Below are 576,716 nucleotides of genomic sequence, written 5' to 3' on the forward strand. Positions count from 1 at the left end.
AAACGCCTCGGTTACGACTGTAACCTCGGTTCCCTGAAGAGGGAACGAGCGTTGCGTCGAAAAGCTGACGCTATGGGAACGCTTTGCGTGATGACGTCTTGAAGCACATGTAAAATCAGTCCAATGGTGTGGCGGAACGTCAGAGGCGGGTGACGTCACGTACCAGGAAGCTATAAAAGCCGGCCCGAAACAGAAAACGAAAGCTTCGTAAAGTCTGAAGTCGCGCTGACAGGCATGAAGGAGATATGGCAAGGCGACGCAACGCTCGTTCCCTCTTCAGGGAACCGAGGTTACAGTCGTAACCGAGGCGTTCCCTTTCAAGGGAACTCCCGTTGCGTCGAAAAGCTGACGCTATGGGAACGTCTATACCAACGCCTCCATAGCTACAAATGTCTGTCCTGTGTGTAATCATGTGAGCAGCACTAAGAAGACAAAACATGAGACCCTAGAGTAGAGTCTAAATCCAGAGAGTAGAACCTGACGAAGGTGTGCGGTGAGGACCAGCCTGCCGCATCACAGACGTCCTGTAACGATACTCCTGAAATAAGGGCCTTAGAGGCCGCCATACTCCTAGTAGAGAGCGACCGGACAGCCAAAGGAGAAGGCTGTCCAGCCGCCTCATAAGCCAGTGAGATAGTCTCAACCACCCACTTGCTCATCCTTTGCTTAGACACTGGACCTCCCTTGTTAGGGGAGCAAAAGTCACTTTTACGCCACAGGGCAGCTCTGTGGACATACGCGTCTAACGCCCGAACAGGGCAAAGCAAATTATTCGCCTCCTGGTCCGATTTCGAAAGGGAGGAGGACCTCCAAGTGCCACGAAGGAAACGAGATACCAAGGGGTCTTTCCCCACAGACATTCCACCCAAAGGACTGTGGTAAGCACCTATGGCCGCCACATAGACCTTTAAAGTGGACGGGGTCAGACCTGCAGTGAACCGTTCCTGCAGGAACTCCAGCACTGTACCAATTGGGCAGTGGACTGGGTCCAACCGACGGTCACTACACCAAGAAGTGAATACTCTCCACTTCAGGGCATAAAGTTTCCTCGTGGAGGGAGCTTGGACTGTAGAATGGTCTCAACAACCTCAGTTGAGAGACCTGACTCTATGAGCTGGGCCCCCTCAGAGGCCAAGCCCACAGGTTCCACAGTTCTGGGCGGGGGTGAAATATTGAGCCCCCTGCTTGGGACAGAAGGTCCCTCCTGACGGGTAGCTCCAGAGGATGCCCGTCGAGGAGGGACACAAGATCGGGAAACCATACTCTGCCCGGCCAGCGCGGGGCTATAAAAAGCAGGCAAACCCGGTCCCTGCGAACTCTTTCCAGAACTCCCGGGAGCAGAGCAACTGGGGGAAAGGCGTACAGACGTAGCCTCGGCCACGTCTGTACCATAGCATCCAGTCCCAGAGGAGCTGGATGCGTGAAGGAGAACCAAAGTGGAAAGTGAGACGTCTCTCGAGACGCAAACAGATCCACTTATAATTTCCATATCAGCTCCACCACCTCGGGGGTGGAGCCACCATTCCCCGGGCCTCGGCCCCTGTCTCGACAGAGTGTCTGCTCCTATATTCTGGACCCCGGGGATGTAGGCTGCCTTGAGTGACAGCAACTTCCCCTGGGACCACAAGAGGATATGGCATGCCAGCGCAAACCCCCTTGATATAGGCGACTACCGACGTGTTGTCCGTATGTACTACACATGGTGTCCCCTGAGACCTGTGATAAAGCTCCTCAGAGCCCGGAAGACAGCTAACATCTCTAGGCTATAGAATGCCAGGGACGATGATGGTCTTCCCACAGACCTTGAGATGAGCGACCCTCAGGATCGCTCCCCAACCCGTGAGGGAAGCATCCGTCGTTAGCAGTTTGCGACGACAAGGAGCTCCCAGCACTGGGCCCTGGGACAGGAACCAAGGTTTCTTCCACATAACCAAGGCACGTAGGCATCACCGCGTGACCTTGATTGTGCGAAATGGGTTGCCCCTCGGGGAAAAACCCTCTGGTCCTGAGCCACCACTGCAGGGGCCTCATGTGCAGCAGTCCAAAAGGTATCCCGTTGGAAGCTGCTGCCATGAGACCCAACAGTCTCTGGAACTGTTTGACAGTGAGTAGCTGGCCTAGCTTTACACTTCTCACAGCTGCCAGGATGGAATCGAAGCGTGGCGATGACAGGCGCGCCTGCATCGACACTGAATCCCAAACCACGCCTAAAAAAGTGGTCCTCTAAAATGGAGAAAGCACACTCTTCTTGGCGTTCAGCCGTAACCCCAACTCTTTCATATGGGCGAGAACAACATCTCGATGTTGAACCGCCATCTAATGCGACTGAGCTAAAATCAACCAATCGTCGATGTAGTTCGTGATGCGAATACCCCGGAGGCGCAGAGGCGCCAGAGCTGCATCCACGCATTTGGTGAAAGTGCGGGGTGATAAAGCTAGGCCGAATGGAAGAACTCGATATTGGTATGCTTTGCCCCCGAAAGCAAACCTCAGGAACTTCCAATGACACGGACGGATGGAAATATGCGTCCTTGAGGTCTATCGTGACAAACCAGTCCTCGGACCTGATCTGTGGCACGATTGTCTCAAGGTTAACATTTTGAACTTGAGCTGCATGTACTCGTACAGAACTCGAAGATCTAAAATGGGACGCAATCCCCCGTCCTTTTTTGGAACTATGAAGTACCGGTTGTAAAACCCGGTTTCCCTGTTGGAGGGGGGTACATATTCTATGGCCCCTTTCTCTAACAGAGTGTTTACTTCCTGTTCCATAACCAGAACCTGCTCGGGGCCCACCACTGTGGGCAGGACCCCCATAAACCGCGGTGGGCGTTAATAGAATTGTATCTAATACCCTTTTTCCACGGTCTGCAGGACCCAACGAGAAACATTTGACAGTAGCTTCCACGCTGTCAAAGATTCTACTAGAGGTACCAGTCTCTCGAGACTGGTTTCTGGATTTTGTTGCTGTTGAGTAGTCGGTTCGTCGCCCTGTAACGGCGCACCGGCAGGGAACGACCAAACAGACTGCTCCAGCACCCTCCTCAGAGGGGGCGGGCATCCCGAGGCCACTACGTTTCCGGGTGGACCTTGAGAAATGTGCTCGCCGGAGACCGCTGCGCCCTGTAACACCGGAGGCGGCAGGGTTGGCAGAACGGTCCCCTGAGGGCACCGAAGAGAGACGGCACCGTATTTTTCTCCTGCTGTTGAGTAGTCGGTTCGTCGCCCTGTAACGGCGCACCGGCAGGGAACGACCAAACAGACTGCTCTAGCACCCTCCTCAGAGGGGGCGGGCATCCCGAGGCCACTACGTTTCCGGGTGGACCTTGAGATATGTGCTCGCCGGAGACCGCTGCGCCCTGTAACACCAGAGGTGGCAGGGTTGGCAGAACGGTCCCCTGAGGGCACCGAAGAGAGACGGGCACCGTGAAAAGAGGTGTTAACCGCTCTGCTTCGGGGGGACTACCCTCATTTGTCCTGAGCCCTCAGACATCAGGACTTTTTCCCAGCAGCCTTCTTGGCGGTAATAACGGTCCGCAGATCCGTTTTACCCCTCGAAGACTGCTGGGTTTGAGAGCGCCCTCCGTGTCCCCGAGATTTTTGTGGGGGAGCACGAGAGGACACACTCTGTTTTTGAGTGGCACGATGTTCAGCGCTCTTTTTAGAGGAGTGAGGCTGCTCCCGCTCAGCAGCCTCAATGAAAGAACGGCGGGGGAGAAGTTTTTGTAATGCAGCTGCCTGTTTAGCAGCTTCCTGAGATTTAGCTACCGCACTGTTTACTGCATCACCAAATAAACCAACAGTGGAAACCGGAGCATCTAAGAGAACGTGCTTTTCTTTCTCTTTTATATCGCTCAAATTGAGCCACAGATGCCTCTCAGTGGCCACCAGGGCTGCCATAGACCGCCCGATTGATTTAGCGGTCTCCTTGTTGGCCCTGAGAGACAGATCTGTGGCTCTGCGTAGTTCAGCCACTGTGTCAGGACCAATTCCCCCGCCCTCCTCTAAATCCCCCAATAATTCTGCCTGATAGGCCTGCATAATAGACATCGTATGCAGACACGCTGCAGCTTGACCAGCGGCTGCATACGATTTATGAACCAGAGATGATGTGAATTTTACTGGCTTAGAGGGAAGTGAAGGAGCTTTCAGGGAAGATGCCGTTGCTGGAGAGAGATAGCTCGCAAGCGTCTCCTCCACCTTCGGCATCTCCCCATAACCATATTCTTTATATTTGTGAATGGAAGAATAGTGGGATGTTTGTGGTGCATACACTCTGTATGAAACCGGTTTTCCCCACGATTTCGACACCTCGGTGTGGAGATCGGGGAAAAACGGAAGGCTTCTTCGCTGAGGCTGTGTACGAGATGGCAGGAAGCGTTCGTCGAGCTTACTTTTCGAACGAACGTCCTGCCTATCCTCTGGCCACTCAATAGATAGTCTGTCAACTGCTCTAGTAATAACATCGAGCAGTTCCTCAAACGCATGAGACTGAGGTGGCGAATCCTCAGACTCAGCTTCAATACTCACAACATCCAACTCCTCAGAGCTGGACAGTTGCAGTATTGGTGCCTCTATCGGGGGGGAAGAAACCGCAATGCGTGCTTCCACACCCTGATGAGAGGCACTGGATCTGTCAGATTGATGCTGAGATAAGGCAGAGCCCGTCTCAACATCCACTGACAGATCCATTTGCGAACCCCAGGTCTGAGATCGCCGCCGAGCCTCAGCCGCGGCGGGACCCGAGCCCTGGGGAACGCGATCGGGATTGAACCGAGCCAAGCGGGATCGGAGCGTGCGCAATGGAAGCGCGTCGCAATGCACACAGTCACCACCCTCGAGTGCTGACTGGGCATGCTCCTCACCCAAACAAACAACACAAAGAGTGTGAGTATCACCTCCCGTTAAATAACGCGGGCAGGGATGGACACACACTCTAAACTGCTGCTTGCTCGCCATACTGAATATATATATATAATATAGACAGACAACACCAAATAACAAGGACAGATTCAACACAGAGCGCAACTGAAGACTCAGAAAGCTTTCGTTTTCTGTTTCGGGCCGGCTTTTATAGCTTCCTGGTACGTGACGTCACCCGCCTCTGACGTTCCGCCACACCATTGGACTGATTTTACATGTGCTTCAAGACGTCATCACGCAAAGCGTTCCCATAGCGTCAGCTTTTCGACGCAACGGGAGTTCCCTTGAAAGGGAACAGATTTTACCTGTTGTGAATAGTTCTTTTTATAAACCTTTACAATGTGACCAGATTTTACCTGTTATGAATAGTTATTTTTATAAACCTTTACAATGTGACCAGATTTTACCTGTTGTGAATAGTTATTTTTATAAACCTTTACAATGTGACCAGATTTTACCTGTTGTGAATAGTTATTTTTATAAACCTTTACAATGTGACCAGATTTTACCTGTTGTGAATAGTTATTTTTATAAACCTTTACAATGTGACCAGATGTTACCTGTTATGAAGTTACAGTATTTTTATAAACCTTTACAATGTGACCAGATGTTACCTGTTATGAAGTTATTTTTATAAACCTTTACAATGTGAGCAGATTTGACCTGTCAGTCATTTATTATAAAACAATATAATGTGAGCTCTGTAGATTCCCCTTAAAACTTAAATTAATTAAGTCTTCTCGTAAGAAGGAATAAGTCACGTCAAGTTTGCAAATGAATACCATCTTGGTTTATTACTTATGAAATTTAAATGGTGAAATGCATCTACATGAAGGTCAACAGAAGGTGTATAGCTTCCTGAAAACATCAAACACTTCTTACAACTGATTTTATACAACTTATTTAATCATTCATATTTAACCAATTACCTAATCTCCTATCCTTAACCCTAAATATTCTCATTCCTTCTTATTTACAAATCATTTTTCATTGCTGCTCCATCAACTCCTGACATCAAATACAACTTATTTAATCATTCATATTTAACCAATTACCTAACCTCCTATCCTTAACCCTAAATATTCTCATTCCTTCTTATTTACAAATAATTTTTCATTGCTGCTCCATCAACTCCTGACAGGACGTAGTTAAATATTCCCATAGGTTAACGTTACCTCTGGCCACGTTAACAATGACGATGGATGAGACAATGTGAGACCAACTGATCGTCGTACGAAGTTTTCTCCGTGCTCCCAATTTAAAACATTTACGGTATTAACGTTATTTGTCATTTTGATAAAGTTTTGGCTAACTATAAACAATCTTCTAACTACTGAAATAGCTACCGGATGTGCCATGTCAGTTTAGAGGAAGTCGGATGACAAAATGCGGAAGCGCGAAGTATTAAAAGTGGGCGGGGCAGAATAAGGTGAATAGGCTATATGTTTTTAAATTTCTGAAAAGAAATGGCTTCTTTAGAATTCCCCACTTATAACTTATGGCTCACCAAATAAATATATATACATGGACATGAAATACTGATTTGATTATTTTATAATTTAATTATAAAGCTTATCATAAGGCTGTTGTTAAGCACTAATTGTCTATTACAACGTAGGGGGGTCGCAATATACCGGTGTTGACGATAATCGTGATATTCAAAGCATGAAATATCGACATCGTGTTAATTTAGAGTGTGACAATATACCAGTATTGGCGATAACCACAATGTTTAAAATGAATAGGACTCTTAACATGACACGTAAATACTCCAGCGCCAGTACCTGGCTGACCTCTCAGGTGGCTGTATTGCACCCGCTGACACCTATCAAAGAAGAAGACGACGCAGCGCACGCCCGCGCAGCTACTCTGGAAGAATGTCGTCTGAGCGAGAGAGTGAAACACTCTGTCTACACCCGAAAAAATCAAGCTCGCCAGTATGGGAGTTCTTCGGCTTCAAAGAAAACATCTCCTTAAAGGGGGTCGCACACCGGACGAGAAGCGCACGTCTTTAAAATTCGAACACATTCTCTATGAGTGTACACACACCGGCGGTGCCATTCGGCGTCTGTCCGCGGCGCCCAGCAACTGCGCCCAGCAACGGCTCAAAATCCGGCCACGACACAGAGCGCCATTTAGTCTATATAGTTTTATATTCAATTTACATTAGATTTGTCTCAAATCATCGTTAATGACTTCACCCTGTGCTGCAATATACATTTAGTTTTACATTCATTTACAAAAATCAGCTGCTTGAATGAAAATTGCTGATGTTATCGGATTTCAGGTGAGCTAGATTCTCAATTCATCTCTGAGGTAAAGTGTTCAGATCGCAGACTCAGCAACTATTTAATTTCAATCTGCAGAATGTGTAGCCACCAACCTTTTTACCCATCTCCCTGTCCATCACCCTGCGGATTACGCCATTTTACAGAAATTGCGATTATTTTACTAGTCATGGAATGAGGAACATGACATTAACCTGTTAACAGGGGGTTTCTGTGATCATATCCCATTTCTTTACTCATCTTATTTGATGAGTAATAAGATTACTTACCCCCAAAATTTTAGCTCAAAATACCCAACAGATATTTTTTTACAGCATGTTTAAATTGTCATTTTTTGGGGCTCAGAAAAACGCGCTGTTTTAGTGTGTATCCCTTTAAATGCAAATTAACTGCTGCTGCCGGCCCAGGGGGCGGAGCCTCACGAGCTCGCGCTTCATTCAGGACAATCTCATCTGATAATATCAAAACAGAAACTCTCAGTAGCGTGTTCATTTTGACTCGGAGTCGGACAATAATGCCCACAGCGCCAGAGAATATATACTGTATGGAGATTAAACAGGTATAATTTAGCTTAATTATGGTTATAACTTATTTGTCATCTGCTTTTATCCACTATTAATACAAGCCTGCTGTATCAGACCTCGTCCGAATGATGACCAAAATATACTGATGAGTTCAATGAAGTTTATTGTACATCACACAAAAGATGAAGCGTTAGTTTTACTCCAGAGAATCACTGTAAGAACAGCTAAATAAACACAGTATAAGATGTGAGCATTAAAGTCTTATCCATAAACTCTCTCTCTCTCCCTTTCATTATCATGGAACATACACAGCGAAGTACACAAAACACTCGTAACAACTAACAGCAAACAAATATATACACACCTTTTCAGTCTGTGCTTAATAAACTGGTACACTGTAAATCCGTAAAACTATTCGATGAGCTGTCATAAAGTGCGCGCTCTCACTTTCATTTCTGCCGTGGTCAGTAACGTTAGTCCTGTCGCTCCGGAGAGAGTAATCTGGATCACGAACAGTTGGTACAGATCCATCCTCGAGTAAGAACGAGAGTAAATGAAGACTGATATGTTCATTCTGACATCCAACAACAAAACACCTCAATCGCTTAGGAGACATTCTTGTCTACAGCTGCTCAAGCGTCGAACAATGGCGGACTGTGTCCAGCTCACTCAGGGCGGGTCTATGCTCAAACTGAAGTGTCACTCAACAGTCGTGGGAGGGGCCTGCGCAATTCTACGTCACATTGCGCTGAATTTGAGAACTGCTCATTCTGAGACAGTGCTTATGAATTATTGAGATTGTAAAAAAACCACTGGGTGGATTTTTATCATTCTAGGGTGGTTTTGCTCACATACTGCCAACACACATTTATGTTCAAACACCATGTAAAAGTGAATTTTGCATAATAGGTGCCCTTTAAGAAATCATGTTCATTTCAAATATTTATATCACTGACAACAGTAGTCCGGCCAGGATATTGTCATTTAAAAGTGAAGTTGCAGCCCTCAACTGATGTTGATGTTGTCATGTTGTGTCTTGGCCTGATGCGCCACCCTCCACCTATCTACTAATCACGAAGTCAGTAGTGTTTCGGCATCCGGGTTGCCAGCTCTGCTCTAGTTACCACAGCTGCAGCTACAAACGTGTCGGATAAAAAATGTCTAACGTTACGAAACCTATACATAATTACTTCGCAAAACGTACTGTGTAAAAAAAAACGTACTGTGTAGGACTCGTCACTTGCCATTGGAAGCTCCTTGTAGCAGCCTACGTTCCTGCAGGATCCTGCAGCCTAACTAGCAACCTCGAGTCAGGGGGGAGGGGGAGGGGATACACTGCTCTACAGTAATTTGAAAGTGATTGCAGTACCAGTTTTGGCCACAATCTTACATACGGTTCTTTTAAGCGAAGAATACAGAAAAATGAAAAGAAAAGAGCAAAGAATGACAAGATTTACAATCAGTTAACTACAACCTTTGAGACCCATCAGAAAATCAAATTCACCTTCTTAAAAGAAGAAAAGCTTCAGAACGCATCTAAAGATCCATAAAAAACTGTTACTTGCATTGGTTTTGGTGCTGAACGAGAGTAGAATATCGAGATTCTCTGTGAGTTCGAGAGCTGAAGCATTCGTTGGATTCTTCCGGAGATTGGTTTTCCACAGGAAGTTTGAACAAAATAACTTGAAAGTTGCTGGAAAGACAGGAAAGTGCCCATCTCACCAGAGAAAAAAAAGAGTGAAGATGTTCTTGATCAGAAATCTCTTAAGGCCAAATCAACACACACACATCTTTTTTAAGATGACCAATCATAGGTAGGAACTTTTAGCAGGAGAAAGTTTTCTTTGTTCACCTTCACAGCCTATTTGCATTTCTTATGTTGGTCTAGATATTTGTACAGTTTTACGCAATGGAGGGGTTCAAGGAAGCAACTTCAATTCAAGCTTAGATATACCCCCCAGTGGGACTACTAATGCTTGGATGATGAGTATGGTAGCAAGATGCCTAAATTATGTTGGTGGAGTTGGGGAGGTGGAGGGATGCCAAAATAGCTGATGCCAGAGAAAGGTAAGCGGCTGCTTAACATAACTAAATAATCATAACTAGGTTAATATAACAAAGGGACATACATTCAACAAAAGGAATACATCATATACATTTTGGAATAGTTTGATTATGAGTTAAAGCAGGGCTCAGTAGTTTGGGCATTTCTTCGCTGTATTCTCGCTTTTTGCTCGCAGGTTTCTCTCTAGAGCTCCCCCCACAGCTTCGGAATAGATATTTGACAACACTGTTGTAAAAACTCGTTGGCGATTCTTAGACACCAGAGGCTAGTAGATCAACGACATCAAAGCAGATGGGACATTCTTTAAAACGTCTTCTTCATTCGGGTTCAAACAGCGTGAGGGAGCGCAATAATGAAATGCATTTTAGCAGATTTCTTTTGTCCGTAAAGCAATTGTTTACATCAGACCTGATATCACGCGATACTTCCTGACGCGGTGGCCGGCGGCCCGCCGGCTCAAAGTTGCAAGTGCGTATTTTCTGCTCACGGGCACCAGGGGGGTGCCCCGTGCGAGACGACCACCTTTCAACCCGAAATAAGGGCCCGTCCACACGGAGACGCGTTTCGCTGTATACGTATAAATTTTTTAGCGTATTGGCGTTTCGTCCACACGGATCCGGCGTTTTCGGAGACTGAAACCGCTATTTTTTTTAACCGGGTCCCAAGGTGGATAAATCTGAAAACGCTGCCCTTGCGTTTTCGTGTGTGCGGCCAATCCGTACATTTTGTGAAACGATGATGTCATCACACCAAGTGTCAACTAGTCAGACACCGTTAAGTCACAGCAACTACATTTATGGTTTTTCATATTGTTCAACAAAGTTCTTGATTAAAAAAGAAAAAAGAAAAGAAAAAAAGAAGCTACTGTGCCTAATATTATTGTTGTATACAGCGCGCAAGGTTTATGCGTGCCTTAAGTCTTCTTCTCCGTTTTTAGTGTATGTCTGTGGCAGAATTACAGCGCCACATACTGGTCTGGCATGTATACTACATAGTTTTGAGTCGGTTTCAGTGGTTTCGTGTGTACGCAGATATTTCTTGAGACGACGCCGTGTTTACGGAATTTTTTTTTTGAACGGGGAAAAAAATAAAGCTCTGGCTTCGTGTGGATGTGGCCTTAGTAATATAACCATTCAAATGACTCCGAAACTGTTCAGTCAAGGTAAAAAAGTTACTTAGATCACCTTTAATGCGACAAATCTGTGCCTATGTGTATTGGGTGCTTTCCATTGTCCTTTGCCACCTGGCCTTTTCGTGCTTGTCATGCCTCATGATGTAATGTTTTTGTTGTCACAGGAGAGATTTAGAGATGTCTCTGTTGAAAATTTGTAAAGGCAACTAATGTCACACCGGGTCTTTTAGTGGCCATCATCTTGTAGAATGTTGGAGCCGGACTAGTGATTTAGTGTGAAAAAGGGGAGAGATTTTATGACCAGATGCGCAGATCGAGCGGCCCGATTGCCTCCAAACATTACAATGAACATTGCAATGATGGTACAAGATGCAATTGTATAAAATGACAGAAAGCTGTTTGTATTGTCCGCTATAGTTAAACTACCATTTATTTTTTAATTGCAGGAGACCAATCAATTTACACAAATTATTGACATCAGAATATATTTTTGTTGTGTTCAGAGTATTTTAGAAAAAACAAAGACAGCTTTCATAAGTTCTAAGACAATGATCAAAAATGAGTTGCCCTATTGGCCACTGCAAATAGATTCTCAAAGCAATTATGTATTTTATTCTTGACTGACCTGTCCAGGCCTCAAGTCAGGAAAAAGACCAGAGAAGCAATTAGTGTGTATAGTAGTATGTGTCACATTATAAAAGGAGGTCGTTTAAAAAAAAAAAAATTATGAATATAGGGCTATATTGAGTTAAGTTAATTTTAATTGTCAATTGTTCAATGATGAAAATACTTGCTTAATTGACTGATATGAATGATGCCATCCCTCCCAGTATTTCAGTTCTGTGAGTTTTTTTGTTTTTTTTTACTATTCAAAGTAATTCAAGTTGTTTCCGGAAGAAGGGATTTGACACTCGCCTTTATGTTTTGGATAGCATTGATCTGTGTGGCGACGTAGGTAGAGGCTTTTGATGAGATGTGTCCTTTGAAGAATGGAACACTTAAGACTGTGTTATCTGCTGTAATCTCTTTGTGCAATAATGACTCTGCCTTCCAGCTAAAGAAAACACTGGCACATTATCACCTTCCCATTGCACAGTTAGTACAGGTGGATACTACCATATGTTTAGAAGTACAGTTGGCTGAGACCTCACTGAAAATCTTGGATTTTTTTATTTATTAAACCTTGAAATTGAAAACAGAGCAGAGAGTTTTCAGACTTTGGAACATTCAAAACAAAGAAATGTTATGAATGACAAATGAAATATTTACGATTCTGCTCGATTTCTAGATTGCTAATCAAATAATCAAATTTGTGACTATGATCATATGATTCTTTGCAGAGACGGTCAGATGTTCTTGCTTCCATAAAAGCACAAGAGGCTCTTTGGATGATTCTCAAATCATGCAGGAAAACATGATCATCAGGTTCCACACAAACTTGTTGAGTTCATGCAGCTCGAGTGCTGCCGTCATCAAAGCAAAAGATGGACAAACCAAATACTAAGGCATTTTATCATTTCAGTTGTTCAAATGTTCCCTCAATTTGTAATGACAAAACAAAAAACATTTTCACTAGTTGTCTTAGACTTTTGGAGATTAATGTTTATCTCTCAATCTCTCTCTCAATGTACACTCTTGGAAGAAAAGGTTCTATATAGAACCTTAAAGTGTTCTACCAGGTGTTTCATAGGGGTTCCCATCTTATTTTATGGATTTAGTTGTCATTTTTTTTATTTTGAATTTTGAATTAAAAAAAAAAAATGAATTAAACAGCTCATATTATTATTTTTAATATAAATGTAATGATTTTTTATGAATTAAGCAGCAAAATTCTTTATTACAAGGACAATTAAAATAACCTATTCAAATGAAAGTATTGTGCTATAATTCAAGACACTTTTTTGGCATAAAGGGTTCTTTAAAACTGAGTCAAGAACCTAGAGATCTAATAACACAGATGGAATATAAACCTCTTTGAAATCTCTCATCTCTTAAATATGAATGCACATTTTCATCTATAACTCGTCAAACTGCATCATCAATTTCAAATGTCTGTTATTTTTCTTGCCAATTTTAATTATGGATTGATACCTTACAACATTAAATACAGACATTTCACCCAGAATACTCCATTTGTTTTCTGCCAAGACGCAAGAATACCAGCAGACACAATATGGACTTGAAATAATGTCATGGTGCAAAGCCGCACAATTGCAATCACAATCTCTTCGAGCTGCTGGTAAATTTACATAATTGTTTCTACTCATCTAAATTACAGGAGAAACATGCATTTTATTCGTTTGTGCCATACTCTTTCCATCAAATAATTTTTTCCTTGATGATAGATTTAGTCTTGATGAATTGCAGTAGCGGTTTGGGACTTGGCAGGATCAACTGACTTTCCCATCAGTCTGACGATTTAAGGTGTCCTCTCACCGGCACTGCTCAGGACAGACGAGGGATGAGGAGGAGCAACACTGCCTCTCTGTGGAGGAGCCCTGCTCCTTATCACCCATCAGCCCCAAATGAGCCGACAGAGCAGGTTTAAAGAGCATGATACAGATATACAGGTGAAGCTTGTAGAAACTGAACTGAGAGTTGTGAAGTAATTCTTAATGAAAGATATTCAGTTCTGGAAATTTGAGATATTTATTCATGCAAATTCATATAATTAGCAAAATCTCCCTGGGAATGAATAGAAAGATTTGGTTGTTGTTAATATCAAAGACATGGTATGTTGTACGTCATGTTAGCATTTCTGAGCTTAATTGATCTTTGATGAAAATCACTCTGAGCTTCTTTTTAAAGTGTTTTGTTTACTGGGACAAAATACACACTGAGACTTAAATTTCTCATTTAATTAAAGAAAACATTTCCACAAAATGAAAGCCTCTAGACATTCCACCATGATGAATGTCAGTTTGATTAAGCATCACTTATATTCAATCTGTGTATTTGAATAAGGTGCTGATGGTATCCGGTGTGTCTGGATGTGCAGACACTGTTTAGTCTGAAAATACTTTTGCCAAAGACTTGTTTTCATCCAGTGATTCGAGACGATTAATAATGGACAGCCCTGGGGGCTTTAGATCTGCAACAGATCTCTCAATTTGCGATTCGCCAAATGTTTGTTCATGCTTTTGAAACAAATCTCTTACTCTCAGCTTTTAAATAATTGCTTTCTATTTTAAAATGTAATTTATTTCTGTGATGGAAAAGCTGAATATTCAGCATCATTACTCCAATCTTCAATGTCACATGATCCTTCAGAAATCATTCTAATATGCTGATTTGGTGATCAAGGAACATTTATTATTATTTTAAATCTTGAAAACAGTTTAATATATTAGCTTAATATTTTTTGGAAACCGTAATACATTTTTTCCCCAGGATTCTTGGATGAACAGAAAGTTCAAAAGAACTACATTTATTTTAAATAGAATATTTCGCAACTTTATAAAAGTCTTTACTGTCACTTGTGATCAATGTAATACATACTTACTGAATAAAAGTATACATTTATTCTTCTCCAAAAATAAAGAAATAAATCTTACTGACCTGAAAACGTTTAAACAGCAGTGTATGCTTGAAATCAAATGATCAGTTTTGTACATCCTTTTTTTCTGTAATTACCCCCGCAAGTGAGAATGAAAGACTATTCAACATTATAAAGGGAAAACTAGAGTGCAAATGTGAAAAAATAGTTGCCTCAATTTAGTTTATTTACTTTATTCTGATTCAATTCAATTATGACATTATGTGGTTAAATATATTTATTGAATGACCACTAAACTCTATAATTCATCATTGTCGCACTTGCTGTGCTAGTTTAATGTACAACTCTCTGCGGTCTTTTTTTTCTCATATAATAAAATAATTTCAACTTAAATCAATATTTCATGTACATTATGGTAAGTAGCAGTGTTGAGGTTGTCAATTAACCGATCACCCTATCTTGGCTTATTTTGTGCTGTTAAGTGGCTGGCTGTACACGATTTCTAACAAAGGTCCACATGGAATCAGAAATCTGGATCGCTTTGGGTGTTTGTTTATAAGATATTTTGCTCATTTTATTACTTTTTCAGCTTCTGATAAGAGTCTGGTACTTTCAGCTCTCCTTTTACCATCCATTCCACAGAATTACCCATAAAATCAATCACAGAAAATACAAAAATGACAGCACATTGCGTTTGAGTCTGCTCAAAGCTAGAAGCACAACAACGCTAGCAGCACAACAACTGTCTGTGATGTGAGGACTGAAGCAACCGTAAGTTTTAATGGTGTTGAGAGTTATTTGGTTCTTCTTTGTAGTTTGATCCAAATGCCCTTCTCGGGACGCAAAATGAGTTCCCCCAGAGGCCGCAGTTCCTCACGGCTCTGACATGCCTCTACGTCAAAGTGACGCAAGATCGTAGCAAGAACTACCTTCTCCTCCATCATGGCGAAGCGCTGGCCTGGAGCCACAGATACACAGAAAAAGAGAAAATGGGAAAGAAAGAACAAGGTCTTGGAATGGCAACAAGACTATGAGAGGGGAGACGCTCATGAAGTAACGCTCATGAAGTATTTCTACAAATGTTCAAATTTGGAGCTTTCATTCCTGGAAGGCAGTGGAGATGAGTCGAGTGCTGAAATAATAAATTTCCAAAGCTATGTGGCACTCTTTCAGTTTTGTTAGAAGATTATTCTTGTGTGTGGCCAGTGACCTGAACCTGCGAGCACCACTCGCTGTGAAACAATCTGTCTCATTCAGAGGTGGGATACAGGCCCAAACACTGAGTGTGGAGATGAGTGTGGGAGATAAGTGCGCTGAGTCTCTCGTTCAGATAGTGATGCTCAATAAGCAGATTGACTCTTGGGTGAAGTATAATAGAAAAAGAAACTTCACTTTAAAAAGTTCTAATAATAATAATGTCATAGGTTGGGAACCAAGAATTGGTTCAAGTTCAGAACCTGAATGACGCTACTGAATCTACAGTGGGAAACAGAAAACGTAACCTGTGTAGTCTGATTATAGAGAAAACGACTCTTATGAGTCAATTCTTTTCAGTGAATGAAAAACATACAACACAACCAGTGTAGTCTGATTATAGAGCAAATGACTCTTAATCAGATGGTTCTGTTTAGTGAATCAAAAACATACAACACAACCAGTGTAGTCTGATTATAGAGCAAATGACTCTTAATCAGATGGTTCTGTTTAGTGAATACAACACAATCAGTGTAGTCACTTTACAAGTGCAAATGACTCTTATGAGCCAGTTCATTTTAGAGAATCAAAACATACTACACAACCAGTGTAATCTGATTAGGGAGCAAATGAGTTGATTCATTTTGTGAATCAAACGCATCCTGTAGTGTGCAACTGTTGTAGTCTGATTACAAAGCAAATTACTCTAAGCCGTTTGCTTTTAGTGAATCAAACACATGCAGCGCAACCAGAGAAGTGAGTCGGTTCTTTTTAGTGAACCAAACACTTACTGTGCAACCACTGTACTTTGTAGTCTGATTCTTGGACAAATGTCTCTTATGAGCCATTTTTTTTCCCATTAATCAAAAACATACAGCTTTCAGCTAACCGTGAGACTTAAGCAAAATCGATAAATTCTTTATCATTCCCATCTCTATGCATATGGCCCGTGTAATAAAATGCACTCCTTTGTATGGTGCAGTTATATCATTATGCTGTGCTTCCCAGCCTTTTTGTCTTATGCACCCCCACAGCCCCATTTAGAAGGCCCCAAAATTAAAATGTGCTCCTTTTCACATTAATTCATATTATACTGGATAGCATTTAGTCTTATCATTTCTATTATGTCACTTTTAGACCAATTTTTTGTGTTATCATTCTGTTCTTTTTCTTACCGATGCAGTTTCTTGGCCCTGCAGAAAAAGGGATGTATGCATATGGATGCCTCCCTTTGCTGTTCTCTGGTAGAAACCTTTCAGGTCGAAATTCCTCAGGTTCTGGGAAGTAGCGCGTGTCCCGGTGAAGAGCATATGGTATGATAACAGCATCCACTCCTTTTGGAACTTTGAACCCATCTGCAAACGAGCAACAAAACAACCTCAGTCAGTTATTTTATACATGTCACAGAAATGTAACAACTAAATAGGATTTAGCGCACTGCACACATGCCAGTGAGACTATACCGTTATACCGTTGTGTGGGAGACAGAATAAAGCTTTAATTAATAATTGATAAACGGATGTATTTATTGCGCATTGCAACACTTTCTGTCCTGAAAAGTTGCTATTTCCCATCCAGCTGCTCTTTCATTTAACCTTGACATGAAAGACTCTTAGCTCTTAGCTAGAAATAAACACTCAGGATGCTTCATATTTGACAATGTGAGATGGAAATAGAAGCCGTGACATCTGCTGTTATGCTGAGATGCAAATAAAGAGAGTGGCATAAAAAAATGCAGATCTTTGATCTTGCGCCGTTTGCTGCACTGTTTGGCAAGGTGACAAACTGCTGCCACCTACTGATTTGACAGGCCTCGCAGATGCTGCGTGCAAACAGAGGCACGGAGGGGAAGATCCGCAGACTCTCCTTGATAACACACTCCAGGTAGCGCAGCTTTTTCAGGTCCTCCACCCCCACGTGGCGCTCTGACGAACCTGCCAATCAGAACACAGGAGATGCAGCTGAACTTTAAATGAGGTTGTTAGGAAACATTCCCAAGCTGCTTTCTTGACTACTGAGTAAACAGAACAACTGCTTTCATTGAGAACACATTGTGGAAAAGACTTGTGTACCAAACACTTCTTGTAGTTCTGCCTGCATTGCCTTCTGGACCTCAGGATGGGAGCCAATCAGATGTAAGGCCCAGTTCATTGAAGCTGCTGTGGTATCATGACCCTGTTAAAGAGAATGGTCCTTAAAATAATGTTCAACCTTTGTCTTGACAAACTTTCCTTTTATAGTTTTATTTGTACCTCAAACATGAAGGTATCCACTTCCTCCTGAATGTCCTCATGACTCAAATGCTGTCCGTTCTCATAAGTAGTTTTTAACAGCATATCTAGGAAGGCCTGTCTCTTCCTCTGCCCCTGGTCAGAATCACTATCAGGCTCAGAGCTCATGAACTTCGCTCTCTCCTTGATGACCTTCAGGTTAAGAAAACAGAAAATTCTGTTTGAATAATCTAAAGGTTTGTATTTAACAATTAGAATTAGATTTAAGAGGGGGATTTAAGATAGCATGTGCTATCCACCTTATTTTTAACGTAAATCGTAACTTGAATGTGCAAGGCACATTATTTTATCTGTAAAAAATGCCCGTTATTGCTGCTTGATATTGCAAGCTAGCATTTCTTATCATATTATTTTGATGTATTATTATAATTCCAAACACATTGTTTTTCAGTGCAAATAGTTTTACAATTTACTGGACTTTGTTATTGTTTTAGTTATTTACCTATTGAATCGTAAGTCTCACACATTCACAGAAAAAAAAAGTGTGATCACTCACACTTGCAGTGAAAGAGTGGAGAATCTTCAATCTTCTGGAATGTTCTTTGCCTTCCTGCAACATGTTGTAGATCCAGTCTGGCCACAGCCATGGTGCTCTCTGTCTCTTGGTGATGATGTCACTCATTCTGCAAGAGGAATATAAACACTGTCAGTTCTCAGAGAGTACAACATGGCTCCCCTATTTATTAGCAAGAACACATGCTCTAACATTGAAGTATTTACATACTTACATACATACACTACTTACTTATAGACACTTTGAACATACTCAGAGTCAGCATTGCTCTGAGCATAGATCTTCTCTCCCATTGCAGTTTCTGTTGCAGACAAAACATATCCCATATGTTTTATCAATGGTAATTATAACTAAGCGATAAGTGTTAGGGCTATTTTACATTAGCATGCATGAGCAGTGTGTAAACAAAGCAGCAGGAAAACCTCAACAGCACTCTCACGTTGTGCTAAGGAAAGATTGGATGTACTGTACCACATATGATGTCCAGAGCACACAAGGTTACGTAGCTGAAGCAGTTGAACGGCTCTCCATCTCCCTGCTTCTGCATCTTCTGAATCAAAATATCTGTTTGTTCATTCATCACTTCCAGGAAGTCAGAGAGGATAGAGAAGTGGAAGGTTGGAGTCAGCATTTTACGCCGGTTACGCCACTTCTCCCCTGTGCTGTGGGAAGAAAAGTTGAGAAGAGTCAAGTCTGTGACCTCAACCTATCTTACTATCGGACTAAAGTGAACACGGGGGTCATTTTATATTAAATTTCTGCGTTTGGACAGATGGCCAGAGACTTTGTGTCCAGTGTGGCTGATTATAAACTGTGCTTTTGATAGACTTTGTTTGCAGTGCTTGATGCAAGCTGCTCTTGAATATGAGATATGAGATCTGCCAGTTTGGCAGGTGGTCCTCTACCTTATGTGAAACAAAGTTTATATTGACTTTAAATGTTCTGAGCTTTGAAGGACATGAGTGCGGCTTTTTTTAGGTAACAGAGAGATCAAGACAGCACTGCTCTTTCTACTTAATACATAATACACATGTAGTTATTTCTAACATCACCAATTGCAAATATAATGATGTATTTAACCCTTGCATTATGTTAAAATTCTGGGTACAATTGTTATTTTCCAGGTGTGACCCAATGTAAAAGGTAAAACAGAACTTCTCACACATTACAGAAAAGAAAACACGAGGGCATATGCTTTTTAAAACTGTATTTAACAATTCAAATTTTTAAAAAAATCACAAAATGTATATATTTATTTACATTTTTGTGTGCTTTCCTAATGCTTAAACAGTAGGGCAAGGCACTAGCAATGGCAAAATCATGGGATAAATCCCAGCAAATTTCACATAAACACATAAACCTTTCTTCGAATAAAAAAAGCGGCTGCCAAATGCGTAAATGTAAATACCCTCAGATTGTCACACAATATCAAGAAAAAAAAGACTTAAGTTGTCCCAAAAATTATTCAGAATGTAATATAAGCAATTAACAAAGTCCCCAAACTGATCTCCCATTGGTCGAAGAAAGAGATAATCCCACCCAAAACTCACTCCATCGGTTGCACTCACTCCATTGGTTGCTTGTCATAGTCAATGTTGCTTTTCCTGACTGTCTAAAGTCACTGTGTTTACACATTTTGGGGGAAATTAGCATTCAAATGTAAATACTTAAATATGTCTATTATTCATCTATATTAAGATGAGAGAAGCTATTTTAACATCAAATTGAAAGTATAATTTTTTTCTGATGCTACCCTATTAATTTAATTTCACTTATTTACAGTGAGCATTACAACAAATTGTAATAGAATTGCAAAAGAAAGAAAGCACAGTGTAATTTTCACCAAAAAATTGGTGGTAAACCCACCGTACCTAGTGAGCAGGCCTGTGCCGAGCCACGGATGCAGGAACCTATATGGGTATGACTTGTCAAGGTGTCTGGAATTACTGAGGACCACCTGATGGAAAAACATAGGTATGAAGAAACTGTGAGGAAAACATAATTATACACATCAAAAAGTAAATGGAGAGGATAAAATTTGAGAAATAGGCACCTCAATATTCTCTGCATGATACAAGATCAGAAAGGGGACTGGACCCACCCACACCTTTGCTAGAGGAAGGTGTCTGTTTTCATTTGTGCCCTCAATAATCTGATTGAAAAAATCTTTAACAGAAACACACTTTTATAATTTTGCAGTGATAAATGATCATCAATCAATGGTAACAAGAGCTGATGTTAGTCAAAAAGATCACAATCCCTTACCGCCTGCATTGGCTTTAAACTGCAGTGCATTGCCAAAGAATGGATAAGCGCCTGGCATTCCTGGAATTGGTCTCATTTCGTTCCATTTTCCTATATAATTTTTAAGTGGATGATATGTGGTAGATACCAAAAGAAGTAGAAGAACGGCTGTAAATATAATCCCCAGGATGTATAATCCAAAAAGGACGCCCATTTTGTTTCGATGAAGCTGGTTGTAACTAATGCTCTGAAAGAGGAGCACAGACTGCTTCACCGTGAACTTCAGACTTAACAGTTTCACTCTCTTAGAACAAACAGAGAGAGAGAGAGAGTGAGAGAAAAACGCCCTGGGCTAATCAAACAGATTTAGTTATGATAACTGGGACACATGCAGGTTATCTGTGGGTAAAGTGCCTCCCGCTAAAACATTAACAGACAACAGAAGTAATGCAGCAATAATGCACAACAGTGTGTTGTGGTTTACTAGCACAAATTCAGCTGTCTTTCTCCAATGGAAGAGGTCTGTCAAGTCTATTGTTAAAGATAGAAAAGCACCTTGAATGGTCTGGATTTTATTCTAGTTATCTCTTGCTTCATCAAATTACAATCTAGAGCAAATATATTAACACATTTTTTTGTGAAAGTGAGCATAGATAAAATAATTTTAAGACCAGGAAACAAACGTCTAATATTTGATTGCTGTGATATATTACTGAACCTTTGCCAAATTTTATAACAATTTATTGCAAATTACTCCACCAAGGAAGAGAAGTCTCAATAAAATGTTGCTGAAATAAACAGTTTGGAGGGTTAAATCAGTATTATCAACCATCACTGTAAAATAAATAATTAGGCTATGCATTATGTTTTATCAACCTGTTGGCCTCAGACATCTGCAGTAAAACAAATTAATATTAAACTCGATATGCATTAACAAAACATGTTTGGCATTCATCCTTCAAAATGGTAAAAAAGGAAACAACAGGGATGCATGAGGTCATTTGTCCTGTTAGCTCCAGATTGTTCTTGTTCAAGTCCATAAACTGAAGGCACTACATGTGACAGTTTGTAACCGGACATATGGTGAAACAAAATACGTACAATAAAGTCATATTATGACAGTGATTGAATATCAGTGCGCATCACCCTGTTGCATTCATGTCTGCCCTGTTAAGCTCTTTCATTTAATTACAAAATTAACTCCCCTGCTATGGCATGATAGGCTGAAATTTCTTCCTCACATGCAGTGGAAACCGGCTCAACTGTTTCCGATGAGTCTGGCCACCTGAAAGCAGATTGTATTGGTGGTTTACTCAGTCTTAAAGAAATATTTTCATTATGTGAACCTCTTCTCTAGGACACTATGGAAGCATATGGGTAGTAATATTCAATTTGAAATGTAATATGTAAAATGGCAATGCATTTCTGTATTTACATTTTCCATTACATTTGTGAAACGTTTGGTGCAAATCTGCAAAATGAAAATGAAAATTCAACTATATAATTTACATTTGCCATTTCATACACTAGTTTTAATATGTAAATTGAATACATATTTTAACACTTTATAAGTTGCAAAATTAAAATTAAAATGTATTACAGAAATGATTAGATATGTTTAACATGTTCAAGCAAAATCTGTAGCAAAATTATCATTTAAATGTTATTTTTCTTGATTGCATTTACACTCAGAGTTAAGACAATTGCGATTGCATTTTCATTAAATGCCCCGCAATGAAAGTGGCAAACTTCAAAAAATGTAAATGTACATTTAAATACAGAAATGCATAGCCATTTTACATATTACATTTCAAATTGAATATTGCTACCCATATGCTTCCATAGGACTCTGTATTAAAAGTATTAATTAATCTCCAGTGTCCCAAAAGCTAAATAATGTCCATATCTTACTGACAACTCACACATATTCCTTTTAATTAAAGCCCTCTTTGTCAATGCTTATTTTTCTGGTTCATTTATTTGTTAAAGGGCAATGAATTTAAACTATGTGAAACCAATTCTCATAAAAAAAAGGTTCAGTGGGGTTCTAAATAGAACCCTAGGGATTTTGACTCAATTTTAAAATGCCTCTATTATGCTTTTTTGAATATTACCTTTCATGCAGTGTGTAATATAGCTGTATGTGAATGTAAAATGTCAGCAATGTTTTAAAGATCAAAGTGCTTGACGAATAAAGTTATTATCTCCTAAAGAAAGAATCGATTCTGAACTGCTGAAATGAGTCGTCAGCAATTCCAGTCTCACTTGCTGTTACTGTACATACTGTACCTACATGACAATGTAACAAATTTGCATAATGCCAGCCTATGGTCTTCATTAGCTGCCCATGAACAACGTCTACTTTGACCCACCCTCAAACTCTGTAGTTGTAGGTGAGGCCTGGAAGAGTTTGGCTTGTGTTGTCAGTATGTCAAGAAGACACTGTTTTCAGCACTGTGAATACAATTTGTATGCACTTCAAAAGGATGAGGACTCGGGCTGGAATTGATTCAGAATAACCAACGTCATTCATTGTTCGTATCACTATGTATCAAGTGCTGAGGAAACCTCCAGAGCTGAAATTCCGATATGGTAATAGGCGTTTTGTTTTCGACATGCGTTGTAACCAGTAGACCAATCACAACAGACTGGGCCATCTGACCAATCAGAGCAGAGTAGGCTCTCTGAGGGGTTTAAACAGACTGAATCTTTGAATTTACCGTTTTCAGACTCTTTAAGAAGTGAGGTGATGTGCAATGTATATTATGTAAGTGTTTTTTGACCTTGGATGCATGTAAACCAATTGTAGGAGACATCTAAAATTAGGAAACTTTAAAATAGCATAATAGGGGTTCTATATATGAGGCGATGACAAAACCCTTTGAGGTTCTATGTAGAACCTTTTCTTCTAAGAGTGTAATAAACTGTTACATTTATATTAGATGAAAGAAAATAAGCCAGTACCGCACTGACCAATAGAGCCGAGCAGGGGCATGTTCCCTCCTTCCCCATCAGCACAGGGCAGACGCCTCCTGCTAGGTGTGGCACACTCCAAGAACCCACTAGCTGTAGAGCTAGTGATACCCATACTGAAGCCTGTCACACCCATAGGTGTGCTCTCCCCTAAGAGGCATACAGAAAAAGCTTTTATTGTCATCTTATTTTTCTTAAATTACTTATTTTTAAGAGGTAAAATTGTAGAAAGCAAAGCCATAGTGTGTTTGTGTTGTCCTTCATGCCACTGGCCAAATCAGGCACCTACTTTGTGTAAAAGCGACTTGTCCTCGACTTGTCCTCATGTTACAGGCAAAATCCATAGGTGTGAATGACCTTTTCATCGGGGTGTCGGACTGCAGAACAAAAGCATGGCATGGGTTACATCTAAACAATAGTCTCTGTCGAATTTACCACCTATTTCAAGCAGTGTTACCATAGCAGTGTCTGAACCAGGAAAGTATCTATATCACTTCTTGTAGGATGTGGTGTCATGTTTCTACAAAGTTGTATAGAACTCTTTTGGTATTTGGTTTTGTTTTACATTAAACTGCTGGTTACCCATAGCTATAACTGCCTAACATCTGATACCACAATGACTACTACTGGACTTCTTTTTACAAGAAAATACTATTTCAGTCATTCTACTTCAAAAATATCAAGTTTAATCAATGTGTTACTTGCCATAATTATTAGTTTTTGAAATTTACTAGCAATTTTTACAAATAGTTTCAAAGTAAATCCCACACCATTTTTTCCCCCAGTGTAAATACTGTACTATGATCATAGTTGTAGGGAATTACTCTGAATGTATGAGTAGTATTGGGCCGAGACAGAGACTCCAGCATCAGGGTGGGCTCTCTCAACGGTGGGAGATTGTTTACTGTATGCGTGACACTGGTAGCTCCGCCTCTTATGACCCTCCCTCTGAGCTAGGAGATACAGAGAAAGATCACAGCTTTGACTCTGAAATCAAACCAAATCAGTGCAGACTGAATTGCCAAACATCCTTGAATACACATTTACTTACACATAACTTTTTGCCATATTCCTTCCAATTAAAAATTAGATATAAGTTTAGGATAGTTTGAACTTTCTATAAAAGAGCAAAGAGCAACCATGTTTACAGTTTCTAATGTCATCGCAACTAGACTATGTAGGCAATATGTCCCTTTCACCCATTAAAAAAAAAAAAAAAGAAAAAAAAGCAGCTATCTCTGTTTACAGAGATCAAAGTCTGCACACTATTTTTAGGATTCTTTAATGAATAGAAAGTTCAAAAGAACAACATTTATTTGAAATAGAAATATTTTTTAACTTTATTAATGTATTTACTGTCACTTGATCAATTTCATGAGTAAAATGAATAAAACTTTCTGAATAAAAGTATAAATGTTTCTGACTCCAAACATTTGAAAGGTAATGTATGTATGTGATAAGGCAGATCAATAGTCTGCAGGTCACAGTGATACCGGTGTGGCTTGTTACCTGCAAAAGCCTGGAAATAGGCGCGTAGTAATCCTGCTCTGGAGACTCAGAGTGTATCTGAGGAAGCCTGTGGTTTTGAACGGCACTCACTGGGGGAGAGGGCAGGCTTTCATTCACAGTGGATCTGTGAGAAACAAACCCAAGAACACATACTTACTCTAATTAGCAATCTGCATGTTTACTCATGCCTGATACCCCTGCAGGAGCTCAAGGCTACTTCTATGATTTTTCCAAGTGATGACAAGGTTAAAAGTGTTACAATTAATTAGGTACAATGCAGCTTGAGGGACTAATTTAACAAGCGCTTTTAAAAAGAGTCTGCATTTCAAAAGGTCTCAGCCGGTTATAACACGACCCCAGTAGACCTTGCATTGAATAATCTGCAATAACATATTATGAAAGAGTTGCATCATGCATTAAGTTGTTACTGCAGCAGAACCTCTCGTATCACATTCGTTATGTAAAACTTGTGAGGATATAAAACGATGCACACAGAGGTGTAGTTCACTCAAAAATGTTCTCAGAGAAACACAAAAGAAGATCCAGTATTTCTCTCCATGTAACTGCAAAAAATAGCGACTGGAGCTTCCAAGCTTTAAAAAGGATACTATAAAATCACATTAAAATGACCATAAAAGCAGCCCATATGTCTTGTGTACTATATTCCAAGTGTTCTAAAGCCATTTGATAGTTTTTTATGATTAACAAACCATCTTTATTTACAGACAGTCTTCCCATCCAGGGAGTTGTTAACTGCTGCAACTAGATCAGCGAGTCAGTGAGTTAAACTTTAGAACCAAATCAGTTTGATTTGTTAACAATTCATTCAGACAGTTTGGTGAACTGTATTGAACCGATTCAATGAAAGTATCTGACTCAAAAGAATATGAGTCGAACATCATTACTTTTTCATGAAGTTTCATGATGGTGCCAACTAGGGATGTCAATATTATCAGTGAAAACCGACTTTAAAATCACCATGAAATTGACAATTCTTTCTTTTAATGAAATATTGCAGTATTTATTACAAATGATTTATCCATGATGATGCACATCATTTTTATTCATGTGCCCAATCTTTAATCAAAATAACTTCCTCTCCTCTTTGTAACTTCTCTTCTCTTCTCTTTTATTTTATTTTCTTCTCTTCTCTGATGACATGTTTACTGGAGCGAGGGCGGGACAACCTGTCACTCAAATGAGATCACACCAATAGCAAATCACAACGATGCAACAATCCAATCGATTACCGATAAGCAAAATCAAGCCCAGCACCACATTTTTCTTGTTTGAGAACACGTTTCACTTAGATATACGTCACAACAGAAAATAAAAGACTATCGCAACATTCGTTTCATGCCAACTTTTCATTCAGTTTCTCACACAAAGTTGTCATATGGCTTTATAGTGCAAATTTCATTTGAACCACTTTAATGATACTAAAGCTCTCTGTTTATATTCCACAGAAGAAACAAAGTCATAAAGGTTTGGAATGACACGAGGGTGAGTAAATTATGGCAGAATTGTCATTTTTGGATGAACAACTCCTTTGATAATGTATGCTGATCTTACAGTCTAGTTCCTCGTAAGAGTTGGCTTCCGTTTCCTATAAGGCTGTGGTACATCCGAACCCTGCCACTGAGTCTGGGGAGTCTGCGATGGGCTGTGGGTTTCTGTAAGAGTGTGCTGGACCCTCTCAGAGCCTGGGTTTTCACACACATCAAGACGCTTGGTGCATCATCTGGGTCATATCTTAGGAGAAGCAAAGACAGATCAAGTTGTAGGCCTTCATTTGTTTTCATGTTGATTTATCTCTAGTTAATATACTTCTTAATTCTGTTTCTTATTAAATAGTCTTTAAAAATAGAAATAGCAATAGAAAAACTGTTTTGTTTAGTTTTTGTAGGGTTAGATAAGAACTTTCCAAACTCCAAAAGACTTACAGGGCTCTCTCGCTAAATCCCTGATGTCTCTGTTGCAGTGGCTTTGCTTGGATTGTCATAACACCATTTAAATTAATCTTGTAGGCACTTGAGTCCTGAAAGAAGAAATGGCAAATTCATAACATGAGAACAAAATAACAGACAGAACCTCAACTTTGCACCAAAGTACATGTTTCTCGTAGAATGTCACCTGTACATTACTGCTGCATGTTGACAGGAATGTGGTTCTGCTACTAGAACCTCTGGACAACAAAAGGTGATGTCCTTTAACTGGGATCTGAGGTGAAGGCACTTGACTGGAGCTCTCTAATGTTCTCCTCTGTGTTGCTCCATCTGATGCCAAAAGAACATTAGGAATAGAGGGAAATCTCCAACAATCCACTTAACTGCTGGCAAATTAGCAACAGAATTTCATTTTATTACTCCAAAATGCCACAGAGTAGCACAAAATCACATAGGGTCAAATACAGTTCATTCTGCTGATGCATCAAGGAGACTGTAATTGAGTTTTCTATCAACGATCATTATTCTTCGAATATGATTTTTTTTTTTTTTACCATATCAAAGGGCTCACTCATTATTATCATGGTTTCCACAAATATATTAAGAAGCACAACTGTTTTCAACATTGTAATAATAAGAAGAAATGTTTCTTGAGCAGCAAATCAGCATAGAATGATTTCTGAAAGATCATGTGACACTGAAGACTGGAGTAATGACAGGAATCCCATCACAGGAATAAATTACATTTTAAAACATATTAACATGGAAAGCGGTTATTTTAAATTGCAATAATATTTCACTATATTACCATTTTTACTGTATTTTTGATCAGATAAATGCAACCTTGGTGAGCATAAGAGACTTATGAAAATCTTACAGACCCTAAACATTTGCACACTAGTGTACATACATGGATTAAAAGCCACAAAACTCGATTTTCATTTCCAGGGGGTCTTTATGCATGCAAAAACGGTGTTCTTCACCCACCCAAGATTTATCGATCACACATGCACTGTTGGCTAATTCTGTTTAGTTGGTTTCAGTAATTCAGACACACCCGGGAGTTGTTTCTCCCAGTACTTATGTAAGAGCTCCTCCAGAAGACCCACCACCTCCCTCCACACGTCATCAAACAGCTCATCTGCAACAGCGTCACGGATGCATGCATGAGGGGATACTGGTGGGACTCCACCCCTGGGGGCCATGGATGAAGACTTCCTCTGATCCACCTCCTCATCCTCCCTACAGTCAAAACAATTACAGAGCTACAATAAATGATTCCCTTCTGACAGGATGCCTTAAAATGGGTGCACACTATTATGAGTCCTGGTGGTTTTATTCACCAGTAAAACTGCAGAAAACATGATGTAATAACAAGACTGTATAGTATTTGTAGAATTTAGATGACCAGTTACTGAATATCTATTGAAATGCTAAAAAAAAAAAAAAAAAAAACTATTTTTGATTCAATGGGAATAAGTAGACTGGGGCTTATTTTTGCAATGTCTATTGTAATTTTTTGCTCAAATTTTGTTTGTTGTTTTCAACACATAGTTCAAAACCCTCCTAAATACCAACATTCTAAATAGTAAAAGTACAATTTTTTCAAACTAAAATTTCAATATATTTGGGGGCAAATGTTCAATTCAGGATTTTTAGAGGCCAAAAAATGTAAGGAATTTGTACTTTAAAAATAAACCTACACTGAGGGATATTAGAGATTAAAAAGTGTGACAACTTGCCTTGTCTTCTCTATAATTATGGTTTGTTCATGAAGCAAAAAAGAGGCAAAAAAGATCTTCTGTTGCATTATAATAGAGGGGTATGATAGTATATGGACCCTTTTTACAGACTGTGATGACACGTTTTAACAGTCATCAGGATCGTAAATCCAGCAAATTTTTATATTTATATACTGTATATATATTTTTAAATGTATGTACATTTAACACTACACTTTGTATTATATTACCTATGCATTCGATTACAAAAAACGAGTTAACGCTACTGTGAGGGAGTTTCTAATACAGTGGAGTGACGGTAAAATTGACATCTTTCTCTCTACTGACTGCCGTTATCAATCTTTCTCTTTTTCTTTTTCTTTTCAGCAGGTTTTTCTTTTGCTATTTGATCAAATGGGAACACAAAAATATAATTAATGCAATCTATCATTCACCGATAAAGAAGTTCAACCAACTATGACAACTTCCACTTCTGAGAAACCCACAAATGTGAAAAGGGTAAATTAAGTACATGAATCTTGGAAAAAAGGTTGTAGGCAGATTAAGTAAAAGACAACTTGTGACGTACATTTCTTTTCCATCATAAGCTAAAAACTCCTCTATGCTGCCCTCTGCTTCATACACCTCCTCTTCCTCAGTGAGGCAGAGTGAATGCTCAGAGAGAGGAGAGCTGGGGCTTTGGAAAGACTGCTCACACCAAAGGCCCAGAGCCAGACTGCGGCCTGCTACATACAGCCTGCAGACAGAGAGAGAGAGAGAGAGAGAGAGAGAGAGAGAGATGAGGGAGGAAGCAAATTCTTGCCACAGCCAGCCCAGACTGATAAATGCTTTGCCGGTGGACATGTTCAGTGCAGTATCTTTAGAACATATTGCATATTTTTAATCAGGTGAGAGGCCTCATCCTTAAGGGTTGGTTTTATGTGTTATATCAAATGTATAATGTATGATAGGCTTCAGAGCATATTTCAAAACAATAGATAAGTGCAGTCAAGCAAAAAGAAAGAGCTAAACCCAGAAACAAATCAATAGAGTGAGCTCATTAATCAAGAGATAAAGGACCCCAATATTTTTTGGTAAGATAAGACTGACCTTAAAAAGTTCAGGGGTAACTCCAGCGATAAACAAAATACTGTGATAATTGTATAATGCCAAGAAATCGTTGAAAAAAAATTAGATATACATACATACATACATATATATATATATATATATATATAAATTATATATATATATATATATATAAATTATATTATATTATATTTCAAATTACATTAGATTAGATTATTCCAAAGTTTGGAGAATTTTTTATAATTTTTTATTTGTATTTTTAACAGAAGTATCTTATGCTCCCCAAGTCTGCATTTATTTGATCAAAAATATAGTAAAACAGTAATATTATGAATACTTTTTTTTTACATATTTTTAAAATTAATGTATTCCTATGATTGCAAAAATTAAATTTTTGCAATTATTCTTTTGATTTCTTTAAAATCAATCTTACTGTCTGCAAACTTTTGAACAGTAGTGTATCTAATTATTTTCTTTAAATTAAATAATTGAAGTTATGACACCTGGTTGATGTCAAAGCATGGCATACAAAAAAGCCATGAAACAGACAGAAAGTAATCAAATACAGTTGCTTGAAAACAAATAGCTGAGGTTTCTATTGTTCCCAGATAAGTTTTACAGGTTGTTTGAAACCATCTACACTGGCCCTCAGTCAGACAGACCTCCATCACTGCTGTGCTCAATACCCGGAGTGGAGACTCAAGTGGACAATCAGCATTGTCAACCACTCATTAACAATGTAGTACAACTATTAAATAGATCCTCATTTAAATCACAATTTCATTAATTCTGTTTTCAAAGAGAAAAATATTTGTATAGCTGAAACCATAAAAGTAACCCTCCTCAGAGCTGTTATTTTCTTAAACCGAAACAAGTGAACAATTAAACATTAAATCTAACCCATGTGTTTTAGTACTTTTAACTGTTATTTAATTTTATTGAGAGGCTTACTCGCTATGGTCTTCCCTCTTGTCCAGACAGGTGGGTGTGGAGAAGGAATAGGTTCTGGCACTGGACTCATGTCTGCAGATGTACTGAACACCCTCCTGTTTGGGAGGCTCCAACTGGTTTCCTAAAATTCTGTGCTCAAGGATGCAACACAACGAGACAGTATCAGTTAGTAGGGCTGTGCAATGCTGCGTAATGTATTATGAATGTTTATTTGGAAATTGTCTTTGAGTAGCACAATAATTTGGTAATAGCGACACCTACAGGTGAACAATGTGTATTGTTGGTTTGAACCATGTAGCTACAGTTGCTGTGTGAATATCAAATGTACATGGACTAAGACCTGTCTGATCAGAAAGAATATTTGCTTCAAATGTCTTCTGGATTTCTGATTATGTTGTTTGTTTTTTGGATTTCGTCTGTTAATTTATAAGTTAAATGTACAAGCTGTGTGGTTCAATAAGCTGTGGACTTGGCTAAACTGTGCCTTGGAAAATGCATTCACACATTATGCATCTAAATGTAATTTTATTTATCTCCAGTTTTTCACAGTGTCGTAATGGTGTCAAGATGGTATGATGATGGAGGTGCTGACCCTTTGTGAAAGAGGATATTAAACATTAAGACATCTGTTGAAGCGTGATTTTTCTAATCAGAAGAAAACGTTCAGGAGCCGTTATAGTGTGATAGTGCTTATATACAGCAAAAAAAACTAAAAAAAAACTAATATTGAGTAACTTACATTTTAGAAATAATATTGCAAGTTACTTTTTCTGTTTTTGCCCCATCAACAAACAATTCCGAACAAAGCTACAGCACCAGCAGTGGTATAAAACATTTAAATTACAATTTTTTTGGTGGAAACTGTAAACTGATCTTTTTTTCAGGATTATATGATGAATATAATTTTGAATAGAAAGCATTTTCTTTAATTCAATTTATTAACTTTAAAAAACTAAGTTTGCCTAACCCTTTTAGCCTCAGAGCAGTCAGAATTCTCTAACAAATCTCTCTTTGCTCAAAGGAGCTGTACCTGAGATGGGGGGTGTGTCCGTTCCACTCCTCACACTCCTCCTGCAGGGACTCCGAGCGGCTGCTTCCTCTCCTCTCATACAGGAGCTCATCCACAGAGTTAAAGAGCTGACGCACACGCTGAGTATTCGCCCGCTCAAACTCCTGCATGCAAGAAAAAACAAACACTAAAACATTCAATAAACACAGATGAGGAGATGGTGCTAGCAGCTAGTGATGCATTTGCAAAAATAACAGTTAGACACATGCACTAAAAACAGGAAACAGTGAGAGAGTTTAAATTGATAAACAGAAAAATGCCCTGTTGTAGATGTTTCTTATTTTTTTATTGTTTATTACCTAGAACATTTTAATGATAATAAATGTTGTATGCTATTCAGAAATTAACTGAGAATTCAATTTACATTCCAATTAGGTTAACGAATTTCAACTGAGGTAGCAAACAGGATACATAAATCTAATAGGAATTTGAATTTAAATTAAATTAAAATGGAATGAAATGTCCATAAACATGCTGTCATAAATCAGCATTTTTTTCTTTACATGGCCATATGAAATTCAGATTCAGCATGTTTTATATAAATAATATATTGAATAAGAAATAATTATAAATATATATTTCAACTCAAGTTAATATTTCAAAAAAATAAGTAAAAAAATAAGTAAAAAAATCTGTAAATTCCCTTCTCATTCCGATTCAAATTCCAATTGAGCTTCCTGTGGGTTAAGACCAATTCAATTTAAGTTCTCATGAACTAAAAAATCTGAAAAAATAAATAAACCTCATTAATTGAATGGGAGTTGATTCTAAAATTCTGAATGTTGCCCAACCCAGTTGAAAAAGCTAAAAAAAAAAAACATCTGGAAGAAGAACAGAGACATTACATCATATCTCCAGGAGCAGATGGAGCTGTGGTCTGTGGAGAGACCAGGGCCAGTGCCTGGGCTGCCGGAGCGGGAGGGGAGGTGACTCACGGGGGTAGTGCCACCGGCAGACGACTGACCACATGACGAGATACTACCAATGAAGAAATTAGGCATTACTCTAAGGACTCTGTTTTCTACTTTAAAATGTCATTAATATGTTGTAGAGCTAAAATCTTACAATAAGTTCTGAATATTCCGAAATGAAAATAATGATTGTATTACCTGAGGCCACGGTTTGAGACCCTGTTGACACTTCTGGTGAAGGGGGCAGGCACTGCATTGATGCTTTTGCTAGGTTCGTTGAGCAGCTTTTTCCTAATACATGATATGGGAATAAGAATGAAGATGGGTCCATACAGTTAATGAAAACAGGTCCATTTATGACTTGTACAGAACACATGCTACAGTGATACATTAAGAGGCATTTATGAACTGAAAAGCACAATAAGCGTCCTTTGGTTAACATGCTAAACTTAATTTAAAACTATTTTAAAATGGATTCTGCTAATTGTTTTATAATAACTGCATGCAAGCAGCTATTAAAACCTCATATTATTTTAGAGACTACAGTACATCATTTATTTTTTTATTTTTTTGTCTTTTTGCAGGACTATATAAAATGAACTAATCAAGGCAAAGAGCTAAAGGAGCTTTTGCTATAAAAAGCATATCCACCTGCAGGTATAAGAGGGTCACATGATGCTGTCGCCGTCAAGCTTTCACTCTTTGTCTCAAACTGCCTCTAATCTATCAGACAATTATATCATGAATAATTTAAACAGTACAAGACCAAAGTACAATATACAGGCATGTTGGAGTGTCACATTTATCACTATGACAACAAGCTTTATCTGAAAATGTTATACAGTAAAATAAAGAACAGAGAAACCATTCATTTATTTGAAACAAAGTTTTTCGTGCTTATTTACCATTGCTTTATATAATTTTAAATATCTCTTTTGGTCTCTTAAGATTCGTCACCATTCAGTATCAGTGTTTATCGAGACCTTTATGAACAAAATAAGTGTTGGTTATAACTGTAACCCACGAACATAAAAAAAAAAAAGATTATTCAAACCAAATGACAGCAATATGTAAATGACAATTGTAATGGGATTATTAACTTGCATACTTCGTACAAGTGACCTTGTTAATGTAACAAACGTTGTCAAAATTCCAATAATGCATTACGTTATGACACATTTGTGATTGTTCCTTCAAAAATGCTACAACGTCACAAACAACTTACCCAATTACAATGAGTCCAGCATGTCTGTCATGGCACACTGCCCTGTAGCTGTCTGGGTAGTAAGAGAGTACAGGAGGTACATGTAGGGTGGCCAAAGATGAGGCCCACCCAAAGCCCAGTGCACTGTGCATGGGTAAATTACTCCTATCAGTGGGACCCAGCCAAATAGCTTAAAGACAAAACAGCAACATTCACACTTTCAGATCAGCCATCAGAAATGTGTGACTTCTTGTTTCCCCTGCAGGTCAACATAAATGTCCTTGTCGTCCTCCCGCCCAGTGCAGAGGTGCCTCTGATCTGTTCATTCAGCTCCATCAAGGGAGTGTTTGGACACGCTACAGTGGCACAACACAGGTGCATGAATGTCCCCACCCTCCACTGGATGACTCACAGACACCTTACCATCCATCCCAGAGGACTTTTTCTTTTTCCATAAGATTTTTTTTTATTTTTTTATCCTGGAGTAGGCAATAACCATTCTCTAGAAACCCTTAGAAAATGTTTCAAGGAATAAGACAACCAAGATAAAAATTTTAAGAATAAATAATATATATATGATATACTGATGATGACTCTATATATATAGATGACTATATATATAGCCTATATATAGTTGGAAGTGGAATGATGATACAGATGCTGCATAAGCTCCTCCTACTGGAAGAAAGGCTTTTGGTCTGCAGTGATGGCTTATTTTTGTAGGCCAACCCTAAAGTATATCACACTGCATCACACTGGTTCCCTCAGCAAAAACCCTATTGGATTATAGGCTAGGCCTTTGAATTATAGCAAAAAAAAAAAAGCTCTGTGATCAACAAAAGTTTATGATACTAACACATTTTGTCCATCAAGATAATTTTCACAAATTAACACAACTTTTATTAATTTTGAAGGTCACGGTCGCTCGAATTCAACATCACTACCACCAAGCTTCCAACAACTTCTTCCTCCCTGACAGCGTCCCATTTAGCAACCGCCTTTTTCAAGACATTTTTCAATTGGTGTGTTTTATGATGTAGAATAAAATGTGAAGATATCTTCACCACAGAAGTGCTAAAATGCTAACTTGTTTCCAGGGTTTTGACCTACAAAAATATATCATCCCTGCAGCACTCCACACTCCATAGCTGATGTTTAACTCTTATATGCATGGCATGCCTTGCTAGTTTGGTTTTCTTTGTCTCCCTTTTGCCTCGTTCATCTGTTGTCATGTAATTAGTTCCACACCTGTTCTGTTTTCCCTTCATTACTCCCTGTGTTTATAAGCCCTTGGTTTTCTCAGTTTAGTGTTCTCCATTATGTTACACGTGTAGTTGCTTTATTCTAATTTCTCCTGCGGATTCTCCATGTCGATAAAAAAAGGACTTTTGAAAACCCTTTGATTTTGGCGTGTTGTCCTACACGTTACATTAACATGTATTTAGTTAATTCATTTTTTTTATTTAATTGAATTCATTTCAGGTTAAAGTTTTAAAGAAAAAGATCAGACAAAAATATTACAATACAGTAAAAATAGCACAGTTTAGGCTAACTTGTGTAAAATGAAGTAACGAAAGTTGCAAACCTATAGGATATTGCAATAATGCCGTATATAATGCCCTTTCCAAAAAGCATTTTATGTCATCTATACTTGATATTTCTCTTAAACGTTAACGTAGACAACAAGAGCACCCTGTGCATACAGGAGCACAAACTGACACCACAGCTACAGAAGAAGTAGCACAGAGAAAGGGGAAAACTAATTAGCAGCGGGTGAGGGCTACAACAGTTGGCAGGGGTCAACAAGCAAGCCCAGCATCAGTGGCGGCTCAGGTTTCTCTCACAGAGCAAACAGCAAATAATTTCAGCAGGTTGAACGCCAGGGCCTAATGAAACATGCATGACCAGCATGGCAGCAGAAAGCCTCAGCTGACTGACATGGATTCTTTCTCGTGTCTGCCTTTTAGCAGCAAGCACAACGGGACAGTGATTTTACTCAGTACAAGCCTGTCAAAATGTTACACCTTTCCAGAGTTCGGATAAAACATCAAACCTTGTCACTTTTTGCATATATGATATGATGGATGGTATACAAAAGTCAGCACAGGGGATATTGGCATCACAAGAACTGCACTGATCAAACTAATCAATCAATCAATACATATACAAATTGTCTATCATTAACCATAATATTTAAAACAAATAAATTGAAGGCCTAGGCCTATGTGCTGTGGGGAAGAGTGAAGAGTAGCCTAACTATAAAACCAATACTTTAGTTGCGTAGTGATATTCAACCATACATTGCTATATAAAAACACAGTAAATGTATTCCTAAACTCTTCTTAAGTACAATTTCACCCATTAAACAATTTCCAAGGCATTGTAGGCCTAATTCCATTCTCTTTAACTCAGAAGACAGTGTCTGAAAGGCAGTAGCCCTTTTTTATCTTTATTTTTTTTTTATAAAACTGCATTGAAGGAAAGAGACACATTTGCCTACTTCAGGTTTTTTTAAAGATCAGCTCTAGAGAGGGATTTCAGTCGTAACTAAATGCTGGTGTAGATTGAGCAATTAGATATGCTCGTGCCAGAGGAAAGACTATATACCCTGATTCGATGACATTAGTCTTATATTAATTAGTTATCAAGTAGTGAGCACAATTCAATTAAACATTGAAGGTCTTGCCATGAAAGAACACAATCTTGACTATTTTCTAAGTTTTAATACAGCAGCACTAAATAACTGTTTATTTACCCCTTAGTCCTCAAGTAGCCTAGCTTTGTGTTGCTGCTAGCTAGACTTAACTTTTTCCCTAGACAGACAGAAAACCCCAATAGCCTATACGCTACCTAAACTTAAATAACAAAGAAATTCTAAATATTATTATCAAAGACAGTAAAGGTTATTGTTCTAAAACTTGAATGAATGCTTGACACACATGTATGAATCGATGTAGGTTAGCAGTAACGTTAGGTGAAAGAGAAGGCGCTTACTTCAAGCTGTCATCACTCTCTCGGACCGGACTCATATTGTCCTGAGCTCTTCTTGTCCTCTTCCATTTAAGTGTTTGCTCCGAGTCTAGCGGGGACTTGTCGAAACCACAGTGATAAGTTCTGTCCGGAATGCCATGCTGGTACTTCGGTCCGGTAGGGCCGCCGCTTGGCTCAATGCGCTCTACGGTCACCTGCATAAATGACTCTGTGACTGGCAGCTTCACCGCGCTGATAACGAGAGATGCGCGCGCCCCGCGTAGACTATACAAAGCACTAAAGCTAAGCAGGTGACAAGCTGTCACTCACCGAACGAGACGCTGTTACTGTCTCCCATTAACATATCTTCGACATTAACCACAGTTCGAATTTTGGGGAAGCTGATTAAGACTCGACGGAAGAAAAACACTAGGTTGAGGGGTAGGCCCTCTGCAGAAGTGAGTCACTATACTCTTTTACAAACACGTCTTAAAACAAACTTTACGTAATCACAAAAGATTAGTAAGTTAGTCGGCTCGCGCAAAATCGAAGACGTCGAGAAGGTAACTTAACTGGCTACAGACAGTTTTCCGTTCTAGTGCTTTCGGTTAGATTTCGTACCGACAAACAAAACACAATGAATACTGTAATTATTTAACAGTATTTATTCGTCACGGACACGGTTTATATAGGCCTAGATGATAGATCAACATAAAATGTAAAACCAAAAAGCTCTAGCCTATAGGCTACTCTTGAGAAAATTAAATTATAAGTATAATTGTAAAAATAGTTATTTACTATTCTTTAAATATATTGTTATACTTACAAAATATAAATCATTAACAACAGATGCAAAATAAACTTTGAAATACATCAAGAATATCACATCAAGAATATCACCTTGGTGCAATTTACATGTAGGACACTAGATGGAGCCATAGAATAGCAGATTAGGTTTGCTCTTAGCACTGCTCACATCAAGTTATTTTCTTCTTCTTCTTCTTCTTCTTCTTCTTCTTCTTCTTCTTCTAAATAATTCAACGTGTTTTCAATATTTGGAAACATTCAACGACTTCAATAGCAAAAGGCCCATTAGTAAAGACTAAAGAGTTGGCTATTTAGGTAGGCTAATATGCCACATGGCCTCCTGGGATTTGCTTCATTAGGCTTCTGTATAGCTTTGAGAAAAGGGGACATGTCTTTACAAATAAAAACCTATTTATAGAGATATGTACTGTACTGTATAAATCCTGTATCTGCCAATATCTCTTCATAGAAGGGCCAATAGTCCATATTTTCTGCTATAGTATTGAAAGCTTAGGGAAAAGAAATTGAAGAAATATGAGGGACAATAAAAATAAACATAGACAAAACATCATCTGTTATGGAATATATCAGTGAATTTTAAACTATTATGACTTGTTTGTTTCTCTGTGGAGAAACAATAATCACTGCAGTTTTAATGCACTGATCCGTGGCGTCAATTCCTTTGAGGGTCAACACTGAGCCAATGTGCTTATGGTGCTTCAGTGGCAAGTTTATTTATGAAAAGTGCGTATAAATAGTGCAAGAGGATACTGTGTGGTCAGGGTCATCAGGTCGTGGGGCTGTGAATCCTAGGAGGTGGAGAGATGAATAGCTGGCGTCGTCTTGGGAGGGCCAGCGATGAGAGGTACTGAAAGGTCATGTTGAAAGTGATACACCCATAATTCAAGCCCCCCGGTCACCCTCCAATCACACTGTCCCCTCCCTTAAGGTGCCGCCAGTCCTAGCTTTACGTCTTTGTTAAGACTTTTCAGTAGCCAGAGGAGGAATGTCTCGAGAGTCCACTCAGACTCAACGGATTCACTTTCCATCCTTAAATGTGTTGGTACTGATGACAGAAATAGCTAGGTTTGCTTGTGAAAGACATGATTTCAAATGGATTTAATGTACAGCATGTTTCAAAGTAGTTTTACCACGTATTGTACGTTAATAAACATAATTGATGCTCTAAATCAATAGTTACAGTAAAGACTTTTACATTGTTACAAAAATGTCCTTTCAAATGAATGCTGTTCTTCTAATGAATCCTGAAAAAAAGTATGAAGGTTTCCACAAAAATATGAAGCAGCACAACTGTTAATAATGATAAATATAATATCACTACTAATAATAGTGCAGCAAATCAACATGAGCAGCAAATGATCATATTAGAATGATTTCCGATGGATCACGTGACACTGAAGACTGGAGTAATCATGCTGAAAATTCAGCTTTGTCATCACAGGAATACAATTACATTTTAAAATATATTCAAAGAAACATTTTAAAGTGTAATAATATTCACAATATTAATGTTATTACTGTATTTGTTTTAGGTTTATTAAAGTTTATTATATATGTATTACGTTTAGGGTTAGTTGCTTGTAGTTATGTATAATTTACTAGGAAGTACATGTAACGTGTAACAAAGACAGTGTAAAATAAAGAGTTACCAAATTTTGTGTATATATATATTAATATAGATAACATGTAAATGTAGAAATTTTCCATTTAATTCCACTTCCATTTTTTTTTTTTTTTTGGTCTGTTTAGGATTAGTAGGTTAAAATATTTGTTTACTATGCTAAAATAATTGGTCTTAAATTCTGATTAGATTCTAGGTCATTGGAACTACAGAATCCGTTTGAGAATTTATTCAGCTGTTATTTTTCCCTTTCCTTCTTCCCTTCTTTCCTTCCTGCCTTACTTCGAGAACATTCTTTTCTCGCTCCATATCTACTATGGTAAATCACTACTATACTTCACCAAAATAACATTTCCAGGTTATAACATGCTTTAACCTCAGTTAAACAAACAGTAAAAAAACACACAAACATTGTGTGAATCGCCTCATCCAGGTCTTTGAAACAAAAATAAACTACACCAGGAATAACCTTGCAGGATAAAAGAGCAGATATTTATGCAAAAGTGTCTGAAAGGCCGGGTTCAATGGATTACTGCCACCCGTAGCTACTGAACAGCTCACCGCCAGCACTTTTAACCTGTCGCTATATATTCAGTCATTCCCATCTGCTTTGATTTAATACCTACCCAGCCTCCTCCATTGCCTCTGAGCTCTGATTGGTCCACTTACGTGCTAAGCCCAGGCAGCTTATAGTATTTGTAAAACGTGAGACACAAAGAACGCTTGTTCCTTTTCTGGAAGCCGTGTGCGCGTGTGTGTTTACTTGGAGCGGCTCTGGCTGAGGATGTAACCCATACAGTACCTTTCAGTGCAGGTTCATCACCTCAGAAGGTGTCCTGTGGAACACGTCAGCAGTGGAAGGTAAAACACAAAGAGGGTCAGTCTGGAAGCTGAGAGGGAGAAAACAGCACAAGCAGGAGATTTGGACTGGATAGAAGACACTTAGGAAGAGGACCTGGAGTCTGGCGCGAAAGAAGAACTAACTGACATACATTACGTGTTTTGGATAACAGCTGGGGATGATATGATCTCTCATGTGGAGGACACAGAGGCCAATGAGCTTATCAATGAGCTTGTGATCCTGACTGGGAAAGAACCAAGAACCTCTGCCATGACAAGCCAGAATGCCTTCATTTAAAGGTAATTTTTTTTTTCTCTCTCTCTCTCTTTTCGACGTTTATTAAATTGGGGAAAACAGGAATGAATGTTTTTTTAATATTTGCCACTGAAACAGATTTTATAGCACTGCTACTGCTTAAAGTCTGACTTTAGAAGATTTAACTTTGAATCTGTGTACAAACATTTGTGTACAAGAGTTTGTTTAATGACACAAAGCTGTCACTGGTTAATATTGACAGATTCTTTATTATAGTAATACTTAGAGTTGCATTTATCACATTTCCCTCTCAGCTTTAAGCTCTTTAAACAGCTTATGAGACTTGTTGCCTTCTGGAAAGACAAGCAATGACACTGAACACTGATGTTTAATCCATGTTGTGGGTAAATGCCATCATACAGTACATGGGCATTATTACATAACATCATGTATCCTCTGGGTATTTTTTTCAGTCTTCATTTTATGCTTTTTGATACACTGTTATTTGTTTCTTTGGAACCCATGATTGCTATCTAAAACGGAACATACGTTTATGAAAAAATAAGCTCTTTGAGATGTATTAAACTGACAAATTTAAACTCATGCTTTTTTGTCCTTTCCCAAATGTAAGATTATATACAGTAGTCAATACTTGCTTTAACAAAATTGACAGTACTATAATAGGTGATCCATGCTGTAGGATACTCTGGCAATTAAGACACATCTTTGTGTTAAACGTCAAGGAGGCGACAGAGTCAACCAACCTTTGTTTAGGACTGTGACACTCAGCTGAGCCGGCTTTCAGCCCATAAGACCAGGCCAGACGTCTGGTACAAGGACCCTGCTGCTAACAAAGTCACCTCGAAGTTACTGTCATAAGACAGCATAACTTAGTGACTGTATCTTTAACACTTGATTCTATAGTTATGATCAGAGATACACTGTGTTATAATCAGCCACAGGGAATCACTGGGAAAAACAAAACAAACAAATAAATAAACAAACATCAGTGTTATTTTAGTATCACTGCACTATCATAGTTTTATTAATATTTAGAATTTTATATTTTCCATTTTCATTTTAATATGAGCAATTTTGAGTGTTTTTGTCTTTTTGTCTTTTTTTTTCTTTGACTTATTTTAGTACATGAAGTTAAACTAAATGAGAAAATAAGGTAAAGTTTATATTTATACTTATATATAAATACTTATATATACAGTACTTATATATATATCCAATAACCTTATTAATCAGCTCATTTACCCTTATATAACTCTCATCCTGAGACCAAAAATCTGAGTGAATTGTGAAAATCTGGTAAAAAACTGATTTTTTTTCTTAACCCTGGAAATGAACAGAAAGTTAAAAAATATTTAAATATTTACAACAAAGAAAGAGTATGACAAAACAAATAAGAAATATTTAACATTCTGGCACGATCATGTGGATCTATGCACAGACAGTCACTCATTCGTGTCTCTTTTGAAGCTCAAGATGCTCTTTTCACTGGTCTCAGACTTTGACCGCACTGTAGATAAAAAAAATAATAATAAAAAAAAAATTGTTATTTCACAGTTTGAATACAAAGTTATCTTTTTCTGTCTTCTGACATAATATGCTGGGACAGATCTTTTGAAAACATCCTAATTTCAGGATGAGTAAAAAAAAAAAAAATCTATTAGTTCAACCTGTCCCCTTCTCCGCCTTGAGTAAGACTGTTGTTAGCACTCACTTACAGCATTACCAGCTCTTCAAACTGATTCCATTATGTGTAACAGGCTCAAGTTTTTTGCAATTGTTAACAGGAATACACCTAAATTATTATTATTATTATTTTGTGAAAATGTACTCTAAAGAAAGCTACAATTCAGAGGTATGTGCAGCAACAACGTGTCAGTGAAACCCAAGAACCCCACGGTATTCGGTTACAGGAGATTTCACCGGTTTTATTTTCCTGTGAACTCCAGGCCTTGGTGGGGTTTGTAGGTATTGTGCATAGGTGTGTAGGCAGGTATGACCTGCTTTTCCCAGCCTGTGGCTCCAGACTAGTCCTTCACCTCATTCACAGTCATTGTGTAAGGCCAGATTCCAATTACAGCCTGAGTGGGTGTGTGAGCAGGGCAACAAAGAGAGAGCAACATGGAAGCCTCTGTAAAGTGGACAGAGGACACTCTGTCCGCAGGTAAAACTATCCTTTTGGGGCTCCCACAGCAATCACTGGGATAACAGGGCTCTGTTGCAGGGGGAAGGGGGTAATTTCTTACACCCTGATGAGGGAACCTTTATTCTCTATACTGTTTTAAGAACAATGGAAGGAGGTCTGTTAAATATGTCACCTGATAAGCCGGTGTCAGCTTTTAAAATAAGTTATTTAGCATTCGGGTCATGTTTGTGAGGGTTATCCTCATGAGGAAGATTCACAGAGAAATACAAGATGAAGTGAAAGTGTCATGACGTGAAGGCCTAGGACGGTAACCCATACTTGGAATTTGTCCTCGGCATTTAACCCATCCAAGTTAGTGCACACACACTGCAAACCCGTGGACACACACACCCAGAGCAGTGGGGAGTCATTCACTGCGGCGCCTGGGGAGCGATTGGGGGTTAGGTGCCTTGCTCAAGGGCACCTCAGTAATTTTCAGCCAGTATTGAGATTTAAACCCACAGCCTTCAGGTTACCACTCTGACTCTCTAACCATTAGGCAATGACTGCCCTGAAATTTGATTAGAAATTCCCAAATGCATCCTCTGGTTTCTGTCACTGGCACAAAGTCTTGTTATGCCACACCTTTAGGCTAATGTGAGGAATGTGAGGCTAATCTACTGAGGTCATTTATGTCATCTGGATGGCACTGCTGTTATTAAACTTAATTCACTGACAAGATTTAGCCTACAATCCAGACACATAATAGCGTCTTTATAGGAGTGCTTTTGCATTTTTTTAAGATTTAGTGTTTTTATAGGCGTGAGGTTATTAGATTCAGCTCAGGCACAAAAAAGAGGCAAAGTGATAAAAACAGAATTTCCCCAAGGTCAGTTTAGCCCTTTAGTGAGAGAAACCTCAACGTATTATATAAAAATGTACAGTCAGCAGGCCATTATCACAAAATAAACCACTAAAGGGTGATCAGGCACTGATACTGTACAAACCTGAAGGTTTTTATTTTGCAAAAAAACAAAACAAACTGCTGACTGCACTATCCAACTCAAATGTGGTTGGATAAAAAAAAGGTACAAGATAAAAAAAAAGTAAACGTTATCCAACTTTATTTGGCTATTCACAAAATGGATATGATATATTAATTTCAATAAAATAATTATTGTGTGCAAAGAGACTGCAGAGTGATATAAAAACTAAATTTGTGTTGCTCTTTTCAAGACAGATCAGTTTTGTAATGTCTATTACACATTACATACCAGTAGGGGGCAATGTGAGTTCCCTCAAAATCCCAGTTGAATGTTTCTGTCCTAAGGGGATAAAGGGAATAGATGTGATTTCCATTTATCTCTGCTCTCAGTTCCTCTCTGAAATAGCTATTAGAGGATCACATTTAGCAAGGCTAATTTTGTCATAAATTAGTTCTGTGCGCATCCTAAATTCAGTCCATGCAGCAACATATTTTTGTAATATTGCTGCTATTGTACCTCAAAGCACATTTGCTTTTAAGTAATATAATATAATATATTGTAATATGTGTGCTAGTAATTTTGAGGTGTCCTATATTTCTCCACCAGCTGCTTGTAAACCCTAAAAAGAAAGCAAACATTTCCATGTGAAAAAGATTAACACAAGTGGAATGTCAGCAATCCTTAAAGAGCTGAATAAAGCCATTGAGCCAGTTTCTATGCTTTGAAATAACTGTGAAATGCTACATAAGGTGTACTGAGAGAGGCAAATGACATTTTAAAAGAAATCAGTGAGATTAATGATATACAGTTCTGTTAATCAGCTGGCAGTTTAAGCACTTATCCACAGGTTTAATCAAAATTGTGCTATCTGAAATGCAGCATTACTGATTATCTTCCCATAGTTTTTCTATCCGGCCCTGTCTGGTCTCTTGAAGGTGACAAAGTGCAAAGCGTAGTGGTAGTTGACAGTTTGCTGGTTAAATTTAGATGTGTGAGCGAATGTCTGACAGGCTCAAGCAACCCTATCAGGGACAAGGAAACTCCCAAAATGGTACTCGATGAAATATGTGGCATGTCTGCAGGGTGACCTGCTTAATGTGATCAGAGTGGGTGGCAGAGTGGGTATCAGATTATTTCCCATTGATGTTTTAGTTCATTCACACCTGTTTGACCTATTTTACATAAAAAAGAACAGTACCAAAGAAGTGATTTTAGACCAATAATTAAGGCATGTTCACCCAAAGATGAAAAGGATGTCATCATTTACTCACCCTCGTGTCTTTCCAAACCTGTAGAGCATATTAAAAAAAAATAAAAAAAAATTCTTTCATTGAAAGCTATTGGGGTCCAGTGTTGTTTTGGACTCCATTTACTAAAACAGTTGAAATATTCTTCAAAATATAATCTTCATTTTCCACAGGACTTAGAAGTAAATGATGACAGAAATGATTTTTTGGGTGAACTATAACCCATAGTTTTGCAATATAGTTTTCAGCTTGATCTTCTTCATCAAGTCATTCAAAGTGGTCGAAAAAGAGAAACGAACTAGCATTTTAAAAATCTAAGTGAGCATTTAAAAAAAAAAAAAACGTTTTTAATGTTAATTTGCAATCATCACTTCAGTTACTTTGTAACACTTTACAGTAAGGTCTCATTACTTATAGATGGCTATGAATTATCAATTATTCTTTTTTAATGTTATTTAATCAAAATACTGCAGTTCATTGTTAGTTTATGTTAGCTCAGGTCCGATAAATAATATCAGCATATACAACTTTTGATTTGAATAATGTATTAATAAATGCATGAATGTTAGTTCATGTTAACTAATGTGGTTAACTAATGTTAAATGAAACCTTATTGTTAAGTATTACCACTTTTTTCATATGGCAGCGCATCTTCCCCACAGCCCACTGATTTGGCGATTCAACTGCAAAATGTCCCAGACATGAGTGGATGCACACTGGTGGAAGATGTAAGTGATGGTTTAGTTTGTTTTGCTTAGTAATTTTCTTTCACAGTAGTCAACACACCGACATTCACATATAATGCAATTAACTTACTAGAGGCATTGTCACTTTAATGAAAGGTCCATTGTCGTTTCCACAATGAGCTTCCTCTAAACATCATTACATAGAGTGTACCTCCAGGAAAACATTCCTCAGTAAATATCCACCACAAGGGAGGGGTACTGCGCTATTCATTACATCCCATGATAAAGCATGCACTCTGTTGGCTGTTACTATGACTACCAGGATCTTCTCCAAACCAATGAGAGCCCTTCATCTCTGTCGACCCAAAACAAGTGCATTGAGAAGGGGGTCGGCATGCTTCATCATTGATCCGCGTTTCCATCTCTTGAGTCAAGAAAGCGCGTCTAAAATCTGAATATTGTGTCCGGGGCAGCCATAGTGCTTGTTGAGAAGAACAAAAATAATCGACTGGCTCTCGCGCTGTTGTTGCCGAGAAGCTGCGCGAGAACGAATTCATGTTTTTGATGCAAACACACGTGTGTGATTTCGTTCAACGGGATAATAACATATGAGGGAATTTAAACCGCGTTTTCTCAGTCTGTTGGATTGCACAACACATGGGAGGTAGGTGCGCAAATCAAAAAGCACTGCAGGAATAATTAGCATTCATTCAATTTATTCATTTTTTATTGAATTAAACGTATGCATTAGTAAATTGCATGAAGCAATATGCACTATAAAATTAAGCAGTGTACATTTCAAAATGGCATTTTTGTATAAAAAAATAGGCTATGCACTAACTGAATTGAGTATTGCACAATATGCACTATAAAATATATTTTTATTTATTTATATGTGTACAATATGAACTTAAACTGCCTATTGCTGCACGTGAGGTGCTTTCGGTTTGATTGGATTCTCCCGCTGTCCCACACCTATGAAACTGTCAGGCTTGTGATGTATCATGAGAGCAGACACGTATAAGATCTAGTAGACTGTATTGTATCAGAGCGACAGAAAAACAAAACTACGTCAGCACAAAATGGTTTGCACACAGATGTACTGTCTGTTGGAAGGTATTGCATTTACATCAGGTATTTAATGATTAAAGCACCCAGGGCCTTTCGCTACCTCCACTGGAGCTTTAATGAGCCCTTGGTCAATGGTTGCTGTGCAACTGTTATTAATGTGTCACAGGCTCTGATGTGCTTGAGGAGGCACAAGGTCAAGAAGGTCATTAGAGATGTGCACTATGTCATTGACTAGATGAGCTACATGACAATAGTCTCGTTTTCCATAAGAAAAAAAAGCACGTTATTATTTTGCATTTTAATATTTTTATTTATTTATTTATTTTATTATCCATTCTCTTTTTTGAGAGACATCTATCTCAATATTACTAAATATATGGCTATAATAAAAAGCTGGGTTGGGATTGAGTAGGCCTGCTGCTACTGTGAGTGTCAAAGGTCATGACAATCTTAGCACTTAATTATTTAAACAATTTAACAAAGTTTGCCCTGAGTTACCCTTGTGAAAAAAACATTATTATATAAATAATAGGCTATACTTTAAAAGAATGTGCTTACAGTAAGTGCAAATTGAATGTAATGGTTTCAGACACTTAATAGCATGTTATTTGCAAATAATGAAAATGTATTGTAGTTTAAATTTAACTACATACCTATGCATGTGCATACCTATGAAGTACATATTTATTTGTAAAATATGGTTAAAGTTTACTGCCAAATATAAGCATTTATGGTAAACTAAAATTGTATGTAATTTCTATTGAAACTTGTTTGTATATTTGTAATTTTACATTTGTAAGTTGCAGTTTAGTACATTTAAATATTATATTTGATATGAATATATAATGAATATTTACATGAAATGTAATATTGAATATCTCACCAGAGTTCAGATCATAATCAAGTAGGCTACTTTTGCATGCGCTTTAGTGTGTTAGTCAGCACACATCACAGTAAGTGTCTTTTTTGAAAGCACAACAAAAGATTTTTTAATTGATTTAAAATTTACTTTAAAGTAAAACTTTTTAAAAGTGCAAAGTGCATAACCTACTTACTATGTACTACAATCAGTCATAAAAATACTCTCTTTAAATATTTATTTACCTTATAATATCTGCAAGAGAATCATGCATGTTAATTACAGAAGGCCCCGATATTTATAAATACTAATACAGTATATGAACATTTACATGCACAAAAATGGAGGTTTCTTATAACAACAGTAGTGAGAGTGTAGGTTTATGCAGCACCATCTGGCTTTCATGGTTCCTAAAGAGTGAACAGGATGCTAAAGATACTAAATGATACTAAGATATTGTAGCGATGGATTCTGAAGTGTCTATGTTTGGGTTGCAGATCAAATTTTGACCTTTGTGTTTTCAAAAAAAAAAAAAAAAAAATGCCTATACCCTATATTTTGTTTCTCACCTATAGGCTAAATTTCAAACATAGATCATAATTTGATATTATCCGGTTTTGAGAAACCGTTTGCTAAGTCCTGGATCATGACCTTATACCTTCCTTTCAGCTTCAGTTTAAAGGCTTTGGTTGATGTAACACCTAAGTCATCTAAGGCACGAGCATATGAGTGATGTTAGCTTTACTGGGTGGTTTTCTTTGGCTCAGGTTTGTGCTGACACCTTCGGTCTCTGCACATTCCTTGAGCTTCTGGGTGACGGCATCTCTCATGACGGGAGGGAGCAGATCACAAGGTGTCAGATCTTCTGTGTAGCTGTTGCTCTCTTGCTGTTAGATATAAAAGTGAATCTCAGTATGAAAAGTCTTTGCAGGGGCAATCAAGTGTGAAATTTGTCCTGATGTGGGTTATAATGTTTAAGGACAAAACAGTAAGAACAAAAACAACAACAACAACAACAACAAAAATCTCTTTAGAAGTGAAAGCGTTTCAGTCTTTGGCCCTGCTGTCGTCTTGAGGGATTTACATAGTTCATTTGTTGTGCATTATACTGAGTGGCAAGTTAATCTGTCTTCATAGGGTAGCATGACTCCAGGACAACTTTCTTCACTCTAAACTTTAGTTTAGACACGCTGATAAATTATAACTGTCATCAGCAAACTGTATCAGAGACAAAAATAGAGCCAGAATCTATGGAGCTTTGATCACTAAAATGCATCTTAAGGGAACTTTAACTAAAAATCTTAAAAGTTGCCCTTGTTAATTTATGTATAAACAGAGATGTTTTGAATTTTTTTCCTCAGATTTGTTTAGATTTTGATTGATTTTTTTTTAACGTTACCTGCAGTCATCTTAAATTGTACATATTAGCGCATGGTGGTGAATAGTATGCACTGGCATAGCCAAGATGTTTGACCACTCATATCTTCTTAAGCACAGATCTGTATATGTTTTCTCCAGAGGCGTGGAGTAACTTTCCAGCCCGCAGACGTGCATGTCTCCATCTGAAAATAGCTTGAGCACTTGTTTAGCGAGGGGGCTTGCCTCTCACTTTCTTACATCTTTTGCCTCCAGAAGCCAGCTGCAGTCTGGGACTTTAACCCTGAAACGCAGTGGATCTCAGGACTAAAGTGAGAAGTGTGGACGTGGATCCTGCTGCCTGTCAGCTCAAACCCGACGCCTGATTTAAGTCCTAATGCCTGGTAAGGATTTGCCTTTCTCTTGGTTTGGGATTGTGTATTATATTTGATCAAATATTTGTATTCTTTTTTAATCAGCTGTATGCGATATAAGAAAGAAGTTTGTCCTGTAAATATCAGAATAATTAACTTTCAATCATATATATATATATATATATATACATACATATATATATATATATATATATATATATATATATATATATATATATATATATATATAAAAGATGATGTAAATATAATAAAAGAGCATGTAAACAAGCAGTGGATAGACACAATATTTAGTGTGTGTTAAGCATATTAAATAAATGACTGATTCTTCTCATCATTGACAGTTTTAAATAGAGGAAAAGAAAGGACTTATTTGTAAGATTTTTTAATGCAGTACTACTGATCATATATTATTATTATTAGTGGGGACATGCCTAAAACCCTGAGATGTATGATTTGTTTTTAACAATCAAAATTCGCAATCAACAAATTAATGAATGGTAAAATGAAAACATAAGTGTAAAAAAACAACAACAAAAAAACCTATAACAGTGGGTAATAGGGTTGAATGTAATGTAGTTTGGGACCAAATGTTAAATGTTGTAATTAGTATGTTACAGAATTACAGAAATGTATTTGTTCTTAACAACTTGGGTAACATGGATGAATGCTTAGTCTGATGAATTCTGTCAACTCTACAGTTTGTGTAAAAATAGCTTAAAATTTGATTTATTTACTTGCACAAAGCTGTAGAAAGGGTCCTAAAAAAATTTCTGTACTTTATGTCGCAAATTGTAAGGAATGATAGAATTTTGTAATAGATTTTCTATTTATTTATAGAAAATCAAACGGTAACAGAGTTGAGCGCAAAATGTGTTCCAGCTAAATATTATATTTTTGGAATTTAAAATTAGTTAATATTTAAAAGATCTTTGGTAACTCTTTATTTCGATGGTCCACTTTAGACATTCTACAAACTATAAGTACCTTTTAAATTACATGTCAACTAACTCTCATCAGAGTATCAGTAAACTGTCTGCTTAATATCCTCTAAAGCCCCTTTCACACCGCCAGCGACTTTGTCGCTGTATGTCGCTAGTCTCTGTACTGTGAAGTCGCTTGTGGGCATTTGTAGTGCTTTCGCTCTAATGTTATTGGTAGACTGCAGGTCTGGCCATATCTATACAAAATACCATCACTAGTGATATATACAACTATATAATTTTAATTTGACTAGGAATTAGGCTCAAAAGAAACAGTATGCTGTTGGGAGAGTGTTTTTATATTACCACAGCAGTGTTCAGTGGATTAAATAATTTAGCCTACTAGATTAACGATCGATCAATCAAAAAATGTACTGTCATAAATTACAAAAACATCATTCGAATTTGACAAATAATCAATTTTCTTGTCCCTAATAGTCAACATAATGCAGGAGGAACTGTAAAATGAACTGCAGCAGTGCTAAACTTGCATCATAAAATTACAACACTCTGAGACTGTCGACAGTTTCTTTTCCATGCATCATTTTATTATATCCATGTATGTGGTTACAGTCAAATCATATAAAACAGTGAAATCGCCCTAGAACTCTTCTGTCTTGCCTGCACTCGAGACGGTGACGTGATCTGAGCTCCACTGAAAGTCTTCTTTCCTATTGGTTGTCGCTTGCGAAAATCGCTTCTCATTTGCATAAAGTTGACATTTCGGAACTTTTGTCACGTGTCTCGCGTCGCTTGACATGCCCACATTCTGTCGCCAACGGTCACTGTCGCTCGTGTCGCCGGAAGTCGCCAGCGCTCCATTGAAATGAATGGGATCATGTCGCTTTGATACAAAAAAACGTTAGTGTCGCTGGCAGTGTGAACGGGGCTTAACACTTTATTTTGATGATCCCAACAGACATTCAACTGACTATAAATAACTTTGCAACATGTCAACTTATCCTACTAACCTGAACACTAACACCTAACCATAATCTAACAGTCTACTACAGTTTTTTTTTTAAATTGCTTACACTAAAAAGTGGTATTTAAAGGTATAGCGGAGGATGTTTTACTTCCTGGTGGGTAACCTATACTATTGGTCCTCCTAATTGTCAATCATTCTGGTGAATCAATCAAACTGTTCAAAAAGTGGAGAGGGCGGGTCTTATCTAAAATTTGGAAAGATCCTCCACTATACCTTTAAGGGTCTAATCAGTGAAACCATTCACTCGTACCTAATCTTGAGACCAAGTCTGCAAAACTGCAAGCAAAAAACTAACTTTTTGCAAAATGCTAAACACAGTTAGTTGACATGTAGTTGCAAAGTTACTTATAGTTAGTAGAGTGTCTAAAGTCTACCATCGAAATAAAGTGTAACCAAATTTCTTTTTATAAAAAAAAAAGAATTAAGTTCAACATGTAATATCAAAATTATGTCGTTATATGATTTTAATTGTCGAGAAGGTCAAGACAGTACCTAATGGACACATTTTACATTTGATGTTTAAAACTAGCTACTTCTCATACTAGATACATTTTATGTTAGATAATAGTTTATATAACATATGTAATAAATGCTATTTGCATGTTGCATGCAGTTCAGGACAGAGACTTCAGAGCTTTTTATCCCAAGACAAGTTTGTAAAGGTTTCATCATAAAATATTATTTAAACTATCTAGGTGAAAAATAATTTTAAAATAAATGCATGCATCTGTCAGTTAGTTCTTACTTTCAATGCGTGTGATTTATGTGTGTACTGGCCTAAAACAGAGTAGACAGCTTATACTGATTCAACCCTGACAGACGTATCGTGTACACGGTTTGAAATAATACCTCCTTGTCATACTTAAAAAGAGCCTTTGTTGCAATCAGACGTCTCTCTGACAACATTTATTAATATCAGCTAAATTGCATTTCACTCTGTAATGTAAGGCATCCATTGATGAACTGTCCATCATAACACCAAAATCCTTTCAACGTGACCTTATGTTTTTTTCCCCCCATTTTGGTTTAATAAAAATGCACATGCATGATACTTCTGTGACTTTTGCTAGGAATTGCTTGAGATAGAGCTAAAGCAGCTTTGAGAGGTCAAATATGACATACAGTATAATACACATTTGCTGCAATATCACCACAGAAGCATGAAAGGCTGTCATGAAGATGTCTTACAGGAGGCCGCCTGGCAGACTCTTGGCCTGCTCCTGTTTTTGTTATGGGGGAGGGCTCTTTCGTGACTGTGGTATTTTTAACTTTGTATAATAAAGGAGTGCCCAATCCCTGTTTCCTGAAAATGAACCCTTGTTATAATTTTAACTCATTACCGCACTGTAGGCCTGGACGATATAGTAAAAAAGACAATATTTCACAATATTCAATGTATAGTTCGCAATAGCCCTGAAGCTATTTAAAGAAAAAAAAACTACATTTTAACATGATGTTAATGAATAAATGGATAAATTAAGTTTTGAATCAATTCACTTTAATCAGCAGTATGAACTGATTTATGATAAATTAATTGAAAGATTGAATCTATTGAAAAGGATAGTTCACCTAAAAAATGTAAATTCTGTCATCATTCCCTCACTCTCATGTCGTTCAGAACCTGCATTTATTTATTTGGAACACAAAATAAGATATTTTGAAGAATATTGAGAACCAACCCAGCAAGCCGCCATTTCACCGTCTAGGTTAACTATAGACCCGCTATAGTCCGGCTATGAGTAACCCACTTCTAGCCAAAATAACCTTGAATTTGGTTACATGTCGTTTTTGCCAAAATAACTGACGAGATGTATGATTTTCCATTATGTAAGTCAACAGTGATTACAAGGTATTTCGTTTCATTTCTTTGACATGTTATCTAATTGATGACTAGTCTATTCTTGGGCTATGGTTTAGACGTCTATTAAATTTCCACTGACAGACCCAATTTTGCCTTGTTTTAGCCTAGACGTCAGGGCTGTGTATTAGACGTTTTTTAAACGCAAAATTGCTTGCTGGGAAACTACATCGCAGCCTAATGGCTTCTATTATATGGACATATTCCACAAAATAACTTATTTTATGTTCCATTGAAGAAAAAGTCATTTGGGATTAAATGAAGGCGAGTAAATGATGACAGAATTAAACATTTTGGTTGAACTATTCCTTGAAGTTTTATCCAGCGATGCTATATCTGTCTTAACAGACTCTCAAACCAGCAAATCATGAGAAATCAAAGTTAATGAACTTTATGGACAAATAAAAAGTGCATTGAAATAATCCCAATATGCACAATAATGCTTCCTTTTGTCACCAAATCATTTTCAAATATTGCTCAACCCTGTATCGCATACAGGGTTGAGCAATACTGTAAAGTAACACAAAGATCTGTTGAATAGGGTTGCTGTTGAATAGCTGTTGAATCAATAATCCCTTTAGATCGGCTCAGAAATGTTTTGCGAGCCAATTCATTGTTTGCTAAAGCGTTTAGGTCCGTTTGAAGAGTTTTGAAATAATACTGAGGATTTTCTAGTAGAATGCAAAAAGTTGCAAAGCCCTATTGGACCTCTCTTTGATATCATGTGGCTGTTTATATCGGATTGTTTTGAATGATGTCTTCTGATGGAAGAAACTACGCAGGATGTCAAATGATTTGCTAGTGTACAAATGGCGATATCATGTCAGAGGACTAGAAGACTTAGCAGTCTGTCACTTTGGGTGCCCTCCAGAGGTTAAACACCTAATTAGCAGATGGATCTTCTAGCCCAGGGGAGTGCTTCTGTCAGAGGAATGGGTCCAACTGGTTTTGTAAATGTCAGCCCATTTAGATATTTGTCAGATTGCGTCTAGGAGAAGGTGCTGGAATGATGAGTGCTGGCTGCTTATCTTGGCTCTCAGGTTGGGTCCCTGTTTCAGCCGCTGGCTGTTGTGTGTGTATACATTGAGACCCTCTAAAAGCTTTCCTATCTTTACATAGCACAGAGCTTCTTTCTAAAAGATGAATAAAAAGACAAGTTTTTCAATTGTTTTGAAATGCTTTCATCACGATATTTTTATCTGTGGACCTCAACTCGTGCACTTTGTCAAAAACATTTAGAAATGGCAGAACATGCTGAAGGCACCATTTATGGCAACTCTACCAAAAAAGGAGAGATGCCAATGTGTACTGTTTAGGGAGGTCTAAAATGACAAAACAGATGTAAGAAGGAAACTATGCTATATCTCAGAATATCATTCTTGGGTCTTGATTTTTTCCATAGTAGTAATAATGTGCCTGTATAAAATCTTCAACACATTATTGGTGGTTTTTTAGGTCAAAATGCCCACTTTGACTACTGTCTATATGGAAATTGAATTTCTGTGTGGTATGTATCACACAGAGGGCTCAAATGTTATGATGCAGATACATCTAGTAAGACTATAAAAACTTTTGGCACAAACCACAGGGCAATATTCCTAAAAGCTATTTGACTCACTGTGATGAGACTGTTCCTTAATGTTGCACCTGTGCACAGCTTTTCGCCAAATAGTAAAAAAAAAAAAAAACTCTGTCATCAATTAGGCACCCTCATGTCATTCCAAACCCATAAGGCTTTCGTTCATCTTCGAAACATGAATACATTTTTAATGAAATCTGAGAGTTTTCTGTCCATCTATTAAAAGCCTATTCCTAGGCCTATTGTTAAATAAATCCATATGAATCAAGTCTTCTGATGTCTTCTAAAGGGTCATGGTCAGTTTTTATGATGAACACATTTAATTTAGGACCTTATTCACATATAAAAATTAAACCTGTGCTAAATCAAATGTGTGTGTGTGAAGTGGACCCTGCAAATGAGCGGGGTCCACTTCACAAAATGGATTCACGTATAAACATTGGTCGACGAACATGGAGCACTCAAATAGTAAATAAAAGCTCAACCATACTTGCATGATGCACGAGAACAAACCTCATTGGCATTTGGAAAAGCTCAAACAAGCAAGTAAGTTTCTGTTTACCAAATTTGACTGACCTATGTTCACTGAACTAACCCCTTAGGATAAATAAATTAAATGTGAAAATTCCCACTGTTTCAAAGTATAGCCTAGCCATAAGATGTAAACAAAATGCGTGTTAACATGCTATTAGTGTGAAAAAAAACGTTCTACCCAATTTTAAAACTTTGTTGTTATGAAAACACAACGCCATAAAAACTGTACAGCTCAAATAAATGTTTTAACAGAATAATTAAAAGAACTGATTTTATTAAAAAATTAGTTCAGATTTTTTTTATCTTAAAATTTTGATGGAAAATAAGGGACGAGTTGATTATTTTTATTTATTTTTTTAAACAAATGCTGTTGATTGAGCATAATTTGCATTGAACCAAGAATATACATTCAATGGTTTTTGAAATCCTTTGACTAACTATTTAAAGACTCCCTTAAGTCTTATCTGAGATTTTTACAATCAGCTTTTTACAGCAGTCCAAGCTTATCTTGAAGACGTGCTTTAAAATCCATAAAGGAGCAAAATCGGGAAAGTAATACTGTAGCCAAACAGGAATCTTCCTGGCTTACGATCTCTAGCTGTTCAAATGTCGAATTGGCGACGAATCTGCTGGCCACATGACCCCTCAAGGGCACCTGCTGTTTCCTCCAGCTGGATCACAGCAGAAACACTCAAGTTCTGGCAGATGTCCCAATATCCTCCTCTCATCGGCTCGGCTAGACAATATCTAACTACTCACACTCACATGGATGCCAGTGAATACTTTCTGGCACAAACGTGTAAATCACAAGGGTCTCTTTTAATTCAATCCCTTCACTTGTGGCAAGATCATGTGTTATGCACTTTGCACAGTCATTTAACCATAGTGGGAAACATGTAGACTCACAGTCCTTGACCTGTAATGCCCTGTGCCATATTTGGATTGTGACCCACTCGAAGTTGCATAAACCAAGTTCTATCAGTAAGGCTTGAAAATAGCAGTTGTTCAAGTATGTTGTGCACAACTCTGACCCATTACTCTAAACTAAATTTGGAGACGTTATCAACATGATTTGAGGTTTTGATGTACTGATCGCCATGTGTGTTCATTCTGCCAATATCAGTGCAATTGTCTTTATTATACAGAAGAGACCAGGGCAAGTTGTCACACTTTTTAGTCCAGTGAAAATCTATCAGGTTAAATTTCTATATTTTAATTTCTTGGATACAAAAAGCTATTGAACATTTAATCTGTTTCATCTTCTATCTCACGGGTAAAATGATACCTTTCACTGAACATTATCCATTGAACACATAGAATGAAATTCATTCAAAGTTAAGTTAAGGCTTTACTTTAGTTGTTGTTTCAAAAGCTTTATCACTCTTAGGTACTCAATTCGAGTACTGCACAGTAGCTATGTTGTATTAGGAGCTGGATTTAGAAATGAAATTATACTCCTAAAACACATGGGAACAATTTAAGCAATTATCTGAGGCTTTAGAAAATATGTGTGGGACTCATTGCATCAAACGGAAAGCACAGCAGCAAACATGCACAGTTCCCAACTTAATGCAATTGTGATTCCGAAGTTACCATTTAGGAGAACATAGAACTTCTTGTGTCCTGACTGAGATGCTTATATAAATAGCCTGTTTGGAAATCCCTGATGAAAAGGAAGAGATTCTTCCTATTTTGGAGAATACAAGCAGCATATCCAGCATATTACAGTCTTACTTTGGGGAATTTAGAGAGCCCATTACTCGGATGTTATGTTTTGACTGTCAGGAAAGGCAGGAACCATAATGCAACCATTAAATTGCTCTTCTGAGGACATCTATTTCAAGACATTCATAATAGAATCTCCAGCAGGTAGGATATGCATCAGCAGAATCCATAGCTTTCAAAGGGAATGCAATTACTGTTATCGTAAATACACACTATCCAGAACAAAAAGTATCTGCGTTCTGTGGTAGAACATTCCATTTAGAGCTGATATTTCAGCTTTTTTTATGTTTTCTAATTATGCTCTTAAATGTGAACTTAAACCAACACCACTAAAAGTATTACAAAACCTATATTTATTGGTTTTATCGTCTATAAAGCTGATCACTTTTTTGTTGTTGTTTTTTTTACTTTTGGAGAAGCAATGTCCCTCTAAACTATATGTTTGCTGCATAGGCCTGACTCTGTGGCTTTCATATCTGCATATATATGTAAATCTAAATAATATTTGTATAACTAGAGTGCATAAAGCTGCTTTGAAGACATCACATTATAGCCTTTAAACCATTCTGGCCTTTGAACATTGAATAGTTCATCACAAATAAACAGACTAATAAATGTTAAGACTGAATCCATTAATGCCTTCAGCTCTCTCTTAGCTCTAAATTGGCACCATAGCTGTTTTTAATCTTTTTCTGTCCTGGCACTTGAGCACTACTCATGGAGACTACTTATGACATGGTTTCATCCCTAACTTCTGGAAAAGGCTGTTAGGCTTGTGAAAATGGCCCGTGTCCAGTCCTTACGCAGAAGTCGGAGAAATCTGACTATAAATAAGCCATCAAAACAGAGCAACATGATCGCCATGGTACCATGCATGTACAAACAGTACGAGTGTGTATTTTATTAACATAAAAAATGGCTTAGGTTATGTTTACAAACATTGTAAAATTAAAACTGACCCAATTTGAAGGGGTCATGGCATAATTATTTTAATATGTTCCTTGAGGTTCACTTATAATATTAATAATGTTTTTGTTTTTTTGCACAAAAAACAAACAGACATACGCGAAAAAAAAAAATTTGTCAACCTTCATTCTGACCCCCTGTCTGAAATTATAAATTTGTAAGGGGCGGCTCCTTTAAAGCTTGTCAGTAAACGGGCACTATTATGATTTGCTCACGTCATTGCATAGGAAACAGTATCAACGCCTACTCGCTATTGCATGTGAATAAGTGTTTTGAAAACATTTTAAAACCGTCGTTTACAGACAAAGCATTATGAAATCATTTACTTAAGGTTTATGATGCAGCTGCTGTCAGATTCAATACAGCTGACTTCTTCATCTTTTAACAAAAGTTTCTTTGCGAACTCTCCATTACACTATGCCTCATTGACAAAACAAAATGCTCTGAACAAACATATAATATTCAGACGGGTTCCGGGACTCCATTCAAATAAACCATCCACTTGTTTCCGACACTGGGATCCTTCTGAAGTATGTACAGAGACGCAAACAAGCTGTTTAAATTGGACTCGTCAAAGCGAATATTTTTTCCACTCTTCCATTTGTTGTTGTCAGAAACTGTACATGCATCTGTATGCTGTATTCAGTGTAGACAGCTTCAGTGATTATAATAGGATCTATTTGCTTTTGACTAGGGATGGGCGATATATTATCGTTTGCGATATACCGCTAAAAATTCTCCTCACGATAAGAATTAGTCTTCCTGCGATAATAACGATAAAGCCCAGTTGATGACGTATTTCTGTTTGGGACCCATTCGCAGCTCAATCTAGAACTGGAACTGCCATTAATCTCTTTTGGGCAATTCAATGTTTCAAATTCAAGTCCTGTAAGTGGCAAAAATCTTCACCTGCTTCTTCAGAATTTTAATTCCTTAATTATTTTCTCCACCTCTGCAGGAATTACAACTTTTGTGCTGACATAACAAAAGTGGAGAGAAATAATATTAAACAGTAATATCAAAGTTTAGCAATCCTGATGAGGGGTAAAATCAATTCCTAATATTCCCTCTGGCTATGCTGTCTTCAGAAACATTCTATGTTATAGAAGTTTAAGGTGTTGGGAAAGTAAATGCTCCAAAATTTTGAATTCATGCTCTGCAAATTTTTGTTGTCACTTATTCTGATATGGATGCTCAGTCTTGTAGCATTTTAAATTCATTTTCAGCATAAACTGGAGCTTTCATGGTTACTGCATGTACTCTTGGAGCGTTTTCGTGGTGGAGCTATTTATTTGACGAGCGCATTGAAATATTGATGGCAATGGAAATTAGCTTGGCTTATTGGCTTGGCTGTCTATGACATTTCCCCGACAGAATGATTCTTAATGTTTGGATAGATAAGTAAATGACCAGTGTGAGCCCTGCTCATGAATATAAATGTGAAGCTATGTCCATTTCTTAGGCGAGTGTCCAGCTCCCTTCCCCTCCAGCTGTTCTGTCGCCACAAGTCTGCACCCTTGAAATCCAATATCATAATCTTTTACTGCTGACAGTTCATTACAACCTGTGATTTAGCAAAGTCCAGTGGTGTCCCAAGCAAAACTGTCCCTTGTGTTTTTATCCAGATTTATTGGCTGTGGTGTCTGAAGATTTATTTTGAGGATGACCTCTGGGTCTGTTTTTTAATGAGACTCAGCATGGGGCAATCCTGTTTGGCTCAATGATTTATTAAGGGCTGATGGTGATTATTTATTTACCTTTATACAGAACTGATGATACAATGTAGGACACTTATTTTTTTTATTTTTTTTTATTTAGAATTTACAAACTTAAATTAAAGAGATTGGTCACCCCAAAATGATGTTATTTTTGTTTTGTTTTTTTGTACTTTAGTTAGGAGGATGATGTTGACACTGCTCTTTTTCATAAAATGAAAGTGAATGGTGAACAGCGGCTGTTAAGTTAAAAAAATGACAATAAATCACCACAAAAGTGGTCCATATGACTCATAGGCTGTATTCTAAATCATCTGATGTTATACGATAGCTTTTGTGAGGAAAAGTCAGAAGTTGTTATCTGTCTTGTTAATGTTAAAGAACACTAAAACTATTAAAAATAGTTTTTGTTAATTGAAATAAAGCTACAATAAAACAGTATTATAAGTATTAATATATATAAAATATATATAAAATAAAGTGTTTAAGTTGAACTACCAAAATTACTAAAAACTAAAACTGAAATAAAAATAAAGCTAAACAGGGAAAATTTTTATAAAATATTAAAATGACAGAAACACATAATAAAATAAGTAAAGCTTAGACCAAATTTAAAATATAATATACAAATAATAATATAGAATACTGTTATGATGCTTTTATGGTACTATTTGTCATTTTTGGTCACCCTTCTCACATTCATTAAATGGAAAAGAACAGCACGAACACTGCCCGACATAATCTTAAATATTTGGAATGGCATGAAGGTGAGAAATGATGACAGAAATTTAATTTATCCCTTTAAAAGGTTTAGAATAGCAAATTTGAATGCCTCTCTTTTGTCATGACCTGTGAATGCGTAGCATACCGCTATCAAAGGATGGTCTCAGGTGCAGCACACTTTGGGTGTTGAACGACGGGTGGCCTACGTAAATGTGACAAGTGACACACGTGCCTGCCATGGCACTCTGAAAGCTAGACATGCGTCTTGCACATGAGCACACGCTCACGGTGTCTCCTATCTGGCATATTTGCAGCTCTTTGCCTCTGCTGATGAGTTAAGTAATGTAATAATGTGATTAAATGACAGTGTTCCTATCATAGACCATCCCTGAAATATTCAGCTAGTGCTAAATAAAAGTGAGATATTTCCGGAGTAGGGTCACATGGGCTGTTAATCTATCACTGAAAAATTAGTAATCTAGGTCAAACTAAACAGGGGTTTAATTAGTTACAATAGCCCCCCTACTAGTGTGTGACGGCTGTACATTTCTGGCAACGAACTCAAAGAGTTGTTAAGCTCTAACACACCAAAAGTGGTCATGTGTAAGATCAGAGAATGCGTGAGGATATATGTGTATGTATGGTGTGTATTTTGATACTGCGCTGCGTGTTTCTGAGCTGAAACGCCAGGCTTGTATCACCTTTCACTCCAGGGCCACATATCCCTAGAGGGATGTTAACCAGCCACATTAGACACTTGCTAGCATGCTGCTGTGCCGGGGAGAGATGGTACGCCAATACCACTCTACCTGCACTCATACATGCTGTACACACGGATAAATCAATGGTTTACTTACCCAGGAGTACGGGTTGCTGACTGATTCTTAATGATATGTCTTTCAGGACTGTGTGACATCAAGACACAAGAAGGAGAGATCTTCAACATGAACACAGGTTAGTTCAAATCAGCTTCAGTTTGCATGGTTGAAATCATTTAAGGCAAATTAAAATATCAAGAAAATTTTAATAAAAAGTACTTTAGCAATGTCGTGTTTTTTGACACGGTATGATAATACGATGGTTTTTGGGAATTTGCAATGGTAATTTTTGACAGGCACAATTTGATTTTAAGATTTTTTTTAGGTTGGAGAATCATGCAACAGTCATGATATATTAATATGGTAATCATTACCTACTATAATACTGTTCAAAGGTTTGGGGTCAGAATGACGTTTTTAAAAAGGGCTCTTATGCTCACCAAGGCTGCATTTATGAGATCAAAATTACAGTAAAACAGTAAAAAATATTATTGCAATTTAAAATAACCGTTTTCTATTTTACAATATTTTAAAATAACGTCAAAGCTGGATTTTCAGCAGCCATTTCTTGTTATTATCAATGAAAACAGTTGTGTTACTTAATATTTTTGTGAAAACCGTGATTTCTTTTTTTCCCCAAGGATTCTTTGATGAATAGAAAGTTCAAAAGAACAGCAATTATTTGAAATGGAAATATTTTGTAACGTTATGAATGTCTTTACTTTAAACCGTTTTGATCAATTGAATGCATGATTAAACACATTTGTTTACTAAAAATTACCTTAAGCTTAGTGTATATCAAAGAACCATGGTATTTCCATTTGTCATCAGATCTTAATGATACTGTAACACCACAGCAAAAATTGTAAGGGAATAGCTAGATCCTCTGGCTACCAGGTTCCCGAGTCGCAGCTGCGCACATCTGATGCTGCTCCCAGATAGACAGGAAAAACGTAGAAGCCACACAAAAAAATATATGGCTAACAGTTAGAGATTTCTTCAAACACAGCGAAATGAATGGGCGACATTTCAGCTGGAGTCCGTCCATATGTCTATTGATTTTCAATGTGGAACTGAAATCTTGTACCGTAAATACTCAGCATTGATTCATGCTTTTGTGCCCTCTACAAAACTTCTGCCATTTTTTTATGTTATTAATTATGTATTTACATAATAAATGTAGAATCGTAAAATTACTTAATTTAATTGATTCATTTACTGTGGGTGGCTGAAGGGTCTACCCAGTTGAATTAAGTTTGGCTCAGCAAGAACAAAAAAGAGAGGGAACACTGCCTACCAGCCACAACAACGTATACAAATAATTAATACAGTGAACAATTTACACATAATTGACACTAATCAAGTGTTATGAGGCAGAAAGGAATGAAAATGTGCCTTTCCCTTCACACAGACCCAACAGGACTTGTTTTTGTTGGGCAGAGCATGTGATTTTGTATTCATCTCAGGGATTCTGGGAAAAGCTGTGCAGGGGGGTGTTCTTATTTCTTGGCTGACTGTCTCTGAGAACTCTGTCTTCTTAGAGTCTGGCGAAGACTCTGGCATCCAAACTGCCTTTTTGACATCCAGAGGTAAAGCAGTCAGAAAAGAGGAAACCCATCAGGCTACATCTGGCAGTGCCAGCATTGAAAGCCTGTCAATCTGCAAGATTCATCTCGTAGTGCCCTCAGTTTTAGGTTCTGATTCGGTTGTGGCAACCTTGGATGCCAGGAGTTCTTAGAAAACACTTAAAGGGACAGTTCACCCAAAAATGAAAATTCTTTCATCATTTACTTACCCTTATGTTGTTCCAAACCTGTATGAATTTATGTCTTGTGCTGAACACAAAAGAAAATATTTCAAACGATGTTGGTAACCAAAGAGATGCTGGTCCCCATTGACTTCCGTAGTGTGAAAAAAATACTATGGAAGTCAATGGGGACCAGAAACTATTTGGTTACCATTCTTCAAAATATCTTCTTTGCAGAACAAAGGTAACTCATACATGTTTAGAACAACCTGAGGATGACTAAATGATGACAACATTTTCATTTTTAGGTGAACTATCACTTTAAGGCTAATGCACAATATAATTTTTTTTTTGCTATACAGTATATTAGATGTTATGGTGTTTAATACACTGCTATATACTCTACTTTTCTAATGTTTGTGGTTGGTAAGATTATTACAATTTAAAGCAACGGTTTTCTATTTTAATATAATTTTCAGCAGGTATTACTCCAGTCTTCAGTGACACATAACCCTTCAGAAATCATTCTAATATGCTGATTTGCTGCTCAAGAAATATTTCTCATTATCATCAATGTTGAAAACAGCTGTGCTGCTTAATATTTTTGTGGAAACCATGACACATTTTTTCAGGATTCTTTGATGAATAGAAAGGCATTTATAAAAAAAAAAAATGTTTTGTAACAATGTATAATTATGTTTCTTAAAAAAAAAAAAAAAAATTCTTACTGACCCCAAACTTTTGAGTGGTATGTATTTGCTTATACACAGTGTTTACACAGCAGTAAAAGGTCAAACCAGAGAAATTCGAGAAAAATATCAGTACATTTTAAAAGTGTGATTTCCAGGTGCTGCAAAATCAGGTATTAAAGACATTTTAAAAAGTTATACGAATTTCTATAGTCAATACACTGTACAGTTTTGTGCTTAGTTTTAAACCATGTGCTTGTAATGACTGGAAAATGGAAATGGAAAGGGAGTTGTGGAAAAATCATGGAAATTCTTAGGTCAAAAGGTGTGGGAACCCTGTACAAGACACTGAAAAGCAGCAGTTTAAAACATTTAGTCAGTCAGAGCACAGCACATCCAGCCATTCAACACGTGTATACTGTAAACCAAGCATATACGTCACACCTACATTAATCCACCCTGGCATTTAAATTGTTTTGGTAATGTATATTGTTTAGTTACTAAGGTCATGTTTCACATTACCCTGCTTGCTGTAAGTCACAGTCATCTTGCCATGCGGCAGTATTGATGCATGTGCATTTGTGTTTGCATGTGCTACTGCACTTTTCACAGACAGTGGAGGACAGATCCGCAAAAGCGCCACGCTTTTACTCACTCTAACCCCCATGAAGAGAATCCAGAGCTCACCAAACCTATACACGCTCACAGGTATCATTCCCGTACAGGAAACAGATCACACTAATAGAGCTTCATAGATCATATTGCCATAAAACTACAATAATGCATTGAAAACTAGTTCATTAAAATTAAAACATTTGCCAACGAGTGGTTCATGTTTGCTTGTTAGTCACATAAGCATTATATATTAGCAGTGGAGTATTTACTCTGCTGGTGTTAAATGTGACGGTATGTTTACTCAGACACTGTGAGCAGGAATTCCTCTTCACTGCACTCAACGTCACTCATTCAACATCTGTGTTTTATCCTGCTGCATCTTATGTCTTACCACAACCTCCATCCCTGGCTGTCTTTCTTTCTCTCTATTACCCTTGCTCGCCATCTCAAACTTGTGCTCGCAGCTCTTCAAGGACTGTTCGAGAGCTGGAGCTCTCCTTTTCTTTGCTTAAAGGGAAAAAGCAGCTCACAGTGACCAGATTGTTGCCATAGTTGTGCACTTCCATGGCAACAATTGTATACTTCAGGCTTTTTCCCCCGTCTCCTCTCGGCACAGTTTCCTCCGGGGGTGACCCTTTTTGTTTGAGCAGTCTCACTGACTATGACCTCACACACGCATATTCTCCATTGTTTAATTAGACAGCGAGGAACAAACACATCCCATTCAGGACAGAGTTAGACCGCTGTTCATTTAGCACTGTGCTTAATGAGCAAGGGTCTTTAATGTTACATTATACACAAAATAAATCAAATGAATAGTTTTGACTTTTATCAAGTGTTTATTTAAGACAAAAGTGTGTGTTTTAAAAGAGCCTTTTCTGAAATGAGTTTGCAGAAGTGGTAACTGACTGCCAGATGTTAAGGGAAAACCTCCTTCGTTTGTAAAAGTTTCCCATTCAAGCCTTTCATTCTTTCTTCATGCTGTCCATATATTTTCCTCTCTTCCATTCATCTGCTGTAAAAGTTAAAGCAGTGGTTTGGAATAAATTACAGATGATTTGCGCAACATAGTCCGCTAAAAACATGAATAAGTAATGAGTGAATATATTCTTTAAAATAAAGATTCCAAAAGCGGATTTTCACAGCGATGCCATAAAAGAACCATTTTGGGTTTCCCAAAGAACCTTTCAGTGAGCAGTTCTTAAAAGAACAATCATTTTCTAAGTGTTAATAACATTTTAATAATCTAAAGGACCTTTTTTCGGACCCTTTTTGCAGAGGAAAGGTTCTATGAATGAAACCATTGATGCCAATAAAGAACTTTGGTGTTTAAGGGCCAGATTTACTTAACAGGGCAAATTAGCGTGAGCTCAATTCCAAAAAGAAGCAGATGGTAGTGGAAAGTTCTGCGCGTGATTACTAACGACACAAAAATTAAAGAACACAGATGCATCCAGATCATTTCCATAATGACCAACGTAATTTATCAAGAGCAGCGCAAATTAGCGTCTGGTTTAAGACATGCTTTTTTTGGGGGCGCAAATACCAGTAAATTGACTAGCGCAAACTTTAATAAATCACCTTATTGTTATTCATTTATATACTTGCCTCCCATACATTTTGTGTCTGAAAGGGAAACTCCTACAAATGCATATGCAATAAGGTCAGCCGCAGGAATAACCCTGTCTGCGCATTTTCAGCACTAATCTTTCACTGCATGTCTTTGGTAAATCCTGACATACTGTAGTTTTTTAACGCCAAAAGAGTGTTTGCGCTGGCGCAAGCTGTTAGTTAATCTGGCCCTACGAGTGTACCTCATTTCACTGTGAAAAGTACATCTCTTGCTAGTATTTAACAAAGTTCTCTTATCTCAATTTTACCTGTGCATAGATTCTGAATCACAATCCAACGATTCAGGTAAGCAGCCTTTATTTTATTTATTTAATATATTTTTACAAACAAGTACATATGCTTTGGAAAACAATGTAACTGTTACTGCTCAGCTTTCTCATATTATAATTTCTTACTGGTCAATAGTGGCATTCTGTGGTGAAATATTTTGTATATATGAATATTAAACACGTTTTCAAGTGTTTTGTTTGTCTCCTGTTAGATTTGTGGAGGCCCAGCAGCAGCACCAGTGATGGTCTGAGAAATGGTGACCTGTGCTCTTCCTCTTTGGCAGCTAAAGGCTACAGAAGTGTCAGGCCCAACTTTCAGGATAAAAAGTCTCCCACACCAGTACGTTCTGCTGTGTTTACTTCACTCATTTGTTTTTCTTATCCTTTCTGTCGCTGGAGGTTTTCCTTCCACAGGAAACCCCTGTGGAAGTCCATTCGACAGGTTTTATTAATGACATTTTTAACTGTACCGGTCACACCCTTTTCTAGCGTACTGCTCAGTTTGAAAACTGAGAACAAAGAAAAGCTCTCAACTGACTTGAACCTCTGTACTATTATGGATTTATGATAACTGTGATATCTATCTATCTATCTATCTATCTATCTATCTATCTATCTATCTATCTATCTATCTATCTATCTATCTATCTATCTATCTATCTATCTATCTATCTATCTATCTATCTATCTATCTATCTATCTATCTATCTATCTATCTATCTATCTATCTATCTATCTATCTATATTTCCTTTCCAGCTACAGAGAATTTATGATTTTAATATTATTTAATCCAAACTCCTCTGTATGTGTAATTATGTTTGTTTTCTCATTGTCACACAAGTTATGCCCTGCTGATGGTAATACAGCAGAATTTTACCGCCTTATACATGTCCTCACAATAACAATCAACTGTTTATCTCAGAGAGGTTATTCTCCAAGGCAGGCACATCCACACCCTTATTCAATGAGAACCACCACAGAACAACAGTATCTGACCTGTGCTTTAATATCCTACAGCCCACTCTCCTTAATCAGGCACAAGAGCATAGTGTCCATTCCCACAGACTGCTGTCCACAGAGGACCAAATCTCATGCTCTTCACAAGCAGGGCAGTCCTATTTGCACCCTTCATCTAGGGAGTTGGAGAGACACGTAGCTTCCCTCTCCATTCGCATTAACCCTATGCCACTGATATCGGGACGGCGCACACAGGCACTGTCTTTAAGACCCCCGACCCCTCCTAAAAGGATGGACCTCCCGGATAGCCACTCACGCCCCTGCCCTCCACTGCCATCTGCAGCCCCTCCAGTGGTATATGTCACGGATTTCATAATCACATATGCATTAGCTTAATAACACCCTGCCCTACGCCATGCTGTGTTTTAGCAAACATGACTAATGCAGTTTCTCCATTTTGCTGAAGAACATTCAGGTTGCTGTCATTATATATTCAAATCATAATAAAGTTTATTTTAAATTGAATACGATTTCACAATATTACTGTATTTTTTATAAAAATGTATTATATATATATATAAAATAAATAACAAAACATTGAAATGCCATGGAAAATGTCATATTCACATTATTCTTATATATATATATATATATATATATATATATATATATATATATATATATATACAGTGGATGTCTGTATACATGTCTGTATCACAAGTAACGTATATCTAAAAGTTACTTTTAAAAGTAATGTGTTACAATATTGTGTTACTCCCTAAAAAAGTAACTAATTGCGTTAGTTACTTTTTATGTAAAGTAATGTGTTACGTTACGTTTTCATTACTTTTTCTCAGCCGGGCTGTGCTTTCTTTTTTTTTTTTTTTTTTTTTTTTTTTTTTTCTGGTAAATGTAAATGCCCTTTCACACCAAAATTGAAATGAAGGAAATGCAGATTCACGCCTGTACAATAGAGGGCACAGCTCAGACAAACCTTTCAGCGGTGATTCATTCTAAATCACAGATGAATATGACGCAGGAGAAGAAAGTTCAACACAAAAATGAAACACAAATGTGATGTTTATCTGAAGTCATTTTGCTTATTAGTATGGTTTAATTGAACCGGTTAATAAAGTGAGTTTAAATACATACAGTCTATTTTTAGTCAAAGTCAAACTTATTTAATTATTGCAGGGTTGCGTATTTTTCTCAGTTTGCATTTGGACTGTTTTTATTCATTTTGAGGAATACTGAATCTATTTTTGTGCAAGATGAGTAAATGCTCAGATTAAGTCTAGAACTACAATATCCATCATGTTTACACACAGCGCACACAACGCATCTGCACTTACTCTAGATTTCTCTTAACATAGGGACAAAATAGGTGTCAGTCAATAACTTGCGCTACTTATTTAAAAAGTAACTCATTAAAAGTAAGACATTATTTTGTAAAGTTAGAAGTAATGCGTTACTTTACTAGTTACTTGAAAAAAGTAATTTGATTATGCAATGCGTTACTTGTGATATATATATATATATATATATATATATATACATATACATACGTGTAATGTGAATATGACATTTTCCATGCCATTTCAATGTTTTGTTATTTATTTTATATATACATATACATATTTTCTGCAATACAATGTGACTGTAAAAGCTTAGAATTGGTTGTCACCTCATTGTGATCTTAATGAAGTTTTAAACTTCTTTTAGCCTTATGCTTTAATGCAACATTGGAATAACATTTTGATCTGTAATCCCTCCATCCTTTCTAACGCACAGCCATTCGCTGCATCACATCACTTCATCTCTCACACGCGCTGTGCCAACTGCTGAGTCTCATCTGTGCCACTCTCCTCTCTGTCATTCAGCCTGAGGTACCAGTCCTTCTTAAACAAACCTATCCTGGAACAGCACTGACCTCACACTCACCCCCTAATCGGCTCAGATTCTCCCTCGATTTCATCAGCTCCAGAGCACCTGACCTTCACCCAGAGACCCCTTCTCCAGGCCCTCCCTCTCCCGGCTCGGAGCCTCCTCTGGGGCAGAGCCGCTGCTCTTCCCGTACTCAGAGCGAAGCATCCACAGCAGTGCTGGAGGAGTTGAGGGCGTGTGGACTTGGCCCAGAGGGTGGCTCTCGTACCCCGTCTCCAACCCTCAGCCAGATGAGTGCGGTCACAGACAACATGTGGTTACACTTCCCTGCAGCTAGCACCACTAATGTAACTATTCACCGGCAGTTCAACACTCTGTCATGTCTGTCTTACTGTTTCTTTCTTTGTCAGTTTTTATAAGTTTTCCTACATCCATTTTAACTTTTTTTTTTGTAGCAAGGATGCAAGGAAGTTGATAAAAAGTGACAGTAAAGACATTTATAATGTTACAAAAGATTTATATTTCAAATAAATGCTTTAAACTTTCTACTCATCAAAGAATCCTGAAATAAATGTATGTCAGTTTTCATAAAAATTAAGAAGCACAACTTTTTTTCAGCATTGATAATAATAATAAATGTTTATTGAGCCTGAAATCAGCATATTAGAATGATTTCTGAAGGATCATGTGACACTGAAGGCTGGAGTAATGATGCTGAAAATTCAGCTTTGTCATCACTGGAATAATTTGCCTTTTAAAATATATTACAATAGAAAACAGTGATTTTAAATTGTATTTTTACTGTATTTTTAATCAAATGAATGCAGCCTTGGTGAACATTTTCTTGAGACTTTCGAAAAACATTAACAAATTTTTCCAACCCAAAACTTTTGAACGATATTTATTTTTACTGTCTCACTCTTTTTCATTAATTTTCTGTTCTTTCACTTTTCTCTTATCCCTTTCAAAAACTCCTTTAGCTCATTTCTACTTGCTTTGTACAAACTTATTGTCGATTGTTTCTAATTTCAGACCATTCCTCTGCGTTTTAGGGGCTAGTTCAACAAACACCAATATCACTTGTCCAGTGTTCACATTTAGTGGTTTCAGCATTTCTTCTCTGTGTGATTATAAAAATACTAACATCGCCTCTGCTGTAGATTCACATAAACTCTGCATCAGTGGTCTCAAGGGTCGTCACTAACACCTTTTGCCATACAGATTGTCTTGATGTTGTGTCAATGCTCAGTTTGTCATTGTCACACTATGTCTTTGTCAAAGATTTTAGGTGTGGGAGAACATGGTTTAGTTGAGACTTCTTCTTGTACTGCTCCTGTGGTATCTCTTTTTGTATACTAACACTTAATACTAACCACTTACAAAATCTAAAACACATTTTTTTCCCCCCTTGAATATCTTCCCTGTTTGTGGGCACTATATTTTGTTTGCTTATTTTACTAGTCAATCCACAAGTCTTTGGTGGTTTTGTTTTCCTTGTTCTGTTCTTTATCCTCTTTCAATTTGATTAAGGCTAACAGATGTCATCTGTGGCATAATAGTTCGATCTCAGTGTAATTTTTATGCCTAAAGGTTCTTTAGTTAACAGTGTCTCTTTGTTGTTTTATACAGGGGCAGATGACTGTGAACGGGGGTCTGACTGTGCCAGCAAGTCCTCGTAGTCATCTCCAAAGACCCTTCTCTCCCTCAACATACCCCCCTCCTCCTTCACTGAGTCCTAGTATTACAGCCATGCAGCACGCTAGAACCACTGGTGAGTACTAAAACACTTCCCCGTGCTCTTGTGCTCTTTTCATTATTGATTTCATCATTTGTAAGAACAGAGAAAATGGTATATTGCATCTCAGTTTGTAGCTAGTTTAACCACAGCCACAGGTTATATAACCATATTAAATGTATACAATCTGATACATTTTCTCCCAAATAGTGATAAATAAGTTATAGGTTAGTTTGTGGCCAACTGTGACCAGAGCAGCCTGATTCATGAACAAATTACTCTCATAAGCCAACTCTCATTTTATATGTATCAATATATAGCCATACATGGTTTATTATGCATATATTGCAGTACTTTGGGTTACACTTTATTTTGATGGTCCCCTTTAGACATTCTGTTGACCATAAGTAACGTTGCACCTACAAGTCAACTTATTCTCATGAGAGTATTAGTTGAGTATTAGAGGACATTTTGGGGTAGATTTAGATTTAGTAGAATAAGTTGGCATGTACTTGCAAAGTTACTTATAGTCAGTAGATTAACTTTTGGGGGCCATCAAAACAAAGTGTTTAGCAGATATTAAGCAGAGTCTACTAATACTCTTATGAGAGTTAGTTAACTTGTAGGTGCAACATTACATATAGTCAATAGAATATCTAAAGTGGACCATCAAAATGGGTTACCGTATATTGAAAAATACAAATTTCCCATTTATGAAAATGTATTATATCAAATTTTTATCTTAGAGTATATTCCTATATATTTTTGTTTTGTAATGGCTGATTCCTAAAGTAAACTTTATTTTTAAATTAAGTTCAATAAGATTCATTACTAGTTTTAATCAGTCTGAAACACTGACCTGTGTAATTTACAGAGAGAAAATGTATTTCTTATGTTAGCAAAATAAACATTATAACTGAAATAATGAAGTGAATCAAATTTGAATCAAGAGTTTGTGAATCAGAAACAAATTGAATCAGGAAATCTTTGTTGATACCCAGCCCTAATAAGCAGCATAATTTGTGAACATGGCTTTAATTAATAATTAATCAAAGACATGGTGTAGCAGAACCGTAAAAATACATATATTCCACAATGACTGTTGCTGATGTTTAAGTAACATCCACCTGTCCTGGAAACACCTGTACTGCCAAGTGTATCTCATAAGCATTACAGTACAGCTGTAAAATTGATCTCTGATAAATCACTGTTGATGTGCCAGGCCCTAATAAAGTGCTAATGAGTAAGATAGCATGACCTGACTGTAGAGGTGTTTACTGGCCGTGTGACACTAAGCGTATCTGGACTGGTCTGCTTCTGCGATCTCTCTAATCCCAAGTGGAAAATGCTGGGGATTAAGCTCAAATCTGAGCGACGGAGGGGTTGGGGTGAGGGAGGAGCTGAGACACTGGGATTAGAGCGTCTGTATGCGTGGGGCTGGCCTTTGTTTTACAGAGCACATTTTGTTGTTTTTCCCCCAAAAGGCTTCAGTCTGGATGCCTGTACATGTCGGACTGTGTGTAGAGCTGCTTTCTATTCTATGTTTAATATTCTATGCTGAAATACTGGATTCAACATATTTATGGATTCTTTCTCCTGATTTGGAATTACAGTGTGCACTGCATCCCTGACCTGGCTGTATTTCACAGTTACGAACATGGGAATGTTGGTTAGTTCCATGGGAATTACTAAAAACTCACTCACCCCAACTTGACCCTGTTTTCCACCCATCAGCCTCTGAGTCTAGCACCCCAATCTACGCCAACGTGGATCCTCCTGCACGAGCGCCACAGATTGACAGGAAAGAAACAACAGGGAAAGCTCCGCAATATACTGGCATCGGTCCTGTGGATGAGTCCGGGATTCCCGTTGCCATACGGACGGTGAGTTAATGCTTTTCTGGGATGTTAATCTTTTGTTTCCATATTTGATAACACTTTATTTTGACGGCCCACTTTAGACTTTCTACTAACTATAAGTACCTTTGCAACAACACGTCATCTAACTCTCATTAGAGTAGTAGTAGACTGTCTGCTTAATATCTGCTAACACTTTATTTTGATGATTCCTCAACAGACATTCTACTATAAGTAACTTTACAACTAAAATAAAATAAAATAAACTATTATTTTAACCTGAACCCTAACACCTAACCCTAACCTAACTGTCTACTAATAGTCTACTAATACACTAATGAGAAATAAAGTGTAACCCCATATCATGCTGTGCATCTTAGAATAGATATAATCCTTTTTGTGGAATAAAATATTATTAAAATTATTAAAGCTGTATATGAGTGTTTCTTCAACTGTGGGCATTAATGAGTATCTTGGCTCTATGGACTTCTGATATTTTTGTAATTTCTCTATTAAAGTTACATACATATACATACATATTGTATTTATTTCATTCTTTTGAAAAGAAATGAAAGGGAGCAGAAAGAAGATAAACTTATAATATCTGCCCCTTATCAACATAAGTTAAATTACAATTCCAAAGAGGTGCAAGTTATGTACATTTCCACCACAATGTCATTTCTATTGCATCAAATAATGTATTGTGTTTTACAGCATTGTGATGGAAATTATATTTTTTTTTACAAAATTACACTTTAATTGCAGATAATGCCCAGTAAAAATATTCTGTTCATGAATGATAATTCTAAATTGATAAAAAAAATCATCCAAAATGTATTATATATTTATTTCATACTAAGTATGAATCCGTTAACATATTTACTAACATATCCCTTGAGACTTACTGATATACATATTATAATTAAACTTTTTTGGAGTACTTCTTTATTGCATAATGCACATTTCTTAATATTAAGCCTAAAATGTGTTTTAATATCAATATTAGTAAGGATAGTATGATCTCTGTATAATATGTCTTTAAATACAAGATATTTAAAGTGTACCTAAAGTATACTTGCAATAGTTCCACTTTAGCACAATCAAATATACCTGTACTTACAGTAAGTTTATCTTTAGTTGGACCTCAGCACTATTTACGGATAACTAAAGGTAATTAAGTACAAAATTAGTTGTTCCAATTTAGCAGACTTTAGTATATCAATTTAGTATACCAAAAGTACAATTGCAGGGTATTTATATTAAGTACATAAATATGTAATTATACTTAACATAAAATAAATGCATTTCATATACATTTTGGTAAAATGTATTTCATCAGGGTAATTTGAACACAAAAAAATATAACTTTGTGTTAATATATGTTAATGTATTAATTCATAAATATTTTCATAGTTATAATTGAAATTTGGGTCTGGTACAAGGGCACAACAATAAAAATCTGTAATCTATAATAGCCTAAGGCATTTGAAAAGTAACACATATATGATAAATGCATGGTAAAGTTTATAAGAAAGTTTTAATGTGACATTTTTATAATTATATATATATATATATATAAACATGTTTGCATAAAAACCTAGTGTTAATTTTGATAAAACTTGTCTAACTCTTTATTGGCTCTGGGGAAATTTTAGGAAGTGCATTCCTGTAATTGTTAATTCCAGAATTAATCTTCAATCGGTCTCTGGTCACATGGGACTGGCTGTTTTGATTTGTGCGCTAAATTGCATTTTCCCACACTGAGTTTTATTTAGCCCCAGGGAAACAGGGGCAGCTGTGCTCAGCATCATTGATGGACCAGCAGACAGTGATGTGTCTCTCTCAGCTTAACATAGAGAGGCCAGTTGCATCAGCATTTTTATAGGAGGCTTTTGCATCCAGAGTTTTGGACTCAAGGTCATGGAGCACATTCGGGTTGCTATTTGTTTTCTAAACTATATTTTTTGGACCTTGAAATCTTAATCTGACAGGAATGCCTGTAATCTAAAAATGTTTGTTTTGTGTATTGTTCTAGACTGTTGACAGGCCAAAAGATTGGTACAAGACCATGTTCAAACAGATTCATGTGGTGCCTAAATCAGGTAAGACTGGATCTTGTGAATTTACCTTCATTTTACTTTAAAACTTTATACCTTGCATGTCTTATAAATGTAAAGAAAGAAGTCTTAAAAAGCCCTAATTAGAACAAGCCTATTATGTGGTTATTAGAAGGAATGTTCTAGTTATACACTGACAAACTAACATATAGATTGTGTTATCGTGTACATTTAAAATGTATTATTTTACACTGTACACTAAACAGATACTATTTTGCTTTATGAATGCAAGAGATATACAGAAAACACTCGTCTCATTGCTATTGTGATTTTAAAGGGGTCATGAATCGTGAAATCAAATTTTCCTTGATTTCCTTAACATTTTGACACTGGCTATGTCATTGTTCTATAAAAACATCATGTAAGTTTCAGTGCTTAAAACTTCCACCTTAGTCTAAAAACAGCTTTTATTAAAACCAACCGACTCGTTTCGGATTTTTTCATATTATGACATAATAGTGCAATGAAAGACCACCTCTGCAGAAGAAAATCAACGCCTATTTCTACATCATGGCGTCTTAGGCCCAGGCCGCTAGTGAATTAGTGAGAAGGAGAGAAGAGAAATACAGGATCACTGGCTAAAAATAACATTACCTTCCAAAGGATCCTAATGCTAGGAAAGTGGTTATTTATTTTCAACTATGTGAATGTCTCAGTAGAGCATTATTTGTTTGTTCAATACATTTCACTGTGGATTCTTTGGTAAATCAGTCACAATTTCGGCGCTGGGTTTGCAAACAGACTTTTCCTGTAAGATATGTGTAATGGAGAAATGCCACAACATATAAGTAAATGTGTTCATTCTAATGCCTAATCTGTGATCAATGACTTCTGATATGATTCATGTACAGTCAGACGTTCTTTGTTTCAAAATCGTTTATTGTTGTTTATGTATCAGTAAATCAAGCCAGTGACTAAACGATCAACTTCATATTGTTTCTCTCAGTAGCATGTTTTTTGTGTGATTAAATTATATAAAAACCGATCAAAGAACTCTCCCTTCATAATCACTGGAGCTGTCTATCGTACAGCGCAAGTTTATCAGTGACTGGACTCTGGACTCTCGCCAAAACTCCCATTATAATCAATGATGCTGCTGTCTACACTCTTATTTACATCATGTTTGAACTGTTAGATATAATAATAAAAAAATAAAGATCTGTATTTTCTGTGACTGCGGACCTGTCTGCTAAAGGGATAGGTTTTTTTTTGAGAGAGAGAGAGAGAGAGAGAGAGAGAGAGAGAGGTGCAACCTAGGGCCATCTAATGAGGAGTGACAACAAAAGAGCTTTGCTCAGCAGGTTGTGGATTACAAGTGTGTTCATTACTGGAAATGGACTGTCAGGAAGTTTGCCTAAAAGATTACAGGGGTCAAATGATCAACACTATCATTTTGCATCTTATTATGTTTTTTTTTTATTATCTTTCTCCCGCATCCTGGTAATGAGTTTGTTTACATTATTGAGTTTAAAGGACTCTGTATGCAGTTCTTGGTTGTGGTATGTGCAATCCATGTTAAAGGTACACTGTAACTTTTGGCCCTCTAACGGTTAAAAAACAAAACTGCATGCATTTTGCAGAAAAACATTGTTTTGGTTGTGCTTCGGCTCTGTTTGACTGTGCGGATGAATATGGTTAGATCAATATCTGAAGATGTTACTGTAGCTATACCCATTAATAGACATGGTACTTCTTTAAAAAGAAAAAAAATCCAGCACAGCGCAACAACCATAATGAAATGACCCTTCACAATTGATAATGCTTTACAATTAACTCTGAGAGCAATATGTGGCAATTTATCTGTTCAATAAAATACCTTACCCACCTATTGAGCAATAAAAACGCCATCCCCTCATCGCTTTTACAACATTTCAAATCCCTCAGTTCTTGCCATCTCCGAAAAGCCAAACCAATGTAGTTTTATTAAAAGCTCTGTTGCATTCTCTTTTTGCCGGCAGACTCTCCTCTGTTCTGCATTTTTTTTAAACGGCTGTTTCCCGGACGTTCGAGATTTAGCTGCTCCATGTCAATCTTTCTCGCTCGTTATGACAACTAACCTCTGCCACTCCCTCACCATACATGAATCAAAGTAGCTGGAGGAACTTTGCTCTATTTACGGATATGACGAGACACACACGGGCGAGTGAAGCATGTGCACAATTTCCTGCGAAAACCATCCCACTAGGTCGAAAATATAAACACTCATAATAGGCTTACCATATTGAATAAGGGTAAGACAAAAACATGTTTTGGTAGAAGGATTGATGATATATTGACTCTTTATTTAAATTGTGTTAATAAAAAAATAAGAAGAAAATAAGAAAAAAGCGTATTTGTTTTCACAGAGAACGAGTGGTCTGGATCCCGTACTGCCACAGACCCTGTTACAAGTACTGGTACAACTATTTCCAAACAAGGTTTCTCTTCTCTTTAACTACAGAAAAGCAAACATACTATTGCCAAAAAAATATTTTAAAAAATACTAGTATATAAGCAATAAATATAATTGAGTTTTTTATTTTTATTATTATTATTGTTTCAAAAACAGTAACAATAAGTTAATGTCGTAATAAATTATTTTGTAATTTCAATAAAAATATATTTCTGTATAGATTATATACAGATATATACAGATTACATATATATATATATATATATATATACTGTATGTATATATATATATATATATATATATACAGTATATATATATATATATATATATATATATATATATATATATATATATATATATATATATATATATATATATATATAAAATAATTATATTATTATACTGCTTTTTGAAACTAACCATATTGATATATATTGTTATTTCTTTCAGATAAGCATGCTGCCCCTAATGCTGTTCAGGCCCATCCTGCACCTAAAACCGGCACCTACCGGCCCATCACCAAGAGTGTCTCTGATAATGGCGTATACGGTTTCAGGGTACCTGCTGCCTCTTCTCTCCCTTCTCCTCTTCCCACATCAGCATCCACACAGCCGAGATCCAGTGAAAGGGAGGCACCACAGAGAGGCAGGAGCACACCCGACATGTAAGAACCATTTTTCAGGCAAACTTTTTTTTAAGGATTTTCAGATTTGAAAAAGATTTGATCATGCATCTTACAGCAATATTTACAGACACTATTTGTTATTCTTTGCATGTCTCCCAGGAATGAGTGGGGACCTCCTGATAGAAAGGTTGACACACGAAAATACAGAGCGGAGCCGAGGAGTATTTTTGACTATGAGCCAGGGAAATCATCTATTTTAGAGCAAGAAAGAACGGTAAATAATCAATGGTTTTTCAATGTTAATATGCTATAATTTTTGCATGAAGCTTTAAAAAGACCCAGATTGAATGAAGTGAGCTAATTACATTGAGAGCATAGTTTTAAAGGTAGATTAATTATTTATGGTTTGTTTGAAGTTAGCAGCACAAAGTCCATAAAGTTTATGAAGCAGTTTTGCAATTTGAGTTTAGTTTTTGAAGGCACAAACGTATTGATCTTAGAATTAATGCCCCATGACTTTATGGGTATAGAGATAGATCGTAAACCAGATGCAACTAATGAAATACTATCAATCGGTGAATCCAGTGTCAGCAGCGCTTCAGGCATGATACACCACACTTACATGATACACCACATATACTGATTGACTAAACTGAGTTGTTCTTATATATTAATGGAATTGTATTGACAATATACATGGCAACTGTTGTAGTTACATGATGAGCATTCTATATACGTAAAAAGAATCATCACAAACATTGCCCTAATCGAGCGGAAGTGCTTCAGCAAGCTTGTGTTGAGTCACTCAATAGAACACATAAATTGCAGGTCCATTAGAGCGTAATGTGGTCAAGGTCACTAATAAGGTTGGAGAAACCAATTTGCTCCTATTGGAGCAGTTTGTCCTTGTGCAGTGAGCATTTGTTATGTGCTCCTGCCCTCTGCTGGATAGGGAGGGAATAAAAAACAGCCTTTGCTCTGTTGCTATTTTCAACATATAATAAATGTTTTGAACTCTGCTGAGCTTTTCATCATTTCTTGTCAGCTGAAGACAGTTTTCATTTTACATCTGATTGTCACATTCCCATGATTACCTCAGTTCATCCCTTCCTTTCATCTTCTTCTCCCACTTGCTTTCATTCTCAACACCAGACAAGTAACTTAAGACCTGAGGACTTAGATTTAGAGAATGAGCCATGGTATAAGTTCTTTGCTGAACTGGAGTTTGGGCGGCCGGTAAGTGTGGCTTTGGTTCGGTGCTGCCAGCATGCCGCTTGTGATTGGTGTGGGGTTGGAAAGGTCAGATACGTGCTGCACATGCTGTCGTCCCGTGATGGTCATGTCTGAAATGACTGGTTGGAATGACCAGACAATTCCGGACGCTGTAACACATACGATGGAGTTTGATAATGAGCCTCGTTTCCTCTTACCAGCATTTAAGGCTTTGATTTTTTATGCACATTAAACTACTGTTCACTGATTATAAAATCTGTTGTGGAATTCATTTGACTATTATTTGCATGACTTTTACTGTTTGCTGGATTTACAAACTAGATGTTTGACTTTTGTCTTATTCTTTTTGCAAGGTGTGTGTAGTTCTGTAGTCTTAGGCTTGGCGTGTTATAGATTGTGAGAATGTAAAAGCAGATGTACTGCAGTATGTAGTGTTTTTGTTGCATATGTGCAACATATGTTGCAGTTTGTGGTCGTCACATTGTTCTTCAATCTCCTCAGTCATGTGACTTTACTTTCTCCCTTGTTATGTCACTGTTTCTCTGCTCCTCCCCTGCTCTATCCCACCTCTGGGTGAAGCCTCCCAAAAAACGTCTTGATTACAATCCAGAGAGCGCACCTCGATTCTGCGCAGAGGTAAAGAATGAATAAATGAATCCGATTCAATAAGTGAGTGAGTGATTAACTGCTTCACTGGCATACTATATTGACGACTGACTGACTGACTGATTCACGGAGAGAGAGAGAGAGAGAGAGAGAGAGATTAATCAAAATAGGCTAATGCCTACCTTCTCAACCCAACCTCATTTAACATCACTTAACTTCGGATATAACAATAAGCCCATTGTTTCAAGTGGAGCAATGCACTATTTGATTCTTGAGATATGGGACATATTAGACATCAGAACTGACTAAATAAAAGCTTATGTACAGAATAATTACTTTGGATCATTCTGTTAATCATGTTCAGAGTTATTAATTTAATTTGCAACCTCCTGCTTCTCACAAAATGCGTGTTTTCCTTTGACAACTCTCATCGCTCTGAGATACATAAATAATGTGCATTTGATTTAAAAATAATAATAATGGGCATATCAAATATGTATAAAGGCATACTTCAAATGAGGAAAAACTATTTCTTTACAAGAGTGATATAAAATGTATGCCTTTTGCCTGTATTACAGGGTCTTTTTTAGTGTCTTTTTGGACACTACTTACAAGTACTGTATTTATACTGTAAAATGGCATAGAATAGTCCACAAATTGGGATACAGCTCATGTCATTTTATAATTTTGATAAAATAAACATTTGGCTGCATATTAGGATGGCATGGCAAATTTGTGTTAAGAACATTCTAGTGATCATCTCTGATCATTATTTAAGTGAAAATGCTGCTATTTTCTAAAGTAATGGCAGGTTTTGTTCCATGTCTCAAGAATCGGTGTACTGCATCTTCAACCACATCAGCTTCTTTTTTTGTCATAATAACATTTTTGTCTATTATTCCATTGTTTATTTATAATGAGACAGGAGCACTTCCACCTGGCTCTCATCTGCCGATTCTGTCCATGTGTTTGTAGTAGGTGAAGGATCTATGGACATGCCCTGTACAGTATCATGTTACATTATCCTGTTTCACTCAGGGGCTTTTTTTTTTTCATTGTAAATATAGTTTGCTGGCTGTCAACTGGAGAAATTAATTATGAATAATGGTTAAACTGAACTGGGTAGTGAACAAGATGCAATGTTTTGCATATAACTATCACATGCATCTGTGAGTGAATTTGCCCTAAAATCTCTAATGACGTAAAAAAAAAAATGAATTGCTTCCTGTGAATTGCTACTGACCACTGTAAGGGAAGAATATAACTTAGAGGCCGATGTAGTAACAGTTATGGTTTGAGGAATGCTGTAAATCCAAACAAATAATTGCTAAAAATGGTCACAGAAGCTTTGCAGCCAAATTTTGAGCTGTGTAGTGTGGTATCTGTCACTCAGAGCTGTATTTATGTTGACTAGATGTAAATGTGTCACTCTGTGGAGACATTCCTGGTACTGCATGCTTGGGCTACTTTTAAAGAGGGTTAAAAAAACGCAAGGGGCGTCTGCTGTTGGTCTGAAGAGCTGTTCCAGATAACACTGCTCAGAGCTTCAGCAAACAGGAAGATGATTATCTACTCCAGCCATGCGTACAAGGAATTCCCTGCTTTGTTCGACATAGAAACCCTTGTAAGTGATCTAATGCGTCTAGCTGTCCTGGGAATGGCTGGGCTTTTCGAAGGAGAGCCCATGTCACCGTATCCAAACATAAGAAGTTTCACTGTTTTTAACCATTGGTATATTTGGAGAGCTCTAGGTCTCAAGGATCCTACTGTACCGTAAGTGTGGATATTAAATGAGGAATTCACCCTGCTCTTTCTTCTTCATCTGTTTCAGACCTCCCTTTATCAGCCATCCACAGGCCTTGAAAGGCCATCAAGGTAGGTTTACTGTGTATCATTGACCCCAAAAAACATTTGGACATATGCATCACAAAAATCTATACATTTAATTTCATAGATTTAAAAAAATATCGAAATTTTTGGATATAAAATATCAAACTATAGGACATCTAAAAACAGACATTTTCTCAAAACATTTTTACAATAACTTTTAACTAACTGGTCCCAAGGTCATTCTCAGTGGATGTATGGAGCAGGTCATAACATTACAGAACAGGTTAAGTGTAACGTTCAGAAAATCCTTTAGCAGTGTTTTTACACTTTTTGCTTCAATGACATTGATTCTGCAGCTCTGCAAGTGATAACAAGAGGAGAAGGAAATCTGAACCTGCAACAGCTCAGCCCAGGGTTCAGAGCAGCGTGGGCACAACACAAACGTCTATGAGACCACCAGAGTTGCCCAAGAGCAGCAGCACCCAGAGGAATCCCCTCACCAGCCCCGGTTCCCCTGCCACCACCAGGACTAAAGGTAGACCTCAGACGAACAGTCACATTCGTTCACCTTATTGAAAGAATAAGCAACAGAGGAAGGTTCACTAACAATATTCATTTTGCTCCTCGCAGCACAAGCAGAATTTTAAACAACTTTCCCTTTGCATGAATAAAGTTCAATGAATTATTTAGTGTGTACAATCTTGCCCCAGTGTAGTGTAGCATATCAATTGCTTCTTCTTTATTCAACGTGGGCTTGTTGATCAATATGTCTGATTTCTTTCCAGTTTTCTTCCAGGTTATTTTATAAACGTCCTTACTTGTCTCTCCCATGGATCAATTACCTTTTAATGTCTTCCCGTGTCTCTTTTTTTACCATGCTGCTTGTGGTGGATATCAAAGGTGGGGATGTGAGCTATATGCACACAGCACATTTAAATGATCAAAATCAAAACCATTCTACCTCAGAATCCACATATCAAAACAAAGAGCAAAATGGGGACAGTTTTATGTCTGTCTCAGCTCTCTCAGATGGGTTCTCCAGCCTCCCTGAAGGCTGGAAAAGAGCCCAAGAGAACCCAGAAGACTGGATGATCACAGAAGAGACCTCGTCTAAGCTCAAATCCTGGAGTTGTGACGATCTCCTGTCTGAGGGGAGGGGAAAAGAAGTGCAAACCCGTTCAGAAAGCATCGGTTCATTGTTGCACAACGGGGAAGTAGAGGCATCACAATGCAATGACGTCCGAGAGTCTGAGGATCTTAGGGAGAAGACCAGGCACCACTCAGCCCACAATGCACCAGGCTTCCTCAAACTCTACAAGAAGATGCATCACATCAACCGGCAAGAACTGATAAACTCTACTGTGATCTGCTCTGTGAAAGCCAGGATCCATAAGTATGAGAGCGAACAGCGGAAGGACAGATGCACTGGCAACAAGGGCTGTAACGAAGCGGTGCCTAGGAACATGGTGCACAACAGGATTTCTGAATATGAGAGTCTGATCCAGAAGTCCAAATCCATGCCAAATCTTGGAGATGAGTGCCTGATCAGGGGTTCTTTTAGGAGGATCAGCAGCCCCAAGCGTAGCCTCTCTATTGAGTCATTACTGGATGAAGAACCACCAGCCAGGAATCCCCCTGAAGGACGGCCTCAATACCCCAAGATAAACACCCATGTGCCAATCCACATCCAAGTCACCAGTGACCAATTACAAAACTCTGCCATGCACAACGACTACTCAGACAGTGAACATGATGCTGTAGTGTCTGATCTTAGTGACTTCATCCAGATTGAGGGCTCATCCTTCTGCAGCGAGAGGGAGTTCGACCTGTGTTCATTTGCCTCCTCAGAGAGCTTTTGCGGATCGGGGCACCAACATCATTATCACAGGCAGCTTGTGAGCTCCTGCAAGGGCCGCTGCCCAGCTTCCTACACACGATTCACCACTATGATCAAGCACGAGAGGGCCAAGCAGGACCGGAAACAACATTTGCGGGTAGAGGAATCTGAGTTTGGCCTCAGCAAGCTTGCCTTCCTGGTCAGCCCAGTGCCTTTCCGCCGGAAGAACCTGTCACCTTTGAGTTTTTCCCGAATACCAAACTCCAAGAGCTGCATGTATGATGCTCTAGATTCTGCCCTAAAAGACATCTACGACCACATCCGCACTGAGAAACGCAGGGGTAGCCTGCCGGACAACACCATCCTCCATAGGTTGTTGGTGGAGTTGCTTCCCGACATTCCTGAGAGGAATTCCTCTCTGCACGCGCTTGGGAGAGGCAGCCCTACAATTCAACTTCGCTCTTACCACCCACAGCCAGATGGCATGCCCAGCCAGGACACTCACCAACCCGAGTACTCACACCTGTCCCATAGTGCCTCTCACAACCATATAGACAGCAACAACAACCAGAGGAACCACAACTCTGAATTCTGCTATCAAGGTGGACCCTTGTCTAAATACCCTTTGTCTCCTGTGTTTGAGTTCTGCTCCTCCACCATTGCATTGTTCCATCTGTGTTTGTTAATGTGCTTGCTTAGAGCAGTGATGTCCCAACCTGCTCCAGCAGGGCCAAAATTCTGCAGAGTTTAGCTCCAACTTGCCTCAACACATCTGCATGGAAGATTCAGGTAAGCCTGAAGACCTTGATGCGCAGGTTCAGGTGTGTTTAATTGGAGTTGGAGCTAAACTCTGCAGGACAGTGGCCCTCCAGAAGTAGGATTGGACACCCCTGGTTTAGAGAAAGGAATCATTATGTTGCAAGGAGTATCAGAGAGCATGACTCATTCCCACATCCTCTGCTTCATCAGTCTTTTATTTTCTCATTTTATCAAATTGTCCTTTTTTTTCTTATTTTTCCCCCAAACAAGTTATTTTCCTACTCCATTTACATTTATGTATTTGGTAGATGCTTTAATGCATTTAAGGTATATATTTTATTAGGTTCATGCATTGTCTGGGTATCAAAACACTAGAGGAACACTACTTTGTGTGTGGGCTTGCCACAAAAGAAATGTAACTTTGTAAAGTTTCAGTCTATATAAATAGCTTTAGACAGATGACTTGAGCAGCTGAAGCATGCAATCTAAAAACAGATTTGAGATTTTATTGGCCTGGGAAGAAACATACTCTCTTATCAGTGTTAACACAGTTCACTCTGCCTAATATGATGGTGATGAGATCAGCCTCAGTACCTAAAGTTTTAGTTTATTTGTTTTGTGAGAAGGTCAATGTTTATGATTTTTTTAACCATAAAGTCATGCGACACTGTATACTTTTGCATAGTTAATAGTGTTTATAAATGAAGACCGTTCAGAGCAAGGGGGCTTGCCTGCGCTTGGCACAGTTGCCAGCTAACCATTTGCAGTTCTAGTATAAATACGCATGGTCTATACTGGGGATCTGAGTGGATGGGTATAACATAACTTCTGAGATGATTCTTGGAAGTTGACTTCATTATTATGGACAATAAAATATGTATATATTCTTTCTTATTTACAATATTTACTTTTAATTTGCCAATAAAATATGTATATATTCATATTTCCTTTTTTTTCTTTTATTTTGTGTGCATTTCTCTCATCAAGCCCCAAATCATTACTTCCTTTGCTTGTGCTTGTTCCCATGCATGTAATAGTTTTGAATCTCTGTGAGACTTGTCTTTGAATCGGTTTACTTCTCTGTTCTCTCTAGATCAGGACACATCCAGAGAATACTCTTACCCTGATGTGGGCAGCCACACACAGCAGAGCAGAAGACAAACCCCTGAAGTCAGAGAGGTAAGGGAATATGCATCACTCTGTAATGTTCCTGAAAAATTATAGTAGAAACTCTAATATTTTATCTAAGCTTTGGTCAAATTGTGAATAAACCCACATAATGAGAAGATGTATTAAAGTTTGATTGCTCTGCTTCGTTCACTTGACAGAAACTGCCAGCCAGAGCAATATATGACTTCAAAGCACAGACAGCGAAGTAAGAACAACTTGCAAACCATGTCACCGGTTTCTGTTCTTATTGCATTTGATGTGCTACAATCAACGAGTACATTTTCATGTATTATTTATGTCTTTCCTTTGCATGTCTTTCATTTTGTTATTTCCCCACGTGGAATATAGTTAACTTAATTATTTTTCCTTCCAGAGAGCTGACGTTTAAGAAAGGAGAGACGGTATACATCACTCGGCAGATAGATAATAACTGGTATGAGGGAGAATATCGTGGCCATGTGGGCATCTTCCCCATCTCATATGTTGAGGTGTGTACTTTATTGATAAATATGTTTAACTAATAGAAACACTATATATTTATACTGTTAATTATTGTTATTCTTATTAACTATCTTCTGAAGTTGCATCTTCTTATCTTCTTGTCTCTTCACAGAAAATCCCTCCTTCAGAGAGACATCAGCCAGCGAGACCTCCTCCTCCAGCCCAAAACAGAGAAATTGGAGAAGCCATTGCCCGCTACAACTTTAATGCCGATACTAATGTGGAACTTTCATTAAGAAAAGTAAGCATTTTCTTAGTACTGATGTCATAAATATGATTTAGTGTCAGCAACTGCTCATTAATCCACTCCTTAAAGGGATAGTGTACCCCAAAAAGAAAATGTTGTCATCACTTGCTCACCCTCGAGTTGTTCCATGAGTTCAATCAAACTGTCCGGTTACCAACATTCTTCAAAATATCTTCTTTTGTGTTCAACAGAAGAAAGAAACTCATACAGGTTTGGAACAACTTGAGGGTGAGCATTTTTGGGTGAACTATCCCTTTAATGTTTCTTACCACTTTAAGAACATGGAACATAACATATCTTGCACCCAGCGCAATTGACTTTGTACACCGATGCATATATCATTCCTATTTTGCACCCGACGCACAGAGGACTTTTCCCTCCACAGACGCAATTCGGTAAATTAGGGAATGAACTTGCGCTCCCGGGGGCGGTTCAGCGAAAAGAGGCATTTTCCGGCGCAAACGTTCCCTGGTGCTATTTTGCAGTTTCAGAAAACAATTCCGCCACAGACCAGGAAAAACCTAGTCTAAAGTCAGTGGCACATTATTCAGATGCAATTTTAAGGGCGCATGCTTGGCCATGATGTAGCGTGTGCACAACGCGCATACACTTTGCTTCTCTCATCTACACAGATGCAGGCAGCAGTTCCCATTTTTTCAAACCATACATAATTACAAGGAAAAATATTACCACACAAGGGAAATCATTGTGGTGTCCATGAAGATGTGAAAAAATAGGCATAAATCTAGCTTACACATTTACCCAAATTATTATACGCCTATTTAACCGAAGCTAATTTGGGTGGTTTTCTCCCATCCCCATACAATGTATTCTCTGTCTTTTTATGGCCCTGACGAGAATGTTGGTCTCCTCAGCTGTGAACCGCTCCTGGCATGTGCCTGGCAAATCCGCCGTTATAATAGCAATCCGCCATGGAACAAGCCTGCTTTTAAAGGGAATGTGAGATGACGCTCTGATTGGTTTATTTCACGATATGCTCAAACCACACCTATGAGTAATGTAGCTACTTCAGACCAACCCATTTTAGGTTTGCATCGGGCGCTAGAGTCATTTATCCTGCCGGTATAAAAGCAACAGCGCTCGAGATCCTCCCACTAAGTTACTTGCGTTTCGTGTTTGATACTTGCATTTCCGATCATTAAAATAGGGCCCCATGTCTTTTGCTAAATAATTCTCTATTTTACTGAATGCTAATGTTCTGAACTCTAACATTGTGCTTTAACCAAATAAGAAGAAAGTGCCAAGACATTAAACACCTTAAAAAAACGAAGCCTTTGCCCCAGCCAGCCACCACTTCATCACATAGTTGTATACTAAATATCAAATACGTTCTATTTGGTTATAATTTTGTCATTTTGCAGTGCATTTTTGCTTTCGATCCACCAGATATTCCACCTTATATCTTGTGTTGGTGTCTTCCAGGGCGAGCGTGTTATTCTGTTGCGGCAGGTGGATAAGAACTGGTTTGAGGGCAAGATCCCAGGTACAAACAAACAAGGGATTTTTCCAGTGTCTTATGTGGACGTCGTTAAGAAGACCACAGTACAAAGTACTGGTCAGCCTCCTGGGCCCAATATACCCACCAGCTACTGCAGTGACAGACTGAACAGTAGGGTATGTTTTCAGCTGCAATTTTACCCAAAAATGTACTTAGAGGGTTTAAAACACAACAGTTTAAGGGTCTAAAAATGATCACATATTACAGTCTCATGAGGTTTTAATCATTGTGACTAAAGATATCTGAATTTCAGGGAACGTATATCAACAAAATATATACTCTGATCCAGTTAAGTGACTTTATGATCTTATCTAGATAAATACTGACTTATACTTTAAATACATGTGATTCTTACCGACAAACGGTGGCGTCAGAGGCAGTAAAACCTCTCAATTATATCAAGTTACTCATATTGCCATAGGTCATGTACAGCACTATCAGTGTCAACAAGGTGGCAAGTACAAAATTAATCCTTTCTCAGATGGCAACTGTCCCAATGCCAAAATAGATCACCTCTGTCATCTTTAGATTACCTTTGGCTTGTTGTGTAAGATAAGCCTGAGTTTAGATTAAATGCCCTTGAGTTGTAATTCCATCTAAAGAACAAAGAAGTAAAGGCTTATTCCTTCGCTCACATGAGCCGAGTTCAGCAGGATTAGATCAGATTTATCACACATCCTGCCAGTATCCAGTATAGGCTAATTAAAACGTGGACATGACCTGCTGTGCTATACATGTGCTACTCGGCTCTTGCTGTTACTGAAAGGGATGTTTCTGTAAAGGTGAACTAATGTGACCTGTCTGCCCTACTATCTTGCTTTTTCTTATTATAGCAAACATTGTAGCAAATACATTTCAACTTTATACCACATACACAGACACCATAAAGTTTTTGGACACTTAAGTCATACACAAAAGATTAATATTATTGCATTAGATAACACAATATCAAACCAGTGTAATTTATCTATTACTGTTTCTTCTTATCTAATGGACGCTGAGTCTGGAAATAAAGTTTAATTGAATTGAATGGAAAATTATACATACACACACACACACACACACACACACACACACACACACACACACACACACACACATATATATATATATATATATATATATATATATATATATATATATATATATATATAAACAAAGATTAAATGATAAATCAACAGATATACACTGTTTGAAGTTGGTAAGACTTTTAAATATTTTTTAAAGAAGTATCCTATGATCGCTAAGGCTACATTTATTTGATAAAATGCAAATAAAATAAAATAAATACAGTAATACTTGTGAATCTTATTACAATATAAAATTACTGTTTTGTATTTTTATATATTTTAAAATGTAATTTATTCCTGTGATGGCTAAGCTGAATTCTTCAGTCTTCAGTGTCACATGATCCTTCAGGAATCATTGAAATAGGCTGATTTGGTGCTCAATAAAAATGTATTATTGTTATCCATGTTAAAGACAGCAGAGCTGGTTACTATTTTGTGGAAACTGTGATACTGAACAGAAAGTTCGAAGGAAATAGAAATGTTTTGCCACAATGTAAAAGTCTTAGAGAAATCATACTGATCCCAAACGTTTGAACAGTTGTGTACTGTTCAGAATTAAGCATGTTTAGACTCTAGTTGTCAAACGTTAGTGCATGGCTTATATTTGTAAAAACATTTTTGAGGAATTCACAAATACACACATAATTGTCCAGAAAATGTCCTTCTAGCCAATTTTTGTTCAGTGACTTTTTTTTATTTCAATTTTGACAAAGAGTTCTTGAAAAGCATTGTGCACTGGGGAGGACAGGATACTCTTATTGCTGGTTTATAGTTACATTTGCTATGACCTCTCAGTGACCTTGTTGTTGTTTCCACCTCACAAATCAATACAGACAGCGAATCTACTCTAAAAATGATTAATTATGGCATATCCTCCCTTGTAGTTCATGTCTTTTGTCTTAGGCCTGTTTCCCACATACTGTCTGCGGAGCCTTTACAGCACTTGAGTGCTTGACTGCAACAAGCTTTCACAATGACAGCATTTCTGCTATGTAGCAGAGCTATGGCTGTATACTGAAAATAAAGTGACTTCTAGGATATTATATTAAGAATTTCTTTTGACAATGGCCATAAATTATGTGAAATCTAATTTAAATGATGAGTGGGATTATATTTACATCCAAATAGTAAATAATCTACTCATAATGGAACTCAAACACAAACTGAATACTAAATAGAAAGTGCTGTTTTTGTACCATGCTTTTCTAGGTAGCATTTTCTCGTAATTCACTTTCACTATCAGTTCTCTTATTTTCCAGCGTGTATCATCACTATCACTTTCTGTTTCTCCTCTCTCCTTCTTTCTCTTAAGCTGTCATCTGCACGTACCCTCTACAACTCTCCATCCCCAACTGTCCGTCCATTCTCCTCATCCTCTCCTAGTCCACAAAGAGCCGCACACCTACAGGCCATCACCAGCGAGTGGTTGGCCCTCACTCTGGGTCTGTCTCCTTCAGGAACCCCTGCCCCTACACCTCCACCCTTCCCTTCCAATTTCCAGCCATACTATGAAGTGTTGGACTCTGCCATCTCCCCTTCTCCCGCATCCTCCATGCTGAGCCGCTCTCCCGCCCTCACTCCTCGCAACTTCACTCCTGCGCTCAAAGAGGGCCACTTCATTCCCATCTCCTCCCCAAAGTCTTACATGTCCCCCGAACCCAGCCTGTCACCTCAGCCTTATCTAACCTCCACCTCCTTCACTCCTTCGCCCACCTCGCCCTCATTTGACGCCAGCCCCAGGTCTGGCAGTGTCATAGAGATCCTCTCCAGTCAAAAATCAGATTTACCCGAGAAGGAACTGCAGTTGTTCTCAGATTATCATTATAAACCTGGCCAGACAGACCCCCCTAAATTGTGTAGCCCTATTGACTTGGTTGTTTTTGACGCCCACGAATCCCCATTGGATATTCTGTCATCAAAAGAACCCGAGGATGATATATGTGAGGAGTTAGTTTCAATCATTAAAGCCAGTCAATCAAAGGGCACGTTCGAAGAAGAGGAGGGATTTTATTGCCAGGAACCAGATATAATGGAAAAGCTACCCAGACTGTTTATAGAGGAAGAGCCGAAAGAAGACAACAGCTTATTAAATGAACCCCTGACATCAAATACGTTTGCTCCAGTCCAACCCGCCCAGAGTGAGGGTTCAGATATTGAGGTAGTGCTTGCAGTGTGGTTATACTGCCCAAATGAAAAGCCAAAATAAATTTCCTTAAAGGAGAAGAGTGTAATGTTTTAGATGACCAAATATTAAAGGAGTAGGTCACCCAAAAATTTAAATTCTGTCATCATCTGGTCACCCACATATTGTTCCAACCCCATAACTCTAAACCCATAAGATCATAAATGAATCTTCAGAAAACAAATTAAGAATTTCTTTAATGAAACCTGAGAGGTTTCTGTGCCTCCCATTGAAAGTCCAGGTAACCAAAACTCAGAATATCTAAAAAAGGTCATAAAGGTGTTGTGAAATGAATCCATAGGAATTGAACGTTTAATCCAAGTCTTGTGAAAAAATATTATCATTTTATACGCTGAATAGATTTAATTTAGGCTTTTGTTTACATCTAAACAATGATCGACACATACATAGAGCACAAAACATATGCGTGTTGCACGAGATTCAATGAGGTTTGTTGTTGCGCGACATGCATGTGACGCACACACAAGCGTCTGGTTTAACCATAGATGATGCACTCTAAGTGTTCTTCAGAATTTAAATTTTTGGGTGAACTATCCCTTTAAATTCAATGATTTCGGAACAAACAATGGAAGATGGGTGAAGTGCTCAGATTCTTATTAATTTCAATGATCATAATTTTTGCAGTTCTTTTTGGTGACGTTAATGGCCTTCACCTTTAAACCCTGAAGCATCTGTAGAGAATTACAAACATATCTTTAGCATGTATAGTTAGTCTCCACATTAGCAGGGTGAAGTTTGCCAGAATGCCTCTCCATATGTCTCTCCCTCCCCTGTCCTCACAGATATCATTGCAGTTCACACAGCCCTCATCGGCTAAGTACTCTCCCCCTTCCCCGCGTTACACCCCCCCATTGCCTGGGGTTTCACAGTCGCCCCCTCTCTCTGCCAAACTGTTCTCTCGACAGGACCTCCGCTCCCCAAAGGTCAAGGTAAAGACAAGCTGCTTGCTAGTGACTGTCGTAGTGCTAATCATCCTCTACCCTGCCCTTTAGTCTTGCCACTCCGTAATACAGACACTAACATTCCCTATTAAAGTGACCTATATAACTTAAAGCACATAATCCTTGCAGTATGCATTTCCATGAAAGATTTATTGCACCACAGTGTGCACGATTCATAAATAATTCTCAAAACAATGTAGTTCATATGTTTGGCATGCAGTAAATTATTTCAGTTACATGGGAAGCTAGAATCATAATTATTAGTAGGTCGTAGACATATTTAAATCACCCAACCCTTTTTAATTCAATACTCACACTGGCATGGGAGGGAACAAACAAACAAGCAGCGCTCATTATGGATGGTTGGGCAACTGAGTAAATAATGAGACATTTAGACCAAAAATAAAGTATATTCACTCATTAATGTTAATCCGTTTATTTAATATATAGACTACCATTCAAAAGTCGAGGTTGGTAAGATTAATGTTTTTGAAAAAAGTCTCTTATTCTCACCAAGTTCATATTTATTTCATTTCTTATGACTATCAATGTTGAAAACAGTTGTGCTGCTTAATAATTTTGTGAAAACCACAATATACTTTCAGGATTCTTTGATTAACATTAAGTTAAATTGAATCTTTTTGTAGCAATGTAAAAGTCTTTACTGTCACTTTCAATCAATTTACTGCGTCCTTGCTGAGTTTTATCTTACTGACCCCAAACTTTTGAACGGTAGTGTATATTTTTGTAACTTGTGTTTGTATATGACTGCACATAACCCTCATTTCAGCTTCTCCTGGTTCTGGTTCTTTCAGTCTGTGTTAAGGCGTGATGTTGTGGTTGTTGGTAAGCCCCCTCGTAGCCCTGTGATGTCTAGGAGGTCCTGCGGATCGCCTGTTAGAGGTCAAAACTTGTCACCATCTCATAGGGTAGGGAGTATGTGCACCTTGTGTGACTCAAGGGAAATTCAGTTTTCTCTCATTTCAAAGTATCCCTGCACAACGCATAATGTCATTCACTGTATTTGACCTGGGAATTCACTGATTTAAGTGCAATTCCTTCCATTTTTTCTGCTATAGCTGGATATAAAGATATTATGATAGAGTATAAACTGCCATATTATATATTTTTGTCAGTGTCTGGTCACATGATGCTTCAGTATGCAGTAATATTCAACATACAGTACAATATGGAGGAATGCTGAGTCATGAATGAGGGATACTCTTAACACCATGGCCTTGTCTGTTTATGCATTAGTGCATTTTGTGGTCAAGAAAATAACATTTAATTCCTAACAGTGCTGTAGAGTGATAACATTTTGTTTGTTCTGCATGTGGAAATGTGTCTGAAAGTGTTTTTCCTGCATGTCCATGACTTCTTGGATCACAAACAGTGGATTTTGACAGCCTTTCTTGTTTTTTTGTGTGGCTCAAAGCAGCTGAATAGATTGGCTTGCTCATGCAGCATTGGTTTAAGCCATGTACTGTATTGAGATTGTTTGGGGTGTCTGGATTACTCTTGGGAATGTCCCAATGATCTTTCCTGTGTACACAGCTTAAACAAGGTGTACTCCCCAGGGCCAGGCAAGCAGCCTATTCCCCACATTTCCTTCCAAAAAAGGGGAGTACAGTCCTCGTTTTCAGGATTTAAGGCATTTCTCAACCGTTTCTAAATCCATAAACACATTTTAGAAAATGTGTTGTTTGATGGCTTAGAAACCCTGAATTTGAGCCACGGTAGTCCTGGATCTCATACGTATTTGACAAAAATGCAATTATTCTTTTTTTTAAATCTGTATTTAATCACGTTTGTGGGTTTGATCATGAACATAGTTCAGATACACAGCTGATCCAGGTCTGGCCTCAGGCTTTGCATTAATGGTTCTCATTGAGCACAGTGGAACTCACAGTGTTCTCAGCATCAGATACAGCAGAATGAGAGACGGAAACATTTAAATGCCCTTTCATGGTTTCTCTTTTTCAGTCCCAAAGACAAGCATATGTTCATGATCCGCTTCAAGGTGTTGGAGAAGCGTGAGTATCTTATTAAAATATTGTATTGTTTTATGGTAACATTACTTCATTTTGGGATTTGGCCTGTATATTACTTAATGTAACCTAATGTAGAATACACACTTAAAGAGCCTTTCCTCTTTCAGATTTCAAGCCCTGTATAACTACATGCCACGAAATGAAGATGAGCTTGAACTGAAGGAGGGGGATGTTGTTGACGTCATGGAGAAGTGTGATGATGGATGGTTTGTGGGTAAGACTGTAAACTCTCATTTTTAAGAATGTTGCTTGTTACTACACAAGGAGCGTTTTAGTGATGTTCACTTATTTGCCACTAGCTGGCGCTATTCTCCAACAAAAAAATAATAATACTGCCAAAAATGGCCGATGGATTTATGGATAAATAAATAGAGGGATTCAGTCTAAAATATTATTTTACCTAATAATGTATACTTAGATATTAGATAGATACATTTTTATGTCTGCCTCATTCTATTTTGAATTTTTTTAGGAACGTGCAGGAGAACCAAATTTTTCGGAACCTTTCCTGGGAACTATGTGAAGCGGCTGTAAATGGACTCTTCTAATACTCATCTCTGATGGTCATACATATACTGAGGAGAGATGGACAATGTCACCTACAGCTTCCTGCTGGAAATAGCATGACATGTTCCAGTCATCAACCTGTTGGACTGATGGAAACAGAAGCCAATGGCCTTGAAGGGGGTTATTGCACCATTTATATAATTTGGCTTAAATATGTTGAAACCATTATGTTAATTAGGAATTTCAGTAAATGCTTTAAAACATTTGGTTGCCTACATTTTTCTCATAGTTGAAAAAATCAGTACGCTTACCGTCTAGTTAAGCTGATGAATTTCAACAATATGAGTACTCAAGTGCCCTGTTTATCTTCATTGGAAGGGTGAAATACAGGTGAGGAATGATCTACTGGTGCCCTTCTGTACACTGGACCTGATGTCTGATCTGATCTAGACCGTATAGATTGAACAGTATTGCAGTGTCATGTTTGCGTCAGGCTGTGGATATTAACCATTCCTGCCAACATGTATGTTTTTAGTATGAAAACTCTCTGGTTCAGAAGAACTCTCTGGTTTTCTAGGGCTCTATGTTCTTCCTCCAGACATTCCTTTAAGCATTTGAAGGATTTTACAGTTAAGAGAAAAATATTTTTGATGTTTTTCATTCTAAAGAGAGAAAGTTTTTAAGAATGCAGTATCCCTTACAAAAGGCGTTTTGGCAAAAGTGGGCATGTTAACCGTCGTAAACTGACTCTTATTAATGTCTCTACTGCCTATAATAAATATTTCTGTGTTGGGTGACCTTGCACATCACTTTTGGTTTACACTGTAATCTATTTATGGCCAATAAGAGGAGCACATGATGTCATAATTACTAAACTGCAATTGGCAGCCATGTATTTTGTATATGTCGTCTTCCGATTCTTCAAATTGATTCAATTTGAGTGAGGAAATGTACGTGAAAATCTATTTTTGTTTATTTGATCATTCAGCAAACATTTTTCATTATGATATACTTAATATATTGTTATTTGTTCACTTTCTATGTCTTTGATCTGTTCAGCACAGTGAGTACACTCTCACATTCAAATGTTCAATCTTCCTGTGAGACTGTATGACTAACAGTTTTATTCCAGTCGGTAAAGCAAGAAATGTAAATGTGTCAGTCAATAGAAACATGAACCAATAATATATGTAATTTAGGCAATATTATACCTCATGGAATTATGCAGTCTCTGTGTTGTCACTATGCTTAATGTACCAGTAACATCCTGCGCATGTTGTTTCATAAAGAACTGCTCGTCAGTGCAAACTCATTATTGTACCAGTATGAGAATTTATTAAGAGATGCGTATGGTTGTACAGAGCAATATTTCCACCTGGCTCTGAGCTGTCACCAAGTCTTCCATTCTTAAGCACTAGTTGATCAGAAGTGAAGTTAACTGGGCTGTTCCTGGTGCATAACTCTATACGTCATTTATGTGATAACATGGATACTTGTTACATTTTTAATAATGCATGTTTCAGAAACAAATGTTTATAAAGTACAGAACACTGTGATATGTTTATTCATTTAAACCTAGTATAATTCTGGCATTGAACATTTGGTGCTAGAGTGTGTGATGGATTCTGATTGGATAAAAACAGACTTAATTTCACCGGTCAAGAATAGACAGAATATCACATCACTGAATTATATAAAGACATGACATGCAAAGTCCTAAACTATTGCTGCTGGTAAATCAACATGTCCACCCATTTGTTAAACAAAAAAATATATATAATTAGACTCTCCAAAAAGTAAAAGCAATCAATGTTTTTAAAGTCTTTCTTTGCCTTTTCTTTCTCTGTGCAAAAGTACATAAATAAAGTCATATATTTTCTTAGTGGGATTCACAGTCTCCTAAGGATAATTGTGCCATCCTGGACATCATCATTCTGCTAGCAATCTAGTCCCTGCAGACCGTCCAGTCTATAAACAGCCACATCGTGTCCTGGAGTTGTCCCTCCTGCTGCCATGGGGACACAGTAAACAGAGGGTCAGTGGAGAGCCTGTCTGAGTTTCTGTCCCAGAGAAAGAACCAGAGCCATCCAGCTCACTCACAGGAGGCAGGGGTTTCTGTCTAGACTTTGTGCTTTTCCCGCATTTGTTTTTACTGGAGCAAAATCTCACACGCTCTCTGATATAAATACAGTATCTGGGAACAGAGCTCAAACCTCATTAACATCCAAGCCAATCTGTTGGCCCAAAATCATAATTTACTCACTCTCATGTCATTTCAAACCCCCTTGACTTTTGGAACAACGTGAGGGTGAGTAAATGACAGAATTTAAATTTTTGGATGGCCTGTCCTTTTAATTACTAGAAGGTACACAATGTGATGACTCGGGTTAGAGAAGGATTTTCTGGTGTTCTGGTTTCGTAGATTTGATGTAGCTCAGGCCATGACAAATAGCCCTTCCCTGGCACACCAAACAAGGAGCTGTTCAAGCCTACAATACAAGTGCTCTCAAGCTAGAATGTTTGGCCTTCAAATGAAGAGCACACAGGCCACTCCAGTGCCACATACAAGTACACAGTCCTCTCTGTGCAGTTAGGCTACATAAACTTTACTTTGGAAACAAGCATTGTGAGCATGTGCCTGTATTTCGCATAATAAACATGACGACAGCCAGGGGCTGGACCTATTTTAAATTTTGAAATGTTTGCAAAATCCATATTCATGAGTGTAAAAATATGGGGACACTTTTTTTCATTTTTTTTTATGGGGTGCCTGTGTCGCAGTAGGCCTACTGATGCATAGAAACACTCCTTATGGCAGCTCTGAAATAATGAATGGCATCCAAAGTTTTGGCTACTTGGCTGTTAATCAAAGTAGGCTATTTGGACACTTACTTCATGAATGATGTCTACCTGCAGTGTTGTTGTTGTTGTTGTTTTGTTGTTGTTTTTTTTAAATCAAGAAAATACTTCATAAATGTAACAAACAATTGCTCAGATGGGCTTGATGTAGATCTTTGCTTCATAAAAAATCGTATGAGTCAATATAATGTTCTATTTCTTTCTTGAGGGTTTTTATTTTTTTATTTTTTTACAGGAAAACCTACATTTGCGAATATTTTTATTAAAAGAATAAAATGTGTTAAATAAACCTGACTGATGAGCATGCTCTAGAATAGATGATGCCTTGTTACGCATTTACATAAAGTCGAAAAGCTATTGAAAAGCAGCACAGCCGAAAGATCGAGTTCTGAACCAGATAACTTACGTCTGTTTGTCTATGGCAAGCCGTTTTAACATTTAATCATTTAAACCGACTAGTCTCTATTTTCATGCTACTAGTACTTATTTTTTAGATACTAGTATCTATTCCATTAAGTACTAGTACTTATTCATTAGCTACTAGTGCTTATTCTTTAGGTACTAGTGCCTATTCTTTAGATACTAGTGCTTATTCTTTAGGTACTAGTACTTATTCAATAGATACTAGTACTTATTCATTAGATACTAGTACTTATTCATTAGATACTAGTACCTATTAAATAGATACTAGTACTTATTCATTAGATACTAGTTCTTATTTATTAGATACTAGTACTTATTCATTAGTTACTAGTACTTATTATTAGATACTAGTACTTATTCATTAGATACTAGTACCTATTAAATAGATACTAGTACTTATTCATTAGATACTAGTACTTATTCCAATAGTGACTAGTAACTATTCTTTTGTTACTAGTAACAAATAAAAAAAATTGCCATTGACTTCTATGGGGATCTGTCATTCAGATATCAACTATTCAGTTCTGACTAGTATGTATTCCAATTGTGACTAGTACATATATATTAGATACTAGTAGTTATTTATTAGGTACTAGTACTTATTTTTTAGATACTAGTAACTATTACTAGATACTAGTATGTATTCAATAAACACTAGTACTAAGTCATTAGATACTAGTACCTATTAAATAGATACTAGTTCCTATTAAATAGATACTAGTACTTATTCATTAGATACTAGTACTTATTCAATAGATACTAGTACTTATTCATTAGATACTAGTACTTATTCATTAGATACTAGTACCTATTAATTAGATACTAGTACTTATAAATTAGCTAGTACTTATTCAATAGATACTAGTAACTATTTATTAGATACTAGTATTTATTCCAAATGTTACTAGTAAGATTTTTTATTTTACTAGTAAGATTTTTAATTGAACTATCCAGTGGCCGTTGTGACTAGTCATAACATAAGACGAGTAAAAAAGCAGTTGTGACTAGTAAAATAAAAAATCTTACTAGTAACATACTAGTATCTAATAAATAGGTACTAGTATCTATTGAATAAGTACTAGTAGCTAATTTATAAGTACTAGTATCTAATTAATAGGTACTAGTATCTAATGAATAAGTACTAGTATCTAATGAATAAGTAATAGTATCTAATTAATAGGTACTAGTATCTAATGAATAAGTACTAGTATCTAATGAATAAGTACTAGTATCTTTTGAACAAGTACTAGTATCTAATGAATAAGTACTAGTATCTATTTAATAGGTACTAGTATCTATTTAATAGGTACTAGTATCTAATGACTTAGTACTAGTGTTTATTGAATACATACTAGTATCTAGTAATAGTTACTAGTATCTAAAAAATAAGTACTAGTACCTAATAAATAACTACTAGTATCTAATATATATGTACTAGTCACAATTGGAATACATACTAGTCAGAACTGAATAGTTGATATCTGAATGACAGATCCCCATAGAAGTCAATGGCCAATTTTCTTATTTGTTACTAGTAACAAAAGAATAGTTACTAGTCACTATTGGAATAAGTACTAGTATCTAATGAATAAGTACTAGTATCTATTTAATAGGTACTAGTATCTAATGAATAAGTACTAGTATCTAATAATAAGTACTAGTAACTAATGAATAAGTACTAGTATCTAATGAATAAGAACTAGTATCTAATGAATAAGTACTAGTATCTAATGAATAAGTACTAGTATCTAATGAATAAGTACTAGTATCTATTGAATAAGTACTAGTACCTAAAGAATAAGCACTAGTATCTAAAGAATAGGCACTAGTACCTAAAGAATAAGCACTAGTAGCTAATGAATAAGTACTAGTACTTAATGGAATAGATACTAGTATCTAAAAAATAAGTACTAGTAGCATGAAAATAGAGACTAGTCGGTTTAAATGATTAAATGTTAAAACGGCTTGCCATATTAGTCAGACGTTATTAGATATCAGTGTGGTGAACTTCACTTGTGGTGCTAGTGTGAAGTTGAGAAGAACTCTGTACATGCGATATAAAAAATCACCTACAAAACACCAGTTGGTAACAGTCATCATTGCAAAAAGTTAGTTCGAAGAAAAGGTCATTTATTTGCACATGCCACTTGGTCCTAATGTTTAATCATCCAAAGAAAATTGCAATGATATTCTTTGGCTGTAAGTTGTAACCACCCTAAACATAAAAGGTCCGTTCACACCAAGAACGACAACTATAGATAACTAGTGGCGGTTCTAGACCACAGTAACTGGGGGGGCCAGGCAGGGGCCGCTTGTGCTTTTAGGGGGCACACCTTTAACATTCATCTTAACCTATTTTCAGTATTATTTCAAGTCATTTTTCACCATGTCATGCATGACTGCAATCTCTAGAAAAAGCTAATAAATTCTATTAGCTAAGCTAATAAAACAATTTCAATTCAAATGAATGTTTCATTATGTTTAATTGTAGTGTGATATAATGATCAATAATAACACATTTTTAGCATCTAAGCACATCTAGGCACTTTTTTACACCTGGGGTGGGCGATATGGCAATAATATCATATCACAATTTTTTTTTTGAAAAATCACGATTTTATCACGATTCTTTTTTCATGTTGGTTTTACTATTTTTGCATGTGACTGAGCATTACAGCCAAACTAATGTCCCTATTTTAAAATCAAAGCCTTATAGGTAACAAAATATAGGTAACAAAATATAAAATAAAAAAGAATGGCAGACATTTAGGCCAAAGTGGCGAAGATAAAAATCGTTGTCACTATTTTCTTTGTTATTAAAAATTAAGAACAGAGATACATATTACACATACACAACTTAATATACAAATGAAATAAACAGTGCTTTATTTTTTCAGCTATAGGTGTATTTAACAGTAGAATTGAAGAAAGTAATTAAATGAACAAATATGAAAATAAAACACAACAGACTTAAAGTTCTCAGTCAAGAGCAATGAATGATTTCCTCTGTGTGTTTTGTTGTTTTATTAACATTAAAGGGATAGTTCTCCCCCCAAAAAGTCATAATTTACTCTCTTAAGTTGTTTTAAACCTGAATAAGTTTCTTTCTTCTGTTGAAAATAAACGTTATTTGAAAGAATGTGAGTAACCAAACAGTTGATGTACCCCTGTGACTTCCATAGTATATTTTTTTCCTACTATGTATGGAAGTCAATGGGGACCAGCAACTGTTTGGTTTTGGGTGAACTATCTCTTTAAAGGGATAGTTCACTTTGAAATAAAATTTTGGTATGTTTTAGCTTACCTCAAGGGCATCCAAGATGTAGGTGTCTTTTTTTCCACAGAAGTTTCAATTTTGATATTTTTAGGTCAAACCGTTCTTGTCTGTCAGTCATATAATGCAGGTCTGTGGTCACCACCTCAAAGAGCAAGCACAGAGTCCAAATTAAAACAATTCCCCATCGTCCAAATTAAACAATTCCCCATCGTAAGTACACATTGATGGCCTAAGACACGAAACGAGCGGTTTGTGTGAGAAAACGAACAGTATTTATATCGTTTTTACCTCTTGAACACAGCCGCGTCCAGTGATCTGAGGGCGCGGGCGGGTATAGATATATACACTAGATATCGCCTTGGCTACGGTTTCGTTCCAATGAACTGCAGTAGCCAAGGCGACATCTAGTGTATATACCTATACCCGCCCGCACCCTCAGATCATTTGGACGCGGCTGTGTTCAAGAGGTAACAACGATATAAATACTGTTCGTTTTCTCACACAAACCGCTCGTTTCGTGTCTTAGGCCATCAATGTGTACTTACGATGGTGAATTGTTTAATTTGGACGATGGGGAATTGTTTTAATTTGGACTCTGTGCTTGCTCTTTGAGGTGTTGACCACAGACCTGCATTATATGACTGACAGAAAAGAACGGTTTGACCTAAAAATATCAAAATTGAAACTACTGCGGAAAAAAAGACACCCACATCTTGGATGCCCTTGAGGTAAACTAAAACATACCAACATTTTATTTCAAAGTGAACTATCCCTTTAAGTACAAGCGGCAGCATGTTTATTATTAGGGCTACTGTCTCTTTAAGAACTGCACGCGACGCGTCTAATATACACGCATATGACAAGCAGATTTTAATTAATTTTCTCTGTTTGCTTTCACTTTAGACATAACCAACTTTGTTTATGTAAACATTGTCTGTATTTGACAGTATTAGCGCAATATAAGACTCAAAAGATAACTTAGTCCAGTAACAGGCTTTTAGTGCATGTGCGCGTCGAGTGCACGCGCTCAGTAAAGCGCATATTTGAACAGCGCATCAGCAGCGAATGACATGTTTAACCGGCAAGGCTTTAAAGCACATGCAAATAATGAACTTTTGTGAACTGCAGTGTCCCGTTCCTCTGCGTTAACATTTGATGTGAATATACGTCGTGCTGCAGTGTAGCCTATAGATAGATGAAGGCGCCGCAACTGATAAAATGCGCAGTTGTTTGGTGTGATTCCAAATTTAGGGGGGCCAAGCTTGGTGACACGGGGGCACTGGCCCCCCGATATCGTTTATATGAGCCGGTATCGTAGCTGTGGTGTGAACTCTGCTATTCTTTAATATTGAGAACGATTTTTAGAACTATATCATTATCTTTGTAGTTATCATCCTTGGTGTGAAGGGCATTTTTTTTCTTTTTTCTTGTATGAGAGAATTATCACATGGACTGAAATCCACACAGTTTTCAATGTTCCCTTATGTGGTTGTGCTATTAAAATTGTTTACATTCCTAAGAGGAGATGTTTAAAAAAGTGCTGTGTTGATATGACAGTATGACATGATATGGTTTTGTTATTGTGCTCTGTAAATAGCTCAATCTGCTCATCGACAGCAAAGGCTCTGACTCAACGCTCAGCCCTAATTTCATGACGAGTTCTCCTCTCATTCAGGCACAGGTGTCTGGCCAGTGGTAAGGAAAGAAAAGTCTAGACAGCACACAGGGTGATGACAGAGTGAAGGGATATTTTAGTTATTGAACAGCTAAGAGTTATGGGAAAAGAGGATTAATCATAAAGGGTGTAAGGTTTGGATCTGAAGGAGGTGGGGAGAGAGTTTAAACCCTCAGTTTCTCAGTCTACCCTATGACCTCACAAGAGGAGTGGCATCCTGGCATCATCTTTCTTTCATTCACTCTCCTAATCCTACACTCATGCTTAAAAGGGATTCAGAGACAGGCACTGGCTTTCAGTCGTGGTAGGGTGAGCAATTCGTCCAGGGTAGGAGGGATACAGCTGATCATTCTCTTCTTCCTGCAGATCTCTCACCTATAAGAAGAGACTGCACTGAAGAACCAAGTTCAACTTTGAGAAAGAGACTAAACAGAACAAGACAGAAATGCCACAGAACGTGGTACTGGACGGGCCAGCCCCTTGGGGATTTCGGCTTTCAGGAGGCAAAGATTTCAACCAGCCGCTGACCATTACTCGGGTAAGTGAAAGCCTTTGGCTAAAGTCTCTGCTGCTTCATACAATCAAGATATAATGATGCTTTTGATGTGCTGGGTAACACCGCTGTGGGCATGAGAAACCAGTGGGTGGATCATAAAAAACATTCCCAGGACCTTACTTTAGAAGTTACTGAGGAGGACAGTGAGAAACATTTCAGAGAAATATTTTTAGAGTCACAAGTTCAAACTGACATTCATTTTTAGAAACATCTTTGGTTGTCAGGGAATCATTTCCCAATAGAGACTTTCTATGTTTGTTATACTGATGCAATTTTTTTAAATGTTATTATGTGACTTTCCCTAGTAGTGCGTTTAAAAAAATGTATACTTACATTCAGCAAGGATGCATTGATCAAAAGTGATCATTTAAATTGTTACAAGATTTTTATAAAAAAAAAAAAAATGCTGTTCTTTTGAACTTTCATTAATATATCGTGAAGAAAAATGCATCACGGTTTCCACAAAAATATTGAGCAGCACAACTGTTTTCAACATTGAAATGTTTCTTGAGCAAATCAGCTCAGAGTGCTTTCTGAAGGATCATGTGACACAAGACAGAAGTAATGATGCTGAAAATACAGCTTTGCATCACAGGAATAAATTACATTTTAAAATATATAAAAAAACATTATTTTAAATTGTAAAATTGTATTTTTGATTTGCAAAAAATGACTGCGAGGCATTTTCTCTTTGCTACTAACACATTCACACACACACACACACACACACACACACACACACACACACACACACACACACACACACACACACACACACACACACACACACACACACACACACACACACACACACAACACACACACACACACACACACACACACACACACACACACACACAGGCTCCAGAGGGGATCTCTACACCTGTTGTCTGAATGAATCGCGAAGCTCTTAGTCCAAAAATATTTTAAACAGCCAATGAAGTCTGAACATTTGTGGTAAAAGAAGAGGTCAAAGGTTAACAGCACCCATGTGAGAGATGAATTGAACAATCTCTTTCATTTAAGTTACAATCAGCACCATAACATACCTCTTATCCACTAGGATTGTTCATAAATGCCTGACACTAGATCACCTGGATGGTGGTGAAAGCGTGTCATTTCATATATGTAATTATTTTGAACTGAATAAGAGACAGGTACAAAGGCATGCTAGATTTATGCTCTGCAACTGCACAGTTTTGGTGAAGGCTAAGAGGATCCTATAAGGCTACACCAGAATAAAACTACTAATTTCCCTGATTCAGAAACATGATGCAAGCAGTCTAGTCTAATTTGTGCTGTCTCTCTCCTTCTCAGAAATCTGTTGGGAGTCTGACTGGGGAAAATGCTATGTATTGTAGCTACACAGCATCTACATAATGACTTTTGTCTCTTATCCAGGCCTGTGTCTGAACAGTGCTGCATTCTGATGTGTGGAATGTAGCAGTTTGATTAGTGGCTCAGTCTCATCAACAGCAGCTCTTTGATCATGACATTCAAGTATATTCTTATACTTAAGAAAGCCAGTTCTGACATTCACCATAAATTGTGGGGAAAAATGCAGTGGAGAACAGAGAGGTCGTCGTAAAAATGACTGTCTTCATACTCCCTGATTAGAAGCAGAACTGCAGGTCTTACGAAATCTGAATTGAAAAAAAAAAAAATACTGAAGAAAAAGAATGTGGTTGGATGCATAGCACAGTGCTGGTATAAGATGGTATAATGGTTTTTCAATGATTAACTTATTAATATACCATGGTATTCCCAAGTTAATACAAAGTAATTACCATGAAACGTAAAAAAAAAAAAAAAAAAAACTGGTTCCAGGTGAACTAAATGTGAAGTCTCAGCTGAACAGAATGATGTCATTCTTAAAATAAACCAATCAGGTTTATTTAACATTCCTTGCTAATAACTTCCATCCTCGTGAAAATGGCATTGGATTTGATTTCAAACAAAAACAATAAAACCAGCTCAAACATAATTTAAATGGATTAGAATGAGCGTTTCTCATTTTTGTGTACGTCAATACCCAGAACCTGAAAGCTAAATATATCATGTTTTCAAGCAGAGAAATACTGATGACTAATGCAGAATATGTGTGGTTTCTTTGTATAACCGCTGTCTGTAATCATACACATATTGATGCCAGCAAGGTGGTTCTTTTCTCATTCTCTGAGCCCTGATGTTCTTATTCGAGTAACATTAGCCTCCATTGATGCGGGCATGCCAGCACAGATGGGGCTTTTATGAGAAGCCAAATCAGACTGTCTAAATTATACTGTTGAATTAAAAATGTAAATGACTAAATCCAGTCATTGAGCAGATACTTTACCGAAAGCGACACAGTACATTTATTACTGGGACATTCCCCCTGGAACAACCTGGGCTTTAGTGTTTTGCTAAAGGGCATGATGGGGATAGTTCAAGGTTGAGCATCAACCTTGAGCTTTTTCCATTTAATCATTTAATCACCCTTGTGTCGGTTTCCACGTAGGTTCAGTCAGCAGAAAAAAAAAGAAGATACTTTGAAAAAACAATTTTTTTGTCCATACAATGAAAGTCAGTGGGGTCTGATGTTGTTTTGGACCCCTTTTTAACTGAAGAAAATCATGGCTTTGGAATGACATGAGGGTGAATACATTTTCATTTTTAGGTGAACTATCCCTTTAATTTATTCTGCCTGATGTTGCTCTGAACATAATGTCTAATGCTCAGCTTGCCCTTACATGCTTCTCTTGTGGGTTTGTGTCACCTTGGGGATTTTTCTGCACAGGTGCTGCATAGCTAAAACTGTTATATTCATGTTTCTGTTTATACTGAAGCTCAGATATCAGTCACTCGATGGTTTCATCTCAGTTCATAGCTCCTTTTGTTTCCATCTATTAAACAGAGTGTCTTTGTTTTTGAGCCAAACACATCCTCCATTTGTTTGAGTAGTGTCAAGGGAACAATCTCATTTTCATTGTGTCCATTCTGAACAATTTGGGTGCTTATTTCTTCACAGTCAACCATTCTGCAGACGCCCCGATAATAGATGTCTACGGGGGAAATAAAGTCTAGTTTTTTTTTCGTTTGTTGCCTTAACTATGGCCAGAGATCAATGTCTCTTAAATGACATCATCAAAGATGTATTCTCTCTAGAAAATACAGGCGGACAAAGGTGATTTTGTTGTGTACACAAAGTGAGAAAGGCGTCAGGAAATGAAATATTACACAGTGACTGTTATTTGACAGGAAACAGGTTTAATCACTGCTAGCTTCATCAGTCAATAAATTATGCATTTGGAATAAAACATCACAAATCTTCATGACATTAAGCACTGATGATGGAAAACTAAAACCCTCTGGTCTTAAATAACTGGCATGACTTGACCTGGTATAAATCTTCCCCTCTTGAGAGGCAGACCTAAAAAGAAGAAGGTCAGCGGCACTGGGATATAATAGAGCAGCTGAGTCAGGAGGAGGCAGATAGAACGAGACCTGCACACAGGACGAGGTGATGAGATAAATTACTAGGGGGACGATGAGAATACCTAAGAAAATGAGCCGTCAGGGATGAGAGGAGTAAGGAATGATGTCAGAGTCCATTAATGAAAGAGAGCATGATGGAAGGAGAGGGCAGAGAAACACCGGGCTGCAGGGTGAATGCCAGAACAGTCAGATCATCAACCGCCAATAGGCCTGACTGTGTTCCCCCCCGAGGGCGATACATGGCCTTGACTGACACATCCACGCCGTGCTATTTTTAGTCCACTTCTAAACCAGAGGGTCAACAGATTGTTTCTACCCCTGTCACTTTCTGTTTAGGTCTAAACTGTTCCATGGTTTGCTGGAAACTTACTGTGACTTTAAAAGAAGGTTCACATCTGATCTTAAGAATCTGAATGCCCTCAAATCTTTGTTTCTATAGGAAAAAAAAGGGGGAAAAAGAACCATTTAGCATATTTATCCAAAGTGATGTAGAAGCCCATTGTCCTGAGCGGACACGATCCTAAACCGCACCCATTTACATTGAATCTAGGGGTCATTGAAATGTGATCATAATAAAAGGAATAATTTAAAGCAGTAAGATTTTTTATCTAAGTCTAAGAAATGTTCTATTCATTTTGGTTTCTTGGTTTTGAAAAACGTGTATTCCATCTTCAAGGTTCAAGGTTCAATACTCTGAAAACACAGTGAAACTCAGTGAAACATCCCCCACTCATATATATATATATAAATTCATGAATTATTAATTCACTAAAACAAAAAAGGTTCTTGCTTTCAGGTGACTCCAGGCAGTAAGGCATCTCGGGTCAACCTGTGTCCCGGAGACATCATCCTGGCCATCCAGGGAGAGTCCACAGACGGTGTGACTCACGCTGAAGCTCAGAACAAGATCAAAGACTCCACCAATCAGCTTTTCCTCAAGATAGAGAGGTACCATGAGCTTTTCTCATTAAAGGATAGTGTTACAAACAGCGTTAGGCGTCTTTCAACAACTTTATATCATGTTCTCTCACCTCCTTTTAAAGTTACAGAGAACTGTAAGCAGGAGTCCCAAAAGAATTTGTCTTTACCCCTTGCTATGAAAGTGTCCATCAGTACCCACAGAGCCTTATTTATGACAACGATGAATGTGTCTTTCCTCGGTGATTAATACCCTCCTATAAACCACCTGGCTTGTACATGCCAGACTGTTGACGTTACTTTACTATCTAGAAGAGGTCACGGTCCTGTTGCCCAGTAATGACCCCCACCCCCACCCCCACCCCCACCTCTTAGTGCTCTTTGATCTTTTTTTACAGTTTCACAGGAGGCGAGTACATCGTGTCTAACTGTATGCATTATGTGTTGCAGGCCAGAAACTAAAATGTGGTCACCTCAGGTTATAGAAGAGGGGAAAGTAAACCCATTCAAAATCAATTTGGAGGCAGAGAAGCAAGTAAGTGCACTTGGAAGATAATGCACAGCTCATTATTTGTATCTGCTTATAACATGCAGCAATAAAATGGATAATAATTTTTATTTTATTTTATTTTTTTTAAGAAATGCTGGAGTGCATGAGGCATGTTAAAGAGATACTCCACCCAGAAACGAAAATGGTCTCATTTGCATGCTGTCCCAGATGTATATGCCTTTCTCTCTCATGTATAATACAAACGAAGATAGGTGTGTGTGAAACATTCTAATATTGACGCAAATGCATTGTGAAGCACTCGCGCAAGAACTGACGGTCCTTTGTGCTTCCGAATCACTTCTCGCATGAGTTTCATAGTGTCCTGGTGTTTACATAAAGGGGGAACTCATGAACCCACATATGACAGTAGGCCGAAAGCTGGTTTATAGTTAAAAAAGTTTAAAATATTAGTATTTTTCTCACTCACACCTATCATTTCACTGCAGAACACATTGCATCATCAAGTAGGGTCATATGGATTACTGTCGTGTTTGTTTTTCGTGGTTTTTGAAGTGTCAGCTTTGAGGGTTCCAAGCATCCACTTGCATTATATGGACTGACAGAAATTGATTTATTTTTCAAAAAATCTCTGTGATCCAAAGAAGAAAGTAAGTCCTATACATCTGGAACAGCACGAGGGTGAGTAAATGATGAGAGGATTTTCATTTTTGGGTGAAGTATCCCTTTAAAAATTGTGCAAGTCTGCTATGTTTTGTTTGACCAAAAGTAGATTTGTCCTTGTCCAACACAATATAACTTAAAGTAAAGCCATATAAATACTTAGCCTACACAAATGCACAAGCACACATACACGCAAACGAATATAATTTGCCAGATTTAAATGAAAAAATATGCAACCATTAAAAATGTTTGGAGAAGTTAAGCATCTTTAACAAAAGGACATATCTGGAGAATGTGGTGTTTGTGTGGGGCTTTAAGTATGTAGTGTGTCCATCTGTCCTACACATGCAGGAGTATAAACCTATTGGCACAGGTCATAACAGAAGAGCACAGCCCTTTGTGGCTGCCGCCAGTCTGGATGACAAAACACAGGTGGTGAGCTCCGCCTACAACACTCCCATAGGCCTCTACTCTCAAGATAACATCCAGGACGCCCTGCAAGGACAGATCCGGGGTCTGGTGCATGAAAAGCCTGAGGGGTGAGTGCCAACTTGGATCACCCCAGCCATATGGACTAAGACACTTCCCTCTGCTTGCTGTAGACCGGCTGTCCACTTACCACTAACACACGCCAGAAGTCCTCACAAGACTTCCTGCAGCCTGAATATAAGCATTTGGATAGAAAATGATGATAGAAAGATGTTAAGAAAGGCCAACCCCTTATTTAATGCTGAATACTAGTACATTTTAGCAGACAAATATCCACATTTGGGCCTGCAGTGTTGAATCTTGGAGGACTTTTGCTCCTTTCACCTGTCTATTAACATCTTCACTCTTATGTCTTACAGGACGTTGATTACTTCGAACACAAGTTTAATGTCAGACCAAAGCCCTTCACAACTGCAAGCCAAAGGAGGTCATTAGACATAAGCACCCTGCATGTAGTCATTATGGTCACAGTAGAATTATTATATTTTACATTCATATAACTTAGAACAAACTTTCTGATGTATTATATAGCAGAAGCGCATTATATACTGAAGCTCTATGTACATCTCTAACTACTTCTTCCATTCTTTTCTGTCTTGTTTGTCATTTTATGTTTCCTCTATGTGGCCCCTTTGATTTGATTGCTTCCTGGTTTGGTTCATCTGGCTATTATACACTGACCTTACACAACTCCAGTGACAGTACATCCCAGACGCTGATGGGAAATGTAGCTCAGATGCCTGGCACCCCATCGGCTGGGTCCAAGGCATCTCCTTCTGCACAGTATAACTCCCCTATTGCATTATACTCAGCAGACAATGTTTCAAACACACTGCAGCAGGCTCAGATGTCCACTGTAGTCAGTCAGGCATCGCCCAGGTAACCAGAGCTTTGTTTCCATCACGCTTGCTTTACACCACCTTACAAATCTACCAGCTCATGCTGATACAGTAAGCATAAAAAATAAAAATAAAAAAAAAAGGGAAAACTTTCAGTTATGTTCTACAGGTCTGAAAAAGACACTGATATTAATAAAATATTAAATCATGGAAATTTCTTTGTAATTAATAGGTTTTGCTCAATATGAATTGTGTTTACAGTAATTAAAGTCATAAATTATCAAGTTTAATAACGCACGATGAAAAAAAAAAAGCGATTATTTAAAATAAATGCACATAATACAAACATTATGGGTTCATATGAGACTAGTGTGATAAAATTGCTTGCTAACTTTTCAGTTAGCCTCTTACAAAGCCAGAAAACACGGTGTCTTTTACTATATAACTAGAAGTCCATCGACATACAGTAGCCTCACTGCGGAAAGAACGATTTAGACAGCTCTACAATTTAAACAACATAATTATGTCTTTGTATGGAATAACAAAAATATGAGCTTTGCAGTTTTTGCTATTAAACCCTCTGGAACGCCTTGTCCCATAGACATCACAGGTCAAAATTTACTGTGGTAATCAGCAGCATGTTTATGCCAACTTGTTTTAAATCTGGGACATTCCTTTAACAAAAATTCTAGGAATGCACCAAAATAAAAAATTCTGGGCCGAAACCAAAAATTCTGGATGCGCTTTGTCAAAAACCGGAATTAAAATTTGTTGTTTACATTTGCTTATTTTTGTATAATTGTATTAATATTAGACTGAAATTCAGTCATTTTAATGATACTGAATTGGGAGAGGGGTGGGTGGGTTCAAATACATTAAACACAGCATAACAAAGTTACAAATAAAGTTTGAATTCCGGTACAGACATGTAATGATTAGGCCTAAATGTAAAAAAACAAAAAAACATTATTGTGTTCACTGTAAAAATTAAGTTAATCCTTGTTAAAGCTGTATTTTGTTGTTTGATTAACATTAATGGCTTAGCAGCAGGTATTTATTGATTGCTGTCACTTTAAGACCGAAAGCACGGATCTAATTTAGTGAGACACATCCGATTTCTTTCTCATCTCTTTTCGTTCATTTAAGACATAACCGACTGTGTTTACAAGAATACTTGCTGAGACTGGTATTTTGATATAAGTTTGTGTGTATGTGTCCATTCAAGAGCACAGAGATGCAAAAGAGGAATCAATTCACGTGCTGTCTCTCTATGTGTATGTGCAGCTGTGCATGCAGATAATAGTGAGCGAGTACCGAATTGATGGTGAAACTTAGCAATTAATCCAGAAAACACCAGTGCCGAACCATGGGGCCTGGTCCGTATGGACCACGGATCTACTATGATCCGTTTAACCCCTAGCATAGAGCTCTGAACGCTAAGGGTGTGGCGGCATTTATTTCCGGCTCATATTTTCGGTCGTTTTTCTCTTTCAGACAAAAAACGCCATTAAAAAATATGCCATTAATACTCATAATGTGCATTGACAAACTTTTATATAACACTGAATGGTAATTTTCACTGAATGGACAAACGTTATGTGCTTTTATCCATTTTCAGCCCTAAACCTCTGACATCCATTGAAGAATCCCATGTATACCGTATGCTCCAAGAGGACCATGCGCTGCCACATGAACCACGTCAGTCTGGATCGTTTAAGGCCTTGCAAGACTATGTCGAGAGTGATGGTGAGCTGCCTTTATTTATTACAGCACCACCCGTCTTCAGAAGGGTGCAATGTTGAATTGATAAGACAGAAATTACAGCTAGTAGCACTGATGAAGAAGTCAAAGTTATACTCAATTTGACTTCAATATCCCTTAGCAATTCTGCTAATGACATCAGTCAGAGCCTGCTGATCTTTTAATGGTCTGGATTCAGATGAGTTTTTATGAGGGAGCATTTCACATTCCCGAAGTGGATCTGAGCCTCTTTCCTTTATTATTCTGACAGGCACAAGGCCCATGGTGACTAGAAGTGTAAAAGCCCCAGTGTCAAAACCACAAGCGGCCACATCCTCACTGCAGAAGCTGCCTCTCTGTGATAAATGTGGCACCGGCATTGTGTGAGTATTCAGCATTCAGCATGAGACCCGCACAAATGGTGTCTTCTTTGATAATATATTACCAAACTCTTCTACACTGAATTGTGTTCATGCATTTTAACTACTTCATTAAATGAAACTGTTTCTACAACTGGCTTACAGAGGAACGGTGGTGAAAGCTCGGGACAAGTACCGCCATCCAGCCTGTTTCGTGTGCTCAGACTGTGGTGTGAACTTGAAGCAGAGGGGCTACTTTTTTGTGGAGGGACAGTTGTACTGTGAAGCCCATGCCCGAATGCGAATGACCCCACCTGAGGGACATGATCTAGTTACTGTATATCCCACTGCTTAGAGGGATGGAAAAACTCAGAACTCAATTTGTATTGTTTGCCCTATCTGGTTAGTGTAAGAATAGAGCTTGAACCTTCAAACTTCATATTATTTTATAAAAGAGAATGCAAGGCAACTTTTTGACCCTGCATACCACAGCATTTTAAGTGATCATATCATTACTGTTTACACCTGGTATTAACATGCGCTTCAAATTTATCTTCTGTGTCTACTTGTGTTCAGATTTTGACGAGACACTCCCATCTTATTTTGCCGCACTCTACAACAGAGTGCAGGGCATGAACACTATGAACAAATCCATGTTACGTGGCTTACGTGACATGCAAGCAGGAAAGGAAGAGAATAAAAACGGCTATTTTGAACATAATCTGCATGTTTTAGAACAATGCAGCAAAGATTGAATGTGCTTTCTCACAACTTGTCCCTGAACAATCACATTTGGTGCATGGGTGCATATTTGGTTGCTTCACTGCGGTTCGGGACACATTTAGGACAGATAGAGTTTACACTACACATGCAAGGTGGAAACATGCGTTTCTGACTACATTTGTATGTTTCAGTGTTATGATTATAAAGCGTTATAGACCTCAAAAAGGGAATTTATCACTGACCATTTGTGATCCAAATCACAAAAAAATTTATAAAATTAATGGCAGGTGTAATCGCTTTCTCAAGGCCTTAATCCAGTTCTTGTTGAAAAGCCAAGAGTAAACTCTCTCATTTCTGATCTTACATATTAGGCATCTGTGCAGATCAAATCCTAAGTTTCAACACATCAATCATACTAGGTTTCAGTTATTCTTAAAATACGCAAGAAAGGTAATTTTGCTTTTAATTACAGGTTCAAATACACCATCATCTATGTACAAGGTATTTGGTAATGCGCACTGTGTAAGAAATAGAAAAAAGCAATGCAATCTGTTTCACAGTACAAAACTCTTTTTTTTTACTTTTTGTTCAGCTGAATACCAACATTTCTATGAATATTCCTTATGCTGCATTTACTTTCTTCAATTCTGGTGATTTTAAATTAACTTAAAGGCACAGTTCACTCACAAATGATAATCCTGTCATTTCCTCAGTTATCCCTTTAAGGTCACCTTTGATAACAAATAAGACTGAAGGTTTATTTTATCACTACATTGTAAATTGTGCGACTAAATAACCATATTCAATAAAAAGAAAAATGCTGAATGTGAATGCAGAAATGTGTCAACTTTAAGAACTTGCTGAATTAAATGCTGGTTAAATACAAAATATATATATTTTATGTTTAATAACTCAAGTGATCTTAGACAAGTGGCTTAGTGTATCACTGACAAAATGATGCGCATGACTTAAACTTGACTTGTACTATTAAACATCGTTAGATGCTATGAACCAAGTATTTATCCTGGGGTAGTAATTAGAATGAGCTAAATGAGAATGAGTCCATTTTTATCAATGAATGATATAAATACAATTTAGCTTTTTTTCAATTCCAATTTCATCTAAAGGAACATGTTCATTTATTCACCTGAAGACATCACAAGTTCTCAATATGCCATAACTGAGAGGATTTGATTGTAGTTTGTGGCGTTCACAGCCCTGCAAAATAAAGTTACAGTACATTACTGTGAGCCTCAAGTGTCTTTCCCTGTGGAATTTGGTAAGCAACTAATATTAATGATCATTATTATGCAAAGCATTAAGCACAGTTTGGAGTGTGATATGGGTGTCTTGGTCCTGGACCCCAGCTTACTTATTGGCATTGAGGCTGATGATGCTCTTGACAGGTGTACTCTTTGGACCAGGAGAGGGGTGAAATATCTTTCCTTCCTTATTTGTCATTGATGATTTAGTCTTTTTGGTGCCATAGGGTTCTGCAGAGTAGCTGGGGTAGGAGTCAAATGTTCCAGCTTTCATGCCTCCATTCTGCAGAAAATAAGAATACAATACCTCAGCATACTACCAAAATAATACTCTACAATTTTCCAAGACAGCTAACCTCTTTATCTCCTTTTAGGCATATTATGTACCTTTTTACTGGGTGAACTTGGTTTGAAGGGCACCATAAAGTGTTTTTTCCCATCAGTCTTCTTTGGAGGTGGTAGAGGTTTGTCAAATTTGTAAGGATTGCTGTCAAAGCATTCATTTGGATGAAGGTTCAAACGAAACGCTCCCCCTTTCAGCATGGATTTGTGTGACATGATCTCACGCTGGTAAACAAATTATCTCTCTCATTAGAGGAAGAGAACACAGTCGTATGCTTGCATAGAATTATACTGTCAGGCACTCAGCGGACACCTTATCTTAATTAAAACAAGGACCTGGGAGCCTGATTAAAAAAAATCTCATTTAGGTAGAGCTAAAAATACCTTTAGCATTTCCTTGGCTCGATCATATGGGTCTGAGGAATAGGACACCATCTTGGAGAGAGTGATGTCAGGATAGCTATTAGAGAACAAGGACAAATCAATACATCTGACACGAAACCACAGACACTTGCATATTAAAGGATAATGTAATTTGCTTACCCATAACTTCCCTTCTTGGGTGGATTGGTGTAGAAGTTTTTCCCAGCTGATTTGTTTGGTTTCCTTGGAATCTGTAGGGTACTCATTGCTTGAATGGGACCCCCAATTGTCCCATAATAGCTGCCCATCCCACATCTACAAATTAGAGAAAACTATTGAGCAACTGTAAAGACCATATAAGGAATGATGGCTGTATGGCAGTTTTTTTGTTTGTTTTTTTTTTATTGGGAAAACAACACTATTACTCCTCAGGTTTTGTGTATATTTTTTGCATTCTCTCAGATGCACATGAAAAAGACTGTTTGCATTTGATGCTTTGAACTATTGCATTATGGTGAAATCCTTGTTTTTGAAAAAATGAGGATTTTATCTTGTTTTCGGGTCAAAAACATCATTAAAAAGCACAAAGCATGCCCAAAACAAAATCTAGGTTCAGGGGTCTTTTTCATGTCTTTAGATTTTAATAGACCATGCCAATTGTCACACTAATGAAATAGCCTCGAAACATAAACATCTTGGGTTCAACCTTGTTATCCTTACTGTACAGATTCAATATCTTTCTGGATATATCTTTCTACACTTTATTACTAGGTTCAATAAAGCTACCGAATATTAGAGGGATAGTGCACCCAAAAATTATGTCTTAATTTACTCACCCTCATGTCGCTCAAATCTGTATGACTTTCTTCTGTTGAACACAAAGAAAGCCATACAGGTTTGCAACAAAAGGAGAAAAATTATGAGAGTTTTTAATGGGAAATTATCCCTGTAATATCTTGTAGTCCATTGCCACAACAACAGTTAGGCCTACTACTATTACTACAAATACAAATATTTTTCATTCTTATATTTTCACAATTATTTATCATTGAATACTATATAAAAAATTATTTATTAAACAAGCTGTGTACCACAGAAAGAAAGGAGGACTTACGTTTTTTTTTCTCCGTTACTGGGAAGAAAGGCTTTGCCTATGTTCTTTTTGGCCTGTTGTATCTTGTATTGTCTGGCTATTTTGACAGGGTCTGTGAGCGCCTCTCTCTCAAAGATCCTCTTAAACTCTGTGTCGAAGTATCCCGTCTGAAGCGCGGACTTTGATTTAACTCCTCCTGGTAGCATCTGTTTGTTCTTGTATGCGGAGTCATTAAATGGGCCTTTCAGCGACAAACAAAGTGCATTAAATACACATTAACCATTTTATTTTTTCTCCTCAGGTGGTTTTCTAATCAAATCAAAAGAGATATTGCAGATAACACATTCATAAAATAAATTATACAGATATCAGTGCTTTTAGTGCCTAATTGTCTGAGAAAATGTGCAGCTTCCTAATGTGGGACAGTCATTTGCCTAATGTGGGACACTGTAAAGTCTATGTTAAAAGGTCTAAACTGGTGCACCTTCATTCATGAATAATAGTAAAACGTCCTCAATAAGTAATTCTGTCTATTTCTTTAATTCTTTATTTTTATGTTCAGTCATTTTACCATTTGCAATGTTGTTCCTGTCATAAAACCAAGATGAACGTTGGACAATTGAGCATCATCAAGCAAATAAAACAACATTATTTGCATGCATGAATTTATTATTAACTTATTATTATAAATGCATTTATTATGAACTCGTGAAGTAGCCTATATTTAAAGGTAAATATATAAAATGTTGCATAGGCTTATTACAATATATCAAACAACAACAGATGAAAAAAACAGCAGATAACAAATGGCCTGCAGAAGTCAACACTATATTCATGGAATAAAATGCCTTATTGAGTTGCTATTGCTGCTATTTTCTTTAGGACTCCCTACTCCCACACACACACACACACACACACACACACACACACACACACACACACACACACACACACACACACACACACACACACACACACACACACACAACCTTCAAACCGCAGTAAAAATGTCCCTCAAACCGCAGTAAAAATGTCCCTTGCCCTTAAATATCTGTAGTAATAAAGTATTTTAATACTGCAAAAGATCACTAAGAACATGTAAATAACCATTACTGCTGCATAAACCATGCTTCACAACACATTCTTGACTGGCATGTAGCTTTACAACTGTCCCAAATTAGGCTAATCATACTGTCCTACTTTAGGACACTACATGTCCTAAAGTGGGACAATAGAAAAATGTATTAAAAAACAAATATATAGCTTAAATATATACTATGCTATACTATTTTTTAATGAACAAACATTTTATGAACACGTTAAGATAAAAAGTTGCATGATTATTTTGATAATGATTAATTTATACCCTTAACACTAATTTGGTCAAAATTGTACGTCACTGACCTTCTTGTAGCTTTCACAGCAAGTACTTCCTGTTTGATGATTGCCCCGCCCTAATTTATGACTGGACAGGTCAAAGGTTATATGATTTTGTTCACATGACACTACAGCTTTGGCTTTCCCATAGTTTCAGTGACATTCATTAGTTTGGGGAAGAGCCACACCCACTGAAGCTTAGGTGTCCCACATTAGGCAGTGTCCCACATTAGGGCAATCCACCCTATATGCGGCTACAACTGTGGTGATTTGATATGTCACAAGTAAATAAAAAAAAATTACAGACTGTGAAAGCTACATCATTTTACATTAGGAACATTAGCTACATACATTTGGAAATGTCATGTTCATTTGCGATTTTACTCAGAAAACAAAATGCAAAAGCTGTCACTGGGGCGGTACTTTTCATATCCTAAAGAGTGCATATTGTTAGATCTACTTTAAAGGTACATATTAGTAGCCTACTTAAAGTGTACACACTAGTAACTAAAAGGAAAAATTTAGCTTTCGAAAAGGTACCACCCTAGTAACAGCTTTTGTACCTAGTGACCATAACATTTTTATTTTGAAGTAAGTTACCGTGGTTGATGCGCTCTTCGCAACAAACTCACACTGCGCCTGTGCGCCACCAACTGTTACTAATATAAAGTTTAATATGTTCGTTACACTTACGGTAAATAAAAGGTGTATATTTGTCCCCTATTGAGATGTATCCCAACTCTTTAAAGATGCCAATCCGCTCCATGTCAGATTTCCCTTCTGGAGGCATTTTCTGAAGTTTGATACACAGCATTTATGGAAGAAAAGGAATAGAAAAAGATCTGAATGTGGAAACATGAGCGCAGCCGTGCAAACTAACTGTTAGTTTATGCAGATCATCACGCTATGATTGCATTTAGCAGATAACCTACAGCAGTATGCATTATACTTTCACTATTATATACGGCTCAATACTTACCTCGAATTGTGTATGCCTTGTGTTAAACAGTCAGTAGGCTAATAGAACTAACTCGACTGCTTAAGTGTTCGTGTAGGTTGTGTATTCGTTGCCATGGTGTCCAGCAGGTCAATTACTCAGTGCTGGACGGTCAGAGTCGTTCACTTCTTACAACATCAAACACTAAACAAATAATACCACAACAAAACGTTTAAGATAAATACTATTTTATGCACTTTACATTTTTATGCACCTGCACATTACAGTCTGTTACGCATAGGTTTTGCAGTGAAACGCAAACTCACACTTAGCGGTAAAAAATGAGGCTATAGGCTATATAGTTATATTATTACATTAACAAATGTTTAGAAAAAAATATTACAAAAGCCTATTTATTTAAGGAAACCGAACTATTTACATAGGCCTATATAAAGTTAGCCTACTTTAAACATAGTAAATGATCAAAACTTACATTATTTTATGGACATAACACAGCCTACAATTCTGAACCATTAGATCTACTGCAACTGCAGTTTAACTGGCAAATCCATCCTAGAACAAGAGAACTCCATCATTTTAAAGTCTTCCATAGTGACGGCAACAACCTGCAACAAAGGTGAATCAGTTATCCATAGGCTATCTGAGTGCAAATCTATAAGAACGAGCATCAACTTAATCGGGCTCTCACATTTTCGTGACAGGGGTCGTCGTAGTCACAGATGTCCTTTGGAAAGGCAGATCGGACCATCTCTTTGAGCTCAGCTGGGTACACATATGTGGGTTTATCACATGTTCTGCAGCCGACCCTGTTGTTCAGCTGTCAACATAACGTTAAGATTAACCAAAATAAAGTAAAACTGAGATTAAAATGCAAGGTGACGCTTACTAACTGACGCTGGATTAAACGGTAAACTTTTCTTCGTTTCAGCCGGTCGGTGTTCTTCAGCCTGGAGGCCGCGTGCAGCAACGGCCCCACCCAGAGGGGCACACTAGATATGGAGAGCTTATGTGAGTCATCATCATCATAAATACAGCAGTTTTCACGTTACGGTCTCCAATGACTGCACTTATCTGAATCAGGCATTCACTAGTTAAAAGTTGATTGCACAAACAATCGACACCACGCACACTGTGATTCAAACATTGATATTACATCTTTACATTCAACCATTTAGAGAAAAAGGAGTAATCACAGAATATTACCCGAACGATTGACAGAGATCACTATAAGTGTCCATTAATTAGCAGCATATCATATCGACATTTCACTGAGTGATAATTGTTGCTGCTTCAGGGTGAAGGCTGGTGCGCGATCTGCGCATGCTCAATTAAAAGAGGAAAAGCATCGGAAACAATGTAACTGAATCATCGGCTATTGAATCTGAACCAGTATATGGACCTAATACCTTTTTCATTTTATTTCATGCACTTTAAAACAGCCAAAGATAAGGACAACAATTTTTATTTATTTTTAGTTATCAGACTTTATTAAAACACATGTACAAATATTTAGATTTTATCATTCATTTGAATTAGAGTAAAAAAGGTCCATGATCTCTGTTTTTTAAGATGGAATCTTAGAAGCGTTTTGAAGATTGTCATTTGCCCCCTTTTTCTGACCATTCCTTGTAGCCCCCAGCATAATTCCGGGCACTGAAGAGAGAGAAGGAAATAGTGTTACAGTTTCAGCAAAACCCTATGGGTGCATGTTTAAGCATTCACAAATCGCGATGGCAAGTTTCTTACCATTTGAACCCCAGGCTTCTGGCTTTCTCTGTGGCAACAGCTCCACGTCTTCCCATCTGACAGTGGAAAACCAGTTCAGAGCAGTCCAGAGATGGCTTACCTACGCCAAACTTAGACTGGAATTCAGCTGCGTCCAGGGACATGTCACTTTCTACATTTTCCACTAAAATAAATTGGACAAAAAAGAAAGAGAAAAAAAAAGCTCCTGTATCAATACACTTGGCCAATCCACTTACTGTACAACATTGTGTAAAAATATTCATAATAATAATAACTGTACCGTAAAAATGTGCTTCATGTAGTAACCTTTAAAAATAACTAAGTAGCCTACATTCAAATTAAAATATTGCCCTTTATATAAATTATGATTGTGGATCTTCCCTATTACCTGGAATGTGGATGGAGCCTGGAATACGCCCTCTGTCTACCTCATCTTTTGTGCGCACATCCACCACAAACCCAGAGCCCTTCTCCAAGAGAGATTTGAGATCGCTGTAGGAGATATCCTTATCTATAGCAGAGAGGAATGTGGAAATAAGGTCAATGAAAATGCAGTTAATGTCTACATACCTGTCATGTATTAAACACTGTTGATTGACCTGAGTATAGACATCAGACAATGAAAACAAAATGTACATGCATTTTATACTTATAGTTATAGGCCTACATGTTAATTTTATTTTTTTGTTGAGATTGATCCATTAATTGATGTTTTCAAACAGGTCATTTCAAGAAAAAAAAAGTATTTGTTCTAGAACTGAATATGCATACCCGACCGCACCCAAGATGTTACTATTGCACCTGTCCTGTGTGGTTAACCAATGGTTAAGTGACATTGAAAGTGATTTGATTATGATGATATAGCTCATAATAACAGCCTTTTCACTTTTACTTTAGAAAACGAATTTATTTATTAAATACATTTTGTATTATAAAAACCCTTTTTATGTATTCGTTTGTTTCTTTTGTAACTTGTTTGGTTACCTTATGATTATTTGCTGGTTTAAATTGTTTCGATGGCTGGATGTTCCAGAATATCGTTCATGTTTGTATATACAATGCAAAATCCAGAACGTGTACCACAATGTTTTACTTTCTGCAAGTCATCATTACGTCACAAGATGCAGAGATAGCAAACAATAACGAAAATAAAGAATAGGACAGCAGGCAAGCATTAGGAAAGGTAACATAATACATTTGAGAGAACGTGCACCACCGAATATTAGCAAAGATATTCAACTGTAAGTAATACTGAAATAATGGAAGTGTTTATTAAGGTGCACATAGGCACTGTCACCCTGACTACAACAGAGAAAGAAAACAGATGCTCATGTTGTTTACTGTAGGAAGAAAGGAGTGGAAGAAAACACCTGCAGTTTCACACGTCGCTTTCTTTAATTCTCTGAAAGTATGTTAATTACATTTTGATGAAAACAAACTTACCGCTGCTTGCCATGTTGAAAAGATTAAGACAATTCACCAGGTGGCTACGCTACACCTTTCCTTCCTTGTCATTCAAGTTTTTAAAAGGCATCTCCTATTGGCTAAGCATAAGCATATGCGTGGTCGTGTAAAAGCTCACCTCCTCCTGTAGCTTCAGCTAACTTCATAATAAAAGACCCGTAGCTTCAAAATAAAAGACTGCTTAGATTGTGGCACATGCAACACTTTCAATTCGAAAACCCAAGTTTCCAACAGGCTGCAAACATTAGAAACATACATATATTATCACTAATCTTGTGTCATGATTTCAATCGTAGTAAAACTGCATACAAATCAGATTTCAATGTCAAGAAATATACTGTTTGTTTGTGTGTTAGTGTGTGTAAGGGATTAGGTAACTTTTTTTCATTCCTCCAAATTCATACATTTCACTTTCATTATTAAAGTTTTGTAAGGAGCACAAATAATAATAGCAGTCATAATAATAATATTAATAACAAATCATTATTACATTATGATTATTATTACTAATGGAAAGTGTGTTGATGATTATGAATAGTACTAATAATCTCTAGCTTGCTTGGAGTGTTTGATTGTGTGAAGGCAGCACTTAATTTTACCATGGTAAACAGTTTCAACCAAAGCACCTTTGAAGAGTTTTTGGGTTATTGTTACTGTTGCAAACCATAAAAATGTCAGATGGAATCTCCTTCAAACAGTGTATCAGACGCTAAGTAATACTTTACATATAACAGATTACAGGTATAAAGAATACTGTGCTATTACAATAGGACATGTTCATTACCATATTGCATATCCAATAAGCCATACTATTACCCCAGTAAAAACTGTTATTTTAGCAGAAACTATGGTTAGCATGGTTACTTTTTGTAAGGGAAAGAATAGTCCCCATGAGCTGTGGAGAAATGACATGTTATAACAGCAAAACATATGTGAAGACATATTCACAAATACATGAGACTAGCCAGACTCACATGAATTAAACTATTTATTGGTAAGGTCTCAGAAGAGTCTCACTTGAGTAAGAATCATCCCTCAATACTGATTTGGTACATCATGACATCCATAATGAGTCTCTTCACAGTGGAACAAATCCATTTCTATGGTTTGGGTTCTAGTACAGCAACTTTTCTGCATAAAACAAAACTAAAACAGAACATCAAACGGGGCATCGATATTATTCATCTGTGATATCTGAGTGTCACGAAATTCTAGTGTTTTAATACCAGCTGTTGATTTGCACATAACAAGCCACCTTCTGTTAGAAATATAAAAGTTGATATTATGAACAATATTCTACTGTGCTGCATAAAGGTAAATCTATACACTGTACATACAGATATATTTTGAAAAACAAGTTTCACAGTTTTTAAACTTTATTTAAAGTATAAACCATTTTAAAACACTTTACATAAATTATTTCTGTGCATGACTAGAATTTGCTTTGAAGCAAAAAAAAAAAATACAAAAATGAAAAATTATTACATATCATACAAAGGAAAATAAACTCAACCATTAATGTTCATCTTTGTAGCTAAAAGCGGTGACTCCTTTATGATTGTCATATAGTACTATGAATGATAAAAATGAAAACAAACTAAGTAAAAATAAATAGTTTCTGACACTAGTAACCTTTCAATCTGGAGACTGTGAGTGTTTTTTTTTTTCTGATATCTCTATACAGAAGTGCCTTGGTGAAGGTCTCGTTACTCTAATGCGACTGGGACGTACAAAACTATCGCATCTAAAGCACACTCAGAACTTCACTGTTATCTGATACAATGCAAGTACTTCTCTATCAGTGATAAAACAAACTATGTCTGACTTGGATTTTCTCATCACTTTTACTCCACTGGAATTCTCTTGAAGAAACAGTCTGTAGACGATGGAATATGCTGCTGTGGCAATTGAAGAATATGAGGCCTGAGACTGACATTTGTCTTGATGGATGTTACTCCTCAGTTTTGACCTCTCCAGGGGCGCATGAAACTCGCAGCACCTCTCCGATCCGGATCCCACCATCACAAGGGTACCATCTGGCACCAGCATCCTTCTCCGTAACCCAAAAAATATGGGTAAAAATATCTATTCTTTTTTAAAAAGGGGATTTTTCATATTTCAGCAACAGTAGCTCTGTTTTGTTTTTCAGTTTATCAGTGCTTTTTGACGTCCATTGTTGAAAAACAAAGACGAGGTCTTTCAAATTGTTTTTTTTTGCCAGAGGCAGTATTAACAAAGTTTTTTGAGTGTTCTTCTTTTAAAAGTCCCTGCAGCGTTCAGTGAGTTCCCCCATTAGTTCAATTATTCTCCATGGGTTCAGGAGATAACAGAAAGAAAGTGAGGGAAAAAGAGAAAGACGAAGCAAGAGAGAGAAAAAGATAGAGAGAAAAAAGAACTGAAAACTGTAAAGGTATAAGCGGCGAGAGTATAAAGAAACAGGAAAAAAAAATAAAACGATTTGGACTGTTACCTCTTCCCCATCTCATTCTGTCTCAGGAACTGAATGTTGAAACTGCTGTCTGCTAGTTCAGGGTACTGTTCCACTGGTAAAATGTAGTACCCGTCGTACCCCTGCACTTTCCCTGTTGAAAGTAGCTGCTGTCTCTCTCCTTCAGTCCACAAGCGGCTTCCCTCTTTATTATCCCGCGCTCGCTGCTGCTCTCGTAACCAGGCTCCCGATAGCGCCCGCTGCCGCGCCAACTCCAACAGCCGGGCTCTCTCCTCATCCAGCACGTCTGACGCCAAACCGTAACGTACACTCAGAGACAGAGATGGAACCCGGAACTCAACGGTGACCCCACGCCGCGATCGACCGCTTACCGTCACGTTGATCCCGCTTTCCAGTGCCTTGCGTCCATTGGTGAGTCCCAAAGCTAGAAGGTCACTATCAGCTGAGCCTATCTTCACAAAGAAATGACAATCAAGGCCGTCCTGAGTGTAGTGCGTCCCATCTAAGTAGACAGCGCTATTTAGCACAAGAACCACCTTCCTGCTGTCATCGCTGGCCATGCTCGAGACCCCTGTGACCACATTGCCTTCCTTCACCGCCAACATCACTCCTCTTCCAATGATGGGGGTACTCGTGCCAAACCAGTGGCCCGGTTTCTCGTGTTTTGTCTTGCGCTCCTTGTCAAGAAGCCGTCCCTCCAGAGCCATGAAAGCTTGGCTGTGCCGCTCGGCTTCCTGTTGAACTCCGGTTATCAGCTGCAAGAAGACAATTTAAGGCCTTGGTAAATGCAAGCAAGATCGCATAGTACAATATTCACTGACCTGCTACTCCTGGAAATACAAAAGTAATTCCTCTGAAGATTTACTATGGTATTAAGGTAGTGACTCACCTGCCCGTTTTCACTTTCTTGACTGGCGAGGAGCTCATATGGCGGATCCACAAAGTAAAGTGTGTGTCTGGGAAAGCCTGGGATGATGTTGCTGAGCTGAAAGCCAAACATCACCAACCAACTCTTCACATCTGCAATGAAATATATTTAGAAAATGAGCGTTTAAGCTGTGATTTTGCAATAAAAAGGGTAATTCATTTACTGAATATAGGGCTGTCAATCAAGTAAAATCCTGAAACAAATTAATATCATTATTTGCCTTTACATTTATGAAAAACAATTAATACTTCTATTCAGCACACATTAAACTGATCAGAGTTACAGTAAAGACTTTTATAACGTTACAAAATATTTCTATTAGAAATAAATACTATTCACTATTCTTCAAAGAATTCTGAGAAAACTATCACTGTTTGCACAAAGATATTAAGCAGCAATTTAGATAACACTATTTCGAGGTGTCCGTGTTACATTGTAATTATACATTTAAGTACAGTGTAATGATAATAAACTACATGTACTTACTATAGGGTTAGGATTAGGATAAGGTTAGTTGAATGAATTTATGCATAATTTATAGTTATTAATACAGTAACTACATGTAACATGTGTAACAAGGACACTGTATAAAATAAAGTGTTACCGAAATTTAATAAGAAATAATCATAAGAAATATATATATATATATATATATATATATAAACCAGTAATAATAGATGTAATTATTATTATATAAATAAAAAATAAAAAAATAAAAAATAAAAAAAGACTTAAAGAACTACATTAACATGTAAAACTGACAGCCCTAAAAAATGAATAAGCTGGCAAAGCTGCAAAGGCACCCAATCATAAAATCATAAAGTCACCTGTGACATAATTCTTCACATCCAGCATGTCACTGAGCGGGTTGTTGTTCTTGAACATGTACAGGTTGAAGGGTGCCAGATCTTTGCCGATCTTCTGCCACATGGTGTAATCAGGCGATGTCCATCTGGCCGCTAAAACATCATAGTCTCTCTGCGTGAAATGCGCTAACTTGGTTAGTGAGTCATAAAGCCCTCCGTGGAAGCCGATGACGAGCTGGAACTCAGGGTTGGAGTCGTGGTACACCTCCCCATAAGCGGTGTACTGCACCTGTTTGATCATTTGCCCGTTGCTGCTGAAGACCGCCAGTGGCGTACCGGTGTTGTCAGAGGCGATGTAGTATTCCTCCCCACTACTCACCTCCATGGCAAACAGATGGCCCTGCAGGTCATAGTACAAAGAGCTGATTTCCGAGCTGGAGTGGTTGAACACATGCGTGACCCGAGTTGGGTTGTTCAGGTCAGCATAAAAGAACTGGAGGTGCTGACCCAGACTGTTCTTAGTAGACACCCTGCGTCCGAGCCCATCATAACGGTACTGCACGCTCCATCCTCCAGCTGCACGGCTGTAGGCGCGCACCAGCTGGCCTTTAGAGTTGTAGTCAAACACATCGCCGCCCCTCTGGCTGAGGTAACCGTCCTCGTCCAGACGGTACTGCACGTCCCCGAGCCGTGTGATGCGGTCTCGAAGGTCATAGCGGAGCGGCATGAGTCGGGCACTGTTACCCGGGTTGAGCAGATGTAGGTTGCCGTTTAAGTCGTAGCTGTAGCGCCAAGTGGACCAATCGTTCACTTTGACGCCGCTGAGTTGTCCGTCACCGTCGTACTCATATCTGTACTGCGTGGTGTTGGCGTAGGGGCCGATCTTTAGCTCTCGTTTGATTACTCTGCCCATGTTGTCGTACTGCACCGTCATCCAGTACATGAGAGAGCGAAAGATCTCATACTGAACCTCTTTGATTCGCCCGTGAGCATCGAAATGCTTGCTGAGGGTCATCACAGCAGTGGTGATTATCTGATTGATGTCGTAATAGATGACTCCAAACTTTCCAAAGTGCTCCACTTTACCGGAGATCTCGTCATAGCGGTACAGATCCACAGGAAGTGGCGTCTCGCTGATCACCGGCTTCATGCTGGCGATTCGGAAACTATTGTCATGGTAGGTGTAGTCAAAGCGTGCGTTCACCATACCTTCCTCTGAAAAGCGATAGATCTGTTTGTCGATAAGGGGACCCATTTTACGATAGCGAATCGTGCAAGAAAAGCCACCGCTCTGCAAGTTGACCATTTTTAGCACCCCAGCGGTCTCGTCGTAGCCAAAGGTGATGGCTGTGCTGTCATACAAGATCTCTGAAAGCTTGGCCAGCTTGCCGTATTTGTAGAGGACACGACGCCCAGTACCCAGGAAGTATGTGGCCTGGGGACGTCCATCCTCACTGAAGTCGTAGATGATGGACGCGTTGCTCTCTGGTGGGTTGTAGGTGTTGCGTATATAGCCGATGGAGACGTGAGTGAACATGGTGTGACGGGCGACACTGGGCATGGTGACAGCCGTGATGCGGTTAGACGTGTCAAACTCAAAGATGTATTGTCTCTGGCTCTGCAGGAGAAGCACCATGGACTGTAGAGAGAAATGTTTTCAGAACATCATTATCACATTCATATTAATTAGCAACAACATCTTTAACAAGCTGTCATAATTCGAAATTAAATCAGGCATCATAGTGCTCTGAATGTTGGAAAATTCAATTAAAAAACAATTACTGAATGAATTTTGTATTATATGGTGTGTTTTTAAAACAACACATAAAACAAAAAGATATATTTTTTTAGTTTAGTTAGTTTAATTATATCAATGCATGAACATGCTTCAAGATATTTCAATATTTTACTGGAAAGCAAGTAAAAAAAAGTGTTGAAGAATTAAAAATGTATTTATTTCAATGACTAAATAAAAGCCATTAAAATATGAAAACAATATTCGGTCACACTTTAGATTAGGGTCCAATACTCACTATTAACTAACTATTAACTATGACTTTTGCCTCAATAAACTCCTAATTACTGCTTATTCATAGTTAGTAAGGTAGTTGTTAAGTTTAGGTATTGAGTAGGATTAAGAGATGTAGAATATGGTCATGCAGAATAAAGCATTAATATGTGCTTTATAAGTACTAATAAACAGCCAATATCCTAGTAATTTGTATGCTAATAAGCATCTAGTTAATAGTGAGAATTGGACCCTAAACTAAAGTGTTACCCAATATTCCTATCTCACTTTAATCAATAATCTCACCTTGTCCAGGTAACTGTAGCTCCACACCTTTCCATCTACAAAAGAGCGTGAGAGTATTCGTCCCTGCGGGTCAAACTCTGTTCTCTCACTCATACTGCCTCGGTGCAGACCCACCAGCTGGCCTGTACTGGAGTACGACACATTCACCACTGCAAGGCTGCTGCTGGGTTGCCATATTGCTGGTCTGCCTTGGGCATCATACGTGATTCTCAGAGTAAACTTCCTGTGGTCGTCATAGATCTTCTCCGTCCGTGTGTTCCTGTCGAAGTCTATTGACAGTAGATTGCGCCCATGTGCCTGCAAATTGCACAAATATTTGGCATGAAAACCACTCCATTTGGTGAGATGATTTGTTACTGATTAGTTTATCTATCAGATCAAGCAGGAATCTTGCACAACTTTGCTTGCAATGTGCACAGAAATGCGAAAATAATGTACATAATTACAGTAATTAAAATCTTAGAGCAAGTGCCCACCCGAAGTTTCCTGCCAAACACAGTGACCTTGCCCTTGGCCAGCTCTTTGCGCAGTCTCCACTCGATGGAGTTCAGGCCGTTGTCAGTGGGGAGGCTGATGTTCCTGCGGCCGATGGTGGGACTCACTGATCCTGCCAGGATATGGGGCTCAGTGTGGTAGCTGATTCCCATCCCATTGGCGTACATTACTCTTAGTGTGCCATTGTTACACAGTTGGTAGCTGTTCCGTACTTGATCTGCAGGGGGCAATAGAGTGACATATAAAATTACCATAAAATTAAGAGCAAAAAAAAGGTTTCATAACAAATTATCAACATGACAAGAGGACAAAACGATGACAACAAAAAAGGCCTGATTTATTTTAAACTCATGAAAGGGATGTGGGGCATTTATCAGCTCAAGAACAGTCTGGTTGTCTATCTTAGGATCATAAAAGATAACAAGAGAAGTGCTTTGTTCATAACAAATGATGTGGATCCCTGAATCCCTTTGTTTCAGAGTGCCACAAACATTTATTATGCTTCAAAACACACACTATAAATAAATTACAATCCATGAAACTAATTTATGAGCAGAAGGTACGTTCATAATTGTAGATAATATCGCTTATAATTTATAAGGAAGCTTTTAAAAGGCATTTAGTCAATTTATTATTCGCCTCATGAGCGTGTCAAGGTTAGATTCAAAAGCATCCTCTGAGGGACGTTCTCCTTGGATTAAATCCTCTGTATTTCCTTCAAAAGGTTCCTACCCCATCCTGTGTTATGTCTGATTGTTTTGAAGTTTTACTTTTTTTGTTTAGTCTGCCATGGGAAGGAAGTAAAACATTTTTGCTTTCTCCCTCTGTCTTTTGTTCTTTCATCTTAACAGATGAAATAAGCTTTGGGAAAGCGGGGTTTGTGGTTGAGGACAGATGAAGATGGTGAATATTTACTTGGGATAAGGTAATGAATTTGTCTCAAATGATATGCATCACAGCAAAAAACAAATGTAGTGCTAGACTTGGGAGAGAAAACAAATGATGTTTTCTGCACTGAATCATACAGTACTTTCGCTTCTAGCCTCCCACAATGTCGGATCTTGCTGTGTAAGTTTGTAGGCACTGATATATAAAACAATTAAGTTAAAGAGTGAAACGAAATTTTAAACCAACTAAACTGAGCACATAATCATTTTCAAAATGATTTATGAAAACCCAAATATATATTAAAAAACGGCTACTGAGCCGACATACCTTGCACAACGGTATAGGAGGCTTCTACTGACGAAAGATTAGTGATAACAGTGACATCATCATCCCTGTTGGAGCTCTCAATGTCAATGTTGATGGATTTTTCGATCTCTCTATGCAGACTTGTAACCATTCCCGTGGGGTATGTCACATTGGTTAGCCTCCCTTCACTGTCATACCTGCAAATATACTAAATGTTAGGGAAACATTTCAAAGTTCATATTAAAGTAAAGCACTGGGGACTTATTATAACGGCCGTGCTTAAAACAAGTCTAATAAGGTTTGCTGGACTTAGAAGGTCAGGCAGTTCTGGTTTTAGAAGCCAGTTAACTCAACTGAAAACAAGCCATCTAAGATTTCTTTAATACTAATGTAAAGTAAAAAGTGTTTACTTTTAATGTAGCTTTTTTTTTTAATGTATTATAGTTTACCTATAATAGTAGAGGGAAAGGACTGAAAGGTCTAGTAATGTGTAGACAATGACTCCATATCTCTTGCTCTCTCTCTCTGTGTGTGTGTAACATTACATTAGGGAGTAGATCTGAATCCTGCCACAGATCTGTCACAGTCTGGCTGATGTCTATGCCAGTGCAGTGGAGTGTGGGGAATTGTGCATTATCAAGAGCTGGGTTGCTCTGTCCTCTTCCTGGAGATTTACTTTCCAGCAGAGTGTTCCAACTCTAATCAAACACACCTGAAAAAGTTAATCAAGATCTTCAGGTTCCCTTGGAAATTAAAGGCAGGTGTGTTGCCAGGTTGGAACAGAACTCGGCAGGAAAGAAATTGATCTAGTGTTCCTAAGTCAAATAAATGATAGTCCTACAGGATAGTCCTCTAGCTTTTAACCACACTGTGTTTGATGACTTGTGTGTAATTATTATCAATGTTGAAAACAGTTTTCAATATTTTTATAGGAATTTTTTAATTTTGTGGGAACTGTTTTACATTTTTCAGGATTGTTTGATGAATAGAAAGTTCAAAAGGACAGCATTTATTTGAAATATAATTTTGTGACTATAAATGTTATAGTTAAAACTTAATGCATCCTTGCTAAATAAAAGTATTACTTTCTTTCAAAAAAGTACTTCCCCAAACTTTTGAATGGTATACTGCAAAAAGACACAAAAGTGCAATTCAAGCATTTGTAAGCAAGTGTATGCTTAATCACCAGAGAGGATCATTTGCAGTGTTTTAAACACCTGTCTCTGCAAACATCTGTAGATGTTCTATCAGGTTTTATCCTTAAGTAATGTTAGTTTTGACTCATTTTATAGATTTTTCAGCATTTTATTTGCTTAAGAGTGAATGTTCATCATTAACTTTGTATCTACATAACTTAGACAGTTATGATAACAGATCACTCTAAATTGTAATGTGGGCTCATGCATTTTCTTTAAAGCTGCTTTGAAACGATGTGTATTGTGAAAAGCGCTATACAAATAAATGTGAATCGAATTGAATTGTATCTCCCTAGGTGCCGCCATGTTCATGTGACATCTTACACCCTCATCTTGTCGAAGCTTTCTATTTTCAATTCAAACTGTGGATTTGAATATAAATGTACTTCTGAGTGCTTTTCTGAGAATAATGTTGGGCATTTTGACTCTCCAAGCTGAATGGAACATAGAGAAAATACTTCATATAACTTCTGCTGAGAGTAGATGAAGAATTTAATGTACACACAACATGTCATAGACCACAAACACTTACTCGTAAAAGGTTGTCCAGCCCGTCTCGTCTGCCTTAGTGGCCAACAGGCCAGTGTTTCCATTGTATCCCAGCAGAACGATCTCCTGGTTGAGAGCAGAGATAGAGCGCAAGCTTCCTGCAGGATCCAGTCCCAACGTAACCACCTGATTATCAGGCTGTAGGATGAGCCTGAGCAGACCCGCTCCACCCTGCCCAGCCCCATCCCTACGCACTTTCACTGTATTATTGCAGTTATCCACCACTGTGGCCAGCTCTCCATCAGGGCCATAGCTGAAGTTGTAGAGGGGCAGGCCTGTCACAAGACTGATGGTCTGTAGGTGGAGACCCTCTTCGTTAAACACATACAACTCTTGTTCCTGAGGGGACGCAACCTCATATAGCCCCAGCGCTGAAGGTCCCGGTCGGTTAGTGCGCACAGCGCGGATCCGAATGTTATTGAGATCTGCAATGTAGAGCGTGCCATCGGGTGAGACAGCCAGAGACATCGGGGAGTTGAGGCTGGCATCTGTAGCATAACCGTCGTCTCCTGCAAAGCAGTTACAGTTGACATCGTTCTTGCAGTCGCACTCCGACACAGCGCCAGCCAGCAGCGACATTTCTCCATTGGTGCTGACTTGCCGCACGCGGTTGATCTTCTTCTCGTCTGTTTCGGCGATATAGAGCACGCCTGAATGGGAGATGCCAATAGCCGTGGCACTCTCCAGGGCCGAGTGGATGGCAAGTTTGCTGAGGGAATAGTCGATGCCAGGCACCTGGCAGTGCATAGGCCGCCCCGCGATGATACTCACTTGGTGGTTTTCAGTGATGCGTAGGATAACATTGTTCTCTAGCACATAAAGAGAGTTATCCATGGGGTTTACTGCCAAGTCGGTGGGCCACTCCAAGCGCACCTGGATAAAAAATGAATTAAAGTTGAAATTAATCTTTCAGATTCACCAAGGTCTTTTCTTGCATCATTTTCTGGGCTTCTGATAAAGGTTTTGCAAGCCTGCTAGACATGATTAATACTTGCATATCTGCATGTTTAGCTTTGAGGGTCTGTTTTGAAGATTTAAGATTTAAAGAAGTAGATTTTGTGATCAAATGAACCATCCAAGTTCCTGTCTCTGACTGCAAATAATTTATAACATGGCCTGTCGACATGCTGACCTGACTGACATCCATGCTGGAATCGCAGCTCAGTGGGCGCACAGCAGTGAGGTCGTTTGCACCCAGTAGAGTAGAGATGATGCCGTTTTGATCGACTTTCCTAATCATGGTGGCATCCACAAAGTACATAAGCCCGTTCTTATCTACAGCAATACCTGAAAAAAGAAACAAACAGGTAAAGAGTCAGCTAGGAAGTTCAGGGGTGACAAAGAAACAGTAACCCTTTGCCTGTTAGACTTGTTTATTTTTGTCTTCTGTGGTTCTTAATGATCAGACCAAGTGAATCTTTGATCTGGTTTCAACCTGTTCTAAGTTTATCTTCAGGCTCTTCTCAATTTGTCTTTCCCTCCCAAGTCCCTGTCCTATATAAGCTAGCAAATAATACACGTCCATCAAGCGTCACTCCTGTGTCAACTCATCAATTCCCCTTATCAGACACAGAAGGCAGAGCAGACGAGAATATCTCGAAGTGCTGACAAGAAGATGTTCATAAAATGGACCTGTGTAGGTGTATGGTGCAGAGGGACTTTGAACAAAAAGACAGGGAGACAAATAGCATGAGGGGAGAGACTGAGTGCACTTGACTGAGTCTTTTAACTGTGAAGTCGTCTGGGAATCGGTAATGAGGCCTGTGTAGTCTGTCACCTCTCTACTTTCTCTCTCTCACTCCAGCTGCTCAAATTCAACGTCACATACAGAAAATGTGACATCCTTGACAGTTTGGTGTCAGACTGGCTATTTTTTCCTTACACCAAACCTGGATTTCTCTTTGAAAACCTGCTCTAACTTATCATTGCACCTTTATCTTTCTTTTTTCATTGCTATATATTTGTTTTGGTTGAATATGTTGTGCTTTAATTCCAGTTTATGTTGAACTTCACCCATTGCATGTATGTAGAAATTATATTCATACAAATTTATAAATGGAGATTTAATAAATGTTTTATGTTTTTAAATAAAATTTTATTTTATTTATAATCATTGGTGTACATAATATTAAAATTCATAAACTAGTATAAACCCTTTAAAATTAATTTCAGTTTATATACAACAAGCTAATGAGAATCTCGAGAGGAAAATTTTATTGTTCAGATGTTGCTCTTTCATAGCTCAGGAGAATTAATCAAGTTCTCAGTTTACTTATCATCTGTGTCTCAGATGTTACTCCTCTTTAAGCAGAAAAACTAAACACAAATGAGACAACTGACCCGAGTAATAAAGAAACCTTCCTGCAAAGCTACAGTACTGTGAACATTTTAGGCACTTGTGTAAAAATGTAATTTAAGCAAATCAATATTTAGCGTGACCACCCTTTGCTGTTAAAACGGCTTTTGTCCAGGTACACTTGAACATAGTTTTTGAGGTAGCTTTGCAGGAAGGTTTCTTCAAGCGTCTTGGAGACGTTCCCGCAGTTCTTCTGGATTTAGTCTGTCTCAGTTTTTTCAGTTTCTTCATGTAATCCCAGACAGACTCGATGATGATCAGATACCGGCTGTTGTCAGACTCCTTGTGCATACAAAAATATCACTGGATTAACAAAATTAATGACAAAAGGAATGTTTGGAAATACAATTTTAAATACAGTTTTTTTGTGTGTTTTTTTGGGAATTAGGTCAAATTACAAAAAATTGGGTCATGGCTTAATGACCATGGAAAAATTAGGGTTCCATGCCCAAACCAGTTGAGAACCACTGATCTAGGAGAAAATGACATATTCAAGAAAACTTACTGTGATTTTTATTTCTATTTGATCTACCTAAACACAAACTCTGTATAATACAGAAATATGCTCACTCACAGCTCTGAACTGTAACATCTGAGAGTTAAAAGAGCCAGCACATTAAGTAAAATTATCTTTGAAAGACAGACAGAGAGAGAGAGAATACCAAGAGACTCCAATAATCGAAGCCAGAGACTCGCACTCCCCATAGCACATTCAGAAATTAATTAATAGCTTAAGGTTGAACGTTCTCTGTGATTGTGGAAGCAGCTGGAGGATAAGGCTCTTTTTATCCTTGTTAGGTGTCACTGCTACAAAGGAAACAGATGTAAAGACAGCCTGCAGAAACATTTCTTCACCTCAGACAAGTGTAAAGATGTTAGCGTGATTTCAACTGATGTGAAGGGGATAACCCATGCAATAAGCTTTAAAACTAAAACAACTGATTTAACTTTTGCTATGGTATTCTTCAATGTTTCCACCTCACCTTTGGGGCTCATGAGAGTGGCTTCTACAGCTTTTCCCCCGTCCCCGCATCTCTCATCGAAAGGAAGGCACTGCTCTCCTGTGCCCGCCACCACATCGGCATTGTCGGCCAAAAGTCTTCCCCCTGTGAGTGATCGCACTTTGTAGATTCGCCGTGAATTTGTGTCAGAGATGAACAGAGCCCCGGAGATTGGGTCCACAGCCAGGAAGTACTTATGAGTCGGGTTGTTACTATGAAAAATTAGGTAATTACGGAGTCAGTCCTGCAATTATGTAATTAGCTATAATGTGTTTCTCTATCATTATATTGAGTGAATAATCAACCGAATAGTCAAATGTGAGAGACAAACTTAAAGTTAGAGGCTCACCTATGTCGAAAATCCTTATTTCTGTAAATGAAGAAAAGAACAAGAATCACAATTATGGTGCTAATACGATGAGATGGCAAAAATATATTGTATATTTAATTTAAGAGTATACCTATATAAGAATAATTTATTTTTATTTTTATAAATTATGAGTAAAATAAAAGTCTCCTCTGGCCCTTTTTCAATACCTGAGCTCCAGTATGCGCGTGGTATTGAGGTTGGGATAAACTCTGCGTACGAAATTCAAGTCTCCGACATAAAGGCTGCCATCAATGCCTGCTGCCAGGGCTACAGGTGCCAGCAGCTTATTTCCATCAGCCAGGCCATTACAGCTCGGGCATGAGATGCTTCGCCGACGCCCATTACCCATGATGCTTGTGATGATGGGTGGCTGCTGGGACACAAAGATGTTCTCACCGCTGCCCTTATGAAGGATGCCTGGTGTCAGACAAATAAAGAAACAATAACTATTTAAATGGAAAAAAAGAAAGTGCCATTTTCAAAAGACCATTTTAGTAAAAGTGGTTTACCTGAGCCATTTATGAACATTACAACCACATTTTCAGGGGATTACATTAAATTATTGATCAAAAGAGGAGGCTATTCCACTAAAAGCAGCCAAGGATTACATTGCATCAGATTTTCAGTGTGTCACAGAGGTATGGCCCTCCCCTCACTCCAAATCTCAGACTCAGCTGGTCTGAGACTGGTCTGGAAAACGTTATTTTACAGTTTAACCAGTGACAATCAAGACTCTAATTTGAAATGAGTATAATTACTTATAAAACAACAGAGTTCACAAAATGATCAAATCTTTGAAATATTTTTGAAAAATCTCTTATGTTCACCAAGGCTGCATTTATTTGATAAAAAATATAGTAAAAATAGTCATAATGTATTATTACAATTGAAATCAAGGCTGTGAGGGATAGAATAGAGTGTGTTAAATAGATTGCACTGTTGTTTAACAATATACCGATTTTCAGCTGACAAAACATCTTTCCAAAAAAACAAAATCTTTTAGTAGGCAAAAATTACATAAAACCTTTATACAGACTTTACATCTGTCCTTCACAGACTCGTTTTCATCTGCGTTAAGTTCAATATGGTGTCAAACTTGTCTGAGGTCTATTACTCCAGTCTTCAGTGTCACATGATCCTTTAGAAATCATTCTAATATGTTGATTTGGTGCTCAAGAAACGGCTATAATACATATTATATATTATAATTATAATTATTCTATATTTAATATAAATATAAATATAAATATAAATATATATATATATATATATATATATATATATATATATATATATATATATATATGCATAATGCATCATTTGACGAACATGAAACAATTAACTAAAATGTGCAAAACATTTTTTTATAATGAATGATTGATTGATTGATTGAATGAATGAATGAATGAATGAATGACAGATGCATTTGCCCCCAAATTAGAACAGAAGGCTCATACCACTGCGCAGGTTGAGTATGTGGTGTTTGTCCAGAGACCAGCCGCCCAGATTGGAAGGTTCCAGCTCATAGCCCTGAAGCATAGCCGTTCTCTTCTCCCACAGCACCAGACTAAGACATGATTCATATTCATACCCCACAGAGACTGAGAGAGAGAGAGAGAGAGAGAGAGAGAGAGAGAGAGAGAGAGAGAGAGAGAGAGAGAGAGAGAGAGAGAGAGAGAGAGAGAGAATGTATCAAAACAGCATATAATTAACTACATGACAGGCCAATATTAAAGATGATTAATTTACATACAATGCAAGCAGATTGGATGGGGAATCTAGCAAGGAAATAGTGAGGAAGAATATAAATATTTATTCGAAAACCAAATGCTAAATTAACAATAAAAAAATAAAAAATTCAGCACTTAGAGACACATATGAGGCAACCAAAAGCAATAAGTGACCCTGCAACAATCATCACATTTCTCTATCCAGCTTTGCCGACTGCTGGGCAGAAGTAGGACATATCAGGTTCTGGGCAAGCCTTCACAAATCACTGCAGCTTGGGTGCTTTCACAACCACAAAGCACCTTGGTAAAGTGTGAACATGATTTGTTCAGACACCCTGTGGCTGGACATGACTTCAGATTTCACTTTTCAAACAGGACTGTGTGATCTGTGCTGCTGCCACAGGGTCATTACAAGATCTGTGTTTCCACAAAAACTTTCCTTCCAGTTCATGAAAAGTGGACCACAACTCCATGAAGCCATTAGCATAAATACATATGGATATATACCAACGAGGCAGGTGAGAATTTATAGCTGCATAGACGCGAGAGGGACTGTGGGTATAAGAACCCCAAAATATAATAAAAAAGACTAAGAGATCGAGAGCTGGAAGGTAGACAGGCTGGGAAAGCAAGGGAAAGACAAAGAGAGATTAGTGGGTGTTATAAGGAGGTCACCCTAGACAGAGTGCTGTTCTCAGCGTTTCCCTCGGCTCACTGCGGCTGCTCTCTGAACCTGTGTGTTTTTCTGACAGGGATGGTCAGGCTGAATGATCCTTGGGTCCTACGTTCACACGGATGAGCACAAATCCTGTCTGATGTGTTAACTCTTACTGTGTTCAGTCAATAGAGTGACAGATTAACCATTCCTGTTTAACTGATGTGTGTCCAGGATGCTGAACGGTCAACACAGCCGGCCAGGGTCCCAAATCAACAACCGTCAATTGGCAAAAGTGGGTCAATTTTATATTTGGGAGGTGAATTTCGCAGTGTCACAAGCCAATCTGGAGGGTGACAATTTTATAATGGATTATTTACACTAGATTTGTGTGTTGTGACACGGAGACCATCTATCAGTAACGTCATTTACAGTAGTGAAAAAAATTCCAAAGCATGAGAGCACTTACCATTTACTATAAGAGCAGAGTTTAATGTGGGCCGGGTACCACGTCAAGTGCTGACAGCATTTGTGCCGTTTAATGCACTTGAGTGATGTGTTTTATGCATTTACCAGCGCATAACTTACATTTTACGGTTACATTCATTTTTCTGTAATTGGTATGAACTGAAAGTCATCCGCCAAACAATTTGTATTAACAGTAGTGATGCACCAAAAATATTTTTTTACCAAAACCGAAATTACAGTTTTTTTATTTAGCCTAAAACCAAAACCAAAAATGTATTTATCAAATAATTAATAAAATGTATTTACTAATCAACACTCAAAAACGAAGCTGTATATAAGCAAATAAACTGCACCAAAAGCTACATATTCAGCTATGAACACTGAATGAATAAAAGTAGTTACGTGACAGATTGTTATACATACAAGCGGTTTTATTGATGCCATTCTGCAAATGAAACACTGATTAAGCGATTACATGAGACAAGACATATTTCAGTAAGTTGTACTGTTTCTTTCTACATACCTTCTGATGTTCATTCATGTATATTTCGTGCTATAACTAGGGGGAACTACACTGTTCTCACGGTTCGGTTCGATTGCGATTATCATGTCATCGATTCAGTTCAATTCGATATCACGATGCACTGCATCCTCAATTTTACTGCACATGTATACAATTCTGTCAATAAATACAAGCAGTCAGATATATGAACTGAACCTTCAATTTTACCTGCTCAAAGAAAACACGCTTCTTGAATGGTCAGAAAAGCATCAGTACATTATAATCGGTTATGGTCTATTACTGAACCGATACCGAATCGTCCTCGCCTGCATCGCGATGCATCGTAGAAACGATTAATTTCGACACCCCTAATAACTAGCAGTAAAGAGGAAGAGATGATCGGTTTATGTGCACAAAATAGACACTGAAACAGTCAAAAAGTGCCATCTGAGAAGTGCTAATTAAACATCACTGTTTTGGTCAATTATTTCAGCCTTTCAAAACTGTTTCAGATGAAAATGAATTTTCAGTTTGGGCCGAAATCATTAAAGGAAATGGAATATATATGCGGTTGGCGAAATTTAGGTGCATCACTGATTAACAGCAAGCGACTCTGCATCAAAAACATGAGCATGTGCTCATACAGGTAGAACAATGGATTAATGTTCACCGAAATAGATATTTGAATAAAATGTTTGTCTGGAGGTCAAATTTACACAAATTGTATTTTTTAAGAACAACGACTAATGGGATGATAACATTTATGGGGAAATTGTGTCGGAGCATGTGTGCTAATAACTAAGCCATGCATTCAGTCACAATCAATAGTGTGTGCTTACCCACTGCATCAGAGAGGCCGTAGACACGCTGACCGTATGCATCAGTCTTGTCCCATATAAAGGTGTAAGCAAGGTTAGGTGAGGCGTGGAACCACTTTTGGAAGAGGTGGCCCTCCACAGCAACCATCAGATGGACTTTGACTAGGCTGAGGGGCACCACGGCTTGAGTCATGGTGATCTTGAGCAAGGAGCGGTAACCTGAGGTCCGGGAACTGAGGTGACAGAGCTTCAGACTGGTGCCAGGAATCTCTAGCTGCTCATGCAGAACCTGGTGGACAGATGGAGGAATGACTTTCATGTCATAGGAAAAGGGTATTTTCAAACAAAAAAGGAAAATTATTAAGAAGGTCAGAGGGCAGAAGAAAGACTAAGAAAGATGAGAGGACAGGGAAATGCCAAAAAAACAGAAAGAGTATAATTAGAGTGAAAGTGGTTGATGAGGGATGACCTGTGAGTTTTGTCAGGTTAACAACCTGTCAGCTAATTTAAGAGAGAGTTCTCAGGGCGCATGAATAAAGTGAAAAAAGAACAATATTTGGGACACTAAAATGAGCAAAATTGAAGGGTAAAGTCTAACTGAAGAATCCCATCAGTGCAAAATGCATTAATCTGCTAATTACAGTAATGGAGGTCTCAAGGAACCAAGGATCTCATCACACCTGTGTCTCTGGAATGATGGACCTCTCTCCTGGCCTGGAACTGAAGAAAGAGGAAAGGGGGGAGGCCACTACAACAGGATCAGGTCTCACAAATCCACTGAGGTCACAGCTTGGGATGGTGTTCTCCTCTGTCTTCAACATCAGAGTGTCCATGGCATAGAAAATGTTCCAAGGGAGCCAGACCGTGCGTTCTTGACTCAGAAATGGAGCTCGCTCGAAGCGTAGGGTAAAAGAGGCTCCACCATTGGCAATGAGGTCAAATCTAATGACACAAAGAGAAAGCAAGGGGGAAAGGCAAACAGAGTGCAAAAAAAGTACTTGTGTTATTCTCGGTTATTGATAGCGCTATTACATTCTGAATGCTTTAACCATTAAAAGATGCCATTTCGCTGGGAGGGATAATTCATTGTTTTAATATATTGCAGTCATTTCAGTGGAAAGACTGAGTTTGCTCTGCACTAAATGAATCTAATAAAGATTTGTTCATTTAGCATGTAGCTCTCTAAATCACTAGAAGCTTATGTAAACAAGTAAGTCACAAAATAAGACTTGGCGGCAAAAATAATCAAAGTGTTTCAGAGGGGAAAGGGTAGTTTGTTGCTTGGATGTGGGTTCCATCCATCCATCCATCCGTCCATCCTTTTCTAGTTAAAAATCAGTTACATGAATTTCTTACATTAAAATTCAAATTGCGATTATGCATCCACTTTGCTACCTCAATTCGAATTCAGGAATTGAACTGGAATTATTTAAGTGGTATTATCAATTCCATTCTGAATGGCATACAACTCTGGTCCGTGCAAGTACTACATTGAACTTACGTTCCATCCTGGCGTGTGAGGGTGTAGCCGTACTGGGGGTACTTGACAAATGACACATTAACTCCCACCAGCGGGGTTCCATCTGTAGTCACTACCTGACCTCTGATCAGTGATGCCAGACTGGAGAACACAGAACAAACAAGATGACATCTGTAACCAATATATCCAAAGAGATATCCAAAGAGATAGCATACAATTTTTTTTTTTTTACAAAAATTCATACATTTCTCATTAGTCAACTACTCTGTCAGTCTTTCTATGAAATAAACAGTAGAAAGAGACAGGAAGATGCAGTAGCACCAATCAATACAGTTCCTCAAAAATAGCTCAGGGTTACGAAATAAACTGACAATAACTATCTTAGCATTCAATGTTCTCTCAACAAATTGTGTGTACTTCAGTGGATATTTCATTTTTCTCCAACCATACAATGCAGGAGACATGACAATTACCCACTTCCCAACTAAGCAGGTGGGAAGTTGTTGTGTGCAGTAGAGCAAGTTACCTTGCATTAAAGGGATTGTCTGCAGGGATTATATGCGTGCTGTCCCGGCCCACTAGCATCTTGACACGGTCATAGAAGGAGCGGACTTTTTGCTCAGGGTGCTGGCCCTGCTGGATGACCTGTAAGGGATCCCTAGACCCTCTACAAAGTGGACTGTTTTGGCAGGGACTTTGGATACAACAGTCTGGATCCATACAGTCAGTCAGACCATCTAAAAGAAACAAAACAGTGGTGTGATGAGTAATGTCATATTACAATGGTGCACAATCAATCAGAGCAGCCTAAGGCTGCAAAAGATTTCTCTCTTCATCTCCTTCTCTGTTAAAAAAAAAGAAAAAAAGAAACATTCTTCATCTGTTGAACAAGAGGCTGTTTCATCAAAGTGTTCTCGTTCGTTTTGAACACAAAGATGTGGGATTAGAATTTTACCTCAGTCCCAGTATTCGTTTACCAAAGAGTTTGAAAAGTGCTTTCTTCTTTCCCTCACCTTTAGGCTTTGATTTAAATTACTTACTGCAGAACATCTGACGTCCTTTTTGTAATTCCTTGTTTCAGATGAAAGCCAACAGTCCAATTCTATTTATTTTCTGAGCATAGTCATCATAATTCAAAGGCTAGCTTATTCCTATGAAATTTATAAGAATTGTGAACAGAGATATACATACAGACAGACAGAAAGTTGCCAAGTCTGGTTAGAATTGCACATTTACCTCCAAAACCTCAAACGACTGAGTGTACTAAACAGTCACTCTCATTCCATCAGAGAAATGAAATACACTAAAGCTGTGGGGTGTAATCTGTTTGATGTAAAAAAAAAAACTTTACCCTATGGCAGCTTAATTTGTTGAGACAACTATAAGCAAGCCATTCATAGGATGACTTCCTCGAAAAGTGTAAACACTGTGGTGCTAATAAACTCTGTCTGACGGCAACTTCTTGCTCAATTAATGGTGTAAGGTTGGGTTTAGACTACCTGTTTCCAGGAACAATGGCAAACAGGATAAATGTCTGTGAAATCTATAAATATCTTTGCTCAATTCCATTTGGAATTATGTAAAATACACCAAAAATACACACAGCAGCTGTTCCTGTGCACATGTGACTGTTCCAATAACATGCAGTCTTTGACACAAAGTTCCCAGAAAGTAAACAAAAGATCTCTCACCTCCTTCATTGTCTTTGTTGTCTGCACATGAAGTCTCCATGGCGACACTGCAGCCCGTGCCTCTCCATCCAGTTTTGCACTCGCAGTGCCAGCTGTTTTGACCCAGCAGACACTGTCCATTTCCATTACATCGGTTAGGACAGCCATCTGCAAGAGCCAGAGAGAGAAGGAAGATGGATTGAGAAAGGCAGAAATCCATCATGCCAGTCATAAGAGCATTGATGTGTCAATGATAGTGACCTAAAATTTGGAAAACAAGCTAGAAATGGTTTCTAGGCTTTAGGCTTGCTTTAAAGTTGAACTTTAATTTAATGGAATCAAATAGAACTAAAATAAATGGAATTACTATTGAATAATTATTGAATATATTTGTAAATAACTATTTTGAGATTTAAAAAAAAAAGATACTTTTGGCTTTTAAATTGTTTTCTAGTTATGCAGTTTGTTCCCATCTTTTTTATTTTTGTAAGTTTTCATAAATTGATCTTGACAATCAACTTTTTGTTCAGCTGTTTATTTGCTAAACTTTGAATCTCCACTGAACCAAAATTAGTAGATGATTAGAAAAAACCCCATCATTTTGGCATTGTTTGCACCAGCTCTGAGACAGCACACAAAGCATATTAACATGAAAACGGCAGACATAATCCAGACAATCAAAACTGACTGCCACAAATGAACATGAAATGCAAATCTGAATGATACTTTATGTTAAAATGTATCTAGGTTTTCAAACTTTTGGCCGCGACACTATAGGCAGACATGCATCAGTGCTCACACACACACACACACACACACACACACACACATATATCTGCCACCAATGCACTCAATGCCTGTCTGAGGGGGTGAAGTATATGAAAAGCATTACTATTCACACCTCAAATCAGTTCAAACTCTCAGAGAGCAATTAAATTATCTTCGGTAGTCTCCACTGATAGATGCTGTTGGTAGCAAATTAATTTATCTGAACTCATCCATTCAGGAGGGGATATTTGTAAAGAGCACATACACTCTCCGACTGTTCATTTACAGTAGCTGATTTGATTTGTCTGGATAGAGAGCAATGCTCTCATGTAAGAATGTGGTTAGGACAGACCGGAGTCTACAGATCAGATTAGGACGGCTCTTTAGGTAGAGGTATGAGACTGTGTGTGTGTGTGTGTGTGTGTGTGTGTGTGTGTGTGTGTGTGTGTGTGTGTGTGTGTGTGTGTGCATGTGTGTGCATGTGTTTGTTGTGTGTGTGTGTATGCGCGCGTGTGTGTGTGTGTGTGTGTGTGTGTGAGAGAGAGAGAGAGAGAGAGAGAGAGAGAACCAAAGACTTTAGAAAAAGAACATAGTGTGGGAGAAAACTACGGTGGCCGAGAGAGCTCAACGCGCTGCAACTGAAGAAAACACATGCAAATAGAAAAAACACCTGCAAATTAAGAAAACATCTTCATCAGTTTCACAACACATGTGTGCTCCAAATACTCACAACACAACCAAATACAGAAACACGCTGCAAATAGGACAGAACACAACGGAAATGTTTCCGGGGAACCCAATAAGTGACGGACGGACGGCTGGGACGTGCTTATTGCTCGTGAGCTTTACCTATGCCCTACTCTCTTAAAAGGGCAGACGGCAGAGCCCTTGAATTGGGCACTTTGGAGGGAGCGGGGCACTTGTGTGCCATTATGTTGATGAAGGGAGCAACGAAAGACAACGTCATTTCCTTATTTTCACCTGGGATGTTCCCATGACAGCGCGTGTCCATCAGCTGAATAGCTGTTCTTACCAGAAATATAGTATTATTGCTGTTAACATAACTGTTGCAAATAAATATACATTTTATACAACTAAGTTTTTAAAATATGCGTTATATCTGTGTGTGAGTGTCTCAACTTTAAAACTTGCCATCTCATATTTGGACCCTAGCTGCATTCTAACATTTCTTATGAAACTTATTTTAACATAACATGACAAAATGTGTACAATGTAACTGATGTATAGATTAATGTCTTTCCCTCTTTTTCTCTATCTTTTTTTAATTAATTTATTTATTTTAGTCTTCAGCTCATTGTTCTTTTTAGTATTCTTATGACATTGAACATATTGTAAATACATTTTGTATATTGTATACAAAGTTGTATGTCATAAACGTGTCATCTCTGTGTTTTGCAAACAATTTTTAATAATAATAAAAGTAGACAGCTGTAAGCACGTCCCAGCCGGGTCCGTCACTTATTGGGTTCCCCGGAAACATTTCCGTTGTGTTCTGTTCTATTTGCAGCGCGTTTCTGTATTTGGTTGTGTTGTGAACTTTTGCAGCGCGTTTCTGTATTTGGTTGTGTTGTGAGTATTTGGAGCAAACATGTGTTGTGAAACTGATGAAGATGTTTTCTTAATTTGCGGGGGTTTTTTCTATTTGCATGTGTTTTCTTCAGTTGCAGCGCGTTGAGCTCTCTCGGCCACCGTAGAAAACAGAGGTGTGGAAGTATACTTGTTTAAAAGATGTTTTATAGATAGAGACAGATAAATATACCAAATTTGATAAATATACCACAGGTTTTTTGGAGTGAAATGTGGCATGTATGTGGGTGTTTCATGTATGCAGTTAGGGGATAAACAGTCATCCTAAAAGACAAAAGCGGAAAACAATCTCGTCACAACAGTTTTAAAAAGAAGAGTGTGTATTGATGTGAATGTTTTAAGGAAGCTCTCTCTGGGATAGCCAGATACTGAGATATACAAACACAAAATAAAAATAAAAAGACTAAGCACTATTCTTCTTTAGCCGCACCAGTCCATAATTAAGCACCCTGGAGATGTGACCTGACATTTCCGAGTCATCAGGAGTTGTGTGTAAATAAAACATGCGGTCTAAAATTCTCAGCACTGCCGTGGGCATCGTCTCTTACCTCGCTGTAAAACAAAATCCATGCTGTGACCCCACACTGTGTCATCAGAAACCATTGCTGGTGTCTCGGAGTTTAATCTCCAACAGTTAACACTTCTGTTAGCGTGTCACAGCCTCCGCTTATGGTTACCCTGGAAATACAGCCTTTTGGAAGCCTTTTTCCTTCATCACAAGGCTATATAGCATTAATTGCAGCTGACCAAGCACAGGTGACACTTCAGATGATTTGTGATGAGGGAAAAAGAAATGGCCTTGATCAGAGGAGTGTGAAAACCCAGCATGCACTGGGATGCATCCACCATTGTAACTCAAATCAAATGTTGCTTTAATTAATGTAATTTTCAATGTCTGGGGTCCTTGAGATGCCACATTAACAGCCTGCTATGCATCGATTGTCACGCAATATTGAGCTGAGAGAAAAGTCACTTAGCAATGATTGCCTTTTAAATGGAGCTGCCATTTTAAACAGCCAAATACTTATGAAACACCAGAACAGTAAAATCTATGGTGACCATTGATCTTCCAGCACTGAGTAGGGTCCCTCTTTCATGCCAAAGGCCAGTCGATTCTCAGCACACTAACTAGAATAAAGTGGGGTTTCACAAACTATTAAGCTATCTGGCTAAAGTAATGTGGGTTGACTCTATTGTAATCTACTTAAAAAGGAGCTGAGATTGCCTTGAGTTATGGGTCAGCGCACACGGTATGAGAGAGATACGCAAAGGTGAGATTGGGAAAGAAGCACACTGCATAGCAACATTTAGCCACTGATGGATGGAGATATGGATAGAAAGAGACAGATGTATTGGTGGAAAGGAAAAAAAGGAAAAAAGGAAAGAAAGAAAGGAAGAAAGAGTAAAGTAATGAAGGAAAAAAGAAAGGAAGAAAGAAAGCGTAAAATAAGTAATGAAGAAAGAAAGAAAGAAAGAAAGAAAGAAAGAAAGAAAGAAAGAAAGAAAGAAAGAAAGAAAGAAAGAAAGAAGGATGGAATGAAAGGCAGGAAGGAATGAAGGAATGAAAAGCAGGAAGGAAGGAGGAATAAATGTCTTAAAGGATGGGATTTTGAGGAAGAGAAAGAATGTGTGGAAGATAAATCTAGTCCTCCTCCTAAACCGACACCCGTCCACTGGCCTGCAGCCCTCTCGCCTTTAAAGGTCATAAAATAAAGGTTAGATTCATAAATCCTCCAAATTCGCCTTAGGAAGAGACCGATAAAGTCCCACAGGGAGTGAGCACCTACTGTATTAAATGCCCTCTGTCTGGGTTTTCCTCACCTATACTGTTTCATGTACTACTACAAAGTCAAATAACATTCTGAATTTCAACATAGGCATAGCGAGGAGCTGAAAATTCTCACTCAAATGGCTTCTGAACTTTAGCACAAGGGGATAATGCCATTCCTTAAAAGGAAATCCACCAAACAGATGTGCAGTTGGGAAGCTGGGATGCATTTGTCTTGTATGCTTCTTTACCCAGGGTGGGTGTGGTTTCCACTCATGAGCCAATCATGCATTTGATCAAGTGTAACTCACATCCACTCAGGATACTCTAGCATACAAAGTCAATGCCTCCAGCGGCCATTAATCTGCAGTCATTTCAGCCAATTAGAGATGTGCATTTAAATCGAGTAACTATTATCACTAGCTCTTGTTCTAGGCTCGCTCCTATCTACTGATGCATGAGCATTCAGGTGATCACTGTGGGCCCTGCAGTTAAACTCCTCATTATCCTACACTCCCTGCAAACACACCGTACTCTCCCTTCTAAGGAAAGCACACACACTCCTGCCCCTCCATTAGTATTCATCCTATGAGTTGGAACTCATGCAGGCACAGAGACAAAGTCATTACCATGCCTCCTGTGGTCCTGCACCCTGTGTGCCGAAATATGTGCAGTAAAAACGTTGCTTGCTGTTCCTGACCCACTCTGCACCAACGGCTCATATTCACATTTACCTTAGGATCCACTCCCTCCCGATCCCTTTCCTCGCAATATCTGCATCCCTCAGGTACAGCAAAATCTATGTGATCTTTGTCTCCACTTTGCAGTTTCCTCTAATTTAGCTCTTTTGTCTGAGGTGGACTTGATGGAAGTAGAGAGTAGGATGACTGCCTCCCACATATCTGTTCTGTGCAAACATAAAGCCAGACTCAAACAGACTGCTAAGAGCTGGTGAGCACTACTCTACCTCCAGTAGAAACTGCAGTGTACTTAAAAGCAGGCATTCCCATTTTGCTTAGAGTCGTGTAGTTGGCCCAGCCTTTAACTCTGCTCCTTTAGCAGTTGAAGAGAATGGGGGTGGTGTACTGTAGTGGTTACAGCTCAAGTTTATTAACTGGAGTTTGTCGGTTCCATCCGCCACAAGAAGCCATCACTATTGTGCTCTTGACCAAGGCACTTAACCTCATGTTGCTCCAGGGAGACTGTTCTTCTAATACGTTTTGGCACCATTCTATGAATTTCTTCAAAGATGCACAAACTAATGCCTACAAAAAGAAAGACTTTAAGGTTAATGCAATTGCTTGGTCAACGCATTGCAAGAGTGTGGTCCTGTTGTGCATAGGATTCTCGTATTACTGTGGTGATAACAAAGATCAGTACTTAAGAGGGCAATAGAGTTAAATTGAAATGTCATTAAACTCTATTGGTTCTTTTCAATTAGATATTTAAAAATGTGTTACAAGATCTAATTTACTCTGCAAGATTGTCTTCAAACCTTTGCTCTGCTACAGACCTGACAGACTGGCTGGCTGTGATATCATGGCAATGTCTTGGCTCATGAATATAAGGTTGTGCTTAAATTAAAAGATAACCTTATAGGACCATCTAATCACCAAATTAACATTCATGAGTCAAACCTTTCCCGCGGTAGGATTCGTAAAGTCGATGATGATTTGGTGTAGCGGAGGTAAGCAAAGAGGAGCTGTACAGATAAACCTCTATTCCCTGCATTCAAGAGGTGCCTGCTCGAGTGGAACCAGTTGCACTGGCACTGAGATTTAATATTATGTCATATATTGTTCTTTGACTCAAGCAACAACTTGAACAAGGTTACTCCAGCTGGACTCTCTCTGTAATAAGTGTACTGTAAGTTGTGGTTAATATTTTTGATTAATAAATATCAATAATATGTGTAACAATTTTATTATCCTAAGTTTTGAAGGACAGACAAGTCATTGCTCTTTCCAAGTAGATCAGACAGATTGGACAGTTTCGTAGCTCAGTTAATGCTGTTGGAGAGGGTCATTTCAAAAGCAACAAAGTGCAAAACAGATGATTAGAGCTATACTATCATCAACTGACAACAAGAATATAAACACACACGCTGAAGAACACAGACTAGCACTATGAACCTACTCGACACAACATTCTACTCCACCACGGCTACTCTACAAACAGAAGCACACAGTCGCTATGCAGCCAAGCTATCAGAGGCGGAGGGGTTGCTCACAACCAGACTAAAGATCAGCTAGAACTAGTCACAGTACGACGAGGTACAATACCTTCAATACTCCCATCCCAAAAGTCTGCATCAGAGAGGACATTCAGAGAGAACAAAAATGCATCATAACAAGAAGACAAATGAATACATGTGTTTGCTGCATTTGAATCAGTTAAAAACAGAAGAATTCTAAGAAATAAAAATGGAAACTGAAGATGGAAGCACAAGGGTTTTTTAGAGGGTTACAGAAAGAGTTTGGAGACGATAAACAGACTTCCTGTCGTGGCGTACAATGGGGAGAAGGATTAAAGGTAGTGCACTTTCAGTCTTTGTCAGATCATCTTTGGAGTGACACATAAACATGCACACACACGCCCACAGATGATGATAGAAAGGAAAAGGAAAATTTGAGTCTATTTTTGAGAGAGAGAAGTCAAGGCAAAAAAGAGGTGTGACTTATCAAGGTGAAGACACCTCTCCCTTCGATCAGTCGCAGCTATTCCGCAAGGACTGTTCAATACCCAGCAGCCCACTCATCTGCCTCTGCTGTTTGAGGCATGATCAAACACAGCTAAATCTGTTCTAAGTCCAACACCAGACAGAGGAACAGTCTAATTATCCTCAATAACTACCACACACTCTTGCACCTGAGCACAGCCATCATTGATCTTTCCTACACCTATTGACCCTGCTGTTCCTGATTTCTCCTTGGTGTGTCTTATGCCCTATTTAAAACTCATATAAACGTATGTAATGTGATTACATAGAGATTTAAAGGGAAGATTTTTAGTTTGCTATTCACCACTATTCTCTAAAAGCTTAAAACTTCTCCTCCAGAGATTTTGGCCCTGACTCTAATGACGCACTTGATTTGTACTTGCGGTCTTGCAATGACTGTCACTTGTGTCTGTGGTTTTCATAAGACTGTAGGGCAGGGGTGTTTGATCCAGCTCCTGGAGGGCAATGTTCCTACAGAGTTTTAGACAACCCCTGGCATAGGGTGTCCTATTTAAAAAAAATAAAAATGTTTGATCTAGATGGGTGCTCACAAACGCCTGTTTTTGTGCCGCTACAGCATGTGCCCTCTATGCACGTCACCAATGTGTAGACTCTGAGGAGGACCACAAGCATTTTGAGCAGAATTTGGGAAAGGGAAAGGTTTTATAGTGATGTACTCTATACCCCATCCTGATGGATCAGTCAAGGATGATCACTAGAACCACCAGTATACATTTTTCCTGGAGTTCTCCTAACTCCCTGAGCTGCATGTGAATAGGTCATGTTACTTGATCAACATCCTTTGCTGGTCCTGGTGAAGGAATTTCCCAAACCATAATCTGTGCCTAAAACGAGAGAGCAATAATAACACTGTTCTAGACCCTAACTTTAGTTCTAACCCCTTTTTCTTGAAATCTAACTGGTTGATACGAATTTTGCCCCAGGACTAACAATGATGATCCAAAAACAGGAGCCTCTTGTGTTAAGCTTCAAGGACAGATAAAAGGAAGGTCTCTATATAATGTTTATAAGAACAGTATAAGCAGAGCATGTGGCATCTGTTGTAATGGTGAGTGTAGGGAGCAGGAAAAGGTCACAGTCTGGGTCAGGGGTGGGCATATGCCTACCGATGGTGCAGTGTTCTCCATTCCAGCCCTGCTCACACTCGCACTTCCCATCCTTACAGGTGCCATGCTTCACACAGAGTGGGTTGCACACACGCTGGTCACAAGCCGCACCCGTCCAGCCCTCCTCACAGCGGCACGAGCCACCCATGCATACGCCGTGTGTCCCGCAGTCAACTGAGCAAACCTCTGAGGAAAGAAGAATAGGGCAGTATTGCCACAATTTACATATCATACATTAGAAATCAGGAATAATGAAATGAAAGGTTATGCTAAAACATTTGTATTACAGAGGGTACAATCAAACATGCAGACTGACCAACAGAGCAATCAGGGCCCATCCAATTGGGGTCACAGCTGCAGACGCCTGTGTCTGGGATAAAAGCACCGTGACCGTGGCACTGATCTGGGCATTGTGCTCTGGGCAGCTCACAGCTGGGTCCGCCCCAGCCTGGTTTACAGTGGCACTCCCCATTCACACAGATGCCATTATTTGAGCAGGTTGGATCCAAGCAGTCAACTGCGTACAACATGTGAGAGACATGAATGAGGATTCATCTGTCATAAATATTAAAGACCCTATGATATTGGTTTATAAACTTAGTTTTCTCTTCTGTGTTGACATAATTTCTATTGAAAAATGAATATTGAAGGATATTGAAGGGCGTGACCCTGTTTGTTAAAGGCCAAGACTTTAGTTTGTGTCAACCACGATCATGAATTTGGCTCATGTCATGTCAAAACTGGTATTAGCTGAGGGACACTGTTTATTCTAGACATCATATAATTGTAGAAAATGATAAAGTGAAATATGAGTCATATAGGAAAGACTGTACATTTAAAATTAATTTATGCGTTAAAAGATACATTGTGACTTTTAGGGATACACTAGTTAGTAAACTAGCCTAAAAATTGGTAGATGTAAACTAAAACCCACACAACTACATCTTTAATAATCAAAGTTTATTTTTTTATACTTAATTATTTATTAGACCAAATTACTATATCCATAAGTCTTACTGTATATCTTTAGATGCTGAGAACATACACATACAAAGAAAAGAAAAAAAGCAATCACATGATGCAGGAGTTAAAGCAAAAAAAAAATAAAAATGTCCTCAGCCAAACCCCATTCCACAGCCTGTCACACACCCAGTTTAAGAGCAGCTGTTTCTTCTTCTTGTAATTAGGAGTATAGTGAGTACATGCTTTACCTTCACAAATGAAATACTCAAAGATTTGCATTTAAAGAAAGGCCATTTTGAACTGCGTTTCTATTTACACACTATGAAATTTCAATGTTTTCAATCTAATGCTTTTACAAGACTTATCTCTTTGTGTTGTAGTCATACAAATATTAACCATTTGCATAACTTTAACACAAGTTTTTATTTCTCAAATAATAAAAGCCAACAGAGCTTTTGCCGAAAAGTGAGCTAATATCACAAACTATACATAATATAATATCGGTTTTTAACCTAGCCATTATAAATAAATAATATAATGTTATTTATTTATTTTTATCTATGTTGATTATATGAAAATAATCAATGTTTCATCAACCAATTTCCTAGATTTAATAAATGAGAAGCAAATATAGCAGACAACAAATATAGATATAGATATATATACACATTTGCATATTTTATAAGCAAAACAATTCAAAACGACTACTCCCTGATGTAGGCTAATCCGTATAAAATGTGCATTTCTCTCTATAGGCGCGTTCACTACATTTGGACATTTTTGTGTAATTATATTTATTAAACGTGTGCAATACTTTCCAAACCGTTACATATAGTATTATAAATTCAGATGTTCATGATATAAAAAAATAAACATTAGAATAACTTAGAAAACACGGAGTGGAGTGATTACAGACTGCTTAGAGTGCAGAGAGGAACGTGCTTTTGCTCCACTCCAGGCTTTGATCACATCCCCCTCAGCAGGGTGAATACACCTCATCTTTCCTTAATTTAAGACTTATTCAAACTGAAATTAAGACATGTATTACACTATTTGAGAAATGCAAGCATATTTACGGCCTTAAAATGAAAAGTGAATTTAAGACATAAGGACAGGCGGGAACCCTGCAATTGACGGAAATCTGTAGTGGACTCGCTGCAATTAACGGAAATCCGTCGTAGCGACGGAGAACTTTAATCCCTGCACATATAAATAGGTTTGGAAGCATCCACAAGTACATACTACAACTTTCACCTAAGCATGAAAACTCAATATACTACACCCTAAGTGTGAGTAGCAGTTTCCTGTCTAGAGGCTTTCACACTCACCTCTCAAACCCTCTCTCTCCCTGTCTCAGCATCTCTGTCTGTCTTCCTTCCTCTCCCTTCCTCTTTTTTTTTTTGACTTTGACCCTGTCTCTCGCATGTTTCATCCAAGGTGCCTCAAAAAATTGATATCGACTGCTGAAAGAAAGAGATCTGGCCATGAAAAGTGCTAGAAAGCCATTTGAGAAATTACCCGGCCCTGTGGTGCCCTGCGTGACACCCCTGTCTCAGCCCCCCTCAGCTGACAGAAGTGCCGCTCTTTCCCCTCTCGCGCATAAAGCCATTCACGCCAAATGTTGATGCTGCAGAAACTGCACATCACGACTATCGATTTATATGTCACCAGCACTTCAGGTAAATTGTTTGAGTGACTCTGCTGTGATGAATATCTGATTTGAAAATCTTAGAATGGCTGACCTAAAGTGCTGACCTTGTGATCTGCAATACCTCAAGATCCAAGTGCCCCACTAATAAAACTATCTTTTTACACACACACACACACACACACACACACACACACACACACACACACACACACACACACACACACACACACACACACACACACACACACACACACACACACACACACACACACACACACACGCACACACACACACACACACACACACATTCATTTTTCTGTTATGGTGGGAACTTTCCATTGATATTCTATTGTTTATTTTTTCTTAGTAATGATATTTTCTATCCCCTAAACCTAACCCTGATTGACAATTTTCATTTAGATATTATTAATATGTGTGTTTTTAAGTGAATTTCTTCTTGGTAACAGTTAATGTCTCTGTGTACACAAACCTTGACTGACAAACATATTACTATCCCAAAAATGTACATTTAGTCATTATTTGTGTTGCTTTTTTTGGAGCTTGATAGCCCCTTGTTGACTATGCTTTTATTTTATTGAAAAGAGTGGGATGAACATTCTTCTAAATATTTCAGTTTGTGTTACAAAGGATTGGAATGACATGAGAGTGAGTAAACAATGACAGAATTTTCATTTTTAGGTGAACTATTCATTTAAATATCTTCAATCCCTCTCTAAACATTTTAATATGGGGACTTGATGCCAGACTTTCAAAAATTAATTAGAGATTTGGAGAATGAGAATCAGAAATAATTAATATGCAAGGCTTTTGTTGTTCTATTTATTTGTTTGTTTAGCTGCCATCGCTGTCTCTCTGTAATGAGCAGACTTTCTGCTTTCCATCAACCTATTTCTATGTTTGTTAGCTGTTTTCATCCGAGTCTTCTTATACATCATCTTTATTCTTCTGTCTCTGCCTTTTTCTTTCTCTTCCCCTTCCCTTTCCATTTTTAGACTCCTGGGAGGCTGGGAATCTTCTCGTTTTCTTCTCTATCTTATTGCCAGTCACTGTCTTACTCAAGAGCCACTGAGCTTCACAGATAACAAAAAAATGAATCAAGACCAAAGCTATTGTTCTCAACATCTAGATCAATATTTCCCAGCCTTTACTCATATCTGAGAAGTGTTTTTGCTGGAGCCTATTAGGCCCTACCAGAGAATCTAGGGAAACAGCCAAAGATGACTGTTTAAATATGCTAGAATGTGTGTTTCCCATTTTAAAATAGAGACCTGGATAGAAAAAAAAGCTCATACAGGTTTGGAACAACTTGAGCGTGAGTAAATGATGACAGAATTTTCATTTTTGTGTGAACTACAACTTTAAGCCATTGACAATGAAACAATGTCTACAGAAAGCTACTCACACACACACACACACACACATTCTTACCCTCAGCGCAATTATCTCCTTTGTAGCCCAGAGTACAAACACACGTGCCCTCTGTGCACGTGCCGTGACCACCACACTGGGGGTCGATGCACTGGCTGATGGGAACATCGCATTCCGGACCCTTCCATCCGCTATAGCAGATACATGATCCCTTGTCATACTGCCCATTTCCACTGCAGAGGACCGGGCATGCCGCTTGGAGAAATAAACAGAAAGAGAACAAGTAATGATTTGATATGAGTGACGTCTGATGTTTTCTTATTCATGTTTTGTCTCTAAATACATAATGAATAGCATGAGAGACAAATGAGACCGCATCGGGAGAGATATTTTTACAAAAGAATCTGTATAAGTTTACAAAGAGATTGAGAAACAGGCTGGCAGTTGTGGTCATAGATGTGTCTCAGAATGGTGTAATATAGGGAATTAGAACATGGGAGGACAGAATCCATATCTGATAATACCAATGGGCTCAAAAAAGTCTCACACTGAGGACATATGATGTAAAATATAGGCACCAAATTTCAAGAACAACCAGTTTGGTGGATTTCTTGGTGGTATTCTCTTATTGTGACTTTTGAAATTATGATTGAGATTTCTTTATTTAGCTTTTAACCAAAAATAACTTACAAATTAGATAAAAACAAGTAATTTATCAAAAAAAGAGCCAACAAGAAGATTACATATTCGTACATATTCATACAGTTTTATGGTATTCATGGTACTTCAAGGTTTACTCCAAAAAGAAAAACATGAAACTACCATAGTATATGTCATGAAAGTATAATTATACCACGGTGAATGTCCAAAAACATGGTAATACGTGGTACACGTTCTAAAACATAATACCATTGTGCATATAAACATAATGTAATGGTGCCTATCCAAAAACATGGTAATAACATTAAACGTGTCCTAAAAACACAATATCACCATGGTGCATGGTCCAACCAGTGTTGGGGAGTAACTAGTTACACGTAACAGCATTATATAATTTAATTACAAACTAAATGTAACTGTAACTGTAATTCTTGACTTTTAGACTACATTACCCACTAGCACCCTGTCAGTGAGAAGATGTCCATTAAGCAGCCAGCAGTCTAGAAATACTTCCTAAGGTGATTTCAGTAATGAGAGTCTCAAGGCTCTGTGCATTGTAAATATATTAATGTGTACACACACACGCACACAGCTGTGATCGGTTGGAGAAAACTGTAATGAAAAAAAAAAAAGTAATTTAACATTGTGGTAACAAAACTATTAATCATGAGCTTCCCAGGTGAACAATAGAAGATATTGGGCTGTATGAACTGCCATTCATCATCCTTATGCCTTGGAGAGAGAGGGAGAGAGAGAGAGAGAGAGAGAGAGAGAGAGAGAGAGAGAGAGAGAGAGAGAGGAGAGGGAGAGGGAGAGGGAGAGGGAGAGGGAGAGGGAGAGGAGAGAGAGAGAGAGAGAGAGAGAGAGAGAGAGAGAGAGAGGAGAGGGAGAGGGAGAGAGAGAGAGAGAGAGAGAGAGAGAGAGAGAGAGAGAGAGAGAGAGAGAGAGAGAGAGAGATCGATCCACTAACACACATATCTCAGTTTCTCAATGAGTCATACAACTAAAGTATGTTCTTAACAGGAAAGTATATAAATACAGTGAGTGTATTGTCAGTCAAATTGCGCAAATTGAATTAATTTGCACAGCGCACACAGGGGGGAAATGGGGACTTCCCATTGACATTTGTTGTTCTTAGCTAATTATAATTGCTACAGACTAACTCTTACCTCTTAAACTTTTGCCAGTTTTAGAATTTTTTGAAGATATTTGTCTATTTATTAACTTCTGATGATGGTCCATAAATTAAGTTGGGAATTATTTCATCAAATTGGTCCCAAAATGTATAGCTAAGTCAGAAACACACACACACACACACACACACACACACACACACACACACACACACACACACACACACACACACACGCTCATCTAGAAACTATCTGGACTCTTGGGCTATACCCAAAGCTGTTGAGTGTCTAGAGCCATTGGGACCGCTGAGATTAACACACATCTTTGATGTGTTCAGCTATTTGAATCCCACTGCTCCTGCCATACTGGGAACAATTCACTGCTGTTCCCCATCACATGTGCTCTTCTTTTCTTTATGTCTGTCTGGACCTTAATCTACATGTTTTTTTTTTTTTTTGCAACTTTTAATATTTTATTGATAAACTACACGGATGACAAGGAATGATGGTGGGAAGATTGATGAAGATGTGAATGGCACAGAGAACCTCAATCTCCCGTATGAGTGCAAAACCACTAATCCACAGTTTCAAAGCACAGTTCATCCAAAAATGAAAATGTTGTCATTATTTACTCATCCTCATGTCGTAAATCCGTATGACGTTCTTCTGTCAAACACTGGTGAGTTTTTGAAGAATTTACAAGTCACTCTTTTTCATTGTCTGGGGCTCAAACACCAAAATGACAAAAATGCACCATAAAAATAGTCTCATAAAAAATTGTTTGGAAAAAATTGTTTTCCAAAGAAGAAAGTCATATGGGTTTGGAACGACATGAGAGTTAGTAAAAGATGACAACATGACCTTTTTTGGGTGAACTATCCTTTTAAACATGAAATTAATGGATCACTCTCTCACTTTCTCACTCTCTCTCTCTCATTGTTCGACAGAGTTCGAGGTGTAATTGGAGTGTTTCTTACCTTTCGAGCAGTCCATGCCATGGAACCCTGGGAAACAGTGACATACTCCTGACACACACTCTCCATTACCATGACAGTTACGGGGACACTCTTGCACAGAGTCTGTGAAAAGAATGAAACCTTTCTAAAAAAAAAAAGGCCACTTTGATGGTAATGACAGCTGTAACCACCATATACAACTCTCATCTTGTATTTTCCTCCACTGCATCGTTCCTCGCTCTCTTTCACTCCAGTTCTGAGTTAAGGTCTCTGGTCATTATTGATACAACCCATTCAAACAGCGTCACACGCCATTTCATTAGCCATGAGTATATCACAGCAATGAAAGTAGGCCATATCACAGTAGATTAGCGCAAGGTTAATTGGTGAGACACCACTTATTCGCAGAATTCATGCATGTGAATATTCATAGAACAGAGCCACAAGGTGCTAATCTCATTTCAAGTGGATGATGATATATATTAAATTGTTTAAAATTAATAGATTGACATTATTTAATTATTTCACTTTTGCTGGACGGCAAGGACACATTCATCTATAATTCTATACAGACAAAAAAGAAAAAAAACCTATTCATATCTTAAAATTAACTGGTCTGTTATTAGACCTCATTTATGAAACAAGCTGAACAAATGTCTGTGTGAATTGTTCTGAATATCTATCTTTGGGCAATTTAGTTTTCTCATTCATTAATTAGTTTTAAACTACCATTTACTAAAAGATTTGGTGATCCAAGAAACAATGTAGAAAACAGTTGTGCTGCTTAATATTTTTGTGGAATCTGTGATAAAAAAATTAATTTAAAAAATCATGATTTTTTAATGAATAGGAAATTCAGAGAATGTCTTTTCTGTTACTTTTTTGAATGGTACACACAATTAACTTTATGACCATATATGCCTGTTATAAAACACTTTTATATTGAATATTTGATTGCATGCTTGCTTATCATCGAAATATACTGTATTTTCCCGTTCTCTATTAACGCATCTCAGTTGAGTGGTATAGTGCGTGTTTGAGGAAGCAAATGTATAATGTCGAGTATAACCCGTGAGTGAGTAACTGACCCAGAACAGCTGTGCTAAAGGAGACAGATTCCTTCTCCTTGCCGTCGTTGTAGAAAGCCAGGTGCCAGGTGCCGGGGTCCAGATACTGCACAAACACGGCCTCGTTCAGAACCACCGTCTGAATGCTGCGTCTCTCGCGGGGCGACTCCACAACGCTCCATTTCTCCTTTCCATCCAAACGCTCCATATAGTCGTACTGCACAGAGGGGAAACACAGAACGAGAGGGGACGTTTTTACTTTTGTGATCTCAAGTGATTTGACAGCATTCATACATATCAAACAGTGAAATACTTTGAAGTCGAGCTCAAGGAAAGATTTTATCTAACACCTGCTGACTTTTAAAATGTATGTGCAATGACTGATTGATCCGTTGTTGTGATGAAAGAGTGTTTTTTTTCTTCCTGAAAGGACTTCACAGAGTGGTCTCTCTGTAAATAGAATGGATATAAACACCTGTGCATGTGACGGCGGAAGTCCTTTGCGAATGTAAACCCCAAACAGTGCATCCTTGCCCAAGGAGATGTTGAACTTAAGGAACTGAGGCTGGCTGAGGTGCATCAGGGATCTCCAGAACACCCCGGGCGACACCTCCTGGGTCACGCGCCTGCCCACCTCCAGGCTGCCTGTATCTATGCTGCTGTTGCGTGCGGCCCAGGGACCTGAGACAGAAAGGAAGGAATAAAACAAAAATCAATCTCTCACCTCGGCTGTGTTGCAACTGCCCCTTGTTTATGGATTCAGAGGCAGTTGCTTTGAAAACAGAAAACAAAGGGAAACCGCACAAATGCGCTTTCTCTCTGGGAGACACTTATCTGATGGAAGCTGAAAAACACAAATGCTGCTTCCTGAAGTCTCTTTGACCATAACCTCACTGTATCCACCAAGCACAAATAAAGCCGAGAGCGTATCACGTTAAACAGCAGAGAGCCCGAGAGAGCGGGAATAGGGGCTTCTTTGTTGAATATCTGAGTGTTTTTTTTTTTCAAACCCAGCTCACAGAAAAACAGAAGAATAACTTATAAAGATGAAAAGTTAATGTCCCTTGTAAGAAGCTGAACTTTATTGGAATTGTGACATGATATCAGCATTTTTTTTTAAATGTGCGAGGGCTCTACGATTACGAATGACATCTGGTTTTCAGAAAGACCTACACTCTTAATGTCGACATCAAACGGAGTTCATAAAGTACTTTATTCTCATAATGTGATAGTGAAATAGTATAATCAGTGAAATAAATGTAGCATGGGAATTATGAAAAGATGTCACACTACCAAACATCAAAACAAAATTGTCAGTAAGATTTTTTTATTTTAAGTTTTTAAAATGAGTCTCTTATGGCTGTATTTATTTGATTAAAAAAAACAGTAGAACAGTAATATTATTAAATTAAATATGTGAAATATTATTACCATTTAATCTCTTCATCTGTTTAATGTATTTAAACTGTAATTTATTCCTGTGATGGCCATTATTCCTGTCTTCAGTGTCACATGATCATTCAGAAATGATTTCTGAAGGATCATGTGACACTGAAGACTGGAATAATGTATATATATTCTCCACAAGTGAGTTCATGGGTTGTTGTGGTTTTTTTCTTAGGGTGCTGCAAGGAAATTGAAATTGAAAGTTATAAGTTTATTTTTCACTTATCCCCTACTTCACTTTCTCTCCTCCTATCTTTCTGTCTCTGGTGTTTGTGGACTTTCAGGCCAACGGAGAGATCTCTTCTATAGTGAGAGTTTGTGTATTCTCCACCCTCAGGCTTTGGCTCATACCGCATGTCAACACCACCATCCTGTTTACCAACATAATCACACAAGCTGTTATCCACTTTTCATTTAATGGAAAATCCATGGTTGCTCTCTCCCTCTCTGTCTTTTATTCTCTCTATCTCTTGCTCGTAGCTAGCGGCAATGGCCGAGTGTAAATGGAGGTTGCATGCAACAGATTCCCTCTGTCCCTATGGTTGTGATGTTCACACACACACACACACACACACACACACACACACACACACACACACACACACACACACACACACACGAAAAAAAGCTCCCCTGTAATCAGGTCAGATCTACACTGGAGACCGCAGCCCTGACAGAGAAAACCTGTGAAAAATGGTGAGGAAATAAAGAACAATGAAAACACAATCAGGACGGAGCAGCCGCAACAGGAGATGAAATAGCCCCCCTCATTAATACAGTAAGAGCACGGACAGAGGAGAAATGGAACTAAAGAAAGGAAAAATAGAGAGCGAGGGAGGCCGGACGAGAATCTCCTTAGGGAAGGAGCGATCAGTCTGCGACTGTGGCTGAAGCAATAGTCCAGCTTTATTTCACAACAAAACACAATAGATTGGTTCCAAAACATAGTGAGCCATGTCACTGACTGCAGGTAGCATAACATCCTCACTGGAACAGAACGGCATAAGTGACTCATTTGGAACGCTGTACATAGACAGAGTTATACACATCTCTAATAAATAAAAAAATATACATGTAAATTTGCATTGAAAATAGTCTATTTTAATTATTACTAATCATTTATTTATTTAGCTATATTTTCCAGTATTTCATGAAATGTTTCTATAATCAAAAATAGCCATTTTGTATTTATTTTACAGTGCATTCTGGGACTGATTCCTTAAAATTGGCAAAAAAGAGCAATTAAGATTCCTACTTCTCGGAATTGCATAAAACAACATAATAATATAATCCATAATGTGCTTTTATAGACTAGCATTCAAAAGTTGGGGTGAATAAGATCGTATAGGTATGGGGAGTATGGGGATGACAACCATACTTTTATTCAGGAAGGAAATCATCAAAAGTGGTGGTAAAGACATTTATAATGTTTCAAAAGATTTTGGGTTTCAAATAAACGCTGTTCTTTTGAACTTACAATAAATCAATAAATTACACAGTAAAATATATTAAAGGGGACATATCATGAAAATCTGACTCCTGATCAGAAAACATGAAAAGTGACAATTAACTCTGTTTTGTTTTGGTAAGCCTTTCTCTCCAAGCATCGCTCCCCTTCTGATTTTTTATGAAGGGGAACTTATTATAATATTACCGCCCCTTAATCTGCACGTTTCCACCCACGCCGCCGCCATTTGTTTTTCGCAAGCGACAAAGTAACCAGTTCGGTTCAAACGCAATGGCAATAGTTCGAGCAAAGCATGCAAACTGTTCTGTCGTTGGCTGCACAGATATGGCAAGCCGTTTTAACATTTAATCATTTAAACCGACTAGTCTCTATTTTCATGCTACTAGTACTTATTTTTTAAATACTAGTATCTATTCCATTAAGTACTAGTACTTATTCATTAGCTACTAGTGTTTATTCTTTAGGTACTAGTGCCTATTCTTTAGATACTAGTGCTTATTCTTTAGGTACTAGTACTTTTTCAATAGATACTAGTACTTATTCATTAGATACTAGTACTTATTCATTAGATACTAGTACCTATTAAATAGATACTAGTACTTATTCATTAGATACTAGTACTTATTCATTAGATACTAGTTCTTATTTATTAGATACTAGTACTTATTCATTAGTTACTAGTACTTATTATTAGATACTAGTACTTATTCATTAGATACTAGTACCTATTCATTAGATACTAGTACTTATTCATTAGATACTAGTACTTATTCCAATAGTGACTAGTAACTATTCTTTTGTTACTAGTAACAAATAAAAAAATTTGCCATTGACTTCTATGGGGATCTGTCATTCAGATATCAACTATTCAGTTCTGACTAGTATGTATTCCAATTGTGACTAGTACATATATATTAGATACTAGTAGTTATTTATTAGGTACTAGTACTTATTTTTTAGATACTAGTACCTATTACTAGATACTAGTATGTATTCAATAAATACTAGTACTAAATCATTAGATACTAGTACCTCTTAAATAGATACTAGTACCTATTAAATAGATACTAGTACTTATTCATTAGATACTAGTATTATTCAATATATACTAGTACTTATTCATTAGATACTAGTACTTATTCATTAGATTCTAGTACCTATTAATTAGATACTAGTACTTATAAATTAGCTACTAGTACTTATTCAATAGATACTAGTAACTATTTATTAGATACTAGCATTTATTCCAAATGTTACTAGTAAGATTTTTTATTTTACTAGTACGATTTTTAATCAAACTATCCAGTGGCCGTTCTGACTAGTCATAACATAAGACGAGTAAAAAAGCAGTTGTGACTAGTAAAATAAAAAATCTTACTAGTAACATTCGGAATAAATACTAGTATCTAATAAATAGGTACTAGTATCTATTGAATAAGTACTAGTAGCTAATTTATAAGTACTAGTATCTAATTAATAGGTACTAGTATCTAATGAATAAGTACTAGTATCTAATGAATAAGTACTAGTATCTATTGAATAAGTACTAGTATCTAATGAATAAGTACTAGTATCTATTTAATAGGTACTAGTATCTAATGACTTAGTACTAGTGTTTATTGAATACATACTAGTATCTAGTAATAGTTACTAGTATCTAAAAAATAAGTACTAGTACCTAATAAATAACTACTAGTATCTAATATATATGTACTAGTCACAATTGGAATACATACTAGTCAGAACTGAATAGTTGATATCTGAATGACAGATCCCCATAGAGGTCAATGGCAAAAAAAAAAAAAAATTGTTACTAGTAACAAAAGAATAGTTACTAGTCACTATTGGAATAAGTACTAGTATCTAATGAATAAGTACTAGTATCTATTTAATAGGTACTAGTATCTAATGAATAAGTACTAGTATCTAATAATAAGTACTAGTAACTAATGAATAAGTACTAGTATCTAATAAATAAGAACTAGTATCTAATGAATAAGTACTAGTATCTAATGAATAAGTACTAGTATCTATTTAATAGGTACTAGTATCTAATGAATAAGTACTAGTGTCTAATGAATAAGTACTAGTATCTATTGAATAAGTACTAGTACCTAAAGAATAAGCACTAGTATCTAAAGAATAGGCACTAGTACCTAAAGAATAAGCACTAGTAGCTAATGAATAAGTACTAGTACTTAATGGAATAGATACTAGTATCTAAAAAATAAGTACTAGTAGCATGAAAATAGAGACTAGTCTAAATGATTAAATGTTAAAACGGCTTGCCATAGCACAGACGAGCACAGCAAACTATTTGACCAAAACAATGTCACAGGTGTCTTATAAAGACCTCAGGGAACTGTGTCAATTTGTGTAAAAGTTAAACTTGATGGTAAATGCAAGTCGATGAGATGAATCAATGTTAGGCCTACTCCACAACAACTACATAACGTTACATGTATCCACTAACCATTAAGAAAGGTCCAGGTGCAGTCTAAAAGTTGCAATCTCTTCCCGAGTCTCTCCGTACTGGTTATTTCTGAGATTTTGGATGAGTGAGATTCGCGTGTTTTGTTATTGCATACGAACTAAGCTCTTGTAAAGGATCGTCCGTCTTCTGAGGCGGGGAGCAGCAGCTAATTTGCATTTAAAGGGACACACACAAAAACGGCGCGTTCTACATTTTGTGAAAATGGCCATAATATCACCTTTAAAATACAAAACAGTTATTTTAAACAGTAATACTATTTTCTATCAGATACATGTAGCATTGGTGAGCAGAAGAGACTAAAACGTTGAAAACATCTTACTGACTCCAAACTAAGAGTTAGAGTAGAGCCTATTTTATTTATTTTTTAAATCTAGTCTTTTTTATATGTTGGACACAAAAAGCATACACAAATAGTTTCCCATAGAGGCAGCCTAGTAGGTTTTGAATCAGAGCTAACGTAGAGATAGCGCATTTGAATCTGAGTGTCTAAGCACAGCATCAAGTACCGTAACAGAATCCAGTCGAGTGCAGAGAGGCCAATCATAAGCTAATGTAGCCAGCAGGCAGGAGCACACACAAATCATTTCACAGATCAGACCAGAGCATCAAATCATCCCGCAGAAGCTCAGATTCGAGCATCTCAACACAATATGCCAGACAATAAGGTAGGATAACAGTTATAGGCCTACACAAAGATGCAGTAGAGGTTGAAAGAGAGAAAAAAGCAACAACAACAACCACCAGACACGGCAAAATAACAAAACTTATGTTATGCTACTGATACAGAGCAATCAGCAACATCTGCCTGATAGCCTCAATGCAGCTTTGTCTGTGTATGTATGATTAATGAAATCTCACTGTTATGTGGAATACATTATGTTTGTATGTGAGAAAAAGAAAGAGTGAGAGGGAGAGAGAAGTCATATCTGTATGGATGAAATTGAAAGCGACATGCTGAGGAGGTGAGATTGAAGCACTTGAGGTGAAGAGCTGTTTCAAAGCTCACAAACTAACTCTGTTACCTACACACTCAAACAAAAACACAGCAAACTTTCACGCCACATAATCCACAGTAATCACGGATATAGGTTTGTTTACATGGCACTGAGGAGAGAAGAAGGAAAAAATTAGACTGTGTAAACATGTATCGACTCCGTTTCAAATGCCGCAGAGCTACTTGCATTGGCAGCTGCCTTCTTAGACTGCATCTGCAATCTGGAGCACACTAGTAAGGAAGTTACTAAGCTAATGCAGCTATATTATCATGAACAAACGGCACCAAACATGCAAATATTGGGTAAAATAGTCAGTTTTATGTGATGCTGCCTTGATGAAAAGAAGGTAGCCTAATTATAGCTTCACTTTGTTGCGTTATGTTGATTTACAATGCTGTCTCTATTGCTGCTCACTAGGTTTTGTAACAGAACATCTCTCTCTCTCTCTCTCTCTCTCTCTCTGTGTGTGTGTGTATGTGTTTTCAAACATGACAAGCCACTGCCTGAAGTAAAAAAAAATAAAAGAAAAAAAGGCTGTGTTGTCCTTCATACAGAGGTGATGTGGTGTTTTCTAGGACACTTCCTGTGAATCTGTGAGCGTGTGAGATCAAGACAGAGACAGCCAGAGAGAGCTGGGGAAAAGATATAGGTGAAAGCCAATGGGTTGTTGTGTAAGTATGTGAGTTTCTGCTTGCAATGTTGATCAACTTTAATTGAAAGTTTGATTGCTGGAAAAATCAGAGTTATCAGTAGGTTATGAGGAGGTGCTAATTATGTGGGATTATGCTGTCTGCTATTAAATATCCTCCCATACTACTCTACATACTACAATATCTGCGGTATACTAAATGAATACTGTTATGCATGTACAGTAATACTTATGATCTACTACATCTGGGAAAAAGTTTGCAGCACAATTTGTACAGAATACAATAATCAACTTCTGTTGACCTTCTGTTTCCAAAATGTTTAAAAGTTCATTATTTTCTTTATTGGGTTAATAGAATAGGATAAACACATTCCAAAAAGCTCAGAGTCCTCTGATTGGCCAGCTGACCCAGACCCTCAAGCATGTGTCGGAAATGTAATGGGAGACAATGACGGAGACTTAATGAGAGACTATGAGCTTTGTTACTTTTTGCAGATATTATACATACACAAACAGATTACACACTAAAGGAAAAAGAAAACATAAAAAATAATCATATGACCCCTAACATCTTTTTCTGGAGCAATTCTTTGATCGGACTGCTACAGAATATTGTTTTTACACAAAATTGAATTAAAAATGCTAAATTTGATGTGTCTACGATGATAACTGAACACCATTCGCAAATTAAATGTGCATAATGAGGTCATGTAAAAAAGAAAAAAGAAAAGGTAAAGAGGAATCCTTGGTTATTTTGTTTTACGTTTCATATTTCTCATACTCCACCCAGGGTTAACAATTAATCCAGGGTATTTATAGCTGACATTCCTTAAGCCCTCTATGGGACTAATTATGGAATCACAGCTAGAAAAAAAAAAAAGACTTTATATTTTGCATACATTTAAGGCTAATATCATTTTCCAAAATTAGTTTTCAATATCTGACCTTTGACCTTTTTTAAAGTTTGGTCATTTATAACTGACTTAGTCCTATTAGGGTCAATTATTTTTGGCAAATTGTCTGAAACTTCACACACATTCAAATACATTTTCACTATCTGAAAAGTAGTGAAAATGTCTTAGTGTTTCAAAAACTTGTACCATTCTATTTCATCTTGTGCTACTATTTAATTTGGAACCTGCATGTGAAAATGTCAAAAACTTGCCACAAATTCAGATGCAACTTCGCTGCCTGGAAAATAGTGAAACCATGTCTTACTGTTAGAAAAGACTTTTAAAAAATCAACATTGTTTATTTCTTGGAATTTCTAATCAATGATTGTAGCACAGGTGAAAATCAGTAAGACTCTTCTTTTTCAGTGTAGCCCACACTTTCCACATGTAACACGATTTGGACCTGTTCCCAGCAAACACAGAACGTTGGCACAACGTACCCAACCTTCTAACAACGTTTTAACAACATGGCCAAAAGGTTGCTATAAATGCGTTGTGTGGTGAAGGTTGTTAGAGCGTTGTCACAATGTTGACATTAAACCACCGTTCAGGGCCATTGCTTAAGGTTGTGCCTAGGGTGTCTGGACAACCACTGGACTACATATGCACTCGTCACTGCCCTGAAGCGCGAAAATTACACAGCCTTTTAAATTTCAACCGCCAGTTGGGCTCATTGTGTTGTCTCATTCGTCATCGAGCAAGGATACGTGAGTATTGCGTTCAATTTACCTCAGCTAAATAAGATACGTAATTATCCAAACACAACCTACAACTTCATTTTCTAATGTGACTAATGTACTGCTTACTGCTTCTATCCTTCTTGATCTTCAACTTTATCCTTTCTTACTAAGACCTTATTTTCTGATGCACTGCCGTCACTATCATCAATACTCTCTGGAAAAGGTAGCTACAGCTTCTATAAAATTACTAACATCAACTTAAAACACAAGCAAAACAGGTATTATACTGCTTTTTATTGTTCTGAATATTATTATTGTATTTTAAATGCAATTTTCTCTGCATCATTTAATAATGAGGATACACCATAGAGGGTTAAGCCTGTGTTAACGTTCTTATTTGCATATTTGCTGTGTCAGTGTCATTGATTGGACGAACAGCGCACACAAACTGTTTACATAAAGGCTCTAGCTTTGCACATCCTCATTTATCACTCACTGTTGGCTACTATCAAATGCTTCCCTTTCATTCTATAAAGGTAAGAATAAAACAATTGGAGTCTCTTGTTCACTCCAGATCAAGGGTTTTCAGTCACCATTTGACAGCAGTCACAAAGCATGTGTTTCTGTCACTGCCCAAAGCATGCAAATCCAAAGAAAGCAATTTGGTGTGTGTTGTCAAGCATCTAACATCGCCAACATTGTTTCACACTGTACAAGTTTGGGGGAATTAACACCGCAAAAGCAGGGTTTTTATAACCCAGGATATTAAAGTGGTGCTAACTTCGCTTCCAAATTACAAGAGTAAGACGGTCCTTTACCTAGGGTTAAAAGCAGGGCTTAAAATGACGATATCACGTGGTTACACGCAGTGTGAAAGCCCTTTTGACATGTTTCTCGTTGCGTAACACATAGGCTACTGTTTCACCACTATTTTTGAAAAATAATCACCTTTACAGCATCACTGGCCCACAATGCCTTGCTGCTCTACCTAATCACATGGTTACTTGGTTTCTTGTCACACGCAGAAATGAAGCCCGGAGAATAATGTCCTTTGTTGATCATGGAAGCAGGCAGAGAAGTGTGTGTGGGCATAAATGTGCTGTCATGATGGGACCTCAGTGTGCGACAGAGAAGCAAATTACTAAACACAAATCAAAATAAATGGGTACAAGCTGGAAACAAATTGATATACAGGGCATGGAGGTTTCAGCACAACTGATTTCCCCCCCCTGAATCTAGTTTATAGACCTTTTTCCCGTTGTGTTTTTCTGTCAATCTCGACGTCCTCCTTATGGAAAAGAGCGTGCAGGACTACAGCATGCTGTGAGGCTGTGCTGCTCACCTCTGCCTCCAGAGGGCGCTGTTGCTACATCACTGTTGCTGGGCAGTCCGGCTCCCAAGCCGTTGTTCAGCATGGGACCAACCACAGGTTTCAGCTGCCAGTTCAGCCCCAACAGATTCATGGCTGAGAGAGAAAGAGAGCAACAGTGAAAGAGAGAGAGAGAGAAAGAAAGAAAGAGTGTAAACAGTGCAGGTATGCGAAAAGAAAGGTAGCAAGAAAATGAAAAGCTCAAGGACTGCAAAGGCTACTCTGTAGGCTACTGCTGCTTCACAAAGAGAGCACAAATGATTCAAAACAAAACTAAATACGAAATCTAAAATGTATAATATTGATCTGTTAAACCTAGTACAGACAGAGAGATGCTGTAAGATGAAGTGGTTTATTTTTTCCCTGAGAAGAGAGAAAAAAAGAAAGAAAAAAGACAGACAGCCTAGTCATTTTTATTGATTGCCTGCCTGATTGATGTTGACTGACTGAGGAGCCATCTGCCACTCACAGGACACTTGCATTTGATCCTCAGTCTGATATATGTCACAGCGCTGTGTGTTTGTAAAAAACCAGTCTGGGCTTTCTCTTATTTATCGGAAAATTTTAAAAAATTGCTCTGACTAAAGCAATAACTCAATATAATAAAACTCCTTTTACACCAAATTTGAACAGCTAAATTTAGCAAATGCCCCGCACCTTGCACATTTATTTATTGAATATATGAAATATTAAATAATGACATGCATATATTGCAATATTACCAGATTATGTTCAACAGATAACCAGATTATTTCCCACAAAATAAGTGCAAAAATGCCACAAAAAAGAGATTTCTTTTACTGCCTTTTGTAAAGCTTGTACAGTATACAATACTCCATGCAATATAAGGCATTATAATAAATTATAATACATTTAATAATTCATTGCATGTCTTTGTAAATTATTGCATTATTGTAATAATTGTCAGGTCTTTAAATAGTATTATGTATAACAGCACAAGATCAACACCAAATGTCTGCTGTACTGATGTTTTATAATGAATTGTAGTGTTTAAAGACAGCCATACATTTGTATTATAACTGTTTATAAATAATTATTATTTATAAAATAAAATAAAAATTGTAATGTAATATAGAGCCTTCATTGAAAGTGCCACAAAATGATTTTCTGCTAGTAGATTATAGGAACTGGGTGACAGATCTAATTGGTTCTTTAACAAAATCACTTTTAACTGTGTGCGTCTTTTCAGTCATTCAATCACTGAAGCCCTGAGGAAATGATGTAGACACGCTTCTAAAGACACAGACAGAAAGAGAAGCAGGCGGCGAGACCCACGTCTGTAGGAATCACTCGCACCTCAACAGGTTAAAAAAAAAGTGAACAAATGCGTAGACAGAAAAGCAGCAGAAACCTGACAGCATTCAGAGCTTTCATGTCGAGCTGGCATGATTCAGCGACAATCTGAGTGACAGCTGAAAGAAAGCAGATCTCTCTCTATCTTTCCTCTTTTTATTGCGGGGCTGTTGTTTCTTTTTCATGCCTGTGGAGCTTATTTTGGTCTGTTCGCTCCAAGGCCTGTGTGCAGTTCGTCAGCTGAATCTCTTCCCGACCCGCGTTTCTAGTTTTGCCAACAAACTTTTATCACAAGCAGAAGAGAGAGGAGCGCTTAGTCTGCTGAACTCCAGAGGTGGCGCAGGAATCGCAGGAGAGAGGAAGCTCTTGTGCTTTATCTCTCGCTCCTGTGTGTCTGCGTCATCTGTTCTTCACAGTGGCGGTAAAGACGGGCTGAGATTTGTGTGAGATAGTGAGTCATCAGAGACGGCAGCCATCACTGCCTCTGTAGTCTGAGTCACAGGAGGAGGTTCATATGGAGGTGCTGTGTTACTCTCATGTGTGACCTCATTTGTGAATTCCTTTACTGCACGATTCTTTTACTAACTTGCGAATCCATAGTGCAAATGTGCACACACTATTAGAATAGTGAATATGCTTTCTCTCTGTCAGTCTGGCACTCTCTGTGCCTTTCTCAGTCTAAATCTCTCACTCTTTCTGCCTGTCTAGTCTCATTATCTCTCTACTTGTATACCTTGCTCCCTGTCTCACTCTGTTCTTCTTTCCCAGCCTGTCTCACTCTCTATCTCAGTATCTCATTCTCTCTTCCTGTCTGACTCGTTCCCTTATTATCTCAAACTATCTCTCCATGACTAAATCCATCTCCCACCCTAATCCTATCATGGCAGGACTTCACAAACCTCTCTCTCGTCTCGCTTACTGTCTCTTTCACTCTTTCTATCTTTATCTGTTTCAATCGCTCTGCCTTTCAAGCGATCTCTCTGTCTCATTCTGTCTCTGTCAGTATACCTTGCTCTCTGCCTGTCTTAAGGTCGTATTTATATTTTAACATGCAAAAACTTCGGACTCGAATTTCGGACTCAGTGTGCAAGGACCTTTACTCTCTACCTTGGTATCTCAATTCAATTCAATTCAGTTCAGTTCTATTCAATTCCATTCCATCTCTGTCTGTTGGACTCTTAACTTTCTATTTCAATCTATCTCTCCCTTTCTCACAAACCTCTCTACCTGTCTCACTACCTCACTATCTCTCTGCCTGTCTAACTCTCTTCTGTCTCTGGCTGTCTCACGCTCTCCCTTACCTCCATTCTCAATTTCACTATTTTCAATTTACTTCACTATACCTCTCTACCTGCCTCTCTCTTTCCTCACTGTTTCACCCTCTCCTTAACTATCTCCATCTCTCACATTCATCCTATGGTAAGACTTTACAAACCCCTCAATCTGCCTGTCTCACTCTCTACCTCACTATTTCTATGCCTGTCTCGCTCAGTAAAGCCCTGTTCACACTAACAACGATTAAACTGCTGGAAGTTGCCAAGTTGCTGTGCTGTTGTTTTCTTGCAGGGGTTCCTACACGATTTCAGTATCCATCTGTATCAGGTAGTGGATCACTTTCTGCACTCTGATTGGTAGGCACTGTATCATGTCATTGCTCATTTACACATCACATCGCCAACTGTCTCTGTCACTGGAAATCGCTAAATCTATTTGCAAATGAACGATTTCTGGTTCATTTTCGTCATTGTAAACGTTCTCTCTGCCTGCCTTTCTCTCTCTTTGCATCTTGTGGTTTTGATCCAGCAGGTGGAGATTTACAGGATTTACAGGTATACTGTCTTAGTGACTCCGCCCCTCTTCTCACCTTCCCTCTGCTTGCCTATCACACCTAAATCTCATCCCAGAAAATCAATTTTCTCTTCTGTCAAATTCCATCTCCCCCTCTGCCTGCGCTCAGACATAGTCCCCCTCTCCTTTTCTCTCTCTCTAAACCTCTCCCTTTCTCTCTCTGCCTCTTTCTCAGTTAAAGGAAAGCGCTGACACTCTAAGTGTGTCTCTGCTGTCTCTGTCAGCTCTTTTATTTGTTTCAGACGGTCTGGAGCAAACACTGAGATAGCCTTTCTCTCCTCCAGTCCTCTCTCCGTGCTTTTCAATCTACTCCTTCACCTTTCCACTCCTTTGATCTTCCTCAACCTCCTGTCCTTCATTATCCCTCTCTTTATATCTTCATTTGTCTCTCTGTTCTGATGGTGCGTGTCGAGAGCGACTGAATGCTAATTTTTTGATCGATTAAATAATTAACAAACAAATCATTGAACTACAATAACTGAAAGCATCGAGAGACGGGACTCAGACAGATTAACTGCAGCTCAGACACTCTGGAAATCTGCCCTCCATGCTGTGTGTATGTGCGTGCAGCGTAAGCCTAATATATTCTGGACCAGTAGGTGGCAATATTGAGTTAAATCTTGACTGCATGAAGTGACGGGTGTTCAATACAACAGCGAGGGAATGAGACCAATCTAATGAGCGTGAGAGGAAAAGAGAACCAAAGCTGATGGCTTGCTTGATAGTCACTGACGTTAAAATGAACGGTTGTTTTAGCAGAGGATGTGATCTCCTTTTCTGTCTTCACGCAAATTTTGCACAACATTAAGCTGTCTGCTATTTTACGCATGTGTGCAGATCAGGCTATAGATAACAGCTTTATTCTCAGTCTCCTGATGAATATTCACTGAAAGGATCAGCTTTGTGAGGAAATGTGTATGATTAAAACTGTATAAATCAATGCATTATATAGATGTGTTGATGTTTAATTCACCTGTACAAACGATATAGATGGATGGATGGACTGATAGATAGATAGATAGATAGATAGATAGATAGATAGATAGATAGATAGATAGATAGATAGATAGATAGATAGATAGATTGATTTGTGTATATGTGTATGCATGTGTGCTGTCTAGTCTGCACCATAATTATACAGTGGCAGATGTTTACAGCTGGAATATTCCAGAATTCAAAATTTGGCCTGACATGACAACAGCCCTGCTACAAGGTAACCTTGCACAGAGAGAAAGAAGGGATGGATAGAGCAAGGAAAAATAGGAGAGATAATGCATCGAAGGAACAATGGAAAGACATAGGGTGAGAGAAATGCTATACAACAGAGAAGAAGAGAGACAGAAAAAATGTGAAGATGGGCCGCTGAAATGGGTTTAAGGTTGTCCTTAAGGCACAGTTACGTGACAGGGACCTGGAGGAAGCTCTTGGCAGTTCCTGTCTGTTTATTTGTGTGCATGAGCGGGAGACGCAGAAAAAGAGAAAGTCAGCGGACGTATGTGCATATTGAAGTAGGTCTGGCAAGATGTCCCTCTATGATTCAGCCGCACCTGTCATCACCGATTAGACCTCTGTGACCACACACACACACACACACACACATATATAGTCATAAGCAGGTGGCAGGTTTCTCTCTGCTAGAACGGATCCATATGCCTGTGTACTATGCTGGTGTTGGCTGAGCTGCTTCTGGCCCGAGTGGAAAGTAAGTCACATGCGAGTGGACGGCCAGGACCAACCTCACCCCGAGACATGGCTATAAATAACACAATGGACAGCAGAAACACAAACACACACACACACACACACACACACACACACACACACACACACACACACACACACACACACACACACACACACACACACACACACACACACACACACACACACACACACACACACACACACACACACACACACACACACACACACACACACACACACACACACACACACACACAAACCATTTTCACATTTCGGGGGGAAATATCTGTTAAATGGAGCTGATGTCTTATTAATGGCTGACAGTATAATAACATTAGCTCATTAGCTAAAAAACTGAACATACAAGGAAATCTGTGGAAGTTTCTGTTGAGTTCCGAGTCCATGCAGGCCTGCTAGAAACCAAAATAAATCTCACGGCCACACATTTTATAAGCACTATTGCTCCCTAAGATGTTAAATATGAAGTGAACAAGAGGAAAGAGATGTCTTCATATCTGCTCATCATAAAGAATACATGCGCTTATTTCCCTACAGATGTTATATATGAGGCTGGGCTCTTGCATGAATTTCTCTGTAGGCAAGCAAATACATTTTTCATAAAGAAGAAGCAACTCTGTCTACATACCTTCATCTGTTTGTATTTTTTCCCTCTCACTCTTTCTTTCATCACACATACTAACAGCTTCTAGCATCCACACCTATGAGTGGCATGCAGCTAAATTATATTATTTATCTTTCATGCCTTGAGTGTGTCCATGTGCAATTAATCTGCATAGTTCCTCTGACAGGCACTTTCTTGAGAATTCAGAGTTGTGCGTTTCGTGGAAGCTTTCCCTGCTAAAATTTGTCTGATCAGCAAACAACGAATGTGGGAAAATGCTCCTTGACTCGCTTGGCAATTCTTGATAGAGAATCTCGCAATCTCACAAAAACACTCCAGGCATTGTGTGTGTGTGTGTGTGTGTGTGTCATTGAGCTGAGGGACATACTCTCAGGTCACCTTTCTAACATACCACAACACACGGCAGAAACCAGGACATCCTATCCCTCCATCCACACACACCTCTACTCAACATATCACACAATTACACAGCCATAATTAGAGCGCAAAAGAGACCTCATATTACTTAAAAGGTAATTTTCCCTTACCTTATTTTTGCGGTCTCCTTTGGCCTCCATAATAAACGCACATTAACTCTTCTAATTTCCCGCTAAATTAACAAGACTGACCTCAATTAGGACACTAATTGTAAGCTGAGACTATCCTGGACGGCATTTGTAATTGGTTTACGAAACCTACTGTAAAAGAAGAGAGAGAAAAAAAAAAACCTCACCCTTTTCCAACATCTCATCTGAAACAGTAACACATTAACAGTAACAACTTAAGATTCTCACTGACGCTTACAATAAAAGAAGCAAACATGCTGTTTTTACTACTAAGAATGAATAGGTGCTGATACTAACATAGTCATATGCTAATGAAGCTAGTCAAATGAGGCAGATACCAACACTCTAATAAAAAAAACCTACACAAGGTTAAAGAAAACACGATCCAAGCTATGTCCAAAATCATATACTGTCTGAATAGACACTACATTAATGAGGAACAAACCTCATGAACGTTATAACCTATGTTCTTCAAAGTAGGAATGTAGTATGAATGCAATCAGGATGTAGGCTACTACATTTGCCATGTTGTCATTGTCATGTGACCTATGAGTCAGCAAATTATCTGTGGGGTATTTTGAGCTAAAACTTCACATACACACTCTGGGGTCAACAGAGACTTATTTTACATATTGTAAAAAGGGGCATTATACCACACCTTTAATTCTTACTTCAAAGTTTGCCATTTCATGTCTGCAAGTCTGCAAGCGGATTGTTAGAAAACGATATGCAAATGTGAATGAACAATTTCCATATTCAATTAAAATGTAATTCAATGCAATTTTTTTATAAAGAGTAACATGTTACTAATAAACCAACACCGCTTATAACTGTCCAGCTGACATCAGTCAGAAATGGACATACCTGAATACATCACTTTTTTACAGTAATAGCTAGACTACATCAGAAATGTGTTTAGTGTGTGTGTTTGTGTGTTTATGGAGTGGGAAATAGAATAGGGTAAGGCTAGATGCCAATAAGAAGCCTGGTCAAAAGGCTTTGAAATGGAACTACAAAGCACTGGGAGATTCCCATGGGCTCTGTGTATATATGCATGTGTGTTTCAATAGAGTCTTGGCCTCTGTCTCTTGAGAGAGGGGCAAGTTCAAATACACAGTTAATGAGTGAGGCAGCCATCAATAGCATCCTAATCCATCAGAGAAGCACTGTCGTCACACAAACACACAAATACACACACACTTCCTCCAGGGGCCCAGCCCAACTAAATGATGCAACTGAAAGCTCATTGCCTGCACTCCAAAGGTTGTTCGTCACTCGCCCCCTATGTTCAGAACACAAACATGCATTAAATCTATCATTTAGGCTATATGCACAGTAACATACCAAAATCAGAAGAAGAATTATTTGAGAACTGGAAGGAAAATTCGCCTATTTGTAATAAAAAATGGTACTAAAAGTAGGCTTCATTGCCAAACAAACACAAATTCTTATTTATTTATTTTGATATGGGGTCAAATGTAAACTGGACATCTCGACAGTTTTCATGAGATTCACCCCCAGTTCATTTTTAGAGAAAAATAGAGACAGTAACCATATGAGAAACAGAGCCACAAACACATCTGATAAGAGTTTTTCAGCGCAGAGCTCAATACAGTGCAGGAATGGCTGGTGCTCTGCAAACCTGCTTATCAAGACACAAAGAGAGGAGCTTGTGGTATGCTGTTTTTGTATGCAGTCTGTGTATGTGTGTGTTGTGCCTAGAGGCTCATCCATTCACATTAGCGACAGGAAATGAGAGGCAGCTGAAATCACGAGCTAGATCAATGGCACACAGAGATAGACACACTCGCCCTATCTCTCTGTCTTCATTATGGCCGCCTCCCTCGTTCCCTCCATCTCTGTCTCTTCTTCTGGTTTCATTACGAGACATTCTGACGTATTTCAGGTCTGTCTCTAGCACTCAGGGGTCTAACGCTATCGCACGTCCCAGGTGAGATCATATCGGCACTTTCTCTTGATGTATTTTCATACTGTTCATTTTTTATATCCAACTTTTTCACATCCTCCTTTCTTTCCTTTGAGATCAGAAAATCCTTGATGTCTGTAATGGAGATTGTTTATTTGTATGCCAGCACTGCACAATTGTCTTTGCAGCTATGAAATAGTAAGCTTTGTTTTTTCTTTCTTTCCAAAGTCTAAAGCAGCACACATCCTCATGTCCAGTTCAAAGACTCGCCACATGTGGCATCATTGATTACTGGTATCAGCGAATGCAACCCCTTCAAATGTCATGATTATAAACAGTTTTTGAGCTGAAATCAATCTAATACCTTCAAGAGCCTCTTTTATTACGGGTCATCAGCGGTCATCGTGTCTTTTTACTGACGGCGCTTGATGTGTTGGAAGCCAATCAGTCAATGATAGAGGTTACAGACTGAAAGTTTTACTTCAGAGAAGGCCCTTTGTTAGACAGGGACACACATGAACAGAGAGGAGGTCCAGCTGCAGATGGACAGTACGGGTTAGCCAGAGCAGCGGTGGACTAACATTAGCGCTGCTAACATTAGCACTGGATGAGGGGGTTCGTGTGCATGCGATCGGCTGACCACCGTGCCAGAAATGAAACACATCAATCAAAACCGACAAGGACAACGATGAACAGAGGAGAAGATAGGAGATGAAAGCCGTCCTTCACACGCTCTCTCTCCTCTTTAGAGAGATCTTGCACTCTAATGTGTGCCAGCGCGAATGCTCTCCCCTCCAGCCCGCCGTACTGAAGTGAACTTGTGTCCCTTTACCCTTGGTGCGACTTCTCTTGACCTAAACAGTCTGTTGAGAGTCACCAGCTTCCAGACTACAACTCCTGCTGCTCCTGAACCAGGATTACACCATACACGCCATATGCTTCCTGTTCCCTATGTACCATATGTTGGTGCAGTGTCAAAGTCCAGCTTCCTCTTTCTCTCACTGTCTCTATGTCCCTCAAGACTGCCGTGAGATGACATGTCGAGGTCACCTCAGAGACACAATGACAATGTGGAATAAAGCTGCTCATCTGACACACACATGCTCATGCACACACACATATAACTAAACACAGCAGCACTCTTCATCTTGTTTGCAACTTAGATGCAAATTTGGTCATCCTTTACTCACCCTCATGTCATTCCAAACCTGTGTAACTTCATTTCCTCAGTATCATCATAAAAGTGCACCATATGTGTTTGTGTATGAATAGTTACTTTCCTCATGCAAAGCTGTCATGCTTTCAGAAGACTTACATTACCATTCAAAAGTTTGGGGTCAGTATATATTTATGCATTACATCAAAAGTGACAAGGATATTTATAATTTTACACAAGATTTCTATGAATAAATACTATTTCTATTACAATTTCCTTAAAAAAAACAAAAAAAAAACATTAAGCAGCACAACTGTTTTCAACATTGATAATAACAAGAAATGTTTCTTGAGCACCAAATCAGCATGCTAAAATGATTTATGAAGGATCATGTGACCCTGAACACTGGAGTAATGATGCTGAAAACTCAGCTTTGCATCACAGGAATAAATAGAAAAGTATTTAGTATTTCACAATATTAGTGATTTTACTGTATTGCTTAAAATAAGAGACTTCTTCAAAAACAATAACCCCAAACTTTTAAACGGTAGATATGTATAATGTTTAGGAAAGTTTTATGATGCTTTCACATCTTTTTCCCAATCACTGTTACTGAATGAAAAAGAGCAACCAGCACAGTATTCAAAATGTCTCCATTTGTGATCTATGAAGACAAAAAGTCACACAGGTTTGAATAACATATGGGTAGTAAATGATGACAGAATTTTCATTTTTGGGTGAACTCTCCGTTTAAAAATAATGTGAAATTAAAATCGTTTGTATTAACTTGATGTCCATGATGTTATTGTGCATTATCCATGAGTTGACATTACTCATAAACATTTTTTTTTTTTTTTTTTTTTGCATGAAAATGTAATAAATTTGCCTCTGAAATTACTTTTCTTTTCTGCTGATTAAAAGCCTTGTGGGTTGTGGAAAACAATATTAACAATAATATAATAGCAAAACAATCACAATCCAATAAAACATCCTGATGGATACAACAAAGTCCTGCTCTACATAATGTGCAAGTGAACATTCTGTTTCACTCCAAAATACATCACATTATGGAAATTAATGCAGTTTTATGTTTTCTTTAAGATCCCTAAGCTACATCAGGAAGCATGCAGTTAAAACTGTCTTAGGCAATCGATGTGTTTTCGGTGGTAGTGGGGTGATGTTTATGGATGCTGCCTGACTCCTCAGACCGCCCCAACACTGCGGCATGCGGTTAGAGAAAGCGGCTCTGATTACTCAATAACGCTTCAGACAGCGGTGCGTTATGGATGGAGGTGCACGCATCGGCTGGCGTGAAGGTCAACGGCCCAGAGTGGCGATGAGCATTTGAGTCATTGGTGGGCAATGAAGGGAAGTGATGATGCTGCTAAAAATACAGAGAGAAGGGGGTACAGAGAGAGAGAGAGAGAGAGAGAGAGAGGGAGAGGGAGAGAGAGAGAGAGTGTGTGTGTGCAAATTTGTCTTGTGTCTACTTCCATGACACTCACCACACGGCCTGTCTCCACTGATGTATGAGCTGCCTCTGTATCCGCACAACACAGAGGTGACACAGAACTCACATGCACCACACACTATTGCCATACCCACGCACAACTTTCCCAGCTCAAGGACACTGATGCGCACGGAAAACGCACGGTGATCTAGCAGCATGCTAGTTACTAGAGCAACATATTCTTGTGGTTCTGGAACTAACTAAATAAATAAACAAATACAAATAAAAGTACCTTGTGATCAAAAATAAATAAAATTCAATACATTTAGCAATAAATACATTTGGAATTATAATAATTTAATAATTCATAATTAGTTTAATAATTTTATATTAATAGTTTAAATAAATTAATGATAATATAATCAAAAACACTAATAAAGCTAAATAAATATAAATAACTCTAATGCTAATGATACAAATAATACTTTATATAATTTTGTAATTTTAATAAATACATTTACTGTAGGTATGTTTGTATGTATGCATGTATGTATGTATGTATGTATGTATGTATGTATGTATGTATGCAGGGCTTGACATTAACCCAAATGCGGGTGGATTTCAGCAGTGTGTAACACAATCACTCCTACTATAGCCGCTTTTGCGGGTTGAAATTTATGTATAATATATGTAAAATTTTAAGGCATCTGAAATAATTAAGTGAAATAATAAAGTGCAATGGAGTGTTGTCTAAAATCTAGATTTTTCAATACATATCGATACTGAAATATCTGAAACGCTTCCAATACTCATTTTCTGCAGACACACGATTCCAGCTGTGCTTTCTAGATCACATCTCTCCGACAACGAGTTGACGAACCAGCCTCCCCTCATTCACTCGTTTAATTTGCTCCAATGAATATTGTTGGTGTTACAGGGCTTGAATTTCGGCTTAGGATTGCGTATCATTTTACTCAATCCCGCAGCTTTTGGGTGTGAACACATAACACCACTTCTCAGTACTAAATTCAGTTCGTTTTCACTGCTTATTGCGCTTAAACAGTCAAATACACACAACATAATGTCAAAAGGCCTGTCTTGGTGAGTATTCACGTAAAAAAAAAAATGTTTTAAGTAAACGTAAACAGTTGAGAAAGATGTATAACAGTATAATGGATCTGTGTGTCAGTTTTTAAATTGACAGCAGCCTAATATACGTATCTGCTGCCAAATTGAGATAATTTTTTTGAAATATCTATATGGCAGTTTTTCCCCATGGTATTGATGTCAAAATTGTGGCCAGTGAAAATGCTGAGTAGTAACTTTGGAAAACCACTAGTCACAGTGGCTGGTGAGCAAAAAAGTCAATGTCAAGCCCTGCATGTATGTACTGTATGTACAGTATATGTGCTAACCATAATCATTATCCCAACATAACCCTTAGTGAATCAGTGGACAAGGACTGGTTGCTGTTCAAGGAACCTAACCCAAACCCTATGCTTGACCCTCACCCTAAAATCTGACTGTTAATAACTTCCAGGACCAACAAGAATTTGATCAAAGAAAATGGTCTACTTGTGTATAACATGTTTATCAGCAAGAATGCTTGACTTGCAGTTTACGGTGTGTATTTTAGCTGTGTCAGTGTGCCATAAGTGAGTCGTCATCTTCCTGTTGCTGGTCTGATGTAGTGTATTTTCCTCACCGGGCTCTGAGCCATTCAGACTGCAGCCTGTGGAATCAACATGTAGCCCGATTGAGTCTAAACCTTGTTATCTCTGTTACACATTCCATCTGCCCCTGTCCGCTCTCCCTCTATCTCCCTCTTCCTCTCTTTGATCACTCTGGGCCAATGAATCAAGCAGTCTTTAGCGCAGACGAGACCGCGAGGGAGCTGCTGAGCGTTTGTCTTCTCCACAACATATGATGACAGACCTGTTTCTCTTTTGCATCAGGACCGCTCACCTGTATCCCAGCAACCCCTTCCCTGCTGTAGCAGCCTCACAAAACAGTGGTGAGAGTGATGTCATGAATGCATGTAACAAGTCTCTTCTCTTGTTTGTTTTGACACTTTTATTCTCTTCTCGTCATGTTTTTTGTCTCATCTCTATTTCTCATTTTGTCTTCTCTCTTCGCTGCTTGTCTTCTCATGTTGTTAATTTGTCTAATTTATTTCCTTTGTCTCAACGCCTTTCATTATCATTTCGATGAATCTCTGTTTCTTTTGTCTCATCTTGATGCTTCTCGTTTGTCTCATCCCATTATCTCTATTTAATAATTTTCTTCTCATCTTTGTTTCATTTCTTTCTGGTCTCAGTACTTCTCTTATCTTCTTGTCTTATCTCTGTTTCTCTCATCTTGATGTTTCCCCTCTCGTTTTAACCTCATCTTGTGTTATTTTGTACAATGTCTTTCCCTTGTCATGTCTATTCTCGTCAGGTCTCATCTCTTCTCAACACCCTCTTCTCGTATATTGTTTTGAGACTTTTATTCGATTCTCATCATGTTTCTTTTGCGTAATTTCTATTTCTTGTCTTATCTCATCTAATTTTGATGCTTCTCTTCTCATTATTTTGTGTCATTTCATTCTCATCTAAATCCTTCTTATTTTGTCTCAAGACTTCTCTTAACATTTCATCTCATCTCTGCCTCGTGGTTTTATCTTGACGCTTCTCCTCTCATTTGCTCTCATTTGTCTCATTCCTTTTTTTAATTTTGCCCTGTCTCTATTAGATTTTTTCCCCTCTTGTTTTGTTAATTTGTCTCATCTCTTTCTACTGTCTCATCTTATCATGTCTTAATTCATGATTTTTCCCCCACATCTTTCCACTTTAATTCGGTTCTCATCTTGTATTAATTTCTGTCATCTTTTTCTATTGTCTCAATGCTTCTCATCTCATCTCTTTTTCTTGTCTTATCTTGATATCTTGTTTCACTTCTCGTTTGGTCTCAGCTTGTGTCATTTATGTCTAATCCCTTTTTCCCTTTTACTGTATCTCATCTCAACTTATTTCACCAGGTCTTCATCTTATGAGGTTATATTGTCTCTTCTCTTTTGTCTCATCTCATCTTGATGCTACTCTTTGTGTCTCCTCCTCTCTTTTTCCTCTCTTTTGCTCTACTCAAAGATAACTACTCTGCACACCTGTGTGTGCGTGTGTGTGCGCGCGTGCGTGTGTGTGTGTGTGTGTGTGTGTGTGTGTGTGTGTGTGTGTTTGTGTAAGCCAGGGGGAGCTGATATGTGTTAGTACGAGCATCTGTGAGCTCTCCTCTCATGGTGCTGAATTTAGGCTTTCAGTGGCTACGGTGCCGTTCTGGGACAGTTATCCATCCCCAAAGAGAAAGCAGCAAAAAGGAGTCTTTCAGGCCTCCAGTAAAAGATGTGGAAATAAAAATAACTTCTTCTTTCTCTCCCCTGGAAGCTCCTTCCATTCCCAGGGAGATTGGGCATCTCTCAGTGGACTAGCAGCCACGTCTGTGTTGGAGAAAATGCCGCAGTGGCACATTTATCTGTTTGTGGGGATGCACTAATATACAAACACACACACAGAAATGTGCACAAGTCCATAAACACAGCTTAAGCAGGGGCAGTTTCTGACAGTTAAGACCTCCATCAACTGAATACTGCTGACAGTGCCGATAGAATTACCTTTAGAAAAGTAAATACACATTTATTGAATTAATCATCCCACTGGAATGAATCCTGTTCAGACCAAAATAAAAGTCTGACCTCTGATTTCAAACAAGTTACAGCTGTTATACGAGTCACTACTATTTGATGATGTGTTTGGACACTAAGTAACAATTACAAATACATACATTTAGTTGAATTTCTTAACAAAACATAGTGGCATCTGCACAGTGAGACAATCCGCATTAAGATTATTTGGTTCCCCTGGGCACTGACACCTAGAGTACTTGCCCAATTGCCCAAATGGTTAATCCGCCTATATCTGCAAACAAATGAAGCCAGATACTTTTGTCAGTACTAACTTCACTTTTCACTTTGAGATATTTTTGAAATGACTTTTAATTAATTTAATTAATCCACAGATGTAGTTCATCACATTAACTAACAATGTTCCATTAACATTTGACAACCAGAAAGAGACTTAAGACTTTTTTTTTATCTTCTATCTATTGTTTTAAGATTTAAAACTGAACAAATCTTAAAATACACTTCTTAAAATAAAAAACTTTAAATTCAATTCCACTTTGCCCTCACAGGAATAAATTAGATTTATTCAATGTTAAAGTATTATATTAAAATAGAAAACAGTTCATCTCAATTGCAATAAAATTACAATATTACTTTAAAATTTCACTTTAATGTCCAAACACTTTTTGAGGCCTCTATGCTGAAACATCGTTCCTCTGGCTTTCTGTGTAGTGTTATTTGGAGCGGGATAATTGAGCCGAGTTTCAGACAGCACAAAAGACTGTGGAGCACTGAAGGACATGGGAAAGGCAGACGGGTAGTTGAATACACGTACAGCGACGCAGGCAGGAAGAACAAGGGCGTTTGTGCTGACTCCTGCACTTGCTGACTGCCCCATCTGTTGAGCGGCGTCTCCAGAGAGAAGAGGGGCAATGCGGGTCCGTGTGACACATCTGCCCCTTGCTTGGGGCTTTTAAATAGAGACACAGAGGGGACTGAGGCATCCTGCCAGAGCAAAACTCCACAACCCAGGTGTGCTTCTAATAGAGGCCACAGAAAGCCAGCCTCTTCCTCTGTGTCCGCTTTTGTCTGTCTATGTGGCTTTGTGCCTTTATCCTTGTCTCACTTTCTCTCTGATGTTCATTGAGAGTGTACATTTTCTCATTTTCTCATTTTCTCTTGTGTTCTCATGCTGTTCACACCCTCAGTATTAAAGTCATCCAGTGTGAAGAGCGAGGACTCATTTCTGCTCTCAACTGGGGGTCCTTACGATGCTTTGTGAGGTGTGAGGGGAAGGCCAACGTTTCTCCATTATCCAATAACTTACACTCACAAAAGACAAAGCAGAGACGCCTTATTGAAAATAATAACAAGTGCAGTGCAGGTTAAAGACGCATGGCAATGCTTTGCATTTAAAGGTGAACTAAGTAACTTTTTTTTACCTTAACTGAACAGCTTCGGAGTCATTGGAATGGTTATATTACTTATTTCGGGTTGAATGGTGGTCGTTTCGCACCCCCCGGTGCCCGTGAGCGGAAAATACGCACTTGCAACTTTGAGCCGGCCGCTGCGTCAGGAAGTCTCGCGTGATATCAGGTCTCGCGATGTAAACAATTGCTTTACGGCCAAAAGAAATCTGCTAAAATGCTGTCATTATTGCACTCCCTCACGCAGTCCGAACCCGAATGAAGAAGACGTTTTAAAGAATGTCCCATCTGCTTTGATGTCGTTGATCTATAGCCTCTGGTGTCTGAGAATCACCAACGAGTTTTTACAACAGTGTTGTCAAATATCTATTCCGAAGCTGTGGGGGGAGCTCTAGAGAGAAACCTGCGAGCAAAAAGCGAGAAAACAGCGAAGAAATCCCGAAGCTACTGAGTGCTGCTTTAAAGTGTCCTCCACAATAAGAGGTTGACTTTGTCTTTAGGTTGACTTGGATATCCATCGAGTAAACAAATACGTTGTAAATAGACTGAAATAATTGTTCACAAGTATATTATGTAGTTTACTTAAATAAGCCAAATAATAAAACAACACAAAAATAAATCAGCCTATAGGATTTCCCCACTAAAGAGGCGAAAATATTAGGGAGGGACAATTTGGGGAGAGATCAAGTCAGAACTGATGTCCTGCGTGGTAGATGCACACATTTGAATTGTAACATGCTGATCTACCCGGCGGGACACAAGCTGGCATACATTTGCTCCACGTCTTATAAAATGTTCAAAAATGTAAACGTCTGGGTGAAAGTATAGAGCAGAAAGAGAGCTCAATTCAATCTGGTTTTCTGTGCAGTGTATTGGATCCGTGCATTCAGCCTTAAAGTGAAATCATTTATTTACTTGAATAGCTTTAATAAGGATTAATCTATATTTAATTTATACAAATATAGATGTGTGCTTGAAAGAATGAAGAATGTTGTATGCAAGTTGTTATAAAGAATGCATAGGACTATATCATTTATTGAAAATACCATGTTCCTGTTTCTTTATCATAAGTGGTTTGATTTTAAGATAAATTATAACTAAACCCATTATGATATTTGATTACAACTAAACTAATACAATTTAGATGACTAAAATATGGTTAAAACTAAATGGCATTAAGTCAAACGACTATGACTAAAACTAAATCAAAATTTGCAGTCAAAATTAACACTGCACAGCAGGTATGTTTATATGCACAAATTTTCATCAATCCTATTATCCTAATAAATCCAATCCGATTTTAGATTCTGAAAGTTCTGTTTATATGAACCCTAAACTTTACAATCCAAATTAACATTTTTATTTACATGTGCATTTAAGTATTCTGAACAAAACATCAGTGCATGTGCAGTGCCCCAGTCACTGCATTCAGAACTGGAGAAAGCTAATGTCACTGGAGCTACAGTGAGTATAATTGTCGTTTATGCCTTCATGACATACTTAAAAGGACCACCCCTTTCAATCTGATCGAAATTTCACTTGGATTGAGCCATCAATTATTTGGGTGCATGTAAACATTGCTAGTGTGACTCTATATCTTGAATATCTTTTAAATTTATCTCACAATTACTTTTTAATTTTTTCACTCTGTGGCAGAAATGGTCTTCTGTAGAAGACAGAGTCCTTCTAAGATATACACTGAATAAAGCCAGCTGGGTACCTGTGATGCATAAAGCACAAGGCGATCGTTGCTTTTAATAATTCAGATCTTAACAATGTAACAGGTTCTAGTCACAGTTCTAGTCACAGATCATCCGGTATGAGTTAGGTAACATTTCTACATTTCTCCTCAGGCACATTCAATAATGAGCAGCATCTGGATAAAATATGCACACACATATACAGTACACACACACACACACACACACACACACACACACACACACACACACACACACACACACACACACACACACACACACACACACACACACACACACACACACACACACACACACACACACACACACACACACACACATTAATCTAATGATGAATAGCCTACTTAATCTCTATGTGGAATTAAATGTTCTGCTTATTGCTATTGCCGAACAACTGTTTGTACAGATATAAGTGTTCATTACAATGCCTAAATGAGTCTCTCAGATGATTTAAAAAAGTGATGATGCAATAACGTAATAGTCTCCTACATTATAGTGTCTGATTTAAAAATGGTAAATCACAGTCAATACAAAAACAATTAAAAGCTACAGCCAAAAAAGAGAGAATGAGATAATTTACCGATGAAGTAAGACAGCAGAATGGCCAGCAGAGCGGCAGCAGTGATCGCCGACAGGGCCGCACATTTCCAGCTGCAGTACTTGGACGGTTTCTTCAGCTTGAAGGCGCTTCTGGAGAAGGTGTTTCTGGGTAGGAGCCGCGGTGGGGGCGAATATACTGTGCCGGAGTTCAAAGGGTAACCCGGAGATGAGCTGCTAAAGAGAGGTGTGGTCCCAGAAGAGGTCTTAAACAGGAAATGCCTGCAGAAAAGAGAAAGATAAATAGCGCTTTTAGTATTTCAAGCACACATGGAAGGTCACATCCATCCCTGGTATCAAACCTTCTCAGCTGTAGCTTCCATTTCTAAGCTTTAAGGTATATATGAGTGTGAAGTGTGTGTGTGTGTGTGTGTGTTGTGTTGACCGCTGAGTGTCGCAGGCACTTGTTGGGGGTGAAGGACAGTGTATGCAGCGCCTCAGTGTGGTGCAGTGGACATATGGCACACGAACACACGGCACCGCAGGCCTGTCCCGGCCCACCGAGGGACACTTATACAACAAAGTCACTCAATAATTCAAGAGCCTCCGCTCCTTTCAGGTACAACAACAAACACATACTGTACAGAGACACAATTCACTGAGACCGTACGCAGCGGCTCGGCTCTCTGGTGCAGGGTCATTTCCGTTGAGCTGATGAATAGAAACATATAGACAGGAGGATATTGCTGTATACTTCACAGATAGAGTAATCATTATAGCCTTATAAACTGACTCTTGGTGCAGACAAACAGGATGTAATTTGTTAATATCCAGTCTCGGCACCTAGACTATAGAGAGACAGAACATACTCACTGATAATCAGCATTAAGCTAAAATGTGGTTCATAGACCACAGAGTCATGTAACAACAGCCTGGCAGGATCCCACAGAATGCTTTTCAATACGGTGTGCAATTTGAAAGATCTAACAAATGCATCACAAATCACTTTTACCTCCGACTAGCTTTAAAGGGGTCATATAATGCGTTTTCATGTTTTCCTTTTTCTCTAGTGTATCATGTAGCTGTTTGTGCATGTATAAGATCTGCAAAGTTACAAAGCTCAAATTCTCCCACAAAAAGACTTCTATCTAAAAGAAAAGGCAGATCCAGACCTAGCTAAAACGCCTTGATCGAATTCTCCCTCACCGACCTACGCCACTAGGTGGAAATATACACATAATGCCGCCCAAATGCATACGCAAAGAAAGAAGGCGTGGCTTTAGTTATTGTAGTAGTGTTGTCGCCGCCATGTTGTGGAGATGCTGTGTGTTTCTGTGCGAAAGCAGAAGCAACACTTTATTTGGCCTTCCGAAAGTGGACGCAATTAGGAATCAGTGGTTTAGATTTATTTACAACACTGTTCCAGAACAGTACAACCCAAATGTTAGTGTGTACAGAGAATGTTATGGAAGACAGTTTCCTGATCCTGAAAGAGTATAAGGCCGGGATTTAAAAAAAAAGGGCAATTTAGGGCAATCTGACACTTCTGAATCAGAGCCTGTAAGTTTGTTTTATTGTTTGTAAAAGTATTTGCTATTGAGTTTTGTGCAGTGTAGAGTAATGCATATTGTTTGTTGTTCTTACAATCAAAAGTGCAAAGATAGATTTATTTGTACAAACACATAGTATCCTCTGTTCTCCGCTTATAACTGAAAAGCTGACAAACATAGATGCACTACGTGTTCTGTTTCACACTGGTCGCTCAAGCAGATTTGAAGCAGCACGCAACCATTGTGCTTTAACGTGCAGTTGAACCGCATCTTGTGTACTGCAAATACATACGAGTATCAGGTTCTGATCGATCGGCTTGGTCATCTGTATTTTCAGAATCCGATGGGGCTCGAACAGATAAAACTGACAACATTATTATTAACTGTCTTTATAATTGCTTTGGAAGCTGAAGCTTGCGATTATGGTAGGCCGGAATATTTCCGACACACGCTTGAGTTGTTTGGCCAATCACAACACACTGGGTCAGCTGGCCAATTAGAGCACACTGTGCTATTCAGAAGGAGGGACTTTGTAGAAATCGATGCATTTTAGAAAGACCGGGCATAGAGGACCCACAATAATGTACAGTATGTGCGTGGAAAAATAATGTATTTTTTAAACATTAAAGCTTGTTAACAAATTATATTACACCCATCTTTAAAAATAGCATCATACAACCCCTTTAAAAGTGTAATTTCTGTGATACACAGAATTGTTTCCAAAACACTCCTATTTCTTCCCAAAAAGTTGACATGAAAAAAAGATCATTTATTATCAGTGCATCAATACTGATAATACAACAGAAATCTGTGACAAAATGAATACTGAACAACATTGATGCGAAACACCTAAAATCATGTTAAACATGACTACTGAAGCCATGACACAGCTCTGTGTGGGAAAAAAGGTTTATTAGTAACACTGGGGGGAAAAAAAGACACTTCGTCTTTAAGAAATTACGTCACATGGAAAGTAGCTGTCAGAGTGGTCTCTCTGGTGTCACACTGGTGTTCTCCAGTCTCTATTCAGTGCTGTGACACTTACTAACATAGCCTTAATGCTTCAATAGATTATTGATGAAACTTGTACAATTTAGCATTGTACTTAAATAATTTAGCAGTTAATTACTGCTCTGAGCCCCATGCTGGTGTTTCCTGCCCTACAAATGAGAACTTTTAAGCCTGGTCATGCCAGCAGCACGGATGCGGTGTTAAAAAAAGATGTAGTGTAAAATGGATTAGCTGCAGTCACATTGCCGTCGTGATTAGCATGGGGTCATGGGGTTTGTCGTGTTTTATCAGGTCCCGTTCTCTATTAATACCGAATCGAGAGGCTGAGAGCTTTAGTTCGGTCAGTTATCAGCCTAAAAGGTTTGTCTTTGGACCAGCCCACACACACTACCCCCAGACACATCCATCCCTCATACCTCTAACCTACGAGGGTAACGGCCACAGGCTGCTCACTCCTGTGATCTTTAATAGCCTCTTTCCACAAGATGCCTTCCAATATCTCTGGACACGTTCCAGCGGTGGATTCCATTTCCAGAGCTGATTTTTGTTCCGTCGTGCTCCAGCCCTTCCATTACCTCCATCTCTTATCGGCCTATCCCCATACATCCCTCTATCATCCCACACTCACCCATGAATGGACAGACTGAACCCCCCTGCAATCAGGCCTGATGGGGCTACTGGGGTCAGCGGCTAACTAATCTATCACCAAGCGATTTTTAAGCTTTAACCTACAGTGCACCTACATCTGCTTTCTTACATACTGTACATATACACAAGAGAACATGACCAGATAATACTAAACGTCAGTTTAACAAACAGTACTGGTCATTTTATATTTTGAATTATATAAAAAAATATATATACTATAAAAATATATTAAAAAATATATATTAAAACGCAAAAAAATGTTTGATAAAAAAAGAAGTTAATATTGACTTATTTCTGTTTAAACTTACATTTGAGACACGATATGGACAGCTGTCAATTTATGGTCCAAGGAGAGAAAAAAAAAAAGAAAAAAAAAGTATTGTGTCTAAAACATAAGTTCTAAATAAAGAAATAGTAAGAGTAGTATCCTAGTATGGTATGTCCAATTCAGTAAGCCACTTGTTTTGTTCCTGAATAAACTAGTGTTTTAAACAAATTGATTGAATGTATAATACAATAATTTAATGACAGTCACTTTTTTTTTTGTTCCTGAACGAATCAGCGTTTTTGAATAAACCATTTTAGTGAGTAATTCAATGACTCACTCATAAAGACAGTCACTTGTTACTACTGGTGAAACAATGAAAAATCCCCACCACTATTACACAGAAGTACAATCTGTCTGAAATGCATAAACACAGAAACAATAGAGTGAAACAGTGAAAAGTTCCAGTGCTGGTTGACTGTATATGAGCACTCATAGTGAGGACACCCTTTTAGTTCTCACACTTAATTTGTCCCATATTAATATCTTATGTATGTTTCCTTAAGAAAATAAATAAATGAATAAACCTCTCCAAGTCATGACGCCATACCCACCACGTCTGTATTCGCTCATCTCTCCACAATAGAGAAAATAAACCTCAGAAGAAATACAAAAGAAAAAGATAGAGGTCTGTCCTTCACACAAGCCACTAAGGGAGAGACGGAGAGAGTGAGAGCAGGTTGATAAACGTAATGAATGGTAATAAATGATAATAATGCAGCCGTATAATGAAAATAGGCCACACGGAGGATTCCACACGGTGGCTTTACATAACAAAGCTGTTTTCCCCCAGCTGAGGGTGACATCTACACTGCCTTAGGCCTCACTGACTCACACACATGCATAACACATACACACAGAAGTGCACAAACTCATGCAAAACTTGTGTGCATGAACCGGCAGGCTCAGTCAACTGTGGAAAAAAGCAAATCTCGCATTTCTTTGTATTCACACTCTCTCTCCATAACGTTCTTTCCGCCCTTCTCGCTTCTCCAATTGATGGTGTGATGCCACAGGTGGCACCTCCACCTCCCGCTCCATGCCTTTATCTGAACCTGCGTCATCTCGCTTCCGTTCTTCCTGTCAGGTGCGACCGTGCACAAACTGTAAAGGGAACCTAGCAGGTTGCAGGTAGGCAGTAATCAGCCCTGCAATGAGCAGCAGAGTGACAAGAAGTCAGCAGAAGTGCACGTCTAAAAATATAGCTCTGCTAACTTCCTGCAGGCCGCCTCTGTGTCATTCCTCCGCCGTCTGAAGTTGGGCCACTCACAAGGTCAAGTCAGTCACTTAAATGCCAAATCATTTTTACCCACGCAGAAGGTTGCAGCCACTAATTTGCCAGCTGACAGGGGTGACGGAGTGAAATTAATTAAGGTCATTTTGGAAGCGTGTGCACTCAAGTTGAAGTGTAACTCATAGCTATTGGCTGAATCTCTATTGAAAGCTCATTTCATCTCGGGACAGTGAGGGGAAGCCGAATGCGGATGGAGTGGCTTAATTGCGGAATGAAATTAAAATGGTTGATTTACATAGTGTGCTTAATTGACAGTGATTTATGTCGAGCATTGTTTGGGAGGGAAGCTGGGGGAAGAGTTGAAGCCAACTGAGATGATGGAAGATGTGAGAGCAAGAGAGAGAGCAAGTGAGAGAGAGAGTGAGAGAGAGAGAGAGAGAGATGAAGCCAGACCAGGGGGTGGACAGAAATAAAGAGAGGCCAGATTGAACCCAAAAAAGGAGTGCTGACAGGGTGGGGTTATGCAGAGGACAGTCTGGAGACAATGGCAGTTTTGCACTTTTCAAAGTCCACAGGGACTGGGAAACTAGGGACATAATGATCTGAAGGAGGAACATGACTTGTTTACTGGGAGACAGGAAGTGAGAGGAGAAGAGAAGAGAACAACGAGAGAAGGAGAGAAGCCAGATGAAGAGATGAACTGAGACAAGAGGGAATAAAATGAAGAAAGGAGAAGAATCAAGAAAAGAAGAGGAGGTGAGATGACAAGAGGAGGAGAGCTGAAAGTAGGCAAGGTGAAACAAGATGAGAGTAAATGAGAAATTGATACTAATGATGAGATGACATAAGAGGAGATGAAATAAAGAAATGAGAGGATATGAGATGAGGATAATTAAAGATTGGACTATAGTCAACAAAATCAAAACAAATGAACTAGAGCAGATAATATAGGATAGGATAGGATAGGATAGGAGAGGAGAGGAGAGGAGAGGAGAGGAGAGGAGAGGAGAGGAGAGGAGAGGAGAGGAGAGGGGAGGGGAGGGGAGGAGGGGAGGAGGGGAGGGGAGAGGAGAGGAGAGGAGAGGAGAGGAGAGGAGAGGAGAGGAGAGGAGAGGAGAGGAGAGGAGAGGGGAGAGGAGAGGAGAGGAGAGGGGAGAGGAGAGAGGAGAGGGCACAAAATGAGACAAAGGAGACCTGATGATATGACATGATATGACATGACATGACATGAGAAGAGGAGAGCAGAGAGAAAAGGAGATGAAATAAAGATTAGGGGAGTCACGATGAGAAGAGGAGGTGAGATAAGAAGAGAAAAGCTGAGAAAAGACAAGCTAAGGCCAGCAGAGATAAGACAGAGAAGAAGAGATAAAATGAAGGAGAGGAGTCAAGACAAGGTGAGGAGATGAGACAAGAAGAGACGAACTGAAGAAAGAAGAGAGACAAGATAAGGTCACATAAGAGATAGGACAAGAGAAGGGGAAATTGACCAAAAGAACTAAAGGAGAATAGATGAGGAGAGAAGAGGAGATACAAATTAGTCCAGAGGAGAAGAGCTGAAAGGAGATGAGGTGAAACAAGATGAGGAGAGGAGACGAGATGAAGAAATGAGAGGGGAAAAAATGAAGTGAGGAGACAGATGATGAAATAAAATAAATGAGAGGAGACAAGAAAAGAAGAACCAAAAAAAAGAAAGTCAAGGAAGACAAGATGAGATGAGGATATTGGAAAAAGAACAAGAAAACAGAAGACAAAACCAAGGAACTAAAAGAGATGAGATGACATGAAGTGAGAAAAACAGGAGAGGAGAGAAAAGGAGATAAAATGAGACAAGAACAGATGAGGTGAGACAAGGAGAACTGATGAGAGATGAGATGAGGAGAGATAGGCAAAGGATAGAAGAGGAGATAAAAAGAGACAAGATAAGATGAGGACAGACCAACAGACTTGATGGGATGGAACGAGGTCAGACAAAACAAGACAAAGAGAAAACATGATAAAAGAGGAGATGAAACAAAAGAAGAAGTGAAGGGAAGGTAAGGTGAGGTAAGGTGAAGTAAGGTGGGGTAAGGTGAGGGAAGGGAAGGGAAGGGAAGGGAAGGGAAGGGAAGGGAGGGGAGGGGAAGGGAAGGGAAGGGAAGGGAAGGGAAGGGAAGGGAAGGGAAGGGAAGGGAAGGGAAGGGAAGGGAAGGGAAGGGAAGGGAAGGGAAGGGAAGGGAAGGGAAGGGAAGGGAAGGGAAGGGAAGGGAAGGGAAGGGAAGGGAAGTGAAGGGAAGGTAAGGTGAGGTAAGGTGAAGTAAGGTGGGGTAAGGTGAGGGAAGGGAAGGGAAGGGAAGGGAAGGGAAGGGAAGGGAAGGGAAGGGAAGGGAAGGGAAGGGAAGGGAAGGGAAGGGAAGGGAAGGGAAGGGAAGGGAAGGGAAGGGAAAGGAAGGTAAAGGAAGGGAAGGGAAGGGAAGGGAAGGGAATGGAATTGAAGAGAAGAGAAGAGAAGAGAAGAGAAGAGAAGAGAAGAGAAGAGAAGAGAAGAGAAGAGAAGAGAAGAGAAGAGAAGAGAAGAGAAGAGAAGAGAAGAGAAGAGAAGAGAAGAGAAGGTGTCAACGTGAGACAAAAAAAGGATATAAGCTGAGGTATTTTTTGTAAGTTCTCTGCAGATACTGATGAAGTCATTGTTGAGGTCATGGTGTGTATTGTGCATGAGGTGATTAATGACCATGTTTCAGTCAGACAGGTGTGTGTTCTCACTCTATATATATATATGTGTGTGTGTGTGTGTGTGTCATTGAGCCCTATTAAATATGCATTGCTGAAAATGGCCCCTGCCACTCATTAGTTGTGACAGCCCCAGAAGACCCCTCATCACCAAACATGTAGTTAGTGTCAAACACCAGTGTTTATTTATTCATTTTTAACTTTCCATTTTCAGATCTATCCCTCATTTAACTGTCTGATCTCACACTCGCTGCCCACACACCTCTGATTGACACCCTCATTATATACATCATTTCTCCACTTTAAATAACCAACATCAGCGCCTATCAAGACATGTAAGTGACTGGTCATGAAATACCTCTCTGTGCATACTGTAATAGGAGTAAAATACTTTTTTAACCACTTTTTCTTTTTTGGACCACCCACATACCAAAACACCCAGCATCAGAACAGGCAGTTCACTGAGACAAGTTTCTCCCTGACCTAAACAACAGTTTTTAAAAACTTTTCTTCACTCCCCATTCTCCTCTTCAACTCCAATCCAACTATGGGTGAGGGGTATTCTAAACACCAAAACAAAGGTCTCCAAAAACTTGTCTAATTATGTTTGCTGGGATTGCTGTGCCATATCCAGAATTTGATCTGCGCGCGGCACGAGTAGAGAGAGGGCCCATAAATCTTCAGCGAGCTGCGGGCACCTGTATTCTGATTGGCTCCTGTTAGGATAACAAATTGGCCTCGGAGCGCAGCTGAGAATTTAAATCTGCCCCACACAGATACCTTGGCAACCACTGATGAAGTCTGAGAGAGAAAGAGGGGGGTGAAAGAATAGAGGGAAATAAAGAAAAGAGGCAGAGAGAAGCAGAGTGTTGCATTGTTCACTTCTCAGCCTGAGCTCAGGAATTCAAACAATTTTCTTTTAGGACAATTTTCCTGCATTTATGACCTAAAATTGTGCAACAATTCTTTTTCTGAAAAAAGGCTGGAAAGTAAATGGTGCAAACTAAATTTGCATGAAGGAAATAGTAGAACTTACTATAATGTGCAATAAAGATCAATAGCAATTCAGTATGCAAATAATACTATGGCATCATTAATGTGTTTACGTTTTGTTTTAATCCTAGTTCCTGTTTCCTATGTTCTAATTTCCCGCCACTAGTTTTTTTCTATGGTTACTGATTTGAATTACACACCTGTTTCAGTTTCTGTTAATAAGTTTTCCATGTGTATTTAAAAACTCGGTTCATTCAGTTATTTGTTTGGTATCATCAACAAGTTAAACATGGTTATTTTGCTAAGCTTTTGTGTACTTTTGTTAGATTTTTTTTTTTAATACAGCTACTAGCTTTAGGAAATTTAGCCACTCACCATAGCATTCAAATGTATGTGAATAGGACACGTTTTAAGTCGATGTGGGATTTTCATGTTAAATATTGAATAAACTTCACAATCAAACTTCAAATCAAATACAGAGAACGCCTACCACAATGTCTTAACCAGGTACCTTTACAGCATCACATCTGGTATAAATGTGAAATTATCTGATATACAACAAACGTACGAATGTATTAAGCGGTTTGTGCTGAAAAGTGTATGTGAATAAAAAACATGAGTGAGACTGCAAGTGCTATAATTAAACATTCACAAGAATCCTCTTCTGAGGTCAAAAATTACATGGCCCAAAGCTAATGGAGGTGAAATGATGCAGAATGGATACTACCATCAAATGCAGAAATAACCGCAAAGACATCTGGTTCAAAGAGTTCATGGACCTGTGAATGTGTGCACAGCATATCACACAACTCAAATTGAATCTCTGATATCTGCACAAACAAACAAATCAAATTCTCTCATGGCTAACGGACCCAAGCTGCACTTTAAGAAGTTGACACAGGACCCTGCTACAAACACACTCGAAACCAAACACCAGCCAGGCCGTAACGACAATGCACACCTCCAAAAACATCCCCTATGCCGTGCATATGAAAGCGCTGCTCCTCTTTGGTTCAATTGTGATAGTGCGACCTGCTTGGAAAACTTATTTGAGTGTGCACGAGTCTGTATGGAAGGGGAAGAGAGCAGCTTGCGAGCCCTGAGATGAGAGTAAAATTGAAGCAGGCATCAGCTGGTGAAGAGGCCTTACTCTATGATTGGAAATAAGCCTTCACAGGACCGGGCCATCTACAGTCATTTATGCTGCCGAAAACCGATTCCACCCTCCTTCTTGTTTTCCGATCTCTCTCTCTCTCTCTCTCTCTCTCTCTCTCTCTCTCTCTCTCTCTTGCGTCGAAGCAATCTCTTGGATCCTCCCCCTTTCCCCTCAGCTTGTCTCTCTCCCTTCCTCTACCTGTCTGACAACTGCATACTTTGGCAATCAATCTTCCGGTGCTGGCAGCTGTGCAGGCACCTCTCAGAGAAAGGTTTGGTTTTCTTATTTAGCAGGAAAGGCCTGACCTATAAAATAACATAATTTACATAGAGAACACACACACAGAGCTGTGTGTTCCTCTCTAAATGGCTCAAGGTGTTAATCTGCACGTGGAATATTCAGGGTAATCAATCTAAACCCTTATAAAAGTCACCCACATAAACAGAAACAGGCATGACCTCCAATTCCAAGAAAGAAAGAACAAATATTCTTTGCTTTTAAATGTCATGTTACTCAATGAAGACCATCCGGATGGCCACACAGAGATAATCTTCATTAGCATCAAGTCATAAACTGATGTGAGAGATTAATGTTAAATGTAGTTGTTTATTGTTAGAAATGTATAGGTGTCTTCTCATCACAGTCTTCTCATCACAACGTCTTAGTTATGAGCAGTGGATTTGTCTATATTCATTTGAATGAAAATGCCCTTTGGAAAAATAGCCAATAATCAATTTAGAAAAAGTTAAAGCCAAGCAAAGCTAAAAGTTTATTTGTTTTCTATTGGATGGATAGATGATGCCTGCCCACCTTTAGCCACACAAAGAGACAGAAAAAAGGATGATAAAGCGGAAAAAATAGTGACTAGGAGACATGTACTGAAGGGAAAATGAACCATTCATCCTATGGGAGCTCATGTCATTCCCATCTTTGAGCTGACATACAGTACATTGCACCATGCACCGCAAGCAAATTAACTTATTTGTCAACAAAAAAGTGACTAGAATAGTGACGACCCAAAACTCTTCCGATCATGGCCTTACAGGAGGCTGCTGTTGCATCACAGGGCTGGAGATTTTCCTCCAAACTTTCTCTCTTTGTGTGGATTTTGTCAGTGTTTTTCTCCTGTAGAGGGAGAGGCAGGCAGTGTGTGAAAATGCTCTCTCTGTTAGTGTTGATACAGAAATAAAAATAGGCCTATTAACTTTAGTGTGTCGGCTTATGTAGTGTGACCCAGAGGCGAGAGGAGATGAGCCTCTGCAGACACAGACTCTCCAAGCCTCCATCTCTGCACACTGAAGAACTGTCCATGTGACATTCTGTGCTATTTACACAGCTGAACACATCTCTGATCTATTCAGCTACTTAATGTGCTGGATCCCATTTTAAGCACAATATGGCAGCTAGTTTTTTTTATTAAACATTTGTTTTCATTTTCAAATTACCTTTTACTTTATTTTCAAAGAAAGTTAGGAGACCTTCAGAGATAAAACAGCTGAGAGCCTGAATGGGGCATCAACATTAAACAGGCCATTTCCACTATCTACTGTACTACAAAATTAAACTGGGAGTTTTATGCAGTATTATTTTACAGAATAGATAAGTAATAATAATAATAATAATTAAAATCTCAGGATAAAATACATACATAACACAATTATAATTTGTAATATCTAAATTATAGTTTTAAGTTTAAACGGTAACACTTTACAATAAGGTTTCATAGTTAACATTATTTAACTGTTTTAATTAACATGAAACATATCAATGAACAACACTTTATGACTACAGCATTTATTAATCTCAGTTAATGTTAACTTAAGCATTTACTACTACATTATTAAAATAAAAATTAGTATTTGTTAACGTTAGTTAATGCACTGTTAATAAACATGAACAAACAATGAACACATTTATTTTTTATTAATATAATATTAACAAAGATTAACAAATACATAAACAAATGTATTGCTCATATATAGTTAGTTCATGTTAGTTAATACATTAACTAATGTTAATGAATGAAACCTTATTGTAAAGTGTTACCATTTAAACTCAAAATTGAATTACTTTAATTAGTAATATAGGGATGCTAAATTTGATATTTAATGTCTATTCTAGAAATATACACATCATTTTATATTTTTACTTCATTCTCAAGACAAAATACCTTTAAATGTTATTATCAAAAAATAGTTTATTCTTTTATTAAAATTTTGTTTAACCAAAAAAGTGTAAGTGTATTAAAAATATTAATATATATTGGGTACAGTGGGTAAATAATGACAGAATTTTCATTTTGGGGTGAACTATTTCTTTAACTCATTGATAAAACATATATACAGTAAAAGACTGTGTCCATGTGGATCACTGTCTCTGCGGTTAACACTTAAAATTGAAATGGACAGGCACTTGCATGATTCCACTCAGAAGGCCCACACACTCGCCTGTTGCCCATGAATGTGTGTGATGCTGGGCAATGCCAGCACAGATCCTGGGTGGTCTGCTGGTGCTCCAATCTGTACTCGTGAGTTCTCTCGCCACACTTCAAAGCCTCCACAAATGCAATGAGTAATGCAGTTAATAAATGTGAATATATTGGAAATGAGTTTGTGAATTGCACGTGCATGTGTGTGACAGGTGGCCCATCTGCATTGACAGAACCCCAATTAAAAAGCTGCAGTGATAGGGGTGGGGCCTGCTAGCAGGGGAACGGGGAGAGGGGCCAGAGTTTGGGCCGGCTTCCTGGCTTAGTGAGGTTTGGATTGGTGTGGGGAGTGTGGTTCTGTCTCAGCAGATGGCAGGCTTAGTGCTGCTGGGTAGTCCTGATGGCTTCAGTACAGGAGCCCATTCTAACACACCTGAACATTCATGATTCAATGCCGAATGCCGGCCCTTCATTTTAAGATCGCTTCATAATTTTGTGTGCAAATGAGGAAAGATTGTGTGACAATTATCCAGTGCCAGTTAGCTGTCTAAATATTACCCAGGCATAAAGCCGATAGATATTACACACATTGGCAACTTCCAGTGATTTATGACGACAGCGTGGAGAACCGAAGGACAGAATTAAATGCTGGGACCCACTGGAGTTTCCCGACAGGAGTACTTTAAGAAATATCATCATTTGTTACCTGTCAGGGTTAGTGCTGCTTAGCAGAGGTTTAATATGAAACAACAGGCTTTATGGACTGGTTATGGACAAATTAATTTACATTCATTCATTTATGTATTTACATTTATAGTAGTTTATAAAATATATTTTATATTTTAATGATAAATGTGATAAGATGATACTTTATATATATATATATATATATATATATATATATATATATATATATATATATATATATATATATATATAAAATATATTTTATAAAAATGGATAAAAAGATAAAATAAAATGAAATATAATGAAATAAAATAGCAATTTCAGGACTAACCGGTCACCCTAGTAGTGCGGTAAGATTACATTTATTTGATGGAATCATAACATTTATTTGAATGAATAAGTCTATCAAGAGAGAGATGAGCATGTGAATTACCTGCATCTGTGCAGCACTCTCTACTAGCAATGAAGCCATGAGTTTAATTACTTCAAATACAGCAACATATACCACCTCATTGCTGAGTAATATAATGTAGCAGTTCAGTAGCGAAGCTAATTTATTCATAAAAGTTGCGGGCCAGTGTTGACAAGTTTCTGTGCTCCTAAATGTTTCCATGTTTCTGAATATATAAAATACATGTATAATGAGATATATTATGAGATGTAGCATTAATAACATTTCTGGGAAATGTGAAAACTGATTAAATTACACTAATTGTATTTATTTCATGAACAAGCTAGAAACATGACATGAAATAAAGCACATGAGCATAAACTATATGAAATAAATAATCTCATCTTAATTATAAACTTTCTAAAGAATTTTTAATGTCAGGATCAAGAACTAAAAAATAACTAGATTTGCTAAACTGAAATTACATTCTAGTGCAGTCCGTAGCTCTTTATCTCTCTTTCCACTGGAAACTCTTCATGTAGACCCCGGGTTTTCAACCTTCAGGGGGTCCCCGAGGGTACTCCAGGGGTTCCATGCCGAAAATAAATAAAATATAAAGAGCTTAAATTTTCATGGCATTTCTATTAACACATTACTAAATAAAGACGTATTTGCATTTTATAATAAGTTTAATGTTCTTAATGAAGGTTATAAAGTGTTTCAGAGAATATTTACATTTTAATACTGGGAGTCTCTATTTTGGCTGGGAGTCTGGCTTTGGGGGCCTTTGGATCTGTAAAGATTGAAAACCCCTGACGTAGACCACAAAACGTCTGCTGGGTAAATTCTGATGAGGAAGGTGCCGGTGGGCGTGTCCACAATCACCAACACAAAGAAACCAATCAAACCCAGCAGACAATTAATGCTGGAGGTCACGGGCAAACTGTCAATATATGTGTGCGTATACAGACCTTGAACTGAACAAAACCTTGCCACTATCCAATCCTGTACACAACGGCCCCAGGAGTCCCAAAAGCATTCATGTCTGAGTGCTGGATGGCCCATGCTGACATACAGGACAGCCTATCAGCTCTGCTTTAATTACAGCCAGTCAGGAACCTGCACTTCCAACAGGCCTGAGACCTGTCCTTGTGAATTAAACATGCAGCCCAGCCTCATGAATAGAACATGCAGGTATGCTTCCTCTCTGATCTGGGAACAGAGGAGGTGACCCTCTGCCCAGCAGGAGAAAGATACAGAGAAGAAAATAAAAAATGATATATATATATATATATATATATATATATATATATAGAGAGAGAGAGAGAGAGAGAGAGAGAGAGAGAGAGAGAGAGAGAGAGAGAGAGAGAGAGAGTGTGTGTGTGTGTGTGTGTGTGTGTGTGTGTGTGTGTGTGTGTGTGTGTGTGTGTGTGTGTGTGTGTGTAAAAGCTGAGCCACAGGGGTGAGTGTGTGTGTACGCATGAGAGACAGAGCATTTGTATTTGAGGGAACTATGAATACTAATACCTCTAAAAGCTGTGCATGCATAACACAGTGTATGTTTGTGATCTGTAAGCACACAGTACTCTGTCTGTTTGAAAACTTACTGAGCACTAAAGTCACATAACTATAATGCTATATATTCTGTAAGAACATAATTAAGGACAGATTAAATGGATTAAAAAAAATGACAGTAAACACATTCATAATGTTACAAAAGATTTCGGTGTCAAATAAATGCTGTTCTTTAAACTTTCTGTTTCTCAACGAAAAATATTCTTCAAGCAGCAAAAAACTGTTTTGTGTGTCTGTGTGTGTGTGTGTGTGTGTGTGTGTGGTGTACTGGTTTGACCTACATTATGAGGTCCTTATATTGTGGTGCATATACAGGTTTAAGACCCCCTACATTATGAGGACACGCTGATGTATTGTTACTATATATATTATATATTATTTTATAATTTTATAATATAATTTTATAATTAAATAAATAAATGAAGAATAAGGCATTGTTTTCAAATTAGTTTCTGTATTTGAAAATAATAAAAGATTAACCTATTATTTCTGTAATTTTATAATATTACAGAATTATTAGCAGAAATAGGTAAAAACAAATATATATTTTATGCCTAAATTGCTTCCACCCAACTAATAACACTCCTAGATTTTAATAAAAAATACTTATTTGGATTGAGACAGTATTTCTGTCACATCGTACTCAATAATCTTGCGCCCCGGGGGGCAGAACGAGATTGTTTTGTCAGAATTAGGATATAACCTGCTATTTAAAGTCTCTTTTCTGCAAGACATGTCTCTAACCACAGTGTTTTTCACTGTGTGACGGTAAAGTTTCCTGAATGCAAAACTGTCAATTATTTCTATTTCTAAAACAGTTAGATCTGGTTCTCCAATCTGACAGGAAATTACATTTTAACAGTGCTGATAAAAAGGAATCAAATACTTATGTGGTGTCTAAAATGTAAGTTAATCATTGTTCATTTCTTTGTTTATACAGATTTGTTGTGTGCAAAAAGTGGCCACTGACCTGGTCTCCAATGGGACGTTGCTGTTGAGCACCCAGCTGTCCTGCAGCTGCACTGACTCTGGTGTGGTGGGCCCGTCACCCGGGGCGGACGAAGGGGCGTGGATGGGGTTGCGTCGGCCACTCAGCGTGTTGCGGTTGAGGGAGTTGGCAGAGGACTGGTGGTGCGATAGCGTCTGGTGGTTGTGCGGTGGAGGGATGGGCGGCCGCAGGGTCTGGCTGTGATGGTTTGGAGCTCCTGGGGAAAAAAATATTGAAAAACCCTTTTATCAGGCTGTCAATCAATTATCAATTGGCATTGTCAAAAACTGTGTTAAGCGATGCAGGAAATGCAAACGGAATAAATAACAGCAGTGTGAGGGTGAAGTGCAATCAGAATAAACATCAAATCAGGGACGAAAGGACGCTCTCTGTGATGACAGCCTGCCAAAGCTGTTTGTGTTGTTATTCTTTCTTTCCAAATTCGCATTCCGTGGCGGCAGGAAGCCCCTAAAACACTCAACCACCCAGCTTGTTAAGACACTTGTCAGACAGGAAACTCCTGTCTTCACTTTTTAAGCTGTGCCAGCGTTGCTGGATGCTGCGTTTTTGAACCTCATGAAGCAGCATTAATTGACATTGTTTGGCTCAGTGTAATCCTTAATGCAGCCTGAATTCAAAGCATGAATCTGCAGGAAGCACCGGCTCTGACTCTTTTACCGTGAAACACTTTGTACCTGGACACGACTGCGGTGCGGAGGCTGTTCACTTCAGGGCTGCTTTTGTAAGAGGTAACCTGCGGTGCTTGGGAATTGTCTAGCATATCATTTTAAAACAAAAAGAAAACAAATCTCTCTATCATTTTACATTTATAACTCTTGTCTATCAGAGGAAAGAGAGAGCGGGGAGGAGGTGGCGGCCAGACAAGAAGCATCAAACAAGCTCCTAATAATGTTTTCCCATGAAACACGGAGTAATGCAATAAAGATGAACCTCCCAATCTAAGTTTTCTTTTCACCAACACCCAAAACCATTTCCATTTTCTCAGGTTGCCCATCTCATGCTTGTTGATCCATGACAGTTGCCTGAAAGCGAGTCCCATAGCCTGATCTCCTGTCTATGGCTGTCAGGAGTCTGATCAGTATGAGCAGATAGGCTAAAATAATAATGAAGAGCCTCACATGCTTACTAAAAGTGCTGTGGCTGGTACTGGAAGGTAATACTATGGTATTTTAATATGGAAATCAAAGTATTATGGTACTTTCCATGAATACCATGGTCCATATAAAGAACTGTCACTGAAAAAAAAATAACCTTACATTAGTTATTTTATATATATATTTATATTTATATTGTAAAATAGAGACTACTGTCTTTATGTTGTTTCTACATTTATTTGGAGATTAAATGTTAACATTTAATCTCCAAATAAATGTAGAAACAACATAAAGACAGTAGTCTATATTTTATTTTTATTTTATTAAAGAAGGCATCACCGATACCAATACTTTTAATTTAAGTTAATCTTCACATAAACCCATTATAATAATTGTCACATTTACCTGTGCCCTTCAATATTTCAGGGCTCAATTTTTTTCTATTCTATCTAGCACAAAAAAATATTGTTGTAATATAATATTGTAATATAATAATATTGTAAAGTTATCGAACACTTCACAGTCTTCACTGCATAAATTATAAATTAAATATAGATTAATCCTTATTAAAGCTAAAAAAAGTTATTCAGTCAAGAGCAGTGAGTGATTTTCTCTTTTTCTTTTGTTCTTCGATTATCAAGCAGCGAGTTTATTAGGCTGCTGTCACTTTAAGACCTGCAGCACATGACGTGTATCCCATTTTCTCACAACTCTTTATGTTCATTTAAGACTTCATTTAACTCATTTAAGACTCATTTAAGACTGTGTTTGCGAGGATACTCAACAAAACGGGCATTTTGGCATAATTTTGGTGTGTTTGGCGCGCCAGTACTGCACTGTGTGTTATCGCGCTTGAATGGTTTAAAAGCATTTGCATGTATAAGAGCATGGTCATATAATGTAATGTTAGCCAAAGGATGATGGGGGAAAAAAGATGCTGCGTTAATTGCGTTATATATTTGAAAAAATGTATTGTGTGCGTTAACATGTTAATTTTGATAGCCCTAATAAAAAAACTTTTAAATCACTTTCCAAGCCTTGAGTTTAATTTTGAACAAAATAATTAATAAATATAATTGCTCACTCTCAAATCTAAATAAACTGCCCTTTAGCTATGCAATGAGATTAATTTCCTATTTTGTACACAGACAAGAGATTTGTAGCAAGCTCCTATTCATCAATGATGTAGCCAAAGACTTTTGCATTTTCTGTCGGCTTGACCCCTGTTTAAATCTGCGACGGTGAAAAAAAGCCTCTCGCGCTCTCTCTCTCTCCTCTTATCCTCTTCTTCTCTTTTTTAATACAAGAACATGAATGTGCCAAGGACTATGAGAGAAGGATGTGTATGTGTGGGGGATTCAATTCATGAACGAAGTAGAACAGATCAAGTAAGTGTGAGTGTGCGTGTGTGCGTGTGTGTGTGTGTGTGTGTGTGTGTGTGTGTGTGTGTGTGTGTGTGTGTGTGTGTGTGTGTGCATGAGTAGAGTGGATCAGTGCTGGCCTGGCCATGTAATCTGCTGTTTCTCGCTGTATTACAATGGCAACAGTGCTGGATCAAACATGGAATAAGCGTAAAGCTGATCCCTGAGTGCTGGGAATTGGGAGTGATCCTGGCGCACAGGCACAGTGGGGTGGGTGATGGGGTCTGACCCCCTGTCTAAAGATCATGCAGGACTGATCTGAGCTCAGTGGCCCTGTGGCTCTATCCGGGGGTGATGCTCTGATGACCCAAACTCAGATCTGTCATCAGTGAGCAAAATATATTGTGAAATATATGAAATATATTGTGAAAAATATCTCTTAAGAAGAGATTTACTTATACGTATGTTGATAGTCAGGTAATTTAACAGATTTTATACACTGGCAGCTCAGCAACAAGTATAATAATTATGTATTTTTAGAACTGAATAAATTTACTTTGATATAAAATTTACCTACCATTTAAAAAACATACTCTGACATGAGAAAAATTCATACAAAACACATGGTGGTCACTTTATCGTAACGTGTTAAAATTTTTACTTTCTAGATTAAGGGGGCGACACAACTTACCCACTGACACATCTTACCCCACTGTCTCCTACATTCTGTTTATTCCAGATCTGCAGAATATAACTATGAAAGTGATTCTGCAGTGCTAAGGTGAAGTAAAGTTTAGGCCCTGTCTCTCATTAGCTCTATATGGTGTTTGTTTGTAACACTATGCATGGCTGTCTGAGGCCACAAGATGAATGCCTCCTCTTCTCTAGAGGCATGATTCCTGTGGCTGTAGTAAAAGTCCTCGTCAGCATGCTGCTATAACAGTGAATGTGGGAGACGTGGCCTGATTTTGGTCCCAGGTGCAGGGTGAGGGAGGGCAGTGTACAGATGTTCAATGTGGAGGGAGGGGGGTGACCCCTTAACCTGAGAGAGACATTTAGCATCTGCCAATATACACTCAAACACTCTCCTGAGGATGTGTACACAAACCCACGGTCAAACACATGCATAAATATGCATGCGTAAAAACATTTAAGGACAGCAAAATAATTAAAACTCAGAATGTCTGTTGGGTAGTAGCTCGGAAATGTTAACCTAACTACATAACAGTAGCTCAGTTGCTTTTCATAGACACATACACTACCGTTCAGTTTGGGGTCAGTATGTTTTTTTTTTTATGTAAAAAAGCCTCTTATGCACACCAAGGCTGTATTTATTTAATAAAAAAATACAGTAAAAACTAGGGGTGTAACGATTCATCAACTATCGATGTATCGATTTATATTCCTACGATCCAACTACATCGATCTGTGCTCGGCAAGTTGGCCTTCCGGACGACATATATCGATCTAACATCGTTTTAAAAGGTAATGAATCGATTGTATCGATACTAGGAAATAACGCATTGGATTTAAGCACGTCATACTTTATATGGATGTTTTTTCTTAGCACTTTTAATGATAAAGGCGTTAAACGTTACTCGATTCAGTCTGCCTATCTGTGACGTGATCGCCATGCGTGACGCGGCAGCAGCAGCGCGACAACATGCAGCGCAAACTTAACTTAACAGAAAAACGGACTTTCCGGTCCTCTCAGCCGCTATACTGCAGTAGCGCGCACTCTTCAACTGCACGCGCAAATGCGCCAGCGCGCGCTGTATCACTTCACTAAAGCGCAAAAGACATACGAGAATGCAACGTCGTAAATTAGTAAGTTAAGAAATAAAAGTAAAATACCAATAAATATTGGTACGTCATGTGTGTTGCTATTTATCAGGAGCAGTTTCCATGTTTCTTTACCAGTTCTTCTAAGTATTGTGTATCACCATGGTAGCCAGTTAGAACTGTTGTTTGTTTCCATAACAAAATGCCACTTACTGGTTATTTTGTATATTTTTATATGACTGTGGTGGCTTATACCAAGATTGTATTAACAAAAACTAGTTTGGGATTGCTATATAATAGCTAAACCTCGCAGTGCCTATTGTTTATCAGTATTTGACATATTCTTAAAAGAAAAAATTTTTTAGGTTAAGTAAAGGGGGCCAGAACTTGTGTGTCAACAATTTTTGTGTAAACAAATGTATTATAATAGGCCTATATAATTCCTAAAAAGGTGGGTCGCAGCTTGATGACCATGGGGAAATGTGGGTCCCATGGCCAAACTATTCAAAACATCATTCAATGTTGTGATAATCGTAATTAATAATCACAATTACAAATTCAAGGGAATAATCGACAGTTATAATTTTTGTCATAATCGTGCAGTCCTACTTTATTCAAAATGTGAATGCATTTGACATTAATTGTTTACTTGTTTGTTCCATAATTAATTGATACCTGATTCCCTTACAAGAATCGTTTTGAATCGTATCGTTCTGAATGAACCAATATCGTCCTTGAATCGTATCGACAATCACGAATCGCGATACGAATCGAATCGTTGTTAAAACGAATCGTTACACCCCTAGTAAAAACAGCAACATTCTGAAATATTACAATTTAAACTGTTTTTAATATATTTTAAAATGTAATTTATTAGTGTGATATGAATATCCAGACACATTACTCCAGTCTTCAGTGTCACACGATCCATCAGAAATCATTCTAATATGCTGATTTGGTGCTCGAGAAACATTTATTTTAAAGGTATAGCGGAGGATGTTTTACTTCCTGGTGGGTAGTCTAAACTATTGGTCCTCCTAATTGTCAATCATTCTGGTGAATCAATCAAACTTTTCAAAAAGTGGAGAGGGCGGGTCTTATCTAAAATTTGGAAAGATCCTCCGCTATACCTTTAATTATCAATGTTGCAAACAGTTATGCTGCTTACATTTTTATGGATGTTTTATACATTTTTTTCAGGATTGTATAATGAATAGAAAGTTCAAAAGAGCAGTGTTTGTTTGAAATAGAAAACTTTTGAATGAAAGTGTAGTAAGTGTACACAACAGAACTTTTCACTGTCTTATCCAGCATCTCTAAAGATAATTAAAGTGAATGTTATCACAGGTAATATAATTATCCTTACTCGACAAATGAAAGTCAATGTATCGAGTTTGCTCATCTGATTGTTTACTTTGACAAACCATTAAAAAACAGCACTATACTAAACAAGACAAATTATGGCTCAAACCACTCCTATTGTCAAAAGGACATTTTTATGAATCACAGATGAGATATCACGCACAAGCTAAATAGAGCTCCTGCTTGTGTCAGTCCATTTTTTCCCTTCAAATATTCAAGGTTAAATAACAGCATCTATTTCCCTCATTCTTCACAAATGCCTTTGTGCTTATTGCTGCACAACCAGCTTAAAAAAAAAAGAGAGAAATATTTGTTTGCACATTGCTTGAGAAAACAACAAATGCAAGTCACTTGTGGTTGAGGTGAAATGCTGTAGGCTCCCCCGTCAGCCCTTCCTGGACTGATGAAAAGGTTGATTTCATATTCATGAAGAAGCATTCTTCATTCGTAAACCTCTGCACGCATCATCAACTTTTATCCCGCGTCGACTCTGAAATGGCTGTGTAGAGGCTCTGTGTGTGTGAGGGGAAAAACTCACACCCGCAGCGCACAGTAATCGCTGTCCTTTTCACTCTCGATGTCTCCTTTACTGTAGGACACTGACAGAGTTACACGCTTATTTTAGGAATGACTAATTGAAGCTTTACTTTAGAGGATAATCGAGGTTCTTTGTCCATGAATGTTTTATAAAACGAATTGATTCCTATTATAAACAGATTGACTTTTGCACATTAATTATTCTTAAATACGAGAGCGTACTTTTTCTCAGATGCTTAACAATACAACTGAAATGTCTGCACAAACGATCAGTCAGTCATGCACCAAGGATACATTCAAGGATAAAGCTAAAGCCCAATTCCTCTTTTTGGCTACAGTTAAACCAACAACAGCTGACACGCGCCAACACAAATTGAAATAAACCGCTGGACATAAGTGGCAGAAACCTCAGGAAATAACAGGAGTGAAAACATAAACGTCAATTTGGGATGATATAAGAGATCGGAGAGAGGCCCTGGACCACAGGCTTGTGTTTGCATGTGAATAAATAAAAGTGTGTAATTAGGAAAAAGCCACTTAGACCCCCTACTCTTATATCCCAATGCAACCACCCCCTCCCACCATTTTCACTGATAAGGTGTTTTTTTTCTCGCCATGGAGAGTGCCAAGATTCAAGGCAGATTACAGTGAGGCTATGTAATATACAGCACACCCCAGCTCAAGGCCCATCAAATAGAGCTGCCTGCTCCCATGCTGTACATGACAGCAATAAAATGGAATATGAAAGTCATTTAAAAAAATAATCACACAGAAAGAGTTTTGCATACATTTTATAATCAAAAGGTCAAGGTTTGGCTGGTTGGCAGGGTCCAGTTAGCCCCTGCTAATAGATGCGAGAAGTACATCATCTGACTACAAAAAGCATTTTTTGATGGAATATAATTGATTTTTATTTTCTTCAGATGTTTTTCAGTTTAATAGTGCCTGATTTGTTTTTACAGAGCTCTGTAAAATATGTGAAATGGACATTTAAATAATCAAATATAAAAAGATGCTTATATAACTATATGATATAAAAATACATAATATAAAACCAAATTTATACACTCAAAGAAATCTTGAATTAGTTTCTAAGTTAGATTATTATATATTTTTTCTACTCAATATAATGTTCTGTTAAATGTATTATTTATTTATTCATTTTGTTTTTAATAAATTTTTTATTTACTTATATCTACTTTAACCAATTAATAACTAATAATTTTCATTTTAATCATGTTGTATGCATTAATGTATCTAATTCGTTTATTTACTTATTTGAATGTTATTATTAATTATTATTTATTTTAAAATATTTTATTATTATAATTTAAAAATTTTTTTTTTTTACTTTTCCACGTATCCATGTCACTCCCTTACGGACACCTGGGGATCCCCGGACCCCAGTTTGAAACATCACTGCCATATGAATAGTTATTTTAAACAATACATTTTAGTTGCAAATAAATACTGTTGCACTATTTCCACACTCAACATTCCAGCGAACATCTGATATGACAACATCATTAATAGCAACTCCTAGTAAACAGAATAACAAAAAATTCAGGTAACGATGAGCCAATCAATAGACACATAATTTATAAAGGAAGAAATTGTTTCCTTCTAAATGCACCAAAAAAAAAAAACAAAAAAAAAAACACATTAAACTTTTACTCACACACAAAAATATGATCTGACAGTTTAAGTAGGCTACATCAAAGCACTGTGTGTGTGTGTGTGTGTGTGTGTGTGTGTGTGTGTGTGTGTGTGTGTGAAAACACTGAAAACATAGTGGAGTTTTGTTTCTGTCTCAATAGCGCAGCGTGGAGTTCATCTAGTTTGACACAGATCCAAACCTACATGGTTCAGCTCGCTCTTACTAAAAGCAGATCCCCACACACAGTCCAGCGTGCCTGAGGTTAGCACTTAAACCCACCCCCTGCTCTTTCTGGGACCGTGCCTGTGCTGGGCAGAGCGAAGCGGAGGCACTGGGCAGGATGGAATTGGCTTTCAGTACACTGCATTAGTTTCACAGTAGTGCTCCGGAGGCCCACTGGCAGCGGGAACAGAAAGCCACCATGTTTGTTTTCCAGGCCCAGCCTCAGTAAAAATGTTTATTGATATTTTCTGTGGTTCAACACAAGAGTCGGATGCTGAGGAAGGATGCCCGCTCAGCAGCCACAGCCAAGAGGAGCAGTAGGCGTCAGGACTTCTGCTTCCTCTCAGAAGCGTAGCCGCTGGCCTAAACAAGTCTAAAGGCCTGTTCACACCAAGGATGATGACAATAATGATAATTATAAAGATGTATTGTAGTTCTAAACATCGTTCTAAATAGCAGAGTCCACCCCTTAACTATATCGATAACGGCACTGAGAAACAATATTGTTGGAATCATTGTCAGACTGATTTTTCCCAGCTGATGAATGATACAAACATTGACAGACAATCAGAATCCATTCCGCTTTAAAGAGCTCATTTAAAGTGGCAGACGACAAACAAAACGTTTCTTTGAACCGGTTCAAACTGATTTGCAAAACATTTGTAAATCAGTTGACCAAAAGAGTGAAGCATATTGGAACCACAATTTGACACAATCTTTGTAACCTAATTGAAAATAAAACAAAAATCACCTAATTTATTTTCAATAAATTAAAAAAACAATTATGCAACAGCACACCCTTAATTACCTGTGCAAAACAGGAAGAAAATTAACTTTTAAATCTGAGTGTCAAGTCTAAACTAAATAGCTTCAACAGTTTCCTCAAAATGATCACTCAAATAATTAAGTGACTGTTTTTTGTGTTAGAAAAAACTGAATCGCTAAATGAATTGACTTCCCTATGCTATTTTTCTTTGCAACCTTTCAGTACATTTCATGCTAATGCATAATGAACAGCTAAAATTAATAAATAATAATACAACTTATGCAACAACACAATCCTTAATTACCACTGCAAAACAGAATAAAATTAGCTTTTTAAAGGCACTGTCAAGTCTACACTAAATTGTTTCCACTGTTTCATCCAACATGATCACTCAAATGAACAGGTTCATTGAATGTAGTGAATCCCTTAAATGAATCCCAGTGTTTTTCCAGTGCATTCTCTTATCCCTCAAAAAGACATTTACTGATACCTGCTCCCTCAGAATGAAGGGACAGCAGCTGGTCTGGAGGTCATGCTGTTGAACTCATGACGTTCTTTCTGAGAGGAGGTTTAATTAAAACACAGCTTGGTCGGTGGTAACAGAAGTAAATCCAAGCTGTGTGCTGGGCTCTGAACGAAACATTTCCCTCACATTCAGTCTCATTGGCCCAATCCCCTCCTGTAATGAGCAATAATAACAGTCTGAGAGAAGAGTCATCAAATCAGCCTGAATATAAACAGGCTTTTGAAACCCCACTCTAAAACCCTCCCACACACAAACATACACGGCCCTCTGTTCTGAATACAAAGGTTTAAATACACTAATACAAAAAAACAAAACAATTATGCAACATCACAACCTTAATTACTACTAAAAACAGCATAACATTAGCTTTAAAGCTGCAGTCCGCAGTTTTTCCTCTTTGTCAGCATCTCTGTTCAAAATCTGCAATTGCAGTTATTAGCGGAATTATCAACTTTATGTGCGTTGTGCCTCGGCATGGCACAGCGTGGATGAATCCAATGTTTTGAGGAGAATGTGTGGCTGTCTGTGACCGACATGACGTCTGAACAAGTAAGTAACATCCACTTTTGTTCTGACCAACTAAGGGGAAAAAAGCATTGCAGTAAATCGCGCCGATTAAATCTATCGATCGCTTATCATATCACGTCAAACCGTGCAAATTATACTTTGTTCGCAAACTGTTAATGTTAACAACATCAGCATTGCGTGAGTACATTTAAAGCCCTCCTGATATTTGTCCTTGTTTTCGCATGGGCCCGGTTGCAGTTTCTTTTTATCTCCGAAGTCTTTCGTGTTTTACAACGGATGAACCTCCAGTTGTCACTGGTGATTGTCGTTTGAACCTTTCTGGATCCGCCATCAAATTGATAAGTTTAATTATATCAAGTGCTGTGAGAAAAGGCTATAAATCTCCACCTCCAACATCCTCACACGCAATATAGCCTACTAGCCAAGACTCCTTCTTTATGTGTACAAATGTGACGTAATGATGAAAAGACATGCTCGAATTTCCCGCGGAAATCCACCAGTACCACTGGAATTAAAAACATTATTACAAGCTTACTATTTTGAATCAAGCTAAAGCAAGCAGATTGTTTTGAACACTGGCTGGTTAGGTACTTGCTCAATGTTTTTTATTTTGGATCATTTTTAACCCAAAAAAGCTACAGACTGCAGCTTTAAGGGGGCATTCAGTCCAATCTAAATTGTTTTAACAGAATTTCTTCAAAACACACATTGATTAAAAATTCATCGCATTAGGATCTACGGCTGATTTCACTGGCAGGAGTATGTGACTTTGGAAACTGCTAAAAATAGCCAGCTGACACTCTCCATTTATAATAAATGGACAGCGATGCAAACACTACTCTCTCTCTCTCTCTCTCTCTCTCTCTCTCTCTCTCTCTCTCACGCGCGCACACACACACACAAGCATGTCTGGTTTACTATCTTTGTGGGGATTCTCCATAGACGTAATAGTTTTTAAACTGTACAAACTGTATATTCTGTCCCCTTACACTGACCCTACCCCTAAACCTACCCATCACAGAAAACTTTCTGTCTTTTTACAAAAAAAAAAAAAAAAAAAACCTCTCATTCTGTATGATTAATAATCTTGTTTCCTCATGGGGTCCCCACAGTTACATGAACATGTATAGTTAAACTCAAAGAAGTGCTATATTGGAAGACATGTTGTCATAGCTTCTTGGTACATAACGGCTACCGTAGTTGCAACACGGATTTTTTAAAAAACGAGGCACTAGAGAGCACTATTCGTTTGAATGCAAAATACAATTTCCCCGCTAGATGGAAGAAATTCCTTCAAAGTGTACCTTTAAAAACTCTTGACTCTTTAAAAGTAGAATCATGAATAGTAATACGATAATGCATAAAAACATGAAACATGAAACTGATCAAAGGTGAAAGTAAAGACATTTATAATTTTGAAATATTTCATTAGCGTATATGTCTAAAAGAAAGTGTTTCCAAATCTTCTATGTCTTCCTTTTTTTTAACATAGAATTCATGTCAGAAAAGGAGGCATTTCGTCAGATTTCTAAGAGATCTCTCTCTAACACAGTCAGGCAGCCAGTCACAGGGTCTCGCTGACAGCTGCAATAGCTCAAGTAATGACTGTGGCACGGTGTGCATGCCACCAGTGTCAGCGCTACCCACTGGCAGAGACACAGTCCAGCTGTGCACGTCGCCCACTGGAGCACAGACCCGCAATAAACTAAGCAGAAATACAGAGATACACTCCATTATCTCAAATTCTGAAGCTTTTATGTATTTAAATACAAAACCAACCATTAATAAATGCACTCGCCAGACACACAACAAGCTCAAAAACATTTACTCAGAGCACTCTTCCTTTTTATAATGTCTCTCAGCCTCGGTACGTTGGGTTACTGGCCAGACATTTCAATTCCTGCACACCAATCACCCTCGACAAGATTGCAGGACATTTAATTGGACTTTGTCTCACGCAAACACACATTTCAATCTCAATCTAACACAGCAAGATGTAAAACACACATATACACTCACTTGTTGAAGCAACATTCTCAGACTTGTACACAAAAATCTAAGCTCAAGGCAACATGATAATAAGGCAATTATTTAGCGCTTTATTTTCAGGCTAATTGCGAGCTTTGAAACTCCTCTCAGCTGAATGTGTCATCAGATCAAGGAAATGCAAACTATATGACAAACTTGTAAAGAATATGAAATAAGAATGATGATTTGCAAGCCTTTAATATTCAAAGTAGTTATTTTTCGAAATGTGATAAAAATAAAAATAAAACACTGCATCACAATGAACGGCATTCGCCAAAGCAAAAAAGTTTTCTCTCACATATAGCTGATTAGAATCTAGAAATGTATAGATATTTGCATCTACATCAAAATTACAGCTTGATTAGAGCATTTATATTCAGGAATTGAATACAGTACTAAATTGTTGAAAGAATAAAATAACTAATAGTTATACTATTATTACCACCATTATCATTATCATCATCATCGCTATTGTTGCTGTTCTGTTGACATATTTACAATACTAATCACAGATTACATTCTTTGATTCTGATGGGAAAAAAAAATCTTTCTTATTTTGCTGTTTCTTTTCAGCAAATGCAAATTTGATGGCAGCTCAGAAGGAAAAGCAAGACTACTAACAGGCTCAATAAAATGATTAGTGGTCACCTTGTCTGCACCGAAAGACACTATGATTTCCCCTCTTGTATTTTTGATCTTCTCTCATCCATAATCCTTCTGGTGCGTCGGTCTAGAGCCGTTGTGCTGGCAGTGTTGGAGTGAATTTATTTACAGCGTGGTTAGTCTGCAAATGATTGATGTTGCTGCAGCAAACAGTAAACCAATTAGAGGCATGATGTAATGTCATTTTAAAAGGTTTATAATCGCGTTGCTCCTGAACTTGGGCCTCTGATCAGACGTAATAAAGATTTATAGCAGATCAAAGGAGAGGCTAATGCCATTAACAATAGATTATATTCCAGCAGAAATTACATTAACAACTTTTTTTTTCTCCTCTCCGCTAAATATATCCCCTGGATTGCAGATTTGGACGCGGGGCAAAGTTTGGAGGACTGTGCAGCGTACGGAGCATTAATTACTCTGCATGAGAGCAGCTGTACCAGGATGACTCAGACATACATTCTGTTCAGTCTGAGCTGTGATATAGTGATGCATAGTGAGGTTCTACACAACCTGAGAAAGTCTAATTAGTCACCATAACATAAATCAGTGCTTCATATTTAATGCCCTTGTAGGAAACTAATGCTGTTTGATATCATATCCATTTGTTTTCACCTTGAGCTTCACTAGTCATAAATAGCATATATTCCTATAATAAACGACCTTTTTAGGGACAACAACCAACACTATGTCCTAACCAGGCGCAACATGACAAAATGACAAACGATAAACCCCATCTCTCCTACGTTATGGGACATTCACACAGGCAGGCAAACAGCAAAAATATTTTTTCTTTATTTTTCCTGCTTTTCCGAGTTACGTCAGTTTAGTGTTTTTTGTTTTGTTTTTTGGATTGTGAACCAGGAAACAAACACATGAAATTGAATTTTTACAAGCCAGATGCATTTATTTTTTATTTATCTGCTTATTAATATATTTATTAATACTCTAAATTATCTTTCTTTACATTACGTTTTCACTTGACTAATTTTGTTCAGTGCTTTTGTCATTTTTTCATATATATATATATTTAGTTAAATTTTAGATTTAGTAATTTTAGTACTTCAAATACTTTAATTTTCTCGTAATATACATTGCACATCACCTCATTTCTTAAAGAGTCTGAAAACAGTTTGTTAGAAGATTCAGTTTCTCTAAACCTCTCCTCTCCAAGAGCTTACTCTGCTCTGATTGGTCAGATGGCCCAACCTGTTGTGATTGGTGGTGGTCTATTATTTACAGCATGTTGGAAATGAAACGTCCATTACAATATCTGAATTTCAGCTCCAGAACTTCCTCAGGACAAGGGAGGAAGTATCAATTTTTGTATCAATTCCAGCCCAAGTCCTCTGGTCCTTTTGAAGTGCATGCAAAGTGGATTCACAGCACTGAAAACAGCGTATTTTTTGACATTTTGACAATACGAACCAAACTCTACCAGGTCTCAGCTACAACTATAGCGTTTGAGGGTGGGTCTAAGTAGACATTGTTCACGGGCAGCCAATAAAGACCATAGGCTGGCATTATGCAAATGTATTACATTGTTACATAGGTATGTAACAGGAAGGGAGACTGCTGACGACTTGATTCGGCAGTTCAGAATCGCTTATTTCTTTAGGAGGCAAACACTTTATTTTTAGTGCACTTTGATCTTTAAAACTTTGCAGACATTTTACATTCACAATCAGCTATATTACACACTGCATGAAAGGTATTATATATATAAAAGCATAATCAGGCACTTTTAACAATAACAACCCTGTTACTATGACCATATATGCTATTTTATCCATTGTGGTAGCCAGCAAAAGTGATTGAATAGTCTAAAAGCAGATCTAAAAAACCATTTTCCCAGCAGTGTGACGGAAGCCAAAGAGAACTCCAATTAGTCATGTTCAGTGGGAGATTGAACATATCCAGCTGCCATTGACAGTGTAACAAAGGACCAAAATCATAGCCTGTAGCAAGTAGCACCACAAGTAGCAGGGAACCGTCGCAAACTCTGTTGTCAATATGTTAAGCCCACACACCGACTCTATGCATGATGTGATTGGCCTGACTAGAGTTTGGTTTTTCCAGCTTGAAAGTCAATGGAGAGTTGCTAGGCTACCCTGGCTGCAAAATAAAATTTGCTGCCGCTAGGGTGCGTCTAGACTTCTAGGCTACCAAAATCACATTTCTCATCAAAAATGCTGTAATTAATTTTATTGCTCATTTTGTTGCATCTAGTTAGGACACTACTATTTTCATAGCAGACAACCCACTGATAATACAGAACACAGTAAATGAGTAAGATGATGATGGGGGCGTCAGCCAATGAGATATGAGTGGGAGGGGCTTACCAGTGGGGGGCTGTGCCCGGAGCAGGTATGAGTTGGAGATTTGGTCCTCTGGGTGGGGCTCCAGCATGGTGTGGGAGGAGCTGCTGTCCAGCAGGGGCACTTGACACTCCCTTATGGTAGGCGGGGCTGAATGGAGGGGGGCGGGTGGGGGAGGAGCAGGGGGCAGGAGGCTGGAGGAGGAGGGAGGGAGAGGACGACCTGAGGAATGGACAGAGAAAAGGAGGAGACAAACTTGATCATGTGACATGACACGGCAGATATCAACATACTACAGACAACATATAAACAGTTTTACAACACTCAGATTACACTGAATCATGAAGCACATAGACAAATGATATACATGCTCTCATTTATGTGATAAGCACCCACTATTGTGATCAACATGATATGTTTTACAACCCATTTCACTTCCATGATATTATGTGTTTGCAAGTGAAACGCGATAATACAAAAATGCATTGACTGGATCATGAAAGTGTCTGTTTGTGATCTGTTTCTGATCATGAATAATATTTAGTATTATTTAGTACTACTCCCCACCTGAAACACCATGGACACACTTCTGAAGAAGCTTATGATACGTGGAGGCGGAAGATAAAGTTCACCCTTGAGAACATTATTATGTATTCCAATGGTAATTATTCTACAAATCTATCGTAATTTGCTGTTACTATTGTAAAAACTAACCAAAGGCTGCATTGCAAACAACAGTATAGCCTAAAATGATGCACCTGTATCTATTTGGCAATCGGTTAATATTAATTATTAAGTTGTTTCTAATGCATTTTAATTGGTCTCATTTTTCACTTTAGAACATGTACTGATAAAAATGTGCTCAATAATACCAGATATGTGCAGTAAGAAAGTAAATGGGGTCAATTTTGATGTCATGTTGACCTTAACCATAACAGTCCCCTGTGATGTGGACATCGACAAATGAATGTACTCATAAAATAATTCTCATAAAGTAAGCTCCAAGGTGTTTCTCATAAAAGCAAGCTATGAGGCCACAAACAAAATTTACGGTGCAAGTTATATGTGCTCATGAATGCATACATAAATGATCTGCTCACACCTGTGCATAGATAATGAGGGTAGAAAATGACATCACACTCACTGCGCATTGACAATGTACAAAGAAAATGTAGGTAGGAGTAAATAGTTAGTGTGCTCATGTACATGTGTGCGCGTTTGTAAGTTATGGAGTGCTTGGACTGCAGAACAGCAGACAGGAAAAGCTGATCACAGCATTTTTATCCAGTAAAACTCCACGCTGGGAGCATTGCATGAGTACATTTACACACAAACACATTCTACTTCATCACTGTAATACAGATGTTTCGGATGTGATTTCCCAACAGGATCCTGTAATAGAACCGTATACATACGCTATATGACAATAAAGAGCCGGCAGTTATGAAGTGCATGTAATTTTTTCACTCCAAGCAAATGCACGAGTGCCTTTCAATGCATCTGAGTTTCTGAGTAATTGCCATGACATTGGAGGTAAAATTGCAAAGGCTTTTTTTCTTCTTCTTTTAAAGAACTGTGTGCAGTCAGTCCTCATAAATGCGGAGAAATTATGAGGCTATTACCTGCCTTAATTACTCCTGAAATGACAGCACTGAGGGAAAAGACGGAGCTCGCTACAATCGTGCTCCGCTGTTATCGGGCCTGCAGACATCCGAGTGGAGCTCTTTTAAGATTCATATCAGTAAAACTAAAATGACAACATATTGACCATCGTTTTAATTGGGATCAAACGAAGACTGTGCACTTTCTCTCTGTCTTAACTTCAAAAAGCCGCATGGGTGCACAAACAGATTATCACGCGCAAACACACAGCTACACTTTCATCTTCCTTTCATCGCATCAAACCCTGACTGCCTGTTAGCAGAAATGGAGGAAAGAGAGAGGGTGAAGAGGTGCTTTTGTAGAAGACCTTGAATGCAGAAAGCATATTGAAAGTGTACTGACTCAACTTTCCTCTTCGAGCACAGCCGCACACGCTCGTCCTCCCTCTCCCCGTGACTCCTTTGTCAGTACAGTCTGCGGTCGTTCAGGGATATTGAGTCGAGGTTGCTGGCTGTGCCTTGTGTTATTGATTTGGTTTAGCGCTGCCCTGTGCCAGAATCACACACCAACACGCAAAACGCAGAGCTTATTAGAGGTTTTCACATTCGTTTTTCTTTTAATACCATTTACAAATGTATGTTATATTTCATTTTAGTTTGGTCTCAGCTATAGTTTTGTTACAGTTTAGTTTTCATTTGAAGTTTTACATTTGTAAGCCTAAAATGAATGAGAAGTAAACAAACACTATTTATGTAAACCATGTTTAAAAGTTTATGTTCACCAAGACTGCATTTATTTGATAAAAATAAAGAAAATATAGTGAAATATTATTTCAATTTAAATGAACTGTTTTCTATTTTAATATATTGTTTAAAATGTAATGTATACTTGTGATGGGATTTTTCTGCACTATTACTCCAGTCTTCAGTGTCTCATGATCCTTCAGAAATCATTCTAATATGCTGATTTGCTGCTCAAGAAACATTTATTATTATTATCAATGTTGAAAACAGTTCAAAAGAACAGCATTTATTTGAAATAGAAATATTTCTTAACAATGTAAAAGTAATAACTGTCTAAGTCTAAATATTCTTGACAACTGATATATTTCAGTTGTCAATAATATTTAGACTTAGACTTATATATACTTAGACTTAATATATATATATAGTATATACGTCTTTATTTTCATTTAATTAGCTATTTAAGTTTACAAAATTTTAAAACAAATACTTTTTATGTATTGATAATAATAACCCTGAATTGCCATGTGTCCTTTCTCCTTTTTCTTCTGTTTGGAAGACGGATGCATATTATGTAAAGAAGCGGGCCGATTGGACTGCTTGTTAATCAGACCCCAGGGACATGGGGCAGAGTCCTGTTAAATAATAAAAAAGTAAGACGAGGATGTAAGGTTATGTTTATGGTCAGCATTTCATAAAAGCATCTATGGCATATGTAACTGAGAATGAGTAAATGGGAGGAGAGAAATAGCGTGAGATACTAGGATCTTCACTAATGCACCGAGGAGATGAATAAACTCTGAAAAGCTCAGCGAATATGCAGATGAAAGAGCGAGAGGTTAAGTGTGCTGCTGGCTGATTAGCTTGACTTCTAAAAAGATGGATGGAGAATACGGCCGTAAAAATAAAGAACGCATATGGGCATCTGAGGACAGAAGTGTTGCAGGAATTCTGGGAAGTTGCAGGAGTGTTCTTGTCAAACAGTAGATGGACCAATGAATCATTTTCTCTGAACAGAAACAGAGAATAATATTTGGTAAGTTTCAATAAATATTTAAAACAGTTCAGAGGCAGAATGTTTATTGTTGTTGCACTCATTTTAACAAGCACATAATATTCATCACACAAAACCATGACACCATTTTCAATGGACCATTGCCTCAATAATGAGAGTATTTATGGCACTGGACAAGAGAAGCCTTTGTGTGTATACGCCTACAGTATGTGTGTGTGTGTGTGTTGGGGGTTATTACATTTTTAAATCACTTTAATTACAAAAAAAAGGAAAAAATGCATTAGGTGGCCAAAAGCAATTATAGGAAACTTAATCTCCTTTGCAATTAGGCTCAGGGGCATTTTTTAACTATTGTAATTTATTTTTGCTACATTTCTATAAAGGTCAGTATAAATTGCTTTGTGTTATTAGAACAAAGGCTCGTTAGAAGGGGGCTGAGGGGGGGCACCTGTTCCTCTAGATGATTCTTCTCCTTTGCCGTCCTTCCTAAATTCCCTTTATCTTATGGGAGAAGATGTGCTACTGTGGATCTGCTGGCCTGGAAAGCTGATTTGACCTTGAACGTCCCTGGTTTGGCCCTTAGGTAGATTGAATGCATTGAAGTTAAACTTTTTTGATATACTTTCTCCGATCCCAACTCAATGTGCAGAGGCAACTTTTGATTTCCTGAAGAGTGTTAACTTTGTGGCACTTTCAAAACATTGCACAATTAGTTTGAGCTGCTCAGTATAGCAAAATACAAATTAAATAGGCTGGGGGAAAATATATATTTAAATTTAAAATGAATACAAATGATGAATTAAAATATTTTGTATATTTCATATTTAAAAAAATAATTAATTAAATAAATGTAATAAATACTTTTATGATATTCAGCAAGGATGCATTAAACTGATTAAAAGTGATAATACATTTACAATTTTACAAATGATGCATATTCTAAATTAAATGTTTTTCTTTTAAACTTTCTATCCATCAAATAATCCTGAAAAAGCACTGCATATTAACAAATCAGCATATTAGAATGATTTCTGAAAGATCATGTGACACGGAAGACGGTATACCTCACAGTATTGGTTGCTCCCAATTCAGATTTGCCATCACAGGAATAAATTACATTTTAAAATATATTCAAATAGAAAACTGTTATTTTAAATTGTAATAATATTTCACAATATTACAGTTTTTTTGTTGTTGCTTTTTGTGATTAAATAAATGCAGCCTTGCTCAGCATAAGAGGCTTCTTCCAAACATATTAAAAAAGTCTTACTGACCCCAAACTTCTGAACAGTAGTGTGTATTTCCCTGAACTTTTTGTCTATACAAAAAAAAAAAAAAAAAAAAAAAAAATTTGCTGCCCTAAATTTTTAAGTAGGGGGAGAGCAGGGGCGAAAGTACCATTTTTCAGAAAAACATAATTTGAAAAGATGATGTTTTAGACAGAGATATATTTTTGCTGTGGTCAGTCACTCACAAGTGTGGTCTATCAATACCAGGTGGTATTTTGTAAAAATGTAGAAGGACTTCAGTATAATTTCACTTTGAACTTAAGACTGCTCATGTTACTTTCGACCCCGTCAGTTGGGACGAAAGTAACACACAGGTGGGTCAAAAGTAACACAACAATATACAAGCTAGATTTTTTGTGTTACTCTTGTTTTTTTGTTTTTTTTTATTAGCCTAAATATACCTGAGTATGACTTTGTTAACATGTAACTGCAATCATATTTTGGCCTAGTTATATTTGCAAAACAAATTGTTAATTTACATTTTCATTTTAAATTTCAGTTTCATCAATGTTTCAAAAATAACCTAACAGTACAAACTTGAATTGTTTAGGATATTTTTTTATTGGCAATGTCAATCTATTTGATAAAATGTGTTTTCAACATGAACAATATGAAAATTAAATTAAATTACCATAATATAAATTCTCAACATAATGTAACAATAGTCATGTTTCCATCAAGCTGTTTTTATGAAATCTGCATAAAAACATCAGGATGGAAACCCTGAAAATTCATAGGTGGAGGTGGAAAAGCTATAAGGTATGCCTAAAACCTAAATGTGACTAGGGTAAATGGAAACAGATTGAGTGAAAAAAATGGTGACACAGAAATCAGCTGATATAAATGTGAACGCCCTCTTATAAACATCTGGTTGAATCAGACCTCTCTATCTGTCTTACTGACCCTCACTCTTGCCATATTCTGTTGGTATAATATGACATAAACATGTTTTAATAAATGCTGCAACACAGAGAAAGTCACCACATTAGCAGCGCGACAAAAGAAACACTTGTTTTCACTATAGCGGGACAAAAGTAACAAGTGTTACTTTCGTCCCGACAGGAACTCCTGACATTTAAACCCGATTTACTTTTATACTGAAAAACTCTGACAAGGCAAACTTCAGGATGTGTTACAGCACTTAATAACCTGTAGATTGATCATTACTGTGTGACATGAAACGAAAAACACAACTTGTAATTAGAAAAAAAGTACCGCTTCAGTAATTTACTTATCGAACTCTAAAACTGCTTTCCGGACCTAACCGTGGGAAACGATGACGAATTCACGTGATATTTGGCAGCTCCGTCAAGGGTTGCGTACTAAACGTGCTGTCATAGCTTGAAATGCTAATATAGTCAGGGCTCTGAGAAAATCGCTTTGTTACTTTCGTCCCGCGTTACTTTCGCCCCGGTTCTCCCCTACGATCTACTTGGATGTTTGGCTAACACGCTTGGCGAAAGTTCTACCACTGGGCCATTAAGATACACGTTGGTCAAACAGGCGGATCTATGTATTTGTTCACACGAAAATTCTCGGCACTGACAACATATGACGTTATTAGGCTACATCTCATTAAACGACAAATTAAACCCCATGTAGACTACTATTTAAATCGATTGCTGGACATCGTAATGTTATTGTACATATATCTGATTTAGCATTGTATAAGCAACCCCCACCCCACCTGTCCCACCTACTTTTTAAAACAAAGTTACGCCACTGCTCACAGGCTTGATTTTGTTAAAGGACAAGTTCGGTATTTTACACTTAAAGCCCTGTTTTCAGATCTAACTGATGAAATACAATGGTTAAGAGTGAAATTTGGACAAATGCTGCTGGCCCGAGAATTTTCGGTTTCTGTGGTAGTACCCCCCCCCCCCCACCTCCACAATGGTTGCATAGGTGCACTGGAATAATCCTTCCTAAAACGCATTAAACTTTCGTTTACAAAGACGTGAAACTCACCGAGTGGTCAGGGGTGTTCACTGATATGCTCACACAAAAATCGCTGCAAAAGATGCTTTCCAACAGGTTTTATCGTAGTTTTTCTGCTACCACAGAAACCGAAAATTCTCGGGCCAGCAGCATTTGTCCAAATTTCAATCTTAACCGTTGTATTTCATCAGAAACGATCTGAAAACAGGGCTTTAAGTGTAAAATACCGAACTTGTCCTTTAAGGTAAAATTAAATATGATGTCTACTCTGACTAAGGTCTGAGCATCAGTTGTATGCCTTTTGTTGAAAAGAAGCTATGCATGGCTGGTCTGCTATAGCTAAAAAGAGCTGTCAGCTGTACTTTGGGTTCAGTCTCTCATTACCCAGCATTTCTTCACCGCCGTTGCTTTTGGCTTTAGTCCATTCTGACAAAACTCGATTTGAGAAAGTTTGTGGATAGACTACATGAAACTGTATTGTGACGCTTGGTTTCACACAGCTCATAATTCATAAAGTTTAAGCCTGTCCAGTGTCTTGTTTTATTTTGATTGCTGCTGAGTCTAACTTTTCCATCACTTGTTGGAGCCTCTGGGTAAGTGCGCTCACAAAATTAGATTATGTAATGTAATACCATTATGTGAAAATCATTTCGGTAGATTCACGGATTATGAGATGGAAGTCGACATGCCGCTGACTGAGGCATTCCTTTCGGCAAACTCTCATGAATGCGCTCACAGACGTATTCTAATACCGCGGTCTGGGTCTAACTAGCACATGGGGCACGGCACAATATCTCTCCACCCATCTGGCCGGTGAGGAGACGGTGAGCCAAAGAGGCCAAAAAGCTCAGGAAGAGACAGCTGGAGCCCAGTCAGATGGAAAGTGACAAATTACCGCCCTAATGAGAGCCATTCATCATTTCGACCAAACTCTCTCCTTCCCTCTATTTTCATCAACAGCGCACCTACACGTTTAGCTCAACCGTCACCCAACACCTGCATTCAACCACTCTGAAGACAAAGAGGAAAAGGAGGCGGATTGGACCTTAGAATATAAGAAATGCAACACATAGTTTACCTTACAGGTGTGAGAGAGGAAATGAGGAGAACAAAGAAGAGTAGGATGAAAAACTGATGTGAAATAGCCCAGAGTTAAACCGTGTGTGTGTGTGTGTGTGTGTGTGTGTGTGTGTGTGTGTGTGTGTGTGTGTGTGTGTGTGTGTGTGTGTGTGTTTAATCCATTTAAATAATAATAAATTTTGTATGGGCTATATATATTTGCACTTATTAAAACGCATGGAGAGTCGTTGGAGAACTCAAAGTGAAAGTTCCCCCAAAAATGAAAATTCTGTTATCATTTACTCACCCTCATGCCTATCTGTCAACTCTGTCACACATTCCAAACCTGTGCGACTTACTTTCTTCTGCAGCACACAATTAAAGATATTTTGAAGAATACACATTGGGTCGCATTGACTTTCATTGTAGGAGCAAAACAAAACAAAAGACATTTTTTATTTAATTTTTCACAGAAGTGGGAATGTCACACAGGTTTGGACCAACATGAGGGAGATTAAATGATGACAATTTTAATTTTTGGGTGAACTATCCCTTTAATGTTGGGATCAGTTGTTGTCTTTGTAGTGCATTCCAAATCAGTTACTCATGAGGGTCCATTTCAGATGCTTTCAGTTCTCAGAATGCTTCCACAGAGTGCATCCAACTATGTAGGCAGTACGCAGCTCCTTGGTTTGGAACAGAGTGAATATAGTGGATGTAAAAAGAAGCTAAGGGGCAGTGACATAGATCTCTCGTGATATCCAGGGCAGGATGCCATCTTATGCCCACTGTCGCTAAAATGGCCGCTCCTGGTCCAGCGTCTGTCTCTGCTCTGTCTAGATTGTCTGGATTCTCTGCGATTGGCTCCATTTTCTCATTCTGATGTTGTGTTGTGTCAAATAGGCTGACAGGATCCTAATCTTTACAACCACTAAACTCAGTGGGGCCTGTCAAAACACTAACGCCCATTTCACACCATCAGCCAATGGTAATGGTAGAGTACTGAGTTCGATAATCACACACACACACACACACACACACACACACACACACACACACACACACACACACACACACACACACACACACACACACACACACACACACACACACACACACACACACACACACACACACACACACACACACACACACACACACACACACACGTCCTGGCTCAATCCTATTCCCTTCATCCTGGTCTATTCAGCTGCAAAATATCAAAGCATGAAACTTACTTTAAGCCTTCCACAATTTAGAAAGTTATCATTTCTCACCTCAAAAGTGAATTCATATATGTTTCTCTCCTCAAAATACCTTTGATGTTGAACTTCAAGCCTGCATACTCCTTTATAATCCTGCTCATTTTTTCTGTCTGTCTGAGAATGACTTCAGGAAATGCAAGTTAAATCTTTCAGCATGAGGGAACAGAATACAGCACTGAGACACACCAGCACGGCTCCTCTACACTTTAATGGAGGATCAGCCAAAAAGACTGAACTTTAATAGAATCTGGCGAGTCCAGGTGTGTCGATGGCCACTGCAGCATCTCTTTTGTTATCATGCTTTGCAATGTATCATGCTGGGCTTTGTGTCCATCATGGTGATTTTGACCTTGCTGGTTATGGGTGGTCATTTAAATACCATTATCATGCACTTGCTGCAATCAGCCAAGTAGTAGATTAAGTTTAAGGATATGCCATTTATATATTTAAAGCTTAAAGGAGAATGCTTAATTTCTGAGTGAACTGTCTCTATAAAAATGCTTTTGTTTGTTTCCCTTTTTACATATCAGCATCCTAAATGCTCTGCTCTGTAATGATAGCAATTCATCATCTATTCAACGCTATGCTTATTTACTGTTTGGGCCGTGTCTTGCAGCGCTTTTGCAGGACACTGAACTTTGATTCAAGATCACTGACTAAAACCCGTCCTCCACCGATAACAGGTGTCAGTGTGTCCTGTTCCTCCAGACCATGATGGTATGACACTGAGAAAATAATTCCAGTGTAGCCACACAAACACACATTCATAAACTCATTGTCAATTATGCTCAGGCCTCTGTCCGCTCTCTGCACGTCATTTCCATATAAATTACGTCTGTGTTGTCTTTGTATGGAATCCATAACAGTGTCATCAATCCACAGTTTACCTTATGGAAGAGAGAATGAATAAATAACCTCCATCACTCAACAGCCCCAACTGTGAGCCCACAGTTACACTGATACATGTACCCGTTCAGCCTAAAAAAATCTGCTTAATATTTTAACTGGAATAATTATTTTTGGCCTTGCAAAACATTGCATCATGAAAAACATAAGCAAAATATAACATAAACAGGACAACCATCTGTGTCCTTGTTCAGCACAATCAAGGTCCTCTAACTCAGACATTCACCACTCACAGTGTTTTAGCAGCAATTCACAGGAAAAACAAATCACTGTACTTGCCAAAATACAAATGTTGAATTTGCTGACTTCTTTATTAAATAATTTCTAAATAATGATATAACTACACTGTAAAAATGACAAAAATATATTTTGATCAACTACCACTAATATTGTTAATGTAATACTTACCTTTATTATGTAAAAAATATTTTAAATGATATTTATAATATGTATTTATGTATATTATATTATATTTATATTTATAATATAATATTTATTTTTCCTTATGAAAAAAAAAAAAAGTTGAAGAAAAAAATATTGCAGACCAATATTGATGACTCATCCTGGGGTGCGTTTCCCGAAAGCATCGTTGGCCAACTATGGTCGCAAGTTCATCGCAATGTCCATTGAACTCTATTGGCAACGAGGGAACTTGCGACCATAGTTGGCTAACGATGCTTTCGGGAAACGCACCCCTGGACTAGACATATTTTTGTCCAATCAAATGCACAAATAATAATGCCCCGCCCCCAATACCATTTGCAACTGATTAGCTAAAACTAAATAAAGATTTTGGCTATATCTAGAAAGAATGAAAGTCCGTATGATATATCCATCTTAACACTTACAGTTTCAGAAGGAAAAAAACATAAAAAAAGGAAATAAAACTGCACTCATCAAGATATGTCACAGGTGTTTAATGCAGCAAAGAACCAGAGTATGCTGAGCGGCATTTTATATGAGAGTGATATTTCTATAAAGCAAGAACACACCAATGCTTGTCATTTCACTCCCAGAACAAGTCCTACAATATTCATAAACAGCTTTTTGCCAGCCACACACATCCTTGAGAAATGCTACACTTGTTTATTTACAAGGCTAGACAAAAAAGCTCTAAAACCCAGCATTAAAAAGTAATGTCTACTCTGACATCGTGAGGACATGGCGTCAACCTCATTTGCCCCATGAAAATAAACTCTTTTTTTTTTCTTTTTTTTTTTTTTGCTGATGTGCACTATAGCATTTTGCTCAAGGAAGAAGTTCACATGAGGAAGAGCTGACACACAGGCATACGCTTCAGGGCTGAACTGAAGAGTGGAGTAGCTGATATAAGGTGGTGACATCATAAAGTTGCAACCTCGGCTGGGGTGACTGCAGAAGTGATGTCACTGCCTCTTAGTGTCAAAAACTGTCAGTTCTCTTGCCTAGGATGAACTTTCCACCTGTTGCTGGAGACTGCAGAGCTCTGCTCCATATCACGGTCTGTGACCGTTCACTGTTCTCATAGCCTTAACACTTCATACAAAGGGTCAGTGCCAAAAACTTTATATGCATTTCCTAAAGATGCTTTCAAGCCACTGAGAGCATATTAACAAGAGAACTAAAGAAAAGTGTTAAAGTTTTTACTTAGGTTTGAAGGCTTTGGTTCTCACTTCATGAAATGGCACATTAAAACTGCAGTTGGCTGTGAATCAACACACGATGTGGCCTCTGTGCCACGTTTTAAAAAACCATTCACACATAATATTTTTTTTGCTGTTTTGCAGCGATTGTACAGTGACAAGTTAAAATAACCTCAACATTTACAAACAAGTCTAAATTAATCTACTGTATATTCTTTTCCATTCTGTTGTGCTGCATTTAGCTGAAAACGATAAAGCATCCCTGGTGCAAGGATGGCTTAAGAACGACAAGAAAAGGGTCTTGTAAATGTCTTTTCTAAAAGTAAAGAATGCTAATAGAGCAAAAATACAGTTTTAAAATGTCCCTGTAAAAATAGACTAGAGATGAAGTAAGGATGTAGATGGTTAGAGATGGTTAAATAAATGTAAGAAAGCAAAGGCTAAGCATTATACAGTATGCAAACAAATAAAAGAAAGGAGACCAATGGAATACACTACATAGCTGAACAGATTTGAAAACACTTGGCATCACACACTAAAGAACTGAGGATCACACACTACCAGACATTCAAGTCTTTACAAACACAACAAACTCACACAGAGACACACGCCTCGTTGCTGACAAATGAAATGACAAATTAAAACAATGTGTTCTAAAATCATGATAGTTCACCTTAAAATGAAAATGTTCTCACTCTGGTGTTGTTCTAATGCAGTATGCCCTTCTTTCTTTTTCAGACCACAAAAGGAGAAATTGAAAAAAATGTCCCATTCACGCTCGTCCATATAATGCTAGTGAATAGCGACCAGCATGAAGCTTTTAAAAAAGATGCAGAAGTATCACTGAACAGTCTCATTCAACACGTGTCATATATTTTCAAGTGTTCTGGGGTATACAATAGGGTTTGGTGGAAAACAAACCGAAATGTAATGTATTACTTAATATAAATCCTAACCTTGGCCATTGGTCTTCTGTGCACGGCTGTGCAATAACTTCTTGCTGTGACAAACACAACAGATATATTCACCTCAGTGAAGATCAAATTGAATTTGTGTTGCATTTTTATTAATCTTTATTTCTCACAACTTATGTGCCTTTTTCTGTGCGGGTCGAAGTGAACTGCGGCGCTAAGTGGCATGAACGCATGGTGAGCACACAATGGCCAAGGTCAGGATTTTGGTAAAATAATACATTACATTTTGGTTTGTTTTTCACCAAACCCTATCGTATACCTCTTGATACTGGTCACTGTTCACAGTCATTATTTGGACGAGCGCGAGTGGCACTTTTTATTTTTTTTTATTCTCCTTTTGTGCACCAAAAAAGAATGAAGGGCATAAGGCATTAGAATAAAACTAGGGTGAGTAAATGATGATTTAACTTTCATTTTAGGATAAACTATCACTTTAAGTTTTGAAATACTATTATGACATCATCACCGGCTGTCTATTTACCAAGTTAGCACACATCAAACTGAAATCATCCACAAAACAAAGAATAAATGGAGTCATGCACAGCAGGTTATCCTCATTCAAATCAGCTGTTGTGTGAAAGTATATGAATTGCTAATTACGTTCCAGCTGACTCTCTTTGATGTCTCTGACTCTGATAGAAGCAAGCCTATTTTTAGCACTGTTAAAAATAAATAAAGCACAGACAAACTTCTGTCTTCCCATTCTCCCCTCTCCCTACCACCAAACCCTCTGTCGTCTCACCTCTCCCTCCAGCTCCTCGATTGTGTGGTCTTGAGAAACCGTTTCAGTCATACTGAAGATCAAAGTGTTTCGAAAAAAAAAAAAAAAAACTCTCTTTACTCGAGATAACAGACTTCATCCAAAACCACTTTGCCACAACTATCACTGTTGCCTTGTTTGTTTGGCTTTTTGGATCACGTGTTTCTGAGCACACTCATCTTTTTCACATTTTTGCACTCCTTCACTCACTCATTTAAAGTTTCTTCACCCTCATGCCACCAGCATAACGTGATAAACTTATGTCACATTACCATGGCTTTGAATTGTAGCTGAAGGACACAGTCAATTTGTGTATTTAAGATTAACGGATGAACAGATGAACATATATTTAAGAGTTATATAATAACAACAACAACAACTCTAATACCAATAGTATTAATAATAACATGTTTAGGCCATTTTAAGGTGACATTGTTACAGTGTACAGTAATTACACAAATAAGTATTAAGAAATATTAATTAACTACATACGATAAGGTTAAGATTAGGGCTTTAGTTTGGGTTAGTTGTAATTATGCATAACTTACTGTTTTACAATAGTAAAGTACACATAACGTATAATTATATCACCTTAAAATAAAGTTACCAATAAAATCAATCAAAAATTTTTTTATTTATTATATTTTTATTATATTATTTATATAATTTATATTTGTTATTAGAATTTATTATTAAAAAATGTAAAAAAATACAATTGAATATTAAATAAAATAAAACTTCTTAAAATAAATTGTTACTACACTACTACTACTACTAATAATAATAATAAATAAAAACAATAAAACATATTTTAGATATAATTTTATATGCATAAACTTACTTTCATGATTGTATTTTCTATTTGAAATAAGTATGAAGAAGTCCAGTAGGCTACCATGGTAACCGCCAACATACTACAACAATCTATGATCATAATAAAAAAGAACACACAAACAAACAAAGACAATGCAAATAAAATTCTGAATGCATGTTCTGAATGTTTTTCACTGTTATTCCATATGAATTTATTAAGATGTTACTGTACTAAATAGATAGAACCTATGGTATTTTTATTTTATTTATTTTTTAATTGTAAGGGCCTTGTAGACATCTCATTTCTTTTATGTGTGAACAACAAATGCAAATCGGAAGTATTTATAGGCGTGACAAGGCAGTGTGAGAGTGGGGTGTTTTTCTACTTCTCTCTCTCTCACACACACACACACACACACACACACACACACACACACACACACACACACACACACACACACACACACACACACACACACACACACACACACACACACACACACACACACACACACACACACACACACACACACACACACACACACACACACACACACACACACACACACACAGGCAATGGTTTGGAGTGCTACTATGAGGTAAATTCATCAGCCCTTTGCATCAGCTGACCCTGAGGAGAAAGTGTGTCCCTGAGCTCAAGTGTTTGGATGAACCCTAAACACCTGATGCAACCGCTCCTGTGTGATACCTGAAATTACATCACACACACACTCACTCTTACTTACTGCCATAAACCATGACATCAAACATACGGGGAATTAAGAATGAATCATAATCGACACACCTCGCTCTTTCTCTCTCACTCTTTACAAAATCATTTAAGATGAAGGAGAGTCTGTGCTTTCTATGAGTTGAAAATGAGATTTTTAATTACTGCATGACCTGGGGTATATTAGCAACATATTAATGTGCGTCATTAACCCAGTGGTAACTAACCCCGTCAGCTCATTAACTACATGTGATTGGACCTGAGTGAGCACAGGCGAAGCTCCAGCTCTCATCACAACCACCTGTGATGATAGCACACATCCACTAATTACAGAACTTTCTATACGCGCATGCTGTTATCTTGTGGTCAGAAGAGCAAAAACACAAGATCTTAATGAAGCGAGAGGATGTCATTACTTAATCTACAGGAAAAAAATACTGCTTTTAGAAAAGAATTATGTTTAATCATACAGCATTGCAAAAGAGAAGTCGCAGAAGTGTGATATCTGCCGTAATGTTTTATTATGTTTCATGAAAATTTTTAATTCACCTATAAACAACACTACTGCAGAAAATGATATACATTTTAATATGGAAATATTAAATAACACTTTTTTTAATGAAACCAATATACCCTACTATTCAAAAGTTTTCAGTCTGTAAGATTTTTAAATGTTTTTTTTGTTTTTTATAAGTATTTTATGCTCAGCAAAGCTGCATTTGTTTGATCAAAATACAATAAAACAGAAATACTGTAAAATATTATTACAATGAAAAACTTCTATTTTAATATATTTTAAAATGTAATTTATTCCTGTGATGTCAAAGCTCAGTTTTCAGCATCATTACTCCAGTCTTCAGTGTCACATGATCCTTCAGAAATCATTCTAATATTCTGATTTGCTGCTCAAGAAACAGTTCTTATTATTATCAATGTTGAAAACAGTTGTGCCGCTTAATAGTTTTGTGGAACCCATGATACATTTATTTCAGTTTTCAGAATCAAAATTACAGCTTTTTTAAATAGAAATATTCTATAACATCATGAATGTATTTACTGCCACTTTTGATCAATTTAACGTGTTCTTGCTGAAAAAAACGAATTAACTTTTTTTGTTTTAATGCATTATACTTTTACAAATTATAAGGCAAGGCATTACAAATATGTTCATAATGATGAATCATATTTACAGGCTTAATAGAAAGTGCTTTCAAATATTGCATTTCCAGCTTCATGCATCCTTATAAATCCATTTAAGCATCTAATATTCATAATGTAGTCTAATTTAGATAATGTATTGTCTAATAATGCAAAGAAGTGTGTGCTACATACACAAACAGATAATTGTTCTAAACAAACACAGGTTCATGTAATTGTGAATGCCTGTGCACGCACACATTCATGCAGTCTCTCTCTCTCTCTCTCTCTCTCTCTCTCTCTCTCTCTCACACACACACACACACACAACACAAACACACTGAACAGATGGCTGTGTACATTAGTAGATAGGGTGCTTAATAAATGCACCTGCACACCTGATCTCTCTACAATATATCGAGTCATTCTGAACAGCTTTCAAGTCAGAATAAGAGAGACCATATTTGACCTTGTGAAAGCCAAACGGGGCAAAACTTAATAGTCTCCCACAATTCTACCTCACAAACTCACTCTCCAACCAAGCCCACAATCAATACATTCACAGAGTGGTTCACCAAAATCAATGTTGTGACCATATAGAAATGATCCTATAGTCTGACACCATATATAAGTAAAAACAAGTGTCTTACCTTCTCCGGTCTCCATACTGCAAAAGTCTGCTTTATTTCACCCTTCCATGACAGGAGGACAACATGTCTGTCAGAATGTCTGTCTCATTGATTCATTTACACTAGGAGACACACTTACAGTTTTCACTGTGCTGCTGTCAGTGCCTCACTTCCACAGAGAGTTCAGCTAAGAGTGAGGAGATAAAGGAAACTCTCTCTCTCTCTCTCTCTCTCTCTCTCTCTCTCTCTCTCTCTCTACCTCCTCCTCTCCTCCCTCCCCCTCTCTTGGGTCTAGTTTCTGCATGTTGCTGCCATTAGTACAGGGTCTCTGTAGAGCCGGGTGGACGCTTTTTATCTGCGTTTGGATGGGGCCAGTCACATCACGTCCAGGGGTTTTCAAAGGGACCTTCTCATCCTGCCTGCTCAACATCTTCTTATTTTCACTTTAGGCTAATTCTTCCCGTGCACCTCCATCCATCTCTCTGAGGAGGGAAGTTGTGAAGGCAAACATCACATTCACACTATGTCCTGATGTAGAAGGCACGGCTACGAAAGCACTTAAGAGAGCTGTTCTTTGAACGCTTACGAGGTACAAACACCATACATTAAACAGAGTGCTTTAAATGAGAGCAAGGCCTGAGAAGATGAGACGGACAATAATGTCGTCGATATTCACCACAAAAGCTCTTCAGGTTCATTCCGCCTAGTCTCAGCCTCAGACGGCACACCCACTGACCGCCTGATGCGTACTGAACACAAATTTGAATTCAATTTAATTGGCTGACTTGATCTGCCTGGAAACAGAGTCATATTTACCATGTACCAGTCTGATAAAATGAGTGAACTACTTTTGAACTACTGGATTTGACAAAGTTTGTCAAAGTTAGTGGCAACTAAGATACTGTACATCAAATCATACGCACTTGTAAGTGTTGAAAGAACAGAAATTCTGCTAACTATCCAACACATTTGCTATATTTTGTGGAGACTGCCATACCATTATTGCAATTCTGAAAGTAGTAGTATTTCAACAAGTCTTGTTTTTCCATGCTGCTCTATAATTGTGATTCTTTACTGTCTTTACCTTCGTGAAACCTGAAATTTGATCAGATCCAATGTGATTACTTTGGAGCAAATCATATACATTTCCAAAAATATAAAAACATAAGTGTAACTGGAAATGTAACTGAAACTGATCTATAGTCAAATAGATTGACACAATAATTTACCAGGCTCTACATTCACAGTCAAAAAAACTATATTTCGGATAATAAATTAATGTAGTATCATCTATATCAACTAAAACAAACAAACTTCAAATCTTTTAGACTGTTTATTATGGGATTTGCATATCATGTGACTTGTCACAATATTTGCTACAGACTGCCATACTATTACATAAATTACTGGGGTTTTTTTTGTTTGTTTTTTACACCACGATGGTCTTTTTTTATGGTATCACTTATTTCAGATAAACCCTCCTCTAAACAGCATATAAAAACAAGACAAGCTGTAATTGTTCGCTTATGTCAGTCAGAGACCCTCTTCCTAAGTGGGCGTTTCTTGGCCAGAATAAGCTGCAATGTGGACCAGACCTCTTGCTGTTCAGTCATGCTCTCTACACCACATTCAGCCTCACATTGACTCTGAAGCAAGTCATCCTTACAGAAAAGGAAGTTGTTTTTCAGATCAACTCACATAATGAAATCCAGGGTCTGAGGAGAAAGAGAGCTTTCTCAGCTTCTCGTGCACAAGGGTAGCGGAATGACAGGATCTTGACATCTTTCCAGGGCTTGCCAAACATCTCCCCCATCACTGCATCCTTCATTGTGCGTAAGTGTGTTTGGGCATGCATGTGTGTGTATTGAGGAGGGAGGGGGCACTTAATTGGCATTCCCTTGTGCGAGGCTGGCAGTATAAAACCAGTGGGATGCCTCTACCTTCATTAGGTTGCGCTGATGATCCAGCTGCAAGTTGCAGAACAGGCGTTTTACGCCCCATCTCTTTTGCTCTTTCCCCCTTTTGTTCTCGTTTTCCTTGCATTTAATTTTCCGATGTGCGCCTCAAAGCATACGTATAACTCTATATAAGAGAACAAGAACTCTGCCAGCGGGTGCAGTCAGCCAAAAGTTGCTTCCAGCTAAATCAACAAAGGGACTTATACTGTACACTTCACCGCCTCCTCTTCCCACCTCAGCCCCCTTTGCTCGCATCTTCCGCTCCCTGTGCCAGAATTCCAGCACCCAGCTGGAGGAAACATAGAAAAATGTGTCCAATTATGATACAGCATGCCCAAACTCTGCTAATTAGTGCTAATTCGGTGACAAATGGATTCTTCTTTGAATAGTCCTCCACTCGGGCTCAGCTGTATTCACCACAGCAATATGCAGATTACCTTAAAGTGGCTTATAATGAAACTATGAGCTACATCTCAATACGGAAAAGTCAGTTCAGACCAAACCAGTTTGCGAAAACAGACCCCACTTCCACAGTACAGCCAATGAAAACAAGAAAGACAAGACTAGGAAGAAATCTGAGAGTAACAAGTCAGGAAGACAGGTGGACAAAGAGGAAAAGAGAGTGAGATGAAAGCCATCTGAGGAGTTTTGGGACACTTAAAGCTATGAATAGAATGATCTCCAGATTCCCATCTGCAAAGAGCACAACTAGGTTTCTCTAGTTGGTATTGGATTTAATTGGGAGTGACATATAGCGTTCAGGGCATCACTGGGATGTGTTTCCAGCAAGGCTCTAGTAATAGACTTTCATCTGTCCTGGACCAGTTCATACAAACATGGCTTGTTTCCTCATGTGCTTGGTAACGCATCTGCTCAATGGAGGAAATGGACAGTTCAGCGTTGACAGACAATCCCGCTGTGTGAGTCAGTGGAAGAGTGGATTGGATGGCGGGATGCGCAGATGCTAATTACTGTGTGACACGACGGCAAACACAAATGAAGCTGAAATTGAGCTCACTTGTTTGCGAGCAACTTAATCACAACCCTTCACACACGACTGTGATGACAAAAGCTGTTCCAAGTTAATAAACTGGTTTTAAATGAAATGCTGAGGAAGACACAAACAGGATTTTGAGGTAAACAAGGCCTGTGCAGAACCAGCTGCCAGTGTTGAGGAAGCTACATTAAAAACTGTAGCTTGTTCAGTTAAGCATAATTTGAAGTAATTAAACTAGTCAAGTTTCTGTTTTGAAGTAGTTATCTATCCTTAAAGCTAAAAACAAAAAAAGTAATGACTACACTAATGTTACTTACGGGGTAAAATATGCTTTATAAATAATAATAAATCTATAACTATCCAATCATATGCATCATATCAATTTAGGCAGGTCTGTAATTTTGCTGGCACAAAAACAATGTGTGAGTGCTTTTGAATGAATGAACAATCTCAATTAGGTTGACAGTATCAAAACTGAAGAGAAAAATGTATACTAAATACAAAAAGTAAAATAATGCATTAATTTACTTGTCCAAAACACTGCAGGGACTTGAATCACTAAATCATTGTTCTGTACATTTGTACGAACCGTCTAAAAGAACCCATTCACTGGAATAAATCAGACTGTCTAATGCTACAAATGAGCTTGGTCCATTTAGGAAGAACCAATTCACTAGAATGAATCAGATTTTCTAATACTATATTTGAGAGAGAATAATATAGGACTATCCAAATCATTAGAATGAACCAGACTTTCCAATGCAATATATACAGTAAGATAAGACTATTTAAGATGAACTGATTCACTAGAATGAATCAAACTTTCCAATGCTACACGAGGACCATTTAGGCGAGTGTGTTAGACTATTCCCTCAGTGTGTGGTCGCGCTACACCACTACCTTCACAGAAAAAATTGCGAACAAAGTGTGAAAAAAAAACCTAGTGTTTTGCTCTGAACTAGTGTTTGGAAAAGTTGCAAAGTTATATCACTTTATTTTCACTTTGTTTTTGCTCCTTATATCTCTCTTTCAGTCGGACTGCATCTTTCCTTTCCTGTGCTGATGTAGATCATGTTCAGATTTCTCCATAATCTCTTTCAGTCTCTTTCTCTTTTCCATCAACATTAGTCATGGTAATACTCTAATACTCCTCCTAATGACAGTCAATACTGATAGCATTATGAGGGGAATGGACATAAGAATGGGAGAGGTGGATGTATTCCCATGCGTCTCTTGTTTTGCGTCTCCCTCTCTCTCTCTCTCTCTCTCTCTCTCTCTCTCTCTCTCTGTAGAGGACGCAATCACAATCGGCTAGGAACCAGCTCTGCGCAGAAAGGGAGCCAAGCAGAAAATTGTTTGGGACATTGTGATGAGAAAGAGACTTTTTTTTTTACATTTACATTTTTAATGTCTAAGTTTTGCATTTGATTATAGAATGTTCATAAAATGTGCATCTGGCTCTCTCATTACGCCGGCCGTATGGCCCTGTCCTACCGTCTGCGTCTTTAATCAGGGTGTTTGGAAGCAGAGTCACATCGACTCTGCCAGACACCTCAGCCTCATCTGTGGGGTTCTAATGCACGCCTGTAGGCCGGGATCCGGCAAACACAAACAACCCATGGCCTCTTTTTGAGTTCGGTCACTTTATGGGACTTTGGTGTGAGAGAATGGGTTGCGTGGGAGACAATCAGAGCAGAACAGAGACGTGTTATCTACATACAGACAGACAGACACACATGAACGGCCACCGTATATGTCAGCGCTGTCGTCAGACGCTCCTGTCTCTGGCTGACTGCAGGAAGCGGTTCTGCGCCGAGCTTCGGTCTCTCTGCGGACACGCTGAGAGGAACCATGCCGACACTGACGTTAATTAACCTCGCAGGGCCTCGCGAAAAATTAAAGCACTAATTAATAAAGTAAACAATGCAGGGACACAAAGGGAGACTTTGCAGAGTCCACTAGTGGATGTCTGTACTCAGTTAAGTAACCTAACCTAGACCGTGTTAAAGTTGCGATGAAACTGAAGTAGCAACGGATCTTTTCTTCTGTATTTTAATGTACATTTCAATGATCATTTCAATTTAATTTTCTCTACATTAATGAAAGTAGTGTCACCATAGAAGCACTCAGTGGGGTCTCCCTGCTGAAAAAAATAGAGATTTGCTGGTCTAAGCTGGATTAAACTGGTCTAGCTGGTTTCCCAGTGCGGTCAAGTCTGTGTTACCTGGTTTTGCCAGTCAGCGAGCTGGTCTCCCAGCCTGAACTGCTGACAAGTGCTTAAATACCCTCGAAAACCAGCAAACTAGACCAGTTTGGGAGACCAGCAGCTGCATAGGCTGGTTTAATAATTTTTTTGATCTCTCTCTCTGAATCAGCCTTAAACTTCTTCTTGACCAGATATTTGGTTTATTATTATAGATTTACATTTTTTTAAATACTTGTTATACAAACACGTCTATATACTGGGCCATGCGGAAGATGCCGGTCCGATTCCGGCTCGCACCATATCCCGACATCCCCCACCATCTTCACCTCCTCAGGTTCTCTCAGCCTTCATTTCCCTTTCTCTTTCATCCCATCTGTCCTCTCCTCCATCTGCTTTCCCTTCTCGTTTCCTCTCCGTCTGCTTTTGTCCTCTGTACCGTTTCCTATCCTTGTGAGGTGCAGGCGCCATCGTAGGAACCTGATCAGCACTATATCAGCTCCCTCTCACACCGAGGCACACACTGTGAAAAACGCACACACCGATTCAATGCCTTATTTCAGCACTTCCCCCCTCTCTTTTCCTCACCTTACAAAAAAATACATGCACTGTAGGAAAGGTCACATAATTAGCACACAAGCCAACGCTAAAACACCCTCTTAAAACACACACACACACACACATGCAAAATATAGACTTGACTCTTAGGGTTGCAATGTATCTCTGGATTCGTGATTTTATGTGATTTGAAGACACGGATCCTCATGTTTTGTCTCCCTCAGCACGGAGAGTGATTTTCCCGAACACAGTACAGCTGAGCTAATCTCTCTTGGTTTCCCTTTCTTCAACATTTTCTGCTCTCTCCCTCTCTTGGCTCTTCTTGCTGAGCTTCTTGTTTGTCCTTTACGCGGGTTGAGGGATATTTTGTGCTTACTGACTCACTGCCTTTCTGCTGAGATCTAAGGCAGCGTTTCTGTGCCGCGGTCTCCCGCCGCGAACCGCAGCCCCTCTCATTGTGAACAATTTCCCGACCGTGACTCGCCCAGACTCACATCCATCCATGCCCTGACTCCACAGCTCCACGCTTAATATCTCGCCAGCTGTTTTGATGGCGCGCACCGCCTCTAAAAGAGCTCCATTTTACATACAGTGGATGAATGGGAGTCATTAGCCATGCTAAGCTAATGGAGGAGAACTCATCCTGTCCTCTGCTGCGTTAATAGCCCAGGCGTCTTTTACAGAGAGAGGGCCAGAGTCTCTCTCAGGACCCATACGGCTTAATGAACTATAACCCCCTGTGCCTCAGAAAACACAAAGCTCTTTGGATTAGTGTGCATCTCAGCAGCAATGGAAATTAGCTGGTTTTACGTCAAACTCTTGGTTTCCATACGTCTCCCAGGAAGTGCACATGCGTTGCAGAGTATTTCACTGAAAGGGTACATCATCTGGAAAGTATTGTGTTCTACTTTATAAAACAAATAGTTTTGGCCCTGGATGCTGATCGGTCATTAAGCCATTCCAGCCGTGCTAAAACACACAATATAATAGCCGTTATGAGCGAAATGGCTAGTTATGTATATCACTGTGCAGCACCCATAGAAGCACACAGACTGCTAATCTTATTTTAAGGACTATATCTTAAAGTAGAAGGATGGCACTTAATAAATTATATTTAATACAATCATGATATAGAAACCTTGGACATTAATGCATGTAGATAGTGTAGATAAAGAGCTCTTTTTAAGTGGAAGTCTACAGAGCCCCTAAAGGGAGATGGTGAAGAAAAAAAAAAAACTTTGCGTTCACTCACAAAAGGTTTGCTTCTCCACAGGACACTTTTGCGTTCGCTCTCAAAACTTCTGAATTCTCAAACGGAACGTTTTTCGGGGGAACGCAAAGGTTTTGCGACCATCACCATGTCCCTTTAGAGGCTCCGCAGAAGTCAATGGAAAAGATGCTTACATTTTTTTTATGTTTTTGTGTGGAAACAGTTTAACATATTATGTAAACAAAAATAAAATGTATTGGGTGGTAATCTTTTATGCATCTCATTTGTATCTCAGATAATTTATTATGTAATTTACAACAAGCTTCCTTATAATATAAAGTTCAATAAATGACTGCAAATGATATCTGCTGTATACTATTATATAATTTTTCTATTATTTGTATACTATTATAGTATTTAATGACATTTTGAATTAGGTTTTTTTTAAGGTTTAGTCATTTTAATATGTGCTTTAGTCTTTTTTTCTTTTTTATATTTCTAATTAGCTTCAAATTATTTTTATATCAGCTTTAGTTTCAGTACATCAACTTAGTTTATTTCAGTTACTTTCCAAGACAACATTTCTAATTTTATTTAGAGTGTTTTAAGCTTACGTTTTTCATAATATATATAAAAATTCAGCTTTATTTCAATTAACGAAAAGTTGTTTAATGGTTTCAGCTAACAAAAACACTACTTTGTGGCAAGATGAATTTCTCCAATCCACTGTGAAAACTAGTTTCACCACTTTAATTATAATTAATTCGCTTTCAGGTGTTTACGAGCAGATTGTGACCTTTCCAATATGGTGGATATGCAGATTTTCATCAGCAACAGTTGCTGATGAAAATCACATCTTTAAGATTTAAGAACCATTTTTCATTCCCCAAAGTAACAGTTCTTAAAATAACTTTTTTTTCTTTTCTTTTTTCTTAGTTTGAAGAACATTTAAAATATCTAAATAATCTTTTCCACTCTAAAAAAAACCTTTCATGGAATGGAAAGGTTGAATGGATGTTATTTGTTCTTCATGGAACCATTGATGCCTATAAAAATAAATAAAAAATAAATAAATAAACTTTACTTTTAAGAGTGTAGATAAATAGTTGACAATAGAAAATATAGTTTGACTCTATTCCAAATGGCCTGTGGTCCAGCACTTGCAGAGATGGCTGCTGGGTAATGGAGGACAGAGAGAAGGGATGCTGCTCTAAACGTTCTCATCCTATTTGTGTCCGTGTTGCAAGTCTATAAAGAAGCTGTCACTCTTCATTAGCTTTCATTTGGCTGTGGAAGACCTTCTCTGTCCCTGTCTCTATCATGTCTTCTCTCTCTCTCTCTCTCTCTCTTTCTCTCACTCACTGCAGTACCCATCTGCAAGCTGCAACAGGAATAAGGGATTCCTTAGTAACATAGCTTCTATGTGTCTCTCTCTCTCTTCCTGAAACAGAGAAAATTAAACCAAAAAAGAGACTGAAGAACACAATCAAAGAACTCACAATAAATACTTTCATATCCGGTCCTAAAGTACAGATAAAAACTAAATAAATGTCAATGATGCATTATTACCTTCAGCGAAAAGTGTGTCAGCTTCACCCTAAATGAATTTTAAGAGTCTTCTCGTTCACATGGACTGGTTTCCATCAATGCAAAAGGAGATTTATAGCTTAAAGTCATTGTTAACGGAGAGAGAGTGAGAGAGACGGATATTCATAGAAAGAAAGGCCTGAAGAAAGAGTGGACAGACAGGCAGAGAGAGATTTTGCTCTTTGTCAGACACACTTAAAGGGATTTGGCATCTGGAATGATGAGGTACTCCCATCTCAACCAATGACTGCTCTAAGATACTTAACACACACAAATACGCTCAAGCAAATCTCTGATTCATGCCGTGTGCATTCAAGCTGTGCGTGTATTCAAATATATTTAATATACTTGCTGCATGATGGCCAAAAGGAGGCTGATATGAATTCAAATGAAAATTCATAAAGCAGCTTTATGCTCCTTAGAGGGGCTCTTATTGAAGAACAAACCGCTGAGTGCAGTTATTGTATTATGACTGATCATGTATGAAGTACAAATAATACAATAAACCTTTTGTTCAAAAATACATAAGTAACCTAACCCATACATGCACAAAGGAGACCACAAAAGTTTCTTGTAAAATCTACACTATAATAACCCAATTACTTATTACCAAATTATATTTTCACTTTTACCCAAAGCGACTTACAAGTGAGGAGCAATATGTCACAACAATATTCATAACATACAATGATGCTGCATGATGCAGTGTAGTTCTAGGGCGAATTCCAAATGGCATTTTTACACCCTTGAAGGGCACTTCAGGAAGTGGATGTCCATTGTAGGGGATTTCAAAATGAAAGTGAACAACTGAATCCCGAACGACCCTTCCACAAGTCCGTTAGCGAAGGGAACATGTGATGGTCACTTCAACGACATCATTTAATTGTTTATGGTCATGACAAGTCCTCGCACACGCACACACACACACACACACACACACACACACACACACACACACACACACACACACACACACACACACACACACACACACACACACACACACACACACACACACACACACACACACACACACACACACACACACACACACACACACACACACACACACACACACACACACACACACACACACACTTGGGATGCTCAGTTCTGAATGGAATTTGACCATAGAATGTACATAGTTTTCTTTCAGCTCACCCAAGGATGTTTTAGAAAACTTTAATAAACTGCTAGTGAACAAAAACAATTTCAAGAGCTTCACTGGAATCCAGTTGTACTTGTTATTGTTAAATAAATGTTTTTAGAGCTGCAGCTCAGATATTAGAAAACTCCTTTTGTGTCCTACAACAATCAAAATAAAAAATGAAACTTTTATGAATAAACGATGAGAGAATTCATTTATTTTACCATTTTAAAGTTTAGCCCTGGGTAAAGTGATGGAGTCCCGTGATAACAGCTAAAAACGGTACGCGTGACCTTTAAAAATTTAAAGTGACATTTTGGTGGTGCAGGATAGTCACCATAGTGACGTTTCCATTGAGAGTGTGTTGTACTATCGATATAAAATATATCTTCAAGTCAAGCATAGTGCATCGATATACCTGGAGGAGACAGTCAGCTGACTGAGAAAAAAATATATGTAATTATGCAAGTAACATATTGAGTTATTGCAATAATAACCAACACAGCTTTTATAATTATACTGTACTGTTACTATTGAAAGTATTGTAAGACATGCAAACATAACATAAACAAACACAAAAGGATGAGCACATGCACACAAACAGACAGAAACAAATGCATGCATGCATACAGAAAAGGCATCAACTCCAGCAAATAACACACTCTCCCAAGCGTAATGTATGTATGCGTATGCAATCCAGCGGGTGATTTTTAGTGACATACAGTAAGAGAATTGGATTACTGCCTCTCTCTCTCTCTCTTTCTATCTCTCCTTCTCTTTTGACGAGGATGGCTGGGGAATAATCCCATTAGGGCGATACTATGGGCTGCTGAGCATCCTTTTTCTCCTGCAATTACAAACCACCAGAGACACGCGAGAGCCCATTGCTTTCACAGCTTGTCCCATCCATCATCTGTTTAGTTCTTCAGCGAGGCCCACCGCTTCCAGCTTTGTTTGGGTTAGCACGGCCCTTCTCACTGCGCCATGAGCGAGAATGAGTCTACCTTTATACAATCTATTTGCCATACATGAGTGATTATGTATGCCGAGGAAATGAGGAGACGGGTCGGGATTTTAAACCACACTGAGCTGTTAACACACGAATTGAACTGCAAGCTGAAGTGAATAATCTGTAAAGACTTTCTTCTATCTTATTTTGATACGCAGACATGACTAAAAGTAAGCTTCTCATAAGCTGATTTCACTGAAACGCGTGAACACTAACTCTATGGCACTATCAAAACATTGCTATTTTAAATTCTATTTGACACAGCAACACTGTTCAATGGTGTGAACGGGGGGCGGGGCTATGTGTTTGTCCAATCCATGACAAATGGATACATTGTTTCATCTTTGCAACCTTAGTTATTATTTAGCAGTTATGATTGTGGATATGTGATTATGAATATTAAAGATGAAGTTTAACGTAAAGATTACTTTTAATCTTTAATAAAGATTAGATTAAAAAAATATATAAAAAAAAACTTTTCTTGAGTTTACTAAAATTTCTAAATCAAATGCAGAACATGTTTGGCTCCATTCTAGATATCTGGAACAGTGTTGTTATTGTTAAATGAAACTTCAACTAATTGTTTTTGTTAATTGAAAAAAAAAGAAGAGGTAAATATTACATGAAAAACGTAAACTTAAAAGACTGTCTTTGCAACTAACTGAAGTTGAAAATCTTAAATGACTAAAACTAAAATAAAGCTAAATATAAACATTTTAAATCTATTACAATTAAAATGACAAAAAAAAAAAATATATATATTTTTTTTAATCTAAATAAAAGTCAAAACAATACGGACTATAACTAGTATAAATAATACAAAAAATAAGATAAAAACTATAAATTATAACTGTTTGGTGAAGTGAAATAATATTATGAAAAAAATCTAGAAAACTATTGATAATGAACCTGTTTAATAGATCATCAAAAAATGTACATTTAAATAGTTATTTTCATTTAATTCATTTTCTTAACATTTTCATTAATTTGTTATGCATTTTTGAATGTACATCAACAAATGATCTGCTAAGCACTTTTTTTTTTTGGATTACTTATTAATTAAAGCACTTTTAAAATGTTCCCATGAGCATAATTTGCATTATTGCAAGATACTAAAATTAAACAAAAACAAAAGAAACCATGCAATTACCAGGTCCAACTTAGAGCACCAGCATGTGAAGTCGCGCACAATATAAGTCAAGATGAAATTGACATGACATAATTCGACAGAAACGTTGTCGTTAACGAACACTCTTAAGCACTCACGCACACATACAAACACATCGACGGTGTGTGTGAGAGCTGGGTGACATTGAGAGGTGCAAGACTGCAGTGCTGATGAGATGAGACGTGATATGCCCTCACCAGCGGTGGCACTTTAATTAAAACCCCCAGCCACATCTACACCACATCGTTATAGAGAGAAGAGATAGAGACAACAATAATGCTGGGAAGAAATGGCGAGAGGCACCGTATTCCCTCTCTCTAATCAGGCAGACTAGGACGAGGTCATTGTGTTCGCAGTCCACATGAGTTTGAGGATGGCATGCACTTCCTGTTCTCATAGAGACAGCAGGGCTGATCCAGGTAATCGACGGCTGGTTGCATGGCTTGTTAGGCTGGCGAAGATGCCGATGTTTGACGACACCTGCTTGAGGTAGTTTTTGTATCATTATTAAAAGACCAGGTTGAAAAGATGGCGCCGTGGACTTGTGTTTAGCTGTGGTGCTCACGTTTAAGGGGTCAAAAAGTTTGAACATCTTCTCTGCAACTGTGTCATTACATGCTGTTTGGCGATACCATTGCTATCGTCCTTGCATGGAAACCAGCACACGTGTCCCGCAGGAGACGTGGGGGGACTCAGCGGACTGCCGCACCCCATGTGTCTGTCGTGTATTTTGGGGAGAAATTCAAATTCAATCACGGCGACAATGTCCGTCAAATTCTCCCAGTCCCCTTGCTAAATCCCACCACATCCTAAAAACCCACATTCTGGAGGAAAAAATGAAGTTGACGAGAGTAGAGGGAGTGCTGAAGGGAACGAGAATAACTTCCACTCAGTTAAAGTCTGGATGGGTAAAAACTCCCTTCAGATTACAGAAATAAGGAAAAGCTCCCTATTTGTTTATGAACCTCAATAAAATGACACATAGCTAATGTTGTTTCTTCTTGAAAGCTCCCAAGTGACTTCATCTCAGTCTGAAATATTACAGTTTACACTTACTGAGAATCACAATATTTGATATGTGTAGACAATATTTAAATATTTAAATGTCTCTGTTGGTTTCACATTCATGTTCAACAGCACATAATGAGTGGGATGAAAAAAGCGACACGTTTATATATTATTACTTTACAATAAGGTAATGAGTTAACCCAATATTTTGTGTTGACTACTTTTAGAGCATTTATTAATCTTGGTTAATGTTGTAAATATGTACGTAAAATGACGTCATTACTTTATACGTTAACATTATTTTATGCATTATGAACAAACATGATCAACAATATTAATAATTGTGGGTGTTTGTTAACATCAGTTAATAGTGAACAACTATTTTATATATTACATTATGTATATTAATGAATATAAAATTTGTAATGTATTATCATACAATTGTTCATGGATTCATGTTAATTACAAAACTTGACATGTTAAAAGTGTATACATATTAATCCTAATGCATTAACTAATTTAACCTTATTGTCAAGTTTGCATGTGTTATTGCTATTTTACAATAACTAATGCAATAACTAATGTATACAGCAGAACCTCATCATAAATAATCCTGTAACCTATAATCCGGAGTATTTGGTTTGATCTTCCAGCACCTGTTAGATCATCTCTCTCTTTCTGAACCTTTGCATCAATTATTCAGTCTGACAGCACCAAAGACATAAACAACGACATCTAACCCATTTTTTTCCTATTATCTACTGAATTCTAATCCATTTTTGTTTATGGTTTAGGAAAAACATAAGAGCAAACACATTTCCATCTCCTCGATGACAGAAACTGGGAAAACATGGCAAACCAGAACAGACTAAAGTATTTCTGGCCTCTGTGTTCTCCTTCAAACACAGTATGATGCTTTTTTTTTTAGATTGCTTGTCAGAGGACACAGACACACACACACACACACACACACACACACACACACACACACACACACACACACACACACACACACACACACACACACACACACACACACACACACTTTACAATCAGTGTGACAACTAAACCCGCAGGCACACAGACAGCTAGGGAGAATGAATGAAAACAGAAAGAAAGAGAATGAAGAGATGATATGATAATGATGTGAACTTAGCAAAAGAAAGGAACAGGAGAAGAAAAATGGGATCAGTGTTTTATCCTGGTGGGGTGTTGGTGGGAGAGCGTATCATAAATGATAGAGTGATGGGCGGTCGAGGGAGGAGGAAAGGCCAGAGTTCATCTAAATTGTGGGGAGATTGAAGCAAGCAAAGAAAAACTGAGCGCAGAAGCTAAGCAAGGCCAATGAGTGACGGGGTCTAATAAGACGTGTGACCTATCGATCGCCAACAGAGACGGAAAACAGCAAAGCCTGATTGGCTTCCAGCCACCACAGACATAGAGCGGGATCACAATAACTTACAAAGCTCACACAGACACTGCACACCACACTGTCACAAACACATCCATTTCCTGACAGTGCCTCGCTAACAAAGACAACCGAACAGAGCGGCCAATTTCGGCTAATGCAAAGAGCCAGGGAAAAAAGTATTTTGTTAGAGGTTGCTTTACTTTGACAAGAAAAGCCTTAAGCCAACTGACAGATCTCACACAATCAGACTATAGTATATAGGATTGCAAGGTGAAGATGGAAATGCTTCATCTAAGCTTTATCTGTAAGCTAAGCTGTATATCTCATGTCTTCCCTTGTGCTATAAAGGCACTCAGCATGAGAAATATCAACACTATTCAAGCCCAAACAGTCTAGACCGTCCATCCGTCCATACAGTTATTTACGCATATTTATTTGCATTTGAATTTTTTATACATACAATATCTAAAACTAAAACAATGTAATACCATATATACTGGTAATACTCTATTGCACAGTCATTGAACTTCTTTACACATCATAATCTGAGCCTCGAACAAGAGATATAAAGTAGGAATATCCCACATCTGACTCAGTGTAACAGATATCTGGGGAAGCAGCAGAGCACATATTAAGAGACTACTGTATTTCCCTGTAGGCGAGACAGGTTAATGACTTTTTTAAGGAAGATGATTTCTAGAGCACATATGGTGTGCACACACACCCAACACACCTCCAAAATGCACAGATTTTCCACTTTCACCTCATTAAGCGCTTCTCATTTTGAGCCAAGAGCATTTTTCATCGCAAACACTGTTGCTCATGGCTATACTGTCTGAGAGGGAACAAATACTCCAAGATGACACTCGCACCACCAACAGCCTACGATCTCTAGAACAGACCTGGCGTGCCGTCCTACACCGCGAGGTCCCGGGCTCCAGGCTCCGGGCTGGACTGACCCTGTGGCCCCCTTGCTACGGCGGGAGCCACTCAACAGCCCTTTAGAGCCAACGTGCACCTGCGGCTACTTACTGTTTAATCTCTGTAAAATACCCAGGAGCTTTACAACACTGCTGAGCAAGGGAGAAACTGTGTGTGTGAGTGCGAGAGTGTGTGTGTGATTCCTGTAGACAGTCAGTCTATGTTGGCCAGCTCTCTGATTGATTAAGGCTGGGATGTCTAAACCTAGTTTCACGTCTAAAGAGATTGATGTTGGCTGCCCTTGATGGGCAATGATCGAGAGCACACCTCTAACAGATGTGGGGCAATTAGCCCATAAGAACTCGGTGCAAGAGGAGGGGGAACTGGAAAAATCGATGAATAAATGACAGTTGGATTGTGCGTGAACTAAATATTTGTTCGTTTAGCGCTAACGGCCGAGAGTAAACAAGCTCAAAAAACGCACACTGAAGGGAAAGTGTTGTCTAACAGTACTGTAACGTAATGCTGAATGATAGATAACATGCAGTCTATGAGAAAGGGACGGCACTTGTCCCAATGCCAGCGATAACTGCTTCGTTTATGGCTCCATGGCTGCCTAATGAATTATTGAGAGAGTGCTTGGTATTCAGCAAAAGGAGCTGGCAAGGGAATCAGTGTCAACTCTCTCTCTCTCTCTCTCTCTCTCTCTCTGTATTTGTCTTTCACTCTTGCGCTTTATAACACACAGCTCGCTGACTCCCCTCCACCATTTAATATTCAAATTAGAGTGATTTGCATTGATGCCGTAATCTGTTAGTGCCAAAAACGCCATTAATAAGTCTTGATGGCCGACGGGCTAGAAAACAGCCGCCACCCCCCATTTCACTCGTGCCTCAGCCTGAGTCTGGATGTGAAAATCGCATCACTCTCTCCTCCTCTTCTCCATGTGATGGATGGACGGACGAGCCGAGCCGATGTCAGCCCGCTTCCCTGACACCTGTCATACCACACCACATGTGCTGCAGCTAATGGTGTGCTTCCGTACGGAAAAGTCCACAGTGGGATAACAAGCAGGCCTGAGAGGAGAAGTCGCTGTCTCTCTCTATATCTCGCTGTAATCTCAGTCTCTCTCGCGGGTGAGACAAGGGCAGGGATGAGTTACAGCAGACGCGCAGATGAAGTCGTTTAAATGAGATCATGCATGTGAGAGAGGGGACGCAGGCTGCTGGGAGAGTCCGACTCAAAATGCAGGTCACCAGTTTGTGTCATGGCATTCTAAATGGCATTGTTGCGCCCTTAAGAAGCACAATGCACAAGCAGAATCATTCTGAATGGATGCTAGCGAAATGTACAGACAGGAAGTAGTTTTGCTGTTTATAATCATGTGATCCTGGTTTTGAAAACTGGTATTTTAAATTTGAGGGGGGACAACAAAAGCAAACACAAATTATGAAAAAAAAAAAATTACTATTCCTTTGCTCATTTTTTTGTAATAATTAAATAAATTAGGAAATATATATAAAAAAATCACCTTGCCTCAGGGCTTCTGTAGACAGGAGGTTGCTGAGAAATATTTACAACAGGGGTCTAGACATGGCGGAAAAACAAAACAGTCAAAGGATGCAAAGACAGGGATGAGTTAGTAGCTGTGTAGCAAAAAAGAAAAGAAAACAAAAAGGACATGCCAAATCAGATGATAAATTACACTGTTTTGGTGGCAGGATTTATGTACTTTCAACATTACCTAAGCAATCAGAGTGGACGCAATTATTCTGTGTTTTTAAGAGAGGGAGGAATACACAGAAATGCACTATAGCGAGAGAGAAACTGACACAGCAGGACCATTACTCCCTGTAGGTTTAAATGCATGCACCTTACTTTAAGTGCCAATATATTATACATGAGAACTGCAAACATAATAATTATCAACAATCCTAGCCCAGAGAAGAAAAAAAGTAAATGCAACAGAGAAAGGGGCATGAGACGCTCAGGTAATGGTGTTAAAATGCTCAGATAATGGTATAAAGATAATTAATAAACACTTAAAAACAAATGAACTGTAAAATAGTGTCATTAGAATTGATTGTGTTATTAGATGTTATAAATACATTGACAACCATTCATCAAATGTTCTTTTGAACTTCATACTCAAAGAATCATAAAAAAGATATATATATATATATATTACTTTTCCCACTAAAAGCAGCACAAAGTTTTCCAAGATTGATAATAATAATAAATGGAGAAAACCTGCATTTTAGAATGATTTCTGAAGGATCATGGGACACTGCAGACTGGAATGAAGCTAAAAGTTCTAAATTATAATAATATTTCACAATAATACTGTTTTAACTGTATTTTAAATATATGCAGCCTTGGTGAGCATAACTGTAATAAAGAGATAATTTCAAGTACAATATTGTTTTTAAATTCCAAAAACATGAAAAGCAATCATTAACTTGTGCCAATTATTTTTGTTTTGTAATGGGCAATATTTCAACTCATAAAAATAGCAACAAATAAGTTATAGTGTTTCTTTCTGATTTAGTCTCATATAGCACACTGTATAATAAATATTGCATACAAAAAAATGCCCACACTGACAGAAATCCCCAGTTCCAATCTGATTAGCATGTAGGTATTTTTCATCAGTCTGCCTTGAGTAAAATTTTGTTAACAAGGTACTGGGTTGATACAATAAGTACTTTTGAAGAAGAACTAATCAAGCACAAGAGAAACGCACCTCACCTGGCTAATTTTGATTAATAAAGATTACTGAGCCACACGTGGAACATTTGCATTCACTGCACATTTCAGAGAGGAAGAAATCTGAGAATGAGCACAGGAGATGCGTATGCATTAGTGACCTTCAATCTAAGCAAGGTCATGTAAATTAAGGCTTTAACTGACAGAGCGCTTCAGACTCTGGCCTGAGGGGAATGTTTGATGTGGCTTGTGTCATTCGATGGAGACGCAGCACTGTGAAGCTCACACGATCATTCCCATTGGATGGGCTCCGTCTCAAGGTCACCATGTTCAAATGCTGCTAAATAATGGAATGTGTTCAAAGTTCGATTCTAGTCAACACAGACGTGCTTTTTCCTCACAGCGCTCTGGGACTCAAACACAAACAGAAATACAAACACTTGAGAGGTAAAACTGTCTCAGTCGTTGAAATACTTTCAGTTCTTTATTTGCTTTGTTCTGCTGGTTTTCAATGAATGCTCTCACATCCTACAGATAAGCAGATAACAAAACAATGAAGACTTGCCCTATTTTGTTGTGTATGTGTGCTTCTTCCAGACAGAGAAAATCTCTCTTTCCAATGAGATGGACCAGATGAATCAATATGTGCCATGTCATTGCCTGCCATCAATCTTCATCAGTTTCTCTCAAGACAGAAAGGGAGAGAGATAAAAAAAAAGAAACTGAGAGAGAGACCAGCCCACCATGAAGGACCTACATGAGCCCTGTCATTTAAGTTTAATTGATTCAAATTATGACACTAATACAATTAGTTGCTTTAAAAAAATCCTTATTACTGGAACATTAATTCACCTCTATATTCTCTTTCAAAATACAAATGGGAAAAAAGCAAACCAAGTGACACTAGCTATAATGAAATGACATGAAATGAAATGGTAATGTGGTAAGATGTGTAGAGGTAGATTAAACCTGATCACAACACAAAAGTGATTTCAAAAACTGTGCAATAGAGTAAATGTGCTGCATGCTATCTGGTGTTAAAAACCCAGCATGCTATAGCAGGATACAAATCCACTGTGACTGATAAAAAGCCGGAAACCAAATACAAATTACTCAAAAAATAAGCCCAAAAGTAATGCCGGCCACAAGAAAAAAACATTTAGACAAATACAACTGAGATGAAACTGCATTGCCTGACTGACTGCATAAAATATGAAGACATTCATAAAAGCTAATCAATAACATTTCACCGATACACCTTCAATTTCACAGTATGCAAAACTGCCAATCTGTCTGATCCCCAAAGGGTGGAAAATTATTCAACTTTTATTCTGTTAGAGGAACACAAGTGCAAGAAAAATAGAAACTCAGCTGAAAAAAGACAAGGAAAAAAGAAAGAAAAGAAACAATAAAGGGAAAGGAAAAGAAAAAAGAAAAGTGGTGGGGGGAGAGCCTAAAACCTTTAGGCCTACCATAGCCTGGTTTAAACTTTTTATCCCCCAGCAGGGAAATCTTCACCTTTTCTTTGAGTCAAGCTGCGTTCACACTGCCAGTGAAATGCAGTGACAAAGCGGCATGATCCCATTCATTTCAATGGAGAGAGAGCTGGTGATTTCTGGCAACATGAGCAACAGTGACCGTTGCCGACAGGATGTAGGCGTCTCCAGCGACGTGACAAAGTTGAGATATGTTTAACTTTATGCAAATGAAGAGTGACTTTCAGGGAACCAATAGTAGTGAGCGCACATGATCCATCGATACATTCCCCGATGGGTTATTTTAGCGGTCAGCAAATTTCCTTTAATTTATGATATGTCTCTGTGTACATACGGGGGTACTCGCAGTGCGGACTCCAAGTGATATACTGATTCAATATATATTTAGCGTTTCCCTCCATAAATGAGTGTTTTTTTGCGACAAGAAAACTGATTCTGTGTCTACAACATGAAATAACATACAGTACGTGAATGTCATTCATAAACCGGTGATGAAAATGGCCACTAGCGACCCCACCGCCAGCCACTGCCGACAACGCATATATACTCTCTTTCTAATAATCATGTTTTGAATCATTTTATTTTGTTTTCATTCTCTAATAATTCATCTCAAACTGGTCTTTATTATAACAATAGTCTGCTACAGATACAGTATGTTCATGAAAACATCATTTTTTGCTGTGATAATAAAGACGAATGAATTTGGAACAGAGAGAAATACAGAAATAGAGATTCTAGTGACATTCAAGAGACTGATATATGTGGTTTAAACTTCAGACTTATATATTTAAGTAGAGGTTTGTAGAAGAGCTTGTTTTTCTCTGCTATCTGCACAGATAAGGAGCGATGTGAGCTTGCACATTGCATGTTTCAGATGTCTACTCTTGCCCATATCTACTTTTTACAGCCGCAGAGTTGCTGGGCTCAGCCTGTTACGAGGCCAGCCGTTATTCTTCCTGTCTGGCTGAAAAATAAAGGTCAATTTCTTGCTAAGCCACTGGTCCGGCCAAAAACCTTGAGTGATCGATTTGACTCATTGGCCCATGGAGCCTGCTCTTTAAAACGAGGGACGGTAACAGTCTTCTTTCTCCATCTCGTTCAACAGAGATGCCTAACATGAGATATTCACATGATGACTGACACTTGAGGACAAGATTCTTCTTCGATGGAAATAGTCTTCATCTGCGATGGTAGAGGTAAATGTTTCATAAGGGCATTTAGAGCTGAAAATAGTTTGAATCATATTCAGTGTGGACTTTAAATTCAAGGGAAGCACATGGGGTTTACTACTCAAAAACCTCATTAAGCCATTATACACATATTCCCAATAAATCTTTGATTTATGTCATTCTTAATGCAACTAAAACAGCTGGAAAAAAAATCTCAAGTAAATGTAAAAAATAAAAACTCAATGAGACCTATTGTCTCAAAAGCTCATTCACATCAGTATATTGATGAACCATCCAACATTTCTCATGTGACAACACATTGAGAATGTATTGAAAGCCACAGATCTAGATGGAGAGAGACAGCAGAAAATGACACTACACACCCTCCTCCTCAAATAAAGTCCTCAGATTACCATGAGGACATGAGATATGACCATACCCTACTGAGAGAGCTGCTAGACGGATCCACCTGTGTATAAGATGTTTATTCTATTATTTGAAGTGTTAGATCAATCTAGCAGCGCCCCTCCAGAGCCATAGCACTCTCAGGGACGACAGACTCATTATTTAGTGGAACGCTGTTGAGGCAGTGGAAAAACACACAAAGGGAAGAGGAAAAATAGGGGAGGTAAAGTGAAAGAACTGGGCCATTTCTGTTATTTCTATGGTTTGTAATTATGTAGGTCATTGTATACCCCAGAGAACGGAATTTGTAAATCTGACATAATAACACATTTAGCCCCAGTGATGCTACCAAGGTGTTTCTCATCTTGGTTAGCATTGTGCTGATCCGTACGAATAAAGCAGCATCTCAGCAGAGAAGTGCAGAACTGGGTTAGGCAGGTGTGTTGAGTAAAAGAAAGAACCAACGAGGTCTTCTCTCCTTCCCACAGCTCAATGAGTCACTCAGCGGCAAATCAGCTCGGATAAATCAATACTTGAACGATTCAAGACGATGTGAATTCAAGACTGACCCTGGCTTAATAAATCTCCCTGGGCTTATTACACTCATGCATGTTATTCTACAAGAAAAACAAACAAATGTTTGTTTTTATAATCTTTCATCAAAAGGTAATAACTCTCTCCGCCTCTGAAACGACTTTTCTGCTGATGTAACCAAGGCTGTGAGGGCAGGGAAAATAATATTAACCAATAGCATCATGGTCCATCAATCACAATTCAATCCAACCCCAATGGATATGATTGTATCCTGAATTATTTCCCACTGAAATGTTCTATTCCACTCAGACACACATATATTTAACTATACACACACAAACACACACACATATATATAGCCATGCATTTATTTTTGCAAAAACAACTTTGGATGTTTACACACTGAAAACTTCCTACACAGCGAGCAAGTAACATGCTTCAATATATTAGTTTGCACTATTACATAAAAGTTTAGGCTCAGTAAGATTTATTTCTTTGAAGAAATTAATACTTTTATTCAGCAAGGATGCATTAAATTGATCAAAAGTGACGTAAAGAAATTTATAATGTAAAAAAAAAAAACTCTATTTCAAATAAATGCTGTTCTGTTGACCTTCATATTCATCAAAGAATCCTGAAAAAAATGTATCATTGTTTCCACAACAAATATTAAGCAGCACAAAATTCAGCTTTGCCATCAAGCAATATATACATTTTTTTACATATTTGACTGTATTTTTGATCAAATGATATAGCCTTGCTGAGGATGAGAGACTACTTTCAAAAACATTACAAAATATACCGACCTCAAACTTTTGTGCAGTTTGTGACTTCTACATTAAACATTTTGTGACTGTTCCTAATAAAGTTTCCAGGAAACTGGTGTTTAATTTATATGCCAAAGTCACTTTTTACTTAATTTGGCATTTGATGAGAATTCATTTTGAACCACGATCCCAAGCATTCATTCCCAAGACGAGGCAAATCAATGAGTGCTTGAGTGTCCAAGGCCCTCTATCATTTCATCCCTCTCCATCCATCCACCATCTCTAACTAAGAAGTTGTACACAGAACTCTAATCACATTCAGCAAAGTAGCAGGATGAAAAAGCATCAGATTCTGAAAGACTCTTAGAGTACGCTGTGCAGGAACTCATTCATCAATTATTCACGACTCAGGCAGAACATTCAGAGCTGGGATATCAAAGCTTCCTCCTGGTGTAAACGTCCCATGCACTTTGAATAAAAGCAGAAATCAGTGCCCGCGGCTCCAGCCCTTATGTTTTCAAATGACGGAAACAGCAGTTGGTAATCAGATATGGCACTTGAACCACTGCAGATCTCTTGCATGACTTTGAGAGAGTCTACTGCGTGTGACCTCTGGAGGAGCCGTGGGCAGAGGCAGAGAGTGGTGCATGGAGGTTGCAGTTGTGTGTGTCTGTTCCTGCAGAAAGAACCAAAACTTGAAAGCAGGACCAGTGTTGAAGCTCTCAGGAGTACCACTAAAAGCTCTAAAAGTGGACAGAAAAAGCTCACCAAGAGAGAAGAGTTAATGGAAGGAGTGCAAAAAGTGAAGGATGTAATATATTTTTTGGTTTAGCAAAAGGACAGGGGAAAAGAGTGGAAGAGGAGTGGAGAAATGCCTCTTCCTGCAATATCACCACTCAGTTCTAAAGTCTATTGAGCTGCCTACGCTCTTATAAATAAATGTTTTTTGTTGGTATCTATGGTTCAATGAAGGACCTTTAACATCCATGGAACCTTTCCATTACTTAATAGGTTGGTTATTTAGTGTAAAAAGTGTTATTTAGATTTTTTTTTTAGCTATTTAAATGTTCTTCACACTAAGAAAATGGTTGGCATTGCTGTGTAATCCCAGTTTTGGTTTATTATTATTTGGTTTATGATCAATGTAATGTGCAGGCCCTACTTGCTAAATAAAAGTATACTTTTCGTTAAAAAAAAGCAACACTAGGTGTTTAAACAGAGCTAGCAGCTATAAGCACAGCACTGACATCATAAGAGAAGCCAGGCTGCTCTCTGCCAATAAAATATCTTTCTTCCAAGCAGTTTAACTTAGAGATAAGTTTTGTTTAATTAATCCAATGATTAACACCGGTACGAGCAATGTAGTATTTGATTATTCTTTCTTCCAGCATTAATTAAAAAAGTGATAGCATGCTGCTCTGAGAGTGATAAATATTGTTATTAAAATGTACAAGTGAAAACTGTGTTTAAGTCCTGATAACCCCTCTTTAAAGCTGGGTCATGAGGAAATAAAATCTAGTATTACTCCACATGCATTAAGACTGCATGACAGGCAAATCATAAAATACATGGATTTTAAAAGCCCCTTATTAAATTTTTAATACAACATCAGCCAAGAACAAGCTATGTGGTAAATAAATAGCATCAAAATTTCATGTGCAATACAAATTCAGGAATGAGCATTTGCTGTGATTTAGGTTTTCAGCAACTCGGCGGCTCAATTCGCCAGACAGCAGAGCGTAAAAAGCATGTCGAAGTGTCCGCTGTCAATTCCACTCCCTGACACACGCACAGCTCTCACACTCCCTGAATGTGCTAGAACTAAACATCCCTTCAGCACCATTATGCTGTCAAGGCACAGCATACGTGATGGTTTCTTCTCCTATCGCTTGTTTCCGACATGTATTCAGTGAGCGTGCCAACTCTTAAACACCATGAGAATTTCATCTCCAGGATTTCCTTCTCCACCACTAACTAGTCTAAAGACGACGGGAAGAAAGTCGGCCTTGATCTACCAGTCTCCTTGGCGTTCTCATTAGCGCTAGAGTTGGTGAAGACTTGCAGCAGGATTTATCCATCCCCACACCAGCCGTACTGATTATCCACGAGCCTACAGATCTCTCTCCTCCAGTCCGTTGTTCTAATTACCACCAATATTCCACAACAGTGGACAAGCTGATGTGTAAGCTTGCAGTCCTCCATCGACAAAGAATAATGATGCGAGTTTCCAAAACATCTTCTCGGCTTTAAAACATACCTGTTGTTCCTTTCACTAGAAGTAGAAAAGTTTTCACTGGAGGTAGAAAACTTTAGGTATCTTTAGGTATCAGATTTAGATGGGCTGGTACACAACCAACCACCCTGCAATGTCTTATATTAAGGGTGGGTTGAGCTTCCTGTGGAGCAAGTAGATAAGCAGAAGTGGCTGTGGTAAAACAAACAGGAGAGTTGCTGTCAGAACGGTCTAGTCTTGGCCTCAGATCAATAATCTATTTTCACCCTGCCTGTGATGTCCTGTTTGTCTGGCTTACTCCTGCTTTCAGCTGACCCAGATGGAGAGAAGGCAAACACTTTCAAATGAGGCTCTCGTCAAGTGCTGAAAAACTGCAAACAACAACAACAAGCCTTTGATACCGCTGCTTTGGACTTTACATATTTATGCACTTATTGATGTCAACATTTATTTGCTGTTCTGTTTTAGAAGAGCTAAAAGAACATTGGATTTTTTTTTTTTTTTTGTTCAAAATGTCTTGATTGTTTCATTGTTTGAGAAACAGAGGAAATAGAATTTAGGTTTCAAATAGCCAGATTCCAGCACATCCAAATTACTTTCCTGTTACTGGCCTGACTCTTTTAGAGAGCTTTGTTGTGCGTATTCGAGATCAATACTTGAAGTTCTCCCATTGCAATCGGCTCTAATTGAGATCCGTAACAAAGCAGCGGTGTCTTGTGATCCCGTCACATTCATTTCCTGTCTCTCCGTCTGCATAGAGAATTCAAATTACACCTGCTTTCACATTGATCTCGCCTTCACCGCCGTGTAATAGTTTCAAGAGCAAAGAGAGCACCTTGAGAACTTTGCAACTAGCACTTTGACGCTTCAAAAAGTTCATAAAGAGATTGTAAATCTAATCCATGTGAATTGAGGTTAAGTCCAAATTTTCTGAACTGACATGATCGCTTTATATGATGAACAGATTTAATTTAGGCTTTTATTCACATATAAACATTCATCAACTCACATATCAGTTGTGGTAAACGGAAGCTCAAGCATGTTCGCTTGAGTAGAAAGAAAAAATGAGGTTCCTCCTCATGTTACGCAGCACGTTTGAGCTTCCGCAAGAACCAATGAGGTTCATTCTTGTGTTACGTATGCAGCATGTTTCGAGCTTCAGCAAGAACGAGGTTTGTTCTCACGTATCAAGAAGGTTCGATTGAGCTTCTGTTTATGTTCGCTGATCAATGTTTATATGTGAATAAAACCCTAAATTAAATCTGTTAATCATATAAAGCGATCAAGTACCTTCAGAAAATGTGGACTAAGCTGCTCGATTCATATTCATTCATATCTCTTTATAAACTTTATGAAGCGTCAAAGTGGAATTTGCATGGACTGTCAATGGAGGGACATAAATCTCTCAAATTTCATTGGAAATATCTTCATTTCAATTTCAAAGATGAACAAAAGTCTTAGGGGTTTGGAACGACAAGAGGGTGAGTAATTAATAATAAAAATAAAAAAATACTAAAAACCAACTCAGGACACCTTAGCATCCACTTAGATTACATCGTGGTAATAACTTTTATGTGGTTAAGTACCATTCATGTTCTATATAGTTCAGTCTTGATGGGGAAAACACAGAGTGAACTCAACTGATTCATTTCCCCCTCCCAACTCTATTCTTTTGAAAAAAATTAATAAAAAGTTCCCCTTGACATGCTCTTTGGAAATAGGACATCAACCTCTCTCTTAAGGAATCTCCAGCCAGACATTCACACAGAGTAGTTTGTACCGAAGCTGAACACCCTTCCCTAAGGTTTAATGACACACTCTCCACACCCCATCCTCTTCTCATCAGCAAGATAGAAAGCGTTTTGGGCACTGTAATTAACCAGACAAAATCTCTTTCTATCATACTGCTCAAATGAATAAAAAAATAAATACAAAAATTAGGACTAATTACAACATTTGCACAAAGATTGTAGGACACTGATTTGCAGGATTTCTGCCACATTTGAAAGAAATAAAATCTTTGACGGCATCTGATAAAACCCGGGTGCACCTTTTGAAGATCAAAAACGCTTTCTATAGGTTTAATATCAGAGAGAGCAGTTTATTCCCATGGGGCCATTGAGCATCGTCTTCAAACGGACTTCCTAATGACTGTAGAGAGTTCGGTACAGCGAGAGACGTCTGTTGTACCATAGAAACATGATTTGGCTCTAATGCGTTATCACAGCCTTGCACGGCGTAAGTCCGCGAAGAGGTAAAATGGAGCTTACATGCTGAGAGATGCTGTTGTTTGAGGGTCTTTTGGCATATATCTATGAGCCCTGAAAACTATGCTCCAGGCAAAAGGTTTGCAAGCGGTCTGAAACACACAATTACATATTCCGCTGCTGTCTTCACAAGCTGAGAAATAAGACAGGAGAGTGAGCAGGTGTGTGCGGTAGAGACGCTTGGGGCATTAGCATTCTCTCTGTAAGGGAGAGAGGAGAAACAGCACTATTATGCAGCGATAGCCTGCCAATTACACTAGTTTACACGCTGCACAACTCATCAATATATCCGTCAGCCATTAGGAGCTCTTCATCATGGCCAAACACTCATGCACCAACCATAATTTTTTTTTATAAAAACACATATATTTGGTTCCTTTAAATGATGGTGCTCCCTGCTTACATGATAGGTCAAAACCTGAATAAGGGCCATGAACAAGCAATGTGTGTTTCAGATAAACTGTTTCTTCACTCAGATCTAATCAACGATAACATTGATTCTATCAGCCACCCCCTAGGGACGGTAGGAATAAGATACGGCTCTAAAAATAGATACAGACCTTCATGACGCTTCATCTTTTCTCAACTCACCACAGTTCATCCACCCCCCTCACACATATACACTAATAACATGGTACATGACCTATTAGGGGCCTGGTAACAATCACAAGGATCAGAATCGTAGTTAGTTGGCATGGAAACATACAGTAGCAGTCCATAAGACCCTCATTTCTCAGAAAACACCAGGAGGTCTGTAATTTCAACCATACTTTCTCTAACATGCCGTTCTTCAGAGAATTAAACATGCCAGTGAATTCTGATGGCAAGGACGATACAGGTTATTGGTTTGTCAAACATTAATTGTGCAGGTTGAATGTTTTAATAGCCTTATAGGAAACTGAATGTGTTCAGAGGAAGAAAGACGAGGGAATTCAGCTTTAGTGCTGTGATACGATTAATGGATCGTGCTTTGTACTATAGGAACACATTTACTGCTTATTCTCTGACAACTTAGATGTGTCCCGTTGCCTGGTTTCTGCATCTCTTCCTCAGTCCGCTATGCTATTGAGGTCATACTTATATAATTTTCTCTTTAGGTTTTCAGAAGATATTTAGGTGAAAGTAAAATCTGGAGCGATCACATAACAGGACTTTGATCACAAGGAAAAGTGCAGCATCATGTCAAACCAACCCTGAGGTGCATCAGAGTGCTCTTTGACATCAAATAAAAGTGAATGGATACTGGGGCTCTAAAAAAAATTACCGTAAACACCAAAAAAGTGTTCCCAATTTACATGCGTGCCAAATTCCAAGTCTTTGAAGTGAACTATGCAACTTATTGTTCATAACAGCAAATAAATAAATAAATAAATAAATACATAAATATACCTTTATTCAGCAAGAATGCATTCAATTGATAAGAAAAGTGACAGTATAAGTTTCAAATAAATACTGTTCATCAAAGACCATCAAATTTTGCCATCACATGAATAAATTACATTTTAAAATATATCACAAGAGAAAACATTACTTTACTTTAATTGTACAAAACACCCCCAGTTATTTTAAATTGTAATCTTACTTCAGAATATTACTGTTTTTACTGTATTTTTGATCAAATGATCAAATGCAGCGTTGGTTGCAGACATACGACTTCTCTCTGAGATTTAAGAGCCAGAAATATCTACAAAAAAATAGTAAGAAATAGTGACAGAAATGTATTTTTTGGGTAAACTACTCCTTTAACAGCATGCCCAGAAAACTTGAGACAGGAGATGACAGAGAGAGGACTGAAAGGAGGCCACCAAGTGTAAAATGGTGGGAATGAAAATAAAGTGAGGGTCAATTTCTCTCCTAATGACTCCTTGATTACATGAGTGCGGTGTTGAATCTTCAAGGGTTTAGAAATCTGAGGGGAAGGGAAATTACAGAGCAGGACATCTCACAGCCCATTTCAAACGATGGAACAAACTGCTTCACAGATGCTCAAGAGAAATATAAAAAAGTGTGTGTGTGTGTTTGTATCAGTGTCTTTGTGCGTGAGAGACAACAATCACTGTCCACTTTATTGAGCTTCACTAACCTTTTGACTTAAAGATATAAAAGAAAATACGAATTTATACCTTTATCAGGCCACGTCAGGCTGAGGCTGAGCTGTTAGAGAAGCTAAAAACAGCAACATCACCCTGGGTCAAAGGTCCATCCTCATGTAAACAGTGTACTCACGGAAAGGCCTTATCTTGGAGTATGTGTGAGGAAAGAGAGAGAGAGAGAGAGAGAGAGAGAGAGAGTAAGAGACGGAAAATGTGAAGGAGAGGATGGGAGAAGAGTAATGATGTGGAGGGCAGGCCAGGCTGTGTTTAATGAGACAGAGGGAGAATGATTCATCCCCATCAGCAGACCAGCCTGCGATCGATGGCCACAGTCAACCCAGAGCGCTAATGCCCCGAGCCTCCGTACCACACTCACCCACACATTTACCACCCCTCCTCCTCTTCATTCATTTACTTTATGCTATGAATGCATCTGAGTGTGTTTCCATTTTCTCTCTCTCTGTGTGTGTGTGTGTGTATGTAGGATGGTATGAGGCGCACAGTGCAATTAATTTTGGAATTAATATGTTCCAATTAATTTTAGAACATATTAAAGTGCAGCCTCTACCTCGGCCATTATCTTGAGTATATACAATTATTCATAAAAAAATAAATGTCTATTTAATGTGCATTTAAAATGCAAATAAATTATAATATTTATATTTACATTTACATTTACATTTATTCATTTAGCTGACGCTTTTTATCCAAAGCGACTTACAATTGCTATATATGTCAGAGGTCGCACACCTCTGGAGCAACTAGGGGTTAAGTGTCTTGCTCAGGGACACATTGGTGTCTCACAGTGGATTCGAACCCGGGTCTCTCACACCAAAGGCATGTGTCTTATCCACTGCGCCACTACCACCCCTTATATTTTATCTTAGATTTTCATTTATAGATCACATACAACATTTGTTTATTTCCACTTTAATTTCTACACTTCTACACTATAAATTAGAATTTTGAAGTGTAGAAATGTTGTGTCTGTTCCTTTAAATGCAAATGAGCTGCTGCTCCCGGCACAGAGGGCGGAGCTTCAACAGCTTGTGTCCTTTAACCTCACACAGACGTGCACTGAAAATGTTAAAAAAACGTTTAGCCTTTTATGTTCAAACCCGGAGTCAGATGATTTCAATGGAGTCAATGATGGAGAGACTCAAGAAGAAGTGACAACATGTAGAATGCAAGGACATTTCTGAATGGTTAGTTGATGAATTTATGTAGCTGATGTGTAGTTATCTTCTAGTCATTGATTAGCATACTCTGTCTTGATAATCTATAAATCGTGTTCAGGGGGCGGGGTTTATCTTGGGTTGGTGATGTCACTAAGCTGGGAGGAATGTCATGTAGTCCCTACCAGCCGTTTGTTGTAGTCCTTAAAAAGCGATTTCTTTAAAAGCAAATATCTCCCTTTGCTTTGAACTTTGAGCATTGTAACTTTGCAGATGTTGTTTATGCTCAAACAGCAACATTACACACTAACTAAAGTTAGAAGAGTGAAATCATAATCAACCACCCCTTTAAAGCAAAAGTGGGCCATTCCTCTCCGACCCCTCGTCTTGTGCTCCCTGCTGGAGGAAAGGTGATCAGGAGAAGTCATGGAGTCTACCTGCAGGATTAGACAGCATTACACTCTTAATCCTCCTGCCCACATCCTCACCGAGAGAGAGAGAGAAAGAGAGAGAGAGGAGAAGGATATGCAAATGATAGTGATATACTTGCACCACACTGATAACACACGTCTACCCTGAGCGAAGCAGACGGTCGGCAAGTCTACGTACACACACACACACACACACACACACACACACACACACACACACACACACACACACACACACACACACACACACACACACACACACACACACACACACACACACACACACACACACACACACACACACACACACACACACACACACACACACACACAAACAATACTGCATGTAAATGGCCAATCAAGTAACAGAAATGCAGGTCATGAACCAAATTCATGGTATTACAGGGACATGCATGATCTGTACAATTCCAGACACTCGGATCAAATGGATTCTGTCTGACAGTTTGATTTCCTGTGTAATATAGAGCACAACTGCTGACGGCTTTGCTCATTAGCATTCCATAACAATAACTCTGATCTCTCTCTGAATGGAAAACACTCAGCTCTCAAGATTTCTGTCTAAAGTCAACATGAAAGAGCACTTACAACCTTAAGTAATGTGATGTCTGTGGAAAAAAAAAAATACAGTAGGATGGGACTGTATTAATTGTGTTAATACAGTAAACAAATAAGAGTGTTTCTCTAATCAGTGAAGTCCTGAATATGAGTTTGCTGTTTCTTATTGAGCACTACTGCCCTCCTGAAACACAATCAGCACCCACTTTTAAATATATGGTCATGTAGCTTCGGTCTTGATATATATTGATCTGTACAGGGGTGGTGGTGGCGCAAGAGATAAGACACATGCCTTTGGTGTGAGAGACCCGGGTTCGAATCCACTGTGAGACACCAATGTGTCCCTGAGCAAGACACTTAACCCCTAGTTGCTCCAGAGGCGTGCGACCTCTGACATATATAGCAATTGTAAGTCGCTTTGGATAAAAGCGTCAGCTAAATGAATAAATGTAAATATTGTCAACTATAATGCATAATGCTGATTAATACATTTAAGGGGTTGTTATTATTATTAATTTTGCTCTGGCTCACAGTTGAGACCGGTGGGAAACCACTGTAAAGCCAATTGTAGAATTGCATATTTCAAAGTATAGTTATTTTTAAATGGGAAAACGAGACTAATTTTATAAGAGAAATAAGCGTCTATTCTTAGCTTATAATATTCTTCATCAATTCTTTTCATCAAACATTTGTCTGCCAGAAATAATATACATGTCACATTATGTTTACTTTGTGTGCCACTTGCTTTTGGGTCTTATTGAGCATCTGAACAATTTTGACTGTAGTTTCCCACCGGATGCAACTGTGCAATCAAGAATAAACTACATGTTAGCGCGCCGACATATAGCTCAATTTCGACCCGAGTTCGATTCCCAGATCGAGGTCCTTTGCCAATCCTATTCCCCTCTCTCTCTACCCCATGCTTTCCTGTCAAAATCTCTACTGTCCTATTCAATAAAGGCACAAAAAGGCCAAAAACATAGCTTAAAAAAAGAATAAACTACATACCATCTTACATTTACTCATTTATTTAGAAAAGGCGTGCAGTTAGTTTCATTAGCCAATCCAAAGCATACAATATATGGGTAACACTTTATTTCGATGGTCCACTTTAGACATTCTTACCTGAACCTTAACACCTAACTCTAACCTAACAGTCTACCGCAGTCTACTAATACTTAGTTGACAAGTTACGTATAGTTAGTAGAATGTCTAAAGCTGACCATCAAAATAAAGTGTAACCAATACATATACTTAATTAGCTGGGAATTAGCTTTAGAGTGGCCTAAACAATTCCTTAAAAGCTAATTGGTTACAGGTTGACATTCAACATTAGCCGGAAAATAGGTAAATAAATAGTCAGTTTTGTTGACTTTTTATTTCTCATTAGTTTCAGAATTTGCTATTCCACAGCTCTGGTTCAAAAGCAGATGCTAGTGTATTGTGTCAAGCAACCGTACACACACAAAGTTCTGAGATCAGCCATCACAACCATTCTAAATCAAAGCCAGAGAGCCACTCTCCTGCATGGAGCCGGCGAGAAGCAGCTCTGCCCAAATCCATTTCTCAGCAAGCTGTACTGCACTTCCTCTGGCTTTGGCAGCACTTACCAGCGGGACTGCTCGTAGAGAGACCACTGTAACAACACACACAGTGACAGCATGGACGTGGAAGAACTTAGACGTGGAGTACATTGTGTGCACGGGCTGTAATGTGGACAGCAGGGTGTTGGGTCGTCACAATAGCAAAGGAAGAGAGGAGGGATGTGGACATTCTTCCACAGAAAGTCACTAAGCTCAGGCCTCTGCTTCTAACCATTGATCTGTTTCAAATTCAAAGCCCTGCCATTGAAAAACTCTAAATTCAGGATCGAGACAAGCCCCACACACCGGCTCCCAGGAGGACGAAGCGCGGAAAAGAAACTGTCCCCCTCCCCCACTGCAGCACTTAAAGGATTTCTCTTCTTTTTTTGTGTGTTGATATTCGATAAGCCTGTGTGCCATCTGTGCCCACACCTGCCAGGTTTAAGAGAGAAAGGTGGCGAGAGAGCGTATTTGAGATCCACGGGGAACATGCAGCACTCTGAAAACAAAGCTCTCGTATCCAGCGAGTTCCTATAGCGAGATGGTGTTTATTGAATGTGACGGAGGCATACGAATGGGGGCTTTGCATGTGAATGAATCTACGGACACACCTGTTAATACACTGTGCCAGTACATGTGTGGATGTTTGCAGGGGCAGGTGTATTGGCGTGCGCTGCTGAGAGAATTGGCAATGAATAGAGCGGATGGCAGATCAATACCAATCTGGAGTCAGCACGAGGAATGCTAATAGCACACTGCTTCAGATGGCACAAGGCCAAGAGCGGCCCCACGTTACGTTTGTACAATCCACATGCCAAATAAACACATGTGATGGAAATTACACATACATGCACAACAGTAAGGATTTTCTATCTATCTATCTATCTATCTATCTATCTATCTATCTATCTATCTATCTATCTATCTATCTATCTATCTATCTATCTATCTATCTATCTATCTATCTATCTATTTACACACACAAATATGCAGGCCATCCTTATTACTGGTACATAATGCAGCTCCACATAAGAGAATCACCAGCAAATGCATCTGAGTGAGTGTGTACGCGTGTGCGGGCAGAATGACAGATGCGCTCCGTGTTGAGAGGTGGCGTCACTGGGTGATCAAGAATGATGGATGAAAATGCTACACTGCCCTCTCGTCTCCAAGCCTCTTTGCCCATTTAACTGACTGCCATTCCTCAGAGCCAAACACACACACAAACACACACACACACACACACACACACACACACACACACACACACACACACACACACACACACACACACACACACACACACACACACACACACAGATGCATGGGGCTCGATTTCATGCTGTTATTGTCCCCAAGGCAAGGTCACATTGCCGTCGCCCCTCTCCCCATCATTAGCGTCTGCTCAGATAATAGCTCAATACACAATTTTACACAGATCTCCTTTCTCAGGCATCTGTCTCCCGAATACATACATGGGGCGTGCAAATGTCCGTGTGCCTCAAACACCTGTATACACAGGGGCGCAAGACTCTGAGGCACAAACTGTCTCTCATGCCAATCTCTTTCACAACAAATAGGCTAAAATCTATTTCCTGGACTCTCTCTTCATTCACACATCATTTCTCGTTCGTGTGACCTTTCTCACAAGGCGGAGAGCAACTCAATCTTTCTGACAGTCAAACCCGAATCTTTCCCGTATCAAAGGATGTCGATCTCGGGAAGTGGAGGGCAAACAAGCGCTAGCGACTAACCCGCTACCGCACCTCACGCCAACAGCCGTAGACAGGGTGGGAACGGTTTCAGCTGAGTGTCATTTTCACCTGCGCTTGCGTTTAGGTGTGTCTTCTCGAGTTTAGGTTCAGGTGAACTTGGCGTTTCGTCTGGGTGGGGAGATGTGTCGCTGACAGCTGGCTCTAACCGAAGTTCTCACTTTTATTGTGGAAAGTAATCTTTAGGTCGATGTGCACTGACAGCCAAGCTGTCAGATGGCGTCACGGGCGCCAAGAGGCTTTCCTTTACACAGGTGTGACAGCGCTAGCTACCTGAATAGCCACACAAAAAGCTTAATGAGTGTTGGCCAGGGGGCTTCGTTCCTCTTGGCACCAAGGGACCGCTGTGCTACTGAGTATCACGGTCTCGAGAGACTCGATATATCTGGAACACAATGAGAGTTTAATATATGACAATGAGCAATCGCACCACCCAGATTACATCACCCGCAACAGCACAGAGGACAGAAGGAGAGAGATTAGGTGAAGGAGACAGAGGGTCCATGGGACACGGGGAGGTGTAGAAATGCTGGTTTGTGAGACGCGTAGCTGGTTCACATGCGCGAGCAGCGCTCGAGCGAGCAGCCAGGGAAGTGATGCGTGAAACTGGCCAGCTTGCCAGACAGTCAAACTCACACACACACACACACACACACACACACACACAAAATAAGCGGCCAAATTACTGCAGAGAAAATGAATACCTCCATCCATCCATAGCAACAGGCCAGTCCCACTAAACACACATACTTAAACACACACTCATAGCACACTAATATCGACATGCCTAATCAAATAAACAGAGACTAGGGCTGATGACAGTGTGACACTAGACATGCCAGTTGATAAGAGGTTTGCTATACTGTTAATACGGCAGTAGATATATTTGTGTGAATGTTAATAGGATGGGCTGCTTTTATGCTACTAATACGAGATACTTAGAAGGAAGAAGAATGTACACAGCCAGATGTGTCCCAAAAAGGCAGTATGATGATAATTTGTTTACAGGTGCTGAGTGACATCACAACCAAACTAAAATACAATTAAGCTTTAATATGGTACTTTTCAACACAATTGAATGTGGTTCATCCAATAAAAATGTAGAGAAAACTGTCTTTATTTTTAATTTTTATTGTTTTACTCTAGAATCTTGTAGTTTAAGTTGTTTTCTTGCACTGATGACATGCTTATTAAATTATATGAATAATCTTTTGGTTTGTGTCTATCGAATTCCAGATACAAAGAGAAAATAATCGAATTGCTCATATTGCCAACTCCTAGCACACACACACAGACTCTCGCAAACCCTTTCTCATTCTTTTCTGCACATCTGTGGAAATGCTGTACACATGGAGAAGATGACAGGGGAACCAATGATGGGTTTAAACACTTAAATCTCAAGATTGTCTCTCCAAGGCCTCACCATGCTAATTTCCCCCTCATTCATCTGGCTGTAACAGCACCTGATTACAACAGAACAAATGCTGTTTACAGCAGTTGGCCGTGTCTGCCGTGTGTGTCACAAAGGGATATTAGGTGGTTGAGTTTAACTGAGCTAATTATTCAACTGTCGAGTCACCTCACTTGACTGTGAATTCCGCACATGAATCAACTGCACATTTACAATGTACCATTATGTGGGCAGAGGGAGCATTTCATATGGCATTTTCAGCCATTTAATATTCAAGTGTTAGAGACTAATCACACATATTGTTATCGTGACTATTGAAGTACATCAATACTAAACAGATCTGCTTTACAACACAAAATACGGAACACTCATTCTTTACATCACACACTCTTTATTTCTCTTTATCTAGTTCAAGATAACACGAGAAGAGAAGAGAGTTCTTTTTTTTTTTTTTTTTTACACAATTTTAATGTTCTTACCCTATTTTTGTTAATGTTAATATATATTATATATTATGTTATATACTGTATATTAGATTGTAGAAATGTATATATCTATATCTTACTAACCCCAGACTTTTAAATGGTTGTCTTAATGTTTATAATTTAGCTGGTAGTAACTATTTCTGTTTGCTTATTTATTATTTGTCAAATACCGACAAATAACTGTTGTCTTCTTGTCAAGTTGCCATGAAATCAAAATTTATCCTATTCACTTTGTTGGTGCACATTACTGGTCTTGTGGTGAACAAATAATCAGTGCAAGTTAATATACAGAAAAAAAAAAAGAAAAAAAAAAGGTTTGTCGTGGTAATCTTTAATCAAAATCTGAAAATTTGCTTTGGAAGTACTGTACATCACAACACTGAAGTAAAGTCGGTTGCAACTTCCGGTTACCGGAGACTTTAGGTCGAGTTGAAAAACTTTGGAAATCACCTATTCAACCTATTCAATTATGCTAGAATTTAGACTGCTTGAATTTGCTTTGCGTAGACGCCTCTAAATCAGCGTAATTATACTGGCCTTCCTTAACTTGCCGACTAGTGGTTTATGAAAATATGTCTTTTTGCACATCCCTAATGGGGGCAGCATAACAAAACCCCCATGGGCTTGGAGACGTAGCTCTTGAAGAGGATGTGTGTGTGTGTGTGTGTGTCATGTGTGCGCTATTAAGCATGTGTGATAGCAGATGGTTGTAAAGCTCTGTGTGATGTGGGTGCCGCTTGATTTCCATCTCAGCAACACGAAGCCCACACATCCTCTCTCGTTTTCTCATTCATTCCCTCTGTTTCTCGCTTTATCCGTCTCTTTCTCATCTCAGCCTCTTTCTCGAACAACTGACGCTTGTAAACTCAGTGATTGACCTTTACACTGACAGTATTTACAACTTAATCACATCCTCTGTAGCTCCCTCAGCTCCTCCATGGCACATGCTGTTTTTGCAGCTTCACTCTGCCACCTCTTCACACATTTACTCATTTTTCAACACTTTCTATTAACTTCCGTGGCTTTTCCATTCGGTTTGAACCAGAGAGGAGTTGTTTTAGCAAGAAAATGACTAATCTACTTGGGTTCCTCACGCTTTTGGGCCGATCTGTGAGGACGACACGTCTTCAATCATACTGAAAGCATTTGTGTGTGTGTGTATTTTTTTTTTAGATTATGCATTTTGCCACTTTGCACCTCTCTAGTGCTCTGTCCTTCACAATGAAGGTCAGTGGGAGATTGAATCGAGACTCCCGTGTCTCTGTGGAGGTGTCTGGGTGGATGAAGGACAAGCGGTGTTGTAAATCAGTCGCCCCAAACTCCCTGCATCAGCGGAGGAAAGAGACAGAATGCAGAAATGCTACTAATGCTTTGGCAACACCAATGTACAATTACTTATCATGCCAATAAAGCACATTAAACTGAAACTGAGAACAAGAGGGAGATACAGTAGTGAGAATGTGATTTTGTGTGTGCATGTCTCGTCTCCTCTTGTACTATTGCTTCTTGTCTTGTTTTGTCTCGTCTGAGCTCATTTTATCTTGTTTTGTCTCAAAACATGTTGATGCAACTATTTCTTTTCTCATCCTATTTTTTCTCGACTTGCCTCATCTCATCTTGGGTTGCGTTGTCTCATGTCTTCTCTCGTCCTATCTCTCTTCCTGCTTTGTCTCGTCTCGCTCCTTTTTGTCTCATCCTGTTTACTCTTCCTGTCTCAAAATATATCAATATGTCTCTTCTATTGTTTCATTTTGTCTCATCTCATCACTTTTTTTTCCTTGTCTCATTCTGACTTAACTGGTCTCTTTTCTCATTTTGTCTTATTTCAGTTTGTGTCATATCTCTTTTTTGACTTGTCTTATATATTCTGGTGTCATTTTACTCCTCTTCTTGTAAAAAAAAGAAAAAAAAAGAAAGAAAAAAAGATTTTATATATATATATATATAAAATGTATAAAATTGTTAAATAAAGTATCTATATCATAAAACAGACAGCATAGATTGACACTAAACCCTTAGACATTTCAAAAGATGTATACTTTGTTAACATTATTACTATTTCTAGACAGTAGTCTGCAAAGGTAAACAAAGTGAGGTCAGCCTTTGGTTCTAGGTCAAGCCTCTAACCAAGAGGTTAATGCCAAAAAAAAAGAAAAAAAAAATTATCCGAGGTCCGACAGCAATGGTTTTTATTACACAAGTAGTATTTGATGGCTATAGTAGTGGTGCTTTAAAGACGATGCATTTAAGGACAACTTCTGACACCCCAGTACGCTGACATCTCCCTAAAATCCTCTTAGAGAAGATGTTTCTCTTAATTTAACCCATTAACACCTAAAATCTAAATGACCAATTTAGAGAGAAAAAAAATCTAGATAAATTAGTCGACCTCACCAACAAATCCTGACTCATTCAAAGTCCCCTACACACACACCAAAGCACACCCTCTGACTTAATTTAACTCATTGTTCGTCATACAAACACTATGAAAGAATATTTACAACCAGCATTTGTAAATCAGATCAGAATCAAGAATGTTGGCTGATGATTTGCTCCTGTGACACACACAATAAAAAGAGAGCAGAGCGGAATAAACAATAAAGAGCGTTTCAATTTCCGCACATCTGTCTTCACAGAAGCTCGGGAAGTGTGGATGCTGTGCTCTGGGGTTAAACGTGCTGTGACTCGCCCACCTGCGCTGCTGGTGCAGGCCAGAGTGTGTGTGCAGTACCTCAAGTGTCCAGCAGGGGGGGCTGGTGACTGAGTTACTGAGAGCAGAGAGAGAGAGGGGGATAAGGGGGGATAAGGGGAGGATGTCAAACAGAGCTGGAAAATGACGGGATATATTTTTGCTCTAGAATTCAGATTTTTCTGATGGCTTTGGTAGGGGGTGAGCTTTTTAGAGACTCAAGACGAGCAGGGAGGTCTGTCGACTGCCAGGCGTGCAAATGACTGCATGAGTCTTGTACGCTGTCTCTTCTCCTCTTTTCCCCTCTCCACAAGCCTCCCAGCATGCCCTGCATGTGTGCATGGCCTCTGGCTAATAAAAACTCGACTAGAAATTATTACAGAAAATGTCCAAATACACACACACACGCCTTATCTACACATAATGGTAATCAGATCAGTTAGGTGTGGATATTTACTGAAAAAATAGATGTGATATTTAACAGCGCAAAATTACGCATATTGCATGTTTATTCTCTAACATGTTGTGGCTTGATTCTCCACGGAGAGTTTCTATTGATATGGGGTGTTTGTGATAGAACAAGTGGCTGCGTTTACACTCTGGACCTTGTAAATGAAAAATCACCACCTATTGCAACAATAATAGAATTTGTTCCTTACCTTTCCTCCACACTAATGAGATGCTAATGAGAGCCCTGGGCGGCAGGGTTAATAGAATCCATATTTTCAATTAAAATCTCCCTCTCTCTCTCTATTCCTGATGGACGGCGTCCTCGTCACCACAAACAGGCCTCAACTTAGTGAGGTAAACAGAGCCAATTAAGTTTCGCCATCTCTTGATTACTCTATCACTCTCACAGTTAGTTTTGTGTGATCAAATGAGCTGTCATCAGACATATGGCTCCACAACAGACCCAGGGCCCATTAAACTAGCTCACTACAGGAAGAAATAGATGGAAAGTGAGGGAACGCTTAATCCACTCTTGCTTCTTCCAAAGCTGAGATTCTGTCTTTAATTCTACATCGGCTTGCAGTGTAAGAAGTGTAGTGTGGTGTGTGTGTGTGTTTTGCTGAGGTCAGCTGTGAATATGTGCCCCTGGACTAAAAATCCTCAAAATGCACCGTTATCAGTTCAGTCCGGCCTAGAAGTGATTTAGGGGTCTTGATCAGGGGCCGCTCAGTGCTTTGTACCTACATGTAGCCATCACTGATTGTGTATACAACTAAAAGCACACATTTACACTCAAGCCTGTGCACTGGGTTAAATTAAATTGTATCTATCATCAGGTCTGCTATTATTATCTTTTCACCCCTTTCATTCTCTTTCTCGCAGTATTCTTCACCTCTCTAGTCAGGTCTGTTTACACAATCTCTGAGACGTATATGGTGCAGAAATGAACGGATATCAAAGTGCTGTGAGCTTTCGCACGCACCCATGTGTGTGTATGTGAGAGAACAAAGGAAAAAAGTATGAGGGGAAGTTTTATAGATTTGTTTGTTTTTTTTGCATTTTATTTATTTCTGTTGTTTCAAGGATGGGTGCACATTCAAACAAAAAACATGATGATTCACACACGTTAAGGTTTCACACACAGTTAACAACTAATGGCATTTCACATCTTAACTGTCACCTTGGTTACTTGAGATCACCAGAATACTAAATCAGACCAATAGAACAATACCCCAATATGCCACGAGATCCCCAAACATCTCACTTATGGCTACTAGCAGACACATTCGATCATCTGAGACGCCATTCAATTAGATAGCTATAAACAACCTGCCTCAGGCACTCCCACCCTGAACGTGGTCGGCATTTAACCTAAAAATCATTAAAAAGCAGTCAAAACACAGCAAATTGCTCACTTTGTTTTTATCGCCAAAATGCAAATTTGATCAAATTTGGCAATTTGATCCATTTACTCAGGGAGGTAAATTAGGCTAAACTGCGGGCTTGTAAATATTGAAACTCGCACATGCATGAATAATTAAATGAGAGGGAGGAAACACATCAACCATAGGCGCATCCATTCGCCACCATAAGTCGAACGTCACTCATCTAAACTACTGTCAACCAACATAAATCTTAAGTGCCAAGTGTGTCTACCGAGACCTACAAAAAAGAAGTTAGCAGCTAAAAAGCATAAACAGAAGAAACAGAAGAAACATAAGCTCTCAGATGAATGGATGCCCCGTTTTCTGTGGTTTCCTGACTGCTAGAGGCACGCAAGCGAGAATGATTAGCGTTCTTTGACGTCTACATTGAGCTTCCCAGCTAAAAAAATAATAAATCCGCCTGAATTTTCATCTGGTTTGGCTGCTGGTCCAGTTGGAGTAGCATCACATCCATGATGTCCACCAGGAAAACTTGGTCCTTCTGGAGAAGACGGTTGACGAAGGAAGTTTTTAGCTAGCCAAGAAGCCACCAGTACCCAAAACATGACATGTGCTGGTTTTTCCAGCACGGTCTGAAGTAGTTTCATCTGCAACCTTTCACAGTTCAGTAGCACTCTCTCTCACACACACAAAACACACACACACACACACACACACACGGTTCTGCAGAGCTCTTACCGGTCTCTTGAGAGAGGGCTTTAGCTCTGCTGCTGGTGCTGCCTGAGTGATGCATTGCTCCTAGCGTGAGTCTTCCCCTCGTATCTCCTCCTCTCCTCTCCTCTTCTCCGAACCGTCAGACGCGGTCCCCAGGCGATCTCTCTCTCTCCGGGACGCAGGGGCGAGAGGCTTCAGAAGCCACCTACGAGAAGCAGTTCTGCCCTCTCTGTCTCCGTATGCCCTCTCTCACACAACTTCACACACGCGTGCATACGGCATGCAGCCACTTTCCACCTTCCTGGTCGCACGGCGCTCTAGTCCACAAACCGACGGGAAAGCTCTTAAAGTACGGAAGAGAAGGACGGATGAATGAATGAATGCTGGAGAAAGGAAACGGAGTTGTTGTCAATCTCTCTGCGAGTGCGGAGAAAATAATACAAAGGGCTGTTCCATCCTACATCTGCACATGACTGGAGCTCTGCACAGACTCTGAGCTCTGAGAATTATACAGCATCGCTGCGGAGCATGAGAGAAAGAGAGAGAGAGGTTTAGAGAGAGGTGCGGGAGAGAACAAGAGTGCGGGGGAGCACAAAAAGAGAGAGAGAGAGAGAGAGAGAGAGAGAGAGAGAGAGAGGAGGGGTGAGGATGGGGGAATGTGACAAAGCATGTTCATCAAAGAGAGAGGAGGAGAGAAAACGAGACAGATCGCGCATGTTTCCTCCGTCTAGCCGAGATGAGAACGTGTCAAGCCATGTTACAGAGAGAACGGTCAGTATTCCTTCTTTAACATGCACAGACAGACAGATTTTCACTTCTTTACATGCACAAGAGTGTCGTGTCGCTTTGGAGAGGAGGGCTTTCAGCATCAAAGGCGCTGACACAACACGCTGAACTAAAAAGCATCCGTGTGGCTAAAAATACATAACCTTGTACCACCACGCTTTCACGCAAAACAACACTGGATATGGGAATGTTAGATTGGGGATCTGGCATCCGCTCCAGGTCTTGAGCGCAGAACATGATCTGGAACTGAAACACGCTGAGAACGAGTGCTGTAATACACAAGCCGAAGAGGCAAGCTCTCTTACGCCTCGCACACACCTCTGACATTACCACCCAACAAAACCCAACCACTGCCTACGTGATGATATTCTTTATTTGCATTAGATGACAGCGCAAGCAACTGCATGAAATGTCACCAGAAGAGCGGTACAATGCGATTTAGCTCAAGATATAACTTGAGAATAAAAAGTTAAAGTCAACGTAAAATGGCCTTCACATTTTGTGTGAATCACCTTTCTCTGTGCAGCAACTCTATAATGAAGCTGCGAGTTTAATTAGTTCAAGAACAGCGACGGTATCGCCTCGTTGCTGAAAAATATAGCATAGCTTTCAGTACACTGTAAAAAATGATGCCGGAGGGTGTTAAATTCAACCTGTGTAAATTAGTTATATTTTACTTAAGTATATTAGTTAGCAAGAAAAATATATTAAAATGGGTACATTCTAACTACACTACCTATTTTTTATCAGTAATATCGGCAACCTTAAAATAATGAGTAAAACATACCCCCAATTTATTAGTTCAGTGGTCGCAAATTGCACATGCGCCAACTTCAACGTCCAGGCGGGAATCACGGAATTCAAATTCAACGTCTTATAGCGAGACCACGAAGCTTTGAGCTCAAGGTAAGTTTTGTTTTGTTTGTTATTGTTGTTATTTATCGTGTTGATATAACATAACGCATATGTTAACTTATTTAATGGTAAGATTTAGTGTACCAAAAGATTTGTGTAATGTGCTCGCTTCTGTGTCGGCGCGGCCATAGACAGTATGGGCGCGGCGACACAACCATAGCTGAGGATGGTCGATTTTGCAGGTCATATACACCTGCAAATGCGAGTAAAAATCTACATTCATGAGTAAAATATTAGTGTTATGTACATGGCTGAAATAAGTGAACAAAGAGCTGCGCACATTGCATCTGTGTGTTTGACAGAGAGAGACTGTTGACGTCCTTAGGACAGGGTAACGTTAGGCGATCAAGGCAGAGTAAAACTGTTTGTGGTTTGCTGAATAATTATTTTTAAGGTTTCCTTGCATTTATATGATGATCTCTGTGTTAGAAGGGATCAAATCATAAAGTACTTTTATTGTTGTTATTTTTTACGGAGATATGATAATTATTGTGTGCATTTCTGTTGGATTATTTCACTTAATGTATGTCAAAAACGGTAGCTTAGTTATGTTAATATATTTGGGCAATTTGTGCATGTTTTCACTTGGGTTCGCGATGTGATTAATTCGTTATCCATATCCTCATTTAACTTACACAAAATTGTTCACATATTATGCTAGCATACCACCTAGCTTTAACTGCTGCTCTCCTCTTTTGATTTTGCATCATGCAGATGTAATTATGCATCATGCAAAAGCAGTGTTGTTGTTTTTTTAAGCAAGATGCCGCTTACAGTGATTTAAGCCTAAATGCAGTTAATTTATGTCTTGATTAAATCTATAATCAAAAATGAATAATTAAAACATTTCTTACTTTCTTTTTCTTCCACAGAAAGATCTTTATGAAAACATTTGAAGACCGTGCAAGAAGAATATTATAAGTTCAGCCACAGACTGTTTCATCCCATGAAGGCGTTTATTTTGAATGGGAAGTGTTGAAGAAGTTTAATAACGTAAGTGGTAAAACTTTACAATAAGGTTTCATTTGTTAACATTAGTTAATGCATTAATTAAGATGGACTATTAATGAGCAATACAATATTAATCTTTACTAAGATTTACAGTCGTTCATTGTTCATATTAGTTCACAGTGCATTATAATGTTAACAACTTTTTATTATAATAATTAATTGATAAATGCTGAAATTAACATGAACTAAGATTAATAAATGCTGTAGAAGTGTTGTTCATTCAAAGTAGTTAAAGTGATAGCCTAGTTCACCCAAACATTTAAGTTCTGTCATTAATTACTCACCTTCATGTCGTTTCAAACCTGTAAGACCTTCTTTTATCTTCAGAACACAAATAAAGATATTTTTAATGAAATCTGAGAGATTTCTCTCCCTCCATTGATAGTCTACAACTAACCCATTGACTCTTCAAAAAGTTCATGAAGAGATTGTTAAACAAATCCATATGAATTAAGTGGTTAAGTTCAAATTTTATGAAGAGAGACGATCCCTTTTTATGATAAACATATTCAATTTAGGCTTTTATTCACATAAACATTGTTCAGCGAACAAATAGAAGCTCATTGGTTCTTGCTGAAGCTCAAACGTGCTGCGTAACACGAGAATGAACCTCATTGGTTCTCGCACATCAAGGGAACATGTTTGAGCTTCCGTTTACCACAACTGATGTCTGAGTTGATGAATGTTTATATGTGAATAAAAGCCTACATTTTATCTGTTCATCATATACAGTGATTGTCTTTCTTCAGAACATTTGCGCTAAACCACTTAATTCATAAGGATTAGTTTTACGATCTCTTTATGAACTTTTTGAAGCTTCAGAGTGGTACAGTAGTTGTGTAGACTGCAAATGGAGGGACAGAAATCTCTCAGATTTCATCAAAAAGATCTTCATTTGTGAACGTAAGTCTTATGGGTTTGGAACGACATGAGGGTGAGTAGCCTAAATGATGACAGAATTTAAAGTTTTGGGTGAATAACCATTTAACTAATGTTAACTAATGAAACCTTATTGTAAAGTGTTATCACGTGAGTGAAATGAATTTGTATGTCGCTTAAAATTGGATGTTGAATAATGGTTATTTTTTACCTACATTAATTTGTGTTAAGTTTATAACAAATGTAATGTTTGTTTGTATCCATATTACATGTCAGTCCATTAAGGTAAATGAGATCTGTTTGAAATAACAAAATGTGAGAGAGATCTAATATTGCTTTTAATGTATATTCTGACTTCCCATTATTTTTAAATTGAAAGTTTTGAAGAAGTTGTATGTTATATGAATGTAAGAGGGCTCTTTTGTAGTTCCTTTGTTAGTTTGAAATGTTTGTTTTTTGGTCAATAAAAAAGTAATAGATGAAATATCCTGTGTCTGGCCATTTTTAGGTAAATTTAACCATCTCTGAATAAGTAATTTTTAATTATTTCTATTGACTTATTATTATTCATAAAAATTAAATAGATGGACTTTTGCCTGCTAACAATAGAGTAATTATTACTCAGTAATTAGTTGTGTAATGTATTGAGAAATATTAGGTAGACTTTACCTAATTTTGTTTAGTATGTCATAGCCATTAAATGTAGGTACTCTCTATTCAAAAATATGGGATGAAATCTACCCAAACGAAGTGAGTGCAAATTGTTACCTCAATTTTATTGGGTAGATTCTATAGGTTTGTTTTTACAGTGTAACAAAGGTATTTAATTTGTAAAAAAAATACATTAAAATATACATCTCAATAAAAGAGAATTGTGAGTTTTTGTGCAGGCATGTCTGCTTCATTATCCGACATTTAGAAAAATAATGGACAAGTGGAAATGTTTGCGTAAATGTGTTTCCCTCACCTTGTGGTGGGTTAGAATTCCAATGGGATTCAGATATGCGTGTTTAGACGTAGGTCAGATGTCCAGATATCGTATATGTATATATATATATATATATATATATATATATATATATATATTACTTAAAACCATATTTGGAAGTGACTCACAACGGACGCAGAAACAATTCTGATCTTGAGGATTTTTGTGTTTATATGTGTCGTGTGCAACAATATCTGATCTCTGTAAGATGATAGCAAAAAAACGTATTTGTTTGTGCCAGTGTAAACACAGCCCATGAATTCAATGAATCATAAAAAGTGGGCGTTACATACTGGAACGAGGAGTTTGCAGTGGACCTCCCTTTAGCACCCTGGTTTTGAAGAGGCTTTTGACTAAGTAGAGGTTAAAGGTCAAGTTTACCCTTGAGAACATGTTGATGAATCCCAATGGTAATGTTTCATTTTCAAATCATTATTTGCCATTATAGCTGTAACCTTTAATATTTTTTTTTCTGATAACCTTAAACACCTTTATGATGTTAATTACTAGATATAATTCACCCAAAAACGAAAAGTCACAAAACGCTCAAATTAACGTGTTGGCGAAATGTACACATTCTGTCATCATTTACTCACTCTCATGTTGCTCTAAACCTGTATGAGTTTCTTTCTTCTGTGGAATATAAAAAGTGTATATGGAATGTATGAGGGAGAGTAAATGGATGAACTGTCCCTTTAAATTTACATTAATGCATTTCACAGACATTTTTATCCAAAAATCTTAGCGCGCTACGAAGACTCTAAAGGTATAACTTAACCAAAGGTATACCATTTCTAGGCGTGTTCCCCGAACCATACCTGAGGAAGCAGCTTAAGATATACCTTCTTACGTGCGACGTTACCCGGTGCTGTCTGTGGCGATGGTGCTGAATTGGTTCAAATCGATGGCTCGAAAATCAATTATTCATTCATGCAGAGGCTGCTTCACTGCGTTATGTGAGAAAGCGGTGTTCTTTATAAAAGAAGCACTTCAGAAATAGTTGAAATTGCATTTATTAGGACTCATGGGATATTATAAAAAATAAACCAAACTATAATAGCCTAGCCTACATATTTTAAAATCGTATCATGTATTGCTGCCATAATAACCATTTCAAATTTTTACGTGAAATTATTACTCTTTCCCATTTTTGTTCGCTGAGGTGGAACTGCGATGAAATATTCTTGTAAATACTTTCCAGCATTTCAGTAATAAAAGTGTAAATTTTACGTACGGTGCTCGGCAGTGATCAAAAAGGATTTAAACAGTGAATTTTGAATATCTTCTTGTAAACTCAGAGATGTGGATTCAGACGGCAATTAAATTACCATACAACCTGTTTGTCAAAAAACAGTAGGTAGGCTAATTTGGCCAGGGATTTTTACGTGGGTTGGGTGAGAAAAAACACTGACATTATGGATTCAGAAGGCAATAAAATCACAGACTTACCCCTGTAAATGTTTAAAATATCGGAGGAGCACATGAGAAACAATATTAGCGTCCGAATAGGACTTAACTGACAGTAGCCTATGCTTTCACTGGCCTTTAAAAGCGCTCCGCGGGCGGCGCCATCTTTTAGAACAACTATTCGCTGTATCGCTGCCATAGTTTGAGCAAACTCCCCACCACAATCATTCCCTTTAAATAGACTATTAAGCCGTTAATGGTTTGCCAGCTGATGTACCTTTGGATAATATAATTAAAAATCTAACAACAATCAGTGTAATGACAATTTTATTCTTTGCATGAAAACACTTGAATTAGCCTAATTGAACACTGTCTGGGCGTATTAAAACATCTGGATTATATTCGTATAGACTTGCAACAGTGATAAGGTAAAGCTAAGAGTGGTCCAGACCAACCTTCCGAACGTATGACTTACAGAAGGTATACTTAACTAAGAACGTTTAGGGAAACACATATTAACGATAAGGTACAGCTTAAGGTGTAACTTAAGAACGACGTAGCGTTAAGAAGGTTTCGGGAAACGCAGCCTTGATTTCCCTGGGAAACCCATGACATTGGCGTTGCTAGTTCCATGCTTGACTATGTGATCTTACAGGAATGCTTTGCAGTTGAGCCAGAGTTAAATTACTACAAAAAATATTGGTAAGTTTGTAAAAAGGTGGCATTTCCTACAACACCAGATTAAAACAATGCCTACAACCTTTTGGCTATAGACTAAAATTATTAAAGGCATACTGCACCCCAATATTCTGTCATCATTTTCACTATGCCTTTAATGCCATACAGTAGGTGAAGTCAGTAAAAAGGGAAAGTCACTTCATTCAGAGGCGGAGGAAGTGACTACATTTTGATGAAAGGATATGAAGACAAATAAAAACAATACAACTAGGAATGTGTATTAAGAAAGAAAACAGGTAAAATTTTGATTTTATATTGACTTTAAAACTGCCCAGCTCAAAGTTCAGACTGCATGCAAGAGCAAATTATGTATGGGAGTGTGGGAACAGCCTCCAATACTGTGCATTCAGAAAGGAGCTGGCCATGGAACTTCCAGCTCTGTCCAACAGAGGGCAGGGTTACAGATCAGCTAGAACGCATCCTGGTTCCAATCTTGCCTGCTTCCTGTCACCGAGTAACCCACAAGCACACACACACACACACACACACACTCCAGCCAAAGTGGCTATATTTGCAACGCCTCTATATTTAGAGCCGTTTGACCCTTCTAGATTGGACAAAGAGCCAATCTACTCCAATGACTCTCTCTCCTGCCCTCTCTGGGCTCACAGTACCGTAGGGAGGGACTGGATCCTGTACATATAATAAGCAATCTGGCCGCACACAAACATGCACCCACCCATAGCGAGAGCTCTAATGAAGAGAGCAGTTTTGGAAGGCCACACTGCTAGAAGTGCAGACAGCTGGATGCATTCATCTGTGCTCAGTTCATATCAGACTCCCCTCATATTGTGTTCAAATTACAGAGAACTTATCAAACAGACTTTTATCAGTGTCCACTCTTCATTAGAGCTATTGCAATCACTGTTAAGTGTCATGAGAGACGAAGCCTGTAACAAATCAATGGTGCAATACCAGTTAAGCTCAATCAACAACAGTGAACACTTACATTGGGTTATGGTTAGTGAACGGGGGCAATCTGTTAACATTAAAATACTTTCAGTAGTATAGCCACAATTTGTAAAAGTGTGTTAGCAAGATTTTAGTGTGGAGAGAAAGAGAAAGAAAAAAGTTATATTCAATGAATGAAACCGTAATGCCCCAAACCCCCAAATAATGGTTCTCAACCTTTTTTAACTTGCAGGCCCCCCATTGGTGGTGGTTGAGGAGATTCCCCCTTCCATGTAAAGCGATTTGAATACCCAGAAAAGCGCTATATAAATGTAACAAATTATTATTAATTATTATTGTGCAAGACAATTTTCAATGGACCCTCAAATAAAATTTAATATTTCCTGCGGTATCTTCTGCAGATATTATGACCCAGGTGCTTGTTTAATTATTTTATTTGATTTTTTTTTACACAAAGCAGGAGTCACATATTAAATGTTGTCAATATATTAAATTAATTAACCACAATTGTTTCTGTGATTTCAGAAAATGTATGTTCTTTAAAAAATAAAATAACAGTTGAAAGTTAAAATTAAAGAAATTTGAAATTATAATTTTTTAGCATTTTAATTAAGTTCTAAAAAAATATTAATGTTAAGTCATTCTGTGACCCCCTTTTTGAGAACCACAGCCCTTTTTTTTTTTATTAATTCAATGTTATAAAGCTTCACATTTCTGCTTTTAAATCTTTCAAATATTGGCACAGTTTACTTCCATTGTAAGTACTCATCGTAACCTTGATTTGTGCTTTATTGCAACAAAAAAAAAAAAGAAAGAAAAAAAAAGATGAATCAAATGAGGGACTAGTCAAAATTGCTTTTCTGTGATAATAAAAATATGCCACAAATGTTGCCGACTGAGCTTAACTTGTATTGAATGCAGAATATGTATTTAAATGGGGCAGAGAGTAAAAAAAGATTCAATGCCAAACTATTGAATTTCCAGAAGAAACAGATTCAGGCAGAAGAAAATGCACTAAAGAGGAAGAATTTCCACGTGTAATCACTTCTCCTGACCTCAGTAGAATAGCACCTGTCTTCCTGTCTTCCCTGAGCTGTGATGCGGAGCAGCGACTGGTGTGCAGAGCAGCAGATATGGACGATGTTGGCGTCCAGTCTGAGGCTCTGTAATCAATGCAGACAGAGCCTTCCTGCAGTATTAAAGGCTATTCAGCCTAAAGGCTTCCAACCTGCTGAGCTGAAAAAGAGCACAGCACTTACACCTCTCAGCTTAAATATACAAAACGCATGCTGCACTCAAACACACGCATATAACCTTCCACCTGACGGCTCCAACGACCGTGCCATCCGTCATTTTCAACAGACGTGGATGCACACACTTACTCACACAGGTGTACACATGCTTACAGCACACGTAACTTGTTTCTGAAAGAAATTTGACAAGTATTGCAGCCAGGCCTATGTAGACGAAATACTCCAAGGCAGTCACGTGTTAAAGTAAACAGCCTTTAATAAACTGGGCTAAATCATTAAAACCAGTTAAAGGCGGGCATAGGCCTACACTGTGCGATGTCTGTGCGATTTCAGCAAGGTATTTACTCACACTGAACGAGTAGATCGCATGCCATGTAAAGCCAAAGCTCAGGATTTATGTGCTCACACTATACGTCGAGCTGCGACTTCACTGCTCACACTGTGAAATATGCGCAAACCAGCGCGATAAACCCTCGTGCCGGTTGCGCCTATAGACGATATCATGTATCCAGAGATATTGTCAAAACAAGCATAAGCTATCAATATCAAGATGATTTAGCATTTCCAATTTATGTATTAAATTATTATTAGTATTATTGTATCATCATTATTATTATTATTAGGGAAGGCTACTTTTATTATTAAATTGATAGGCTATTATAATGAAATTGCCACGCAATAATTTCATAGCGCATCACAGCATAACCAACGCGCCGTGAGGAAAATATTACATAGAAGCTTACTCCTCCCCATTGAAAATTGTCTAAAACATTTAGGTTGATTACAATGAATTATAGGCATATAATTCATTATTAACAGTCTATAATATGTCCGAACACTGCAATAATTCATCAATGAAAATTAAAAACAGCTTTATTTCAAAAACATTGTTTGACAAATTAATAAAAGAGGCAAAGTGTACATCGCAGGTGGCTTGGAAGACGTGGGTAATGGTTAATCCATTTTGCAACACGAACTGGAGGTAAGCAAAAGTAATTTGTAGCTAGTTTGAACTACAGAACTTAAAGATCTCCATTTTTATTTTTTTATTTTTTTTGCTGCAGATGAAACTTGTTTTCGCGCAGGCGTGATATAGTTAGAATTACTTTCAGAACGATTTTTCCCCCCAGCTGATAAAAGATAAAAACATTGATACCCAATCAGAACCCACCTGACTTTAAAGAGCTTGAGCATTTAAAGTAAAAGACGGCATAACTGCAGTGTGTCACGGGTCAGTGTGTGTCACTGGTCTGTTGTCATGGTCCTGTCATTTTCTGCAGCTTGTGAACTGAGCAATCCGTGCTGCCTGGTAGCACTGTGTGCACAATCACAAGCTGATCTCCTCCACCTGTTGCTAATTTCCCTTACTCTTTATATTTCCAGCTGTGTCTACCTCTTGTTGTCAGTTGATCACTATCTGTGCTGTGTGTTTGTCTCATGTTCTGTGCTCACTTTCATGTGTGTTACTTCAGTTACTTACCTGCATGTTATTTGTGCTCAAGAACCTAAGACGAGGAGTCTGTAGCAGCACTATCTTGCTTGCTGGACTCGGGGCCCTTTCTGTGGTCGTCCTGTGCTAATTTCCTCTCGGTGGTCTCCTCTGTCTGTGTGCGGAGTGCACGGGAACCACCATACTGTGAATCATTTATTTTTGCATTTATTTTGTGTTACAAAGTTTACTGATCAACTTTTCACGTTTGTCACCGCTATTGAGTTACCTGACACAGTCCACACTAACGATCAACAGAACGTTATTGTGCATTTACAGTATGCGAATGCTAACATAACTTTGTTAATGTTTTAATCTAGCTTAGTTAATTGTTCTAAGTCTGTAAGAATGGGAAAGCACATACCATAGCTATAACAATAATGACACAAAGGAACGATATCACTGAAATGACTTTTATAACGATTTTTGACAGCCAATCAGAATCCTTCTGACTTTTAAGGTCTGGAGTATTTAAAGCTGCAAATGGCATTACGCTTATAATAAACAAATTGTTATCGTCCTTGGTGTGGACCCCAATACAGTTGATCTGTCATGACAACTCTTGGAGTGTTCGGCATGGTAATGGGTATAAAAATGTTGATATATTTAGTCTTGGCGAAATAGATCTGCTGCGCTGCTGCAGAGCAAGTGCGGGACTTGCTACTGCCAATACATGCATGACACGCTGCTTTGAGCAAGAAAGACATGCTGCTTCTGTACAATATAGCGTACATCAATTACCTGTAGCAGATCTATAAATGTGGAGCTGGGGAAGGTGGAGGGTTTCTGAAAGAGTGCATGACTGCTAAGGCAAATGCTAACCAAGTATTTGAAGGTTGAGCATGTGAGGTCATTGGCTACTGACACAGCACGAACCAATCAGCTGTGCCCTATAGAGAATGATGTGACTGCAAGCGTTTGAGTTAAAGACCATTGTAGAGTTTAATTAATATTAATAACTAATGATTTTTACACTCGTAAATTAATCAATGCTGAATTTACTTAAACTGGACAATTACTTTCTTCTAGAGCTGCTGTACAGCCAAAACAATCTTTGTTGAATTCATTTTCTGTTATCACTGTAAAGCTGCTTTGAGACAATCTGTATTGTAAAAAGTACTATATAAATAAAGTTGACGACATTACAGAGCTTTGTATTTATCTTTCATAGTGTGAACGGGATGCAGGTCCAATAAAATTAATGTTAAATGTAACTTTCTCTATAATACATGGACATGTAAAGAGGAAAGTAGTTACTCATTAAAGCAACATGCATAATCAGAACAGAAATACTCATAGCAGAACAGTAAATACTAAAATTTTCTTCTCTTCTCCCCGGATTTAATTTACACACACACACACACACACACACACACACACACACACACACACACACACACACACACACACACACACACACACACACACACACACACACACACACACACACACACACACACACACACACACACACACACACACACACACACACACACACACACACACTCTCAAAATGCTCAAAAACAAAGAAATATTACAAAATAACAATTTTGTAATTACACAAATCATGCTGAGAACTACAAATCCACTGCTCAGTTTGTCCATTCGAAATATTTTCAAGCAGTCACAAAAACAAACTGATTAGGTACATTTCCATTTTACTTATTTAAGGGATTGAACACAATAAAATTATGTTGTGACAAATATTTAATTGCATTATAGTGGTAGATTTACCAGTATCTAGTAACCAGTAATTATTTTTGAAACACTCTTAAAAGAATGTAATGAACTTTTATTTTCCCCAATCTCTTACATCAGGGGTCGGCAACTGGCGGCCCGCGGGCCAAAACTGGCCCGCCAGCAGGATTTTCTGGCCCGCCAGATTATTTTGGAAGTCCGTTTTTTTTCAGAATTAAATGAATGTGCAGCAATTTGTACAAATAGAGAGTCTGTAGGCTTGTTGTAGCCATTAAATAAGTGCATTTAGTTTCATATTTGTTAAAATATTATAATGTTATTTTTTTCCATTTATGTTGATTTATGAAAAGTGAACAGCATGAGTAAGATATGGATGCGCTATATATCGAGAGACATGGAGTGGGTCAGAGATGATTTTGACCACTTCATTAAGTTTTGTTTTGTAGAAAACCTTTCTTTAAAGTGAATTTCATTTTGTATAAATTGTATCTTAATTTTAATCAATTTTTCATCAACCAATTGCCTGGATTTAATAAATAAGAAGCAAATATAACAGACAACATAATCATGGAGGCGCCCGTGCGGTCACTTGCATTGCACGTTAACTGGAGCGCATCTCATCCTAACTTAACGAAACTCAGCGTATGCCTCACACAGACATGAGAAATACATCAAATACACAAAGCTTGAAATGTCTTTAAACAAAATAATTCAAAACGAAAAGAAAAAGGCTACTCTCTGATTATGTAATCCATGATGTGCATTTCTCTCTATAGGCACGTTCACTACGGAGATGGCGATCGTCAACTTCATCTTTGCAGTCGACACGGTCAGAAAACACTAGTTTATTAATAAAAAATCAATGCACGCGTCACCGGATTTACAAATGCACATCTTGCTTGTTGCACCCACACATATTTTGTAGAAATAACGAGATATTATGTTGAAATAACATTATTATTAATAATATATCTTTTAGAATATTTGATTGAATGCTGAATGTTGCGCTTGTTCAATTTAATAAAATTAAAACTTTAATTGTGATCATTAAAATAATTGAATATTAAATATTTAGTGGCCAAGTTTTGCTCATTTATATATATATATATAAATATATATATATATATATAGTAGCGATAGTTCATTCTAAGTTTTCTCAAGTGGAAGAATGTGACTAATAAACGCGCAGACCTCCTTAAACCTTAGGTGTGTATGTGTGTGTCCCGTATAAATAATAATAAAAAAAAGGAATAAAGTTCAAAAGTCAGACTGTAAGCGAATCAGGCATGATTGCTATTCGATTCGATTCCATTCCATTCCATTCCATTGCGATTATTTTTGAAATGGAAGGTGAGACAGAGTTCATTAAGAGTATTTAATTTGTATCCATAGGCCTACTCCGTGTAGCTGGCCCGCCATCTACTGGCTAAAAAAATATTGGCCCGCGGCCAAAGTGACTTTCCGACCCCTGTCTTACATCATACCTCATTACAGTTGCTAGGGAAAGACAGTTTTTGTGGTGCCATCAGCCAATCAGTTTTGTCATGCAGTTACAGAGTGTTTGATCGGTTTGTTCTGAAGATATGTTTTGGTTTGTTGTTTTGGTGTGTGCTCAAACCTAGTCTCACATAGCTAATGAAAACTGCTATGGAGTCCAGACCTTCTGCCATCAGTCTGAAGGTCTGGACTCCATAGCAGTTTTCATTGGCCAAGGACCGCCCAGAGGCCGTCTGACTGACATGTAGCAACCAATCATGTTATTTGTGTTCCGCATCTTGTTTAGGGACGTGAACATTCAACGTCGATGTCCCTATAATAACAGACTGGTGAGTAAAACTCTTGGACGTATTTTAAAGAGTCTATGAACTTTATATACTTCACATACTTTTGAAAATCCAGCGTTTAGTTGATCCCGTTAAGTGCTCATTGTCATAGTTGTAAACACAACAGCTTGCTTCTTCAATAAGGGGGTTTGGCGTCACGGCATATTTGTTTCCAGACGGACGTTAAAGAAAGCGTCACACACGTCTCCCGGAAATAGAATTCAACCAATCAGATGTCGACTTTGAAACTCCTGAAGTGTTTCCAATTTTGTGTACCATATTCATCAGACGTTCAGCCAACGGCTAAGACTAGCTCAACCTCTGATGTCAAGAAAAAAGTGAAGAAGATAATTAGTTCTTATTCCAGTGTACGTAGCAGTCTCATTCTAGACAGGGTCATAACAGCCTGTAATAATTTGTGGCACCACTCCACAGCGACACAGCCTCACAGCAAATGGCTCCTGCCCTGGTCATGTGTTAAAAAATCACAGACTCCACATACACTAGATTTAGTTGAAAACAGAATGGGTAGTGACTAGTATATATGGCTGCTGAGGAAGAGTAGGACAAGGTCAGACAACAAAGGGTGGAACAGCTTTCACAATTCTGTGAGTTCCATCACACTACGTTTACATCACACCCATCCCACTATCTCACTGTTCTTTCATCTCTCCATTCATCTCTTGCCCTCTTTCTTCTGGCCCAGGGTGAGAGTAAGTGAATGTGAATGAGCTAAAGGAGGTACGGGATGGGCAGCGAAGGGACCCGTGGGTTGAACACAGCCATTTGTCATCCGGTGAAGGCTTAAGAAAAGACTAGTTAACCTTTCCTGGGAAGCCCCTGGGGAGGCTACCGGCAATGAAAAAACCTAGAAAAAGTATCAACCAAGAAAAATTTCTCCGGGAAAATAGATGTCTGATGCTCAGAGACCCATGTACCTTGCAAAACGCTGTGCTAGGCACTTTTGACATCTGGGTCGCCTCTACTCATGAGGAAGGACATAAAGACTGATTGCAGCCGTTGCACTATATGTAGATATGTAGAGATTACAGAAATCTTCTTGCCGACTATAATTGCAAATTTTGGGTGTCATATCAATGTATTTATGCGAACTGGTTTTATTAGTGTATGGACTTTAGAATGCCATCACATACGTATATTTGCAGTGCACAAAAGTATGAAAGTCTACAACTGCATGCGACAAACCTACTATGGTGCAGGTCACCTGCAGGTCATCATTGAGAAACCAGTTAGTAATAGTGGCCAGCTTTAGTCGTCATTTGCCAAACTTGCCTCCAAGCCTGTCACTCAAGGCAACATTGCCATGGCAACAACTCGAGAAGGCCAATCATGTGCACACAGCAGCGGGAAGCTAGTCATGAACAATTACAAGAGTGACAAAGCCACTGAGTCAAAACAATATGCACATATGACTGGAGGCAGACCATCTTCTGTTGTGAAGCGTCATGTTAGTGAGAAATATCGATACAGACAAACAGCTGGTGATAAGAATAAAGAATTAAGATACACACTCATTCATAATAATAGCTTTCAAATTTCATAACCAAACATTTCATCCTCCCTGGAAAATGACTGTCAGACAAATAACTCAACTGACCCATAACATAGATAAAATAAAAGTGCCTAAAGAGGAGTGACAGACAGAAATTCTTGACTTGACATTCCAGTTCACCAAAGTTGGATATGTAATTTTTGCTATCTTTTATGATTGTTGCTTGTCAAATTGTATAATGTGACCCCAATGAGATTGTAGGTAAAAGCCAACGTGTGGTAATATGCCACATCAACAGTCTTTTAAAGCTTAACTAAGATTTCAGTCACAATTGCCAGCATTAACTGGGTGTTTTAACTCACCAGTCCGAGTCCGTTCTGACATGTTCATTTACACTTGAAATTGAAATGATACCACAAAAAAACACGGAGCTAATGCTGCAGATGCTGTGTCTGGTATGTGTGAAGGACCCCCTTCCTAAAACATAAAGATGGTTACTGTATATATTTTCAACTTTAAAAAGAGTGTGATAAAAACTCATTTATACTGTGAGAGGAAAAAAGTGAGACATTGCAAAAACTAAAATTAAATAACTGGCTTTTGTACTGTACTAAAGCAAATTTTTTAATTATTCCTTTTAACATATTTCATTTATATTAACACATTCACTTCGACAGCTCTAAAAATTATAATTTTGTAAAATTCTTTTTTTCCCTCAAATATTTTGCAGATCCCTGAGAGTCCCCAGGCCTCAGTTTCAAAACCCTAACCCATCTGATTGCACTAAGCAATCCAACACTGGCAATTTTTCCTAGACAAAATGGATCTTTTACAATCAGATAGCAAAAATCACAGTGTGCACCGGGCTTAACCCCATGCAAGGACACAATAGCTCACAAATGCTAACAGGCTCATAAAGCTTGGAACGAGGTGGATGACGTCTTGCAGATTAAGACATAGATTAATGGATGGCCTTCTGTGACATTAGAGGAGGCAGAATTATGAGTCTGTAATTGAGGATCCTTCAGCAGGAGCAGAAGGACTAGATTATATGAGACCACAGGGATGGAGCAGCTGGATGAAGCTTCTACCCTTAACAAGTAAAGAGAGAGAGGGAGAGAGGGAGAGAGTCACAGGGGGAATCAACTTCTCTATGCAACTATCTTTGGCTGTAGCTTTCAGCTCTTCCCCGTCTCTCTGAATCCATCTCTCTCCTTCACTTCCTTTGTCTTTGTCCCATGAACACAGGTTATAGCACACTTCTATACACATACTAATCTTTAGGGAAGGTGGAGGTTACACAAGAAACAAAGACAGTTTTGAGACTGAAGAAAAAAGAAAAAAGACTGAACAAAAAAGCAAAGTAGCAAGAAGAGAGAGTATATGTGAGGAGGAAAATATATGATCTAGCTGGAGGTAGAGGACATGCACTGTAAAAACTAAAGGAGCCTCAAATATCCTGTCGGATACTCAAGGAACTTCAAAATGTAATTTAAGTGCCTCAAAGCTCTTTCTCCTATAGTAGGGTTACTGGAGGAGCATTGACAATCTTTGAGGTTCTTGCTGGAACTTATGGGATCCTTTAAGCACTTTGTATTTAGTTCAGAGGTTCTGGAGTCACCTTTTCATTACCATGAGACCTCGAAGTGCTTTGGGGGAAAATAGAGGAACTTGAATGCAATAAAAGGGTTATTGGAAGATCTTTTAACATTTAAGTGGTTCCTGGAAGATCTCTTATGTTAAAGCCAGCATCTGGAGGAACCCAATGGTTCTGTGAGGCCAGAATGAGATTATTATTATCCTATTATTATTATTATTATAGGCTACTTAAGTTTGATTCAGTATACATACCCAGGTGTAAAAGACGTACTATTAAAAATGTACTTGAGTGTGTTTTTAGTAGGCCTACAATACAAATATACTTGAATGCATTTTTAATACATTTAACAGTAGCCTACGTCTTTTTCACCTGGGTAGCTTACATTTATTTATTATTGAATAAATAATAGTAATAAAATAAAAAAATGTACCTACTTCTTCATAAATTATTATTTGAAGAAGAAGAACTAGGAGGAGAAAAGTTTTATTCTGTCACGAAACTGCTGCTATTCCTCTGCTGTCGTCGCTTCAGTGCTCCTCGCGCTGCTCGCGCGCAACAAAGCTCAGCTGATCGACGTCATCGGGTAACGGCTCCTCTCATCAAAGCTTCCGCCTTTTGTTCGGCTCTCCGTTACAAGGTTTGTAAACTCGCCAAATAAATATAAATACAGAGTCTACTCACTATATATTCAAACACACATATATATAAACTAAATTTATTATACATTACTACTTTTTTACAGTGTTTACCACTCGTTTATTGCACAGTATCTGGTATGAAGGTTTTAGCCGCGATGCTAACTACGTTGATCTAACGTAAGTTAATGAACAAATGGAAATTATTGACTTATTGTCTTAGATTGATTTAGTCATTCAATTCAACATATTCTGTAAAACTGTGTCTTCAAATTGCTTATATAGCCTAACTAATTTAGCTGATTCCTGCTGTCGTCATTGGCGTTTGTTATGAATAACAAAAGCAGGTTAATATAGTTTGGTCTGCTTTTGTTTAGCCTAACTTTACTTACTACAGGTGCCCTCATTCTCTCAAATACCATTTTAAAGCCATTTACTGGTCAATAAATATTATGTTGTGAATAATCTGCTTTGTTCTTTTGTTTCCCCAGAACAACCAGTACATTTCTAAAATAATCTGAACATCTCAGAGGCAACATTGAATTACAGTAAGTTACCTATACACCACATGCACGTACTTTATTACTATGAACTTTCTCTGTGTGAAATTGTATTGTTTGACTGTGAACTTTTTTTAATCAATTATTCTCTGAAAATCTTCCCTCATGCTCCAAATCTCATTCATGTTACTCAGAAAAAAAAAATATCACAGGTTTGGAGCTAATAATGCTATGCATTTTTTTATAGGCTATACCTTAATCATATGCATTTGAATAGAAGACATTTGAACCCTGAATTATAACTTCAAGTTTAGTCTTTTTCGACAAAAAAAAAAAAAAAAGGAAAAAGCTATTATATGGCTTCAGAAGACTTACTGATTATTTTTAGGATCTTTTCTGGGACATTTTTGGAGCTTAACCATTTTTACATAAATTGTTGCATTGAATTGAACTAGACAAGTGTACATAAGAATAGTTTGAATGAATTACCAAAAAAAATTATGCTTGTGTTTCATGCAGTGATATTGAATGGTGACGGGTTGTATTATGCCTGAGATCTGCTTTCGGGTTCCACAGACAGAAAGTCAAACAGGTTTGGAACGTCACAAGGCTGAGGAAATTATTTAATAACTTTAATAACCTTACTAACAGTAAATTTTATACTTTGCAGGGATCTCGGTAAGCTGAAATACAAGTTTGATCAAGAATAAAAATCCTCCTGTAGACCTGAAAATCACTGAAGTGCCTGGACCATCCACCAGAAAAGAGGAAAAACAAACAGAAAATGAAGCTGATGCACCTTTTCACTTTTCTAACTCGTTAAGTACCTCACGTGTCCCTTGTGAAGATTTTATAATTGATTACATTTTATGTTGCAGCGAGTAAAGGTGCATCACATTTGTGAATTTTGTGAAATTACACAGGCAAAAAGGTCCATTGACCATTGTCAGCAGTGTAGCGATGTAATGTATGAAGCACCACACAAAATTATCGATCGTGTGGATTCTTATTGAAATGACTGAATTCACCAGTGAACATTCACAGAACAACAGATCATTTTACTGCACCTTAACTCTGTTAAAATGGAAAATGTTTTCTGCTTGTTGTGACATAAGGAATATTGTTTCCGGGTCGAAGCCTCTACTTCTACTTCCTCTATCTTGTTTCTAGATATTGAGAATACTCAACAACCATTTATGGGAACTGTTGATTCAAGTCTCACATTTAAGCTTTTCAAAAGCCATAGTGTACATAACAGTCTCCAGTCTCACGGCATCCCAGACTTCAGCATTTTATGATTCAAAATAGCTGAATAACTAAACCATCTGAGATTTTGGAATAGAGATAAAGGTTAGGATCCTAATTTTCAGGAATATTACAGCACAATGAGTGTATATTAGCACTGTTTGTTGTTTGTTTTTGGCATCTGATAGAGCTTTTGGACTTGGAAACAGTGACGTCAGACTTACCATCGGACTGAAACACATGTTTTAAAATTAAGTGAAGATGGACATTTTTAATTAGTCAAAATTGTAAATTTTTTACATTGATTTATTACATGGAACGTGTTTTCCATGCATTTTGTTGAGATGTCTTTTCTTGTGTAGCCTATTGTATACACATGGTTGATTATTCATGTTACTTAGGCCTATGTATTATACAATTTTTGTGTGTGTGTGTATTCATTGATATTAATCTATTACTAGCTTTTTTTTCAAGTGCATGGAAGTGTATGTATTAAAATGGATCTAAAATATGTAATAAACAATTCTTATTTTGTATTTGGTTCAGTTTGTTTATTATAATATAAGTTAATGGTGGTAACCATAGTAACAACATGAAATTAATTTAATACAAATAAAATAAAATAAAATTGAAATTTGGTTCCTGGAGGCACCCACAGTGGTTCCACACAGTGCCTTATATAAGAGTTCCTCAGGAAACCTGTGTGGTTCCTCAGAGAACCGCCCCTTTTTAAAGGGTGCCTAGAGGATCTACAGATGGTTCCGCCGGTGTGGCAAAGTGAAGAACCCCAAAAGGTTCCTCCAGGCACCTTTTATTTTTACAGTGTGGGGTCAGTCAAAATGGCGTCTCATTGAGCACTCACTCTGGTTTCACAAGAGCTCTGGGGTTCGAAGGAAAGCCAGGTCTGTTTGAATCAGGTCATATACTTCTGCTCTTAATACATATAAATATAAATATATATTGAGGTGGTACCATGGTACAGTGATGTAAGAGATAATAACACTATGATATGCAAATATATACTAAGGAAGTCTATACTACCTGGAGAAAGATATCCGTTGGCATTCCTAATCATGTCAATGTTTGTTTCTCAGCTGGCGCATGACCTCAAGGAAGTAAAGTTTGAATACTTCTATCTTTGTTCACAGCCACTTTGTTTCTAGCCAATCACATAATGCATAAATGTGAGTAATTTAAAAAAAGGTAATAATATAATATAATATAATATAATATAATATAATATAATATAATATAATATAATATAATATAATATAATATAATATAATATAATAGGAAAATTGCCAGAATACAAAATTACTTTTTACATGGTGTTGTTTTACAAGATTTAATTCACTATTTTTAATAATATGGGATATATTAATAAACAAAAAATAGTAATGGAAATCTTAGATTTTTGAGTATGAATCAGTATTGAGTTTTTGATTCAAGTCAAATGGATTCACACACCAAAATAAGACAATACAGTAGTAAACTGAACCATGCTAACCAGCCAACCCTGGATTCCTTAAGGCTGATTTATACTTCTGCGTCTGACCTACGCCGGAGCCTCTACGCTGTAGGCAACGCGTTGGTTTTCATTTATACTTCTGCGTCGTTGTCCGCGTTGACGCGCAATTACACTTGCAGAGGGAGCATGTGAAACCCGAGGGAGGGGTCCTAGCAGACCAATCACAGCGCTTGCGTCCGCGTAGAGTTGACGCGTTGTTACATTTTTGGAGAGGTGCACGTCAGGGTACGCCGAAGGGTACGCGCGCTACACACAGCCTACGATGTAGCTACGGCGTGAGTTCGACGCAGAAGTATAAATTGGGCTTTATAGTCAAGGGTACTGAATAATTACAGTATATACATCATGGTACTGTAGTTGCATAGTACTTGCTAATATGTGTCCAAATATCACCTGTATTAAGATGGTTCATGTCCAGACAGACAGACAGACAGACAGAACGAATGAACGAATGAATGAACGAATGAATGAATGAATGAATGAATGAATGAATGAATGAATGAATGAATGAATGAATGAATGAATGAATGAATGAATGAATGAATGAATGAACGAATGAATGAATGAATGAATGAATGAATTAATGAATGAATGAAGACTGTAAACTTTGTTAGTGCGAAGCGGTATGAGGATGACACATGCACACACTTTCATGATGAGACAAATCCAACTTATTTTGGAAGAATATCTTGTCTTTGAGATAAGAACAAACCTCCTCCTTTGCTCTTTCATTAACCCGTATCCCTTGACTCCTTAATACTGCTCTTAAGTGAAATGAAAGTCACACACACATAAGCAAACAGCATTTCAGCAGCCTGTCACCCACAGGCCCTTCCAGTGAGTGATTAATCACCTCATGCTAATGAGTTATTTACTAATTAGAGTCTGACGTGAGAGGAGACATGGGGAACAGGACCACCACGATGACACGGGTGACGAAGGCACTTAGTGTGGACTCAACCCAACTGTTCACCACTGATTAAGAAAGAGAGATGTGTGTGTGTGGGTCTGTAAGTGTGTCTGAGTATCCTTTAAAAACAGTTAGTGCCAAAACTGCTTCATGACATAACAACACATTAGCCAGAGAGGCCACTTCTAGTTCTTGGTCACACTTAGAATAGGACTTGTACCTCAACAAAGATGACGCCCATTGAGTGTTCAGCAGGGAATGTCAGCCACACGTTAATGTCTCACTCTGTCAGCCCTCTGAGAAGAGAAGTCTGCCCATTATAGAAACCCAACTGTCAATCAAAGCTGGCCACGCCCCAAGCCAACAGAGAGATCAGTCACAGGCTTTCAGCTACCTGACAGAGGAGCTCCCTCGCTTTCAATCAAAGTGTTAAGCAGAGAAGGCCTCTCATTCCTATGCCCACAATGGCCCTCGCATAGGTGCAAGGCAACAGGTCTGAATCAATCTTCTGCCTTCTATCTCTCCCACACACTCAGCACAAAAGCAGCAGAAGCCACCGAGTGTGTGCAGTGACAAAGCAGCCGCACTCATCAACGTGGCCTTTCAGAGCTCAGCTTTTGATCCGTCTATCCTATAGAGGGGTTCGTATCCAGCGCGGACCTTTACATAATGCTCAATTTCGCCATTAAACGGAGACTGACCTCTGAATGTGGGTGTTTTTATCTAGTGGGTGTGAAATTGAGGCCACTGAGTGTGTGGACCAACAGACGTTATACACAGCAGCGCCATCTTTGATTTTTATCAGGAATGAAAGCGAGACAGTGAGGGACAGGCATACATCTCTTAAGTGGGTTGTACCATTATTTAATGTGTTTTTGGATTGCTCTGCTGACGAAACACTGCAAAAAATATCTTTCTAAGAAGTTTCAGTAGACAAAAAACTACAGGCAACATGAGCTGTGGAAAATTAAAAGTTATCAGGGTTTTTTTTTTTAAGCGGATGCTATTGAAAACATGTCTATCCCTCACAGCCTAGCTGTCATGACGCTGCTCTGAATAAGATCTATGAGACACACATAAAGCTTTTCATCTTATATGTTGTGTATATCTATATGTCTTTCATGCTTTAATATAAATTTGAAGAAGAACAGGAAGAGAAGAAATCATTTAAAATATGTTTCATCAAAAATAAAATGTAAAAAAAATATTGAAATGAAGAATTAAATAAATATCAACTTTGATAAATTAACACATTTCATAATAAATGAGAAAAAAGAATATTAATAAAATAAATACTTTAATAAAATAAGAAATTATTCAATTAAAAATAAGACCAATAAAATAAATACTTTAATAAAATAAGAAATTATTCAATTAAAAATAAGACCAATAAAAATAATGTTTTTAAATACAATATTTTAATCAAATAGTAGAAAGAAGTAGAACCAATAATTACAACTACATGCGAGTCTTTCAGGCCAAACTCAAACCCTCATTTCCCACATGTAAACCAAGGAACATGTCAGTGTACATGCACTGCTAAGCCACAGCACCATTTATATAAACTTCTGTGTGTGTCCACATTCTTATTTATTTCTGTGTGCATCACCATTGAACACTGGCAGCCTGAGGTGTGTCAGGTGAGTGATTTTGGCACGGTGTCTGAGTCAGACATCCAGAGGTCCTGTGGGTGCAGGGCCCGCAGGTGTCTGTCTCTGCCCATCAAAGAGATCTTCACTGGGCCTGAGGCATGGCGAAAGAACAGCTGAACCTCATGGAGAGATGCCACTCTCCAACTCTCTAGGGCCTGTAGACCCAACCCTGGACACCTGGGACCTGTCAACCCCTGGTCTTCTTCAGACCACACACCCCCACATATGCCGTGAGATGCATATCGCTACAGATGTACGTGTGTTTGTGTATATTATCCATATAGTCCGAATATTATGGAGCTGTTGGAATGTGGCTGTTCGTAAAGGCTGATCAGATTAGAATAGGCAAAGTGTTGGAGTCCAGGGGCCCACCGGAGATCAGGTTGCTCTGAATAAAATAACCCAGCAAATTCAATGCGTACTTATCTCTCAGTGTAGTCGTACAACATGTGTGAGCTCTGTTAACAGGCCTGCAGAAGGCTGGAGGACATGAATAAAGGCCCTTTGTGTGATTTCTGTCAACGCACAGAGCAAAGCATCAAGCTTTTTATTTAAATAATAATAATAATAATAATAATAATAATGTATAATAAAGTTGGAGAACTATGAAAAACAGAAGCATTTTATGACGTAAAAACTCACTTTCCTTGTCCCACCTCCTGCTGTGCATCTGTGCACTTCCTCCACACATGCACACGTCATCTGCAGGAGTACAAGAATAAACATGCTCAACCTTTAGATTACAACTCGTTCTTTCATAGCCCAATTCATACGTACACGCACACCTAACAACACGCATCTTTTCATCTCAAAGCCAAGTGCCTATGCCCCATAAAGAGTGCTGTGAAGACTTTCTTTCAGAGCAAAGATCTCAGCCCTTTGCACCCTCACATGTTATGAAATTATATGAAATGAACTAGGTTGGTTGCCAAGTGTAACATTTATCCTATTTTCTGAAAGTCACAGCAAAGCTTTCAAAAGAAAAACAACTTCTCAGGCTCCTTTTTAATTTCTCCTGAATATGCCTTCAGTAAACATTGTGAAGAATTGAAAAAAAGTTAACGATAATTCACAAATAATGCAAGATGTAGAATGTAAAACAAGATGTTTAATAAAGCAAAAAGAGGCAGAGTGTAAAACTGATTTAAATATGGTTAAGGGGTTTACCTGTATGATTAATGGAAGAGGGTGATGTAAAAATCTCCTTAAACTGGATGATCTTGAGTGATTTGTTGCATGTATGAAATGGCAACATTAATAAGATAAAATTCAACAATGTTCAAAATAAATAACTCTAATGTTCACTATAATACTCAAAATAAGCATTTTTTTTTAATGTAGCTATAAAGACTATGCACAGTAATATAGAAATAAATTGATGCCGGTCACAGGTGTGTGTGTGTGTGTGTGTGTGTGTGTGTGTGTGTGTGTGTGTGTGTGTGTGTGGTTTAGGTATTCCCTACATTATTCCCAAAATTGCAATATCCGAAATCCTTGTCCTTGCGGGGACATTTTTTGGTCGTCATGAGGAAAATCGCTTATAAAACATATTATGGGGTATTAGCCAAAGACATTTTAAAACACACAATTCAGTCATCTTTCTATGAAAATGCAAGATCATAACTCTCTTCATCATTAACATAATGTGCTTCAACATGCCTTCATCTGAGTGACTGAAATAACATCATTAACGATATGCTGAAAAATGTACTATTAGTCACACACACGTTCATGCACCTTTGCTAAAAGTCACGTCAGATCTACTTAACAAAATGGCAGGGACACGTATAGAAGCACATGCACCCATGCATACACACACACACAAAGGCAAAATGAATGATATAAAGCAGGTCTACAGTGACAACTAGCCTCTTCAGGTTTGCGTGTGTCTTCATGGTTGCTGGAGTGTATCATATCTCTATGCAGACAGGCCTATTATTGCCAGCATATTTACACCTATGTGCCAGCATAGCAGCATGCGATAAACACAGAGTGATGAGTGCTGTGTTGATCAGTCAGTGGTGGGGTGATAATGAAATCTGAAGTATGAGCAAATCCACTAATCAGAAATGTCAGCTATCAGTGGCTCTTCATCACTACACAAAAACACACAAACAAGCAGATTCTCAACATATTATCTCCTTTAATGTATACACACTTTAATATTTACAGTTTATAAAGATACTTTTAACCCCTTTTATTTAGAACAATTAAGGGTTAAAAAAATGATAAACAAAATATATTTTCAAAACAATTAAACAAAAAAACAAACATTTTACCAATTAAAAACTAAACTTCCGTACTCACTCACAGTCACCAGTGCCTCTCTCACACCCCATGTCCATTCAAACAAAGCAACATTATCAGTGTATTTGTAATATGTATACTCAATGGTCACTCGAGATTCTATTAAAGACCTAAACATAGCTACCATATCAACTTATTTTCCTACATTTTTACACGGGTGGGATTTCAAAATGGCTAACTTAGCTTGGCCAATTAACAAATTGGCAAGAACACATTGTTGTTGCCATGACCTTCTATATTTATATCCTAATATAAACAAGGTATTGTTATATGAAAACCCAAATTTTGTGATAAACTTTTCAAGTATTACAAATAAAGGACCAAGTCTTGGACATTCAAAAAACATATGAAAAACAGTATCATGAGCATTACAGAATGGACATAATAGAACCATCTTATTACATTTTTGAAACCAAGCTATTTGAGGCAATAGCACAATGGAGTACTCTCCACTGAAAATCTCCACATCGCTTAGAGATAGGAGGCATATACAATACTCTCCATGATGGATGTACTTCTTCACAAATAGAGATCTTAGCCCTCCATTTAGTATCTGTTTGTCCTTGCAAATGTCCAACATGCACAGATTTAACACAGATATAATACAGATTGTTCTTTGCCACATTATGAAAAACTAAATCCCCATATCCCTTCAACAATGTAGTCTGGTTTGTATTACCCCCAACTCCTCCATCTTTAGGGATCACCTTCAGCTCAGGGAAGTTATGAGGTGTAAAACCATTTACCAGGGCTGAGTTTATAAAGGACATTAATGCAGGGGGGAAAGTATCCCTAATACACTTGATTATCCTATCCACAGTTCTCAGAGATTTTAATTTAACCTGTGCAGCAAGTGATAACACAGTTCGCCACTGACATTGTGTCAAATCAATTAAATCCATTACTTTACTGACCCCAGCATTTAAACAAATTAGATGGTAGTTTTATAAGGGGATTACAAAACAAAGGCTCTGGAATCCCATAGTGCACATCTTCTGCTCTGGAAATTTTTTAATATTTCCATTATTTAATTACTGACATCTAAAAATGAGGGAAGAAACAGTGTGCCTTTTCCTCAAAGGGCTTTTCCATTAAAAACAACTGTTTATCAAGGCCTATCCCACCTAAATCTGTTAGTATAGACAACCCAAATGTAACCCATCGTAAAGGAGCAGAACAATACAAAAGCCTCTGTAATGTTTGTAATCTCATTGCTAATATGTTTTACTCTATATGTATTAGTCCTTGACCTCCCTCAGCCACAGGAAGGTCAAATATACCAGGAATAAACCAATGCTTTAAATCCATCTTGAACCCATTTACACTGTTGTGGCAATCGAGCTGTATATCCACCCAGTCTCCCAACAACAAGCACCGACTTCGCTGCTGATCGCAATTAGACAGTCCTCAACTGTTATGGACTCATCAGGTAAACATTTGCACCCATGTTGAGCGGTTAAAGGAGCACAACCATCAGAATTTGTCCCCATTTTTTCCACCCTTAGGTGATACAATCGGCAACAATTAAATATACACTGAAACCAAAAAAACAAAATAAAGGAAAACGGAAAAAAAGTAACAACAGATGCTCACACCCTCCTCAGATGCCCGCACATGCGCACACGCAGAGAGAGAGAGAGAGAGAGAGAGAGAGAGACTAATAATGGGATGGGTTTAAGATGGGCTAATGGGATAAGTGTACAGTTGACAGACAAGGGGAAGTACACAGCATTCTGAAGAAGGGATAACAGAAGGATCATAATCTAAGCAGCGTCTAGAGTGGTCTGGATGTCGCTGATAGGCTCACAGTGGCTCACACTCATGGCACTTGCCCAGATCCCTACTACACTCTCACAAAGCCCCACCAGATCAAAACATTTCCTTCCTTTTTTCCTGCTAAAGATGATAAATTCAGCTGTTTCGTTCTGGCCTTGGTAGACTTCCTAACACCCTCTCCGTGTCCCAAGAAGAACGCTGATCCTCATTCCAGCACTGATGGCGCGCTCACCGTTTATCCAAGTGCAAGCTGGCACCAGCCCCGGGATTCTTCCCGGAACAGGGCAGCACATTAACATAGGCATTGATTTCCCCATGCCTCCTACATGCCTGCAAACATGAGTTGAAATCATTCATTAAATCTGCCTCTTTGGAAAACTGAATAGATTACATTGCTTATCTTAGCTGGATCAATAAATGTAAGCAATGGTCGGATTAATTGCTTGTGACAGGAAAAAGCAAGCACCAATGTTTGTGTAGACGGCAGGGAGGAGAGAAACAGATACGGCGAGTACAGAGAGTGCCTTTATAAATCTTAATTCAAATACTCTGTCTAGGCTCATGGTCAGTCGTACCCCTGGATGTGACTGTCAGATCGTTCCATTACTCTTCTATCACTAAAGATGAAGGTGAATCAAGTGAACAGAGTGCAAAAAAGAGAGAATTGTTGTGAAGTGTGGAATGTTGGACACTTCATGAACTCAGCTGTCACAGCTTTAATTATGTAGCGGAGAGGAGGGGCATCATTGCTGAATGACAAAATAACCTTATAAAATTCATGCACTACACGGTTGAGTACAGAGTGCATAAGTGCAGTGTATAAGTGCATAGTGTATAGTGCGTCATTTGGGATACAACTTAAGTCTATCTCAATCAATGTAACTACTTTTCTACTATATACTATGTGAAAATATGCATGTCAGAATAAGTATCTGTGCATCTGGCGGACATATTTCTATCCCATGAGGTCAATTTTAAAATATGGCTGACGTTGAAGGTAACATGACAAGGACAAGGACAAGAACGATATATTGTGTCTGTCTTTTATTCATACAAAACCAACGGTTCTTAACCAGGGGCTCGGGGAAAACTAAGAAAACTTCTCTCTCAAAATTGTGTACTGTCAGAAGACTTTTGGACCGAAATATATAATAAATGTGTATACTGTAGTGCAGAGGTTCTGAAACATATTGACTTGAACGAGCCTCCCATATAAGCTAATTTTTTCCGGTGTGTAATTATATAATGTAGAATTAAAATATATTACAGTTTCAGTTAAAACAAAAACATTGTCATAATTATGACCATATGATTTCAATTTAGATTTTGATTTTTTTTGGCATTTTAATTACATTTTGATTGATTTATTTTAATTACAATGCTAAAAAAATCTAAATGTAAACTGAAATCGGAAACACTTTAAACCAGGGAACACATTCAATATTAACAAGTTGCTTATTAGCATGCATATTATTTGTATATTGGCTGTTTATTAGTACTTATGAAGCACATATTAATGTCCTATTCTGCATGACAATATTCTACATCCCTTAACCCTACCACATAACTAAACAAAACCACTACAGCAACTATCAATAAGCAGTAATTAGGAGTTTATTGAGGGAAAACTCCTAGTTAACAGTGAATATGTGTTCTCCAATCTAAAGTGTTACCCATAAATCATATTTCTTTTCCCACTCGATATTTATTAGTTTTAATGAAAAACATACAGAATCAGATTCTTATTTAAAATATATTGTGTTTAATTAAAATAATACTTCCAGTTTCTGTTAATAAGTTATTAAGTTTGAAAACAAAAGGCATTGCCATAATTAATAGCATTACATAATTACACAGAAATACCAGAGAAAATAGCTTTACCAATATGGGAGGCTCACTTGGGTCAATAAGGTTGAGAACCGATGTACTAAACACAAAGTCTTCTGACAGTTCATAATTCTGAATACAGCTTTTGAGATGTACTTGAAAAAGTAATAGCACACCTTTCCCCAAAAAGAAGTGAAAATCATGAAACATGCCTAAACATAAGGATGAGAAGTGCCACTAGATGAGAAGACACTGCTTAATGGAAAAAAGGGGAAAAAATAGAAAACAACAAACACATAGAATAGGGACAAAAGGACAAATGAAAAAGGAATTTTAGGGAAAAAATGAAAAAGAAAAGAAAGCTGTGAATACAGTCAAAGCAGAGAAAATAAAAACAGATAGGCAAAGAGATGAGAGAGCAGCAGAGTGTAACAGTTTTGACCCTGTGGTATGCATGGTGTGTAGGGATCGGGATGCAGTAAAGAGTGTGAGGAGAGAGAGAGAGAGAGAACAAGCAAATACAGATAGAGTACCTGCGCTCTCTCAGTGTCTCAGTGTGTGCATGGTCTTAAGATGGATAACGGTTTGCCACAAGGGCTCCCTGTAGAGAGCTGTAAAAATAGCAGCCCTCTCTTCCTCTTCTTCCCCACTCTGCACTCAAACCCTCTCATCTCCCTCTCTCTCATCCTTATCCCTCTTTTATCCTCTCCTCTGTCTCACCTCTGCCCTCCTCCTCTTTATCTTTCCTAATCTTTCATTCACTTCTGCTCTCTTAGTTACACGTGCAAACACAGGCAACACTCGGCCAATGTCATGCTCGCCCCTCGTACCAACAGAGCAAGTGTTCAAACAGGGAAAAAGGAAAAGCAAGCTGCGCAGAGGAGTTTTGGGTCAGAGAGGACAGGCCAGGACGGGATGGGGCGTGTTTATGTGGGAGAGCGGTCACCCCGGCGCAGGTGTCTGAGACAGCAGAACAGCAGGGCCTGTGAGAGGAGAGAAGTGGAAACAGTGGTGGACTAGAGCGCTGCTACAGCAAGAAGAGAGGACCAGAGTGAGGCCTGCGGCGCTGGGCATGAGATCACTTATAAGATGGAAAAAATATGGATTTTATTGAACTAGGTGTCATGTGTTTCAGATGATCACGTAGTGACTGATGACAGACAGGTATAAAACAGTCAATAATACACTAGCGATGCATCAAGGACCGTATAAGAGGGAGAAGACGGAAAAAAGTAGACTAGAAATGCATAGGCCTATAGAAAGAAAAACGCATGGCTCAATATGGTGGCTAAAGCAGGGTATATGCAGGAATCATAGAGATGAATTTACTACCTTTTACTACCTTTTTTACCACCTCCACAATATTTTTTACTACCATCACGACATCAAGCAGCAGCCCTTTTTTTGGGGGTGTGGTGGGGTGGGGTGGGCGGGGTATGTAAAGCACCACTTACTACTTACTATAAGGTATAAGTGTGACACTGTCACACCCATCATACATATTAGGTACACTAATGTTTAATTGTTATCATTAAGTAGGCCTATTGTCATTGTCAATTATGTTTTTTTTGTAGTGTCGAGTTGAGTTTCAGTTGTCCTTATCTTAACCCTAGCCCTTGAGTTATCCTAACCATAGCCCTTAGCCCTAATAAGGTGAATAATAACCTTGGCACTTTGTCATTGCTATCAACTCCGACTCACTCAGGGCTCGACACTATTATCTATTATCAATTGATTAAATTGGAATAGCCTAATAAGATAATATAGGGCTGTTGTTACCCTAGGAAGGGCTGATCAAATTAAATCATTTACACTGAAAATGTACAACTGCATTAAATAATGTTATGAATATGAGATCGTTTAAAATATTTTTGAATATACAAATAAGAAACGTTGGAAAGAATGATACTTTTAAACATGAAAGTAAACCGCCAGTAGGAGGCGTCAGGCGACCATCTTAATGAGCGAGTCATTGAGTCATTCATTCAAACGATTCGTTCAAACAACTGATTCATTCAAGAATGAGACATGTTTATGAATGGGACATTGAATCTTTGACTCAGCCAATTCGTTCAAAACGCTGAATCATTCAGTAATGAAACACGGTTAAGTGTTGCTGTGAGATGCGTTACGGTTCTGCTGTGATCTTTGTTTGGAACTATTTTTGCTGCTGAAACAGAACAAAAACAGTCAATATTGTGTCTAAAATGTAAGTAACTTAATTTGAACTGTTTATTGAACTGTTGTATCAAAAGCAATGTCACATTTTCAGTCGTGATGGTACTCAAGAAAACAGCACTCGTCGTGTGAGGTTGCTAAACTGTATCATATGTTAAAAATATTAAAACACATTTTGAATTTTGGCACTGGCAGTAACGTTATGTTGTTAACTGAGTTTAAACTGAGTTTACATTTGTTTGGATTCCTCCTCGAGAGGCTGCGCGAGCCTCAACCGCAACCTTGTTACCGTCAGTAGCCTAATACATCCACTATCGATCGCAACTTACAATAAATATAAATACAATCAGAATCATTCTCTCATTTTAGTGATTCCCTAGTTAATTATACATTTTTTGTTATTGACGTTTAATTAGGCTACTTGTCCGGTCGGGCAAGTAAAATTCTCTTTTACTTGTCCCTTCAAAAAATCCACTTGTCCCGGACAAGCGTTAATGTCGAGCCCGTCAGGTCCTGTTAGCACCGTATATATATTTTTTAATTATGCTAGATGAAGTTAAAATATATGGAGACACAAATATTAAGCAAAAAAATGGAAACTCATATATTGAGGTGGTGATGAAAAATTTACTACCAAGTCAAATTGCGTTTGTTACCTTTTACTACCTTTCAAGGGCCTTAATTTTGGTAGATTATTTTTACTACTTTTACTACCTTTTACTACCGCGCGGACACCCTGTAAAGGAATGAAAGTCTCACCTTTTAGCTCAAAGAGCCAGTCGCTTTTAGTTAAGTATGTTTGCTGGACCAGGCTGAAAAAAAAGGTTTTGACTGATTTGAGCTAAAGCAGCTAAATTTATGATACCATACAGTAGTTCTCAGATTTTATTTCAGATTTTGAACATGTCATTTAACCCTCTATGGCATGGTCTTGCCCTCAGGCAACAAACTACCTTTTTGGACCTCACACCGCCCCTTTAATTTTGTATATACTGTATAATATATATATATTTTAGATATAATATAACCTGACATGTCTGTTCAAATGAAATGAGGGGCTGAAGTGGGTGTGACCATTTGTTTGGGGGTGGAGCAGTCCTTTAATGAAGCAAAGCCACATGGTACACAGTGCCACCAATTAGTAAGATAAATATCACTTTTTAACGTTTAAAAAATATATGCATGTGCATCAGTATGTAAAGATGTATGTTTGATTGTTTAAAGATTTATTTTGTTTTTATTTAAAACTGTGGGAGTTTTTTGTTCGTTGTCTCAGGGCAACACTGTGCAGTTTGGTCACTCATGCTTAAATTGGCTAAATGAGTAGTGTTTTCTGGCAAACTTTATCTCTCTTCTTCATTAACAGTACACATAACGTGTAAAAACTACATTGTACTGTCGGCATGCAGAACTAAATTTATCATGACTGAAAACTAATTTCTTCCGCCATTGCTTCCTGCTCGTAATTATGACTTTGTGGTGATGTTCATGTGCTTTCAACTCGTAATTACAAACTTTCTGACATGCCTTGAACGCATCAATAGTCAATGTATTTTGCGATCTACTGATACTTGCAGGAAATGGACACAAGAACATTTTATGGGCAAATTTTATGATGATATATTATCAGGGACCCCCAAGCTCCCAAAAAATGGGGAGAAAGATTTTAAAAAAAATTCAAAAACAAAAAGTCATGCCATAGAGGGTTTTAAACAAAATATTCTTATGTTATGCAGATTACTGTCTTATAAAGAAGATGTCAAGATAACCACTGCCAACCAAAATATAGTAATAATACTAATGAAGAAATTTAGATGAGTTTCAATATTTCTTTTAATATTTCTTACTTTCATATTTCTTTATTTCTTTCTTTCTTTCTTAACACATTTGTTTCATTTCATGATGGCTGACACTTCATTAAAGATAACACAAAGTCTCTCTTCAGAAGCTTGTGTGAGCGAGTGAGTGAGTGAGAAAGTGAGTGAGTGAGCGAGTGAGTGAGTGAGCGAGTGAGTGAGTGAGTGAGTGAGTGAGTGAGCGAGCGAGTGAGTGAGTGAGCGAGCGAGTGAGTGAGTGAGCGAGCGAGTGAGTGAGTGAGCGAGCGAGCGAGTGAGTGAGTGAGCGAGCGAGTGAGTGAGTGAGAGAGTGAGTGAGCGAGCGAGTGAGTGAGTGAGCGAGCGAGTGAGTGAGTGAGTGAGTGAGTGAGTGAGTGAGTGAGTGAGCGAGTGAGTGAGTGAGTAAATATGCACAGAGAGAGAGGAGAAAAGGAGGGAGATTAAGGACATTGTGAACTCTGGTCAGTGTGAGAGAAGAGTTGTGAATCAATAATGCATATGCAGAGATCCGATCTCAGCCCAGTCCTCTGACAAGGTGAAAACAGAACAGAACAGGACAGGACAGAGAGAGAGAGAGAGAGAGAGAGAGAGAGAGAGAGAGAGAGAGAGAGAGAGAGAGGAGACATGGTATGAATGGCTGAAAACAAGAGTCTTCACTCTGCATTGTTAAGAACATTCTGTGCACGTCCAAATTTTGTAAAAAGATGCAATGTTACATAAATGCTGCACTACAATGGTCAACTCTGACCAGCTCATTCAGTAAATACTCGGATACAACTTTGGTTTTGTGCTTTTTCCAGAAAACCCAGGGCAGGTTATGGTGTTCATGCAGTTCAAACCATTTAAAATGTGTTTTTTGAGATTAACCTAACCTAATCTAATCTGATGAGTTCTACTAGTTCTAGCAACGCTGCCCAAGATTGTCTACCAGAACAAGCTAAGCCAATGGACAAGCAAATGCTCAGCCAGTTCAGGATTCACTTTGGAATAGAGTTAAACAAGTCCCCACCAACTTACCCAAACTGGTCTATCAACTCTAACCAGGCTAATCAATTAATCTTTAACAGCTGGTAGTATAACTATCCAATGTGAACTAGCTAATAAAAGCATTATGCTTAATCAGAACCTTTTTGACTCCAAGGCCCCCTTTTGTTCAAGACAGTATTCAATAGCCATCCAATCTAAGCTGATATATACAGTACCTGAGAGATAGTTGTATTATAATAAAAATCAACTCAAAATATTATGTCAGTTTAATGTTGTACATTTTGCATTTTAATTAAGATTCTGTTCATTTAACTAAATGTAACTGTTGGCCCTCTAGCAGTTAAAAAACAAAAATGCATTTTTTCAGAAGAACATTTTGGTTGTGTAAATGTAATAGTTACACCGATCTGAGTCAGCTTCAATTGAAGATAATGGTGGTAGAGGAGGCAGATGTGTTTTGCTTTGAGTAGAAGTAAAAAGTTGTTTATCATAACTAATAAAAGAGAGCGATAACCCTACTGCTCATAAAACATTCACTATAGGCTTAAAAGATTTAACCAGTTTAGATGGAAAAAATCATAAGCTGACTAGCTGAAGACGTTACTGTAGCTATACCCATTAATCGACAAGGTACTTCAGCACAGCGCTACACAAACCCATAATTACAACATTTAAAATCCCTCAGTTCTCGTCATCTCCGAAAAGTCAAGCCAATGTTGATTCTTGTTTTATTATGTGCTCTGTTGCGTTCTCTTTTTGCCAGCAGACTCTCCTCTATTCAGTGTTTTGTTTTTTAAATAGGTGATTCCCCAGAGAATCGAGATTTAGCTGCTCCATGTCAACCTTTCTCGCTCATTGTGGCAACTAACCTCTGCCACTCCCTCACCATACATGCGTCAAAGTAGCCGGAGGAACTTTTCTCTATTTACGGATATGACGAGACACACACGGGCGAGTGAAGCATGTGCACAACTTCCCGCAAAAACCATTCAGCCGAATATAAACACTAGACTTACCATAATGAATCAGGGTAAGATTCAGGCTAAGAAGGATTGATGATGTATTGACTAAAAACTCATTAAATATTTTACCTTTAAATTGTTTTAGGAATAATTTTTGAGAACCGCTGTGCTAAATTAATACATTTAAAATAAATGTCTAGTGACCATCAGTTCAAGCTGTGTTTTAGAATATGATTACCAGCTTAACTAGCTTTGACATACTAGAAACCATGTATAGCCTGCTTCCATCAGAAGCTTTTTATTTATTTTTATAAACACATAAATAAATATCAATAAATATTAATAAAAAATAACTAAAGTAAGAGTGATACATGATTGTCTCGGCATAACCCTACAACAGCTGCAGCTTCTTATCAGACTTTGCAATGTAAAGACCAAAAAAAAAAAAAAAAAAAAAAGACCAAGAGGACCAAAGCATGAGGTGGCATGTGAGATGCTGGGTTCTGACTGATGGCTGATCAGCATGGCCCTGCACAGCCCTCCACTCCACTAACTGACTGCACTACTATTATCACACAGGCCCCACAAATGCCGAAGTGGTTACCATGGCAGCGAGAATGACAAAACTCTCGAATTCACATTTTCTGCTCTTTAAAACATTATAGCTGAGAGCGAGTGTGCGAGGCAGAGAGTGAGAAAGAGAGAGAGCTATCAATACTCATAAAGGAGTATGAGAATCCATGGCACTTCACAGCCATTTAGAATGGAGAACCATGAAAATGAGGGCAAAACAGGACACATGTTCTCTATATCTCTCTCCCACAACAAGATACAATGTGATCGTTTAGAGCCGATTCAACAAGAACATGGAGCACAACCTCTCTCTGCTCAGCAAAAGAGGCTGAGTTACCAGCTACTAGCTAGTATAATATTTATTGTGAACTGTAAATGTGTAGGTCCAAAGCCTAGAAAGTTACCCATTGAGGGACCATTTTTAAGCATCACAGGTGTGTCCCAGATGTGAAGTTTGTTCCCAATGCAAAATTATACAGCATCTGCATCTCCCTCATGGAAATTTCAGCGCACACAGCAGTAAGTTCAATTAATTAAAACACACCACTTATATCCTACATAATTTATAAGTTACAAAACATGTCCATAATTAACAACATAGTGATAGTCTAAAAACATGTCTTCTTTGTGACTTCATGTCTAAACATTTAACCTAAACAGCAGGGTTTTACAATGCATAAATAGCATAAAAAAAAAGAAAAGAAAAGAAAAGATATATACATAACATTTGGCAGTATTACTGTTTGATTCCGCTTTCTAAAGACTGGTTGGAAATCATAATTGGTTTATTCTATCCACAGCCATAGTTGTAAGTTTAGGTTTGTAGGTTATAACAGTCCTTTAATTGTATCTATAGGCTCAAATTGATCAAATGTTTTACGGACATTATTTGTCTTTACATTTTTTATTTTATTTTTTTGCCCAGGACCCCATGTTCCTCAAATCAAGCAACTAAAACAAATACACTGTTTGTGTGAAAACATGAAGAAATTCAAATGTCATTTGGACTATTATTTTAACAGAAAAAGAAATACAGTGATATACATTTTTTTGGGCTGGTAATTTGAGCAATTCACTCGGCATTGGCAGGTCTGGAAAAAGCTAATTTGGGACCCTGCTTGTGAGCTTCTATTTCTGTTAGGATGCTGCCTTAGAAGGTAGCTGGCTATGTGGACAGCAGACAGCTCATTGTGTTTTGGAACAGAGCCTATGTGTGCATCTTTTATGTGCATGTGTGCAGGAGGGTCTCAGGTGCAGCAAGCAGGATTTCACCCTCATCACTTCACATAGACAGGTGGATTGGAGAGCCAGGGGGTTTAGGAGACAGTCTGTTACACCAGTGACCCCCAAAGAGCCTACCTGTCCACTGAGCCAATCCTCATGTCCAACACACAGGCGCACATACACACACACATTAGACATTCACATAGATTGATGGAAACAGCAGTTATGCTGCTGGACAACAGTCTATAATACAATTTGTGACCATCGCTGATGCTCTAAGGGTTTGGCCTGTCTGCTGAAATGCTCTTTTGAGGGTCACAGCGGTAGACGAGACTAACAGATGGTCTCTCAGCCCACACTCAATGAGCAAAGTGACCACCAACAGGACCGGCTACAGAGAGGAGAATGAACGAGCGCCATTCAGTCCCAACCTACCACCCTAAACCGCCGGTTCAGCTTTTACAACATTAACATCCATAGGTGAATCTTATGAAAAAAATAAATAAAAAAACATTGACGAGTATATATATATATATATATATACATATACACACACACAAATAAATACAAATCCCACATATGAAATGGCAGGTGCATACATAATTTTTTTTTTTATCAGATTTATTTATGAGCAAGGAGTGCATTGATTCTGGCAGATAGGCGTGTAGGGAAATAAACACTTGTCATAATTGCTAGTGTCGTTGACCGGCAGCGCAATCTGACCACGGAACCGGCTCCACATTACACAATGTAACCGAAACTGAAAAAGATTGTAATTTACAAAATGCCCTAGTAGGAATTTATTTATTATTTTTTTAAAGCCACTGTGTTGATTTACACTCGTGCAGCTCATGATATAATAATTAATTAAACTATTTAATTAATTAAACTATTTAAGTAATTTAGTGAAAAATGTTGTATTTATTGCTATACCCCCCCCCCCCCCCCCCAAAAAATCAATATCATGTCTGTTTTCTCCCCCAATATCGTGCAGCCCTAACACGTTCATGATGTTTTTTCAGATAATGTCTCAGCGCAAACGTAGGCTTACGTCTCATGGCTGCTCACACGTAACAGTATGTGAGCCTGTGTGTTTTGTCAGGCAGATCAAACAGAGTTTTTTACAGAGAGGCATACAAGCGCAATGGGCGGGTGTGTGTTTGATGCGAGGTTGAGCAGTCTGCTGAACGGCTGCCAGCGCTCTATCAACAGCCCAGCACACTGCCAATCGGCCGAGGAGGCTCGGAAGAGTGCAGCATCTGTGCCTTCATTCATCTGTTTGTGTGTGACCTGATTGACTGTCAGGCTCTGACGGCACAACGCTTACACACCTTCTCTCTTTCTACATATGTGTACGTACTGTATGTGGGACGAGACAAGACAAGAGAGGAGCCTGCGTATATCTGTACCAGTATTAGTATTCATTCATTTCTTGCTGAGTGTTTTATTCCATTTCATTTTATTGTATTATTGTTATTACTTTTATATATAATAACAGTTTTTTTTGCTCAATTTTATAATTTATTACCATCATTAGCAATTTAATTTGATTTAATTATTTTTAATAACTTAATTATAATGATTTTATTAATTATCAAATATAATAATTAATATTTGAAAAAATATATATAATTTAATAAGAATTAAATTATTACCACTATTACCAGGACCAGAATGATGCTTTGGCAATATTGTGTGGAAAACAATAATGCCAATAACAGAAGAAAGAAAAAAAAGAAAGAAAAAAAAATCACTAAAAGAGACAAGATGCAACAAGAGAAAGAGAATAACTTTCTATACCTATGGTGAACGACAACAGCCTTGCTTTGCATTCAAGGCAGTGCAGAATGCTCAGTGACAACTGACAAAAATTCTCAGCTCTGACCTGCCTCACCTCTGAGTGTCAGAGACAGCTTGATGCCGTTAACGTCTCTGTAAATGAAACACTGCATTAAACGTACCTTAAACTTTGCTGTTGTCTTGTTTTCTGACAGCTGTGCATTCAAATTCACACAGAAGGTAACATTGTAAAAATACAATTTTGGTCTCTTTTTTTGAGATTGAGATTCCTGTGTAAATTAATGTAAATATACTGTATACTGCCTGTGTCACATTATATGTAAATAAAAACTTTTTTTGAGATTGAGATTCCTGTGTAAATTAATGTAAATATACTGTATACTGCCTGTGTCACATTTTATGTAAATATGAATTTCTCTTTTTGTGGTTTACATCTTTCAGTGCCACTTTTGCAGTATAAAGATGTCTTTCAGTGCCACTTTTGCAGTATAAAGATGTCTTTAAAGGCTTAGAAGTAGAGTAGCTTTAAAAGTTCAGGTTTAGGAAACTGCCACAGCCTCCTCCATACTAACAAACACTCCGTACACTGTTTATAACTCGTCTCCTGATCACAGTCATACTCTGATGATGTAGCAGCTGTAGATCTCAGATTAAGCACCTCAATCGGAGTGACCAGCCTCTGCTGCACTGATCTGACAGCAGGCCTTTAACGTAATGGGTTTGTGTAGCCCTGATGAGAAACTTTCTGGAATGAAAAGCCTTTAAAAGAGTAGTCCACTTCAGAATTAAAATTACCTGATCATTTGACATTTACTCACCCCCATGTCATCCAAGATGTTCATGTCTTTCTTTCTTCAGTCGAAAAGAAATTAAGGTTTTTAAGGAAAACATTCCACGATTTTTCTCCATATAGTGGACTTCAACAGGGACCAATGGGTTGAAGGTCCAAATTGCAGTTTCAATGCAGCTTCAAAGTGCTCTACACGATCCAGCCGAGGAATAAGGGTCTTATCTAGAGAAACGATTGGTCATTTAAAAAAAAAAAACCTTCCTTTTTAACCACAAATGCTCGTCTTGCACGTCCATGACTTCATGCATTACATAATCATGTTGGATAGGTCACGTGAAAAATGTAGGGTAGGGCGAAAAATTACCGATAATTTCACTAGATAAGACCCTTATTCCTCGGCTGGATCGTTTAGAGCACTTTGAAGCTGCATTGAAATTACAATTTGTACCTTCAACCCGTTGGTTCCCGTTGAAGCCCACTATATGGAGAAAAATCGTGGAATGTTTTCCTCAAAAACCTTCTTTTCGACTGAAGAAAGAAAGACATGAACATCTTGGATGACATGGGGGTGAGTAAATTATCAGGAAATTTTAATTCTGAAGTGAACTAATCCTTTAAGGCCCTGACACACCAAGCCAATGTTCGGTCGTTGGCCAATGTCGGGCCGTTGTTGAGTGTCAGCCGGCCTAGTTTTTGTGGTGTGTTCCGCACCAGTGGTACTAGCTGGACCCAGTCGGGGGGTATTTTGGCCGATGGAGCATGTTGTCACTTTTAGTACATTTGGTGTGTTCAAGTGCAGCTTTTTGGCCCAGACGCAACCGAGGCGAGGCGACAACACAGTAGCTTTTTGTTGTGTCATGGCCTTTGAATGCACAATTCCAACCCTGTGAACACTTATGCTCAAACTCAATGTATGTCAGTGAGAATGTTACATAAACTGCAAAATCATACACACATCCAAGCAGCATATCTTTAAAACAGTCAAGTCACGCGCCAACGTATCCTGAGATGAAACTGGCATGACAGGAGCATCGGCGGTGTGTGCAAGTGCTCATCCGAGGAGACTCCCTCAGGGAAACGTCTCTTTTAGATCTCGCAGACATGCAGCTGGCTCAGAGACGGCACTGCAGACAGGATCATTAAACCTCCCATTTCCTAATCTGTCCCTTCAACCCACCATTACACCATTCCTACGGCCCGCCGTCTCCTCGCACACACACATATGCGTTCCGTCTGCTCTATCCGTCATTACAGAGGGAAAACACGGCCCCCCTGCAGCAGCACTAATGCAACGCAAGGCCAATTAGCAAAGCTTCCCGACCAATCAGCACGCAGCTCCTTTCCATAGACTAATACGGCATGATTGATGGGGGCTTTTCTCTCGGGAGATAACCTCTTATTAGATGCGCAATCCATGTGTGCGGCAGAGGCCGGAGTGGGATGTTGCACATAAGGATGCTCGCTCTCGAACGGCACGCTGCAGTCATAGCCTACACACAGACAGCCACTCCACAAGTGCTTAACTCACAGAGTCAAGCACGATTATTAGCAATTACTTCTCTTTGTGCGTGTGTGGATATCTAGTTTTTTTTTTCCATTCCTCTTTTTCTCTTACAGAACAGCGTGTCATCTGTACAAACCAATTTCATTAATTAAACAATGAATTTGTGTATTAATGAAATGCAAACAAAGAGCAGAGTTTAACATTCACAGTGCCATGAAAAGGAACAATATTGACTAGATCTCATTAAGGAAGAGGCCTATCCTCTGGTTTGCAGTCCAGCACAGTGCAATGCAATGCCAAGGTCACAGGTTTGACTACAGAGGAACATGTATGCTGCTAAAATGTTTACTTGGAAGTTGTTTTGGATAGACCAATGCATACATGTATATATGAATCAATTCTATTTTGGGTTGAGCTCATCAGAGGTAATCACTTGCCAACCTGCTGTCATTATGACAAAAATGCCACAATAAACACTGTGAAGCCTAGATTTGTATGTGTTAGCAAGACACTTACTCAAAACAAAAGGGCATGAAACTTGATGCTTGTTGGGAGAGATACCGCGCAAACACAAAATGTATCCCTCTTTCGCATCTCTTTGCACTTGAACGCACACATACACACAAAATTATGTTAAGTATTCTTGTAAACACAGTCGGTTATGTCTTAAGTGAACAAACAGTTGAGAAAGAAATCGGATGTGTATCATTATTTTGGATCTGTTCATTGGGTCTTAAAGTGATCTATATTTAATTTATACATTTAATGATTACATTTCTGTACCTAAATACTACTGTTAGCTAGACCTTTATTTTGAACTTTGTTATATTGTATTTATCTATGCTTGTAGTTTGCGTATTTGTTCTTATTTTATTAATTACTGTTCACTTGTCGTTAATAATGTTTAATTATTAAAAGTAAATTATTAGTGAATAAGTATTTAAGTGAGTAAATTATTAAAATGATAAAAATTACTGGGTTTTTTTGTGCTTTTTTTCAGCGTTGACATCACAGGAATAAATACATTTGAAAACATATTAATAAAATAGAAATTTGTATTTACAAAATGTAATTGTATTTCATAGTAGTCAAGTCATAAACCATGATCTACTATTTCTATTTACTAATGCCAATCAGGTTATTCTAGAGAGCCTAGGGAGAAAGATGAGTCATTAACACTTTTGGTCTGTTTTCCCAAAAAAAAAAAAAAAAAAACTCTTTATTTTTAGATAGATTTATATGTACATCTATTAAAGGTCAACGTTTAGGAGTACACTAGCATATATATTGTTTGAAAGCCAATAGACATGACTAAAAGCCCCATACATTTTATTTGGGTTTCATGGTATCTTAAATATATATTTTTTCTAACCCATGTGGCTTCGATTATGCCAGCAGAATATCATTTCTGAATTAAACGTTAGTACATTGGAAGATGATATCATTTCTTCTCTTTTGAATAACTTGCACTTTCAAATCATGCACAATAAGACCTTTATTAACAAATCTATGGTCAAATTTAAGTTCAGGTTATATGTCCAGGTATGCCTGTGATTTAAAACGTGTACACGTCCTGAACTTCACATCATAACGCTGATATTTGAGGTGTTTCAATCTCTTAACTGCGGCCGGAGGTTGAGACGTCTGACAAGGAGAAGCAGGGGTCTTTGCTTGATAAGACTCTCTGTGTGGTAGGGGTCAGTGTGAGATAAGAGTCAGTGTGTGTGTTAAAGGTCAGCGTGTGTTAAGGGCCTTTGTGTGGGCTGGTCTTGCCAAATCCAGTCTTCTCTATCAACACACACACACACACACACACACACACACACACACAGACACACAAAACCAAATCAAGCTCCTCTATCATTTCTGCTCCCTCTCATCTCTTCTCAGCACAGGGAACAAAAGGACAAAGAGAATGAGAGACAAACCAGGCTCTTTCTGTGCTCTCATAAAGGTCTCAGTGAGCTTTGATGGTGCAGTTTCAGTGAGGGTGGAATGAACTGAAAGTTGAAGTATGAAAAAATAATTATTATTAAATAAATAACCCAAAAACAAAAGCAAAGCATTGCAATATAAGTGTGAGGGTGGAGTAGCCCTACCAGAAAGCTTTATGACTGTCAGTATTGTCCCTTTGATAGAGCTGGTCGATCGCTTTGGTCTGAAACTGCCTGTATATCTTCTGTCATCTATACACATAAAATGAAAATACGACTGTGTTTCACACACAAACACACCCACTTACTCAGCTCTCTGTCTAAACAACATCATTAAACTGCTGTTTTTATATATTATTTCAGGGAATCGGAAATATATGAAATAAAAGGGGGAATTTTAAAGGGATAGTTCACCCAAAAATGTAATTGATCATACTTTACACACCCTCATTTTGTTTTAAATGGATAATATTGTTTTTCTTCCATGAAGGAAAAAAAATAAAAAATCACAAGAACCTTAAAAGAGGTTATTTATACACCATATTTCAACTCACTTGTGGCCATACAATAGATACAATTAGATAAATTAGGTTTAAGTACTTTTGGTCACACTTTATATTAGGTTTCGTTAACTACTATATGTACTTACTATGTACTAGCCAATCCTTATGAGCTGCTAAATAGTCTTTCGTTGTTTTAATGATAATGCCAATAAAGATATATTCTATTCTATTCTATTCTATTCTATTCTATTCTATTCTACTCTATTCTATTCTATACAATTCTATTCTATTCTATTCTATTCTATATTCTTGTTGTATTTCAAAACTCTTTTGCTGCCATTGAGGTGGGATATAGGTAAGGTTGGGGAAAGGTTTAGAAGTACTGGTACCGTACTCAACCGTACTCTCACGTCAAGAGTTTATGATTGAGCTTCCGTTTACCATAACTGATGTGTGCTTTGATGAATGTTTACATGTGATTAAAAGCCTAAATTAAGGTTTGGAATGACTTAAGGGTGAGTAAATGATGACATTTTTTACTTTTGGGTGAACTAACCCATTAAGGGTTAAGGGAAGGGTCAACAGTGTAATTATATATTTGTAACTACGGGAAATAATTACAGCTGATATTACATGCAGGTAGTGTATTTTTAAGTACAATGCAAAAAAAAAATGTATGTACACAAGTGCACTATATCAAATGATTAATTTAAATGTTAGTACATAGCAGTTGAAGACACTTAATATAAAGTAGGACCATGCTTTTTTTCATTATTGTTATTAATTAATTAATTATTTATTCATTTGTCACAATATTTTTATGTTGTATAGAAGACTAGCTTACGAATTTGGGTTTGGAATGACATGAGGGTGGATAAATTATGAGTGAACTATTCCTGTAAGGAAGAGTAAAGAGTGTATTTCACACAGAAAAAAGAAAAGAAAGAAAAAAGCGTTATGGAAATGTAAATGAATTTAGTCATGTAGTACTGAGACAAATAACAAGGCTAAAAGATTGGTGGTGGTGGTGGTTAACAAAACAAGGGCAAGCTTGGTCTGTCACAGTGGCACCTTTGATCACAGAAATCTCAGTCTGGTCTCCTAGTCTCGAGGGCCTAAAGGAGAGTGTGTCTGAAACAGGTCACACGTCTGCAGCCCCTGAGACCCACCCGGTAAAAGCCTTTTTTTCAGAGTTGTAAATACAATTTAATGGAAGGAAAAGCCTGTCGTGGGTGTCGTTTTACAAGCCGTACACATTGCTTTCTCTATTATGTCTACTACAGGTCAGCCTAACCTGTCTTGCCTAGTGACCTTTTTGTTTAGTTTTTTTAGAAAGTATGAATTTAGCAAATGCAGAGGCATTTTGGGCTCTGTTGTAGGAAGACAAGAAATATCTGGGTTGCATTGACAACACCGGTCATATCATTTTTAACAGAAGTATGGGTTGTGATTAGATGCTTTCATCAAAGACATGCTCATTTAATGAGCAACCTGATGAAGAGAGAGAGGAGTGAAATCCACACCCACACACACACATATCCAAAAATAAAAGGCAAGAGAAGCTTTCATGTCTTCATGAACACGAACATTTGCTGCTCGAGGGGTCAAGTAGTTCATTAAACATCTTTCAATATGTCCCTTCACACCCGCAGAGACAGTGATGGGACAGTTTGTTATGAAATGTCACAAAGCATTGCTCAATATCTCAGTCATTTTAAAGGCAGTCTCACTGCATGAAAATTGGGATTTCCGACCCCGTAAACGGCCGTAAATCTCCTTAATTTTCGGCAGTTAACGACAATTTACAGCCTGTGGACCAAGCTTGCCTGTTCGTCTGTGCCGAATATTGTCGGAAACGAACCATGACGTATGCAGAGCGCTCGCGCCGGAGGTGTGAATGGCTCTAATTACCATATGAATAGTCAAGTCAAGTCAAGTCAAGTTTATTTGTATAGCGCTTTTCACAATACAGATTGCATCAAAGCAGCTTCACAGTATTAAATTTAAATAATACAACAAAGTTTGTTTCAAGAGGAATTTATTGATTGATAAAATTAAATTAAATATCCCCAAAATATCCCCAACTGAGCAAGCCAAAGGCAACAGTGGCAAGGAACCGAAAAACTCCAAGTGACCTAATGGTGTCCTAAAACTCCATCAGGTGCCTTAATGGAGAAAAAAAAAAAAACCTTGGGAGAACCCAGGCTCAGTCGGGGGCCAGTTCTCCTCTGGCATTGGATAGAGGCCGGATTGTAGTTTGAACTGTAGGATTATATGAATGCCTGGCTGAAGAGATGCGACTTTAATCTAGTTTTAAACTGGGAGAGCGAGTCTGAGCAACGAACAGTATCAGGAAGACTATTCCAGAGTTTTGGAGCCAAATGTGAAAATGCTCTCCCTCCTTTGGTGGTTCTGGATATCCTAGGTATGACCAAAAGCCTTGAATTTAGTGATCTCAAAGAGCGCGATGGATTATAGGGCGATAGAAGATCCGTTAAATAGACTGGAGCTAAGCCGTTTAGGGCTTTATAAGTCAGTAGCAATACCTTGTAATTAATACGGAACTTTATAGGTAACCAATGCAGTGATGATAAAATCGGTGTTATATGATCATATTTTCTTGATCTCGTAAGAACTCTAGCGGCGGCATTTTGGACTAACTGTAGCTTGTTTATTGAGGATGCAGGACAACCAGCTAATAAAGCATTACAGTAATCCAGTCTCGAGGTCATCAATGCATGAACTAACTTTTCTGCATCAGAAACTGATAGCATATTACGTAGCTTAGCAATGTTTCTAAGGTGGAAAAAGGCTGTTTTTGTAACATAAGAAATATGATTTTCAAAAGACAGGTTGCAATCGAGTATAACACCCAGGTCTTTTACTGTAGAGGATAAAGTAACAGGACATCCTATGATGTTAAAGTTGTATTGTGCGAGGTTTTGTGGGCGGTTTTTTGAACCGATAAGTATTACCTCTGTCTTGTCTGGATTTAATAAAAGAAAATTACGCGTCATCCAATCTTTTATATCTTTAACACACTCTGTCAATTTGGAAAATGTAGCGTTTTCATCCGGCCGTGATGAAATATATATTTGAGTGTCATCAGCATAACAATGGAAACTAATTCCATGTTTCCTTATAATATTTCCAAGTGGCATCATATATATTGAAAATAACAGAGGGCCTAATACAGATCCCTGCGGCACTCCATAGTTTACTGGAGTTATGATCGATTTTTCTCCATTTAAATAGACAAAATGGTAGCGGTCAGATAGGTATGATTTGAACCAGCTTAGTGCTTGTCCTTGAACACCAGTATAATTTTGTAGTCGATCTAAGAGTATTGTGTGATCTATAGTATCGAACGCAGCACTAAGATCAAGTAAAACTAGTATTGAGATACAGCCTTGGTCAGAAGCTAAAAGTAAATCATTTGTGATTTTAACGAGCGCAGTTTCAGTGCTATGATGCGGTCTGAATCCAGACTGAAACTTTTCATAGATATCATTTTGTTGCAAGAAAGAGCCCAGTTGAGCGGACACCACTTTTTCTAATATTTTAGACATAAATGGAAGATTTGAAATGGGTCTATAATTTGCTAGATTATTATGATCTAATTGTGGTTTCTTAATGAGAGGTTTTATAACTGCCAGTTTAAATGTTCTTGGAACATGACCTAAAGATAAAGACGAGTTAATAATATTGAGGAGAGGCTCTTCCACTACAGATAACACTTCTTTCAGTAGTTTAGTTGGTATAGGATCTAATAAACATGTTGTTGTTTTAGATGAAGTGATAAGTTTATTTAACTCTTTTTGTTCTATAGTTGTAAAGCACTGTAATTGTTCTTTCGGGGTGATAATTGAAGCTGAATTGTAAGGCGCGATTGAAGATTGAACGTTTATAATTGTGGTTCTGATGCTTTCTATTTTCTCAGTGAAGAAGTTCATGAAATCATTACTACTGAACTGTAACGGGATATTTTGTTCGGGTGACGTCTGTTTATTTGTTAGTCTAGCCACGGTGTTAAATAGAAACCTTGGATTGTTTTGGTTGTTTTCTATTAGTTTGCGGAGGTGCTCAGCCCTGGCAGCTTTTAGGGCCTTTTTATAACGTGACATACTGTCTTTCCACGCGATTCTAAAGACCTCTAAATTAGTTTGTTTCCATTTACGCTCTAAAATACGGGTTTCTCTCTTTAAAACATGCGTAGTATTGTTATACCATGGTGCTTTATATTTCTCTCTGACCTTTTTTAATTTAATAGGTGCAACCACATCCAATGTTCTAGAGAGAATGGTGCTCATAGTGCTAGTTAGTTCTTCTAGTTCATCTGTTTGTTTGGGTTCAGGCAGCAGCTGAGACAGATTAGATAAGCAATTTGAGAAATTATCTATGGTGGATGGGAGGATTGTTCTGCCTGGTTGATAACGCGACGCCGCATGACATATTACAGCAGTACGTAATATGCAAGTTACCATGTAGTGATCAGTGACTTCATCACTTTGTGGAATGATATCTATATCGGTTGGATCGGTTCCGTGTGATATAATTAAATCGAGTGTATGATTAAGACGATGAGTTGGTCCGGTGACGTTTTGCTTGACCCCAAATGAATTTAATAAATCTGTAAACGCAGCTCCTAACGCATCATTTGGATTATCTACGTGTATGTTAAAATCTCCAACAATTAATGCTTTATCGACATTGACTAATAGGTCTGAGAGAAAATCTGCAAACTCTTTTAGGAAATCAGCGTAAGGCCCTGGCGGTCTATATACGGTAGCCAAGGCTAGAGATAATAGGGATGTTTTTCTAACATCTAAGAGCGTAACATTTAGTACAAGTACTTCAAATGAAATAAACTTATAACCCGTTTTCTGAGTAACATTTAGAATATCTTTATAAATGGTTGCAACACCTCCGCCACGGCCAATCAGACGGGGCTCATGCTTATAACAGTATCCAGGAGGAGTAGACTCATTAATACCGAAATAATCATTTGGTTTAAGCCAGGTTTCAGTAAGGCAAAGTACATCGAAGCTATTATCTGTGACTATTTCATTTACAATAACTGCCTTAGGTGTGAGTGATCTAATGTTTAGAAGACCTAGCTTTAGAAATAGTTTTTGTTTACTAATAGCAACATTTTCTGTTTTAATAACAATTAGATTTTTCCTAGATCCTGCATTAGATTTATTATTTGATCTCACTAAACGAGGAATAGACACGGTTTCTATGCAATGTTCTACACTAGTATTTATATCAGTTGAATTGGTGCAGCAAAGACTATGATTTGGACTTTTGGTTACTAGTCAAAGGGTATTTAACATTTTGGAGATGTTATCTGACAGAAGATCCGCTCCGAATCTGCTTGGGTGTAAGCCATCAGCACGGAAAAGCCTAGGACGCTCCCAAAACAGATTCCAATTATTTACAAAGAGCAGTTTCTGCTCATTGCACCATGACATTAACCATTCATTTAGCGCAAATAATCTGCTGAACTTTTCATGCCCTAGTCGGTACGTGGGAAGCGGTCCTGACACAATGATCGTTGTTTCAGGCGATGTGCTGCGTACCGTATCGATTAGATTCCTGAAGTCTTTCTTCAGAATCTCCGTCTGGCGCAGCCTGATGTCGTTCACTCCCGCGTGCAGGACCACAGTTCCGACGCGCTCGTCACCGTTCAGGATCTCGGGAACGCGAGCAGCGATTTCAGAAACACGAGCACCAGGGAAGCAGTGACTTTGCACCTTACTTGTACCTAACGTAGCGTGTACGTGCCGAACGATGGAATCGCCGATGATCACAGCATCGCGTTCTGTTTCGCGTAGAGGGGAGAAGCGGTTTTGTGTCGATAACTCGAAAACCGGGAGGGTCGGAGAAAGTCTTGGTCTAAACCTGACTCGCGTCTTCCGCTGCGGAACCACCCAGGCTTCGTGGTGGCGTGTTGGAGCCGGAGTGAACGAGACCATGGCTGATTGCGACCGATGCTGAGGAACGCACGGAGTAGACGCGGTCGGAGTCAGCGGGTTAGTAACGTTAAACACTGATTTGTGTGCGTCGGCGCGTGATGTTTCAAGAGCCAAACACCGGTCTCTCAGCTCGGCCTGTCTCAATAAAAGGTTGTGGATCTGTTTCTCAACAGCTTCCAGCTCAGACTGCAGTGCGTGAAGCTCAAATGTGTCCTCACCTGCACCAAGCGGTAGACTACTTACATCTGATATATTCGCCATTTTAACAGATGGACAGTGAGTTAGCAACGAAGCTACCAGTGATGCTATCAATATTAATACTAATTTATATTATAAGTTTGTTTGTAAATGAGTGTGGAGAAGACGCGTTCAGCCGTGATCCACGGACGTAACCTTTAAGAGTATGCAGCGTTGGATCACTAATAGGCTTGAGACGCGTCTGCTCAACAGTCCGCGTTGTAACTATGAGGTTTTTTAGTGGTAGGGGTGTAGAGTAGACGCACGATAGGCGAAAAAAAAGTGTTTGTTTATAAGTGAGTGTGGAGAAGACGCGTTCAGCCGTGATCCACGGACGTAACCTTTAAGAGTATGCAGCGTTGGATCACTAATAGGCTTGAGACGCGTCTGCTCAACAGTCCGCGTTGTAACAATGAGGTTTGAGCAGTAGTGCTTCTCAGTGAGGAAGAGTAGAAAATGTTCGTTGTAAGCGGGTTTAAAGAGAAAAATCAAGAATTATAAATCAGATCGATAGAGCTCCAAAAACAACAACGCATTCAGACGCAACGCATGATAATGACAGGACAAGACATTATTCACCGTGTTTGTTGAGTGTTTCTTATTCACCTGAGCTTTTATGAACTCAAAGGCGCGAGAGAAAATAAATAAATAAAAATAGCTGAGCGCAAGGGTGGCGCGTTAACAGGCTAGCGAATTACTAGCGTGTTATGCGTCAGGGTTGGGTAAGCTGTATTTAGTAGTAATATAAACAACTAGAAATTGTAGTAAATGATGGTTCAAAACAAGGAAATACGAGGCTAAGACGGAGCTTACAGCTCCGAAGCAAACACACTCACAGCAGGCAGCGAGAAAAATCAAGAATTATAAATCAAATCGATAGAGCTCCAAAAACAACGCATTCAGACGCGACGCATGATAATAACAGGACAAGACATTACTCACCGTGTTTGTTGAGTGATTCTTACTCACCTGAGCTTTTATGAACTCAAAGGCGCGAGCGCGCGAGAGACATATAAATAAATAAAAATAGCTGAGCGCACGGGTGGCGCGTTAGCAGGCTAGCGAATTACTACCGTGTTGTGCTAGTAGCAACGGAAGCCAGCGATGTTGGGCAAGCCGTATTTAGTAGTAGTATAAACAACTAGAAATTGTAGTAAATTCTGGTTCAAAACAAGGAAATACGAGGCTAAGACGGAGCTTACAGCACCGAAGCAAAAACACTCACGGCAGACAGGAGCAATCGAAAAATCGAGCAATGCAGAATAGCAGCTCCCGCCAGAGAAAGGCTTGAATTTCCTCACTCACTATTGGTTGAACCCACGTGGTTTAAACAAGAAAAATCACTCGTGATTGGTTGGCAGATCTGTTACTATTGGTCACCCTCGCTCATTAAAAATTCAAAAAATTATAATATTCATATAAATAATAATATATAAATTATTTTTTTATATTCATAATATGCTATTCTGTGGTATACTCATGTCATTGTTAACCTATGGACTACACTATTATTACCATCAAGGACATGAATTTATAAAGGAAAGGAAAATTTGCCAGGGACATGCTGTTTATTCAAAGAAAGAGCTTTATTAGCACAAACACAAAACAATATACACCTATGTACAAAGCATAGATCATCTGCACACACAACAAATTGGAAGCTCAGTGTCTGTTTTCATCTTCGGAGCTGTAGGTGACTAGCGGCGTTCTCTCTGAATTCGATCCACTTTGAAAACGTCTGTGGTGCGTTGCCCTGTATTTAGGAGTCGCCTCTAATCTCGACTGCAGCGTAGCACAGAGCTCTGTGAGCTCCTGGCTGGTGGTTGAACTTCATCGGACATCAGATCTATGGTGGCGCACTTCCAAATGCCCACGTCATCCTCACCTAGCACACCGTCTCGCTTCTAGCAGCTGTAAAAACAACCAATACAGACAATCAGTACTGTGATGCACTGTGTATGGACACAAAACATCTATTAATGCACGTGAAAAATAGTCACATTGACTAAAAATCTTACCCTCTTTCTTCTCGCTCGACTCCGAGCTGAACTCTTCACAGCTTCGGCCTGCAGTGCCAGATCTGGTTGTTTGTACCTGAAGCTCCTGCGTACTGTCTCGTAGTATGTCTTACAGGCAGCTGGAAAACAATTAAATTAGAGTGATATGAATAAAAACAACTCAAGTCACAGTAAAATGAAACAAGGAGAAAATAGTAAAAGTTACTTACAATGTTGTCATGATCAGCGTCATGAAAATCTGGACTTGCAGACATAGCTCTGAGTAAATGTGAGGTTACGCCCTCGTTATGAGGCGAGGTTACTCTATGGAAACAAAATGTATGACTAAGATCGTAAACTATAACGGATCTATTTTCTTATACAAGAGAATGAAAGCATATTCTTTGAATCTTACCTTTAAAATGTTTGTAAGTTTTTATGAAAGTAAAAAAATAAAAGAATGTAAGATTCTTTTTTTTTTTTTTTTACCTTGATCCAGTTCGTAGCGCCCACAATTTGTCTCAGAGTTGTGAAGATGGCATACGGCTTCCTGTAAATTACAGGATTATTTACAATTATTAAACAAATAATAGCCATCAATCCCATGACCTCTTGCTTTATGATGAAATCATGAAAAACAGAATATTCTTACATTTCACAAGGCCTGACAAAATACAGCTGCAGGTAACTAGCGGCATTCTGTCTGAATTCGGTCCATTTTGCAGACGTCTATGGTGCGTTGCCCTGTACTTTGGAGTCGCCTCTAATCTCGACTGCAGCGTGGCACAGAGCTCTGTGAGCTCCTGGCTGCGACAGGACGGAGGTCGCACAATCCATCCAGACACCCCGCCAACGATGCCGTCTTCCTCATCAGACATCAGGTCTATGGTAGCACACTTCCGAAGGCCCACCTCATCCTCAGCTAGCACACTCTGTCTCGCTTTTAGCAGCTGTTAAAACCAATAAAGACAATCAATACTGCGCAATGCACTGCGTATGGACAACACACATCTATTAATGCACCTGAAAAATAGTCACATTGACCAAAAACGAATCTAATCTAATAAATCTTACCGTCTTTCTTCTCGCTCGACTCCGAGCTGAATTCACCACAGCTTCCGCCTGCAATGCAAGATCTGGTTGTTTGTACCTGAAGCTCCTGCGCATTGTCGTGTAATATGTCTTTAAGGCAGCTGGAAAACAATTAATTGAGAGTGATATTAATAAGAACAACATAAGTCACAGTAAAATTAATAAGAACAACATAAGTCACAGTAAAATTAAACAAAGGAGAAAAAATGCAACCGGGTGAAATTGCAGAAATACACACCGGAAGCAAACTATGCTTTTTGAAATTGGGGTTTTATTCTGACTGCTGTTTAAAATAAGTGACAGCGGTCAATGGAAGCATGTGCAATTAAACAGATAAAAGTCTGATTAAGAAAAAAGTTTGCCTTGTTTGAAGAGATTTCACATGAAAAAAATAGATTTCACTAGTTAAAAAAAAAAAAAAAAAAAAAAAAGAAATTGTAGAAACAGTTTACAGTAAATTTGAAGATGACAATCAAATGTCACAAAAAGCTTAACCAGTGGATCAATGCCCAAATCCACAGAATACTTAACTCAATTCAAACTGAAATGCAGTGTAATACACTGCAACTGGTCAGATTTAAATTGATTTCTCCAAACCAAAATATGTTAGGCTACAATTAAATACGATAACACAAACTGGAATACTGCAGTGGCTGAGGTAACTTAGGCATAAGTTACAAGAGAAATAAAAGCACTTTAACAAAGCCACAACCCACGTTTAATCATGCCATGCGGAACCAGAAATATGCATTTAACCATAAAGTTATACTGTATAATCACAGAATATAGATTCAACTCATTAACAGATTTATCAAATAAACATGCCATCAGTAATTTCCCCCATAAACCATAAAACGTACATACCCAATCCTTTACCGTCCGATCACCACGAGGTTCCCTCGTCACACATGCGCTCCAAATGAATCTATAAACAAAAATGTACACATCAAATGTTCTTTTAACTTCGCTTCACAACTTATTTGTGCATATTAAAGATATTGGAGTAATATTTACCAAGAAAGAAGAACGTATAACACAGAATCCGATCGATGCACGCACCGCCATGGAGCTCTCCTGAACAATGAAAAATGGCTGCCGTTCTCTGGTCGCGCGCACGCGTCCAGCACAAGTGAATAGTATCGCGAGAAGAGAGGGATTTCTTAAAGGGGCCACAAACATTTTTAATGCAAAATAGAAACGAGGTACATTTTATGTAAACAACTCTAATCGTAGTTGTAACTCTATATGTACAGTAGGCATAATTCTTGTCATTGCGTATGTGTATGCAGCATGAGTCAAATACAATCTTCTGTTCGTGTTGTATTATGCACAGTGGTTGGGCTCTAAGAGATTGTGATGCTGTTTGCATGGAATGCACATTTTACCTTTGTGGCAAAGCCTGATTGAAATTAATTGTTGAAATAAATGGTTTTGTGTCTTTTTTACATAACATTGGCTATTGCTAATGACACATAGTAACTAATCTAGCTACTTTCATTAAATATATCAATTTAAGCTAAAATGTAAGAGGGTCATTCTATGAAAATGTCAATTTTTCTGTCCCTAGCCTTTACAGAAATATTACACTTAAAAAACACTTTAGGGTTACAATTTCTTTACATTTTAAAATAAAACAATATGTTATTTGAACAATTACACCCTCTTGAGCCATCAATGTGGCAATATTTGATTTTTATGAATTATATAGAATTTCAAGCACCACAGAAGTGCTCGTCCCCACAGTCATGTACAGAGGGAAAATGCTTTATTTTGAGGTCAATAACAGATTTTTACACCATTTAAAATACAATAATGTATACATAACTATCAAATATATTATGTAAATGATATATATAAAAAAAATGCAGAATACATATTATAAAATTTATAATGAAAGTAGTGGTCCCCTGGAGTTGTGTCACTGGTGTTACCGTTAAACAAAAATCTCTTATTTTGAAATAAAAATCACACTGCTATAGCTTATGTTTGTATGCAGGCCTACGGAATTTATATTCACAATACTTAATAACTAATATTATTTTATTGCATTTATATTAGTTGTTTGAAGAGTTACAAAAAAGCGGTCGGTCTTAACACAAGTTTCAGCCGGCAAGTCGGTCGGACTAAAAGGGGGAAAAAATAAATAATTGGGTCGGTAGGCTACTAAATTGACAGGGTCGGCCGGGTTACGGCAAACAAGAATATTTTTAAGGATGGCCTTAGACTATTGTAACTCACTTTATTTTGGGCTATCTCAGGCCTCTCTCTCTCGTCTACAGCTAGTTCAAAACGCAGCGGCTAGACTTCTCACCGGGACACGCAAATATGAGTCGATCACCCCTATTTTATTCAAACTCCACTGGCTACCTGTCACATTCAGGATTGATTTTAAAATTTTACTATTTGTGTATAAAGCTCTTAACAAACCGGCCCCCCAATATCTGACCAAACTCCTCTGCCCGTACACTCCATCTCGTACTTTGAGATCCAGTGATCACTGTCTTCTCATCGTGCCCAGATCCAGACTTAAAAAACGAGGCGACTGCACTTTTGCGACTGCAGGCCCAAAACTTTGGAACAGTCTACCCCTCTATATCAGACTAGCTCCCTCAATTTCCATCTTCAAAACATCCTTGAAAACTTTTAATACCCCTTGACACAACTATTTTTTTTTTTTTTAATTGTCCTGTTTCTGCCCTCCATTTTATCTATTGCCCTGTACAGCACTTTGGTCAGCCTTGGCTGTTTTTAATTTTGCGTTATAAATAAATATTGTATTTTTTTTTTGAATTAAGTTAATACCTTTGAGTCACCTGGGATAAAACTCCCCCTGCTACCCTCATTTGCATTTGTAAAGCTCACAGCAGTCTCATTTACATGTTAAAGCATTAGAGGGAGGGGGGTCACGGGGCAAGCAAGTCCCACGTCAATTTCCGACAATTTCCGACAGTTTGTAGTGTTGCCTGTAAATTGCCGTTTGCAGTCGTAAACCTGAACTTCCACGACAATCTACAGCGCCGGTAACTGTCGAAAATCCCACTTTTCATGCAGTGAGATCTGTTTTGACTTTTTCTTATCACAACTTAAAATGCAGACACAACTATAATAAGCCATTTGTATGTTGATTTCCCTGAAAAGTGTAAATATAGCAACATTCGCTCAAACAGTGGCATGACTTTGGTTTAAAATATCTGTTTATCCAACCAACACAAAGGCAGAATGTTTGGGAAAACTTTTTTTTTAAAATAATCATTGCAAAATCCATAATCATGCAATTCTATTTGTTGCCACCGTTTTTAAACTGAAATATAAAAAATGTGGCTGTGATGATAGAAGTAGCTTGTTCAGTGTCATACAATGTTTACCTCCGTGTTGATTATTCAGCTAACAAAACATAAAATATGCCTTTCCACAATTTTAGCTGATAAAAACAAAGTCTATTAAAAAAACAAAAAAAACAATGCCTCACCTCTTGCATTTGCAGCTGATAAATAACTAATGAAAAACGATTCTTGAATATTCAGCCAATGAATACAAATAACTAAATAATTAATTAACAAAGACCCCACCTCTTGATTTTGCAGCTAACAAATAAATAATTGAATGAACCAATAAATACATAATTTACTAAATAACAGCAAAAAAAAAAAAAAAAAAAAAACTTCTTGCATTTTCAGCTGATGAATCAATGAAAAAAATGCCTTTTTTGCATATATGCAGCAAACAAATAAATAAATTACAGAAATCTCACTTTTTAGATTTTCAGCTGGAATGAATGAATGAATGAACGAATGAACGAATGAACGAATGAATGAATGAATGAATGAATGAATGAATGAATGAATGAACGAATGAACGAATGAATGAATGAATGAATGAATGAATGAATGAATGAATGAATGAATGAATGAACGAACGAACGAACGAACGAACGAACGAACGAACGAACGAACGAACGACATTAAGGTACCGTTGCACAATGTCCCTCAAAATCAGCACTGGAAAGTCCCCCGATTCTGTGTGGGGCCTAGGCATGGCCTATGATACTACTACATATCAAATGGACTGTTACTAGCCTCATTTTCATTCACATCAAACTGAGTTATGTCCCTTATCTCACAGACTCCACAGTTACTCAGAGATGAACAACATTTCAATCTGGTTTTAGCTGGGTTGTGTATGTGAACAGCTGTTCAACCACCCTGCAGCAAATGGACCCTAAAGCCTGCACAACCCTTCTGGTCCTACACTCCTCACATCAGTCCCCTCCTCTTCCCTCTCTGTCAGGGCAGAGTCCATATTGTGCTGCTGTCCTCTAAACACTGCGTTGCCTCTCACACAGCCCGCAGGAAGCCTTAAGCAAACACACACACACACACACATGCAAATAGACACTCTGTGTGCATGATGATAATCCCTACATGTGCTGTCATCTAAAGAACTGCCTGTTCTATATATCTCAAATACCACAACAGATTTCAGTTAGGAAGGTTATCTGCATTTGCATGTTTGGGTACATGTGTACAGTATGTGTCCCTTTATACAAATGTGATTGTAAGGCTGAGTATGTATTGTACTGTACAATTCCAGAAGATAGTTTAGTATTAATTATGTTAAAGTATCTATTCATTATTTTTATTTCACTTTTATTTTTATATCTTCAGTTTTAAATTCAATTAATCAATTTTAGTAATTGTATGTTCTTTTGTCATCTTTATTAGTTTTTGTGTTATTTTATATAGGTTTTAATTTAGATGTTTTATTTCAGTTTTATTATTATTAGTAGTAGTAGTAGTAGTAGTAGTACTTTAACTTTAACTCAAATTATTTCAATTAGTTGCCAATGTAAGATTTCAAAAAAAAAGTTTAGTTTTTTTCTATTTTACTTTATTTTACCGATCTTTTATTTTATTTTATTTTTTTCAAAATAGTTTTAGTCAATAACAACACTGCTACTTCCATGTACTTCCCTGCTAAACCGACCAGCATGAATTGCCATGCTTGAGTGGAAGGATGGATTATGTCTCGGGCTAATGGGGTCAGTGCTGTGGGACCCCTGACTGCCAGGGACACCAAGCTGAAGACCCACAGTGGCCTGGCACCCAGAAACAAAGCACTGCAAGTGTAAAATTAATACAGGCAATCAGCACTTGAATGGATGCCAATGACTGCTGGCACAATGTGAAATACATGAATACAGATTGTTGTCACCTTTGTTTTAAATACAGGGTGTGTTCTTTCTAGTAAGTGTGACAATGTCTTGCAGTTGCTACATTATTACTTATCTTTTTAATGTAATTTCTTATTAATGACAAAAATGTTATGTTCAGCAATTTCAACTTTCTGTTCCAACTTTAAAGCCTTATACATGAATATTGTCCAGTAGACATGGATTAAATACAAACACTGACACAAACAACAATAAATAAGACTATTGACTTTAGTCAGGTTAGACGCCATACTGAATTCAACACGGATGAAAATAAGTCTTACAGTCTTTACAATGGCACACACTATATAAAAGACCTAGATCACAAAATTATTTCATGGTGAAATTCTGAAAGTTTTTTGGAAAGACGTTTCATCATCTGAACAATTGGAATGCTGTTAAACAACAGTACAACCTATTGAACAGTACAACCCCTTGTTTTCATTCCTGTCAAAAAATTAAAGGTGATGTATGTAATATATTGACTGTACTAATTCTTAAAAATACCAAATATGTTTGCAGATATTTAGGAAACATGCTAAGTTCACATACTAGTTTCTCTGAAAAACACTGCTACAGCAAGTTGTTCTACTTCGCAATGTGCGTTCCGTGTCAGAATGTTTGTTTTGGTCTGTTTAAAAAAAAAAATAATAATCTGTCATTAATTACTCACCCAAACCTGTAACAGTTTTGTGAATTTTATGAAAGACTTCTGTCCCTCAACTGACAATCCATGCAACTCTTTGACATTTCAAAAGTTTCATAAATATCTGGCAAAAGTAATCCATATGAATCAAGTGGTTTAATCACATTCATCAAGGCATATCAGATATGGTAAATGGAAGCTCAAGCATGCCTTCTTGATGTGAGAGAACCAATGTGTGTTCCCGTGTATTATGCAGCATGTTTGAGCTTTCACAAGAACCAATGAGGTTTGTTCTCACGCATCAAGCAAGTACGATTGAGCTTCTGTTTAATGTTCACTGACCAACATTTATATGTCTAAAAAGCCTAAATTCAATCAGTTCATCATATAAAGCGTGTCTCTTTTTTATTTTTTGGGTGAACTAACCCTTTAAATACAATGTTTTTTTGTTTTTTATCAGCCAGTGGTCAAGACATACTGTATAAAAAAATAAAAATAAAAAAAAAGTTAGAATTACAAGAGGCTAAAGTCACAATTCTTCATGTTTATGGGGTAATCTTAAGAAATAAAGTCAGAATTGAGAAACAATGAATAAAAATGAAATCAAAGTTATAAGTCACACCAGCACACAAATAATATAAATTAGTAATTAGTTGCAACTGCACAAAAGCCACAGTTACAAAATAATATAATGTCCTCTCTGGCAGAAACAGTATGTGGGGTGACAAAAGGAGGCCTAAAACAGGCTTGTGCCCCTGGCTCTTGCAGGACAATAATCCATCCTGGCATACAGTATGTATACACCCAAAAGTGTGAGATTGGGTGAGACAGAGGTACACAACATTCCCGCCAACAAATTCTGTGACACATCATCCTCTGCATTTGACAACAACCAAGCTTCTATGGAAACGCATACATTTCTTACATATTCTACACCGATCCATTTCGAACAGCTTTGACTGTGGTCACAATTAATTTTCCACTTTCTGTTTCCATTTTTCACCATCTGGGAGCTTCAAGAGCTTGCATCAGAGAAAAGGCCTGTGGCCCTTCCTATGCGTAGGAGGCTATATCAGTGGAAGTGCACATAGGATTAGCTGGGTTCACAGGAGTGTTTAATTAACTGTGCATTAGTTTAAGAGGAGGGACTATTCATATGGTATAGAATGTTCAAAGGATTTAGCAGAAGTGGCTATTCATCTTTAATAGGGAAGTAAATAACTTATCGATTCATGAGAAAGGTGAAAGGACTAATACATTGATTGGCAGTGAGGTGAAGGTGGTCAACCAGAGCCAAGGGCTTTGGAGTCAACTATTAATTGTTGGCTGCGTGTGTGTAATGACCAAATCATCTATAATAGGAGTCAACGAAACACCTCATTGACTGCAAACAAAGGCATATGTGCAGTTTTGTAAATAAACACAAAAATACTGGTCGTACAATGTAGAAATCCAATCTGCCAATCCTAAATGTTTAGGTTGTAGTCTTTAGTTCTACACATGGTCACTGTTTAATATAAATAGTATGAATCTTAAATTATATCTTAAATATACTTTTTTTTTTTTTTTTTGCCTGGTAAATTGATCAAAAGTACCAATACATTTATATTGTTACAAAAAATATATTAATATCATCACAGCTGCAGCTTTGCAAAATTGATCAAAAGTACCAATACATTTACATTGTTACCAAAAAATATATAAAAAAATAATAATAATTCATATAATATCAGCCTTGCAAACACTGTAATAAGAGAACACTGATATCTTTCAAATCTGTAAATAATGACCATGATTTACAATATGACTGCCAAGGCTGACTTTTAAGCAAGTAGCAGTAAAGTTACCATTTAGAAAACACACTGCACAATGCTCTTATAATAATCCCTTTTTAACCAAATAACCACTTCACAATCTTGATTAAGTCTAGGTTTGAACTGAATAAATAGAATAAAGACCTGAGGCTGAAGGATATTGGGGCCATACCTCATATATTTACACTGAAAGAACTAGGATTAGGTCAAGACTTTGCAAACAAATATCTCAATATTTAAAGTTGAAGGCCTAACAGTGAAAGAAAGCAACAAGCTGCACTCTTTTTAAGTGTGAGCTCAGCGGAGCTAAGGAATTGCATACTGTAGTTGAACAGACAATCCTGTTCATTTGGAATAGGGCTGAGAGGAGTGACCTATTGATCACGGACAGAGTGGAAGGAGCCAATGGGAAGGCAAGCTTCATGGATAGCCAGGATGGATTTGTGGAGTTTGCAATTGATCCTGAATTGGAATTGATTGAATTGTGGTTGCTAGGACAAGAGAGTGAGGGGAAGTAGAAGAGGAAGAGAGAGAATCAACCCCTGATGAGTCAAAAAAAGTGCAAGAAGACTTAAACCATTAGCACAATTATAGAGTTGCCATCTCTTCTGGCTGAATCATATAGCTGAAACTAGCCTCAATTTACAGACTTGAAATTGGAGGAAGGAAGGGGAACACAGAAGAACAAATGTATGGTATTTAAGCCAAAGTCATTATACGAGACTGACTCTTGTTGCACTTCAATATTTTACGTTTGCAATCCCAGATTTTTTGCCAATTCACACCCAAGATTAGCAACACTTTTATAGCGTGTATACTTGTGAAACTGGTTTGAAATTTGTCTGACTAATCTTCATGTGCACCTCCTGAACAAGCAAGAAAAAGGTCACATAAATTACGAGAGATTGTAGCTACAGTAGGGGAGGAAATTGGTCTTTACACACCTAGTCAGAACATCAGAAACTGTTTGAAACTGTGAGTCTTTAAGCTTCAGGTTTGTAGTATGTACTCTGCATTAGACCTGTAGCAAAGCTGGTTTAAAAACATCGGAAATATCAGAGCTCTGGCTCCCGGCAGAGCAGACCGGTGGGACAGCAAATACGACAACAAAGAGGAAAGGCAACAGAGAAGACTGCACATTCAACAACAGTGTGTTTGTGTCTGTTGCGGACAAGAAGAGGGCCTATTTGGAAAACATTTCTTTTGCATGGAGGCATCTGTTTCTCTGTATCTTCTGCAACTCTCCCGACTCATCTTGCCTGATCTGAAAACCAAGCAGATCCTCTGAGAGAGAGAACATTCTGGCAGGTTGAGGTTAAATTGAGATGTGAGCCCTATTTAGAGAACGTTTCTTGAGCGTTTATCGAACACACTGTGGCAGACATCTGTTTCTCTGTATCTATCTGTTCACTGCACAAAGTTTCATGCCCACTTATTAAGAGCTGTCATCTGTTGTATTTCTGTAGCGTTTAGCACCCTCAGCGAAACACAGCTTCTTGTAAATTGAACAACAAATGTGTTAATGTAGGTTTTTACATTTATTTTCTGTCATTATGCAGGGTTTTTTTTTATAATGCAAAGCATGCCTATTAGAGGGTCTAACGATTGAGACAAGCCCTATTTAAATGAGAATATCGGCATTCTCGCCACACCTTTTCTGCTGAACATTGTTTTCAATCAATGGCGCATTCTTTTTTGATATCAATAAATTGACTAGCATCTGTCTCAATGTGCAAATGAAGCATATTGGATCAGCTGTTGTTATTGCTGTAAATCTACATCTCTTCCAGGGATAAGACTAGATTCACTTTGAAGGTGAGAATTAAAATGGATTTGTGGACTCGCAGTTCCATGTCACTTCACCCCCGGTAAGTCAGCAACAGAGAGACCAGACAGCAGCAGAATTAAATCAGGTTGACGCCTTGGCTGCAGCCTGGGGGGAGGGTGAACAAAAACATGCTTCATTTATCCACTCAATATTTTCAATGTCAGATTTTGTTGTGAGATCGACAGTCGAAAAAAAATCGAAGTTTTTTTTCTTTTCTCTCTTTTTTAAATTTTAGCCCTTTTGCTCTTGATTCAACAGATGGCAATTACTCCCATGTTGATACACCAATATTTTTTTAACCCCAAAGATACAGGTGTCACCAAGGGAACGTGTCATGTGAAGTCTACGCTCTTTTCCCTGAGGGATTGCAACAGGTGGCCTATTGCCATGGGAACTGCAGAGGCATTTGAGAGAAGGTTACCTGTGATTGGTTAATGCATTTGCAAATGCTGTCAGTCTTGTTAGTAGTAATTCCCTTCCTCAGCCTAGTATCACAGAAATCTGCCCTTTGGATCTTACCTCGGAGTAATATTTTTCTAACAATGCAAGATGTCATTAAAACACTGGTTCACAACAGAAAAAGAAAAAAAGGGAAGTGTTGAAGAGTTGAAGTGTTGTTTTTATTTCACGTCATTTCAAAATTGCATGATTTCTTTCTTCTGCCGAATGCAAACGAAGATCATTTGTGAATATCTTGAATATTTTGTGGAACACAACAAGAGCATTTTTGAAAAATATCCTGTCCATTCTTTTTAATATAACTAAAATGAATGAGGACTTGGGCTTTTTTGCTTCAAAATGATAGAAAAACACTATAAAAGTCATAATGTGTGCAAAGACACAGACCAAAATTTTAATTCACTGCAAATTGTAGCTTTCCTGGGCACATTCATGATTGTTCATCAGAGCAGAAATTATGTCTGATTTGAGAACAAATTATTATTTTGAGTCAGAAATCAATCTGATGATCTAGTTCACAAAACCATCGGAATGATTAATTCCCTAAGCTGACTGATTCAGTTCTGGAGTTAAATTGACTCTAAGTGTTTATGAAGCTTTTCAATACTTTCTGAAGCTTGATATGTCCATACTCATTTAATTAGATTATACTGAAAGGAGTGGCCAGGATATTCTTCAAAAGTTCCACTTTTGTGTTTGATGGGGAAAAAGTCATTCAGATTTGGAATTACATTTTCATTTGTGGGTGAACTATCACTGAATTATAATAACAAATACAGACCTTTATTGTGGCCTCTTCCATGAACACAGAAATACAAATTATCAGTGCCTCCAAACACAAACTATCACCCTTAATCAAAGAGAAACAATCCCTTTTCATAGGCTCTCTAAGTCACAAAGATCGCTAAATCCAATTATGTAACGATTAGCTTATTGACTGGTCATGTTGGGTTTAGATGAACCAAAGCTAGACCTGGGAGAGATGGGACCCCACATACAACAACAGGTGGGAAAGATCACAGGTGAATCTATGGCAAGAATAGTCTTGGCGCAGAGACCTCTAATGAGTTGAAGTAGATCAATTTGAAATGCTTTGACACATATGACACACACACACAAGCACACATGCATAGGATTGCCAACAGGAAGCAACACAGACTCAGACTGCAGGGCCTCTGTTAGAGCCCGGAGAGGGACGATCGATGAAGCCACGTGCCGTGCAGATCAATCTGGATTAGAACACTGGCGGGAGGCATTGGGAGGCCCCCTCCCCATCCTGCAGCGAGAGTATGCGGCCAGCAGGGGGCTCATAGAGGAGCCCTCAGGGAGAATCTTGGGTGTGAGATGGAACCATGGGAGCTTGGATGAATATTGATAGGATTTGGAAGCAAAGCAGAAAGAGTTTGGGGTTTTAAAAAGTATTAAATCTTGAGCTTAAGCCACCCTTTGCAACAAAAAAATCCATCTGTAGGAAAAACGTGTGGGTGGCATGTCCAAAATCCTAGTAATTTTATAGTAATGGTAAGTCACAATAGGTATTTTAGCTGAACTATTCAATGTCAAAATGGTGATGTATTAGATAATCATACATGCCTATGTATACATTATTTACTGGCTTAAATAGAATAAAATACTATTATAAGTTGGAGAATATGCCACAGTGTTCTGCTTGGTTTCAGATTTTTAAAATTGGATATATGCCACGGAAACAGAACAGCAGAATACGGTTCACACATTTCTACTGCAACACAGTATATGGATTTCTTCAACTTTAATCACTTTTAAATCTCAGGGGTTTACCTTTTTTAAGGTTTTATTAATTTTTTTGTTAAATGAATGTCACATTGATTAAAACATTTTCATCATACCTTTATTTATTTTTTACTACTTTTCAACCATTTTTACCTTTCATGTTCACATTGTTTACCTTTCATAAAACTGAAAATCCAACAAAAATATGAAGTTTTATGTTTATATGAAACATTTGAATTAATGTTTTAAATCTAATCTAAAAAGTTAAACAAACACTACTTTCAATATTTATAGTTGTAAAATAAATGTGTAGGATGCCCCCAAGAAAACTCAGACTTACAGAACTTCTTACATTTTGTACGCATATGCACTCCCAATTCTATCGACAATTTAAATAAACTATTGAGATTGTGAAGTATAACTAAAGATCCACGGGCCAAAAATGGCCATAGTTGAAGACACAGTCATACAGCTTAGAAACAGCACACAGTAAGCGTACTTTGTACTTTGCAGACTGAGGGGGAAAACGAGGCTGCGATTGTGTGGAGAGATATGAATGGCAGGAGAGAGGTTTAAGTGGGACTTTAAGAAGCTAAAGATCGCAGACGTCCAACCCCAACACTTTCCTGGAAAGCAGCAGGAGGTTTGCACTGGTTTGGTCACCTTGAGTGGGAGGAGGAGGAGGAGGAGGATGGTGGTTATCTAGGAGATTTCAGACACACCGCTGGGGCTCTGATAAACCAGTAAAGATGATGAGTGTTAAGAGACGCTCTGCTGGATGGAGACTCCTGCTCACCCTACTAATAGGCACATCTGCTAGCCTGCCAGTACGTCTAAGCATCACACTGATGCAGTTATGCCCACCTGCCAAGCCCTGCAGGGGGCCACACTGAGCCGACGGAGGCTGGTCTGCAGCACACTGGGGTGGGCGTCCAATCATGCCTCAGGGCTGGGAGGAAGATCTTTTAGAAGACGAGGACTGAATAATAATTGAGCACTGTAACTTTTGAGAGCGTCTGAAAACTAAAGTCTCCAGACCTGATCTAGCAAACCAATCAGATCCTTCTAGGAGGTTGAGATGAATGTGTTGTGAGGCCTTGCGGAGACATGCTGGAGACAATTCTGGAATCCATACTGACTTAAGACTGTACACAAGAGAGAAACAAAGTATTGTTGTGCCAGTGGGGGAGGCAAATGTTAATTTATACCATCTATCACCACAACTAGAAATATACACCATCTTTATGCAGCACTGTGGGCGAAATTTGCCTGTTTACCTAACCTTTATTCTGCCTGGCTCTTTTCAAGTTCACTTCCCTTTTTCTTTCTCTCTATTGTTCTTATCTCCTGCTGTGTTTTCAAAATGACCAGACCTCGGCACCGTGACCATTACACCCTGATACTCTCGTTAATTAACAAACCTGAAGATTTTGGCAAAACAAACAGAATCGGGCCGTCGGCTTCACTGCAAGAATCTGAAATGCATGTGATGGAGGAATATTGAAGGGAAGGAGGAATGCTGAGAGAAGGTGTGAAAGAAATGCCAACTTCAAATGCCATAGCCGAGAATAAATGCTCAGTACTATCACAAGTCAAATCAGCAAATATGGTTCATGGTGAAAACATTATGTCACAAAGTAAGCGTATGTTAGCCATGATACAGCATAACCCCTAACGATGTAATAAAAGCTGAAAGCTGTCTGAAGCTGTTACCTGGGATTACTGATAGCCAGATGGCTTTGCCGCTGTAATTAATTAGCACTGTGACTGCTGAGCAATCCTTCAGGGTCTAGAAGGACATCAGAAACCAGACTTTGCCTCAGACGGCACCACCCACGGACCGTTCACGGAGCACCTGATGCATATTGCATATAAAAATGATGGGTGCTGGCTAAATTCGCCTATTGGTTGGCTGCTACACAACTTCCGGGAGTTGGTGTGCGCAGATTATATAAGTCCGCAAAGGTATGACTAGGGTAGTCTCAAGGACAGTTGGCTGAATGTCTGATGCATATGGCACACAAAATAGGATACACTTGGGTAGTTTCGAAGTCGTCATCTGATTGGTTGAATTCTCCAGGACTTCCGGGAGACGCGTGTGTTGCTTCCTTTAACGGTCCGCCTGGAAACAAAGCTGCCGTGATGCCAAACCCCCTTATGGAAGAAGAAAGCTGTCGTGTGACAATGAACGCTTATTGTGCCATTGTTACAGTAAACTTGCATTCTTGAATGAATTGCACGCCGGTCTGTTATTGTGGGCAGAGGCGTCGCAATAGGGCAGGCAAGCCAGGCAATTGCCTGGGGCCCCGCATTTTAAGGGGGCCCCCGAGGGCTGATCATTCAAACAATAAGGAATGTTAATATAAAGATGCAGCAACATCTCTGCATCCCCCTTAGTGGGGCCTCTCTACCTGTTTATGCTTTTACCATCTCGCCTCAGCAGCCTTTTTCAAACTGGAGCAGCGCTTACTCACGGTATTTGGCAAATGCATGATTTGATTTGTTAAACATGAAAAGGACTTATCCGTCTGGCATGGCCGCTCGCTCTGACCTTAACATAGATAAATGTTCGCTATTATTAGGCACATATCCAAGTGTTTGTGCGGAGTGTGGACCACGCACTGCATGACATGGAGGCGCCGACGCGATTACTTGCATTTTCCTATAAACAGTGGAAACAACTTAAAATACTCAATTTCTGGCCATACAGAAAAGAATAATGCATCAGTCGCAACTACTTTTATTTGTGTAAACTCACAATAACAAGAAAACTTTGTGTTTTTGTAAAATAAAATAAAACTGGAGCGCGTCTCAAAAAATAAACAGAAACACAGCGTATAGGCTAGCCTCACATACATGAGAAATATATATATATATATATATATATATATATATATATAAAGCTTGAAATGTCCACTTTTAAACAATACATTTACTATAGTTGACATTATTTCATTAGTAACAAGTATCCAGCTCTTTACATTAAACTTGAGTAAACAATTAGTTAATGAACTAATAAAATAATAAAACAAATATTAAATTAAGACGCTAACTATATGTTTCTAAATAGCATTGCTTGTTCCACCACGCAAATGATTGTGTTGAATGAATGAATCTGTTACACATTTGAAGCTTTACTGTATCTTGAAAATTGTTGTATTGTATTGTATCTTCTGTTATAATGATGAAGATCTGTGATGAAGATTGACATTTTGTTAATAAAGAAAAATAAGCACACAATGTTGTAAAAAATAAACAACTTATGTTCTGTTAGATGTTCTGTTTTGACTACTTTTAGAATTTTGTATAATAATATCTCTAGGCAATGAAGATATATTAACAAAAAAAATCTTATATATTATATAAAACATATATAAAATACATATATATAAAAAAAAGGGCCTCATTGATTAATTTTTCCAGGGGCCCCCACTCAGTGTTGGTTCGCCTCTGATTGTGGGGACATCAACTTTACATTTTTATGCCCCAAAACATGAAAATGAACAAAATGAACTGTGATTGGTTGCATTACATGTCGGTCAGACGGCCTCTGGGCGGTCCTTCGCCAATGAAAGTTACTATGGAGCCCAGACCTTCTGCCGTTAGTAAGAAAAATAAATGCTTGCACATACAAGAGATATATGAGACTAGTCAACTAAATGATACAGCTGCTGTTAGTCCACATTGGAATTACTAGTCGTGTACATTTTTATTTTGCAAATTCATGTTTTGATTGATATTTTTCTTACAAAGACTACATTCAAATTACTGTCAGATTACTGATCAAATTCCTGTCAAATTACTTTTTCCATGTCTACGGAATGTCCACTCGTAAGACCAGCAAGGTGAGGGAGTATTTTGAATTGGCTTTTCTTGCAATTTTGCTACCTGTCATGTTTACAGATACTTTTCATACACAAGAAGCACATTTAAACACAGACGCAGAAGTGGTCAATACCTTTGTCAATACCCACAGGCTAACTTATGTTAACTAACCAAAAAAGTAAAAGACAGTCAACCTTTAAACAGACGACCTTAAATTCATTGTCACATGACCAGAAGCATCATATTACCTAAAAACACAGTTGATATAAAAAGGGGCTCTTTGAAAGATTACTTTTAACCACAATTTGCTAGTCCAGTGTCCCATCACCACCTACACTCAATTCAATATAAATATTATTTAGCATCCAGAAGAGGACGACTGAGATGCATTAAAGGGCCCAAAGCGAAACAAGTACTCATTATAATTGTTTGCCACCTTAAAACCAAAATGAAATACATAAATTAAGCTGTCACTGCAAAACCATTTATAACGGAGGACCAGGAGACGTGGACCCTTCACGTCCCCTGATGGAAAACAGCAACAACATGTTCTGCCGAGAAGGTAATTGTTCTAATAATTATACAATGCCCATGATAAATTGACTAAAAATCCAGTTTTTTGGCAAACATTGAAACTAATTGGTTACAGAGTCTGTTAAAGAATAATGATTAATGGAGTTCATAATGTGTAGGCTTGTGATGAGGTAAATCCTACACTTTCCTGGAGACACAATCTGACAACACCACAAACACTACCAAATCAATCAGACCCAGTGAGCAGCACTGATTCCACAGGGTCTTGTCTTCTGTTCTTCTAAGTCCCGATCGAACTCCAGGGGCATTATGAGTGGATCTCCATGTGTGTGGTATGTCATAAGTACCACCAACAAATCGGAAAGAAACAGATTAATAATGTTGCAACTAATGCTATTTCAAACCCTCTGATTGCAACTCTGCATGGCAGCCAACAAGCCTTGTATTCACAAGGTCACCTTTGAACTGCTCCTTTACATTTCAGAGGCACAGTGATTGTTTGCATCTGATGAAATCTCACCTCTTCCTCATCGGAATCTGCACAACGCTGCCTGATGGCTCCTTTCTATTTCCTATCATACAGTATCTGCATTTTTATATTCGCATTTATATGTCGAGTCTAAGGAAGGGGTTGATCCATTTTCCATGAGAGGATGTCAGTTCTGTGAGTATATTCCGATGATCAGGGAGATGATTAGTCATCTTAATATATTTAAGCAGTCCGTTCTGGGATTGCAGAGACTATCTTAGAATGAGAGAAAGCCGAATGCAATGCGGTACGCTGTCACAGCGTAATTGGTTACAAATGAAAACTTTAAAATTCAATAAGAAGGCATTACCCATGAATCCATGCTTCAAGACAAAGCAAATAAGACTTGGATCTGAAGGCAAAAAAAGAGTCTGCGGGGAAATTTTCTTCAAGTACAGGAAACCAAATTAACAAGTGGCAAAGTTAAGTGGTGAAATAGTGTCCCGTGATGCAAACAAATCTACTGCTTTTGAATACTAACAACCACAATCTAATCTAGCACTCATTTCACCAACAGCTATTGCTTTAGTCCAGCATGTACCTTTCTGAAGGCCTGGAAAGAGTGCCCGGATCCCTTTTTTGTTGCGTCCATGGAAAGCAAGTGGAGGAATATTAAATAAATTGGTTAGAAATTCATCATTGTAAAAAAAAATATTGCAACTGGCAAGGCCAATGATTAACAAATAACAGTAGACTTTGTGTCATCTGTTGGCCAGAAGCCTCTGATTGGGAGGTTAACTCAAGCACAATAAACATGAGCAGGTGGATCAGGTTAATAGATGCTACACAGGAAACAACTCTCTATTTTACAAGCACACGGATGGAATCACACAAATACATAAAACACAACAAAATATACTCCTTGAGGAGCAGGGTATTGAATTCTGTTTGGACATATTCACAGGGGTAGAGATCCAGTGGCAACTTACGGAACGGAATATCACCGAAAGGGTCATCGAAATCATCCATGTCATCTTCAAGGTACGCTTCAGTGGCATAATGGGAAAGAAGGAAGACAATGGAGACAATAAAAAGATGAATGTAAAAGAAAAGAAAAGAAAAAAAGAAAAGCACAAACACACAATATATTAAAGCACCGAGACGGAAACCACTACCCAGGTAAATGATATTCTATAGCTGCATCTCATGTTTTAAACAGGTTCATTTCTCACAAACGTGCAGGATGTGACTATACGCCACAGGCCTGCATGTTGTTGAGCTCTCCTGTGGTCTTACCTCAGTAAAAAGATTAGAATGATTTCAGCGGCAGTGACTGAATCTGACAACTTTCTCTCCCTTTCTAATTTGCATCTGCCGTGGAGCCACACTCGCTTTGTGCCACATATTTATTATAGGAGCGGCAAGACCTTGTTGTATCTTACTATTAGTTGTGTTATTTCCAGCAGATGAGAACATTACTCAAGGCACATCTTGTTATGCAGGTGAGACCCTGCTGAAGCAGTGTTGTAAATGGAATTGAGAGTTTGAGGTGGCCTGGACTGAACAAAGCTAATAATTGAACCAAAACCATTCTTGGATCAGCCTCACTATTAAAAGCAGTTAACGACATCGGCAGTGATGGAGAAGCTACTTTTAATGTGTTACCTATTTCAGAAAAATATAATACAAATAATATAACACTCTGAGTGCCGCTATACAATCTTCCGTTAAAGCATATAGTATGAATGATTCAGCCAACTGTTACTATTTCGTAAATGTCACGTTACACATGAGTGGGTGTTCAATCTTCAGCTGGCTAGCCAAAGCCGGCACTGGCAGGTCACATGACCTGCCACGATCCACTGGAAGGTCAGCTACCTGCCACCCCAGCTAGATATAGAAACTACTGAATGAAAACAGATATACCAATTTGGAAGCCACAGGCCTTATGTTTTTTTGTGGTTTTTTTATGTTTTTTTTTTTAAATTAGGCTCATTAAATTCAGTAAAACTGCCCACTGGCAGCTCCGTCCAGGCAGCCGCTATTTACGAGTATAACACAATTAGTACAATTGTGTACCTATTATGTACCTATTATGGACTTTTTATTTCATATGATTGATGTTTTATGGAGGTTTAACACAACTAAAGTGGTCAAATGACAGTGATCCCAACTGGTAAGCTCTGAATTTAACGTGTACACTATCACTCTTGCTGCACGAAAATACATTGTTTTATTATTATGACTATCTTATTAAAATAATTTTATATGATCAAAGTTTTAAGGAAGTTCAAGGAAGTTAAAATGGTCAAATGACCGTGATCTCGACCAATGAGTTACTGATGCTTTAGTGCAAACAGCTGCTTTTAAGCTCATAGTTTAACATGTTCCCTATCTCTCCAGGTGAACTGTCAGTGGTTGGTGCTTCCTGGCAGTTAGTGATTGCTGTCAGAAGTAGCAACAATGGCTTAGGCTGTTTCTGATGAATAACAATGCTGCCTGCACGCTTGTGTGATATTGCTTTTATAAAACAGCTCAAAGAAATAAGTTAATATTGAATAACTTACAGTTACCTTTGGCTCTGCCAACCAAAATAGTTCCAACCAAACCAGCAGAACCGTTGCTACACCCAGGAACATGCAGTGGTGATGATTTTTAATGATATATGCAATATGCATTTGTTTTATTGAGCAAATCGGTTGAGTGAATGATTCAATGACTCGCTCATAAAGACAGTCGCTTGCTTTGTTTTTGAATAAATTGTTTGACAGAATGATTCAATGACTCGCTCATCAGCCACATGTTTCTTTTTTTAATCAGGTTTTTTGAACAAATCTTGACTAAATGGTTCAATGGCAGTTAAAAGACAGTTACTTGTCACCATCTATTGGCGTAACAATGTAACCTGAGAAAGAGACACTGAAAATAAATAAATAAATAAATAAATAAACAGCAGCATAATGTAAAGTGTCTCATAGGGACACAAATGAATTGTAACGATTTTGTCTTTAAATTAAATAGCGGAAATTAATTTGGTTTAAAGTGAACCAATTTAAATTATGCTAATACTATTGTTTCTTTTAATAGTTATGTCCCAATACTGCAGCTCAGAATAGTAAAGTGAATTTAACAGAAGACAAAGACAAAGGGTCAGTCAAAAAGAAACAGTACATGAATTAGATGAGAATATGGAAGAGAGGTCTGGAAGGGTAAAAAAAGAAAGGGATGAAAATGGAAGAAGGGTTGGACATGTGAGTGAGCAAACAGCTCTCACTTACAGTTAGCTGCACACAGAGAAAAGGGAATGGAGGTTCCTACTTTAAAGGGGGAGGAGACCAGACAGCCTCCCTCACAAGAAACAATTAGAACATCCCTACCTCGATTCATCTATGTCATTCTCACAGAACAATAGCTACCATCACTTTACAGTAGGTAAAGACTAAAGAAGTAGGACCGGAAACAAAGAGAGCATCTGAAAAATTACACATTTATCAGGGTGTTTATATCTAGCATACATGCCCAATTCAGTGCAAATATCAATCTTATCTTCACTATTACTCCATTACTAATAATCATTTCAATTAGTATAGCACTTTTCATTGCATTAAGCAATCTCAGAGTGCTGAACAGAGAAGAGAAATAGATAAGAGTACTTAAAAGGGGATAAAACATTATGATTATGGCTGCAAATAGGCTGATTCCATCAAGGCAAATCCTTTACTAGTGCTGTGGAAGCAGTGGGGTAGTTTTAAAATAGAGCTGTACATCATCAGCGTAGCTGTGAAACGTTATGCCTCTTTTGTTTACGATCTCAATTAGTGAGAGAGTATAGATGGAGGAACAGAATGGGGCCAAGAACTGACCCCTGTGGGACACCGTTGGTAATGTTAAGATATTTGATCTGGCCTTCATCAGGCCATGTGTGACTAGTTGTATGTGGAGAGAGATACATGAAGAACTGATCCAGAAAGATTATTCAAATCCATCAACCTCAATGGCACCTACTGGAGATAGATGCATACATTTTGAAGACAGAAAGACAACAATCTAGGGGCAAATGACTTACAAAAGAAAATGAAATTCTTTGTTTTTTTAAGCATACGCTAGGTTATGTGTACAGTTTGCATGATGGGAATTTCTTCATCAGCACAGTATGTGCGTACGCGTGCAGCTTGATTTTTCTAACCACACATACAACGTGCACTCAGCTCGTATATGCACTTTGAATTTTTTTGCACTGACTGACAGCTTACAGTGGAGCCCGTGGCAAAGGGACAACAGGCCTCAATAGCTTTAGCAGGAGAATATTAGGAAAGTGATACATAAAATTGCCTCTTGCATCACCAGAGAATGGCTATGATACACATTTAGCCTACTGACCTGGCAAAAATATAAATAAAACCAGCAAGTACTGGATACTTTCACTGAATTGCCCATTAAGCAAATGTTTAAATGAAGGTTGTAGAAAAAACTAAAATACATACTCAAGGGACACTGCAGTGAGGGGATTTCAAGTGGCCAAATCCATATGCAACCCCTTGTCCTTTCTCTCTCTCCATCTGACTTTTTCAGACTTCATTAAGCGGTAAACTCTGGCTTGCTAAATGAGCCTGCCTGCATCAGCACTGTGCTGAGCAGAGTATGATAAGTCATTATTGGCGAGTAAGTTCTCAATTAGCTGCGTGTTGTTGTAGTCAGCACGTTTTGAAAAAATGTTGGGTAATATTTTACTACTGTTATGGCTCCCATGGAGACACCCATAAGGGGCTGCAAAGCAAATCACAGTACAGGATGCATAAGCTTTCAGGATCTGTATGGCTTTGAAAGTAATAATTGGAATTTTTAATGGGTGTTGAATATGCTGAGATGGAGAGTGCAGTGGCTACCTGGAGGATAGAGTCCCATTCACCCAGTGTTGTTGTCATCGTGGGCAACATTGACAGAGATGAACTAATATTGGCATGACACTGATCAGTGTTAGGAAGTAACTAACAGCAGTGATGCTAGTAATACATTTTTCAGTAGCGAGACAACAGCTTAGCTACTTTCAAAATAGTGTAGATTTTATATCAATAAGCTACTTTTTGCAGAGGGTAGGGATTCCCAATTCTTTTGTAAGCCGAACCCCTTTGAACAAAAAATATTTACTTGATGTTTAATGTTTGTTGTTTAATGGTCGAATGACATGCAATATTCAATTTTTTAATTTTTTTTATTTAAGACAAACCCCCTACAGTTCCTCCACGAACTCCCAGGGAAACCCTGGCCTTGAAAGGGACAAACTACATTGCTGTATTTTGAGAAAATGTAAGCTGATGCTATGATTAAATGCACTCTTTTTAAGCTGTGGATGGTTTCGATTCATTTTAGTGAATCAGTTCTTTCAGGCAGCTCATGTACAGAACCAGTTTGATTTACAAAGTGTTATTAATCAAATCACTTTCAAGGTCACTTTTATATAGAAAGTGTGTATTTAAAGTATTTAATAATATGTATAAATACATTTACATCCACTCTCCCACAGCAGGGGAAAAGAGGCCACACTGCTTTTGTCTCTGAGGAAATGTTGTCTTTTCTATTCTCTTTCTCCACTCCCATGCTGCCGTCAACATGGCCATGGAGTGACCTTGACGAGCACAGGCTCCTGGGTTCACAAACCGACGCAATTTGCACATTTATTAGAAAGAGGACGGTGAAAGGATGAAGATGAGGGTGAGGGTGCGGCCCACTGCTCCTCTAGAGGACACGGATGAATGAGAGCCCTGCAACACCATGACTTAGAACAGAAATCATAGCAGAACACTCTCTCCTCACCACCGTAACAACCACAGCATAAGGTAACATCCCTCTAGAAATGCAGTATTTTTCGACCACAACTTGATATGTTTATTTCATGCCTCGGCCTTATTTGCATTAATAGTGCATAACTAATCAATCAAACATGCTATAAAAGTAAAGTTTTAAAGTGGAATATGGTTGCTGCCAAATGTGCCATGCAGCACAGACTAACCTAAATAAGAAACAAGAGTAGGATTTTTCTCCATCTCTGGTAAGATAGGAATCATGATGATAAGTGTGTTTATTAATTATTAGTCTTTCACGTTTACTTGCACTTAAACAGACACATAGACACAAAATTATGTCAATTATTTCTGGAAAAGTATTCTCTCGGTTATGTCATAAGTGAACAGTATATTCGTTCCGTCCATTCGGTCTTAAAGTGACAGCAGCCTAGTATTCCTGCTGTTGTCTGTCATTAATGTTAATAAAATAAAAATAAAACATCATCATCATCTACCGTGTTTGATAGAAAAGAAAGACAGTGAGGAGAGTAGTCAGGAGGATTATTTCTTGACTTAACTTCATACATCAAGATAATCTTAAGAAAGAGTTATGCAATAATTAACATTAGCCTTGAGTAAGTTTTGAACTTACTTTGAATTTTGATGAAAAGTGATTTAGTTGTAAACTAAAGGTGTTAGTTGCTAAACTGTCAGACAACATCTTCTCTGTTTTTGGCACAACGTGCTCTGCTTGTCATTCCGTCAATAGAGAGAAGGAAAACATACATAAAGCATTGTGCTAGGCATGCAAACAAATTAAAACCGACCTAGAAAATGCACAAATTGTGACTCATTCTATATCCTATTGCCATTGCATTGACAGAAGAACTGTTTTGATAATGTTTTGTCTTTCAAAGAGGGTTCTCCCTCTCAATTATTGGTGTTTGTTCTGCTAACAATGTGATGTTCAAATAATCAATAATCTCTTTTCTTCTTGTGTGTGCCTTTGGTTAGAGCTTGGTACAAAATGATCAGACAATTGTTCCAGACATAATTTAGAGAGGAACTGCACATTTATAAAGACAGAGGTTTGTAATAACAGCTAGCCTAGCCCAGAGAGATCCTCTGGCGGCTCTCTGGAGAGGAGGCCAGCCTGGAGATCGATGCCATCAGGAGGTAAAGTAATGGAGAAAAGAGAAGAAGGATGCCACACCCAGCAGTCCCTCCCCAGTCATCCGATTCTTTATGAAGTGACTGAGAAAAGAAAATGGCAGCCAGGATCAATAATCCCCTTCACTGAATTATAGCAACTCAAGCCAACACATTAAAAAGTGCACTTTAAAGTGTTTAATATCTTGAGCCCTACAGGCTCAAATCCTGTGTTTCTCTTCTGTGTCTTTATTGAGTCAGAAACACAGTTGTATTCGTTGCTGGATTTGTCCTGTTCACTGTTATTTCTCTTTTATAGAGAACACTCACTGACTCTGACGAGAGGAGAATTTGGCTCTCTTCCAATTCGGCTTTCTCTGCAACCCTGTGGAAATACGGTACCCTTCAACATCCCCAAAAAAGCAATCCTTAGAAGGCAGATAACTCTACAAGTTTCATCCAAACATATAGGGCTTTTTACCATTTAACAGTGAGCTGGGCTGTCACACATGGGGGTGGGAATAAATGCCTTAAACAAAAGTGAAAAGTCCTTGGTGTTTAAATGAGTATAAACTGCACAGCTAAGAGTAAACCACCATGGGGCTGTCAGAGCCGCTCTGTCACGCAATTCATCATGGGGTACTAATTCTCTAACAACATTACAGAGTCCTTCGCACTATACATTGTCACCAGCAAACTCAATCAACTTATTTAGACCCAAACACGAATCGCATTGCGATCGAGCCCCTGGGGGCCTGCCTTCACTGCTGTATGCCGCTCTGTTACACTCACTGATTCTGGATTGACAACACTGGCCAAAAATGTGGGAAGAAAAGGAAATACAGCGAATTGTATTATGTCAATGCTGCATATAAACTAAGGGTGAGGTGAGGTGTTATTAAATGTGTTTTTAAAAAAAATATTATAATAAAATTGCTTTCAAGTCTGAGAAAAGAACATCAGGTGTCTGAGAGACCACGGGCAATGCTAAATCACCATCTTTTGTCAAAAATCAAAGCTGAGAATTAACACTGATGACTTCCATTACAACAGCAAATTAGAGCACATTGTAGACATCAAATGTTGTACAAAGTAATCAGCCCGGCAGTTGAACACTGCACTCCCACAATCAAACTTTTGTTTCTACAGTACCGTGATCATGTCTGACAAATTAACATAGACTTTGTGTATTTGACAAATATATAAAAAGGGAATGAAAGGTACATGAAGAGAAAGCATTAGAAGGCAATGCACTGTTGTTGTTGTTGTTTTTATTTTTTTAATTTTATCCCAGCATTATTTGTTACTATAAAAGTCTTTATATGATGTGGCGTTCACAATCATTCCTGGCTGCATTGATGTAGGCACTGCAGAGACCACATACTGTTTGGTTAGCGATGGAAATTTTTGTTTTTTGGGACGGCAACAGTAAATTGGTCCTGATGCAGATAAAAGTGCATTAAAATCACTATTGTTTTGCTCCCTTCAACACAATAATTCCGTAGGAGCGGTGAGATTGTGTATGTCTGTGTGCATTTCCATTTTTAAGATAGATAGAGAGAGATGAAAAGATGAGAACCAGCTTTTAAAGTCTATAAAGAAGACACATGTTGACTGTGCCTGAATTTTCATATAAAAACACAGCGAGGTGGGAACGTTTTTTCATGTAGCAGGATCGCTAAATATGGCTCGACTTTGTGCTTCAATGTGTCTGTTAGCCAATGTGTGTGTGTGCACCACAGGTTCGACTAATAGAGCCCCCCGAGTTGACATTAGGACCAGCATTGTCGACAGTAAATAACAATCAGCACAGCACACACACACAAAGACTGTAGGGTGACAGACAGATGTACGTCTCAGAAAGGTCAGGCAGCTAAATATAACTTCCATCTTCACCCCCCTTTATGATATATTGTGGTGTCTGACGGTTGGCCAGTGGAAGCAGAAATATCAACATTGCATTGAGATGAAAGGGGACGGTTAAGCTCAGATTTACTGGGGCCCGATTGATCGGCGCACATAAAGGGCCCCTGCGTCGGCCTGGGTCCGTTTCATTAACTAAAGCTGCAATGTAATGAACCCAGCAATGGCAATCTTGACTCCAATATTGGATGGGAAGCCAGGAAGAGGACTGAAAGAGACCTCTCAAGGGAGAGTTGTAAAAGGCAGGAATATTTAATGCTTGAATCAATGCTCACGCCAACTCTTATATCATCTAATGCATGTTTTAATCATTCTTCCCCAAGATCAGTGTTATTCGGATGTAGGACATGGACGCTGCTGCAGAAATTTACAAGTGTTCTTCTTTCACCTGCGAATGGCGACAGTATAAAGACTTTTACGAGCATAGCTGTCGGCTGCCCGTAAATTTTTCTAAACGTTTGGGGAAATGAAAAGAGCGGCAGTTTGTTGCTTTATTTGTTTGTTTGTTCAGCGTTTGTATGTTAGGTCAGTAGAAAACAATAGCTGCACACTTCACTTCATGTTGAAATTACATGACTAGCCAAGTATTATTTGCTTAATCTTCATAACTTCATGGAATTAAATGTGTGCATTAGATTTCTACAATGGCATTCACTGATAAAAATGATTCTGTGGTGGAATAAATATTACAAAAAATGTAATTCTGTAATATTTATTCCACCACAGAATCATTTTTATCAGTGAATGTTCAGGCAAGAATTAAAAAAAAGTAAATTCTATATTAGTACTCAATTTAAGTTTGTGGAAATTAAAGCATAAATATCAACATTATAAAATTAAATAAAACCTATACTCAACTTTCTGATACTGGTGTTCCCATCATGCACGGGGGCATGCATAATTATTAAGGTAGCATTTTTCACTGTTTTCCAGCTGTATTTCCAATGTTTTATCATTGATTTTGTTGTTAAGATTCGTAACTTGCTGTTTTGTGACATCTGGAGTTCATTTTCTAATCAAACGTCAAAAATGACGAATATTATCATTATTGAGTACCAAGTATTGAGGTCTCTGTGTTCGGGTGGGCACCACATTCTATTATGTAGATATATTGTCTACACAATATCTACCGTATTATTTACTTAGATGTTCTAAGTAGAGCATACACTTTGAAAGTATGTCTTAATTCAATGTTATATTGTTTGAGTAAAATGTACTTGAAACAGAGTTTTGCTAAGTAAACTTCAAATAAGTAGAAATTACTCAACAAACTCTGGCCAAGTTAAATGTAGTTATTTAAATGTATGTATAACTTCAATTAGTTAAGTAAATTTTACTTAATTTTATATCTGAAATTGGCTTAAATCTTGCAATACTTGCAAAATAAAATTGAAGTTAATTTTTTTTTTTCTTTTTTTTCTCAGTGTCACAACTTCTGTGTGATTCTGACGTCAGTGTCAGGTGCCAATATAAATGACAAATTTACCTCTGACATATCGACCAGAACAACACAAACAAAAAAATAGCATGCACTTTTAAAAAGTAACAATATAGTGAATATCAACCACTAACAAAAAAGCACAAAACAAAAAAGTACCAATTTGTTTATTATTATTAATATTATTAACAATAATAATAAAATGCAGTTGTATATTCAAAACACCACAGTATTGCAATCAAAACAGTTTTTTTGTCTTGCACATTCATTTTAAACGTGTCAGAGTGTGTTTACCCTCCATCAATGACATTTCCCTCCTTTACAACTTTAGTGGAGGAGGTCGATACAACCTTTGTGGAGATTCACAAAAAGCTTTTACTCAACCTCAGCGCTAAAATTTTCTGACAGAAAAGAGAGAGGCTTCTTCACAAATGATTGTATCCACTTCACTATTAACCAGCAACCATAAGAAAATGTTGTTTATTGATTTCTTGTTCCTATTCAACGTAAGATAAGAAGTTAAACATTTGTAAACTGAACTGGAGTTCATAAACAGTTGGTTTTTGACATGGAGTAGCCCTTCCATTTGCCTAACATGAGATGTGTAAGAAACAATCGTAAAAGCTGATGTGTTTCATCGAGGGTCATTAGTTGTGCAATTAAACTCTTAATTTGAGTTCACCTCAAAGAAAGTTAAAACATCATTTCAAGAAATATATTCTGGCACAAACCCACAGGTCTCCCACCAATCAGCATCCTTTTTCAGCAGCGTATGCTAAATAGTGCAATATTCATTAAACACATCCTGCAATCACACAAATCGCTTCATGCATCTGTACGATGTTCCTTTAGCCCACATGCAGTCAACTCATTTCAGCGAGTATCAAATAATTCCAGTCTCCCCTCTTAGATATGAATATCCCAGCATGCAACTTTGATTTCTCTCTTCTTCTACTGATGCTCTTTTCTTCCGTATTAACGAGACCTCTCCTGATGCTCCCATTACAGGATTGATTGCAGTTATTTGCAGAGAGCCTCATTCATACTATAATCTTCAGCACAAATCTCACTTGCGCTACGCGTCTGCATAAAGGGGCACAATCGGTTTGGTTCAATCTTGTTGGTTTAATGCGAGACTGCCCCCATGTCGTTGCAAAATTCACATTAACCAAAGCATGATTCATGGTTATTCATTCAGAGTAAGTAGAGCTGCTAAAAAAATTTTTTTAAAAAGGAGAACAATTGCAGTTGTTGTAATAATGAAACGGAATGGTCAGTGCCACAATCCCCTGATACACAACAGTAGTTATCGGTCATGCTCAATGTGCTGCATGTCTATGGTCATGGGCTTCCCACACAGACACACAGCAGGGAAACATTTAAGCTTCAAACTTAATTATTCAAGTAGAAAACAATTTTTTTTTCTGAGTCCCCAACAAAGCTTCTTAAATGTTTAGTGAGTCAGATCAGTGTGGCAGAATACAAATAATCCAGCAAACAAAAGCCGCCCAACTCTTCTCGCAGCATGGGGCGCCAATGTGGCTTTGTTTACCGAACGTGATGCGAAACACTGATCGCCGAACCGCTGCCAAACGTAACTCGCATGGGACCGCAACCGAATGATGGGATAATTTCTTATCTGGCTGGAGTGCAATTACTTATGCAAACAAACACGCGGCAGAGTGCAGAAATGACAGCCACCCTCGTCTGGACAGCCGGCCAACGCTTCGCACCTGCATGAATAGCAATATACACTGGCAATACTAGAGTTAAATACTATAGAGACAGCAGCAGAAAATGACAGCACCCATGCGGTGTAATGAAACCCCAGACACGTAAAGATCACTGACTCTTTGCTCTGAGAGCTGTAGCATGTGGGCATTAATCAGTCACTCAAATCGAAGAGGCTTCCAGTCATCCAGGCTGCTTAATAAGACAATCACCTGGCCTCATTATCAAACTCCCTCTGCACCTTACCTAGCATCAAAAAGGTGCGAGGAAAATATTCTAAGAGGATTACACGGAACAGATGCCATCGATAAGCAGAAAGAGTCGAATGAGGGTTTGTTTTATCCGCCTCAGAGGGAATCACACTCTTTAATTTCCTATTGACTTTTTTAAATTGAGCTGACTCGAAACACTATCTACTAGTGTGTTCGAGTTACAGTATGAATGAAGCTTTTGTTATGATGGTGAATGTGTGCTATATATGGAATTACTGTTACAAACAAATTCTCGGCGGTGACACTTCTTATATCAACCCAGGAAAGAGCTAGTTTAGATTAATGCTAAGCTGAAATTGACCAGCAAGTGCTTTGTGTGTTTGTTGAAACACTTTCTACATGCTGCAAGATCTTCATTGATCTGAAGGCACTCAGGATTTGACATTAACTATGATATTTCACAGACCATGATCATTATGTTAGGTTGTTTTAAAAAGACCAGTGGCCTGTTGCATAAACACAGCCATTATGTTAAGACTATGTATTAGGAACTTGTCTGACAAACTAGCAGTTAGTCAGTCTTACTTTGAATTCTTAAATTAGAGAAATCAAAGTTATAAAAAAAAAGATATGACCTCCCCTAATGAAGAAAAAAAAGCCTGACATCGTGTTTAAGCTGCTTATGCAACAAGGGATGATTTTGTATGAATACGATCTCTAAGACATAATGGGACATGTCACCACGGCCCAAAATGGCTGTTTGTGGTATACGATATTTGATCAAATATGTATTCGCGTCCATTGTAGTATGATACGGCTGTTAATACATTTGATCAGTGTAAAATATTGTTATTTTTGCACCAATGCATATTTAAGTATACCATTCAAATGTTTTTTTTTTTTTTGGCCACACTATAGATTAGCGTCCAATTCTCACTATAAACTACAACTTTTGCCTTAACAAACTTCTAATAAACTCCTAATTACTGCTTGTTAATAGTTAGTAAGGTAGTTGTTACGTTTAGGTATTGGGAAGGACATACTACATACTAATAAGCAACAAGTTAATTGTGAAATGAACCCTAAACTAAAGTGTTTTTTTGTTTAGTTTTTTTTCAACAAGGATGCATTAAATTGTTTAAAAGTGACAGTAATGTCTTTAAAATGATAACAGGCTATTTCAATTTCAAATAAATGCAGTTCTTTTGAACTTTCTATTCATTAAAGAATCCTGGAAAAAAAAGTATCATGATTTCCACGAAATTATTAAGCAGCACAACTGTTTTCAACATTGGTAATAATGAGAAATGTTTCTTCAGCAGGAAATCAGCATATTAGAATGATTTCTAAAGGATCATGTAAAACTGAAGACTGGAGTAATGGCTGCTGAAATTTCAGCTTTGCTTCACAAAAGTAAATTTTATAATATATTAAAATAGAAAACAGTTATTTTTAAATGTTATCATTTCACAATATTGCAGTCTTTACTGTATTTTTCAGCAATGCCGAGTCTTTGTTAAAAGCTGCTCGTCTGAAGAACCTGGAAGAGCGGCTGCTATTTTTACCCTAACAACTTCTGACTCCGTGCCCAATCAGATATTGACTAGTAAGCCCATGTCTAGACTTAACATCTCAAAAGCACAAATGGATGTTTTAGTCAAAGCGGGTGGTAGACTTTGAAAGCTGCCTTTACGTCAGGGAGAGTATTTTGGAAGAGGCAGACGGAGGGTGATAATGGATGAAAATTTCCTTCTGACCCCATTCTCTCTCCCTCTGTGAGTGACACCTGTCTTTCAACATGATTGGTGCTGCTGACACATTCATAATATAACAGGGCAAAAAAAGGAAGATGAGAGAGAGAAGGATATTGAAGTGCATCAACATGCACAACAATTGTGAAAGAAAAAGGGGCAAAGATAAGGGTGAGGCTTCAAAGAGTGTTAGAAGTGGAAAGACAGAAATGACAGGTTTACTTGCTTCTATTTTGAACATATGCTTTCTTCCTTGTGAGAACACATTCACTGAAAGCAATATCCCGCTTCTAATTCAGTTCAACAGCAAGAAAGCTTGATTTTCTCAAGCACAGACTCACAGAGGTATCAGTCACACCTTATCTATTTTTTTCATGTTAGCATCACCACAGAAAAAAATAAAAATAAAAAATGTGAATAGCCAAAAGCAACATTTTAAGAACATGTGTGGAGAACAGAGTGAATCCAATGACGCTTAAGGCCAGTTCTCACAAAACTAGGTACAATTACCCTAATGGAAACACCACACTTATATACAAACGTCCATGACAATTGATCATAATTTAAAATAATGGAAGCTGTATTTTGATTGGCTTTTGGCAGCCATTGCTGTGAATTTGTCTGACTGATATCGTAAACGTATGTTAGCCCCTTGGCACTAAAAAGATGCTGCATGCCACATTTGCTCAGTAAAATGGTTAAGATAATTGAATTTGGAATAGCATTATACTCTTACTATTCACTCTCAGAAAAAAAGGTACAAAAGCTGTCACTGTGGCGGTACCTTTTCAAAAGGTACACTTTTGTACCTAAAGAGTACATACAGTATTAGTCCCTCAAAGGTACATGAAAAGGTACCGCCACAGTGACAGCTTTTGTACCTTTTTTTCTGAGAGTGTTTCTGCTACATTTAGTATACTGAATTCATATAAAGATATCAATTACCTACTGAAAACCTTTATTGAAATATTAATATTGTAGAACCAGTAAGAGTAGTATGTTCAATTTAATAGCATTCTGAATTCATAATTTTTGACGTGTATATGGCAGAAGCAGCAAGAGAAGTATGCTAGTAATAACATACTGAACTCATTTAATATATGGCAGAAACAGTAATAGTATGCTAGAATTATGCAAAAGCATACTGAATTCATTTCTTCAAATATTTATATTGTAGAAACCCTTACGGTAGTTTGCTATACAAAAAAGGACTGAATTATTTTCTTTGTATGGCAGAAATAGTAAGAGTAGCGTGCTAGTATACTATTCAAAATAGCATACTGAATTCTTATCTTTAAATGGCAGAAATAATATTTGGAATAGGATATTGACTTATTCTCTTCATAAATCTATATCTTCATAGCATGTTATTCTGAATATTAAACTTAATTACTTCAAATATATATTGTAAAAATAGTAAAAAGTATTATGCTAGTATGCATCAAACTGAATTCTTATCTTTACACAGCAGAAATAATACAAATATTGTATGCTATTTGGAATAGCGTACTGAATACATACTGTATCTGGGGAAATTAAAATTGGTTCGATATTCCCAATTCAGCAACATTTATGTATAAATGGGATTGGACAAAGTTTTGCATTTATAAGCCCAAGTGTCTTTAGGTAAATTGTTGCTTGGTCTCCTAAAAAGCATCAGTATAACTGCTGTTGGTTCAAGGTAATATATTACAATCTTAAAAAAGTATTGTAAAGGTATTTTACTTAATTTATCATAGATGGTTCCTCTGTGACACATCCTGCCCAGATTATCAGGCACAGCCTGGGTGACGTTTAATTGGGATTTCAGTGGGAATGAGCCACGGTGCAGAGCTGAGAGACGGTGTCCAGCTTGCCGTCCACTGCTGTCGGAGCAGGCAGGCATGGGATCCGGTGACTGGCACATGTTGTGCCTACGCATTTTTCTGTGCCGTAAAAAACAGCGGCCGGGAGATTAGCATGGCAATTATCTGTGAGGCAATTATCAGCCGGCAAGATGAAGATGACTGCTTTCCAAGGTGTTTCTTTATGTGTTTAATAGCTGTAGAGTAGTTTGATAAATTGTCAGAGCGAGTTTGTGCGATGCTGGAATTCACAGCTGATGGATCTGCTTGAGGTGTGATATGGTGAGAACTCAATTAATTAGGATGGGTTTTGTCTTTTCATTAACCTACGCTGACATTTTCTACAAACTATGCTAAGATTAAGGATGCCACCAAATTAACAAGGAAGTGTGGAAACAAGGAACATGTTGCAGATTTCCAGCTAGGAAGGTGCCGATGAGGATTCAGTCGTCAACAACAACATCAATGGAAGAAGATATCCAGAGATGCGCGGGGGGGTTCGCTTGATGAACATGCACCCTTTGACATTTAAAAAAAAAAATTCTGTGTACAGTCTTTTTATATTAATTGAGTGTGACATGTCATGATGTATCCAGTCAATTTATACGCATTTCCAGTGGCAGATTAGCTTGCAGTTTGACTAACAAAAGCGGCTTGTGTCATTGAGGAATGATTACCAATGCACAGTGAGGCTATAACACCCAGGTAAGAGAAACACAAAAGGTATCCGAAATGCATTCAGCTCTAAATGAGTCGAAAGCATATAAAAGTGAATGTTTTATCACATGTTGCACATTTTTGGCATCTGTTCTCACACACCTTACACTCTAAAAGCCTTAAAGATTTCTCTCGCACCCTCAGTTTCTCATAAACACGAAACTCGTTCGCTGCTTTCTCGCTCTCTGAAACAATCTCTCACCTGATTCGTCATCAGACTTGTTCTCGTTGTCAGAGTCGGTGAGGGTGAGTGCCGAGTTCTCCCGGCTGGAGAGGCCAGAACTGCGACGGGACTTGATGCCTTGGCCCCCCCACAGCTGGATGGCTCTCTCCGGTGAGATAGGGCCCTCTGGGTCAGAGTCCGCGTCGGAGCCGGCGCTCAGAGAGTAACCGCGCTGCAAGAGGCCGATCTCAGGGCAGTATGCGTTCTGATGCGGGGATGGTTCACAAATGCCCAGCTCCGCTAAAGTAAAGTTCCCTAAAGTGGTCAAAACAAAGCACAATCAGTTAGTTGTTGATGCATGTGGAGGAACTGGCATGAGAGAATTGATGCTGCCTTGATGCACCCTGTGAAGAAATCAAGCCATTTACACAAACTAGACATTGTGACTTAATCTTAATCATAATGAACTAGTCTATCACAGTCAATGCACTGCAAAAGCACTCTCTAATAGCATCAAATACCTACAATCATCACTTGGCAGGACATAAAACACACAATGCAGCACTTTGGCAGCAACTCAATTCTAAAAAAAAACATATGTTATGATACCAGACCAGAATTAGAGCATTAATATTAATCAAACAACAATATCAACAAGAAAAAGGTAAAACCACGCATTGCTCTTGCCATTTACTTCTAAATGTTTACTTGAATAATTGCATGAGTAATGTTTTATTAATTGCGAAATACTTGAAGGCCTCACACTTTTAGTTTAATTTGTTCAAATTTATCCATTGAAAGCAATATCCCGCTTCTTCTTGATTTTTTCTTAAGAACAGGCTCAGAAGTATCAACTTAACTTTTATTTAAAACAGCCAATAAAATCAATTTCAATGTGAATTTAATGCATTATGCTCATACAAATGTATTGAACATTGTGAAGAGACTTCTCTTTAGTCTAAAGCCATTCATTTTGATAATGTTAAGATCATTAGTGGGGGAAGAAAAATGTGGCTTGAAATTGGTTGCTGATCTTGCTCAAGTCATTTTAATGTGCCATTCCCCCATCTTTTCACGAATGTCCTGTCTTCTCTACACTGTCTCTGAAACACTGAAAAACGGTTGATCGATCAATCAATCAATCAATCAATCAATCAATCAATCAATCAATATTTTAAAGCTTAAAAGTTTGTTCAATATAACAATTGAATGTGTTTGAATATAACAATTTATGCATTTAAATGTGCTTCCTCAGTCTTGATTCCTTGTCACTACGTGCTCTGGTGGTTTTAAGGCACTATTGTAAAATTGCTTTGGAACAATATAGTATTTACTGTGAAAAACAGTATATATGAATAAACTGAATAGCGCTAAACTAAACGTTCAAAGTGTATTAAGACAGACCTCACAAAGAAAAAGGTTTTAGACCTCACAGAGAGGTTTAACTGCTCAAATCAGTGGACGTGCATTCAGACAGCATCTCATGTGTGGTGCTGGACTAAGGGGCCTATTTGATCCTGCAGCTCTTTACCTGCTGTGAAATTTCCCTCACAGCATAACACCTCCTGCTTTGATGAGTGTGACCGCACTCATGCGCATACACAGCCTTGACACAAACCACATTCACAGAGAGCTGGGCAGAACCCCTCTGCAAACTAATATATATATATATATTGCACGTCATCCAAATTAAAGCACATCAAAGTGAATCGATAAACACAAGGGAGTCCCAATTAAGGACTGGCTGTGGGAAAAACAATTAAAGGATAAGGCATGCACAACCAATTTCTTCTCTCCAGTAATTAAAAGAGTCAATGCATGCCCTCCAATCAGCTGAAAATGAAGAAGCCATTTTATTCATTAACGCTCTTTAAGGCAGGGATCTTTACAGCTGTTGGGATCGATATTACTAAAATCAAGAGACCCTAATAGAGTTGCTTTTTTCCTGACTATGTGGTGGGTGGACATAAAGCAAAATAAAATGAAAAAACACTTGATTATAGTAGTGCAAAGGTAATTATTCCTTTTAAAATTACATTTAAGTTGTGAGAACTGGATACATTTACTACTAATAATATTACTACACAGCTACACAATAACATTGAATATTCCTATGCTGCTAGTAATGCTACAAACACAACTAGCACTCCTATCATTCTAGTCAGACCGTACTGTACCTGAATTGAAGTAGCTGAGGAACGGGGAAAAATCCATGTACTCTGTGAGGGCAACAACACAAAATGCCACCTTTAGCCTAATACCCAACTATTTCACTAACTTGGAACATGTATTACATCTAAATAACATCAGGTTTACAGTGTGTACCATCTGTATGAACATTTCTTCCATCACCTCACAAACAGGTTTGTTTGTACACTGTTGTGCCTTTCATAAAAGTATAAAATAGATTAAAACAGGTTTGTATAAAACAATGACATTTTTGATGTGTGTGGCATTTGTGAGTATATGCAGATGAAATCGCATTTGTCAATGACCTGCAGCATGCTACGTTTTTTTTTTCTTCATATTTTCATATTTCATTCATATCATTCAATTCAAATTATTCGAAAGTGTTGTATAATTATTGGATACTTTTGAAGAAGATTCCAGTCATATTTTTTTTTTCTGCTGTCCAGCTTACAAGCAGTGCCATATGCACGAACACACGTACTCGCATAATGTTTGTTGGAAATCTGCAGACTGTGAAAAAAAAGACCATCTTGCTCCCTTTTTATGTTTACAAATTTATAGTACAGCCAGATGGAAAAATACCATAGTAAACCAAAAGAACAGGCATCTTTTTTTCAAACTGGGAATCATTCCCGGAGTGGGGACCGATCCCAAAAGCACACTCAAAGCTTGTCAAATCACAACTCCCAAAGGAGGTGGTCTTTCACAGTAAGAGGCTGCAAAAAAAGACCCACCATCCTGAAGACCTCATAATATCATCAAAATGTCACCTAACATCAAAATGTTCTTTTAAAGTTCTCAGAATTGTGTGTGTGTGTGTGTGTGTGTGTGTGTGTGTGTGTGTGTGTGTGTGTGTGTGTGTGTGTGTGTGTGTGTGTGTGTGTGTGTGTGTGTGTGTGTGTGTGTGTGTGTGTGTGTGTGTGTGTGTGTGTGTGTGTACATGTGTGTGTGTACGTGTATGTGTGAGTGTGAGTGTGAGTGTGAGTGTGAGTGTGGTGGATGCATTTCTTTTTAAAACAAGAGATTCTGCCCCTATTCTCTTGTGGGTTATTTAGTCAATTACACACTTTTCATTACTTCTGATCATCCGGACTTTACTCTTGTCCTCATGTCTCTCATAAGCTCCTAAGGGATCATGCCTCTTTCTTCTTCTTCCTGCCAGTAACTGCAGTAAGAGCCACCATGCTCCATATTCTCTTGACCTTTGGCTTTATATTTCCTGTGCTCACTCTTTTCCTGACAGTGGTCCTCAAATAGTAGAACTCAATTCTTATATGTCATGCATTTGCTGAGGTTACTAAACTGCTTCCTGCAGCTATCAAATACAATAGCCTCTGAGGGAGTAAAACAATTTGTCCTGTTCCATAGTTGTCTAAAACATCACAGTTTTTATAATGACCAGCAACATTTTGGCACCATCTGAAGAAACTGTTTACAGGTCATGTTTTTATGAGCAGTATAGGAAGACAAATGCATAAACTTAATTGAGTAGGCTGGATAAAATATCTGTGCAACCCACTAGACAAGTACTTTTACGTGCAAATGCAATTGTACACAAACCCGCTATGTAGTTTGATCATGTTGTTTTCTTGTTTCTTTTTTAGAATGGTATTTTGTACTCAGTAAACTAGATGTTAAGACTTTATTATTTAACATCATACTATTATGGGGTTTTGTAAGATTTTTTTGAAAGAAGTCTCTCATGCTTTACAAGGCATTTCTTTGACCAAAAAATACTTCAAAAAATAATATTGTGAAATATTATTTAACATAACTTTTTTCAATTTCATAATGTGGTGGCAAATAGGAATTTTCAGCAGGCCTTACTCCAGTCTTAACTCTTTCCCGCCACTTAAGTGAATCTGTAAATATAATATAAATGCAAATAAATAAAGTAAAAGCTGGTAGAGAAGGTAGTAGGCAGATCATTTGAGAGAAAAAAACGTGTGTGTGTGTGTGTGTGTGTGTGTGTGTGTGTGTGTGTGTGTGTGTGTGTGTGTGTGTGTGCGCGTGCATGCGTGTGTGTGTGCTTGCGTGCATGTGTGTGTGTGTGTGTACTTGTACAACTATCTTTGTGAGGACCAGTTTGAGTTTTAGACCATTGGAGTGAGGACAAAGAGAGTAAAGTGAGGACATTTTGGCTGGTCCTCACTTTCTGAGACCCCTTTAAAGGCCTGTTTGAGGGTCAAGACTTGGTTTTAGGGATAAGGTTATAATTAGGTTAAGGGTAGGTTTAGAGTAAGGGTTCGGGTTAGGCAATTAGTTGTGATGGGTAAGGTTAGGGTAAGCGGCTAGAGATTGCATTGTGTCAATGAATGTCCTCATAAAGATAGATGTACAATAATGTGTGTGTGTGTGTGTGTGTGTGTGTGTGTGTGTGTGTGTGTGTGTGTGTGTGTGTGTGTGTGTGTGTGTGTGTGTGTGTGTGTGTGTGTGTGTGTGTGTGTGTGTGTGTGTGTGTGTGTGTGTGTGTGTGTGTGTGTGTGTGTGTGTGTGTGTGTGCGCGTGCGTAAAACCCTAGGAAAATCTTTCATCTTATTTCCCATTCCATTTTAGAAGCTGGTGCCAAATTAGTCCAACAGGTCATTTGAAAAAGTTAAAAATTTCAACTTTTAGTGATTCTGGAGACTGTAGGGGTGCTGCATTGGATCTTAAAAATTGGCTTTTAGAGACACTTATCTGACATACCGTGCTGATGTCTTGGCTGGAGGTGTGTTACGGCTTTTTTTTTTTTTGCATTACAGCCTCGTACAGGTGCCCGGACACACATTGAGGTAATTTACGGGCCTTACACATCCCCAAGGACTGACTCAATCCCATTTTGGGCCCCAAGAGTGTAAATTGTCCTCTGGTCATTATGCTTCATCAGGCCCATGAAAGAAGCATTTGACTTTCCGGAGAGAGTGGGCTGATTGGCCATTTGAGTAATATAAAAAGACCTTGCTTCAGCAGGGAGAAGGATGTGATTTCTGCGTCCAGATCGGCATGCCTCTCTGCGGTCTCTATAACCCCCCACACCCCACTACTGATGATAGCGGGTAATGGACCTGCTCCAGAGAGCGTCTTTGTGCTGCATGTTTGTTCATGTTCTGTGGGCTGATGGTTATTATTGTTACTGAAGGCATGCACTGAGGAAATGGAGCTCTGTGGGAACCTGCGAGAGTAAGTGAGCGCTGACTGAATCTTATTTAAATCTGCCACTTGAAAAATGTAAACTTTAACTCTTTTTAAAAGAAACTTTGGGAAGAGTTATGCGTGGGGTACACCATTTTTAAGTTGTCACCATAGACTGTAAAAACAATATGGATGTAAGCTGTGTCCTAATTCAGGGGCTGCATCCTTTAAAGGCCACGTCCTTCTACTGTAAGTGCGCGGCCGACACGGCCTTCAAAAGACGCTCCGAGACTCGTTTAAAGGGGAAAGTATAGTCGATTGCGTCACTGCGGCGCGACGATGTCCCAATTCGAAGGTCCTTCGAAGGCTCCTTCAAAATGCGGCCTGCAAATGTGTCCTTCTTTTCCTGTGAATGCAGGATACATCAGAAGGATCCTTCGCAGCCTTGCCTATCCCAGAATTCATTGTGCGCCAGAGACGAAATTGCCAGATTAAACTTTTAAATGTAAGTATTGGGTTTCAATTTAATCGAGTAATCTAATGTATCTAATAATAAAAATGAAAATAATAATAATAATAATAAAAATACAATAAAGGTTCAAATGTTGACTTATATGTTACCAGTATGTAATTTTACATAGGCTAGTTTATATTCTTTAGATTTTATTATGCACATAAATTGACCATGGTGAAAATTTTTAGATAGGTTTTCAACCCCGTTTTATTTTTAGCCAGTTATAACTATATATTTATAAATATATAACTTACATAAAATGAAACTTTTTATATATAAAGTCCAGTACAAATGTTACTGCCGCTCGTCACAACGGATGTCACAGTTACTAGGCGACAAAACCAGACCGTCTCATTGAACAAATCCCGGGACACAGCTAGCAACAATTTGTTAGTTTCATTTTCCAAATAACCAGTAGTGGAATGACGACATACATTTACTCTGGATTAAAGAATAATTTTGAAGTACTTTAGATTGTTATTCAACTCCACTTCATCTCAGAGGCAAATATTGTACTTTTTATGAAAAACTGACTTTTTACTCATGGATATTAGATTATGATTTTAGACATTGTTTTAAAAAAATATGAACAGTATATAATAGAAACAGTAAAAATATGTCTTATAGATCAGGAATAGGCAACGTTCGGTCCTGGAGGGCCGCTGTCATCCAGAGTTTAGCTTATAGGATAGTTTTGCATGTTAAAATATTTTAGGGTTTGATTTTTGAGTATGTGAGTTAATTTCTTTTATTCTTCCCTCTTTCTGAGAACATCCAAATGACATGGCAGCCCACGCCTGAGTCAGCCCTGCAAACCTGTTAGTGGACAGTGGAAAAATGCACTGATCCCAGAGGATGTCCCACTGGCAGAGGCCTTACTAGGGTCTCTGTGCAGCACCACCAGGATCTCCTGCTCAGCTCAATAAAAGTCTACAGAAAAATCAGTTTGTTTTATTTTATCTGTTTTATGAATACTGTTAATTTAAACTATTTTTTGTTTTTCTTTATCTTAAACGTAACTTATCGTGTAAATAGTTGTAAAAAAGTAGGCTACTGCAAGTAAAAATGTATAGAAATGTATAAATTAATTGACATGACAAAAATAAATGTACAGAATAATTTATTTATCACAAGTTATACCTTGCATTACAAACATAAACATTGCACAGAAATTTTTTTTTGTTTCATTTACAATTTGTAACTTACATAAAACTAATGTAGGCCTATACGATTGTTTAATTTACAATTTTTTATTCACATAACCAAAAGTTTATTTCTCTACCAATCCGTCAAGAAGAGAAAACAATCTCTCTGAAACTTCATGTTCTCCCTAAATATCTCGATCAGCTCATCCTCTCGGTCTCGTTTCTCTTGGCTGCTGCTGGTGCTGGTTCCTCGTTCTATCCTTCGCTGCCCAGGGAAAGAAGGATGGTAGGCAGGGTTGCCAAGTCTGTGCAACAAAAGTAGCCCCAAAAGCCCATCGGCTCTTCTCCATCGGGCAGCCGAATTCTCCACTGGATTTTTGCGTCTGAGAGATGTTTTGGGGGGTGTTGGAGCGTCGAAATCGTACTTACGGGGGTGGAAATCATTTTTCACCCACGGCAACAACTTAAAAGTAGCCCAATTCCGTGGGAAAACCTCGGACTTCATTGCGCCGCTGTGACGCAATCGGCCTTCAAATGCGGCATTCGGAGGATGCAGCCCCTGAATTGGTACACAACTGTATTGTCTGTGATGTCACCCCTAGGTTTCTGAAGAGCATTTTTGAAGCCCAAAGTGGGCGGAGCCGGCCGTCGCCATCTTGGCAACGCGTCACCTCCGGATAACCGAAAATGGGCAAAAGAGGCGGGGTTAGCTGAGTTGTTGTGATGGCTACCAGACAAACGGCTAGTAATGACAGCAGCGGCAATCCATCTGTCATTCAAGTGATCATGCCTTTAATTATGCAGAACTTTAAGGCTTAATATAATTTAAACGGATGAGTTATAAAAAAATTCACCCCCCTCGCAGTTGTCATGAAGGGCAAAATTAGCTATATAGACTAAAACCACTTTTTGTACCAGGCTGTAAACATATTTTTTCTGCTGTAAAGTTGGGCATTTTAACATGGGGGATCTATGGGATCGACTCTCTTTTGGAGCCTGTCTCTAGCGGCCAGTCTATGAATTGCAGTTTAAGTCACTTGACTCACTTCTGTGTTGGATTCAAGAGAGAGACCGGAAGGTTGCCGGTTGTCACATCTACCTAAAATATGTAGAAGATATGATGTACAGTGAATCCAAAAAGAATTTGGACACTTTAGACACATTCAAATTAATAATTGCCACTGTGTGAGAATATCAGCCAGAGCCACATTTATATTAAATTCATTTATAGACCAAATTTTACCACATTTTTTCTTCTTTTTTTTTAGATGACACCAACTTCTTGGTTGACTAAATGTCATTGCGAAAAAGTAAAGTGAGTCCTGACAGGCATACTTTTTAAGTGCGGATTAGGTGTCTGAATTGTGCAAATTTGTATTTTTTGTTTTGTTTTTTGTTTTGTGCAGTGAACAGGTAAATCAAGGGCAGCCTGTTGTGTTCAAGGCAAGGTACATTACTATGAGGTGGATTGTGAGAATGTGGTGCCATTAATGAAATGACACAGCTGGCTCGGCATCCCTCTTGATATCTACACCCAGATCCGCTCACTTTCTCAGCTCACGTATATACACACACACACAATCACGACACCTTCAATCAATCAGCACCCATTCAGATTTACCTCTTATTCAACACTCACTGTATTGTGCTCTCTAAGCAACTTGTTAATGTAGTGCTCTATAATTATATTGCTATGGAGACGCAGTTGGGTTCCCCATCATTTGCCAGTAACTAATACACTTACATTTGATAGAGATACAGATTTTCCATAATTGACTGACGAAACACTACATTCCATGGGAAATCAGCTACTGCCACAGTTACACAATGTTTGGGTGTAGCACATCTCAAGTCACACGTGTTAACAATGTACATGTTATGTTACAAAGTAATTTATGCTTGTGATGGTAAAGTTGTTGTTTTTTGTTGTTGTTATTATCAATGTTGAAAACAGTTGTGCTGAATATTTTTTTATTTTTTATTATTTAATATTTTTGTTGATATGATTTTCCTTTTTTCAGGATTATTTGATTAATACAAAGGACAGAATTTATTTGAAACATAAATCTTTTGTAACATTATAAATGTCTTTAATGTCACTTTTAATTAATTGAATGTGTCGTTGCTGAATAAATTTTTTTTTTTTCATTTTTCTGACCCCAAACTATTGAATGCAAGTGTATGTTATTTTTATGTAAAAATTTACGAAAAAGTAACTAGACACACGTTAAGAATAAAAGGTAGAGATGTGACAAGACTGGTTATTTTTACAAGCAAGTGCGCAATATTTTAACACCTCACTGTAAAAATAACGTCTCCCAACACTGCAGATACCGAGCGGAAACCGAGCCACTTCGCCTTGGTTGACCGTGTGAGGATCACATCTAGCACACTGTCTGATTCAGAGCCTCCTACCTGTCCCTGTGACATCAGATCCTGCGTGGGGCGTGCTGGCACCGTAGGTGGTATGCTATCATCGGTGGTCTCAGAAGGGCAGGGTGTTAATTGAGAGGGTTTACGCTCAGCAGTGGGTGTCCAGTGAGTTTTCGCAGCATACTTTGTTCCCAGGATGCATAGCACATCATTAGGGCCCCCATTAATGTTGGGACATAGAGTTAACAGCTAAGCAAGAACAGGGCCCTCAGTGTCAAACGCCCTGCCCCATGTGAACCACCTGCGCTACGCGGCCACTCAACACCTTTTAATTGGGCAGCAGAAATAGATCTGACCCCACAGGGAGTCATTTTGCTTCTCATAAACCACCTGACATAAGCCCTTGATATTAACACCATCGTATACGCTGCAAAAGGCTTCACCGCTAACATGTTTGAAGGCCCGAAAGAAGCAGATCTAAAGTCTTGGGGAGTGCTAAGAGGGTGAGTATATTTTTTTGGTAGTCTGATAGCGTTCAAGTTGGGATCCAAACTGGTTAACAGTTTGTAAATTTGTGGTGACAATTTTATCGAACATCTGTCTGCATTTGGCACTCCATTACACTTGTATAATGGCTTGGGTTGTGTTTACTGATCAAACCAGAGAGCTCCAAAACGTATCTCTAATTTATGAGACCTTCAGTGTTTCCCATTACAACACAAGCTCGCTACTCATTACACAAAGTGTCATTTTAACCTCTCTCTCTCTCTCCAAAAAAAATAAAAAAATCTCTGAATGTTTTAGAGTCTCGAGGCGCTGCGTAAGATGCTGTATAAGGCTGGATTTGACAAAGTATTAAATAGCCTGCACTCAGCAGCGTAGTACCATAATTGAACCCAAGGGCAAAAGCGCCCCAAATCGCAGCCACTTAGCCATGCAATACTGTACAAAATATTTAATAATTAAAAGAATCATTCCTACGGAGGGATAAAACAACAGCCTGAGAGATACAAGGAATGACATCTGTAATTAGGTAGAGCTTAGCAGGCTGGTGTCAGAAGAGGTGACACAGCTGTCCAAACTGTAAGTTTAATCAGCATATCATGAGCGCTATTAAGTGCCGCCTGACCCCCTGATGGCCTTCAGGGCTCAGACTGGCCACTCAGTCTTGTCTTTTTGGATATTGTGCCCTGGTGATGTGGTAAGCTCCTTCATTAGATGTCTCAGCAACCCACTGCAGCTACAATGATTTACTTCTGCCTTAGAAGACCCCAAAATAATACAGCAAGTAAAATATATTATTCTAACTGTAGGTTGGTTGTGGTTGCCAAGCAATGTATTATCTATGATCTATATCACACTCACATTGCACTCACAGGTGTGTATTTATAGTCATTTTATTGCAGCTTTGGATCATCCAATCAGAAATTAAAACTATCTTTTTTTTTACTTTTTTTTTTACTGTAACTATTTTTAACTATAACTTTATAAAATGGCCCCATGCTTATCCTGTAAGCTAATGTTAAACTGTTATGTTAAATGTTGTGCGGGGTGCCACACTTTTACACAAATAATAATAGTAATAATAATAATTGTAGTTGTAGTAGTTGAATAAATGAATTAATAAATAAAAAGAATAAATAAGGTAATATATACCTGAATCGCTATTTATATACATATACATGCATGATCTCTGCCATTTAGTCTAAAGAATAATATGGATATATATGAAGAGTTCAGATGCAAAAGCCTCTAAATGCCATCTGAAATTTTCTTATAGAATGATCATTAATTTTTTATCAACCTTGTATATTTATTTTCAGTCATTTCACTTAAATGACAATTAATAGGTAATCTTCATTGCCATTTAAGTGAAATTATTGAATTTAAATATACAAACTTGATAAAAATGATCATTCTATAAGAAATTTTCAGATGGCATTTAGAGGCTTTTGCATCTGAACTCTTCATATATATATATATATATATATATATATATTCTTTAGTCTAAGCGGCAGAGGTCATGCATGTATATGTACTGTATATAAAATAACGGGGAATTAAAGGGGAATCAGGATAACATGATGAGAGAATGTTGACTGTGATCATAATGTGCATTTGCCTTGAGAGATTCCAGAACAGATTAAAGGCTCTCAGCAAGAATATGCCATATTAAATTCTTAAAAGATTAAGCGACATCATGTTAATGTAATCATTGTAAGGCTGCTGGTATATACGCACAACCTAAGTTTAAAAATACAAACAAACAAATACATAAATAAATGCTGGATTAATCTGTTCAGAAGTTTTCGCCTGTTTGGGTGTGATCTCCCGCTGCTTGAGTTTTTCACAAAATGATTTTTTCCCCCCTTGCCTATCACTCAATATGTGTCACACACTCAGATACAAAAATAATGTGTCAAATATGTATCATACACTTCAATGAGTAAATGAACTGAGACAGGATTGTTTCAAATGATCTTCAGCTCAATCAATTAAACGCACTGTAAAGGTGATGATACATGGGGCAACTTTTTGAGCAATCTTGCCGTCAACATGCAGTCAGGTGAGACACAGGGCCCACGACCGATCTAAATTATACATAGGCTATAGACATATGTTTCCCATTCTCAATGGGAAAGTGCCCAAGCAACATCGCTCAACAACATTGCCCAGAAATATTGCTCAAAAAGTTGCCCAGTGTATCATCACCTTTAGACTGAATATCGTCCCCTTGGAATTATAAGGTTCTATCTGCGTTCTGAGCAGTTTTGAGATATTGAGCTTTAAAGTTTTTGCATTCCATTCGACTGTGTAGAAAGAACCTTTTTATTTTCTAAATAAAAAGTTCCAAAATGTACACAACTTAAAAAACAACATCACATAATGTAAAGAAGTGGTCACAGAATAAGAATATGTGAATAACTAAATTTTGACAAAAATGTCAGATAGAACCTTATAATTCCAAGGGGACGATATCTTTAAGGTGTTAAACTATATTTTGTGCATGACATGTTTTTGTATTTCTAATGTTGACAGCTACTAGCTACAGAGTTTCCATACCAAGGTTGTTATTTATATTAGCTATATTTATGGAAATTTCATAAATATGTGGTATTCAGATTTATAAATAAAGGACAAATTAAGGTATAGCCTGAGGACAGGCTATTGTAAGGGTATGAGGCAGAATGCAACACTATAATTTGGATAAATAAAGAGATAAATCAATTGAAATGGTACATACCGTATGTGCTAAAACATATCCTCTCAAATCTAGTGATAACGTCTGATTCATTTTAAAACGTGGAGATGTAAATGTTACTATTTGGAAAAAATAATTATAATAATTATAACAATGTCAGGAAATGTGGGTAAACTTTGGTTCCATGTCCTAAGAATAAATGTTAGAGCACTTTTCTGATGTTTTTGGGGTTAATTAAAAGCCCAAGGCGTAAAATGATTTGCCTTGAAATGAACTGCTTTGCTTGTATGGGTTGACAAGCAGACTAGTTACAGACAGAGGAGCGTCTGGAAGCTTCAGGGACACTTGAAACCAATTCCCAAGCCATCAATGAGCAAACAAGAAAACTCTCAGCTGTCTCAAGGTTGATGTGAAAAGAGTTCCAGGGTGTTTGGAAGAGTGGACAAGGCTACAGGGCAATGAGAAATAGAATGTGACGAGGGCAGAGAGAGACAGAAAGACAGAGATGGAGAGAGAGACTGCATTTAATCTCAGAGTCTTTTATTTTTAATACCCGGCAGGTTCTTTTGTTCTCCCTTTGATCTTTTCCTGCCCAGATTTATTGCGATAAACCAACAAAGCACAGAATCAACAAAATAAAATAATCAATGAAATGTGTGAGTTGACAGCTAATTCCACATCAAAACCACAGCTGTAGGGTGAGGAGAGGGGACGGAGTGGGAAAGAACGAGTCAGAGAAAAGTCAAGTACAATTTCATAAACAGGGGACTTCTAAATAGAAGATGACTAGCTTGTTCTTGCTCCTCTTTGAATGCCGTGCACAAGCTATCAGCTTGCTTTAGTTAGCTCATAAAGTAGGAATTAGAGGTTAGGCAGTGTGCTGCTGTCCTCCGAAATCCACAATAAAGCCTGTGACGTTTGGAACAAAAAACAACATACAAATCTAGGATCAAACTGGATCCAAATAAACACCCCCGAGGGACCCCTAAAGCCCCTAATGTGAAACTCGTTAGTTCCGAATCGGCCATTAGTTGTCATTCTGAGTGATGACGTCTATAAAAAACCCAGATGCAAATTTTATACAGTCATAAAGGGCTGTTAATAGACTATTTTTTACTCTGATATTTATTTTAAAATATATATTAAAAAAATTTATTTATAGTAAATTAGACTAACTTAAGTTAAATTAGCATCCCTACACACACAAACACAAAGCGTTGCCAATAGTGTCCCCATCACAAATAGTAAGGTGCAACCAAAGTTTACAGCAAAAAAATAACAAAATAAAAGCTTGCTGCAATCTATGGTGTTGCAGGACAGGCAATGAGTGTAGCATCTCTACCAAAGGCCTGTGCAGACACAGATGTGTCTCTGTAGACACAGATGTGCCCCTGCAGGGGTGTGAAGACATAGAGGGGCGGAGAGAGATGGAACATTCGATCTACTGGCCTACCGCTCGCAGCTGGACCATACGCTTGAGAACCACCGGTGAGCCATAGAGCCCAGCTCAGTTTTCATTTTCACCTAAGAGGGAGCATTACTGTGATGTAGAACACATCTGTTTATAGGAATAAGTGGCCAGATCAATTACAATCAAAGTAAGGGATGCTAGATATCTACCTCACCTCATCAATTCAGTACAATGTAATTTACGACCATTTGACTGATGCAGTTAAATTCTCCACCGTTCTGGCTAAAATGGCACTGTTAACAACAAATTACAAATTACTTAAAGGTAATATATATATATATATTTTTTTTTTTTTTTTTTTTTTTTTTTGGGTGAACTAACCCTTTAAGTAATATATTATTTTTGGTACATATATCTTAGTAAAATTATAAATGACAGAATTAAAATGTTTGGGTGGATTATTCCTTTAATTGTAATTCAAAAATAGACAAAAATAATATCTGCATATCATTATCCTTAATTATTTATTGGGTTTTATTTTCAATGTTTGTCAACAACCAATTACTGTTTTCAAAATTGTACACTAATTTTTATTTATTTATAAATAAACACTTTAAAATATCATCCACTTTATATGCTACAAATTAATGTAGACATCACAATATAACGTATGAAAATAAATTCTCATTTTCAGATTTGCTAATGATTACATTTAACGGGATTACCTAAGTGAGCATTAGTTGACAGGTAAATGTAAAAAATATAAACTGGAAAAGAGCATGACCAATGAAATAAATAAACAAACAAACAGGCCAATAGCTAGAACAAAAAAAAAAGTGTATATACAGTAAAAAAAAAAAAAAAAAAAGTACAGTCTGAATGCTGTAAGTACCTTATCTGAATGACAATCCTGACCTGTGAGCATATTCTCATACCCCACACAGCAAAGAGGAGTGAGGAGCATTAAGAGTCAAATTTGCACTCAGCATGACACACAGGAGTATTAGAAGCATGTTGTGTCCTTAAACACGGAATGCAGTCGGAGTGAAAGGTTGGACTGTTCATTCGGACAGAAAATAGCTCTCTTAAAAAAAGTTGAAAAGTAATATTCCGCTTCCTCTCTGCGCAACCGTTTACGTGGGCCGTGATGACTATGTGAGTGAGCGGGAGAGAGGAGCGTAATTTGGCAGTGCCCTTTGAGTGCTGTTACATATGGCCCTTGCACACTGTTAGTCTCCCGTGGCAACACTTCCCACGGATGCATCTGCAGTCAGTGAGCCGCTAGCGCCTCAAGTAGCATCAATCTGACGGCTACCAACTCTCTGCTTCTCCACAGCCTGTCAGTCTGTCTATCTGTCCTCCCTCAATCCAGTTCTCTAAAGCTACCCATAATTCTTGCTCACTGTCGCTGTCACCACACATCCCCCGAGGGGACACAGGCCACTCCACCCCGGGCTGCATGAGCTCTGGGATCTGTTGTCAGTGGCTAAGTGCTGTGGCAAGAAACAGTTGAATGGATGGAGAGAAAAGAGGCTGCAATCTCTCCGGGTTTGTCTTCCTCTCTCGCTCTGAAAACCCGGTCTGGCGCTGATCAATGGCATCGAGTTGAAATCCATTTCAGTGAAATCAATGCGGCACCGGCAGCGGCTCACGCAGAGGACGACTCGCAGGCCTGACCCTGCTTTTTTTAAAGATGACCCCCGCTCCGGATCCACAGCAGCCGGCTCATTATGATGGTGTAGCATTAGACAGTACTCGCTCTCTCTCTTCCTGTTCTTCCTCTACTGCTTCCTTTTCTAGCCAGCCTCAGTTGAAGCGGCTGACTTTTCTTATTCGCATCATCAAAGACATTCAAAAAGGGATGTAAAACACAAAGATTAAACAAAGGGTACCGTATCTGAATCAATCAGATGAGTTTGAGCTAGTAAGCCAGTCACCTTCAATTTGAATCAGCACCGATCAAAAGTCTCCTGTTATTTTAGCATGCATCTGCAGTTTGGCACTGTGCCGAACACCCCTGCATAGAGTCAGCAACAAGTCTACAGCCTGAGGCATGAAGTGGGTCGATCAGCATAAGCTATACGACGAATAAGACTGAACAGGTGACGGCGGATCAGAGGCATCAGGCTGGAAATCGTCTGCTGGGAATAGGTGACACATTTGAAGCAGCAGGGGGCAGACTTGGAGGCACTTCCTGTAATTTAAGTAAGCACTCTGAGGTTGAGTTGCACTTCTCTCCAGCAGCATGAGTAAACACAGAGAAGGACTGTTAACTGAACTATTCTGCTTTTATGCTTCAACCCTTCTCTGTACAACACATGTCATGTAGAAGCACAGATGTATGCCATAGGCACAATGTGATTTTGTTGTTGTTGATCCAAAATCATCTCAATCAGATTATTATCACCCTAAAATTTTACCTACCATACTATTAAAAAAGAGGGGCGTGAAGTGTTGTTAGTCCCTAACTACTGTAGGTATGAATATCTAAAGGGAATTATGATCTGATTTAAAAATGATTCCTGATACATCTAAATTTGTTCTCACACCATGTCCAATGTGTGAAGCTTCACACACACACACCGATGTGAAGCTGTAACATGGGATAAACGGCATCTTTTCCATGTTAATCAGAGTTTTTGTCCTAACCAGCCGCACGGCGATACAAGACGGGTGGCAAGATGCTATTTTAAAACGAATTATATTTGTTTCTGTGACATTGTGGCTGGTACAACAACATACAAAGTATGACAATGATAATCTCAGGTACTGATCATGTCCTTTATTTGATGTTAAAATAATTGAATGTGATTTTGAATATCATTTTGCATGCCTTTTATAGACATAATGAAAGCGATGTATAATTAACCTCAGATCTGAATACATGAAAAGAAACTGTGAACTCAATGTGTACAAGCAAGTGTATTCCACGACAGATTGTTTAGTTTACTCAGTATGTAAAAATAGTGTAATATTTATGAATTTGGTCATTTCGTTGTGACACACACTCCTCTGATTGGCTTTGATGTTTGATGGATTTTGTTGCATCAAGTCTAGTGTAGACAGACAAATTGCTTGTCACTGGATTCTTATTGCATTGCATGTTTTTAACTGGGTCTTGAAAGTAGATAAGAGATGTTATGAAGAGTAAAGGGTAGTGAGTTCCAAAGTTTAGGAGCAGTGACAAAATGATCTTCACGTCTAATGTTTCTAACATCACACTTTGCCTGCGTTCAAAACTGCAAACTAAATAGTAGGTACTATATTTTGGTTTAAAGTTTACTTTGTGACCTTAAAAAGTAGAATGAATGTGTGTAGTTTGAATGAAATTCGGACGTACTACGTACACCATGTTGTCAATCTTCCATTCATATATCCTCTCCCATGGCCCCATGGGATATCCATTGAATGCGCATTTCAGAATCTCACCAGAAATAGTAGGTCATCCGGGTACTTTTCGCCTACTGTTTATACTTTGAATTCAGACATACTACTCGACTCACATACTGTTTTTCGCCTACTATATTTGATGGAAGTAGGCATATTTAGACGCAGACATTTGTCTCTAGTGTGCACATAAGTGTCGCTGAGAAAATTCAGCCTAAGAAAAACCCTAACCATCAAATGTGATCGATTAATAATAAAGTTAAACTGAACTGTGTGTAATTTAGTGCCAAACATTGAGTATATTTCATAGTTAATGGAATAACTGATACAGGTACATTCTGCCATTCCAGGGTTTGAGGTCATAAAAAGCTGCATTTATTAGATCAGAAATACAGATATATATATATATATATATATATATATATATATATATATATATATATATATTACAATAACTATTTTCGGTTACTATACATTTACTATACAACTACATACATTTAAATTCTGAATAAAATGAATGATCAATGTGTACTTATAATTTGATCTATATAATTGGGTTAGGGATAGTTGCATGTAATTAAGTATAATTTGCTGTTATTACAATAGTAAGTACATGTAACATTTGTAACGGACAATGTAAAATAAAATTTTATTTTCTGTTTTGCAATGTCATTTTTACATTAATTTTGTGATGGCAAAGGTCAGTGTTAATCTTCAGTGTCACATCATCCTTCTAATATGCTGATTTGATGGTCTTTTTTCGTGATTCTTGTTTAAAAAAAAAAAAAAGGTCAAAAGAATGGCATTTATTTGAATAAAAATCTTCTGTAACATTATAAATGCTTTTACCGTGAATTAAAAAAAAAAGGTATTCAGCAAGGATGCATGTTTTAAAACGCATTCCTATTGCCCTAAAAGATCAAATGTACAATATTCAAACACTGTCAAATGCATGTGGAATATGATCATTACACTGTATCTTCGGCAATTCTGAGTTACATTTGTGCTGTGTATGTAGTTGTGTCTTTACTTTGTGGTATATCTCTTGTGTGTTTACCTCCTTGTCTGGTGAACTCGTCTGCTTCATGGTGAACCAGGTCCGCCACACATCCTCCATAATGAAGGCGCGAGTCATGATCGAAAGCTTTCAGGGTCTCACTAGAGCTGTAGGATTTCTGGGTGGGTACGCGGCATTCGTCGTGGTCCAGGGAGGAGGTGGTGAACTGCAAATCTTTCCCACAGCGGCCGTGGGTCAGTGTACGGTGCCTGCGCTCCTTCAGATCCATGACATCTGCTGCAGCCCGATGATCAGATCAGTCCACAAGGTGGAGGTCTCAACAGCTGTATAATCCTTCACCTGTTAATAGAAGACAACACAAATCAATAGATTTCAAAACATAAATTCCCTGCTAAAACGACCAACACAAATTGCTGGTTTATGCTGGTTGTTGCTGGTTTTGTGCTGGTCCAGCTAGTGGACCAACATAGTCATGTTGTTTGCCAGCAGATCTTATCCAAGCTTTCTGCTAGAGAATCTTTCTGATTAAGGCAGCTTTATCAGCATTGCAGCATCATAAATCCAGGCCCACATGGAATCAGAAAGCTTTGCAGAATTGCCTAGAATTATAACATCCATTATTCAAAAAGTTATAAACTCTGTGTGTGTTCAGTTATTAAATATTTTGGATAATTTGATTATGCTTCAACCACCAAAAAGAATGTGGTACTCAGCAATATGTAACACATTTGACCATTCTGAAGAATTTCACAGATTTTCACACAGCACAGAAAATGTGAAAATGTTTATTTCTAGGTATTAGAAAGAAAACAGCATTTCATTCAGGCATTGTCAAACGAATAAATCCTTTCTGTCAATTACAGAAAAAACTAAATTTCTTTCCACGGCAACTTTGGCTGCATGGCTTGTTCATAAACAAAACAGTGGAGAACCATCTAAACAACAAGAAGAAACTGTCATTACAGCCATAATCACAGATGAAATAGTACAGCGGGAACTGAGATGTGTGGAGGAGTGAAGTCATGATGCCGGTGAAGAATGAGTGATAGAGTGAAACAGAGGAGAAGGGGGAGGAGAAAGGAAATGACTTGAGGGCATTGCGAGTCTCTTCCTCATTATCGCAGACAGAGTGAGAAAAGCTCCCTCTGTGGCCGTGAGAGGATAATCACAGATGCCTAGATGTGCCGAGGAAAACAGGGAGCCGAACACAGCTCGGCCCGATCGTATCACACGCTCACACGCTCACACACAAAAACACCAGCACTTATCTATTTTAAATCCAATGCACACTGACTGAGATGCTACCCTAGCCATAAACTATCAAAGACAGATGAGATTCCGCCACTTTTTTTAAGGTGTTTTCAATGTTAAAATACTTTGTTCAGTATACTTTAATTTTATTTGTTTTTTTTATTAGGAATGCAAATGATTCATGTTATTAGGATTGTGAATATAATAATAAATTCTCACTAATGAACTACACAGTTTTATATGATTAACAATGATTAATCACATTAGCTGTGACTAATTTAATCATAAATACACTACCACTGGAAAGAAAGAAATAAGTAATTGTATTCATCAAGGATGCATTAAATAGATCAAAAGTGACAGCAAAAACATGTACAATTTTATAAAAGTTCTTTTTTTTTTAAAAGTTCTTATTCAAAAAAATCATTTGCAAACGTTCTGGGAAAAAGTTATTGGAAAAAGGTTCGCACAAAAATATTAAGCAGCAAAACTGTCTTAAACATTGATTACAATAATAATAATAAAAATAAATGTTTCTTGAGCAGCAAATCAGCATATTAGAATGATTTCTGAAGGATTACATCTGATGCTGAAAAATTTGCTATGTATCACAGGAATAAATTACATTTTAAAATATATTTAAATAGAAAACAATTTTAAATTGTAATAATATTACAGTTTTTTTAACCTTGGTAATCATAAAATCTTACCGACCCCAGACTTTTGCAAAGTAGTGTATATTTACGCATTGCATCCCCAAATAAATGTAGAATCAACAAAATACTATTAATATTATTATTATGTGCTTCACAAGTCCGGGAGAGAGCGTCTGGACGCGGGGCGTGTAATTAGCACAAAAAGAGCACATAATCACAAAAATGAAAGCGTTAATTTTCACTGCACAATTTTTCATTCATTTGTTTACTTCACCTCTCACATGTGCAACTCTTCAGAGCATGTGCACTACTACCCACAAAGGCCACATATCTGACACCAATACCATTCTAACTTCAGACATGAAGGCACAGTTTTAGCATGAAAGCCAGTTACTGTAATTAGACACTAATTTAAGGTAAATTCACCCACACTCGTCCAGCTGCAGGCAACCTCCCTCCACACACTCAAGCACTCTCTCTTAACTCTCTCCCAGTACAGAGTGCATCAGGAGGAATTTCAGCTGGCCCTCTGTTCTGACCGCACTTAGTAAAACAGACAGACACAAACTCGACCTCCTGCCACTGCCCCCCCCCCCCAAAAAAAAACAAGCGTTCTCCACGCTCTTCCTCCTGTATTAGCTTGATTGGAGAAGTCCACTGCCCCAGGGACAGTCCGGCGTGTGGCATGGAGAGGATGATTTTCCTGCACAGCAACAGATCATTACATAACAGCGCAGCCACTAGCTGTCCTGCACATACTGAAAATAATTGAATATGCAGAGGAAAAATAATCAGGTCACCTAACACGATAATTATTTACTGCGAAACACTTGCATAAAGGAATGAGACAGACAAAGCGTGCGACACTGGCTTAATACGAATTCATTAAAAGGAGACTATAAGGTCATTTCAAGATTTGCCTCCAGTGTCTGTTGATTAGAAGCGGATATTTAATGTTTATAAAGTCCTCATTATGGGCTAAAATAAAACATTCAATTGCAGAGGCCATTAACGGTTCAGAATGGGAGTGTTTATTACCCCGAATATAAAACAGACAGAGCTTCGGATAGTGAAACGCAGGGAAAATCTTTGCTCACGAATGAATGACCAATTACCTATGTCCATCCAAATATGAAACTGTCCATTTCGAGTTAAAAAAATGTCCATTCATTGCATCTGACCTTCCTTTATTCTACCAGGCCTGCACTGGAAAGCTTTGTTGTGATGTCTGGAGAGGTTTATTTGGTCAGCCATTGGGCTGCAGGGGCCTTTCAGAACTCTGATTTAAGATGCAGTAACATTGTGGATTTCTGCGAGAGCGTCACACGCTCGAGTGTGTGGGAGGGAGGGCTGGTTAAAGGAGGGCCTCGGGGCTGCTCTAACACCACAGTGGTGAGATGATGCACGATGGTGTGGAGGAGAACCGGGTCAATATGAGCACAGGCTGCAGCACAACCAGGTCAGTCTTTCCATTCATTACAGGCAGTGGAGGAGAAGAGAGGCCTCAGGGCTCAGAGCAGATCCTGCCTTCCTCTCCTCAGGCTCAGTCTGCTGATACTTCCCCCTTTCACAGGACTACCATCCTCCCCAGAGAGAGGGACAGGAGACATGATGAAGATAGAGCCATGGAGTGAGGAGGAACAACAGGATTGGTGGAAGAATCTAGGACAGGCGATCAATTACTGGGAAACAATAATGGAGAACGCATCAAAGTTTGTGAACACCCCTATCTATCCCACACCTACTGTACCTTTCTACATGCCAACCAATCTTCCTGTCTGTCCGTCTAACTGCATAATTGTCTATCTACATACAGCAAATTATCTGTCAACGTATCTACCTGTCAATTTTGTTTTTTTTTATTACACTGTTAAAAATTTCTAACCCTCCCAAATCAAAAATTTCAAGTGACCGATAACATCTAAATTTTTCAATTGGCCCAAGTGAAATTCTTGTTGCAATAGTCTGTTAACATTGGCTCAATGAGAAATAATACGTCAGACTAATTGAAAAATTTAGATGTTATCAGTCACTTGAAATTTTTCACTTGGGGATGTAATTTTTTTTTACAGTGTAGGAATGTGAATTAATAATATAATTTTATTACGAATGTCACTGTGAATATAATAATACAATCTCATGAATGAACCGCACAGTTTTAAATGATTAACTGTGATTAATCCTTTTAAATGTGACTAATTTAATCATAAATACACTAATCGTTCAAAAGTTTGGGGGTCAGTAAGATTTTTAAGTAAGAAATTAATTATTTATCTGTTATGCATTAAATTGATCAAAAATAATAGTAAAGATATCCATCTGTTTGTCAGTCTGTCTTTCAATCTGCATATCTGTCTGTCTGTCTATCTGTCTGTCTGTCTATACTGTATCTATCTGCATATACTGTATGTCTGTCCATCCACCTATTCATCTGTCTGTCCATCCATCCGTCCATCCTTCCATCCATCCATCCACCTGTCTCTGTCAGTCTACCTTTTTCTATCTGTCTGTCTATACACATTTATTGTGTACGTGTGTTCTTGTATATATGGTTTACGTGGACACAAGTGTGTATAATGACATGAGTATTGCTACGTAAACATGGTGAACACTTCCTATGTCCTCGTAAACCAAATGGCTTAAAAACATTCTAAACTGTGTTTTTTGAAATTCAAAAAATGGCAAAAGTTTTCTGTAATGGGTAGGATTAGTGTAGGAGCACAGAATATATGATCATCCCTGATCAGTGCCCTGAATACTGAACTAGGGAGCTGATTGAGACGCACCCTGAGTGTGAGTGTGTGAAACAAGGGAGGCCTACAAAATATGAAGAGCAGCGAGTCCCCAGGACTGTAGTTGAGAAGAGTTACATGGACCTATTTCTTGTTAAAAGCAGTAAACACCACTGAGATAACACATGTGCACACACATACAGATGAATAAACATTGAATTTCAGGTTAAGAATCTGATCTTAACTTCTTTCAAAACACAACACGCCACAGACACAATCTACGTGATACATAGGAAAGAGATGAATGTCCAAAGAGAGAATGTTAATAAAACTGCAGTGCATACCATGAAATCAAAGCTGAACTGAAGGCTTTATAGGGGAGCGACAGAAGTGTTGAGAATTAATCTGAAAAAAATTACAGAAGCACAAATTTGGCATCAAAAGAGCGTCTGACTAAATTGAACTTTCAAGGGCGAGAGTTTAAAAATGACACGGGTCTCCGCAGAGACGGCTCAGAATGAAAAATCTGGCTGCTATAGAGAGATCACCAAGCATTTAAGCTGGGAGCACTCTTATCAAGGCAAAGACATAAACAAACCCTTAACCTCAGACATTTGGAAGTTGAAGCTTCATTGTAAATAATGACATAATGTTCTATTTAAGATGGCAGGGCCATTTTCTAGTTTAAATGTCTGCACCACCAACATTAAACCCAGAATAAATTGACAACAGGCATAAACAAACATGACCCTGACCTCTCTTCTCAGTTTATGGTCTGTGGCCTCCAATGCCTCAAAAAAATACAGCTATTACTTGAGTCATAAAATTTGAAAACGCTAAAAACACAGAATAACAAATTGTTGAGTTGAAACATTGGAAGGCATTTTTATCAAAAACCACAGCACTTAAAGTTATAAGCTGAATGAAATGTATCTTTCTTTCTTGTATTTGAATAACAGTGAACAAATCAGCGTACAGGGGCTACATAACTTTGTAATAACTTGACCTCTGCTTCTGTAACTCAGCAAATTACAGTTTATCTGCATACTTCCTGTGAGTGAATGAATTAATGAATGAATGAAAGAAAATTACATACACAGAAATTACATACTTTAAGTATCTTCATCCAAACCCTTTTTTCAGCAGGGATATTTGCTCATCTATTACAAATGTAAAACATGTTTAAAATGTATTTCCAAGAAAAAAAAAAATACAATATAAATTAGATAAACATTGAAGATAATGCATTGAATTCAATTGCCATTAAACAAATACACACCAGGGCACAATTTACTTGACAGCCAATAAGATAAGCTCTTATTTGGTCTCAATTTAGGAGGAAGTCAGAGGGGAGATTTCTCTTAAGTAGAGCATACATGCATCTAAGGTTTTATGCTGTGTACTGTTAACTTGTGACATTACTGCCCTTTTTTCACAGACAGATGAAAGGAACAGATCTGAAATTTTGCTGCAGCCTTGATGGTGAAGCAAAGCAGAACAGAGGCGAACTGTGTGTCTTTTGATTACGATTTTAATGAGTGCATCTTCTCCCAGGCAGGGGTCATTAATCATGTCCTATATGGAGGTATGACCGACAGGATAGAGTCTGTGCATGGCAGGCTTCAGCTGGAACAAGGCCACCATTTTAGGTCCATGCATGACCAAATTATAGTTGTGCACTTATGCTCAATGTACCCCTCTTATTCTGGGGGGTGAGTGGTTTGTATGGAAGATGTAAAAATTGTTCAAATAAAGTTGCTTTGAAAAATAAATTCTGCCTCTCTCTCTCTCTCTCTGCCAACTATCTGAGGAAACACTCTCCTCTGCTATGTCTCATCTTCTGTGGGAAAAGAGATATTCATATTATCAGGCAAATAGTGCCAGGCTGCTCACTATTTTAAAATATATTACAACAATCACCTTTGATATGAAATGGCAGATGAGTTCACTTAATTCAGTGCAATGTTATCTATCTCACCTTCTAACTCTCGATCCCTAGATTAAAATTGCCCTGCAATTGTCCATCAACCCTCTTAATTTCACACTCTCACAATTAAGAGCAACAAGAGTGCCTGTTTATTAGACTAATTCCAAAATCCAAATCCTGGCCATGCTCTCAGTTTCTTAATCTGCCTCTAAACAAAAAAGGGATTTGAGGCGTTCAGAAGTGCTCTGCTGTCGCAGCTAACACCAACCATCACAACCGCGCAGTCGCCAGAGCGAAGGTGCAAACGTGCGCGGTAATTAAGGACCGACGGAGGGAAGCTGCTGCTAGGGGAAACAGTTAGAGACAGCGCTCGGCCTAGTCTGCTGGGACTTTGAGTAATGACTTCCTTTACAGCTCCGGCAAGATTACGTCTAAAGCCACACCGTATCACGCACAAGCAGAATAACACGTACATTAACCTACAGCTCACGTAAAGTGAAATAACCGAGATGGTGTGATGCTCTGCTGAGTGTTTCTACCACTGGAAAAAAGGCATATCTAAGCACACTTCTCTAATGTAAATCTTTTCTTTTTTTTTTTTTTCAGCGAGGCGTGCGAACATATGCTGAGAGCCCGACAAGAAGTTCAGAAGTTAAGAAAAGCTGACAAGCTTAACGCCTGGAACAACAGCAGATGAGGTACATGAATAGCACCAGGTGAGAGCGTAGGGGGCTTCGGCGGCTCAGGAGCACAGGTGCGCCACTCATCTCCTCTCCACACAACCTTGATGAGGGTTAAAGAGATGTTGGGACTTTGACACAGACAGCGCAGAGAGCAGACTGGAGCATGCGACCCACGGGCCATGCCAGGGCTGCCAGAACCGGTCAGACGTCACCCGCCAGCACCTCCCAGCATTATTAAAACAATACACTTGACAGCCTCGTACCGTCATTTCGGGGAAGATTAGTAAATCTGTGTCACAGCTTGACATTCTTACCATCTGCTGGGCAAATTATTCAAATTTGCAATAAATGCCACCGTAGAGAGAGGAGATGCCGAGTAATTAGCAAACTGACAGAGGTGCCACGCTATGGCTGAGTGAGGCTGCGTTTTTCTTCTGCCTTGTTGTTGGTTTTAATCTTCATATCACAGGACATGAGAAGGGCAGGGCAGAACATGTTAGAAAGCCACAGAAGCACTGTTTAAACACCTCCCGGGTAAATGGCACGCGCGGCCAGGAGCCGAAACCTCTCCACGTTGAATAAATGCCAGTGGAGACACATTTCCTGTGCGGGAAATGTCAGCGGGAGAGCAGCGAGTGGGCCGACTCATCTCTGGTCTTCATCAGGTGAATAGGACACCCCTCCTCATCATCATAGCTCAATTTAAAAGGCTGTGATAAAAGCACCAGAATCACTTCACACTCTCAAGCTCTAATTTAAACTCACTGAAAACCCCATGTTACAAATACTGGACATGTGAGAACTGGCCAGGATTGGCTCACAAATCAATCTCCCATGGAACCCATTAAAGGGATAATTTCCCCACCCAAAAAAAAAAAAAACATGTGTTAGGCAGCTCTTTTTCACAAAAAAAAAAAAGTGAATTGCGATCATGGATGCCATCACACTCCAAAAAGGACTAAAAAACAAAAAAACATAATTGACCGTTCAAATTCTTATTATCTACATAAAGTCATTTTGACTTTGGGTAACATATAACGTCAATGTTACCCAAAATCAAATGAGTTATGTAGATAATAAGGGTCTCTTGGGCAGAATGAGCCAGTGCGATCGGTCACCAGAATAGCTTTTTAAGCTAGTTTTCCCAGAATGGCCATGGGCCATGGGTCAGCACACAACATTGCGCTCATGACATCATAATCAGGTCCTACCCACAACAAACAAGTCTGGAGGGAGGCAATTAATGTCCATCAGATGAGGAGTCACAGATGACTGAAGGCTGGTCTGGCCAAGGGACAGCTAAACCCAGAGGGCTCAATGACAAGGGGAGGGAATACAATATGCTGCATGCTCAGAGGACCACTGCCAAAGGACACCAGCTCTTACGGTGGGAAATTCAAGATGGACCTGCATGATAAACAAGGCAACAATGCTCACCATCCAAACATGACAAAGCAAATATTGTGGTTGCGTATTGGCAGGTCTTTGAAAGATGATTCACACCTTCACAATAGAAAACATTTCAAAACAGAAAGAATGTATTTGTGTGTATTATGTGATGCATGTCACTGTACATCTGTAGTGGTGAATATTTAATTTTGGCTGATGGCAATAGCTCAAATGCATTGCAAAAAAAAAAAAAACAGAGAATGTATCACATTTCATTATATTTGAAGCGCCGTCACTGAACGGGCTGCTTGGCAACTATAAATAATGTTATGAAAAATGATATGAATAAAACAAAAATATGAAAGTTTTTAGTCTGATATGATGCTTGTATAGAGGCAGAACATGTTGTGATTAAATTTGCTACAAAACAAAGCATGCAGGCAGACACGTGTCCATTGATAGGTGCATAAGAGGCTGTCGTTTGAAGGACCTCTAATGAAAAGATTGAACACATCTAAAGATTAGAGTGATGCTCAATGGGTAATACAGAGGCCCAGCACCATATCCCAAGGGCACTTCATCCTCCCCAGCTGTGCCACATGTATAATGCACATCATTGTCCTACCATGTCCCATTTTATCTACAACCCAGTCATGGATGCTGAAGAGTATGCTACATAAACAAGTGCCATACAATTTATGAGTTAACATCCTGCAAAGCAGTGACAATATTCACTGTCTCAGTCTATTCTCCTCTCTCTACCGAACACCAAGCCATTCCAACACTTTTCATACTTCCTCCCTCTCCACCCACCCCAGTGTCACAGGACTGGAGTGGCCTTTGGGGCCAATAGAAACACAGTCCCAGCTCCAATAACATAGTTCACTGGTCCAATTAAGCATGCTAGATTTAGCGTCATTAGGAAAGACATCTTTTGGAAGGAAGAAATTCGGGATGAAATGCACTGGAGTGATTCCTTGTCAAGCCAGAGAGCAGGAATGTGTGCATTTCACATTCAAAATAACACTTGAAATAAGCTATCATTCAGTTTAGACTTAATACACAGTCGTTTGGAACATTTAATTCGGATTGGCAGTCGGCATTTAAATATTCTTGACACCGTAGTGGTAAACAGTAACAAAGTATTTCTACTTCATTACTGTACTTACGTAAATTTTTCAAGTTTCTGTATTTGATCAGAGTATCTTTATTTTGGAAAACGTTTACTTTCACTTCACTACATTTCAAAGCTTTTACTCCACCACATTCCATAAAAACACATATTGTTCCTTGTTACTTCGAACCTAAGAAATCTCCAACCCTCTGAGACGCAAGAGTCAAATTCGTGAACGAGTGGATTATTTCAAATGAACCCGTTGAATTGGTTCACAAATAACACTTGAATGATTCATTCACGAAACAAACGGATCCAACTGTAGCTGTACGTGAGTCAACAACACACTGATTCAAAGATCCGGTCAAACTGATCTAAGAACACCATTGTCTGAGCTTAAATATTTGTGCAACTGATAATTGAAAGTAAGTAACTTGTTCATGAAAACTTTGCACTACAAGCATAAGTGTGGTCTTAATTGAATTTAATTTTTTTTCTTTTTTTTATATATATATAATTATTATCATTATTATTATGAATGAATGGATGAATGAATGAATTAATGAATTAATGAATATTAATATTAATATTAATATTAATATTAATTAATTAATTAACAGTTGGCCAGTTAATATAACAAAATAAATCTGTCAGGGTTTATTTTGAGATAATGATTGCTTGGTTATTCCTTTTTTTCTTTTTTATCTATGTATGTCCAGCCTCTTAAAAAGCTATTTGCCATGGCAGTATTTGAGAAATACAGGAAGTGCTGTCAGCCAAACGCATGACCTCCAAGGTGGCTTGATGACCGTGAACACAGCAGGGGTGACAGTGGAAGGTTAAGTGTGAGTGGGACCTCCGGGGAGGCCTGAGACAGTGGGTGTGAAGAGATCTGACCCTCAGCTGAAAGATGAACTACACAATGCTTCAGGTCAATGTCACTGGATCCCCCACTGATAACAGCCATTATGCCACAGCGGCCAAACTGTAAGTCCAAGGACATCAGCACAGCTAGTGTGCATTTCAAAAAGTCAGCTCAAAACTTTGGAAGCGTGCCGCCTATATAGAACATGTATATGAATAGTTTAAGATTTAGTGGATACGTATAGTTTAAATATTTAGCAGGAAACATCAGTTCTACCAGAAAGACTCGGGAGAATAAATACTGTGACAATTATCCATTTATTAGCAACCCAGCAAGCAATAAAGTTCTTTGGCGTAGGCCCCGTCCGTAGCTCGCAATCTGAGGGTCCGGACTCTGCATATCCTGCCTGAAGATCAAGGCAGGGGCGCAGCCGACCCCCGTGAGGTATGGAAGGGACCATCCTGGTGGTGGTGGTGAGGAGGATGGAGGGAAGGATTCAATTTGGAGGAGGTGGGGAGGGTGGTGGTGAATTGAAGCGTCAGCATCTGCGAACTCAAACATGAGTAAGTACCAAACTTTTATACCACAAGTGTTGGAATGTGATTAGATAAATGAAAAGGTAGAGTGACGTAACAATTAAGTCTTCCTGGCAGAACTTAATGCTAAAGCTTTCATTCTTGAAACGCAGAAGAGTGGCGTAGCCGTAATATTGATGGAAATAAGAAGGGAAATGTCCTCTTCCTCCGCAACGTGGGGGCCTTTCGGATTTTATGCTAACTGCACATACACTAGTCACTTCACAGTGTTACTTCCCAGTGTGAGCCTAAGGCGATAGTGCTTTTTTATTTGTTTGTAATGTTAAAGCATTCCACAAATGGCCAACCCGGTGGTGTAAATTGTGCGTACTTACATTTAGGCAATCGACAGAGCTCGTTACAACAAAACACAGTGGCTAAATTTATTTAGAATGGACTGAAAATCCAATACGCCAGTGGGAGGGAGCCAGAGAGAGGGAGAAAGAGGCAGACATGGAGGAACGGTAACTAGAAGAAGATGCTGAGAAGGTAAATTGAAAACATAAAAAATTGCACAGAAATTATCTCCTGTGAAGATGTTATTCTGAAAAACAAAAACAGATGAATGATGGGACCAGGTATAGCATACTGCAAAAAAATGAGCATCCGTCATTTTGTCGTGTTTAACTATTAAATATGCCTGTAAACTGAAATAGACTGGAGCATGACCGCATGACAAAGAGGCCGAGAAGCATCCATTACATTTTAGGTGATGCTGAAGAAAATCTATTTTATTTTGTGGGGGTTTCGCAACCCCAATTTACTTCCGTAATGTGACGTACTTACGAGTGAAAAAAATGATATTCATTGAGGAACAATGTAGGACAGCACTTTATTGGATTTTGAGGAGCATTTTTTTTTTTTTACTTACAAATATAAATATAACAAACCATGAACTGAAGGAGTTGCTACATAATATTTACATGGTTCCCTAAGGTATACCTTGGTAAGAATACCTTGGTACATGTCTGAAAAAAATAAGGTATTGTGCCCAAAAAACAAGATAACATAGTACTTTTGTTTAGTGTAGTCATAAATCAATGCTGTTTGCTTAATCTGCTCAATTACAACAAATATTGAACACATTTGGCGCTCTGTTTCCTTAGTTTTGCGGTGTCATTTTCATTTCATGTTCCTGACTTCAATTACACCTGTTCCAGTAATATATCTGTCTCTTTCCCCCGTTTCCAATAAAAATGAAAGACTTTTTTTTTACATGAACTTGGAAAAAAATGTCTTTGGGGACTGGCTCAAAAGTTTACTTCTAAGAAGCATGTTCATTATGCTCTGCCCTTCATCCGTATATGAATACTAAGTGCATTTTGGGATTAAAATGTTTACGTTTGAATTAAATAGTCTTCAGAGAAACAAGGTGTCCTTGCAAAGTTCCTGAGTGCAAAAAAAAACATCTAAATACCACAGATGAAAGAAAAAAAGAAGTGGAAGAGAGATTGGGATAGTGTGAATGCAAAGAAAGTGTCTGATGTGGCCTCCACAGTGAGTGCACTGAGGGAACAGATGCCCTCTACAAAATAATTGCTTGTTTGATGAGAACATTTTCCCCTAACCTAAAATGCACCACTACACCACTTGCACAGCACAAATGATCTTCACTCTTCCGTCAGTTTTGTCTCTCGTTCCCTCAATGGCAATGAAATTTTCTTTATTCAACTCTTGATTCTATACTGGATGGACTAATTAACCAAAGGTAGAGTTTGAAGGGTGATTACGGCAGACTGATTAATCTCCGTAGAGTCAAGAGATTCAGAGAGGGCTCAAAAGAGTGTTTGAGAAAACGTTGTTTCATATTCTCACCTCCAACGTGGGATGTAGGGGTCATTAAACCAACACACACACACACACACACACACACACACACACACACACACACACACACACACACACACACACACAAACACGCATATTGTTCTCGCTCATGTGTTCCTGCTAATTGTATCCACTCAGCATCACTTTCCATCCCCTTGTGCTTCCTTTCATTTTGTGTAAAGTCTTCCTCCGTTCCTGTGGCTGGCAGCACATGTCATCCTACAGTAATTATCTTCACCCATTCTGGAAAGTGACCTTCAGCAACTCTGAGAAACATACTAATCAGAGAGCAATTAGAGCAGATTTGTCAAAAGCAGGCAATGCGAGCCTCAGCAGTGATCACTCCTTACACGGGTCTGCTTCTAGTTAGTAAAGGAGTAGAGGTGTACAAACATCCAATGTTTGCACCACAGGGAATATATCAACCAAGGACATGAATCATTTCTGCAAATATTCTTTGTTGTTAACAACAACAAATAAAAGTTTCAACCTGATGCAACAGTGATTCCTGACCGAATGAGAACTGCACTACGGCTGTTCTAATAAGTGATCAAATAAGAGATTTCATAAATATTTTAAACAGAAAGAACAAAATAGAGCAAAACAAACCAAAAACAACTAAGGGTGTGTTTCACAACAAAAATGTACTAAAAACTGAAATTTTTATTTTATTTTTTTATTCCGTTTTTCATGTGCAAACGTCAACGTTGTCAAAACGATCTCCGTTCACACAGATCTGCGAAAACAAAAACAAAAAGTAGTTGGCTTTGTAAAAGAAACACTACGTGCCTATAGATTGAACATGCGCATGACATCACCGTTTTCACAAATTCAGGTTTTTGTAGTTTACATGGAGAAGATAGTGGTATCATTTTCAAAAACTTGCACTTTGAAACCCATTTTCAAAAGTTTGCATTTTCAAGACCCCAAAACGCTGTTGTCATGAAAATGAATGGCCAAAATGGCTTTTCTTTTCTTTTTATTACGGTGTCATGTAAATGGCCCTGCAGGCTGTCAGTTCATGATTTTTTAAAAAAAAGTTAAATTACATGTTTAATCATTGTAAGAATTTATATTTGTTTTATACTGTGTCGAGCATTGTGTTTATTCTTATTGCATTTTTTACATATACTTAAAGGATTAGTTCACTTAAAAAAAAAAAAAAATTGCTGATTATTTACTAACCCCGATGTCATCCAAGATATCCATGTCTTTCTTTCTTCAGACGAAAAGAAATTAAGGTTTTTGAGGAAAACATTCCAGGATTTTTCTACACAGAATAGACTTCAATGGCAACCAACTATTCCAATGTTCAAAGAAGGTTCAAATGTCCGTCTCAATGCAGCTTCAAAGTCTCTACACGATCCCAGTCGAGAAATAAGGGTCTTATCTAGCGAAACGATCAACCTACTTTTTAACCACAAATGCCCGTCTTGTACCATCTCTTGTAAAATCTCACAAAAAAAATTTGAAAGTGTACTAATCCTTTAATCGCAAAAAAAAAAAATGTGTTACACTGACTAAACAAAACTCAAACCAAGACCAAAACAAGACAAAACAAATAAATTATGTTGAAACAAAGATGAAACAAGACAAAAAAACCAAAAAAAAATCAATGCTAAACGTGCACTAAAATCTGCGACAAGGGACACATTAAGTGTGTTCTCAATAATTTATTTGGCAACAATAAGCAGTAAGGAAACACATTCAAACACTGAGTGCCTATTCAATAAGTTTATCCTCTTGACATTTACAACTGTCATGATCTAACATGTCTGTCTCTCCATTTCAATGACCATTTCAATGACTAAAAGTGCTTATGGACAAAGCAGATCTCCTGCATTCCACACTTTACCACTCAATTTGGCTCTCATCTTCATAAACACCAATGAAAAACATCCCGCATAGAAGCACTGCACATGCTCTCATTGCGATCGCATCTGCAACACTTACAGCTGCATTCTGGCACAAGCAAACACATCGCATAAGCCTCATTCTGTTTTTACTATGTAGATCAGGGGCTGAAACATGGTGCTAAAGCTATTTCCAGGAATAAATGGTTATGTTGATCACTGAATGTCAACTTTAGATGACTAAGTATGGGGTGTCTAGCTAAGTAGAACACCATTAACACTTAGCAACTTGAAAGTGCACATTTTCAAGGACTGACAATTACCTAAGGTACAGATACACATATTGGCTTGTCACACTTGAAACTGTGTATCATGGGTCATTATTAGCTCTGGGTAGACATAATCCTGATTATGTTGTTCCATGGACAGTATTACACTGTTTATACCTCATCTTGGGTTACTAATTAATCCTAGGTTGTTAGGTTATGAGATTTGGTGCTGAAATCTGGATTTAACATTCTTATTTTCATATTTAAAATGTTTATAACATTGATGGGCAAATAGAGAGTGGAACCTGTTTTAATAGCTGCTCGTCCATCTGTAGAAATGTCACCTCATAAATCCGCTCTGGATATCTTAAGTCTTCTGAAACATTGCAAAAATAATAGTGTTTCTTCATCGTTAATTAACACGTTTGCCATTGCTGTTCAACATTTTACACAGTTTCCTTCAGACGCTGAAACTAATCACAGCATGAAGATTTCTGTGACTGTGCAAAGTACATGAATATTTAATAAGTTGAGTGTTATTAAGTTAATAAGTGCTGATGCAGTTTATTATTGTTTGTCTATAGCTAAACAACTATAAATGACAGTGCAATTTGGGTGTAACGCAGCAAAAGCAGGGATTAAAAAGACGTTAACCCAGGGTTAATTGTAATATGAAAGCCAGTAAAAACACTAACAAAACTGCAAAATGGCAATCCATGTTGGAATCACAATGTGGATTTTTCACAATGTGGATGTGCAAACTTCCACAAAATATATAAATTATGCTATATATATATATATATATATATATATATATATATATATATATAGGCTACTGTATATAAATATATATATATATATATATATATACTGTATATACATTTATATATATAAAACATCAAGTCACCACCTCTTCTATAACCCACTATGCACAGTTCTGCCAATGGTGAGTAAAAAAAAACACTTCAGAACATACCCCCCTCTGTCACTCCCGCTGTCTTATACATGGTTTGAATTCAGCAGCGTGGCCAAACGCTATGACATAAATAAGCAGAGGACAAAATTCCAGCTTTCTGTCAGCTCTCTCCATACTGCCAGCTTGCTGCTCCTAGTAGTTATGGGACAAAGTCTCTTGGCATCATTCTGATCATGCTAAAAAATTCCTAATGTAGATATCCCAGAAAATGCCTACACTACCCGAACACACAGATTCAGTTTGATCACTTAGATAACAGTGTGGACAGTTAGTCCTAAAGATTGAGTTTGAAAACAAATTAAAGTTGTCTGTAGCTAGAACAGACTCATATTAATGGTACACTGTGTAACTTTTTTTTGTTTAAAACTAACAAAATTTTAATGTCAATACACCATCAATCCTTCTTCCAAAACGTGTTTTTTTTTCTTATCCTGATTCACTATGGTACGCCTATTATAAGTGTTTATATTTTAGACCAAGCGGGATGGTTTTTGCAGGAAATCGGTATGTAACTCGCCAGTGTATGTCTCGTCATATCTGTAATTAGAAAAAAATGTGCTCAGGCAACTTTGACGCATGTATGGTTTGTGAGTGACACCGGTGTCACAACGGTCGAAATAAAAACAGAGATAAAAAAAACAAAAAACATTTGAGATAAAAAAGCGCCAAACAGAAGAGAAACTGTTGGAAAAAGAGACCCTGACAGAGCTGGTAATAAAACAAGAAAAAAAACAAGACTTTTCGGAGATAGGGAGAAATGAGGGATTTGAAATGTCGTAATTATGGATTGTTGTAGTGCTGTGGCGAAATTTTATTTTCAAGGAAGTACCTTGTCTATTAATGGGTGTAGCTATAGTAATGTCTTCAGCTAGCCAGCTTGAGATTCATTAAACCAAGAAGTGAATGTTTTATGTGCAGTAGGATTACTATTTTCATCTGCATAATCACACAGAGCCAAAGCACAACCAAAACAATGTTCTTCTACAATGCATGAAGTTTTGTTTTTTAACTGCAGGAGGTTAAATAAGTAATATAGTGTACCTTTAACATCCTTTTTCACTATCAACATCCTGATCACTGCTACCATGCAGCTCACATGCATTCAATGAGACTGCTTATGATTTCAAGGGGAGGATCTAATAAGTGACCATTTAACATCAGTTGCATGCAATGATAAGCTGCTGATAATACTGATGGACCTTATATATGGATGCTGTGATAGGCGTCGTATTCCTATAGGTAGATGTGGATCAGCTGAGAGTCAGCTGATACGAGCTTGATGTTTTGTGTATTAGGTGCTTCCATTTAAAACAACCATTTATGCAGGTAAATCCAGATTGTGCTCCAAAAAAAGATTAGATATGAAAGTAGAATAGAATAGAATAGAATAGAATAGAATAGAATAGAATAGAATAGAATAGAATAGAATAGAATAGAATAGTTGTATTGACGCTGGAAATGAGCTCTGTGTAAGTGTGTGTCAGAGAGATGGAGTTGCAGATGTCTTCAGACTCCAGGAGAATGAAACACGAGGGTGGCCGAGCGACAGAAGGAACACAGAGATAACCTGCTCCTGATGATAATGTTATTATTGTGTGTTATTGGTACGTGTCACACTGGCACAGGACAGAATAAACAACACAAACAACACTGTGTACAACAGCACAGAATTATGACTAGCCAAGTTACAACATATTTCTATGACACAACAGCAACATGGCACAGACAATTCATCCAGAAGTGTCACACCCTTTTAAACTTGGACGCCACAAGCTTTTTTGAATGCAACTTTCAAAAAAAATCTTCCAAATATAAATGGGAGTTTAACATGTGCAACACCACAAAACCATGAGCATTTGATGTTGAGATGACTACAAACACCCTTCTAAGTGGATGCTAAGCGGCTTCTGGCACTGTGATGTTAGTGGGTGTGGGAGAGAGCGAGCTAATGGACAGCATTAGTTCTCAGGCTGAGACACTAATGCACAGTGTGTCAGATTAAGGAGATATGTATCAACACAGGTGGCTGATGGTGGACAGGCAATACACAGATAGATCTCCCATTAGACACTTATAGTGAGCATTATGCATTGTGTTCTGTGACATTAGAACACTGGCCCCAGCGATTTACCTTGCTTTAACTTCAGGTCTTTAAAGTTCCTCTGTGATGCTAAACCAGCACTTTTTTTAATATATAGTGGACAATGTTAGCAAAACTGTTAAAGGCCAATTGTAAACTGACTAGGAAGCAGTATCTTTAATATTATTTTTTTTAAAGATTGTAACATTATATCTGGGAATTTGACTACCCAATGTACGCAAACCACAGCTACATAAAAAAGCTGTTCTGTTAACCAATAAACATACAATAGGTAAAAAAAGAATTTTAAAAAAAGCACTCGCCAAGCGCCAAATGCGAGTAAAACGGTGTCACTCGCCAATTGGTCCGTAACATTTTTATGAATTCTAACAATGCATGAATGTGAACGACTCTCGGGACAGTTGATGGGCAAGCGCTGTTTCATTACGAATGGTTAAGCATTGACAATTTAAATATTCATGCGAAAGAAGACTTGCCTGCTGTGTGAAAAGTTTTGTGTTCACACATCCAAACCCAGAAACAGAAAGCCTCATCTCAGACAGCTCACGAATACTAAACTGAGCTCTCTTTCACGTCGCCTTGCATTTGAGCGGACAAATTCACACATAATTATGTCAAAATAAAAATACCACGCGATCAACTTGGCAATATGCTACTATCGGACTGTATTGACATAAATTGTAGATTTGTGCAGAATGCCACCTGTATACAGAGGTCCAAATCAGTCACTTTTGAGGTAGTGTAGGCAGTGTAGGTAGTGTAGTGTAGGTAGTGTCTCATTAGGTTTTGAAACAGAGCTGACGTTTATTTAGGAGGGTTTGACATTTATTGTCGATTTCCCTCAGGTATATCCAAAAAAGAGACGCTGGAGATCGAGACCGAGTTGAGTCTGATGGGTTTCTGACAGGACAACACTCCACACTGCCATCTTTGTATCATGCAGGTGAAAGTATAACGTTGTGAAGACACTTTGAAAAATATAGAGTGAATGATGCAGTTGATAGGAAATATCACAGAATCCAATCGTTAACTGGATAACACGACAGTGCATGACAAGGGTATTTTATAACGCATGTCTTTTCTACAAAACTGCATAACAATGTGTCATAGGGAGAATTATAGTTGCTGTTATTTGGCGACAATTTCATCACTATCTGCAAAAAGAAACTTGGTTTGAGAGCTTTTGGAGGTATAACATTGGTTAGAAATAGCATCCCTTAAGAGTGGAGAATCTGCCAACTTGAGATGCGAACCTATCGATTAAAAACAAAAAGTAAATCTCAGTGACGTCAGAACTGCGAAAGTGTCATTTGTTGACTTGGCTGAGCTATTAAAAATCACAAAGAACACATTTGGCTTTGTTCTGTTTTAATTGTGTAAATGGCAACCTAGGCTGTTATTTACATTTGAACGCATCGCTGCCGTTCTGATTGTGCAGAATGTTTTGACGGGGCGTCCGGGTCTTTTCAGAAGGATGTCAACACACAGATATAGCTATTACAAGGACAGTTAGATCCCCATAACCTGAATCCATTGTTGTTTCTCATTATCATTCTGACTAAATAAAGGCACGATAACGCTGATCTGCAATGAGGGCCTCTCACGCATGAATAACAGACAGTTTCATAACACCCATCTTCCCCTGCTGAGGACTTGGGTGGTGGGGTGGGGGAGCAGCCGCGCTTCAGAGAGAGATATCAGAAATGGAGAAGATATCAGCCGGCTGTTATTCATACCTGAAAACAAGACGGTGCCAAAGAAGCTGACAAAGCTGTCTATTTCTGAACTGTGGGAAATGGCATGTGTGGTGAGAGCTAGATGGCTCAAGATTGGCTATGAGACCTCATTCTCTCTGTCTATCTCTATCTGACTAGTTCATTGCTTGGTTGCACATTTAAACTCAAAATGCACATCCACACTACAAGTACAGTTCTGCAATTTCCATGTGTTCTTCTGGCCACAAACAAATGCTCATTTCAGCAGATGGCATCTGAGCTAAACACAGATTCAATCTCATATTTGAGGAAGAATCATAATAATGGCAAATAAAACATATGTGACCCTGGATCACAAAACCAGTCATAAGTCGCACGGGTATATTTGTGGCACTAGCCAACAATACAGGTGAAACTCGAAAAATTTGAATATTGTGAAAAAGTTCATTTATTTCAGTAATTCAACTTAAAAGGTGAAACTAATATATTATATAGAACATGACATGCAAAGTGAGATATTTCAAGCCTTTATTTGTTATAATTTTGATGATTATGGCTTACAGCTAATGAACATTTAAAAAATTTCTTTAAAAAAAACATTCATAAAGAGATTGTAAAAGAAATCCATGTGAATCTAGCAGCTCAATCTAATAGGGGTTATGCGCAACTTACTTCCGGGTTCTACAAAACAGATATAACTACTTCCGGTCGTCAGCTACTGAGGTAAACACAACGTGGGAATGGCGACCTTTTATAGCCGGTGTTTACAGGAGCTACCCATTCTATCCATTTCAGATGTACATCGTATTGCTAAACGGACTTCCAGAGCCCAGAGTACTCCGTTAGATAAAGGATTTAAGTTTTACGCCTCCTCATTTATTCATGATTATGAAGGTATGTAAGTTAGTATGTAGCTTTTGCTAATGGCACCCGATGTAGAGTTAGCTAATTATCAGCAAGTTAGTTTAGACTTGTATGCTATCATAGTAGTTTAACCTTTTATATTTGCTTGCAGACGATTAAAACAATCAAATGAAGACTGCATTTTATTTTTTTTATAAAAAAAATGTTTCTGCATACTTAAGCATTCGTGACATTTTAATTAAAACAGAAATAAGATTTGTTTTCTAAAAAAGCGGAAAAAAAAGTTACCTCAGAGATCACCTACTGCTGCAGATGCGTATGGTAGTGCAAACCGGAAATGCTTATGCCTGTTTTCCAGTTCGAACGTTGGGCGTTCCGCATAACCCCTATTCAAGTCTTCTGAAGACACAATTGTCTTATATGAAGAAAATATTCAATTTAGGCTTTTATTTATATAAAAACAGTGATCAGCTAAAGTAAAAGCTCAACCGTACTTGCTTGATGTGCGAAAACAAACCGCATTTGTTCTTGCGGAAGCTCAAACATGCTGGCATAACACTTGAGAATGAAAGTCATTGGTTCTCACACATCAAGCATGCATGATTGTGAACGCTTTACAGGAAGGGGGAATCTTTTCAACTACCACTAATGTGCAGCATCCACCTGGATGATGCGACGGCAGCCATAGAGGAGACAGAGTGATGAAGGCGATTATTAAGTAGGGATGATTAGAATGGACACATGCCAGTGGGCAGGTTTGGCCAGGATGTAAGGGTTACACCCCTACATTTTCAAGGGACATTCTGAAATTTGTTATGACCACAGAGAGTCAGGATCACGGTTTAATGTCACATCCGAAGACAGTGCTTTTTTTGATAGTATTGTGTCCATCACTATACTGGGGCATTAGGACCCACACAGACCACAGGGTGAACTGGCCTCATTAGCACCTCTTCCAGCAGCAACCTAGTTTTCTAGAAGGCTTCACGTGACTAGGCTCAATCCTGCTTAGCTTCAGCAGACGACCAGGTGAGAGCTGCAGAGTGATAGCTGCTGGATAATTATCTCTAAAACAACCCATGCCATCCAAAATATCTATCCAGTTTTACTAACTGCTTTGAGCTTCCTGAATGTTGTCAGATGCCATACCCTAATGCACTCTTGGTTCTTCACCTCAGCCAATACTAATTTGTGACTAAGTTCAGAAAGATTTATTCCATAAAGTGATTTTATTAAAAACAGAAAAGCAGAGCGAAAAGGGAAATAAAAGTCAAGGACAAAATGCATCGGGCATACCTCCTGATGCAGACTTCAGCTGCCTGTGTGTCTCATTCACATTCAGTCCTGAGTCACAGATTTGACAAATTGGAGTGATCTCAGGACATAAGATTTCTGCAGGGGAAAAGTGTTGCTTCCCGCAGTCTAGCTCTGAACTGAAACTGCATGGCTGTGCTGGAACAGAAGCGATTCTCTCCAATTACCCATACTCCCCAGCGATGAACATCAGGGAGGGCCCAAACTCTAGGCTGATCTGACAGTCACTCCGCAGGTGACAGAGACAGCTACAGATAACACGGCCGGGCTGCTCTCCTCTTCCTCTCTCCAGACCTGTGGCTCACGGCTCTGCTACCGGTGCCTCTCTCATGCGTAAATGACAGAAAGAACAAAGAACTGTTGAGCTTCATGCGATGCTTGCCGCTAGCTCCGGCTGACAAAACCTGATGCTGATGGAAATCAGCACAAGCTAAGAGTGCTTTTACACTAGAGCTTCCTGAGTCTGCTTAAAAATTTAATTCTGGAGGGGGGAATTTAAAAAATATATATATATAAAAAATAAAAAAATCACACAGGTTTGGAATGACATGAGAAAATGTGAGAAAATGACAATTTCCATGTTTGGGTGAGGTATTCCTTAAAAACATTCATTGTGTTGTTTATGACTTGTTTGAAGAGTGTGACACAGAGTCTGACTCATTGCTTTCATATTTCAGGTGTGCTTCCTGAACTCTACAGACCCCAGGCACTAGTCTTGGTTTTGACTGTCTTGCAGTACAAAAGCAACACTGCGGACACATGAAGGTGATGTGTCACATTATTTACATTACAGACCTCTAGTTTTTGCAATGGAAAGTTGGTTTGGTAGGTACTCACTCACCCAAGGCCAGGCCAAAGGCAGGGAAAGAGTCGAGAGGCAGAGGATGACAATTTACGGTCACTGGTGCTGTTCTGTTTATTTGTTGAACATATAGGTCTAAAATATAATGTATATATTTAAAACACACTTGAATTAGCAAAATACTACAGAAATATTATGTGGAAAAAATAAATAAGCAGCTCTTAGATCCCTACCATGAGTTAAAAAGTAATAAATATATAAATAAATACATTAATTTCTGAATATTTACCAGCCATGTTGTTGCCATTTACAAAATAATTAAATTAAATAATTTTCACATTTCTCCCATTTGTATATTTGCGTGTAAACAATGCAAGCATTTGTGGTACTTGCAATATCACTTATCAAAAAAATGCCTTCCCAATTAATCAAAAAAGTGTATCAAAAGATAAAGTACATAAAACACAAGACTGGACAGGTTTATTTCAAGTGAATTATGCCTTAATGATAAACTGCCGTTTAAAAAAAAAAAAAAAAGTTAAACTGTAGAACAGATAACATAGAAAAAAAGCAGAATTTTTTTTATAGACTATCAAAATTTCCATCTGTCCAAAAGTAATAACAATAGATTGTTTCACAGACATAACTTAGGGGGAAAAAAATGAATAACAATTCTGCTCAAGCTATATAGTTTACTTGTTACCAAGTGCCTCAAACAAAACTCTGAATATCGTGCAATGATTTTATGGTACCAATCAGGTAAACTTATTTCATCCTCAAAGGTGCTGCTTTATCATCCTGGGACTATCGGCCAATTTGCATGTACTGAAGTTTGTGTGTCTTTCGATTTTGTCTCCAGAATCTAATTAATGATTAATAATAAATTAATATAAAATTGCAGGGTCCCAGGCCTTCACCAGACTAAATACCTGAGAACACAAAATGCCACTGAAGTAGAGCAGAAGGGTAGCACACACACACACACACACACACACACACACACACACAGTTCACAGTGTCGACCGCAGAACACTTCAGCTAAGCTAAGGTTACATTGGCAAAAACCCTCACATCTTTACATGCCGTCTTCACAATGTCTCATATAAAAAAGGCATTTGAACTCTTGACCCTCATGACTACAGAATCAAGGGTTAAAGTCTCTGTGATGGCACAACCTCCTACCCACTAAGGTCCCTAAAGGAAGAAAGGTCCGTTTTAGTTTCACCCTCTCTAAAATAATAATCGAAGCCAAAAAAGGAAAACTTTTAATACACGTGAAACTAAAGCCATCCGCATTGTTGTTGCACCCAATCTATTATTTTGCTCTGTCTCCTGTCCATTCCTCTGCCGTCTTTTCTTTTTCCTCATGAATAATGAAGGGGAAATATCCAGCTTGTCTCTGCAGAAGAACACTGGGCTCTCCGGTGTTGATCAAATACAGCCTGTTAAATTATTGAAGGGAGCCTTTGTCATGCAAATCAAGTGCCTCAGGACTGGAAAGCGGCGAGGTTGGGCCGGATGCTAATGTCTTACGTTTGTTTGTTTCTAAATAGGTTTTTTTTAAATCAAGTTTTTGAGGCCTTTTGGGCCGAACACAATGAAACATAAACTCAGGGGAAAACGTTTGATCGCTCTCGTTGGGCGTATAGGGTGCACTTTGCACTTCGGTCCCTCATTTATATAAAAAATATGGGGGCGTGGCATTCAACCTCAATACTCAGGTGAACCACGTTCAACTTGAGGACATCCATCAAACACAACTAGACGTAGTTTGTGACACTTGGAAGAACTCAAAGTAAAGATGAGGGCGCTCCGGCGTTAGGCGGGGCAGCTGCTCATCAGAGAGTGAACGAACATGAGCTAACACAAGCAGGGCAATTATACCCGCAGATAAAAGCTCATTACACAATCAATGAGCTGCTTTGTTTCTGGGGCCTATTATACCCTGTTATCCACCACTGGAAGCTCTCACTTCCCCCATCCTTTTATTCACTCTATTCTTTATTCTTCTTTGTCCCTGGCGATTTTGGATGAATGATAAATAGCTTAAATGAAATAGCGGAGTCGAAAGAGAAAGCAACAACACGATGCTCGGTGGAACAAAAGGCTTCCACAAATATGCCTATGCTGATCGGATCGAACTGGCTCTTAGGAAGGGAAAACATGAGAAATGAGTGATTGAACATCATTCTCTCTCACACACACAAACAAACATGCAGAGACTATGAAGAAGAGGAGCAGGGATGTGTTATTTAAATTGGACAGCATGTCATTTCAGCTTGCATGTATTTACACTAAACCACATGGGTGAGAAAGTGCACTGCAATTTCATATTTAACCAAAGAGGGCGCCATCTGTAAGCAGAAAGCAATCAGTTCAGGGGTGTGTGACGGTTCAGAGACATTTCCAAAAAAGACCACCGTAGGGTGTGTGAGGAAATGTCCTTGAAATGCACCAATACTTCTCCAAACCAATACAATATTTATGTGTCTTCCTTCCTGGCATGATACTCCGATTACAAACAGTTACAGTAAATAACTCAGCCTGGACAATACTCACACAAATCCTCACAAACTAAGGCAATTCTGCACACACATTTTTCTGAGATATAATATTTATCTTCATGAATCGATACAACAGGAAAACTATAATTATATATAATATATATAATTATAAAACAAAGAGCCTGCATTAACATGTGTACTTGAAAACAGGCACATACCAACAAACAAAACTGTGATTAATATTTGGTATTTCAATATTTATTTCATATTTTTTTTGTGAGAGCTGGGATTCTACCAAACGATTTTATATGATGCGGTGAGTGATGGCAAATATGTTTGCTGCAGATGTCACAAAGACAAACAAAATGGTGCAGGGAATAAACAGTTTAGTCGCCAGTAAATAAACATTTTTTTTAATTTATTTTTTTACAAAATAATAATAAAAGAATTAAAAAAATAAAAACAACCTGCCACATGTGTGCTATAAACTCAAAGGAAATAAAGTAGTAAATAAACTTTTTTTGTGGATAGTTAAAAAAAATATAATTATATTTCTAATTTTGTAACCTTATTAAACAAATGGCTCAGTTCTGAAAATTTAGTCATACACATTGCACTGTTCCCAAATGGCTTAACCCTGACTGAAGAATACACAGCGAATCATGCAAAGACCAACACCTCTGTGAATCCATGTCCCTGCAGAGCTTCCATTTAGTCTCTTTTTATCTGACTTTCTCTAACTTCTCCCCGCTTGCCTTTATTTTCCTCTCTTTTCCGGTACCTCCTGACCCCTCTTACCATTTCACAGCACCTATGTTTATAACATACTTCATCCCTCTGTCTCGTTCTCTGCCCTGTGGCGGTAGAATGTGCAGCTCCGCGGGGATCCTTTCTCTAAGAGGCATCCATTAGTTACACTCTTCTCAGAACCTGTGGGCTTTATGGGTCACGAGTTATGTTTCCCTCTGAGTGACAGCAGGCCTGGAGAGCAGACCACAAGCGCAGAGCCGCCGCACCACTCAACTAGAAACCTCCACACACAAATAAACAAACATCCACAGCGGCCTCTGCTACAGACGGAGGGATTCGAGGAATAAGGGAATTATTCTACAGAAGCATCTTAGCTGCTTGTCTGTGTGAGGTAGAACACTTATCGCTGCAGTAAGTGATGCTGGCTTGATGAGACATGCTCTTTTACTGGGCTCATGGGCCTCGGGGCACACAGACAAACAGACTGTCTAACAGCTTCTTGTTTATGTTTGGGAACATCCTTGTGGCTCTAAGATGTGTAACATCTCTTGATCTTAATGTGGTAGAGATGTAGTGTTTATTGACTCCAAAACCTCACAGGAAGCAAAGAAGGGCTCATCCATAAGTATTCTACTGCTGTGTGAACGTGGCACTGGTGTCTAAATGTGACCTTGCAAAATGAGAATAACCACTTAAATATACAGTATATCCCATTGCAAGAATAAACAACTTGACAAGTTTGCTTCACCCTGGCATACTGTAGATTATAAGTGTAGTCTAAAGTATTGCATTAGAAAAAATACACTTATTTTGTGTTTTAAAGGTACTATGTTCATACAATGTGAGCTTGATGTTTAGAGACAACATGCAATGACATTTGATATCACAATTTACCTTCAATGCTTACAATTGAACATATTCAGCTGAAAATATTATAAGACAGGACTTCATATACCCATCAGGTCAACCCAGAAGTTAGCATCACTCTGATTTATCTGTCATTTATCTGTTTACATATTGTTTTTTTTTATTCATGTGCCCTTGTCATCTTTAATTAAAAACATTAACATTAACTTGCAACAACATGTCTTCTCTGATGACGTGTGCTCCAGCAACTTTTCACTCGCATGAGACCACATCAATTACAAAACGACAGATCCCATGATCCAATAAATTCCAGATGGAAGAAAAAATCTAGTACCGTTTCACTCAGAAATACATCGCATTATGGAAGATAAGACGATCACAACCTAAGTTTCATGTGACTTTAATCTCCGACGACAACCTCTTTAGTCCCATTTAGCCACTTGCTAGCAAACACATTTTTCCAAGACACAAGTATATAGTTTTGTATCTCCTTTTGTTGAATAAAACTGTGAAATTACCCTGAGCTTGTGTGAACCACATACCTTATTTCAGTCATTTAACCAAAAACCCATTGACTTCAGGACAAGTGAACCAGAAGTTCAAAACTGCTAAATAATGTGTTTCCAGAATCTAGGACTCATTCCTGCAGCACTCTATTTGGGTAATATAGTTTTTCTCCAACTGATTTTCTTACGTCAGCAGAAAAGTTATTTCAGAGATGGAGAAAGTGATTTTCATTTTATAATGCTTATGAGTGTTTTGCCTTTAAATGGACAGGGCAGCAGAGAAATGCTAAGGAAAACAAGTTATGATTCAAAATCCAGTCGCCCACACAAGTACCAAATCACATTGTGGGGAAGCATATGCATTACCCAGCAGGCCACACCAATGAAAAAAACTTTCATTTTCAGTGCAGAATAATGTGCACTGATGAATTCCAGGGACATTTATTATTGTTAGCAAAGGGGTCAATTTTGATTTCATGTTCCCCTGAGAAACTTTGCGGTCGCTCGCTTAACCTTTGCGATCCCTTGCAAAAACGTTAGCGTTCGCTCAAAAAAAAAAAAAAATTGTTCTCTGTGAGTGAACCCGAACATTTTACGAGCGAACGCAAAGATTAATGGGGGAACGCAAAGCCTTTGCGAAAGAACGCAATAACATTGCCAAATCATTTTTCCTTCTATCACCTTTTTTTTTTTTCACCCTGTCGCTTTAGGGGCTCTGTGAAATTCATCTTACATGTAGGCCTTCATCTTATCTCATTCTATATGTTTTAGGCTGACCTGTTCATGAATCATGCATTAGAACAGTCAAACTAACTGTGACAGACATCAACAAAAGCGAATGATTCAGTGTGTGATCACCCGACAGTCCATTACCTATAGAAACAGCAATCAAAACCTCTCCACTGCTCGTGTATCTGCATTCATAGAGCCGAGTCCCAAAGGTAGTGAAAGCTGCTGCGCTGAAGATTGGCTAGTGTAGGCTCTTTAATGTCTGCAATACTAACAAGGCTGGCTCGTAGCTACACAAAGCAAGAATCTCCGTTGCTTCGCCGGCGACCCTGCGGTACCAGGGGTCAGACTACCCACACTTCCTCTAATTGGGTTGATGGAGAGTGAGAACTGCCACAGGCTGTAAATAAAAGACAGGCCACAGAGCGGAGGAGAGATCGACACAGTTTACTGTTTGCTAATGCAACTTTTTTTTGTGTGTGTATTTATACCGCTCATGCTCCCTTTATCTCTGCCCTTCAAAGAATTATTAAACCTGAAAACATTTATAATTCATAGAACATCAAAACACGTCTGCAAGTATGACATTTATGGAGAGTTTGTCAATATCTCTCCTCACCCCTGGAAACTCAATGTTGAGCAGCCTTTTGACTCTGCTTAATTAAAAAAGCTGATTCGGATCATTTTGCCTTGTCAGTCAACTCCTGTTTTTAAAGTGCTGTGACTTTTGGGGCATTGTGCAAATTAGCATATAGAATTTTAACCCACAGTAAAAGGCCATGTCACTGAGGTTTGTTGAACGGAGAGCTGAACTTCACTCGTGGAATGACTGATATGATATTCACACTTGACTGGAGCTCTGAGTTACTAACCGGCCTCAGTTTGCCTTTGGCTCATTTTCAACGCAAGAGATGACGCCGCTAACCTTCAGCCAACGGCAGACTACCTGACAAGTCTTGAATTTGACAGCCTGTCCACATGTCGCTCAGTGCTTTGCAAAAAAACAACAACATGGTTCCACATGACTAAGAAGGCAGTTATTCTCCATCCATTCTGCACCAGCTTATTTTACAATCTGCAGTCCATTTCCTGACCTAACGTGCTTGATGGCATTCACAGGAGAGTCGGACTACAGGGAATGAAAGCACTCTGGTGAGTCACAGTCAAGACATAGACACCCACTCTCTCTCTCTTTCGAACCTCAGGCTGCGGCAGAGAAAAAGCAGCCAAAGAGCTTTTGCTGCTTTTGCCCCCCCCCCCCGTAACCAACAAGAGAACAGTCACGAGTAAAAAAAAAACTAAAAAAACAAAACACAGCATGCCTCTTTATAAACACTTCTATTAGTTCACCAAGCTTTCAAAAGGTTTTCCCCAAATACAGCAAAGAAAGCTGCAGGGGTTTGTCATCTTAGGAGGAGAAGAAGGGGATGAGCGTGGTCTGAAACAAGATGATCAAGATGGGGGGATGTACGCCATCAAAGACAAACCAGCGAGAAGGTGTAGGGGGAAATTAAAGCAGAAATATTGACTGGATCAACTTCTGTTTTCCCACCTAAAGTGCCAATGGGCATTTCTAGATAGTGATCAAAGGCAGGTGTCAGTACAACTAAACCTCCAGGATTCTGCTACCTAGAAAGAACAATGGAAATAAGCTATGAGTTATTTATATTTTCTAAAAAAAGAAATTTCACGACGATCACGGATAATGTGTATATAATTATGGATTGAGAAATTCTCAATTCAGACAACAATGCAGCAAAAAATACTTTATGTATGTATGTATGTACACATTACATTACTGTTCAAGATTGTTGAATGTTTTTTAGCTTTAATCTTATGATCACCACCTGCATTTATCTGATCAAAAATACAGTAAGGCAGCAATTTTACAATTTAAATGATTTCTTTTTGAATATATACTTTAAATGTAATTTATTCCTGCAAAGCTGAGTTTTCAGCATCATTACTCCAGCCTTCAGTGTCACATGATCCTTCAGAAATCATTCTAATATGCTGATTTGGTGCTCAAGAAACATTTATTATTAGTATTATTATTATTAATGTTGCAAATGGCTGTGTTGCCTACTTCATTTTAAAAAGAAAGAAAGAAAGAAAGAAAGAAAGAAAGAAAGAAAGAAAGAAAGAAAGAAAGAAAGAAAGAAAGAAAGAAAGAAAGAAAGAAAGAAAGAAAGAAAGAAAGAAAGAAAGAAAGAAAGAAAGAAAGAATTCATGTGTCCACACACCCACACTGTGTGGCTTAATGTGACACACACACACACACACACACACACACACACACACAAACTCACACACTCAAACTCACACACTCTCACCCAAGACCATGTTAAAATACCTGTCATTCTGCTGGCCCTTTCCATACCCACGGCAGGTAAATTAATAAAGCTCCTCGCTCTGTCTTCTGTTTGAGGAAGAACACCATTAAGACCAATCCCTTAAAATGGCAATTTAAGCAAGGTGTGAAATAACATGAAACTACTGGAACTTCCTGATTGCTATGACAACCCAGGTTCATTTCTGCTTCTCTGAAGATAATCCAATCAACCAATCAGCCCTCAAAGCACCTACGGCTACCATGGAGGGAAAAATGGAGATGTGCAGATGCTAACCTTAAAGAAGTGTGTATGTGTGTGTGGTTCAGGTATTCCCTACATTATAGGGACAAAATGTCCCCACAAAGATGGCAATATCGGAAATCCTTGACTGGGCATGTTTTGGTCCCCATGAGAAAAACAGCTTATAAATCATACTAAGTTATGTTTTTTGAAATATAAAAATGCTGAAAGTTTTCTGTGATGGGGGATAGAACATATAGTTTATACAGTATAAAAATCATTAGAAATCATAATTTCTATCATCATGGAAAGTCCCCATAAAACATGAAAACCCAACTTTCTTCAAAATATCCTTTGTGTTCAGCAGAAGAAAGTCATACAGCTTTGCAATGACATGAAATGATGCCCATATTTGATTGTTTGGGTGAACTGTTCCTTTCTGTTCCTTCTTCAGCCCACTTTTGGTTGACATTATCCAGTGCATTGTTCATATTACCGTGTCTACACCAGACGTAAGCAGTAAGGCACAATACGACAATTGCAAATAGAACCTATTATAATCAGAGATGCTGTCTACACTAGATGTGCCGCAACCAACGTGACACACCAAATTCCTAACAGTAATCTGATGCCTGTTCTATTTCTGATGTACTCCACAGGCTTGCGCTACTTCTGATACAAAGGACAAATGGATTTGCAATGGTCGTGTCCAGTATGGACAGCTTTTAACTGTTGCGGCACGAATTGATGCAACAACTGTCACATCCGATATATGGGTTAATTAATGCACATTCCAGCTGTTACTGTGAATTAGTGCATGTTATTCCAAAGAAATAAATGTTTGCCTTCAAAAATCTGTCATCAAATTTAAATCATACTTTGTTTCCCCTTTTTCAATACTGTTTCACCTTTCTTACCTGTTTCACTGTTGTTTTTTTACAATTAAATGAGGATAAAGACCCGTTCACACCAAGCACGATAACTATAAAGATAACGATAAAGATATAATTCAAAAAATCGTTCTCCATATTAAAGAATAACAGAGTTCACACCACAACTATAACGATAAAGATATGAGGAACGATATCGTTGGGATCACTTTCAGAACGATTTTTTTTCCAGCTGTCCAATGATAAAACACTGACAGCCAATCAGAATCCATTCTAATTTAAAGGTCTCGCGCATTTAAAATGGCAGATGACATTGCAGAGAAGTTAATCGTCGAGGTACAAAAAAATCCTCCACTGTTTGACAAGTCAAACCCCCTTTTCAAGGATACGTTAAAAAAGATGGATATATGGAAAGCAATCGGTCGTATCCTGGGAATAAATGGTGAGAAGTAGGCTATTAACGATGAGATATTATGCAGTTTAGCATAGTGTAACAAAATGACCTCAGGTAGGCTATCCAGCGCTAGTTTTGACAACATTGCTGAAGTTGCAGTGAAAAAGGCGTTGTATACATAAAGGTGTTGACTAGGCGATGTTTTTATCCCATCATTGACAGCGCGGGCACGCGCGTGCTTAGAATAAAAAGACCGTTATCGGTCGTTGGTGTGGATGCATATATAGTTATCTTTATCGTTATCTTTATAGTTATCTAGGCAAAACTGAATCACTGGTTACTCGTCTTCAGCGTGTCCAAAATGCTGCAGCAAGATTCTTAACAAATACCAGAAAACGGGATCACATAACACCTTTACTGATATCCCTTCACTGGCTACCTGTTAGATACAGAATACAATATAAGGTGTTAATGTTTGTTTTTAAAGCACTACATGATCAAGCTCCTGAGTATATAAAGGACATGTTAATCCCTTATCAGTCTCAACGTCACCTTCGCTCCTCTCAGAACATGCTTCTAACCGCCCCACGGTCTCGCTTGAGGCGTAGTGGAGATTGCGCTTTTTCTGTTGTGGCTCCTGCACTTTGGAATGTGTTGCCATTATCTTTAAAATCCTCGTCAGGCATGGATATTTTTAAGGAATTGAAGACTTATCTATTTTTGCAAGCTTTTGGCGTTTGATTAGGTCTGAGAACTGTGAGTGATTTGTTGTTTAATTCTCTTGGTGACCTTTTAATGTAATTTTATGTTTCTATGTATTAACTACTTATGGACAGCACTTTGGTCCATTTAAATGGTTTTGAAAGTGCTTTATAAATAAAAGTTGAGTTGAGTTGAGTTTCACCCAGAAACACAATTTCCAGTGTACTGCAGACCATCAGTACATGATTTTTTTAATAAACTAATAAAGTTTTATGAGTAAAATAAAAAGGTTATCCAATGCCTTCAGGCTGTGTAATCATTGTGGAACATTTATTTTTAAATGTGTATCATCAAGCCAAACTTTTTTAGAGGTGAAACTTGTAGGCATATGCAGATAGTGTGATTACTTTACATCTCCTGACATCAGTTAAGTTGAGGGTGTCAAATATCCTAGCATAACCTGAGAGCATACTCAGCTCCCCTCAAATGGAGAGAGATGATAAAAAGACTAAAAAGCAGCTCATCAGGGGATGGAGAGAGGAAGAGTGAAGACGCTGGGGACGTGTTAGCAGCGACGGAATAAAAAAAAACAGACACTCTCCACTGAATGATAATGTTATAAGACCAGGCTAGAAAAAAAACAAAAAAACAACCAGAAGTGAATTAAGCAGCTCTGCACCTGCAATCCAAAGTCCTAATAGATATTGATGGAGTCAGTCAGTTAAACAGTGAAACAATTAGACTGCTCCCCTCGCCAGCCCTCACCCCTCGACTTCAGACAATTACAGAAGCGCTAGGATGGTGTAGCCCTTAGCAGAGTCTACATCACAGAGCCCATCTCTCTCAGGGCCCCTAAGCAACTACCCCTCTTGCTGAGACTCAAACAGACAGATTGGAGCTCATTATACCTACAGTGGGGAATAGCGTCCCTGCTTGGGGGACCTCATCTTGCCTATGCAATAGATTCGGGGTCTGCTGTAAGCTGGGAACCTAAAGCATATTTTTGCGCTCTTGCAACGGGGTGAGCGAGAGGACGTTCGTGTGAAGGATAACAATAGTAAATGGGGCACACAGAACAAGAAAGGTCAGGCCATGGCTGTATAAATGTATGAGCCATGAACTCAACATGACACAAAAGGAGAAAGAGAAAGAGAAAGAGAAAGAGAAAGAGAAAGAGAAAGAGAAAGAGAAAGAGAAAGAAGAGAAAATGATTTTTGCCGAGCCGAGCAGGCAGGAGAAGTTGGGTCATGGAATCCGAACACTTATATTTTCTGAACTGAATGTGAAGAAAGATCTGAGGAATTCTGTTTGAATATGGTTAAAGGTTTTAAATGGCACTGAGAGTACAAAACACTTTTTGGTAGGTGACTGCATCATCTGATTATTTGAATATCTCAAATGGACATGCAGGAGGGGTATAAGGCTGGTGCATGAGATAAATAACCATTATACTAACCAACCTATTGAGCTCTGACAGCATTTACTGTGCATCCTGTTGAAAAAAAAAACTAGTTTAAGCTGGTAGCGAATTCAATGACAAACAAGAGTCCAAGACAGAGAGAGAAAAAAACAACAACAGTGAAAAGTAAAGTAAAAAGTAGTCTCAATCTCAGACGTCACGCCCATAGACTGTTGGCTGTCCGTCTGATGCATAAGGCACACAAAACGGTTAACACTTCAGGAGTTTTGAAGTTGCCATCTGATTGGTTGAATTCTACAAGATTTCCAGGAGACATGTATGTCACGTTCTTTAATGGTCCTTAATAAGCCCTTTGTGACACCAAATCCCCTCAAGGAAGAAGTTTAAAATGTTTAAAACTCTGACAATGAACCCTTATCAAGATCAGCTAAATGTTGGATTTTCAAAAGCATGTGAAGTATTTAAAGTTCATAGCATAGACTCTTTAAAAGACACCCACGAGTTTTACACTCTGATCTGTTATTATAGGGACATCTACTTTACATTGTCACACCCCTAAACATGAAACTGGAAAAAACAAACTGTGATTGGTTGATTTACTGTATATGTCAGTCAGGTGGCCTCTTGGGTGGTCCTTGGCCAATGAAAGTTACTATGCAGAGTCCAGACCTTCATTGTCATTGTATACATGCATTTCCTTTTTACAAATAAATAAAAACTTAACCAATTTAAGTTGTTACTGCATGACCATTAAAAATCCAGCTCAAATCAGCTACAGCGTTCCAAAACACAGCTATCATTTAAACTGATTTGTACAACAAGTCCTAGCATTCAGGAGGTGGATCAGCGTGTCCTGAGGAAATCACCCCTTCCCTTTCCACTGTATCCCAGTGGTCTGGCTGCTTTCCTCTCTGATGTACTCTGGTGACCCAAAGCCCCAGAGAGAGCCTGACCTCAGTCAGCACATCTAATCCTGTGGGATAAACAAAAAACACACTGCTTTATTCATAAGCCCCACACTTAGACACCACACAAGCTCTTCATAATTGATGACACCACTCGCAACACTGCCAACCTCCCAGTAATGAGACTGTATGTCAGATCCACCTCGTTCTCCCAAAGTCAGAACAATACCACACATATTCCAGCCAGCCTGCTGGAGTACCAGCAAAATCCACCATCATGGCACCAATTTAACTTCTTTTTGCTTTAGTATAGCCTCTTAAAAGCAACCATCTCTATTGCTCTGTTAGAAAACAACTCTCACCTGAAGACAGCAATCACCTTCTGAGGCAATAATGGTGCTTTTTACTGAATACTTGAGAGAGTAATGAGCAGAGATACATGGAGACACCTTGACATTTTTTATAGTCAGTAAAGATACTCTTTGCTTTAAAAGCTCAGCACCGCTGTCAGGTCATTGCATGTATGAATTACATTTTATGTACTAAAAAAATAAAATGAAAGAATAAAATGTTCATCATACCATTGTCCTATTTGATAGATGCTTTTGTAAGCAAATCAAAGTACTAGACAGATAACTAAAGAAGGCCTCAGTTTTAATCGGTGTAGTCCTTGTAAAAAATCAGCATTGTACCTGTAGATAATTAGGCTTTCTCTTGACGGGGAGCAGTTTGATTGACATTTCCCATCTTTGAAGGTTCTCCTATTTATAAGTCTTCACATGGATAGGGGAGAGCAGTTAATTTGAAAGACTTCATTTGAGGCATATTCGGGGAATCAGAACACCGCCATCTACTAAATCATCATTTTAATCAGCAAGAAGCCTTTTCAGCACACACTGGATGGCACATCCTACCCAGCAGAGCACAAGTCTCCCCACATACAGAGCAAACGACACACACGGACCTGACGAGATCCCGGCAGTTGGAAGATTGGATCCTTAACCCGTTGGGAAGCAGGCGTGCAATTGGTATGCAGAGAAATAAGGAAAACTGGAATATGAGATGGCTTAACAAAGCACCGCTACTCAGTCAGAATGAGGTTTATTTGACAGGTCTCAGTGCTGTCGAGAATTCAGAGACTTCAGAGCAAAGACCCAAAGGACGTTTCCCTGCTTGCTATGGGAGACATGAAATCACAGGAGTCCCTGTTCAATCGGTTTATTCAGTCCATACAGCACACCCACACGTGCACACATGCCAGACACGTAACTGGTGCTGCACGCTAGCTAGCTTTTCTCACCTCTTGCATACCACATGCACAGTGGACGGACACAGGCAGAGTGTCGAGCAGATTCAAGTAGGGGCCATTGTGAAACATTCCCAAAACATACACCATTCTGTGAGAGCTGATGACATCACACTGCTCTTTAACAGTGCGCCGGAAGACTAATACACACTAATGTAGGGAAACAAAGGACATCATCCAGTCAGATAATCTTCTGATCCAATTGAAGGAAAAGCAATAGAAAAAGTGAGATCATACTTTGCTCAAATGAAACACACTCGACTTAAGTGAGTACCATGCTGTTCACTGAGGGGCCTGTTTGGAAATTAAATTGCTGCTCATCTGGGGAATGAATAAACAGTCAAAATCAGAGTTTTAAAGTCAATTCAGAGATTTGGGCTTAATAAATGTATTGCGTGGTATAGATGTTTTAATCCTACAATCACATGAGTTGTGTTGCATAGCCCACTATGATAGGTAATGTTAATAAACCACATCCATAACGCTCATGCAAACACAATAACAATAATAAACACAGATGAACGCAAATTCTTAGAAGTGAGCTACGGACAAGTTATATTTTATACTATAAAAATACAATAAAAAGCAAATTTACAAAATATAATCATCACCAGTAAAAGAAACATCTTTTTTTTCTTTTCTGAAATCAACACCTTTCTGTTTCACTACTTTTTTTCCCCTTTTCAGTTCATCTTGGTTTCTCAACCTGAAAAACATCAGGCAGATGTTCCATTTCTTATGGAAATTGATTGCCATTGGTCATATATCAAAGGCTTAATAAAAGAACAGTATACGTACACATCAGTTCTGCTAATTTGCTGGTAATAAGAGATCAATACAGCCAAGCCAATGTATGCATATGAAAAGATCTAACAAGATTATGCCTACAAGGGTAAATAGATATTTTGTGTTTGTTGGTAAAACAGCAACCAGTCATTTTAATTTAGCATGTTTATCAATTGCTTTCATTTCCTTATTTGGTTCAGCTCTGTCTATGTGTTGGACAGGCGATCGATTAGGCATTCCTTTAAGGGACATCGTTTAGATCCCACCATTAGCAAACACACAATACTTTGCAGCCACACTTTTTCCGTGGGGCTGATTTACGATCTTTAATCTATGAAAACAACGGGTTGAATGTGAAACCAATTTGATTTAAAAAAAAATAATTATAGAATACACAATACAACTTATAACATAATAGTTTCTACTACTACTACTACTACTACTACTCTAGAATGACTAAACAGTTAAACATGTCAAAACTAATTATCTTTGTTAATAGTACATGTATTTCCAAGAGTAAAAGTGGGACTTCCCACCACCAATTGATTAAATATTTTTTTTCATAGCCTAATATTCATATTATATTCATATTAATTATTAATTATATTGTCTATATATTTCCACTATCCTAATAAAATAAAAATAATTTAAATTTAATTGATATAAATAGTACAGTCATTTTTAACCCCATTCCTCCTCTTGGCCTGCCTACTATTCTCTTAGTTCATTAAACAAACAAACAAATAAATACATTTAAAAATGTTCCCTACACACAGTGCATCTCAAACAGACCTCTATATGGCTTTTATATTCCAATATGTGGCCTCAAATATATTAGTTGAGAAAGAAATGGACTCAGCCTTCTGTTCTTGTGCATCTGTTCCTGAATATATGGCGGCAAGGTCATCTCTGCAGGCTTTCATGTCAGCATACAGGCAGAATTAAATGCAGCACTTGACTCATACACACAGCTGTCAACCTCCTTTAGGAACAGAGCAGAACCAACTCACAAACCCACACAGGTGCGACTACGAATGCAAGAATCTCGCACTAACACGCTGTTCTTTCACGGCATATTGTTCATCCATAAAAATCTAACAATCTAAAAAGCTCCAAAGAGATTTATAGGTTACGCCTTCACAGTACACGGCATAAAAATAGTAATACCTGTGTTTATTTTGAGCTATGCTGTTCAACAGCCTGCAGCTGTCTAACTTACTTTTGCTTTTGGAGGAGCACATTATTGAAATTATCTTGCCAGTGAAACACGTTTGTTACTGTGGCAAAGCATCTCATGGGTCTCCTCCTGTGGCACATCCACACTAATGCAGCCCGGCAGCCGTGCGGTGCGAGACCGGACACGTCTGAGCTGATCTGGTGTGATTGTGGACAGCAGGGTTTCTCTCGTCAGCCTGACAGCTGCAGCAGAGCTCACTAAAGCAGATCACACTCACACACAGACTGACAGGCCAGCTGGTCCAATAAGCCTGTAGTGACATATGAGCAAAGGAAAATCAACTTACTTACAACTAGAGGAGCAAATAATTAAGGGAGAAATGGAGTCGGATGTTTGTCTTCTTCCTCCACCTAATAAAAAGATTAAAAATGTAAAAAAAATCATGCGTGATATAGTGATGCCACACAGAGTGTAACAACCCTAAAAAAAATAAATAAAAAAAAAAACCCTGCAGCTAAAAGCAATTTAATTTAAGAGGAAATGTAGCTGGTACAACAACATTGTGGGTTTTTTTCTCACTTTAAAAGCTCGAAGAAATGTTGACATTTGCTTGAAATAATGCTTGACTATCAAAGTAAAAAAAGTGGGTCAATGTTTCTGATTTTCTGTACATTCATCTACACACATTGGTCACTATTGCAAAATATACCATAACAGAACCCCAATGTGCAGCTTATTACATGTATTCCAATTATTTTTTCTTACATCAGTTTAAAATAATTTAAGTTGAAAAGACTTGCACGGCCAATTTGATTCGGCAGAAACTGAGCTTCAGTTTTTAAGTTGCAATAGATAGACATGTTTTACAGAGCAGCAGAGACAAGAAACTAGCACATTTGTAGGAAATGGACTGCCAACACAATTATACAGTTTAGCGACCATTAAACACAAATGTATGACTGCAGGTGGCTGTGATCAAAATGAAATTACATTTGAGTGGTTCTTTTTTACCCAAAAATGCCAAATCTAACTCCATAAATGAGTAACTAACCAGGATTGTTTCTTTGAATTTATCAAAGTGTGTGTGTGTGTGTGTGTGTGTGTGTGTGTGCGCGCGTGCGCGCGTGCGTGCGTGCGTGCGTGTGTGTGTGTGTGTGTGTGTGTGTATGTGCCAGAACCTCTCTGCCCTCATATTGACACTCTAGACAACTCTGTTAATCTGACAAATCCCTGATCAGTCTTATCACCCAATGTTCACAAAACAAGCTCAACATATGCATGCACATACTCATGTGCATTTTTCACATTTGTGTAGGCTTCACTGTGTCTGAAGGGGACTGCAGTGTATGGGTGTTGAACTTTCACACTTCATTGTGAGTTTTCCAGCATGACTGAAGGCTGGGGTGCGTGTAATTCTATTGAGGAACTGCTTCTGAGTACACAGAGAAAAGCTTAATCTCACTGTGGGACCAAACCTAGGCTAATCTAGCACTGAGAAACCAGCAGGATTAACAACACGTCACTATGGGGCTGTTTACACCTGGCCACTTCATGCGTTTTCTCAGATCGGATAGCTATCTGATTTATCAAAACGATTCCATTTACACCTGGTCACATAAATGTGTGTTTGCAGAATGGATTTAAATCTGATCTCCAATTCCCGCGCTATATGCAGATTTAACGGAGTGCACGTCACCAAAAGCAACATATGAGCTGCATTTTATTGATCATCAGCTAAAATTTCAAAATCAAAGACCGCAATAAGAGACAGAGCGGCATTCAAGTTTGGAACAACATGAGGGTGACTAAATTAATTTACATTTTTCAGGTGAACTATACTTTTAAAGATGACAGAAACCATGTTCCATAATTTAAGGACTACATGTGCCAGCTGAACAACTGATGAAGAAAAATGGAAGTCAGTTAAAGTTGGCATGAAACGGAAGTCGCGATAATCTATTCTGCCCTATTGTGGCGTATATCCTATTGAAGTGGATTCTCAAGAAAAATGTAGGACAGGACTTAATTTTGTCCAACGAGAATTAATTGGATCGTGGTTTGCTTTTTCTGTAATTTAATGTGAGTAACAGGTTGCAACCTTTGTGCCAGTAAACATGCCATCATGTGATGTCCACAGATAAATAATTTATAATAAATACTGCAATATACCATAAAAAATTATAATTTCACCAACAAACCTACAGGATATGAGAAATGAACACTGAAAATAAGGTTTAAGACCCATTCACAACAACAACAAAAAATGTTTTCTTACAAAATTGCATTGCGTGTGGCGTTAATGTGAGCACTTGTAGAAATGTGTCATTTTTGTTAATAAGGTAATGTAGTGTATTTGTAATGCAGATTAGCTGTCACTATAAGGTGAGCTCACAGGAGAGAATAAACACCGGCGGGTCGACCCGACTGTCACAGCCAGTGTTAAAACACAATTAACAAAGATGTGCGTTAAGAATTCCTCCGGTTTGATTCTGTGCAGATTAGCAGTGATTCATAATTCATTAACCTTGGGTGACATTACACTATAGATTAATTTTTTATTTCAGTTCAGCGCCACAACGGGGAGGTCAACTGCGTGATGTCACGACATCACATCCTCCAGGAGCCCAGGTCCACGTTGACACTTCATTTTGTGGCTCCTCGTGGATGGGGGAAAAAATGCAGCCAATCTGAAGCGCTCTCTTCACACACTAAAGCAAAGAGTAAAACCTGTCACTTACACTCCATTCAGAGCCAAACTGACAGATAAACAAGTCAATAGCATGACAATTTACATCAGTAATAGGGCCAACATAGAGAGCAGGAGTCTAAAGCACTAAGACAGAGACAGAGAGAGAGAGAGAGAGAGAGAGAGAGATGACTTATGTATACAAAAGAGGAAAGACAGAGATTTGGTTTGGTGTCTTGCAAGTCTGTGGGGTAAAAGCGTGAGGGGCTTCTGAGGGGTAATAGATCAATAAGCACACTGAAGCCAGTCTGGGTCCCTAAGGCTGAGACAGATCGTTCTCGCACACACATCGAGAGGTGAGCCCAGGGCAAGCCAGTGGACTCATCAAACACAAAGACCTATTTCATATGCAATCTATAGGCCAGGCGAAATGACCTGCTGGCTATGAGACACAAAGTACTTAAAAAAGCACCCATGTCAGCAATATCAAAATCGATCGGCATGTAAATTCAACAGGATCCTCGCAGAAGTGGCTGTTTTGTGTGCAAATGACTAGCTGTTGCTTTAAATGGAGTCTGCCGGCCCATCGCTCGTAATATTCTATCTACACATGCAAATAGAGTGCAATTCTGTCCATCAATACCTCAGTGAAAAAAATCTACCACATAAACACATCGTGATTAGACAATGAGAAGCGCATTCAAGCGATTCGGCTGACACACAATGCCAAAACAAGCTTGTGGCTCACCAGCGCACTCACACTGTCACATACTGACCCAATAACTGAAGACTTAAGACAAATTAGCACCTGCCTATTTAATTACAGCGCCGACTTAATTAAACTGCCAAGGATTAAACACTGCTGTTGAGGCACAAATATTACACGTACAAACATGCATGGATGCCAATGCACAGCGAATCAACTGTAGCATGCTACTTCATGACATTACATCATATCTGTAGCCTATGTCGGAATGATGCAATACCAAAGCTAAAGTGATTTTACCTTTCATCCGCTTTCTGTAAACACCAAATATGAATGGTGCAGCCTTAGGGTGGATCAGATTATAATCAGCTAGGACATTAATCTATTCTTTACACGACAGAGCAATCGAGCCTGTTTTTGTACTGGATAAGATTATTCTCATCCCTCTCCCAGATCCCTGAATTTGCTAATGGAGTCAGGTTTGTTGGATGGAGAGGTAAAAGAGAGACTTAAGTGGAAAATTTAAGCGAGAGAAAAAAATCCAAGAGGATTTGTCAGAATCACGACACTACACTCAGTGAATGTACAAGGGAAGTTGACATGAAATGTCAAGCTTCATGAACAGTGACTTGCTGTGTTTCATTTAAACTATTTTAAACAGCATTTATTTTGTCATATGCTTGTATAATAAATATTATACATGCAGTTGTATGACCTCATATTACTTGAGCAACTACATGCAACAAATGTGCTTTTAAAAACTAATGTGTCTTACCACAGAACTATTCAAAGGAGAAGTATATAATTTATTCAGTATTAAAATACTTATATCCCAGCTTAATATGAAGAGAGAGCCACACATAAATCACATAAAGTATTTTAAATTCAGTGTAAACACTGGGACGCTATCAACAATTAAGCAATTTGTTTGAGCATCTCGACCAGCCCACAGTACTATATTTGTTTTGACTGTTTGAAGACATTAATTTATGCAATTTTATTTGGTGATGCTGGTTACACAGGATTTTATCCAGAAGAAGATTTTATCCATGATGGGATAACAGAAACATTTATAATTCATCTTTGTTTTATAATAATAATAATTCTTCATCCATGTCATCTGTCAGTTACCCACACATATCATTCATTGTATTTTTATTGATTGTGAAAGTGCAGAGATAAGAGGGAGGAACGGGACCAGAATATAAAAATCCAGTCAGATTTGAACCATAGTAATCACCACAGTTTAATGTGTCTATCCCGCACATGCTAAAAACCAGGCCGCATCTCAGACAATAAAGTACACTTTCGGCCCAGTCTGTACATGCCGAGCTCAATCACCAAACATTTAACAGTGTTTTCCCCAAGAGAACGGATGATAGCACAATCTCCGGGTGAAAACTGAAAACCAATGACTTAGAAATAGGGAGAGAAGAAAAAAAAAGAAGAAAAAAAACAATTTACCTGCTCTGTCATCAGTGTTAATAGAAGCATTAAAATTCAGCGGCGCATCTGACTCATCTCTGATTTGAAATGCTCTTTACCTTTTCTACACCAAAATCAAACTTCCATATCAATATTTTACTGCCCGCTTAATGTGAATTTAATGATACCAATCTCCTATTTAACGTCAGTGTGTTCTGTAATGGAAGGCTCTCAGTAGGAGAGCACCGGAGAATCGTACGCAGGACGCAGGAGCGGCGCTGGAGCGATGCAATCCGAGATACTATGAACCCGGCAAAGTAATCACAAGGTACAAGAGTAAATCAGCCACAACATTTAGAAGTCTGCAGCATGTGAACAAAGCCCAGGAGGTAGTTAAGACTGGTTCTTAATGAGCTAATTAGGTTTGTTTAGGCAGCTTTTACACGCTGCTGGTAATGAGGGGAATGAGAGACAAATTCCTATGCCAAGGAGGAGAGGATTTGGAAAGGGTTGTAAAGGAGAGGGGAAAAGAGCTGTTCTAAAAGACAATGAGTATCAACAATGGCTATTTTTAAATCTTACCGTGCATGTTCTTCAAGCCAACATTTCCAGATCAGTGTAATCTAGTCTATGACATCAAGCCTTGTGCCAGTTTGTGCCAGGTTTCATGTCACATGTGCTTCCGATGGCCAGGTTACAACACACACAAACACACACGCAGCGGGATTAAATACATGCACATCCTACCTGCTGTCTGCTCTCACACTGGTGGCAAGATAAAAATATCATATCTATTAATGCAACAAAATGCATCGGTTTAAACCATTTGAGCATTCAGAAAAACACTCATCAGTGACTGTGGCCTTCACTGTCTGATAAAGCACTGCAGCAACAGGACCATCACAAGCCTGTCGTGCATAATTAATGAAAGAGATGAGAGCTGTTAGCCACACACACACACACACACACACTTAAAAGCAGAGATACCCGGTACCAGATGAGGATTGTTAAAAGAATCAAGATGAATGAGATAGAACAATCTGATTTTAAATACTGTAGCTGTACAGATTCATGTGTGTTAAACAGGAAAAAAAATTCTTTCAAGAAGACACTGACTGTCCAATGCAGTCGAATCATATGAATACACATAACCTCGGTTCACGAAACCTAGCAGGGAATGTAATAGTCGTATTTCAAAAGACTGTATGTTTTATACAATCCCATGTTTTATTAAGCTTGTTTGCATAGTGACATTTAATGGATTAGGGTTATTCATAATTCATTATCATAATGCATAAAAATTCTATTTTTTTATGTAAATTCTGTCTTTCATTACTGTAATACAAATATACTGTATATAATATTACAAATTAATTTATTAAAAAATTCAAATATTGTTTATCTTAATATGTTATATAATATACAGTATATAAAGATAAATTGCAAAGAACATTTGTCACATACACTACTGTTCAAGAGTTTAGGGCCAGTAAGATTAGTTTTTAAAGAAAGTAATATTTGTAATCAAGGATGCATTAAATTGATCAAAAGCGACAATAAAGACATTTATCATGCTAAATATTTCTATTTCAAACAATTGCTAATCTTGTTATTCAAACAATCCTGAAAAAAAGTCTCACATTTCCACAAACTTATGAAGCAGAACAACTGTTTTCAACATTGATAATAATCATAAATGTTTCTTGAGCAGTTTCTACTGTTTCTACTGTACGCATCAAGATGCTATAAATTTAATTTAATTTAATTTAATTTAATTTAATTTAATTTAATTTAATTTAAAAAAGAAAGAAATAAAGAAAAATATTCACATAAAATGTAATCGCTTTTTCACTCTCTTGATTTGAGGATGAAAAATAATATGGCCATTTTCTTCGTGGAATTCATTCTCAAAGAAAAGCATGCAGAAGGTCGCAGAAAAGCTGAAAGCATTTGTCTGAACTGGCAGTACTTTCTATTTCTCAAACCTAAACATGTCCCTTTAGTCTGCTCTACAGAACATAACACAAAAGCTTTTAGCACCTATCAATAGAAAAACACTGTTTCACTCCAGCTATCACTGATGTGTGTGAGTCACAAATATTTTAAAGGTGGAAGGGTATAGAAGAGTACTCTACAAGTGGTATCTACGCGTGCACACACACACACACACACACACACAGATCTACAAACAAGTACCGAAGCACACCAACAGAAGGTCATCACATACAAAATGTGCCCAGGTAAGAGGTAAGATCTCTCTCCTCTAACTCCCAGGAAATGACCGCATACATGAGCAAGAGAGTATGTGTGTGTTGTGTGTTTGGGGAGAGGGTGTTCAGAGGTTAAACTTGTACTCCTGAAAGTGTTCCCAGCAGAGATTAATCATTCCGGGCCGGGATGCATCATCACAGCCATAAATCATTGGGCCTGACCTCTCTTTCCTCTCTCTTGTGATATTAGTGAGGAGCGGTGAGTAGCGAGATTGCTCTCTGCGTGATGGTTACCACAAATGGTTTGCACATTACATATTTCAAAGTGCATGTATCTCAAGTCAGGTAAATATGGAAAAAGCCATTGCATCTCTTTCTTTTTGGAATAAAATTTGTCAGATATAAGTGAAAAAGGTACAGATACGACTCTGTATGAATGCAGTTCATTCCAGTTTGCATGTTCAGATTTGCTGACATGTCTTTGGAGGGTGGGGTGGTGTAATTCAGTGGTCAGAAAGAACTTAGTAAATGTCTCCAATCGCTAACAGCACCTTTTAAAACAAACATGTGAACACTTGTATTGGCACTAACCTAAGCCAAGTACACTGTTTAGTTTCAGATGCTGAAACTGGCAGCATTCAGGAGGTATTTTAGTCCTCTTCAGTTCTGCTTCTTGTGCAGTCTTGTCTTGAAATGCATAATATCTTTTTTAAGGTCACAGCACATTTAAATGGGATTGAGGCCAATGGGATTACAGACTGACTATAGTTGGTCTTTTTTTTTCCTCCGGAGGTTTGCTGTTAGTACATGTTCCTTTCCGTTTTCCAAATTACATCAGGTTTGGTCTCGTGTCATCAGGTCATTGTTGCAGCAGTGCTAAAGAATATACAGGAATGTTTTCCCCCCCTTCCTTCAAAGAGAAATTCAGGATTTCTCTCAGACGAACACAGATGTTATCACCTGCAAGAGGTCTCTGCAGACCCTTAGCGGTGACCCCAGGTTTCTGTGTCACCTATTTTAGTATTCTATTCGTCCCTTTACACTAATCACTGTAGGAGACCCACTGCTAGAGAGAGCAGCTGTGCTGCTGAATTTCATCTTTTAAATGGAGCTCTGAGAGTTTGCGCTTCCGTCAGGTCACGTTGGAATGATCGTATTTACGAGATCATAACTAGCGGGAAACTGTCGGCTTTCTTTGAGCCCTAACTTATTAAGACTCGAAGCATACTAATTTAGCACATTTATCCACAAACAAACTACATTTCCCATTACTCTCTATATCAGCATGATATACTTAAATGCATATAGATATCAAGTACATGGTCATGGCTCTGGGTCATGGATCATGGGGACTTCTGATATCTGTCGGTTTTTCATTGTTATATTTTAATCACAGCTCAAATGACTGGAGCATCGGACTTTCTTTCAAATGTTTTAGAAGTGAATAAAATGTATCTTTGATCATTAAAATGTTTTATCTTAATAATTTGCTCAATAAAGATGGATTTATGGGTGTTTTAAGACATTTATGAATTTTACTTAAAGCACCGCTAATCATCTATCTTATAAAGCAGAGATTGTCTATCCATATCTTCTTATAATAAATATTCACTTTAAACAGAACTGTAAAAAACACTTATGATTTTAATGAATTAAACACTCAGCTGTAGAAATATCTGAGTTTATTAACACACTTTTTCATATGTGTATTCCTATGTGAATAAAAGCCTAAAATAAATTTGTTCATCAAATAAAGTGAAAGTGTCTCTTCAGAAAATGTGGACTAGACCGCTCAATTCATATAAATTAGTTTTGCGGTCTCTTTATGAACTTTTTGAAGTGTCAAAGTGGTAGTTGCGTGGACTGTCAATGGACACGTCTTACGGGTTTGGAACGACATGAGGGTGAGTAAATGAAGACACGATTTTCAGTTTTAGGTGAAAAAACCTTTAACTAAACGATAAACATATGAAAATACATCAATAATGATCTAAATGTGCTAGCTTTTTTGACTAATGGACATTGTTTATAAAGCACTTGACAGGAGTCACACGACAGCTTGCATGACTGAACAGGAATGTGTTTCTTTATTATACGCCATGCATATTTGATTATTGATGTATTGATGTAAAATTACATTTCATCATGGGGCATTTCTTCCAACACAGTGGACTACTATTGAACCTGGAGATCTGGGGCCTCATTTATAAAACTTTGCGTAGGATTTGCGTCAGAAACACGCACATCCTACGCAGTTTTCCCTTAATAAATCACAATCAATTCTAAATGTAGCGCAACTTTTGCGGCTTCATGTCACGCCCATAGTTGCCCATAAAAAGTCTCTGAAACGCCCACAAGTTAATATTCATCGATTGCGAAATCATGGCAAACACAGAGAGGAAAACCATGAAACGTAACTTTCATTTCATCATTACGCATTGTGATGGCATCATGGCATTTTATTACCATCCATTTGATTGCATCTGACAAGCTACAGATGTGTTATGAGGATGAATTGCATAACATGCCAATATTATTGCAGGACATATTTCACTTTTCTTTTTGCAAATATGTGTTCATTTGCCTTTCTGTTATAATCTTCGTTTGATTTTGTTTATTTTACACTGCAGATCGATCAAACGGGTGTTCGTGTAGGCTGTTAATTGTAAGACTTGCTTTGTGAAGTCTTCATGTTATTTATGAGAGGCAGTATTGCCATTTCTTTTACACAACGGTCTACAGTTCCACACACTTTCACGTGTTTCTTCCCTCTGCCGACGGTGTCGCCATTTCTCATTTCACCCGTTTTTGTGCGTACGCCTGGGTCAGAGTTTGCGTGAAGGACCGCACATTTTCCCGTCAAGTTTGCTTTTTATAAATACCAATTATTGCGTAGAGAGCGGCGTACGCCTTCTTTTGTGCGTACGCAACGTTTATAAATGAGGCCCCTGGACTTTTATATTTTATTCATTGGTTTGTCAAGACTAAATAAGAATTTAAAATGTTACAGAAATACACACCTTCTTTATTCTTGGTGCATTTACTTTATTTTTTCAGCTTTTTTTCAAGTTTGTGCATATGGAGAACCAGCACTGCTTCAGTGGCACACTTTCAGAAATCATTTTAATATCATACATATTTGGTGCTTAAAGGTCCCATGACATGAAATTTCCACTTTCTGAGGTTTTTTAACATTAATATGAGTTCCCCTAGCCTGTATATGGTCCCCAAGTTTCTAAAAATTTTAATCGGTGTAAATCGAGCTTTTGCTATCTTTCACTGCCTTTGAGAAAATGGAAGCTCAACCGGGCTGATCTTGAATCTCCTCCTTATGACGTCATAAGGAGAAATGTTACCTCCCCTTTCTCTGCTTTGCCCGCACAGAGAATATTTCTCGCCCATGAGAAAATGAGCTAGGAAGAAGAACGCGCGTGCGATTTTAGTTTGTCCACGAGAGATATCATGGCTTTTGAGCGAGCGAAGCATAATAATTGCTCAATAATTGGATGTACAGATGAACATCGAATGGTCAATACAGAGCTGGGCTTGCTGAACGTCGGACAAGTAAGTCAACAAATTATATATAAGTGTGTTGCTTTACTGTTTATGGTTACCTAGCTTCTTACACGTAGAATGTGTCTGTAACATTAGCTATGCAGCTATGCAGTTACTTGCTTTAATGTAAAGGTAGACAGCATCAAGTTACACATACTGTAACGCGAGTGTTGTACATTTCTTTGTTATTTGGATAACCGTTTTCCTGTTGGTTATATGGCGCGCGCGATCATATAAAGATCGCAGAGATTGATGTAATTGTAATAAGATAAATTACAGACGTTACAGATCTCTCGTGAAAAGGCAACAGTAGGTTCGCGTTAGCTACATGATGATAACTGTAAACCATCCGAATAAAGTACCGTATCCAGACATAATATTTTAAACTAACCATTCGGAAATGTCCTGCTGGAGCTGCTGAGTTGCAACTTCTTCATCCGTTGCTTCTCCATCTGGATCAGATTCTGGGTCAAACTGAAATGCTTGAACGACTGCGTGTCTTCGTGCCATTGCAATATATCCAACATAAACAAACATGCATGGTACCATTGCGCAAGATGGTCAAGGCCACACCCACCCTCCACCTTGTGCCGCCTTTCTCCTCCTCATTAGTATTTAAAGCTACAGACACCGAAACGGCCCGTCTGAAGGAAGCTCATTCTGGGACTGGCTTGTAGTGGCTATAATTCTGCACCGAGGCTGAATTTTTGGAAAGAGATTTCAGATACAGTACTAAGGACCACTAAGGACTATATTAAAGCCTACAAAAAGTAGCATGTCATGGGACCTTTAAGAAACATTTCTTTTTATTATCAATGTTGAAAACAGTTGTGCTGCTTAATGTTTTTGTGGAAACTGTCTTACTTTTTTTCAGGCGTCTTTGATGAATAGAAAGTTCAGTGTTGAAAAAAATTGCATTTATTTTAAATAGAAATCTTTAACATTATAAATGTATTTACTGTCACTTCATGAATTTAAGTCATCCTTATTGAATAAAAGTATTAATTTCTATATATATATATATATATATATATATAACATACTGACTTTAAACTGTAATGTATATAATTCAAAAGCTAATAAATGAACTAAAAGCCACACAACATAGATTTTGACTTTAAATAGTCTTTAAGACACTAAGCCCTGAGGCTGGTTGCATAAACATAGCCATTATGTTAAGACAGTGTCTTAAGTTCCAGTGTGACCCACTAGCAGTTAGTCAGGGGCAGTCAGTCTTGGTTTTCAGTATCAAATGAAGCTACGTTTTTCTGTAACTGATTAAAAAAAACTATGAACAGTCTTAAAGAAAATAAATTGATTTCTAACTTGTAAGACTACTCTTAGAGGTTTATGCAACAGGCCCCTGCTGATGTCCACTTCAGAGTGCCCTATTAAAGCAACAACTCTCCTGTTGTGCATTCCTGCCTCAATCCCATCCTGCTTTGCAGCAGTGAGTGTGAGAGAGACTGTATTTGTGCTAAAAGTTGCATCCAAGCTCTTACGTGCTTGTAAGTCTGTCTGGGTCGTGGATTTGACACCGTCACCTAGTTAAAGCTTATCGACAGCAACCTGAGCTGTGCTGAGTTGAGGTAAGCCGCATCTATCCGGTCTGACTAGAAATTAAACTATCAGCTTGTTAACTCTGTGGGCACCGTCGGCCTGACCTGTAATAAAGAGATACTGAAGAGGCTGCTGGTGACAGATATTGTTCATCAGCACTCTGATGTTCTCAGCTGCATGTGTGTGAATGCGGTTTTAGATGCATTAGGATTATTATACACTCCCACCCAACCCTGTAATCTCTTAATCTGCTGAGGACTGGAATCACGGGCTGCATCTGTCAAAGAGCTCGACAGGGGAGACCCATACACCTAATGTGTCAACACACCACAGCACAGCATTTCAAATCTGGCAGTTTATGTCATGTCAACAGCCAAAATACTGACCACCAAGCATGAACACACACACATACACACACGCTCAACCATTAATGCATCTCTCTACCTCGGAAAAAACACCCCATCTATCAGGTCTTATTACCAGCTCTCCTTCACACACCACGGACCTGGCTGAAGGACGCAGGACTGGGGAGGGGGGCTTGATAATGATGCAGATGCTCTTATAACTGCAAACGGACTTAGCAACATCAGCCACGGCAATACGTACACAAACACTTTTACAAAAATGCGCACACGCACACACATACGAGTGAACTAGAGTTTTGCCTAATGATGCTAATTGGTTGAAAAAGCTTATGTTGACAGTAATGAAGACTGATGGTCGTGTGTGTCCTCAAATGTGGTAGACGCTAGTGGGTATAAATAAATACTGTCAGCGCTAACCCAGATCTGAAATTTTGTGTACACACATAAAAGAAATAGAGAGAGAGAGAGACAGAAGAAACACACACATCCTAGCAAGCCACTGAAATCCACTACAGTTGTGTACAGAAAAAAAGTGTGTACAGAATTGAATGTATGGAAACTTATTTAATGTATGGAAAAAAGAATGAAAGCTGACACTCCATCTCTTAGACTAAATGTTTTCTGAAAGCAGGGTCAAGAGGAGATGATGATAGAGATGATGAAATCAATGTAAACATTATTATAAATAAATAAATAAGTGCACAACTTCTAAATGTTACTTCTGCAGTGTATGTGCCAATCAAGGGACTGATGAGACTCTTGTTGCGGCATGAATTATCTAAATTACAGGAAAATTGATCATCAAAATATGGCACTGTGTGTACAGTATGTTGCTCACAGTACTTAAAGGGATGTTTGGCCCAAAAATGAAAATTCTGACATAATTTACTCACCCACAATTCATTCAAAATAGCTTCTTTTGTGTTCCACAGTAGAAAGAAAGTGATACAGGTTTAAAATTACAGTACATTGTGGTGATTAAATGCTTTGGGTGAAGCAAATTTGTGGGTGAACTATCCCTGAGTGTATACTATGCTAAGTGTTTATTGTTGGTGACTATTTGGATGTTTAGTGCCATTAAAACCACTGACCTAAAAGAACAAAGAACATAAGACTAAAACATATATTTGAACAAGTTGGACATTTGTTGCTGTTTGTCAACATGTCTTTACGTTTAGCGTGAAAAATGGCAGTCTTACCAAGCAAGGCTTCAGGGTAAAGGAGGATGCAAACAGAAGGAGTTTACATTCAGCAAAGGTGCTCAGCAGAGCCGGGTTGAGTCGAGCATCTGCTCTCATTTTGGGGTTCGAGGAAAGAGCCGTGCTGCTTGCGGCCCAAAGAAGGCAACGAGCCAGTGTGTGAGCTTAAGGGGGTTAAGGCCACACACAAACAAACACACACACTTACCGAGAGAGCGAGTGAGAGTGAGCACTACTAAGTGTGATCTGCTCTCCACTGCTTGCTCTGCCATGTTAGCTGGAGTTACACTGTGCCAACTGGGCCAGGATGAGGGATTGTGTATGACATGCACGGCTGTCCGGTGTTAAAGCCGTTTAGCCGCTCAGAGTGTATGTGCGCTGAGAGTTATCTAAACATATACAGCTTACATCTAAATATTCTGTCGCCTTTCACACACACACACATCGGTACCAAGAGGATGAGGCCTGGCAGGTGCCAACTGGATTGTGGGAGAATCAGTCCAATCTTCATCCCCTTGAACAGTGCATTCACATGAGTAAACAGCATGTGGGTTTTTGAGGACGGCACAACACACAGTTTCCCAGATTGTTAGTCTGTATCTGTGAAAACTGAAGAAGATTTGACTCATTCTGTTCAAACATCACACATTCTCACTTCCTCGCCGTCGGCTGATCTCTTCTCTGCGTCCATTTGATTTTGAGCTCTAATTGAGAGATACAGTACAGTACATGAGAGAGGGATCAGATGGAGGGAAGGATCGGGGGGAGATAGTACAAGCTATCAAAGCCAGAGGCCCAGCAGGGAGCTTCCATCTCTTGATTTTTTTTCTGACCACTTCATTCATATCCTAGCGCAGCAATATCAATAAGTGCATTAACTCACCTACTTTAAAGTTTTCACACAGTAGGGACCGGTGAGATACTATAATATGAGATGATAACAGCTATAATTCCTAATCATTCGGTAAAGTCATTCCACTTTCTTCTGAGACGACAAAAAAAAACACACACACAAAAAAAAACACAAGCAAGCAATCCAGAGAGAGAAGAAGATAATTCATTCGACTTTGTAGTGATGCAATTGGACAGTCAGCACTTATTAGGAAGATGACCCTGGCGCTATCGTGACCCATTCACACAGCCAGTCATAGTCAGTTGGTCACAAGTAGCCGTAAGGTAGAGCTCTGTGCCATTAACATTAAATCAGTTCTTATGCCACAACAACTGAACATTCTGAAGGAAAAAGTTGTTAAAGGGTTAGTTCACCCAAAAATGAAAATTATGTCATTAATTACTCGCCCTCATGTCGTTCCAAACCCGTAAGGCCTTCATTCATCTTCGGAACACAAATTAAAATATTTTTGATGAAATCCAAGAGGTTTCTGAACCATTATGACGTTGAAGAGAAGAGATTGTTAAATAAAGTCGTTATTTTTTGTGGTTTGTGTTAACATTAAGGTTGAACCACTGTAGTCACATGGACTATTTTAATGATGTCTTTACTACGTTTCTTGAAAGTTGCAATGACGTTGCTGCCTGTGGGTGGTTCAGAATAGCCTGGTAATACCAGACTCTGCTACTTCGCTTTGCTTCGTAGAGAGAGTCTGGAGTTCCGTAATAGAAAAACGTTTTCTTTACCGCCTGGGGGCGCTAGTCTGAAGCTTAAAATCATTGGTTACCCGTAAGCCAATCACATAACGTTTGGTTATGACGTGTGTTATGCGCTGGCTCAGCCGCATCTAACTTCCACTGTAAACACATGATGCGAAAACAAAACCATCGAGCGAAATACCGGAGTGAACATGGCTGTGAGTGAACGACTTTTGCAGATTATGTGAAGTAAATCTACGCATCCACGGTACAATCAGCGTCTACGTCACGGCTCTCAGCCCGCCCTCTGTTCGTTGATTGGCCGGCTGTTTTCAGGCCGGAGGAAAACTGAGAGATAGGTCGCGGTCTCAGACTGAGTACAGGAGCGAAATGAAATAGGCTAGAGCGGAAGTACGAAGTCTGACGTAGTCAGGCTAGGTTCAGAAACCTCTCTGATTTAATCAAAAATATCGTAATATGTGTTCCGAAGATGAACGTGTTACGGGTTTGGAAGGACATGAGGGTGAGTAATTAATGACAGAAATTTTATTTTTCTGGTGAACTAACCCTTTAAATTACACCTGTGCATAACGCATCACTTCAAAGTTGAATGAGAACCATTCTTGCACTTTGCCATCACAGCCATCTATCTGTATAAAGAGCACAAACACAGGGCAACCTATGTACAAACACACATAACTGTCTAAGACCATCACTGCAAAACATTGCCATATAAATATGGAACTTTTTATTGCAAGGATGAACTAACTCATCTGGCACTCAACTGCAATTTAAACATGAGGAACAACTTTCGTGGTACCTGTAGCACTTACAATATAATTTAATTATTTTTTTATCGTCTTGCTGACAGCCCAGACATCAATGATTTTGCATTCTTTCTAACATACACTATTTGGAATTTCTCCTGTGTCAACCAAAAAAAAAAAAAAAAAAAAAAAAGAAAGAAAAATGTGAATAGACCTAAATGACAAACATTTCCTTTTTGCATGACCTGTCCCTTTAAATGCATAACAGCAAAAACACTGAATATTTCGCTATACGTTTTATCAATAACACGCTGCCTCCCCACCGCAGAAACACTAGGCTATAAGGTATCTGCCTTTTCTGACCTTAACAGAACATTAAACACTAATTGCGGCTACACCATTAGCCATTTCTGGCATATTCTCCAACTGCTGATGATACACGACCTTATGCGTCGCTGTCAATAGCCGGAAGGGAAATAGGTGCAGAGGGTCAGACGATTTACCGCGAGCACGCCGCGAGACGAGCGCGCGCCTCATAGATGGTCAGTGTCGGTATGCGGTCTCCATAAACTGGACTGTCACGGACTGTAAGCTTGTCTCGATTATGTTTCTCAAAAATCTAGCTATAAAAAAGACAAAACTGCACACTGGACGCCAGAGACAATAGTAAACAAGAAAGAAAAAGAAAGAAAAAAAGTGTCGACGCGTTTTGGCATTCCGCACCAGAAATAATGAGGATGAGGATGATGAAACCAGCGAGAAAGATCCACATTACCAGCAGTAAGATCACACGACAGGGTCAGTTTCATCAAAATGATTTGTCAGAGAAACGACACGGTTGTTAAGTTGTATTTCCAGCATTCATAGAAGTGTAGAAAACAGACAGTTATAGACGTGTACTGTCAAAAGCGCAGAGCTTGGTATAAACGTAGAATCTTACCTGCGCTGAACAGCCTGTTCATTTACCGAAGGAAACTTTTATTTCCCTCGGGGAGCACCTTCCAAACGCAAAGCCGACGAGTCGTCAATACTTTTCTTAAGATAGCTGTCAATTCCTTTAAATATAGCCAATAGCATCAGACTTAAGCAACGGATAAAATGCCTAACGCAGATAATGCCTAATGAACACTGAATGGAGAGTCATTTAGACGATGGCCGTCCGTTGGGATCCCGCTGTCCTAAAATGCTCACACGGCTAAACACGGAAGATCGCGAGTCTCTACAACCTTCTGCTTTGATTAAGCCAAACAGAGGCGCGCGCTGAATGAGCGCGTGTGAGGGAGATCGGACGCTACCATTCACACTGAGGGACAAACTGACCGATACATGCGACTGACGGCTCAAGCATCTGTCCGAGGACATAAATGTTTGCGCTGACGGGAGTTATAAGTTGACAAACAGCCCTTCGAATCGAATTAAACCTCGTGAATGGCAGAGAATGGTTTAACTGTAATTTCCTTCAAGAGAATTTACTCGCGCCTCAGGTACATGCCCCGCATGCGGGTGCACCTGCTTGAGATGTGAGAAGAATGAAAATCTCTCTTTTCTTTTTATTTTTTTATTTTTATTTTTTGGAGTCTATAAAAAACATCAGTACATTTCATATTCTGAATAAATAAACACATGCACGTGAATTATTGATCTGAAGTGAAATAAGTGTTAGCTTAATTTAACAAGGGGAGATGAGTGCTTATACAGCGTTGTCATAGTGACCATTTTTCGAAATATCTGACCTCTTGCCACAAATGACCAATGATAATGAAATATTCCACAGAGTTGTGTAATAACTTAATCTATTAAGGGTTTATTTTGTACCAAGGCTAGTGACAAAAATAAATAAAATAAATAAAAAATAAAAATTTTACTGTTCTATTTCTATTCTCTACTTTTTTAAATCACATTTACATTCGTTCAATTATACATTCAATTCAAAAGCAGCTTTAAGTTGCAGACAATGCTATCAACAACACGCAAATCCCATTCAAAACAGCATTTCAAATCTATTATTTGTCACATTCTGATACTTGGAGCAAATCAAGCAGGCATATGAATCTCTTTTTTTCCAACAACATTGTCAGTAATGACCGTCACTGTCTAACAGAATGCAGTGCAATTCAAGGTTTAAACCTGTGTCATTTGCCATCACATACTGTACTGCTCCCAAATTGAGTTTATGTCGGTTTTTCACTTGTCTAAGGGATGTGTCTGGTGAATGTATTTTCACCAAAGTCATTTTAGCACAAGTCATGAACAGTACAGTCATTTTCTTATACCTGGCAAGTCATTTTAGGAGCTAGGGTACAGTATGTCATTATGTACAAACAAGGTGACAAAAATTGGGTCTTTCAGTTACACAAATTTGACTGCTTGTTTTTCATTAATGCACCTGCAATGACATTACTTTAATAGGCATTTGAACAAGGCATGACAACAATGGGATGTAATTACAGGCTATAACGAGGGAGCCATTGTAGAGAATTTCTGCGTTATTCAACACCAAACAAAAATATAACAGCAGATTTCCCTATAGGTTGGGGACATTAAAGCTTGATTATTTGAGAACACCTTGTTAGAAAAAAACCCCATGGCTGCTATTTGAAATGCACATTTCAAACATTTCTTACACTCTACTGGTGATTGTCTGATTTGGTTATTACACAGCATGTCTTCCGGCTTGAGATTTGTTCGGAGAGACAAAGATGGGGAGGCATTCAGTTTTGTCCATGTTGGCTTGTGCCCCCCACCTGCAACAAGATAGAGGCCAGTGAGAGAGAAAATGTTCTGTACCAAGCTGTGATTCTCAATGAGGTTATTCTCTCTGCTTCAAACCAACACTGCTCAGCATGGAGTTGTTTTCCCTGTCCCACAACCAAGATCAGTCGGCTTTAATCTCTGGTATGTTAGGTATTCGACTCGAAGATACAATTTCAGCATTGCCACGACACTGACTATTTGTCCTCACAGAAACCCACCTTTACCTTTTGTCACAAACTGTCGATTCAACTGTGACTCTCATGAAGTTAAACTGAAGAAGTAAGAGAGAGAGAGAGGCATGAGTAAGTGTGCTGGCACTTCCCTAGTCTAAAGAAGCAGATCCACTTCTCAATTCTCACTCATACATATGCATGTGAAATAGCGCAATTAATATGGAATATTTATAGATTTTTATGCTACAAAGTTTGTTCACTTTGTTTGCAGATTCAGTCTAGGAGAAGGTTAATCTGATAAATATCTAATAGATTCTTAAAATTATACACAACACACTACCGTGCAAAAGTTTGGGGTCTGTAATATATATATATATATTTTTTTTTTTATGTTTTTGAAAGAGGTCTCTTATGCTCACCAAGGCTGCAATTATTTGATCTCAAACAGAGTAAAAATAGTAATAGTGTGAAATATTTTGTATTTTAAATGGTTTCGATTTTTTTTCCTATGATGGCAAAGCTGAATTTTTTGTATCATTACACCAGTCTTCTGTGTCACATGATCATTCGGAAATCATTCTAATATGCTGACTTGGTGCACAAGAAATATTTCTTGTCATTGTCAATGTATTTTCAGGATTCTATGATGAACAGAAAATTCTAAGAACAGCATTTAATTGAAACAGAAATCCATGTCCAAACCCTGTGTGCTCTTACTCCAAGAAGTTGTATTAAGTCATATCAGAGCTTGCTAAATTGAGACAGTTCTTTCCATTTTTGTAAGAATTATCCATCAGTCAACAAATGGACAGTGGGTGGTCTATGGGCATGTCTTCTGAGGCTGAGACTAGGCACATGAGAAAATGTTTCCACCGGAGACCCATTTACATGCAAACAACACACCAAAGTCACCTCATGTCAGTCATCAGTCTTTTTCCTGCAGATACAACACTACATCACGCCTGAGGAGCTATAGAATGACTGTGTTTTTTCAGGGGTTTTGGTTGGTCCATGGTTTGGAAGCCAGAGAGGGAAAACATGTGTCTGTATAAGTTTGCATGCAAAACACACAAAACGTGTGTGTGTGTGTGTGTGTGTGTGTGTGTGTGTGTGTGTGTGTGTGTGTGTGTGTGTGTGTGTGTGTGTGTGTGTGTGTGTGTGTGTGTGTGTGTGTGTGTGTGTGTGTGTGTGTGTGTGTGTGTGTGTGTGTGTGTGCATGTGTGTGCGTGTGTGTGCATGTGTGTGTGCATGGTCAGAACCTGTCAGAAGAAGTTCAACAAAGATATAAACTTGTAAACTCCACAAGACAACAAAGCAAACGTCATCTTAAAATTATGAGGAAGCATGAAATATTGCACACTGTATGAGTGCACATAGATGTTCAATATTTCACCCCTCGGCTGTATTCTAATTTCAGCAAACGCTGTATATTTATGAGCCACAGCTTCACTTCTGACTCCAAATGAGAAGGGCAATGCAATCCTCTCCCTCAATCCACATCTGCTGCTATTAGATTTCCATCAAGGCTTAGAGAGTCACAGAGAGCAAAGGTGTGCTTGTAAGTAGGCGAGACTGTTAGAATCAGCATGAGGCCAAGCATATGGAGAACAGAATGGGCCTTCCATTAGATGTTTTTTTCTTTTCTTTTCTCAGGGCTTGTAGGAGAGCAAAATGTTCTCTCTTTTGGACATGACTGAGATGCAGGAGTTAATATACTACCCCCAACTGTTCTGAATGAAGAACACCTATATCAGCAGTGTTGAAGCTGCTTTCTTGAACCCTCAGCTCTGAAGTAGCCTGGCAGAGGAACATTTTGTGAAGATTAACTAAAGTCCTAATTCTCCTTAGCTTCTAAATCTTAAAGACTTTCCACCGGGAATGAGGTAGATGTGGGAAAAAACATGGGTTTATAATCTAATCTCACTCTTTTGGAAGCATTGCTTTGGTAAAGGTCAAATTACTTTGGGAAATTGCACTACTTGCAGGAATTAGTGTACATGAGACATTTTGCCGCATAAACCACAATGTAGGATACATATTCTATTTCTCCTGATTGCTGCATAGCAACGGACATTCTAGCACATGTAACATGCCATTACTTATGATGACAGGAGATGAAGGAAGGTGTATCGATGGCTTTGATGTGCAATGAGCATTGCCTGATTGCTTTGCGTCATCATTCATAACAGTGGCAAGTTTCAGGGTTAATGATGTCATACTGCAACTGCAAGCATGGCTTTGTGTGCATGTTCCTAAACCACATTTGTTACATTTTGAGTATGATGTATTGCACTGTTAATTATTTAATCAATTTTGATTGATTCCTAAAATGCAAATTAGCTCATTAAAAACCTGAACTTATGGAATTACAAGTGATTAGCTTAGAAAGCAGTACTGGGGCCTTGTGGTTAAGAGTGGATATATATATGATTTAGAGTTAGCTGTATGCATATAAATGGACTGGCATAGAAAACGGCAAGTCCTCCAATTCTGTAATAATAATAAAGCATAATATTATTAATATTATTTATCCATCTCCTGCATTGCGGTTTGTACAGCAAAATAACATTATTATTAATTTAACTCAGCTTTGTTCCAGCTAGAAAGCCACTAAACAAAATATAGTAGAGTTCAGTATAAATTTCAGTGAATATAAACATTACAAATATTTAAAATATAAACTTGCAGTAGCCCAGATCTACTCGTTTCCCCTCAAAACTATATTAGTGTGAGCTTGCAGCAGTGTACACAAATTAAAGGATGCTGTAGGGGGTAAGTGGACCTTTATTTAAAAGGAGTTTGCTTTGTGGTTTGGGGTGGGGGTGGGGGGGATCTCCCTCAGTAGGGGGTGGTGTTGGAGCACAGGCGGGTTGCCAGAAGGATGTTACAGAAGAAAAAAGGAAAAAGGGAGATAGGAGCCTGGGAGAAAAGTATCTGACTGAAGGGAGACGCGAGGCACAGCACAGCTGGCTCTTAATTGAATTTTTTACTCAGCACTTTCACAGCTGTTTTGCTGAGATGAATGAAGAGCTTATATCTGGCACACATCCCTTTGGACACACACATACACACATACTGTCTCCCTGCCTGGGTCACATGACTGGACGCATCCCAAACCTGCCTTGGAGACAAAGGGCCCTATTTTAACGATCTGAAACGCAAGTATCAAGCGCAAAGCGCAAGTAACTTTGTGGGCGGGTCTTGGGCGCTGTTGCTATTATACTGGCGGGATAAATGCCTCTTGCGCCCGGCGCAAATCTAAAAGGGGTTGGTCTGAAGTAGCTTCATTATTCATAGGTGTGGTTTGGGCGTAATGTGAAATAAACCAATCAGAGCGACATCTCACATTCCCTTTAAGAGCAGGCGCGCTTGTTCTAAAGCGGATTCCTATTATAACGGCGGATTTGCCAGACTTGGGGAGCGCAAGTGTATTTCCTAACTTACCGACGTGCGTCTGTGGAGGGAAAAGTCCGCTTTGCGCGGGTGCAAAATAGGAATGATACATGCGTCGGTGTACAAAGTCAATTGCGCTGGGTGCAAGATAGGGCCCAAAGACTCACCCAACATGTCCACTGGTGTGGAGTGAGTTCCTGTTTCCAATTCATTCTCTATGGGAGCCGAGTGGTAGTCCCGCGCAGGGGATAGTGGAATTGACATGAGCAAGCATTGAGAGCATCAAAAAGTTTATTAAGGACAAAAATGCAATAGATAAATAAACCTCCCTCCTGTATTACTGTTGTTCTGCTGTGCCGTTTAGTGCTGTATTAGTCCGATTCGGCCTCACTTGGCGATTCTTGACCACATCTGAGTCTTGTCAGCCTCTCCTCAGGACATCCCAAATGACCGTCTTCTGCTCCATTTGAGTGATTCCTTCACAGTACAGTTGACAACAAATGAAAGCCACCTCATTAGATCCCTAAGCCCTAAAGCTAATGGGCCACAGAGAAAACAGGACTCAGTTCCATCCATTAATTATAATAATAACAATACCCAAGCTCCTCTGGCAGCTATTTGCTTTTCTTTTCAATTAATTTCATCACACACACTTGAGGGAGAAGACACGGAAAGTATTCGGTAAGCTCTGCATTTATAGTAGCTGTAGTTGAACTGGCTGATCTTTGGGAACCACAGGATGAAACACTGGAGGGGGAAAACGTCCTGGTGTGCTGCCCAAATAGCACTGCAGAAAGAGGGAGCTATTCAGCGAATTCATGCTAGTGCCCATGAGAGAGAAAATGGAAAGATAGAAGAGCTGTGCCAGGGAGACAGGAGAAGAGATAGACAGATTCACAACGCAGATAGGAATTTCCCCCAGAAGAGGTGAGGCACAGAGGGGAGGAGCTTTGACTTTACTCTCACCTCTTATCTTCTCTCTCTCCTCCTCTCGTCCTCAGGGGCTCATGCTAGGTGTTTAAACACTCCGGCGAGTGCAATAGGACATCGCTGGATAAGACGGAGAAATCCGCAGAGTGGAAAATGTGTTTATGTCTGTATGTCATCCATGCATAATTCAGGGTTAGAGCTCAGCATTTCCCAGCTCGCTCCTCAACTGTCCGGTTTATTCTTACCAACTGCAGGTTTTAAACTTTGAGAACAAAGAATGCTATTTATAAAACAAGCCTTGAACACTGGAGAGAGACAAAAATGACATTTTCTTAATACATTTTTTGAACTTGTTTTACAGTAAAAATATCAGTCCCACTTTATATTAAGTGGCCCTATAAATGTACAAATGTGTAATAGGACATTGGTAACAACACTTTTTTTTCACTTCAGTAAGTACACATGTGTAACAGGAAATATGTAACTATATTTTGTAACAACTATGTATTTACACAAGTTGTTCCACTTCCACACGCAGTCTTAAATACTGTAGTTACCAGTTTGGATATAAATGTGTTTAATTTCCAACCATGTCAGTATGTCAAAAGCAGATTTACTTTCACAGTGGCAGAGTTTTTCTATTTTTATTTTAGGCAGTCAAAAGGACCTTGTGCTGTTCTAGTGTTAACCCACCTGCAGATACACAGAAGTTTTACTTCAGAATCTGTTACACTGTTGAGTGTAATGTGTATTAATAAACATTGTTTAGTTTTACTGTTTTTTTTGTTTGTTTTTTTAGTCCTCTATACATTATTTACTGAGAAGTGATCAAGGTTTAATACTTGGGCATTTCACCCATGAAATTGTTAAATTACTTTTAAGTGGACAGTTCCTGTGGAATTATCATGTAACGACACTGATGGTACACAACAATGATCTTAACAATTACACTTTATATTAAGTGGACAGTTTCTGCAGAGTTACCATATAAGTAGACTGTTATTATAGTGTTACAAAGATGTTTAGGTTTTGCATATTACACAGTAAGTTGTGACCATTTTACACTTTATATTAAGTGTGTTACTGTATTTACACATGAAACTTTGGTCTTCCGACCTTTTACCACCGTGTCGATTTATTTTGATTAATATGTGCGAGGGAGAGAGAGCAAGACAGCGTCTAGTTTGGAGACGGTGAAGTCTTGTTTACACTTTCGCCTGGCTCCGAAGAGAGAGAGTGTGCGCGCGCGCGACCGTGTCTCTCTCTCTCTCTGCTCGTTCTTTCAGTTAAACATGCGCCCTGTCACAAGCGCGGCAGTTCATCTGCATTAGACGGTGTAATGAAGCGTGTGGGTTGCTACATCCAACAACCGAACATTTTAACTTACCCTCTCGTAACATCTGCATCCTTTAGCTTGGACTACAAAATTGCAGCGAGAAATAAAAATGGCGGATTGCTCGAAGTGGTGGGCCGGAAGTCAATGTCCTTATTTGGCAGTTCCACTGCAAATACTGTGACGTAATAGTTCAAAAAACATTATAGAGAACAGAAAAATCGGAACAGGTTGAAAAATATGACCAAAACAGAATATAAAGATATCAACGAAGCACCTGAAGAGAATAATTTCAACTTTTCTGTACTTCTAAACACTCCAAATATACAACAAAATGCATTTAAGGGCTAAAAAAGTGGATTTAGCATGATATGTCCCCTTTAAGACTGCATGTGGAAGTGAAACAACTTGTGTAAATACATATTGTTGTTACAAAATGTAGTTACATAATTCCTGTTGCACATGTGTACTTACTGAAGTGAAAAAAGTGTTATTACCAATGTTCTATTACACATTTGAACTTACACATACCATTTCGTGGGTTGTTACATATGTGTAGTTACACAAATATTAAAGCTGTAGACACTATGTACAAATGTGTACTTACACTGTTACATACTATGTACACATGTAGTTACCATGTAAGTTCACAGGTATTATTGACTATTTAAAACTTGACTTGACTATTAGGGCCACTTAATATAAAGTGTGACCAAAATATCTATTGGTAAACAAGATACATTTACAAAAATGAGAAAGTGCATAAGAAAATAGTGTTTTTTTATTGAATACACTACTGTTAACATTAAGCAGCTCTACTGTTTTCACCAGTCATAATGAAACCACAAACTTTTAAACGGTATTGTACATTTAAGTTTATTTTTCTTATTGCATTAACCTTTTTTTCTTGTGTCAAAAATAAACCTCACTAACTTGTTAGCTTTATATTGAAACAAGCAAAATCTTGTATTTAATAAACTATTCAAGGTGTCCTATTTGAAAAAAAGGTTTACCTCAAAACAATTTAGCTTCTCGAGTAAATAAAATAAAATAAAATGAATTAATCTGAAAGGAACAAGTTTCAGTCTGTTTGCTTGCCATGAGAAGGTGGGCGTTGGGGGAAATGGGCACATACTCCTGCCAGAATGAAATGCAGAGACTTCCCAGATTGGATTTCTTTAATGAATTCAGTGATGCTATGAAGTCATTTATTTTGTCACTGGCACCAGATATATTGCCGTACACTCAAACAAACCAGAGAGATGGCATTTTCACTCTCGTGATGTGTTGTCATGAACCAAAATCAACAAGTCTGACAACATATGCTTCCTGCTTTCTGCTTGATAATGGAGCACACAAATTTCACACCGGCAAGGCATGACTGACTGTGATGTCAGACAGCAAGATACATGACTTGAATCAAATGCAGGATGACAGTGTTTAAACACTTTTGCATATCATCTGTACATATAAAAAAAAAAAACATCAACAAAGTGTGACATATCTTCCTGCCAACAGCTGATGATGGTTGAAAGATGTAAAGATGAAAGTCCTAAAACTGAAAATGGTGTTCTAATAATGGCCTAAAAAAGATGTATCGCTTAGCCTAAATTTTCTGGCACTGTTATCAATCTCATGCCGGAGTTCTGAAAACACATTATCTCACATTTATTGTTGCAGTCCATCTGGCTGCCCAAGTTCAAAGTCCATGATGAAAAACTCAGACAGATGACTCAAGAAATGAAAGTGAGGTAATAAGGCAATTAACATCCAATCAGTGTATATCTGTCCTTCCAGAACAAACTTTAAACCAGATTTTATAATATAATCCCTCTCTCAAAGTGGTATCAGCAGGTGTGCAACATATTTTCAAGGGGACAAAAAGCTTGAGGAGGATGGATATTTTGAAATGGATGCAATGTAAGCTGGAACAAAAGCTCGCTCATTCTTTTCTCTGTCAATGTGTGTGGGGACTAGACTTGTGCTCTTCTCAGCAGAATTATTTGTTCAGCCTAATAAAAGTTGTTATTGGTCTGAGATACGACTGATGACCGTTGCAAACTTGCAAAATCTCACAAATTCTGTAACTGAGCATGAATAATGAACTATGAGCACCAATGCACACACTCAAAGCAAAACATGGATTTTTCTTAAAGGGACAGTTCACCAAAAATGTAAACTGTTATCATTTACTCACAACCATCTTTCTGTCTTGTGTGGAACAAAATGAAGATATTTAGCAGAATGTCCAAGCTGCTCTTTGTTATATAATAAAAATGGATGGAGACTAAGATTCGCTTTCATTGTATGGATGGACAAAATCATCTCTCCTAGATAACTATTCATTTAAAGATCATTTGAATAAACTGTACATGGCTGAGCAGTTTAATTTGTTTAGACCGATGGCTGCCACACTTTAGGTTTGTACGTCTCTTGAGAGCCTAAAACCATTTGAGGATGATGGGGAGAAAAATATGTGTCTGCAAGTGCTTATTCCAAAGATATAGTCCCATGGAAATGGGTCCAATTTTCTACCTGAAATCACGCCCATGACTGCTTTCTGAAACAAGATGAAGTTTTGGCTTGGCGAGGAAATGAAGCTTGTCCTTGCCCATCAATCAGACAGCGTGCAGACAGACAGCTGTTTAATATACAGCCACCATTAGAGGCCTCTCTCTCATGTCTTTCCATTGCCCCCTTTCTCTCTTTCCATCTCTCTTGCTCTCTTTCTGCTCCCAGGAGACTCAGGTAAAGTGCTGTTTATCTACCAGCAGATTCTAATCATATCGCCTTTTCCTGACTCGTCTTACTCAATATCTTTCAAACATATATGTCCCGTATGAACAATTATCAAAGCTGTGCAAGTGCTTTGTCAGACATGTGCAATTGCCATTGGCAAATAAATTGAGAAAACTGTACTTTGCATTATTTGTATTAAAAATGTATGTATGTAAGACATACAAACAGCATTCAATAAATAAATATAAATAAATTAAATGTGAGGAGTATTTCACACATGCACTGTCAAATTCTGTGTCCTGGATAAAATAAAATACAAATTATATATATATATATATTTTTTTATATGTATTATGTTCCAGTTCCTTATGAAGTTTATTTACTTATCAAAGCCGACACAGTTGCAGGATTATGGACCCTGAATATACAGTAAAACTGTCTCACAATCCTCTTTTCAGCATATTGAGGTATGCTGGAATGTTACACCCACTGCCGTTTTTTCATGTCAGGCTGTAATTTGTTGCGTAACTGTCATGGCTTTGCTTGATGAAATAACCACTATCATTCTCTTGTGTTTCTTTTCCCCTTTATTCTTCTTTTTCACCCTGATAAGAAAAACTGCAATTTCATTTGATTCATACAAAGAGTTCAATCTGTGCGGAGACACAATGCATGCTCAGACAATCAATATATCCCAGGCTCTCCCTCCCATTCTCCTAATATATCGAAAATGAAGTTAGAAAGATTGATTCTGTACGCTGTGCTACGGGCCAATAGAAAATTAAATGAAAATGTAAATGAACACTGTTTTGCACAGAGAGGTTTTTGCTGTCCTCAATTTGTATAATTTGGTATTTGTAGCCATTCACAGATATTGCGTGAGTCTGCGAGCTAGTTTTGATTAGTTATGACCCTCGCTAATGCACAAAGTGTCAGGACAATGTGCTGACAGGAGGTGGGGTGGCTGAATCCATCAACTTATTTTGAATATACGGAACATTATACACATAGCTCATTCAGGTGTTTCATATATTTATCTTTTAGAGATTCCAAATACATGATCATTCTGCTTTTAAACATATAGCGATACACGTGAATGAAAAAAATCTTGATCTGAGCGACTATATAAAAAAAAAAAGTAAAGGTATAGGAGTATAGGAAATGTAATATTTAGTTAAGCAGATATCTTAAGCTTTATAGCTGCTCAGCTGGTACGGTACATCACTGTGCTGTAATGGCTTTCAATGCTGTAAGAGATCTGAAAAGTGCTATTGTAGTCAGGCCGAGTCTAAATGGCAGTGTGGGGTGACGTTTCTGTACTAAACTGCCTTTCTGATGACTGCTCACACTTTATCCTGAACACCTGCTTTCTGACATGCTCTCCCAATCTCCCAGACTCCCCATTAAGCAGAACACTGAGGACAGAAGAAAATCTGACATAAATCCTCAAAAGAAAGGGATATTCCTGCAGATTAAAACACTTTCCAGGAAATGCAGAGACAAGTCTGCCATTAAAGCCCATTTAATCCTCTCTGGAACATGACGGGATTGTTACAGTACAGCGGAGATTGCCAGAGGAGATAGACGCAGTGCTCAGGCATCTCTATTTCCCCGTCCACTGGCGCCGTTTCCTATGCTCTATTTGTAAAGTCATCAAAGAGGGAAATTGAAAAGAAAGGAGAATGTCTGAAATCAGTTTTTTTTAATGTTGCGAGGCAAATCTCATGCTCTCTGCCTGTCTTTGACGTAATCTACTTCCAGACTTGGGGAATAACGGAATATTTGCAAAAATATTATGTAATCAAGTCAAGTCAAGTCAAGTTTATTTGTATAGCGCTTTTCACAATACAGATTGCATCAAAGCAGCTTCACAGTATTCAGGATAAAGAAGGCAACTGTATTTTGTTAGGGCGATAACTAGCGGAATTCCATCGTTTTAACTTATAACCTGAAAAATATAGCACTTCAATCACTTGTGGCGGATGCTGGCATCAGTAACATCACGCTGGCATCATGCAACGGAAGCTTCTCTTCATCTCTTTAGTTTCACGAGAATATGCCGCTCACAGTGAACATGAAGTGTGATCTAACTTTCAGAGCAAATCTGAAGCTTCTGAAAACCTAATGTTTGAGCTCGCTTCCCACTATCACATGCGCAAATGACACTTCTCTCATAACTCAGCTTCGAGTCAAACATGCTCAAACCATTGACACACTTCACAAAACAACATCCCAATTTATAGCATGAAAACTTCTCCCTCATCTCATTTACACACACACACACACACACTATTTTTTATTAAATTTATCAAAATTGACAGTATGGTCAAATAAATACAAAACATAATTAAAAAAATCTTACAGTCCCCAAACTGTAGTGTTATATTTCATTTAAAAATGTTCTATGTGGCACAAGAATGATAAACACAAAGAAAAAGCTATGATAATGTGTATAATTTGTTCTTCATTATGTTGTATGTGTGCTAACAAGCGTCCGTCTTTCATCAGGGAGTAAAAAAGAGAGAAAAATGAAATTGTTCCATTGCCACTAAGGAAACACTAAGGATTTAGCTTCACCCAGTCCCAGAAGCACAGAAAGGGGTGATGCATCTGAGTGTTGCCATGTTCCAGTTCCTTTGAAATGTTCATCAGTAGAGCTGGAAAACACCAACTATCAATTAACAAAGCAGCCCAATATTTTCCCGCAGGCCACTGCCATATCATAGCAGTGTTCACCGACCACAAAAACAACGTCTATGAGGCTTGGGAGTCACATGGTGGACATGGAACCAGACATGGAAATTTCTTTAAATAGGATTTATCCTGCTCTTCAGACAGTTTCCTGTGCTCCCAGTCAGCTTTAACAATCAATCTAATGCCTCTTCCCTCAAGGTTTGCATAAGCTAGTGTCTGAGGAGTAACACAAGTGCCTTTACTGCTTCTGATTTATTTCTTTCTGCATGAAGATGAGACGCTAACAACCTCCCCTCGGACTAAGAAGCGCTGATAATACACTCCGTCTGGAAATGTTTGAGCACTGTGACTCGTCCCATTCAGTCTCTGATGCGAACAGAGGGAACATGGTCACAGCACTAAAGAGGAGGTTTCTAAAAATGTTTTATCCTTTCTTTGAATTACAATAGGCAAATATAAAACCGCAGTGCAAAGAATCAAATGCTTCAAAGTCACTAGATAGAAGAGACCAGTCCTACTAAAACTACTAAAGTCAAACATCTATGGAGAAGAGTGGATTAATGTCACAGCAAATCAAATCAAGGTCAGTTGAAAAGATCTGTGCACTTATTTCAGTCATGAGTATTAATCTACTGTGCATCCAAAATGATATGCCCATGGTTCTAGATTTGAAATGAAATTAGCTTAATATGTTCTTACATTCTTAATAATATATTTTACAGCTGAATCTAGAATGAACACAGACAATCCTATGACTAAGACTTTATTAATTTGCCTAACTTTTGGATCACATTATGAAATAATAGTTTTTTCTCCAAAACACGTTGGCCACAATTATTGGCACCCCCAGAAACTCTTATGAGTAAAATATATCTGAAGTATATTCCAATTCGTGTTTAAAATTATAATTTTTTTGCAGTTTGACTAGGAACATGAAATTGTAAAATAAAAATAAAAAAATTAATAAAAAAAATCATCTGCTCTCATCCAAAAACAAACTCCAGCATATTCAGTTATCAGACACTACTGGAACGTCAAACAGGATGGTTCTATGGTCGGATGAATTATTATTTTTTATTTTTATTTTTTTTTGTGATGGGTTTGGTGCAAACAGGGATAAAAAGAACGCCATGCTCATGGTTATATATACTGCTGGATCTGTGGAATTTGGGCCTATTTTTCTGTCGGAGGTCCAGGACATCTTGTTCAGATACAGTTGTAATCGAAATTATTCAACCCTCTTTGCAAATCAGGTTTATTGGCTAAATTTACTGACTTTCAGCTGTTTGCACTGAAAAGAACAAACAAAAGTAACTGAAATACCTCAGTTACAATTGAAATAGCTAAATATTTCAAGTGGTTTCCCCAAATTGAACTGAAAATGCAACTTTTATTGACTTATGCAGTCTCAAAATTATTCAACCCCCTAAATAGAATCCCTCACAACAGCACAAATCTGCAAAACAGGTGTTGTCTCAAGCACACCTGATGCAACTAATCACAGGCTTCATTAGTTGCACCAGGTGTGCTTGAGCTTGAAAACATGAAATATCTGAACTGGCTAGGTTTGTTGAGTGTCACGTTTGACTGCATGTTAGAAATATGGCTAAGTCAAAAGAATGGTACAAAAAAGTTAAGAGAAGATATCATCGCCCTTCACAAACAAGGAACATGATACAAAAAGATAGCAAAGGCACAAAATGTTGCTAGAGACACCTTTGGAAGCATAGTTTGCAAGTTCAACGTTAAAGGAAGAGTGGTTACACTACCTGGACGGGGCAGAAAAAGGAAGCCATCAAGGGCTGCCCTATGGATCAGCGGAATGTCAGGAGGAAGAAGAATAAAGCAAATGCAGAAAGAACACTCTGTCTACCGTTAAGCATGGTTTGTGCTCGGTGATGCTCTGGGGCTGCTTTGCATCCTCTTGCACTGGAAACCTGCAGCGTGTGGAAGGCAAGATGGGTTCATTGAAGTATCAGGAAATCCTAGGAGAAAACTTCATTCCATCAGTGAGGAAGCGGAAGCTTGAACCTTCCAACTGGACAATGATCCAAAGCCTACCTCAAATTCCACCAAGGCTTGGTTGCAGAAGAAGTCCTGGAAGATTCTACAGTGGCCATCAGAGCATGTGAGCGGAGTGGAGCGGGAGCGAGCGGGGAGCGTGAGCGGGCGGATCTTGGACAGAGCGCAGAGCGGCAATTTCAAAAGGACGGAGCGTCGCCCTATTTCCCGCTCCAATTCCGCTCCGCTCACGCCACGCATCAGTCAAAAAATGCGCCATGAAGAATACAAAACATATATAGGCATAGCCTAAGTCGCACTGGACTATAAGTCGCATATTTAGACATTTATAAAAAAAAAAATAAAAAAAAAATGTTACAGATGGGACAGTTCTCCGTTACGGACGTGAGCGCTCTGACAGCGGCACTAAAAGACTGCTTTAAAACTTTCACTGAGACCTCAAACAGAAAGCACAAAGCCTGTCTTTAAATTTAATTTCGTTTTGTATTAATTGTATCTTAATTTTGATCAGTGTTTCATCAACCATTATTGTCTGGATTTAATAAATAAGTAAATATATTAGAAAATAGATAATCACGACACGAAGGCGCCGGCGGGTGAACCTGGAGTTTGTCTCATAAATGAACCGAAACTCAGCGTAGGCCTATAGCCTACTTGCCTGACAGACCTGAGACATATATATAAAGCTTGAAATGTCTACTTTTAAACAGAACAATTCAAAACGAAAGAAAACAGACTGCTCTCTTATGTAATCCGTATGTGCATTTCTCTCTGGGGCGTTCAATACTGCGAAGATCGCGAGTCATCTTTCCAGCCGACACAGACATAAAAAAAATGGTTTATTAGTAAACAATTAAAATGTCTCCTGCTATATTTTACATATACATAATCATTCATTTTGCCGGTTCGTTGTGACAGCTTTTAGGTGCGTTATTGGCAGTGCCACCCAGGCCTACATGTTACATGAACGCATCAGCACCGAAAACATGGAGATTTTTTTCTTTTGAGGGCATTTTGTTTGTGTTCAGACTTTCTCAGTTGTCTTTAGGCGAGATGTTAGAGGACGCTGCTAATAAAGTTGCTAGTATGGCCTACACATATTGGATTCACGTTTATTATTATAGGCTATTTAAAAAAAATACCCCATTTTTTATGCCGTTCGTATCATTTTATTTTGTTGTAGCCTATTTATCCGCCACACCTTGGCCGGTCCGTGAAAATATTGTATATTAAACCGGTCCGTGACGCAAAAAAGGTTGGGGACCGCTACAAGTGATATACATGTAGATTTTTTTCCTTTTTTTGAGCGAGCGGGGGGCGATTTGAGTGGAGCGCGAAGCAAACTGCGTTGAGCGCTGAGCGAAAATGAGCGGAGCGGCCTGATGTAGCTTTGAGAGGGGGAGCGGAGGGGTGAACAGTTACGTGAGCGATGAGCGGAGATTCTCACCGCTCCACTCCGCTCATATGCTCTGGTGGCCATAACAGTCACCTGACTTGAATCCCATAGAAAATCTCTGGTGGGATTTGAAGAAGGCGGTTGCAGCACACAAACCCAAGAATATTTCTGATCTGCTCATTTTAGACCATTGCTCATAAGGAATGGGCTAAAATTCTTCAGAAACGCTGCCAGAAGCTGCTGTCTGGTTATACATCTCGTTTGCAGCAAATCAGAAGAGCAAAAGGGTGTTCTACTAAGTATTAAAGATGCTTGCCATGAAGGGGTTGAATAATTTTGAGACTGCAGAAGTCATTAAAAGTTGCATTTTCAGTTCAATTTGGGGGAACCACTTGAAACATTTAAATTACGTTTGTTTGATTTGTTCATTGCAAACGGCTGAAAGTCTGAAAATTTTGCCAATAAACCTTATTTGCAATGGGGGTAATTTCGATTACAACTGTACATGGCAATGGCATCATGGATTCTATCAAATACCAACAGATAAAAAAAATCAAAACCTGACCCCTTTCATCGGACAATGATCCAAAACAAACATCAAAATCAACACAGAAAAGTGGTCACTGAGCACAAAATGAAGCTTCTGCCATGGCCATCCCAGTCCCCTGACCTGAATCCTATTAAAACTGAAGTGTACCAACATGGACATGAGAATTTGAAGGATCTAGAGAGACCTTGTATGGAGGAATGGTCTCTGATCTCTTGTCAGGTATTATCCAAACTCATCAGGCATTATAGGAGAAGACTCAGAGCTGTTATCTTGGCAAAAGGAGGTTACAAAAAATATTGAATAAAAGGGTGCAATTAATTGTGTGAATTTTCTGAATGAAAGATCAAAAGGAGTAACAACGCAGATTTATTTTTACAGACATGTATATTTACCAAGGGTGCCAATAATTCTGACCATAATTTGCAAATGTTCACTAAAATACAAATTTATTTCTGATCCTTTTTTTTCCTTTTTTTTCTTGAGCATTCTGTTTGGAAAACTTTTGAAGTGGCTTGCGAATGCTGTCTCATGTTAACTTAAAGGGTAAACAGGGTCAGGCGAACACAATTTTGAACAGCACTTGTGAAGAGTTCTCAGAGTTCCTGGGATATTTGATAATGTTAGTGTGTTTCGTAGCCAAGCTGCGTGGGTGTGCGCCATCTATATGAATCTGCTATGGGCGCGACCACAACTTACTGTAGCTGTGTCTGAACTTCTGGTGCAGAGGAGGACACAAACCTCCAGACACTGAATAATCTACAGCCTTAGATGATGCAAATCACCAGCCTACATGGAGTTAGCTGCCTGTTGCTATGATGTGAGGAGGCCTTGCTAGCAGATGGCGTATAGAAACCTAGGGTTTACTCACATGCACACACATAAGTGTCATTACACAGACTGAGCTTCCAGCAGCACAAGATCGGCTTATAAACAGTAAACAAAGTCATATAAGCAGTTTGATGTTTCAAAAATAACCTTATCCTCTATAATATACTCAAATGATACATAACACATCTATAAATTATATATGTTTTTAGTCAATTTAACACAGTAGAAATAGGCACACAAACAAAACCAAAACCACATTAAGCTCATCTAAAAGAAAAAAGTTTCTCTCTGAAGAAAGCAAACATAACTAATAGAGCAAATAGTGTATCATCACACCTCTTTGGAGCAAGTGAAAAGATTGCACTTCTTTAAAGAAAATGACAAAAATTACAGCCCTCTATACATGACTGTGTAATGCTACTCTGTCTGCTGTGAATGAATGACTATTTATCTAAGAACCGAGTGTGTATGATAAATAATAATGTACATTTGTAAAGTTTCAGATTACAGAAAGCTCCAGAGGACTTAGCGGAAGGAAAGGAAGAAAGATGCCAGAGTGAATATACACACTATATGGCTGTACCAGATGAACAGAAGTGACGCAATGAGCGTCTGGCCTATTTTTGAAACTGGCAAGAGAGCAGCAAAGAAACATCAAAATACTTCAAAGGCTTCTTTTTAATGCTTCGTTGTGACTAAGTTGGGAAATGCATACAGAAAAAGTCTGCATATACACACGCTCTTTTGAATGTTTGTAAACATTCTGCATTTCAAAGACCTCTTGGCAATATGTGAAATATGAAATTAGATGAAAAGGTTCTGGATTGAGCAACATAGGGTCGTGAAAGATGGACACGTTGTTTTGCATACATTGTATTAACAGACAATTTATTAGAAAAGTTATTGCTGTTGACAAACTATTATGAAGTAAAACCTAACAGTTTTCAAAAATATAAGAATCAATAAAAATATATACATAAAAATGTAAATGACAAAACACTATAAAACAACTAAATAAATATTGTATAGTATAGTATAGTATACACTCCTGGGGCAAATGTAATCCCAGAATGGCTAAACACTAAGCTTTTCATTGTCTCAACCACAAAATATTGGTCAAGAAATTTGCTCAAATTAAGCAAATGCACTACTTTAATAATTGTCTCAGAAAAACATCAAAAAGAATTAACTTTTTGGCAGAATATGGGAAATTGTGGATGGAGTGATGAATCACAATGAAACTGATGCTCCAGAGTGGTGTCTTTGAAAATCTGGTGAGAAAAATAATAATAAATGCATCTCTACCATAGTGAAGCATGGAGGAAGAAGTATCATTATGTGGGGAGTCTATTTAGCTGCTTCCCACAAATGAAATGATTGTATCTAAAGAGGAATGATCAGATGTTATTTTTCAACAAGACAATGCTCCTGTCCAAATTGAAAGACAACCAAGAAGTGGCTTGAGAACAAGTCCATCAGGGTCATGTTTTGGCCTGATCAGAGTCTGATCAGACTGAAAACACAGGAACTAAATACTCAGGGAGACAAGAAATGTATTAATGACACACAGCTGATAACAAGGAACTAATAATGACTGTAACCATGGTAACTAAAGAGTGGCGGGAAATTCAAACAAAGGAACACATGTGACTGATGATAAACTAAAAGTCCAAACTTAAAAGAACCGTGACATTCCGTGCTAAGTTACTTTACCTTCAGCATTTGTGCAATTCTTGCTAATTTCTTGACCAGTGATTTGTGATTAAAATGGTTGAGACCATTAAAAGACTTAAATATTATGCTATTTTTGGCTTGGCCTCACTCACTCACTGTTGCCTTGGCTTTTGGCTTGCTTCATTGGGGACATTTAATATTCAACAATATTATTGATCTGCCTTATTATGGGTGGACGATGATGCAATTTTCTTCTAGAAACAAACTTTGTTGTATTATTTTCATGTTATCAATGTGAAGCTGCTTTGATACAATCTGTATTGTAAAAAGCGCTATATAAATAAAGGTGACTTGACTTGACTTGACTTGACTTGACTTGACTTGACTTGACTTGACTCACTCATTTATCTATTCATGATCATAATCATGATCATAATCAGTGTCGGGTGGTCTGATTTATTCCATCAAAAATAATCAGACAATTAGACTGGAGGGGGTCATCTGATAGTAAAACAAACTCCACCTTTTCACACACACGCACACACACACACGCGCGCGCACGCACGCACACACACACACGCCAAAGTGAAAAAGCAAGGCACATCATCAGCTACAGAACTTGAAATAGAAATATCTGACAGAGGAGCAGTACCTTGGACAGCTCCTGTGACAATGTGGGTGGTGTGATTCAGCACCTTGGACAGCAACACCAGCCTGAAAAGCATCATGTGAGTCCGAGTTTCATTCTTATTGGGGGTGACTGTACTTGAAGGCCAAGTTTAGTCGAAATATACTGCAACAACCTCTTTAGCTTCAAAAGCCTCACCAAATGAGGGCACATTAGCCAGCTGAACTGGCCCACAAAAGAAGGTCTGGAGACAAGCTTTTGTTCTGTCTGAGTCATGACTGCTCTATATGCCTACACTATTCTGTTTTGTTTTTGTGGCAACTAGAGCAAGTTAAAATAAAGTGAACGATAAAAAAATATTTAAAAAAACACAAAAAAATTTAAACAGAGAAGTCTGTTTGAAAACATAAAATGGTTGTGTGACTGTGTTTATAGGAAAGATTCTGCTTAAGCCTAAATAACAGATGCTCTTAACTACTAACACCATGTATCTGTCTCAGTACCAACTCATCTCATATTTCAACTTGCTGTGGGATCTCTCTTGTGGGTGCTTGCTTTATTTACACTGTGATGGAGTTGTATCACTGCTCATTGGCACACAGAGCAACAGAACAGACGTTAGGCAGCTCATTACTCCTGAATCACACTGATTTGGAGATGAAGAGTAACTTTCCAAATACCAAGACACTTGATGACTAAAATGCAGTGCAAGAAGAGACTCCATCTTCTCTTTCACGTATTCAATGCTCACATGCTAAGCATGCTTCATCTTTGCCAATAACATTTTTATCTCCCTGTTATTCTGTTACCTGATGAAGATAAAGCCTTTCTGTAACTAAGAGTACATTATGGAGTGAGAGATCACAGGAGGAACTAATGAATGCTGATGATCATTATTCTAAATGTATAAATCTGACCACTTACATTAAATTAGCTTAAAATAAATGCATTAAGATGCCTGCTTCCTTCTCTTAATGGCTTCCATGAATACATAATTAGGTACAATTTTTCTTGCAAAAGACGAAATATAAGTAGCAAATTTCAATGCAATTAGGAAGCTTATGTGTGGATTTGGACTTTGAGGTGAATATGCAGGCGGGTAAAATATCCCAGAGATATGAAAATGTGGGCACGCTTTTGCCGGGTTTGTGAGTCTTGGCAAGAATAGAAAATGGGTGAACCTGTTTCATGCCTCGCTAATTCCTTTCATCTTTAGAGACACTACAGCAGAGATAAAAAAGAGAAAAGGATGATGTGCCGACAATAAAGGAGTCACATTTCACAGGCCCAAGACTGCGCCACACAATTGCGACTTCAAAATAGAGGAGCTTCAAATCAAAAAACTAGCAGCTCATCTAAACGAGACACTCTTGGAGATTTCTGTCACTGAAGACGAATGAGAAATAAAAAGGAGTTACAATGTCTGCATGAGATAAAAACATGGGGCTTTTATTAAGAGAATTTTCATCAAACAGAAAATCACCAGGATGAATTGGCCTTAGTTTCTGTGTGCAAAATCTCTCAGTGAACTGATTTTAAGCTTACTGGGGGATTTAGTTTTGCAGACGAAAGTGAGAAGCAATATGTGCTTGACATTTATTCTTAGCAAGTTCCCCCTTAGTGTTTATTTTATATATTGCAGCATCGTTGTTGGGCAAAGCACTTCTTGCCCACTCAACAAAAATCCATGGGCTCCCCTGACAACTTAAAACGTTGAATGCTCAAAGCAGCAGTTTGCTTTTTCAAAGTGAACGCACATCCATAAAGACAGACATTGGAGTGAAGTTTTTCAAATCCATGGGAATCTGCGCTCGACCCACTCTCGGAGAAGTGTTCAGGGAAAACTGGTGCTGCTGGAGAGAAAAAATACCCAAAACATTAGTTTAAATGCTGGAGCCAAGCCTCACGAAGCTGCCAGCCACAATCAATCCGCCGTCATGCACTTACAAAAATAGAGATGCGATCTGCGGCTTAGCTGGATCGTGGGCCGACTGAGTGTGTTTTGTGCACCCAACACCCCCCAGTGCTGGAGGAATGATGGAATATGTGTGGACAAAGGTAGGCCATCTTTAGTTCTTGCTCCTGCTTAAGGCTACAATGAGTGTGGTGGTGTCAGTATGTAATGTGACGCAGCATTAAGAGGACGGTTCCAGTACTCGTTTCCCCAAGGCTACTGTGGAACGTCCAGTCCTCGTCCCCAACCCAGCTGTGTGACCCCTCCAGGCCCGTCAGCCTGTTCTCTCTCTGTACGCCCGACACATAGTGATTGTTTTAAGGGCAGGCCTGCAGTGTGGTGGATCTCGCGCTCATGACCTGACAGGGCGAGATGCTGTAGCTAATGGGATGAATGAGATCTGAAAGACCTTTTACCCAGGAAGCACTTCCAGTGTGTCTGCACTAGATTTTAAATGATTCATAATTGTTATTTTTACAATAACAAAAAAAAAAATATATATATATATATATATATATATATATATATATATTAAATATATAAAAAATCAGGAACACTTTACAATTAGGTTTTTTAGTTAACATTAGTTAATATGAACTAAGAATGAACAATACTTCCTCAGCATTTATTAATCTTAGTTAATATTAATTTCAACATTTTCTAATACATTATTAAAATCAAAGGTTGTATTTGTTAACATTAGTTAATGCACTGTGAACTAACATTATCAAACAATGAACAGCTAAATTTCATTAACATTAACAAAGATTAATAAATACTGTAACAAATGTTAATGTTAACTAATGAACATTATTGTGAAGTGTTACCAAATATTTTTCAATATGGTATATATGGTATATATTTATTTGGTATTCTTTTTTTTTTTTTTTTGATGGATGGATGGATGGATGGATGGACAGACAGATAAATGGACGGACGAACGGACGGACGGATGGATGGATGGAAATAATGAAGAATGCAGGAAGGAAGGAAGATACATTAAATGTCATTCCTTAAGCCTGCATGTGATGTGATGTGAAGATTGTAGCCAGATGGCAAAGCACTAATAATAAACACATTATCAAAGAGTAGAGAAGTGTGGTCACAATGCAGGCACTGGAAAGCATTCACAACGCATTCAATACCTGGTGCACAAGGTGAACTGACCATTCACGGCTGAATGGATTGAACATATATATATATTATATGCTCCGTAACACAGCTCCCTAAGTAAATAGCACTGTCACAGACAAAAGTGGCAAGACAAGCAACTACATTTTGCAATGAAATTGTATATGTAATTATACACTGAAATTTCTTTGTTTTCTGTTGATTTTCTAGATGAATTTGAATATTTCCCCCTGGGCGATATGGTAATTATAACCTTGCCCGTGGCAAACTCGACAGAGGGTGCAACATTTATAAAAAAAAAAATATATAAATAATAAATAAATAAAAAAATAAATAAAAAAAACCACTTCACAGTTCTTGCAAATACAAACAGAACAATTAAATCAGTGAGCTTTAGGATAAAAAAAAAAAAAAAAAAAAAAAAAACACATCTAAAGGTTTCTTGCCCGGCATCACTGACTTGGGAATTAAGCACATGGATTGAATTGGAGACTAAGGGAGCATGTGGACATAGATTGTGAAATTTAAAATGTCAAGAACTTTGGCAAACTGAGGCCTGTTTTTCAGCCTTCACATTATTGCTGGAAGACCCATTCGTCAGCCAATTGTGTCCAAGCAGTGAGCTTTGGTGTGTCTAGACTGAGGGCCATAAGGCACACTAACACTCATGGGAGCTCAAGCCTTTATAAAATGCAGTGTTGAAGATAGGAAATAGAGAGGAAGGATAGGCGGAGGAAAAACAGCTGTGTAGCTTTTACTGCTCTGTGCGGTGTGACCTAGTTGTCCACCTGCACTGTTCTCTTCAATACAATTACCCACCACATTCTCAGTTAAAGGTAACATTCACTTTTTAAAGAAATTTACTGTTGTAAAACACCGAAAATAATATCGACTCAAACCTCAGTCTGTACAATTTTTTTTTAAATTGACAAGTCGATGGGGCAGCTTTACAACGGTCGGCTACATTTACACATTATAAACATATAATAGGTAGGGCCTTGTTACATGTGCATAAAAAACATACCAGATCTGATTTCATTGCATCCAATTTGTGCTAAATCCTAAATCTAATATGAAACTGATATGTTAGTTAAGCCTTAATGCTTGTAACCAAACAATTTTTAATGCAGTGCTTAATATTTGCTGTCAAAATAATGATATAGCTACTGTAGCAAAAATCAATAGATACAGAAACCAGATGAAATAAACAATTAAAAAAGTAAATAATTAAAATTAAAGAGGTTTCTTAAGCCTTCACCAAGGCTGCATTTGTTTGATCAAAAATAGTTAAAAAGCAGTATTGTGAAATATTATTACAATTTAAAATAACTGTTTGAATATATTATAAAATGTAATTTATTTATACAATGGCAAATCTAAATTTTCAGGACAAAATGTTTGTGTCAAAGTCATATCTGTGCATTAAGCCTTGCAGTGTATGGTACATGAAAACATAGACTTTTATTGCATTTATATCAACTAATTTTTTATTTAATAGATTATATAACTGTATTTACAGTAACTTTTACTAAAGTTGTTTTTAAAGTTTTTAAAGTTTAATGTCTATCACAATAGACATCGGGTCTTGAAATCAGCAGGAACCTCATGAATTAATTGTGTTCAAAGCTAAAATACAGAGCTACAAATTATAATGTTAATGTTTGATGGACATGAATGTATATTAATTATTAATATTATTAATATGATTTAATTTGTCTTCAAAGTGACTTCAAACTATAATTCCGTTTTCATTGGCTTTAGAGAGACAGAGACAGTGAAGAGGCTTATGATGATAAGAAAGCACGCACACACACACACACACACACACACACACACACACACACACACACACACACACACACACACACACACACACACACACACACACACACACAAAATCGCATATTTATCAAATCAAACAGCAAGTACACAAACACCCACAGACATTTATACACATACACATTCACACACTGCTAGTTTTTCGAGACGTCATCTTATTATACAACAACTTGTTTTTCTGCATTCTTGAAGCATTGCTCATTGTTACAGTATGTGTGTTCTTTTCAAAATCTAAAAAAAGAAGAATACTGAAACTAAAACTGAAATTCAGTAAAAAGCTGTATATATAAAATAATATGAAAATAAAACTAATTTAAAGAACATTTGCCCCCAACAATACACATTTTCAACGTTATATTTATCCTGCTAAATGAATTAATGTAAATGAACAAAGTCTTGGAACAGTTTTAGGCTACTTATTACAGGTTTGCACATAGAGATTAGTGTTTGCATTCCCTGTGTGATTATTTGATGTAAAATTAGGAACACAGAATTATTTTTCCTGAGACATTATTTCATTTGTATTCCCTAAAGAAATTGCAGCATTGCTGCGTACAATTAAAACAGTGCACAATAAAAATAGTACAAAGCAACAACATAAATTAAGAACCTAAGTTTTTCTTTGTCTCTCTCTCGCACTGAGTCTCTTTCAGCAAGTTTCTTTTGTCATATCTATCTATCTATCTATCTATCTATCTATCTATCTATCTATCTATCTATCTATCTATCTATCTATCTATCTATCTATCTATCTATCTCTATCTATCTATACATACATACATACTAGGGGGTGGATTCTTTTGGTACCCCACAATTCGATTTAAATCGATCCTCAATTTTGGATCAAATTTCGATTCGATATACAGTATGCTTAGATTTGATTTTATAGTCTTCACTGTATGACTTAAATATAAATTGATTAATATTAAAGATACAAAGGTGATTAAGTCAAAAGCAGTGAGTGATTTTTTTTTTATTAACATTAATTAAAACGACGGAAACTGTTTGAGGCTGCTGTCCCTTTAAGAATGAATGCACAGATCTAATATACTGTTAAACAGCTGATTTGTGCCTAACTGTTTACGTTCACGTAGGACAAAACAGATTGTGTTTACGTGAATACGCCACACAAGTGTCTATTTGACAATTCAAGCGCAATAAGCTGTGAAAGAGAACTGAATTCGGAATTGCATGAATCTGAGAGGCGGCATCTGTGTGCGAGTATTGCATTGCATCCTTTTTTACAGCTTATTGTGATTAATAACACTCTAACATGTCAATAACTTTACAGTTTTTCTCAGTCGCTTTGGTGCATTTCTCACATCACTATTTACATTTGCACAACAGTTAATGCTGTTCTCAAAACAATTAGTACAAACTGCAAAACCTAATTGATAACCTGCAAAAGCGTGTCACTTGCTCAAAATGGAGATAGCTCATTCCTCAAAAGCAAGTATTCATGTCAATGAAAGTGTCAGTGTCATCAAGATGAAAAGTCCTGACACCATTGTTTATGAACAAGATAGTAAAATGGCTTTTGTCATGTTTTCATTATGACAGTTTACTCTGTAAATGTTTCCAATGCAAAAAAGTCAGATCTTGGTGACACTACCTGAAAATGCTCAAGACAGCACTATATACTATTTGCACAGCCATTTGAAAAATACAGTACAGTTACACATTACTGTATTTAGTGAGGTAACTGAGTACAAGACACTGAATATGTATGTTTCACATTTTTACTGCATATGCTCTTTGCAATTCTAATTTGTTCACAGCATTGCGCAAAAGAAAAAATACACCCTTATTTACAACAAACATAAACTCCCTTTGGGTAGAGCTGTGCACAACTGTAAACAATATTGCAGTACATATTGGAACTGAACATACAACATACATAGTAGCCTACTGTAATCATTCATGCACATCCAGACGTTCCTCTCTGTCTGGTATTGTTCAATTTAGGAGACATTTTCAGGAAAAAAAAAGTTTTTTTTTTTATTTTTTTTATTTGCTTGACAGATTTTGACAACTAGTTCAAAATTTTTGTATGTAATGACTCAAGCAAGGAAATGAGGACTATTAGTTTTATATGGAATGACTATTCAGCATTCACAAGTATAGTTAATTTTGACTGACATGACATAAGCAAATGATAATGTTATAAAACAGCAGAGAGTTGTATGAAAGCAATTGATGCATGTCCAAAAGCATTTGCAATTTGTTAGAAGGAATGAGAAACTGCTACTATGATGTGCACAAATGACTAAATGTTGTGGAGGTTGAACTAACTGTTGTGCAAATGTAAATAGTGATGTGAGAAATGCACCAAAGCGACTGAGAAAAACTGTGAGTAGCACTGCGAAGTTAAAGAAGTGTCATTTTTTAGAAAATCGATTTTTAAAAATTTGTGAATCGATGCGAATCGGTAATACAGTATATATTGCACACCTTCTAAAAGATGCAGGCTGATCTATAGTATCACAGTATTTTTTTTAACAGTCCCTGCATAGATCAGATGTATGAATGTTTGATAAAACTCTATCACTACAGCAGACTTCTGAGTTAGACCATCAGGAGACTGGAGTTTCCATCAACAACGCTGCCTACTAATTACCATGAAAAATAACCATGTGCTCTTAGCATAACATGTGGAGACTACATTACTCAACCACCACATCACTTCATAAACAACACACAGGACATGAACGCACAACAAGCACAATCCATGCAGCCTGTTGATGCAGTAGCCTCTCATTAAATAATGCAGTGTGTGGTACTAGGTAAAGAACCACTTTTTCATCTCAGTAGTGAGATGAGCAGACATCACACTCGTAGTGGCAGAATCACAGGGGTCACTCAGAGCAGCCCCAAAGGGGTAACGTACAAGGTGCCGGTAATGAGAAATCACTGGATGAGCCGCAGCCAATCACACTGCGCCATTGAGCATGTCAAAAGCATTGAGTTATGATTGATTTCTCTCTCAGCTAGGAAGAGTAACAGAGGCATCTGAGAGAACAGGGGAAGTGTGCATGTTATTCCAGCACTGGTAATCAAAAAACAGAGAAATACAGTCTCAAGGCTGATTGATTTTTGATGTCTTTTATATCATTGATCTATGGCTCCGGTAAAACAGCTGATTTAATCCATAGATAAAGAGCAAAAAATTTACTGGATGAAATCCAGACATTCCGGGGTGGGGCTGCATTTTTACTTACATTTCTTCGACATTTAATACTGTTATTTCTTATTACATTACCACCGAGAAAGTACAAATAAAATAATAATATAAAAAAAAAAAATAGAAAAGGTTGAAATATTATACAGTATATTTGGGGTCAAAACTGTTCTGCCCACCAAGGCTGCATTTATTTTCTGTCACTTTTGATCAATATAATGTATCCTTGCTGAATAAAACGTATTAATTGCTTAAAGGAACCGTATGTAAGATTGTGGCCAAAACTGGTACTGCAATCACTTTCAAATTACTGTAGAGCGGTGTATCCCTTCCCCCTCCCCCCTGACTCGAGGTTGCCAGTTAGGCTGCAGGATCCAACAGGAACGTAGGCTGCTACAAGGAGCTTCCAATGGCAAGTGACGAGTCCTACACAGTACGTTTTTTTTTTCTGACTTTGATACCCCTTTTCTAACCCATACATGCTTAACCAATTGCCTGATGGGCTGAATGAGCCCTTCTCTGATCACTGCGATTGTCTCTATAATCCTGTACAGTAAAATAAATAAGAGGGATTCGGGTCGGAATTTGAGACTGGGCGTGACGTCATGCGCGTTCACGGCACGCTCACCTGGCTATGTCTGGCAGGTTTGTGTATTCGCCGCCATTCTCCGTAGAAGATGGATTCTAAGAGACCGGCTTGTAGTTCATTTCAAACACCAACGCAAACTCCACGTAAGATAAAAAAAAGAAAACTTTTGTCTAGTGCAACCAAAAGGGCCAAATTGGAGTCAGACAGGCGTCGGACTAAGACGCGAGTAAACATAGGGAAGGCTTTCAACAAATGGAGAGTTGCAGTTTCGCTTGCCGCCAGAGGGGGCATAGTTCTGCAAAAACTCAGAGACTTGCGCAATGCACCTTTAATGGCTCGTTTCCACTGAGCAGTACAGTACGGTACGGTACAGTACGGTACGGTTCGGGTCTGTTAACCATGATCTGGCTAGCGTTTCCACTGCCAACAGTACCCTTACTTGATGGGCGTGGTGTTTCGATCGACGTCATTTTCGCGCGAAGAAGAACATAGTAAACTACAATGGATGACATATACAGCAGATCTTGTTCTTGCTCCTCGACATGTTTGTCACAAGAAGACAAGCGCCGACATTAGGCTTTTCTCAATATTAAGTACGCAAAGTTTGTACTTGCCATGTGCGACTCCTACATGCAAATGGTACAGCGCGTTCTTAAAAGGTCACTCAGCTCGCTCTGCTACTCCGGTTATCTCTGTTACTCTGTATGTACATTTTAAGCAACAATAAAACGAAATATGTTATAAAACACTACTCTGCCTCTTTTCGTTTTCATTTAAATAAATTAAACATTATAGGGACACAAATGTGGTTCATGCACAACGCATATTGACTGCACGTTATACGTTATTCTATTTAACGTTATAACAAAACGAAATTTAAAACACAACCCTAACGTTACCTCTTTTCGTTTAAATAATAAAAAAAATTACACATATTACAGGCAATATATGCATTTGTACAAATGTTGCAATAAACATCAGTGATAATCTTGTAATAAGAAAATGACAAGAAACCATATTTCTTTTTGTAAAATTTCAGTTTTATCAATAATAGCCAATATAAAAGTTTAAGTAAAAGGTACAAGACGCTATACAATAAGAAATAAAGCAAACAATTCAGTCAAATGTCCAAATGCTGCGCTCTAGTCTAACATTACAACAGTAAAGTTAAATACAAATTGCCTATAATATGAAACTAAACTTAGCCCTCGGCCAAAACGATTGACAGGGAACGAATTATATATTCACGAGACCAAAGATCGCCCGTTAGGTCTACACAAGACGAATTATATCTCATGTTTAACCACTACCGTCGGAGTCATCGGCGAACGTCAGAAGAACTAACTTAGCCGAGGAAAGGCTCATCCAGCCGGGAAACATGAGCGCCGAGCGCCCGCTGATCGCATGGATCTCACAACCGGGGAAAAACAAATCATCTTTATAAATAAACCACAGATTTGAGCTTTAAACAACTACATTCTCGCCTGAAAAACTCTTAAAATTACATTTCGTGACACAGTAACAGTAGTATTATATTAAACTGTATATTAAAAAATGGCGCTTCTTATGTTGTCATTCCCCTCGTAGCACGCGCAAGTGACGATTCTCTGTCAACCAATCAACGTCCTGCAGTGAGTCTAGCTCCACCTTTTAGTACCGTACCACTGTGCTAGGTACCCCAACGGAAGGGTACCCAAAAAGTGGTACGGTACGGTTCGGCTTTTTGGTACCATTCTCAACTTTTGGCAGTGGAAACGCAAATAAAAGGGTACCGACCCGTACCGTACCGTACTGTACCGCTCGGTGGAAACGCGCCATAAGGTTCTTACTGAGCCCAAACATTTGAATGGTGGAGTTGGTAAGCAAATACTTGCGTAATGCTGCATCCACACCAATATGTGTCAGAATATTCTCATATAAGCCAGTTAAACAAACATTTACATAGTGTACTCTTTACACAGAGCATCTCTTTCTCTTTGTTGTTCTTGCTCACACAGACACACAAAACAAAACTGCGGAAAAGGCAAATCCCTTAAATATCTCTCTCGCACATTTGAGTAGTTTTTTTCTTTCTGTCTGGTTCATTAAAAATCTTAAGGTGAGGGAGACGGGGACAGGAGGACTCTGAGGACGTGATAGGGACTCCGCTGTCACATCATACAGCTGCTCGAGGGCAAGATCTCTTTTTCTTGTAGCAAATGCCGACCCGGAGAATCTCAAAGGACCGTTCAGCATCATCTGAAAGTGAGGTCACAAGTCCATTCCCAACAGATCCATTATACCAAGACCTGATAAACCTGAGCGCACCAAACTCTGATTGGGTCACACTACACGTTTTGGTCTGTTTTTGCTGAGTAGATGTTACAGCAGCACTACAGGTGTACAAATTTATCCATGATGCATCACAATGTGACAGTGAAAATATTCATAGCACTGATTGCATAATCGATTATAATTGCTATAATAATACTCAATGTATTATGCATTCATCGATTAACCAAAATACAATTCCTGAGCCTGGTTTATTATTTCTGTCAGTTTTGCTCTTCAACTGGCACCCTGCAGGCCAAATCCAGCCCGTCAATCATTTTCATACAGACCTCCAACTGATTTTGATGAATTTACTGTGCTGCCTGATTCAAAAGAGCTTTCTGCACGAAACAAGCAGCAGGTTCCACTGCATTCGAGAGTCGTCAATTAGTCGACCACAAAAGCTCTTCTGGCTATTTAAGCACTAGTTTCCTAAACATGGACCATCACCGTTTTGCTGCACAAACTTGAGTGTGTCTTAAAACAAATTCATATAAACCTAAATAAATATGCAAAAAAAAAAAAAAGAAGGATTTGTGTGGACAAATCCTGAAACATAAAAATCAAATAGAACTCAGTATTAAGCACAAGAGTAAACATTTGTTAGTACTGCATGCACCAGCTGAAGTATTATGTTTATGCATATATTAATTATACTATTATGCAGACAAACATATGGCTGCAAGGATGGAATAAGCTGAATTTGGTTGTAATGTGCAACTATTTCTGAGACACAGAATTAATGAATCGAATATGTTCCTGTCAGCTTGTGTGCTATTTTAATGTAAGACAGCAGCATAAGGCCCCATTTATTAAGATCAGTAAACTGACAGGTGAATGTGTCTAAAAGCTTCAGCAGAATGGATTTTGATGCCACATCCTGTTTACAGCACAGCAATATCAAATAGATTAATGTTGTCAGAGAGAGAAATGGATCAATCAGAAACTTTATCAAATATGACTTACAGGTAAACAATAGAGTAAAGTGTACCATATGTGCATGCATGTGTGTGTCCACATGATTACCTGTCCATGCGATATGACCAACCCTATCTATACCCTAAAAGCCATGTAAAGTCAGCCTGAGTGACAGAACCTTTCGCTGCATGTGCTATCTTATCTCTCAGGGAACGGGAACGGCTGCTTCCAGTCGTTCAAAGTCCTTTGTTCCTTTCCACAGTCTATCCCCCTCACCACAAAGTGCTATTCATTTCCAATCACATGATCCTGTAATTGCCAATGGCCTGCTTTACACAGAGACATGTATATGTGGTTTTCTATCTACAGACCGAGACATGTGCCATTCAGCTGCGAAGAACTGGAATTGGCTGGAACTGAAATGTTTGCTAAACCGGAAAAGTTTGTGTGCAGCTGATGTGTGCACTTTTTTATTTTTGAAATACATTTTCCATCACATTTTAATGTTGTAAACTGACTTTAGATATTGTGATGCTTTCAAAACATTGATGTTTAGGCAGACTGACATATCAACTTGTGTCTTAAACTACGGCGTGAGCTGGGCTGGGATTACTTGTTTGTCAGACTAATGGCCAAGGGAAGCAGAAATAATCATTATTTTAGAAATTTCCTTTTGGAGACACCAGACACTAGCATAAAACAAATTAAAGCCAGAAGAAGCCAGAATAATTACTGACACTGTACCTTTAAGGGAAACTACGTTGTTGTTGTTGTTTTAAGGCCATTTCAGCTTCTTTCACTATTTTCATGGCAAAAAATACTTTAGACTTAAGATATTTTAGACTAAATATTAAGGGTGTAATGGTACACAAAAATGAAGGTTTGGAATGTACCCTGGTTTTAAAGTCCGGGTTCTGTGTGTTTTCAGTACAGTGGGCGGAAAAAACAAACCATGTAAATAAAAAAAAACAAACAAACAGTGATTTACTAAGCAAACTGCGTTTGGCTTTAAATAAAAAAAGTCTGTCGGTGTTGCTGCAATCAGCATTAGGGGAAGAAATTTGAAGCACTTAACCTTTTGGATGCTAAATATGTTAGCAAAATCGAGTCTATGTGTAACTTCACAGAATTCAATAAATGAGTGAGAGCACGCACGAGCGTCAAATAGACAGATTGCAAAAAATTATACTGCAAAAATCCGTGACTGACCAATTTGGAGACTGTACTCTGGAAATCAAGCGTCTTTTGCATTAGGTCATAATGTGATGCTATGCATGTACCAAATCTGGAAGAGTAAAGACTTCAGCCTCACAACGTTAAGCGTTATCTTGTTGAAAAAAGAATTCTGATCATCGTTCATCAGCTGTATAAAATCGTTCTGAAAGTGATTCCAACAATATTGTTTCTCTGTGCCGGTATCGTAAAAGTTGTGGTGTGAACTCTGCTATTCTTGAACATTGAGAAAGATTTTTAGAGCTACATCTTTATCATTATCGTCCTTGGAGTGATCGGGCCATAAGACAATTAAAAGCTTAGTGGTTAATCCATTTAGGGCTTGGCCCATTTCTTTTCTTTTCTTTTTTTTGTATGACAATAGCTGTTTTCATCTTGAAGAGCATCATTTATGGCCAACATCTTCACGGACGTCATTACCTCTGGCCTACTTCCTCTGCCTTTTCCTGTCACATGTTGTTTGCGCCGGCTGAGGCTGCTCGTGTGGAACTCTTCATATTCAGATGCTCGCTGAGAGGTCACACCCGGTTGCCATCCGTGACACCTGACAGACACTTGGTGGCCCTGTATCCATGGTAACTTCAGAAAGAGATGAGGAAGAGCAGAGGTCAATGGAAATGACACGTTGAATGCTTGAGTGATCAGGGGGTGGTCCAAAGACTCATCTAAATGGTGGAACGTAGAAGAAAAGATTAGAGAACACCTGAGGAGAATGGTGGTAAACTAAAAGACCGATGAGTGCATCACAATATTGACTTAATCTCAGAATTGGCAACCTAACGGTTTCATGAAGTACTTTGTGACTACAAATATTAAATTCTCCTCCTGCAAGCTTCTCGCTTTGACTGTGGGTTATATCAGGGTTACCAGATGCTAAATTAACAAGGTAATTTCATAAGTATCTGAAGCACATTACAAGTCAATAGTAATGCACTATTGTGAGGAAGACACAGATGTTGCATAGATTTGTTTTTCCTTCTTAATCCCATTTGGGAAATGGGACTTATGTGCATTTGAGAGACATCAGAGTGTTTACAGCTATGAAACAATCACTACTCTATCAGAGTGAGTTTCCCTAAAGGTCCAGAGCCTGATTTGTCAGCAGTTATTGTATAGTTTGTAATAAAACTGTATTTGAATAAAACAAGGATGTGGTATTTATAAAAGTTTCTGTTGTTTATCAAACAAAATTCATAGCCCCAGCTGTGAATGAAATATGGTCTTTGCTGCAATGCTTTCATAAATCATTTTTGTTTCATTAAACAGTTTTAATGAAGAGTGTTAAATAAATTATGTTTAGCTATGTGGAGGAAAACCGAAAATACTTAAATGTTAAATAAAATCTGATTGACAAGAGAGTTGAAAAGAGAGAAATGCTATAGTCAGAATACCATACTACTAGTCATACTATTTGTGACTTGATTTTCCATTTCCAGTCCATAAAATCTGGAAGTAATACAATATTTTTATTCTCATTCTTGAGAAATTATTTAAAGTATGGATTAAACTACAAAAGGGCTTCATTTTTATTTATTTATTTTTTCTGAGATGATCTTGCTGAATTAATCATACTGTTCTGAGGTAATTTGACAGCTAAATAGCATACTGCAAAAAAAAGTATATATATATATATATATATACATATATATGTATGTATGTATGCATATATGTACTGTATGTATGTATGTATGTCTATATATATATAAACTGCTTAATTTTCTTAATCAGAATTGATTTCTTAATCAGTCTTTTTTCACTTTTTTTCTGTTTGTTTATTTAACTCAAAACAATATGAATCCAAAAAAAGTTTGAAAACTTTTGAAGATATTCTTTAACCTGTTAAGCTGCCACGCCACTTTTGAAAAATCCCCAGAAATGACATACCCAAACTGAAACACATACAGTTCATGAACCCTTTGCACTAAAAGCACAAGTATGATCTCATTTGAAAGCTGACACCTGGTAGTTTATTGTAAATGTAGAATTAATTATTGTCATAATGAAAAAACATTTTTTAAATAGCTTCAAAGTTTTGTAAAGTTATTAGAAATTTATTTTTATGAAACATATTCATGAAAATAAAATTGAAGTGGGCACTGTAGCAATCTAGAAATGCACTGCAGCTAAAGCCATATGTGTGACCATGTTATATTTAAAATCTGAAAATGATAAGTCTAAAACTCTGTATTTAGTTAAAGCCACAATATGTAACTTTTTTTGCTTTAAAAATAGCAAAAATCACTATATCTATGTTATATATTTTTTTTTAGTTGTGTACTTACATTATCCCGACTGTTTCCAACAACTTTCAAACCAGGAGAAATTTGTAATTTAATTCGAGAAACGTCCCGTTTCTTTATTTCCGTTTTGTCGCCGTCAATGGCGTCATATCCGCGTTGTCCCTGGTTTCCGCTCGTACCAGTGTTGCCAACTTAGCAATTTTGTTGCTAGATTTAGCAACTTTTCAGACTACCCTAGCAACTTTTTATTCAAAAAGCACCTAGCAACAAATTTAGCAATTTTTTCAATTTATTTGGCAACTTTTAGCAACTTTTGGAAAGTGATTCTAATCCAAACAACACACGTACAAGCTAGCTAAATAGACAGAGCGGTTCATTCATAATTCCTGTGGAAATGTGGAAATCGCTGTGAAAACCGGAAAAAAAAAAAGACAATGAGCGCAGGGGCGGGGCTACAGGTCTATATAGCCAGGCACAGAGGCTGCAGGCGGCGGCAGCAGCAGCACGCATTTCACATTTTTGGAAAAATAATTTCATGTTTCACTGGTTGATAAGAAAATAGCCTACATTAAATGTAATTGTAAAGTGTTTAACTGTACAATATCAATGTTGTATTTAAAAATGAAAAAATCTGATCATGAAAAAGTGTTATTTGTATTACTTTTACAAATACTGTATGCATGTAGGCCTATGTATACATGTGTGTATATATATATATATATATATTTTTTTTTTTTTTTTTTTTTTTTTTACAAACAAATCTAAATTAGCATTTCAAATAGGCCTAATATACACGTATGACATAATGGCGTAGTGTTGCGTTGCGATTACGTAATGTTGCTAAAGGCAGATCAATTTGTTGCTAAAAGTTGCTAAATGACGCTGTGACGTCATAGCGCTATGACGTCACAACGTCATTTAGCAACTTTTAGCAACAAATTGATCTGCCTTTAGCAACTTCCCCTGAAAATGAGTTGGCAACACTGGCTCGTACTGCCATGGCAACCAGAGCCCTCTGATAGTAACCAAAGCGACTGACGGTAGTTCGCAATGTCTATTTGCACGCTGTTGTTGTTTCGTTCAAACATTATGGACCATGGCAAGCAGACTTTGGATACAAAAGGAGAACTAAAACGAGAATCAATATCAGCGCGGTGTTTTCGAGATGCCTAGAGCTCCCATAGACAGTATATAAACGAGAGCTCCACGTCCGAGACTTCGACCGCTTCTACATGTACTTTATTAAACAGGTGAGCACATTTACATAAAACTAATCAATGTTATATAGCTCAACATGATGAAATGTTAGAATATGATCTGTATGTTATTCTAATGTTGATCTAGCATACTGCTAGTCTCATACAGACAAACTAACACATACATTTCAACACATTCAAATGCAGTTTAGTGTGATAGTGTAATGTTAGACCAAGTGAAACAACGCTGCGTTACCTCACAAGTTTAATTTGTCTAATAAACTGACCTGTGACCAGGGCCGTATTAAGACAGTGTGATGCCCCTGGGCACTATACCTCAAAAGCCCCCCCCCACACCCCACCCCCCATCAATTATCAATTCATTGACAGTGTCAATTCATGTTTGCCCCCAAAAAAATTATAATAAAAAAAGTATTTTACTTGTGTAAAAATACTTTCTCTCTCGTTTTCAAATTTATGACATTTGTCTTTTAACAGGAAAGGAAAGTGGCATAATTTTGACAATATTTGGTGCTGTTTTATTTAGAGATGCACCGATTACAATTTTCTAGGCCGATTCCGATTTCCAATTTTTCATTGAGTTTGACCTGCCGATACCGATTTTAGCCGATTCCGATTTATTTATTTTCCTAACCACTTTACAGCACACACAAATATTTATTTTCGATCTTTTCTTTAACCCTTTCAAGCGTAAGTTTAAAATATTCACAAACTTGCTTACCATGTCATCAACTAGCCTATCTGATATTCCTATTCTCAAATACGTGTAAGTGAGTGTGTTTGGTCGTTTAAAAACCTATAAATAATCTTGATCTAACATGAGATGGGCGCCGCAACGTTGTCCTGTCAGTCGGATTTACAGCACGTGAATTCATCAGTTTCTCCCGAAATAAATGCAAGAAAGTGGCCGGTGAACTGAGAAGAATAGAGTAAACTTTATAGTTACTTTCACTATGTTTGTCTGATATGAATAACACATGTCGGCAACTCATATTTTAATAGATTGTTATTGCTGCTTCCACAGACATCAGTGTGTATTTTACAAACTCCAAATGTATTGTTTTACTCGTGCTTATGTGTATATAAATATCTGAAACCTAAAATAAACATTATGAGGTTGAAAACACTGCTTAGTTGTGATATGACAGCGCTGAACGCGTCCGACTCTGGCTCAGCGCCAGCCAACGCGCGAAAGCACAGTTTGAATCTGGCAGTGATGCGACGTCACTGAACATTCTAAATGTGGCACCGTACTCTCAGGGGCACAGACATAAAAATCCCATATATGAGACCATACCGCTCAAAAGGTTAATCATGCGGCGCCCGAGTGCATTATTTGACGGCGGTAGCATCTGAGATGCTAGTAGCCTACCGTCTCCACAGTTAGCTCCGGCTTCGCTGCTAGTGATCTTCTCACAAAAACTTTCGATCCCTGCAACATTTTGAATTGTAGCTAAACGTCTAGCGACTAGCGTCCTTGTCTTTCTTTAACTTTCTTTTTGCAAAACCACTCAATTGACGTCGGTCCATTTTGGATTTAGATTCATTTTCTGTAGTCGTTAAAAAAATGACACATTTGCGCGTACTTGTTGTGGACCAACTCAACTCTGACAGATTGGGGAGGGGGGGAGTGATAGTGGTCATGTAATCTTTATTTATTTATATTATTATTTATATTATTATTGTTATTGTTAAATTAGTGTTCATAATCGAGTTATGTATGCTCTTTCAAGAATTTCAAGTTAATAATATTATAACAATTTACGAAAAATATTTTTAAAGCTTGTGTCATGTGGCCCAAGTGCCCTTATGGATAATCCGGCTCTGCCTGTGACTGTGAGTAGTAATTCTGCACTCGTGTGTAACGTTAGTTCGGTAGAATGAAATGTCCATATTCCTTATGCGGGACTCGCGTCGCGTGTGAAGCTGATAGCTGTCTCTTAGCAACCCCGAACTGCTTCATATCACTGTCATGATAAAAGCATCGATGTATTCAGTCATCCATAAACATTATTAGATCCATAGATTAGATCGGTCGGCTTGACGTTGACGACAAGATCCATAATTCTTAGCAAATGTTGCGTCATCAAACTACGCCTTTGTTATTGTAAATAGGTTAGCGACCCCTAGTGGCGAAAAATTCCATACTGTACGTTTAAATGTTTTTCAAGATCATGTCAAATTACTTTATTTTGGGCCAAGCTAGCATGTTAGCTTAGCACACCATCAATACACGACCATTTATGAGATTAAAACCATGTTTGTGCTCCAAACGTACTTTATAACGCAATTCGAGTGTTTTAAATAATCTTCTGTGATCTAATTTGGCTTCAGATAAAAAAAAAAATCAGACAGAAAATATATTTATAGAATTATGTACAATGATAAAGTCTATATCGATTAGCATTACATTATAAATATAATCTATTATTGTAAAAATACCTGGCATTGCTTGAAGAACACAGGCAAATCAAATTTCATTGCAATCATTTTTATTGTCTTCAAAACGTCTGTATCTGCATATTACAGCGATCTCTGTGTTAGCTGCTATCAGTGACGTCCTTGAAGGTCACATGATTATGGCTCTTCTTCATGTTCCATATATGGAGTATTTTTGTGCATATAGCGCCCTCAGGCTATTGGTATGAATTGAAAACACAGCACATCTCAGTAAGAAGCACTCATAATGATTACATCGACGCATTTGGGTATAAATTCAATAAATATTATTCCTGTCTATAGAAATATGATGTGAATCTATGAGAATATATCAATATTTCTCCAAGTCTGCACATTTTTGAGCTAAAAGCCCTGAGGGACGTTGTTTTGTGAAGCACTGTCATGACGACAGCACAGAGTTTTTTTTATGAATGGACCAGCTGACGCTCATAATTCATATTAAAGGGTTCGACGCATTTTTTCATTTCATAACTCCTGACACAAATTAAGACATAACTGTCACTATAAGTTTCTCAGAATACAATAGTGGTCAAATACTGAAACTTGAGTCTTATATCTTTTTAATGATGTATAGTTTGTCAAAGTATAACATTTAATTATATAGTAACTTTGAACTAAATAAATAAAAAAACGCTTCAGTGCGCCGACGCACTGGTGAAGCTTAACAGGTTTAAAAAAATCTAAAACAATAAATATCAAAATCAAATATTTTATTAATTGTTTAAATGCTGTTACTAGACAAAAACATTGAAACAACAAAATTATTGATTGCATTTTTTTGCAGTGGACTTTACCAAAACCACTTGAAGGCAAGCCTGCAAGATTAGAAAAAAAAACAAAAAAAACTCACAAAACACAAAAGCGCAATGCCAACAAACACTGCGGTAAACAGGGAAGGAGACATATATAGGAGGTTGTTTTTTTATGGCTTTCAATGGAGGAGAGGCTTCATTACATTGAAGTGATTTTTTTTTTAGAAAACGGCTTTTCGTTTAATGATTCAACAGCCTATCAGCTAATTGTCAACATGTTTGCTTTTAAACTTTCATTTTGGATTGTTCTATTTTTTAGAGTTTGCACTGAAAGAATGCCGCTTTATAAGAGAAGTCACAGACAATTGTACGACAGGTAGGATTCAGATAATGGCACTTTTCGTTCATTTCTATGGCATCCGATGACTGTCACGCAACTCTGAATGAAATTCAATGTTATCAAGGCTGTAATGTGATTGTTGTCAAGGCACACATGATCCAAGTTGGCCGTTACGCTTTCTCCAGTGGTACAGTATCTCCCAATAATAAGACCATCATCTGATTGACCACTCCTGTTTGTCATTTGGACCAATCAAGGATATTCACTCGGTGTCTGGTAGGGATGGGCATGATTAATCGACGATCGATAATTGATCGTTAAGAATTTCGTCGATCACGTTTATTTGTTATCGATTAAACTAATGCAGGTTGCGTTGCGTAATGTGTCTTGAAGCAATGGAATTAATTTTAGCGCGGAGGTACCTGTGCATCCCGGCAACGTCAGTCCCCGGCTGCCCCGGCTTGACAGTCTCACCCCAAAACGTCATATACTGACGCGTCTTGACCATGCGTCAACATACGACGAAAAGGGTACCCCCATAACGTCCATGTGTGACGATTCGGGTTATGGGTAGGTTTAGGTATGCGTTAGGGTACCGCTAGGAGGCGCTGCTGGTGCGCTTCTGTCTGCGTCTCATATTGACGTTAAAGGGGTACCCTTTTCGTCGTATGTTGACGCATGGTCAAGACGCGTCAGTATATGACGTTTTGGGGTGAGACCGGGCTGCTCAGAGCGGGTGTTTTCGGCGGCTGGACTGGCTGTCACCAGGTTGCGGTCGCGTCTGATCCCAGATCATGTCAACATGCTTATCTTTCTCAACAGAAATCAGTAGACTGGTGCAGAAGTTCTATGGGAACTTCATGCGTTTTCTCAGATCGGATAGCTATCTGATTTATCAAAACGATTCCATTTACACCTGGTCACATAAATGTGTTTTTGCAAAACGGATATAAATCCGATCTTGAATTCCCGCGCTATATGCATATTTAAATTGTTGCACGTCATCGAATGCAACTGATATGAGCTGCATTTTATTGATCATCAGCGAAAATTTCTAAATCAAAGACCGCAACAAGATATTGCGGCAACAGCCCTGGTAAGATCATTTCGGTTCTTTACTTTTAATGAAGATGATTGTGTGTTGATGAATGACTTTCACTTTGATTTGCGATAGTTTCACGTTAGCTTGATGAATAGATGCTCATCTGTGGTGATGCGTGTTGAAGTAGCATCGTCATATCTGGATATAACATGACATTTAGCCTATAACACGCTCTCACACGTTTATTTCTTATCATTTTTGGGATAAGTCAAATTTACATATGTGGTTTCAACAACCAGATGCATTTACTCTTGTCCAGTTTCGTCTGGAATGCGTCTCAGATATAAAGTATAAAGTGGTTTGAGCGATCGGATTTAAATCCGTCTCGAATGCGTTTCGGAGGGCATTTAGATTTGGTCTTTTCACGACCGGATAGCTATCCGATCACAGAAAACGGATGAAGTGGCCATGGGTGCTCGCAGCTGCAGGTTCCGCTGGTTTAGAGCACCGCAGGAATCTTCAAGTCTACCGAACGTCCAGTTTCACTGCCACAAGTTGATCTTCTTGTAATAAAGATCTCATCGAGGACAAACAAACTGTATTTTTGTATTTTCATTGCATTTTTAATTTATAAAAAGTTAAAGAAATAATAAATTTCAATATAAAAATATTAATGATTAATCGATAGTCGATCGTTAATTCTCCCGACGATCGACTAATAAAATTTAATCGAATGCCCATCCCTAGTGTCTGGCTTCATCCATACCTCCATGTTTAGACTGACAAACTCTCTTTCTTTGGGTTACTTACTTGTTTCGATCTTCTTTCCATTTTCTGTTTAACTCTGTGTTAGATTCAATCCCCCTGTCATCCACAAACTCTCACCTGTAAAAGCTGTACATTCATTAAGTTAAAGCTTTATAAAAAGTTAAATGCTTTTTCACTTTTTCAACTTTAGCTAGTCTGCACACATTACATGCAATTTTGCTCTATAAGCAAAAAAAGATCTGCAAGGTTACATTTGTGATAGATTACTGTTTGTATTACCATAGTTTTCCTACAAATATCATGAAAACTAACATTCTTAAGTGTTCTATCTGTTACATTCTTAAGTCTGAATCAGGTTTGAACTGATTTGAAATTGAAGGGCTAGTTGTTCAAAGGTAAGCTGATCGGATTTTGGTTATCGGATTGGATCAAATCTTGAAAATGGGTTGTTCAAAAGGGAAAGAAGGAATCTGAAATCAGATTAGATCATGGAATCCAATCCTAGTTTTAATCTGGATCAAACCTTCAGTTTGTGTTGTTCAAAACTTGTCAGTAGGATTTGGATAACTTTGATCCAAAAAAACAGGATTATCCTGATCCCAACAGGGGGTAGGATTTCAAGGTGGATTCCAGGAAGAAAATGTAGTAAAACTTTAAAATTGGTCAAAAATACAACATTTGTATCATGTAATATACACACACACTCATATTTGTATTTTGCTTTTGATTAGCTTAACTGTTAAAGTAATACATTAGAAGTAGACATTAGGCTACATATTAAGCCTTTCGGTAGCCTACAGTAAAAAAGAGATTTTGAGGCGCCATTAAATAATCCCCAAACAGCTGTAAAAATCAAACAAAAATATTATATTTAATTCAAAGTGTTTTATCACTGTTTCTTAACTACATTGGCACAATCATAAGAGATGAACCAGTCAAAAGATCTTTGCAAGCGAACACAACGTTTTTTTGTTGAACGCTATACGAAACTTTTGAGAAAAAGAAAAAAATGAGAACGCAAAAGCATTGAAATATTCTTTTTTTCCCTATCTCATATTTTTTATATGACCATGTCCCTTTGGGGGTTCCGTAGAGCACCAGTAATCCAGATTTGGTAATCGGAAAAAGTTTACATCCAGATCAGGGTGATCCAATCCAATTTTGCTCTGAAAAACCGCCACAAAAGTAAGATGGATTACCTGATCCTGGATAGCAAAACATGGGATTTCCAAATTCAGATCATTCTGATCCAGATTAAACTTTTTGAACAACTGGCCCGAAGTGATCCTTAATATTTACACTTGGGCAGATTATGGTATCGCGGTAAGGGCAGTGGCGGCGTTTCACAAAAACCTAGAGAATGGCATTTCCTCTGGGCATAGGCCTGCACAGAACAACGACATTAACCGAACAATATTCCTCACAAAATATTCCCAAAAAAATGCACGATACACTATTAACTCTATTACACTATTAATTAAAACTCACAGTGAACAGCATTAAATATAAAAACACATGCCTTACCTTTTTGTTGCAGTGCCATTTTTATTGCATAACGTTTTGCTGACAGCACTACAGTCCTATTTTTCTTTTCTTTTTTCTTTTGCTGCTTCCATTCTCCTGATTACTATTATTTAATTTCTTCGTTAAAAATACATCCAGGGAAAATTGAATAGGCCTGTTTCTTTTCATTTTTAATCAGTATCTGACAACTATTCAAAAAGACACGCGATAAAGTGATGCAATAAACTGAGGCTGTGCACACTGACTCCACACAATTATTTTTATAAAAATACTTCTGCAATAATGTATACATGTATGTGTTCATTTAAAATCTGCCATTGTGTTTTCGACGTTGTTAAAATAATAATAAAAACACGTTGTTGTTTTTTCTGAAGTGGGATCCAATCAGAGAAGTCGGCATTAGGATCATGAGAGCAGCGCTCATCGTGAATGGTCACTTTTCGCGTGTTTTGTTTTTGGATTTATTATCAAATTAAAGGAGCTGTATGTAAGAAATGTATTTCAATTAATCATAAAATGGCCCTGATATGTCACTAGACATTAAGAAATCATGTTCATTTCAAATACTTATATCATTGACAACAGTAGTCCGGCCAGGATATTGTCATTTAAAAAGTGAAGTCGCAGCCCTCAACTGATGTTGATGTTGTCATCTTGTGTTTTGGCCTGAAGCTCCACCCTCCGGCTATCTACCAATCACGAAGTCAGTAGTGTTTCGGCATCCGGGTTGCCAGCTCAGCTCTAGTTACCACAGCTGCAGCTACAAACGTTTGTGCTGGATCCTGCAGCCTATCTGGCAACCTCGAGTCAGGGGGGAGGGGGAGGGGGAGGGCATACACCGCTCTACAGTAATTTGAAAGTGATTGCAGTACCAGTTTTGGCCACAATCTTACATATGGCTCCTTTAATATTATAATAATATATATTTTTTTTTAAATCAATTTTATTGCACTGAAGTATGAAGTATAGCAAGAGTAGGAAAAGTCACAAAGTCTCATGCCGTTTGGATGAAAGGAATTTCATAAATAAATAAATAAGCCCAGATTTTACAGTGGGAAGCCGTGTTGAATTGCTACAGAATCATATTATGTAAACTGCTTTTATGACAAACAAAGAACTACACAGATGCATATGGGTAGTTGGCAAATGGCCAAGAAAAAGTACTTTTTTTGGAAAACATAACTTTTTAAGAAAAAATACATATTTTTATGGAGTATGAAAACTGCAGTTTCAGAAAATAGTAGTGGTCACTCATTTTGTCAATGACTTCACATATCTTTTTCACGTTTTCACTCAACAGTACTGTAAATGTGTCCTATGGTGTGACATTTAAAAAGTACTAAGAAATTATATTAAATAACATAAAAAATACTTGAGACAGAATTGTTCACATTATTAAAACATTATTTTCTTAAAGTGATATTCATTTTACATGAAAGTACTAATTACAATCATTTTCACCATGGATAGATGAACCTGATAAACTTTTCCCTACGAATGTCAATAAAACTTTTTCGCCAACCTTACAAAACTGTTTGAAATTGTACCTATTTAAGAGGAGATATTATTGTAACTCCCCTAATGCCAAACTTGACTCTTTTTTTAAAGATATTTTAAAATAAGTATATTTTTCTGTTGTTTTATGTTTGTCACACCATAGGACAAAACGTCACACTAAAGGACAAAGATAGTCATTGCATAAAAAGAGTCAGAATATATAGTGTTTATTGTAACAATAATAACAGAGGAAATTTGTTTTTTTGTTGAAAGTTTATATTTTCGTTTTAAAAGCTTCTTAAGGAGGTCTTGTCCTATGGTGTGACATCTGTGTCCTATGGTGTGACAGGCCAAAGCGTCACACCAAAGGATATTTCCTATGACATTTTCTGTCACACCAAAGGACATTTGAGCTTTTGTGGCAGTTAATAACCATGCTAATACTAGCTGAACTGTTATTAACAATTGGCATGATACATTTGCATAATACTACATAGTCCTGCTGTTAGAAATACAAATTTTAGTTAAAAAATTACATTTAGGAGTGTCACACTAAAGGACAAAAAAACTTAACAACTTCAGTGGTCTGAAAACATAGTTAAATATATGAACAATTCTGAGAGAAATATTTGCCATGTGCACTGCTCATGGGCTTCATAGGGGTCTTCAGTCACATGACCTTGAATGGGGTCTTTCAACTAAATTTAGTTGTCCATGATATTGCCCAACTTAATATCAGGTTATTGCATAACACCAAAGGACATTTTTTTCTGTGACAAACATTATTAAATTCCTACACTTTAAAAAATGTATGTATAGGAAAAGTGATGGCCACTTAGTGAAATAGACACTTGCACAATTATGCCAGGAGTGTTCATTAAGATGTTTAAACATTATTTTCTTTATTTATAAAAGTTAATATTTATGAAATAATGTTGTCTACCATCACACCATAGGACGATTTTGAGATTTGGCTCAAAGTTGTAAAAAAAAATAACTCAGGTATTTAAACAACAAATTCATGTAAAACAAGAAAATGTTTAACCATTTATAGAATTCTAAATTATGAAAATGTGAAATAAACTATTTTTTATCTTCTGTGACGGTGAAAAAGCCACGTCACGTCAACTACCCATATATATCATAATGATCTATCAATAAATGCAATATCCGTGTTCATATGACTTTTAAAGGTGACTGAGGCGATCACAAATTAGTGTACAGTTAATAGCAAATTTTTAGGTGGGCTGGGTGGAAATTTAGGGGGGTTAAAGCCCCTAAAATCTTTAATGAGCATCATCATTAGCTGATGTTTTATCTGAACTCTGACTGCTAGGGTATGGCAACTGCCCTACTCTGCCATACGCAAACGCCGCCCCTGGGTAAGGGGCGTGACCTTTCCCGAACACGCGGTGCCAATCACAACACACTGGGCCAGCTAACCAATCACAGCACATTTCGTATTTCAGAAGGAGGGGCTCCATCGAAACAGATAGGAAGAGAGAGGTGCTGTAATAATGTAAAATATGTGAAAATTATGTTTTTTGAACAACTAAGCATGAAAGCATATTCTAGTACACCCCAAAAACAAAATCAAGACTTTGTAAAATTGCATAATAGGACCCCTTTAAGTGTTATTCGCATCATTTGCATTTACCTGTTACTCACCTGTATTCACCCATTTGCATTTGCTTCAATAAATATTGTCTCTGAGTATGACACAAAACTGTACAGTGGGGTGTGAGCAGTTCCATTCCAAACACAGCAAAATACTTTGACTTTGAATTCTTATCCCCATTATAGTTAGATGGCTTCATGCACAGAAGAATTTCTTCATGCACACAGAAAATCCATAAAAAAATCTTTGCAAAAGTGCAACTGTGGTATCTGTGGTCGAGTAACCAATGAAGTGGACATATGCAGCAGAGAGTCTGAAAGTCAAAGAAAAAAGAGGAGGATGACAGTTTGTGATGGAAAGCAAGAGGACTGAAAGAGGAAGAAGAAGCATACAACTGTCACTGGGATATCCCCTGGGTGAAGGGGTGGAGGAAACTTGAGTTAAACATGTCTGACAAGCCAGATCAGAACCGCTGACACATGTCCAAAGCAAAACTCAGGACATGCACCAAACCGGCAGGCCTCCTAAACACACACACACACACACACACACACACTGAACTCAGTGTGCCATTGTTTGCCAAAAATATACCGGTTCTCAATTCAAAATGAAACCCAAATCCTGAACATTTTCTGAAACAAGTAGCTAAAAACCAATCACAACCCTAACAGAGTCTTTTCACAAAGTGAAAGCAGACCCAACACTATCCCCATTTATCTGTGCTTTTACCAGGAATCTCAAAAAGGGAGGGGGTGCCTTCCTTTTCTCACTTTGATTAAACTTTCTCTTTTTTTGATGAAAGTTTGGCTTTAAATAAGAGGGAAAAGCAAATTGCCAAAGCTGGGTTTGTGGACTACTCTTTCGTCTTATTGACCTTTACTTCAATCTGTTTGAACAGCTCTGTGGACACCCTGAAACCAAGTTCATTCAAGATGAGATTGCACACAACACTAACCAGAGCGGGCTAGTTTGGACAGAACAAGATCGAAACATTAGAGGGAAGATTGGTCTCAGGTTTAGAGAGATTACTTACACGTTGCATGTTGTAGAGCAATGTGAAATGATTCTCAGTCAATTATAACTACCAATCCTTAGCATCAAGTTTCATCAGCGTTTAGTCTTTGTTTATCTGTTGCACCAACGCAGACTTGAAATTACATCGAATTTGATAATAACAAGACTTTTTGAAAGACAGCAAAACATTGCAGGACATTACAAAATCCCCACAACACTTTAAAAAAATATCTGAAGGAACGTAAAAAAATACTTGGGGAAAAAATGGCTTAGCTATAGAAATCCTAGACAGCACTGCATTCTAATATGAATGAGAGTGAACATAATATGTAATTTTCAGCCCCTATCACAGCCTCTCTTTTTGTTTAAACTCCGTTTGTTCGGTTGCCTTGTGAATAATTTAAGCTTTGAAATCTGTTCCGTATCTCTGACAAGCAGGTCTATTATAATTATGGGCCGCTACATTATTATGATTACCAATTGAGAGGAAAGAGAGAGAGATGAGTGAAAGAGAGAAAGACTAGAGGAAGCGAGAGAGAGAAGCTACTTCCTGGGTAACCATCAGATGATATGCAAAATGAAAGAAATATTCGTTGAATTTCTCATTAAAGTCGGACGTCTATGCTCCAATCAGGAGACAATTTATTCATCTGACAATATGAAGACTGTAAGATGCATATCATCTGCGCTAATGAGACTGAAGCACCCGGAACATCAGCACAATCAGAGAGAATAGTGAATCATTTAGTCAGGTTTGTTGGTGGCGATTAGAAAACCTTCGATCGTCATCTTAGTGATTTGATCTGCTTTCCAAATCATCTCTTGTGTCGCTAAGATTGGGATTTCGGATGAGGAATATCTTAATTTCATGTTTGACGAGGCTCGGGAGGTGTAGATTGGAACAGACAGTTTCAGTTTGAAACCCCTCAGCGTGTCATTATGGCAGCAGAATTATATGCCAATTTCTAATATGACTGGCATCAAAACAAGCACAAGGCATTCATGATGGATGTGAAATGTACAGCTGAAAACAGCATGTTTTAGCTGAGCTATTTCATATTGCAGATACAGACAATCAATCTGTCTTATGTATCTATTTTGCTAAACATTTAGTAACACGGTAACACTTTGCATTAAGGTTTATTAGTTGACATTAGTTAATGTATTAACTAACATGAACTAACAATTAGCAAAACATTTGTTACAGTATTTATTCATTTTTGTTAATGTTAGTTAATAAAAATACAGTTGTTCATTGTTTGTTCATGTTAGTTCACAGTGCATTAACAAATACAACCTTTGATTTTAAAGTATTAGTAAATGTTTAAATTAATATTAACTAAGATTAATACATGCTGAAGAAGTATTGTTCATTCTTAGTTCATGTTAACTAAGGTAGTTTACTAATGTTAACTAATGAACCTTGTTGTAAAGTGTTACCGGTATCACTTTAGAGTTCTATACATTAAAATTAAAGAAAAAGCTAACATGGACAATGAATGATACTTGTACAGCATTTACAAGTTCATGTTAATTTCTACATAATACATTTTAACATCCCAAGTTGTATGAATGAACATTTATGTATTATGAACAAACATGAATTAACAGTGAAATTAGACGATAGAGAATACATAATGCCTACTGTTCATGATCTGGTTGAATCTTATAAAGATATGAATCTATAAGAATCTATATGAATTCATCTCTATGAATCTATAACCAGGAAAAAATAAATAAAAATATATATTATCCTGATGGATAAAATCAAGGCTCTCCATACATTTATTCTTGTTGAACATCCTGTTCACCCAGAAATGCATCACATTACTGAACTAAAATGGGTTGTGAATGCTATTTAATGCTAACTTTAATTAGAGGATATTGGTGGAGCATCTCAACTGTGAAGAGCTGGGGGACACTAACACGATGTGAATGCAGTCCAATCACTGGAATCAATAGAAGCTAATTACACTGAAGATCGGTCCTCTGTGCTCCTGTTTTACAGTAAAAAAAAAAAACAAAGGCACACAAAAGCACCCAGTTACCTCTGCATTTCCGACCTCTCCTCCTCGCTCGCTTTCCAAAATCATCCTACAAGAACCAAATGTAACTTTTTTCCTTCATTCCCCCACCAATACAAACATTCTGCCTGCTTGCCTCTCTGGGCTGCATTTTATTCTGTTGTTTCGCTGACCTCAACAGAATCTGCAATAACAAAGCATCTAAATGTCAGATGTTTATATAAACAGCCGCTCTAACTAGAAGCCAGCCGAGCTGCACTTTATTACAGATGTTACAGTGTGATATATCAAACATGCCAATGTTTTCATTTTCTTTTTAACAGTTTGCATAGATATTAAATAGTGGTTGTCCCAAACCCAGACAGTTGAGGGCAAGGACTCAGGGAACAACAGTGATATTTAGAGATGGATGGGAACTGAAGTGACCTCAGAGCACACTACATATACGAGAAAGGAAGGTGGACATTTGAAGAGGAACAGACCTATTCTGGAACCGTCCACGGTAGGGGTTTCAAACAGCTTTTGGGGAAAATGTCGGGACAGATTAGGTCAGCAAGGGGCAGACGGTGATGTGGTGATGTAACCTGTGCAGTCTGAGGCTTCTTGTTGGTGCTCATACAAATGGAATTCACATTTCAATGACATCTGCATTTAGACACAGACAGACAAAACTGAGATTTAGCCCTTTAAATCGTACACCGTCTTTTTTTCTTTCGACTGTCAAACACAGAGGGGATTGAAATTCAGACTTCAGTCTTAAAAAAAATAAAAAATAAATTGCACACAGAGGGAAACAAATTCTTCTCAGGTTGTTAGCTTGCTCTCACCTGTATCTGCAGACACACATCTAAAAAGGAAGTTCAAGTGTGAAAAATTTGATTTACATTGTAGTTATCGAAAGGTGTAAATTACGCTACACAAATCTTATTCATTTCTAACTCGCTCTTGTCCTTATTTCACACCATGGTTCATCAGATTATTTCTTTTGGGGCTGATTTCCTGCACAGCCTCTTCAGAGACTTGTTATAACTGAAATATATTTTGACAGCTAAGAAACCAGGTTATAAACTATGAAGGTCTGTACTGTCATAAAATAAAAAAGCCACAGGTCAGAGCAGAGGATTTTTGGACTGTAGCTTCCTCCCAGCACCAGTCTCAATGATTCAGGCCAGATAAAGGGCCTGACCCTCGCAAACACATCCTGCTCCTCATCGTTCCTATACTGGCTGGCTAGCAGAGGCAGACGGCTAGGCTGGAAAGTGTGATTGGCCACATGAAGCTCCGTCTGAATGAACTCACTGCTAAAAGGTCAAGTCCAGAAAGAGGGAAATACAGTATAAGGAACAAGAGTTTGCTAGTGAAAAAAGTTTCTATGCAAGGAGACGCTGTGTAAAAGTTTACAAGTATGAGCTCAGAAACTTGAAGTTTAAGGAAAAGTGGTGCTTGCTAAAGCTGGATGTGAACTAGTCTCAGCCTCAGACGTCACGCCCACAAACCGTTGGCTGAACGTCTGATGCATATGGCACACTTTTCTGGAAACACTTCAGGAGTTTCGAAGTCGCGATCTGATTGGTTGAATTCTACAGGATGTCCGGGAGACGTGTGTGTCGCTAACATGACGCTGAACAAAACGAACTGTGATTGGTTGGGTTACATGTCAGTCAAACATCCTCTGGGGCGGTCCTTGGCCAAGAAAAGCTCAGATAGAGTCCAGACCGTCAGTCTGAAGGTATGGCTACGCGAGACTAGATGTGAACAAACCCCTATTCAACTATGGGATGTAACACGTCTTACAAAATTGAGCTACGGACATGAATGAAATGGTGTGGCCTTCTGCAGGTGAGGTGTGCTATTATTTCTATGATCAATCAGACTTGTTTATTGACTTGTTATGTTGTTACAGTTAAATAAAACTTTATAAAAAAATATATTATATAGTAATATAAATATAAAATATAATTCAGTATCCATTTTAGATGAGAAACTTAAACCAAACCAAAATGAAATACTATCTTGGCAACTAAGAGTGTTAAGTTTAAGTTGACGTACTAAAGTTACAAACTGATTAAATAAATAAATAAAACATTTCTAAGCCTACTTTTAAATTAAATTGATATAACTTTATTAATAATCAGATGTGTTGATTATATAGATGATATACTAGCTATAAAAAAAAAAAAAAATTATGGTCAGACCCACTCAGATAGCACTTCGAAAAATGTAAAAATTTTGTTTTTTTGGTTAAGCTTCCTGAGACAGGATTAAATCCTACATCCTTACAGTGCCTCACCGCTGCCACAGACGTCACAAGTGTGCCCACTGCTGCTTTGCCACGGAGCCGGCACACTGACATCCTTAATGCATGAAAATGAGAGCTCAGTTACAAGTGGATGTGTTTGATTGAGTGACCCACATCAGAAAATGCAGGCCGCTCGACCATCAAGAACTTCCTCCGTTGGCACTTCTCATATACAGTACAAATCAATTCTCAAGATGCTTTTTAAAGTAATCAAGTTCGAAGAAAGCATCCGAAACAAGACCACTCCATCCACCCAAACTGGACAATGCTCACGCCGCACATGATCTCCATGGAAACAGAGGAAGAGTAGAACACTCCAAGTGGCCTCCTCCTCCCTCTCAGCTTTCATGTGGAAATGTATCCCACTGTTTGAGAGCAGAATGAGATGGAGGGAGGAAGCCACGAAGAAGAAATGGAGAGGGAGATGGCCCCTTCACTAGCAGGATGTCTTGCAAGTGGCCCGAGTGCTCCTACTGTTTCCTGAAGAGCTCCAGGAATAGTCGTCCTTTCCGCTGATCCTCTTTGACAGCTATGCCACAAGGGGTTTGTTTGTTTGTCTGTTAGAGTTCATTTTCAGGAGTAATTTCTTCATAGTGGAGAAAAGGTAAAAAAAACAAGTGGTAGTCTCTCTGAGACATTTATACTTTATGATGTTTGCAAGCAAACTTTTTTATTATTTTTTCTAAATGTGATTTGTAGTGATCTGTAGATGTCAGGAATGAAAGAAGAAGCGGTGAGAAAATGAATAGAAGCAACTATTCAAATGACAGCATAACAAGACCAACCTTCAAGCATCTAAGAATAAATTTTATATTTTTGACGTGCAATATTTTCCTGCTAGGTAAGGGCTTTTAAAAGTAGATGCATCACACAAACACGCGCGCAACACACTGACAACATTGAGTTTGGCAGAGAGCAGAGTAGGTGTCTGATTTCAGCTAGTATTTCAGGCCGCCGCAGGATATCTTTACTGTCAATGTGTTTGTGTACCTGTGTGTGATACTAGAAGCTGTGCTAGTGTGTGTCAGAGAGATGCCCTCACCCACAGCCCTGATTTCAGGTCAACTCACTGAGAGAAGAGGGAGATGGGATGTAGTACAGCACAAGATGCAGGGCAGTTGAGACGGTGATTTTCTGATGCCAGTCTGTGTTTAACAGAGCAGCTACTGTACATACATTCGTGCCTCAACAGACACAAGCACCTGTGAAATGAAACTGATACTGGGATATAAACATCATGTGTGACTTCTGCATCATCACTGATGACATCACTGAATCAAATTGAAAAAATGTCAGTGTCTGAGTGTGGGGGGAGAAGGTGAGAGATTTTACAAGAATACATTTTCTACAGTTTTCAGAAGCTCAACAATTGGGTGCTGCTGAGATCAAATTACAAATAATTTATTTTAATATAAGTTATGATTAAATAATTAAAGGGGGCACAATTATAAAAAAAAACTAAATCAATGATCTTTGGATTAAAAGAGTGCATTGTACAATGAAAACAGCTGTAATGGAAATCTTTCAAAGCTGTAACAGAAAACTGTGTGTCCAGTCCAAGGACACCAGTTATTAAAAAACTCCTTACTAAACTCCTTACTAAACACTAAAGCACATTTAATATGTTTCTAGAACTAGACAGCCACTGCCACGAAATAAAATACAAATTGAAATAAACGGCTGTTAAAAAGAGAAACTCATGAGATTGAAAAAAATCATGCAAACAATGCTGTTTTTACCAACCCAAATGATGCGGTTCAATTTGTCTCTTTAGTGTTTTAATTTTTATTTAAACAGAGTGACCTACGTTGTTGGGAGCTGCAAGAAAAGTGAGTCTGTGTCTTAAATGTTTCATATTACAATCATATGATTTATCATCTGCACAAAACCTTCACCAACCAACTTCCCCTTCATGATGTACTACACATACTCAACAAATTACCCGTTTTTACATTTGCTTAGTTTGCAGTATGTTGTCAGGAAACCAGCACAGGTAAAATTAAAAATTAAAAATACTCCTGTACTTGTGTCATTGAATATGCTTTAAACAATGTGAAGAGCAAATTACACATTAAACATTTATATTCTAAAGGGTGTTTTTTTGTTGTCATGATTTGGCTTACGTGCATTTCATTGTGTTGCTGCACGGGTACTCACTGCTCTTTCCTGAAATTTTCCTGAATATTTCCTGAATACTTCAAATAAACTAAGAAAAAATAAACAGACACTCCATTCTCACACACATTCATAATTTAGCCAGAGCCTCTGCCAGCCACAGGCAACATGCCTCTAGTTGTTACAGACATGCACAGCTTCACAGCGCACCTTCACACAGCATATTTCAGCAAACATAAACTCTAGCTCACATACAAACACAATTGCAGTGCTTTAATTATCTTAGTCTATCTATCTATGCATGCATGCATGTATGTATGTATATACGTATGTATGTATGCATGTACTATCTATGTATCTAGCCTATGTATCTATGTATCTCTCTCTCTCTCTCTCTCTCTCTATATATATATATATTTTATTTTTTTATTTTTTTTATTTTTTATATATATATGTATATATATTATCTTATCTATCTTGCCTGCCTGCCTCTCTCTCTGTCTCTCTATCAGCTTGTACTGAATGCATGTTTTTGAAAAGTAACGAGAGTTCAGCATCTTTTATTTTATTTTTATATAATAGAAATATCATTTTATAATAGGCCACAGACGGCCTTCTTACATTCTTTAGTATAAAATAGAGTCCATAGTTGACTTTATGATGTCCAAGAAGCAGCAAAACACCTCCAAACCACAACACACCCACCATCATCGTGCTTCAGAGTTCTGTTCCTGTTACTCATGTAGGTGTTGGATGGCAAACTCCAACCTTACCTTCATATTCTTTTTTGAGAGCAGAGCCTTCTTCCTTGTTGAGCTCTGATGTAGAGCTGATCTGACTGTTCCTAAAGCTGCATTTAGATCCCATGATGATACCTTGGAGTCCTTGAAGACTTCCTGAAGCACCTTGAACTCTGTACTTTGGGTGAATTAGGAGGAATGGCCCATCCTGGGGAGATTGCTAGTCTGAAACCTAAGCTGCGTCCAAAAACCTAGGCAGCTGACTTGCCTCGCTGTGAATATTTAATGACTACAATACTGATTTATGACTTGAAATGACATACCGTAATAAGGGGAAAATGTTGGCCAAAAATTGACATTTACACACAAAATAACTACTAACCGCAAATTTCAGACGCCACCTTTATTTTTTAGCTTAACTGTCACAGAATGGAACAGCCCGTTCTCATCCTAGGGCGTCATATATTGACGCTTTTGACATTTCGTCTACATCGAACGCACATGGCACCCTTTAGCGTCAATATGAGACGCAGATAGAAATGGGCCAGAAGGCGCCTCCTAGCGGTCTAACCCTATTCCTACACTACACCTAAACCTACCCATTACCGAACAAAGCTCTGTGCGTCTCATATTGACGCTAAAGGGTGCCATGTGCGTTCGATGTAGACGAAATGTCAAAAGCGTCAGTATTATGACGCCCAAGGATGAGAATGCGTTGCAGCCCGTTCTCATCCTAGGGCGTCATATATTGACGCTTTTGACATTTCGTCTACATCGAACGCACATGGCACCCTTTAGCGTCAATATGAGACGCAGATAGAAATGGGCCAGAAGGCGCCTCCTAGCGGTCTAACCCTATTCCTACACTACACCTAAACCTACCCATTACCGAACAAAGCTCTGTGCGTCTCATATTGACGCTAAAGGGTGCCATGTGCGTTCGATGTAGACGAAATGTCAAAAGCGTCAGTATTATGACGCCCAAGGATGAGAATGCGTTGAATGGAAAGCACAGGATTGTGGGATCTCAAATGCAGCTAAGGATATATTTATGCTGCCTTCAAAAACCAGATGAAGTTATTTCAGGACAAAAGAAGTTTGGAATTTTTCATGGTGTGTACATAATGTTTAACAGCATTGTATCAATCTAACTCGGCTGACAATAATTGGTGATTGTTTAATTTAAATACTGAATTTGAAATATTGAGGCATAAAATCAACTAAAGTTTAATTACACTATTTATGTGTTTAAGCATATTACAAAATTAATAAAACAGAAGTATGATGAATTACTCACCAGTTTACAGGTGTAGTTTTGCAATGCTAATTGAGTCTTTAATGAGTTGTGCGTGGCAGGTTCTGCTGCATTCTCGTGTCTTTCCGAAACTTCAACGTGACCTGAGAATCAAACATGGAAAACATATACAAAAATAAATCACATTTAATTAAATGTGAAAGTAAAAATTTTTTTTTTTATAAAATAAACATTCAGTTCATGGAAAGTGTGCAACAATTTCAGACACCAAAACAATGGGTTCATGGTCACCGTGATTTTGCCAAGTATAAGTCATGTTCCTGGATCAACATTCCTGTACAAAAATGTATTACTAACCCTATGCCTACTAACCTCCTAACTTATCCCTAAATTCAGAGAGTATTGATAGGTGAATCACACTGGTGTAGAAGCACCTAAACTGTAAACTTGCATCAGATCTGAATGGTTGATTGTAATGTTGTTCCAGGATCAACAAAGATGTTGATCCAGAAACATTTTATTGGTGAAATCATTTGCTATATCCATGTTCACTTTATTAAAAAATTATTAAGAAATGGGGACAAAATGTTCCATGCCATGTTTTGATGATGATATTGGAACGCATGACAAGCATATAGTATAAATAAACTTGGATGCACTTCTGTTATTTCTGAAGCAGTTTTCTGAAACTTATGGATGCAACTTGGCTGCTGGAATAATGGGATTAATTAGTACAGTATATTAATGGGTCGCATATGTACATCTTTGATTGTTTTATGAAAAACTGGGCTATTAGATAGAATGTAAATGCCAAGATGTGAATAAAATGAAACTCGTACACTCGCTTGAGGTGGATAATTTTTTATTTGACAAAGATCTGCACAGACAGTGATGGAAACACATTACAGAAGAAACTCCTAGTGAATTGATCAGGAATATTCATTTTGAATAATCATTCATGACTAGAATCAACTTCGGACTAACTGTTGCATCTGAAATTTTGCTGTGATCATTCTGAAATTCTGTGTTCTAACATTACAAAGCCAGATTGTAGAGTCGAACAAGTCGAATACATGAACTGTGCTGAAGACCAGATTTATTGACACTTTTGAAATGTATCTTAGATCCGCACTGCAAAGTCATAATGATGTAGGAACGCATATTGTGCTCCCAGAAGAATTCCCGGAAACAACAAATGTTTTTATTATGTTTTGTCTGCGTGTTTTAAAGTTTCAATATCTTATTAACAATATTAATTGATTATGAAATGAAAGTCATCCCTAGAATTTCCAGGGAAGTAAACAGTTTCCATTCAAGATTTCTTATGCACATTTTTTCCTGTTGTTCCGGGACCTCGGAATTGACAAATTAAACACTGTCTATTGTTGAAACAGCAAGTGGAAAACAAACACACAAATGGCTAATAAATTAAAAGAGTTACATATGAGATGTTAGAATACAATTCATTAGAACTACTACAAACAAATCCATACTGAAAATAGCACTGTAACTGGAAAGAGGCTACCTGAATTATGCAGTTATGAATCAGGATTTAAGTGTGAAAGCTCCCCAAAGATTAGGCGAATGAGTATAAGTGAGGTGAATTAAAAACCTTGCTTGCCAGCCCATATTTACAAAACTAATTAAATTCGCACTATTAAATCAAACATATCAGATAGAAAGTACTTAGCATTTTTATAGCTTCGCCATGCATTAATGCTTGTGCGGGCATTTGCAAGCATTGAGAGGTTTCGCTCTCTGCAGGTTTGAGTGTTGCAGGCTGTCTGGAGATAATTAAGACACTGGTGTCCCCTTCAAGTTTCTACGCTAATGACACAACATGCTACACCATATGGCCCTATCGCCTGGGTCCACCATGGATCACTGTTCCTTCAGCCCTCCATAACAGGGCAAAGTGTGTGCCCCATATGATGATAATGACATGGCATTCTAGGAATACCATGTAAACATTACAGTATATGATAAAATGATAATCATGCAGTACCATGGATCTGTATATATTAAACTAACATGGTATTACCATATGATACCATACACCATAAAGTTTTGTTAAGGACTTCAAATTAAAATGGTACTTTTTAGCATTTTTAGACGTAACCAAAAAAAAAAGTATGAATCATTTAAATCGTTTTATTACATCAAGGTATTTAAATAAATAAATAAAGCTAACTTTCAGGCATTTTATTTTCTTAAAAGTATTAAGTCAGAAACACACACAATATATAATATGATTTGCTTGATAACACTGACAACCTATAGTGTATGTACTGTATAGCACTTCTTAATCAGTGTGTGGTAAGGGTTAAATACAGTGAAATCAATCCAGGCACCCATTGTCAGGATTTGACATATTGGCAGACACAGCCAAATGACCCCTCTCTGTCTAATGTACTGTTCAAATGCGCCAGCCTTTCGCCTAGCTAGAATTAATAACAGAGCAATTAAAACCAATGGGGATTTGAGTCCTCTGACAATTACATCTGTTAAAGTTTGAGAGCATTAATGCTTAAAAATATTAATTAAAGTGATTTATTTGAATGTTAAAATTATATTAAATATGAGTGGAGTGCTCAAGTAGCAGAACTGATTAGAGACTGATTGTTGTAGCTGAGATGCTGATTCTTGTTTAAGCATATTTAAAATGAAGGTAACGGTCACGGAACGGAAGAATGCAACACACAAGTAATATCCAAACAATAGGTTTATTGCATGTGTGCAGAGAACAAGCGACGTGAGCAGGTGAGTAACTCAGTGAAAGGATAAGTTGTCTCATGATAGCAGTGAATGACAGTTCTTATCGGTTTCAGATGGAGATGGCAGATGACTGGAGAAGACTGAAGACTGGCTAAGAGGATCGCACGGGTAAGTGTCTCAGCGGTAGGTAGACAGGTAAGTAGTTAGGAATTACCAGACCAGACCAGGGCTGCGTTTCCCGATAACGTTGTCTCTTAGCACGCTATGAAGAGTCTTAAGGTATAACTTAACTAAAGGTATACCATTTCTAGGCGTGTTCCCCGAACCATACCTGAGGAAGCAGCTTAAGATATACCTTCTTACGTGTGAGGTTACCAGGTGGCGATGGTGCTGAATTGGTTGATATCGATGGCTCGAGAATCAATTATTCTCTTGTGCAGAGGCTGCTTCACTGCATTATGTGAGAAAGCGGTGTTCTTTATAAAAGAAGCACTTTAGAAATAGTTGAAATTGCATTTATTAGGACTCATGGGATATTATAAAAAATAATTCAAACTATACTAGCCTATAATAGCCTAGCCTACATATTTTAAAATTGTATTATATATTGCTGCCATAATAACCATTACAAAAAAACAAAACAAAAAAACATGTTCGCTGAGGTGGAGCTGCGATGAAATATTGTTCTTGTAAATACTTTCCAGCATTTCAGTAATAAAAGTGTACATCTTACGAACGGTGCTCGGCAGTGATCAAAAACGATTTAAACAGTGAATTTTGAATCTCTTCTTGTAAACTCAGAGATGTGGATTCAGACGGCAATTAAATTACCACACGACCTGTTTGTCAAAAAACAGTAGGTAGGCTAATTTGGCCAGGGATTTTTACGCGGGTTGGGTGAGAAAAAACACTGACATTATGGATTTGGACGGCAATAAAATCACTGACTTACCCCTGTAAATGTTTAAAATACCGTACGAGCACATGAGAAACAATTAGCGTCCGAATAGGACTTGGACTTTTCACTGGCCTTTGAAAGCGCTCCGCGGACGGCGCCGTCTTTTAGAACAACTCTTCGCTGTATCGCTGCCATAGTCTGAGCAAACTCCCCACCACAATCATTCCCTTAAATAGACTATTAAGCCTTTAATGGTTTGTCAGCTGATGTACCTTTGGATAATTAAAAATCTAACAACAATCTGTATAATGACAATTTTATTCTTTGCATGAAAACACTTGAATTAGCCTAATTGAACACTGTCTGGGTGTATTAAAACATAATTATATTCGTATAGACCTGCAACAGTGATAAGGTAAAGCTAAGAGTGGTCCAGACCAACTGTCCGAACGTATGACTTACAGAAGTACTTAACAAAGAACGTTTCGGGAAACACGTATTAACGATAAGGTACAGCTTAAGGTGTAACTTAAGAACGATGTAGTGTTAAGAAGGTTTTGAGAAACGCAGCCCTGGCCTGTGTGTTTGGTGCTAGCTTATATAGACAGGTGCTGATGAGGGTAATCGCAGACCGTTGTGGGGATTGTGGAGCGTGAGCATGTGTGAGCCAGGAGGGATTCTGGGAAACGTAGTGTGCTGAGGTGACTGGAGATTGTGACCGTATCACACATAGACATATAAATTGTATCATACTATACAATATTACATTCTATTAAAATAACTGTTTTCTACAGAACACTATAGTGGACAATACTGTAAAGTCTATAAAACAATACACACAAAACATTTTCTTTTTTGTATTTTTGAGAGTTTAAATATGCAAAAGTCCCATATTTATTTTGCGAATTAGAGAGAAATTACAAAACATGATTTAAACAAACGTTTATTTTTCATTAAACTACCAGATTGTCACATGGAGCTTGCTTCATCATGCAAAGACAAGCACAGTAAGTGTTTCATGTAATTTCTCTCTCAAGTAGCAAATGTATGCAGTCTCTAATCTTAAAGGCTGCACAGGACTTGTTATCTTAACACTTGGATTGAGTTTAAAGAGAAAAAAAATCTCATAATAAGACGACAGGCTCAGACCTTTTCAGCTGTACGAAGTTTTGAACATTAGGCCACTGGTCAGGCAATAGGACAGAGAATAGAGAGGATTGGAGAAGCTTTGAAAGAACACAATTCTGTAATAGGGACAGGACTCTTTATTTCAATTAAATTGTTGGAAGGTGCACAGGCTTTCTACGTATTGTTTCATTTTTAATTGATGCCTTTAATGGGGTCAATTAAAATGCATGAAATTACACTCCTGGATTCACAGAGCCAAAATGTTTCCTTCTTTAAGCATTTGTCAGCGGAGGCATTGAATTTCTGATTTCTTCAGACACCCATTTCATTCTCATTTGCAGACAGACAATCAGAATGTCATTACTGTGTCCACACTGGGCAGCCACAGGAGTAAATGAGCAACTAGATAGGCACGGGAGGATGAACAAGGACCTCAAATACACAAAGGGAGGAAGGGAGTGACAGAGAGGAGAGATAAGAGCTGGAGAGCGAGGGGCCGATGGAGGTCCGGGTTGAGTGACGACTGAGACTAGACTCGTCTCTCAGGTATCCAGACCTGATCAGGTGGCCTATCACTGTCACTCTGGTTAACCATCTAATGTCAATGTCATTTACAACAGGGTCAGTGACACAAAGCCTGACCTTTCCTTTCAGCCCTTACTCAAACAGCACAGTGTAGCTCTTTTACTAGTTACTAGTTTTTTACAGCAGAAAAAAAAAGATACCACAGCAAAAACAAATGTGCCATTTATTTTTAATATAACACACTATAAGATTAAATATGATGTAAATTACAACTAAAGACAACAGAATGGCATGCAGCCTTCTAGTTCCAATCATTAATCTTTTAAAAAGATTATAAATTATTAAATTAATTGAATAATTACAAAAAATTTACTAACTGGACAGTCAGAGGCCTATTAGGCTGAATTTATTTGTCAAAATCCCATACATTGACACATATTCAATCTTTCAGAGATGGGCATTATTGACTGAGAAGCGCATTTGAACGCTCATCTGTGTAAATATACATGTGAGCGGTGTACAGATACCAAAGAATGACTAGTATTATTACATTTGTGAGTATCTACTTAGAACCAAAACTCTTGATGGCCCTTCCTCAATGATCAAAAATTAACCTTGTAATATGTCACTTCCTCCTGTCTAGAGTAATGTCTTGGTGCTTTAGCTATTTTATGCTGTGGCGAGACAAACTCTTTGAAATGGTAAACTGCTCAAGTCCAAGGTGTGACTTATGGTAAAGGTTTGTCGGTCAGCCTGTGCCCATAACCCCTTGACGTACCCACTTGGCGAGGATCCAGAGACCTGTTTGGCCACAGAGGTACATTTCCATCTCATTCATCACGGACAGACAGATAATCAGAAAGTCATTACAGTAGCCTGACACCACCACACGCTCCAGGAAGACAGAGTAATTGAGCAGTGCAGAAGGTGAGGACAGCAGCATGAGCCAAGGCCAAGGGATAATGAATGCGAGATGTCTTCCTGCTACGGGAGGAAAGAGAGAGACGGCTGCTTGAGCGAGAGAGAGACAGAGAGAGAGCGAGAGCGGGGTATGTGTATTTGAAGATAAGCATTATCATTAAAAAAGGAGCTGAAAGTTGTAGTGTTTGAAGAAAGAAAGAAAGAAAGAAAGAAAGAAAGAAAGAAAGAAAGAAAGAAAGAAATACTTTTTAAAGATGGAATCACATGTGTGATCTCTCTTTTTAAAATAGCAGACCCTATTACAATGGCAGACCTCTGCTCCATTTCATCTGTCCTGAAGCTTTGTGTTGAGCGTTGGCGTTTTGTCGATACACTGGTGAAGCTTCTCTCTTTGTGTTCTTCTTTCATCGAGCCACACAGAATGCTATCTGTCCATCTTCAATGAGTCCAAAAACATTGGCTCCACTTTCATGAAGGATTACATCAACGCCTGCAAACTGCAGAGGCATGTTCAAGGTTGATACTGAAAACTGCAAGAGGATTGCTGCACGTGCATATTGCTTCCACATGAATCAAACAGTGTTGGGTAGTAAACAAATAAAAGAAGTGACTCTGTTAACTCAAAAACATTATCAGGACCTTGTCAGCAGTGTAGTGACAAAATGTTTCATCATTGCTTTTATGCTATTGCATTGTGCACAAATGAGCTGAAGCAATAACAAAACACTCTCCATAAATGTCTTCTCTCGGTGTTGGGAAGTTATTTAAGTGAATTGATTTGTTTTCTGTAAATGGTCAAAATTTCAATTTGTTAGCTTGATTTTTTAGGCATTTTGCATTTGTAAACTGCAGCATAGCTAACTACTTTTCTAAGGCATATGTTGAGTGTTTCAGAGTGAAATGGGATATTCAACAGAAAATAAGTAGAGTGCAACTTTTACTTAAGGAATTGATTGGATTGTGAAAAGTGGCTGTTCCAAAGAATGGCAATATGTGGCAGAAAAAAAAAGAGTGAAAGCTAAAGGCAGTAAAAAAAAAAAGAAAAAAGAAAAAAAGTTTCGATAGCTTCGGAGGCAGAATAAGGGGACGTTTCATAGGCCGGGCTTAGACTAAACCAAGATTAGGCCTTAGTTAAATAAGGGTAAATAAGAAAAACATTATTGATGTGCATCTTGAGTGCAAGTGGCTTTCAGTTAAAACAGCTCAAACATGCATTTTAGTCCGGGACTAGGCTTAACCGGGTCTGTGAAACCGGGAGTGAGTGTTTTTAAAACATGTATTTCTTTTAATGTGATTGAAATGTGCCGTTCATGAGACACTGAAAAAAAAAGTAAATATACATATCATATATCATAGCTCTGAGGCTTGCATGTGTGTAATGCATAGTTGCATCTCACTGAGAAAATAATCGTTGAGAAAATTTAGCTCTAAGGTTTGTTTTTCCTCCAATTTATCAGACTATTTTAGGTCTAAACCACCTTTTCCAATCTAATCAAAATGATCAATTGAAGTCTTTTCAGTCTGATTGAGCAGTCAGTCCGATTATTAACAGAATATTTGGTTGCATTTAAATGTAGCTGTTCAAGAACAATTAAGAGCAATCAAGAGAAAATAGAGATTCCAACACTGGAACTGAATCATTAAGGAATGGCATCAAAATGTGTTCCTGTATTCAAAAGATCCCACAGATGTTTTGCTTTCTAGTTGGAAACTTTCTGATGAGAGTGAAGATGTATTAAGAAAGGTTTTGAGCCACAAACCAAATCAATGAGAGGAAAGATTGTGGTTGGATCTCATGAAATATTAAACTGTTTACAAAAGCACTTGAGCAGCAGGAGCTCTCATCTCCACAGGCCTGCCACCTTTTATCTGGCCAAATGTTATTCAATAGTTTATCGTTTTCTTTCTGACTCCAGCTTTAAAATTTTTGCATTGTTATGTGCTCTATACAGAGAGAGTGTTGCCATCATTGCTGATGCTCATCTTCAAACGTAAAATCGTAATTTCACTAAGTGCTTTGAAATTGAGTGAGGTATGAAATCAGTTCGCTGTGTCAAACATCATTTGAAGCGTTGAGTCCAAAGGGTTCTTCACAGTGGAAATTTGAGTCTTAGAAAAGCTGGCATTTTCTCTGAATAACTCAAGCTGGCATTCTGAATTTGGGTACGGCGTGTTTTTGTAGGACCCCCTCTAGGATGAATCGCACTTCCATGATCACTGCTCTCTAACCAGACAGACAGAGTGAGACCATAAACATCTGTCTCTCACCAAATCCTTCAAAACCGGAGCAAATAAAACTCACTCAAACATGCACCTGCTCTGCTCCACCTTTTTTTTTCTTTTTGATTTTCTTCACTCTGCTCTCATGTAAATGAATGAAAACTATTTTATTGATTTCGAAGCAACGATGTGCTATACACCACTTTAAACAGTACTTCACATCATATATTCAACAGTGTACAGATTTAGTCAAGAATAAAATGTGAAATCCACTTTCAAGTGTTCTTGACATTTTCATGGAAATACTAAAATTATTCATTGAGGAAAAATTAAGGATCTTAACTAGTAGTTTCAATCAGGTACATTTCGAACAGTGTTTTGTTCTCGGAGAGACCATTATTTTAAAGCACTGCAAAAGCCTCTAAGTGCCATCTGAAATTTTCTTCTAGAATGATCATTTTTATCAAGCTTGTATATTTAAGTTCAGTAATTTCACTTAAATGACAATTCATAGGTAATTTTCATTGCCATTTAAGTGAAATTGCTGAACTTAAATATACAAGCTTGATAAAAATGATCATTCTAGAAGAAAATTTCAGATGTCATGTGCTTGACATTTTTGGCAACAAGGAAGTGAAGAAGACATTAGCACGTTAATTATTTGTTCAGTTTCCTGCACACACTGAATTGTTTGAAGCGTTTTCTCACTCGGAGTCGTAACAGGAAATTTAAGAACATCAAGAGCATTGGATAAAGTGGCAGTGGACCTACAGTCAATTGAAAGCAAATCTGCAAATGCATTTTTTACCAGCGATTAGTTGAACATCTGTGTATGCTGTCTGTGAACAAGCTACATTTGATTTCAATTAATTTAGGTAATACATTTAACAACCAAACAGATTATTACACCATGATACCACTACTACAAAGTATGACATCAACAGTTTTTTGGACATATACCTTATTTTATACATTAAATGAATGAACTATCCCACTATCCCTAAGTAATTTGTAAGTATTGCGCAGTCGCGACGTCCTGTTCGTCTTGAAAACAAATGCCTATGCTCAGACACAGTTAACTAGTTTTCTCTCACCTGCAGAAATATACATTTGATTACATTTTGGAAAACAGACAGAAGATCTGTCAATGTGCATTTGAACATTGTTCGTGTTCAGATATTCAGTAACGGTTATGAGTGCGAGCACATGTGAAGAGTTTTTTTTTTACTGTCAGTGGTTGCTGTGTATTGATACTGTTTAAATTGTCACAGTTGTGTTTCTGTCTGAGTCTTGTTTTCATTAGTCACATGTCTTCCTTTGTTCTTTTTTCCCGCCACTCTTTTGTTTCCACGGTAACCTTCATTAGTTCATCTGTCACACCGGTTTCCTCGTTAGTCTTGTCAGCTGTGTCTTGTTTCCCTGATCTGTTTCCCTATGTATTTAAGCCCTGTGTGTTGCCTTGTTCATTGTCCGATCTATGTCGTATTAAGTGTGTGTAAACCTTCTGTCTGTCTTTGATGTACCTGTATGATTTATATTGAGAGTAGTGCATTGGAACTTTTGACTCTTTTTTTTGTCTTCTGTCGGGACAATGGTTTTATTTATTTTTTTTGATCAGGGACAATGCACAAAAAAAAAAAAAATATATATATCTCAGAATTTAGTGTGACAAATTTTCTCAAAGGGGGAGCAGCGATGTTATGGATAATATTTAATGGGGTTTTCAAAATTCAAAATGTTATATTTACTTTGTACTTTACAGTGATGGTACTGGCAAGGCTTTTTATCATGAATTTTTATGGCCCTTTTATGTAATGATTCAAGTAATTTTAACTATGTTTTACACGCCTGAGACCAACTAGACATGCAATACAGAAGATATGGGACAATCATAGTATTGAGGTATATATTTGAGGCTTCCGTAGTTAATGAATTTCGAATATGTTTATAGTTCATCAAATAAAATTTAAATTTATTACCAAGTTTTTTTATGTGACTTTTAAAACCAAGGTTCGAATCAAGTATTAGACCTAAATATTTTGTTTCATTTACATTTTAATTTTTTTGTCCATTCACTTGAATTTCTTGAGTTAGTTGTAATTTGTTTATTTGAAAAAAAACATTGAGACTGTTTTATCAACGTTTAAGGTCAGACAGGACGTCTGCATACATTCTGCAACTTTTTGCATCTCTTTTGATAATTTGTCAGCAACCTCCAGCTCGTTTTCCCCAAAAGTGAAGATCACCGTATCATCAGCGTACATGATACGTCAACGTCCGAACACACTCTAGGGAGGTCATTTATATAGATGCTAAAAAGCAAGGGTCCCAAAATAGACCCTTGCGGCACTCCCATCGAGGTGGCTCTAAACGTAGATTGGATGTTATTCACTTGTACACACCGATGTCGGTCGCTCAAATAAGATCTTATCCAGTTTTGGGTGAGCTCAGACAGACTATATTGATTTAATTTACTATAGAGTATCTGGTGATTGACAGTATCAAAAGCTTCACGCAGATCAAGGAAGACTGCTCCCACCACCCTTCCCCAATCCACATATGCCCTGATAGTTTCCAAGAAGTAGCAACAGGCAGAGTCTGTTGAGTATTCATGTGTTTTCTAAAGTTTCTGTGTGATATGCAATGATAAAGTCCAAAAGCTGTACCTTTTCCAGAAAGTATTGCTTCCTCTACAATACCTCGCACTGGACCCTGCCCAAAGTAGTGATAGTGACGGGAGAGAGGAAGAATACACGTCATAGATTGTTATTGAGTCAGGCATTTGGGTACATTGTCCTATGCCAGTTTGGAAGATGTGATCCACACTACAACCAGAGGTCAGGAAAGATGCCACTGCATATTGATTTCACTACATTGACAAGCAAATGCTCCAAAAATGAGGACTAAACAGGTGAAAATTTGAATCGTGTGGAAAGTGTGGGCTACACTGAAAAAGAAGAGTCTTATTGATTTTCACCTGTGCTAAAATCATTGATTTGGAATTCCAAGAAAGAAATAATGTTAAAGATTTTTTTTTATGTTTTCTTCTTTTAACATTAAGACATGGTTTCAATATTTTCCAGGCAGTGAAATTGCATCTGAATTTGCGTCAAGTTTTTTGACATTTTCACATGCAGGTTCCAAATTAAATATAGTAGCACAAGATGAAATGGAATGTTAAAAATGCTTTTAAATGTTTTTTTGAAACACTAAGACCTTTTCACTACTTTCAGATTGTGAAAATGCATTTGAATGTGTGTGAAGTTTCAGAGAATTTGCCAAAAAGAATTAACCCTAATAGGACAAAGTCAGTTATAAATGACGGAACCTTAAAAAGGTCAAAGGTCAGATTTTGAAAACTAATCATTTATGTAACATATAATGCAATTTATTTCATAATTAGTCCTGTGAGAAAATATTTTAACACTGAATTTGTATGATTAACTACATGTATAGCAAAATAATATTAGTAAAAATAATAATAATAATAATGCACACAATATATTTTTCCATCATTCTAACTTTTTGTAAGGTAAATATTATTTTTAATATTTAAAGTAAATATTTGTCAATGGGGTATAAATTTGATTGAAAACTTGAATCTCTGAAAAAGTCTTAACTTGTGCAGTTTTGCTTCAAGTAAATCTATCTTGATTAAAGGAATAGTTTTTTTTTTCATGGAAAACAAGATAAAAATATTAATTAAGAATTAGTATTTTAAAAATATAGACTTTCTTTACTTAAAATACTAATTAATTTAATGGAAAACGAGAAAAAAAAGCGCTCCTTTTTTGAAAATATTTTTTACACACAAATGAAAATTATTTACACACACACACACACACACACACACACACACACACACACACACACACACACACACACACACACACACACACACACACACACACACACACACACACACACACACACACACACACACACACACACACACACACACAAAATGCACATGCAAAGCTTCAAAGACCTCATTCACTCATCCAGAAAATCCTTTCAGCAAGACCATCAGAAGCAATATACAACACACAATTATTTTTCTCTCTCTCTCTCTCTCTCTCTCTCTCTCTCTCTCTCTCTCTCTCTCATACACACACACTGCACAGTAGACGCTCTCGACAACACCAGCATGAGTACATCCCTCAAGAGCTGTTCTCATTCATGAAGATTACCCATAATGCACTACAGAACGTGCCACATCACTACGGCTCCTCTTTGTACACTTTATTTGAAAGACCTTGCTCCTACCATCAGTCCATTCCTAAAAAAAGTGAGTGATGGATGGAGTACAGAGAAGATAGGTTTGGATTGAGTGATGCAGAGAGTTTTGATAGAAGCCCTGCCACTCAACATCTCAAAGATATTAGTCCGATCTCATTAGCTGCCACTTAGACCAGCACAACAACTGCAGGCTGCTGATCATCACCCTTCTTATTCCTGAAGACTAGCTTCACATCCCTCCTTTCCTTTCCTATCAATAACTTGCATCTTTACCCTCGGCCTGCTCTTCTGAAAAAGTGTGTTTTAATTGTACTGAATATGCACTTGTAGTGCACTTCAAATCTTAAAAGCATATACATTTTTTTTTTATATATAAAAACTTTACTAGCAGACAATATAAAATAAATAACACAAAAGGCTACTTAAGTGTGGTCTGACATGGCTGTGTTTAACACTCAAGTACACAATCTCAAATTATTAGAAAAGTTTACATTAAAGAACATTACAAATCATGTTTTAATGCTCTTTTTTTAACCTTTATAAAAATAACATACTAAAGGACGTATGGACTTATAATTTTAACTGTAGTGTGTTATTTGATAAAACATCTTGCAACTTTATTGTAAATGTGTAATAATATACACTGCTCGGCAAAAAAAAATAAAAATATAAAAAAAATAATAATAATCTGTTTGGATTTAAATGGGCAAATGCTTAATTGTCTATTGGATCATTATTGCAGTGATTATTATTTTTCTAGCATGTTATATGTTTGGCAACAGTTCTTCTTACACTAAATGATGGAGTGTGTAGCTAATTGGTGAAGTGTGTAGTCATTTCTTAAACAACCATGTAGGAAGACACATCATGGCCATATTCCAGGATGACAATGTCAAGATTCATCAAGCTCAAATTGTGAAAGAACGGTTGGGAGGGAGCATGAAGAATTCATTTCACACATGAATACAAGATCTTGACCAGAAAAAAATGACGCACCTCTTGATGGAAATACGTTAACCTTATTTCAAAGACTATAGAAGTTATTATGAAATTACATCTTTTTTTGTTTTGTTTTGTTTTGTTGTTGTTTTTTTGCATGGGAGAAGTTCACCAAGCAGATTTTGCCAGTCCGAAGATGTCTTTAACACTGCTGAGTTGATCTGTCAAGATGCGATGCTGTTGTTTTCTGTCAGCTGTGCTGGAGAATCAACAACCGGCAGATACACTGTACTGTTTGTGCTTATTTTAGATGTGAATTACTCTGTTGGCATAATGTTGATTCCTGAACTGGTTCCTTTGACTATAATAAGTAGAACTGTAAGTAAAATACATAAAAACAAAATAAACGTGTTTATAAAAAAATTATAATAATTTACTGTAACCAACAAAACCATATCTGAAGCTCACAAAAACTAAATTGAAAAGTACATTTGAAAACAGTATTTAAAAAAGACTACTTTAAATGCCAAACTATAATAAGCTTCCTCAGCGGTAAAACAATTTAATCCAGTTCCTGCACTCTGTGCCCATCTAAAGAGATACCTGGCATGAAAATGCCATTTGCGTGTGTGAGTTGTGCATGTGTGTGTCTGTGCTGGCTAATTGACAAGATGGACGTTTGTCATAAATAGTGCCTCAGTCCACCGGGTGTCATTATATAGTAATTTCCTGGTCTAATGTGTATGGAGAGTGTTCATTATTTGTGACAGATGGACTCTTCTCTTCCTCTTTGAATTCCTGCTCTCAGAGAAGCCGAATTAGAATCTACAAATCTGACAGGATCTTTATAGTCTCTTCAATTTCATCTATTCACTGCGTGTGTACGTACACACACACACACACACACACACACACACACACACACACACACACACACACACACACACACACACACGCACACACACACACACGCACACATCTTTGTGAGGAAGTTCATTGACAGAAAGCAATCTCTAGCTCCTTACCCTAACCCTACCCATCACAACTAAGTGCCAAACCCTTAATCTAATTATAACCTTATCCCTAAATACAAGTCTTAACCCTCAAACAAGTCCTAGCTTAACCCTTTAAAGGGTTCTCAGAAAGTGAGAACTGGCCAAAATGTCCTCACTTTACTCTTTGCCCTCACTCCAATGGTCTAAAATTCAAACCAGTCCTCACAAAGATGGTTGTGTAAGCACACACACACACAGGTTTCCATGTTTTATGGGGACTTCAGATAGACGTAGCCTAATGTTTTTTATACTGTACAAACTGTATATTCTGTCCCCCTACACTAACCCTGCCTCTAAACCTACCCATCACACAAAACTTTCTGCCGTTTTACTTTTTTAAAACACTTCATTTGTTATGATTTGTAAGCTGTTTTCCTTATTGGGACATTTTTATTGGTCCCCCTAAGGAAAACAGCTTATAAATCATACCAAATGAAGTGTTTTAAAAAAGTAAAACGGCAGAAGGTTTTGTGTGATGGGTAGGTTTAGAGGCAGGGTTAGTTTTTTTTTTAAATTGTTAAAGATTTGCTGGTATTACTATCCTTGTGGGGGCATTTGGTCCCCATCACTTTGGGGATACTACACACACACAGACACACACACACACACACACACACACACACACACACACACACACACACACCACACACACACACACACACACACAATTAAAAGCACGTCAAAATAATCCACTACACTCTACTAAAAGATTTTGTTATTATTGTGTTACAGCATACAAGAGAGACCAATAGATTATTGAAATGTTCTGTTACTAGTTGCTTATTAGCACAAAACCCGACATTTAGACAGAAAACCTTTTTCTGCTTCTTACTTCTCACATATAGGAGCTTGTGTGTGTTTGCCACATATTACACATGCTCTTAAGTGAGTAATACTGGCGTAGCACACACATGACCTCTTTTGGCACTGTGCAGCATTACAGAGCTTCATTCCATTAGGAGCTCACTGCTTCTGTCACTGCAGAAATGATCTGTGTAGCATGTATACAGGGAAACTGAGACATTTGTCTTAGTTCATTAGGTTCATTGCTATCCTCGAAGACTTTACTTAAAAAGTGTGAGGCTAAAATGCAGGGACCATGTGTATAAAGATGAGACCTGACAGTTACTGACATGCCCCTATAAATCACATACAGTTGGGGTTCAAAAGATTGAATCCACAGTGAACATTTGGGATTCAAATTTTTTTTTTTATTTATTTTTTTTTTTTTTATATTATAATGCCAATATATTGATAAATAGAAGCATTTTTCAAATGTGTACTTTTGTACCCCAGTGTACATTTGAGATGCGTTGGTCTGCCAGACAGAGCTCGAGCTTCAGTGGAAATGTATTTTATCTCTACAGCATCTGTTGATGACATGAATGCATGAATTATTCTCTTGTGTCAGAATGAGGACATGCCAATCTGTGCCATACTCACTGTCATTCCTTCATCCAGCCAGCTGGTGAAATCAGAGGAAACTGCCATTCAATCTTTCCACTCATCCTCTTATATGATCTTTGGCCCAGTTAACCAAGAACATGCTGCAGGATCACATATTAAACAAATTAACCAAATGAAATGCAAGCACTGATGTCCCACACTACAGAAATCCCTCTCCTGCTTCAGACTGTCCACAGCATCAGCATCATGCATACTCAGACACACAAGACTCCAGATGTTTCACTACAGCTGTAAATGCAATATGGCAACAGGTACCAAGAGCTTTAAACGTGCCATACTTAACCTAATTTACGGTTACTTTGTTATAGCCATTCAAACATGGCTAAAACGATTACACAGACTAACAACATCAGGCAGCCATATGTTTCTGTACACTTGTAGTTTAAAATTATGAAATTTGAGACTCTTGAAAACAATGGAACAAAGAGTTGTTGTTGTTTTTACCAATGGAAAAAAAGTAACAGTTGGAGAAACATTTGAGCATATCTTAGGCCTACTTGGTTTTGAGGTATCAATTATGGATTGATATCAGTCATGGCACAATAGTTAGTGTATGTGCTACGTTAAGTCATGGAAGTCATATAGGTAACGCAGATTCGGGTCCAGTCTGCAATCTGTTCTTTCTTTCCTATAATTTCCTATTACTTTCGACTAGGAAAATAAAAATCCCCCAAATGATGGATTAATGGTGATAGACCGATATTAAATGAGTGATTAAAGGGTAACTCTTGCCAAAATACAACCTACACTGTAAAAACTAAAGGAGCCTCAAATATCCTGTCGGATACTCAAGGAACTTCAAAATGTAATTTAAGTGCCTCAAAGCTCTTTCTCCTATAGTAGGGTTACTGGAGGAGCATTGACATTCTTTGAGGTTCTTGCTGGAACTTATGGGATCCTTTAAGCACTTTGTATTTAGTTCAGAGGTTCTGGAGTCACCTTTTCATTACCATGAGACCTCGAAGTGCTTTGGGGGAAAATAGAGGAACTTGAATGCGATAAAAGGGTTATTGGAAGATCTTTTAACATTTAAGTGGTTCCTGGAAGATCTCTTATGTTAAAGCCAGCATCTGGAGGAACCCAATGGTTCTGTGAGGCCAGAATGAGAATATTATTATCCTATTATTATTATTATTATAGGCTACTTAAGTTTGATTCAGTATAGCCTACATACCCAGGTGAAAAAAGACGTACTATTAAAAATGTACTTGAGTGTGTTTTTAGTAGGCCTACAATACAAATATACTTTAATGCATTTTTAATACATTTAACAGTAGCCTACGTCTTTTTCACCTGGGTAGCTTACATTTATTTAGTATCTATAGGCCTATTTTGTTGATTAATTTAAACCTTAAACAACAACACTAAATTATAATAATATTAATAAGAAGAATTCATTCATTATTATTGAATAAATAATAGTAATAAAATAATAATTTTTACCTACTTCTTCATAAATTATTATTTGAAGAAGAAGAACTAGGAGGAGAAAAGTTTTATTCTGTCACGAAACTGCTGCTATTCCTCTGCTGTCGTCGCTTCAGTTCCTCGCGCTGCTCGCGCGCAATCAAAGCTCAGCTGATCGACGTCATCGGGTAACGGCTCCGTCCTCTCATCAAAGCTTCCGCCGTTTGATCGGCTCTCCGTTACAAGGTTTGTAAACTCGCCAAATAAATATAAATACAGAGTCTACTCACTATATATTCAAACACACATATATATATAAACTAAATTGATTATACATTACTACTTTTTTACAGTGTTTACCACTCGTTTATTGCTCAGTATCTGGTATGAAGGTTTTAGCCGCGATGCTAACTACGTTGATCTAACGTAAGTTAATGAACAAATGGAAATTATTGACTTATTGTCTTAGATTGATTTAGTCATTCAATTCAACTTATTCTGTAAAACTGTGTCTTCAAATTGCTGAGATAGCCTAACTAATGTAGCTGATTCCTGCTGTCGTCATTGGCGTTTGTTATGAATAACAAAAGCAGGTTAATATAGTTTGGTCTGTTTTTGTTTAGCCTAACTTTACTTACTACAGGTGCCCTCATTCTCTCAAATACCATTTTAAAGCCATTTACTGGTCAATAAATATTATGTTGTGAATAATCAGCTTTGTTTTTTTTGTTTCCCCAGAACAACCAGTACATTTCTAAAATAATCTGAACATTTCAGAGGCAACATTGAATTACAGTAAGTTACCTACACCACATGCACGTACTTTATTACTATGAACTTTCTCTGTGTGAAATTGTATTGTTTGACTGTGTACTTTTTTAATAAGTTATTCTCTGAAAATCTTCCCTCATGCTCTCAAATCTATAGGTTATACCTTAATCATATGCATTTGAATATAAGACATTTGAACCCTGAATTATAACTTAAAGTTTAGTCTTTTTCGACAAAAAAAGGAAAAAGCTATTATATGACTTCAGAAGACTTACAACACAACCCATAACACATGAGTTGTGAACTCATTGACTATTTTTAGGATCTTTTCTGGGACATTTTTGGAGCTTAACCATTTTTTACATAAATTGTTGCATTGAATTGAACTAGACAAGTGTACATAAGAATAGTTTGAATGAATTACAAAAAAAATGTATGCTTGTGTTTCATGCAGTGATATTGAATGGTGACGGGTTGCATTATGCCTGAGATCTGCTTTCGGGTTCCACAGACAGAAAGTCAAAGGCTACGTTCACACTGCAGGCTGAAACGACCCAATTCCGATTTTTTTGCCCCTATGCGACCTGTATCTGATCTTTTCATGACAGTCTGAACGACACAGATCCGATCTTTTCAAATGCGACCCAGGCCACTTGGGTATGTGGTCCCAAATCCGATACATATCCGATCTTTTCAAATGCGACTTCAGTCTGAACGGCCAGGTCGCATTTATCCGACCCGCACGTCATTGATACGCGAAAAACGTCATAATCCTGCGTTGAAGTAGTCGTCGGTTTGAAAACGGACTGCATATTCGTCGAGCTGAGGTAAATCTGCCGAACGGGTCGACCTCGACGAGCCCGTTAATAAAAAATAAAAATAAAAAAAGCACACGGCCATTATATATACGTTATGTTAACTTATTTGTGCTGAATCTGATATTAGATAGGTCAGCGGCTGCTGTCTGGCTCTTGTGTAACGGTCGCTGCGCGCGCTCGTGTGTGTGTGTGAGAGAATCACAGTTAAAGTTTAGCTACTTCCGCAAACAACAAGTGACGTCGTTGACCGTTGAGTACTCTTCTGCGCATGCGGGTCACTTCTGGGTCATTTCACGTTCACACAGGAGATCACAAAAGGTCGCATTTAATTGGAAATGTGAACGGCCTTGCAAAAAAATCGAATTTTTTCAAAAAATCAGAATTGAGCATTAAGCCCTGCAGTGTGAACGTAGCCAAACAGGTTTGGAACGTCACAAGGCTGAGGAAATTATTTAATAACTTTAATAACCTTACTAACAGTAAATTTTGTACTTTAAAGGGATCTCGGTAAGCTGAAATACAAGTTTGATCAAGAATAAAAATCCTCCTGTAGACCTGAAAATCACTGAAGTGCCTGGACCATCCACCAGAAAAGAGGAAAAACAAACAGAAAATGAAGCTGATGCACCTTTTCACTTTTCTAACTCGTTAAGTACCTCACGTGTCCCTTGTGAAGATTTTATAATTGATTGCATTTTATGTTGCAGCGAGTAAAGGTGCATCACATTTGTGAATTTCGTGAAATTACACAGGCAAAAAGACAAAATTGCTGATCGTGTGGATTCTTATTGAAATGACTGAATTCACCAGTGAACATTCACAGAACAACAGATCATTTTACTGCACCTTAACTCTGTTAAAATGGAAAATGTTTTCTGCTTGTTGTGACATAAGGAATACTGTTTCCGGGTCGAAGCCTCTACCTCTACTTCTACTTTCTCTATCTTGTTTCTAGATATTGAGAATACTCAACAACCATTTATGGGAACTGTTGATTCAAGTCACACATTTAAGCTTTTCAAAAGGCATAGTGTACATTTCAGTCTCCAGTCTCACGGCATCCCAGACTTCAACATTTTATGATTCAAAATAGCTGAATAACTAACCATCTTAGATTTCGGAATAGAGATAAAGGTTAGGATCCTAATTTTCAGGAATATTACAGCACAATGAGTGTATATTAGCACTGTTTGTTGTTTGTTTTTGGCATCTGATAGAGCTTTTGGACTTGGAAACAGTGACGTCAGACTTAACAAGCGGACTGAAACACATGTTTTAAAATTAAGTGAAGATGGACATTTTTAATTAGTCAAAATTGTAATTTTTTACATTGATTTATTACATGGAACATGTGTTTTCCATGCATTTTGTTGAGATGTCTTTTCTTGTGTAGCCTATTGTATACACATGGTTGATTATTCATGTTAATTATGTATTATACTATTTTTTGTGTGTGTGTGTATTTATTGATATTAATCTATTACTAGCTTTTTTTTTCAAGTGCATGGAAGTGTATGTATTAAAATGGATCTAAAATATGTAATAAACAATTCTTATTTTGTATTTGGTTCAGTTTGTTTATTATAATAGAAGTTAATGGTGGTAACCATAGTAACAACATCAAATTAATTTAATACAAATAAAATAAAATTGAAATTTGGTTCCTGGAGCCACCCACAGTGGTTCCACACAGTGCCTTATATAAGAGTTCCTCAGGAAACCTGTGTGGTTCCTCAGAGAACCGCACCTTTTTAAAGGGTGCCTAGAGGATCTACAGACGGTTCCGCCGGTGTGGCAAAGTGAAGAACCCCAAAAGGTTCCTCCAGGCACCTTTTATTTTTACAGTGTAGGCTCTTTCTGTTAATCTTCCCGAGGCAAACTTTCATTTAAAAGCATAATTAGAATGGAAACGCCACTTTTAAGTCTGACCATATTTTCGTTTTAGGTTAAAATGCCTTGTGAATGGGAGTGAATGGGGCACTTTTATGATAGCATCAAAAATCACTATTTTTAAAACACTAAGGAGGCTCGATACAACATGAAACTTTGCTTGAGGTATCACCAGGGGCTCTACACATGAACTCGAGCGTTGAGAACATTGTGTACACAGAGTTTACTAAAAATAAAGATTTTGAATTCTATCATTTTGAATTATGATGCTATCATAAAAGTGCCCCATTCACTCCCATTCACAAGGCATTTAACCTAAAACGAAAATACGGTCAAACTAAAAGTGGCGTTTCCATTCTAATTATGCTTTTAAACGAAAGTTTGCCTCGAGTAGATTAACAAAAAGACCCTAAGTTGCATTTTGGCGAGAGTTACCCTTTAATCGCTCAAGGAGCTTTAAAGGGAGTGGCATTATTTATTTTAGAAATCAAATTTATCATATTATCTTCATATCATAATTTACAGATAAACAGGAACAATTTGCTAATTGTGTGTAAAAGATTTGGTTTTGTCTCTGTATTATACTTATCCGAATAATTTTCACTGTTTGCAAACTAGTCTTTTCCTTCCACTGCAGACACATTTTCATTGAAAGGAAGCTGTAATTTAGAACTCCTTTACACACTTTACTAAAAATAAAACAGCCTTAGCGTGGTAGGTAATAATCTCAACATTCAGAGATCATATTGCAGAGTCTTTTATGAGGCACTTTCGCCAGCTTGAAAGCTAAGTAAAAATCATCGTTCATCATCCACTGACACCTAATAAAACATTCATCTGATGACCTCATAGCACTATTAAGGAAGAGTTTTTTATGCCACACTACCTGCATGAGATGAATTTATTTGACAGTTTCGGTAACATTTAAGAATCGCTTTCCATGAACTAAAACAGCATGAGCAAAGTCTTATTCCCTAACATTTCACAATCCAGCTTTGACGCACTGCGTCATGAGTATTTAAGGTTTTTATTTTTATTAAATTTTTTAGCACAAACACAACTAAGGTTTATTACAGATATGCCCATTTTCACAAACAAGGCTTAAGCCAGGATTATGCCTTAGTTCAATTAGGGCATTAGTAGCTTTTATAAACGTGCCTAACTGTGCGTTCACACCGGACGCGAATAGCGCGTCAAATTCGCGCCTGCCGCGTCTAGTTATACGCTTGACCACTTTGTGTTAATTTGCGCGTCAAGAGCGAAATTGACGCGCATAAAAACAAAAGTTTGAAGAGAAAATTACGCCCATCAGAGGCGAAAGTTTCGAAACCCGTTGGCAGCCATCTTTTTTAGATGTTTATCGAGCATTAGCATTAGCATTAATCGAGAGAGTCACCGCTCTTATATTCTCTGGAGAGCAGAAACAGCTGCGTAGGGGACATCGTCGCTGTACTCGGGTCCACCAGACCCTCCGGAGGGTTTCAGGAGTTTCACAATTTGCTCCAGGAGCTAGGTTTGGTGGACCTAACGGTGAGGACGCTGACGAGGACAGCGTAGGCCGTAAAAGGCCTCGGCCTCGAGTGGTCGCTGCCTGACGAGCCCGCGCTCTACAGCCCGGCGCGAGGTTCACCCTCGCCCGCACCCACCTAATCTGTCATTTATTTTTGTTTTGATAATAAATGGAGCCAGCCTCCAAAAGTGAAACCTGTCCTGTGATTTTTTTTTAATAGTTGTTATACACTAAATTGTGTTTGTTGTCTTTACATTAGAATAATAATGTTTCATATAATCTAGAATAGATATGGAATAAATAGCATTCAATACAAAATGAGTATCTCTCATATATTGAAATCGAGTTTTTATGTGAAAGATTTGCTTTGTTGTGCATTAGAACCACACCAAGCATTTTAGTCATATTACAAAATAATTGATTGAGGCCAAACATAAAATAACATTATAAACTGTCACTTCACCACGTGACAGCAGCAAGCAGGCTCCTGATTGGTTAACGCGGTGCGAATTGACGCAGAAGTTCAGATTTTTCAACTCGGGCGGCAGACGCGAATTCGCGTCAAACGCGTGAATGCACAAAAAGCACTACATAAAATAATTTGTCGCGCGAACGAGGCGTATTCGCGTCTACCGCGCCGCGTTCTACGCCTCATTCGTGCCGCAGGAATTTTTTACGCGCGTAACGCGTCTTTGCATTGACTTAACATTGAAATCACTCGTGCCTGACGCGCTATTCGCGTCCGGTGTGAACGCACCATTAGAAAAAAGAAAAGAAAAAAAACCCTACATTGCTGATGTGCATCTTGAGACAAAACAAAAACAAAAAAATTGTCATTGCAAGTTGCTTTCAGTTTAAACAGCTTAAACATGCATTTTAGTCTGGGACTTGGCTTAAGCCTTGTCTTTGAAACCGGGGATATAGTGTTATATTCATATATATGCTGAATATAACCTGCCAAAATGGGCCATGACATGAGAAATCAAATTCAAGAGGACTTTGTAACATTAAAACATGCATCAAGTTCTATATCTTAAAATGTGCTCCTCATTATAAAAAATAATTGTGACGTCACAAATACATTTGCATATGACTGCCTCTAGAGCAATAATTTTACATCACACCATAGGCCCTTCCCGCTAGTGCTCAGTTGCTTAAAGGGGACCTATTGTGCAAAATTCAATTTTGGATGGTGTTTGAACCATAGACTGTAAAAAATATGGACAAGGCGTCTGTGACGTCACCCATAGACTTTCTGAAGAACAGGTTTGAAGCCGTTTATGGGGGGTATGGGCGGCGCCATCTTGGAAAATCTCGGGAAATCCTAACCCCGCCCACCTTCTGGCCAATCCATATATGGGTAAAAGGGCGGGCTTTGTGTGAGACTGGAACGATGTCATTTTCGCGTGAAGAAAGCAACATAAACAACAATGGATGACATACAGCAGGGGCCTGTACCATGAAGCCGGTTTAGGTGGCTAGCCAGCTATGTTTCAGTTAAGTTTCCGCCAACCCTGGGTTTTAGGTACTATGAAAGTAGCTTGGCTTGAATCGGTGTTCGTTGCCATGGTATCTTACGCTGCACGGCTAACCTGCTCCGGGGCAGGTTATGTTCTGGATTCAAGATCTCAGACTGAAGTTTGACCAATCAGCTGAGAGCAAAGAAACATAGGTGACGTAACTTATTCCCAGTGTCTGTTGCAATGACTTCACCTTTTCTTCCAAATCCTGTGACATCTCAGCGCAAATTGTTTGACGAGCACTTCGTAGAGAAAGAGTTTTTAGCCAGACAAAATCCCCTTGCCTTTCCTGATAGTTATTTGTATGAAAGGTACAGATTTTCCGCGGAAGGAATGTCTTATCTTTACGAACTTCTTGAGCCGCACATAAAGAATTTAACACATCGAATTCATGCACTTACTGTACCGCAAATATTGCGTTACGTTTTTTTTGTTGCAAGTGGTACATTCCTGCACGGTGGGTGACGCACAGAAGCTAGGGGAAAACACGGTTTGTCGAACCATTCGTAAGGTGGTCCTCACTCTGCAGGAGTACATGAATAGTTTCATTAATAGTGTTCCCCGGACATTTATCGGCCATGTCCATAAAAGAGGACTTTTATAAAATTGCCGGTAAGATATATTGATATGGTGGCATCACATGAACACATTTTATTTTATTTTTTCAAAAAGCAAATTGCACAAATGTACTATACAATATAATACATGTTAAGAATTATTTAAAATCTTTATTATTATTCTGTTAATCTTATGATAGGATTCCCTAGCTTTCTTAGTAGTACAAATACGTTCTATATTTATGTAAAATTATGTATATATGTATGTAGCCTATGTGTAATATAGCCTATAGCCTATGTTTATAATATATAAAAAATTTGCATGTATCATTTTTTATATATTATAAAAATAGGCTATAGGCTATATTACACATATAGGCTACACATACATACATACATAATTTTACATAAATATAGAACGTATTTGTTTAACTTACACATTAACAATCAGCAATCTTTCTCCAACAGTCTTCTCTTGCTTTGGCAGCAGAGACCGTATTGTTTCGAGCTTGAAATACATATTTAAATTCATAATTCTGAATGATTATCTCTTGCTCCTCCGCGGGAAAATATATCGCTCACGCTCTACCCGCGATTGGTTGTTCAGTGTCGACGTCACTCTTTTATGTGCACGCGCGCGTGGAGTAATCATAGCTTGAGGATCAAAGCCTGAGTTGACAGAGAAAGTTGATGAGCTGCATCATGGTACCAATAAAGCCTGATTGCATCGGTTTGGTTTTGTCAACTCAAAACTAATCCTGTAACCCCGAGTTTGTTCAGCTACCTTCATGGTACAGGCCCCTGATCTTGTTCTTGCTTCCCGGCGTGTTTGTCACAAGAAGCCAAGCGCCGACATTAGGCGTTTCTCGATAGCAAGTACGCAAAGTTCGGACTTAATTGCCAAGTCCGACTCAGGAGAATGACTCCCGAGGACGCGAGTCCGGTTATTCTGCGTCACTCAGCTCGCTCTGCTACTCCGGTTATCTCTGTATGTATATTTTAGGCAACAATAAAACGAAATATGTTATAAAACACCACACTGCCTCTTTTCGTTTTAATTTAAAGAAATCTTAAACATTATAGCCACACAAATGTGGTTCAGGCAATGCGTAACGTTATTGATTATATTCACTGCATAACGTTAGCCTATTTATAACAAAACGAAATATAAAACACAACCCTGCCTCTTTTCGTTTAAATATAATATAAAAATATTAAACATTTTAATATGGTCCAGGCAATAAGTGCATTTGTACTAAACAACAGATGTTGCAGTAAACAACATTACAGATCATCTTCGTTGTATTAAAATTTAAAATGACAAAACTCAACCCAGTCTCTTTTTGTTAAATTTCAGTTTTATCAATATTAGCCATTATAAAAGTATAAGTGAAAGGTACAAGAAGCTATACAAATAAAGCAAACAATTCAGTCAAACATACAAAGTCAGTGCTCTAGTCTAACCATACAACGGTAAAGTTAAATAGCTTATAAAGTTATGAAACTTCACTTAGCCCTCAGCCAAAACGATTGGCCAGGGAACAAATTATTGATTCACGAGACCAAAAATCGCCCGTTAGATATACACAAGACGAATTATATCTCATGTTTAACCACTACAGAGACGCCAGAGTCAGCAGCAAACGTCAGAACGACTAGCCGAGGAAAGGCTGTTCCAGGCGGGGTACATGAGCGCCGAGCGCCCGGTGATCGTCTGGATCTCAACTGGATACAATTTTCATAAATCTTTATAAATAAACCACAGATTTGAGCTTTAAACAACTACATTCTCGCCTGAAAAACTATTAAAACTACATTTCATGATACAAAAACAGTAGTATTATATTTCAACTGTATATAAAAAAATGGCGCTTCTTATGTTGTCATTCTCCTCGGTGCAGCCTATGCTCGTTATCAGCTGTCAATCAAGCTGTCAATCAAAGTTAACCACGCCCTTATTTGTCATACATTTTATATCTAAATACGATCTAAACTAACGAGTTAGAAAAAAATTCACCCCCCTCACAGTTGTCAGGCACTCGGAACCTATCGAAAAATACAATAAAAGTCCATGGACCAACCTGTAAAAACATGAATTTATGCGGTGAAATCGGACATTTTAACATGGGGGTCTATGGACATTTGCTCCCTTTTGGGACCTCCCCCCTAGCGGATTTTTGATGTATTGCAGTTTTTCGCACTTCCGGGTAGGCTTCATTTTTCAGATTAGAATGTTGCCGCTTGGTTTGAACATAAATGTGTGTTGGCAATGTGTGTACACAACCACACTATAATGGTAAAAATCTACACACTCCTCTTTTTAAATCCCCATAAATCATAAGCAGTGTCTCAGAACAAGCCATTTGCAGATTCTAGCAGTGTGACGTCACATATGCTTAGGCCCCGCCCACGACTGCTGACGGACTCTGCCCTATTAGCATAGACCCCGCCCTGAGTGAGCTGTACACAGTCCGCCATGTTAGCATTTTTTTTTTTATGTTAATGCCATGTTAGAATTTAACAGCAGCATTCAAGTAAGATATGTATTCTTATTAAAACTACTAAAAGCGCAATTTTTTACTACTAAAAGTGATTTTCTTTTGTTGTTTGACTGCATATATAGCAGTAGGTACTGTACATTACGCTGCTTTCCCTTTAATACACAGATCTAATATACACATGCAATTTCTTTCCCTGCTGTTTACGTTCACAGACATAACTGACTGTGTTTGTGTGAACTTTGTGTGTTTTTTACATAACCGAGTGTGTTTTTGACAGTTTAAGCGCAATAAGACGTGAAAGAGAACTTAGTTTAATACTCACGGGACGCGCCAATGCCCAGAGACATTGCAGATAAACTTTTGTTTAAAGATATATTGGATCAGACAGCAGCTACATAGCAAACCGTAAGTAAACAATTTCATAATGTTTTTGTCTGTAAAAGATGGTTTTATATGGATAATGTTTTAAAATGTATATTTTATAGGTTATTGATACTTTTTCCTATGCAATGATTTCATAACAGTGGTTGTGCGTTAAAGGAGCCACCCCTTAAAAATGTGACACCTTTAAACTCTCGCTATTATTGCTTATGGAAATAAAGCAGTAAAGATTGTGTTAGTCTGCTGAAACCAAGACTAAAGAGCACTCAGAATTCACAGTTTTTAGCATTTTAATTAGCATTAAACACATGCAAATACATAGTAATATAAGCTGGCAGAACTTATTCTAAGTTTTTTCCCCTCTCATTGCCAGAAAAACGCAAGGAGAAAGAAACGTTCAAGTTAATTTGGTGGACTGCAGGGACACTCTGTTGGCATTGAACGTCCAGGTTTGTCAGACAGAGTTTTAAGATCTGAAGAAGCGCTGGACTGGAGTTTTTGTGAGGCTGGATGCTCAGAGAACAAGTTCAGATCTAATGGCCTGAGGAAAAGCCAGAGCGGGTGGGTTTGGGGAAGACAGTGGTGCTTCAAGATCACTCGGATGAAATGGAGGGCATCAAGCTTCTCCTATAGGCCAAACAGGTGTGGGCGGCTTTGAGATGCCTCTTGGTTTCTCTTCCATCCCCGCACTCTCTCCATGAACACATGAACACAGGCCCGCACAATTTGGGATTTCTGTCAGTGGTAAAATGATAGAACGTTAGAGCTAGCCTGAAGGGACACATTTTTTTTTTTGTCTGTGTAGCTACCGATACATCACGTATAACAAGTATAAGCACCCCAACAGCATGTAGCGCCATCCATCACGGCAGAGCAGTGGTTACCATACACACGACACTGCTACCGCAACAACTGCTGATGCTAGGAGTGAACATCATTAAAGAGAGCACAGAATGATGGGAAAGAATTACAGTGTGCTATATAACAGGATCTGTACTTTGCCGGGCCGAAAACAACACCTTACCGTTAACTGGGCTGTTGTGAACCACTCGATGGCCTTCATTGCACTAAGATTTCAATTTAATACTTAATCTGCTAAATAGTTAATGCCAAATTGACAACAATTATGAGCAGCTTAACTGGCACTGGCTCCCTGGGAAAACCCGACACTATTGTAGGGAAATAATTAAACACACAATTAGTTTGGCAGCTTAAGACAGGGATAATAATTATTCTAAATACCTTGATGCATTTCTGAAAAGTGCAAGGACAACAACCAAGCTTTTAACGATTCGGCTCCCTTCCTCCTGTTGCTTTCCTCTCTGTGATCATGTGTCGTGGTAAGTGTCTTTAAGGGAGCGTGTCATCAGAGAGAGTCCCCTAAAGGACGTCGGATTAGGCCCTCTCTCTCTCTTGAGAGAAAGGCTGTCTTTAATTATGCCAGTATGCATCATCAGTCTCTGGCTGTTTTCTGCACAGAAGGACAGTGTGGAAATAACAATGTGTGTGGGGGGGCTCGAGTGCACTGATGGATTTATTAACTGCTAAACAGTTGCAAATCTCATCACGTACTCTCCTGAGAGCAGTGTCCATCCGGGAGAACTCTCATCAGGGAGATTTCCCGAGAGAGAAGTGAGCAGTGGAACGCATATGCTCTCTCTCTCGAGCGCTCGCACACACTCGTACACATCTAGAGACGCCGACCACAGTGAGTCAGTTTTAAAGCGCTGTTGATGTAATTAATTCTAATGACTCAGAATCTGCCGCTGCTAATTTGGTTCTGATTGCAGAATTACTCTAATCAAGAAGCAGAAACAACAGGTAAGAGCTCACTCTTCAAACTCATCTACATTGGTGTTTTTAAAGGCATAGTTCACCCAAAAATTTACATTGTCGTTATTTACTCACCACCATGTCATTTTAACCCTGTATTTTTTTCTTCTGTGAAACACAAAAGACAATGTTCAAGCTGCTCTTTTTATACAAGGAAATTAGATGGTGAATTATAGATCTAAAAGTATTATAAAAGTATCACACACATGCATTCCGTTGCCATGTCACAATCGATCACATGACACATTAGAACTAATGGGGTTTGGTGTCAGTGATGTCAAACATGGTGCGAAACAGGTGCATAAAGGTGCTTTTTTATTTAAGACAATTGCGAATAAAATGAGATCATAAAATTGATTTTGTTCATCACAAAAAGCAAATATATGGCTTTGAATATGGAACACAGTGGGTTACAAAAGTAGATATATTTTATGCAGATCTGTCAACTATAAATGAAATTTCAGACTGTGATTTATAATCAGCATATAAAATTGATCAGATACAACTGCCACATTTTGTACATACAAATGTATTTATACATTAATAATATTGCTCTGGCTCATAAATGTTGCTCACAGAAAATATTTGTATAGGTAACTAATTAAGTCTCAGTATATTTATATATTGTACATTGTACTTTTGAACAACAGCAATTTTGATGCTTGTTTCCCACCAGTTACAATAAACCACATACTTTTTAAAGCTTTGCAGCATAAACCACTATCCGCTTTCAATGCATGGAAAAGAGCAGCTTGGACATTCTGCTTAATATCTCCTGTTGAGTTCCACAAAGAAAATAATACAAGAACAAAATAGTATTCATGGTTGATATGACATGGTTGCATGGATGTGGAACTCCTGCTCCAGTCAATGTTTGTTGTAGAGGTAGCCATCTTACTCCCATAACAGAAACAATGGTAACCTCTGGCACCTTCCTTCCAGGGTGTAATTGAGTATTAATGGAAGCTTGACCCAGCCACTGTGAGAGTTGTTATCATCGGCCCATGGCTGGCAAGGCTGGCTGTGTTTTAGAGGATTTGGTTATCTATTATTTATGAGGGATTACTCTCTCTTCTCTCCGCTGTGTAATATCAAGGCCCCCACTGGGTCGATTCGCTGCCTACACAGATCCATTCAAGCTGAAGCCCACTCATTTTTTAACCTTGAGGGTGGATGTCCCATTAAGCACACCACATATATCCGAACACACGTTGGACATGTATCTGAGGGTTTAAGGATGTTGCACAGGGTGCTGATGTCTGAGCAAACCAGCGACTTGTATATCCATGTCTCGTCATGCGGGATGATGTAATCCAACCGGTTTCCGATGCTCGAACGGGCTTGTTACATATGCATATAAATATGAATAAAAACCTAAAATAAAAACCTGTCCACTAGACCACATCCTTCTATGGTTCTTTAATCTCCTTCAATCGAAAGCAAAGGCCCCCGAGACGAGGTGGGCAGAGAAAAATTCACTTTGTCATTCTTCATTCTGCGAATGTCTCCTATGTGGGTAGGACCCCTAATCCATCAAGATCTCTTTTCGTATTAAATTCTTAAGGAGACACTTTCAGTGCCCTCCATGTGCTCCTTTGTCTACTCCCATCTTAAAAATAAATAGCCAAAGAAAAGCAGAGGGGAGTTAAAATCCCTCGTCTCGGAATAACCGCAAACACTGTGGGAGGAATTCACCACTGCGAGTATCGTTTATTTGTACCTGCTGGTCTGTTACTAAGGCCCTGATTACACCTGGTATTAAGTTGTGTTTTAGTCGATCGGTTCACAAGTGGACTGCACTAAATACAGGTGTAAATGGGGTCTAAACCGTTTTGAGCTTCCAAAACGCATTAGACCGGATTGCTTTCATAGTGTAAACGCTCATGTGGTCGAATGCGTTTGAACAGCCGCAAAAGACTGCCTACTCTCTGTATACTGACTTAATGCGTTAACATTATGGGAAGCGTGCTAGTCAGACTGGATTTAAACTTGTCGGCTGGAGACCTAAGTTTGGTTTGAAGACGAAAAACGTACCAAGCACAGTGTTTTCTCACCATTCCTGTTTTCTAACACGCATTCACCACGTTTGGCTATCAGAGCGGAAACGGAATCTTGATGAAATCTCTCCATATGTTTTTTGTGTTGTCTCCAGGTACATTCATAATTATGTAAATGGAACAAGCTTGTTTTGTCCATTAGATTGAAAGATCTTTAAAAAAACACACACACACAAAAAAAAAACATGTATAGACCCTCCCCTCGAAAATCAGAATAGAAGTGGTTGAAAGGACAGAAATGCATCAGTTTAATAAAAAAATATAAAAAATCCATGCATTCATTACGGAATTCAATAATCAATTATGATGACTATAATAATACCCAGTGGGTTATTGATGCAGTCTCAGATTACACACACACTCTTGTAACATTGTGTGTATTCAAAGCAAAGTAAGTTTTGCAATTTATAATGTATATTCTGAAACTGAACACACATAGGAAATTCTAAGACTGGTTTAAAAATGGTCAATATTCTCTATAATGTACATGACCGAGCTCAATTATATTTGAATTAGTGGATCAGTAAATTTTCTGTCACACAATATGCAAATCTGTTACAACATACTAATGTGTTAATTATATGATGTTTTAGCTCTTGTTTATTGAATCAATTACAAATATAAAAATGTATATTAAAAAAAACATGAATTTCTTGTCCAAAATGTAACTTTTGAGACTGAATGTAAAGTTTGTCATTATTTTGCCAATATTCAGTGTCAATATGCCAACAGTCTCTCCTCTTCAGTATATTTTTGGATATAATTATGAATGTCAAAAACAATCAAATCGCATCAGACTGTGAGACAGTTTCATATTTAATGGTGCCATATAAGGGAAAGAGACCATTGAACCAAATTATTGTCATGACTAACATTTACACCCCTAGTGCTGAAGGACGTTTGCATAGTGCACTTCCCCATCTTGCACACTGGTTTTGAGTGCTACGTTGTGGAGAATACAGCAGTGTACTACAATCGGGCTCACTTTACTCTGACTGTTACATCACTCACATGCAAACATCTCTTTTAAATTCATTACATTGAAGTCATTTAAACACTCATGCATCAACTATTTCAGCACGTACATAGGAGCACAGTTAAATGGGAGCACAGTTGGTTAGTGCATAAGATGCAAGTTTTTGCACTGACATACCACACTAAAAAGTGACACTATTTAATGAATTTGCCAGTGTTACACGGTTTTCATCTTTGTTGACTTAGTTAAGACAGGTGTTTCACTGCAGTTTCATCATTTCCAGACTCTGTCTCTCCTCTGTATAGTTTACTTTCCTTGATTATCCAGAAAACCCATCGTTGATCTTCCATTAAGAATCTCTCTGCACATGCAGTTTTTTTTCTTACTAACTGGTCAGATAGGTCAAATAACTTATGACTAGTAAATGCAAAAGAGGCAACTGATTACATTAGCTGGATTATTTCGCAATAAACATGCCAACAATGAAATAGTTGGTTCAAATAACTGCTGCAAATTCATCTAAACAAATTAATTTGTGAGTTCAGCTTTTTTTTTTATATGCTTGAAGGTTTCAGCCTCTTTAATATCAAAGGTGCCCACTGAGAGAAGTTAAGAGTGGGCATCACTACAACTGAAAGAGACCAAGAGAGAGTGATACTCAAGAGAAAACAGAGCATTCTCATTAAGAGAAGAGAGGGAATGGAGACAGTGGGTTCAACAAAAACAAAATAATGAGTGGTGGGATGGAGTGACCTCTTGGGATGATCTGATGACAATAGACTTTCCAGGCATTCTCTGGTTTATCACAGGTGGGTGACTAAAGCCACATTAGTCTGTACACACATTAGACAAGTAAAATAACTAAAGTTTGCATATTAAGGCTCCACAGTGGCCATTAAGCCTGTTATGACTGGAACAGAGACAGCCCAGAGCTAACGGTCCATTGTCCACACGCTCCCAGTTAAAAGTTATTTATACAGCATTTAGTTCGCTTTCTGAACACAGAATGAAATTGACCTGAAAGCTAATTTGATTTTTAGAAGCGTAATGTCTAAGACATTGGTATAAGAAGAGCCAGTTCAAAATGTGACAGACTTGGCAGTGAGGCTAAAGAGAGAACCACATGCAGAGATAAAAGGACATAAAACTGAAATTATGACTTTGCTTGGTATAATGACATAATTTAAACTTATAATGGTCTGTAACATAAATAGTGATGGACTGGGCTGAAGCAGGTCAACTGAAGAGACTTCAGCCTCATGGAATTTCATTATCGTTAGTCAGTCATCCATGATGAAGTCTGGCAATCCAAATCTGCTAAACCAGGGGTTCTCAAGCTATTTTTTTCGGGTTCACAGCCCATTTTTTTGCCACCACACCGAACTGCCATCATAGAATTAAGCTACTTTACGATCTCACAGGTGGTAAATTACATCCTTAAGAATAATGACACATTTGACTATTTAGTCAATTCAATTATTAACAGCCCCTTACAGCTGAAACCAAGCATCTCATCTCTACTGTTGTATCTAACTTGGATCTGTGGAAGCTTGATTGTTATATTCAAATTTGCATCCCGGTCACGTTATAAACTAAATTTCACATTTCAAGCACAAGATAAGCTGTATTTTATGTCTATAAAATGTCATAGCTATGTCTGTCTGAACTATGACTACAATTATGGTCAATGGTAACACTTTATAATAAGTATAAAGTAATACAGTAGTTACAAATAATTTGCAAACTACTCATTTATAAGTAATTTCTAGTCATTATAGTGTAGTCTTTACATTGTTAATATATGTATAGGTTAGTGAGTTCTTCATTCATTGTGGCATCAAACTGGCAGCCACCAGCTACAGTATAGTTCATTAGATAGTTTAATAGCTCTAGGTGACCTGCCATTGCTGCCCCCAGCAGTCTCCATCTAGTCTCGTCTCTGTCTTGATCTCTCCGTTTCTCCAGACGATTCTTTCTGCAGCTCATGGCCTTATCGCTATGGGTTACAGAAGAAGAACGTTGTGCTGAATTACCGTCAACTTTTATCTCAGGCTACAGAGCCGCAGGGTCTGGGAGCCCAGATCTGATAGCTTGCATTCATCTAATGACCTCTGGGCCTGCACTCAACTTTTTAACATCTAGCTCTTCTGCTGATTTTATTGTGCTCATAAAGCACGAATTGTTATTGTCAGACAATGTCTCGAGGACAGCATGATTCTGTCTGGTTTACTTGTCCGAGAAACTTTTACAAGATGTAATTAAAAGTGACTATCATATAAGTAACGTCGCCGTCACATTAAAGAACATGAAGAAATGCTTGTCAATCATTGTTTGGAAAAAGAAAGTAAATTTGCCCTCAGAGGGGGTCTTCAAATACAAATACACCCTGCCCTGGTTAACAAGAAGAGCAGCCCATCCACAGGAGGGTTGCTCCACCCATTCTAATGCAGCACTATCAAATAGGAAATGGCTTTCTAATGGTTCCCGCTAGCTGCTAATTCAATAAATGCACTGGCTGCTTCTTGTTCAGCCTTTTGGGAGGAGGATACAAAAAGCGCCTGAAGAAACATCAGAAAAATAACATGAATGGATCATCTAGATATAGAGATGTACACTGTCCCTCCAGCATATCTTCAGTGGGGTTTGAGAACATCGGTCCTGAGAACAGATAAGTAATGTTTATCTCTGCCACGTCTCTTGAGCTTATAAGACAAGAAATCTCTCTTCCCGTCTATCTCTTTGTCATGTAACCACGGAAACAAAAGCAACTCAATTTGTAGACCGTGCACATGCTATTATCTGTATGCCGTATTTTCTTGATAAATGCAGAAAAGCATGCAACTGTGAAAGATGCTCCTCTGCAAAATAAGGGGGTGTCTAGCTTTTCGAGTTTGCGTGTCTGGGTATTTGTGTGTGAATCTATTTGTAAGTGTGCATGACTAAGTGCAGCTGTCAGTGTCTCAATATTTTATAAGCTCTTCTTTTATGTAACAGGCTATGTGCTGCTCTTGTGTAGTAAAAAGCTAAACACATATATCAGAGAGTGTCGTCCAGAAGTTCATGGGCAAGTGATCATACTGGCAAAATTCTGCATTGATATCCTTCAAATAAAATAACTGCTGGTTATATCAACACATAACAGCTAGTATCAGGGACGTCCTGGCTCATTTGGTGCCAGAGGTGAGATAAAACATGACCAAATGACAGATAAAGTATCTGAGGTTTAATCTGAGGTATCTGAGTTAAAGTATCGGTGAGATTGGACTGACCAAATTTGGTTCATATTTATGTGTTGCATTTATTTATTTATTTATTTGTATGTATTCAAAAAGCATTCGTAATGAATGGGGATGGATAATATATAGTTCTTAAAAAAAAACAGTTATTAGTTATGCTTTGACAATGCTTTAAGAGAAAAACTTGTCTCCTTTTCTCAGACTCAAATCAATACCGATCATCAATCACGAAAAGACATTCAATCTATTGGGAAATGTTTTATGTGAGGAAGGAAGATACTGGTAGGGGAAATAACAGCAGAGCTCAGAGAGATATTAATTATATAAAACAGAGAATAACCCATGGCATACAGGAACATTTTTAAATGGACATTAACTCCTCAGGGCCCACTTATCTCTACAAGATCTGAATGCAACACAGAGCTTTTGAAAATGCTAGAGGACAGGGGGATCATGCAGCTGGGGATGAAACCATGAAGAGCAATGGGCTAACCTAATTGCTCTCAATATAAAAGGTATATTGATGGCACTTAAATGAGACTATGGCCTCCACACCATATAAATCAGCAGCACCACTAAGATTCAATCTGTTCATGTGCGCATTCATCATTTCAAATGACTCCAAACATGTGGCATATGCAGCGCTCTGTAAAGCCTATATTGCATGTCATGTCAGGTGTGTAAGTGTGTAGCTTTAGCATTTCTGGAAATATAAATTTCTTCATGCCCCAAGAGGCAGATTTTCCTCAGTTTCCAATGAATTTTATATCTAATCTGATGAATGGTCCACATTCTAGGAATTGAAATATCATTGCTGGATCTAGCAGAGCTCAGATTACATTATAAGACTGCAGGTAATCTCTGCTATCATGCTATCATTGCAGAGAACAGTGAGACAGACACTGTAAGAGTGTGATCATTTGTAATGCTCAAATCTGTGAGAGAATCAGGTCTTACTAACATCATGTGAACATATACCATTATCCAACATGCGGTATCCAACCTTTGTGCCTCAGCACATATACAGTAAACAAATCATTCGCAAACAGTGTTTTACACAAACATACACTTTCTGCTCAATGGGCTGAGCTTTCCATTTGCTGCCGTTTGTGGTTCAATTCTGGACAACTGTACCCAATTGGTCTTCTTTACAAATGTCAGATAATGTCATCATCATTGCTGTATGTTTTACAGAACTTATTAATGGTGCACGACCAAAATGCATGAACACGCAATGCAAGAGTGGATGTCTATCATAACTGAAGCTGTGCAAAATAATACGCTGCAAAACATAAAGCGAAGATGACGAATGAAGACAAGGAAGAACAATTAAATGACCATTCAGTACACAACAGTATATACAATCAAGAGTTTGTTGTTAGTCGCCAGCACCACCAGCTAACATTACAACAATATCTTGGTTCTGTGAAACATAGCAAAGCCAATATTACTCACAAATGGAGTAGAAACAACACAACCTTGGCGTCCATTTTCAGGCATTCCCGCTTAGGTCTCTCCAGTGCTGGAAAGCTATTCTAATACTAACGTGGGTCCTTAAGTTCTTTATATGTATCATCTCTGAATGCGCAACACGTCAAACTTAAAGCAGATGGGCTACAGCAGCAGAAGACGACACCGGGTGCCACTCCTGTCAGCTAAGAACAGGAAACTGAGGCTATAATTTGCACAGGCTCACCAAAATTGGACAATAGAAGATTGGAAAAACATTGCCTGGTGTGATGAGTCTGTATTTCTGCTGCGACATTCAGATAGTAGGGTCAGAATTTGGCTTGAACAACATGAAAGCATGGATCCATCCTGCCTTGGATCAATGGTTCAGGCAGCTGGTGGTGTAATGGTGTGGGGGATATTTTCTTTGAAAACTTTGTGGCCCTTAACATCAATTGAGCATCCTTTAAATGCCACATGCAGCCTACCTGAGGATTGTTGTTGACCATGTCCATCCCTTCAAGACCACAGTGTACTCCTCTTCTGGTGGCTACTTCCAGCAGGATAACGTGCCATGTCACAAAGCTCTAATAATCTCAAACTGGTCTCTTGTACATGACAATGAGATTACTATATTCAAATGACCTCCACAGTCACCAAATCTCAATCCAATAGAGCACCTTTGGGATGTGGTGGAATGGGAGATTTGCATTATGGATGAGCAGCTGACAAATCTGCATTGACATGCTATCATGTCAATATGGACCAAAATCTCTGAGGAATGTTTCCAGATTGTTGAATCTATGCCACAAAGATTTAAGACAGTTCTGAAGGCAAAAGTGGGTCCAACCCGGTACTAGCAGGTGTACCTAATAAAGTGGCCAGTGATATAAAACAATTTAAACATTATTTAAACCATTTGTCTGCAGTTCAAAAAATTACTTTCATTTTATGTTATACTATTATTTGTGGTTGCCATATACAAACATGAATAAAATGATGTGAATTAAATCATAAATGCAATTCAGAAAATTGCTTGCGTGATATTGCTTGAATATATTATATTTCTAAATTACTTTGTCATTTGGTGAATGTAATATATGCACTATTGGTTGTTTCAAAAGCAAACTGTGTACCTCTGTAGTTTTTCTCAACCCAGATGTTTTAGCAGACATTCAGGCAGAGACACACTGTCCCCTACTGAAGCCACCTGGCTGAATGGCGGTTCTGGAACAGGAGGGAGCAGGTGAGAGATAGAGATAGAGAGATAGAGAGAGAGAGAGAGAGAGAGAGAGAGAGAGAGAGAGAGAGAGAGAGAGAGAGAGAGAGAGAGAGAGAGAGAGAGAGAGACAGACAGACAGACAGACAGACCGGGGGACACAGCAGGTAGACCGTCCTGCCAAAGCATTGTCTCTAGAGCGGTGTGCCGGGTGCACCTGCTGTCTCACAGAGAGCTTCTGCTAATCCTCAGGGGCCTGATTTGGCAACCTTGTACACTGGCTGTTTTGCAGATATTTACTGAGAGATACAGCAGCCTGTGATAAATACGGCTCTGATTCTAAATAATGAGATAATACAATCCAAGGCCCAGACTGAGCATTTCAAAACTGAAGTTTTATCATCATTAAACATTAGGGAGAGGAAAAGGGAGAGGGAGAGAGAGAGAGAGGGAGGGATGAATGGATGGACAGAATAGGAAAGTGAGCTCACTAATGACTCTGAGTTCAAACTCCAGGTCGCATGTGCTGGAAGGAGAGCTGTGATTTTGTTTATTTAAAAAATCAAATAAGGGGGGGGGGGGGGGGGGTTCAGAGTCAGAGAGCTTTTTTGTCCTGGTCTGGTTGGTCCTGTCAAGATTAGGAACAGAACAGGCTGTTCAGGGAAGGGGAACAAATATATATATATATATATATATATATATATATATATATATATATATATATATATATATATATATATATATATATATATATATATAATAAGGCAGGAATAAGACACCGCTGGTTGCTTTTCTCCATGTAGTAACAATGAATGGAGACTGAAGCTTTCAAGTTTCAAAAGTGATGGAAAAGCACCATGAAATGTACCATAAAAGTGGCTGATACAACTTGTGTGCTATATTCCAAGCTATCTCCTGCTATCTTCTAAAGCCATATCACAGATTTGTGTGAGGAAAAGACATATGTTATTCACTAATAATCTTTCCTTTTCCACATGGATAATTGAGTCAGTCAGCTGAACTTGAGAACCAGATGAATAAATCATTCAGACCAGTTTTGTTAACTTGTCTCAACTGATTAATTGAAAAGTGATTCATTCACATTATTTCTCTCATAAACATATCAAAGAGAACTAGTTGCTCACATAATTAAAGGCCCCCTGAAATATTTTTTTTTACTTTTAGTATGAATATGTTAGCCTTAAGGTTATGAATAACTTTTGGATGTGTTCCAAAACAATGACAAAATTCGCATTTAGGAGATATAAGCATTCAAAACGTACAGTCTCTCACTTCCGCTAAAATGGATCACAGATTTTTATGACATCATCGTGGACTTCAGCTCCTAACCAATCAAATGCTCTCTAGAATCTAAAGTTCCGCCCCCGGGCCCTCTGCTATAAATACCACCTGGCCAAATCAACATCTGGCACGTCAAGGAGCATTATGGTTTGGAGATGTGTGTTTGGTTGCACAAACGCTCAAGTTTTTTCCGTTTTCTAACTGTACGTTGGTTAAGAATGAAATGGCTGGAATTTATTCACAACTCCACTATTAAATCCATCGTATCCAAATCCAACTAAACGCTATTGGCTATTTGAAAAGGGGGAGGAGCCATTCAGTATGTCCTACCTTAGCTTCCTGTTTCAGTGGAAATTACGTCAACGCATCATACAAAGCTGCGCATTCCAAGGCACTTCAGTGGGCCTTTAAATAACATATTTTTAGAACACTTGGAATATATAAAGTTTTTTTATATACTACTCTTTACATTAAATTAAAAGCTGGTTTTAAGTGTGGTTAGCTGGAATCTAATCTGAGATATTACTTGTCTCTCTCTCTCTCTCTCTCTCTCTCTCTCTCTCTCTCTATATATATATATATATATATATATATATAATTAAATTAATCACCATATGAAAACTTCTTTGTAAAATCACTCACATAGAACTAAAGAAGAAATAAGGAGTATGAGAGAAATATGTCAACATTATAAGGTGGCAGCAGATGGAACTGGGAAGCACATTTAGAAACAGAGCAGTAAATTCTAGGGTTATATATGAATGTAATAATCCATACAGAGAAGTCTATAAGGTAGACCAAAAGTAAGACACACAAATGATTTGTGCATCTGCAAGGTACAGCCACAAACTCCATGTCTTCATAAACAGAGGGCTATTAAATGTGTAACTGAGGCTAGAGGGAGATTGGGTAATCAATCATAGGGACCACTGGTGGGTAGACCACTATGTGTATGTGCATGTGAGGGGGCTTCACACACACACACACACACACACACACACACACACACACACACACACACACACACACACACACACACACACACACACACACACACACACACACACACACACACACACACACACACACACACACACACACACACACACACACACACCTATATCAGGCTGACATATCTCACATTGACCACCATCCCCATTACCAAACAACTGGTCACTGATTCTCTCACATAGGTTTTGTCACAATTGACAGGCATTGACTCAAAATTCATGATTCGATGAAATGGCTTTTCTAAAGTAAATGTAACATTGTTCACAAGCTGTTTTATTGATGTCTTTCCATGATTGAAACACTGATTGAGAGATTACATGAGACATGATACGGATTTCGGAAAGTTGTACTGTATCTTTCAACATACCTTCTGATATTCATTCATGTTCATTTTGTGCTGTAACTAGTAGTAAAGCAGAAGAGAAATAAATTTATGATCAGGCAATTCTCTTGAACTGAGGCACTATAGCGATCTGCCGTGCCCCATTAAAGAGCACCAAAATGGTATTTGTTTGAATTTCTTAATACATTTGAAAGCTTGACTTTGTTTCATATCAATAGTAACAAAGCACAAAGCTTATTGCGATTTATTGGATGGGTGGTACTCTACAAATCATTAATTTATGAAGTACTATTCATTAATCAATTGAAAAGAGCATGATCAGGTCTTTTTGGATTTAAGAATTGATGATGTTTTTTATTGAGAAATCAATATTTTTAACCCATACAGCCCTAGAAAATATAAGCTCACTTGCACTCTAAAAAGTTTTACTATGATTTATTCCGTTTTTTTGGAGAAACATTTTTACACTTAAAAATATGATATAATAATATATAAGCAGTGAAATCAATTACAATACACTGTATGAACTGAGTAAATGTAGCCTAAGTAAAAAAAATTAAGTAGATCTGAGTAAATGCATCTGGTACATTAACAAATAAAACGTACTCGGTTACTAACGTAACCTCGGTTCTCTCTAGAGAGGAAACGAGTACTGCGTAATATCTTACGCTAGGGGAAATCTCTTTTCCGCGAGATACTGAAGCCAAAAAATTATCCTTAATTTTGAAATAATGTAAAACGCGTTGCGGCAGCATGCAGACATAGGCGAGACAGCTCGCGCGCCTATTGGCTGCCCTGCGGCAACTGCAGCAGCCTATCGATAAGGCCCTATCGTGACGTCATCACCAATGGGGGCGCTTCGCGCCCCATACGTCACGTCCCGCCGAAACGGGCGTGGCCTGGGGCTATAAATATAGCATCGAAAGGCTAGCTTACCGGTTTTTCATCGCCGGAGCGAACCGGAGCGTGCGCAGGCACGGCAAGATACGCAGTACTCGTTTCCTCTCTAGAGAGAACCGAGGTTACGTTAGTAACCGAGTACGTTCTCTTACGAGAGGTACTCTCGTACTGCGTAATATCTTACGCTAGGGGAAACAGTGTAAAACGCCGTGCATGCTGTGATCCAGCACCAAAGTCCCAAGGGCAGGTGCCCGGGCTCATGTAGTACATGATCATAAGTGACTCACAGAGAGCCCAGGAAGAGTGGCTAGAATAACATCATTCCTGTAATGCAGCATCCTATAAGAACAGTTATAGTGATGGTATTTACTCAGTCAGGGCGACCCCGGCCTGGACTGATGAATATAGTGGGTCTTACACATTGCCCATAGAGCTGCGCGATCTAAACGAGCGTTGCTCGCGCTATTTTGGTATTCTGGGCCGGACGTACTCGGGGCAGACAGTACCGATTTCTAGACTGAAAGCAGCTTAGCTTGCAGAGCGGGAACCTCTAGGTTATAAAACCTTATAAATGTAGACGGGGAGGCCCAGCCTGCCGCCATACAGATATCTTGCAAGGCAATCCCACTAGACCAAGCCCACGACGAGGCCACGCCTCTCGTGGAGTGCGCTCTGACACCCAATGGGCACTGCAAGCCCTTAGAGGTGTAAGCCAGCGCTATAGCATCGACTATCCATCTGGATAGGCTCTGTTTCGAAACGGCGAGTCCCTTAGAACGTCCGTAGAGTGAAACAAAGAGCTGCTCCGTCTGTCTGAAAACAGACGTGCGGGACACATAAGCCCTTAGCGCCCTGACTGGGCAAAGGAAGCTGGCGTCCTTCTCCTCGTTAGAGACCGGCAGGGCAGACAGGGAAATTACCTGGGCCCTGAACGGTGTATTGAGGGATTTTGGGACGTACCCGTGCCTTGGTTTGAGTATGACTTTCGAGTCATTTGGCCCAAACTCCATACACGTCGCGCTCACTGAGAGCGCTTGTAAGTCCCCTATGCGCTTCACTGAAGCGAGAGCCAGAAGAAACACCGTTTTGAAAGACAAGTGTTTGATATCTACTGACTGGATAGGCTCAAATGGGGCACCCTTCATGGCCTCCAAGACCGTAGAAAGGTCCCATATGGGGACTGAGGGAGGTCTGGGAGGATTTAACCTCTTAGCTCCTCTAAGGAACCGAATGACCAGATCGTTCCTTCCTAGTGACTGACCAAGCGTTGGTTTGGAAAACGCTGCTATAGCCGCCACATAGACTTTGAGCGTGGATGGGGCTCTGCCTTCATCCAGTAGCTCTTGTAGGAAGGAGAGAACCTCCGTCACTCCACAGTCCAGGGGTGAAAAGCCGCGTGCTGTGCACCAGCTGGAGAACACTGACCATTTTGAGGAATAGAGCCGTCTCGTAGAGGGAGCTCTAGCCTGCATGATCGTGTTTAACACTCCCTCTGGGATATCAGAGGGTACCCGTTGATGGCCCACGCATGTAGGGACCAAAGCTCCGGGCGAGGATGCCAGATCGAGCCCCTGGCTTGAGAGAGGAGGTCCCTCCTCACTGGTATTGGCCATGGGGCAGTGCTCGTCAGCTGCATAAGAACTGGGAACCAAGCCTGGTTCTTCCAGAACGGAGCAACCAGTAACACTGAGCATCTGCTTTCCCTGATCCGCTCTAATACCTGAGGTATGAGCGTGATGGGGGGAAAGGCATAGAGCGGGCAGCGGGGCCAGACGTGGGCCAGCGCATCCCTGCTCTTTGAGTAAAATTCCGGGCAGTGAGCGTTTTCTTGAGACGCAAACAGGTCTATCTTTGCTCTGCCGAATGTCTGCCACAGCAGTTGGACTGTCTGCGGATGCAGTGACCATTCTCCTGCTGGAACATTGTTCCTGGACAGTCTGTCTGGTCCCACATTCAGGTGGCCAGGCACATGCGCTGCTCTGAGCGAGCGCAAATTGTGCTGAGCCCATACCAGGAGGCGTTTCGCTAACCTGTATAGGTTTCGGGATGTGATGCCTCCCTGGCGATTTATGTAGGCTACCACTGACATGTTGTCCGAGCGGACCAAGACGTGGTGTCCTGCTATTTGGGGACGAAAGCGCCTCAGCGCGTTGTCGACTGCCATCATTTCCAGGCAGTTTATGTGCAGAAGCTTTTCCCGTTCTGACCACTGGCCAAAAAACGGTCTGCCCTCGAGCAGTGCTCCCCATCCCGAGGTGGAGGCGTCCGTGGACACCACCTTCACACTCGAGGAAGTCCCCAGGCTTACACCTGACTGGTACCAGTCGGTCGCTCTCCAGGGTATCAGTGCTGAGACGCATTCCTGATCGACCTTGAGACGAAAGAGACCTGAAGTCCATGCTCGACGCGGTACTTGCGCTTGTAGCCAGAACTGCAGTGGGCGCATGCGAAGCAGACCCAGCTGGAGAACTGTGGATGCTGCTGCCATGAGACCGAGCATCCTTTGAAACTTCTTTAGCGGGACTATAGTGCCGCGGCGGAAGGTTTCTGTCATGCGCTGAATAGTCAATCTGCGCTGTAGCGATATTTGAGCTGTCATTGACAGCGAGTCCAGTTCTGTGCCCAGGAAAGATATTCTCTGACTGGGAGACAGTGAACTTTTCGCCCAGTTGACTTTGAGACCCAGATTCTCGAGATGTTCGAGTAAAATGGTTCTGTGTTCTATGAGCTCCGTATGTGACTGAGCTAGAACCAGCCAATCGTCCAAGTAGTTCAAAACTCGCATTCCCCGAAGTTTCAGGGGAGCGAGGGCTGCGTCCATGCACTTCGTGAATGTACGGGGTGCTAGGGACAGGCCAAACGGTAGGACTGTGTATTGATAAGCCTGGCCCTCGAAGGCGAATCTCAAAAATCGCCTGTGACGTGACGCTATTTGTATTTGGAAATACGCGTCTTTCAGATCTATTGACACAAACCAGTCCCCGTGGCGAATTTGCGCGAGGATTTTCTTGGTTGTGAGCATTCTGAACCTGCGTTTTGAAAGCGCTACGTTCAGTTGTCTTAGATCTAGAATGGGTCTGAGACCCCCGTCTTTTTTCGGAACCAGAAAATATCTGCTGTATAGCCCCCCTTCGCTCTGAGCTTGAGATAAAGGCTCTATTGCCCCTTTGCTCAACAGCTTCGCAATTTCGGTACGAAGTACACTTGCTACTTCCTTTTCTACCGTGGTTTCGACTCGCACCGCACAACGGCGGGGACGTCGAGCGAACTGTAGCGAATAGCCTCTTTTTATAATGTTCAGCACCCATTCTGATACACCGGGAAGCTTTGCCCACGCATGTGCGTGCATAGCTAAGGGTTGAATGAGATTGGAGCTCTGGTCGTGACATAGTGGCGACCGGGGAGCTTCGGTATGCTGTATTATAGACACCGCATTTGCAGCGCTCGAGGCGGGGAGTGTTTTGATCACAGCGGGCGGTTCGCCCGCGCTCGGCTCTCTCACGGCAGGTAGCTGAGAGACGGCGAGCGTGGGGGAAACCGAGGGATTCGTCATGTCTGTGAGTGAATGTGGGCGCAGGACAGCGGGCACATTTGCACTGAAAACACCATCGACCTGAGTCGGTTGTATGTGTGTTGGTTTCGTTTTTACAGAAACCAAGAGACATGCAGCGTGTAGTGTTTGTGGGCACTGGGACGTGGGCACGTTCACTACATTCTGTGCGCAATCGACATGAGTCGATTTTATGTGCGCGAGCCCTGCGGGGCGGGCTGTGTCTGTGTGTAGGAATGGGCACTGGGCAGTGGGCATTTTTACTACACTCATAACACCGTCGGCCGTGGCCGGAATACCAGAAAATACGCTCTTTACAGGATTTATCTGGGTCGCCGTGAAAACGGCGTTTGTGTACAGGCAAGCGGGTAATGCAACCGACTTGTTTACTGCAGAGTACACTGGAACAGTCGCATGTAATGGAACTGGACGAGCGGGAAGTTTTGGTGGAAACCCGGCCGCAGCGGGGCTTGAACACCGTCGTTTTCCTAAGCTGGCTAGGAAGACTTTGAGGCCTCGGGCTTCATCTCAACCTTCGGCCGAGTCCCACGCTGTGGGGGGCGGCGGCCGGCAGAGCGAGAGCGTGGTCTCTGGTCCCGGGCCTGTCGACGCTGTGAAGCGGCGGCGGGGGGCGGTGGCTGCGAGCTGCGAGCAGACGGCTGTTTAGAGCGGCCTGATGCGGAGCTAGAGCGCTTTGGCAAAAAGTGCTTCATGGCCTGCGACGTCTTTTGTACCTCAGCGAATCTGTCCGCGAAATCTTTGACGGACGATCCAAAGAGGCCAGTAGCAGAAACGGGGGCGTCGAGGAACACAGAGCGCTCCGAGTCCGGCATTTCTGAAAGCGTCAGCCAGAGGTGTCTCTCAGCAACGGTGAGAGAGGCCATGTTCCGCCCTATGGCCTGTGCAGCGGATTTCGTAGCGCGGAGTGCGAGGTCCGTAGCGCTCCTTAAATCCGCCACGTTGATTGCTTCCGTGCCTTCCTCGTCCAGCTTTCGGAGAAGGTTAGCTTGGAAGATCTGGAGAGTGGCCATAGTGTGTAGCGCTGATGCAGCCTGCCCAGCGGCGGTGTAAGCGCGACTGTGCAGGGTGGAAGTAGCGCGGCAGGCTTTTGAAGGTAGCGCCGTCTTAGTCCGCCGTCCAGCAGAGGGCGGGCAAAGATGGGCTGCTACCGCCTCCTCCACTAGAGGGAGAGCGAGGTATCCTCTGTCTTTGGCACCGTCCACCACGGAGAATGCCGCCGAAGCAGAGGAACGTAGCCTGGCTGAAAAAGGGGCGCTCCAAGACTTTGCCAGTTCTTCATGAAGCTCAGGAAGAAACGGGGCGGGTCTTGAGGGCGTGGAAACGCGGTCCCCTTGCAGAAAACAGCCGTCCAGACGGTTGCGTGTAGGCTCGGCGGGCGCGGACCACTCGAGGCCGAGGCTCTCTGTGGCCTGTGTGAGCAGACGCATCAGCTCAGCTTCAATGCTGGCCCGTTTTCCTGACGACTCGCGGGCAGAAGAAGGGGCGAGGTCCACAGAGCTCGCCCAATCCTCGCTGTCCGAAGCCAGGATAGAGCAGTTGTCCTCCTCGAAAACTGCCGCTTCTTCCTTGTCATCTCCGGCGGAAGCGGCGGCCAGCGGCGGCCACTGTCCGGGAGTGAGAGACTCGAGAGAAGCAGACGGCGAAGCTGGCAGGCGCACCGGCGAGCTTTTCTCGGTGGGAGGCTCAGGGATCCGCTGAGCACGGCGCTTTTTACGGCGCGGCGTCGAAGCGGGGGGTGCAGGCTCGTGGAAAGTTGCCATGCGAGTCCTCAGAGTCGCCATAGGCATAAGCTCGCAGTGAGGGCATCCGCCGTCAGCGAGCGCTAGAGCCGCATGTCCTTCACCCAGGCAGGAAACGCAGATGACATGGCGGTCCCCGTCGCTGAGTGGGGCTCGGCACGAGCCACAGGATGGACGAGACATCTTGAAAAAGACGCTCTGCTCTTTTAGAAAGGGAGTGTGAGTCGCGGCGGCGAACACACACAAAGCAATGAAAGGATATAACGCCGGATAGCGTAGCAGGAACGGTGGTTGAAGGCGGCGCGGCCAGCGACTCCAGGTACCGAACTCGTCCCGCTGAAATGCTGTTTCCACGGCGCGGCTTCTTCTCTCTGGATCCAGCGATGCGTGAGCTCCGCTGAAGAGATGAAAAATCGGTAAGCTAGCCTTTCGATGCTATATTTATAGCCCCAGGCCACGCCCGTTTCGGCGGGACGTGACGTATGGGGCGCGAAGCGCCCCCATTGGTGATGACGTCACGATAGGGCCTTATCGATAGGCTGCTGCAGTTGCCGCAGGGCAGCCAATAGGCGCGCGAGCTGTCTCGCCTATGTCTGCATGCTGCCGCAACGCGTTTTACATTATTTCAAAATTAAGGATAATTTTTTGGCTTCAGTATCTCGCGGAAAAGAGATTTCCCCTAGCGTAAGATATTACGCAGTACGAGAGTACCTCTCGTAAGAGAACTGAGTATAAATAATTGGGGGAAAACATTTAAAAAAAATATATATATTTATGAGTAATATTAACTGTTTTTATTTATGAGTAATATTAACTTTTTTTTCCCTCTAAACCTTTGTAAAATAGTATTCCATACAACCACCGGTATGCATGACATTGGCCTTTGTTGTCGATGAGTAATGTTACATCAATACAGCATATTTTACACTGTTTTAATATGTATACAATATTCCCTACATTTAAACTCATGTAACAAACATTTTAGAAGTAAAAATTAAACATTTAAACATTCAGGTAGCCTAATTCATGTGTGATCAACCGGTCTGTTATCCAATTTCGACCGGATCAGCGCTGGTTCCCGTGCCGGAGACGGACTCGTGCTCTGCGGGTGAACTTCGAACTTCAGACCGCCGTCCTGCCTTTCACTCTCATATCTGAAAGATGCTGCGTCTCCATAAACTGCCAAACAAACAGTGCACAGTTCTGAGAAAATTCTATCATCCAAATTAGTTATATTCATTATCTTTAGGAATAAAGTCGTGTGTTTTCAAGCCATCAGGCATTTCAATCCACGAAAAGACAGACACTCGTTTAGGTGACTCTCATTGCGTCCCAGTATGTTGTTTTGCATTAAATAAAATTATTTAAAGCACAGTAATGATTTTATAAAATAAAATATAAAATAAAACACACACACACCTGATTTTACAGAGGAAATGCACCAATTCTGCGACGCTGAGAAGAGAGAACTGTTCTGGAGACTGAAGAGAGTTCAAACAGCCCGCGCTCACTCAACCGTTGAGTTATCGTTATGTCAGGGGGTGGGGGTGGGGTGCATTGTTTTAATTGAGTAAACTTACTCAATTTCGTAAGAGTGTGTTAAATATATTAATAATATTGATTTGAATTAAGTAATATTTTTGTTTCTTGAAAAAGATCAGTTTAATTCTTCATTCTCAAATATTTTTTAAGAAATTTCACAAATATATTAAGTGTATTATAAATAAATAATTGGTTAGTCAAATACTAAATTCTTTCAGTGAAAAAAACATTGTAGATTTTAGATTTTAATTTGAGATAAAATTAACTGTTGGATTTTTAGTCAATTATTTTGGTATGTTTAACTCAAACAATCAAGTAAATGATATTCAGAGATTGTATTAAGTTAATAAAGTTAAATATTACTGTGATATTTACTAAGCCACAGAATTATGAAGAATGTGAAAATGTTATGACAAACAGCAAATCATATTTCTGGACTTGACATGGTTTATGAGAACATATTGCTGAGTCAGACTTAGGACAAATTACCATATGGAAATGTTCAGAATATGAGATTAGGGGTGGAAAGTGATCCTGAGGGAAATAAATGGTAAATGGTGATAGAATTTTCATTTTAATAAATGTACCATACAATGTGATGCAGTTTCACATAATTAAAACCATCCAGCAACATTTGAGATTTGAGTGAGTCATCTTATGATACATTATACAAAGCAATAAGATCTCACAATGAATTTGCTTTAAAGTTGGTCGCTTTAAAGATGGTTTCTATTTCAACTTGATGTCATTCTCATCTTCAATTCTCCCTCGCTGTAATTCTTTCCTTCTCATTGCTCTCCATCTATCTAATGGACCAGAGACATCGGGCAGGCACTAATTATGCCACGAAGGGCAGAGGAGTGATGACAGAATGGCTCATCAAAGCCAGAGCAAGTAACAGGCTGCTGATGGGGAGCAAAAACAGATCATAAATTAGCAAACAAGAAAGCCACACACATATATTTGCTTAAAAGGTTTTGCCACACAACAGACAAGTTGCTCTGTGTTTTCTGTCAAATCAGTTCAATATCTGAATAAGGGAATCAGGAGGACAAACGTATGGGGAGAAATATATATAAAACATAAAACATGTAAAAAGTCCAATAATAACCACACTTTTTTGTAAGCCTGGGAAACCCCTGATCAGAGACCTCAATGTTGACAGCCAGAGGCAAACATGCACTTAATAAGAACTGTAGTTCTGTTGAACAAGATGCTTTGCTCTCAATTACTGGTTTCTCAGAGCTGCCGCACAAGCCAATGAGGCTCAGGCAAGCTATTAGCCTTGACATGTATGAGCAGAATGACAACATTCCCTGTAAACTTTCTGAAGTCCTTTATTCTAATTGTGTGTATGTATGCTAATCAAATGTGTGCATTTGTTATGCTTAATAGATATTTTACTGCTTTGTTTGTCCCAAAATCTACTTGTCGCCAAGAGAGGTTAAAAAGCTCGCCATAGGAAAAAAGTGCTTTCTTGTTCTAGACAGAAATGTACTTCAAGGAATAGACTCTTGACTAATTGAGCACAGGGATGCTTCTACAGATGTGGCCTTTGAAGAGAGATAAAATGGAATGAAGTATAAGTCCTCTCTCTGAATGAAATACCAGATGAAAAACTTGAAATGTAATGAATGCAGGTCTAATAAGGATGATGTTGGAGAAACAAGCTTTCGACTTAAAACTATCACATATATGCGCCATTGTAAACGTTTACAACCGTTTTAATGGCTTGTGACTAATCCTGTTATATGTAACATTGCTTGTCCGTGTACATTAGAACATGTATAATATGACCCGTTTACAAGATTAACAACAGATGTCAGGTAACCTGATAAGTTAAGTGCAAAAAAAAAGAAAAAAAAGAAAAAATAATTTTTGCACCTTTCCCACAGCTCAATGTCGATTCATAACAGATAATGGGGGAAACCAATTTAAAATGTGTTATGCGATCTGATCCCTCATATCAGATACAGAGAAAATCTTGTGATCAAAATGCATTAGCAGTGTGCACACAAATGCATTGTATTGTGTCCAGGACAACACAGAATAGCCAACTGATCACAGGAAAATTAATAATTGAGCTAAAACAAGGGTTTTAAACTTGGCCGGTAACATGGAGCAGATGCTTGACTAAAATGCACTCCACTTCAAACGCCTAGTATGTTATGTTTGTGTATATTAGAGAGCATTAACTATTTATTTTCTACACAGAATAGCTGCCATTTTACAATTACTAATTAACATTGTCATACAAACAACATTAGAATGCATGCTACAAATTCGCATTCATTATTTAAAAGTGTGCTGATTCTTTTTACAAAATCTTGTTATTTAGACATCAGACAGTTAAATAACATGAAGATATGATACTTGATTATTTTGATAAGAGTGATGAAGGATGAAAAGAATCAGGTACGCCTTCTCACATGTTCCCAGTGGTCTGTTTGTCACATGCTGTCATAAGTCTGGACTCGGGACAGCAAGAAAAGGGCAAGACACTGATGATTTGAGTAGTTTCCTCATCACACATCTCAAAAGTGTCTCTTGTTAGAAAGTTGCATTATGCAGTTTTAATTAGACCATTTCTGCGTGCACCTTTTCTGCCTGCAGGCTGTGTGGAAAGATTGGCTTTTGAAAAATCCACGCAGAGTTCAACGCATCTCGCAGAGTTTTTGAGAGTCAAATGAGCCCTTTCTATATATGGCTTGTCAGAAAAGAGAGGGAAAAAACCCTCTGTGACATGCCAAGTTGGCACTGTTCCTGGCATTTCTCTTGCCCTTAGTCGAGCCAAGAGATGGCATTAGCTATGGTAAACCCCTAAGGTTTCAGAGCGAAGGTTTTCATTAGAGAGAACGTGGCTTATCCTCAGGAGTCTGACATTACACTGCTACCAGAGTCATCAGGGGTATGACATATGACAGAATGAATCCCATCTCACTCGGACTCTGAGGGGAACCGTTAGGGTAACGTCAGACAGCAGCCGCATTATGTTTGTTCCTGAATATTCTGCAGGTCTTCATTTTCAAACAGAGTGAAAGTTCCTGTGAGAGTCTTGAGACGCCCTGATAATGAGTTCAGGGACCTGTCCTCTACCATCCTGGACACCTGTAAGGTTTGACTTCACACCCTCTTCTGTCAGATGACAGTGTGATACATCACTGCACAGATGACGATGGGTACAAGAAACCAATTTGTCACTTTAGATGGAAATGTCACAACAAAAAGGCAAGAAAGGCAAGAAGTTACCTCTCTCTCACTCTCTCACTCAATCACTCACTTACTCACACAATCACTCTCTCTCTTTCACACACACACACACACACACACACACACACACACACACACACACACACACACACACACACACACACACACACACACACACACACACACACACACACACACACACACACACACACACACATACTCTTTGGGTTTTCATGTTTTATGGAGACATTCCATAGTGATATTACTGTACAAACTGTATATTCTATCCCCTAACCCTAATCCTACCCATCACAGACAAACTTTCTGCATTTTTGCATTTTTATATTTTCAAAAAAACATCACTTAGTATGATTTAAAAGCTGTTTTCCTCATGTGGACCAAAAATGTCCCAACAAGGATTTCAGATCTTGCCATAACGTAGATTTTACCAGGAACACACACAACACATTTTTTTGGCCGCTTTTCTTTTCAATTTGGTCACAATCAAATTCTATTTAAATAAAAACGACATGAATAGTTTTCATTTGCCGTTACCAAATACAGTAAAAATAACAACATTGTGAAATTAGTATTTAACATAACTGTTTCATAAATGTAATTTATTCCTATGATCAAAGCTGAATTTTCAGCATCATTACTCCAGTCTTCAGTGTCTCATGATCCTTCAGAAATCATTATAATATGCTGATTTAAAAAAAAAAAAAAAAAAAAAAAAAATCGTATTATCAATGTTGAATGGCTTGTGTTGATTAATATCTCTAGGAAACCATACTACATTTATTTTCGCACAATCTTTATGTTTTAATAGCCCGACACAGTGTAAAGTCAAACGAACACTTGATATAGTGTTCTATTATCAGAGAAAGATCATAAAGTAAGCAAAAAGCAGTGGACACGGATTTCTTTACATTTCATTGAGCATCCTTAGTATGTCTGTTTACATTTTGATGTAAACGGAAGAGAACACTATTTCACATTTCAAACAGTTTGTTGAAATTGTCTGGTTTTTAGAATTAACAATTTTAAGATCTAGCATATTGTTGAGCATTTAAATGCATTCATTATATTTTATACACGTGTATTTATTATCTTAAAATATTATTTCAACACAACCATTTCAAATGCCATGGCGCATTCGATTTTTCAGCAGTGCCGCCACAGAATGCGGTGCAAGAAACACTGCGCCAAAATTTATAAGCCCTTCACAACCTTTCAAATTTTTTTTTGCATCAGTTATCTAACCCCAAAACTCACTGAGAATGTGTAAAATAATAAGCCTATGAAACATCCCACCTGCTGTTTATAGCACACTAATGCTTCATTCCACAAACGTTTAACAGAAACTCTTCGGATATCTCCGACCGGCATTGACCCGCCCAACCTCCCACCATTTATTTTCAGAAACGCTCCTCACCCTGAATTGAATACCAATGCTATGGTCACCTTGAAAGTCCAATAAAGAAAGCACCAGTAAAAACATGAAGTGCACAGACCACACTCCCTTGGGGTGTCTCTACACCTTCTGTCACTCTAATTCTTTATTGTATGTAATTGAGGTAACAATTACATTGTGACCCTCTGTAGAAAATAAATCTTTACTCTGACTGTGCTTTATCTGTCTTCGTTAGCATGGCACTGATGTGGTGTTTATTATCTGCTGAGTAGGACCCTGGTCTCCTGAGGCATGGCACCAATTCACACAAGTACAGTGCTCTGAAGATGTCTAAAGAGTGTAGAAGTCATTCGGGGATACGTGAGCATCAAAACTAAAAGGAAACCAACATATATGTCAACTAACCGGTCATTAAAGGTAATGCGAGATATTGATTCGCCAACCCACGGACAAAACGCTCACGCATTGCATTATCTACAGAGGATCGAGACGGCAAGGACTTACAAAAAAGTCATTATGAGAATCATGTTTCACAGTTATAAAATAAATCAATGGTAGTTGCAGCGTAACGCAGGATGGTACGTTCAGAAAAGAGCAGTTTCACACTCATTAAAGTTATTAAATCATTTTCCCACCAGATGTTTCATTTATCACACCGAGGCTCATTCAGTAAGCTCTGATCCTGCTGAATGTTAAGTTCTGTGTACACACACAAACAAATACACACTAACTGGTGTTTAAGCCTGACCGAGAGGGGGAAGGCTGTCATAGCCCTTCAGAAGGTCTGTCTGGCTCAGCGAGGCAGTCAGTCGGGCCGAGCCCCTACTGGCGACTGGCCCCTTCATTATCTGCTTTTAATTGCTTATTTAATGGGCTCTCCTCAAGCACCGTAGCCCTGCTGTGAGAGTTAGACTGCAGCCGGATTTCAGTCTTCCAACCAGACACTGTGCATCAGCGCGATCGCAGCAGGGCATCCACACCCATAACCAGCATCCTCCTCTTCATCGTCATTACAGGTATTCGCCTTAATCGGTACATACAGTTCTGACTGAAGGGTGAATTCTGCATGTCTAGCATTTCATCACACTGGAAGAAGCTCATTTGACCCTTGTTTACTGTAATTATAGCGTCTGTGTGTCTCAAACTTGTCTTTTCTCCTATCGTGGTGCAGAAAGCTGCAATTTACTCATTTTATAATGAGCACCTCAAGTGCCCTCCAATCACAACAAACAATGAGTGTTGATGGTAAATTCCTGCATAATTATTGATTATCGTCCCAGTAAAATGTAAAAGGCAAGTCGTGCATGAATAAGTAATAAGCAGAGTTCAATACACGTCAATAAATGTTATACAGCTCTTACAACGGAATTAAATTGGGGCTTTAGTATTTAAAGGAAATGTAAAGCTTTTTAAGTCATGATATAGGCTAAATTAAAGAAATATTTTGGGTTCAATACATGCATTTGTGCCATTTTGTTGATTACCACAGAAAATAATTTTGACACGTCCCTCGTATAATTATTATTATTTTTTTAATTAAGGTTAAGTTGAGGCAATGGAAGTAAATGGGGCCAAAGGACCCTTTTCAAGGACTGTTATGACACATTCCACTGTTATCAACATCAACATAAATCTACTTAATACACATTTATAAAGCGATAATTTGTGTTATATTACCTTGGCAGTAAATGACAAAGAAAAAATATAATTATGATGCTGTGAGGGTGTTTCTAATACAGCGGCTGAGAACGTGAGAGAAAATTTGATATCATTCTATCTAGTCATTCTCTGACTGCTATAATCAATCTCTCCCTATTTTTCATCAATCGAGCCAAACTCAATATATTCTATTAAACATCTAATAAAAATGCGGTCATGCAAGATTGAATGCTGTTTGTACTTGATTGCCTGCTCTGCTCTGATTGGAACACAATGAGCCGGTGGACGCCACAAATGCCAAGCTGCTCATCACATGGTTCAAACGGCAGAATGCCAGAGGTGACCTTTTCATCCTATCCCTGTCATGTTCCATCATGTCATGCTCCTAACCCAAGGCAATGCCACATGGACAGCACTTCTTCAATGCTATTGAGTGAAGTACACCGCTTTGAGACCGAAACCACGGAGCAATATGAACACCAGCAAGCATTGAGCATGTATAAAAAACATGGCCCACGGCTCAGTCGCACATGTGGAAATTCTAGGAGAGAATATGTAATGCTTGGCTGCAGGCTGGTGTCGCAAAATGTGTGAGGAACATATTGAACGGTGACGCCACCAAGTGGAACGCATCACCACTCTCTGTTCATTACTGCTTTCCACAAGACATTAGCTCAGCAGTCAGGCGCACTTTAATTATAGAGGCCGGCTCAAATACCACATCCTGAGTTTTAACGTCAAAACACAGGTGTAAACATTCCCTGAGAGGTGCTTAGCGATGCAGATAAGAATAAAGACATTAAACAAATCCAGTTCTGCATCGTGCTGTTTGTGAAATCAGAGAGAAATGAACTTATCTTTCAGTCCATGAACAAAAACACAATCAATAATGCCCAATTCTTAAACTAAAATAGTTTTTCCCCCTCTAGTGGCATGTAATCTAATCAAGCAGATCAATATACATCCTCCCCCTAATCATTAAAAGACAGGCAGTCCAGTCAGCTCAGATTTGCAATATGATTGCAGAAATTCTACAACTGCACTTCCTCCACTGACAACTCATTTGTAAGAAGAAAGCGAACATTACAAATTAAGTAATTAAGTCTGACTGGAGCAAAAAAACATAGCAAAGCTTTTATCTTGCTTCCAGTAAATGCAAAGTCATTAGTGATTTTGGCTAACAAGCAATTGACAGTGGATTAAATAATTTTAATGAGGTGCAAGACTTTCCTCTAGCCAAATACGAGAATAATTAAATAAGAGCACAAAAAAACCCTTGCTTGTGTGTCCGAGGCTTCAAATTTTCATGGAAAAAACCAACAATAAATAAATACATAAAAAAAATAAAAAAATAAAAAATGAGCTGAATCATTTAATAAATGCTAATTTCTCGATATGCGAAGGAAAAGTTGCACCATTTATTTTAAAGAAAATAAATAACTCTAACAAACATTTAAACTCATCACCCTGTAGAGTGTAAAGTCTCATTTACTAATTAATACAAATGAAGCAACACTAAGTCTTTGAGCTTGAAGGAGGATAATTCTGTACCGTCTGCTTACTGAAGGATAATGCACTCAGTGCTGCATTAGCATCTACTTCAAAATGCTTTGTGCAGCCTGCAAAAAAAACCACAAGACCACTTATGTTTAAACCAATAAAAGAGCACCTGGCAAATATGATAAGTTACTGTGATCAGGCTCTGTGCCAATTTAGTGTGTCATATAGCTGATCTTTTATGGTTTGGGAGTAGAGATAATCAACTCTGAAAAATGTTTGCTGACTCAGAACAACACGCTGTCAAGGACAAAACACACGCTAATAAAATAGATAATAAACCCAATAAGCAATAAGGAATTTTAAAGACATTCTACAAAATATTTAATAAAAAAAATATTATATAAATATTATTGGTTATGGTATTCCTTAAGAACATGGCTGCAACAATGTGCTAGAAACGATGAGTCACATACTTAAATATCATTAAAGAAGAGTTACTGGAAATGAGTCAGTAGTTATTGTATTTCACAGTTTTAGCAATGTGCACAGATTTGAACCAAAAGTGCAATAGACTTCTGGACTGTCACGGAGAACCAACAGCTGGCATGCGGTGTCAAATAAAACAATCTGTGTGCTGGAAGTGCTTCTTCCTATAGTGTCGATTGGATTACACATTTCCTGACCTCTGCTCCTGCAGACTGTTGCTAGCGGTCTAGTTTCCTATGTGCTGTTGAGCTGTGATCAAATAAGGACATCTGAAACCTCCTGTCATACTGATTTCTTCTAGTATATCGGTATAAAATATTGGCCCCGCAGGTACACTCGATAGTGAGTGTGTGTGGATTGTAAATGTAGATAGATGTAAAAGATGCAGCAGGTGTTCTCTGCTGGGTGTGCATGAAGACAGATGAGCTACTCACATCTTCTGTATTGATGATGATGATCCCCCATAATTCCACACACCTGCACCTTTGGAGACATAGTGAGAGGAAGCAGAACTAGGCGTTGCAGTGAAGCTGGATACGTTTTTTTTTTTTTTTTTGGTTGAAAGACTGCAGGAATTATATATTTGTTCTCCAAGCCTGCCTACACTGCCACAGAATAATGCCAGTAATGTTCACGTACTGTTCAGTTATTAAAATTATTCACTCTTTAACCAAATTGACTCTCTTAAATGGAGTAATTTTGAGAGCGAGTTCTGTTGATGTGCTGTATGAACAGAACCAGTCAATGACTAGTAAGTCACATTAATGCATAATCTACACTACTTTTCAAAAGTTTGGGGCTGCATTTTCTTGATCAAATACAGCAAAAAAAACGAATATTGTGAAAAACTATTACAATTTTAAATTTCTATTTTAATACTATAAAATGTAACTTATTCTTGTACTGGCAAAGCTGATTTTTCAGTATAATTTCTCCTGTCTTCAGTGTCTCATGATCCTTTAGAAATCATTTAATGATTGTGTGCTCAAGAAAAGTTTCTTATTATTATCAATGTTGAAAACAGTTGTGCTGCTTAATATATATATTTTAAACTGTGATACATGTTTGCAGAATTCTTTGAATAAAGTTCAAAAGATCTGCATTTTTTGACATAAGTGATATGGCAGTTGGACTCTGCATTTAAAACATAAATAAATAGTTTAGCTTGTCTCCCAACTCGTATAAATAAGCTAATAATTTGATAGAAGCAGAATGTTTTTGGCCGCATCTCAAGAGGATAAAAGTGGTGGGAGTTGTCTAAAATACTTAAAAAGCAATACAAAGTCTAGATATTTTTATCATGATCTGTCATGGTCACAGGCATTACTGAAGGCTACTGTGATTTATCAATTCCAAACACTGACTGTGTAAACAAAGCTTATTCTTTTTTTCTTTTTCTTTTTTTTTGTTTTTTTCATAAATCAGGTGGTCAGTGAACGGGCTGTAGGTTTTGAAACTGACACTAATGTAGTCCTCTTGAGACCTGTCTCACACATATGAAACACCTTCTCTACTCTATTGAAATCAGTCAGTTTGTGTGTAATGTAAGAACAGTACATGCTCCATATTTAAAAAATACACTGCTACCATGACAGAAAACTTGTATGTGTGAAAAAATTGGGTTATTATTTGCTCAAATGCGACTTTGTTCGGGACACTGGTAGTTCTGCTGAACATATCTGAATGTTGAGGTAGGTACACAAGAACATAACTGTGTGAGCATACTTAATTGTACGAGATCAGAGTCATACGTCCTGAGAAATGGAGGGTGACATGAAGTGAATTCAAAAATGGCTGCTGGCAGTCTCCCAATATGGACACAGAATGTCAGTCACTGGGTTTCCAAGGTCAAAATCATGTCTCCAGCAGCAACAAGGCTAACTGAGGGGCTAACACAGGCTACAAGAGGCTAACAAGGCTAACACAACACCGTGTTCAACTAAAAATGGAAAACATTTCACGACAACAGCGTTTTGGCGCGAATTTGTGAAAATGGTGACGTCATGTGCATGCGTATTGCACATCTATATGCGCATAGTGTTTCTACTGGCCTGGCATGAATAATACAGAGTTTTTAATAATTTTCACTGGTCCGTGTGAATGGGGATTGCTTTGACAATATTATTGTCTGTACACACATCCCAAAAAAGGAAACACTTTTAGTACACCGTGTAAATGTAACATCAGAGAGCATCTATACTAATGCTGAGACACAGTGAGTTAAGAATCAGTCCACTCTGTTTTAGTAGGATCTAAAAACACAGACATTGTGTTTGTGTATGCAAAATATATATATATATATATATGGTTAATGCTCTTTTTAACCAACCAGAACATACTAATTAATATTCAAATCTTATAAGCTCTGTCAAAAGTGGCTATGTGTCCTATATTTTTTGTTAACACTTTACAATATGGTTCCATTTGTTAACTACATTAGTTAACCAAACTAACAATGAAAAATACTTCAAAAGCATTTATTAATTTGTTAATGTTAATTTTGAAAGTTGAATATCAATATTTAATGGACCTGAGCTCCTAACATGATTAACTAATGTTAATGAAGATTAATAAATACTGTAACAAATGTATTGCTAATTTTTAGTTAATGTTAGTTAAAGGGATAGTTCACTTTGAAATTAAATTTTGGTATGTTTTAGCTTACCTCAAGGGCATCCAAGATGTAGGTGTCTTTTTTTCCGCAGTAGTTTCAATTTTGATATTTTTAGGTCAAATCGTTCTTGTCTGTCAGTCATATAATGCGAAACCGTAGCCAAGGCGACATCTATTGTATATATCTATACCCGCCCGCGCTCTCAGATCACTTGGACGTGGCTGAGTTCAAGAGGTAAAAACGATATAAATACTGTTCGTTTTCTCACACAAACCGCTCGTTTCGTGTCTTAGGCCATCAATGTGTACTTACGATGGGGAATTGTTTAATTTGGACGACGGGGAATTGTTTTAATTTGGACTCTGTGCATGCTGTTTGAGACAAGTGACCATCGACCTGCATTATATGACTGACAGACAAGAACGGTTTGACCTAAAAATATCAAAATTGAAACTACTGCGGAAAAAAAGACACCTACATCTTGGATGCCCTTGAGGTAAGCTAAAACATACCAAAATTTAATTTCAAAGTGAACTATCCCTTTAATGCATTCACAAACAATAACGAATGGGACTTTATTGTAAAGTGTAACCTATTTTTCACATTCCCTCAAAGAAAAGTTTTTCCCATTCCCTCAAAGAAAAGTTTGTCCCACTGGAAAAGAAGGTCTGGCTATAGCATGACATGCCATAACTGTTTAAATCTATCTGTGAATTGAGGGCTGCTGTCATCCGAATCCCATTAGATTAATGCCACCTCATAATCAGATGCTAATTTAATCCCATCATCCATGTAAAGTGATTCATGTTAAAGGTGCCCTATTAATGTGTCTACTGTAATATTCAGCTTCAGATGGTTGGAGAGAAGTTAATTATAAGGAAAAATGAGTTTCACTATCAGTGATATGGAAGAGATAGAGGTTGAGAAATGTGACCAATTTAGGACTAAAAAGAAAGTAAATATGTAACATTAATAATACATAATGGTATATTTTAAATATAGGCCTATAAAAAAATTATTAAATAATACATTAACTACAAAAGCAGGTGTAGAAATGTATCTGTGTGAGCTACGGTATTTCCTGACACAGCCTCTTGGGTAGTTCTCTAATGCTTTAAGTTTTGTTACACCTTTAAAAATTTGCAAAAACATTCAAACACACCAATATCTTGGGACCAAGAAACTGGAAACTGTTAGCTGCTTTTCATTCAATTCTCAAACTAAAATAGCAAAATGTAACATACAGTCAGGCACTTTTTACCTTCTACCACTTTTTTGCTAAAAGTGTTTCTTCTCAGTCTAGCTGAGCAACACAAGGTTGCTTGTCCAGGGTATATACAGGAATCGTGGAGTTAAATTACCTTTTAAGACCTTTTTTAAGACCCCTTCCATACATTTTAAGACCTCATCGCCAGTTCAAGTTTTAACCATTACATTAGCGACACCTTACATTTACTATATATTGATTGTAAGATAGCACAACTAAATATTCGTAGTGCTTTTAGGAACTTCGCTTAGCACACCGTTACCTTTGTGTCTCTGCAACGTCTGTCAGTTTTCTCACTCCTCGAGCATACATGGGTTTTATTTTTTTCTTAACATGAACGTGAAACAATATAAACACGATAACCATATGCTGACTTGAGTGTATGTACGTTCTGTACGATAAGTGGTTTAAAAACAATGTTGTTTAACAACCGGGCGTAGAGAGACATATGCACTATCCCGCACGACACACAGCAGTCAGTCAGTGAGCGCGGTAACAGATGACGTCACATCTAGCGGGATTCCATAAATAAACTACACAGAATCCCACTATTCGTCGACGCAATGGTTAAATTCAGGCAAACTTTAGCATACAACCTCTTTGGACAAATATACATAATGAAAATATGATACACAATTTAATACCTTGGAAAATGGCATTTAAGACTTTTTATTACTTTTTAAGGGCCTTAATTTTCTCTAAATTGATTGATCAACTTTTAATACTTTTTAAGACCCGGTGGACACCCTGTTGTCACTTATTGTGTCACTGTAGATTTGTGCTGTATTGTGCCATTTTATTTACTGAGTCAGCCATCTATGTAAACATTTATCTACTGGCAATGACAATCTCAGAAGAGATGGCTGGGATGGAGTCTTAAGGCTGATGGGTTTCAGGACACCACATAATCCTCACCTAACAAATTTAGACTCCCATCCATCTCTCCTGAAATGTCTTCATCTTCCTCACAAACCGAGATGGCTGTTAAAGGAAATTTCCATCAAATGAAAATAAAACAAACAAAATAAACAAAACACTGATCATGACTCTCAATAGCCATGTAGGGCAATATTTAGCTTTTCATGACTTTCCCAGAAGATATAAACAATCCCAAAAGCACGACTAAGGTGAGAATCCAGGGCGATAACAATCCACCTGGGTATCCCAACACAGATTCAGTTCAATTTATGGAGACTTCTTTTAACAGATGAATTGATGAATTGTGTGTCAATCTGGAGTTCAAAAGCAGGATAAGATCCTAACACAGAACCATGGCACAGCAGAATCTAAAAGTTCCCAAGAGATAGGGACAACATGATCCATTTTATCTGATGCATGCAAGAAGCTTTTTCCAGCTTCGCGCACAATACTGTTAGATTACTATTACTTTTAGTGCCTTAGGGGTGCTTTACTCAGATCCGGCGGTTGAAGATCCCTCACACGAGACATATACCTCCAGAAACACATATATCCATAGCAAGCTGTGTCATTACTGAAGGGACAAAACAACAGCAGGACATCCCACCGGATAATCTGCAGGCAAAGACGTTCAAAGGACAGAGCTGCAGTTTCTTGGCCCGTCACAGAGGCAGGAAGACAGGTGCTCAAATCAGACTGCTGACCTTTACGTATCCCACCTATCTCTCCATCCCGCAGGAGACAGTGGCATGCCGCAAAGCATTAACAATCTTCACACGCTCGGCTCTTAATAACCACTCCTCTGTACGGCCCAGCGGAGATCCAGACAGAGTCACCGGTCCTTTGTCCTCCAGTCGAGGTGTGGGAGTGGAAGGGTTTAAAGAAAGAGAGGTGAAGAAGCGAAGGCATGGGTGGATGAGTAGGATTAGAGGAGGGGTGAGTGGAGCAAAGGAATAAGGATCAAAGATGGACACTTCACAGAAGAGCAGCGGCATAAGGGTGAACCGAGATCAGATAGAAGGTCGCCAGTAGGGGCCATGCTGTTTCCATATCTATGTGTTATTGTCCAAGGGTTGAGAATGCTAGGGATGTCAGTCTTTCAAATATCTGCGTCTTTATGAACAGTTGGGCAGTTGGAGGTTGTTGGGAGGTTACAATATCCCTCTGGGGTCTCCTTGCAGGTGGCTTTTAATTTTGGTGGCGATTTGCATATATTCAATCAGTATGAGTAATTGAAGAAGGAGCAGACAGAGCAGAGATGTGACCGATTTCGACGCCGTTTAAAGAAGACGAGCCTACAGCTGTTGAGATCAGCTGATGACACAGATAATCTTGACACTGACTGATGTGTCTAATCACCAAAAGTATCAGCACAATCAATTGCCCTTCCCCATAGGATTTCAAAAAAGTGCTTTTCTCGCAACCCAGGAGAGACGAGTGTGTTCTGGCAGCACACAAACAGACTGAGATAATAAACGACCTTGACAATGTCAGGTGTGCCAGAGATAAAGGCCACCTACAGTACAGACCCTCCTGTTCTTCATGTTTGCCAAAGACTGTTCAGTCACTCGACTGCCAGCCCGGTTCACCGTCTACGCTGGTGGCCTTCAGCTTGGTTCGGTCGCACCGGGGGCTGCATAATGAAAGCATGAATAAAGTTAGGGTTATAAGTATGAGTTATGCGTTAAGAGGTATTTGAAGTCTGCATGGCACTCACTGCACTGGCTGAACTCATTTTAACAACCCCAACTCGAGCTGGACCCTTTAGGTGGTATACTAATGAAACATAAACCACATCAGAGCAGAATGACAGATAATGGTAGGTGGCAAAATACTGACATGTTCCGCGGACTGCCCGGATTTGAAATGCACAAAGTAAAATGAGGCGCAGGAAGAAAAGAGCTTAGAGAAACCGTAATTATCAACATCCTGGCAAATGGAGTGCTGAGCGTTGCCATGGCATAATTGGCAGTTAGATTTTGCAGTGGCAAAGCACAAAAACATCAGCAATAATTTCTTAATGGAGGCTTATTAACATGGAGATATCTGGCAGGCACTTTGGTTGGCCTGGGTCCCTGAAAGATCCTTAAACCTCTTCAAAGACTTCAGGGATCTAAAAAAAAACACTCCTGATACATTCCTGCTGCAGTCTCACTGATATGACTGAGTGGAAAAACAGGATGGCTGCCTGTTTGCCAAGTCACAACCCCATTCTGGAATTCTGATCTGACAGAGCCGTGTTTGGGTCTCTGCTTGAGCAGTCTGATAACAATCATTCAAACACGTACTATTGTACCGCTTGGCTTGTTTGAGGGCTTCAGTGGGATTGCACTGCAAACAAATGATCTCTGCTCAGAAACAAAAGCAAATGACTAAATCATCCTCGTATGGTCTTATTTTTTATTTTATTTATTTTTTTGTAAAATGATAAAGGTCTATGTACACTAGCTGTGATCTTATTCTGTGAAGGCACGAGGAAGAATAGAGACTGAAAGACCCTCAAAGCTGACAATCAAAAGAGCCACAGCCGAAGTGGATGGATGTTCTCGGCTAACTTCTGTAAAATTACACTTGAGGACATCATCTTGACATCTCATCCATTTTACCTTTGCCTGATCTTACTGTTGACATTCATGGCAAAAAGAGAAATGCACGTGAGCATTTACTCACACTGAAATAAAGTTAGATTCCAGTTTATTATGTCACTTGTCTCTAAGTTTTCCCAAACCTTAAAAGGATCAGGTTAGCCAGAAATTTTAAATATGTCTATATTTATTTACACTAATGACTAATGATCCAAACCTATTTTACTTACTTCATTGGAAGAATAAAAAAAATAAAAAAAAAATAAAATAAAATAAGGAAGAAAGTCTAACTAACTAAAATAAAAAATTTCAAATAATTAAATATTGAATTAAATGGAAAATAAGGGAATTATTCTCTTCAGATTTACAAATTTGTAGTAGTAAACATTGGCTTTGGTACAGTGATCATTTAAATAAAATTAATTACATCTGAAAACAACATATTTAATAATACACTATCAATATTTTCATGCAGTATAAATGGGTCTTGAAATAATGAAATGTACATTTCCCCCTTAGTGTTCGACCGCATAATCTAACAGGATGCTTCTGTCAACTCTATATGAACAACTATTCAGTCTTGCAGTGGTTAGCAGATCTGGATGAACCTGTAGTCTCTGAGGTTGGAAGATTTGGCTAACTGCTGAGCTACAACTCTAAGACCTACACAACCTTTCCCTCATTTTATCAGAGCAACCGCGGAGCACCTGGACAGGGGTCGTGGGTCACTTCCCAGCAATCCTCACTGTTGCCTCTTGCCCTAAGAGCATTCTGATTGGAGGCTGACGGTGGGCTGACCCAGACGCACTGAAACATGGCCAGAGACATAAGGAATTTGAAAAATCATCATCATTCATCTCAAGGTGCCATTGCTGGCCATATACACAACCTTGCGGTTTCGATTTCCCTTTGAAGTATTCTCTTCCATCAGCCAGGAGTGAGAATGCAGCAATCATTTCAGACAGTACTTACTGGAAAAAGTGAATATGAGACTGTGGAGCTGTCAGTCCTCACTGAATGTAGACAGCCTGAGGCTTATATTTGGGAAATGGCAAGATAATTTATGGTGGCGGTGGCGCAATGGATAAGACACATGCCTTTGGTGTGAGAGACCCGGGTTTGAATCCACTGTGAGACACCAATCTGTCCCTGAGCAAGACACTTAACCCCTAGTTGCTCCAGAGGCGTGCGACCTCTGACATAATTAGCAATTGTAAGTCGCTTTGGATAAAAGCGTCAGCTAAATGAATAAATGTAAATGTATTAATGTTTTTTTTTTTTTTTTTTTTTTTAAATCAGAATATATACAATGAGCCTTTCTAGGAAGTCTGTATACTGTATATCATGCATTATAAAACTACTGTACCTCAAGAAACGTTGTAATCCAGCATATCGTCTCACAAATAATTATAATGCATTATAGACAGTTTTGGATCAAATTACTCTTTGAAAAGATCCATTCACAAATCAGTCATCCCTGCTTTTCTCACCCACAGCTCTCGCGAACATGCCCAATAGACTTAGTGCAGATGGAAAGATTTTCAGTGAATAACGACAAAAAAAAATTATCGATTCCTCATGCAAAGCTATTATAGGACAACAGATGTGGAATATTTCTCATGGACAACTTCTGATTCTTTATGTCGCATTTTTTTCCTTTTGAAGCTTGAAAGCTTCAGGCCTCATTCATTGTAATGGTGAGTGAATAGTACATTAATATATATATTTTTTTTTTAATACAGGTTTGGAATGGTGTGAGAGCTATTCATTTAAGGCAACAAATATATTAATTTATATATATATAGCAACAAATAATAAAAGGAACTAAATGAAAAGTGTTTGTTGAGAGAAGATATTTTGTTTTTATCTGTCCAGTGTGGACCCCATATGTTTATTTCTTCCCAGCTGTAGCTTTGTTTGACGGATTTATGTAAGTAGGTCTGTAAATCCCTGATTTTGTGGACCTTGCTGAAGTTCTCAGAAGTGCTTACATGGCTCCTGTCTGGCAGGGCAGGCATTAGCAGGCTTCAGGGTGGGCAGACGGCAGGCGGAGGGTCTTCTGACAGAAGCCTCTGACATTGAGTGTTCCTGACAGCTCTGAAACAGGTCAGATGAGACAAACCCCAGTGCTTTGATTGCTAACTGACACATTCATATGTATTGTGTCTGCAGAGGCAATTATATTTAGGGCAGTGTGTATTATTATGAATATCAACACCTGGCCCAGGCAATTTGAGGGTCCCTGGCCAACACTCAACCTTGGATTTCAATCTAACTTTCCTGAGAACAGATTTCTGTAATTACCATTTCCAGCGGAGAGTTAGACAGGGAAGTAGAGAGGAAAAAAGAAAGAAATCCCAGTGTGTTTGAATGTGCAAGGAAAATGATCAAACTACAAATCATGTGAGTACTTTTAACATCCAGACTTTCTTCAAAACTTTCATGTTAATTTCACGTTAGCTTTGAATAAAAACATTACAACTATGGTGTGAATCTGTCCTTAGCTGTTAAATATTCATCCTCCACATGTGAATTGAAATTATGCTGTCCATCTGGGAGGCATTCAGACCCGACAGAGAGAGGACCAGTTTTGAGGATCTACTTTGAAACTGTAGCTTTTACAAGTTAAAAACATTTAAACTATCGTCAACATACCCGTTTAAAAAAGGCAGTTAGCTGCACTATAAGCTACTAACCATTTCATATAAATCCAAACAGTCACGCTTAAAGATGTCCAACTTCGCGAGCTGTCTGAGAGATGCAGCTTTCAGGTCGTGCACTTCAGATGTTAAAGGCCCCTGAAATCAAAATGTACGTTTTTTAGCTTTAAGTATGAATATGTAAGCATTAAGGTTATAAATAAACTGGTGTGTTACAAAACAATGTCAAAATTCACCAAAGCGACCGTTGACACATCACGGAGCAATATGGGTTTGAGATGCGTGTTTGGTTGCTCGAGTTTTATTCCGTTTTCTAACTGTGCGTTGGTTAAGAATGAAATGGCAAGAATTTATTCACAACTCTACTACTGAATCCAACATGTCATCAGCGCTCGGATTCGCTTCCATGGTGCTGTCAAGTACGACTTGCTGTCTTTGAGGTAAACTAAACGCTAGTATTGGCTATTTGAAAAGGGGGAGGAGCCATTCAATATGTCCCACCTTAGCTTCCCGTTTCAGTGAAAATGACATCAACGCATCATACAAAGCTGCGCATTCCAAGGCACTTCAGTGGGCCTTTAAACTTCCCACACAACACGCAAGTAACAAATTCCCTTTCGCGTGTTCCAGCGCTTGAAAATGTACATTTGGCTGAAACTTTTGTGATTATGAAGTACTGGCCTGTCAACTGCACAGAGAGTAGTTCACGTTTGATCACGTTCATGTTGTCAACATTGCATTGTTAGAATTAAAAAAATCGTGGCCAACTGTCGATTGACACCGTTTCATACACTCGCCAACACAGATTTTACTTGCATTTGGTGCTTGGCGAGTGTTAATTTTAGGCTTTTATGGGAATCTAAGGTTAGCGCAAATTAATTTACTGGTATTATTAAAAAACTTAAACCAGAATTTGCGCTGCTCTTGTTAGATTGCGTTGGTCATTATGGAAATGGTCCGGCTGCGCCTGTGTTCTTTAATTTGCATGTTGTAGATCACGCATATAATTGTCCTGCTAATTTACCCTGTTTAGTAAATCTGACTCATAGTCTCCAAAATTGCACTTCTATTTGAGCCATGTCTGCCATTACATGATGCAAAATGAATTATCTTTCTCAATTCAATTCAAAATGTGTTTTATTGACAATTGTTACAATGTATTGCCAAAGCATCTCTATCTCTCTCACTCACACACTCACTCACTCACTCACTCACTCACTCACTCACTCACTCACTCACTCACTCACTCACTCACTCACTCACTCACACACACACACACACACACACACACACACACACACACAAAACCCCTCTTTACTGATAAAATGAAAACTCGAAGAAACTGCACGCAAACATGGCTAAGACACACACTTTAAAGCTTCCTCTTATGTGTCATCCTCAATCTGAGTTAGATTTTCACTTTGTTCTCATGCCTAAAAGCATCTAAGATAACAAGCACCGTTCACCCTCTACAAAGTTTTTTTTTTTTTTTTTTACAAACATGATTCACATCCTGTTTGATTTGCATGGATTTCAGTTTGGATTTAAAGAGTCTTTGGGGGTCACAGTTGAGTGGACATGAGCAGAAGGGCGTTGCTGGATCCAGGCATCACACATGGCCTGCATACACACACAGCAGCAGCTGAGCTGCATTAATGTGGCTGGATTAAGGGTGAGTGCAGCTGCATTGAAAGTTTACAAGCTGCTCCTTCTGTTCTTTGATTAAACAGTTCAGCTTGGATAAACACGACCATTTAAAGAATATTTCCCAACACACACAAACATACGCAAGCGCTCTAATCATCCAATGGCCAGCACAAAATCGCAACGAGGCTCTAGTGGTAAGCCGATCTTTTGATTTCTGGAGTAATCCACCAATGAGCCGTTACAATAACCAAGAGGAGCGGCACACAGAATCAGTTATGTATGTCCAACTCCCTTTCACAATTCTGCTGCTGAAAAATAAAAGAGCCACTGATGCGGTTCTACACACATAATTGGTCCGACTTAAGAGAGGTGGGATTTACTTTATATCAGTGCTTTGGGATTGGATTTGTGGATGTGGAATGCACCACAGTCAAGCCTAATGTATAAAATGAAACAACATGCAGAATAAAAGCATCTAAATCTTTTTGACCTTCAATATTTTATTATTCTATATTTGCTTTATTTGGTAATTACTCTAAGTTTAACACTTTGGTGTTATGTTCACTGACACACACTGCAGTTGAGTCAGTACGATTTTTTTTATTTTGAAGGAAATTAATTTAATTCAGCAAGGATGCATTTAATTAATCAAAAGTGACAGTAAAGTATTTTATAATAATACAAAAGATTTATATTTTCAAATAAATTTAGTTCTTCATCAAAGTTCATAAATTCATCAAAGAATCCTTGAAAAATTCATCACCATTCCCATAAAAATATTAGGTAGCACAATTGGTTTTCAACATTGATAAGACTTGTTTGAAATGAAGAAGGCTGAAGGCCAATATGCATCCTGTGCAGTGTTTAACTATTGTTAATGTTCTATTGTGATGAGCCATAATGTGAATAAAGGCTTTTAAAACATTTGTTGTGCCAGAAGAAGTGCCTTGGACTCTTTTCTAAAGAATAAGAAATGTTTTGTGAGCACCAAATCAGAATATTAGGATGCTTTCTAAAGAATCATGTCAATGTCAATGTTAAATGTATACCTAGAGCACAGTTTAAAACAACTTCAAGTTGACCAAAGTGCTTTACTGTTATAAAAATCTAACAAAAAAAACAAAAACAAAAAAAAAAGAGTGAGCAAGAGTGTTTAGCTTAGATTTAAAACCAGAAAGTGTTTGAGCAGTTAATACATAGTGGAAGACTGCTCCACAGTTTTAGCTACAGCTACAGAAAAAGCCCGCTCACCTCTTAATTTTAGTCTTGCCCTAGGAATGGAACTGCACGATTCTGGATAAACTGAGAATAAACATTTTTGTTTAAAATAGAGATCACAATTCTCTAACGATTCTGAATAGACAACTAAACAATACATAGTCTATTTAAGAAATATTTAATTTGCTTTTTTTTAAACGGATTGAATGAATGATTCAATGACTCGCTCAAAAAGACTTCAAATAAGTCAAAAAGAGTCAATTACCATTTTTGAGTGAATTACAATTTTTTAAGGAATCTCTTGAATGAATGATTCAATGGTAAATATATTTTAACAGTCACTTGCTGCCACCTACTGGTGTAACGATGTAATTGATACAATCTTTAGATGAAGTGTTAAGTTTCAATAGGTGACTTACTCTATTTTGATCGCTACCATAGACATCAGTGTTTATATCCGATTCCCAACTATAAACTTTTATCCCAGTCTTTCAGTGATATGAATTATTGTACGACAAAAAAATATTGTACGATACTTTGTGGTTGAAAAGACTGTTTGTGAAACCGTTTCATAACTGCTCTCTCTGGTTCAGCGACAGCGTCAACGCAGATTTAAATGTTCAACTGTGATCGTACTTTTCAAAGATGAATCGTTGACATTTAAGAATAAGATTGTTTGAGTGTTTGAATCGTGATTGTGATCTTTTAACAATTAATCTTGCAGCTCTAGGAATGGTCAACAACAAGATTTGAGGGATCACGATGAATTGTGCATAGACAGAAGGCTCAATAGATAAGTAGATGCCAGTCTGTTTAAAGATTTAAAAACAAATAAAATAATCTTACAATCAGTACTAAGTGACTGGAGTAACTGAATTAAAGGAAATATCCAAGTCCTTTCTTTGCCTTTTTTACCAGTAAGGCTAGTAACCATCCACAACACCCTAGCAACCACACAGCAAAGTGCTGACAACCACCCTGAACAGCTTAGCAACAACCTGGCAACCACTCTATACAGTTTAGCAACACCTTGAAAACTACTCATGCAAGTTGTGCTTCCAAGACAGCAGCCGAGCGTTTCTAAATGTTATATAAGTTATTATGCTGTATAAGGTTATTGCTAGCATTTTGTGATATGGTTGCTATGGTGCCGCCTGTCTTCTCATTTGATTTTACATCATTCTTTTAATTTATTTGTTCTCATTTTTGATGTTCTCTAACTCATTTCCTCCCATCAACTCTCACCTCTCTCCCTTTCCCCTCTTTTATCGTGTTTAAGGTATAATTTTAAAGCCTGTCCTCCTCTTTTGTAATTGACCAGCTTTAGTCATGGCTTTTCATGCCTGACTGATGCAGGCCAGGTTGGACCACCGAAGGAACAGAGCAGCATGCAGATGCCTATACAGATGCCCATACAGCCAGATGTGTGTCCTCATTATTCAATAAGCATGTGGGAGCAGAAGAACCACCAAAACTCAGTCCTCAACTATATTCTGATCTCGCTGTAGATGACCCATAGCCACTGTCATAAGCAAAAGAAAAGCAGCTATCCCAGTGGAGCTCTCAGCACTGGATCCGGGGGTAATCTGAGAGCTCTGTTTTCCCCCCAGGCTGATTGCATCTATGCCTGCTATTCCACAGGGAGATGGCATCCACTGTCCCGATACTGAAGGCTGCCCACACAAGCCAGGGGAAAACACACTGCTAATAGGATGAGAGAAACAGCTTTGTAAACAAAGCAATCTCGCGAAGCAGTGATGTGACATGAACAAAGTGTGTAGTGAGTGTAAATGTCTACAGTAATTCAAACACAAACACAACTACTGACATTGCTCGTTCATAGCTCATAAACCAGGAAAGTCACATGGGATTGACGAAAGGGAGACCAGGATGAAATTCTGTTTTCCTCTCCAGACATTGTCAAAGGCTAAATAGAGGGCTTGTGTGTCCGCTTCCACATGTTACGTTCCATCTGGTGCTGCTACTGATGAAACACTACAAAAGATGTACATCTCCCTAATTCGTTTTTGTGTTTGTTAAAGGATTTTTTAAACTGTTTTGCTAGGTACAAATGTTTCCTGAATGGTTCATAGGATTATATCCTAACACATTATATATTTATTTGTTTTCTTTTCATGTTAATTTTGACATGTGTGTGTTTGATTTCTTAAGATTATTAAATGCAAAATAACATATATGCAACTTTGATAATGTAGCATTTGCAGGCATCTACTCACCTAGAAAAGTCCATTTCAGAGTCTTTGTTTGAACAAGCAGAGTAATTTACTTTCCCCCCCACATCTTTTGGTTTCTATCAGAATGGAGAAGAAACTTTCCTTCCCTTTGCTTCTTTTCCATTTATTTTCAGACAGCAGCCTTGAGCGAGAGGCTGAAGAAGCCTGACTTCTGATGGATGTACACTCCCCCATTCGCTTAAAGTACATCTTGTTGCCTCAGAGTTTTGCAGCGCCTGGTTCCTTTTCCAAGCAGACCCGTCACCTGCCCCTGCCTGCCTCTGAGGCTATTAAGACAAGACAATAGATGAAAAGACTGTGTGCTTTACTAGAGAACAAGGTTCATCTGTTTAATCACACCTCATTCGCATAATCGATAGCAGCCAGTTTGCTCACTTTGTGCAGTAATTGGTTGTGTTTCAAAAGCTTCAAAATGCTGCCTTTGGTCTCCTGAGATACCTTTATCTGATAGATTTTTGAAGGCAGCATATATGTATCCTTCGCTGCCTCTGATATCCCACAATCCTGTGCTTTCCATTCTGAGACTGTTGGGCTAAAAAATAAAGATGGCACCTGAAAGTAACTGTTGGTGGTCAGTTTGTGTGTAAATGTACGTTTTTGACCAACGTTTTCCACTTTTGATGTCATTTATTGCGAGAAATTACTATTAGACAATTAAACCATTACGCTGCCTCAGTTTCGTTAGGTACCTTTGTTCTCATAAACTGCCTGCAAAGTCATTGCCTGATAGGGCAGCGAAACAACAAGTCAGCTGCCTACGTTTTCAGACACAGCAGAACAACTCTACTCGTTGGTTAACATTTTTTTACTTCCAGGTGTAACCCATAGTAGATCTTGCTGTAGTCCACTTTCTAAATGACAGAAATCTCGAAAAGTCTCAAACTAAATACATTTCAAAATAAAGCAAAAATATTTCTGAGGTAAACAGCAAATAAATAATAATACATATAATAATACATTAGAGCTGCACGATTAATCGTTAAAAAGTCACAATCTCGATTCAAACTCCTATGCAATCTCATTCCTAAATGACAACGATTCGCATGTCTATTAAAACTTTGACAAAATCACACCGGAACATTCAGATTTGCGTCGGTGTCTCTGATCCAGAATTGTCATGTATAGTGTATGAAACAAACAGTCTTTTCAATCACACAGTATCGTTATTTATGTGTTACAAATATTCATATAATCACAGAAGAACTGGGATAAAAAGTTTATAGTTTGGATATAAACACTGATGTTTATGGTAGCAATCAAAGTAGAGTAGATCACCTTTTAATAACTTTACACTTCAAATAAAAATTGTGGTGGCGACAAGATAAAGAGTTAATTAATCTTTTTTTTTATTATTTTTTTATTCATTTGGATGTATTAAACATTTTAAATAGACTGCAGGAATTATAATTTTGTCAGAACCTATAGTAATTATTTTGTTTAGTTGTCTGTTCAGAACGGTGGGAAAATCGTGATCTCTATTTAAAAAAAAAGAAAAAAAAAAGTGATTCTCAGTTTTTCCAGAATCGTGCAGCTCTATAATACATATAATATTATATACATTTAAAAGAGTGCAAAACTAGCCAAAATATCCTCTCATCTGCGATATCTCATGGTTAAAGAGAGAAAGACAGAAATGAAAAGAAGAAAAGGGAAAACAGATTTATTTGGAAAAGCTCTGACTGGCTCAATAAAAATGCCCATAAATGTATCAGAGGAAAAATGTGAGATAGAAGGCTGCTTTTCTCAGGTCACTACAAACACCTTGTTGGCTTTCTATTGCCGTTGTTGTGTGCATTTCAAGTGTATAGTAAAAGACACTTAAAAGAAACAGTTATTCTGCTTTCACTGTTTTGACTCTTCCTCTTCTGGCTTGTACAATCCTAGACAATGTTTGAAACTTTGTATTGTTAGCATTTCTTGTGTTTGCTTCCTTAAGATGATTTGCTTGCTGTATTCCTCATTAGTAATTCACTTTGGATAAAAGTGTTTGTATAAATGAAATGTAAAAACGAAATGTCAGTCATCTTTTACTCATCCTTACATCATTGAAGAAGACTTGAGTCTTCTGATGCCATTCAATTCCTACATGTGAGAAAATGTAATTAGATAATTGTTTAAAGCGGTCATGGCATGAGAAATCAAATTTGCCTTGGCTTCAGAAGCTTCCCAGTGTCAGAAACAAGTGGATGGTTTATTTTATTAGCGTCCCGGAACGTGTTTAAGGATTTTATGTTTGTTCAGAGCATTTTGTTTTCTCAACAAGGCACAGTGTAATGGAGAGTTCGCAAAGAAAATTTTGTTAAAAAATGAAGCAGTCAGCTGTAGTGGATCTGAAAGCAGCTCCATCATAAATCATAAATAAATTATTTCATTATGCTTTGTCTGTAAATGACTGTTTAATATGGATCATATTTTCAAAACACTTACTCATGTGCAGTGCCTGTTTACTGACAAGCCGCCCCTTAAAAACTGATCATTTCAGATAGAGGGTCAGAATCTTACTTGCCATTTCTTTGTAATTATTTGTGATATATACAAGTAATTTTTGTGTGACATGAGAGAAAAAAATATTATAGAATGGCATTTTTGAGGGGTGAACTGTGTTTATTCCACGTACCACCATAAAAAAACTCCTTACTCAGACCACATAGAGACAGGTGAGCTTGGCTCCATAAATAGGAAAAAGCTGCAAGAGAACTTTGGAAACTCCGGTAAGGACAAGCTGTGTTACAGAGAATACCAGAGGCATGTTGTGCGGAAGTGCAGACTGATTACAGGCCCGTGCTAATGCACAATACATTACAGCATGCACGCACAGTAGGAGGAACAGGCAAATTATCAACGACCAGGGTAGATTTGAGTAGTATGAATGCTAATGGAAAAAAATAATAGGATAGGAAAAAAAATAGGAAAAGACAGGGGAAAAAACACTAAATGATACACATGAAAGTCTGGGTTATGAACCAGAGGAAGAGTAATTTCTGAAATACAGAACTCAAGATTATAAAATTGATTATGAGCGAATCAGCCAAACTACTACCCATGCTGTCAACTAGTGATCAAGTCTTAGAATATAATATGTAATGGGATGAGGGAGATTGAGGGGGGGCCACCAATTTGGCACCTTCTTTTGAATGTCAGCATGTGAATGATGCATTTAGAGACAGCAGGGCATATGAAAATGAGAAGGACAGCTACTATTGCTAGACTTCACCATGCTGTTGTAATTAGGAGGATGCCACATTTTGCCCTGTGCCCCCGGGGACATTGTCACGGACGCAGCTGTGCCCGCTGAGAAGCCCGGGGCGAAAGAATGCCCCTCTCCAGCCTGGCACCAACACAAAGTCAGGATGCTGGGAAAAGAGCCACGCTGCTAAAACTACAAAGCCAGATCAGCTGAGCATATGAGGGCGGCTCAAGGGTCAGACAGCAGACAGTGAGGTAAAGGCTCACAATAGAAATGCTCTGTCTTATAATCAGTTTTGGGATTATCTGCAAAATGCAAGATGCTTCATCTCTTAATCCAAACCCAAATCATGTTGCGGACAGGGTATAGGGCTATAAATCTGTGTTTATGAAGCGCTAAGAGCGCTTAAAACACCCACAAGCGCTTGCACAATTCTCATTCCCTCTGCAGTGAGTGTGCTTGTGTTTACTGTCTTATCTGACAGGGATATAATGATTTCATTGGCCCCAGCAGGCAGTGTTACTGCTTGTCAACACAGATTAGGTCATTAAAAATAAAGCTCACCCAAACAGCAAGACCTACAGGTGCATAACCCACACACACATACAGCAGTACAGAGCCTTCCCGTGTCTTCATTTGGAGGGGAATACATTGAGACCTGAGAGCCATGGGGTTCAGCCTCTTCAGTCAGGACTAATCAAGTGATAATTAAGCATCTGTAAAGTCAAATTCCCTACTCAAAATATTTTAAATGATTCAATTCCATTTGCTTGCATCATTTTGTTTTGAATTTCATTAACCAGGTAAACAGGGATTTGATTTTATTTGCAAAAGAAGTTGTCTATGTTGTACAATATTCAATGCATTTGTTTTGTTCATTGTCATAATTTACTCACCCTCATTTTGTTTCAAACATGTATGACTTTAGAGTTCCCCTGTTGTGCTACAGTACTTTAAAGGCTTCTAATTTTGTTTTGGAGGCCTCCCACAAAAGGTTTACATGCATCCAAGGTAAAAACACTTTAGATTTCTCATAATATTCATTCAACATCACGTAATTTCTCAAATAGTCTAAAAACTGTACATTTGAAGATTCGGTCTCTAGCTCTAAGCCCCTCCTTTCTGAGAGCCTCTGCTCGGACTGGTCAGACTGCTCAGTCTGTTGGTCTACCACTTGCAGTGTGTGTCAGAAACAAAATATCTGAATTTCAGCTCTGGAACTTTGTCAGTGCTTGATACACATTGATACGAAGAGTAAAGTGGTGTCAGTTTTCTGTACCAATTCCAGCCCGAATTGCATACAAAGTGGATTTGCAGCACTGAAAAAAGTGTTTTCTTGATATGTCGACAATACGAACCAAACTCTTCCAGGCCTCAGCTACAAACTACTGTGTTTGAGGGCTGGTCAAAGTAGACAGTGTTCATGGGCAGCAAAGGAAGACCATATTCTGGCATTTAGCAAACTTGTTACATTGTTAAGTAGGTATGTAACAGGAAGTACTGACGACTTATTTTTTTTACTTTAGAAGACAATAACTTTATTCATCGTGCACTTTGATCTTTAAAACTTGCCAGACATTTTGCCTTCACAAACAGCTATAGTCTATTACACACTGCATAAAAGGTATATTCTGTAAATTAAAAGGTATATTATAATTGGGGCACTAACACAAAAGTAAATATTCTGAATACTTTTTCTATTTTTTTTCCACACAATGAAAGGTAGTGTGGTCAACACTACACAAAACAACACTGGATTCCACTGACTTTCACTGAATGGACAAAACAACAGACATTTTCCACAATATCTTATTTTGTGTTAAACAGAGAAAAGAAAGTCATACAGCTTTTGATATAGTAATCGTGATACGATATGAATTGGGTCGAGAAATGAGATGTCTGACTGGAAAGAAAGTGTATGTCTTTTTGTTACAGCAAACATTTAAATTAGAACAGGATGGAAGTCAGGGGAAGGCTACAAGACAAGTCTGCATTTACTTGAAGTCCTATTTGTAAAAGCGATGTATTTCTGAGTATTAATATGAGCAACAATCTAATACGAAGTGTGCAAATTTGCTGTGAAAGCAAAAGTCCTTTGATGTTGTTGTCACAGTAATGCATCAACCATAGGCTTTTAAAAATGTATGACATGCACACCTTAAAAGACACTTATGAACTAAAAGGAAGATTAAGCAATTTCATACATAGGCCTACTTTTTCTTCAAAGAGTCAGCTCATGCTACGGGTTTTGGAAATGATGAACACTGAGCCATTTAATCACCTTAATCTGCAATGGAGAGGGTGACTCTGACCCTGGTCATGGCATTGGCACAGGGCAAATGCCACTTATCAACTGAAACATCTGGTCACAAATGCACTGTCATCAAAAAAACAAGTGTAGCATATGTCATTGCAAATCCAAGCCCTATTTAAACTCTTAACCCTGTTCAAACCATAAACTAATGAAAAGAGAGGTGTAATGGGGGTGGATTTTTTTTTTTATGGCACCCCATTAGTAATCCTAAAATATTTCTTGTTAATCTATGTAGTCTTAACTTTTAAAAATATGACTATAAATGCTTTTGAATTGCTATATCACCTAATACAAATAATTATTTTAACACAAGGTATGAAAGCTAAATAAATTCCAGTTTTATTTTAAGTAAATGCATTTATTTTGAACTTGCTATTAATCGAAGAATCCTGAAAAAAACTATCACAAAAATGTTAAGCAGCACAACAATTTTCAACATTGATAATAAGTCCCAGTTTAAAAAGCATAAGTATTGCTATGGTTACGCCTGGCATCCACACTACTCCATAGTTTCCGTACCTCGAAAATTGAGACTTTTGGAAACGCCACTGTTTTAGTTTGAAAACTCCGGGGTTGCGTTTCATTAGACGGACCAAAATGGAAACTTTTGAAAACGATTGCGTGGCTGCCCACATTCACGCCCTGATTGGGTCTTTTTGGATCATTGTGTATCAATTACATTTTAAAATATTATAAACCAAGTCAGGGTAGATGTTTGAATATAAGACAATACAGAGAAAATTAAAACTAACATTTGTGTAATTGCACATTTCACTCAAAAATGTATGGCGATAGTGCCAATTTCCTTGTGTTACAACATACTTTGGTTTCTCCTGTCATGTTGCAGTTATCTACTGTAATTACATTATCTGAACTTATAACTTTGTAGATGATAAGCTACAACAGCATGAAGTAAATTTTGATCAGGCATTATAAATAGCTAACCCCTGATATCCAGGGGACTTGGTTTAAAGGGGAAAACAAAACTACTGTGGTCTGAGCATCCTAGTGTATATTTAGTTTAAACCAGACTGATGAGAAGTGATTGGAATCAACCCAAAATGTAAGTGACACCTGCAGTACAGTTCTGCATCTCTGCTTGGTGCAGAGAGACAGATAATTACTACATAATTATATGCAACATGAGCCATTAAAATATCAGATAAAAACACAATTATGCGAGTGTATCATAATGAGAATTCAATCAAATGGTGCAAGACGAGGGATGATTGGAGCACAGGCATGTCTTTCCCTCCATTTTGTGTCACATATGTTGTCCCACATTGTACCATCTGGCAGTCAGTATCATCACCACCACCCAGACAATTTTGCGAAGAGACACTTGCAGCTCTTATTTCTAGCACATAATTGCTTCAATAACTGAATGTAAACTAGTCGATCATTTCACACATCTGATACACAACAAAGAGTGCAGACATTCACTTCGTTTTTTTTAACACAAACCTAAGCTGCATGGAAAATGTGCAGTTGGGGGGTGAGTTAAGCTTGGGTAAAAAAATAAATGAAATAAAACCTAAACTTAAGAATACTGCAGCGTCCGAAGAAGGAATGGCCAGTTAATTCAGCACTGTGTCTTCTGAAGAGGTTGTAAATAGCCAATTTTAGCTCATAAGCAAGCTGTTAAACCCACAGCACAGTTCTGGGTGATATTTTGGCAAGCCAAGCCACTTGGGACATTAGCTACTGTAGCAAGACACAGAAATTCAGCTTTTCTTTCAATTTCAGCACATGTAATCCGTGGAATCTGAAATAATTTGCAGTCTGAGTCAATGAATGCAATCGTAAGCTTACGGCTGCTTCCTGAGCATTAATAAATTGTGCAGGAACACCACATTATTTTCATTCCTTTCCCATATATATATATGACTGCAGTCTTTTCTATTAATTTCTAAAATGATACAATTATCTAAATTTCCCCATGTGCCAAATAGCTTGAGTAAGCTCATCACTTTCCCAAACATTAGAAAGGAATCAGATTAGTTTTACTTTTGTCTCATAAACTTATGCAGTAGTTACTGAGATATTATTCCTTGTGACAACTTCCCCATGGGACAAATGTATTTTTCTTATGGTTGTTATTATAGAACAATAACGTTAAAGCAAACCGTTATATATAATAACTGTATTTTATAATACATTATTATAATAATTATATGTAATAATCCATACATGTCAAATTTAAAGGCTGAGTAAATGAATGCAAGTGTAAGATCACGGCTGTTTGCTGAGAATGAGCACACACACACACGCACAATCAAATCAATCAATATTCATCCTTTTCAAGATAGAAAAAAAATATATAGATTTTTAACATTCTGGCATGACAAAAAGAAAGTTGTTCAATGAGTTCCAAAGAACATCTTTTTACTAATAGGAAAGTCTCCATTCTACAACATGGGTTTCATCCATGTGAAACTGGAGATGATTAGGGGTTTTTCAGGGTCGGGAGGGCTGGCCCTGAGGCACACAGCTGGGGTGGGAGTCTCACGACCAGGGGCCTGGTGAGGGGGGCTGGACGACCTCCTATCGCTCAGCAGGACGGCAGTCTGTTCAGCAAGCAGTGATATGAATTATTGAGTGTTATCTGGGTCCAGGTGGAGGGGGCAGCCGGGTGGGAATCGCTAACTCGGAGCATGATCTGTCTCGATGGGGAGCCGGTGGTCATGTGATGCCAATCCGGCAAAGACTGCAGTCTGAGAGATTAGAAACAGATCTCCCACATCATCTTCAGCATCAAACGCAAGCATTTTTCCTTACTTCACAATCATTAACGTCAAATGAACTTACAAGGGAAAAACAACCTTCTGACCTTCTCATCTGTAGTCAGCTGTACTCAACTGTAGTCCCCTGTTGAAAATGTGGTCCCTGTAAGTCCCTGTAAGCCCTGTTGGGCTTAATATCAATGGGCTCAATGTTAGAAACACCATACTGTGATAGCATGGAGCTGTTTGGTAGTCTAATTAACACTGTCAGTCATCTAGTTTGACATCCTGACATTGACGGTGATGTGCATGGCATATTGCATAACACCGGATGAATGTCGTTCAAAAATAAAACTGCCTCAAGAGTCGAGAGTGTCTAATGCGAGGACTCATTAATAAATAAAAACAGCCTGCCGTTTTCATCTTCCTCTGTGAAATGATCTAGAGAAGCTTTGGTACATCAGCACTGTAGGTCCCTGGAGGACAAGAACGCATTATCTGTGCTGGGCTCAAGCGCTGCTGAGTAAAAGTGGGGCTACATGCTTGTAGACAAGCACCGGATTCTCTGAAATATTTACATCTGTAAATGCACAAGAATCCAAGAACCATTTCCACAACACTGTCTGAAAGGAGATGAACGCAATATTGTGATCATTCATTCCAAAATATGCACTTGGGGTGTCCAAATACACAACCAACAGGTTAAAAAAAAAGTAATTTCGTTTTTATTACTGTTTATTGAATATCCAATGATTCCAGGTAGGTCACACTAAAAAAATGAAGTGTTGCCTCTTGTTAAATTTAAATTAAAATAAGCAAAAGTAACACAATTGTTTAATATTTTATCACAACTTAATTTAATTGTGTTCAATCAACCTAATATATTTAAAACTGAAGTTTACTTACTTAATTTGTGTGAAAACTACATGAATCATTTTTGTTGACAACTAACTGGGCAGTGGATCTGTAGTTCCCAGCATGTTTTGCAAGGGACTGCATTAGGAGGGTAAATTTAGGGATTAAAGTGTTATTTATGTGTTTTTCTGTAAATGGAAAGATGTTGTTAGTTAATGTTAGTGTTTAATATTCAGTTATGTTAGAAACTTAGAGGACTTTCTGTAATGTTTTTGAATTTTGTGGTTACCATTATGCAGAAGAGTGGCGACTGTGTTTAGCTTAGGGCTGTGGGCACTCAGTATACTCTATACATGCATTAAACCTCATTTCGCAGACCTGCATAAGTAATATTCAATATTACTCTGTAAAAAGTGGTTTAAATTAAACTAAACACTAGTAGCTTCTATCATTGGAAATAACTGTAGAGTCAAATTAGCTAAAATTATAATGTTGGTGATTTTAAGTTTTAGGCAGGACAAAAATTAAATGTAGTCAACCTGACAAAACTTTATCTAGCAGGAATGACTAAATGAATTGAAGTTCATACAACAAGATTACAACAAATCATTTCAAACAAATTAGATTTTGTTGGAAAAATTTAATTCATTTTCGTGGAAAAGGTTTCCTTAATTTAATCAAGTTCGTTCAACAGTTTTTTTTTTTTTTTTTTGAGTGCAGGTAGGTCAAAAGCACCAATTAGGAGAACACAAGAAACGTTCAGTTGGGAAATTATAGTCATGTGCTGACAAGACAAATACTCCAGTGTATAGCCAGAAGAGAGGTAAACGCTGCAGTCAGGGACAAACTCTTCAGATTTGTGAGACTGAAGCACAGTCCTCCTCAGCTGGAGTAAAAACCCCTCTAAAGAGATGAGAGAGGGAGCGAGAGAGATGTGAAAGAACCAGACAGTCCAGCACAGGGGCTGTCAAGTGTCTGTGAGCAATTCATTAGATACGTAGGGTAGGGAATAGGGATATTAGAAACTGTCCGCTAAAAAAAGCTAGACTTTTGACTTTTAGATTATCTAAACAGAGAAAAAAATGATTTATTTTACGTGGAATTTAGGATAATTTATTGTTGAAAAGCTTAGTGTGTTGCTTAGTGTGTGTTTTAAAAAAAATTTAATAAGTCTCTTATGGTCAACAAGACTGCATTTAAACATTAATATTGTGAAATATTATTACAATGTCAAATAACTGTTTTCTATTTTAATTATTATAATATTTTTTTTTTTAAAGTAACTTATTGATGGCAAAGCTGAATTAGTCCAGTCTTCAGTGTCTCATGATCCTTCAGAAATCATTCTGATGCTATTTTGGTGCTCAAGAAACATTTATTGATGTCAATCTTGAAAACAGTTGTGCTGCTTAATATTTTTGTGGAAACCGTGATAAACTTTTTTTTTTCTTTTCTTTTTTTTTTTTACAGAAAAAAAAAATGTAATGTGTAAGCCAACATTTAACACCTGCACACTGTCCATTATTTATTTAGATTTAATATTTATTATTAGTATTTCTTTTTTTAACCGTCAGCAAATGTTTTTGACTGTCAACAAATTTTTATGTTTTAGGATAAAATGTTTTTTTGTGTGTTTTTTTTGTTTGTTTTTTAATGAGATGGCTTTTTGTTGTTGTTGCTTTTTTCCATCCTCTGTCTCCTAGAGCACAGTAACAGATGGACACACCATAGAACTAGAGCGACCAATCCTGCTCCTGGAGGGCCACCTACTGTACCTGTAGAGTTTAGCTCCAACACCTGCCTGGAAGCTTCCAGTAACCATGAAGACCCTAATTAGCTGGTTTGGGTGTGTTTAATCAGGGCAAGCTCTAAACTCTGCAGGAATATGGCTCTCCAGGAGCAGGATTGGACACACCTGCTAGAGACTTCCAAATAATGGGGCAGCAGCCTTCAGAAAAGGTTGTTTAGACAACACAGAAAAAAAAGGGGTGAACAAGTGCCTCGAACAAAACTTAGCTTTCAAGATTTGACTCCACGAACCTCACAAACGTGTAAAACTGTCAAATGTCAAACCCTCCAAACAACTCGTTCTTCCAGCGCTCATTGTGGATGCCTGGCATGTAGCAGCCACTGACTTGTCAGACCTGTTCAAAATCTTTGCACCAGTTCCCACAAAATTGCATAGAGACCAGCTAATCAGATTAAAACAGACAATTTGTGTGGGCTCTTGCCTGGGGTCTGTGAACAAAGGTCCGTCGGAAGCTAGAAGAAATTATTTTGCTTTCTTAAAAAATACCCCAAAACATTTCAGCATCACATTGATGAATTATGTATTCAAGAAAAGTCTCTCTGCCTCAGTAGTAGATGTTCTGTACTTTTCAGAGGGCATCTCTGATCATAAGAAGCATATTTCTTAACCGATCAAACTAACCAGGTGTTTATTACCGTAAAACAAGCCTAAACTGGTGTCTCTGTCTAATCACAACTGCGCTGAGAGGTTCTGAAGATGTTGTTATGCTGCTGAGCACGTGCTATCTTTTGCATTTCCATCTCCCCATGTCACAGCCGAGTGGTCCTGTCGGACAGGCGGCCCGAACTCATTGCCTGCAGCCCTGTGTGTGCTGACCTCCCTCTAACCTGCTGCCATTTCTGCTTCACTGCCTCCATTAGGATAACTTTAAGTACATCAGCCAGAGTCAATTACTGTTCCCCACATGCTTTCTTTCACACACTCTTCCCAGTTTCTCCTCTATATTTCTCTTAGATGTTTTATTTTTATTTTTTATTCTAGATAAAGCAGTTGTTGTAGATAAGACTTCCTTTTTAGTAAATTAAAAAAACAAAGTAAATCAAAATGAGTGTAGCTCGATTTATGAACAAATGACTCGTGGGCAAGTTATTTTGAGTAAAACATAAACTTTACCTTAACAAATGTGCAGCAACCCTGTGTAAGGTTTTTAAGACCATTTTAACACCTGAAGATATATAAAAAAAAAATTAAAAAAATACTGTGCATTAGGGGTGTGCAATATTGACAAAAAATATATAATAATAATTTGATAGCAATATAGATGATATTTTGCTGAGTGTGTTTTTGGGCTGGTAACATGGCTGGTTTAGGCCTGTTGTGGACAGCTGACTCACAGAGACATTCATATTATTCATATTCTATGCGGCGGTCAGTTCACAGCAGCAGAAATTAACATTTAATATTTGCCACCTTAAATTGATTTCCAGGGGCATTTTTACCTATATAAGAGCTTTTTTTTTTTTTTTCACATATTAGATACTTCACCTTTTATGTCAGATTCTAACATTCAAATTAAACTCAATAATATTATTAACACAGTATAGGGCTGTTACCAATCAAATTAAATCATTATCAACAAAATCCATCTTTGCAGTGCAGAGGAGATCAGAAGGCATCAGAAGTGGCATTAATATATTTACAGTGCATTACAATTAGCCCAGAGCCATAGAGAGAGAGAGTTGCGACACTCCCATAGACCTCCGTTGTAAATAATGGCGGCGCTTTTAACCGCCTACTTCCGGGATATGAAGATCGGAATAGTTCCAAACACTGTCATTTGGGCGTTGGACACCATTCACTTACATTGCTGCGCGTCGAGTTGTTCCAGAGTTAAGTTGCCGAAATATCGACCTCTTTTGAATTGTCAACTGTCTATATTGTATCAGAGGCCCTTTGCGATGCTTATACTGGTCTTCATTTGTACATGCACAGCGTAATTATTTATATTTTATGTTGGTTGTTTCAACCAATTTTCAAGCACTGCCTGCTAGCTAACGTTAGTTAGCTAGCGCGACTTCGTCAGCTAAGAGTTCGGTAATGAATCGCTACCACCTTTATAGCAACTTTTATTTAATTTAATTTTTTGGGATATACTAACTTTTCATTATGTTATTATTGTCTTGAGTGAAGCGGCTTGTGAGAACAATGCTGGACCTTTAGGATTGTTATGGCCATCACCAGTCCTGTCTGTTTCATGGAACACCTGCCCCTGGTTTTTGTTTTTCTTGTTCACACACACACAAGCACACATTTTTGTTGTCTGTCATTGTTTAATAAAAAATATTTTATTTGAAAACCTTCATTTGTATCAGCCATGCTTAAATTCGTTTTTAATCTGTTATAGTTTTGATAATGTGTATGGCCTTAATCTTAAAATAATATTCTTAGTCTTAACATGATCATGTTTCACGTTGTGGTCCTGGGGGTGGCCACTTTCATCAGAAGAAGTGAGCTAGCTTCTAAGCGAATTCTGAACGGACCGCCACGGCAGACCTCTTTGCGTGATCACGAAGGTAGGCTAATGGCTGAATCAAAATTTATAAGCAAAATCACGGGAATCAATAGCCTAATACAGCCCAGTTGTGCTAAAATAAATATCATGAGACGTCCATCATCAGATGAATGATATGGAAAAGTTAAGTTAGAGCCGCTAAAGCCAGTGCTACTACCCATGCGAACATGAACACTAAGCTTTTCCCTCCAAAAATATAGCTTAAAACTTATCTCCAAATGCAAAACTGACATTAACAAAATGCAATAATGCTATAACAGCTGAAAAAGTACTTGGGTGTGTGTTTTATTTTATATTTACTGTTCAATAATGCAATCGCTGCTGTCTGTCCCATAGAAGAACATGACAGCCAGCGAACGTTTTGGAATTATTGGGGCTTACA

The 576,716-nt window shown here is 38.2% G+C and overlaps 7 protein-coding genes and 3 long non-coding RNA genes across 32 annotated transcripts; 4 read left to right on the top strand and 6 right to left on the bottom strand.

Annotated features, from left to right (window-relative positions):
* Positions 1-12,711: 12,711 nt before the first annotated feature.
* On the bottom strand, positions 12,712-20,885 carry cyp4v2b (cytochrome P450, family 4, subfamily V, member 2b; the record flags this gene model as incomplete). The annotated part of the gene is made up of 11 exons (XM_082177376.1): positions 12,712-15,386; positions 16,798-16,977; positions 17,422-17,556; positions 17,695-17,797; positions 17,875-18,045; positions 18,410-18,536; positions 18,659-18,728; positions 18,899-19,089; positions 20,299-20,384; positions 20,481-20,593; positions 20,693-20,885. The coding sequence occupies 11 exons, from the start codon at positions 20,883-20,885 to the stop codon at positions 15,223-15,225; spliced, it is 1,533 nt and encodes a 510-aa protein (XP_082033502.1). The 3' UTR covers positions 12,712-15,222.
* Positions 20,886-21,820: 935 nt separating this feature from the next.
* fam149a (family with sequence similarity 149 member A) lies at positions 21,821-37,505 on the bottom strand. The gene is made up of 15 exons (XM_082177375.1): positions 37,039-37,505; positions 33,039-33,131; positions 32,775-32,907; positions 31,891-32,033; positions 30,861-30,989; positions 29,410-29,577; positions 28,157-28,341; positions 27,287-27,429; positions 27,097-27,191; positions 26,726-26,905; positions 25,154-25,277; positions 24,469-24,597; positions 23,934-24,021; positions 23,645-23,794; positions 21,821-21,956 (listed from the first exon to the last, which is right to left on the bottom strand). The coding sequence occupies exons 1-15, from the start codon at positions 37,233-37,235 to the stop codon at positions 21,880-21,882; spliced, it is 2,034 nt and encodes a 677-aa protein (XP_082033501.1). The 5' UTR covers positions 37,236-37,505; the 3' UTR covers positions 21,821-21,879.
* A 2,611-nt stretch (positions 37,506-40,116) lies between these two features.
* On the top strand, positions 40,117-95,493 carry sorbs2b (sorbin and SH3 domain containing 2b). Of its 10 annotated transcripts, XM_082178002.1 has the most exons (30): positions 45,868-46,285; positions 49,184-49,311; positions 61,274-61,324; positions 64,237-64,332; positions 66,130-66,156; positions 66,353-66,480; positions 67,159-67,452; positions 68,979-69,329; positions 70,612-70,753; positions 72,452-72,600; positions 74,609-74,675; positions 77,036-77,107; positions 77,533-77,746; positions 77,867-77,981; positions 78,860-78,943; positions 79,520-79,576; positions 81,378-81,421; positions 81,733-81,911; positions 82,277-83,815; positions 85,066-85,151; positions 85,301-85,347; positions 85,516-85,630; positions 85,756-85,884; positions 87,334-87,525; positions 89,792-90,637; positions 91,465-91,611; positions 92,439-92,552; positions 93,607-93,656; positions 93,782-93,888; positions 94,147-95,493. In XM_082178002.1, exons 2-30 carry the CDS (start codon positions 49,305-49,307, stop codon positions 94,206-94,208), a joined length of 5,511 nt encoding a protein of 1,836 aa, XP_082034128.1. In that variant the 5' UTR covers positions 45,868-46,285; positions 49,184-49,304; the 3' UTR covers positions 94,209-95,493. The 10 variants fall into 10 exon arrangements, with proteins under 10 accessions (XP_082034129.1, XP_082034128.1, XP_082034127.1 ...); XM_082178003.1 differs by lacking the exons at positions 45,868-46,285; positions 82,277-83,815 and adding an exon at positions 40,117-40,603; XM_082178001.1 differs by lacking the exon at positions 82,277-83,815 and having other exon boundaries at positions 45,888-46,285.
* Positions 95,494-102,687: 7,194 nt separating this feature from the next.
* On the top strand, positions 102,688-113,928 carry pdlim3b (PDZ and LIM domain 3b). Of its 3 annotated transcripts, none has more exons than XM_082177932.1 (8): positions 102,688-102,953; positions 107,242-107,393; positions 107,814-107,898; positions 109,383-109,450; positions 109,720-109,902; positions 111,481-111,608; positions 111,874-111,985; positions 112,127-113,928. In XM_082177932.1, the coding sequence occupies exons 1-8, from the start codon at positions 102,861-102,863 to the stop codon at positions 112,314-112,316; spliced, it is 1,011 nt and encodes a 336-aa protein (XP_082034058.1). In that variant the 5' UTR covers positions 102,688-102,860; the 3' UTR covers positions 112,317-113,928. The 3 variants fall into 3 exon arrangements, with proteins under 3 accessions (XP_082034058.1, XP_082034057.1, XP_082034059.1); XM_082177931.1 differs by lacking the exon at positions 109,383-109,450 and adding an exon at positions 108,886-109,073 and having other exon boundaries at positions 102,693-102,953; XM_082177933.1 differs by lacking the exons at positions 109,383-109,450; positions 109,720-109,902 and adding an exon at positions 108,886-109,073 and having other exon boundaries at positions 102,698-102,953.
* Positions 113,131-119,375, bottom strand: cfap96 (cilia and flagella associated protein 96). Of its 4 annotated transcripts, none has more exons than XM_082177936.1 (10): positions 118,974-119,375; positions 118,768-118,896; positions 118,101-118,684; positions 117,815-117,914; positions 115,766-115,985; positions 114,832-114,966; positions 114,673-114,748; positions 114,334-114,513; positions 114,057-114,229; positions 113,131-113,902 (listed from the first exon to the last, which is right to left on the bottom strand). In XM_082177936.1, the coding sequence occupies exons 4-10, from the start codon at positions 117,909-117,911 to the stop codon at positions 113,851-113,853; spliced, it is 933 nt and encodes a 310-aa protein (XP_082034062.1). In that variant the 5' UTR covers positions 117,912-117,914; positions 118,101-118,684; positions 118,768-118,896; positions 118,974-119,375; the 3' UTR covers positions 113,131-113,850. The 4 variants fall into 4 exon arrangements, with proteins under 4 accessions (XP_082034062.1, XP_082034061.1, XP_082034063.1 ...); XM_082177935.1 differs by having other exon boundaries at positions 118,966-119,375; XM_082177937.1 differs by having other exon boundaries at positions 118,552-118,684; positions 118,768-119,375.
* Positions 119,376-119,526: 151 nt separating this feature from the next.
* tstd1 (thiosulfate sulfurtransferase like domain containing 1) lies at positions 119,527-121,424 on the bottom strand. The gene is made up of 4 exons (XM_082177938.1): positions 121,269-121,424; positions 120,214-120,336; positions 119,826-119,988; positions 119,527-119,732 (listed from the first exon to the last, which is right to left on the bottom strand). Exons 1-4 carry the CDS (start codon positions 121,279-121,281, stop codon positions 119,678-119,680), a joined length of 354 nt encoding a protein of 117 aa, XP_082034064.1. The 5' UTR covers positions 121,282-121,424; the 3' UTR covers positions 119,527-119,677.
* An 840-nt stretch (positions 121,425-122,264) lies between these two features.
* Positions 122,265-435,219, bottom strand: tenm2a (teneurin transmembrane protein 2a). Of its 5 annotated transcripts, XM_082177232.1 has the most exons (32): positions 434,630-435,219; positions 417,973-418,036; positions 379,244-379,543; positions 360,890-361,165; positions 298,742-298,801; positions 216,642-216,839; positions 201,738-201,972; positions 186,107-186,345; positions 168,107-168,229; positions 158,555-158,760; positions 158,101-158,296; positions 157,034-157,135; positions 154,324-154,518; positions 150,577-150,777; positions 150,261-150,446; positions 142,292-142,438; positions 141,127-141,337; positions 140,622-140,741; positions 139,801-140,062; positions 139,142-139,409; positions 136,405-136,548; positions 135,115-135,364; positions 134,927-134,947; positions 134,560-134,789; positions 132,353-132,507; positions 131,204-132,093; positions 129,497-129,672; positions 128,263-128,498; positions 127,787-128,083; positions 125,494-127,111; positions 124,628-124,758; positions 122,265-124,493 (listed from the first exon to the last, which is right to left on the bottom strand). In XM_082177232.1, exons 3-32 carry the CDS (start codon positions 379,470-379,472, stop codon positions 123,756-123,758), a joined length of 8,340 nt encoding a protein of 2,779 aa, XP_082033358.1. In that variant the 5' UTR covers positions 379,473-379,543; positions 417,973-418,036; positions 434,630-435,219; the 3' UTR covers positions 122,265-123,755. The 5 variants fall into 5 exon arrangements, with proteins under 5 accessions (XP_082033358.1, XP_082033359.1, XP_082033360.1 ...); XM_082177233.1 differs by lacking the exons at positions 298,742-298,801; positions 417,973-418,036; XM_082177234.1 differs by lacking the exons at positions 216,642-216,839; positions 298,742-298,801; positions 417,973-418,036 and having other exon boundaries at positions 434,630-435,218.
* LOC309504273 lies at positions 292,084-294,220 on the top strand. Of its 2 annotated transcripts, XR_014208039.1 has the most exons (4): positions 292,224-292,266; positions 292,372-292,812; positions 293,284-293,356; positions 293,435-294,220. It is a non-coding gene; the product is annotated as an uncharacterized lncRNA (long non-coding RNA). The 2 variants fall into 2 exon arrangements; XR_014208038.1 differs by having other exon boundaries at positions 292,084-292,812.
* Positions 326,082-328,664, bottom strand: LOC309504271. Of its 4 annotated transcripts, XR_014208034.1 has the most exons (8): positions 328,618-328,664; positions 328,468-328,528; positions 327,586-327,704; positions 327,164-327,461; positions 327,001-327,061; positions 326,742-326,835; positions 326,533-326,651; positions 326,082-326,425 (listed from the first exon to the last, which is right to left on the bottom strand). It is a non-coding gene; the product is annotated as an uncharacterized lncRNA (long non-coding RNA). The 4 variants fall into 4 exon arrangements; XR_014208035.1 differs by having other exon boundaries at positions 326,738-326,835; positions 328,468-328,657; XR_014208036.1 differs by having other exon boundaries at positions 328,468-328,655.
* Positions 435,220-507,716: 72,497 nt separating the features above from the next.
* On the top strand, positions 507,717-509,669 carry LOC309504276. The gene is made up of 3 exons (XR_014208044.1): positions 507,717-508,620; positions 509,113-509,169; positions 509,600-509,669. It is a non-coding gene; the product is annotated as an uncharacterized lncRNA (long non-coding RNA).
* Positions 509,670-576,716: the final 67,047 nt, after the last annotated feature.

Source organism: Leuciscus leuciscus (genome assembly GCF_965113295.1).
Source record: "Leuciscus leuciscus genome assembly, chromosome: 8".
Taxonomy (NCBI): domain Eukaryota; kingdom Metazoa; phylum Chordata; class Actinopteri; order Cypriniformes; family Leuciscidae; genus Leuciscus; species Leuciscus leuciscus.

Bases quoted from the DNA above. Each gene is read 5' to 3' on its own strand.
- tenm2a (XM_082177232.1), bottom strand. From the start codon at position 379,472: ATGGATCTGAAGGAGCGCAGGCACCGTACACTGACCCACGGCCGCTGT. The intron at 216,840-298,741 runs GTGAGTTTTTAC...TCCATTCCTCAG, and splicing joins CAGGAGGTGGGACAAGGAAA to GTCGTCCTCTCCCTCCCTCC. The intron at 157,136-158,100 runs GTCAGTTACTCA...TTCTTTTCACAG, and splicing joins CTTTAGCACAGCTGTTCTGG to ACTCTGTGCAAGAGTGTCCC.
- pdlim3b (XM_082177931.1), top strand. From the start codon at position 102,861: ATGCCACAGAACGTGGTACTGGACGGGCCAGCCCCTTGGGGATTTCGG. The intron at 109,074-109,719 runs GTGAGTGCCAAC...ACACAACTCCAG, and splicing joins GTGCATGAAAAGCCTGAGGG to TGACAGTACATCCCAGACGC. The intron at 111,609-111,873 runs GTGAGCTGCCTT...TTATTCTGACAG, and splicing joins AGACTATGTCGAGAGTGATG to GCACAAGGCCCATGGTGACT.
- fam149a (XM_082177375.1), bottom strand. From the start codon at position 37,235: ATGCAGGTGACCGTAGAGCGCATTGAGCCAAGCGGCGGCCCTACCGGA. The intron at 32,034-32,774 runs GTAATGTCTCTG...TCTTGCATGCAG, and splicing joins TCTGCTCCTGGAGATATGAT to GAGTTTGAGCGGGCGAATAC. The intron at 27,430-28,156 runs GTGTGTCTGAAT...TTTTGGCATCAG, and splicing joins CTGGGAGAAACAACTCCCGG to ATGGAGCAACACAGAGGAGA.
- cfap96 (XM_082177934.1), bottom strand. From the start codon at position 117,935: ATGCTGTGTATCAAACTTCAGAAAATGCCTCCAGAAGGGAAATCTGAC. The intron at 114,230-114,333 runs GTACATAATATG...TATTTTCTGCAG, and splicing joins CAAGTTCACCCAGTAAAAAG to AATGGAGGCATGAAAGCTGG. The intron at 113,903-114,056 runs GTAAGCTGGGGT...TTTATTTTGCAG, and splicing joins ATCAGCCTCAATGCCAATAA to GGCTGTGAACGCCACAAACT.
- sorbs2b (XM_082178002.1), top strand. The intron at 67,453-68,978 runs GTATATGTCACG...TCTGTCATTCAG, and splicing joins CATCTGCAGCCCCTCCAGTG to CCTGAGGTACCAGTCCTTCT. The intron at 70,754-72,451 runs GTGAGTACTAAA...TCCACCCATCAG, and splicing joins GCAGCACGCTAGAACCACTG to CCTCTGAGTCTAGCACCCCA.
- tstd1 (XM_082177938.1), bottom strand. The intron at 119,989-120,213 runs GTAATAGGGAAG...AATTTATTTTAG, and splicing joins AGGCTCCATCCACATTCCAG to TGGAAAATGTAGAAAGTGAC. The intron at 119,733-119,825 runs GTAAGAAACTTG...CTCTCTCTTCAG, and splicing joins AGAAGCCTGGGGTTCAAATG to TGCCCGGAATTATGCTGGGG.